The 474,129-nt window shown below is 38.6% G+C and overlaps 18 protein-coding genes across 30 annotated transcripts; 10 read left to right on the top strand and 8 right to left on the bottom strand.

Moving 5' to 3' along the window:
* The first annotated feature begins 1,768 nt into the window (after window positions 1-1,768).
* On the top strand, window positions 1,769-8,591 carry tspan13b (tetraspanin 13b). The gene is made up of 6 exons (XM_041794241.1): window positions 1,769-1,967; window positions 6,880-7,047; window positions 7,267-7,347; window positions 8,074-8,187; window positions 8,277-8,396; window positions 8,479-8,591. Exons 1-6 carry the CDS (start codon window positions 1,905-1,907, stop codon window positions 8,551-8,553), a joined length of 621 nt encoding a protein of 206 aa, XP_041650175.1. The 5' UTR covers window positions 1,769-1,904; the 3' UTR covers window positions 8,554-8,591.
* A 4,568-nt stretch (window positions 8,592-13,159) lies between these two features.
* On the bottom strand, window positions 13,160-34,184 carry bag6 (BCL2 associated athanogene 6). Of its 2 annotated transcripts, XM_041793392.1 has the most exons (25): window positions 34,057-34,184; window positions 31,028-31,115; window positions 30,825-30,942; window positions 30,328-30,542; window positions 29,762-29,833; window positions 29,552-29,674; window positions 29,254-29,456; window positions 28,949-29,081; window positions 27,586-27,786; window positions 27,282-27,504; window positions 26,901-26,957; window positions 25,102-25,445; window positions 24,945-25,017; window positions 24,479-24,810; window positions 21,979-22,246; window positions 21,679-21,848; window positions 21,452-21,505; window positions 21,000-21,108; window positions 19,395-19,519; window positions 16,459-16,593; window positions 16,074-16,130; window positions 15,742-15,966; window positions 14,652-14,759; window positions 14,417-14,563; window positions 13,160-13,717 (listed from the first exon to the last, which is right to left on the bottom strand). In XM_041793392.1, the coding sequence occupies exons 2-25, from the start codon at window positions 31,106-31,108 to the stop codon at window positions 13,622-13,624; spliced, it is 3,669 nt and encodes a 1,222-aa protein (XP_041649326.1). In that variant the 5' UTR covers window positions 31,109-31,115; window positions 34,057-34,184; the 3' UTR covers window positions 13,160-13,621. The 2 variants fall into 2 exon arrangements, with proteins under 2 accessions (XP_041649326.1, XP_041649327.1); XM_041793393.1 differs by lacking the exons at window positions 13,160-13,717; window positions 14,417-14,563; window positions 14,652-14,759; ... (1 more) ...; window positions 16,074-16,130; window positions 16,459-16,593 and adding an exon at window positions 16,987-18,645 and having other exon boundaries at window positions 34,057-34,139.
* A 1,757-nt stretch (window positions 34,185-35,941) lies between these two features.
* Window positions 35,942-37,522, top strand: glrx3 (glutaredoxin 3). The gene has a single exon (XM_041792654.1). The coding sequence runs from the start codon at window positions 35,957-35,959 to the stop codon at window positions 36,932-36,934; it is 978 nt and encodes a 325-aa protein (XP_041648588.1). The 5' UTR covers window positions 35,942-35,956; the 3' UTR covers window positions 36,935-37,522.
* Window positions 37,523-42,161: 4,639 nt separating this feature from the next.
* On the top strand, window positions 42,162-50,136 carry apom (apolipoprotein M). Of its 2 annotated transcripts, XM_041794182.1 has the most exons (7): window positions 42,162-42,373; window positions 44,255-44,394; window positions 44,666-44,736; window positions 48,583-48,717; window positions 49,698-49,796; window positions 49,900-49,927; window positions 50,034-50,136. In XM_041794182.1, the coding sequence occupies exons 1-6, from the start codon at window positions 42,260-42,262 to the stop codon at window positions 49,911-49,913; spliced, it is 573 nt and encodes a 190-aa protein (XP_041650116.1). In that variant the 5' UTR covers window positions 42,162-42,259; the 3' UTR covers window positions 49,914-49,927; window positions 50,034-50,136. The 2 variants fall into 2 exon arrangements, with proteins under 2 accessions (XP_041650116.1, XP_041650115.1); XM_041794181.1 differs by lacking the exon at window positions 50,034-50,136 and having other exon boundaries at window positions 42,163-42,373; window positions 49,900-49,993.
* Window positions 50,137-68,541: 18,405 nt separating this feature from the next.
* Window positions 68,542-74,482, top strand: LOC121514172 (CD40 ligand-like). The gene is made up of 3 exons (XM_041794271.1): window positions 68,542-68,664; window positions 73,796-73,856; window positions 74,133-74,482. The coding sequence occupies exons 1-3, from the start codon at window positions 68,542-68,544 to the stop codon at window positions 74,480-74,482; spliced, it is 534 nt and encodes a 177-aa protein (XP_041650205.1).
* Window positions 74,483-106,236: 31,754 nt separating this feature from the next.
* Window positions 106,237-108,044, top strand: tnfb (tumor necrosis factor b (TNF superfamily, member 2)). Of its 2 annotated transcripts, none has more exons than XM_041793543.1 (4): window positions 106,237-106,526; window positions 106,628-106,682; window positions 106,894-106,953; window positions 107,176-108,044. In XM_041793543.1, exons 1-4 carry the CDS (start codon window positions 106,338-106,340, stop codon window positions 107,631-107,633), a joined length of 762 nt encoding a protein of 253 aa, XP_041649477.1. In that variant the 5' UTR covers window positions 106,237-106,337; the 3' UTR covers window positions 107,634-108,044. The 2 variants fall into 2 exon arrangements, with proteins under 2 accessions (XP_041649477.1, XP_041649478.1); XM_041793544.1 differs by having other exon boundaries at window positions 106,502-106,526; window positions 106,609-106,682.
* An 11,526-nt stretch (window positions 108,045-119,570) lies between these two features.
* Window positions 119,571-332,084, bottom strand: gabbr1a (gamma-aminobutyric acid (GABA) B receptor, 1a). Of its 3 annotated transcripts, none has more exons than XM_041793190.1 (24): window positions 332,034-332,084; window positions 309,221-309,307; window positions 308,893-308,957; window positions 301,844-301,982; window positions 286,992-287,177; window positions 283,399-283,416; window positions 261,976-262,136; window positions 242,911-243,045; window positions 219,834-220,004; window positions 215,178-215,279; window positions 214,836-214,901; window positions 214,446-214,637; window positions 200,381-200,626; window positions 191,418-191,481; window positions 190,438-190,515; window positions 160,791-160,941; window positions 151,910-152,042; window positions 145,093-145,209; window positions 143,714-143,824; window positions 139,889-139,982; window positions 131,627-131,754; window positions 129,525-129,653; window positions 125,961-126,104; window positions 119,571-121,585 (listed from the first exon to the last, which is right to left on the bottom strand). In XM_041793190.1, exons 2-24 carry the CDS (start codon window positions 309,297-309,299, stop codon window positions 121,301-121,303), a joined length of 2,994 nt encoding a protein of 997 aa, XP_041649124.1. In that variant the 5' UTR covers window positions 309,300-309,307; window positions 332,034-332,084; the 3' UTR covers window positions 119,571-121,300. The 3 variants fall into 3 exon arrangements, 2 of the variants coding, with proteins under 2 accessions (XP_041649124.1, XP_041649123.1); XM_041793189.1 differs by lacking the exon at window positions 332,034-332,084 and adding an exon at window positions 320,624-320,952; XR_005992204.1 differs by lacking the exons at window positions 119,571-121,585; window positions 332,034-332,084 and adding an exon at window positions 320,624-320,953 and having other exon boundaries at window positions 125,971-126,104; window positions 129,525-129,733.
* sh3bp5la (SH3-binding domain protein 5-like, a) lies at window positions 321,592-332,081 on the bottom strand. Its single transcript, XM_041793191.1, has 6 exons — window positions 331,430-332,081; window positions 329,393-329,455; window positions 328,879-329,007; window positions 326,514-326,678; window positions 323,983-324,156; window positions 321,592-323,742 (listed from the first exon to the last, which is right to left on the bottom strand). The coding sequence occupies exons 1-6, from the start codon at window positions 331,661-331,663 to the stop codon at window positions 323,197-323,199; spliced, it is 1,311 nt and encodes a 436-aa protein (XP_041649125.1). The 5' UTR covers window positions 331,664-332,081; the 3' UTR covers window positions 321,592-323,196.
* A 1,744-nt stretch (window positions 332,085-333,828) lies between the features above and the next one.
* mgat1a (alpha-1,3-mannosyl-glycoprotein 2-beta-N-acetylglucosaminyltransferase a) lies at window positions 333,829-337,391 on the bottom strand. The gene is made up of 3 exons (XM_041793812.1): window positions 337,133-337,391; window positions 335,319-336,248; window positions 333,829-335,166 (listed from the first exon to the last, which is right to left on the bottom strand). Exons 2-3 carry the CDS (start codon window positions 335,949-335,951, stop codon window positions 334,468-334,470), a joined length of 1,332 nt encoding a protein of 443 aa, XP_041649746.1. The 5' UTR covers window positions 335,952-336,248; window positions 337,133-337,391; the 3' UTR covers window positions 333,829-334,467.
* Window positions 337,392-340,459: 3,068 nt separating this feature from the next.
* On the bottom strand, window positions 340,460-344,067 carry LOC121513827. The gene is made up of 2 exons (XM_041793814.1): window positions 343,143-344,067; window positions 340,460-340,747 (listed from the first exon to the last, which is right to left on the bottom strand). Exons 1-2 carry the CDS (start codon window positions 343,887-343,889, stop codon window positions 340,655-340,657), a joined length of 840 nt encoding a protein of 279 aa, XP_041649748.1. The 5' UTR covers window positions 343,890-344,067; the 3' UTR covers window positions 340,460-340,654.
* Window positions 344,068-350,911: 6,844 nt separating this feature from the next.
* rnf183 (ring finger protein 183) lies at window positions 350,912-358,802 on the bottom strand. Its single transcript, XM_041794154.1, has 2 exons — window positions 358,655-358,802; window positions 350,912-352,302 (listed from the first exon to the last, which is right to left on the bottom strand). The coding sequence occupies exon 2, from the start codon at window positions 352,271-352,273 to the stop codon at window positions 351,326-351,328; it is 948 nt and encodes a 315-aa protein (XP_041650088.1). The 5' UTR covers window positions 352,274-352,302; window positions 358,655-358,802; the 3' UTR covers window positions 350,912-351,325.
* Window positions 358,803-359,908: 1,106 nt separating this feature from the next.
* Window positions 359,909-380,076, bottom strand: dhx16 (DEAH (Asp-Glu-Ala-His) box polypeptide 16). The gene is made up of 21 exons (XM_041793500.1): window positions 379,817-380,076; window positions 378,671-378,873; window positions 378,311-378,549; window positions 377,508-377,682; window positions 377,350-377,406; window positions 376,918-377,172; window positions 376,589-376,822; window positions 376,217-376,408; window positions 375,455-375,565; window positions 375,156-375,271; window positions 374,550-374,760; window positions 373,366-373,464; window positions 372,938-373,090; window positions 372,140-372,280; window positions 370,839-371,001; window positions 369,298-369,416; window positions 368,627-368,694; window positions 366,814-366,976; window positions 364,687-364,848; window positions 360,937-361,110; window positions 359,909-360,620 (listed from the first exon to the last, which is right to left on the bottom strand). Exons 2-21 carry the CDS (start codon window positions 378,866-378,868, stop codon window positions 360,492-360,494), a joined length of 3,159 nt encoding a protein of 1,052 aa, XP_041649434.1. The 5' UTR covers window positions 378,869-378,873; window positions 379,817-380,076; the 3' UTR covers window positions 359,909-360,491.
* Window positions 380,077-380,876: 800 nt separating this feature from the next.
* On the top strand, window positions 380,877-392,679 carry LOC121513628 (lysosomal thioesterase PPT2-like). Of its 3 annotated transcripts, XM_041793501.1 has the most exons (10): window positions 380,877-380,909; window positions 381,016-381,213; window positions 383,532-383,685; window positions 386,219-386,314; window positions 386,441-386,548; window positions 387,119-387,220; window positions 388,264-388,347; window positions 388,437-388,521; window positions 389,056-389,110; window positions 390,578-392,679. In XM_041793501.1, exons 2-10 carry the CDS (start codon window positions 381,055-381,057, stop codon window positions 390,719-390,721), a joined length of 987 nt encoding a protein of 328 aa, XP_041649435.1. In that variant the 5' UTR covers window positions 380,877-380,909; window positions 381,016-381,054; the 3' UTR covers window positions 390,722-392,679. The 3 variants fall into 3 exon arrangements, with proteins under 3 accessions (XP_041649435.1, XP_041649438.1, XP_041649437.1); XM_041793504.1 differs by lacking the exon at window positions 387,119-387,220 and having other exon boundaries at window positions 380,890-381,213; XM_041793503.1 differs by lacking the exon at window positions 387,119-387,220 and having other exon boundaries at window positions 380,890-381,213; window positions 386,441-386,554.
* A 2,720-nt stretch (window positions 392,680-395,399) lies between these two features.
* si:ch73-95l15.5 lies at window positions 395,400-416,793 on the top strand. Its single transcript, XM_041792527.1, has 11 exons — window positions 395,400-395,628; window positions 398,729-398,957; window positions 399,061-400,064; window positions 400,310-400,456; window positions 405,724-405,801; window positions 408,637-408,753; window positions 409,565-409,714; window positions 409,819-409,986; window positions 413,252-413,404; window positions 413,901-414,092; window positions 415,923-416,793. Exons 2-11 carry the CDS (start codon window positions 398,786-398,788, stop codon window positions 416,025-416,027), a joined length of 2,286 nt encoding a protein of 761 aa, XP_041648461.1. The 5' UTR covers window positions 395,400-395,628; window positions 398,729-398,785; the 3' UTR covers window positions 416,028-416,793.
* Window positions 416,794-419,240: 2,447 nt separating this feature from the next.
* Window positions 419,241-424,730, top strand: ccdc105 (coiled-coil domain containing 105). Its single transcript, XM_041794196.1, has 8 exons — window positions 419,241-419,534; window positions 421,234-421,518; window positions 421,874-421,978; window positions 423,131-423,281; window positions 423,475-423,641; window positions 423,750-423,845; window positions 423,928-424,041; window positions 424,415-424,730. Exons 1-8 carry the CDS (start codon window positions 419,241-419,243, stop codon window positions 424,610-424,612), a joined length of 1,410 nt encoding a protein of 469 aa, XP_041650130.1. The 3' UTR covers window positions 424,613-424,730.
* A 3,728-nt stretch (window positions 424,731-428,458) lies between these two features.
* On the top strand, window positions 428,459-430,621 carry LOC121514106 (lymphocyte antigen 6B-like). The gene is made up of 3 exons (XM_041794197.1): window positions 428,459-428,510; window positions 430,168-430,287; window positions 430,416-430,621. Exons 1-3 carry the CDS (start codon window positions 428,459-428,461, stop codon window positions 430,619-430,621), a joined length of 378 nt encoding a protein of 125 aa, XP_041650131.1.
* Window positions 430,622-434,272: 3,651 nt separating this feature from the next.
* On the top strand, window positions 434,273-440,780 carry zp3d.2 (zona pellucida glycoprotein 3d tandem duplicate 2). Of its 2 annotated transcripts, none has more exons than XM_041793816.1 (8): window positions 434,273-434,878; window positions 436,036-436,151; window positions 436,228-436,331; window positions 436,474-436,648; window positions 438,882-438,987; window positions 439,151-439,236; window positions 439,347-439,420; window positions 440,386-440,780. In XM_041793816.1, the coding sequence occupies exons 1-8, from the start codon at window positions 434,399-434,401 to the stop codon at window positions 440,757-440,759; spliced, it is 1,515 nt and encodes a 504-aa protein (XP_041649750.1). In that variant the 5' UTR covers window positions 434,273-434,398; the 3' UTR covers window positions 440,760-440,780. The 2 variants fall into 2 exon arrangements, with proteins under 2 accessions (XP_041649750.1, XP_041649749.1); XM_041793815.1 differs by having other exon boundaries at window positions 439,148-439,236.
* Window positions 440,781-442,192: 1,412 nt separating this feature from the next.
* On the bottom strand, window positions 442,193-473,846 carry fli1rs (Fli-1 proto-oncogene, ETS transcription factor-related sequence). 5 transcript variants are annotated; one of them, XM_041792612.1, is made up of 10 exons: window positions 473,701-473,846; window positions 459,790-459,995; window positions 457,495-457,661; window positions 451,706-451,909; window positions 451,081-451,170; window positions 447,217-447,285; window positions 447,025-447,090; window positions 445,451-445,498; window positions 445,120-445,206; window positions 442,193-443,248 (listed from the first exon to the last, which is right to left on the bottom strand). In XM_041792612.1, the coding sequence occupies exons 1-10, from the start codon at window positions 473,716-473,718 to the stop codon at window positions 442,725-442,727; spliced, it is 1,479 nt and encodes a 492-aa protein (XP_041648546.1). In that variant the 5' UTR covers window positions 473,719-473,846; the 3' UTR covers window positions 442,193-442,724. The 5 variants fall into 5 exon arrangements, with proteins under 5 accessions (XP_041648546.1, XP_041648547.1, XP_041648548.1 ...); XM_041792613.1 differs by having other exon boundaries at window positions 447,025-447,087; XM_041792614.1 differs by lacking the exon at window positions 473,701-473,846 and adding an exon at window positions 473,162-473,613.
* Window positions 473,847-474,129: the final 283 nt, after the last annotated feature.

The raw sequence follows: 474,129 nt of genomic DNA, 5'->3' as shown, positions 1-474,129 counted from the left end.
GCACCCATCCAAATAATTAAAATCGAGTGCTCAAGAACAGTGCATAGAGAGCTCCATGGAATGGGTTTCCATGGCTGGGCAGCTGTATCCAAGTCATACATCACCAAGTGCGATGCAAAGCATTGGATGCAGTGGTGTTAAGCACGCCGCCACTGGACTCTATAGCAGTGGAGACGTGTTCTCTGGAGTGACGAATCATGCTTCTCCATCTGGCAATCTGATGGACGAGTCTGGGATTGGTAGTTGCCAGGAGAACGGTACTTGTCTGACTGCATTGTGCCAAGTGTAAAGTTTGGTGGAGGGGGGATTATGGTGTGGGGTTGTTTTTCAGGAGCTGGGCTTGGGCCCTTAGTTCCAGTGAAAGGAACTCTAAATGCTTCAGCATACCAAGAGATTTTGGACAATTCCATGCTCCCAACTTTGTGGGAACAGTTTGGGGATGGCTCCTTCCTGTTCCAACATGACTGTGCACCAGTGCACAAAACAAGGTCCATAAAGACATGGATGAGAGAGTTTGGTGTGGATGAACTTGACTGGCCTGCACAGAGTCCTGACCTCAACCTGATAGAACGCCTTTGGATTAATTAGAGCAGAGACTGAGAGCCAGGCCTTCTAATCCAACATCAGTGTGACCTCACAAATGCGCTTCTGGAAGAATAGTCAGAAATTCCCATAAACACACTCCTAAAAACCTTGTGGAAAACCTTCCCAGAAGAGTTTAAGCTGTTATAGCTGCAAAGGGTGGACTGGCGATAAAAGGATTAATTTGTTAAGTGTATTAAAAGTAGGGATGTCCTTAGGTGAATAATTCCAAATCTGGTTGATAACTTTTCAAACTTTAGTCTTATCTGATCTTTAACGCCTCATAGTGTTGGCTAAACTTACCCCATAGCATTTGGCTCACTTTGCCCCATAGATACCATTTTGCAAAATAATGCGTAGTTTATCAGTTCAGCACAATCCTTTGCAAAGTGTTTACATGGTTTTATAGCTTAGTAAACCATCAACAGGTGTAATTTTTTTAGACCTGGATGAATTTGATTTGATATTGTCATTATTACTGAAATGTATACAATATATAATTTGATAGGAAAGAAGCAGGTTTTTGTGTAAAAATAAAACACTTACCACTTTTCCATGTACTTCTCCACAGTACAACAAGATAGAAGGATTGATACGTTCTGAATTATTGTCAAAATCCAAACTTATGTGCTGTAGCCTTGGGACAGGGGTCAGCTTACCCACTGGAAGATCTTACCCCGCTCTCCCCTATGAGCTGTAGCCGTCTAGGGATCATTAGACCTGTGAAAACACCAGCAGAATAAGATTCTAAGAATAAATTAATCTGTGTCTTCTTTAGACAGAAATCATTTGGTTTTTCCAATAAAAAAGGATGGTAACAAGTTTATTTTTATTTTACAGAAAGTTTACATAACAGGCATAATATTTTTGCAAGATCAGTTTAAGTTGTTAATATCTGTATTAATTTTAAACTTGATTCATTTTTTAAAAATGTTTTGTTTAATGTGTACAAAGGTATGGGTTGTTTTTAAAACATTTACATCTAATCGTGAATTAAAAATATTTCTGACGGAAAAACCTGCAGAAAAAGGTATGCCTACACGTGAGCACAGTTGTATCCTGGGTGACTCGATGATCTTGTCTAATTTGTTGGCTATCACACAGAACAGGAACAATTATTTGCATTGAGAACAGAGGCCACTGTTTAGTCAGAATTAGCCGACCAATCAGCGAGCAGGATGATTCAGGAAACCCTCTGTGGTTTTTCCACCTGCAGACGAGAAGCCAACTGGAGTCTGAAGAACCTGAACCACCATAGTCTCTCCGAAACAGCTGGAGAATTCAGATTTATCATTTAGAGGACTTTCACAAAAGTTGGAGCGATGGTTTGCGGAGGATTCGTTTGCACCAAGAACGCACTCTGCTCTCTCAATATACTTTATGTTGTAAGTAAATCTCCTGCTTTTGCACGCTTAGTTGCTTCCTAAAAAAAAGGTTTAATAAGATGAGAAGTCTCTGCGTCTTTGTCTTGACTTTTAGGGAGGAAATGTAACTCAAAGTTTAGCTGTAGAAAAAATGAAAACGTTTGGGTTTAATCGGTTTCCCCTGCTTGGGAAATGCCGCACGAGTGCTGGCAGGTGTTTCGGTTTTACGAATGACCGTGTTGACTGGCGAGTTACAGCCGAATTGGTCTGTGGCATAGGTCTGAAGTTGTACTTCAAACAGATGCCGAAGACGGTAGTGTCCGGATGCCTTTAGGTTAAGATGTTTATTACGAATTTATCAAATAGCCCGTGTATTTGCTTAAGGGGGGGTCGCTTGGGCACTTAACCGTCGTGACTACGACAACCAGTGACCAGCTGTTACTAAGACAACCACAACCATTCGGCTGAAAGTCGCCAGATAACACGGTCACTCGGTAGACCGCAACAGTGGCGATTATTTTGACCTATATTCACGGGTGTTATCATAATACATCGAAATATTAGTTCCCATGTGATAAATTAGTGTACAATTGCCAATTAAAAACATGGTTATCTGACAGTATTTTGGTTCATAACTTACGTTGACGTCATCCTCTGTTAAACATGGCTGACCAAACGTTGGCTGGTATCTTGTTTGTCTTAAAGCATGCTGGCCAAGGATGATCAATTTTGGTTACCAGTTAATTCTCGATGCAACAGGGCCAAATTGTTACAAATTTTAGGATATTCTCAATGTAACTACTAGTAGCTATATGATAACTGAATGGGGAAAAAGAAGATAAAGCGTTTCTGATCATTTTACACCAATATTGGAAATTTTAAACTTAAGTGCAAATATGAATTAATTTATTTCAGTACATCTACTGAAATGTTCAAAACGCAGGAGGTGCTGTTATTCTTTAACCTGAAATGTGTTTTTATACATTTTGTGAAACAGAGTTGTTATGCTCTACATGTCATGCAAACATTTAAGTGTAATTTCTTCTCAGATAATTTCTTAAAATTTTTACTTTCCTTGTTTTTGAATGTGTTTGTGTTAAAATTAGTAGGGCATAAAATATATGTTACTTTCAATACAATTCATATTAAATTTGCTACGTGTCAAAATAATCACAGTTAATGTTTTTTTTTTTTTCAATATTGTCCAGCCTTAGTTTAATCTACCAAATATTGTGTTAGCTATAATCTTGAAAATATAGAATAAAGAATGATTTATTGCTTGTTTGTTGAGAATACATATATAACCTGAGGAACTTCAAAAAAAAAAAAATTAACAAACATAATAGATTGCAATATTAGGGAAAAATCACAATTAGATAAAGCCCTAAATTGTTCATCCCAAATCTTAATTTTTTCACAGCAGATATTGTCTTTCATCATGTTTTTAATTTCATGGTTTCTGAAATAGACTTGGGGGCCACACTGAGTGAGGAGGGGGCCTGCATGTGGTCCCCAGGCTGCCAGTTGCCCACCCTTGACTTAGGCGTATGGCCTTGACTATTTTTTTTATTAACTTATGAATTTTTGAATGGATTTAACTTTCTGAGGATGGCAAAAAGGATGACACAGCCTAAATTTATTAAATAAATTAATACTAAATTAGTGAATATATTGGTATAAACCAGGTCAGGTGAAACCAGGTAAAAAGCAATGTTTTTTGTTGATACAGATGTGTAATTCTATATTAATGAGCTTAAAAAGACCACAAAGAGAGCATTGGTAGTGTTGCCTCCATACAGTCAACATCAGCCATAAAGACCATCAGCATCTAGGCTAAATCACTTCCAGTCATTTAATGCCTATGTCACTTTTCCCTGCCATAGGTTTCAAACAAGGCAGTTAACAGGCAAGGCAATCAGCCTTGCCATTTGATAGCTGTTGTCACCAACTATGACATTTATGAACTTGTATTTTGTTCTAATATGATTCCCTCAAAGAAAACAAGACATATTTTTCCCTAATTGCCTTATACTTGATTAACATGTGCCGCCGTTGCTTGGCACCATATCTGCTGCATCACCAGTGTGTGGTGTTCTTTAAGGGTGAGAAGTGTCCAGCTTTCCACACTCAATTCTTGGACAGTTTTGAGTGCACCAGTGTTAAACTGCATGTTAACATCCTTCTCAGTGTGAACAAACTTTGTGCACCCAAAATATTCAGTACAGAAGTATGCAGCTTGGAACACACGTCCACTCTTTGTCCACATGGGGCACAAAACCAGCAAAAACTAAAGTTTCTCACTGGAGCTTTAAAACAGGATTTTATATCCTGGTGACCTGGATGATCTCAGAGAAAGAGATGTTTTATTTAAGTCCTCAGTCAAAAATTATTGAGCCTCCATAGGTCAGCTTTCTTTGTTGAATGCCAGAAAATGAATCTTTGACAATGTTGATAATCTAATAGGCCTAATTTAAATAAAATTGACTGTTAAATCTTCTCACACAGCCATGTGATGCTTTAGTGTGTCATACCTGACTATTATCTTCAGGCTGATTAAACAAACAAGACACTTAAATGGGCTGTGGAAAATCTGGCCCTAAATCTGTGGATGATCAAGTAATAGCTGGGTGCCGCCTTTCTTTATAAAGCATAACTACTGTAGCTGGAGTAACAGCTTGATATCAAACATAAACCTAATGTAGAGTCATTTACTAAACAACAGCTTAAATGTAAAAACATCTGCTTTTAAAATCACATTTTTAGTTTAATGTGGTTCACACAAAGAATGTCTAAAACAAAATCTTTAAAAATAGTAACATGATAGACATGTACAGTGCTTAACAAATTTATTAGACCACCCTAACCCCAACCAAAGTAAGGTTTATGGCACAGCTGCCCTAAATTAACAGCATTGGTAATTACCAAAATCATCTTTTATGTTTCTGCAATGGTTAATACACCAATATGTGGAAGCTCTTTAACACAAATGATATTTTTAATGCTAAAATATAATTATTATTGTTATCCATGAATTTTCAAATTGACTGATTTACAAAAAAAGGAGGAAGGTTCTGCTTAAAAGTGTGGCCATGGGTTTATAGTACAGCATTCTTGGACTTCCAGGAAGCCCAGTGCTAAAAGATAAGCACAGGAGGTTAAAACAGAAGCTTTAGGCTCGAGAAGAGGAGGGAAGCTGTGCCAGCAGAATGGAAGTGTCACATTTAAACGGACTGCCTTGATGAAAGAATGAGCTGTGATTGGTTACTAATGATGGGGAACTAAATTCAATCAGCTGCCAGTCAGCTGATTAAAGCTGGGCATATGACTTTCATGTATTCTGAACTAACCCTACGCTTCATACAAACTGATACTGGGTTTGTCATAAAAGTGGAATAATTGTTTAGATCCATTTTTAGGATAATTTATGTAACCTGACAGTCATGCTTAGTTTTGATAGACACCTGACTTTTGTAACTTGCTGCACAAAGAGCCTTGCACTCTGTGTTACATTTTTGATTGTATGGATTAACATTTACACCAAGATTAATCTTTTAATCATCCATGCAGAAAAGTCACATGCTGTCTTTAAAACACCTACTTCTTATACACTGTTCACTACACACTGAGTGAGGTTCTTTGTGGTTTTGTCTGAATATTTGGAAAGCTTCTTTCAGGGGTGAAAAGAAACTAACTACGTGTTAGAGGTGTTTTTGAGTACTTGTTCTTTTTTGAAATCAGCACTTTTATTTCTACTAAAGCAGGTTTTAACAAGAGTAATTGTACTTTTATTTGAGTATAATACTCTTGTACTTTTTTCCACCTCTGTTGACATACACGGTAGGACATAGAGAGAGAATGATTCCACATCATATCCCAAAACAGCTGTTGGACACAGCTAAATCCTGGAGTGCTGATATCTCAGGGTTTAATATTTCAAAGTTGATTTTAACTCCCAAAGTGTAATTTTAACTCAGTTTTGAGTGAATTTTTCTGTATTGTTGGAGTTATTTAAGTGTTGATCCACCAGTGTGAGTTTAACTCTGCAAAGAGTCAATTGATCGAAGTTCTGCCCACTGCGTTTTCAAGCAGGATGTGTAGTTAGTTTCCCATCATGCCCTTGGGCAGAGTGTTTAGATGTGTTTTATATGTGTTAAGTTGTGTTTGGGTGTTGCCTGCTGTACTGTGATCCCTGTGAAGGTCATTTTGCTCATGTTTCAGGTGTATTGTTGTTTTTGATGTGAGACATATTTGAAGCTATCCACTGAGTTAGAGATCCATCTGACTTCAGGTGTTCCTCAAGGACTTTTAGTGCATAATCTTCATCAGTATGCATGCTCTGCTATGGGGTTGACTCTGCTTTGTCCTTGTCAGAAACCCACCTTGCCCCAGATTTTCAAGAGTTACTGCAGCTCTGTCATATTTTAAAATGTTTAAAATTTTCAAAAACCTAGTTTAACTACATGTAGTGTGGACTAGTGTAGACTCTTTTAAAGTGTTTGACTATATCTAAGTTACACTTTCAATTTTGCTAAGTATTTTACTTCACTAAATAGATGTGACTGTACCTGAATAACCTGGTTGGAGAAGATCTGTTCTCTTGTTGTTCTGCCAATGAAAATGAAAGGAAAAGACACAGCTTCATTATTCAGCCATCGCTGAATGTATCACACTAACAAGGTTTAGTGTCTCAGGGTATCAGTGATCGGCAGCTATGTCCTGTAAAAAGCTGTTTTTACATCTCTAACTTGAAGAAGGATATTTAAATACAGTTTAAGAGTAAAGAAATCAGAACAGCAGCATTAGTGAAAAACAGAACACTATCTCTCAGCTGACACGCAGTTTTGGGCCTCCCGACACGTACCCTCTTCCTTCAAAAGATAACATTGATTGCACTTCCTCCTTTCATGCCAACATTTTTTGACTTCCTCCTCAGATGGTGAGTCTGCTGCTGGTCGGCGTGGCAGCCTGGGGGAAATGGTTCGGCTTGGTCTCCAGCATCAGAGTAGTAGCTGGGGTCATCGGCGTGGGCATCTTCCTCTTCCTGGTGGCTTTTGTTGGTCTGTGCGGTGCCCTGAAGCACCATCAGGTCCTGCTCTTCTTTGTATCCTTTGGTTTTTCCTTCAAGGTTTGTTTGCAGGAGCACAGAAAGTTCCCTTACAGCTTTTGATAGCTGCTGAGTGCCAAAAAGAATGAAAAGTAAATAACAAGAGGCTCCAGGAGGATTTCATTCCACTTTATTCCAGGGCTTTAATAGCTGTAGAGATTTTTCAGTGTGTATCATTATTTTTAATTGGGCTGAAACTTCCTTAACTTGATCCAGTACATGATGATCCTGTTTGTAGTTTTCGTCGTTCAGTTTTCAGTGTCCTGTGCATGTCTGTCCCTGAATAAAGACCAACAGGTATGTTTGTTTTCCTTGTTGAATTACAAAGCTTTTGAATAATGCACACATTTTTGCCATAACTGAGTTTAACTGATAGTTTTTACCATACTCTCACATTTTCTTTGATTCAAAAGGTGTTTATTTGAAATGATAATGGAAATGAATTTATCAAAGTGTTTTTTTCACTGCAGGCCACAGTTAACCATTCACACCACACACACTCCATATGTTGGGGCTTAAACCTCTGACCTTTTTGTTGTCGACGAAGTCAGCCAGGGCAATTTATTGAAATGAAGTTAAATTCAGTATGTCCTTCTGTAATTTTGAAATCGCAGATGGTGCAATATTTCCTTGACCTGAAACATGTCAATGTAGCAGTTTATTACATTTTTTGTAGCATGTGGGGTTTTTTTTGTTTGTTTTTAATCCAAATAAGAATGACATGAAAATGATCATTCCCTTTAATACAACAATTCACATTCAGTTTGATCACCTCCAATCAGTTAAACTAATTGCAATCTTTTTTTTCAAAATTGCTCTATTTTAATTGATATGATATCGTGTTTAGTGTAAGTTTGTTGAATAATTGCATATTAAATCTCAATATAGGGGAAAAAATGCAATTAGATTATGTTTCCAAGTAGTTCAGCCCTACGACCAACTTTCCAACACAACTCTATTCCTTTAGCTATCTCATCCTGCTGCTTATTTTGCAGTTTTAAACAGATTTATTCTCATCTGCAGAATAGCCTCCTGGAAGTTGGATGGAACAAATCAGATGCTACTCAGAGGGACGTAGAGAAAACTCTCAACTGCTGTGGTTACTCTACCTTTAACCCCAACGGCACATGTGCAGCTGTAAGTTTATCATTTTATATTTTTTCTTCTATTGCTTCTCTATCATGTCTGGCTCTGAACTCTCTCTCTCTGATCACCTCTTTCTCTAGTCATGCTTTCACCCCAGCTCTGCATCAATTTGTAACACGTGTGCAAGCATCATCCAGCAGTATGCAGGAGAGGTGCTGAGATTTGTGGGAGGTATCGGACTCTTCTTTAGTTTCACTGAGGTCAGTAATACTCCATAGTGATGAATGCTATGAGTTTTGAAGTTACATTTAATAAAATAAGGAATTGTTGTTTTCCCTCTAGATCGTTGGAGTTTGGCTCGCACACCGATACAGAAACATCAAAGACCCTCGATCAAATCCAGGAGCGTTTCTATAACCACTCTGTTTAATAAACCTAAAACATGCACTGCTGAATATTTGCTCTCCTCTAAATTTTGTAGATCACACTTTTCTGGGCATTTAAAGACCTTAAACTAGAATGCAACTCTATTACCACTGTAGCTAAACTGTGACTATTTCTGTGGTCTTGTACAGATTGTATAATGAAGTGTTATACACAAGTAGATTAAAGTCATAAAGAATCTTAAAGTTAGCAAACAGACCGAGTTATGGCAGCTACACAGCACCTGTCTAAAGTTTGTTTAAAGCTAACATCAACAACTGGTTTGACCAGGTAGATTCTTCTTGGAACGACAAACCATATGTGAGAAAGGGGCTTTTCTTCCTCATAAATTCAACCTCTGTTTGGAGAAAATGAATGTGCTTTATCTTTCAGAAGCTTATACCTTACTTTTATAGGGGCTGTTGTATCTATTTAATTCGAATTAGACTTTTTTGCTGCTATAAACATAACCCTTGCTCTGAAAATAAGAACACCAGGGAAATACCCTCATTCACTTTGTTGCTTGGAGCAAGATGAAAAAATATCACTGCCATGTCTTAAAAGCTCTAAGCATGAGAAGCAGTTTATTAGCTTAGCATAAAGACTGGAAACAGAAACAGCCATGTGTTTGTATATGCATACTAAATACTAATACTACTTCTTATTCAAACATATACAGAGCATTCAGAAAGTATTCAGACACCCTTTACTTACCTGATGCCACACTCGTTTAAATTCATATTTATTCTCATCAATATAGAGTCATTAACATAAAGTAACATGGGAACCTTCGGTGCAGCAGGAATCATTTCATAGCCTTCCTAGATCTGTGCCTTGCAACAATCCTGTCTCTGAGCTTTGCAGGCAGTTCCTTTGACCTTATGGCTTGGCCTTAGCTCTGATATACATTGTCAGCTGTGAGGCCTTCTGTAGAGAGATGTGCCTTAACAAATGATGTCCAATCAATTAAATTTAGCACAGGTGAACTCCAATCAGAAGTAGAAACACCTCAGTGGCAATCAAGGGAAATGAGTGGAACCTGAGCTCAATTTCAAGTTTTTTTTTGCAAAGGCTCTGAATATTTACATTAATGTGATATGCCAGTTTTTTTTAGTTTTAATACATTAGCAAAAGTTTCTAAAATTCTGTTTTCACTTTATCATGATAGGGTACTCAGTGTAGACTAATGAGAATATTTTTGACTGTCGCATCAGGCTGCAACGTAACAAAATAGAAAAAAAGTGAAGTATAAGAGAAGTTTGAGTATGCCTATCCACCATAATTAAAAGCCAGTCATGTCTGCATCATGTGACTTTATTGTTCATGGATTTCTAGTCTGAGCTTTAGTGGCTAAACTGGCAAGAAGTTAGCACAACCAACAGTCTGTAGAATATAACTCAACTAAAATAAACATACACTGATTATTAATACAGCTATGCAGACTCGCATGTTTTTGTCCCCTTTTTTAAGATTTATTTTTGGGCTTTTTGGGCTTTTATTGATAGCGGAGGACAGTGGACAGAGTTGAAAACAGGGAGGAGAGAGTGGGGAGAGACCTGCGGAAAGGGCCACTGGCCCGATTCGAACCTGGGCCGCCCGCGTACATGAGGTGTGCCTTTAACCACGAGGCTATCTGTGCCCCTTGTCCCCTTTTTTAATTTGTTTTTCTGCGAGTGTAATGCACACCAGGATGGCCTTAAGATAGAATAATTGTTTGAAACTGTTGTGTCCGTGCTCTCTCGAGTGTGACCGGTTTTCAAAAAATTTAAAACATTTTACATTTCAGCTACTTTTATTTTATGCCCACTGTTGGCTGGCTGTGAGCTCCACTATTAAGAGTCACATGTGTTGTCTCAAACTAACTTTGGGTCAGTCTAGAAAAAAGCAAAGAGTTGAGTTGAGCTATTAGCCTCCTTACAATCAGCTACAAAGATGCCAGTCAAGTCAACCTACCTCTCCTTATGCAAACTTTAGCACAGCACTTATCCACCGATAAAGACTGATGCTAAATTGGAGGGCTGTTAAATAATATGTTAATTCCAATTCCAACGCCTCAGAAAGAAAAAAAAAATCACATTGATGTTCTATATCACTGCTTATACAACCATTAACACATTAACTTTGTAAACATGATGGAAACTTTAATGAAAATTTGAGTTTTATTGTTTGATCCATGCAGATCAACACTTGACCAATAAGCTGACAAAATAACCTCTTAACTTTCCTTAGACAACAGGATGACAGAATACAGCTTACCAGGATCTGTCGTGTAGATCAGTGAACACTTAGGTTTATGATCAGGGAATTATGTAAATTCTGGGAGAGTTCTTTTTAGTCTGAATGATAAGGTAAGCTAAGCTTACAGGTTGTAACTAAATGTTAAGTATACAGACATCAGGCTGTTATCAATCAGGAGAGCAAACGCTGGCTCTTTAATTCTTCTTTGGCTCAGTGATGGATGTCAACAGCAGCTTTGTGTGCTCATCAGACTCACGCCCTATGCAAATACAATGCAGGTTAGCATCATGATGGCTGAAGGGCTGTGCTCACCACTCCCAGACTTAAAATTGTAGCCACTCACAATGGTATGTTTTACAGACAGTAGATTTGGATTTCAAATTTCTTTGGTGTAATTTAAAGTCAAAGCAGGTTGCAGGTTCCTCATAGATGTGTTTGTATTTAATGCTGTTTAAACATACTTAAAGTAGACTAAATCTTCCCACATATTAACTGCGTTAAACTTGTACTTATTTACTTTTCTTGTCCAAAATAAACATGCCGATTTGCAGTGCTGGTGTCCAGAATGTATTTATTCTTTGATTGTCAGACTCACCGCTGGTCAAAGAGTCTTGGTGCAGCATGACTCGCTCACATTCCTCACCCTGAACAGGATGCCAACCAGGAACTGCACAGGCTGTTTAAATTCCTCTGAATGACTGCAGACACCTCAGGCTGTCCAACCTGTTCACCAAGGTCACTGTGAGCTCACACTGCCCGGCTGCTGCTCTGCCATCCTGTGAGGCAAAGTGAGCATGTGCACACCTTAAGGGTGTGCATTCTATAATTAGCTCTATTTTTTAACACATTATTTTATAATGGCATGCATGAGCAGGGCAGAGCCTCACAATGCATGACCTGAACTAGACGCTGCACTTTATATTGCTGAGTCTCTCTTTATTGCTTATCTTGATTTCTTGATCTTGAGTTCTCAGCTGGTTGGGCAGGATCCAGAAGTGGGTCACAAAACTCTTCTTTTGCAAACTGCTCCAGGTCTCTCAGATTTGAAGGGTGCCTTCTTGCAATAGCAATTTTGAGATCTCTCCATATGTGTTCAATGGGACTTAGATCTGGACTCATTGCTGGCCACTTCAGAACTCTCCAGCTTTGTCTCCAACCATTTCTTGGTGCTTTTTGAGGTATGTTTTGGGTCATTGTCCTGCTGGAACACCCATGACCTCTGATGCAGACCCAGCTTTCTGACACTAGGCCCTCCATTGCGACCCAAAATCTTTTGATAGTCTCCAGATTTCATGATTCCTTGCACACAGTCAAGGCATCCAGTGCCAGAGGCAGCAAAACAAGCCCAAAACATCTTTGAACCTCAACCATGTTTGACTGTAGGTGCTGTGTTCTTTTCTTTGTAGGCCTCATTCTGTTTTCTGTAAACAGCAGAACGATGTGTTTTTCCAAAAAGCTCTACCTTAGTCTCATCTGTCCGCAAAATGTTCTCCCAGAAGGATTGAGGCTTACTCAGGTACATTGTTGCAAACTCCAGTCTGGCTTTTTTATGTCTCTTTGTCAGCAGTGGGGTTCTCCTCGGTCTCCTGCCATAGCCCTTCATCTCATTCAGATTACGACGTACGGTCCAAGCTGACACTTTTGCACCCTGAGTCTGCAGGACAGCCTGAATTTTTTTTCCACATCCAGGGTGATTAGCCACAGTTCCATGGGTTATAAACTTCTTGATTATATTGTGCACAGTGGACAAAGGAATTTCAAGATCTCTGGAGATGGTCCTGTAACCTTGAGATTGTTCATATTTTTCAACAACTTTGCTTCTTAAGTCCTCAGACTTCTTCTCCATGCTTGGTGTGGCACACATAGGCACACAACACAAAGGCTGAGTCAACTTTAATACATTCTAACTAAGGTGTGATTTCTACATTGCCAGCACCTGTCACTTGCTACAAGTGATTTTAAATAAGCAACATGCTTGAAATAAAATGATTTACCCACAGTTTTAAAAGGGTGCCAATCATTTGGTCTGGCCCATTGTTGAGTTTTGTGTTAATTTATGTCAATTTTGACTTTTTTCTTCTGTTGTTTTGTGTTGTTCTAATGCACATGAAGGAAATAAACATGTGTTTACCAAAAACATTTGTAATTGTAATAATTTCTAAAAGAAATCGTGTGTTTTCTGAAAAAAAATTTCAGGGGTGCAGATACGTTGGTCCATGACTGCATTCGACCATTTCATGGTGAAAAAACAGTTACTGCCCTCTGGTGGACAAAAAAATCACTGTCCTAACTATCACTTCTTTATGTGCTGAACATTCTTGTTACGTTCTACCACACCCAGACTTGTTAAGAAAACTTTGAGTTGTATCAAGATTTTTATTAAGCGTACTGTACATTCATGTACCAAACAGCATGTTCATCGCATGAAATTATACTCTAGCATTTGAGAGTACTGAGAGGAAGGCCAAAGTCAGGCTCATTATTAACACAGCAACACAGGGAGAAGAGGGCGAAAAGAAAACAACAGACATACATTTATCCAAAGAGAAGTAAAGCTACCTGCTTCAGTCTCACTAAATTCTGGTGTGATAACTTTTAGCAACGCAAATTGTCTTAGCAAAGGTTGGACACAAACAGAAAAATAAATAGGCACTGGGGGAGTCGTCACATTATAGCATGAGGCCATGATTCAAGAGAGCTGCTAAAAAGGCAAACAGACAGTTCTGGGGGTGAGGCTGTGTTGAGCAGTAGTCGTATAAAGATCCAAGAAATAAAAATAAAAGATAAAGGAAGAGTAATGAGTCTTGCAGGTTTGGTTACATGTTTAAGAGTCTGATGAGAAAGCTCTGTGTGAGTTGGGGAACTGCTGGGAGTTGAAATCTGGGTCTTCTCTCACTCGCTTCTTGATGTCTGATTTGACCTGGGAGGAGAAAAGAAAAACACTATTATTATGATCTTAAATGGTTTCAAGAACTCTGCCAGAGGAAGGTTACTTTGTGATTTTTAAGGCAGCCATGTGACCACAGATCGATTCCCATATATTGGCGAAATCTCACTGACATCTGTGCTGACGCTAATAAATCAAAATCTGGCCTTAAAAAATAGACAAGAGTCTGTCCTACACATATCTAACCAGCAAAGCTAAACATTTACATTGAAAAAATCCATTCTTTGTACTACAGTTCTAGCTATGATAATAAGTAATGTAGCAACGCATTTATTTTTCTATCACACAAGGATACAATAGAAAAACAATCAGGAGTTGTGTTTGTTACTTTTTGTCTCCCTTTATTTTTATGACAATAGTGTTATTATTTTGTCTTGTCGCCCTGATTGGCCAGTCTTGATGTGACAGACAGGTTTGACCAATCACCTTCTAAGAATTTTTGAAAGTCCTGCCCTTCCCAAACATTCTCTATGGGAGCTTTCCCAGGTGACTGAAACTATATCCATGCAGTGGATATCTGAAACAGTCTGTCTGGCATGTGTGGTTAACTAACAGTCAGTGTGAAACAATCTTCATAAAAATCTGTCTTAAAGCTATCAGAACAAAAGGGCCATACTGTGATCATATTGGCCTGACTGGTTTGCAGTATACACTCACTGCAGATTGCGTTACCTGCTCTGCATAAGCTTCCTTCATGTCCTGGGTCTCCAGATCATCTTGAAGCTGCTCTGCAGAGGTGATGGGCTTCACTCCAGCCGTCCTGGCTGCCTGACTCACTGCGTCAGAGAGGGAGAGGAGACTTCCACCCCCCAGTCCAGTCTGAAAATGCACAAACATACAGTCTAAAGAATGCTGTGGACACGAAATGCACATACGTCAAAGATAAGGGGACTTCTGATCTGATTACCTTCCTGCGTTTAGCTGGCATGCCGTGCAGATAGGCATCAGAGAGTGGAGGCTGAGCCTTCATCTTTCTCTGGGTCATCATGTCACACCTGATGATTGGCACCCACTCCTACAACACACAGAGTAAACAGACAGGAAGGAGATGGGTCAGAAGGATTATGGATAAATATGACTGTGTTGTCAACGTATTACACAGAATCCTTCTGTACAAATAAAAAACTTCAAAAGTCTCATATTAATTTTGGATAAGGGAGAGTGTGCAATGTGCAATACAAACAAAAGAACTTGTTCCCATTATTTCATACCACACTGCTGTATGGAAGACCCAGGTATGAGCAGAACTGCACTATTAATTCCAAAAGCAATATCTTTCTTATACTGAAGACTTCACAGACTACAGTACAGGGTGAAGTATTCTTAATGGAACAACTTTCTGCAGTGGAAAAAGTTTAACTAAATTCTGTTTTGTGTTTATTGCGCTGATCATCTTAAGTACTGAGCACTGTAAGAGACAAAGCTGATTCCTGGAGAAACATTAGGAAAGAAAGTGAATAAACTGCACTGTCTCCTACAGTGTTAATTCTGTCAACTAAAACTATGGCTAAACTATTCGTCGACACTTTTTTCCATGACAAAAACTAGACTAAAACTGACAAAAACAGATCTGTGAGGACTAAAAACTAAGTTTAGTTTTTGTCAAGATGACTAAAACTAGACTAAAATGTAATGTAGTTTTCATCAGAAATTCAAAATCCGTGATATTTCTCCACTGTGGGTAAATATTTCAAAAAACAATGCAGCTGTATCTCTTCTTTTCCTCAGCTGTAGAAAGTAGGGATCCCAGGTTTGGCAGAATGCAGAGAACTCACTACCATGATTTGGTGCCAGATGCTTGGACTAAAAGTAAAGACTAAAATGTGAGGACTTTTTATGGACTAAAACTAGACTAAAATGTTTTGAGCTATTGTCGACTAAAACTAAAAAGGATAGAAATGACTAAAACATGGTTAAAACTAAAAGGCATGTCATTTAGAGACTAAACCTAAGACTGAAATTAAAAATAGCTGCCAAAATTAACACTGGTCTCTTACAGGTGGAACAGCAGCCGCCCAGGCCTCTGACTCTCGGGAAGACTCCTCACTTCTCCCCTCTGCTCCTGCTGCTGCCATGTCGCCACCTAACGGTGCAGCTCCTCCCGAGGCGCCCAGGTCTCCAGGCAACACCCTCGTTTCTCGTGACGATGCCCTCGTGTCGTGTGACACTGACATGGCCTCCTCCGCTGTGGTGGCTGCAGCCGGTGAGAGGGTGTCCCCAATCTTTGGAGGAGGAGGACAGTGAAAATGAGGAAACTGAAGGGCTGAGTAGAAGTGAAAATGTCAAACTGAGTTCATCAGGAAAGGACATAAAGACACCTCAGGCTTACCGTTGAACTTTGTGCTCGTTCGGGCTCTTGTGTGCCAGCTGCAGAAGACTGATCTCTCTGAAAGAAAGTCATTTAATATTTATTAGCCATTTCAGACCTGCAGCCCAGAGTAACAGGATAGGTTTCAGCCATCAGAAGACAGAGGCTCCTTTCTCTGAATGCAACATGTGACATATGCACTCTGTTCTGCAGCAGCATAAAAAAAAAAGTTTTCAAATAAGAAAATAAATAAAAAGAAACAACTTGGATGGAAATGTGGATTTGAAGTGTAACTCCAAGGTCGGGCTGCACACATCATTTTAGCTAGGCTTTAAGGTGCTGTTTTCCCAACATACTCCATGTCTTATAAAAGTTTCTCAAAATATGCATGCAGCCTGTTTGGTACCTGTGTGTAGACGATGTAGTTCTGGATCTGCTCCTGTGTGATAGGGATGTGCTCTAGAATGACCTGCAGCCTCATCGTCATCATACTGGTCATCCAGTTGACCAGACTGGGGCTGATGTCACTCGACATCCTCCGCTGGAACAAGAGAAAATACAGAATGGATGCTTCATCTTATCTTGCTTTCTTTTCTTTTTACATAGTTCACCTTGATTGGGATGTAAAGCATACAATTTTCTGACTATGTAAAGTCTAGTACCCTCAGGATATTTCGGGATTTTGAAGTTGGGTCATACGAGGTACTTTGTTATAGTAGCACCATTAGCCTTCAATGATTCCTGTGAAAGTTGATCCTATGGTTATTATGAGCTCAGAGAGATCTGCGGCATAATGGCTGTAGATGGGAATGTTTTATCTGCGTAGTTTAACATGTTTTACATAAAAATGGGCTGAGAAAATATGTTAGCTCGCCTGTACACTGAGTCGAAAAACATAGAAAGCACTTTACCCCCCCCCCCCCCCAAAAAATTCAACTCGATTTCAACTCGAGTGATGATGATGTGCCATTTACTGTGGATACGAAAGGATATGTGTATGAACCGGGGTACACGAAGAAGAACTTATAGACAAATCCTGAGAAGAAGTGGAAATTGACTAGCTGCCATTACTGTGGTGGACTCTCGCCAGTTAAGCCATGCATTGTAATGAAAGTGAATGTTTCTTCTTTTGCCATGACTTCAATTTAACTTTATTTTACTCAACATGTTAGAGGACACGGTACACAACATATGGATTTCACAGCTGATTTAAAAATCGTCACAAACTTAAGATATGTACGTAATGACCAAGTAAAAATACTATGTATTTTACTATGCATTTTATGTAAACATATTTACATACAGTTTTATTTTATAATACTAACTAATTTGAATAAAATGTCATTAAACAGCCTTTTTTTTTTTTTTTTTTTTTTAAACAGGCACTGGGTTTATGTTAGCCGACATTGTTTTTTCAGACATGATGACATGTAAGGCCAAGCAGATGAAGATATGATTGCCAATACCTCCAGCTGGAAAATATGCCAATTGCTGAATAAATGGCAAATAATTACATATTTCATATTGTATTTCCTAAAAAAGCATTAGTTATTGGTTGAATAGTTCTAATATAAACTAGAAGTAATTTTTCTATGAACTATACTTTGTGTGAGAGCGTACTCCTTTCTGCTCAGTGCTCAGGTCTATTGATATACATAAGCTGCACGTGGCTAATTAAATACTCATGAGATCAACACAAACTAGTAGGGAGTTGACGGACAAAACGCTATGCAGGATAAGTGGCAGTATGGGAGGATTTTGAATCAGTCAAGGATACAAGAAGAGGACAGTGCTAAACTATCAACAGGGAAAGTTTTTTCTTCAACTATTCCAAGAACAAGGACAGCTGGATATTAAAGTTGTAAGTTGACAGCGGTTGCAGCTGAATTCATCAGCTTTTGAGGACCAATATTGTCAATTAGGTAAGCAACAAAGTTCATTTAAAATGCAGAGTTTTGCTGGTTAGCGGTTTGGTACAGCAATTTGTTGTTTTCTGCGGAGGATATTTGGCTGTTGTAAGCTGCTAATGGTGGCTAACAAGCTAAATAAATGAAATAATGACTTTTCTCAGTCATTTTCAAGTTCCAGTCATGTGTAATCTGTGTTAAAAGACAGGCTGTAATGATAGGATAGATAGCTCGGATTAAGATTCGGTTCGGTTTTTACTGTTTTGGACTCAGGTTGGGTTTTATATAGAAATATGTGGCTCTTGTCTTGACATGATACTGGATTACAGTGTTTGTGTCTATTATTGCTGGTTATGTCTGTTAGTTGTATATGAGTGGAATTATGGAGGTCGGTCAGCTATGAGAGTCTAACGTGAACTCTGGACCTGAATTCACGTTTTTACTGTATTTCTGAAATAGACATGCGTAAAATATATTTAATTTGTAAAATATAACTGAAGACTTAGCCCTCCAATTATGGTTCCTATGTGGTTCTGTAATGTTTTTATTTCAAACATATCTGCTGCTGTCACAGCCAGCAGGTGGTAGTGGACACCGCAGTTCCACCGGAGTAATGACAGCCGCTCAAGATGGCGCGGCCACAAATCAGCCGTAGGATTGGTCGATACAGATGGAAAGTCAGCAGGCTGAAAGAGGGAGCAGAGAAACTTCATTTGAAAGTTTTGAGCAGTAAAGTACCCAAGCATGGGTTTAATTTTCCACACCTACACCACCAGGTAACTCGGGATGTTACATTATCTTTGTTTAAGCTTGTTGTGGTGTTATTATCCCTGTAGAAGCCCGCAGACCCACACAGCTGATCAGAAGATATCAGTGCACTGTGGAAGGAGACAAAATGCCAAAAGCTGCCAAAATATTTTCTTGGCCCATTTTTACTCAAAACTCGTTAAACTACGCAGATAAAACATTCAGATCTACAGCCATTATGCTGGGGATCTCTCTGAGCTAGTAATAACCATAGGATCAACTTTCACAGAAATCACAGGAAGCTAATGCCACTACTATAGCCAAGAACCTCATACGACCCAACTTCAAAAATCCTGAAACAATCCCTTTAATGCTGCTGTTTTGAAGTTGTGGTGAATACAAGTGTTGGTTAAAAATCTATGTAATGACATTTCTTCTGCATCTACTGCAACTAATGCAATATTTGAAGCTGGTCAGGTAAAATTATAACCTTAATCAAAAACCCTTAAAAAAATCCTCCAAATGGTCATTTGTGTTCGTTTCAGCATTTCCTTACACTCTCACCTACTTGGATCTTCAAAGCTTTAAACCTGACACTGCACCTAAACAAAGCAATTTCAGTGAAATTCTTTCCTCGGTTGTCCCTCTAATAAAGAGTGTGTGTATTAGTTCGAGATTGTACACTGACTATTCTGTGGTTGATGACTGCAGTGAGAGCTATCTGGTCGCCTCCCAAGCAGTGCAGGTTGAGGGCGAGACATTCAAACAGCGCCTGGTTACACATCTGCAGTAGTTGGGGGCCGAAGGACTCATCTGGGGAGAGAAAGGTGTGATACATTAGCAATGAAACACGATGCCAAAGTCTCACAGACACATGGAAACCAGCATTATAGTTAACTTCATCACCAAGCAGTAGTAGACCCTGGTGAGTTACCAACACTTTTAGCTAAACTGAGACTGAAATAGAACCAAAACAATGAAACTAGGGGTGTCCCTGTTATCCAAATCTTGGTCACAGGGACAACTCAACTTGTTGAGGTCCAGTTGCCCCTGTGACCAAGATTTAGTCCTTAGTAAGTATTTACATAGTTGAATCTGATTGGTCAGATTCTGCCAATAGTCAACTGTCAGTCAGATTTATTCATTTTTTGTGCATTGTTTATGATGGGACCTGCACCATCCTTTTTTCCACTTATTAAGTCTGCATTAAGTGTGGAAGTGTGGAATGAGCATTATGAGCCAAGACATTAACAAGAAACAAAACAATTTTTTGGCCAAGCAATGACAGGGTCAATAAGAAGCACAGTGGCATTTAGGATTCTATAAAAAGAAACATATTCAAGCCTTTATAAATGAATGACTGCAGGGAGACACAATGAGTTGTTCGGTTGAATTGTTTGTCTCTTATGTTGCAAAGATGATTCATTTTAAGTAAAGCTTATACTCAAAATTGCATTGAAAGTATTAATTAGGGGACATCAAGATAGGCCACAAGTCAAGATTTATTTGGAGGAACTGAAAAATCTATGAAAAAAAAAAAAAAGAAATTGAGCACCCTAATACAGCTGAAATAATTGATCTTGTTTCCCTGGCAGCCTTTGAGACTAGCAGTCAAATTGATTCTTTCAAACTAGTCGTCAAACATTCAACAATTTAGGTCCAAACCTAGAAGAACATTTACTCACTTCACCCATTTAGGCCAAGTACCTTTATGACCTCATGCAACATCAGCATGTGTTGGATGATCTCATTATTTTTTAGACATGTAAACAAAGAACTGCAATGTGATTCACAAAAAACATGTGAAAGGCAGATGGGACAAAAATTATTTTGATTTTTTTTCTCCTTTAGCCACCACACGGGAAAGTTGATGCATAAAATAGTTGTTTTTTAGTTGAGACTTAAGAACTAGAGTGACAGGAAGGGCACTTAGGCAGACTACAGCAGTGTTTTAAAAGTTGAGAGCAACAATATGGAGGAGGATGTTGATGTTTTTGATTAGATCCATGATTTTTTAAATGATAATAAATGTCAGTGCAAAGGCAATTACATAAGGTTAAAGCCAAGCGTTGAAGCTTTCAAATAGCTTTCTGTGTCTCTAATTTTTTAACAAGGATGAGAAATAAAGATTTTTTTAAAAAGCTGAAATTCTGTGCAGCCTGTCAGAAACCCTTCTGGTTTCTGGAAGTTGCTTTCAAACAATATTTCCATTTTAGAGGCTTTCTTTACGGGTGACCTTTAGTTTAAATGTGTTAACATATCCTATGGTGTTATTTTCTTAATATTGATTTACCATTGCATCTCAGAATATGCGTGGCGATGTGTGTCAGCTGCTGCCTGAAGAAGGACATGTTGGTCTGAGTTACATCAACGCCCTCCAACACTGTGACTGAAGACTCTCTCTGCATGATATGGAAAAAGAGGGACTGTCAATACACAACACAGACAACGATCCCTTTTGACAGTTGTCAACAAAACTTTGAAATTTTGTTAAACTCCATGTTAATTTACTGCTAAATCTGTTACTTAATGTTCACAAAATTATGTTGAAGTTAACATTTAGGTTTTTTCATTAGATAAGCAAAATAAAACTATTTCATCTGATCAAGTGCATTGAGGTTCTTCATAATCCACACAAAAACAGTTGAGAAATTGGGAACCTTAACTTGTCATCTTTTGATTACATAAAACTATAGACTAAGACTGAATCTCAATCATAAAGGAGTAATTATATGAGGAACTTACAAAGCTCTCAGTGATGTACTCCTCCAGTTCATTGACCAGACTCTCAGCTGCAGCCTGGAGGAGGAAAAATAAGACATGCAGCAAATGACAGCATGCAGGTAAAGAAAGAAAGAAATCAAACATCTTTAGGTCAAAGACAAACTATCAAAAATGGGGCCAATCATGAAGAATATGTATGGGTTTTACAAAAATCGATTTCGCCTTTTTTTCTGGTGATGGCTTCTTACAGCAATGTTTGCATCGGTAGGCTCTCTGCCGTTGAGGTAGTTCTGGGTGAAGAACTGGGACAGCTGAGGCTGGATACGGCCGAGGGGCTGGTGCTGACCGTGGAGCAGCATCACCAGGTCTGACATGGTGAACGTCTGGCACACCAACATCAGCAGCTCTCCAAAGAACCCTGCGAAATCAAAACAATAAAGATTGTTAAATTTAGCTGAGAACTTTTTCTGAAATGCTTTTCAACTGAAAACCGAATCAGCTCAGATGTTGTAGTGACAGGATAGTGTATTTCTTTGTGTGATGTTTACCTGTAGGATCCTCAGGGCTGATGAAGATGTTGGTAGCCTGGGACAGCCTCTGCATGAACTGTGCAATGCTCTCCGTGTCATTCTGGGCGTGTCCCAGAGAGCCCATCATGGTGCTCAGGACGCCACGGACAATGCCTGTGAACAGCTCCGGGTTGAGAGCTTCGGCTGCCCCTGGGGGATTGGGAGCAGGGTTTGGGCCCGAGCCAGGAGCAGGAGTGGTACCAGAGGGAGGAGGAGGAGGAGGAGGAGCAAAGATGGGCTGGGAGGCCTGGGGATGAAATAGATGAGGAATGAGGAATTGCCGGCATTTCTTTGATTTACTATAAATGTAAACAAAACATGAAACAAAACAGGTATCTCACCTGCTTTAATGCTAGAACCAACACCAATGTATCATAATGTCTTAACATGCTTTTACAAACATACATCAAATGTTTCAAAGTTTAAAAAGTTGTCCATCATTAACATTAAAACCCAATGGACATCAGCAACGTTTAACAGATCCCCATCAGCTGCTGCTTTGCTGCAGCTATTCTTCTTTGGTTCCATAAAAAAAGTACAATTTCTAACTTAAAATCAACATAATATTAATGAACAGGACAACATTCAAGATGACAGATGTCATCATTACATCTTAGGCAAAAAGATAGCTTCTGGACAAAAAAATGTAGTTAAACTGCCACTGTTTTTACGGCAAAGATGAAGATTTGATTGCTCTAGACACTGCCCTGCACCTACAACTGTACAGTTCTTTATTTATTACTCCTATTACATGTATTATGATACAAATTTCTTAATAATTTTCCATTTTTCCTCATGCTATCCCCTAGCATCCTGCTCTGCTTTTATACTCTTTTTTATGTTCTTTGACTTTTACACAAAAAACACTGAGGAAAATTCCATGTATGTGTAAACATATTGTGCATTACTCAGGATTCTGACTTGATAAGAATCATATTTACAATCTCAGTCTTTGATAAATACAAGAAACTGCCTCATCACATTTAGAAAAAAGAAGTAGTTTTGATGCCTGCATTTATTCGAGCCACTCTACATATGAGTGCTTTGTCCTGTGAACGGGGCTTTGCCAACAAACATTGGGAAGAACTGACAGGGAAACATCAGAACATCAACTTTAAAAAAAGACAGATGTTTTTTTTTTTTTTTTTTTTTTTTAATGCTCCACTTTTGTGATAAAAATGTTCAAACTGAAAATAGAAAAAGATTGAGATTTGAGAATGTTTACAACAACCTTGAACAGTTTTGAGATATTTTAGGGATAGTAGCATTTCCAAACAAATTTAAGTGGAGTGCTTCACTCCCAAGGTTCCTACACACTTTTAAAATCAAATGTAGGACTTCCTATGATCTTTTTAAGACCTGAACTGAGAGAAAAGAGTAACACTTTTCTTTGTGCAGAAAACAGTCAAAACTGAAAGGCACACCATTTCTAAGTACAACCGATACAGGAATGAACTGATGAACTGTTTATGAAATGTCAAATGGTATAGGACATTTTTTTGTCATAAATTCCCAAATTTGATGACTTTTGGAAAATTAAATGCCTCCAATCTATCAATGTATATGGTGATATTTATCATAACATATTTTTGCAAGTGTGCTGAGCTGATTCTGAACAGTTTAACTGTTAAAAAGTAGCCTAGTATCCTTTTGTCAGGCAAAACTTGTTAAAATAAGAGTGGACTGCACTGATTTTTAAGTAGGCAAAGTGGTAGCCGAGATTTTAGAGAACTGGACAAGTGTTTTACAACAGTACAGAGTTAATTAAATTGCAGTGAGTCGGGTAAAATCAGAGAGCAGTCTGGGGTCCTACCCTGGGAATCTTAAAAAATCCAACACTGAATTCTGTGCGTTGGAGAACATTTCTGCAACATTTTTTGGAAGATGATGATTAAAATCATAGATGGTTGGCTAGAAAACAAAGACTGGATACAGACATGTCTTGGAGGTCTCACTGATAAAAATCAGGCCTTAAACATGCATTTAAGACTATTTTAGACTTTTTAAGGATCTGCAGAAACCCTGTTCTCCATACCCCATTCCTAAAGAAAAGAAACTCTGAATGGACCACAGTCAGGACAATCAGGGAGGCTTCACAACAGAACGTGCAGCTCATGTCAGAGAATAATTGTGGTCCATCACAAGCAGCCAAAATCATGAATGCATACAATAGAACAGCAGCCTCCAGCAGCAGCTCATGCTTCCTTATGTAGCAGTCTCAGACATAACATCCGCAGTTCACATGTAAACATGTCACATCTGTCATGTGGCAGACGAGGAATGTTTTGTTACAGCTATGAAAATGAAGAACTTCTCTAGCTTTGAAAACAATTGGAAATATTGGATGTAATGTAAATACTAAACTGAAAATCTACAACATAGGTTGTGTAATTTTTACTAATCAGTTTAGACGTTTCAGTGCAAAAACTCTACATGTTGTACCTTTAATTGCATTCAGATCCATCATTAAAGCACTGACCTGCATGAATTCACTCACGCCCTGGATGAATGCTGGGACCCCTGATGTGGTCACAGTAATTGAAGGGGCCCCTCCAGGTCCCACAGCAGCCCCACCAGTGACACCTAGGAGAGAGCCGATGAGCTGGCCCAGGTCTGGAGGCATGTCCTGGGGCTGCGGCTCACTGGTGTTCTCAGGCTGAGCAGCAGAGTTTGCAGTGGGTGGAGGTGTTGGACCCGAGGTGGAAAAGGAGAAGGAGGAGGACGAAGAGGAAGAAGAGCTTTGAGAGGAGGAGGAAAAGGAGGAAGAGGAGGAGGTGGACGTGGATGAGGAGGATGTGACCGTTTGACCAGCTGGGGAAAAATAAAACAACATTTTACTTACAGACAGTAATCTTTGATTAAGTCTTGATAGTTTATGCTTTCAAAATTAAAGAAAAAGACAAGAATACAGTCCAAATCTTTGCCTGACAATCAGAAACGCGTACCCATTTGTCCAGGAAGTAAAAGCTGTCCAACCAGTCCACTAATCATCTGGTTAAGAGCAGCGGGATTAAAAGCCTGTAGGGGGAGATTCTGCAGTTATTCTCAAATGTTTTGTTCAGCTTTAAAAAAAGGAAAGCAATCCAAAAACACTATTCCCACCTGTCCCGGCTGCTGGCCCGGCATGGAGGCCCTCACATTAATGGTAGTCCCCCGGGGGCCAAAGGCTGGAGGGGCCATATTGGGTGCAAAGGGTGGCCGGGTGAACACAACCCTGGCCTGTGGCTGGGGGCCCGCGTGGGGAGGAGGAGGGGGAGCAGTAGGGGTAGTGGTGGGTGTGTTGGGGCCAGTGGTTGTAGTTGAGGAGTTTGCAGTGGAGCTGTAGCCAGGTGGGGTAGGCTGCGGTGGGACAGGGTGGCCAGCGGCAGCGGCACTAGTTGCCACGGCAGCAGCATACTGGCTGATCTGTTGCATGAGATTCCGCATAAAGTCTTGAGGGAGAGCACCTGAAGGAAGACACAGAAAATCCTGAATCTACATATGAACAGACTGACTGTCGTCAGTTTATGACAGGATTATTTTCTTAGCCTTGTCTAAAACTTTATAGTGATAAAATATCACTTCAATAAGACACAGAGATCATGCACAAAGGTATTTGGAGACCAAACAACCTATCCCAACAGCTTGTTAGCAAGCCACCTGGCAAGGTGAAATTCAGACTGGGTTTTCAAGATTTACCCCCTTATCTGACTGTTTGTGGTCCTTCTTTGGAATGTGCTTCTCCATGTACATGTGGGTTGTTTTTGTGGCTTCTATTGTTCATAAATGCTGCGTTGGTGGCAGCTGTAGGTGTGCAGTACTTTGACACCAAGAACAAATTTCCCGAAGGAAAAGAAAGTGTATCTTGTCGCATAGTATGGTATTGTGTCATACTTTATTGTATCAAATTAAGACATCTCGTGTGCTCTTTTGACCAACATGCATGCTAAAGTTACCAATGTTAATCCAGTTAATATGTCAACAAGTCTTAACATGCAAGATTCCATTTAACATTTGCTTAAAGACTATAGCCTAACATATTTTCACAATATTAAAGTACATGGATTGAGAATATCACATGAAACAGATTGCAGGTAACAGTGAAGCTTCAGGAAAAAATGAAGCCAAAAAGGTTTTTATTTTTCGACAGTGTGTCTCAACTAGTGGTTTTCTCCAAATGAATTGGAGAAAAAAAAATTTAGCACTGATGATGAATAATTTTAAGATTAAAATAGTCATAATGATAACTTTAAAAGCTCAACATCTGAGATAAAAAGTCAAACTTTTAAGTTCAGAAAGTGAAAACACAAAATTTAAAGCCAAAAATAATGTTTTTAAAGGCAAATATATCAGATAGAAAGCCTAAATCATGACTTTTAATGGTCAAAATATGATATAAAGTTCAAGATCATGAGTTTCTAGATATGACCTAGAATTTGAAATCGTGAATATAGAAGGTCAAAATATAAGATAAAAGCCAAAATTATGAGTTGAAATGGTCAAAATATGAAATAAAAAGCCAATTGTAATTGTGAGACACAAAATTGAAGTATGAAATGAAAACACAAATGTATTTCTTTCTCCTCATTTCTGAATTTTAATCTAATCATTTTTACTATCTATTTTCAAAAATGTCATGAACTAACAAGGATATTTTAAATAATCAAGGTTAAGTTTGCATTTTTAAAAGAGAGCAAATCTGTGACCTTGGTGGGCCAGTTGTAATAAAAATATGATATGATCTTGTGGGCCGGGTATAACTGTACCATGGGCCAGATTAAGCCCCTAGGCCTTGAGTTTGACACCCCTGCTTTAGACTGTTAAAGTTTAAAATGTAAGATGCTATTTAATTGGCTGACTTTCTACATTAAGTCTTCACTAGAGTCAAAGAGCATTTATGTGACTAGTGTGTGAGTTTTTACCTGGTTGCCCAGGTATTTGCTGTCCAGCTGCAGCAGGGTTTGCTCCTGGGACTGAACCTACATACAAGAAAAAGAATAAAGAAAAAAACAGATGAACACCTATATATAGTACGAGTAATCACCTGTGTAAAACTCCCTACTGAAGGACTCTTCAGTAATGGATATCGTTCATCAAATTATAGGAGAGTGAATCACACATGTAAACAGAAAAGTTCCATTCTTGAGATCATTCAGCAAATGCTGGTAGCAGCAGTGCATCAAGGGTGCAGTTATTCTTAATGTGAAAAATGTAACTAAAAGCACTGCTGCACAGCATTAGAACACACAACTAGCCGTGATGTAGCGAAGCATTCAATCAGTGGCGGGTAGGGGACAACACACCGTCCGTGTTCATCTGCATCATGACCACCGGGACTGCCTGGTGGCTGATCCTGATGACCCGGGGGCCAGCCTGTCCCTGTCCAGCCTGCTGATTGGAGGGGGAGGTCTGTGAGGGGGAGGTCTGTCCCTGACCTGCCTGCTCCGCCTGGTTGGCCGACTGGGTGGGCGGAGCTTGTCCCTCCACGCCATTAGCCCCGACTGTCACTGTGGCACCCAGGTTCATCTGTGGGTGAAGCAGCAGACAAAGTCAGTGTGTAGACACATTAAATGCTCAAATGAATTACTTCTATATGCTTAGACTCACTTGCACAGGAATGTGGTGGTGCACCGCTCCAGGCAGAGTCACAGGGGTGGCATAGTGGGAAAAAGGCCGGACCACATGAAGGTGGCGAGGCACTGGGCTCATTAGGTTCAGTCGTAGATCACTGAGGGCCACAAGGGTGTTGCCAAGAAGACGGAGACATTCCCATGTCATAACAAGGTTGCGCTGGTCGTCTTCTCTCTCCTGTAGAAGGAAGGAAATTAATTTAATCACAATTACACTGTTTCTGCTAGAGTCTTAAGATTTTTAGCATTTGGAGGAGGAAAAAAACATTTTGAGAAGATATCCAATTTCTTTTTGACAAGAATTAGAAATGAGGACTGATACCTTGTCTCTGTTTTGGAAATATAACACTATCAAAATTCCCTGGAGAACAGAAGTGCTGTTATTTGGACACACACCAGAACCAGTTGGCCCCATACTGTGGTGAAGCATGATTGTCCTCCTCTCCTTAGTCCCTTGATGATCAGCCCTCATGCTGCACTGACCCAAACCGGGCATGAGCACAGATATGTCATGTCTTAATTTGACACAGTCAGCTCAGAAGATGTGTAGTCTTAGAAAGCTTGCAGAATGGATGCCTTCTACAGGAACAGTTCTAATGATTTTAACATCACGTCCATACTGCGCACCAGTTTTTTCGCAAGAGCAATCCCACTGTGTCAAAGCAAACCTCTTCAATTTGTGTCGAGGCCAGGGAAGCGTGCCATGCTCGAGTATGACACGGAGCACTCATACTGGTCAAACAAACTGGACTTTGGGTCACACATGCTTCGGTATGGTACAGACTGTCTGGTATTTGTGCACCCTTAAACTTCAATACAACAATTGGTGCCCGTTTGGCTCAGTTGGTAGAGCAGGGGCCTATATAAAGGGGCTGCAGTCCTCCAGCACTGGTCCGCGGATTAATTCTCAATATTGGGGCATGTTTGGTGAGTGTCTTCCCCTCCCCTCTTTTCCCATGTTTCCTGTCTCTCTTCAGCTACCTCATCCAATAAAGGCAAACGCCCAAAAATAATCTAAAAATGAAAGTACAAGAAAGCTACCATGCAAAGTGTAAATGCATATATCTTTTATCCCATAAACATATTATTATTTCAAAGAATAATCCAGGTATGAGATGAAAATTGATCTGATTTTAATTATCCTAATATTTCAAATGATTACCTTAAAATGACAGAACACAATATTAAAGTTACTGGCCTTGGGATTTAAGTTTTACTTAACTTAAGATGTGACCCTTGAATGTTTTAAATTTATCTAAATATAAAATCCCTTTGTTTTTTTCTTTAAAAAATGTACCAAAGATCAGCAGTAAGTTCTCATAGAGCTGTTTGGTTCCTACTGTGTTATTGTTGTATTCTGCTGTCGTGGCTGTCTCCAGGATGGTGTGAGCTCTCTGAATAAAGGGCTGCAGTCGTTCCTCCACTCTGCGCAGCTCGGACAACATCTCCGCCAACTCAGCTGGGCTGGGATGACTACGGGCAGGCAGAAAGGCAAAAGTGATTAGGATCAAATAATAACAGAAACTAACTGAGAATGTTAGCTTCAATAAAGCATGCTGAGTATAAATAATTATGGATTGGCCCTTATATGATATTTAGTGGCAAGAGATTAATATGTGACAATCAGAGAAAAAGGATGTCCTACTTGGGTCCAGGCTGGGGTGTTGGTCCCTCAGATTGTGCTGAAGAGGAGGGTGGAGGTGGTGGGGTTGTAGGAGGTGGGGAGGTATCCATGGGCTGGGCGGAGGGAGATGGAGTGGAGCTGGTGGATGAAGATGAGGGAGGAGGAGGAGCAGAAGCAGTAGTTGTCTCTGTTTGAGAGGAGGAAGATTCAGCTGGCCCTCGGCCCTAAGAAGACAAAATATAACAGGTAAATATGTTATTGTCAAATGATGCCTCTAGAGCTCTTCTACTGGACTGGTTTAAAAAGCTTGAGCTCTCACCTCCATCCTGTGGATGACATCATTGATGTCCCTCAGCAGGTTTTCAGCCAGCACCAGCCTCAGCCTTGGCTCACTCTGCACTGGTTGGTCCATATCGATGTGCACGTTCACGGACCCATTGCTCTGTAACAGAAAAAGAGATTAAAAGGTGGCGATCAGAAAAGCACATGATAGTGGTGAAGAGGAACGAACACTATGCAGATTTCTTACCCCAGTGCTAGTTGTGACTCTAGCGTTCCTGGCGTTCTCCCCCATGCCCGACACCATCTGTTGAACTGACATCTGAAGGGGGAAAATTACAGCACAGAGACACAAATCTTAAGCAGCCAGGAATAAAAAACTGGTTTAAACTAGGTTACAAACTGCATAAAATTGTAATTATAATAATATAGTTAATTTAGTAGCACTTAGCAAAACCAGCTTTACTACGTGTTTTACATAACAGAAGGACAAATGGAATAACAGCAGAAGAACTTTAGAAATAGCTATAAAACACCTTCTTTTATATAAATAGGGCTGGTCCAACTAGGAGTAAGCTTAAACATGGTTTCATAGTTGGCCTGAATTAACACAGTAAAGTAAAAACAGTAACCATAAACATTCCTCTACTATTAAGCATTACATCTCTATAAGGCTCTGTTAAAAATAATGCTGCAAATCTCACAGAATCAGAGACATTGCCTTCACTCTGTGAATTTCCCTTGTTGTCAAAACCTACACCCACACTGCAGTCCAGTTGGCGAAAGTTCAGTGTAAACAAATAAAAGCTGACTTACCTGTATCTGCTGGGGGTCCATGATGTTAACAGGCAGGTTAAAAGTGCCAAGCATTACGTAGCTGTTAGCATTGCGGTCATGTGGAGGCACTTGTGATGGTCCCTGGGAGGAAGAGGATGGCCCGCTGTCTGCTGAAGGTCCTCCTGATCCTGAGCCAGGCTGGGAGGGCGGAGGTGGTGCACGTTCGACGAGGTGTATCACTTTCCCACCGACGTCTGAGATAACAACAGAAGGCAAAGTTAAAAATCTAAATATATGGTTGTGGGATGGTTTCATCTGTATTATAAGCTCCTGGAAGCCTTCAAAATTAACAACTTTTGTTGGCATGCCATATCATATAGAAACAAAAACAAGTGAAAGATTAAAACACAGCATATCCTAATCAACCCTGTAAGCACTGTAAATTTAAAAAGTGAACAGAGAAGGAAAGAGAAATATAAAACAGATTTCTTGAAACAAGATAGTATCATTGCCTTAATTAACCTTTGATTACTTACTGTAGTCTGTCAGAGTCCTCTCATCCTGTAAGACTCTGCCCTGGTAGATCAGCCTCTGTTTGTCAACAGGAATTCCCACTGAAGGGGCAATGTGCTCCTTAAACTCTTTGACTGTCAGCTACAAAAAAGTAGTACAGACATGAGAACAGACCAGCTCAAACTCAAAAATAAAGACAGTCTTTAGGTGGACGTTATGGATTTACCTGAGCACCAACAGTGTAGGTTCTGCTTTGGGAGTCTAATGTTTTGACGGTCACCTCTATGTCTGTAGTTGGTTCCTCCATGATTATCCTGTGTCATAAAGCAAGAGTGTTTAGTGACTATATAAATTAAATAAATATTATATATATAAATATATTAATATAATATTTTTATTCTGCCCCCCATTTTTGTAAAATAGGCAAAATACGTTGTCCCTTCAAAAGAGAAAAAAACATGGTCAGACTATTTGATATTAAATTTAATTGTGGTTGACTATACCACAATAAAAAACACCAATAATGAAGCTGAAATGTGTGGGAAATCAGGACTGATACTAATCTTACAGGGGGAAATTTAGGGAATTTAGCAGACTTGCTACAGGAAATGCTGAGAACACTTAAAGTTTTAAACAGTGGGGTCTGAGTTGTTAAATCATGGAAACATAATTCAAATCATCCCCAGAAACTGTATGCATTTAATGGGTCAGACAAAAACATTTCCTCAAAATGTTGATACCAAGTGTTTCAAAGTCATACATTTTTATTTGAACAAATAATGGTGTAGCGACATACCAGGCCTGAAGACAATACATCATCAGTAGCATGGTTGCCATGAGAGAAACAAGGAAAAGATAAGGCCCATTCAAATTCACAAGGTAGTTCAACTAAATTTAGTGAGAACAGCATTGAATTGCACAATTCTGTCAGCAATGTTTCATATCTGCTCAGTTTAGACAGTGTTCAGGGGTTTGCTTGCTTATCTTAGCACTTTGAAAGAGGAAATTACAAAACCAGGCTTTAATATTGGCAAACACTTAAACTGTGGCTGTCAAATAGTATTTTAGTTGAGGAAAGAAATACTGGTGTTGGTGTTGGTTGTTGTTTCAGTCCCCAGACCACGTGATTTATCTAAATCAGGTGTGTCCAAACTGTGGCCTGGGGGCCAAATGCAGCCCTTTGTCCATTTTTAATTGGCCCACAGCAAACTCTAAAAGATAAATGATGAATGGCCCAAATTAGAACATGAAACTCTGCTGTGCTTGACTGTAAATTTTATCTGTTTTCTTATTGACAGACGAGAATATTTTTTTGTGACCTTGGGGGCTCGTCCAGGAAGGTAACACAAAACTATACTCTTCTGTCAATAAGAAAATACAAAAAAATTCTTGTTTGTGAAGATGTTACGAAATACCTACTGTGGTAATTCTGTACACAAACATTTTGACATGACAATTTATTTGAGTGCATCTTTTTGTGGCTTAAAATCTTTACCTTATTTGGACTGGATTGACTAACTTTGATATCATAAAGTGGAGGTATTTGAAAGTGCCTCCACCATCCTTCAGAATTTTTGTATATGGTCCTCAGTAGAATAAGTTTGGACACCCCTGATCTAAATGAACCTCACCTGTGTCTGTGTCGGTTTTTTATGAAATATGCCCTGAGCAAATAAAGGCTTTTATTTTTTACTTAATCCTTGACTCAAGCAGTGCGCCTGAAGATAGCCCTGGTGGCTTCCCTTCTTTGATAACATTTTTGATCATTAATAATATCAGAAATTTAGAAAATTCCCTCCTTTTTGTCACATTTTGAAATTCCACTATTTGAAAAGGAAAACAGAAAGGAGAAAATGTTTGCCATTTGTCAACACAAGGTCCATATGCCTTCTGATTTGTCCACTAAGCTGTCAGTGATTTTTTTTTTGGTGAAATGAGACATTATGGAGTTGTAGTGGACTTATTATACATAACCGTGGCTGCAAGGAGACAGTGCAATGGCTTATCCTAAGGGTTCTTGAAATAAATGATTAGAAAAATGTAATGCACTTATTATGGACCTCACTTTACTGCGATCAATGCAGTAATGCTGACAGCTCTAATTTAGACCAACACTAATTCATCTATTACAGGGTCAAATCAGCTGATTATTATATAAATACTATAATCTATTAGGGCAGGGAAAATGGACCAAAAATAATACTGTCAAACATTCAGGTCTACATCAATGTATCAAAGGGTAGCAAGAGCTCAGTTTGTAGGATTTTGGGCTTGGAACTAGAGGATTACCAGTTACTCCCCCTCTGGACCAAATTATGGAATCATGTGGTTGCTGGAAAGATGCCAGGTAAGTTACCAAGAACTGCAAATGTACTCTTGAGCAAGGCACCAAACCCCCAACTACTTGAGCTATCTAATGTGCAGGCTCCTACTCTGACATCTCTCCATAAGTGCATGGGCACAGGATCCTGTTTGAGCATGTTTGTGTATCTCTGGCCTTCTGTATATGTAGCATATAAGACAAAACAGAGAGGAAAAGTAAACTTCCCCATTGGAATTATTAAATAAATGTATATGTTCTTCCTGTATTCAACAAAAAGTCAGTCACAAACAGTATTCGTGGCTTTACCTGTGTCAACCAATAAATGTTTATATTTAAAGACAGGCAATCACATAAGTGATTAATAATGAGATAAGAAAGATGTTTCCTGAGTAAAGTATTCGAAGGACGAATAAACACATACAGTATTAATTTAATATTCATTATAAGGCAATAACTGAAGTCAATTAAACCGAACCAGAGATGAAGTTTAACAGAGGCCGATCACTTCACGTTAATCAAACTTGCAAGGCACCAACATTATGTTCACGTAGCTAACGTCACTAAAAACAGACATAAGCTAAAAGCTGACAGTAGCTTTGATAAAGTTAGTCCTATCGAGATAGGACAGCCAATAGTATGGGGATTTCAGTTTACACTTCAGTTAAATATATTTAAAGTTACCAAGATATTCAAATAGTTCTAACGGAAAATGCTAGCAGACTACCGTTGTTAGCGGTAGCTTGCTAACAGGATTTAGCATGGATTAACCTGAAGATCAGTGAAGCATTAGCAACGAAGCTAACATTCACCGGCTAACTTGCTGGCAGGCTAAGCTAATGCTAGATAAACAAAATGTCTCAACAGCCTAGTCAGATCAAAACAGTATTGTATAACGTGTTTATTCAGACGTTAGTGAGGAGTTCGTTATTTACCTTAAAAGTCACACAATCCTCTCAACTTATCCAGTGTATGCAGCTGTTTCTTATCATCAAAAAACATGAAAATGACTTCCTAGTAGAGGCTCCGGTACTTGCTAGAAGCTGCCAGTCGGTTGAGAGCATAGATAAGTACGGGCAGATGCGGCCTGGGTTGCTAGTGCTCACGAGAACGATACGACTACGTGGGCGCCATTTTTGAGAGGTACAGCTGTAACTAAAAAAAAAAAAAAAAAAAAGATAATGAAAAAGAGGAAGGTCTATCCATGATAAAATCTAAAAATTAAAACATTTATGATTCACTTATTTTTTCCCCACAAATGTCAGACAAATATTATTATCTAGGTGGCTCAGTTAGCATAAATAAAATGCAGCTTTTACGGCAAGATGTGTCATCCAGTTTACTGTCAAGCGTACATTTGTCGACTTAAGCTATGACAAAATTTTAGCCAGCCATTTTTCAGTCTAGCTAATAGCAGATATTTAATGATTAGATAAATAGTAACTAAAAGTACTTTTTTATTTTCATAAGGACGATATGAGACTATTGCTAGACTGTCAGACATTCAGAATCCACGATACATCTTCACTTTGTCGTTGCATATGAAATATGTCAGTAATTCTCATCAATAAATCGGTTAATTTAGCCTATTGACAGCGCACTGATATTATATTTAACATTTATGTTACTTTTACAATTTGGCTGACTGAATTAGGTATACATGTCTTGGCTAAAAGCAAACACTAAAACAGGAATTTACTGAATAAAACTGGACAGTTTCTGACTTTTTGTTGGCTAAAAATAGACTTAAACTTAAAAAAAAACAAAATGTGATTAAAAATCATGAACCTTTTGAATCTAAGACTAAATATGAAGACAAGATTTCAAATAGGTGCCAGAATCTAACACTGATTATAAAGTCTTTTAAAAAATATGGATATGTATTGGATTTACAGTACTATAGTGCTGTTGGTGGGCCAAAAGATGTCATTTATAATGACAAAAATTCATTGAAAATAAAATGAATAATAATCACATTTTAGATAATCATAGCAAAATTGATTACATTGATTTTATTGTCTGTTGCATGGAACCAGTGTCACGGTTTCATTAGCTGGTGACAATGTGCTTTGCAGCTTACTCTGATTTTAAGAATTTACCATTGTCTTCGGAGGCATTAATGAAACTTGGGAAGACTACTTGGGAAGAGTTTTCTGGCTCATAAAGTACACTGATCGAAACAAATTGAATAGCTGTGGCTCATTAGCTGTAGGCCTGTATGTGACAACACAAACACTGTCTGAGTAATGTTGACGTATCTGAAAGCCAAGTATTTACATTGAAATTTCCTGTTTATGAAAAAATATACAGTTAAAAAGGTTAATATTTGAGTCTAATGTCATAGTTGTACATGGGTTTTTGGTAGGTCCCAGAGGATTTTTTGGTCACAAACTGTGCCACTGCACACTGGAGTTTGGGAAATTTGGAGAAACAATGCAGATTACCTTGTTTTTCCACAAAACTTTGATTCTATTTTAGAGATTATTCTATTTCAAACAGATATAGTTTCTCAAGCAATCATTTGTACATCAACAAATAGACTACTGTTGAGAACCGTAGCAGTCTACTTAATATTAGATTGTTTTTTTATATGAAACCATAGGTTTCATTAGCAAGTGATTTGGTCCATAAATAGGTGTCGATTCAGTGAGTTATGAATATGTTTTCAAAAGTGGATAGACCTCCTGCCGTCAGACTTGCATTCATTTCGACTTTCGGCCATACCCCTCCAAAATGGCGCCTGCGCAGGGAAGGTTTGATCTATATTAACACATCTATGATATCATGGATGTGACGTCAAGCTACACCAGAAGTGCAGCATAGAAGGAAAGAAAAATGGCGAATCTCGTGGAGGCAACGACCCAGCAGCAGTTTGAAGATTTCTTAGCCAAAGCAGGAAAATGCCTGACCGTGGTGCATTTTCAGGCGGCGTGGGCTTCTCAGTGCGAGCAGATGAACGGAGTGATGGCGGAGCTGGCGAAGGAACACGGTCACACCACGTTTGTGAAGCTAGAGGCGGAAGAGGTGCCTGAGGTGTCGGAGAAGTATGAAATAACCGCCGTTCCCACTTTCCTTTTCTTCAAGGGAGGGGAGAAAGTTGATCGTCTGGACGGGGCTAACGCTCCGGAGCTGACTAAGAAGGTAGCCCGCTTGGCAGTCACTGGTAGCCCGGGTGGAGCGGCAGAAAATAGCGTCACAGATTTGAACCAGCGGCTGAAGAAGCTTATCAACGCGGCTCCATGCATGCTTTTCATGAAAGGCTCCCCACAGGAGCCTCGCTGCGGCTTCAGCAGACAGATAGTGGCTCTCCTCAAGACGCACAACATCCAATTCGGCAGCTTTGACATCCTGTCCGATGAGGAGGTCCGACAGGGGCTGAAGACCTACTCAAACTGGCCTACCTATCCTCAGCTGTATGCCAATGGAGAGCTGGTGGGAGGACTGGACATAGTGAAGGAGCTGGCTGAGTCTGGAGAGCTGGAGAACACCTGCCCGAAGGCTGTGACCCTGGAGCACCGCCTGAAGACCCTCATCAACCAGAGCCCGGTGATGCTGTTCATGAAGGGCAACAAGGAGGCCGCAAGATGTGGCTTCAGCAGGCAGACACTGGAGCTTTTAAACGAAACCAAGGTGGATTATGACACCTTTGATATTCTGCAGGATGAAGAGGTGCGTCAAGGGCTCAAGACTTATTCTAACTGGCCAACCTACCCCCAGCTCTACGTGAAAGGAGAACTGATCGGAGGTTTGGACATACTGAAGGAGCTAAAGGAGAGCGGAGACCTGGTGTCAGTGCTGAAGGGGGAGTCGTAGATGGATGTGCCATCAGAGAGGGGGAACAAGGAGCTACTGCACACGCCTCGACCAACACTGCTGTCACCAGGGATAAGATGTTAAAGAACAAAAATATATGAGATTACAGTTAATAATTCACTTTAAATCCACTATTGTAGCACTTAGGCTCATTTAAAGTCCAAACTGTTAACAACAAAGACCGGCTTTGGATTGCACCAGAGTGATGTTAACTGAAAATAGATAAGAATACAATAAAAGGCATTTAAATTTAATAAATCTATGCCAGACATCCTTTTATAAAGCCCTCTCTGACTTTAGAACCATACTTTTAATACAAAAAGCTCAAGCTTTTTATTGTTTGCATTACGGGTTGCATTTTTCTTCCATAACAGCCTTCCATATTTTATTGAGTGAAATATTATTTTCCACCTGGATCTGCCTCAACTTTGTATGCCCTCATGTCAAGGTGTTGGCCCTGTAAAGACAGAGAAACAGTATTTAGCTTTATCCAAAGTCCCTCTAGTTTACATACGTCTAACAAATTCTGTGAGGCACTAAATGATACTTTGTTCATCATTAACATGATTAAACTACCAAGAAAAAGCAGAGATATGGTGTTGTTTTTGCCTCCACTTCATTTTATCTGCTGATATATGAGGAAAAATCGTCCGAGCCTCATGGTCCGTGGAGGTCAGCAAGATCAAGATCCACTGTAAAGTTTAACCGTGATTACCATATTTTATTTTTGACCTGAATAATAACCACTCTTGTCAAAACAATAAAACATGAATAGTATTTACTTGTGCTTTAGTACAAATACAGCCTTTTTCAAAATGTAAATCCCTTTTCTTAAAACAAATCTGTTTATTGGTGAAGTTAACAGTGTGGATGGGCAGACTGAACAAAAACATTTAGAAAATAATGGTAGACTTCAGAGCTAGGTCATGATGTGCACAGACGTCAGCATACGAAAAAATAGAAAAAATTGAGACAACTATAATGGAAAGTGATCTCATAATTGTGAAAAGAGGCAGAAATTGTCAAAAGGAAGCAACATGGGAAAAAACTGGCTTAAAGAGGTGGCAAACAAGGACTAAATGTGACAAAAATGATTGAAAAGAAACAAAAATGGGTGAAAAGCAGCAAAATGGGACAGAGTTGTCAATAAGAAGTGGCTTACATGGGCATAAAGTGGCAAAACAGTGGAAAATGCACATAAAGCAGCAAAAATCTGTAAAAACCAAAAGGGCAACCAATTCAATTCTAAAAATGACAGGCTGCCAATAGAGGGAAGCAAGGATAAGAGTGATGCGATTTCTTTTAAATATCACACGATAGTAGGCCACAGTGTGATGTTGTCTATCATGTTCTTCTTGTCTTTCTTTATCTGATGGTTATCATTTTAGTTTTGGTTGTCAGTGTGTCAACCATTCACACTGTTGTCTCAGTTAAGACATGAAAAAAGCACAACAATGAATATTTTCCCTTGTCAGAATATTCGTTTACAGGATAAACACAGCAGCATCAGCTGGTGTTGAAACTAAGCAGTGTAAAATAGCCAAGCAGAATCTCCATACTCTAATGTGGGCTGTATTTCATTTTATCTGTAGATAAAATATCCCAACTATGGCCCAGGGTTTGGACACCCCTGATTTAATCAACCAGTGTAGCTAATATAAATTGAAACACCTGCAGTAATCTGTCATTCAGATCAATTGTTATCAACTGAACATGTAGACTCTGGTGAGTTCTGTGCAGACTCTCTGACCTCTGGTAAACAAGCTGGTCATTTGACACCACCCTGTGGAAATGTGAGGTAAATACATTCATGCTTGAAATTGACAGCTCACTACAACTTTTTCACACTTTCACTTAGTCTTTTCTAGCTTGTGCTGGCTGATCTATACTACCACAAAACCTGACTTGATAGCCGGGGCTTTTTGTACATTTTCATTTATGAAATGCCTTTAAGCCCTGTCTTTTCTTGAGACAAACATAAACGCCTAGCAGGCCTTAAATTGTTGTCAAACTAAACTTAAACAGCAATGACAGGAAAGACCTTAAAATGTATTTGAAACATGCAACAACACATGGATAGTAAAGAAAGCAGGTTTTAAATTAAGATAGGCTTTTATTTGATGTTTTATGGTACAGCTGATAATTAATCATGACTGGCTAACATTTCTATCCAAAATTGTCTTATTTCAGACTAAAGGTTTTAAAAAATAAGACAATATTGCACTGGAAGAAAATTTCAGTTGATGCAACTGAAATTCACACCATTTCAAGGCTTCCTCAATCAAACATTTTCATGTCAGGTGTTAGTCAGCGAAGACACATTGACTATGGGGTCATGCAGTTTCAAATACTGAGGGTTTTTTCAGTTTACAGAAGAGATTTTGCATTTAAAGCACCTTGTCAGGTTGAAAATTAAGTCATTTTGAAATATTTTATATAAATCAAACAATTACAAGACCTTAAAACATAAAAGTGTTTTCAATCTTTAAAGTCAGGACAAATCCATCCAAACCAATTATAAAGACAGTATATTTAAATGCATGATTAAATCAACCTCAGTTATAGCCTGGTTAGAGTAGATTCTTATAAATATATAAAGGTTGGATCCATTTATTGAAGGGAGCATGGGTGGCAATATGCCCCCTGTCAGAAAGTCACTATTAGACTTTCTTTCTGTTGACCTAGAGCGTCAATGGTGAAAACATGGACAAACTTCACAGCACACCCGTTTAGCTAACGGTGATTTCCTGGCAAATGACTACGCAGCTTCAGAGAGGCATAAGTACAGTGCTGTGAAAAAGTATTCCTCCTCTCCTGATACTCTAATGTTTAATATCAGGAAACACATTTTGATGGTAGATAAAGAAAACCTAAGCAAATTCAAAATGCAGTTTTTGAATGATCCATGCATTTTTTATACCGCTTATCCCATTGAGGGTTACGGGGAGCCTGGAGCCTATCCCAGCTGTCATTGGTCAAGAGGTGGGGTACACCCTGGACTGTCAATCGCATGATGATGTCATTTAATAGGGGAAAGAAAAACATCCAAATCTACCTGGCCTTATGTGAAAAAGTAACTTTCCCCTAAAACTAATAATGATTGTTCCACCTTTGGTGGCAACAGTTGCAAGTGAGCGATTACTGTAACCTGGCACGTCAGATGGATGTGTGAAGGCTTTGAAAGAAAACTCGGAGGGTGATTGGATAAAGGATTGTCTGTCACATCTTTACGGGCCAATCAGAGCAACAAATCACATGACGTAGCCGCTACTGAGGTGTAAACTCCACAGAGAACTGCATAACGCAAACCATGGCAACTGTAGACATGTCAGAACACGACTTTTGACATTTTGAAAAGAAAATAACTCACTGCTGTTCTTTGTTCTTCTTTTAACTGAGAAATGTTGTCAATTTCTGATAAAACTGATGCTTTAGCAGCATCCACGCTAATGTCTTCTGCCATATCTACACCGGCCTCTTCTCGCTGCTTGCTTACGTCATGACTCTGCCACTCCCGAAAGTACTGCCTCTCGTCACTGATTGGTCCTGTCTCTCTCTAACCGGTCCGGTTCAAATGGGAGCGTTGCAAGATGGATTCGCCAGTGAGAAACACGGAAACGGCATATCCATCTGCTTTGCAAGGTTACGATTACTGGCCATGAGTCTTTAACATCGCTGGAATTTCAGCCGCCTCTTCTTTGCAGAATTGTTTTAAGTGAGCCACATTGTAGGGTTTTTGAGCATAAGCAGCCTGTTTAAGATCATTAGCATCTCAATCAGTTTTTAGTCTTGACTTTGACTAAGCCACTCCAAAACCCTCAATTTATTTTTAAGCCATTCAGAGGCTGACTTACTGGTTTGTTTCTGATCTTGTTCTGCTGCATAACCCAAGTTCTCTTGAGCTCGAACTAATGGCGGGAGACTCTCCTTTAGAGTTTTCTGTTAGAGAGCAGAACTCATTGTTCAATCATGCAGTCATGGCAAGTGGTTAAGGTCTTGAAGCAGCAAAGCAGCCCCACCCCATCACACTACCACCATGTTTGACTGCTGGTATGATCTTTATATGAAATGCTGTGTTAGTTTTACTCCGGATGTAATGGGACGTGCACCTTCCAAAAAGCTCAACTTTTGTCTTGACAATGTACAGAATATTTTCCCAAAAGTCTTGGGATCATAAAGATGTTTATTGTCATTGTTGCTGTTGGGTTTTTTTGTCAAAAGTGAGGCTAGCCTTTGTGTTCTGTTCAGTGCTTTGGCCTTAGAACTCTCCCATCGATGTCATTTTTGCTCAGTCTCTTTCTCATTATTGAATCATGAACTCTGACCTTAACTGAGTCAAGTGAGGCCTGCAGGTCTTTAGATGTGGTTCTGGGTTCTGGATGAATGGTTGATGCACTCTTGGAGTCATTTTGGAAAGCCAGCCACTCCTGAGGAGGTTCAACACTGTTCCAAGTTTTCTCTGTTTGTGGATAATGGCTCTCACCGTGGTTGGCTAGTGTCCCAAAGCCTTAGAAATGATTTGTAACCCTCTCCAGACGGATAGACGTGAATGACTGTGTTTCAGGCCTGGGTGTGGCTAGTGAAATTAACCTCAGCTGCTTTTACTGACACACACAACTGAATATCTCTGGGTTTTTGGACAGTTCATCAGGCAGAAAAAGCTTTTTAAATTTGCTACCATATGTGGTTGGGAAATGTAGATTGCATTTTTGTTAATCCTTTAATTTTAATGGTTCATGTTCTAGAGAGAAAATAATGTTTTTTTGTATCATAAGTTCCTTTTTTTAAAAAATGATGAAAACTGCACAAGTCAGCACAGCCAGTTAATGATTCAGAGTGTGTTTACTGATAGGGAGTGGGTCTTCTTCATTCAGGACAAACTGAACTTAAACAAATGAGCAGCGGGGGTTGCAGCTCTTTAGTTTACTTGTAAATCATGAAAAGCTTTCTATAATTACCCTCTGCTTTGCTGAAGTGGTTTTAAAAAAAACACCACCACCTCCTACAGTCTGATGATGACTCAGTGTGCTTCATGCAGACGGGTTTTTCAGTCAGTTCCTCTTTAAAGTGGATTTAGGATGATGAGTAAAGCTTGCTGTGTGAAAGGATGAGTCATTTTATTGAAAATGTGTTTACAGATAAGTTTTTACATTAAATCAGGCCCAACTTTCAATCATAAATTGCCTCTTTTTATATCAGGGGTCTTGCAGCAATCCATGTTAATAATTCACCCACTCCCACACTCTTACATAGACGTGCTTGAACTGAACTTGAATTTGGAGTGGTTTTAGGCAAGAGTTAAGTCTTTCCTCTCAGGTTGCAGACATGTGGAACAAAGCTTTGGCGTTTTTTTGTTCCTTGTTTAATTTTCTGTATCAGGCCATTGTCCCCTGCACTTTTCCTAATCTGTTACCGGTCAACACTGTCGACCGCCAGCAGGTAAGTCAAGTTTGAGTTTGTTTTCCGTGTCAGTATGCATAAGGCACAACATGGAAAATCATACTAAGGGTTATTACGTACATGTCGTTAGCCTAAAAAGTCATTTTTAGCCAATTTGCGATATCTGCCTAACTAGTCTTCTAATGCTGCTGATTCATCGTGCTGCATTTTCTGCAATCCTTAATATATGACTTTAGCAATTATGCTATGACGCAAACAATGTTATTATTTTGGCTTGATACAGGTTGTTTGGATGAATCTCTTGAAGAGTTTTGTATTTTTTGGCACATTTTAGTATTTTTGATATGTTCATTTAAAAGTTAATGTTATTTAAACTTTATTATCCACCCTGCTCAACTGATCATTAATCTAATCAACCAATCATGTGGCAGAGACCAATACATTTAGGCATGCAACAATGGTCGAGAAATTCAAACCCAGCATTAGAATGGGGAAGAAAGATGATTTAAGTGAATTTAAACACGCCATGGTTGTAGATGGTCTGGCAGGCTTTCATGTTGTTTATGTCAATATCTGACCCTAGCCATTGGTGGACTCAGAGGTGGGGCAGGGTGCAATCGCCCCCCTTGATGCCTCAAAGAATCACTGCAAACGTGCCCTTAATATGCCCCTATGGAAAATAAACATGATAAAGTGGCCTCTGTGGTGCTCTCTCAGTGGACAAATTTGGTCTAAGTGGCTACTTTGGTGTCCTCTTCGTGGACATAATAGGCCACAGCGTTTGATTTGGTTTCTTCTATGGACAAAATTTGACAAATTGCCTCTTTAAGCAAAGTGCTCTCTTAAGTGCCCTCTAAAAACACAAAATTTGGCAAAGTGCCCCTTTAAGTGCTCTTTTAATAGACAAAATTTGGCAAATTGCCCCCTAAGTGCCCTCTAAAATAACATAATTTAGCTAAGTGCCTCTTTAATGCCTGTTAACAAGACCAAATTTGGCAAAGCGCCCTCTTAAGCACCCTCTTACAAGACAAAATTTGGCCAGAGTTACTTAAAATACCTCTAAATTGATGAAGTTTGACTTTAAATGCCACCTTAAAATACAAAACTTTGCAAATTACCTCTTAAATGCACTCCAAATAGACAAAGTGAAAAAGTTTCCTTTAAAATGCCCTCAAGATGGACAAAAATTGGCAAATTGCTGCATACGTGCCCTCCAAATAGATGCAATTTGCCATAGTGCCCATTAACTGGCCTTTAGAAATAATAACTTTTGCAAACTGCTTCTTAAATGCCCACTAAAAAGACAAAAGCTGGCAAGTTTCTCTTTTAAGTGCCATCAAAAAAGACAATTAAATCCAAAATCTGCAGCTTATGTCATTTTTGACATGCATTTACCATTTTATCTTTGCCTATTGGTGAAACTGTCTATGGATGGTTGTGTATGAAGATTCTAGTGGATTAGCATTTGTGAAATACTCAGACCAGCCCATCTAACACCAGCAACCATGGCATGTTTAACATGTTTAAATCACCTTTCTTCTCAATCCTGAAGCTCAATTTGAACTTCAGGACATCATTTTGATCATGCCTGCATGCCCAAATGCATTGGTTTCTGCCATGGAATTGGCTGATTAGGTATTTGTGTTATTGGCCGGTTGAAAAGATGTACCTAATGAAGTGGTTGGTGAATGTATATGATCTGGTTATTTCTTCTATGCATTAGTTTAAGATATGCATCAGCACTGCACACCGAAGGGAACATGTTCCTACACAAATACACTTTCCACTCACTCCCTCTGCTCTTTCCGTGAGTGGTCTTTGATGCAAACTGTGGCTTTACATCGGCAAAGTTCCATTCCTGTACAACTGACACCTTCAACGCTCTTGATTTCCACATCTCTGTGTCTGCGTCTGGTTCAGTATCTAGGGCGATGGTACTTTAAAACAGCGGTGAGTCACAGAGAAGCCGACGTCCAGAGGTTCAGAGCGCTGGATAACATTTGGTTCAACATTGAGGAGACGGCCAAAGACACTCTGGTGCTGACTGGACACATGCGCACGTGAGGCAGCAAAAACACACAGAAGTACAAACACTACACCAGGAAACTACCACCCAGTAAGCAGAAATAAGAGAATATGAGAAAGGAAATGAAAGGAAAAGAAATTTGCTTGGTTTTTAACACAGAAGTAGAGAAGTGACATAAAAAACATAAAAAGTGTGAAATAATGTTCTTAAATAAGAGTCCTGTCATGTTTTATGTGTGATGTTATCAAATAAGATAATATAGATGGTCAGATTTATGTTTGAGATGTTGTTTTACTGTTTTATAGAGGAGATGACTGTGTAAATCAAACATGGACCTATCACATACGTCCTGACAGAGAGGATTTGGAACTGAAAGGTAATAAAAAAACAATTTACATATACATTTACATTTACTGGAGGAAAAAACAACCCACACACACCCAAGTGGCATGAATAGGTAATGTTTATGGCCAAAGGAAATTTTATTCTTAGATATGCAAATGGAAATTTTTGGTATTAACTTAGCAACTAAGCATAAAAGAATTCAGTAACTTTCCAAGGATTTTATATTTGGCAGGATGGGAAAACCCCAAATGTGTCTCTTCTGGGATGTCAGCTTGAAAAGCTCACCACTAAAATAGCTTTAGGGAGAGTTTTCAGCTCAAACAAATCTAGGACTGCAAATAATGATAATTCACAAAAATACTATGTATGCATCTGTGTATAAGACTGAGTTTGAGTCTCCGTGCATAGAAGCAGCCTGCCGCTCTCCAGTTATTTACAAAGTGCCCAGTTTTCATTGCCACTGGTGAACCAAGATAAAAAAGTTCAAAAAAGAAAAATAACTCTCACCTGGCTGATACTAACTGGGGAAAGAGAGAGGAAGTACCTCTTTCAGAAGTAAAAGTAGTCAAATGGGACAAAAATAGTTCATCTAGGGAGCAGGTGGCCTAGTGGTTTAAGGTGCTCCCCGTGTATGTGGGCAGCCCGGGTCTGAATCCTGCCTGAGGCTCTTTACCGCATGTCTCTCCCCACTTTTGACCCTGTTTTGGACTCTATCCACTGTCCTCCCCTTTCTAATAAAGGCACAAAAATGCCCAAAATTAAATCTTTAAAAAAAAGAGTTCATCATTTCAAAGAGTTTGTTCAGCCCTTCAAGTGAACAGCAGTCTGCCCATAAAGTTACATAGGGATTAAAGTAGACCAGAGCAGTGTTAATTTTGTCGACTAAACTATGACTAAAACTATTCGTCAACAGCCTTTTTTCCATGACAAAAACTAGACTAAAACAAAAAAAAGATCCGTGATGACTAAAACTGACAAAAACTAAGTTTAGTTTTCATCAAGACGAATAAAACTAGACTAAAATATAATGTAGTTTTCAGCGGACATTCAGAATCCGCAATATTTCTCCACTGTGAGTAAATCTGTCAAAAAACAATGCAGCTGTAGCTATTCTGCCTCTCAGCTGTAGAAAGCAGGGACCCCAGGTTGGCAGAGTGCATAGAACACACTAACATGGTTTAGTACCAGATTTAGGCAAGAAAATAAATGCTTGGACTAAAAGTAAAGACTAAAACGTGAGGACTTTTTATGGACTAAAACTAGACTAAAATGTTTCTGAATTTTTATCAGCTAAAACCAAAAAGCGTAGAAATGACTAAAATGGGACTAAAAGTAAAAGACATTTTATCTTAAGACTAAAACTAAGATTAAAATTAAAAATAGCTGCCAAAATTAACACTGGCAGCCAGACCCCTCTAGACAGTCACAAGCTAGTTGCACCTCTGTACAGCAAGTCTGCAAATGGGAAAGATATTCATAAAAGATTGCAACATAACCACTGGCTTTATCATAATAGGTGTCACCATTATTTCATGTTTAGCAGTTGACCAGGTGCAGGAAGTCATAAAACTCAGGGGTTCCTAAAATTTGCCACACCAGAGACCTCCATATGGCATTAGTTTCTCTCAGAGCCCCCATCTTGCAAAATGTCTTAAATGCCTTGTACATTGCAAAAGCAAATAACAAAAATAGCAATATCAAAAAAGGTCTGAACTTATTTCATTTTTGTTAACATTGAAAACCATGTTATACATTCATTTCATGTTGCTTTTGTAAACAGTCATATTCAGTCTGGTGCTCTTTTTGGCTTTAAACATGTGTCTGTGTTAAGAGGAGGTCGGTTTACAGTCTTGAATAGAGCAACTTTCTGACACATTCCAGAGCAGTTGCTTGATTCTGATTGGCTAGAGTGAAGCATGTTACTGAATTGAAGGACCAACATTGAATAAAGAGGACAGATTGTAATATAAAGTGATAAAAACATCTTAGAACAGATGTACTGAAATGTCATTGTCATAAATAAGGCTATTATTTTCCTTCCATTTTCCCCATTCTTTCAAGTTTTGGAAGTTTGGGACCTTGCAAACATTTTAACTAGTATGTATTAAATTCCCCACTCCAGTGTGGTCACATGGTCATAGACTGTAAACATCATGGCAACAGTTTAACGTGCATACAGGTGTGGAGTCATATTTACATAAAATTCAATAATGTTGCTGTAACATAATGATATGGGTTTTTTGGCTTCTCATAATGTTCTCTAAATCATTTTTCTTATTCTGTAAACTTCCTCTTGTCAACAAATGTGCATTATTCATGAGTTTATCAGGACTTTTTGTGCCAGTCAGAGCACTCAAAACTAAATCCCCATGTAATAATGCTTTATGATCTCAGTAGATTCTCTCACACATACAGTGCTTAATAAATTTATTAGACCACCACCCAAAGTAAGGTTTATACCACAGCTGCCCTAAATTAACAGCATTGGTAATTACCAAAATCATTTTTTATGTTTCTGCAATGGTTAATACACCAATATGTAGAAGCTCTTTAACCCAAATGATATTTTTAATGCTAAAATATAATTATTATTGTTAGACATGAATTTTCAAATGTAATGATTTACAAAAAAACTGAAAAAATAGTAAAGCACATTAATATTTCTTGATTAATATGTCAAATTATAGTTATTTACTTGAATTCCTGAACAGAAAAAGGAGTTTCAGTGGTTGAATGTTATGCTTGATTAAATTCTGACTTCTCAGAGAAGCCCAGTGAGCCAGCTCAAATTTGGGTGTAAAAAGGTGAATTCAGTTTGAAATGCCTCATTCCTGTTCAAAATGGTAAAATGTGGAGAGCTCACTGAAAATGAAAGAGTCTGCATTAAAGCACTTCATGATGCTGGATGGTCTCTGAGACAAATATGACAGGTGGTCTAATAAATTTGTTAAGCACTGTATATGGTAATTTATCCTTCAGAATGGCCTTAAAGTCATTTTGTCATGCATCCTCCAAGTTGGCATCAAGTCATTCATACACACAGATCTATTTAATGTTTTCAGCCCTGCTGTTCCATCCACTGAGATACTTCATGTAAAATATGGTCTAAATCAGTTTTAAAAGGGTCAAAGGCTCATTTATGCTCAATTTTCAAAATGCATACAAATCAGAAGGAGCTTTATGTCCATTCTGTGTCCATTTCATCAGATTTCACCAGTTCATCATATAAATGGACACGCTACAGACATCTGAAGTGAAACTATATGCAGATGAGTGACTCAGTCTATTGAAAGTTGAGCTAAGGCAGTTTTCAGCCCTCTTTCAGTTTTACTTATTGATTTGAACACCCACAGAAGAGGCCTTCCCGTTGTAGTTTGACTCACTTTTTGTTAATATTGCCAAACTTTCACTTCTCATGAATATCATGGCATTTACCAAAACAAGGTGTTTTATGTTACTTCCCTAACAGTTGAATTGCAACAGAATAAACCTTTAAAACTGAAAATGAATTGCATCATTTATGGGCCCACTTACTCACTGTGAATCCTCCAAACTGTGGCCTGTGCAACACTCTTGGGGACATTCAACAGACTTTGCACTTAAAGGCCTGTTTCTAAAGCCTATTTCATGTTTTGGGTCCTCAGATATTTGTGTTGTCACATGCACCCCACCTCAAGACAATGCCCAGACTATTTCAGGGGGAGCATGCAAGAGGGGCTTCAGGGTCCTAATTTTCTTATCAACTTTAAAAATGATCACGAAACCAAAGTATGCTCTGTTAATGATTAGCCTTGGAGCATGAAGAGTTAACTGTGTTGACCTCTACTGATTCCTGTTGTTGCTGCCTTGCTTATATGTCATTGTTTTTGTGATACAGGAAAAAAGGAGCGGCGGAGCCTGCTGTGGACCGGCAAATGGGCCAACTGTGCTGAGTGCATCGTTATGCAGGAAATCGAACCGCCTCTACGAGAGACAGACTCAGAGGACTCCCTTAGTAGACACATGCTGTATGGTACGTTTTGATAGGAAATGGAAGCAACAGTGTTCTTGGTTCACAGCGAGAAGATGACTTTTGTTACAGAAACAGTTACATCCAACTACAGTTGCATAATCCAAAACTAAGATGAGTATTAGATGTACATATTTTTAAAATCACAATTACAAACATAATTAATGACAATATATTAGGGTCACCTTAAATAAAATTAAGAGGATCTATTGATTTTTGGGCAATAAAAGGAAATTTGGGAGACAAAATAAACATTTTTGTGATTGTAAAGTCTATGTTTACAAGAAAACAAACCTAGATTTTCGAAATTTTACATGTAAATTTGAGGGGGAACAAAAACATTAATTTTGACATTAAAATTTTGACTTTAAAATTTATACAATTAAAAAATGTAATATTATAAATTTACAACATTGTGAAGTCAAAAATGTACAAGAAACCAAACTGAAAACAGTGTTGGATTTTGGACTTTTTAACCTAGGCCTGGATGTTTTGCTTGGATTTTGTCAATGAAAACAATTAAAACTGATGTATAATTTTCCAAGTGGGTCCTGGTGGGGCTTATCTTTTTTAAGATGTGAGTAGGGGGGAGCCCTAAGAAAAAAAAGGTTGGGATCCATGGCTCTAACTCAGTGGGTAACTTCATTCGTGGTGCAGAAACAACAGCCCACCAGAAACATGAAAAAAGAATCCCAGAAGGATCACTGTACAACAGGCAACATCCAAACTCAATGAAACACAGAAAAAACTCTAAACACTCTGCCCAAGGGCATGATGGGAAACTTGTGGCAGAGAAATATATGTTGGTATTATAACAGTGTAATCAATGCAACTCAGATTTTTTTAAAATTATTCCAAAAAGTGCTGAGTTGTGCCCTGCTCTCCTGAAGCCTATATCTCTGAAGGTTAATTTAAGAAACCACTTAAATACTTTGTATTGTTTGCTCCCACCCATGTATTTTCGTTCGTCTTCCTCTCTGTAGGTCGTCAGAGGGATACGGCCTCTGAGATGGTGTCTATGTTTCTGAAAAACGCAGCCTGTCATAATATGACAGTGAGTGTCCAGCCACCTCAAAAGAAAGGTTTGTTTTCAGTTCATTTAATTTCCTCTTTAGAGATTGATGATAATATTCTTAAAATGCATCTCTTTGTGTCTAACCTTGCCTGTCTTATTTTTATTTTCAGAGTTTTGCCCCTGAATGTGGACGCTGAAGTAAACTCATATCTTGTTTCCATCATCAAGTTAATTCACCCACTTAACTTTGTCAGTCATCGTTAATAAAAATAATAAACTCTTGGTTCTTTGTAATCTCTTTCAGGACTTTGCTGAATCTATGAAGTTGTGCTGCTTGATGATAGGACCTTTTCTTGTTCCCTGTATAACGGTTAAAATAATAAAACTAGATATTGTAGTTTCATTCAGACACTGTTACTGTATTTGTGTCTCTATAATCTAACATGGGTACCTACTTCTTTTCAAACAGCACCTTTTATGATACAAAATTGATCTATTGTATTGAAATCAAATGCTAATCAGCTTCAAGGTTGTTGAAATTGTCTGCTGGTACACTAATGACCTCTGTCACTTTGTGTCTGATTAACTAGACATGCAAAAACACAAGCTAAAAAAAAGACTGCAGGGGAGGATCCTCCCACGACCACCCAGTAAAAACATGGGGAATACCCACAGAATCGGAACAGAAACACCTGCTGAGATAAGATAAATGAAGGTACCATCACTGAGCAGCAGGACTGACTGGTTTCACACAGACTCAAAAGTTCTTAAAAATCCTGACAGTTGCAGTGATTACTAGATCGCCGTTGTCTCTATCACACTGCTTAGCCACATTGATGTAATTTGTTATTCAAATGCTGATTATAAGTGTTCAATTTTATTATATTTGGTCTCTGCTTAGGCTGCCTGGTAATTTTTTGATGAAAAGGGAAATACAGGAGAAATACATGAGAACAGTGTTTCACATGGCAGCAGATACATCCTCCTTGTAATTCACCTTTATTCCACGGCTACTTATTATGCGATTATTCTCTTTGTGTCGTCAGTGCTGAGTGTGCCACTGCGGTGGTGACACATCAAACTATAAGACATTTTTTATTACACGTATTTAGTAAGCAAAGCATTAATAACCTTAGTAAAACACAGCCGTGTAGCAGTGACAGGTGTTTTTAACACTCAGGGAGATGAAAACATGATAAAATGTGGAAGAAGAAAAAACAGAACTCAAAATCCAACAATTACATTCAAATTCTTGTTTCCCTCTGTTGGTCTCGCTCAATAAACACCGTGTTGCTGTCTTGTGTATAGGTGCTACTGATAAAATGTAATCATTGTAAATAGAACTCAAAATAATAATAATTTGTTTTAGAACTGACTATAACATTGTTCTATTGAAAATGATCCAACAGTGTGTGTTGACGATAGTAACTGTAGAGGTCAATAGTTGGGTCAGTCCATCTATCTATCCAACCATCCATCCATCCATTTTCTATACAAGTTGTTTTCTAACTTCTTTGACCCAAGGCACACCTGAAATCGAGCCAAAATCTTAAAGCACACCATACCTATTTCCATGAAAATAGACTCTTTGATTCTTGTTACAGCATCTTCAATCATTTGTACAGTTACAGTAATGATGCATTGTTATACAAATTCCCAGGGAAGCCTAGACTTGCTTCAAGGCACACTGCCGCCATTGTGCTAGCTAATGGGTACTTTTACCGGTCAGTCACAAGACTGACATCACAAGGAAGGTGTCCTTGGTCTGTTGGAGGAAGCTGAAGAACCCAAGGAGGACATTCAAACTCCACTCAGAAAGTCCCTGACCGGTCAGCAAACCAGGAACCTTCTCCCTGTGAGGCAAGAGTGCTAACCACTACTGGGCAACCCTGTATGGTTCCTGTTCAAAGATAATCGAAGAAAGTTTGGAGACGATTTTAGACTTTCCATCCATCCATTTTTGACACTGTTTATACCATTTGAGGTCACGGGAGGCTGGAGCCTATCCCAGCTGTCATTGGACAAGAGGCAGGGTAGACCCTGGACTGGTCACCAGTCAATCACAGGGCTAACAGAGACAAACAGTCATGCATGCTCACATTCACAGCTACAGACAATTAAGAGTCACAGATTAACCCAACGTGCATGTTTTTGGTGGTGAGCGGAAGTTGGAGCACCCAAAGAGAACCCTTGCATGCTTAGAGAAAATGCAAACTCCACTCAGAAAGACCGTGAATGTGAACCAGGAACCTTCTTGCTGTGAGGCAACAATGCTAACCACCACTGTGCAGCTCTGTATCATTCCTGTCCTTAGTAAATCTGAAAATTTAAACGAGTTCAGAGACAATTTCAGACTTCTAAAAATGCAAATATAGTATTTCTTTGTAAGATTTTCCCAACATATCCAACTGATAAATATTTATCCTCACCTCGTTGTTATTTATTTGTCTTATTTTTGACTTTCTATGCATATTTTGTACAACAGAGTTTAACATTTGATTTGGTGCAAAAATGCAGTTCAATAACTTAAAGAAAGCTAGGGCAGAGACTGTGTAAATATGTCTTTACAAGGCAGAAGGAACTAGGTATCCCACAATCCACTGCATTTCACTTTATTTGTTGTTAATGATAACACTTCAATCTTTCAAAACATATAACTCTATACTTACCTTTATCTCCTCATACTGCACCAGTATGTTTAGTCGTCATCAGCAGTCAACAGTCTTTATTTGTGGGCTTGATTGACATCTCTGTGGTAATTGTAGACCCCACCAATCAGAGACATCGCTGTGACAGTTAAGGATTGTGGGTATTGTAGTATTTTTTGGCTGAGAATAAACTTGATTTTTCTTAAAAAGAGGTTGATATCTTGCCAACTATTTTCTTGTACAAGAGCATATACCACCATTTTCTACTCATGGTAAGTCTAGCTTGGATACTTGAGATAATATGGCTAATAATCAAATCCATTATGGAGAAATGAACTGGATTTTTGCTTCCAGAACCACACTGTTGAGCTTGACATGGTTACATGCAATTAAAGTTATTAATTATTTGGTATTGATTTCTTTGCTCCCTGTGGATTTTGTGGTTATACATGGATTGTTTTTTCTTACTGTGCTATTAACTGCTGTGGTGGCTGCCACGTTGGAGGAGTTTTGAGCATGAATGGCTTATATAAGTTCATACCATAGCATCTCAATTGGATTTAAGGCCAGACTTTGACTGGGTCACTCCACGACATTTGTTTTTTAAGCCACTCAAAGGTTGACTTGCTGGTCTGTTTCGCCTCATTGTCCTGCTTCATAACCCAAGTGAGCTTGAGCTTACAAAAAAATGGCCAGACATTCTCTTTTGGGATTTCCTGGTAGAGAGCAGAAGCCGTGGTTCCATCAGTTATGGCAAATCATCCAGGTCCTACAGCAGAGCCACCCCACCCCATCACACTACCACTACCATGTTTGACTGCTGGTATGATGTTCTTTATATGAAATGGTGCATTAGTTTCACTCCAAATATAAAAGGATGTACACCTTCCAAAAAGTCCTTTCTCGGCGATCTAAGGAGTATTTTCTGTTATAAAAGTATTGGGGATCATCAGGATGTTCTAGAGAAGTTTGAGATGAGCTTTGTGTTCTTTTTGGTCAGCAGTGGTTTAGGCCATGGAACTCTCTCAAGGATACCATTTTTGCCCAGTCTCTTATTACTGAACCATGAACACTGACCTTGACTGAGTCAGGAGAGGCCTGCAGGTCTTCAGATGCTGTTCATCGTTCTTTTGTGACCTCCTGGATGAATCGATGTGCTCTTGGAGTTTTTTGGGAAGGTTGGCTCAGGGGCAGAGCTATGTGTTGCCAACTCCTCTGCTTCTCTTTATCTTCACCTGCTCTTAAAACCAGTAGTGTCTTCCTGTCCTCTTCTCTTTCCCTCACTCTCTTTTTACTGTTTCTTTTACTTCATGTTTCATGATTTCTCAAATCTGAATTCAACCTCAGCCTTTTATGTAATAATTCTCTTCTTCTCCTCTCTTGGCTCATCACACATTTCCTCTTATTTTCTTTTCCTGGTGTCTCTTGTTTCATTTACTTACTGGAGAATCTTCTTCTGTAAGGGTATATCCGTCCTTTCCTTATACTTTCTTCATAACTGTCCTTCACTCAGCGCCTGTATTTATTTTTTATTCTTTCCTTAACCTAACTCTGAAACTCAAAACTACCAAAAAGTAAACCACATTGCACCTGTAGTTAATGAGGCATGTAGAGTTACTTCAGACTTGTGTGGGGGGTCGGGGGGTCCCCCATAATCTTTGAGCTTCAAAAGCTTTATTTCCTATAGTGTGTTTTGCACTAGTTTTTACTAGAAATGGATTGGCTTAATTAACTGTGAATTGAAGAAAAATTCTCAAGTTAACTGTTTCCACATGATTTGGAGTCAATAAGGTCAAACTAAATCATCTTAACACAAAAATAATCTTCTAGATTCTTAAAGACACACAATATTTTTTCTGTATCCATCGGCGGAGTTAGGGGGTGGCTGTATGAGCTTAAGCCCCGGATGTTTTCATTAAAGCCCCAAACCTTTTTGGTCTCAGGGCGACTCGCTCCTCCGTTAAGTTATTGATTGTGTGTGAATTTGAGATGAAGTGAGTGTTCTTGTCGTCAATATGCAGTCTTTGGTAAATGCTGGTGCTGAGTTGGTGAAACCAAAGTTGAATGAAGAAACTTCAGCATGGAGGACAGCACAGGGTCAGAATACAGGTAAAGTTTCTAAAGTCTGATTTAGTCGACAGCCAACATACAGCAGGTTAATTCAGCCCGAGCTCACAGCTTTCACGTCGTGTGTGTGCTTGTGTCTGTGCCATTTCATTCAGACTCACCACTCTGATCAAACCTAAACACACAGACACGCCCGTCTCACGTGTCTAGATTCTGGAGCTATAACCAGGAAAATAAATATGCATCCTCAACGTTTCAGACGACACTCTTCTTAAAGTTTTCCTCTGAGTTCTGAACATGTTTGATGAACAGTGATCTGATCCTGAAAGGTGTGGTCAGTCTGTCACACACACACACACACACTGAGCACAGCAGAGATGTTAAGTACAGTCTCACTCATTTATTTGAGGGGGAAAAATCTCTCCCTGAAAACAAACAAACAAAACGAGATGACGTCATTGTCATTTTGAACGAAACTCCTAGCATATACTTTAACATTGAGCTGACTGTAGACTGGAGAGGTTCAAATCAGATAGGAAACACTAACTTTTTTAATTCTTTAAAATGTTGGCTATTATGAAAGTCTGACAGGTTTGGATTTCTAATTTAAAGGATCTTACACAGAAAAATATTATGTGTCTTTTAGACTCTAGAAGATTGTTTGATTTTGTGTTAGGATTATTTAGTCTGACCTTATTGACTCCAATCATGGGAAACAGTTAATTGATGTGACTAAGATACATATAAAACTTGGTCTTTTAATAGTAGTATAATGGTCATAAATCTAAAACTCCTTGTTTTTATATTTTCCTCTTTCAGTGGAGTTTTCGTCCAGGAGTAAAAGAGTGGAGCAGAGAGAGAAAGTGAGAGAATGAAAGAAGATGAGAGGAGGAAGAGAGAGCAGGAAACAGAGTGAGTCAGAAAGGAATTAATCAGATTTCAGATGATAAGTTTCATTTGAAATTCTATAAATACTATTGGCTTTTGGGAATTTTAAAAATATACGTAAAAGGGTTACAGGTGTAATCTCAACACTTATGTATGTGTTTATTATTAGATAAGGTATATGGGCTACTCAACACTTTAAAATCATCAAAATTGTTTTTAGAGGTACTTTAAGTTCTCCCAAATATAATATAATCATTCAATGAATAAAAATGCCATCAACCAATGAAAACAGCATCTGTAAAGCAGAAAAAATCTCACCGGGAGAATGTCCCCAGATTCCCGTAATGTTGGCAACACCTAGCTCCACCCCTGGTCCCAAAGCCTTGGAAATGGCTTTGGGACCCTTTAAAGACTGATAGATAGCAATGACTTTGTTTCTCATCTGGTCTTGAACTTCTTTAACCTGATGTAAACCAGTCATTGAGAGCATTTGGGAAAGGGAAGAGCCTTTGAAAAAACTGGATGAGTGTTCTGTCTTCCACATATTTACGGGCCCATCAGGGCAACAAAACACATGACGTAGCTGCTATTGAGCTGCGACCCTATGGATGCGAATGCAAACCTCACGACTGTAGACATGTCAGTACAAAACTTTTGTCATTTTTGAAAGGAAAACAACTCAGTGCATTTCTTTGTTCTTCTTTCAACAAAGAAATGTTGTCAAGTTCTGATAAAACAGCTGCTTTAGCAGCATCCACGCTAATCTCTTCCGCCATAATTGCACCAGTCTCTTGTTGCTGCTTGCTTATGTCACGACTCCGCCACGCCTGAAAGTACTGCCCCTCGTTGCTGATTGGTTCTGTCACTTTCTAACTGGGCCCAAACAGTTCAGACGGGAGTTTGCAAGATGGATTCGCCAGTGAGAAACACAGAAACGGGCATATCCATCTGCTTTGCAAGATTAGAACTTCTTTAGATGGCGCCATGATGTGAGCTTTTAGCCTGCTTCACTTTGTTAGACAGGTTCTATTTAAGTGAATTTTTGATTCGAACGGTCTGGCAGTAATCAAGCCTGGATCTGCATAGTGAAATTGAACTCAGATTTCCAAATAATGAGGTTAAGCACAGTTAACTGAAGATTTAAGAAAAGGGGCGTTTACAGTCACAGGGCAGTTGGATGACTTTTTCCCTAAATAAATGAAATCATTATTTTAAAGCTGCATTTTGAATTATCTGGATTATCTTTTGCTGCTTGTTAAATTTGTTTGAAAATCTGAAACATTTAAGCGTGACAAATATGTAAAAGAAAAGAAATCAGGAAGAGGGGCAAATACTTTTCTCAGTACTGTAGTAGAGGAACTTAGACCACTGAAAATGGAGATACTCCTACCTGAGGTATAACAAAGCACAGCTATATGTTTTTAATATCTTTAACACACTCATGAAATGGATGGTTGTATATGAATATTTGACTGCAAAGTTACTTTTTGGGTTGGTTTTTAGATCTTACCAAAGAACAGTAAAGTGAATACTTAGCCTTGTCTGAAAGAGACGACTTATGCTTTATCTCTGAAAATGAGGATCAGAAAGTCCTCACATTTGCACTCATTAACACTTAAATGTATGTGTTATTGAGGTGAAAACTGAAATTGAAACAAAATTTTTAAAGGTCATTTCTAAAGTAAGAACAACAATCCTCAAAACACGTCAAACTCATAACTTATGAAGACTGTTATCATAAAAGTAGGCTATCTTTTTTCCTGTTTGGAGTGAGTCATTTCTTTGCTGTTGTTTTTTTCTTGTCAGGGCACAAACTGCTAGCAACAGACAGAGGGTTTCTGTCATAGCTATGACTGACACTAGTGACTCCCAGACAACAAGTGAAGTCTCAGACAGACTGGTAGGCTGATCAGTCGGGATCAGAGTTGTAGTGTTGCCAATCGTTGTGTTTTCAGTCTGCCAGCCGAGACGGGACAAGATTTTTGTTTTTATCATGGATCATGACATCCCAAAACCTAAACAAAACGTGTAATCAGATCTGGCATTACTTTGGTCTTTACTTAGAGAGCTGTGAGTGCAGAGGCAGAGCTTGCAAAAGATAGTTAAGGAGATGAAGCAGTTCAGGCCAGTCAGCGGATTTAGATAAGGAGGAATAATGCTGGCTTGGGGCAAAATAATGGTTGACAGTTGTAATTATGAGTCGAGCTAGAGTATGTAGAAGGGGGAGGTAGAGTGCTAGCCCCAGTCAGAGCTCCTCACCCTAGCTCTGCCTCTCCCACCCTCTTGCTAAGCCTGGGTCGATTGAAGGTATAATTATAAGTCATGCTAGGGTAGGTAGAAGGGGGAGGTAGAGCATCAGCCAAGTCTGGTGGGGTTGAGTACTAGCTGCAGTCAGGGCACCTCACCCTAGTCCTGCATCCTCTTACTAAGCCTGGGTCTGTTGAAGGTGTGATTGCGAGTCATGCTAAGGTGGGGGCACCTCACCCTAGCTCTATCTCTCCCACCCTCTTGCTAAGCGTGGGTCTGTTGAAGGTGTAATTATGAGTTGTGCAAGGGCAGGTAGAAGGGGGAGGTAGAGTGCTAGCCCCAGTCAGGGCACCTCACCCTAGCCCTGCCTCCCCAACCCTTAGCTAAGCCTGGGTCTGTTAAAAGTGTAATTATGAGTTGTGCAAGGGCAGGTAGAAGGGGGAGGTAGAGTGCTAGCCTCAGTCAGAGCACCTCACCCTAGCTCTACCCCCCCCCCGCCAAGCCTGTGTCTGTTAAAGGTGTAATTATGAGTTGTGCAAGGGCAGGTAGAGTGTGAGCCTAGTCTGGCAGATGAGTGCTAGCCCCAGTGGGAGCACCTCGCCCAAGCTCTGCCTCCCCCACCCTTTTGCTAAGCCTGGGTCTGTTGAAGGTGTCATTATGGGTCTTGTGGGGCAGGAAGAAGTGGAAGGAGAGTGTCAGCTTAGTCCAGCTGGGCTGAGTAATAGCCCTAGTCGGAGTTGTGGTAGGGTAGGTAGAAGGAGGAGGTAGAGCGCAAGACTAGTCCGACGGGGATGAGTAAGAGCTCTAGTCTGGGCACCTCACCCTAGCTCTGCTTCTCCCACCCTTTTATCAAGCCTGGGTCTGTTGAGTGTGGCAATGCTGTTTGGCCATGCTGCAAGGTAGCGAATGTCTTGACAACCCTGGTGAATTGTTGGTTTCTCACCCATCAGTCTGCAAGCATACAGAATCACTAAACAAGTCAAGCAACCTAACGTGGGAAAAACAAACACTGAACTCTTTAGACAACCAGCCATTGCCTTTGTCACCACATACTTTATGATACTCATAAATCTGCCTAGTGATATACAGTACATGTGTCTATTTCCATCTCTCTTTTGAAGATTATCCCATCAAACCCAGGGTGCATTAAAAGAATAGGGGTTTCCCATATATGTCAAGCTCTTTTTTGAATGAGGAAGCACTATTTGGCTGACTTGGGAGTTTCAGGGCACCTGTGGGAATTTTTTCTACTACTTAAGGAACAGACTGGAATGAAAACTGATGCCTCAAATGACTACTAAAAGCAAACAAGAACAAAATGAATACGACTGACTATTTATTGATTCGATTTGATTCAGTTGTTATGTGTTTGTATATCTAGTCCTCAGATAGTATCTTTTCTATTCTAAGCCTCTTGGTTTTCCTCGCAATGACATCTCATCATTATTCCTGGAAACAGCAACCCCGAGTGGGCAGGTCCAGTGTCAAGTTGCAATAGTCAAAATAATATCTCTGATAGCCACATGTGCCAGTTATTTTTCACAAATGGTTAATAATGAATTCACTCTGCTGTTGTTTATCATTCAGATTCAGAGAACTTATTTGATTCATAGAGGGCAGTTCATTTGCAGCTTAACCACATCCAAACCAAGGCTGCCCACAAAATATTCTGAGCCCCTGAAAACCCCATGAAGGGGCCCTCCCAAGTTGTGATTTATTGGATATTTCAATGCATGTGCGTTGGATCAATAGCACGGGTGCTAGCATCTTGGCCAACAGTTGTCTCATTTTGAAACTAAAAAGGGTGCCAAGATATTAGGTTCTGATGTTCAAACCATCTATTCCTCCTACTTTTTAACCCTTTCTATTACTGTTTCCACCTATTTTATTTGTTTCAGATTTGTTTCCACATCTATCCCTTTTCTTCTAATTTTTGCCACGCTTTAACCAATTTGCCCACTTTTTAACCGCTTTTCACCATTTAAACCACCAATTTTTGCCACTTTGAGCCAGTGTTTGCCACTTTAAACCTATTATTACCACTTTTTAACTGCTTTTCACAATATTTTTCTGCATTTTTGCCATTTGTTTATCAACCTGTATGTGTTTCTTATCATTTTTGCCTTTTTTTTAACCTCTTTTTTCTACTTTAAACCATTTTTTGCCACTTTTAACAAATTTTCCATCTCTTATTTCTGCCTATTTTGTGACTTTTAACACATCTGTGCCACTTCAAGCCAATTTTTGTTTCTTTCAGCCAAATTTTGCTACTTTTGGACTGCCTTTCTCCATTTTTACCAACCGTTTTTGCCATGTTTTTCTTTTTTCAACCATATTTGCTGCTTATCCTTTTTGGATGGTTTTAACCTCTTTTTGCCACTTTTTAACTGCTTTTTACCCTTTATTTCTGCCAATTTTTGCCACTTTAAAGACTACTGTGCTACTTATATTCCATTTTTTTCCACTCTTTAAGCATGTTTTACCATTTTAATGCCCATTTTTGCTGCAATTATTTGCTACTCTAACCCATTTTTGCCACTTTGAGCAATTTTTTTCCTCTTTGAACTTATTTTGCCACTTTTTCACTGCCTTTCAACATTTTTACCACCCGATTTTTGCCACTCTTTCTTTCTTAACCCATATATGCTGCCTATTCCTTTTGCCACTCTTTAACTAATTATTTCTGCCAATTTAAACATATTTTTGCCACTTTTAACTTATTTTCCCACTTTTTAGCTGCTTTTCACCATTTTACTGTACAACTTTGGTGCAATTATTTGCCACTTTAAGCCCATTTTTGCCAAAGGTTCACCTTAGTAATAGGAATAAAACAATGGCCCAATTGTGTCTCTTTCTGTTGCCAGTAGAGTGCGTTACAGCAAAATGATGAAATTAACCTATGAATTTGTAGAGGAGCAGACACTGATCATGTGAAATGCAAAGTCAATCATATTTGTAGGATGAGAGTAACACAAACTTTCTGTCAAACTGCTGAGATATGGAAACAGTCTCCAGCGCCAATGAGGTATCCTTCGATGAAACATGTCAGTGTTATGGCCAATTATTGAGGCCTTTCTTACAAATCTGAGCTTGGTAGGTTAAGCACAAAATGTTAGGTAATACAGTACGTAGGCAGGTTCAGAGTGATACTGTTGTGTTGTCTGAGAATGCTGAACAACACAGCCTTATTTTGAAATACAGGTGAAGCTAGAGGACTTTCTGTAAGCATTCTGGCATGGGGCCAAGAGGTGGAGCATTGATTTTTTTATCTTTCAGATATTTTAGTATTGAGTGGCCTGTTGTGATTTCATGAAACCAGATTACTCTTGTGGTGGGACTCAACATGGTGACATAATTTTCTCATTGAGCTGAGCTGAACTTTAACTTGAAAAATACTGACCTATAAAAAAATATCTTTGTTGGTTTTCACATCACACCCCACTGACCTTAATACTCATTTCAGATCTTTAATGGCAACTAAGTTTGACCTCTCTCAGTGACCATGATGAAAAATGACTCAGTTGGGACTTTATGTGGAGATTTGAATAAAAACACACATCTAGTAGTCTACCTTTGCTGTTTTTCAGGTGAGATGCAAAGGAACCAAGCACACCACAGTTTGTTCTGTGTGTTGTTTTTGAGTGGGGGACAGCACCTGCAAACCCACATCCAGCCTATCTGGCTTTCATGTTGCATGTGTGTAGGCGCCTGTTTGTATGTGTATTTGTTTGTTCATGTTTGAGAGAAAGAAGGTCAGAGAGGGAGACGGTGACATTTTAAAAATCCAGGAGAACATCGACTGCTTGGTTGGGGGTGTCCCATGAAGCATGAAACCAAAAACAGAAAAGTGAAATAGAAATGAACTGTCTCACTCTCTGTCTCACTCTGTAGTCTTTAAAACTGAACTTTCACTACAGTTATCATCCACATCCTCATTTCTAACTTTAACTTTAATACATTTCTAACCTAGTCAAAACTGAATTTCAGCTATGAAATCTTATTAAGAAAAAGTTGAAACTTTTTAGGCTCAATACATTTAAAGGACAGATTCACAAGTTTTCAAGCTTTACATGATAGCATTAAAACAAGAACTGATGTTGGGTTTCTATTAGAGGGAAGGAAAAGGTCACGTGTCAAAGGGTTTGAATACTGATGTTGATGTGATATTTCAGTTTTTTATGTTAGATATGTTTGGAAAAATATCTAAAATTCTGTTTTTACTTTGATGGGGCACTGAGTGTAGATTAATGAGAATAAAAATAAAGTTTTTCACCTGTACCATCAGGCTGCAACATGAGAAAACTGAAAAAGTGCAGTCTAAATACTTTCTGAATGCACTGCAAATAAGGGAACTGTAAAAAGTAAATGTTTGATATCACAAAGTGCAGATGGCTTTTGATTTGTCTACTGAGCTGTCTGAATTATTCTAAATCACTGTGGCTGCAGGGATGGACCATAATTAATTGTGATTAATACACCAACTCTGACAGCCCTAATTAAAATCCATTTGCATTACATTCTACTAAAAAAGTCCTGACTATTTTGATAGGTCACAATTTTTATGGGGTTTAAAATTATTTGATTTAAGTAAGTAAATTGATTTTAGTTTTTATATTTTTGTTTTCAGTTCTTTGTTTTTATGCACTGGTTGACTCAGAGGGCAACATTTGATGAAATTTCATCCTCGGGCCCTCAAGTGGGCAACAACATAATCCCCTTTAGCATGATATCTAAGTGGGCAAAATTTGAATCCCAACCTGGGTTCTGGCACCTGTCAGAGATTTCATTCCTGGGGGCCTCAAAATTCAATAAAGGATGCCATCAAAGCATGCAAAATGTGACCAGGTGTTCTCTTATTGTGATTGTGGGCAAAGCTCCCTCTAGGATCCCTTTAAGGTGGGAAAAATTTGACAAGGTACCCACCAAGGCACTAACCTGGCATGCCAGATGGATTTGCTTCACACATCCATCTGGTAAACCAGTCACAGACAACATTTGGGAAATGGAAGAGCCTTTGAAAAAAAAATTCGGAGGGTGACTGGATGATCATTCTGTCCATCACATCTCTACGGTCCAATCAGAGCAACAAAACATGTGACATAGCTGCTACCAAGCTACACCCCTACCAAAAGAGTAAACTCCATAGAGAACTGCATAACGCTGTGAACCATGGCAACTGTAGTCATGTCAGTACATGACTTTTGTCATTTTTGAAAAGAAAACAACTCAGTGCTGTTCTTTGATCTTCTTTTAACGAAAAAATGTCATCAATTTCTGACAAAATTAACACTTTAGGGGCACACAGATAGCCTAGCAGTCTAAGGTGCTACCCATGTACGTGGGTGGCTCAGGTTCGAATCCGGCCTGTGGCCCTTTACCGCGTGTCTCTCCCCACTCTCTCTCCCATTTCTGACTTTATCCCCTGCACATGAAGCAAATACTCAGAACTATTTCTTGAGTAAACCACTGGGTGGAGTGACACAGTGCAGCAGACATGTCTGGAGTGTAGTTCCGGCTTTGCATTTAGCTTTAAAACATCTCTGTATCATAATGTTCCATGATAATTTCATAGCGTGGTGAATGTGCAGGTCACAACTTGTCCACGAGAGTGTTTTGGAGTTGTTGGATTGTGTATTTGATGAGTTTGATGAGGGAAAGCCAGAAATACCGTCTGCTTACATTGAGTTGGCACAGCAGCTCCGAACTTGGCAACGCCGATCTAAAACTAGCCTGCACCGACAACTAAAGGTAACAAACCTTTTTCTAAGACTATAGGAATTATGGCAATGGGCGAATTTGCCAAAATGTTGAAGTATCCCTTTAAACCACTAGGCCACCTGCCCCCCCATTTGGACATTTTTAAGGGAGGAGCAGGGCACCCCCAGTACTTATTTATTCTATTTGATACAAATTTCAGTCCATTGACTGATTCATTTAGACACTTTTGACTCAATAATGACTCAAATTACTAAGAAAAAATAACAAAAACACACATTTCATTGCAGGCTTCTCAAGGGCCTCTCCCTACTGTGGGCCTGGGTAATCAGAATCCTGTCCCCCCTGTGCCACCCGTGCTGAATGATAGAAAAATCTCCCCATTGCACAGGTTTTTGTTTGCGTCGGATGTTATTCAATGTGATGACCATGGCTGCTGGTAGAAGAGCCATCTGTGTTCTTTGCTGAGAATCTTCTGATTATATATATATATATATATACAGTGCTTAACAAATTTATTAGACCACCCTAACCCTAACCAAAGTAAGGTTTATGCCACAGCTGCCCTAAATTAACAGCACTGGTCATTACCAAAATAATTTTTTATGTTTCTGCAATGGTTAATACACCAATATGTAAAACCTCTTTAACCTAAATGATAATTTTAATGCTAAAATATAATTATTATTTTTATTCATGAATTTTCAAATGTACTGATTTACAAAAAAAACAGAAAAAATAGTACAGCATACTATTATTTCTTGATTAATATGTCAAATTATAGTTATTTACTTGCATTCCTGAACAGAAAAATGAGTTTTAGTGGTTGAGTCTTATGCTTGATTCATTTCTGACTTCTCAGAGAAGCCCAGTGGCCGGCTAAAATTTGGTTGAATTCAGTTTGAAATTCCTCATTCCTGTTCAAAATGGTCAAACGTGGAGAGCTCACTGAAAATGAAAGAGTCTGCATTAAAGCACTTCATGATGCTGGATGGTCTCTGAGACAAATATGACAGGTGGTCTAATAAATTTGTTACACATGGTATATTCAGTAGATTCTCAGCAAAGAGGACAGAGAGCCCTACCACATGCAGGAAAAAGCCCCTTTCATGCTTGTTGTGTGTTAAACTCACTGACTTGCCGATGTGGGAAATCACAAACCAAACACTACAGACGCTGGCAGTGAGGGGCTTCACCAACAATAAGAACTTTTTGTGTCACCTAAATGTGGCGTTTCTTCACAACTGATTTAATATGTTTACACCTCTTGAAAGTGTTTAAATATCTGTTACAGGCTCCCCTTTTAGAGGTTAATGGGACAGAAATGTGTTTGTCATAAAAGTTCTGGCACTGCATTTTGGTTTCATTCATCTAATAAAAGTTTCAAACCACTTCATATGCAGTGTTTCTCAGTTTCCTTCCCACAGGCAATTCACTCTAGCAGCAGCGCTAGAGGCCACCTACACCACAGACGACGTCCTTCCTCTGCTGTGTAACCACAGCTCTCTTTACAGAGGAAAAAAAAACTCCATTGTATCTAACATACAAGCCCCTGATGACAGGGAAACCCCAGTGAAGCAGATAAGTCCATGACTGAGAGGCAGCAGATGAATTTGGACTCAGAGAGTGCAACATATGCAAGGTGAGTGCTGATGGGGACTGATTTCAGTTTTTGTCTTAAAGTATTTTAAGATATTGATTTGCATTCCTGAAAAAATATCTGAGACTACAGACTTTGTAATGTTTTTATTTGATTTTCTGAAAGAAAAGCTGCAGAAATGACTAAACCATCATTCGGTGGGTAGAGACATGTTTGAACATGTGATTTTTGTTTTTAATTTTTGCATTATTTTTGGCACTTTTACAGAATTTAGAGGCAAAACTGATGCTCTAGACTAAGAATTAACAAAACACATTTTTAAATTAGCTCAAAATGGTATGTCTTTAAGTGCTAAGTTGTTTCAAGTTTATATATCAAGGGTAAGACTATTAATAAGACTTGTATTAATTTACATTTCTAGGCATCAGCACCACAACCTCCCGAATGAGAAATCACAGCCTGAACTTTCAAAAATTGTCTAAAACTCATATTTATTTCATGAAAAATGTTGCTGTTTGGACCTTAGAACAAAACTTGTGATTAGACAAACAGCATGTCACCCTAGTAGCTTGGGTGGACATGCATGCATGCACTTTATTTTATTAGTTTCCAAAATAACATCTGACTTTCAAAAGATCTTAACAAATTACTGATGATCTAGGAAATTTTAGCTTTGTTATCCTAAGATAACAGGAAAAATAAGTCTAGATTTGCAAGCAAGCAACAATATTTTTTTCTATCATTATCACAGCAAAACAAAATATATTGATATATGCCCATCTTGGGCTTCCTTACATTGTTGCCATATTTTTCATTTTCCTGGCTCAAATTTATGTCCAACTGTCAACAGCTCCTCACCACAGACGCTGAAGATGCAGAACTGGTTATCACAGTTGACTCCCAGTGCATCAGTTGTGCTTATTCTTTGTCATTTAGCTTACATCATCATCCTGTTCATTTCGGCATGTGAACAGCTACTTGCTGTGCCACTTTCTAACTCCATCTCCTGAATTGTGTGCGCTTTCTGCCTCTCACTGGAAGGTAAAGACCTGCTACGTGGAGCAGAATGTAAAGTATGCCACTGGAAATCACCTGCACATCAGCGTGGCACTCTTACTTTAAAGGTTAGGCATTTAAAAAGCTTCATATACGCTCTCCAGAGTCTGTAGTGTGACGGGAAATGTTGGTCAGTTTCTTTTTTTGTCTTTACAAGTAAACAATCAGACCACAACTTTAACTGTCCCTGCCTTTAATGCCACTGCAAGGACTAAAAGGTACTCCCACTGAGGTAAAATCCCAAAGAGACAGCATCAAGGGAAGTGATAGTCTTTATCCAGAATGCAATGCGGAAAACACAGGGTTTCTCTGGAAAACAAAACAAACAGTTCAGGCAGGTTTTCTTAGTTTAACAGTCAACTGTGTGTTAATTAGTCTTCTAAATCTGCATTTTATTTACAGTGTGGTTCCATCTCGAGCTGTTTCAATATTTGTACTTTGGCAGCTATACCTCCAAATAAATCAAATCAAATAAATGGAATCATATCGTTCAATAATGTAACTTAGCGCAATGTAACTTAACGTTACTGAACTTAATGCAACGTATGGCATCGTATCATGTCCTAATTATTCTATCATGTCAAAACATTTCTTAAAATTTCATCGTAACATATAACATAACAACTTAACATATGGTATCTTAATATATCATCGTAATATATCATAACTCAACATATCCTAACATATCGTATTGTAACATATTGTAATATATCTGACATACTGTATCGTATCATAATGAAATATCAAAACATATCTGGCGTAACATGTTGTATAGTAACATATCGCATTGTATCATAATAAAATGTATTGTAAAATATAAAATATCTGGCGTACCTTAAGGTATCATAACATATTGTACTGTATCAAAATGAAATGTAACGTAACATCGTATTGTAACATATCGTAACATATTGTAAGATATTGTAATGTATGTATTGTAATGTATGTATAGCAGCATATTGTATCGTACCAAAACGCAATGTACCATAACACACAATCCTAACGTATCGTATCCTAACGTATTGTTATGTATCATAACATAACATATCCAATCGTAATGTATTATAACGTATCATAAAATCACTTAATGTAACATATCGTAACATAACTTATCAAATCATATTGTACCCTAACATATCGTTACATATCCTATCTTTTGTACCATATTGTAACATATTTTAATTTAAGATATCGTACAGTAAGGTAATGTAACATAACATAAAGTATCGTATCATATCCTAACGTATCTTTATCTATCATGTTTTACCTTATTGCAGTGTAATGTATCTTGTTGTAATTTATTATCATGTATCGTAACATATTGTATCCTAACATATTGTTTCATATTGTATCATTTTGTAATGTAATGTAACATAACAACATGATGTACTGTTTTGTATCATATCATATCTTATTGTATCATTTTGAATCTAATCAAATTGTATCAAATTGGGTCAAGTAAAGCCAAACTGAGCCAGACCAGACTGAACTGAACTGAACCCAATCAAGTTTTTGTCATGTTGAGTTGAGTCAAGTCAAGCCAGATTAGATCAGACTGAATTGAATCAAACCAAACTGAAATGAACCAGAGCAAATCAGATTCAACTGAATTTAGCTGAACAGAATCAAACTGAACCAAATCAAATTATTTTCTATGTCAAATGGTAAAATACTAAATGACTTGAACATGCATGTCAATTTTCTGACTGGTCTCAAACACTTTTTACAACGCAGCTCACACTCACCCATTCACACACAGTTGCAGAACACTGCTGTGCAAAGTGGCCAACAGTATTAGTTAATCCCATTCTTACATATCCGTACGTATTCATATACCACTGACACAGCTGCAGGGAGTTAAGTGCCTTGTCCAAGGACATGCTGACATGTCTGCAGGAGTTGCAAATCAAACCCCTGACCATCCAGTTAAGAGCCGACTGGCTCTATCACTGATTCACAGCCACAGGTGTCCATTTATAATGCACTAATAAAACAACCACAGTTGTACAGATTTAAAACACCTATCTATTTGTAACACCATTATTAGGCTCGGGGTCACAGGTGGCTGAAGCTGATTTTGGGTTGAAGACAAGGCATGACAATTGAGGACATAGTGGGCTTTAGGGTTTTTTGACATTTTTCTTTATTTTCTGACATTTTGAAGGCCAAACAGTGGGATAATCACACTAAAAAGTTCCACTGATTTTAAAACTAGCTTGTTTTTCAGCCCTTAAAAGGAGTGAAGCTACGGCTGTTATAACTGCTCCTGCGCATGTTGCAGCTGGTAAAGGTGGAGCTACTTTGAAAGTTATTTTGAATTATGTTGTGTCAATTTTCAATTTCAGCATGACACTAAAAACACAGTGTGAAAATTAACTGAGTTACAGTCAAGCATTTGTTAAACCGCAACATACATCAGCAATAAAATGTTGAGTACGATATTAAAGAATGCTCAAAAACTACCAAAATAAGACACAAGATTAGCAGTTCCATGAGTCTTTAGGAGTATGATTGAAGTTTCAGAATCTGAAACCATCAGTCAGAAAAGAAATATCAAACAAAACTCATGCCTAATATGTGCGTTTGACAGAATGGAGCTTCAGTCCAGGTGTTCTCATAAGTACGTGCTGCTGCAGGTGTGGTGTGGTCTCCTCACTGTGGCTATGGTGGTCATGGCTGCAGTCCTCATCTCTATCAAACCAAAGCCAGCTGGGGTAAGTACACTTGAACGTTCCTTCATGAGCCTCTAGATGGCAGCAACAACCCAACTGACAGGATGTAACAGATGGACCTGAGCTAGGACTCTTTATTCTTACCATTAAGGCTGATTTGTACAATCCTTTTAATTGGATTAATGGGACTTTTCCTGACTTATACATGTCTACAGCAACAAAATGTAGGGTGCACTTTGCCATAAGATAGATGATTAACATCTTCATGGTCAGATAGTGTTTTTTTTTAATTGGGTTTCTTTCTTGGTCACCCTCTTTTCTCTCTTCTAAGCGTCATCCATCATCATCCTCCTACATCTCTGATCCATTGTATCAAATAGTGTAGAGATGGGTAACCTGAGATGCCAGACAGACCGTTCTGTAAATCCACTGAACAGCTATTTTTCAGATTCAACTGGGACACCACCCATACAAAGGGTTTGGGAAGGGCAGGACTTTTCAAAAAATTGTTGAAAAGTGATTGGATGTATGCTCTGTATGTCATATTCATTATGGTCAATCAGAGTGACAAGACAATATGAGGAAGTAGTCATGCTGAGCTCAGCGAAAGTCTGAGCTTGGAGAAAGTCCGAGCTTGGCGAAAGTCAGAGCTTGGCAAAACTCTGAGCTTGGCGAAAGTCTGAGCTTGGCAGAAAACTGCTTTTGTAGTTTTTCAATGATGGAGCCTGAAGGTGGAAAAAACTTGTGCCGAAGCCAGTCGAGAGCAGTGCAAAAACATCTTCTCCACCAAGAAAAGATTTCAGCTCTTGTTTTAATGATCTCAAACTCATGCCAAAGGAGGTTGAGGCAGGTTGGCAGAAAAGTGAAAATATATTAGCTGTCATGAAAAGCTTCCAGTGCTGTTCTGTGCTCTTTATTTAATACAGTAATGTGCTCAGTCTCTGATAAAACTGCTGCAATACTATGACTACATCCAAGCTAACTGCTGCATTGGTGGCAACCATTACTATTGGCTTCCAACACAACCAAGCCCATAGATAGCCCCGTAGCTGCGCTTAGCTACTGCCCTATTCTCTTCAAATGATGCTGATTGCCACAGAGGTTATGGATCAGAGCTCTGCAAGATGAGTATGCTTGATGACCGACATGGCCAATCCATCTGCTTTGCAAGGACAAGAGACAGGCTAACTGACTTCTTTTTATCTAAAGAAAGTTCTGAACTAGTGCCATACAGCCATATGCACTTTCAAGAGAGGACTGCAGCCTGCTATTAAAGTTACATAGTACTGAAAGCAGGTGACCATTACTCTCTGTGAAAATTGGATTGGTGGCATTCTCCATGTATAAAGTTCTTGTACTATTAAAAAACATTGAAAGAACTACTTTAAGATGAAAAAGCTACATATTGTTTGTTTTTAATATCCTTCATTTTTTTGAAATTATAGACAGAATCTAGTGTAGACACATTCATGCACTATTTGATTGCAACATCCAATCAAAATGTGCACAATGCAGCTTTTTATTTGACATGGTCAATTTTTGCAAAACAAGTTCCCAATTTTTAATTTTGAAACAATTCTAAAGCGTTCCAGAGTCTTGTAAAACCATTCTAAAACCTAGCTTGTTATCTTTAAAAAAATGCAACTTTCCTACCTTATTTAAAAAAGCTTCTTCATAAGTCTCCTTACCCTTGTACTATGAGGGCTTAGTCTGCAATGATCACTGACAGTTGCACTTTTTCCCCAGTGACAACAAGATAATGTATGACGTTGCTGGTGATGCAAAGAATGATTGTTTGTTATGTTTCTTTTACAGGGGGCAGCTTCTTCACAGAAGTCAGGTTATGTTACACCCACAGGTACATTCAAAAATGTCATGAACATAAAAGCATCCTTTACATATTTACAAGCAAATTGCATTTCAGTGTTTTATTGAAATATGTACATTCACATAAACTAAGATGAATAAACTGAATGTTGCATCTTTTTTTTTAGCAGATATAATGTTGGCTCCTTCAGACTTAATGACTGGTGAGTTTGGTATTTGATATACTTCTATTACAAAATCTGTTCCTCAAGGCAAGTAAAAGAAACTAATATGAGGTCTGATGTTTCTTTTCAGGTTCCTCACCTTCATACATCCAACTTATCAAATGTAAGTACATATACCAGCTGTTTTAAACCCTTTTTTCTGAAATGCCCACCTGTACCGCTTATTTCTTATTTGGATTTGAGGCGTCTGTTCAACAAATCCAGAACTCCATAGGGTGTATTTACTAAACAGTAAACCAACATTTTAGTTTGTTTTAGTTTCATGGGAGAAAAGCTGTTCGTAGTTGCCTTACTGGTTAAGCTGCAAGTGCCTCACAAAGCATTCTGGGATTGCTCACAGCAGGGCACTTTTAACATCTTTTCTCCCTCATTACATGAAATTCATCCGTGAAACCAAAGTACTGGATTACTGTTAAGCAGTGTTTGGGGTAACATATTGCTAAGTATTTTATTAGAGTACTCAGATTACTATTTAGTTATAAACAGCATTTTGGAGAGAGATGGAGACACTGCAAAAAAACAAAAAGAGGGCCAAACAGAGTTAGTCAAGGCAAAAACCACCCTGAAAACTCAATAGATTCAAAGGTTGAAGAGGAGCCAGGTTACCTGATTAGAAGCTGTAGAGTACAGGTGTCTGAAAGTTCATCACCAGGTGTGTAGACCTTGATTGCCAAGGATTGCTGCAGCCGTGATGCTTAACGAGCTGCAGCCATGATCGTCAATGAGTGATGGCAGCTGAATTGGAACTTAAGTGGGTGTGGCAAAAATTTTACCCCAGCAGAATTTCATTGTGTTTTTACTCCAACTCTGGTAGTGGCTGATAATATATTATCAGAATATATTATCAGTATAATTATAATTATACTCAAAAAGAGTTAATTTTACTATTTTTGAGTAAAATGTCTTTTACTCTGGAAAAATTACTCCTCAAATTTTCCTGTGTGGCATGCTATAAATAGCCTCACAGCTGCCATTCAGTATATCTATTTTGCAATAAAACTGTTAAATGTATGTAAGTGTTCCTGGCTAAAATGTAATAAGTTAGTTTTAGAAATAATAATACCCAGTGTTGCTGCAAAAGTAAACCTTTCAGAGTGCAGTTTTGGTACAACAAAACCTCAGGTGGGGTGAGCAGCAGCACTCCTGGTCTCTGCATGGGAGGGGGGTCATGTTACAGGGCTGAGCTTTGGCAAATGAACATACAGCTGATAGCAGAGAATAATCGTGGAACATCACAATAAAGCAGCACAAAACATAAATGAGATACAGCCACAGAACTGCAGTTCCATCTAATTTGTGTAGCAGTCTGTAATGTAACATCCAGCATTCACATTGCAACGGTAAGCAAGTCCTGTCTCTAATTAGTGGGGATGCTAAGCATTCAGACTATTGATATCCGCTTCGGCCATTTTGTTTAGTGTTCTTCTTCCGTGCCGGCTATCTCCTCCTTCTTACTTTGTTGTATCGACACCATTTAAACTAAAAAAAAAATCAGTTTCTTCGTCATTCGACTGCTATAACTTTTCTCATTTCTAACTTATAATTTTAAAAACATAGCTATTTTCATGCTATTTTCAGCTATTTATGCTTTTTCAGCCATTGAATGCAATTTTCAGCTACTTCTAGGCCAAATCAGCTATTTCCATGCTTTTTAAAGCTATTTCTATGCCTTTTCAGCCATTGAATGCCATTTTCAGCTACTGTTAGGTTATTTTCAGCTATTTTAATGTTATTTTCAGCTATTTAAGGCTACTTTCAGCTATTCTTAAGCTATTTTCAGCTATTTTTTGGCTACTTTAAGCTATTTTTAGGCTATGTTCAGCTTTTCTAGGCTACTTGCAGTTATTTTTTATCCTTTTTTAGCTATTTAATGCCATTTCAGCTACTTTTGTGCCATTTTATGCTATTTTCAGCTATTTTTCTGCTTTTGACTATTTTCAGCAGTTCTTCCACAATTCAGCTCTTAGCATCCCCACGCAATTTCAGCTGAAATTGCAATTTTGATCTAGTTGTGGCTCTGTCATTACAGCCACCTTAACAAGACACGTCCTGTTACAATTTAAAAATTAGGAATTTCTCTGGCTTTGAAAGCAGTTAGATATATCTGAGACAGTAAATAAAATCAACTGAAAAGCATGTTGGTATTACATTGGAGTAGTCAAATCAATACTGACATTTTAGATTTAGATTTAGATTTAGATTCACACTGCACCTTTAACCTTTGTAGATGTGAAGAGGATTAAACTATGTCAGTACATTTTAGCTGCTGGTTTTTGTAGATTTTATGAGCTGGAGGGCAAGTCTCAAAAATGAGTAAAGAGACGCTTTGCTGATGAATGTTGCCTCTTTGGATCGTCAGTTCTCCACTTTTGCATTTCTCATTTTTTCGGTTCCCTCTGTCAAAAGCATAAAGAAGCATAAATGATGGTATGTCGAGTGGAGAGACATTTCCAGTGACAGCAGAAACATTTTCATCTTTCTTAGACATCAGCAGTCAGTGTCAGGTTTAGCTCCCAGCCTCTGACATTTCAAAGAGCCTCTTTGTGGAGCTGTCACTTTACCTTTACTTTAAACTGTCACCCAGATGAAAAGGACATCATAAAAGAGGCTGGGACTTCACTTTCTGGAGGTCTCAGCTGACCAAAATGGAAGATGTGATTTAAGGCCAAGCTCTTACTCATTTTTGATATCACTTTCTGTAATTATGCCTCTAATGGGAAGGAGACACTGTCCTGACGCCTACAGATGCTGGCTGCAACAAGTACAGACATGTTGAAAGTCATTCTGAGAAATGTGGGAAGTCTTTTAGAGAAGGAGATGATCATGGGCACATAGAAGCAAAAGTACTCCTGATTTGTATTTAGGTGAGAGAGAAAGACTGAAAGAGATCTGTGTTTGTTTGGGTGATGTTAATGTTCATTATTGTGGTTGAAAATCCTTTTTTCTGTCTCAATTTTCTACAACAAGCAGCTATGACATACAGATTTATGTACACATAATTCATCAGCCTGTTCACACAGTCAGTCCAAACTGATTGTGAGAGACACACAGTAAAGCACTGTCATGTTTCCAGCCTCGGGCATTGTGTTCCTCCCACCACACTGCCTCTTTCCTCTGTGAAGTGGGTTCCTAAAACCTCAGCAAACCCGAGCAGAGCTGCAATGTGGGCCGCACAGACTAAAGGTATAATTACAGCCCACGGCTCAGACATCATACGTTTGGCAGGGCAGGCTTTGTCTGACAAATAGAAGAAAATTAGCCCTTAATTGTAAGATCAACCTTATTTAACTGATGCCTTTATTCAGCAGGATCAAGAATTGAGGGAATGTTTCAAAGGGAGTTGGTGGATTTTAGAATTTGATCAAAAGAGATTTAAATTGTCACAGCCAAGAGTCTAATGTGTGAGAGAATCAGAATGTTTTTTTCAGCTGCTAAAGTTTTTTTTGTAATCTCCCACAGCTTCCGGCACTTACTCATGGGAGATTGAACACAAATGTGAGTTCTGCTCCCTCGACCTCCACGAGGACTCCATCAACTGCTCAAAAACCAGCCTGTACTTCCTCTACGCACAGGTCACCTTCAGCAGGCACCCCAGGAACAACCAGGCCAAAGAAGTGATCCTGAAGAGAAACCCTTCCCCTGATAAGACTGACAAGAAACTGGTAGAGGGGATATTCCCGCACACGACAGAGAGCTCCGTGTGGGTGGCAAAGATCGTCAGACTTGAAGAAGGAGACAGCATCAGTGTAAACATCACAGACGACTTTCTGTCGGAGAACACCTTCTGGGGGGTGTTTCAGCTGCATTAGCACTGCAGGCCCCCAGCATGTGTCTGGTGTTTTTCCAGTAGAAAGACGGAGGCTGTCGTTCGTCATTTTTGTTCCAGTGCTCGATATTCACCTCCAGCCCACAGCTGATCTGTGACGTAAAGGTGTAAACTCTTAAAAACCTCTCTGAGGCCAATATGGAACACTAAAATGCTAAAAGCTCCATCAGGCAAAGAAAAAAAAAGGCATTTCCTAAAAGAGATCTTTCTATACTCTTCTCTTTTTTACTGAGTTTTGACAAACATGTCTTCTAATATAATATTTCCATTAAGATGCCCAAAGGTGATCCATACATCATATTTACTTACTTTTACTTGAATAAAAAGTAGCTTCATTTTGTGTTTCAAATAACCCATTAGTGTAGGCAATGGCAGCATGGCAGGTTGTTGCCTAGCCTATCTCAGCAACAAGCTTATAGCTGTGAGATTGTTGTGTGAGATTATGAGCAGAGGCTGTTCATAATGCAGAATTACGCACAGCCTGTGTGTAATACTGTATGCTGAAGGGCTGCCCAGCTCATGAAAATAACATAAGCTTTTGGACTTGTGTACACCATGATGTTGTTCTTGTCCCCTCTGTCTAAAAATTCAACAGTGATAATAAATTCCTAAGTGCTCTCCTGCCATTGCTTTGTTACCTTGACGCAAAGCCCCCCATAAGGGGGGATGAAGGGGAGAGCTTTCTGGGGCCCAGCCAATCTGGTCTGTGTCAATTGTAAAGTTAAGCTGTGATAAGGGTATTTTCTTTTTAACCTGAATAATCATCACTCTAATCAAAGCAACAAAAATCTGTTTACGTATTCTCTAGTACAATATAGCCTTTTCAAAAATTGTACACTGCTTCTCTTAAAAAAGAATTACCGTTATATTGTCAGTGGTACCAATGTGGATGGGATGCTGAACTAAATGATGGGGAAAGTAATGTCAGACTTCGTAGCTAGGGTATAATGTGCATAAATTTCAGGATGTTAGAAAATAAAGAAGGAGACACAGATACAACTTTTATTTGAGAAGAATTTAATAATCGTGAAAAGAGACAAAAAATGGGTGAAAAGTGGCAAAAATATAACCAGACACAACAGATAAACTGTTTCACATATCCATTGCACCAACATATTTCACATTCAAAGCGTCTGGGAAGGGCAGGACCCCTCAAAAAATTCTCGGAAGGTGATTGGAGGAACATTCTGTCTGTCACATTCATGACGGGCCAGTCAGAGCAACAAAACAAAACGACGTTGTACACATGTGCTTTTTTCAAGTTCTGACAAAACTGCCTCTGTGGCTAAGCCCGAGCTAATCACTCCACCAGCAGCCATTGTATACAACCACTCACAACAACTAACCCTTTCCCCCAATAACTCTCAAAAACTCATGCCGAAGCAGAGCGGCAGAGGAGCGAAAATGTCTTTCCCATCATGAAGAGGTTTTAGTGTTGTTTTTATTCTGTATTTCATGCAGAAACGTGGTCAAATTCTGGTAAGACTGATGCTATACTAGAGCTATATCTGAGTTTTTCACATCACAGGAGGCAGCATTACAAACAGTTAGTGTAAGTAAACCCCGCCCATAGCTATCGTCTCGTTCTTCTCAAATGATGCTGATTGGTCCGAAAAGTGCTTGGTTCAACACAAACGTTGTGGATTGGAGCTTTTCGGGATGAATTCGCCTGGTGACAGAGATGGAGTCTGGCAAATCCATCTGCTTTGCAAGGTTAGCAGAGATGGGTTACACTGGCAAAAATGGGTGAAAAAGTTGAAAAAATGGGTGAAGAGGGGCAAAAAAGTGGAAAAAATGCACGTGCCCTGCTGCAGACAACAGGCGCTGCAATAACTCACCTACACACTGGAAGTCACTTGACCTGAATAACAGTTTGTCTTCTTCATTGTCTTCTTCATGCAATAGTACCGTCACTTTCATATCAATGGGCGCAGGTCAGCTACATAAGGAAATATTAGAATGCTTACATGAGTTTTAAGACTAAATGAGCGCAACAATTATGTTATATTGATTTTAATGAATTGTTTTATACTCACTATTCACATATCACTGAGCAAATACCATAGATTGTTGAAACAATTGGACAAACCCTGTGTGACGTCGGTCGTCTGCTTACAATAGGCGGACTCAAACGGCTCTTGAAGCCAATCCGTGGAGGCTTCCATATTGAAATCGCAGTCTCAACCGAGCTGTGGATCAACCTAATGGCCCGCCCACTAAGCGCGACTTCCTGTCAGCCTGCTAGCTAGCAAACGGAGCCTCTGCCTGCCAAGCTATCTGTCAATCAAATGAGACACGCCAATCAGCTTTCATCCTAAATATAATCCAAACTACAGTGGAGGCACAATAAGACACTAGCTAATGAGACACGTTTTGTGTTTTGAACCAGGCTGTAAACCAGTCCATTTCTAGCGTCAAAACCAGCTGTTTAACATGTGTCCAGACGGGACTTCTGGTGCTCCTGCAGCCAGCCTCAAGTGGACACTCGTGGTGCAGCAATTTTTTGCACTTCCGTATTGGCTTCATTTTTCAGGATCGAAGGTTGCCGCTTGGCAAATACATAATATGCAACACCACACTGACTGGCTGGTTATACGTCAATGTCGTCGCCATATTGTCAGAGTAAGGTCAGCTATATGAGGGAATACAAGCAGATAAGGATTATAGGTTATTGGAATAAAAGCACAAACAATAACATTAAAGTGATTTTTAATTAATTGTTTTATACTCAATGATCCAGTTAGACAAAAAAAATTGATGTTTATAGTGAAACGTAAAATCAGAATCAACTTTTTTGTATTTTAGCATGACAAATGCACTCCATGATTTAAAACAAAAAAATAAATTGCTGGTGACCTCAGGCCCAATGACAGCTGGGCTAGGCCCCACCCCCTGTGACCCTGAATGGGATAAGCAGTGTAGAAAAAGGATGGATGGAAATTTTAACCAGAGTAACTGGTCTTACTTGAAATCAATAGGTGTGTACTTTTTCTTCTCCTGGCACTTAAAACTTCCACACTTAAGTCATCTCCTGAATATTTTCGTGTCATGACTCATGGGTACCATCTGGAGCTTTGTTATTGTTTAAGCTAGCTCCATTTTAAATGATTGTATGACTTTTATAAGCAAGAGGTCAAATTGTTCATGTGTGTAATTTATAAAAACATAATATTGCTTTGTTTTTATCTTATTGAATCAAAGAGGAATACAGTTTCTATTAATGAAGTCAGTTGAGCACTTTTACTGAAGTTTCACCACAATGTGAACTGTCCACTTCTTTTAAATGTATTTGAATGTGTTTGAATGTATATTAATGTTTTAGTTGTGCTTAAAGACCCTGTAAAGTGAAATCCAAAGTTTGTGTCCTAACCAGTGCTTTAAGTGGAAAAAAAAATAAGTGCCAGTACTCTCTTCTCACACAATCCCAGAACTAATTTGGGCGGTATGGAGCAAAAATCATATCTTAGTAGTAGCTTAATTTAGCTGAAAGGCAATACATGATTTATATTAGAATATTTTTAATCTACAAAGAAATAACAAAAACTGTCACCTCTAAGTCAAATCCACATGGATCAAATGTCCTGCTGTCACTTTTAACAGCAATCTGATTATTGTCAACATGGACATGGAAAATTAATAAAAATAAACTACATGTTTGTGGGGAAGACACACTATGAAACAATAAAGTTCCTTAAATAAAATAAGAAAAATGAAATATTATTTCCCCACTAGACTCAGCATCTGAAACAGATAATGTTTTGGGGTCAGGAAGCCTATTAGTGTTTGTGATTCATAGTCCTAATATTCCTGACTTTTTCTTCATGATTCCCTACACCATCCACTGTCCTGTCCTCTCCAAATAAAGGCAACAAGCCCTTAAATAAATTTTTAAAAATCATGAAATAACAACATAAACAATAAAAAAATATATATATATTGTACATAAAAAGTAAAAAGGCTCTTTGATAAAATAGAAATATAAAATGCAGTGAGTTTAATAGTTGTTCTTTGTCACCAAATGTAGAGATTAATCAGCCCCTCCTCTCACTGACACCCCGAGTCTCTGCTCCGTCTATGAGCTGACTTTGCCGCCGTATGTCCATGCTTTTTGTCTTTGTCAGTGAGTCGGCTGTTCTTTAAGCAAAACTACAGCCCTTGATCCTTTCACCAACAGTCTGATCATACTGTTATTGAACATTATTAGTGTTGATGTCTCGTTCAGCAGCAGTACGAACAGGTGTCAGTGGACAAAGCCCCATGGAGGAGGCGACGCTAAGCTCACGCGCTGCCATTGTCCAGGAGAGGTGAACAATTTAATCTCTGGTTTCCCTCTCAACAGTGGCAGGTTAGTTCACCTGAATTCGCGTACAGATAAAAACATCACAGTACACAGCGGGAAGAGCGCTGTATGCCACATAATGCATAGATACTGTCATGAATCATCAACTTTAGCTGTCAGCTGTGGAGAGGACAGGAGAGCGTACCAGTACTTGCCAGTAAGCTGGAAGAAGTCAAGGGGCAAAATTTAGAAGTGGCAGTACTGCGTACCGTTGCATACCGGCCCACTTAAAGCACTGGTGTGAACACTCTAGATATGTTGGAATATGGTTGCTGTAAACATGTGAAAACAATGAGATCTTCCCATCATGAAGAGGTTTTAGTGTTGTTTTTATTCTGTATTTCATGCAGAAACGTGGTCAAATTCTGATAAGACTGATGCTATACTAGAGCTATATCTGAGTTTTTCACATCACAGGAGGCAGCATTACAAACAGTTAGTGTAAGTAAACCCCGCCCATAGCTATCGTCTCGTTCTTCTCAAATGATGCTGATTGGTCCGAAAAGTGCTTGGTTCAACACAAACGTTGTGGATTGGAGCTTTTCGGGATGAATTCGCCTGGTGACAGAGATGGAGTCTGGCAAATCCATCTGCTTTGCAAGGTTAGCAGAGATGGGTTACACTGGCAAAAATGGGTGAAAAAGTTGAAAAAATGGGTGAAAAGGGGCAAAAAAGTGGAAAAAATGCACGTGCCCTGCTGCAGACAACAGGCGCTGCAATAACTCACCTACACACTGGAAGTCACTTGACCTGAATAACAGTTTGTCTTCTTCATTGTCTTCTTCATGCAATAGTACCGTCACTTTCATATCAATGGGCGCAGGTCAGCTACATAAGGAAATATTAGAATGCTTACATGAGTTTTAAGACTAAATGAGCGCAACAATTATGTTAAATTGATTTTAATGAATTGTTTTATACTCACTATTCACATATCACTGAGCAGATACCATAGATTGTTGAAACAATTGGACAAGATCTATATGTGACTGAATTCTGGATTTAGACAGCCTCACCTCTTTCCAGGCTTGGTTTCATGTGGGCGGGGCCAATATGTGGGCTCATGATGTCATGGGAATGACCCCGCCCCTCTAACACAAAAATATAAAATCACAGAGTGGTTCATCTCAGAACAGTCTGTTGCTAACTGATGTCAATGCCTTCATTAAAAGTTAACTGTCAGTTAGATGCTGTTTTTTTGGTTCATTGTGAGGTAAATTTGCCAAATCTATCTGCTACAGTGGTCTATGGATCATTCAAAGCAACATAACAGAGAGATCTGAACCAGAAACAGACTCTGTGTCTTCTCTGGCACAGAGCCAGGCAACTGCACTCTGATTATAAATTCAACATCCAGATTGTAACTTATTTTAAATCTGAGAGGATCGTATTTCTCCTTAGTGGGTGTGGCATCAGCTCAGTTAACAGACACGCCCACACCATCCTGGAGCAGATTTAACTGCCTCATTTTTCATGATTTTGAAGCTTCATTTCATAAACTTAGAGATGTTTTAGTTGACAGAAATTTGATTTAGGGGTTCATAACACAGAGACCAGTCATACAACAAACCTAAATACAGATTCATTATCACCCTACAAGGTCTTTAATGTTATTTTTCTAATAATGCTCCTAATGTAATGTTTTATCCCCCTAAAGCACTTTGAATCACTGTGTGTGTAAATGGTGTTATAAATAAACCTGTTCCTCCTTAACCACGAGGTGGTGCCAACTTTCTCTGAATAAGTCATGTCAGCCTGTGTCTGAGTCCAGATTATGTTTCCTAACGTCACTGTCAAATCACACAGCCTGACGATGCTCTGATTACCCGTCGTTAATGTAAAGATTAAAGTAACACAAACCACAGAGACATTCCACAGATGTCTGGGAAACCTTGGGAGGCTTGTGAAAAACTCCCACGAGCCAAGACCTGTTGTTACTCACCTTGTAAAAACATTTGTTACTTAACATGATGAAACTTTAATGAGTCGTTGCTTAAGCAGAGGTGAAAGGTGCAAAACAGGAAACCACAAATCTGGAGCAATATCAGTCACACTGTCAACAAGACAACCACAGACACACTGTACATGAAGTCCAAACACTTCTGGTAAGACTTCTGTTGATTCCTCCATGAAAACATGTTCACACTGCTTTAAAGAAGCAATCTTAGTGTCCTGTTAAGAAAAACTCATTTACTGTTAACACATTGTGTAAACTCATTTAAACTGCAAATAAATTATGATAGAACAATTTTAAAAATAGTATTTCCTTTGTTCAAGGGTTGTCATTTAATTTTAATTTACATCACTCTTTTTGAATCATATCTTAAAAAATTGCCATTTCAATGCCAGTTTGATTATATACCACTTAATAGTTCTGTGAAAACATACAGAAATAGAGTATTCTAGTAGTTAATTTTATTTTGGTTGTTCTTATGACTGGCTAACCCATCCTAATCATTAGCCAGAACATTTTCTTTGGTGCATTTTTTACTTTATGTGCAAGAAGAAATTTAAATCAATATTGCTACACATATGATATTAAAGACAAATTTTATTCATGTAATATTTTTCTTTTTTTTCTTATTTCTTTTGTTTAAGGGTTGTTATTTAATTTATATAATAATTCATTCAATCAAACTACAAAATTATCCCTTAAGGTGTTTTGGTAAAGTTTTGGTTTTGGTCATACCACTTTTCCTTGGGCTAGGTATTTTCCTCAGCCTCAAAATACAAGACAATACCAAGACCAAAGCCACAGTATAGCACATATTGGGATCTGTGTTGATTTGGGATGATAAGCAGGGTGTTATAAACACTGAAGACTTAGAGATAAACTTAGACTTCATTTGTTAGTCAGACCAAAACAGCACACATCAGAACGAAATGCCGTTGCTTTAGATTCAGATAGTGCAAAGATAAAAATAGCAGCAAATGAACATAATAAACTAGAAAAGCACTCAGAAAGCGCAGACCTCCGCCATTTGCCCTATCTCCCAATAGTGAAGAATCCTTTAAAAACATTCCTGGATCCATGGGGCGCAGGTGGCTGAGTGGTTTGGGGCGCGCCCCATGTACGCGGATGGCCCAGGTTCGGGTCCGGCCCTGGGCCCTTTGCCGTGTGTCTCTCCCCTGCCCTCTCGTCCCTGTTTCTGACTCTATCCACTGTCCTCCTCTGTCAAATGGAGGCACAAAAATGCCCAAAATAAACTTAAAAAAAAAAAAAAAACATTCCTGGATCCAGATGGTGATCCAGATCACTCCCAAAATCTAATTCGCCAACTACTCCCTCCCGGGTAGGGTGGAGACACGATGAGGCAAAGCATTGGCTTTGCTACATGTGGACTGTCATGGCGGAAGCACCCATGGTCTCACCAGACAACTAGATGTCTTGGCAGAGGGTTAATATTCCTCTATTCCTCCCAGCATTTTGAGTATTCTTGCTACAATTCACTGTCTTTCTCTCTGTTGCGCTCCAACTCGCAATAGAGGACTAGAAACTTTGAATAGGGACACACCAAAAAATGCTGCTGGGATTGAAGTTACTCATGTCCGCCATCTCCTGGTGTAAAGTGGTAACAGCGCAGACCTCTGCCATTAGCCCTATCTCCCAATAGTGAAGAATCCTTCAAAAAAAATCCTGGATCCAAACGGTGATCCGAATCAGTCCAAAAATCTAATCAGTTATTCTCCTTCTCCTTATGCCATTTCTGAAAATTTCATCAAAATCCATCCATGACTTTTTAAGTTATGTTGCTAACAAACTAACAAACGAACAAACCCACCCGATCACATAACCTCCTTGGCAGAGGTAAATATTATTAACATATATACATGTATCAGCAAGATCCACGTGACGCTGTATTGCCATATTAATTTTTTATGTACAGGCCTTACTTGTCCATGGACTTTAAAAAAAAATTGTATCTGGCTCTGACATGCTCTCCATACAGCTGTAAATATGCAACCGCATTAATTAAACCACATGCAGCATAAACATAAGTCTCAAGTGCTTTTCACACAGGACTAATATAACCAGACCAGACTCTGGTGATACCGGACCTCTAATAGTTAGTGAATTACCTCCTGAGGTCAGAGTTTGGTGCGGTTCATTCACACAGGATAAGCAAAGTCTGTAAAGTGCTCATATTTACAGACATTTCTTAAGGAAAACATAAGACTGCTCCATGGCTGCAGCAATGAAAATGCAAAATCAATTTTCATTTTAAAAATTCATACAAAAAAAAATGCAACAATGTGCACACCACACATATATAAATATTTTTTAGATCAGTAGCAAGCTGTTCATGACCAGTAAACAAGTGAAATATCTCCTCTAACTCTCATATTAGCATGGAGGTCACGTAGGTCACCTGTGCATGCCTGCAGCTGATCAGACAGAGGAAGAGAAAGCTGAGCATCTTTCCTGTTAATGCATAAGAAAGGGAAACATCTAATGTTAAATGTGAACCTCTCCTGTTGTTTTTAACAGTTTAATTGAGTTGATGCTGTAATGTCTTGACCTTAAACTTGAAGGAGCTTAACAAAAGCATTTAGAAAAAAACACTTTTAAGTCCAGAATCAGGGAAAGTAACTGGAAATCTCAGAAGCTGTTTCACATCGATACTCTGAAAGATCAATCTACGTGTGTACTGGTGTAATTAACACCACATTAATAGGATTGAGTGCATTTAATATGGCATAATAAACATCCTTTTCCGTGACACACTCAGCTCTCGCCTTATCTATGCCTGCTCTACCTGTGCACACATTTATCAGGACTAAGGGAACCATGACATCACCTCTACAGGTATCTCAGGCTCCTTCACACTCTCTCAAACACTTGATCCTTTGTTCCTCTCTGGCTTTGTACTTCTACAAGGATTGTTTGCCGGCTCTGTCATCTCTCCCGGCCACATAGGGCAGAAATAAATCTGCCTGCTGCTCAAAACTGGCTCAGTCACAAGATTTATCTTTTAAGAAATCATTAAAGGAACCATTACAGGCACTAATGGTGGAAATCAGAGCGACATTAGCATTAAGAATTCAATAAGATAATGCTGCATGTTAGATTGGTGCTTCATTTAATTCCTCATTGGTGCATAAGCATTCAGCAGCAGTTTCAGATGGAGAGTTTTACTTAATATAATAGTTTTTAAAGCATTAAACTTGATATCTATATTTCCCACAATCCCTCTTGTGTTTACTTTGTGTTATAATAGTAATGAATTCCCTTCTTTTTTACATAGCTGCACATCTGCTCTAATCAAGCTTCCTAAAAGTCTCCTCACCAAGCTAAAAAGCCAAAGTACATGCAAATAAACAAGTAAATGTCATTAAATGTTAACCAAAATACAGCCAGTAGGGTATTATCTATTATCCAAAGCACTTTTTCCTAGAGTGGGGTCTGATTTTTTTCCCATTTTTTCTACAATCAATAACAATTTCTATTCTCATTATTCTCCGCGGTACCCCATCATGACAAAGTGAAAAAAGGTTCCTCTCATTTCTCTGAATGCTCTTTGAAGAGTCCCGGTTGTGACAAGCTTCTTCCATTTGATAAATATGGAGGCCGCTTTGCTCTTGGGAACTTTCAGTGCAGCAGAATGTTTTCACAGTCTTTGTCCAAAACCACTCACTCATTCCCTACTCCCTGTCCACTATATAGTGAGCTGCATTAAGTGGACCATATAGTGCTCTCACTATAAATACACAAAAAGATTTCGGACACTACTCCGGCCACGGGCAATGATGTCATCGCCGTCTTGCAATTAAAACATTTAGCAACAACGATGACGACATACGGCTGAGGATCGACATTAACAGTAGAATTTCACTGAAAACTGATACAAACATACAAACATATTTTCAGCAAAAAAATACTAACAGATAAAAAAGTTTGTGTCTTAAGTGGCTAAATAATATACATTTTTGTATTATTACTTATTTTTGCATAAAGATGATGGTCTCATGCCTTGTAATCCTCATAGGGACACTTTTGGGTCCCGACCTACCAGTTGAGAACATTGCTGTAAGGGGTCTGAATACTTATGTCAGTATGACTTATCAGTTTTTTATTTTTAATAACTTTGCGGAAAAAAATTTCAAAACTTTATTTTCACTTTGTTGTGATGAGGTTCTGAGTGTAAATGAGAATACAATGAATTTTGTCGCCTGTAGCATCAGGCTGCAACATGACAAAACTGGAAAAATGAGGAGCATCTGGTACTTTCTTAGTGCAGCATATGCTTCAATCCCCTTCAGGGCCAGTTTGGGTCATTGTCACTAGATGAAACTTTTCATACTAAAATTGCTCAGTTGAACAAAGAAGTCGAACATTTGTAAGAGATGAAACAGAAAATATTTAAACAAAATGTTCTGACATTACTGAAGTAAAAGTTTACCATTTCTAAAATGACCTTTGTGCTTTATTACAGTTTTGGATGTTTGCTCACACGTCAAAATGTAAAAACTTAATCCACTGTACAAAACAATGACCTCACACTTGTGCCTTTCAGCACCCCTGGAGTTAAATTTGATATTAAACTTTCTTTTTTCATCACTTCTATCATCCTCTGGTAGTCTGCTTTACATGACATTTCCTGGAGGTATCATTTCCTGGAAAACACAAATGAAGTTGACATTTTTGTGGCTTACATAAGAGTTTCATGTAATGAAACACCTTCTTGATATTCAATGTCCCTTCCTCCTTGATTCACTGTTTATGGTGTTTTATCAGAGTGATCTACAGCTGTTTAATAACAGGTCACACCGTAGCTTCCTGTTTTTAAAGGAAGTATATCTTTAGAGCCAAACCCTGCAGCTTCTCCATCGCATAGTCAGAGGCAAAAAAGTTATAAAACAGACAAAGAATATATGGTTTAATGTTTAATCTATGGTACTTTTTATGATTTAATCATGTTTATTCTTATAAATCAGGAGTTGTTTTGCTTTGTGATTGTTTTTAGTAAGAATTAAAGGGTTCATTCATTCAAACAGGCAACCTGTGAACTACAATCAGAGCAAGTGTTCGAAGCAAGATGTCTGATACCCACACTGACTCAAGAAAGAAAGAAACATTAAAGAGGTCGAGGTAAGTATACCTCATGGCAATCCCATGCTTTTAAACACAATATCTAAAGGATCCTTTCAGGCACTGGTTCCCAAAGTTTCAGGGGGCTCGTAGGACCCTATCTGGTCTGGCGTTGTGAGAATTACATGTGCATGTACAGTATTTTTTTAAAGTCATGATTAGTCATAATCTGTGGTGGTAACCTTGCAAAGCAGATGGATACGCCGGTTACCGTGTTTCTCACTGGCAAATCCATCTTGCAAAGCTCCCATCTGAACCATTTGGGCCCAGTTAGAAAGTGACAGGACCAATCAGCGACGAGGGGAAGTGCTTTCGGGCATGGTGGAGTCGTGACGTAAGCAAGCAGCAACAAGAGGCTGGTGCAATCATGGGGAAGATCTTAGCATGGATGCTGCTAAAGCGCCAGTTTTATCAGAACTTGATGACATTTTTCTTAGTTAAAAAAATATACAAAGAACAGCATTGAGTTGTTTTCTTTTCAAAAACAACAAAAGTCATGTACTGGCATGTCTATAGTCGCTGTGGTTCATGTTAGGCAGTTCTCTATGGAATTTATTTCTCGGTAGTTTCGCACGCGCACCTCAGTAGCGGTGACGTCACGCGTTTTGTTGCTCTAAATGGCCTGTAAAGATGTGACAGAATGTTCATCCAATCACCCTCCAAGTTTTTTTTCAAAGGCTCTGCCCTTTCCCAAACGCTGTATATCAAAGGTTTTCCAGATGGACGTGTGAAACAATCCATCTGGCATGTCAGGTTAGTGTGGTGGTGTATCAGGGCCGACCTAAAAGACAAAAAATATTAAGAGGATATTTGGAAAAAAAAGGGCAAAACTGGAAAGAGAGGAAAGGGACTGAGAAGTTACTGGAGGTCAAAGGTCAGACAGTTGTTGGGCCTCATATTATATCTTGAAATAAGAGGGTTCTCTGAACTTTTCTGTCGAGCATGGCTGGAAATAAAAGTAACAGTACATGCTTGATAAGAAGTTAGATACAGCTGCTTAGATTTAAGATTTTGCAGTTTCTGTGTATTGTAGCCCTTGGGCATCCACAATCACGCCTGCGTGATTTCATCATATGCTACTGTTGTCACATGACAGAATGAAAACAAAGCCACATTTTGCATTTCAATCACTTTGTGTGGAAAGCATTATCTTTAAGCTTTCTTTCAGTTTTGTTTGATGTCAATAAGCCAAGTAAAACAGGAATTATGATCATTTTAATTCCATATAAAAATGAATGTCACACATAGGGGACAGTGGACCATGCTGTACAGGACTGGCACTGGTATTTGTTCATAATTTCAGCATTTTGTAATTCCTTTTTCAAAAATGGCAATATTGTTTTAAATAACAAATTTTAAAAATCCATTTGTGTGGGGTGTTGTGTTTTTTGGAGGCCCTATTTCTAATACAGTAAATTAAACTTGAAAAATGTGGTTTCCATTTTATAAAGTTGAGGTAGTGCCAAAAAAGATTATACCAGACATAAGCATGGTGTAAATTTTCTGCTTGGTTTATTTTGTCAAAAGAAAATTAACAAAATGACAAAATAACCAGTGGACCTCTAAGGGTTAAGATCTTGTTTTATTTTGAAATCTAATCTCTGATGTGAACTTGTTCCATGTATTTCATGTTCATCTCCTTTTAAAAACACGGTTGTGTTTTTAACCATCTAAAAGTCAAAACATAGTGTTACAGCAGGACAGTATTAAAATAAATAACTTTGAGTTTCAGTTAAAAGTGGACCTGCAGGCCACCGTAATGACTCAACAGGCCTTTTTCCTCCTCTCATGACTAAGATACAAACTAAAATTGCATCAACCTTTCTTTGCATTCATGAATAAAGACAGTAAATAATCCCACTTCCTAATCCATCGCTCACACTTCCCATTTCACACCGATCATTATTAGAATCAGGTGTTGTTAATGAATTTTGGTTCTTTTGTGTCTCAATATAAAATGAAACAAACGTCCTCCTCTGTCGTGTCTGTGATGATTTTCTCAAATGTCATCATGTGACTTTAAGTCATGTTGGCGGGGTTTTCTTCCTGTATTTTTGTGCTTTCTTGTATATTCTGGTCTTGCAGGTCCAGTCACATGTCACGCTCATGTCAAACCATCTGTTTATCATGTGATAGAGCGAGCTGTCTGTGAGCTGATGCTAAGGCCTGCTCTTGAAGAGAAAACAATCCTTTTTGTTAGAGGGGCAAAAGTATCCTGTATGGAGAAAAAAGAAGAAATATGGGTAAAATACACTCTTTAAAGTGCCTTCAAAATGAGCAAAAACATATTCAACAAAGTGTTTCAGAGATTTGCAGCCAAACAAGGTCAGACTCTGTGAAACCACAAGTATCGACTTGAAAACAAGTGTAGGAGGAACCAAGTGAATAATTTAAAGTTATGAAATGCAGGAAATAATGCCTTTAGTGTTAGAAGTGGGCCTGAAGGGCTGTCTTTTATGGACTCCTTCAAAATGATACTACCAGGATGCAATCCAGCAAGGCACTGCGCCACAACTTCCGCAAAAAGTCGGATAGTGTAGATGTGAAACTGAGGAAGAGCCTACACTGCGACACCTTAAAGGTCACAGGCAGTGAAATGTACAGTAACAGTGGCATCTGTCTGAGTCACTGTGAACCCGACTTAGTCACAGATAATGCATCTGCTTTCCTCCAACTGAAACTGTCCCACGCTGATGGTTTACTTACTACTGGGTACAACAGTAGACAACCACCTGGGGCGTCCTGCTCCAAAAGGCCTCAAGATATCGTCTAGTCATGACAAGTGTGTATCAAATACGAGGCAGTCGTTACATCTAAAGTTAATCTTAAGGATTAAGATTTGTGTTTTGAATCAAAAGTAGGGGTCCAAAGTGAATAGCAGGATCAACCTCCTTAAAAGGGCCCAAAAAATATCCTTATGCAAAATCTGATTACGCACCAAGAAGCATTGAAACTATCATTGATGGAGAAGAGTGTGGTAAAATGGCATGTAAAAAATGTAAAGTCCTAAGTGTTACAGAAGAACAGATATTGCATCAAGACTGAGTGAATAGTTTATTTTTATAAGTCCTTCCTGACCTAGAGACACGCTAAAACATTTAAATATGGGACTTTGAGCTATGATGTACAGCTAACCATCTGGGTGTTTACTGTACATTTCAGATTTGGGCATGTCCTGAAGTCCTCTGACCTAAAAAATGATGAGTTGAAATAGTTTGTTCACTCTCTATGATTGCTTTAAGTGTAATGGAGAAGGGCCTTATGTTGGTCTTTACCCGAGGTCTCCAAATAACTAGAACCACCTGTCTATGACTCTTTTTGGTGAACGTAGTGGTAGTTTCATTTTAAAGATGAGCAGATCAGTGTTTATATAAAGCTGTTGAAAGTTTTTGTGGGGTTTATTATAAAGCTTTTTAAAAGCTCTCTAAATTACCAGAGAAAATAAGCTGTTTTTCACTGCTGTCTAGATCAGGAATGGGCAAGTCTGGTTACTTAGAGGACCATATTTTGTTCTCATGTCCAATGAGCCTAAATGTTGTCAAAGTGAATTTGACTAATTTTTAAAATCAAATGCTTATAGTTACATTTTTTTATTCAATTCAACTTTATTTATATAGCACATTTTAACAACAAGGGTCAACCAACCTGCTTCACAGTATAAAAGGCCAAACATGAAACAAGAATATATTCTCATAAAATGATCAAATCAATTATCATCTACTGGGATAAAACAATCTAACTGTTGAAATGAAAGCCAAAGAGATGAGATGTGTTTTCACCAGTGATTTAAAATGTTCAGTAGTCGGGGCAGATCCTACATAAACGGGTTAGCTGTCCCTCAGTGTCGGGACAGCTAGAGAAAAAGCTTGATCTCCCCTGGTCATGAGCCTCATTTTCGGCACATCGGGGAGCAGCGGGTAAGCAGACCTCAGAACTCAGAGTGTAAAGTAGTTTACACAAGTGAGATGGAGTCAAACCATAAAAGGTTTTAATAGTTAACAGTAAAATCCTGTCAGGTGTTTTTTGTTTTGTTTTTTTTTTTTTACATTTTTTCAGCACATTCAGTCTTTTTGGTGTCTAAAATTGACTTGTGGACTGCACTGAATGATCCAAATGTTTAATTTCTATCTGTTTAAACTGATGATTAATGATTGTGCTTATTATTGATGATTGATTGCTGATTTTATATGTCTCTTATCTTTCAGTGTTTGATTTGAAGTGTTTTTTTTTTTTCAGTTTAAAGGTCACCCTTGACCAAGATTATTATAGTTAACTAAAACTAACTAAATAAATAAAACAAATATTTGAAAATAATTTTAGTTAACTGAAACTAAATAAAGACTAAGCTTTACCAAAAACACAAAAACTAACTAAAACTGTATAGTGCACTTACAAAACTAACTAAAATAAAATAAAAAATAGAGACAAATATCCTTAGTTTTAGTCTTTGACACACCATACTGACTGGTACTGACACCCAAGCCTGAGAAGTGTAAAATGGCCTAATTTGATCGGATAAGACTTCACACAGTGGTAGTTTTATGTCTGGAGTTGTATTCAAACATCAACTTTTGGTAAATAAAAGGATAAGTGAAGAGTAGCCTGTTTAAATATTTTTCTAAAAAAGTATGACATTCACTCAGCCCCAACATCTATCTGAAAAACTACAACTAACACTAAAACTAATTAAAACTAAACTGAAACAAAACATTTTTGCAAAATAAAAACTAAACTAACAAACCAGCAGTAAAAACTAATAAAACCTACGCAACACGGAAAAAGAAAACCAAATAAAAATAAAAACTAATGAAAAATTCAAAACTATTACCACCTTGACCTTGACAATGAAATCTATGATTTCAATGAGACCAGACACAACCCCAATCCCCAAAAAGTTGGGGCGCTGGGTAAAATGTGAATTAAAAACAGAGTGCATTGATTTGCAAATCTCATGAATCTATATTTTGTTTACAATAGAGCATAAACAACACATCAGATGTTGAAACGGAGACATTTTACCGTCTGAAACCGTATGAAAAATATAAGCTCATTTTGAATTTGATAGCAGCAACAAAAAGGTAGGGACATGGCAACAGTAGGCTAGAAAAGTAAGTGGCACTTATATAAAACAGCTGGAGAGGCATTTTGCTTTAACTAATTAGGTTAATTGGCAACAGGTCAGTAACATAACTGTGTGTAAAAGGAGAATTTTGGAGAGGCAGAGTCTCTTTGAAGTAATGACAGAGAGAGGTTCAACAATCTCCAAAAAACTTTGTCTAAAAATTGAGGAACAGTTTTTGAAAAATGTTCCTTAAGTTTCTATAATTGCAAAGACTTTTAATATCTGCAACACGTAAAACCATCAAAAGAGAAATCTCTGTGGGCAAGGAAGAAGGTCAAAGGTCAATATCGGATGCTCATGGTCTTCGGATCCCTCAGGCAGCACTGTTTTAAAAAACAGGCATGATTCTGTTCTGGAATACACTGCATCATACAAAGAAGAAGCCATGTGTGAAAGCGATCCAGAAACATCTCTGTCTTCTCAGCCAAGGCTTATTTGAAAAGGGCTGAGGCAAAATAGAAAACTGTTCAGTGGTCAGATGAATCAAAACGTGAAATTCTTATTGGAAACTATGGATGTTGTCTCCCATCCAGAAAACATCTCTTTCAGGAAGGCCTTGCATATTACAGACAGACAATGCTAAACCACATACCTCAAACTGGCCTACCTGCAGTCCAGTCCTTTCAGAAAACATTCGGCTCATCACAGCTGTCAAAGAAGACCCAGGAGAGATTTGTAAATGAGTTCATTTTATTTTATTTACTTTATACACAGTGCTCCAACTATTTTGGAATCAGGGTCATAAACGTCACTGCCGGGCTGCAAGTTGCATAATAGTTTAAAATGACACATAAATACCATCCCATTAACTAGGTGAACCTTTGCATGTTTGTGGTTGTTTCATGTTCTTTTTCAGCTTTGCCATTTCCTCTTTGATTTTTCTCTTACCTTTGTTTCAGATGAATAGATGGACAAACAGACCTGCATGGAGGAATTAAAATTTTCACTTGCACGCACGTCCTCGCCCAGTATGGCAACTTAGAGCCACTTTAGCATCAGCAGTCAGCCTCACAGGCATGTCTTTGGAGGAAGCTGGAGTGCCCAAGGGAAAACTGAGCATAAGGAGGAAGAACTTGAAAAACTCCTCTTTCTCAAACCTGCAGCCTTCTGGCTCCCTCACAACCTGACAGTACTTCTCTCTTCCAAATATGGGTCAAACGATCATGTAACTATTTGAAATTCCCTGGCCTGGGGCTAATTAACATGCTGAATACAATGACATGATTACTTAAGCTACACCTGCAACCGTAACACACTGATTTACCTGGAATAATCCTAAGATGGGTTTTTTGTTTCTTTTGTTTAAGGTCCCCAACAAATGCATTTCTAAAGCATGTAGACAATTTCCCGTGCATTCCCTGGATTTTAATCATGTTTCATTTTGATCCTGAATTAGTGTAAATGCTGCCTCTAAAAGTCCAAAACACAACCAATGAGGGAATTCAACTTTAAAACAGTTAATTAGCCTCTGAGGACCTTAGTAAGCCCCAGCAGGCCTCATTCTGTATGCACTATTTGTTTTGGAGGCCTGCCAAACACACATTTCAACATATTTTGCATTAAAAACACACATCGACACACAATTTATGCACAGCAACTCTCTCATCTCCTTTTACTTTTATATAATCATCTCAAGGCTGCAGATCTAGTCCTTATCTCTTTATTTAGCAGCTGACCCTGTGAACATGTCCCCTGAGGTTAAAATCAGCTTATTTTTTGAGCTAAAATAAAGGCTTCATTTAAAATCTCAGATTTAGATAAACATCAGAGGCGGGACACACGAGAGGGCTTCAAATCTTTATTGATTTTAAAGTCAGAGAGACCACAGACATTAAGACAGTTTAAACCATTTTTGAGCCACCAAAGATTGAGCCAGACCTGGGACCACACACCTGCTGACTGTGGTAACAACTGCACAGATTCCACAGACACGAGAAATTCGAGTGATCAAAATTGACTTCAGAAGGAAAATAAATATGGAAGACAATCAACGTCCCAATCAACATTCCTAGTGAACAATCCGGCAGCTTGATTTTCACGTTAGCTCAGATTTTATAAAGTCCGGATTTCAGATTGCCTGTATTATCTTGCATGTACCTGACCTGTGCGAAGAATCTTAAGAATAGAAGGCTTGCCCATTTTTTCAGGGACCCTTGCACATCTCTGGGCCAAAACCACAGGGAAATGATGAATAGAGGGCCATACTGTAGTGGCATTGTATTCAAATACATCTAATATGGATTTTGCCCTTTTCTGCACCTATAACAGCTTCCAATATTTTTGGAAGGCTTCCACAAGATTTTGGAGTGTTTCCGTGTGAATTTGTGCCCGTCCATTCTGCAGAGCCTTTATGACGTCAGGCACTGATGCTGGACAAGAAGACCTGGCACTCAATCTCTGCTCTAGTTCTTTCCAAAGGTGCTTGATAGGGCTGAGGTCTGAGATCTGTGTGGGCCAGTCAAGTTCTTCCACACTGAACTCATCAAACCATGTCTTTATAGTCCTTGCTTTGTGCACTGGGGCACAGTCGTGTTGGAATAGCAAAGGGCCTTCCCCAAACTGTTGCCACAAAGTTGAAAGCATAGCTTTGTCCAAAATGTCTTAGTATGTGAAAGCATTAAAGGAGACATATTTTACCCCTTTTTCCTTTTAAGTATGTCCTTTTGGGACACCTTTAGAATAGTTATTTATGTTGTGCAGCTCAAAAAACTCCTCACTTATCTTATACTGGCAATAGGAAAACCCCTATTTTCAGCAGATCTCACCTACTACTCTGTTTCAGTCCTGTCTCTTGAAGACTCAGAGATATCCATGACCTTACCGTTCTCTGATTGGCCAGCTTGGTCATAGCTTCCTGGGGGCTGAACAATGGGCCGAACTGTTTTCTCGGCCCATTGATCACCAAGTTTTGCTTAGTTTACTCATTGGGCTTTTAATCAACACAAGTCAAGACTTAGTAATGTAAAGGTACACAAAGTTTCACTGCATAGTTTTGGGTAAAAGGGCGGATAGTTATGAAAACAACTGATGACAAAGTTTAGCACACATTAGCTTCCCACTGACCCATGTCTCGTTTTAAAGTAATGTTATAAAGTGACTTACAGCTTGTGGTTCTAAGCCTCCCTGGGCGATCTTTACAGAGGGAACAGCTCCATGTTTTAGCAGCAGATTAGAAGCAAATTCAGCGTCGTACTGTTCTTTATTGACGAAACAATCGTAGGTGAAGTAACAAGCGCAGAGAAAAAAGTTTGCAGGCAGTCGGCTCAATGAGACAAACAATTCCCACTGCTTTCTGCTGCTTTCGTCCTTGGGGAGCGCTTACAGAGTAGATTTATCGTCACAACCAAAAAAAACATGAATAAGTTTAGGAGACATGCTGACCGGAATAAATCCATACGAGAGCAAGAATCCAAACAACAGCAGCGGTGTATACAGCGCCAGGGAGGGGGCGTGGCTGAGAACCAGCTGCCGGGAGGGCAGGTCTGAGAGCCTCCTGTGGGAGGAGGGGAGGGGAGTCATCTCTGCTCAGAGCCGTCCAATGGGGAAGCCGGAAAACGAGCTGACGTCAGCTCGTATCAAGTCTCGCAACGAGCTGTTCAGGGAGGCCGGTAATCTCGTTTGCAGGGTTTATGGAAAGACGCGCGTCTCTTGATGAAATGAAACATATGGTTTAGAAAGGATCCTCAACATTGTAGCGTTGTATGCAAGTGTTAAAATATGATTTAGTATAATATGTCTCCTTTAAGATTGACCTTCACTGGATTGGCCCCACTAAACTTCTCCCTTCTCCACTAAACTTGGTGTTGTAAGGCTTGCATGCAGCTGCCCAGCCATGGAAAATCATTCATGAAGCTCCAGTTGCACAGTTTTTGTGCTTTTATTAATGCCAGTGGAAGTTCAGAATTCCTCAGCAATGAAATCAGTGACTTTTTCAGAACCAGGCGCCCTATCAGTCATTGACCCCACTTTGTGATTGGCCTGCTTTATGGCTGAGCTGCTGTTGCTCCTAAACGCTTCCACCTTCTAATAATATCCCTTACAGTTGGCCAGTTAGAGTGACAAAGCATATGTCTTAGTGTGCATGTGCAGCTCCAGAACGAGCTTTACAAGGTAGCTGCTACTGTTGCTAATCATTACTGGAGCCAGATGGTGAAACAAACTCATGCAAAACCAGTCACGAGAAGAGCAAAAATACCTTTCAGTGTATTTCTTTGCTTTTCTTTGAATAAAGAAATACTGTCCTGTTCTGGCAAAGCTGCTGCTGCTGTTGCATCTGAGCTAAATGCTCCTCCAGAAGCTTTAATATGCCAGTTTACAATGCAACTAAGGTCTTGTCCACATGGAGACGACAACGATATTGTCGTTTTGAAAAATTTTCCATAAAGACGGGATTGTTTCAGGAAATAGCCACGTAAGCGTGGAACTACTGAAAACCACTGAAAACGCTGTAGTGCATATGCCAAGCCTGTATGTGGCGCTGTATTGCTCTCACGGAAATGCACCAAACGAGAGAAGAAGATCACAGAAAACAGACACAAACTTATTTCTAGGTGCCCTTCTGGTTGTTCTCCACGTTGGATTGAAGAACATATGGTGTATGCGTTTTTCGGTGGTGGTAAAGGAGCAACATATTTTGCTGTAAAAGCCATTACAAGCTCAGTAGCTTCTGCAGCACAAACACAACCCTGTAATCCGCCATAGTTGTTTTGGTCAGACCCACGCAGGCGTCTTAAGAGAGCTGCGCTATGTGTGACGTAACCGTTTCAAGAAAAATGCAGTTAGCTGCCCACACGGACACGAAACGGTAGTCGTTGACGGATTTGTGCACTCTGGGACCCATTTTCAAAAAGTATTGTTTACAGTCGCCCAAAATAACCACTATGCTATTGCTACATCCATGCTAATGGTGGCAGCCATTAATTCCAACATGCTGTACTAAATGCCATGCTTCGTTCTAACCCTGATTGGGCCATCTGTCTTCAGACCAGGCACATGCGTTTCTGATTTGAACTTTGTAAGATGGATCTGCCTGGTGACAGACATTGAATCCGGCCAATCCATCAGCTTTGCACTGTTAGTTTGGCGGCAAATTGGGCCCCAGATCAGCCAACTTGCCCAGTTTTTAGCCAGCTTAATTCAACCCTCTATCTTTTAGAATAAAATTGTGACACGTGCAGAGAAAAAAAAAAAAAAAAACAGAGAGTAAAACACCTACAGTGAAACTACTCCATGGAATAGATTTGTAGGCCAGTAGACTATACAGCAAAGTTCCAGTTAAACCACAGTGAATTTCAGGTTAAGCCTCATCTGACCCAGTTTATTTCCCAACACATCAACACCTCCCTCCGCAGCTGCACACGGCTGTACCAAACCTGGAACGATGAGACAGAAACCAAAACCTTATGATGTGGAGTTTTCTGTCTCTTTAAAACCTGGCACCTGTGATTGTTTGACCAAACAACTGAAAACCACACTCAGCACAGAAATGAGGCATCATGTTTGTTCACAACAGCTTCCTTCCTCTGCTTCCTCCCTACTTGGCCTCCCACCCTCCCTTCCTCCTTCCGTTCTTCCCTTCCTGCCCTGAGGTAATCTTTGTCGGCACGGTCTCTGAGCTCTGATGACCGCACAATCTGAAGATTTCATGATGCAATCCGTGAGCAAAATCAGTAAAGAACAAAAGAAAGGGATTTTTAAAGTGCTGCGGTGTCTGAGGGGGAGTTACATGTGAGGAATATGTCACCATGTGATTAGAAAACGTCCGATAATGATTCACTCACACAGGAGAAAGAAAGGGCACACAGATATGAAGCTAGAAATGGAGAGGTTTAGTTTCAGGAGTTAGAGTCCCCATGAAAAGGGGTTTTTGTCTCCCTGCAGGATTCCAGTGGGAGTTTGTGAGTTATTTATTACAAATGACCTCTGATGGGGAAATTTTCTTTTTGACAGCTTGGAAAGGTTCAGCAGATTGTAAGGAATGATGCAAATTACAGAGTACAATGTGGCGGGTAACAGCAGACGTCATTCAGACATAAATCATAGTTGGGGTTCATTTGTCACTTTTCATTTACAGCAGTTTTGGTTTGTTTTACAACAGACATAAATGAAGTTAAGCTAGGTAAGCTTTCCCAAATTGTCCTTTGATTTATCCAGAGGCATTTATGATAGGGTCTGCTTTGAACAGGGTTTATTTTCCTCCTCATTCCTCAGGAGAGATACCTGCTTTTCAACTACACATTTGTCCTTCAAAATGTAGGTGAGTTTTTAAGGAGTTGGTGCTATCTGATTGAGGATTTGTCAAAAAAGAATGCATTAATCAGTATTTCCTCTGAAATTAATGCAAAAAACAACATTTCATTTTATGGGTTATACACTTGTTGTTTATGTCTGTCATGTCATTCTGTCTTTTGATAAGACCGAGCCTTTTATTTTATACAGTCTGACGTACCATACCATGCCATGCCATGCAATACCATACCATACCATTCCAGACCATGCAAGATTATACTATACCATACCATACCATACCATACCATACCATGCCATTTCATACTATGCCATACCATACCATACCATGCCATCCAATAATAATAATAATAATAATAATAATTATTATTATTATTATTATTATTATTATACCTCACAATGCCATACCATACTGTATAATATAATAGAATAGTATAATAAAGCACGTACCACAAACAAGATATTTCACATGCACCCATATTGCTCAAACTGCTAAAAATATTCCCATATGCAGTTGTTCAAATTCAAGTCAATAGAACTGGTGTGGTCATAAATGTAGAGTTAGAGGTTTAAGACCAAAGAACAGCCTCTATTTGGCAGTGCCAAAAACTGCTCTACCTTTCAGCGGTCACTTGGGTCTGGCTCCAACAGTAAGTGATCTGACACTAACATGCTTTTGAAAACTCGGCTAAAAAATGCTAACATCCTGTTAAAAACAGCCTTTAGTTTTATAACTTTTTTTGTCATACATGACTAATACAAATTAAAAAAAAAGGAATTATTTACCTCACATGACAACATAAAGTCAGACATGATCATGAGTGTGCATATCATTGTCCACAATAAGTACAACACCTCGGTGTCACAATATTCATGGTCTTAAATGTGTGTAAAAGGTGTCAGACAAAGGCCCTATCATGCAAAATGAGCACATTTCATCTGACTCAACTGGTTCAAAATATTAAGGCTTTAAGTGATGTGTTATCATGGGTGTGACTTTGAGTTGAGGCTGCTGACTGTGTGGTAGGTGTTGGCTGATTTGAGTCATTGATTGAGTTCCTGTCCAAATAGGGTCACTTCTGGCTTAGGAAAATGTCATTACATTCATTGCAAACACAATATTCCACACCCCTGAGTATTCAACAGTCACAAAATATATCTGAGATAAGGATGGTCCCAGGCATTTATTTCCTTAATTGGCTAAACGTGCATTTGAATAGCATTTAACCGGCCACTTTGAAGAGGAAAAAATGCTTGTAAAATAGACAAATTCATCACAGGGTCATTTTGTCAGTGGGCCGAGTAGAGTGTGGCTAAAGTTAGCAGCAAGCTCCCACAGCCTTTATTCTTCTTTGAATATTATTATCATGCTTAATGTGGTTCTTACCAATTTGGCTGAGTAGTTATATATGAATAACAGCCTACATACAGCTCTATTTCCATGTTCTACTTGAAAACACTGCCATGTTTTAGTGGTTGCAGGCTTCATCACAGTTTTAAAAGAGCATTTGACGGGGATTTCAAGCCTGTGTTTGTTAAAAAAAAAGATACATACTCAGTTTAACCAGCTTTAGCCTTTTAGCCAGCTAACAACACACATATCAAATATGAAGCCACTTGAAGCATTCTTCAAAAGTGAGTCAACCTCCATGAATCTCCTGGTTAAAATACTCAGTTTCACCACAGAATAATTCACTGAACTTCTTGGCAGAAAATTATAAAATTCACAGTCCAACACAACAACAGCTCTGATTAGACGTTTAATCTAATGTATGATAACTGTTTTCTAGTAAAATTTGAACTAGCTCCCAAGACTTGACATGTTCTAAAATGTGTCTAACAGGAGTAACAACCTCTAATAGGAGCTTCAACCACAACGTTAGAATGCTCTGCTTCACAGCAGAATACCATATATACATGGTGAAGTGATGCACTATTGTGGGTGTGGCTTTGTGTGGAGGCTGTTAGCTGTGTGATAGACATCAGTTTGAATCACAGGCTGATTATCTGTCAATTCCTGTTTTAAAAGAAAACAATGTTGCGAGGGAAAAGTGTTAAAGTTGAGGCTTCAGTCCCCCAGCTGAGGTCACAGTGGCTACACCTACTTCTTCTTTTAATAGAGTTTGGTTGATCAGATATGATACACACTTCTAAATATGGTAATCCCCTCACTTGAACTGGAAAAGTTACAAACCATGCTGTTATCATGCTGGTCTTTTACAACTATAAAATCAAAGTGAGCTGTCTTTGTTTTTTTAATCGTGTCATTGCAAGTCTTTTTTCCCCCCTGATTTTACTGCCTCTTCTTGCTCTGTATATTATGTATCATTCTTATCTGTGCATGTTTTACTTGTGCAAAAATAAAACAAATAGAACTGAAATTAAAACTGAAAATGCTATCATAAATGTTGTTTCCATGTAAGGATAAATATTCTATAAAATATTTTGTGGCTTGTATCTTCAGCCCGGCAGCACTGAACATGAGTTAAGATAAGGAATACAAATTGCATCTCATGTTATACAAACCATACTATTACAGTAAATCAGATTATTGCAGCCATATGGCAGCAAATTGCAGGGTTACAGTGGTGACGCCCACTTCTTATATATATATAGAATTTGGGTGGATAAGATATGGACATCTAAATGTATTAAACTTTCACATGAGCTGGAAAATTTCCAAACCATGCTTTGGTTTGATAAAAACTAGTTCTTACTAAAGGCAGGGTCAGTTTGAAACTTTCAATACAAATTACTCATAAACATATATAAAGACATAAACACATATCTACTCTGTTGTTCTCTCGACATCATTAAAAATGACGGAACCCCCTTCAGTGATTTCTTAAGATTTAAATAAAGGTTGAATGATGAATGAGGGATTAGCCCTCCAAGCTGATAAAGAACAAATCTGGCAGGCTGTCATTGGTAGTGCCTCACAGTGATAATTTCCCACCTTATTCATCAAGACAGATGCCTGTTTTTCTGCAACATGTGTGAGACTAAAAATGCAGGTTCCTTTAAAAATGGTTGATATTTTTCTGAGGATTTTTCAAAATAGGAGGATGTAAGCATAACTACCTTATCACAAACTCAAAATATAACATCTCATTGTCTGTATTACACAGATTTGTTAACACAGATCCTTTTGACTGAGCTGATCCTGTCATATTTCTATTCAGTCTGTTTAATACAAATATTCTTTTCAGGTCCATTTTTCTACTTTTACAATTGATGTTATCTGCACATATGATACGATATCATAAGATGCACTTTAGTGTTCCCTCAGTGAAACTCGCCTTGGACTTCAAGTGCTGCTCTCTTTAATCTCTTACTCATGGGTGTAGCACAGGGGGTAAAAGGGTACTGATTACCCTGGCCCACAGTAGGGTGGGGCCTTTGAGAAGCCTGCAATGAAAAGTGTGTTTTTACTTATTTTTTCTTAGTAATTAGTGTCATTATTGAATCAAAAGTGACTAACTGAATCAGTAAAAAGACTTAAATTTGTATCAAATAGAATAGGATTATATACTGGGGGGACCCTGCTCCTTCCTTAAAAATATCCAAATGGTGTAGTCCAGCACTGTGGACTAACGCAAGTAATTTTAATTTAACTGTATCAAAAAATGTTGCTCATAAATGGAGAAATTATGGTTCAAAAATACAATAAAATGCATAGATATTTGTAGAAATGACACAATATTTGTTGCTTGGCTAGCTAGTTAGGGGGGCCCTGTGTGATTTCTTTCCCGGGGCCTCCAAAAGAGAGGCAACCTCTATTAATTTGAATGTTAAAAGCACAGCTAAAGAAAACATACGAAAAAAAATAATAAAAAAGTTTTATTTTGATTATTAATTTTGTCATTCATAACAAATAAAACAGGTTACAATTTTAAATAACCTTCACTACTGAAGTAATATGAAGGCGTCCAGTTATGGATGACGGTGGCTGTGCATATCTCCATTTACCCCAGACATAATACCTCAGTGTCCTAATAATTTTCATGGTCTAAATGGTGTGTGTATGGTGTATTCAAGAGGTGTAAGGCAAGCAACAACCCCAACTGGGCAGTGCTGAAAGCCGCAGTACCTCCAATGGCTACTTAAGACAGACTCCAAAATGGAGTCGACCTTCATAAACTATTATGTTGAAATGCTCAACTTTACAACATTATTTAACATGTTTGCAGTCTGGCAGGAAAACATTTTTTGGTCTTTTTCATAACAATAGTTAAGGTAAGATTTTCCACGGAGGCTGTTGGTTGTGTGCTGTCATTTTCTGTGTAAAAAGAAAGCAATATGGTGACAGAAAAGGTGTTAAAGTTGAGGCTTTGGGTGGCTACACCCACTTCATATAGATGTCGGTTGATTAAGATAGCTACTTTTGAAATTGGTGATACTTTCACTTGGACTGGAAAATATTCAAAACCATCCCTCTGCCATGCTTTCACAGAAAGTATTTATTTTTAAGACAAGGTTGATTTTGAATTATCAATAATTCTCTAACTTTGCATAATAATTTCTGACTGACATATTTTCTAATGATAACAAAACACTGATTATTACCCAAATCTTAGTTTTTCAGTGTTTGCATATTTACTTTCTTGTTCTCTCCACAACATTGAAATTGAGGGCACACCCTCAGTGACTCCTCAAATGTAGCTTGTCCTATATTTTCACATGAGTTTCAAAATATGTTTTTGTAACTTTTAAGAACAAAAAATCATTTGATATTCTGTTGTATTTTACATCAACCTAGAGAGAATCGGTATTGTCAGTACAAACACCTCATGTAAAGTCATGAGCATGCTGCTATATGAGCTTCCTGTGTGCTCTGAGGTAAGCGGATGTGATATCGGAGAGGTTATCCGGTGAATCTCCTTATGAATAATCAAGCAGTGGTGTGTGAGCGATCAGGAGGAACTTTAAAGAGGCGTGTATGTGTTTGTTTGCTTGTTTGTTTGTGTGTCATGTGGGTGCGTAGGGTGAAGGGAATGATGATGTCATCCTTTAACATCCTGTGGTTGGTTGCTGTTTGCGAGGTGGAATGAGTGACAATCAAGATCAGACACACACACACACATGTGATAAATGAATGTCCTCTCACATCCATGAGCTTTAATGTGAAGTGATGACACCTGCGGTGCATCACAGGGCTTGACAGGAAACACAAAAATTGAACAGACAAACAGAGATATCAGATCAAACACAGGGGAAACTGCATGGGGAAAGGGATCCATTACTGTCACTTAAAAATCAGACAGTGAAAGCAGAAGTCTCTGGACATATCAGGCCTGTTTGACAGCAAAAAAAGTATGCACATTTCAAAAGTAGTGTGTGAAACAGAAAAAAAAAAAAATGTGGTTGAGAAAGTGAAACAGGGAAATGCAGGCCGGGACAGCAGCCAATAAAGAGAAGTGTGAAAACAAGCTCGTTGGGTCTGAACTACGTTGCATCACCTCACAGATTTGAAATAGTGCTGCCAAGTTTTGATTTCAGTCTGTTTTCCCTTTTCAGACTGAGGTAGTTTTCAGAAATCATCTCTTTTTGGAAAGAAAAAAGAGCGTCATAATTCACTTTATGGGACTTCAGGGGCATTGTAGGAGTTTGAGTTACCTCATATTTGACTGTTCATTCTTTAGTTTAGCTCATCTTTTAAACTGGATATTTTGCTTAAGGTAACTTGTTGTATTGTCAATTATGTGTCTCTTCAATATTTTTTTATAATTCAACATTATTGAGATGGAGGCTTCAAATGCACTCTTAGTTTACTGCCTATTCCTGCACTGTATATTATCTATCTTACTTGATTGTAAATCTCTTTAATTGTTTGAACAAACCAAACAAATAAATTAAATAAAAGTATTTAAAAATATATTTTTCAATGTGTTGATCAACATTCTATTAAATTTGTTGTGGCTTGGATCGTAAATACAATAGCAAAAACCTGAGTTAAGGTCCTATCTCATACATGACTTCCATACTACGACTGTGAAATAGGGGACTGAGACCTTAAAACTGGAAATCAGAGGGTAAACTGATCTACTGTGATACATGACAATTTGATATTATATGATACAAGAGGATAAAATACAATAGAATATGATACAACTTGATACGATAAAACATGATTTGATATGATATGCTATGATACAACATGATATAAAACATGACAACAGGATATGATGAATATGATAAGATTATATGTTACAGCATCATATGATACATAATAAAATATGAAGACACAATACAAAACAATATGATAAAAGTAGCCACAATATGATAGGATATGTTATGATACAATATGACTTAATTCAGTACAATACGATACAATATGACAATACTGTGATGGTATAATACAATATGATATGATGATACGATAGGATATGACATAATAAGCTAGGTTACAAAATGAAATTATATGGTATGATGCAATATGATACAGAAAGACTAACACCACACAACAGCAAAAGACACATTGGGATACGATATGATACAATACGATATGATAGAACCTGACATGACATGACACGGTACGCCATGGTACAATACAATACGATACAATATGATACGATACAGTATGATGCAATCCATAGAATATGTGTGAGGCAGGTTATTGTAGCCATATGAGGGTAATCACAGGGTAAATTACTATTATGTGATATTTGACAACAGTATCATATGATTCACTAGAAAATGATACCATACAATATAATAAAATACAATATGATAAAACATGATATAATACTCTACAATACAATACATGACACTATATGATACCGTAAAATACGATGTGAAACATTGGGATACAGTATGAAGCAGAAAGACTGCCACCTCACAACAACACAAGACATGTTATGTGAATTCATATGATATGGTACAATACGATTCAATTCGGTATGATATGGTACACTAAGCTATAATAGGATTCAATATGATTTGATGTGATATGAAATGAAAGACAAAACACCACGAGACATGGTACCTTACACTAAGTTGTGTCACAGAAAGACTGCCACCAGACAACACCATAGGCATGTTATGATATGATATATGATACATGATAAAATATGATACAATACGATACAATACGAGACAATATGAAACAATACAAAACAACATAATATGATACAATACAATACAATACAATATGATAAGATATGATACAATACGATACAATACAATAAGATATGATACAATACTATACAACACGATATAATACGATATAATACGATACAATTTGATACGATATGATATGAAACTATACAATACGATACTATACAATACAATAAGATATGATACAATACGATATGATATGATACAATACAATACAATACAATACGAAACGATACAATACAATAAGATACAATACAATACGGTACAATACAAAACGATACAATACGATACAATATGATACGATACTGAACAAAACAATACAATACGATATGATTTGATGCAATACGATATGATACAATGATGAGATATAATATGCCTTACGCTGCAATATGATACAACAAGACATGGCATGTCACCATATGATACAATATAATACAACATGAAACAGTATGACATGCTACAATACATTATAATACAAGACACAATACAACATGACATGACATGACATGACATGGCATGACGTGTTACGATACAAAACAGTACAATATGGAGTTTATGATACAATGTAACAATGCAACACACTACAATATAACATGGGGCAGTACAATACAAATGAAATGTTACACTGCAATACAGTACAACAATTTACGTTATAATAAATTATGATATTCTATAATACAATATGCTATAACAGGATATGATTTGATACAATACACTATACATCATGACATGATGTATAGTGTATTGCATACATCATGACAGGATACAAAATGATATGACACACTTACATAATGAACCATACCATACCCTAATAAAGGATATAATGTGATATCAGAGCATACAAATATTTGATGCAAAACTATAAGCCAGAAATAGTAAGCAAATAGTGGTGATACTATTAAGATACAGTGGAAATACCCGTATAAGATCAACTGCAGGATTCATGCATCAGCTTCACCTCTATCACGTTTCATCTGTTCACTTCTGTTCATTTCAGACATCACGCTGCTGTCTGTTTTATCTTCTATCCTGCTGTCACTTTCTTCTCTGGCTCATTAACTTTTACTCATGTTTCCAGTATTCATGTACAGAGTGCCATGTCATAAAGTGAAGACAGTGAGCCAAACTGGCAGAGAAATCTGTTTAGAGGGTCACATTTTTTTACTTAGTGGATCAATACTTGGCACCTGTGATTCAATAATTGCTTCATACATTCCAGGGTTACAATATATTGCTGTATCTTGACCCACCCTAACTTAAAACTACATTAGAGCTTGGATAAAGCCTCCTTAGGGATCACTTACAGTAAAGTGATGAGAAATAGGTGATGAACAGGTGGTTTGTTTACATACGTACGCTCACATATTTGTGGCATTTGTAAACATCTGGTCAGAAGCGACCACAGATTGTTGGTGAGTTGTGGATGTATGTGTAAACCTCAGCAGACTGATGTTCGCCTCTGTGGGAGGCTCAGGTCAGTAATGAGCTCAGTATGTGTTTGTGTCTGCCTCCCTGTGTATGTGTACACTGTGTGTTTGTGTGTGTCAGCGCTGTGTAATTTTTTTTAAAACCCTACAGCAGCAACCTCACCACTTTCCCATCCTGAAACCGCGGCTCCCGTCGGGTAAAAACTCCACTAAAATTTCTATGACTTCTCTTTCCTTCTCCCCGGCTCACTGTGCTTCTGCTAGTGCTGCTGCCTCCTGCACCCTGTCTCCACTTACAGGGTGACATCACTGGAGTTTCCCTTCTGCAGAAGCAGCTGCCACAGCATAAATACTACAAGCTCTCTGGCAGAAGTTCATTCGGACACAATAGCAAACACAAAAGAGGGGAGTAGGACAGAGCCTCTAGCCAAGACTTTACTTTGAAGAAAATTTTAAACAGCAAGTGTTAAAGGTCTTACAGTCAGAGCTGTGCACAGGATGGTGGCTTACGCAGCAACACCAGGGGATGTGGAGATGGCTCTTGAGGAGAGGACGGTAGTTTTGGTGGAGAAGAAATCATCTACAGAGCGGATATGGAAGTTATCCGTGGCCTTTCTTATTTTGGCCCTTTGTATTGGGGGCACCCTGCTGTTTGCTTGGTATTGGAGTGGAAGGCCTGAAATCACGGTAAGGAGCAGATTTTGCCCTCAGAGAGCCTGCATTTTCAGTCAAATACATAAACAATGAATGCACTTGTGTCTCTAATTAGACTTTCTCTCCAATTACAGATGCAATCAGGCAAGAATGAGGCACAAACCAAGACGGACACATCTGAGAAAACAGGTGATTATAAGCATTGGTGCTTGTTTAAAAAAAGGGAAAATGTTAAAGGGGTTTTGTGGGATTTATTCAAGTCTTTTGAGGATTATTCAAGAAAAGTTCACATTCTCAGGTGATTATATGCATGGGTGCTCAATGAGGCTTAATGTGAGATTTATTCTAGCCTTTTTGAGGATATTTTCAGAGACGCTCACATTTGTCTTCCTCTTTTCAGATCACCACGACTCCCTGAGGAGAATCGGCAGCAAAGCAAAGGCAGCCATTCACTTAGAGGGTGAGTCACAGCTTACCTTCAGCAAACAATGGGCTCATGATCTCAGCTCTCAGACTCCACTTGTGTGATATTTGCAGATAGAAGAATGTAACGCAAGAGCACAATGAGGAAGTTGTTGCATAAGTTATTCATTAGCCTCAGGCATTTTTATTCCACTCTTGCAATAACACACAGGCTATTTTTGACTTCAAAGCTCAACTCGACTCTTGTTGGTGTTTTCAGGTAGCTATGACGAAGACGGAGAGTCGAACCAGCTCGAGTGGAGGAACGGTCAAGGCCAAGCGTTCGCTCAAGGTGGCTTCAAGCTTGAAAACAACAAGATCGTTATCCCACAGAGTGGCCTCTTCTTCGTGTACAGCCAGGCGTCGTTCAGAGTCTCCTGCAGTGATGGCGATGAGGAGCGCATGGGGGGAGTAGGCCCCACGCCTCTCAGCCACAGGATCTGGCGCTACTCGGACTCCATCGGCAGCAAAGTGTCTCTGATGAGCGCGGTGAGGTCGGCGTGTCAAAGCACAACTCAGGAGGATGAGTACAGCTCGGGACAGGGCTGGTACAACGCCGTTTATCTGGGCGCCGTGTTTCAGCTCAACAAAGGAGACAGACTGTGGACGGAAACCAACCAGCTGTCAGAGCTGGAGACCGATGAGGGGAAGACATTTTTTGGAGTGTTTGCACTTTGAAAAATTCTCTGCACAGTGCCATGAACTTAGGCTTTTTTAAATTTTATTTTTTTAGGATTTTTTTTATTTTATTTCTATTCATCCTCATGGTGATGAAGAAAGTCAAATCTCAATGGAGATAACACTGATTTTTAAAAAGTCCTATAAACTGTAACAGTTTGCACCTTTATTTCCATTTTAGGCACTTTTTTTTGTACATTATTTATGCTGACCTGAGATTGTAAGAAGTTGGACTTTACTCTGCTATAACAGATGACGACACATCTCTTCACAAGAGAGCTTATTATAGGTACTAGGGTTATATATAGAATGGCTATCATGTACTTTTGCAACATGTATGTATTTATTTGTATTTATTTATATTTAAATTGATGGGTTTGGGTGTTTAATTTTGTATTTATATATGTTTATGTGTATATAAACTCAATAAAATGGCAAAAACATGACCAAAAGGAGTTGTTATCCTCACTGTGAAGTAGGCATGAGCATTTCATGGGAAATTCATATAACACAGTCTGGCCTCAAACTTCAAAATAAAGTTTTAACTTCCGGCTACGGTTAGTGAAAGGTTTAATAAGGCTTATAAGATCAAAAGTTAAATGTCAAAATCCTGATCTGCAAAACCTCATTACAAAACGTTAATAAAGTCAACTACACCCATTTGCCAAAGCTTGCATTGCTAATGCAAACATAGCTATGTTAGCTATGTAGCTAACATAGCTATGTTTGCATTAGCTACATTTGCTAAAGCTTGCATTGCTAAAGCTAATTTATCTTTGTTACCTGTGTAGCTAACATAGCTATGTTAGCATTAGTTACATTTGCTGAGGTTCACATTGCTAAAGCTAACTCAGCTACGTTACCTATGTTGCTAACATAGCTATGTTAGCATTAGGAACATTTGTTAAAGCTCACATTGCTGAAGTTAACGTGGCTACATTTGCTTAATCAGTAATGTTTACTGTATAGCTAGTGTAGCTATGCTGGTTTTGGCTGAAGCTAACAAAGATAAAGCATGCCACTATTCACATTTCTATTTCTTGAACTGTGTCTTTACATAATTTCATTCCAGATTAGACCTCTGACCTTTTTCTCTGTTTTATTTATGAAATGTTGCTTAGTCTGTAATGTTTGTAGAGTGGTTATTTCATGAAGGTAACAGCCAGACTTTGTTTATGAATGAAGTTGAATATATCAACGGTCATTACTGCTTCTTCTTCTTTTGTAATTTAATGGCAGTTAGAAGCAAGTACCACATTAAAACTAGCAATGTTAAAAATAAATTAGAAATAAAGGTTTCGAATTGAGAACTGAGCGCTACAGATAAGAACAGTTTCTCCGTGTAATTTTGCAAGTGTAAGCTAAATTGGGCCCAAAAAAAATATTGGCTCAACTGTTTGTTCAATTGAATTATTTTTGTTTTTTTTATTTTTTCAAGAAAGCACCTGTGTTTGGCCAAATTGCTCATTTAATCCAAACACAGAGGCCTTTTTGGGTAAAATAAAACACTAAAGAAAGCTGATATAACGTACAAATGAGCCAACATCTATTTATGACCCATTTTTTGCCTTAAACTCACTAAATTATGCAGAGAAGCTGTACTTATCTGTAGTGCTGTATAGCCTAGCTTCCCCCAGAACACTACTATGGTCTAGTACCTTCAACAACCCAAATTCAAAACAATGGAACAAATCCCTCTATGGGACTGTTTTTTGTACATTATGCTGACCTGAGATTGTAACAGGCTGAACTTTCTTCCATTTGCAACATTTCCACTTAACTTGAAGGGTTTAGTTATTAAGTTTGTATTTGCATGCAGTCACATGGTTACATTTTGGCCATATAGAGCACTAAGGATTCATTCAGGGGAGTCAAGGTGGGCAGTCAAGGTCAAGCTTGACAGCATCTCTTTAGTTCTGGCCTTTTCACCCCTGGCAATATGCGTGGAGACTGCTGGCAGTTTTCTTGCCCTTGGGACATCCACGGTCCAACCAGGGGCTTGTGGCAACCCTACTACCCACATATGGTACCCTAGGCCGTGCTTACTTGCCACGCCCACCACTTACTCCACCCTAAAGGTGTGGACTTTGTTATTTTTTCAACAGTTCAGTTTTCCTATGCCCCTGGAATGTAGGGACATCCAGAGAACGACTTAAGTTGTGTCAATCCTCCTTCCTGCCCAGTAGTGCCCCTAAGTTTTATTCACCATTACATGCCTTTTTTCAGCTACAATTTTTGGCCCAAACATACCTCAAAGTTCTGCACTGTACTGTATATATATGTGCATATAATCAGTGGTGTATTGGTGCCTGTAGACATAGGACTTTTTAGAGACCCATCCAGTGAAGGATAAACAGTCTGTGTTATAGACTGCATTTCAATATTTTTAGTACATCTAAAAACAGGCCTCTTGTATTTCCACATTGGCTTCAGGCAGAATGGATCATTTTGGAAATCCGATGAGGAAAGCAGGCTGATAGGAAGCAGCACTGCCAGCTCCATTCAAATCGGTAGATACCCCAAAGAGCCACAAAGAATGACTCGCCCTGTTCTGCCTCTGATTTACTTACCCTGGTATTTTTACCTAACCAACCAACAAAGGCAAAAACAAATACTTGGCACTAAAAAAGTAAGGTCATGCTGTCCCCATCTTAGGAAAAATGCAGCATACTACTGAATGATGATCATCAGAGGAGATTAAGAAGTGGGTATACTCTGTGGGGAAAAAATAAAATCAGTGGCTATACTCTGTATACCTGCTGAATTAAAAAGGCAAAGTCATATTTTTTAGTGGGGATGTGCATTTTGAGGAAAATACTCTTTGAAAGTCACTGGCTATTATTTGAAATGATTCATTTCTGTGCTGTTGCATAATGTGATTTGCTGTGGGTCGGAGAGTTTATGGATGTAAATTTCAGGTATTTTTTGCGGGTGTTCGGTTGCACTAACAAGCCAGAATAAACTGAGCCAGCATGGAGAATTTTTACTGCAAAACATAACAGCGCACACTGAATGTGACCTAGCTACCTCAGGGCTTGTTTGGTGCTCACTCTGCCCAATATATTGTTGGATGACGATGGAGAGGTACACTATATGGACAAAAGTATTTGGCTGCCTGACCAATTACACCAACAGGGACTGTAATGACATTGTATTTGAATACATGTACTTGAATATGGAGTTGGGTTTGCTGAGCAAGACAGGGTGGTGCTCCCAATATCTGAGCATGTGGATGAAAATCAGGGTCTTGAAGTCCTTGTTTTCTCTGGTCTAACTATACTCTTGTGAGGCCTGGACATTGACTGATGGCCAGAGGTGCTGACTGGACTCTTTCGTGATGACTTGTCTTCGGTGCATCTTTGGGTATTGTTGGCAAGACTGTGTGTCTAATAATGACATGCTCAGGAGAGTGGGGATAGGGGGAGTCAGTTGCCCGATACGGGAATGGCAGCTGTGCTTCTACGAGTCTTATTAAGTTCACTGCACACTGGGTGCCAAGGACCTGGTGGGCTGGTCCAGACGGGGGCAACAGTGTGTGTCGTGGAGAGGGTGGCTGGGAGGATACCTGGAGTGATGGGGCATGGGCCTGATGCAGGCCTGGACAATGGCCTGCATCAGGCCCATGCCTGATGCAGGCATGGTCTTGGTCCTGTACTGCAAGAGCAGTACAGGACCAAGGATGATGCAGCAAGCAGGCATATGCTCCCATACCTGACCTGACCTGACCTGGCCCCCTTTTTGCACTTATAACAACCTCCGCTCTTCTTAGAAGGCTTTCCATAAGATTTTGGAGTGTTTCTGTGGGAATTTGTGCCCATTCATCCAGTAGAGCTTTTATGAGGTCAGGCACTGATGCTGGACGAGAAGGCCTGGCTCACAATCTCCATTGCAGTTCATCCCAAAGGTGCTTGACGGGTTGAGGTTAGGGCTCTGTGTGGGTCAGTCAAGTTCTTGCTCTGTGATTTTACATGGTCTTCCACTTCATGGCTGAGTTACTGTTGTTCCTAAATGCTTCCACTTTCTAAATATATCACTAGCACTTGACTGTGGAATATCCAGCAGGGATTCAATTTTTACTTCAATCTGGAGTTTTATTTCTAAGACCAAATATCATCTCCTATATCTATATCTAAAACTTCTTTGTACACTTTTGTAACTTGTATTTCACTGTGTTGAAATTCCTGGGTTTAGGTGTCAAAGATTACATATTCATGATATTTGCACATAAACTTCATAAAAAGGCAATGAAAGTGAACAAAGGGAGTCTTTATCTGCACCGAGGATGAGCTCATGTCATAGCTGAGATACCAACTAGAAATTTGGGTCTGAGTTAGCAAACATCTCCAGCCAGCTGAGTCTCCCACACACAAACACTCACGCTACAGAGGGCTCAGTCTATTATTCGGTAAAAGTCGCAGTGAAATTCCTCCACAGCCAGCAAATACTTCCTTTGTGTGATCAGACAAGCCGAGGGGAATTTCCTGCTTTTTTTTGTGAGTTGTGCTGAGTGCTGTGTCAGGTGGAGGCCCGCAGAAGCCTCAGCCCAGAGCGGGTTTTCCCCAGTGACAACCCCCCTCCTCCCCACTTCTCCCACTACCACCACCTTTCTCTCCTACACACACTCTTTACCTCCTCCACACTGCCGAACCCTTCGCTCTATTACCACATACCTCATCTTCAGTCAGCTGGAAAGAGACATGACATGGGAGGGCGAGTAGTGCAGTGTGTTTATGAGTGTGTATTGTGGGATCATGGGACTGCGGCACAGCTGGTTTTGTCACATTGTCATCCTCTAAAAACACACACTATACAAACAAACGTCTGTACATGGGAGTAATCGCTCTTCTTTATTTTATTTTGGACCTCAAACATCCACTTATTGTCTTGAAGACAAAGCTCCCACCGGCCTCACAGCTGCTGAAAACAGAGTCCAGCATTTCTGAAATCATCTCTTCCTGTGAGGTTTTATTCGCTCTTTGACTCCTGCAGGATGACGAAGAGAAAGATGTAATACTTCACTGTCAAATATTAAGCTGACTGACTTGATCGCTCAGACAATGGCTGAGTCAAAAAGTACACATAACTGCTGACATCTAGTGGATGATGTAAACACTGGGTCTCTGTTTTTAAGTTTGTTGAGCTGTTTGAGATGAACTTTTGCTTAAAAATTAAGGTTTATGTAAATTTAGCTTTAAAAAGAAATCATCAGGTATGAAATCAAGCTTAAGAGATTCTGTAAACACCCCCCACCCTCATCCCCAGTGCAAAATAACAACAACAAAACATCTGACTATACATTTCAGGCTGTGCATGCAGATACTTCTACAGGAGACCTTACTTCTTGGTCTCTTTGAATCTTTTTAAAGGTAGATAGAAGGCATAGGAGGAGGATGTATGAGGTTGTAGATGTTTTACCTGATGACTTTCTGCTCTGTGACCCTGGATTTGGTTTTTACTGTGATTGTAATTGCCTGTTTTTTATGTCTATGTCTTTGCTGACTGTGCTGCTGCCTGTCTTGGCCAGGACACTCTTGTAAATGAGATTCTTCATCTCAAAGGGTCTTGTAAATGAGATTCTTAATCTCAAAGAGGTTTCTCCTGGTTAAATAAATTAAAATATTTAAATAAAATATCTCAGGTAGGTCACATGCTAAAGAGCAGCAGACCCAGAGCTGACCCTGGGGGTATGCCTATGCTTTTAAAATGGAATGTGGACATTTGGACATTGACTCTGACATGTTGCCCCCTCCCACTGAGGTATGATTCAAACCACTGTGAAGCCTGATTAGAAAACTGGGATGTAGAAAGTTTGGATAGCAGTACATCAGGGTTAACAGTGCAAGTCTAGGAAAAATACCCTCACAATGTTACCATCCAAAAAAGCCCTTGATGTGTTTTCATTTGAATAGAGGTTTGAGTCTCTGAAGAGTATTTGGGTCTGAATTAAAAGTGTTGTTGATCTAGTCTTGTAGTTGGTGACCCCCAGTCTTTGCAAAATCTTAGTCTGAGACTACAAACTCAGTGAGTTGCTGATAAATTGTCTTAAGATGTGAGAGGCTCTCAGATGTCATTTTTTTAGAGTCTTTGAAAAGTTTTAGCAAATTCCTCTGGTGTAGGGCTGGCCTTAGACACAACTGTGAGACTGGGACTGGGGCACTTAGGGTCGTCAAGATTAATTGCACTGATCACAATAAACTAAGCTCCACAATGGGTGCAGTAATTTCTTAATCGCAATTAATCGCATGTTTTATTGTCCCTTTGCACACTGTGGTCACTACAGTGTCTCCCTGCAGCCACAGTGATGTCAGATAAGTCCACCACTGCTCCTCAACGCCTCATTTCAGTTTAAGAACTCACAGACAGCTCAGTCAAAACTCATCTACACCTTGCATTATCAAACATTCACCATATACTGTTAATTTATTTCCTTTTCAATCCATACCTAGTTCCTTTTTCATGGCTAAATTGTTGTTGTAATCGTAGATTTACCTACAAAAAGGTCTCTATTCAAACAGGAAGTATTTGTTTAAGACTGTAGAAACATAAAAAATAGTTTTAACTGCAAAATAGTGGAATTTTTAAAATGCAATAAAAAGGGTGTGATTAATCGTGATTATAGAAAATCTGAGATTAATTGGGATTTAAAAATGTAATCTTTTCATGGCTCTATTAATAAGACACTGTTGCCACTTCAGATCCAGAAGTTGCAAAGGTGGATTGTTAACATCAGTTATAAGCCCAGATTTGTTCATAATTTGGGGATTTTTTGGCCACACAAACCTTGTCCTAATTCCTCCTGCTCGTTAGAGAAACCTGGTGCACCTGCGACGGCTGCTCCCAGCTGAGAGCTGTTGGTGATCAGCAGGGCTGAGAGGTCATATAGGGAGCAGGTTGCTGCTCAGCTCAGTTGGGTTGAGAGGGTCAGCACCATCAGTTGGCTCTCTTTGAGTTGAGTTTGTGAATGAATATTTGTTTGTGTGGGAGCGAAGCAAAAATCTTTCTTTTGTTATTTTACTTTCCCCTTAACCTAATGACAGCCATCTGTCCTTACTTTAGTTCAAATTTTTAGTTTATCAATCATTTTGATGGAATTAGTGGGTGGCAGTGTGGAAACATAATCCCCTGCCAACTCTTAGAAAACAAAGTGCCATTTTTATTTTCAAACTCCCTTTTGGGTTTGTTTGTTTTTGTTTTTTGCAGTTTTAGTGACCTTTGTTATAAATTTTGTGTTATACGTAACACATCTTAACATTATTAAGGGGTCTCCACCGAACACACTTATAATTTTCATAATCCTGTAACACCTGTTTGTCACCTTGAAGACTTTATATGGCTTGTTGGTGCTAATAAACCTTGTCATTAATATAAATAAGATTTCTATGTATATAAACTGTAGACAAGTCTTCAATAAGGGCCCAGTAGTGTCTAGTCTAAAAGTACCAGTTGTAGTGTTGATGTACAGTTAATGATTTAATTAATCAAGTTAATCATGTTATTAACAATTCAATAATGAAAGAAATTTACATTTATGAATATTTTTTAATTTCATTAAATAAATTACATTAGCAAGACGCAGGCAAAATACATTTAACATTTTTTTTTTTAAATTTTTTACAAAAGTCTAATCAGGAGGGGTGCAGGTGGCCTAGTGGTTTAAGGCACGCCCCATGTAAATGAACAGCCTGCCGAATCCGGCCTGAGGCCCTCTACCGCATGTCTCTTCCCCACTTTCATCCCTGTTTCCAACTCTATCCACTGTTTTCCTCTATAAAATAAAGGCACAAAAATGCCCAAAATATATCTAAAAAAAAAAAAAAAAAAAGTCTAATCAGGGTGACAAAGTCTGAAACACTTGAACAAAACCTGGGCCACTCTCAGCATTTTAGAATTTCCCTCAGTTAGATACTGACAAAGACTCATAAATCTGTCTCAGATCATGTAGAAGTTTTTCATGTTTCAAATTTTGTTTAGTAAAATGTAAATTTGTTTTGTTTTGTAAAAGTGTTTTTCAAATTTCTTAAATTGTAAAAATGTTTTCGTCAGAACCTATTGTGTGTATCAGACTTTGTGTATTTGTTTTCAAGTATGTTCAGTTTTTTTATATTTTATAATATATATTGGACTTATTTCAATTTTTTTCTTAAAAATGTCCATTTGTTTTTTCCTTTCTAAAAGTCCATTTGTTTTATGAAAGGTAAAAAATTTGGTTAATGTAAATTTGTTTCAGTATTGTGTTTCACATTTTGTAATATTGCTTTAGACCTTCTGTAGATTTGTTATTTTCATTCATAGAAGTATTTTGCAGTTTTAAATTTGTTTAAAGAAATGTAAAAATGTTTTAGTTAATGTAACTTTATCACAACCTTTAAGTGTTTTAGACTTTGTAGTTTTGTATTACAGTCAGGCCAATGTATATGTGAATAAAAAGTGTAAATAGAGGTCTTAATGGTTTGGGATTTTTCAGTATTTTCATTTACATTACGTTTTCAATTTCAGTTGAGGTTGTAGGGGTTTGTCCTGCTAGTTTGTTTTTTAATTAGTGGAAATGCATTGTTTTAGTTTAGTTTTTAATAGTTATAGTGTTGTGTTTTGGAATACAGAAACTTAGCAGGAAAAATACCTAAAGGGGCAGAAAGTAAACTGGAAATTCTAAAAATGAAACCCTTCACTTTCTATAATATCTATTCACTACTTTAAAGCTACAGGTTAAATAGATATGACTGTTGGGGATATAACGGAGAACGTGTAAAAACATGCTACTCTCTTACAAGCATGCAGACTTAATGCCACTCCTGTTTGAGTCCATAAGTCAGTGTTCAGGTTAAGTGTAGTATAGTGATATGTTATTCACTACGCTCGAGTCAAAGAATAAAACTAAGAAGATTTTGTCTCCAACTTTATTTTATTTTAGTTAGTTTTGTAAGTTTTCATACTTTTGGAAAGCCTCATTTTTGTTTTAGTTTGAATTAACTAAAATTATTTCTACATTTTAGCTTTAGTTACAGTTATTCAGTTAATTATAGTTAACTATGATAATCTTGCTGTAAACAAATATCTAATAAGAGCCTTTAAGTGTAAGCACTAATCTACTTCACTCCAAAAAATAATACATCTGTGCTGCTTGCATGGATGAAGCTATAGTTTAGCTGCAGTTTAATCACAACTGGACAACATTTCATCATCAATACAACAGCAAAGAGCCACATTAAAAACTCATCTTTGCAGAGAATTTATTTATTTTTGCACGTCTTGGAAAGAAACTTTCTTTCTCTGAGATCCACAAAGAAACTCCATTGTTCACAGGCAGCCTGTAGAGCTCAGGTTTAAACCACAGCTGTGCATGCACAAACGAGACAGAGCGTTCACAGGGATTAAAGCAAAAAAGAAATCTTGACTAAAATTTTTTTTTCAACACCAAATAATATTACCAAACCAGTAACCCACCATGCCACACATGTAAGAGCCTTTTTCTCTGCCTATCAGTCACTTCCCAAAGGTTTTCATGTAAAAAGGAGTATACTGAGTACATGCTCTTAGCCCGAGGGCATTTACACAGTATACTGTTCTCTAATAAAGCATTCGAGCTGTAAAAAGACCTTCACCTACAGTATTAAGACTCTCAGGACCAATAGCATTTTAAAGGAAGAGGGCGATTTTGAACAGTTTTTCTGTTAGTTTGCTTTCATGTAATTTCAATGTTTTGAATCTACTTAATAAAACACTTTTTGCAAGACTTAACTCAGATATAATGTCGTCATACAAATATTCAACCATCTCCATAACTTTTCAGTTCAAGTTTTATTTTACTTTGAACAGCCATATCAAATGCTGAAACCAAATGCCTCAAGTGAAACCCATTTCTGGGGTCTTTCTGAATGAGCTACAGCAGGGTTCCCCATTTAGTTTTTCCTGGGGACCAAAATTTTTCAAGGACAGAAAGCCGAGGGCTAGACAGGATTTCTTGGATGTTCACACACGCACACACACTCACACATACACGGGGCTTAACAAATTTATTAGACCACCTGTCATATTTGTCTCAGAGACCATCCAGCATCATGAAGTGCTTTAATGCGAACTCTTTCGTTTTCTGTCAGCTCTCCACGTTTTACCATTTTGAACAGGAATGAGGGATTTCAAACTGAATTCACCCAAATTTGAGCCGCTCACTGGGCTTCTCTGAGAAGTCAGAAATTAATCAAGCATAACATTCAACCACTAAAATGAATTTTTCTGTTCAGGAATGCAAGTAAATAACTATAATTTCACATATTAAAGAGGTACTGAATGCTTTAACTTTTTTTTTCAACTGTACACTGAGGTATCTGACTGAACTATAATAAAACACATCAGTGTTGGTATTGTAGCTGAAATTTGCACCAAACTGATTTTTTCAGTTTTTTTGTAAATCAGTACATTTTAAAATTCATGGATGACAATATTTATATTTTAACATTAAAAATATCATTTGGGTTAAAAAACTTCTACATATTGGTGTATTAACCATTGCAGAAACATAAAAAATGATTTTGATAATTACCAATGCTGTTTAATTTAGGGCATAAACCTTACTTTTTCTTAGGGTTAGGGAGGTCTAATAAGTTTAAGCACTGTAGATCAAAACTTCACGAGATGTCTCCTTGAGGTGAAAATCACCACGCGAGATCAATATTGGCCAGACATCAATACCAAACTGGAAGTTATAAAAGATCACAAAGATGCCCTGGACACTTTAAAATTGTTGGTTTGACAGCTAATGAAGAAACAGAGCTGATCCGTGACCCATTCAGCCTCCATCCCCCGCCCCTCCCTCTCAGGGCCGTACATGATCCGCGTATGCATAATGAGTTCATCATAACGGTGTGAAATTATTAAATGCTTCTGCTTGAAACTTATACATTCTCCGTGAGTTCATGTATAAGCGCAGACACTCCGCTATTTGTGACTTTGTAACTCTGATTCAGTCGTCATGTCTCCTTCTTGTCTCACCGTCTGTCAGTCCCACATCCATCAGCTGTTCGCTGTGCGTATCATCAATCAGAAGCTTAACATGTGCAGTGCAACAGGCCGTTGTTTACTGCAGGAGTACACTCTGTTTAAAGAACAAACAAACTCTGTTTGAGTATTTGAGTGCCATAGAGTCCACTGTTAGCTCCAAAAAGCGAAGTTTTTGCCCCGATTAGATTCCTGTTTGTTGTCCGACAGGCAGAGCAGAGACACAAACTCTCTCACCAATGCACACACATTAACACACACCCTCATCTGTGTGTCGTGTCCAACACCGTCAAAGCTTATATCAGAAAAAAAGACTACAAAACGATAAAATAATCTATTTCTCTAAATTACTGTGAAACAAACAAACGTGTCATTGACAGAAATATTTCTTTTGAGTGTAAATATGGATGTCTGGACTCTATGAGAGTCTGTGCAGCTGTGCAAGGTGGTTAAATTTTTCATCTTCAAAAAAAAAAGAATCAACATTAAATTAGACACATTATATTCCCTTCCAGTCTTAAAAGTCATGCAGTCTGTATCAGCCTCTTTTTGGGCAGCATGTTTGCAGAGCTGAGGTGATGCTGCAGCTGCGCTGCCGTGATCATGATCATGATAAATTAGTCAAAATTTGTATTTTAAACACCTCATCAGTTTAATATCATAATTAGATTGGATAGCCTTAATGGGACCACAAAAAAACAAAACAAGAAAAACACGTGTAGCCCCCTCCCCCTCATTTTCCAAATGACAGAATCCGTCATGGCGACCTGAAATTTTGTTGAAAAGTCCTGCCCTTCCCAAACACTTCATTTTAGAGGTTTCCCAGATGAATGAGAGTTATCCATGCAATGGAAGTATGAAAACAGTCTATCTGGCATGTCAGGTAGTTGAAATGTATCCCAAAGACACAAAAATACCCAATGAAAAAACAATTATTTTATTTATGATACCCATATATTTGCATACACATACTCTGAAATATACCAACATTTATGATCTTAGATATAGTGAATACAAATATCCCCAAATCCATGTATATTTTTATATATGTGCAATATAATAGAACATTTCCTAAATGATATCTGCATTCATATGATACACTATCTGATCCATGTACTGCACAGTTAATAAATATGGCCTATTTCATTCATTTCTGTCCTGGGACTGTCCCTCCCCAAACCCTGAGCTAACATGTATTAGAATAACTTAAAGTGGAGCAACCATAGTTTAGTTCAGTTTAAAGTGCACACTGAAATATAGAGCTTTAAAAATATCTGACAAAGTATTGTTTTCACCTGCTCATAAAGCTGTTCAGGTATCATTGCTTTTATAAAATCTGAATATAGCTCATGAATGAAATAGTACATCCACATTAACTGCTTAATAAATACAGTAAGTCACATTTCTGTACCTACATATCCTTCTCTGATACATTTACAACTTATTAAAAGGCAAAAATGGGAAAGAAAAGTACAAAAACATAAAGTATCATCCATCCAGATTGTCTGCTATGGAGGAACATAAAAAAAGAAGATCCCTTTAAAATAAAAAAGGCGAGTAACAGAGTCCCATGTATAAAATCCCAAGAAAAACTGTGCTTTCTTTGAATATTTACAGAAGTGGCCATTGTAAAAGCACCTCATCTCACTGCTCTGCTGCTGTGGAGAAATATAATCTGTTTTCAATTCAGGAGGCAGAGTAAACATTCTTCTTCAGAGAAATTGGAGATAAATTTAAGAATCAGCTGCAGGGATGATGCAACAGAGTCATAAGCAGGATGAGGGATTTATTCAACGGCTACTCCTGCTCTCTTCTAATAAACAGATTCAACACAAATCTCAAAAAAGACGTTTTAAAACTTCATTTTCAAATGGCAAAACTATCAAAATTGTCCTCAAATGCGAGCAAGCTTTTCTCCTTTAGAAACGAGACACATCAGCAAAGGACTGTTTTAGTTTTGAGATGCAGTGTTGTACTGGAACACAGTCCTGACAGAAGACATTCCCAGCTCAATGGCCTTTTGAAATTATGGCTGTTTAATAATGCACATCATCGTCTATGAGCTGCTGTTCAGAGGAAAATCTGTACATTGCTTTGTCCCTTTTGTTGAATATTCAGTTTCACAACTCTCTTGAAAAAGTAAACAAATAATTTTAACAACGACTCCATGACAAAACAGGTCAGAAATTACAGAACAATATAAATCACTACTGTATGTGCTTGTCTAGTCAACAAACTCCAGAGACGAAATGTGGAGAGCAAAAGACACGAACACAAACGATTTCCTTTTTCAGATCCGACATCTCCACAACAGAACGAGAGAACGAATGAGGGAGAGGAACGATGAAGAGATCGGCCCGTTTGTTCGACCTCGAGTGCTGCGAGTCTGAGATGTGCTTGTGTCGGCGTTGTTGCTGGGTTGAACAGTGAGATCAAAGCTGTGAGGGCGGGTGTTTTCCTGCGTGATCTCCTGCACGAAGCTGCCGAGTGTAAAGCGCTCCTGTGAACTCTTCTTGTGCTTTCGCATCGTATTTTTAAAAACAGTGTCACTACACCGCTGTGCTCTTCAGCCAAACATGTGAAAGTCACAGTGTCTCGTTGTGTTTGTGTCCCACGTGTACACTGTGCGACTGATCCTCCCCCCTCCCCTCCCACACCCTCCCACGCCTCGCCTACTTGTACAGCAGCGGGATCTGGCTGTTGTGACAATGGTTGCGGCTCATCTTGCTCTCAGCCGGGTACAGGTTGGAGGAGTTGGAGAAGGACGGAGGGAGGGAGTGATTGTCCGTGGTGGGGTTGGGGTAGCCAGGCGGGGGGAGCAGAGACTTGGGGTCCGGCTGGGAGGAAGGCGGCGGGGCGTTGTGGTTCTGGTTCTGGCCTGCGGAAGGTCGGCGGCGGTTGCGTAGAGCCTGGCGCTCAGCAAGCTGGTTACGAAGAGCCGATACCCTCTCTTCTTTCTAAAAACATGAAGGATAAAACAATTACGAAAATAATACAAGTTCAACAAGGGACTTTTACCATGCCTGGTTCATAATCCTGCACTAAATCAATGCCATAGTGGCCTATACCACTGTGAGCAATACATACTTGTGTGTTACCAGTTCCCTGGACTGATGCCACACTTTCTTGATCAAATTCAGGAAGTCATGGCTATGGAAACTGCCTTGTTTGGGTACTAGCTGGCTTATGTTGGAGATACAGCTGATAAGTACTGGGCAGAGACATGGAGGAAGAAAATGCACATCTGATATTTTTGAATACAGGCAAGTAAATCTGTCACTGTTTGCAGCTATTTTGCACTCAGCATGCCTCTAGATATGACTAAGAGATCTGCAGATGCCCAACACAACCCAAAAGAACAATGACTGGGCTTACTGTCTGTGCTATTTCAATGTCTGGTTACATTTTGTAAAAGGTGCATGTCATCATGCATACATCAGTAGATTCCACACCTATGGCATATGCTGCAGCACAGATTTGATGTGGAGGTAAACAGCAGCCTAAAGCAATCAGCTTGCAGCTGCTGTCTTTGAAGAGGTGCAACAATTAAGCAATCTTAAGATTAACTACAGTCATGTGAGTAAGTTTTAGGCATGATGGGCACTACGAATTCACTGTGGGGATCGATGTGCCACAACCCTGGCCTGGCAGAGAGGGGCAGAGCTCGACACATGTGTCGCTCAGCAGCCAAGGTCAAGCTCGATGGCATCTCTTTTGCTTGGGCCTAGGCCCCCAGTGACACACCTGGAGACCGCTGGTGCTTTTAGGCCCTTGGGACATCCACAGCACAACCAGGGGCTTGTGGCAATCCTATTACCGCCTGGACAGTACCCTAGGCCAGTGTTTTCCTACCTGGGGTCCAGGCAATCCTAGGGAGGGCGCCAAAGATCTCAGGGGCCACGGAACTTTGTCTGCTCTAATGCTGTCCAAATTAGATGTATGTATATATATATGTTTTTAAACCATGATTAGAAAAATAATATATTAGGGCCCATCAAAGGTGAAAAAATGAATAGAATCTGTTAAATTTAGATCAAACAGTCAAACAATTTTAGGGAAATCTTAATTTTTGAGATTATAAAGTTGTGTATTTACAAGAAAACAAACTCAGAATTTAGTTTAAAAAAAGTCAGAAATTCACAGAAAAAAAAATGGAATCTCCAAGTTTAAAATGTCTTAAACTCTGACACTGAAAAAATTCAAAAATGTCAAGTTTTTAAAAACCTAAACTTACAACAGTGCAAAGTAAAAACATTTTTTTTTTTTCTTACGAGAAACCAAACTGAAAACTGGCTGGATTTTCAACTTTTTGCCTTTATAGTCTCAACGATTCTACATTTTAGTTCACACACATTTACAATGTTTGAAGAAAAAAAAAAAAGTAAAAATCCCTGTAAATTGAAGACTTTTTAAACTTGAGAAATTCAAGTTTGTTTTTTTTTTCTTTCTAAAGAGGCCCTAATACACCGTTGTAATAATGGATAGTTTATACATAGATCTTTTGTCAAGAGCAAGTGTTTGTAGGCCTGGTATGGTAGGATTTTGTATTTTGTCAATGAAAACAATCAAAATTTATGTTTACTTTTTCCAAGTGGGTCATGGGGGGTTAGCTTTTCTTAGATATGAGTAAGGGGGCCCTAAGTAAAAAAGGTTGGGAACCACTGTCCTAGGCCAGCCTTTCTCAACAGGGGTGCTGTGGCACCATCAGGGGTGCCTTCAAAATGCTTTAAATTCAACTAAGAGTTACCATAAATATGAAGACAATTAGCTAACCCAGTATGAACAATCAAATTTTTCTCATATGACATTTCTGAAATCACATCAGTATCGGGGTTAATAATTACATCATTATTCAGCACATAAAAATCAAGTATTTGAAGTTTCACAGGTGTTTGTGGCATGAAAAATTCATCAAAGTGTGTTTTTAATGATCATTTAAAGGAATTTCAGGTGTTCTGAGAGGGTGCTTTAAGTATTTATCTTGTTAATTCTATTACTACAAAAATCCTGGGCAGTCATCAGGATGTAGATTATTCAGTTTTCATGTCTACATTTTGACTTGAGTGACTTTGAATTTTTTTTATTTTATTTTTAAAGGGTGCCTTTAACAGAAAAAAGGTTGAGAAACACCACCCTAGGTCATGCTTACTCGCCACTCCCAACCCTTACTCCAACCTAGAGGTGTGGACTTTGTTACTACTTAAACAGATTATTTTCCTATGCCCCAGTGACATACAAGAACATCCAGAGCTGGACCAGGGTTGTGTCAATCCTTCCGACCTGATAGTGCCCTCAGATGGTCTTGCCCCCCTTGACACGCCTTACTTTAATTCCTATTTTTTGGCCTAAACATGCCTCAAAGTTCTGAATCTGCAACCAACTGGGTATCAAAGTAATTGGTATTTGCAGACTAGCTTCTCAACGTGATGCTTCCTCTGACAAAATGTGACACTAGATTTATGTATTTATGCAGGATCCCTGTTATTTTTTACTGCTGTGACAGTTGTCTTTTATGCATAAAAAAGGCTGTTAAGATTATACAATAGATAATTTGTGATATTTAAAAAGGAAAAAGCAAAATAGCAAAATATGAAAAACACATAAAAATAAAAGGAAAGGTGTTTTCCGGTCAGACTAAACATGATATTAAAATATTTATTACCCTGTTTGGGGTCGCGGGTGCTGCAGCCAATCCCAGCTGTTTGGGTGGGAGGTAGGTAGCCAGTCAATCACAGGACTCATACAGAAGCAAGCATCCATGGTCACACCAACAACTAGAGTCATTAATTAGCCTATGAGCATGTTTTTGGCCTGTGGTGGAAAGCTGATGTCAGTAAAATTTTGATAAATCTCTAAAGCAGTGCTTCCTCAAATGTGGGCTGGGGCCCAAGGTACTGTAGGTGGACTGTGAGACGCCATTCACAACAACTTAAAATCATGGAAATTTAAAAAATGTCACCTTTTTATCACTTGTTTTTTCTGATAAACACTCTACTATGCTACTGGCTTCTTGATTTTAAGAATTTATCAGTCTTAAGGAATATTGGTGCAACTTTGAAAGATTTTGCTGGGCCACAAAGCACATTTGCAGAGATGAATAGTGGAAAAGAAAATTTTAGTGACTCTACAGATGCCTGATAATCCCAAAAACAAACGTCAGTGTATTTTTATGACCCCATAAACTGTTTAGGTGTTGTTACTAGGGAAAAAAAATATGATTAACAATAGGGTTAATATTTGAGTCTTGTGTTATGGTTGCACAATGCTTTTGGTCGGGTCCCGAAGAATTTTAGATCTCAAATTGTGTCGCAGCGTATTTAAGTTTGTGAAAAACTGCTCTAAAGAAGTAAGGCTGATGGAGTCAGAAACAAGACAAAGTGAAGGTAGATCTTGACCACAAAGAAATGTCCAGCACTGCAGGTCCAGCCCCAAAGTCCCTGGACCTTTGGAAAGTACAATCCTCCCAAGCAGGGACTTTTCTAGGGGTAGATGACTCATCCCAGAACTAATTTAGACCCTGGTTCCTGAAAGTGAAACGCACACAGTTCCTCAAAAGGTTCTAAGTTCCTAAGGAAAGTTCCTGCTGTGATTAAGCAACCATAGCAAACAGAGTTGTTATTATTTTAACAAAGTTAAAACATTTTAAGTTATGAATATTTCTGCACGTCTTATATTTTTATTTGAATTCAATTCTTCTTTCACTCTTCTGCTACTTCAAATGAAATATTTGGTTGAATCTCTATTTATGTACTTTAATCTTATATCTTAGAACATTCTGAATTTAAATTCTTATACGCTTAATGGAATATTTCCTTTATGCTCTCAATGATCCCTATGTTCTGTTTTTAAACTGTTTCAGCAGTGTTATGTTGTTACTTAAATTAACTTGCTGAATGTTAAAGGGTAGAAATGATGAACTATTTTTTTTCTCTTACTAAAATCACTTTTTATTTTTCTTGCCTCCATAAAACCTTACCCAGTCTTGATTTCCACTGCAGTCTCAATGTCTGATGTGTTTTTAAAAGAAAAAACAATTTAATAACATAATAACATGCTGCAATCTGTATGCCATAATGTCGTGTGTCATTATTACCGTTTGTATTATGCAGTGTTCTGCAATGCAAAGTAAGTATAATCAAATCACACCCATAAATACTAAACCTAATGTTTGTATAATGAATGCATATAAATGCATTCATGTGCATAACCCATTCATCTGCCTGCAGGATGATTTACCATGCATGCCAACCTTGTGACTGCTTGTATGTGTTATTAACGTAACAGTAATACAGAGGTGTGAGGGTAGGGATGTTACTGAAGTGACGCTCTCACCTCCTGGATGATCTTCTGCAGCTCCCTGTTCTCTCTCTCCAGCTGTCGTGATTTCTCCTCGTCGTTGTTGTTGGTGGACGAGCCGGTCTTCAGAGTGTCCTGCTGCTCAGACTGCCACTCCCCACGGGTTATCAGACGCCGCATCTGGAGCGACACAGGAACATAAAGTCAATAACCAGCGAAATCAGGCCTACGATTACTGCCTGGTGAATGAATAATGCATTTACTGAGACAATATTCTTTTATTATGTGTGGTTTATGTATTTTATTTGTCTTCACATACACAGTGTTATGTGGCTGTGTATCACTAAATGTTGTACACTTAACACACTGTGTACTCAAAGGCAGAGCTAGGAACAAGAGTTGTAATTAAGCAATTGCCATAAATTCAAAGTGTAGCCTCTCAGTTTCATGCTCTAACTAACCCACTGAATTTTTTTTCAGAGTATGCTGAAATGTATGCATTTGGGTATTAAGTAGTGTTGTTGATCAATATAGGTCCAAATCATGACATTTGAAGACTTAGTATTTAAATTCTGGAAAGCTGTGTAACAACTGCCCTCTACAGGTTGAAACCTGGCAAATGCAACTGAATATTTCTATTTGCACATCTGAAAGAAGGTGATATACATATGTGGTGTCAGCTTTTGTCAGCACGGAGCTCAACGTTGACTGCACACTTTTTTTGGCAGCTGTAGTTTTGGATGTACATTTCCCCATTCAAATCCCCTGTAGTAAAAAGAAACATTCACTTCAGTAGCTGCACCTAATCAAAGATGCACGAGACACTCTAGGATTGTGGGTAGTGCAGTTCCTTCCTAACCTGACTCGCCAGACAGACTCTTTCACATATCCATGGCAAGAGATGTATTTCATGCCATGGTTGGCTTCATTTGACCTGCCAAATTTAACAATGTCACTACATATGATTGATATTTGTGCAGGTATTTGACTTCAGATACGCTCAATTTTTCAAATTGATTAACACATGATGTAAAAAAATATACTGTCTCCCCCCCAAAAAAGATGATATCTGTTCACTGGCAAGGCTTTGTGAAGGCTCGGTTATGTTTCCAAGCCTGACATGCCAGATGAATTGGTTTAACACATCCATCTGGAAAACTTCTCATAGATGGTGTTAGGGGAAAGGGCTGAGCCTTTGAAAAAGAACTCTAAGGGTAGTGGATGAATGTTCTGTCTGTCACATCTTTAAGAGCCAATCAGAGCAACAAAACATATGACAATTAATCTCTTGCTGAATCCAGTCAGGAGAAGAGCAAAAATATAATTTCTGCAAAGAAAAGAACTCAATGCTGTTCTTTGTTCTTCTTTTAATGAAGAAATGTTGTCAAGTTCTAATAAAACTGACGCTATAGCAGCATCCGTGCTAATCACTTCCGCCATAATTTTGCCGGCGTCTTGTCGCTGCTTGCTTATGTCACAACTCCGGTGCGCCAGGGAGTACTGCCTCTTACTCCTGATTGGTCTGGTCACAATCTTACAGGGCTCAGTCTAGTCTGACAGGAGCTTTGCAAGATGGATTCGTCTGTGAGAAATACGGAAACGGGTGAATCCATCTGCTTTGCAAGGTTACACAACGAACCACTGACGCGGAACCATGATTTCTGGTGTATTTAGATCTAGCGCCACAAACTGATATTCTTCCAAAAGCTAGGGGGCAGTGTCTTCAAAAATTAAATCAGTAGCATGTTTTGAATTTTGGCGCATCTGCATCTATAAAAATTTTGGAGATTTGCGGGGCCAGGCGAAAATTCGCCACAGAGGCCACAGACTTCCCATCATGTTTGATGCGTGGACACTCACGACTCTGTGGATGCATCAAGCATTTAACACACCAGATACAAAACATTAATGTTACACCATCAAGCATGAGTCCTTAATGTGTGGTGTGCCTGTTGTAGAGTGGTGTGGGGAAAAGATCATCCTACTAATCAATCACATAACACACCAGCACAACATAGATCTAAATAGTAATAGTAATAATTATATATAACGGCTCTCAAACGGGATCCAGCTCTTATCATTCATGTAAAAGAACTGGCTCTTTGAACTGGCTCGTTCAGGAACAACCTGTCACTAATGATGGTGGTTAGGACAGCAGGTCAGATATTCTACGGTAGATGCACCCAAGCTCAAACTCTATGGTTTAAATCTAAATCCGCCCTTTGAGCCAAATGTTTCAAAAATAATCTCAGTCTAAAAATATTCCATCCACTGTCAATTTTAAAGTGCCAAACTTCAGTTTCTGTCTCACTTGTGTAACCTCTTTGTTGCTTAGCGTTGCTGCTGTGTGCTTCCAGAAAAAGCAACACAATCAAATAAATCTGAGGCTTTCTTTTTCATTTCCTTTCGATATTCTCGGTTTAGTGAAGCTTAAGTTTCTGTAGGTGGAGCTCTTTCCTCTTTCTGCACAGTCCTCTGCAGAGCTCATGTTCTCTACCCAGCTCATTTTATTCCAAAGTATTAATTATAGCTGCTGCCAGACATGCAAAATGTCTCACTTTGTTGTGCCAGATGATTTTTCCCCCCTGACACAAATGTTGATGAAAACTAAAGATCAAAAAACTCCTAAATTCATCAATTAGTACCACAATGGTAAATAAGAAACAGGTAACATTTCCAATATATTATTTCATCATTATAATCACTTGTTTTGCCTGAACTAGTTTCTTTAGAGCTCCCGTAAGAAGTCATTTTCTCTTGAATGAGATTAATAATTGTCATTCTAACCAGCCTTTAAAGTTGCTGTCAGTCTGGCATAGCAGTTTCTTGCTTCTTCTGTAATGCAGAACTTCACGACTGAACACAATCTAAAGTTTGAGAAGTTAGGATTTTCATGCACCATTAAGTGCAGACTGATCTTTCTTCTTTAACACTGAGTCCAAAAGGTCTGACCTTTACTTTTGCTGCAGTATAAGCGACTCATTATTGTATGCAGCTGTTTCTTTAAAGACTGTGTAAAGTGAAATCCAAAGTTTTTGTCTCGACACACTAGGTATGTTGGAATATGGTTGCTGTGAACATGTGAAAACACTAAGATCTACATGTGACTGGATTCTGGATTTAGACTGTTAGAAAGTTTGTCACCTCTTTCCTGGCTTGGTTTAATTTGGGCAGGGCCAAAATGTGGACTAATGATGTCATGAGCCCACAGTAGGGGATGACCCCCTCAGTACAGTCTGTTGTTAGCTGATGCCACTGCCTTTATTGAAAGTTAAGTTAGTTAAATGCTGTTTTTTTTTTGTTCATTGTGAGGTAAATTTGACAAATCTATCAGCTACAGTGGCTTACAGGTCATTTAAAGTATCATAACAGTCAGTGGGTGTGGCTTCAGCTCATTGAATAGACACACCCACACCATCCTGGAGCAGATTTTACTGCCTCATTTTTCATGATTTTGAAGCTTAATTTGATAAACTTAGAGATGTTTTATCTGACTGAAATTTGATTTCGGAGTTCAAAACACTGTCATATAAAAAACCTAAATACAGATTCATTTTTATTTTACAGGGTCTTTAAAGTGTCAGTGAAGAGTCAAAGCACCTTGGGTACAAACAGCACCACCAGGGTGATGTAGGCAGAGAAGACGATTGCTAGAGAGGCAAAGGCAAAGGAGGCGTCTTGCTGTGAAGATAGGATCATAGTGACTGGAGCCGTGATCAGGCACAGCACCTGCATAGAGAGAGAAAGGAAAAGAAAGAGGGAAGAAGTTTTAACAAAAGCAGAGTGAAGTAGATGAAGAGAGGAGGAGGCTGGGTGAGGAGAGGAGGGGGGAGGATAAAGTAGAGGGGAGGAAAATCACATCCATAAAAGCATTAGGCATCTGTTTATCATTCTGGGGAGGGCTCCCATGTGAAAACAGCATTAAAAAGTCATGAGTGAAGTGGCGACGGCGTGCTGACAATCACCGCATTGTCATCTCATCGCAGCCTCGAGCTCGCAGCTTCGCAAAGAGGAAGGAGGTCCCTTTACAGACACCATTAACTATTGACATCATCATAAAAATGAGATGTGTGTATCGTAAAATAAAATAATAACATTAGATGTGTTGCACATTATGGAGGCATGCAATGGAACGAACACACAGGCTGCATTTCATGCTCTCATAAATAACCATGAGTCATGAAGATCAATGATAAATTCTTTCTTTTTTTGATGGAGGACGGGAGATTAATCCTTTTACTTTAAAAGTATGAATGTCCTGATGCTCATTAGCATGCCTCCTGTCTCATTTATTAATTTATATGATGACAGAATGGCTGTTAAAGAATACGAGCAAAGAAAAGAAATGTTTGCTCACTTTGGATCAAAACAGAGAAATGCTAAAGAGACAGACAGGCTTTTTCTGAGATATTTTACACCAATTATAAAGTTACCCTGAGTCAAGAATGTCAGGAAATGGCAGCGACTATTCATCTGAAGTGGTTGAAGTGAACATAATCGCAGCTATTTCAGTGTAAAGTGCATCCTAGGTGCGTCCATTTAAGATGATTCACCTGCTATTAACAGCCGCAGAAAAATGTTGGACAGATGGCAGAGTTAACCGCTGTGCTTTGGTGCTTAAACGGGTCTTTTTTTTTTTAAACTGATTCCTCCTCCTATAGGGCAAAGTAAGAGCTTTATATACTGTGAATCTTCATGGCCCAAACACTGATGATCACACTTGGTGCTAAAGCAAAAACTGCGAGCACTAAGAGCCCTGCAGCACAGTGAAAGTTCCCAATGCAGCCTTTCATGTTTTATTGATTTTATTTCACATGTTCTTCAACAGAAAGTCCCACTGAGAACAAGATCTCATTTCATAAAGGAGACCTGAGATACGACTGGTGGTATCACTGCACCACAGGCACAATAAGCATAGAAATTTATGATTCATACAAGACAGCAGCTTGTGCTGGCAGTATAATGATTTGGACAGAAATACGTTCAGGGATCAGCATTTTAGAGAATAAAATCTCGAGGCATACTTGTGGAAAAGCTTGAATATTTTATATACGAGCCCATCTGTGTGTCTCATAATGGTAAAACTGATCATTATACCAACATGTACTTTTAAATATTTTATCTCAGACCATCAATGAGTGTCGTTCTGCACATCCCAAAGGTTGTTTGGAGAGGAAAAGATGTCAATTCATTCAAATGTTCTCACAATTTACTCCTTGCTGCATTTTTAAAGTTTTAACACTTTGTTGGAAGAGTTTTAAGGTGATTTTGTGGCGCATTTAACCAGTTATTTGCACAAATTAGGAAAATACATCACAGAAGCCTTAGAGGCATCGAGTTATTTATAAACTCCATTAACTTTCACTGCAAAGAGAAACCTCCTGTAAATGAAGCTTTTAGGATCTTAAAGTGGAAATGTCCTCATGCTGGTCAGCTGCCCGTTTCACTCTAAAAGTTCCCACTTAAAGCCAGAAATCAAAGAGCCGGGCAGAGTAACCATGAAGGTAGCTGCATTGATTAACCCCCTGACGATATACTCTGGCCATTTTCTTCCATGGGGCGATAAAATTCCTACTTATTGCCACTTTAATGTTGTTGTGCATGCTGCAGAAAGCTCTTTGCAGAGAAAGCAGAGCAGCAGACAGCAGCACCGACAAACAGGATAACAGGCGAGATGGTGGTGTTTATTTTTTTGGACTCACAGCAACGTTGTAAATAGCCATCCCGACGGCCCGGTGGTCATTGATCTTCTCTGTGGAGACTGACTTGGTCTCGTAAGCCAAAAAAATTCCCAGCAGAAGCAGCAGACCCTTGTAGCCGTAAACAACACCTACAGGAGGAACGGAGAGAGGAAGGCAGATGAAACAGGGTCTGAATGCAGCCATCTTTGCATAAATATGGAAATTATATGGAGTTTGTAAAGAAGCTGATAGCTCAAGTGAAACCGTGTATGTGAATAGTGTTGTACTGAAGAACAGGGAGGGAAAATGTTTGTTTTTTTGGGTTTTTTTTGAAGGAATTACAGATGGAGTGATAAAATTCAAGACTGTCAGCTAAAAGAAATGAGTCTTTGTTTGGTAATGTTATTCTTTTATGCTGTAGAGCCCCCACAATGAGCTTTTAGCTGGTTATGAAACACACTGAAATTGAAAATATTGCTTCAATATGACCTGCAAAAACCCTCAGGAAGAAGAGTGATTATTTTATTTAGTTATTTTAAATGTCTGCCAGCGATGCATCGGGGTCAGCATTGGGTGAACTGACTAACGGCACACAGTCAAAACAGGTTTTTCCCATTTCTAAAGATTAAAAGATACAGTATGTACAATTTGTGCACTGCAATATCTATAAAAAAGAAGAAAAGTGGCCATTTCTATGTTATACATCTTAACTAAGGTCTAAAAGTATCTAAAATTTTTATTTTTTTATGTTTCTTGGATGGGATGTAACTGAAAGGCAATTTCCCCCCGGGGGACCAATAAAGTTGTTTGTTGTTGTAAAGTTTATAAAGACAGAGAAATTCTCGTTTTTTATAATTGTAATGGGACATGTTTTTTATGGGGACTGCCATAGGTTGGGAGTTCAACTGCCCAAACTCACCTCTGTAACATGGAGCTCCGCACACTCAGCATTTCCAGCAAGTTAAATGGGTATTTTGGTATTTAAAAGTTGTAAAGTTAAGTTATATAAGGTACTTGCCAAGAGTAGTGGCATTAGCCTCCAGTGATTTCAGTGAGCATTGCCCGTTCAAACAGGATGCACTTGGGGATGCTAGGCTACAGACCTAGTTGCTACACATAATTTAGTGGTTTAAGGTAAACATGGGCAAAAAAATAATGTTGGCTTAACTGTAGTTATATCAAACATGACTCAAACAGCTTTTCAGATACACTAGGGCAGAAGAGCCTGTTGCCAGTAGCTGAAGTTCACATTGCAAAAACGTGCCAAACACAGAGCATTCAGGGAGGAAAATATAACGCTTCAAAAATGTTCGATATAGCGAAGAATTGAGCCAACATTGTTTTTCGGTGTATGTTTGAAGGGTCAATCTCTGGAGGCTAATGGCACTACTATCCCCAAGTACCTTGTTCAACCTAACCTCAAAAATATTGAAATATTCTTTTAAGACCAGCAATGCTCAGCCCCACCCACTTTCATTGCTCCTTCTTATTACTACTACTTGTTTTAAACTGAGGACTATTAAATCAAAACAGCACGGCATGAGGAGTATTTACTAAACAGAAAACTGTGTTGTTCATAAACTTAATCATAATGAGGGATAAATGTACTGAAACAGGCACTTCCGCGTTCCTGCTGGAAGCAATGCTAGAGAGCCTGCTTCTAGCACACGTGTACTCTGGGACCACTTTTAGTAAATTTGTCCCTTTTTAGTTGGTTGGTTGGTTTTGTGCTTAGTAAATGAACCTTATGGGGTTACTTTTTTGTTTTCTTTTCTTTTCTCTCTTTCCTTGCTTGGTTTTAATAGAGAATACAGACAATACAGTCTTTTGTTAGCTGATGTCACTGCCTTCACTGAAAGTTAACAGCCAGCTAAATGCTGTGGTTTTGTTCATTATGAGGTAAGTTTCCCAAATCTATCAGCCACAGAGGCCTACAGGTTATTAAAAGCATTATAACAGAGATTTGTACGAGAAAACAGTAAATCTAACCCCCAACTTCTGTCTCTCTGCTCTGGCACAGAACCAGGTAGCTGTGCTCTGATAAGAGGCCTTTTTTTTCAAATTTGACAGGAACGTATTTCTCATGAGTGGGCGTGGTATAAAGACTTTTCATCACTTTACAGGACCTTACAGATATATTTTTGGGCTTTTTTTCTGCCTTTATCTTTAGAGAGGAAGACAGCTGTTAGTCAGAAACAGATGAGAGAGAGTGGAGGAAAGACATGCAGGAAAGGAGCTGCAGGCTGGACTTGAACCCAGGCGGTCTGTGTACATGGGGCCTGACCTAATTCGACCTAATTGCTAGGCCATCTGCACTCTAGAGGTGCCATTTCTACTGAACAAAGTCCTCAATTCTGGTAGCAGAGTTTTGCAAACGGTGTCTTTAGTTTTTTTTTTTTTTTTTTAAGATTTATTTTTGGGCCTTTATTAGACAGAGGAAGGACAGTGGATAGACTTGGAAACAGGGAAGACAGTGGGGAGAGACATGCGGTAAAGGGCCACAGGCCGGATTCAAACCCCCGGCCACCCGCGTACATGGGTAGCGCCCTAAACCATCCACGCACCCATGTTTTTAATGCAATACATTTACCATTAAAGTAGGATGGGATTCATTTTTGTCAAAAACACTGCTTATACATGCCCAGGACAAAAGCAGCAAACAGATAAAAGGTACCACTTTGTCCACAGGGGGATAAGAAAAATAACACAAAACTCAGAGTTCCTCACAGAAGCTTTAAGATTATGCTATAACAGTTCCTTTAAGGTGCTAAAGACATGTAGAATAACATAAATAACATTTAAAATGCCAAACAGGCTCATAAACTAAGGCTGTGCACCACTAACTGGCTACGGTTAAAGTCAGATCCCTCTGTAGTCGGCACCAGAATTACTAATCAGTTAAACTAAATGTGAATGTTTTTAAGAAAATCAGTTTAGGCCCCTGAATCCAGTCAAATGCTCCGCCTGAGCTGTAACATTTCAACCCAGCACTAATTTTTGCTATAGCTGTGCTTCATGGCTATCACCATGCTGCCGCAGCTCTCTTTAATCCGATGTAAGAAAATGGGGCTGAATTGTACGTAGGCTCTGTCAGGTTAAACTCACATATACAGTGCTTAACAAATTTATTAGACCACCTGTCATAAAAATGAGAAAACATAAATATTTTAGAAATCTTTTCAAAAACTTGTTTAAAACTAAAAACTAAAACTAAAAACATTTCACCGTTTTGAACAGGAATGAGGAATTTCAAACTGAATTTACCTTTTTATACCCAAATTTGAGCCGGCTCACTGGGCTTCTCTGACAAGTCAGAAATTAATCAAGCATAACATTCAACCACTAAAATGAATTTTTCTGTTCAGGAATGCAAGTAAATAACTATAATTTGACATATTAATCAAGAAATATTATTGTGCTTTACTATTTTTTCAGTTTTTTTGTAAATCATTACATTTGAAAATTCATGGCTAACAATAATAATTATGTTTTAGCATTAAAAATATCATTTGGGTTAAAGAGCTTCTACATATTGGTGTATTAACCATTGCAGAAACATAAAAAATGATCTTGGCAATTACCAATGCTGTTAATTTAGGGCAGCTATGGCATAAACCTTACTTTGGGTGGTGGTCTAATAAAATTGTTAAGCACTGTACCTGAAGCAATAAGTAAAGATACTCAGCACAAGAATGTGAACATTAACCTGCAAAGACGGTTGGAGACTCACGTTACTTTTACTGCTCATGTCAGCTGATTCTGCATACCAACTGCTACTGTGACCCATCTTTAATAGTGTCCAATTTTGACTGTTCTTTGGGTGTTTTTTTGACTCTAGACTAAATGCAATCATAATTTGCGTTTAATCAGATGTGAAATTCTGAGGCTGCGAACATCACCATCTTGAACTTCAGGATAATGTCACAAAGCGCCAGACTGAGAATGGGAACAAGTCGTTCACAAAACATAGACATGTCTGGTATAAAACGAGCCTAAGTCTTCCTCACATGGTGTACTCTTTTGTAAAGGAACAAATCCATTATCTATTCATGAGTTGCTCATTCCATCACTATTTACAGCTGCTGTGAGGAACTTCCTGTTAGTTTCTACTTTGCTGCCCCCAAATCTGTTGACAAAGTGACTCAAAAATGTCTCTTATTCATGTCAAACCAGTGTGAAACTGCAAAATGTACCTTATATTGAGAAACCTTGACCTTAAAAATGTAGAAAAAAAAAAAAAAGAAACAAAGGCTGTTTCTGCAGAATGCCGTCAATCATTTGCAGTTTCAGGAATTTAAATTGACTGGAGAGAAAGTCAGTCTTGGTGCTGATTGTCTAGTTTGCTTTTGCAGCTCATAGAGACATCAGAACTGAATCTCCTGTGACAAACTTTTGTCAATTTTGGTGCCTGTTAGGGATGAACACTATCCTTTTCTTTTTGCTAAATTGCTCCTTTTCTTCTGTCAGCAGTGTTTAAAAAAATCACAAGCCTTTCACCGTCATATCCAACACTAATTAAGACTCAATGCTGTAAAAAAGCTGTTTTCTGCAGAATACTGTCACTCACTTTACCTGATACCAACACTGCCGCAAAAATTTCAGGCATTAAAAAACTACAGTACATTCAGAGAGTAGTCAGACCCCCTTCACTTTTTTCAACTGTTCTGATTCAGCCTCATGCTACAGTTGATAAAATGCATTATGCATTAAGAAGAAGATGTCAATCTAGCCACTCTGCCATAAAGCCCAGATAAGTGGAGGGCCACAGTGATGGTTGTTCTTCTGGAACTTTGGGCCAATCCCATTTCTACCCCTTAATCCTTCCTCTTCATCTACCCCTTGCCCCTTGAAACAGAGTGGGAAGGGTGAAAACCTTCCCTTAAGGAATAAGACGCCACATGATTGCTGTTCATCATCACAAATTGCAGATAAACAGTGCATCATGAGAGGTGACAATTAAGCTCCGACCATCTCGTTCAAACTATGGAACTCTGTGTTGAACTTTTCCATATGTTTATACAGTTAATAGCCCTGGTTTGCACATGTACATAGTGAAAATACAATAAACTCCCATCCCCATTAGCTAAAAATTGAATACACTATATTGCCAAAAGTATTCACTCACCCATCCAAATAATTGAAACCAGGTGTTTCAATCACTTCCACAGCCACAGGTGTATAAAACTCCTATCCCTATTAGCTAAAAATTGAATACACTATATTGCTAAAAGTATTCACTCACCCATCCAAATAATTGAAATCAGGTGTTCCAATCACTTCCACAGCCACAGCTGTATAAAATCAAGCACCTAGGCATGCAGACTGTTTCTACAAACATTTGTGAAAGAATGGGTCGCTTTCAGGAGCTCAGTGAATTCCAGTGTGGCACTGTGATAGGATGCCACCTGTGCAATAAGTCCAGTCGTGAAATTTCCTCTCTCCTAAATATTCCACAGTCAACTGTCAGTGGTATTATAACAAAGTGGAAGCGATTGGGAACAACAGCCACTCAGCCACCAAGTGGTAAGCCATGTAAAATGATGGAGCGGGATCAGCGAATGCTGAGGCACATAGTGCGCAGAGGTCGCCAACTTTCTGCAGAGTCAGTAGCTACAGACCTCCAAACTTCATGTGGCCTTCAGATTAGCTCAAGAACAGTGCATAGAGAGCTTCATGGAATGGGTTTCCATGGCTGAGCAGCTGCATCCAAGCCATACATCACCAAGTGCAATGCAAAGCGTCAGATGCAGTGGTGTAAAGCACGCCGCCACTGGACTCTAGAGCAGTGGAGACGTGTTCTCTGGAGTGACAAATTGCGCTTCTCCATCTGGCAATCTGATGGACGAGTCTGGGTTTGGCGGTTGCCAGGAGAACGCTACTTGTCTGACTGCATTGTGCCAAGTGTAAAGTTTGGTGGAGGGGGGATTATGGTGTGGGGTTGTTTTTCAGGAGCTGGGCTTGGCCCCTTAGTTCCAGTGAAAAAAACTCTGAATGCTTCAGCATACCAAGAGATTTTAGACAATCCCATGCTCCCAACTTTGTGGGAACAGTTTCGGGATGGCTCCTTCCTGTTCCAACATGACTGTGCACCAGTGCACAAAGGTACATTTACATGCCTCCTTCTTCCATCGTGCCATTTTGCAAGTGAATGTAGTGCATGGCGGGAAATTCATCATACCCCTTGGTTTCAAGCGTGGTCCTGAAAAATCTTCATTTCAAGGGCTATGTTGCCCTTGGCCCTTAGCCCTAGCCCTCGATTCAAAGGAGAATTGGGACACTCCACCTGATGTGAACACACGAAACCAAGGGGAAGGGCTAAGATAAGGGGTAGAAATGGGACTGACCCTTAGTCCCATCTCCACACAGGATTTCTGGAGCTCAGTCAGAGTGACGATTGGGTTCTTGGTCACCTCTCTTACTAAGGCTCTTCTCCTCTGATGGCTCAGTTTGGTTAGGCAACCAGCTCTTGAGGAGTCCTAGTTGTGCCAGACTTCTTCCATTTGAGAATTATGGAGGCCAATGTGCACTTAGGAACCCTCAGTGCAAAAACTATTTTTAGTAACCTTCCCCACATCTTTGCCTTGCAGCAAACCTGTCTCTAAGCTCTGCAGGCAGTTCCTTTGACCTCATGGTTTTGTTTTTGCTCTGATGTGCATTGTCAGGTGTAAGGCATTCAATAGAGGTGTGTGCCTTTCCAGATCATGTCCAATCAATTTAATTTACTACAGGTGGATTTACCTCAGGGGCTACTGTGGCTCAATAAGTACAGTCAGTTTTCTCACATTCAGAAGGTTGTGGGCTCGATCCCCAGCTCCTGCAGTCTCACATGTTGATGTGTCCTTGGGCAAGACACTTAACCGCAACTTGCTTCCACTACTTTGTCAGTGGTGTGTAAATGTGCATGTAAGAATGGGATTAGCTAATACTGATGGCCAATTCTCCAAAGCAAATCCTGCTGTCAGTGTGTGAAAGTGTGAGCAGATGACCTTGAGTAGTCAGCTGACAAGAGAAGGACAACACAAGCCCAAGTCCATTTACCATAAATTTCAAGTGTTGTTGCAAAGCGTCTCGTTTTTTTCCTTTGTCATAAATTTAAATTATGTCTAACATTCTGTTTTCACTTTGTCATGATGGGGTACTGGAGTGCAGATTAACAAGAATAAACATGTTTAATGTTGTTGTAGCATCAGGCTGCGACACCACAAAATGGAAAAAGGTGAAGGGGGTCTGAATACTTTCCAACAATACAAAAACAACAGTACTTTTAGTGATTAAACTGTTTCAATCTCAGTTGTTTTGGGATTGCTTTAATGGCTATAGGAATTTGAAAAAAAGAAACCCCAAGTACCACGAGATATTTTTTCCTCCTCACATTTTCTCACTGTAATAATCTTCAGGGGCCGGATGAGAAGCTATGGGCCGAATGTGGCCCCCGGGCTTCTAGTTGATGATCACTGCTCTAAGTGAACCCACCATATCTACAGCCTCAGAGAGCTGATGGATGCATTGTTACCTTAAAAACCTTCTCTAACAAGTCCCACTAGTGTAATACTTAATTGCTAGAATGCACCAAAGTCTAAAAACAGCCTCATTACAGGATTTAATCATGTAAACGGTGAAACATGGCTGCTTGTGTGGAAGACACTGACACTCTGAACAACTCAACGCAGCCACAGAGAGCGATCGTGAGTGAGTGCAGTGGTAGAAACTAAAAGTGTAGCTACAATAGATACGGAGGAATATGTTCAAAGCCTGTCAGAGAAGGCAGACTGACAGAATAAAGAGAATAAAACAGTGACAGAGAGTAAAGCAGAGAAGAAAAGAGAAATGTGTGACGGAGTAAGTTGGACATTTCTTCAGACTGTCCATTGTCTCTTTATACTGCCTGATATTAAAGTACCATCTTTTCTTCTCTCTGAAAGGAAATGCTATGGGGCAATGGCCCAGTTTGTGACCCACATTATTTGAATTTCAGCACCATTATACTTTCATAAGAGCTGCCATGCTAAGAGAGACAGACAAGGGAGGGAGAGAGAGAGAGCGTGGGCCGACAAAGAGAAGCAAAGTGGGAGAAAAGAGGAATCAAACGTAAGGGGGGGCAGTGGGGGCTGAGGGAGGAGGCTGTGATATGAGACCTGTTTAATTCAGAGTGAATGAGAGTGACGTGTGAGTGCCAATATGTGTCTGCATATGTGCATGTGAGGGACAAAGATATTCCAAACCAGAGCGGGGAAAGGAGTGATAAAGAGACAGATTGAAGTAGGAGAGAGTGGAGACCAGTACCGAGCCATGTATTCATCTTCTCCGAGCTGCAGTGCTCCAACAAGGGCTGAATCAGGACATCCTTATCTTCTTTAGGGGCCTCTTTAGTGAACTTCTACTCACACGGCAGACGGCAAGATGAGGAGAAAGGAATGAAAGGATAGAGAGATGGAGAGAAAAAAGAAGGGAAGATAATAAGAAAAGATGAGACAGCGAGCCAAGAATGCAGAGTAAGCATAAGCTCCAGACACTGCACGCTTGATCCCCTCGGGTAAATAGGTCCCTCCAGTAAGTCAGATATAGATGGCTGAATTAAAAGAGTATCAGATATCCAATAATATGAAATATAGCTTTTTAGAAATTCAATTTTAGGTTCAACTGTAGTTAAAGTCAATGCTGTGCAGATAAGGGCTGATAAGGAAGATGTGGGGCTCTTGATTACAGGATCAAACTTCTCAGTCTGCGTTAAGGGGTGGGAATCACAGGGTAGCTCAATCAATATGACCCATGATAACAATCATATCACAATACAGCAATTCTGATAGATATAAACAGATATTGCAAAGCAGTTTTTGTATATATGATTAATATATCTTTGGGTAAATTTTACAGGAGCAGCAGGGGGTTAAGGAGAAATTAATTACTTTGGTGTATGGTCTCTGGCTGCTCCTGCATTATGTGTTTTGTGGGACTTTATCTTCAGTGTTTTTAGCACTGGGTCTGCATGAATAAGTTGACACCAGGCTGTGTGATAACAGTATGAACAAAAATTGCTGATTGCTGTCTGACACCTGCATTAAGAGTGCAGACATAAGGATGTCTATGGCACACATACGAGCTTATTGCTGCTTTCAATGAACTAAAAATCTGCATAGGTGTTTATTGGCAGTAGAAAAACCTAACACCATGATGATAAATTTTCATCGTTCCACAAATTGCAAGCGTTGAGTGTGGTTCAGTCGGTTTCACCTTAACAGCAGCACAGGACAGATAAGAGGTCTCCAGGCTGCAGCCATACTCGTGTGTGTAACGGGAGGACAGCAGGAGACAGAGCTGCACCAAAGCACAGCATAGTTTTTTCACACTTGACTATTTTTTAACCTGCCGTCTTGTAAAGTTCTTTAAATTTTTTACCAACAAAATGAAAAATATAGCTGTGTTTGGTGCTTGGCTGGTCTTAATTTCAGACCCTGGATTGAGTGTTTGCTCTCTGAGATGAGTTTCCTTAACCCATGGTGCGGACTCACAGGCACATACAAACAACCAATTCAAAGAATTGTTTAATCAAGGCAAGGCAGTTGTATGCAAAACAGAGTTTACATTGATAGCATAGAGGGAGAGAGAGAGCATTTACAGGCATTGTTGACATTAATGAGAAAAAGGCGCAGTAGCTGTCTGTAGGCTACATGAAGCTTAGATCAACAGAAACAGTTTGACTGTGCTATTGAGACAATTTAAGGACAGTTAGTAACACTCAGCATGGCCCTCTGTCTTTCTAGCTCTTGTCCTGCCATTAAGAAATGCTATTCCAATTATGCATAACTGTGGATGAGGAAAAGGTCATCATAAAACCTTGAGAATTTACTGACTTTTATGAGGATGAAAGCTGAGTCCATGTTCTTCACATGTAGCCCTCTCTTTCTGTACCCCATATGAGCTGAGAGACATGAAGAACATGTGAGTGCGACCTTGCTAGTTTAACAAGCCTGGGCAGCATAAAATGTACTGATATGACTGGTTATCACTTTGTATCATAGCAGCATAGTAACACCGAATTTTCTCTTCTCTAAAAGGGGAAACTTTATTTAAGGTGTCTAATAGCATTTAAGTATCATATTTGTATAAGGAAAGTTTATTATATCCCAATTAATTATGGATGGTCATCGGACCAGTGGATTGGCTCAGGCCCATAAGGCCAAGTAAAAGAAAGATAACAGGATTATGTAAGGCAGTGGCTAATCCTGCTTTGCAGCTTTTTAGGAGCATTTTGTATTCTGTAGTAGTCAGATACCAGAATTGTTGTATTGTGACATTACTGCTGGCCATATATCATGTAACATACTGTGTCATAAGTTATTTTACAATTGCTATCCCAAGTTAGCAACTTGACTAAAATTTTGGGACACAACGCTCAGACCTGCAGCTTTGTGTGCATATGTGCAGCAATTTTGCTCAGACCAACAGCAAGCGATCTTGAGCCCACTGAATTCATTTCTGAAGTGTAACCCAGAGCAGCTGGAGACAAGGGATCACAAGATCACTAAGAGCTATAAATTCACAACTGAATTGCAAGATTACATGATTACCACTGAATATATCATTCTGTGATTTGTTGAAGTGAGGGAAATATCATGGATACATGAACGTCTGACAGCCCATGTCTCATAACAGAAACAAAACTTAAATTCCACCGGATTTGCATCACAGTGCAATTTTTGGATTGTCCATGTCTCGTCTCTGCCATGGGAAACAGTTGTTGGTGAATATTTCTCTTCATTTTTCCTGCAAATCAGCGGATGATCATCAAAGAATATTAAACTAAGTAAAAGTAAAGTTTATGAGCTGTCTATGTGTGATGTGAATAGCGCCACGTCACGCAAAGTGACGCTATAATCCCCTGACACAACAAATGGATAACCAAATTTTTTGCCAACATTTTTAATCAGCGATTTTTGTTGATTAGATTTTGGGAGTGATCCAGATCACCGTCTGGATCCACGAATTTTTTAAAGGATTCTTCACTATTGGGAGATGGGGCTAATGGCAGAGGTCTGCGCTCTCTGAGTGCTTTTCTAGTTTGTATTTTTACCTGTGCCCATACCTGCAAAATTATATAACTATATTTTCTACCTGTAGGTGAATGTTTTCAGCAGGTATCCATTGGGTAGCTGCAGGTACCCAACCTGGTGCAGGACTCTTTTGGCGCATATCTCAAGTAGAGCAGAGTGGAGTAGCACTTCTGGCACATGCCAGAGATGGAGCAGAGTGCGTGCAATGAAATTGCAAATAGTGACTAAAAAAAGTGATTTGCTCTAGAGTGCACTTCATATGGTGCGCTCTGTGGATTAGGGGGGAAAGGAGTCAGTGTAATTTGAGGGTGAGACCATCTCACAACAATTATATCAGGTTGAAAGCTCAACTGCTGTGTTAAAGCTTGTAAATGTGCAAAAACAGGCGATTCTGAAAGAACAAAACAGCTGCACATAAGCTGCACACTGTGGACTTTGCTGAAAGATGAAATCATCACGCAGGAAGACATTTTAAACCTTTTTTTTCTGTTAGGAGTCTCCAAAAACTGATGGAAGTCAATTTAATGGGACAACTTATAGTTTAACTTCTAAGGTACGTTGTAAAACCAAAATAATGAACTAAAATGACTTCAGTATTCCAACTGCAGGCTTTTAAAATAATTGAGTTTTTTGTTCTCTGCAAGTGCAAATGAAACTATTGATATATGCAAGTTTAACTATGTTGAATAATTGAAAAGCACCTTTAAAAAATAAATGTTTTATAAGGAAGAGAGTTGATTCGTACATGCAAAATGCCTCAGGGTACCTTTAATAGGGCCTATAGTTCTTAGACAATCAAAGGCAAATAAATACAATTATTCAAATCATGAACGGCAGTGTTAAAGCACTGCTGTTCAGGCATCCTTTGTGAAACAGCATGATTTTTATTGTTCATTCTGTCAGTCCTTGATTATAAAATGAATAAAAAAACAAGAACATTATTTAAAATCAAATCCTGGTGTCCCATTACTGTGTAATTGACTGATAACAACGGCTGCATGCGCAGTCTGTTCAAAAACAGAAAACAACACAAATCATCTCATCTCTTATACTTTACCTCAATCGTAATGTGCAGAGGATCCACAATCTGCCAGATCATGAGTGACAGAAAGTCGATAGCCATCAGCACTCCAACTGTTGCGTAGAGTTTCCACGGCTCCAAATGTTGCTGTGTGAGCAAAGACACACAATCACAACAGTCATCACAATCCAAGGGCATGATGAGCCAGTCCACAAACAAAGACAAACAACCAACACAAATAATACGACAGGCGTCCTTGTGATTTCTGGATGACTGGGCGCGAATTGTCTTCTGAATGTGTGTCTCAGAGTGTGTGTCCAAGTATATTTAAGGAGCAGTGGGAGTCTGTGTGCGTGTCTGTGAGCTATATTTGTGCTGCAACCTGAAATCATCATTTAAACACACTGAGATGACACCGCTTATGTGTGGACTGTTTGTGAAGCGGCTGATATGAACTGTATTCTTCTTAAGTTAAGCTATAATGGAAGCAATACAACCGTAACGGAAAACAAGCACAGCAAAATGAGCTCTCCCACTGCGTCTTTCAACACTTCTTTTTTTTTTTTATTCGACCACGCCGGCTTACTCCCAGCATCTCCAGCATAGTAGCAGCCATTGAAGCGTGCAATGACTAGAACTGAAATATAAAATAAAGACGAAAACACATTACACAGTCCTGAGCACCTCTACACTTGAGTTGCATGAAAAATGATTTGAGAAGTGCTCATTCTTTCCTACGTTTGTGAAAGTTTCTTTAAATACTCGCTGAGAGACTTGCTCTGTGGGAAAATGTCCTTCTGTGGACATGACAGGAGTTGAAAGTCAACCCGATTCGTTGTGCTTTGGCTCAAATAATAAACCCCCCGGAGGCTGGAGTTCTGCGTAGAACTTTAATACTCATCCATATTCATAAATATTCCATAAATGGCTTAATCTCTTATTCTTCTGATTAGGTCTTAGGAATTTCCACAGCAAATCGCAGACTGGCAGTATCTTGTTGGCTCCAGGATACACTATCTTTAAGACGAAGCTCACACGCATACATGCAAAATCACACACCCTCTGATAAACACAGCGGCATGCAAACAAAGCTGATGACGTAGGATTCAGGGGCTCTGTACGTGTTTTTGCATGTATGTGGATGAAGGTGCACAACTTTATGTGTTGAAGCACAGTATCTGCAACAGTACATGTGACATCCTTATCAATGCATTTCTCTGTATAACCTCGCTGCAGAGAATAATGCCGAGCTGGCCGCTCAAAGCTTATATTACTAGAAAGCCCTGAGAAGTTTTAAACCAAACTTTTTTTTTATCAGCGGGCACCACACATACTGCACAGCCCGGCCTCCCTCCCTCCTTTCTCCACTCCCCTGAGAGGCTTATCCCTCGTGCCCCAGCACTCTTCCTCCCTACCTTCTTCTTCTCCTTCTTCTCATCCTTCTTGGTGAAGAGGGTATGGACCCACCAGATCTTGGTGAACATGCTGCCATATGCCAGGCTGAAGCCGAGACCGAGGAGCCACAGGCGGAACTGGAGACAGAAGGAAAGAGAAAGAGAGAGACAGAAAGAGAGGGAGAGAGAGGGTGTGATGTGATGAGAAAGAGAGGAGAGACGAATTCTAATTTAAAAATGTTTCATTCAAGGGCTTAGGTCAATCCTGCCCACTTTATTTATTAATGCAAAATCATAACAGAACTTATCTAAGGGCACTTTTCATATAAAGCAGGTCAAGAACATACTCTTTATATCATTATTAACAGAGACCCAACAATTCCCACTGTGAGTGAGCACTTGGCTACAGCCGCAAGACAGAACTTCCCTTTGACAGACAGAAACCCTGAGTATAAAAGAAGGTCCTATATGGCCCCCTGCTTTATTTTAAAAGTTGGAAATGGAGTTTAAGTGGAGAAAAATACTTTTAAGACAATGAAATATGTCAGATATATTATTTATCAACACACTCTGAAATAGAAGTATCATTAAACTTAGTATTTTTAGCTGCCATTACACATGACAATAAATCAGTCTGGCACCTTAAAAATAATGACAATGGCTGTTGTGTTTTCCACAGTATAAGTATTATGACAAAAATAAATAAATAAATATAAAGATCTGTATTCTTCATCTCAGCTTTAATGTTGCAGAATCTCTTCTTGACAGAAATGATAATGTTGTATTTGCATCTTTACTACAAGGATCTGTGCTTTACTGCCTTTTCTGCAAAAGATGTTTTATTCAAGCATTTTTAAAAGAGAATTTTAACTCTAAATAAAAATAGCACGTAGACAAGATGGAAACATTTTTCAGGCCAGAATAAAGTCTGCAAGTCTTCTCCTTTCTGTCAGCACAGCATACATCCTAAACAACTTCCACCAGCAAGGTTTGCAAGCTAGTGGCACCACTCTGTAGCACTCTTTGTAATGATACAAGCTTACACTGTAGACTGACTTTAAACTGATAAAAACAGATAAAAATATCAGTATATTAACAGCTTCTTTCTTTCAATGCAATATTGGTGAATAATATGTGTTGTTCCAGTGCACATAAAGGAAATAAACACATGTATACCAAAAACATTTGTAACTGCAACAATTTCTGGGAGAAATGGTGTATTTTCTGGAAAAATTCCAGGGTTGCCAATACTTTCGTCCATGACTGTATATTGACAGAAGCGAGCAAGATAATGCTCACACAATACAAATACTATACAATAGAGAACAGGTGCCCAAATTCTTGTCAGTGAAGGGCCAGAAATGAATCGGGGTTGAGGGTCGCGGGCCAAAACTAAACATTCATGTTGCAGTGCATGAAATTAAATATGCCAGTAGCATAATTGTGCAAAATAATAACTCATACAAAGTAATTTTGAAAATTAACAACAGTATTCTTTATTGTGTTTCACAGCATGAAATCACTGAACATCCATATGGCACAAATACTAATTGGGCATACCGCCTTGAAATCAATTTCAGTAAAAAAGTACTCACGTTCCCAACTATTTTTAAACTTTTTCTTATCAGTGTGCCACTGCCTCACACGCTCCATCTCTGCCATGACCCCAGCTTGACCCCAGCATTTTTTCCCTGACTCACTCTCTGGTCATAGGCTTCCAGATCTGAGCTGACGGGAGCTCAACAGCGCCAACCTATCTCCAATGTAACACAATGTTAATTTGTAGTCAGGAGAGGAAGTGCAACAATAAATAAATATTGAAAGAAATATTTAGACTGCTGGCAGTGGGAAAATAATAATAATAATAATAGTAGTAATAATAGTTGGCCTGCGGGCCCCAAATTGGACAGCCCTGCAATAGAGGGTATGCACTGATGTTACTTTCAGCATGTGACATAACTGCTGCCGTTGTTAAATCTGTTTGCAAAAATTGGGGATGTAGCCTATTACAAAATAAAGTTAAGAGAAAAGTTTGGAAACCATCATATATAACTAGCAAGCTGGAGAACAAGAATGATTGCTAACTTGAAAGAAAGTTAGCTTGTTAGCTAGATGCTTAGCAAACAAAATAGCTAGGCAGTGACACACCAACAGAAATCGAGACAAAAGAAACATTAAGGAATTTGAAAGCAAGGTAATACCAGCAAAAAAGCTTATAACAGGTATCTAGCTAGCTACCTGGAGAGAAAAAATTAAGTGTGATAAAGTTCAAGCAACGAAATAGCAAGTAGAAAAGAGAGTTGGCCAAATAGCTAGAAAGCTATTGATACAAACAGATTGAAAGAATTAGCAAGATAGATGACCGGGAAAAATAGATAGGTAGCTACACACAGACAGTGGCTGGAAATATTTAAACACTGAAAAAATAGCAAATGGGTTAGTGCTGAAGAGAAAGAAAGGTAGCTACAGATAACTAGACAGCTAGATTGATGGAACAGAGATGGAAAGTTAGTAAGATAGAGTGGTAGCAAAATAGCTGGGCAGTGATAGACAGATGGATTATTGGATGAGGGAGAGAGGGTGGGTGGGTGGATAGATGGGAGTTTGTGGAGATGGGGAGATGGCAGAAACAGTAAAAAAAAAGATCCAGAGTTGAGGGTCAGAGGCAGGGAGCAGGAGAAAGGAAGAGCTGAACATGAGAGAGAATAACTGGACAGGGACAAAGAGCCGAGAAGCCACAGAAATGGAAATCTCTCTCTCGCCTACACAACAAAAAGACTCTACATGGGTGACAGAGAAGTACTCCCACTCCTCATTAGTGCTGGGATCCCACTGCAGTGCTATTTTGGCACCCAGCAAATCCTGTCTGTACCACCGAAAACCAAAATACACCCAAATACTTAATGAATTATTTGTGTTTAACGTTCACTGCCTTTCATCCACAATGTGTATGATGAAAACCGGAGAATAATTGATTGTTCTGCAGGTGCCTGTTTATGACAGACAAGAAAATCAAAACTGTCAAGTAAAGATGGATTGCTTTTATAAAAAGGACACTATGGCTCAGTCCCAGTACACACCTTGCCTCTACCATTTAGTCCTTCCAAAGTTTTGCATGTTTAAGTTTAGGGGAAGGGTGTCCTGATTCTTCAGTAGAGGGGTAGAGTGAAGTTGCTAGGGCTTTGGAATATGGGTTTGAACATTAGAAATAGGACTGAGCCTAAATTTCCCAGTAGGATAGGACTTCAAATTGACAGCTGAAATGCAATATTTTTGGTAAAAACATTTCTATAAACCTGTACTCTCAGAAGCTTTAAACATTAGTATTAAACATTTGAATTCTTAATTCTAAACTTCAATAATGTGCACTTATTAAGAGTCAGTCAAACCTTATTAAACCATCATAACCTTCTTTTAAATTTCAGTTCCCAACTTTCCAGGATATAAATCATCAGGCTAAATTTTCAAAAGTTTTAAATGTGTAATAGAATGACAAACAGGACTTTCAACTCAATCAAACGGTTCAGTAATTTTAAAAAATTTAGTTTATATTTACACATTTCCCTCAGTGTCACAGCGCTTTAATTAAGAGCTGGAAAGAGATGAAACACCATATGTTCAGGATGTGACACTGGCAGACACCCTGGCAGGAGCTGATAACCCCAACCTTTCAGCTAATTACAACAAAAATAAGAGGAAGGCTGAATATTAAAGTCCTACTGAAAATAAAGGTTGTTTTCTGCCAGCATACATCTGCTGTGAATATAAACCCCAAAAAACAAAACAGTTATACTTCTAAGTTTTTAGCTCTGTGATGACTCCAACATATTTGAGACTTCTTTTCATTCAGTCACACTGGGTAATGGCCAGACTACAGCACTGAACACTACACGAGTTCAACAAGTTAAGGAGAAAAACGACTCACCCATTTATCATTATCTGCTTATTAAACAACTATTTACTGAGGAAATGAAACAAACATTGATTTGGAAATTATTTCATTGATTTAAAAATGATGTTTATCTCTGTCAGATTCTACCGCTATATTGAATTACTACTATGTACTAGTAGCTTCCATTTCTCACATTAAACTGCAAGTGCCCACCAGTGGTGAAGGAAGATAAGCCGAAGAAGATATGCATAAACCCCTTAAATAGAACCTGTCTGACAAAGTGAAGTAGGGTAAAAGATCTGAAAGAACACATCATGCTTCAAGCTAAAGAAATTCAAGAACAGATGAGAAACAAAGTCATTGACATCCATCAGTCTGGAGAATGTTACAATGCATTTCTAGGGCTTTGGGATTTCAGCTAACCAGTGTGAATTTGGACAGCACTTTTTAATTTAGTTTTAGTTATAGTCTTTTGCCAAAAATATCTTTTAGCTTTAGCCATAATTTAGTCATCTAAATTGTTTTAGTTTTAGGCTAGTTTCAGTTGACGAAACTTCCCAACATTTTAGTCAACGAAATTTACAGTAAATTTAGTCGACTTACCCTCCCAACTTACCCCGCCACCATGCAGCTACAGCAGTTGTGATTGGATCTCCCTTGTATCTCATCCCACCTTTCCACACAGCCAAAGTAGCTGTGATTAGATGTATGCTTAACTTGCCCCTACTTTCTACATGACGAAATTATGTCTGATTGGATAAAGTCCCTGTCAAACATTTTTGTCTGGTTTTTACTTGTTGACTAAAATGTAAATTAATTTTGTTTTAGTTTTTGTCCATGTGCTTTTATTTTTATTAGTTACTGTCTTGTTGTTGTCAGAGGAAAAAAAGGCTATTTACGAAAACTATAACGAAAATAATTAGTCAACAAAATTAACACTGCAGCCAACCCCACCATTATCCACAAATTGGGAAAAATTGGACCAGTGGTGAATCTTCCCAGGAGTAGCCGACCTACCAAAATTACTCTGAGCACACTGACGACTCATCCAGGAGCTCACAAAAGAACTCTGAAGAACTCACTTGACTCCATTAAAGTCATGGTTCAACAATAAGAAAGGGACTGGGCAAAAATGGCATCGAAGTTCAAAGATCTAAACCACTGCTGACCAAAAAGAACACAAAGGCTCATCTCACATTTGACTAAAAAACATCTTACTGAACCCAAAGACTTTTAGGAGAACATGCTGTGGACTGACGAGACAAAAGTTGAACTTTTTGAAGGTGTACATCCCCTTTATTGCCCCTAAGGGAATTTGTCTTGCACCAAGAGCATAAAACTAAGTGATGTAAACTAACACAGAATTTCATAAAAAGAACATCATACCAACAGCCAACTATGGTGGTAGTAGTGTGATGGTGGGGGGCTGGAAGAGTCTGTGATAGTAGCAGTATGTCTAGACACCATGGGCTTTCTTTTGCATCAATGTGTTGCTCTTATTAATGGCTGTCTATCGGCGAATAGCAGACTACTCTCATGCATACCAATCAGAATCTAATATTTAACACAGGCGTGACCCATAGTAGCTTTCTTGCCAAAATTCCTATCACAGATAGGACCTAGGTTGGGGAAATGGAGGGTCGTTGGGTCAACACCAGGTCAAGTCTAGGTGAATAATTTCACATTCACACTAAACTGCATTTAGTCTTTGCGTCCTAAGTCAAGGAAACACGTTCAGTAAACCAACCTCACACTACAATGATGCAAAGTTGTGTCGTGCTAAACCACACTGTTCCCACAAGATGCTATCACTGCTATCAGTTCATCATTGTTTTTATCAGATTAACAAGCTTTGTGAAAGCAAAGCAGAAGTAATTAAGCACAGCTACAGGGGCTACTATTGGCAGCTAGTGTTATAATTCATATGGAGTGTTTGACCGGGATTGAGGGCCTGAAATAATGGAAAATATTAATAGTGTAATAAATCTGGTGCTGACTACAAAGGGATTTAACTTGAGCCATTTAGTTGGCAAATTGCGCACATCCCTAGTTGAACCTTGTCTGGAAAACTGGTCTGTTCCCCTTCCAGACTACTGCCAAGGTGTCCTTGAGCAAGGCACTGAACTCCATTAACTATATATAGAAAACTGTTCTGGCTATGTGAGCAGCCCTGCCTCACTCTGACATCTCTCCATTAGTGCATGTCCATAGGATCCGTTTGTCCAATGCATGTATTTCAGCTTACGTGTGAGTAGCATGTTCAATAACAGCATGTAGAAATATCCTCTTCTTCTTTTAAAACTAACGGAAATAAATACTTCTCATTCTATGTTCCCTGCTCCAGCCTGTTGATTAAGTACCCAATCAATCACAGGAAAAAGGGCAGTGCTAGCGTCTGGATGCTTGCTGTTTATCTAATTAACGGGTCAGCAGCAGCATATTAAATAGCTTAAAACCTAAAAATGCACAATTAAAGCTTTTGTCTACTGAAATACTTCATCAGTACTTTCCGTTCATCATACCATTTGATCAGACATCTCTGTCTCACCCTTAGATAATAAACTGCAGCATGTCATCTTCCTGCAAGAGCTCAGCGTGCAAGCTGTTGTCAATCAACCTGCCTTTCGGTAAGAAATACAAACTAGACATTTCAAAAACATTATTTTTGACTGTAATAAGCAATAAGTACATGAAATTCCAGTTGGAGCAAAAGATAGAAAAAGGACATTATTTTTAGTACAATATGATGGTGAAGAAAAGCAAAAAACCTTGCAGAAAATTCAAGACTCTGCATCTATAATTATGTTGAGAAGCTCTTTTAAGAAAGAACAGTTGGTACTTGCATCAAGACCAACTATTTGCAAATAACACCCAGCTTTGACTCTGCTCTGTTCCCTGGCTCTTTTCTCTATCTCCCTCCGTTTGAACATCTCTTTCTTCTCTTACCTGGCAGACGACCGGGAACTGTGAGCGGTGGACGTGGTGACCGTCAATCCCCAGCGGGAACACTGCAGCCAGAGCCATCATGCAGCCCACCGCTGTCATGTTGTTCAGGTACGGCTGGGAGTTCTGGATGTAGCTGAAAGAGGGACGGATTCACACAGGGACACACACAAAGACAAAGAATAAACACATTTAGAAAAACACAGATAATTATGGTTTCTGCTTAAAGGTACAATTTGTGAATTTGTGGGTACGTGGGTGGTTTGCTGTCACTTCTCAGAAATGTCATCAATTGCTGTTAATTGCTGTCCTGTTGTTTTTAAAATTAAATGTATCTTATTTTATTCCCTGGATAAGACAGTCTGGCAGTATTTTGTCACAGTGCTGAACAAACGGTCCAAATATGAACATGGCTCCTCTCAGGGGATCTCTTAAATGTGTGGCTGACAGTCATTACTTTAATTAGTGTGAAGTCATTACACTAATGACTATCATAGGTGAAACATACACTTTTAGGGGGTTATTAGCCAACAAAAATCATCAAGCCTTGGCTTGTTCAGCTTGGAAGGAAGATTTTTATGGTGTTCTTTGCCATTTATGACAGTAAATAATAAGAAGTTTGGGCTGTCAGATGGACGAAAAGGCCAACTGAAGACCCCATTTGGAAAATGAAACAAAAGCTTGTGCAGATTTCTTAACTATGTATTTCAAAATTCATTCGTTTAATTATCTGTATTTTTCTGTATTAATTCAGGCTTACAATGTTATGCTACTAAATTGCACAAACAAAATATATGGACATGCATTAATGGAGAGAAGTCAAAGGGATAGGGCTTCACACAAGGAGCACCTCAAGTAATTTGGGGATTCATGCCTTACTTAAGAGCACCTTAAGATGTAAACTGTCACCTCTCCAGCCACCAGACCAACTTTCCATTCTGTGGTCTGCACCAGAACTTGAACCAGCCACATCGCAGTTCCCAACCCACGTCTCAATAGACTTCAACTGAGATACTGTCACCCATTACATCTGAATGACTCATTTAGTTGAGAAAATGATTAGAATAATGAAAATTATCATTCCTTGCAATTCTACCTGTCTGGTCAGACTTGTCTTTGTTTTTTAAGGAATCAAGTTTCTGATGAAGACATTGGAAAAGGTAGAAATATGATCTAAAGGTGTGAGTTAAAAATAAACATTTTGTGTTTGTAAAGGTTATTATCAGGAATTAGGGATGCACGATCGTGGATTTTTGCCTATATCCGATATGCCAATATTTACAGATTCATTTAAGCTGATACAGATATCGATACTGATATTCAAATATGTTTTTATATAACTAAGAGTCAATCCTTTGAACACAATTTACGGTTTGAGGTTGAAAAGAGAAACAATTTTTTCTTAAAATATACTTTAAATTTTAATGAATGAGGATGAAAAAAAGAAAAAGCTCTCAACTTACATAGGCCTGTTGGTCCAACCTAAAAGTCCACTAATTTATAAGTATATATGGACAAATTTTACAGTTGATAAATGCTGATATCTCAGCCAAAATATCTGATGTAAATATCAACAGAAAGGCCGATATATCGTGCATCCCTGTCAGGAATCCTATATTAGAACATACTTGCCTTATTAGATTGACATTAGTGTCTTTTATTGGCATGTGGTGCAAAGAAACACTAAAGATTTCTATATTTTGGAGACCATTTATAAAAGGTTTTACATATAAGCTGCCATTTTTGTGCAGCGAAGCCTGGGCAGTTATTAAAATATGGCTGCAATTTTCTTCTTTGGATTGTACTAATCTTAATTTTAGGGCTGTAGTCAACCAAAGAAAACCCTGGTAGACCAAAATCGCACCCAGGCACCAATTAATCGATTGTTCGTTCAGGTAAAAAAAAAAAAAAAAAAAAAAAAAAAAAGTCATTTATTAAAAAAATTAACTCGTTGGGAACTAATTCAATCCATCCAGGTTTCTCACTGCACCTGCTTGGTACTCTAAATGATCCTAAAATGAGTGTAAAAAGCATTTGGAAGCATTAATTTATCTTTTCGGCTCATCATGTCTTACTACATAAAATAATTAATTGAGAGACAATCAGCGTGCACCTGCCTTTGATCTCCGTGATCCCGGCGCGGTAACTCTTTAAACTCATACAGCCTACAAAATAACCCCAGATCATTGTTTTTCATTCATTTATAATGGTAACTAATAACAGGATCACTTGATCCAGTCCGTGCCGGGTCATTTACGAGCATAAAGCAGACAGAATGCAGCGTTTATTTACGGAGGTGAGAGGAAAAGTTCGCTCGTTGGGACTTAATGACCAGCAGACATTGCCTTTTATCACCTCTCCTTTCTGTGTGACTGTAAGAGAAGCTAACACTTACATGAACACTTTAAGGGGATTAAAAAAGGAGATGATAGTACACAGCCTATTTGCCGACAGGTGAATTAAACTGACCGTGGGAGTTGATGCAGTGAGGGAGGGCAGAGCAGAGAAAGTCAGCAGTGCCACTTCAATACAAACAGCCTGCAACTTTGTGTCGAGTTGATGTGTTGTTTCTGAGCATTGGTGCTGTAAAATATCAGAAAATGTCCCACTCTGCGTAGCTTTGTGTGCTTCTCTACCTGTAATTCCTAGAGCTGCATTGCTCCTGTTCACAGCAGCACATCTCTCTCTATCAGTCAGCTGCTCACACGCTTTTGCCCCCAGACCAGCGTCTTGGGGGGGGTTAGCAGACCAGGATGATCTTGGTCAAACTAAAGCTTTGCGATCAATTAATCGACCAATCGAACTGAAGCTGTCAGCCCTACTTAATTTATGTTACATTACCACTTCTTTATTGTCCTCTTCACTAAAACAACGATCAACTTTTACATTTAAAAAATGTTGTGAAGATGACACTCCACAGGGAAAATAGATGATGCAGCTGTATGAGATGCTGCAGTGGACACTATAAAAGACACTAATCTTGATCTTATTGAGTCAACATATCTTAGGGCCTGTGTCAAATGCTGGTGCTTTTAGAGCTGGCTCTGCTCCTCAGTACAAAGTGAATTTAATCCAACATTTTCGGTGCCTAGAATAGACCCTCGCTCTTGACATCAGCTGCTTTTGTGGCCATGCTGACAGCACTCTCAGCTCAAAACAGAGACATTTTTGGGACACTCTTCCCTCACTGACCAATCAAAATCCAGAAGGGGCGAGACTTTTGATAATATTTGAAGAAGAACAGATCTTACTGACTAGTCAACAGCTGCTACCTTTGTCAGGACAGGATTAATTTCCATGAATCTTCCCCCTAACCTTACACACCAGATAAACTGTTTTAAATATCTATTGTATGGATATATTTCACATTCATCTGGGAAAGCTCCCATAGAAAGTGTTTGGGAAGGGCAGGAGTTTTCAGAAAGTGACTGGAGGAACATTCTGTCGGTCACATTCATGACGGGCCAACCAGAACAGCAAGACAAAATGATGTTGTACGCATGCGCAGCTCCTGAGACAAGCTATCGTCCTGCTGCTATTCATACCAAGGCTGATGTGCAAAAACATCTTCTATTCCAAGAAAAGCTTTTCAGTGTGACTCTTGGTAATTGTTTAAAATAAATGTGGTCCAGTTCTGGTTAAACTACTGCTTTTCTATAGCTTCATCCGAGCTAACAGCTACCGTAGCAGCTGGTTTGCTGAATACACCAGCAAACCTCACTTGTTCTGGTCGCAAACCTATGCTGAAGCAGACTGGAGGAAGAGCAAAAACATCTTTTCTGTCATGAAAAGCTTTCAGTGTGGGTCTTTTCTCGTTTTAATAAAGAAATGTTACCCACTTCTGAAAAAGCTAATCACTCCACTAGCAGTCATTGTATGCATTGTATGTACATGCTTCCACATTATATTTCTTGCAACAGCACCATATCGAAGCTCTGTTGTTATTGTGTCTTAAGACATACATTTTGCTTTCTGGGACTGCAAGGAAGCACAGCACAGCAGGAGATCCTCATACACCTACTGTCAGACGTGCACACAGACAGCGTGACACTCCCCTGCTGGCTCCACTGATCCTGTTCTTGCTTCTGTAACACCTCTGTTAATTCCTTCAAAGCCAGTGCTGAGTTGGGATAACATCGTCTATCCATCATGCTTATGCAACGCACACAGAGAAGGTGAAACATCATTATTGCACTGGCCTTGACACGGCAATGTGAATGAGCGTTGTCTAAATAAAGACAGGAGCTTCAAGATAATCAACCAAAAACATTTCCATCATAAGAAAAAAGAATCAAAGTGAAAAGACATTATAATTTATTATAATTTTCTTATAAACTTAATTTGACTTTGGCATGAACATAATCAGCACCCACACGCTCCAGCTCATCCTGCAGCCATAGTTGTGTTTGATTTCATCTCCTGTTGACCTGCTCTTCTGTTACCTGAGGCCACTCTGTATTTACTGTACAGCCTCACACTCATGCAGCCCGCACACAAACACACACTAACGCATACCCCATTGCATGCTGGCCCCAATCCAACCTTTGATACCTCTGAAAACCCTTTAATGCCGTTACAAACCATGAATATATGAGGGGTGCTGCACAGCAGGAGTTCTTTATTCTCATGTGAGGTGCAGCTTTCTTCCCGTATTGAACACCATTTCTAGTGAAGGCTTTGAATTGCGGGTTACTAAGGCTGCTACAGGAGGAAAATGCAGCTCTTTCTGTTTGTCTTTGTCTATTTTTCCTGAGTCCTTGTTAAATAATCTTATCAAATAAGTTTTTGTTGTCTTTAGTGTTTGCTCTTGATGTCTTACATCACCTGAAGATATCCTGTGATAAAATATATTTATGTAGCTTTACTGAAGACATTAAAAAGACCACCTAGCTAGACTAAATAGCACTAAAACTTGCAGTTATTGGTAGTTTGGCCACTTTAGGGTTGGCAAAAACAAGCCGAAAACACATCAACTTGCATATTACATATTTTTAATAAGAGACGGCAAACATGATGGGTAACAGCTGATCATTTTGACTAGGCCTGCACTATATGAGAAAAAGACACCATAGCACTGTTCAATATAATGAGAATATGAAGCATGATAGAAACAATCATATATGACTCACAATTTTGAACATGTACAGTATCTGCAGTTCTTCATGTATAATGTATTAACTGTGGTTGAATCTTAAGTATCCTGAATTCAAAGTAAACTCATATAGTAGTTTTTTTTTCACCACTGAATTGGCACAAATCCATCTGAAGTTAGCAAACAATAAACCCAAGCTTCATCTCACTGCATCAAAATGGCATGGCCTCCATCCAGGGTTACATAAATGTACACATACTGGGTAAGGAAGTGTGGCCTGTTCACATAAAATAGTGTTTTTTATACATCAATGAACTAAAACTTTTGCAATCTGTTCATTATAAGTGCTCATAATCCAAAAACAATGAAAATATTGCAATTAATATCACTATCTTAATCAAAAGTCATCATTCATTCAGTCATGAATGCAGAATGAAGTCTTGTAGCTATATTTTTATATATACTGCATATTTTTCTTTAGGATATTAAGGGGAAAAATTGTATCAAAATAAATTTTGATATATTTTTTGCATAGGTAGAGAATGGGATGTTGAGTAGTAAGTATTTCCTACGGTACTTTATATAATCTAAAACAAAACCTTGCTTTTTTCTCCCGCACTTCACCATGCGTAAATATGAGAAGCTTAGCAGTTAGCATGTAGTAGAAACAGTGCAGTTTGCCATTTTTAAGTAGTAAATGGATATAAAGTGGTATAAAAGCTGTTGAGGGTTGAACTTGCATGTAACTACTCAACTGAAGTGAAAAGGGGCCTCATATCACAGCACAATATTAATCTGCAAAGAGGAACGAAGGCAAAAGCTAGCTGCTAATGTTAGCCACACTGCACAGAGTATACCAGGCTCATATCACACCCACTGACACAATGACCCTGTGAGGAATTTGACTGTTTTCTAAGTATTTTCTCCTCTTAAGACCAGTCAGTTTAATGCAATTTAAACGGACACCCAGCTGAATGGGGAAATAACCTGGCAACATCCTAACTTTTGAGGTAAATTTCTTCTTCTTTAGCTGCTCATTTCCTCCTTTGTTCAAAAGCTAGATGCTATGTATGTGTGTAAAAAGGTGCTGTACAGTGTTCCACTGTAGCCAAAAACAATGTAATGAAAATTAACCGTAACACAAAAATCGGGTGCAGAACAGTGAAACAGTGAGTTGAAGATTGATACTGAAGCCCAGTTCAGACCAAAGACAAAGGACTCAATGAGACCGTTCAAGAACATGGCCAGTGAAAGTTTTAGCTAAAAAAGGAAAATGGAAATCTCATGTTTTCTATATAAAATTATGCAGTGAATTTTGGAAAATATCACATCTTGTGTTTTTTGTTTCACATGGAAACTTCAGCTGCTGTCGTCACAGATACACTGGCATTACGCAGGCTGACCTTCAATCACGATCTTAGGTGAGTATTTTCACTTAAGTGAGCACCTTGTTCTGGGGTTCATATACAATTAAAAGCAGGGACGGGCTGATCATTCATACTTAAAGCTTTCAGTTTAGGGCGCAGATAGCTTAGCAGTTAGGTTGAGCCCCATGTAGACAGCTAAGGTACAAGTCCAGCCTGGCTCTTTTTCTGCAAGTCATTCTACAGTCTCAAATATCTGAGTCCAATTCTGTAGACTGTCCCGCATATAGATAAAGAAATAAAAAAAGCTCAAAACTGTCTCCCATATAAATAAAGAAATTTAAAAAAGCTCAAAATTATATCTTAAAAGGAAAAAAAAAAAACAATAGGTGTTTTGGCTTGATCTTAAGTGTGCCTAGGGCAAAAAAATGCTAAAACACCACTGGTGCAGACTAAACATAACTTTGAACAGTATAATAAATGGCAGGTATTATTTCCTTTTAAAAATAGTAATATACATCGTAAAAAGAAAAAGAATACCTTGATCTAAGTTTGTTCCAGCATCATTCAGCCCTATCACAGATGCTTAGCAGTGTTTCAGTTCTGCATCTATAATAATCATGTTAGACTTCTCTTGTTTTAAAGGTGAATTGTTTATGTATTTTGTCGCCTAACAAGGCAGCTGGTGGCAAAGTTGTTTTGTAAAAGCAGCTTAGTGAATACATTTGACTTGATTTGATCTGACTGAGAGTGTTTTGGCTGCTGAGAGCAGCCGTCGGTGAAACCGTGTTTGAAATATAATCAAAGCTGGAAGAAGGCCTGCCTGGCACACTGGAGCCAGCCTGAGATCCCCAAAGGAACAAACCTCTCCAGCTTTCCCAAAAACCTCTGATAAGCTTGTGGACTTATGGGACTTTAAATCACTTTGACTTGGGTCAAACATAAAATACGATGTTTAAAGACTTCAGAGATATGCTTCAGCGGGTTCACAGACATGTATTAAGCTTAGAAATCCGAGATCAAAAGAGTTTTTTTTTAAAGGAAGTCTATTTGCATTTGGTTTGGGGTGATGCTTAAGCTGCAACAATAGAACCAGCTGCTGGATCCAGAAAAGCCACACCCAAATCGTTAACTTTGTAGTCCCAAAACTGGAAACTCAGCGGTGCCATTCAACATTTACACCAAGCTCAAAAGAGTTCAGGCTCTCTGTTTTAGAATGGGCATTATTTTTACATTCCTGAAACACTCACATTCATAGCAGAGTGAACAGCTCTGCTGGAGCAGATGGACATGGTTACAGGAAATCATTTCAGCACTCAACCAATTCAGCTTCTAAACAGGTGACCTTCAAGTAACAAATGCCTATGTAAACTGAAATTTACAACCTCTGACGCTGCCTAATCTATCTATCAATTCTCATTATGTTCAACCTTTTAAAAAAACCTTTTAACAAAGTTCTCCCCCTGTGAAGGACAACTTTATCTAACTATTAGAAAATTCATATCCTTAAAACATCCTGGAAGGACAAACATGAAAAAGCAAAAACCAAATAACAACTGTACATTATCATATACTGAAACTGTAAACAGCCACTAAAAGCTGGAATATGCTATTCTGGTGGGAGCGTGTGCATTTTTACACACAGCAGGAAATGAATATAGTCCTGTCGCTCTCTTCAGTTCTCCTTCTGAAGCTCTGACCCCAGAATTAAAGGTTTCATTATTTCTATAAAAATTATTCAAACACCTCACTTAAAACAAGCAATACAAAATAAGTTATTCCCAGTAGATGAAACAGTTTTTATCCCTTTCATAATGCAGCTCTGCTCTTCTGGAGCGAGGACACGGAGGAGCGAGAGGTCAGAGCAGTTTGTGCAAACAACTCCTGCTGCTAATTGGCTGCAAACATGTAGTGTGGCTGAGTCCAAGTCACTTTGTTTATCTAGTATATTTCACATTTACAGAGCCAGGGCTGTGGAAAACCATATTTCTTTATGAAAACACCGTCTTGCCTGTGACAAAATTTTCTTTGAACTCACCAGATTAGAATCATACATCCCTTCTTTAAATAAATATAAACTTTTGGGGGTATAACATTTTTTTTTAAAACATCAGAAAACAGATTTGTTTTAACACAACCAAGGCAAAGATTGTGTCTTTGGATGCTTGACTTTTTGCTTCAGTCTCTTTGAGATGGCAATTTTCCCTGCCCCCCATTTGAATAAGCCAAATGGGAAAACAGACTCCTAGGGACATCCCTATTTTGAGTCCAACCAGTGGCTCCTTTCCAGCTTGTCATTCCCACCTTTCTGTTTACTTCATTTTCCACTACATTTACTGTCCTGTCAAAATAATTTACTGCCCCAAACATATGTTTTTACAAAAGGCTGTAGCACAAGCTCAGCTTTTGTTAGCATATGTGAACTTACCGGACGTTGCCGTTATAGATGTTGAAGGTTAAACAGACGATGCCGAGCAGGATGCCAAGTCCGGCGAAGACAGACACGGCTGCAAACAGCTTCTGAGACAAGAACCTGTACTCCTCAATCACCACAGTCCGATCAGCCGGAGGTCCACCACCTGAAAGGATAGGGTGGAAAAATAAAATTAAGAATACTTTTGATAACATTATCTCAATATTAGAATAAGACAAGGAGAACACAAACAATAAGTTTATGTTGATTTACAAAACTTGGAAATGTTCCTTACAAAAACCCACCAAAATTATCCAAAATTTCCAAGAAATTACCTAAAATTTCTGTGAAAATTCATTAACATATTTTCAAAGAATAGCATACTAAAGAACTCCAAAATATTACCAAAAAGTCTCCAAATGTCAGTGAAACTTTATCAAAAAGCATAAAAATTCAGTTAAAAAAATCTACAAAAAAAAATCCAAATAAATCCCTGAACATTTTAGGCAGAGTCTCCACATTTCAAAGCATTTTATCCCTAAAAATTACAGATACATCACCAAAATTTCATGAAAATGATAGAAACATTAAAAAAAAATTCTCTGGCATTTCCAAGAAAATTTTGAACATTTTAAAGACCCCCCCCCCCAAAAAAAGTTCAATTAAATACTGCAAAAATTTACAAATAAGTTTTCTAAATGCCCATGAAAAAGCCTGAAAATTTCCAAACAAATTTCCTAAATTCCTTTTAGAAATTTCCTAAAAAAAATTCAAAGCACATGTCCCTAAAATTTCCATTCAAACTCTTTAAATATAAAAACATGCCCCCTAAATTACCATGAAAATACTTGAAATGTCAAAAAAAAAAAAATCCTGAAACATCCGAATAGTAAATTCTCCCTTTTTCAGTTAATTACCTCAATTGTCTGGGCAATTATCTCAACAATTCTAATAGAATTTTACTATTTTGTAGGAAAGCCAAAATGTAATTTCCTCATATGTACATGTGCAGGGTGTCAGATTAGTCAGAAGTTAGAAGTAAAATCCATGCATTTTTTAAAATTGCAATTAATGCTTTATTGTCCCTTTCAACACACTGGCTGAGCCACTGCAACATTTTCCTGCAGCTACATCGATGTAAATTAAGTACCACTGCTCTTGAAAAACTCACAGATGGCTAAGTGGACAGGTCAAAGGTCATGTGCACCTTGTGTTATCAAACATTTACCTTTATATTGTTCCCTTATTTCATTTTCAATCCATAACAAGCTCCTTTTTCTGTGGTTAAAATCATGTTATAGTCTGCAATCTATAAAACCAGGTCTGTGTCCAAACAGGAAGTTATTTACCCTTAGTTTAAGAAAGTAGAAAAATAACGACACAAAAACAGTTTCAATGCATAAAGTGGCATTTGCAATGAACCACAGACAGACTGAGACTAATCCTGATTCTAAAAAAATGTTTTAATGCATATACAAAAATCCATATTCATGTGAAACTAAATAAGAAAGTCGCCTCATCAGTTCATTCCTTTTCATCACACACTGATGCTTTAAAACCCTCCGAGAAGTGCCAAATGCAATTCTGGACAAAGTTCTGGGGTTTTTGAACTCAGTAGCCTGGAGAAAGTTTCATAGAATTGCAAAAAATGTGTTCACTCTAGCTCCTCATGAGGACATCTTCTTTTTCTTGCTATAAATGACATCTTCTTTTTCTTGCTATAAATGACAGTAAACTGTAAAATTTGTTGCATGCAAAAAACAAGAAGATTGCTCTTGGAACTGGAAACAAAATGTGACTAACTGTTAAGTTGGCTAATAGAGAAAATAATTACAATAAACCGATAATGAAAATAAACTTTAGCTTCTGCCTGTCTGGCTTCCCTTCTTCTATTTCTAGAGCCACACTGGCACAAGGGCAATCAATACTAGACAAGAGTGTCTGAAAGTTTTGCTGCTGAACTTTTCATTAAACCGGGAAAGTATCGCTGAGGGGCAGGCTGCATTTACACCCACACAGTTATACATGTTCACTGAGACCTTTCTGCAGGCCACCGAGAAACTCTTCTGGAGCAGTTTGGGGTTAAAGTGCTTTGCTAAAGGGCAGCTCAGCAGTGGAAGTGAAGGAGGAACAAATACTGCTGCTTCACTTTCCTCACTCAGGTTCATCTTTCTGAACCAACAACAAGCTCACTGCTCTAAAATAACTGAGCAGTTCTCTCTGTATGACAGCACGATTTGCTGAGCAGTGGAAAAAGTTAAAATGAAAGTCATAATTACGGCAATTTAATTAAAATTCCTCCTAACTTTTTCAGATGACTGGGTCATTGAGCCCTCTGAGACTAAAGTAAATTCTATGAATCTGACTGATTCATGCAATAACTGGTCAGCGCTGCTCACAGAGACTCAGGCCTACAGCTGTGGTTCAATACACATCAGTTTTCAGCTGCAGAATTACACAGAATTACATTAGACCTTTGAAATGTCAAATAAAGTTCATTATCAGTGTTCACATTATTTCTACGCCCCTGTGCCTGTGATAACTGAAGTTGGAGGCATTATGTTTTTGGTACCTTCATCAGTCTGGGCCTGTCTGTCGGGGAAGAATGCTTTAGGGGGTTCTCTTCAAATTTTGCACAAATGTCCACTCTGACTTAGTGGTGGGCATCAAACTGGAGCTAATTCTGTTTCTGTAATTATTTCTGCCAGAAAATGATGAAACAAATGCATTGTGTTACAAAGCACAAACAAGGCAAAACCAATGCCATTATCGCTCATACTGCCCGTCACATTGGCATGTTGGATATCATGGTGATTTACATAGGAATGAATGGACTTTTGGTTGACTTTCATCTGTAACCCTGCATAAATGGATACAAGGGGTTAAGAGCATTTTGGTAACTGACCAAAAATTACTCTCTCATGTAAGTATACTTAACATACAGCAGAGTAGACATACAAAATATCTCTTAACTCCAGATTTGATGTGTGAAATAACTATTTATGCATCAATTTCACTGCTATATTTAGTGGCGGGCCTTTTTATGAGTCTGTTTTGATATGCATGCCACACCGTTGCTCCAATTGTCCCTGAAACTTCTCAGAAGACTTCTCTGGTTTACTGGTTGGAAACTGGTGCAATAAAAAATCATAAATATGTACTATTTGCTTACTACTACCAATTCACTTCACCATCATGCCGAAGCATGGACAGCCTTCGTTCTTAAACACATGCTAAAATAAAGAAAATACAACAGGCTAATGAGTATGCTGAAGCCACAGGTCAGCTTCTTCATCACTGTTCCTGCCATGACTGGACTCGTGCCGTCATCTACAATAGCTTGAGTAAAGTTCAGTGAAACATCACATGTCTAAACAAAGGTAAAGGTAGCTGCAATGCATATACATTATAGCCTTGGGGACATTTATCTTCAACTCCAGTGCTGCAGACAGTAAGCTACAGAAGAATGCAGGATGCACCACTGCATCGGTTTAACGTTGATATTGGCCGATATATGTCCTGTTGACAAACTGAGGCTATTGGGACACAAATCGATTTAGATACGTTTTTTACTAGGCAGAATACGTGGCCTGTTGGGCAAATTCTGATCTGATTTTATGGCCAAACACAAGAGAAAATGTTGGCATAGAGGGAGCATATGCAAAGTGATGGACAAAAAGAATTATATCAATATGTGCAATCAGCTAAATTGTTACAATGCACATGCAAACAGAGGGGCACATATCAATAAAATCAAATACAATTATTGCGCTTTCCCCACATTGCACAAGATCTGGATATTAAAAAGGAAGATAAGATGAAAATCAGAACAAATGCATCTAAAAACCACACAAATTGGGGGTACTATCAAATTTAGAATGGTGGACTAGGCAGATATCTATTTGTGAAAACTAGGGCTGATATGGAAACTGTTGTTTAAAATAATAATCTAGCTAATGACTGATACTAATGTCGACATACTGTAGCTTGATGCCAAAGTCAAATCAATGAATCTATTCATCTCCAGTAATAACAGCAACATAAAGAAAACATCCTGGGTTTGCAGCACATCTCTATTAAACTGTCTGAGGCTTTAATGCCTCTATGACAAAGAGGATGTAAACATCGCAATTAGGCACACTCCCCATCATGTCTGCGTAAGTAAAGTTAAAGCAATAATAACACGCTATTAACAAGTTCTTCACAATACATTTTTTTAGTTTGAGTGCTTTTTTGTGAAAAGCCCCAGCAGGAAATGTGATATTTTTAGTAGCAGCTTGACACACCTCAGCAGGAGAGAAATGAAACTTAAACAACAGGTGCCGTTATAAGGAGCAGAGACTAAAGACTAAAGAGTCTCAGTTTTTTGCCCATCTCTACTCTGACTCACAAATGAACCAATTACATTTGCAGGTCAAAGGTCAAGGTCATTGGGCCTCATACTCATCCCTTTCTTATAAGATTTCATTGAACCAGAACATCCTAAACTTCTCCTTGACCTACCGTTGTGCTCTAACTGCCTGGCATCTGAATTCCCTCATAGGGGCATAAAACCTCCAGGCAGTCTTGTAGTTCCTTATACACTGAACTCGTCTCCTCTCTTTCTTCCCGCCTGTCTTGCTGCTGTTTTATGACCACTTAAAAGAGTCAGAGAGCTGCTGTAGTTTAAACATCAATGATGTTTCACAGATTTTAAAGCTAAAAATCTAAAAAGCCGTTCAGATGCAGGAATGTGTCTCTGGAAGGTGGAATAACTTCAGAAACACCCTCCTCCAACACCTTTCCAGTGAAGGAGCCATTTTTTTTTTCTCAAACCAACAGTGCAGAGGTGAGAAAGGAGCCAGGGATTCAACTTCTCTCTCTGGAGATATTTTTTCATTCCTGACACAACTATTTCTGTCACTTTTCACAGGAACAACAGAGCGCAAAACTGTGAATGTTTTCCAGGAGAAGCTGTCTGAAAATATCTGCCCGTATTTTAAAATGTTGACGTGTCTCCCACCCTCCTATAAAACAGCTGGTGTTTCACTTCATCCCTCAATGTGACGGCCTGAAACAAACGTGAAAACTTTTCATTTGGACACCGTAGCATAACACCTCATACAGTTTCAGTTAAACCAATATTGTTCAGAAATATCCTGATTATCGAGATGCCGAAAGTTAGATTAAAAAACCTGTCAGCAATAATTCAAAAAGACCTTAAGCCGGTTACACATCGCCGTGTGGTAGCTACCCTGAAAACCGCCTCCCTGCCAGAGGAGTCCCCCGAAATGCTGAGCGTTTTCTAAAGCGGCTGCTGCTGCTGCGGTACATGACGGCCCACCCAGAAGTCCATCACAACCCCCCCTCCCCAAAAACACATAGAGTACTTCACAATCTGTGTATATTAACATGTATAATGTACTATAAAACTGAGTGAAAAATACAGTTCCGTCATCAAAATAATTCCCCCTAGAAAATACGTTTCAATGGTTGGTTCCACAATTTTTCTTCTGGTTGTCCTTGTACGACGGTAGACCGTGTGGTAGAGCTCAGGATATTCCCACACCAACATTATGAGCTCCTCTATTGTTTGCCTTGACCCGCGAAGCCTGCTATTTCCGGGTTCTCTCCCTCCAATGATGTGATTGGCTGCTGCCAGGCAGCTGCCGCCAGAAAGTTCAACACGCTGAACTCCGAGCGGCAGGGCAAAATCTGTGCGCGTTCACGTGGGTGGCAACCGTTTCTGGGTCCTACCACCATGTTAAAACCGCTTCCCGTCTGCCACCCTTCCCTCGTTAAAATGACTGGAGGCGGTGAGTCGCCGCACGGCGTTGTAAAACAGACTTTACAGTCATGATTCTGGCTGTGTCAGAAGCTTTGGCAGGCATCTGCCCATTTTGATTACTCTTTTGATTATGGAAACAAGTGGGAACCTCTAATATTAAAAAAATGAAACTAATGGAAAAGTGGAAAAAATGCAGTCCCTCGAGTGTCCACCTGAAGCTTCCTCCAAGCCAGGGAGTCCCACTGACGCCCATGTTAAAAGCCAAAACAGCAGAAATGAGTCTCTTCATGGCCTGGTTTAAATAATGATTTTGAACTGAATTGCTCAACTCTTTCAGCACACACTACACTAGGGGCAACTTTTTTATATAACTAATCCTGATTGATTTTATTTAATTGAAATATATAATTTGGGTTGTGGCTGATCTGTCTGACAGGTGATGCATTTAAGATAACATAAATCTTATGATAGCGATTCTCATAACTACATTTCTGACAATCTAGAAAACAAAACTATAACTACTGCCTGGAAGCTCTATGCCTCTGCCAGTAACAGAATTGCCAGACAGCAAAAGTACAGTGGTGGGTCAAGAAGAAACACTTGGTGATTTTGACCATGCAACTCCAAGTGTATTCAGTGAGTCAGAGTGGACGTTTGTGCAGGGTTTGTGGAAAATCTTGCAGAAAAATTTAGATTTTGAATACACAAGTAGGGGATCACCATTAGTTGCAGAATGGACATTTTGTATAAAGTTTGAAGAGAATATCTAAAAAACATTCTTTAGATATCATTGTAAAAAGCATGGGATGAACCTGAGAAATAAGAATTACCTTGATCTTTGCCTTAAAACTTTCAAAATCAAATGAGTTCATCTGTAAGTCAAAGTGGACATTTGTGCAACGTTTGAGAAAGATCACTCAAATCGTATTTCAGATATTGCATATTAAAATGGGGTCCTGTGACCTTGAGCTTTGACCTGCAATCTTCAAAATATAATCAGCTCATCCCTAATTCAGGGTGGACATTTGTGAAAATGGAGAAAAATACCAAAGTAACAAGTAAATACTTAACAGAATTATCAGGAAATTGTATTCAAAAGCAAGAGATGGACATTAGACCTTTCATATACTTTCTCCAAAATCAGATCAGTTCTTTCCTGAATCAGACTTGACAAAGTTTGAAGCTAAGTCTTAAAATTTTCCCGAGGGTTTGCATTTGCACATGAGACCCTCTAAAATACTGTCGTTTCATCCTTAAATTAGAGTGGGCATTTGTTCAAAGTTTGAAGAAAATCTCTCAAAGTGTTCCTGAGGTATCACGGAGGCACAACAGTGAGTAGATCACTATCAATATGAGTGCATATTTCCCCGTGCCAAGGTGACATTGTCCACACTATCCTAATTTAAGAGTTGTTGCAAACTTTTAAACCCAAATTGAATATTTTTCATAAGCCTTTTAGACCCAATCAAAGGAAAACAAATTAACTTTTTTACCATGAAGAACTGGTGCTTTTCCATGGTCATGTGGGACTCCACAGCATTTCGCCAAGCGTTTTTGCATATCTTGCAAATTGCCTCATAATTGTGGTTTGACCCTGCCAAGAAGTCCCTGAATTTTTCATCTTGAAGCCCAATTTTCTTGAACTTGCATTTCCCATATTCTTCCCCTTGTGTTTCTCATTGGCAGTAAGAAGGATGCAAACATGATGCCCTGCCATAAAAGTTAAATTAAATCCTATAAATCCACATGAACAGCAAATCCATGAAAAAGAATATTTAAAAAAATAACTCAAGAATGTAGATTTGATGAAGTAATCAAACATGTCTTATTTGGTCATCTAAAATTTGAGACCTCACACTTGTTTGAAAAAAGAATTAACTCAATGATATTTCATTACTTTAAATTTTAAAATCTCAGGCTTTCGAGGATATTTGGGAACCATGAAGCACTTTTTAATGTGTTTATGCTGCAACTTTGAGAAAGTGATAAATACAGTGCTGTGATCAAGTATTTGTCCCTTTCCTGGTTTCTCTTTTTTTGGCATATCTGCCACGCTTAAATGTTTCAGATCATCAAATAAATTTTGATATTAGACAAAGATAACATATGTAAAAACAAAACACAGTCATCCAATCCTAAATGGCCCTATGTGATAGAGTAATTGCCTTCTAAACTGAGAGGAGTCTGCAGATACATCCACGATGGCATCTTTCATAGACCGTTCATTTGAGACTCCGTCTCTGCCAAAATGGAAATACACAGTATAACATTTGAGATAAAATTGGATCAAACTTCCGTTTAGGGTTAAGGTAAGGGTTAGGATACCAAAAGTTAAAACTTAAAAACCTTTACCTACAAAAACTGGTTACAAAACATTTCATAAGCCAAGTTAACAGTCTGCTTACAGTAAAAACAACAGTCCAAAAAGGAATGGGCTACTCAGTTAAAGTTGTCTAACTCCTTCTAAAGTGGGTCTACATATAATTTAATCCTGGATTAGATCTCTAACCTTTAGTTCTGTTTCATTTATAAAATGTTGTTTGTATGCTCTCTGTAACTTTTGCAATGTGGTTATTTCATAAATGTAACTGTCAGGCTTTGTATATGAATAAAGTTTAATTTAAAAAAATTTAAAACTGGAAATATGCACCACAAATTACAACACTTCCATTCTGACAGAGACAGAAAACCCATGAATAGTCTGTGAAAGCTGCCATCACAGATGACAACTGCAAGCAAGCATTCGAGATAACCGGTAAAAACTCCTTCACATAGCTGTGGAGGAATTTTGGCCCACTCTTCTTTGCAGAATTGCTTTAATTCACCCACTGTGGAGGGTTTTGGACCTGTTTAAGGTCATGCAACTGCATCTCAGTTGGATTTAAGTCCGGACTTAGGAGGTTCACCACTGTTAAAAGTTTTCCCCATTTGTGGATAATGGCTCTCACCAGGGTTCAGTGAAGTCCCAAAGCCTTAGAAATAGTTTTGTAACCCATTCCATGCGATAGATAATTTACATCCTGTCATGACGTGTTGTTTTTTGAGATCTTTTTAGCCTGCTTCACTTTGTCAGACTGGTTCTATTTCAGGGATTTCCTGATTCAACAGGCCTGGCAGTAATTAGGCCTGGGTGTGGCTAGAGAAACTGAAGTCATCTTTCAAAAAAAAAAATTGGTTAGTCACACTTAATTCATGAATTAACAAGGGAAGGGGGGAATTACTTTTTGCAATGCAAAAGATAAAAAAGAGAGAAATCAGGAAGTGGGCAAGTACCTTTTCTCAGAACTGTAAGTCAAGATTATGAGAAAACAGCCAGAATCTGTAATGATGAGAAAAAGAAGTACTGTTGCATGTCTGCTGAGGGCTTCCTTAGGGTGTTTGTTTAATGTGTTCTGAACTTCTTTGTGTCCAGAGTTGTTTCTCATATTAAGTGCATTCAGCAGAGTACACATATACACAGCCTGAGGGTTGGTATTGGTGCTCAAACTAAACAGCATATATAAAATATTCATAAAGCTGAAGCACAGAGGAGTGGAAAATACAAGAATAAACACTTTAATTTATACTTTCATGTCAGTTTCATTGGATACTGTAGTTTAATGTGATGTAAAACAACTTTTGTGTTAATTCTGAGATGTAACTTGAGGGTTTAGAAAGTGTGTGTTCATGCTAATGACCCAATTATTCATGCTTGTGCAGCTTTAAAGCAGATTGAAGAGGTTCAGAGAGGGGCAGATGGACGGGGAGCCTCCTTTCACCCTCAACAGCTTCTGACTATCTGTCTGCAGAAATATGGGACTGCTCACAGGTTTGTGTGTCTGTGTGCGTGCGACTCTGGAGTATACATTTGCCAAGTAGACTGTCTATGTTTTTGCTGCATGCACAAAATGACTGGAAATGCTCAGGAGAGAGAATCTGAGTGAAGGGGGAGCGTTTCCGTGAGCATACAGTTGAAGTTTAGAGTGTGTGACTGTATCAGAGTGTGTGTTAGTGAGAAAGACAGAGGCTGTGGATGTGTGTGTGTGTGTGTCAAGAGAGAAAGCAGAGCAAGAGTGTCAAAGCTGCGTGAAGCTGATGTGTCAGATGTCAGAGGAAAGTGTCAGTGTCGCCCCCTCGAGGGTCGCAGGGTGTCAAAAACGCCCATCATGCTCTGTTTAGAAACTTGTCACCGCCGTCACACAGCGATGTGTCTCTGGTGTCGTCTGCCTGCAGTGTTCACCGAGTAAGATTCAGTCTTTTTTAAAGATGATCTTATACCACGTAGAATGAAATTTCATGATGACTGCAGCCAAGGTGTGATAGGATACTGGAAACACAGGCAGGATTTGACCTTTAATCAGCTATAATGACACATTCTTAAAGAATCCAGAAATATTAAAGAGTAGTTCATAAGGATAAATTAATAAGATTACTTGAGCACGTACCTGAATCAGCTGCAGCAACTATATGCATGCGTACATAGTCCAACAAAAATAACCCCAAATGTTCCTGAAATCAACATCTTCCCACTGAGATGCAAAAAGCTTCCAGTATCTAGAGCAAGCTGTAGTGACGGCCTTCTGTGTACACAATACAACAATCCCTCTTTTAGATTCTTGCACCTCCCTTTGATTAACAAGAGGGCCAGTAAGTTTTACTCTCACTGCCAGAGGGACACATTTTTTATTCTAGGCCAGTGGTTGTCAACCTTTTTTTCCCCTACGATCAAGCCAAAATTTCAAGGCATACCAAATCCATATCAACACAAAATTGCCAATTTCAAACATGTTCCAGTAATTCAAGCATATAGTATTAGTTCAGGCAGACCATGGAGTCCAACACTGCTATATAATTGAGATCAGCTGATCTCACACAAGCCCCCCTCAGCTGACGACCATCTGATTTGCTTTTAAGCTTGCTATTGGCTAATCACACTCATGCTGCCATATTTAAACTGCTCTAACCTGGCTAAGCTTTGCTGCTCCTTCTCCAAACCACTTTTACAACGTTCCACCACCCCAGCTCCTCCTTCCCAGAACAGCCACATATGAACAACAGCAATAGGTGCAAATTTACCACTGCCATTAAGAAAAACTATTTATGACCACAAACCATGTGTGTTTCTTGACAAAGTGGCCCTGACTGAAGTTATTGTATAGTTGCAGTAATTATTTATGGTTGTACAAATTGCTACAGCACACCAAGACTTGGCTCAAGGCACATCAGTGTGCTTTGCCACACCATTTGAGAACCACCGCTCCAGACAAGACAATAATAATTACTTAGAATTTAATAAAAGGAGCAAATAGAAGCTTTTCTTTTTGATTGATTATACCAAGTATTCTACTTTTTTTGCTCAAATGCGAATAGTAATGCTTAATTTAATGATTTAATGAGTTATACACAGAATTAATTACAGAAAGTAATTCAAGTAAACTTTCCAAGCAATGGTTTGATTTTTTACTTTTTATTAAAATATATTTACTTTTTCATGCATTTAACAAGCTTGTTAATAAGGATGTATTGATGCATCAGTTCAACATTAGTACTGGCAATAACTGTCCTGTTGGCAAATATTTAAACTGACAGGTCAGGTCAGGTCAGGTATGGGAGCACAAGCCGATTCAGTACCTCACTACCAGCCTTGGTCCTGTACTGCTCTGGCCTCCTGGTAGCTACTGTCCAGGTCTGTGCCAGACCCCATCTCTCCAGGTATCCTCTCAGCTGACCCCTCCACAATACATGCAGCCACCTCTGATGTCTAGTCTAGCCCACAGGGTCCTTGGCACCCAGTATGTGGTGAGCTGGATCAGTGAGGTGGGTGCCTGTAGAGGCGCAGCTGCCACTCCTGTATCCAGCAGCTGACCCTTCCCGCCCCTGCCCTCCTGAGCATGTCAGCAAAGACACATGGCATTGCCAATGATAGCCAAAAACATGCTCAAGAGAAGTCATCGCAAAGGAGTGCAGCAGGTATCTCTGGTATTGGTCAGACCTCAAAAGTAAGACCAGGAGGGCCAAGGACCAAAAGACTCTGACTTTCGTCTGCATCCTCAGATGACAGGAGTGCTAACTGCAAGGTTGACTGCTGCGATAATGAATCTGTTAAATCTTGCTATGAACTTGTTTATTTGATGGTCATGTTTTTGTGAGGTAAGAGAGGCAGGTTTAAATAAGCTTTAGCTTCAGCCTACACCCTTACAGTTACCTTGGAAGTTCAGAAATTTCACTGCTTTGTTTGTTGTGAGCAAAACAAAATAAATTTCATTCATTCACTCAATAGTAATTAATCATTAAAAGTGTAGCCCTGATCGGCACAAAAACAGATGTCAGCAGATTTCTATCTGTTGTGCAGTATCAATTTAACACTGGCATCTAGCCTGATGATTTAGAGAAGAGGTTTTTTGTCAGGCTGAATTACAGCATGCAATAAATACTCAAAGATAAACAACCAACACTTGAGCCTCTTTCATACATACAGGACATTTTGAGAACATTTAAGGCAGAATTCCACTTCAGATCTTCCAGAATTTCCTGTTCACATGTGCACCTCAAAGCTGGAGACTTTCCTTGATGGGAAGGGTGGCTGGCAGTCTCAGGCAGAAGAGTGTAATGTTGAAAGGAGGATGCAGAAACACTGAACAAAGCCAAAGCATCTAGTTATATTGGTAGTTTTTGCCTTTTTATCAGTTTATAATTTGATAAATTCCAGGAACAAGAAATGGGTTGTAAAGAGCATATTGGCAAGCAACAACGAGTACAGAGCAGCTTCAAAGTGCACATGACATGCGCATAGAGAAATAAGACATGTAATAAAGAATCTTGGTATGCTGCTAAATAACCATAAGTAGGAGGATGCTTCTGAATGCATTAAAGGCCATGGAAAGTGTTAAAAAATCTTTATTTAGTGTTGTTGTGTGACAGGCCACTGTGTTATGAACCACAAGGTCAAATTTCAGTCATGAAAAATCTCTTAGTTTGTAAAATTATCCTTCAAAATCATGAAAAATGAGGCAGTAAAATCTGCTGCAAGATAGTGTGGGCATGTCAGTCTAAACTGAAGCCACACCCACTCACAAGAAATATGATCCTATGCTACAACCTGAATGAAGGAATCATCTGTCTGCTCTGCTGGACCAGTCAGCTTTCTGTGTCAGCCACCAGAGAAATAATCACATTCAAGTCATAACAGGCAGACAGTTTAAAGCCAAAAAGTTCAATTTTCTCATCCTCTATTTAACTCTTCAGGTATTCCTTATTTTCTGAGTTATGTGAAGCTAGGTCTCTCACGTTTATGAGACATTTTTGTTGTTAAGTTGCAGCTGGAAACAGTCCATTTCCTGATGTTACTCTTCAAAATAAAAGTAATAAAAGTATTTAATGATGATTAGCATTAGAGGCTTTTATTGTGACAGACTTGGCAGGAATAGACCAGGTCTACCATCTGAAACTTTAATAAACGTAAGCATCTTAATGCTAGACAGACATGAAGGATTGAACTGCAGCTGCTTGCAGAGAGATAGTCACAACCCACTTCCTTTAATCATCCAAGACTAAAGACAAGGGAAATGTGGATTAAAACACCTTCAGCAGGTAAGATGTTTGTTCCTGCTGCATCTGGTTCAAGTAAAAAATAGACAAGCGCTCCAGGAATTAGCCTGCCCCCTGACTTTACCCCAAACTCTGTTCAGAGTGCAGTTGCCTGTCTCTATGCCAGAGCAAAGACAGAAGTTGGGGATTGAATTTACTGTTTTCTGGCACAAATCGTGTTGTTATGATACTATTAACGATCCGTAGGTCACTGTGGCTGATGGATTTGGGAAATTTACCAATGAACACAGCATGTAGCTAGCTGCAAACTTTTACTAAAGGCAGTAACATCAGCTAACAACAGACTGAACTGAGATGAACTGCTAAGGGATTTAAGATTGTTGTAGTGTTTAGGCGGGCGGGGTAAGTCCCCATAGGGACCTGTGGCGTGTTGGGTCCCTATATTAACCCTGCCAAGCCAACTGCAATGGCGGTTAGCTCTGTGGAGTATAGCAGCAGTTTTATCGCAACTGAACCACATTTCTTCATACAATAAAGCACAAGAAACAGCACTGAAAGACTTTCAAGGGGGGCAGGGGGTGTAGTGTGGGAGCTGGTGGAGCGGTTGGCTCAGCTGTAGCATTGATATAGTGGCAGTCTAATCAGAACTGGACCAAATTTCTTTATTAAAACAACAGCAAAGCCACACTGTGAGCTCCTCTAAGCGGAGAAGATGTTTCGCTCTTTGGACCGGCAGCAGCGTTTCATCTACATCATAATCCAATTATCCTAAACTACGGTAGCGCTTACTGGTAGGTTTGTTGCAGAGCTGCGCATGCATGCATGCAATCCTCTTCTGAGATTTTTTTTAAGTCCTGCCCTTCCAAAACACCTTGATAGTAAGCTTTCCCAGGCGAATGTGAAATATCCATGCAATGGATATAAGAAACAGTCTATCTGGCGTGCCTATGTATGCCTGGCTGAAATCAAACCAAGCCAGGAAAGAGGTGAACAAACTTTCTGACAGTCTAAATCAAAATTTCAGTTTTCACATTTACTGCAACCATATTCCAACATACCTAGAGTGTTAAGACATTGGATTTCAATTTACAGACTTTAACATTTATGGAGATACATGTCATCTGGAAACATATAGAGGGCCCTTCTATGTTTGATATATGGGAATTAAATCAGTTTACTTTTCAATAACTGCAGATACCCTGAATATTCTGTACGATAGGTTTTCACAAATCTATTGTGACATTAAATACCAGAGCTACCACAAAGTTATGTACTTCCATAAGGATTACAATAGCAGGGCAGAGAACATACAACAGTGGGTGAAGAAGAAGAGGGGCTGTTTTTTTTATCAACTTTACTTCCAAATGTATTCAGTTAATCCTTGAGTCGGAGTGGATATTTCTGCAAAGTTTGAAGAAAAATCCCTTAAAGCTTTTATGAGATAGTATGTTCATAATAATGGCCTGGATATATCAGCGGTGTAGAGACATATAAATATGATGAAGAGGATACTCTGAAATAAGACATCCGTCTCCACACATCATCCCTACCACATTAACTATAAATGAGTCTTGGCAGCAAACACAACATATGTTCATGTGTTGAACAGGAGCTCAAATGTGCAGTGACCCGGACTTGTCACATATGGGCTTGAAAGTGTGACAAGTGACACATATGTCAAAATCTGATTCTGCTTTCACAAAAGACAGAACAGACAAAGGGAAACAGAATCTAAAGCTTTTCTTCTATTCAATAAAACTTCTTTAACTCACCTTAACCTGTGAGCCTTTCTAGCAGTATGCCATCAGAATATCTTTATGCATTTAAAGAAGGACTGTATAAATTTAAAAATGTATATTTTTATATCTCAGAGCCAAGCAAGAAATCTTATCACCATGGAATCAACCAGATCAGAACATCAAATAACTTCTGCTTTTAAGCATTAAATGGTATTGCTGGAGTCAAAAGAATAATGTCAGAGCAAGACCTTGAAAGGCCCATGCATGCCTTTATTCCCAGCAGATTAGATAACTGCAGTGGTGTGTTCACATGGCGCTCAAAGCAGGCTATTTAGCTCTTTCTACATATTTGAACTGAAGGTGTAAAAGTCCTGAGGAAATATGAGAAAAATGGGCTCATTACTGCAGTTATGAAACCTTTACACCGATTATCTGTTACTCAGAGGATTTAAAATGACTTTTCCCTGGGTTAAGGCTCTCCTCAAGTATGACTCTGACATGCCTGGGACATACAGACCATCAAGGACCCTGAGGATTTCTGCGGCAGGCCAAATGACTAAAACAATCTCCCTGGTAATGCAAGACTAGCCCCAACTTTGCAAACTATGCATGATTTATTGGAAAAAATATCAAAATCTCAATTCATGCATAACTGCAGTCTCATTTTAAATGACGCCAATTCACTCATTCCAGAAATCCCAGTTGGTATATCAGTCACACTCACAGCGTAGAGCAGAATAACGCCTGTATTTCATTAATCATTCCTGTGATTCCACCAAACACCTCAATCACCTCTCATTTCTACTCCTCCCAACTGCACCTGTAGTTTAATTTCTCTCCTACAATAAAAGCACTCAAGAAAAAGAACAACTACTGTCTTCATTGTGAAGAACTTAAAATGGCATTTTTATGAGTATTTAACTCAGCTCCAGCAGCGGCGAGTTTATGCAGCAACAGAGTTTACAGCTGCTTCTTTGACCTCCTTTAACACCTCAGCCCTCTTCATTAAATTGTCATGGAATTAAAAAAAAAGGTGAGCCATGAGTTAAAGCACACCTTTAACCTGCTGTTTAAGCTGTTATTATTAGAATGCTGCTGCATGGGGCTAAAGAGGAACTGAGTCAATCTAATGCAGCATGTAGTGTGTATTAAAGCTCCAGCCAGGCTGGCAGAGATGCTGTGCAAAGTAAACACACTCACTATATTGCTGTTATAACAAACAGTAAACTTGGAGAGGTTTGTCCTTTTTACTGGGCTGCACATTGATTACAGCTGCATGAGTTAGGGATGTTGTTTAGTTCACTGGCTGTGCTTAGCAAAACATGCTGATGAATGTCACCTCCTGCTACACTGTTGCCGTCATCAGGCTAAGCCCCTCATGTGCACTTCAAAAGAACATATACATTTAAACCAGTGATTGGTGTTTTAAAACTCCATTCAGTAGCAGAAATCTTAGTGAGGGCATGATACTGCTTTACCGCCCGTCACTATTCTAGAGGGTACATGAGCTCAAGCTGTTTACAACTACCTGCTGTGATGGATGTAAACTACAATCATAAAGACACTCTGAGATTTGAGAGAACTAAGATCATAACAAATTTTAGCTTTATTGATACTTCTGATATATCGTTATTTGTATTTTTATCATAATTACAGCAATTAAGTCTGGCACTGTATTGTAGCTCGTGTCTGTTGAAAGCCCTAGGAAGCACAAGACTTTATTTGTGTGTGATCATGTTTTCAGTTGAAACAATAGGAATTGTGTTCTCAATACTCAGAGAGAAAAACATGATTCTTGTTTCAGCAAGCTAAAATAAAAGCTTTCAATTTTTTGCACAACCCTCTAAACCTAACTTGACACATCAGATAGACCGTTCACACATTCATTGCATCAATATATTTCACACTCCTCCAGGAAACGTCCCATACCAAGTGTTTGGAAAGGGCAGGACTCTTCAAAAAATACTCAGAAGGTGATTGGATAAACAAACTGTCCGTCACATTCATTACGGGCCAATCAGAGCAACAAGACAAAATTTGGTAGCAGGGCTGTGCAGCTCCAGATGTAACCTGGGCTCAACAGATTGGTGCTGCGGTAGTTTTTGAACTGTGGAGCTTGTCGGTGTATAAAACCGAGACAGTCTAGCTGCAAATTGTGAGACACTGTCTATTTCAGAATGGAAATACATGCTAAAAGTTTCAAAATAAAATCGAGTTAAATTTCTCGAAAAAAGTAGAAGACACCAAGGCAATCTTCAGGCACACTTGCTCAAGTCAAGGATTAAGTTAAAAAGCTTTTCATAAATCAGGGAAAATCTAATAAAGACAATAAATCACAGAGGATGCCAACCGGTTTCAACTTACACAGGATCTTCATCAGGGAGTGATGAAGACCCTGGTGCCTTCTACTTTTTTGGATAATTTATGCTTCACTCTTCAAGAGCACCTGGCTTTAACCTGGAGTTTACCACACAATGAGACCACACGGTACTTTCCCTTTACCCGAATTACACTTCTGTTTAGGGTTAGGATACGGGTTAAGATAACAGGTAGGATACCCAAAGTTAAAAGTTAAAAACCAGACCTGCAACCTGATTACAAAACGATTGATAAAGCTGAGTAAACAGTCTGCTTACAGGAAGAAAAGCTCGTCCCCAATGAACACAGCAAGCGTGGCTTACGTAGCTCTTTTAGCTGTATAAGCAAAGCAAAAACATTTTTGTGGTCTTTTTCTCATGTTTTAATAAAGAAATGTGGCCAAGTTCTAATAATACTGCCACTATACTAAAGCTACATTTGAGCTAAATGGTACACCAGCGGCAGCAATTGCTACCCTCTCCCACTACAACTTAACCCCGCCCATAGCTACTACCTCGCTCTCCTCAAATGATGCTGATTGGTCAGGTCCATTTACAGATCTGGAATAATTTTAGACTGGAGTTTTGCAAGATGGATATGGCTGATGATGCCTGATGACATAGATTCTGACCTGTCCATCAGCTTTGCGAGTTTATTCTCCATCCTCAGTGGAAGTAAGCTCAGTGTTTCCCCTGCCATTCTATTGGGAGGGCGCCCGCCCTGCCAACGTCACCCTCCGCCCCCCCTTGAATGCCGAGTCAATTTTATGTAATTGTTTTTTCTATATAGCCCCAGATCACAACAGAAGTCATTTAAGAATAACTTTCCTAGAGAGCAGGTTTTTACTTGGTCCTTTTATTAAACAAATTAAATAGCCCCAAGTTATTTATCCTGTTAATATTAATGTATTTAATTCTAAGTCCTGGTTTTCTGCTCGTTCCCTCTGATTACACGAGCAGAGCTGAGCAAACCACTCACTGAGCAGAGAGCCCCGCCCCCTCCTCTCTGTGTCAGAGGGTCACTTAGTATCATGAGAGAGAGTTCTCCAACTGATTTATCCTCTAAAGTTGTGTATGAACCGATGTCCCGCTTGTTTAACATCTGAGATAGTGACACGAGTGCTGCATTTCGGTGTGAGACTGCAGCAATTGCGCACAATTTATTAAATTCTCGTTACAAGTCTGACACTTGTAATGCAGGAAAACCCCCCATATAAAATGCTGCAAACTGACAAACTGGTGGGAAACCTGGTCAGAATCAGCGACAGTGGGTTCATGTCCGCACCAGCTCCCTCCTGGTCTTCTCACCACGGCAGGCAGAAATACACACGGTCCCTCACAGGTGTGTGGGGGCAGGTGTGCCGTGAATATCTGAGGGGATCAGTTCCTGTACATGACTGAGCGGCCCCTCCGCGGGTCACCTGATGATCATTTTAATATTTTAACATTCAATCATCAGGGATCAATAAACTGGTGGATGATCCCTTTTGTCCTTTTATTCCTTGCGTGCATGTTTCTCATAGCGCCTGGCGCTATGGGCGATATTTATTATCACTATTTATGCTCGTAAATAAACCTAGTCAACGTGCAGATTACGACAGAAACTCTTCAACCTTTATAAACGTAGGAGTGTTGGCAAAAGATCACACGGGCATAGAGACACCAGGAGGAGCCAGAGACATGCATGTGTGTGAATGGAAGAGAGAAAATGAGTAGATAAAGTCAGTGGAGGACAATCAATCATCATTAAGAACATTCACCAAAATACATAATCTAACCTATTATAAATATGTTATATGTTACAATAAACGGTTTCCTAAATGATTTGTTTTGGTTGTTTATTAGTTAAATCTTTCAAATGTCAGACTTATTTGCATGTAGGGAGGCCTTTTTAACAGCATAGGTAAACTTTACAAACTTACAACTAATACTGGTCTGATACAGTCCTAAAGTTACTCCTGATGTGGCAGGAAGGCAAAAAACTTCATTTCCAAACAAGACTGAAGCTTATTTTCAAACTCAACTTCAGAACTATGAAATGTTGCTAAATTTCAAATCATTTTCTGCTGCTTTTTAAAACGGTTAATCTGTTCACATTATTATTGTATTACTTTTTAAATCAAGCTGAATTTCAACATTGAAGAAATGTGCTTTTTTGCTTTACAAAAAGCCATGTTGCCTTTTCTGTTAACTTTTGAATTGCACTCTGGGTAATGTAGGCTGAAAGCTTTAAGGAGAGAGGAAAGCATAAAAAAGAGAAGTTTTCTTTGAAACATTTCTGTTCTTAGGTAATAGGGCATAGGTATTTCTGTTAGTTTGATCTAATTTTAATCTCTGTAATTATTGACAGTCTTGATTCATGTATCTTTTTTATAAAACAGGCGTAAAACACTTCGTTCAAAGCGGAAGAACACTATGACATTTTTTTTTTCTGATGCACAAAGACTCTTAACACCATGTAAGAGTAACATTTTAGTACTTAATGCAGTGTGTATAAATGGATGTGAACCATTTAAACCTCCGTCCTTCATCAAGGAATCAGGACAAGGTGTTGCCATGGAGATCCAGCTCTATAACAGTTGCCACAGCGATTAGGAGGAGAGCAGAGCTGAAGTGGTTGTTAAGGCGACCGCGAAGGGAGTGAGAAAGTGAAGCACGGAGGCTCCTGGTAAACACGCAGGAAAACAAACGGGGAGGGTTAAGACACAGACCTGTATATCTGCTCCACCCTGTCAGTGTGCTGCACATCAGGCATGAAAAACAAAAAATCTATAAACTTTCCCGGGCTGAGTCAGCTCCAGAAAACAGGAAATTACTCATTTCCTCTCAACAAGCCCATGTCAGAGGGATGTGTCTTTGTTTGGTAAACAGAAAGTCCAAATCAAGCTCAAAAGGAGGACGTAAGGCCAAAAAGAGGTAAACACTAGTCACCTCTGACAAACTCAGTAGGCCTCAGTCAGGAGCATTTTTTCTGCTTTACATCATTTCAACGTGTTTCAAGAAGGTCACAACATTAACACCAATTTTGGTTATTGTTTATCTGGGATTTGCTGATCGGTAAGAAAAAACTCTAACCACACAGGAGGATCTGCTTGAAGGGGGTAAATCATGGTCTATTATCTGGCTGCCTCTGGGAACAGAGGGGAATTTCTCAGTATGTCTGGTGAGGTGGCAAAGTGGGACACACCACCTATTCCTATGTCAACAGCACTCACTCTCATTTGATTACCCATCACTACATGCTGTCTCACAGCATCTTTAGGTTGAAACACAAATGCAAATGTATTTTTTTCTTTTCAAAAGTTTGGTACTTTTGGTACTCTTGATTGCAAAAATAATGAATATTGTATTATTTAAGGCACATGGTGTCAAAAAAGTTTGAAAAATTCTGACAACCTTATTTGCCAACACTAAATATTTTACTTGTAGACACCATAGCCAGCTGATACATGATTGTTCGATAAAGCACAGACTACAAATGAATAACAAAACCATGAAGCCAGAACACATAACATGCTAAACCATGTGTAAAGAGTCTACATCTTTATGTAAAATCTGCTCACAGAGACTGTGTTTTGTCAACTATGCACTGTTTATTATCAAATACCATTTATGAATGCATGATCAAAATGTTAGTTTTTATATCAGTTTTGCAATGTTTGGTTTTAACTTCAAGACAATGAACTATGAATTTACTGTCGCTGATGGCCTAGAGGTTAGGTGGTGCCCCATATACTGAGACTAGTCCTCCAAGAGGGCGGCCCATGTTGAAGCCCGACCTGTGGCTCCTATTTCTCTCCCTCCAATTTCCTATCCTATCTACTTTCCTTCCAAAGAAAGGCAAGAAGCCTGAAAATATCTCACAATTTTGAAAACAAAATAAGCCTGGTCAACCTTGGTGAGATGACAGATACCTCAGTCACAGCCACTCAACCAAGGAACATAGCAGCTATCCAAAGCTACTGATGGCAGCCATGATGGACAGATATCTGACGACAAGGACTGTCACCTTTTAGAGAAATGAAAAAGTCTGTATCTGCAGATCTACTGTAGATACAGACATGCAGAGTACTACTATGTAGCCATTACCTCTTTTACATGATCCTTCAAGCTACAACTGTACTTTCCAGAGTTTTATGATGACATACCTTGCTGGCAACACTGATTTTGCACAGCTTGTAGTATTCTTTAAAAAGTTGCATCGTTTAGAGCAGCAGCTTTTACAGCAAATATCCTGTCAAATCACATCAATCCTGATAAATCAAATAAGACAGTAGCGTCTGTAATAGCTCTCTGGTTCATCTAGCTTAGGGCTGTTACAATAGAAGAATTTTAATATGATACTTGTAAATGTCAAATAATTTTGACACTTGTTTTGATACCACTGTGAAAAAAAAACAGGAAAATTGGCACTCAATACTGGATAATGTCTTGTTTTCAATTATAAAAAATAGGAAAATTCCTGCAAACAGTCTAAATTGCAGAGAAGCACTGGTAACTTCAGTTACTAAAACACTGCTGGTGTTTTAATGCAACCTAGACAGTGTGCAGAAGTTTGCATGCAACTTCTGATGCATTTATTCCTCTCTGATGTCTTATGACGAAAAGTTTGGTACTTTTCAATTCTCAAGACCATTTCAATAACAGATATTGTTTTGTTTTTAATATTGCATATTAAAAAAACTCGCCCTTGACCTAGTGCAACCATTTTTTTGATGACAGCTCTGTTTGAATGAGTCATGTATCCAATTCATCTGGTTGTAGCTCGAAAAGCACATCCAATTTTATTAATTCAGTGAAGTATTTCAAGACCTTTAACTGTTTTGACCTTAATAAATGCAGCTTGCAGCTCACAAAAACAAAAAATCCACTCTTGAAATGTTAGAATATTGTGGCAAGTCCAATTTGCAAAAGTTTCCTAAGCCTTTATTCTCTCAGTCTTTTTTAGTGTGTACAACTGCATGGAGACGATTGCTGACATGATAGTTTTTCCACAAGACAATCACTGTCATTCTTCACTAGGAGGGTCAATGCTTAAAGCGCAGGCTGTTCTCAGAGCTTGTATCAAAACAGATTCATGGGAAGTTATGTGATAAGAAAAGGTGCACAAGCAACAGGGATGAGCTCAGCCTTCAGAGGATTGTCAAACAAAGCAGACTAAAGAACTTATGGGAGCTTCACAAGGAGCGGACTGAGGCTGGAGTCAGTGGATCACCACACAGACGTGTCCAGAAAATGGACTACAAGTGATGTGTCCCTAGTGTCAAGCCACTCCTGAACCATAGAGAACATTTAAGTGTCTCACATGGGCTACGGAGAAAAAGAACCGGATTGTTGCTGTGAATGTTATCAAGAACAGTTGAGAAACAAAGTGATTGAAATCTAGCAGTCTGGAAAATGTAACAAAGCCATTTCTAAGGCTTTGGGACTCCAGCGAACCACAGTCAGAGCCATTATCCACAAATGGAGAAAACTGGGAACAGTGGTGAACCTTCCCAGGAGTGGACGGCCAACCAAAATGACTCCAAGAGTGCAACGAAGACTCATCCAGGAGGTCACAAAAGAACCCAGAACGACATCCAAAGAACTGCAGGCTTCACTGGCCACAGGTAAGGTCGGAGTTCATGAATCAACCACAAGAAAGACGCACAAAGTTCCAAGGCCAAAACCACTGCTGACAAAAAAGAACACGAAAGCTCATCTCACATTTGCCAAGAAACATCTTGATGATCTTGAAGACTTTTGGAAAAATATTCTGTGGCCTGACGAGACAAAAGTTGAACTTCTTAGAAGGTGTGCGGCCCGTTACATCTGGCGTAAAAATAACACAGCTTTTGATAAAAAGAACATCATGCCAGCAGTCAAACATGGTGGTGGCAGTGTGATGGTCTGGGGCTGATTTGCTGCTTCAGGACCTGGACCACTTGCTGTGATTGATGGAACAATGAATTCTGCTGTCTACCAGAAAATCACTGAAGGCCAACCTCTGGCCATCAGTTCATGCCCTCAAGTTCAAGCACTCTTGGGTTATGCAGTAGGACAACAACCCAAAACATATCAGAAAGTCCACCTCTGAATGGCTCAAAAAAAAAACAAAACAAAAACAAAATTAAGATTTTGGAGTGGCCAAGTCAAAGTGCAGACTTAAATCAATTCGAGATGCTTTGGTGTGACCTTAAATGGGCAGTTCAGGCCAAAAAAATCATGCAAAAAAATCAGGAATCAGATAAGGGGCAAAAACTTTTTCACGGCACTTTATTATTGGGAGCAGAAATAAGTTGAATTTTCCAGAAGTTCAACATTACTGTATTATAAATAATTTTTTTGGACTCGTATTTGTGATATTCTAATATTTTGAGATAGTGGATGTTTGATTTTTTCCGAGCTGTATGCTGCAATGAAATAGAAAAAAAAGTCTTAAAATATTTCAGTTTGTATAGGATGTATCTAGAAAATATTGAAGTTTCACTTCTTAAATGAAATCACAGAAAAAAAAACTTTTTGTGATATTCTAATTTTTAAGATGCACCTGTGTAAGATATATAATCTCATTTTTGTTCACTTTCTTCATCCATTTTAGAAATATTGCAGCATGGTCATTTCTAGAGCATTCCCCCACTTCTCTCTCCTCCTTTCAGTCACGTGAGATCTCTGTGTGCACACAGTCCTGCAGCCTAGTGCCTCTCTTTGGTCACTAGAAGGCCAATAACCTGCTAAGAAGAAACAACTTCCATTTTTAAGGACACGGCATTCAACAATTTAAGAGCACAGCTGCAAACTATTCTGCAGTTAAAGGCCGGGTCCATGATTTTACCTCAGGCTTCTTTTGGGAACTTTCTTCAGAGCAAATTTCAGATGAACCATATGGAAGATCAAGGTAAATGAGGTCCAGTGTGTTTATCTGGGCTAACACGGACCCCTTCACGTTGCAACAAGCCAAACTAAAGAGCTGGCAGCCGGCCCGCTGAAGGACACGTTGCATACATGCATACAGGTCACCAGTCCCTCGCCAATGCAGCTGACCTGGAATCACTTCCTCCTCTCGGTTCAACAACGCCCCAGCAACAAATCATTTCTTTAAAAGTCTAAAAAAAGGCGTCTCTCTGAGGGCCACCGAGGCGTGCAGGATTGATTAGTGGCACACTCTGTCCAGGCACAAGTATGTCACCTCTCCAGAGAGGGCAGGGCCAGTAAACAGCCGCTGAATTGGTCTTGGCGTCTGAGGCAAATCAGCAGTAATAGGTTTTCACAGCAAACTAGAATACAGGCAGCAGGAGTCAGAGATGCTTTTGGTCCATGTGACGTGAGCTGGAGCTTCTTCAAATCCCAGAATGATGTAAAAACAAAATCTTATCAGGGTTCTCTGGGTTGGAGGATTTCAGATGTGAGGTGTAAAAGGAGAGACAAAAGCAGAGATAGCTGGAAGAGACAGTTACAAAAACATAATAATGCATGCTGGCAGCTGATTTTTTCCACTTTTCTACATGGTCAGCAGTTAGAGCTGCAGCAGCGACTGTGACACAAAATTCATAGGGGCAATAAAGGTAGTGTAAAAGCTTTTAGCACTTTCACTCACTTTGCTTTGAAATTAGCACTCCTGAAGCACCGTGGTGGCTGAGTCCAAGGAGCATTTGCAATAAACTGAACACCACTGGTAGGGCTGAAGGGTTTATCATTCTAGCACAGAAACTCCACAAATGTCTAAAAGTTGCTTCCAAGATCAGTTAATTATGTGACCTGAAGTATGCAATGCTGCCAGTTTTTATATTTCCCATGACTAATCTATTAAAATATTCCTGATATCACTTAAGCAAATTTAGTGCATCTTCTAAAAACCCAGTGAACGCCCACACACAGAGCTCAGTCCGTGTGTCTGCTGTCTGTCAAATGTAAATATGCACATGACTCTGCAGCCACCATACAACTCACGTAATACAACTCACGAGGCAGATGCTTATTTACATGAGGCAGATTCTAAATGAGATTTCAAATGAGCGTATTCCCACTATCACCAGCACCTTCGCCTTCTTTACCATGCACCATGGCTACATAAATGGTCTGTCAACAGAGTCTGTGTGGTGCGGATTGCTTGCAGATTGCTGTTTCTGTCTCGGACACACACAGACAGACATAGATTATGTACAGGCAGTGCAGATGTAAATGCTGTTAACTGTAGCATGGATAAACATATGCATAAAAGAATAACTTAAAACACTACAAAACAGAGTGGATAGACACATCTTAGGCAATGTGCCCTTTAAAACTGAACACCTCTCACAGGTAAGACATTAAGACTTTTTAAGGATCCTTTTTAAGGACTTTTTAAGCAACCCTGATATTAACAAAATAGTCCTTGCACTTCTTTGAATTGGTTTAGTTTAATCCATTGTACACAGCAGTTCCTGTCTGCAGTGACACAGAGGGCCACATTGCAGCCTCTCTGTCTCTCTTGTTCTCCATTATGTACTATTCAGGCTGTCTCCTCAATAATTCTGCATAGCTCTGAAAATAAAGACATGCACAGTTTGACAAAGCATGACACGACCACAGAACAGCCTACCATTGGTTGTCACAGCCCATGTGACAAAACAATATGGCAGATGGCATTAGATGCAAGTGGCAGAAGTGATAAAAAATATTGTATTGAAAATGTGACAAACAAAGATGTTAAACTTTAGGAGATACAGAATATGTGTGGATTTAATCTTTAAATGCCCTGGAAAGTCACCAAGGCTAGAAAAGCTTCCATAAAGGCATGGATAACTCCATTTCCAGAACAGCAAAACAGAGGGTGTTCAGAAGAACTAAAAAAATGTTTAAAATGTCCTCAACTCCCCTGAAACTGCTCTGACTCTTGTCTGGTTGACTACACCCTAATTTAAATGCGCAGTTCCTTTATTTTTGTAATATCACAAAATGACACTATAACAGCCACAAGCAGAAACAAACACTGACATAAACTCCATATCATATGGCCGCCTCTAGTGTGAGTCATACACAGCTCCATACATTGAGCTTTGGTTTAATAAGTAGTTACCATCACAGGGCTGATGACGCAGATTAAACACACACACTTAAACGGCATTTTAAGTGACTGCGGTCTATTTGTGAGAAAACTTGTTACTCTCTCTGTGCTGTCCCTCTACTTCTGTTTGTGTGTCAGAGCTGCTGTTAGAGGGCTGGACCCAGTGTGATAAATGCTAGAGGGGTGTTAGATTTGAAAGCAGAAAATGACTTTTTTTTTCAGTCCTCTGCAGCTCTAATCAGCAGCTTCGTTCTGACCTGCACCTTTTTTTCATGAGCCACTCTTTTCACTGTTTGTGTTTGCCTTAAAATCAAACTGCTGTCATCAGGGCAGAAGTGACCAAAAAAACCTTTTTACAAACATAATTTTAGAGTGAGGCTTACACTCTGAAAAACTCCAACATAACTTGCAAACAAAACATCTTAAACCAGTGCATCTTAAAAATTTTGAATATCATTCAAAAGTTCATTTTTTTACCATGACGTACTTCAGAAAGTTAAATTTCTATATATTCATGATTCATCTCATACAAAGAGAAACTTCAAGACTGTTGCTCAGTGGTCTAAAGTCCTGTCTTCAGATGAAAGTGAATTTCGATTTCATTCATAAAAAAGGTCTCAGAGTCTGGAGGAAGATGGGAGGGGCACAGAATCAAGGCGCCTGAAATCCATCTTTCAGTTCCCACAGTCAGTGATGATTGAAGGTGCCATGTCATCTGCTGCTGTTGATCCTAAGTGCTTTATCAAGTCTGGAGTCTTTATGGAGACACCAATTTCCTTTTCCAGCAGGACTTGGCACCTACAAACAGTGAGGCCAAAACTACCAGAAACTGTTTCACTGACAGTAGTATTACTAGGGATGGAGATCAGTTTTAATGATACTGATACCCTTATCAATCTGAGTCCTTATCTATACTTTCCTGTTTGGTGGAAAGACAAAATGATGACAAATATTTATAACACAAGTGGTCTAAACTGGGTAGAGCTTCAGTTAAACATATGATTCAGGTTGATATCTATTTTATATCCCTCAAATACAAACACGTTCCTCATTGTCACGACTGGATTTATTGAAGTCAAAAACTGAATTTCCTTTTTTTTATGTGGCATGTCAACATATGACATACAGGATACAGCCGCCTAGTTCACTGAGGTTAAAGGAACGCATCATATATGACCACTAATTAACTTCAATTCTACACTGGATTCATGTTTCTATCTAAAGGGACTTGCTTTAAACTTTGGGACTACTTTTAAGCATGTATCTGAGCGGATGAAGAAAGAAATTGTCCGGCAGCAGCTGAAGCTAAAGATATGAGTGCATGCTACTGACAGGCGGAGGCTTTTTGTTCTCCATACCAACAGTTGGAGGTACCACATTTGTGTCAATGCTGATGTGCTTTTATTTATGTTGCAAGAACTGATGTATGTTTTACTCCAGTAATATCATAAAATGACATTACATCCTATAAGACCTGATAGCAGTAACGATAAGCCAAAACATTATAGATTCTCTAGTACATAAATATACAGAGCAGTCCAAACAGTGTTCGCTTTTGGCACAGCATTGTGGATTGGAGCTTTTCTGACGGATTTGCTAGATTTACAGAGTCTTGCAAATCTATTAGCTTTGCAAGGTTACGAGAATTTCTAGGACAGTGCTCCCCAAGTGTGTGCCGGAGACTACTGGTGGGCCCCAGAGGTACTGTAGATGGGCTGCTTAAGGTAATTTACAATACATAAAAATCATAGAAATCAAATTAAGAATTTTGTTTGAAATTATCATAAAATACTTGATTACCTGTTATCAATTTAAGTGTCAAGGTAACAAAAAACAGCCTGAAGTTTTAACTCTTGTCACCTTTTTACCATTTATTTAATCTGATGCATACAACTAGTGTCATGATTTAGCTGGTGCTGGATTAACCAGTGACACTCTTTAAAACTTAAACTATGCCACGCACTTCCTGGTTTTAAGAATTTATCAGTTTATTCAAATAAATTATACTACTTGGGAAGAATCTGCAGGGTCACAAAGTATATTTACAGAGATGAACATTAGGAAAAAAAAGTTTAAGTGACTTTGCAGATGCCTGATTTAAACAAAATAAATGGCAGTAGCTCATTAAATGTACTTTGTGACCCTACAACACTATCTGGCAAAGTATTTGCATTGAAAGTCCCTGTTTATGAAAAAATTATCATACAAAAAAGGTACATATTTGAGCCTCATGCTGGTTTATGAGGGCTTTTGGTTGGCCCAAGAAACTTTTCAGGTCTAGAATTGGACTGCAGTGTTCTGAAGTTTGGGAAAGGCTGCTCTAGGGACCGCAAAAGGAAGATGAGAGACACAAGACTCAACCATGCCACATCACAAATATGCAGTAATTTGTGTAAAAGGAGCATCAACAAATTACTAAGTGCATAAATAAACACAATTTTCCAGAGATAGTTTATTTTGAGATAGTGATTTTTTAAATGTGTGTGAGCTGTAATCATCATCATTTTAGACAAAAAAGAAGCGTTTCACTTTGTAATGATGAATCTAGAATAAATGGCAGTTTCACTTCTTGAATTAAATCACAGGAAAAAAATAGCTTTTCATGACATCCTAATTTTTTGAGATGCACCTTTATTTTCATAAAATACAGAAGAAAACTTGTCATGCTGCAGAGCTTGCCCTGAAATCAACACATTTATAAGTTCTATCACTAAAAGTTAACCTGTGTTAGTTGTTTGCTCTTCCCTGGTTACAATGCAACATAAACTGCTAAATGCTAATTCAGCATACTCTCAGTATTGCTTGTTTGCAAAATGTAAATAAATGTAGGCTAAAGAGAGCGCTATAGCCCACAATAAACTCACTGGGGTGAGGAGGCGTTGTAAGGGAGGTGCAGTTGTCTCCGTTTTGACATAGACGGGGTCCCTACTGACTTAAAAACACTTGTGGGCGGGTTAGCCAATCAAACGTAGCTGCTGCCTTATTTTGATTACTGTGCTTATGCTGCGCCAACATTTTTACACATGTAAGATGCTGAGTGTGAAGGCGGCTTATTACAAGCAGAGCGTCAGCAGCCAAATAACCAGCTTCACCCAAACAAGTGGTTAGAGAAAAATCCAGCATAATTATATATCATTTAAGGGTGAGAAGGGTTAAATAAAGACATGCTGAGGAGGTTTTTAAGTGACCTTACTGACTCATGACGGCCTCATAAATACACAGGGTGGAAATCATGATTCAGTCTTACCGATCCAAACATCGTTGTCGAACCAGGAGAGGTTCTTCTGTGAGCTGTCATAGTAGCCGATCTTCTTGTAGCTTCCACCTGTTCAATTGAAGTAGAAATAAACAGTGAGCAAGAGAAGTAAAAGCAGAAAAGAGAAAGTTTAATTAGCACTGACTGCAAATTTCATTTCCTCCCCTGGTGTTTTTGATCTTTAATAACGCAACAAAACTTGACAGAACTGATTAACATTCACATTCATACAACCATCATTAAGCTACTTTTCTATCGGTCTTGTGTTTTCATATTAGTCGCATGAGTGGGCACAGAAATATAAACACAATGAAGGGATAAAGGAATTGAAAAGGTGCACAAAGAAGGACAAACAAAGAAGTACCAAGGGGAGAAGAAGGAGAAAGCAAAGGGGGGAAAGGAGCTTATGAGGCAGCCTTGACCGGGAATACTGATGAGGTCCCACAGTGATTCAGGGATGCAAGTCAGGTCGCCTCATTGTGGATGTCAAATTACCTCGACACCACAACAGGAAATATGAGACAGAGCGCGAGGGGGGAAAGAGGGAAGGATTATAAATTCTCATCCTTTAGGACGCAGGAGAGAACAGAGGTAGAAAATAATCCTCAACCTTATCCAGTGCGAGGAAACTCATTAAGTCACCGGTGACAAATAGGATGCCATTTCCAGAAACGGCTTAAAACGAAGGCTTGTGCCCAATTAGAGCAAAGCTTTGAGTCAACACATTCCTGAATCAAGACCGTTCACATGTGCCATTACAGGAAGTTTCGACCAGGTAGTGGAATAAATAAATAATCAAAAATAAATAAAAACACCAAAAAAAACTGGAGGCGAGAAATGAGCCGAGAGCAACAATCAATACATGATGAACACGGTCAGAGGTGATTATTTTGATAAATGAGTGACATTTACAGTTCAGACCAGATTCTGCAACACAACATCAGAGGGGAGGACAGGCTGGGAGTATTTACCTTGCAGTTGCTCGATAAGAGTCATTGCCATCCTGGAGCCCTGAGCGTCAAACACCACTTGGCCCTGAAACAAAGACAAGAGGAAGATTTTTTTTAACTGCATCATTAAACTGTCCCTTAAAGGAAAAGTGGGACATTTTGATAAATACACTTATTGGCATTCTTGCAGAAGGCAATTCTTAAAGATAAATGCCACAACCATGTCTGTACGGTAAATAAGAAGCAGACAGTCAGCTAAGTGGGAGGAAATGAAGGGAAAGGCTAGCCTGCCAATGCCAAATCTACTGAATTCAAGAAAACTGAACAACAGAGCCATAATCATAAAGCAGCTGAATGATTCTATAATAAATGTATGAGCTTGTATAGTGCTTTTCTAGTCGTCTGCTAGGTGCAGACGGTTTGTAAAATTTAATCCCTGCTGGATATTCCACAGTAAACTGTGATATTATTAGAAAGTAACTTTGCTAAGCAGAGGGATACGCCCGTTTCCTTGTTTCTCACTGGTGAATCCATCTTGCAAAGCTCCTGTCTGAACCGTTTGGGCCCGGTTAGAGAGTGACAGGACCAATCAGCGACAAGGGGCAGTACTTCCAGGCGCTGTGGAGTCGTTATGTAAGCGAGCAGCAACAAGAGGCCGGTGCATTAATGGCAGAAGAGATTAGCGTGGATGCTGCTAAGCGTCAGTTTCATCAAAACTTGACGACATTTCTTCCTTAAAAGAATAAAAAAGAACAGCGGAAGTGTTAAAGAACAACAGCAGCTCAGCCAGGAAGCAGAAGACCACATAAATCAGAGAGCAGGGTCAATGACTGATGAGGTGCATGGTGCGTAAAAGTCACCAACACTCTGATTCCATCACTAAGGAATTCTGAACCACCATTGGCATTAATGTAAGCACAAAAACATGGTGACAGGAGCTTCATGGACGGCTTTCCATGGCCGAGCAGCTGCATGCAAGCCTCGCATCACCAAGTTCAATGCCAAGCATTGGATGGAGTGGTGTAAAGCACACCAACACTGGACTGTGGAGCATGAATCTGTGGAGTGATGAATCATGCTTCTCTATTTGGCAGTCAGATGGGTGAGTCGGGGTTAAGCGGATGCTGGGAGAACATTACCTGCCTGACTGCATTAGTCCAGCTGTGAAGTTTGGTGGAAGAGGGATAATGGTATGGGGCTGTTTCTCAGGGTTTGAGCTAGGCCCCTTATCTCCAGTGAAGGACAATCTTAATGCTCCAGCATACCAAGACATTTTGGACAATGCCATGCCTCCTACTTTGAGTCAACAGCTTGGGCTAGGTCGTTTTCTATTCCAGCATGAGTGTGCTCCAGTGTACAAAGCAAGGACCTCATAAATGCTCTACAGAATGACTGGCCACAAATTCCCTCAGAAACACTCCAAAATCTTGAAGAAAGCTTCCAAAGAAGAGTGGAGGCTGTTAAAGCTGCAAAGGGGGTAATCTCCATATCTTCAGAAAGATGCATGTTTACATCACCTAACTGCGGTGAAACTGAGATATTAATTCAAACTGTAAATTTTCTGCCACTTTTCAGTACAGTACCTGGGATACAATTTTAAATGACTAAAACCAGAAAAGTCTTAGACAAGCTTTACTTCAATAATGTTTACTGGTATGTCTAAAGCAGAGAGGAACCCTTCTTCTTACACTGCCATCAAGAGGACTGTCTAAAAAATATGGGCTCTCATGCATTTTTGTTGTATTTAGGTCAATGAACAACAACTTTCTTTCATTTAAAGAATAAAACTGGCTTAAACGTGGGTGATATCTGAGACAGTAAATTTCACTATAGTGAAGAGCAGTAGGGAGAAGGTCTTGCCTGCGAGGGGGTAGTTCAAAAATTGTGTGATGTCACATAAAAGCTCTGTGCTGACATTGAGGTAGGCTGGGTCTGTGGTGCCAGATTTCATCACCACAAAGCTTAAAGGGGCATTTCAGTTTTTTATTAAGTTGAGTCGTATGAGGTACATAGCAATAGTAGCGGCATTAGCCTCCAGTGATTTCAGTGAGTGGTCCTCCTTTAAGAAGGACTTCCTGGTACGTATGCACTATCAATTGTTTTGAAGAATTAGATTTTTTTTTTTTACCTAGAAAGCCTCTGTGTTTTTTTACTATTTTGCAATGCAAGAGCACGTAGAGCACCGGTAGCCAAAGCCTGCACTGTAAAATAGTGGCTAAAACACAGAAGCTTTCTGGGTAAAAAATAAAATTCTTCCAAAGCTTTCAATATTGCTTATGTTTTAGCCGGCATTGTTTTGTGGCCTATTTTTACCAAAAACTCATTAAATTCTACAGAGAACCTGTACCCATCTGTTACACTGTATAGCCTAGGTTCCTGACTGGTATAACCAGCGAGTCCTTCTTAAAGCTGTAGTAAGCAATTTATTTTTAGTATTGTACGCCCACAAAAACAACACAACCCCTCAGGGTTTTGTTATTTAAGCCATCTAACAGAATAACACGCTCCTCCTCGCGCTGCACTCTCACTTGAGGAAAACCAGCAAGGGACGATGCTCCAGCCAATGAGGAGGCTATTACTTGCAGCCAATCACGGCTCAGGTCAGAGGGAGCGTTCCCATTGGCCGCTGCAGTAGGTGCATTTCTGCCTCTCAGCTCAGTGAGAAGTTGATACAATGGCGGCGTTACCAGCGGTGTTCTGTCCCATGTAGAATTTGTTCATGCTGACACGAAGTGTTTTTTTGCCTGTAACACAGCTATTGATTTCAGTGGAAAAGCAGAGCAAAATCACTCCATGAGAGCTTTGTCACCGTCAGTATTCGATTCAGCAGAAATGCACATCTGCAAGGAGCAATGTGAGAAGAGGGGCGGAGCTACGGAGCTCAAACACAGAGAAGAACAGGGAGGGAGGGGGAGTAGAGTTGATTCTACACAGCTCTCATCAAATGTTACATACTCGAGCTTTAAAGGAGCAATGCTCACTGAAATTACTTGAGGCTAATGACACTACTACTGCTATGTGTCTCATACAATGAAACTTCAAAAATACTGAAATATCCTTTTAACGGTGACCACCTGTGTTTATTGGTGGCTCTGGCTTTTGAAGTAAATTTCCCCATTCAAGTAGAAGTATTTAAAAAATGACTTCACTTCAGTAGGAACAGTAGGACAGTCAAAATTCCAGGGTGAAAGTGGCTGTACAAACCAGAGAAGCTGCTGTGACACTCTGGGACTGTGAGTAGTGTAGCTGTTTTTTCCAAGATTGCAATAACCTTTATTTTTAAACAAAAAAGTTGATGGTGGATGAACTTGTGCCCTCTGTCATTTCACACTTAGGCAGCTTGTGTTAGGTCTACCTTGGATGGTTATGACATTATGATTAATAACCAAATCTGCAAAAGCAGCATAGACTGTGTAAGTGATTAACCCTACTGCCTACTGAAAAATCTGTTCTTTTTCTGTGGCAATCTTTGAAAAATAAATGTAAAAAAGGGGGGAGGATTAATTCAATATGAGGGACCTTGGCTTGACATAGATTGGGAACCCACAGAGCTTTAGCAGATAATGAGTTTTAAATGTGTATAAATGATATTGAATCAATATTTTCGATCAATACATCAATTTCTAATTACTGTTTCATTCAAAGCACTCTGAATCCATAGATTACAACTCTCTCTGCAGTCACAGGTAGCTTGATTGCATCAAAGCCATGCTAAAACTGGATGACAGTGTGTAATCATGTCATTTATGTCTGAATTTGTTCATTTAGGGAGGCAGCAGCTCAGACCTTTAGAATCCAGAGGGTCACCAGTTTTAGCCCCGCATGCACCAAAGTGTGGAATTAGGGTCTGATAGCTGGAGATGTGTGTGTATTCCTGGTCTATGTGTGTGTGCTATGTTCAAAAACAGAGTCAAAACACTGATTCTTCCCTGTGGCATTAATAAAGTCTGACTTCTCCTTCTTACTTAAGTTAAAACAACCTTCAGAGTAGCATTTAAAAAGTCAAATCCCTGCAAAAAGAATGCACTACATTTAAGGATGTATTTTTACTCAGCTCAAAAATTCATTTTATCAGCTGCCAAATCAGCAATCTGTGAAATGTTCCCTCTAAAATTAGTTTTGGTACGAGTCTCCAAGATCTGATATCAGCTGGGTTTTATTGACAGAAGTAATAGCTAAAATCTGGAATTGAAGCCACATCACAAACACATCACATCACGATTTTCAACCTGGCAAGAAGAAAGAAAAGATAAGCTGTTTCAGACAAATCAAACCCCCTAACTTAGCTCAGTTTATGTAAGAGACTACAGAGTACAGCTAGGATCAAAACTTTTAGCAGCTTTTGAAACAGACATAGGAGTAGTGTTAGGGCAACTCTTTTTTAGTAGTGCATTCATCAAATATCTGCTGAGCTTGTACATGAGAAGAGCCATGCTCTGTGAAGGTACATGAAAGATAACACACATCAGACTGGTCCAAAGCTAGGAGCTGAGTAGGGAAGGGTTCAGTCCAGATAAAGCTGGAGGTATACTTGCTGTCAAAATGTACGCATCACAGCAGTCACGTGTGCCCCGCATCGGTTTGACACATCCTCAAAAACAAACACATGGATGCAAGATGCAGTATGCACAAGACTGGTAGAGGCGGTGTGATAGTCAACTCAGCAGCAGAGAAAATACAGGCTAAAGTTTTAAAGTCCAAAATATCCAGATTTTTAGAATAGGTGTTTATTTATTTGCTTTTTTCTGTTCTGGTGAGCTCAGCTTTAATAATGAGCATTTTTTCACAATCTTACTGAATTTATGCTGATCAGAGATTTAAACTTCCCTGTTTACATGGACGCTAAAAGATACGATCCAATTAGGATGTGTGTGCTCATGCAGCGTAGATTTCATCTGAATAAAACTGCTCTGACAACATCATCCCACTAGTCAAATCTACCGAAAATTTGCTGTAGAAGAAGAAATTCTTCTTCGCCTTTCCTACTGAATAGTGGATTGTTCTACTATTTTGTGGCTGTATCTTATCTGATCAAAAATGTTGTGCTCTTCTGAGGTTTCAAGTAAAAAAGCTGTCCAGGCAACAGACCAGTTTTGTTTTGCTCATGCAATATCTGGTCCATCCATGGGGCAGACAAAAATAACCCCAGACAGTGAGAGATGACCAGATCAAGTAATTTCAGAGATCCTGATGTGAGCGACTATCAGCATAAACCACCCCTCCTTAGCGGAATGATATTTCTTTCCAAATGAGCCAAATTGGAGGATTTTATTCTGAAAAAAGTGTTTACATGAATATGATTGCTCTGAGTCCAAAAAGTGAAAAATCTCACTTAATCATGTTGCTGTTTTCAATTTACACAAAGTGACCAATTTATTTGGCACCTGTAAAATATCAAACTACTTTCTCAAATTCTACTTTTAAAAAGACCATAAAGTGGAGCACTACTTACTAATGCTTATTTCTGCTAGCCCCATATACAGAGGCTGCTGTTTTAAATACAGGCTGCCCCAGTTCAAATCCAGCCAGTGGCTCCTTTCCTGAATGCCATTCCCCAATTTCTGACTTACTCAACTGTCCTTCCTCTGTAAGAAAGGCATAAAGCCCAAAATTAACCCTATAATGACTATAAGGTTGAGCTTATTACACAACAACAATTTTATTTTAAAGTTGCACTGTCTCACTCATTTGGAGATATTTTTACCCCTTTTTTATATGAGGAAGGAAAACAGTTTCATGAGATATTTTAAGTTGCATGAACTTTCTTTGTTTTGCAGAGCGTATGTGTACTTGATTGCATTAGATTTAAGTATTGTAGCGACCTCATAAAATCTCATTATTTGTTGTTTTTCTTCCTAGAACAGATTGTACTTTTCTCCTCATATCAGCCATATGGACTTTTCTGCTCCTTCTCAGTCATTTTGTTCTGTTTGTTTCCTCCTAATAAAGTCTATTTTTTTCCTTTACTGTTTCTGTCATATGAGAAGGTAGAGCCAGCGTCCTAACCTAAACACACAGTGGTGTTTGATAGTAATTTCCTAGAATTACTGAGGCTTCACTTACACAAATGGAGGAGCATATGCTTCAGCAAGCAATTATACACAGCAATTAAGGGGTATATTAAAGAGTTGGCAGACTGTGATCAACTCTGACTGGTTACCGTGTTATTACCATTATTATCACCATTAAAAAGAATGATTATGATGCAGTAATTCATAATGGTTAACACTGAGTATTTATGCAATCTATCAAGGTGTAATTTCAATTGAAAAAGTCTTCTTCATTAGTAAATCTGTGATATAAAACTCTATTTTTCATTCCTTTTCAGCTTCAAAGTCTATGAGACAAAGAGCAGCAGGTAAGTGCTGATATATTTCATTATGTCCATTATATTTGAGGTGTTAAGGATCTGTTTATTATACTGCTGTTTTATGTTAATTTGTGCAGCCAACATAATTTTTAGTGTTATTGATCTTCCATTGTCTTTCATGCTGTTTTCAGTTTTCTTGTATATTGTTTTTAATTTTTAAAATTCTTTAAAGATGATTATTATTTGATTATTATTGATAATGTAATTCACTCAGTGCTGTTGTAATCTTGCTGTGTTGTACTTCTCTATAATGACAATAAATTTTATCGTATAGACATCCTAAAGCACAATTCAAAATTGATTTGGTTGATCTGTTGGTCTTTCTAGGCCAAGGAAAGCCTTTTTGTTGGTTTGTGAAGTGTGTTAGTTGTCCTTCAGTGGTACTTTTACAACAAGACTCTGATAATATGCTCCTAGAAACAGCATCGATGAACAGGTTGGGTCGTCTTTCTTCTGTCACATTGCTGCCGAGGTAATTGCTGAAGAGGAGAGGTTCTTTAGCCATTACCTATTGCCAACATTTCTCTTTTTCAGTCTGTTTTGGTAGTCTCTCTCCACCTCCACCTCTCTTGTTGCCAGAGCTTGACAAACTTCTCCTCTCATAGTTCCATCTTTGAGCACCAAATTCTTTAGGGATGTGCAACGATATTGGCACAATATCAGCATCTGCAGATATAAGCTTAAAAGTTGATTACCGTATAGGCAGATATGAAAATGTCTGCTGACATTTGCAACCAGTACACCACCTGTATATCAGCTATATGTATAGAATTGTTTGTGGAGTTTTGGGAAGAACAAATAAGTTTAGCAGCTGATGTCACACAGCAGCAGAGAACTCTATGTTAACCGCTGTCAGTACAGAAACATTTTGAGTCATAACGGTATGTTAATATGTGAATATATCTATTTTAGCCCAGTTCATACGACAAAATATGAAAGTTTAGAGCTGTACTGTGAGAATTTGCCAAAGCTAAAATAATGTAAAGGTTCAGCTGGTGTTAAAATCACGCTACATTAAGTCAGAAATCCTGGGTGCGACGATCTCATTTAAAATTGGCTGCAGCCCAAAGTTTTACAAACACGTTCAACAACCACAGAGCGATGTTTTCAGAAGATACCTAAAGTAAGAAGTAGATGAATAACTAGTTACAGTACAGAGAATCAACTGATCTAAAGTTATATATTCACAGAACTTCAGCATGAATTTAGTTTCACATCCATCATGGATAGACCAGGCTGATGTGAGCCTTCAGGCTATACTTTGTGTTCTTAAATCAGGTCCAGATAAACGTCAGGAAACTTGATTTGTGGCCAGATATCAATATCCACAGACTAGGAAACAGTTTGGATCTCTGTCCAGTCAAAATATCCCTGATTTAAGCAGACATTAGTTCGTGTTTACTCCGTTTTTGCCTTCCGTGTTTTGCAGCCCGGAGCCAAGCTGCTGTGTCACACGCTGATGTGACGTCAGTACAACCCCCTATTGTTGTGCTTGTAGCTCCACTTTTTGAAATGGATAGGTAAGATTTGTACTCCTGTTGAAGGGTACCGAAAAGTGGGTTGGTACCGATTGTTTTTTGGGACCCTTTCCAACTTTTGCTCTTTGGAAACGCAAAAAAATGCGTACCGTTCTGCACCAAACTGAGCCGGACCGCTTATTAGAGTACTAACTTTCCACTACTCCCATTCATTCCTAATGACTTTCCCCCACTTCCTGGCTTCCAGCTTACATCAGGGATCACATACATCAGCGGAAGTCTTTTTTTTTTTGTTAATCCTTATTCCTTAAACTTAAAGCTGTTTTTTAAGGACTGACGTTTGCTTCCTTGGTCATCCTTAAACTTCATAGTGTTTCCAAGGAATTGAGACTTTCAGGTCTGACCTACATTTATATCTGTATCTGCTAAAAGGAACTTGCAAATATCAGCATATTGGGTATCGACAAAATCCAATATCAAGCATCCCTAAACTTCATAATTCTACATTAACTTCACCATTTGGTTTGATTTTTTTGAGACTTTTTCAGATGCAGATCTTTTCGACATGGCCTTGCTTTTCATCTACTACTACACAGGGAAAAAAACATCTTTTTTCAGAGTCTGGAAACCCTATAACTGCCCAACAAGGCTATAGTCATGCTTACAATGTGTAGTCTGACCTTTGGTTAACTGTATTTAAGCTGTATGAAACAGCATCTTGTCAGTGTGAACACAGAGCTGGGAACAACAAACCCAGAGAGAGTGTGACTTCATTCATCTGTGAGAAGTCAATACTCCACAATCATTTGCATAGGGCATATTTTGATTTTTTCCATATTAATATTCAGAATGTTGCATATCAAGCCTTTAACCTATATTAATATTTCATATTTTAGGGCTTTGCACAGGAATTAAAGAGAGTATATTTGCATTTTTAATCACCACAAAAGGCAATGACTGGAGTTGTCAGGATCAAAAGCTGAGGAGTCAAGACCTTTCCAAAGCGCTGCATATTCATATATGTTAAATAATAGTGGGTGATAAGTGGTGCAGAAAATGGATGGATGGATATCAAAATCAGAGCATACAGTTTTTCTTATCATCTGTACTTCTTTTTTTCCCTCCTCTGCTCTTACCGAGACGCCTTCAAAGGAGCTGGTGTTGAGGGCCCTGTAGATCTCAGAGGTAATGTCATGGTTGTTATAGTTGAAGTCCTCCAGTCTGCGACCCTTGGCCTTCAGTGGTGCCACCGTCTTATTGAGGGCAAGAGCGAGGGCCCAGACTGCATCATAGGCCAGAGGAGCTTCTTGAAACCCACCGGTCTCCTCAGGGTTCATCCCTCCAAGACGAGACATCAAAGCGGCGATAAACTCCTGAGATGTCTGATGGAGACAGAATACAGAGCATATCAAAGAAAGTCCCTTTAAAGAAATGCAATGAACAGGAACAGGAAATATTAGAATCATTTACATATATCTGTTATTGGACATAAATATGGCTATTGCTGAGTGGCAAAGAGGAGGAGACTGTAAAAGGGAAGCAGTGCTGGATCATCTAAAGGATTTATAGGATAAGTCTAACATGAACACGGTTTTCAGCTCAAGTTCAAACTTTAAGGATATTTTATACGAGAGATTTCCTAAAGCTTAAAGTTGGGATTGAAACTGCATTTTCAAAGCTTTAAAGGAGATGTGAAAGTGGGACACAAATGAAAATGAAAAATATGGATCAACTCCAGTCTGTTCACTATCACAAACACTGTTTTTTAAAATATTCAAATCTTAGAAGGAAAAAAAGATTGCTGCACGTCAGATTAACATCATTTCTTAGACACAGAAAAGGGTTAACTTTTCCCTCAAGGTCACATCAGATTAGCACTAAAGCTAACATGAGGGGGTATCTGGAACTACAGGAGCCTTGGGCTGACTGGAGGGCATTTGGCATTCAGAAATCTAACCATTAAGAAAAATGCTGCAGTGACATTTATGGAGGGAAAGTAAAGACATTTTCTTAATTATTCTTGTTTGCCTTTTTGCTGGAAGCAAGGTGAAAAGATTGAACCCACCACTGCGTCTGTACTTGTAACGTGAAGATAAAGTCAGCAGTAGGATTAGCTTAGCTTAGCATATAATTTATAGAAAGCTAACCTACATTTGTCCTAACTTGCATATACACGGTTCAAGCCCTAACCCTAAAGCTCTGGTACACATTCTATGTTTAGAAAGCTTCTATATTTTCAGGTTTTGTTGACATGATCAGAAAGGTGATATCTGTGCTTTATATTTATCACAGAAGTAGCTGTGGGCGATGGTGGTAGTAAAGTCCATTATACTAAAAGTGTTCCTAATAATTCGCCTCCTGCAGGTTTGTTTGTCAAGAGGGCAAAAACACATTAGGAACACACAGCTCCCTGTTACATTTTTCCTGGAATGTTGCATGAAAAATACAGCATGAAAAATCTGCGCCACTATGACACATCCTGCAACCAGAGTACAACCATAGACAATATAATGATAAAACACGCAATCTCTATGAAGTAAAAATCATGTTTCCATTCACTGCTGTTCATCTCAGCTCTTTTGGTGATACTGTGAATCTGTTGAACTACACCCAGCATTTACATTTAAAGCATTGCTCAGCATTTATCTGGCATTTAAGCAGCAACAGCCACTGGCGACATAATGCGGCCCCTGAGTAAAATTCAAATACTGAAAAATTGCAAACTTCAAGAAGACAAAATCTGCTATGAAAACATGAAAACAGAAATATTTCTCCTACAATCTTTCACTACTGGTACATAGTTAATTGTTTTATTTCATTTTTTGATTTGATTAAAATAATTTGAAACTTGTCAATCATTTATTTTGTGTTTTTTTTTTATTTATATCCTGTTATTTTTTCATTTCTAAAATACATATTTTTTTTCATGACTTATTTAAAAAAATGATAATCATGAATTATTTTGTTCTTACTTTCTTTCATTTTTACTCTTTATTTCATTTTTTTCATTTCTATTTTTCATTTAAATTTTGTTTATTTTTCTTTACAATTTTAAATGTATTTTTTTGATTTGTTTTATGATTTAGTTTTTTCTTTTCTCTTTGTCTTTTTAGTAGATCTAATTGGCTCAAAGTGTTTCTTTTAAACTTCTTTATATGCATCACAAAATGCACTTGTATCAAAATAAAATAAAATAAGTATCATATTCACTGTATTGAAAAAGTAGCTTGAAATTGACTTAAATTTGTGTTTATCTCATTACATGAACATTTTATTTGTACTAGTGTTATAAAACATAAATGATAATGAAAGGAACATATTCTTCTTTTCATCTAATTATTCGTAATCACAGGGGTTAAACTGAGAATCTCTAATAATGGGTAACAATTTAGCCCCTTGTCATTAACTATAAATCTAATGCAGCCCTCTTGAAACCAGAGTTGCCTATCCCTGATTTAAAGCATATTTATTTGAATTATAATGCTGTATAGCAGACTCTATTGCTTTGTTTGCACTTCCAAGTTGTTCTTCCCACTCTATCTTTCCCCCCTGAGACAACCCCCAACCCCCAACTATAAAAGGGATAGTCTCCCACTGTGAGGTGCATGTTTCCGGACCCAAAAGTGGGTCACGACTAGGAATGAGTACCAAAATCCTGTATCAACACATCCTCTGTCCCATCATCAGATCTCTCTGTCCTGTAGCTGGTTGTGAATCTAACGTGCATAATAACATGTTCATTAGTTTAAGGAGTTGTGTGATTAATCAATCAACTAATTTTCTAATATACTACCCAGTTGGTACCATTTAGAAAGTATCGATTTACATTAGTATCACAAAAAAATTAATAAAAGAGGAAACCCACCCCTGTTTCCAGTGGTCATGAATATATGCCAGGACATAATTCAGCAAAAGTACATCAGCCCCTAAGAGGACCTACAGCAGGGGTGTCAAACTCAATCTCAGCTTGGGCTGGATTCTGGATTCAGGTCTAACCTCAGGGCCTAACAGGCTTTCACCTTTTTAACCATAAACTGTCAACCTCATTCCACCAGTAATAAAATATGAAAAAAAAACAAAAAACTTTGCACCGATGATAAATGATTTTGAGGTTCAAGTCTCATAACCTGAAAAAAATTAAATTTATTCATTCAAAAAGGTCAAAACATAAAATTTAAATTAAGAAATTATGCTTTTAAAGGCAAATCTATTAGAAAGAAAGTCAAAATCATAAGTTTAAAAGGTCAAAATATAAAATAAAATTGTAATCATGACATTTAAAGTCAAAATATGATTCAAAATTTTACATTGTGAGTCTAGAAGGTCAAACTATGGGATTTTGAAGTCAAAGTCAGGAGTTGAAAATATGAGATAAAATACAAAATAGTTAAAAATGTCAAAACATTACTTAAAATTTTAAATTATGAATCTAAAAGCTCAAAATATTATATAAGAAGTCAAAATTATGAGTTGAAATGCTCAAAATACAAAATAACAAGCCAAAATCCCAAGTTTGAGTCCTTATTGTAAGATGCAAAATTGAAAATAAAACATTAAAATGCAAATCAATTTATTCTCCAACATTCCTGACTTTTTATCTAAATATTTTTACTCCTTACTTTTTCAGATTTTGTGACTTAACAAGGATATCTTACATCATCAAGGATACGTTTAAATTTTTTATACCTGATGAAAATTGCATACTGATGGGCCAGTTATAACAGAAATATCATATGATCTTGCGGGCCAGATTTAAATGTTCCACGGGCCAGATTTGGCCCCCGGGCCTTGAGTTTGACACCCCTATTCAAGAAAGTATTAAAATTTTTGTCATCTCCCTCTTTAAATATGTTTTTTTATTCCTGTCTCTGTTCAGTCATGTTTTGTTCCATTTAGGGTCCAAACTGCAACATTGTTTTTATAAAATAAATGTGAGTGGCTGACCATTTTTTCTTTTTAAATCTTGGTTGAGGTCTCCCAGACAGAGGTGATGGTGGGTCCTGATGCCAGGCCAGTTAAGAACCACTGGTATAAGGTGCTGTGTCAGGAGGAATTCACCTGTAATCTTCTTTACATGTTCAGTCAATGTAAAAACAGCCAAATTCAGAGTGAAAATATTCCTCAAACTGTAGGTTGCAGATTTAAAAAGGCTTTTAGCTGAACGTTTTAATCATTTGAAAGTGCCATCCTAAAATTAAAAGTAAGAACTCACTGCAGAATTTCTCTTATGCCCCTTATTTCAACAGTTGACCAAAAATAATATAAAATAAAACATCTAGAGTTGAGAGCGGCTGGTAGTCATGTTTAATATCAATACACTGAGCAACACTAGCTGTCTGCCCATGCATCCAGCCTTCTGAGAAGCTAAGTTTGTAGCCTGCAGGCTTTAAATGAAGTTTAGAGGCATGGAAGGGATAAAAATGATCTAATCTATTTTTTTAAACGGAAAAAAGGCATCTTTAATAAGAAGATGAACCTGTAAATACTCTGCACTGACCTAAGAAGGCAGCCAAAATCATTTTTCACAGGTTTGTTCTATCCTGCAGACTTCTTTGATTTTATACATGACCCGTTTTGCAACTGTCGGAAAGTAGCCAAGAGTAAGAAGAGGAGCAGCTTCTCAGATGGTGTCTGTTACAGATACTTTTATGATTATATATCTTTTAGATGACATTTAGAATAAGTATTATAAAACCAGATGGTAATCTGGATAGTTACTTTTTGGGAGTCTAATGTGCAATACTCTGTGTATTATCGCTAATGTTCAATACAGTTTTAATGCTTTAAGACAATGATGGATGGATGGATGGATGGATGGATGGATGGATAGATAGATAGAGAGAGAGAGAGAGAGAGAGAGAGAGAGAGAGAGAGAGAGAGAGAGAGAGAGAGAGCATTGAAATTTTAATCTAGTCTAAAAGAGCGAGCCAGACACGCTCCATATCAAAGCCCTGACCTCCAGACAGACTGATGAGAGTTTCCCCCTCAGACAGCTGGTACAGACACTCTTTTCACCTGCAGAGTCCTCAGACACAAAACCAATCAGCTTAAACCAAATTATTCAACAACAAAAAGAAAACTATTAAACTCATTTGCAAGAATCGACCAAAAACAAAGTAGACTGAAATGCTGTTTGTCCCTTGATAGGAAATCTGCAGTTGCAGACTACTAAAGCACTGTGACTGATGCACAGCTGAGGAAATGTTTAACTATTTACAGACTCAGTGAGCACAACCAGCATCGAGAGAGGATGCCAAAGCTGAATCCCTAGAGAGGAAACACTGTGCACCCACCGCAGCCAACAGGAGGTGGAAACAGAGCTGCACTCTCTAACCTTCTGTCCTCAGGGTTTTAACACACTTAAAAAAATCAAATTTAAGACTTTTAAGACCTTTTTAACACCTGAACTAAATTAATCTCACTGTCTGCACAGTGAGATTGTTTGTTTATGAAATGTCAAATGGTACAGGGCAACAAAAGTTTTTGGTCATAAACCATGTAATTTTTTTAAGATATATTTTTGGGCTTTTGATGTCTTTATTCAGAGTGGAGGACAGTGGGGAGAGTTAGAAACAGGGATGAGTGGGGGGAGAGACATGTGGGAAAGGAGCCACAGGCCTGACTTGAACCGGGGTTGTCTACATACATGAACCCCATAAACACCCACATTTGGTGATTTTTGGCACACTTAATTCCTCTTTTCTATCAATACGGTGATATTTATAACACTGTTTTAAGTGTGTTAAGCCGATTCTAAACATTTTAGCTATTAAAAAGAAGAATATTGCTTTTTGTTGGGGGTGGGCTTGAGGATCTTTAAGGGGGAAACCTGGTAGCCTAGATGTTAGAGAATTAGACTAGTGTTTACAACAGTACAGAGTGTATTTAGCCACAGGGAGCCAGATAAATTCAGAGAGGGGTCTAGGATCCTACCCTAGGAAATAGGGAACATCCAACACTGAATTCTGGAGAATATTTATGCAGCAATTTGTAGAGCAAGATGTTTAAAATCATATAAGGTTGGCTAGAAAACGAAGACTGGAGAAGAAACTGTTTTTTAGTCAGTGTCTTGTAAAATTTAAAGGGGACATATTATGCAACAACCACTTTTTCAGGCTTTTCAAACAAAAATATGTGCCCCTTGCAATCCCCTCAAGAATCAGACCCCCCCCCCCACACACACACACACCTTTCAGAAAATGTGTGCTAAAACAAGCCATTCTCAGATTTTCCCCTCATGATGTCATGTGGGGAGTTAGCTCCGCCCCCCGCTTCGGTTGGCACCTCCCTGCTTGGAGAAAAGTTCTGCCCTCATCCATTTCCTTAGAGGGGGGTCAATAGGGGCGGAGTCAGACAGCTCAGTAACATTTAAAGCTACAGACACAGAAACAGCTCATTCTGAGCAGGGCTGAAACAGAGGGGCTTTTAGACGTGCAAAAATCCTAAAATGGAGTGTTTTTTCTGCAACAGACTTCCCAGGCATGTTTTGGAGACCTATGAGACTAATATAAACTTGTCTTGAAGGAGTAAAATATGACTTTCTAAGGCCTTAAATTTCCAATGTGCAATTTAGGACTGTTCAAGGATCTGCAGAAACCCTGTGTCCTGTATACAACGACATCAGCGACAGGCTCTATCCACTCTATTATCTTTTTCCTTAATCTCTCTTATTTTTTATTTTTTTATTATCTGTTTATCCACTTCAGTCTACATCTGGTGTTCACAGTTTGGAGGATGTTTATTCTGTCTTTATTCTGTCCTGTTGTCTAGTCTACTTTAGTTTAAAAAAGAAGGGCACATTGTATTTGATTGACTGTACATTGCTTGTGTACAACTGTATAATGCTCAAATAAAACATTTAACAGCAGTTTGTATGTCTTTTGTAACATGCTCAGAATAAAATATCTCAACACAACCAGACTCAAGAAAAACTCTGCTTGTTTTACATAGTTTTACCCCTAGTATTTTGCACTTTTTGCCCACATTATTATTTTTTTGTTTGTTTCTTATTTTACCCGCACCTCTATTTCTATTTCTACATTGCTACACTGTCTAAAAAGGGAAATGGTTCCCAAATTTCCCCTGGGGCTAAAAAAAGTATGCCTGCTCCTGATTCTGGTTCTGATAATCAAGAGATCCAATCCTTAAAGCTTCTGGATTCTGACATATGGCTACAGAGGGAGAAAAATAGATCCTGTGGCATCTCTCTGCACTTAAAAGAAAACCTTCCAAGTTATTCATCTGACATTTTTCTTCTCTCACAAGTGTGGTTTTAAGCAAGGGTAGGTGACTTTGGGTAAATATGCAAGAGTAAGCTAGACTTAGAAAGCATCACAAATGTTGAATATACTCAACAAACAGTCAAATACATGAGCATGCACTGCCATGCTTATGATGCACGTCTTTGTCATCACTAAGAATATCCTTTTAATCTCTGCAGTTTTTGCATGCTAGCTTTTACTTGTTGAGAGCTTTGCTCATACCTTTTTCTTTATCTTTTTACTTGTTTTGTATCAATCCAACAATTTTAATTTTTCATGTGTATATTTAAGCCAGGGCAAGACAAATGATCCTGATCAGCAAAGACATACTAGCGTGCTCTGCCTTGATTATGATGCACATCTTTGTCATCACTGACCACATCTAACTATCTTTCTCTGCAGGTTTTGTTTGCTAGTTTATATTCTAGATTCAGAGTCATGGGTAAACCATCTAATCAAGGTCAGCAGGGTCATTACAGGCCTGTTAACAGCAATCAAACCCTGTTTTGTTCTTTGTTTCTCATTTGTTTTGATTGCTGTCAACATACAAACAGAATTTCACAAACAATTTAAAAAACGGCTGGTAAAATAAATTGCTTTTCCTCGCTTTTAGCAGTTTAAAACTGTTTGTAATTATAAACCTACAAATATCACCTCCTTGCTGAAAGCAGGATACATGTGTGACAAGGGATTATTGCTTACAATCATTAAAGGGTCCCTGTGGATTCTCTGAGACCAATTAGGTCTACACCTCCAGATTTAGTTAAATCAAATTCATCTCATTGAAATTCCACCTTGGCGTTTGGCATTTAAATCTGCCACCACCTTCTGAAATCTAGCTGACAAGGTGCTATTGCAGACCCTGCAGTATCGTCGCACGAGCTTCATCTGAGCGCTCTATCTGGAAGAAATACGCCAATTTCAAACTTGGAAATTGAATTTGAATAGATTGACTATGTGCTGGAGTTCTGGCTGTAATTCTTATCGCCCGTCGAGCAGCACATCAACAGCTAAATCAGCAGGTAGTGGCAGGTGCTGTATGAATATAAACAACAGCTGCTGATGAAGTGCGAATGAGAGGGGGGGGGGGGGATGGGGGAAAGGTTGGGACGAGGAAAAATTAAGGAGAAGGGAAAGAAGAGGCTGTAAACAAGAGGAATGAGAAGATGATAGGATGGACGAACAGCAGAGTCAGAAAAGGTTGAACAAAGGGAGAGGAGGAGAGAGGAGGAGAGAGGAGGAGGATGTTTAACGGGATTAGAAGAGGTGAAGAGAGGAGTGATAGGGAGACATGTACCTGAGAAGCTAAACGAAGATGAGGAAAGAAAAAACATAGATGCTTAGTATGACAGAATAACAGGCATTATTCTACCATCAATCAGTGCTTTAGCTGACATAATATTGATTTAGGTCATATTCAGTTCACTGAAACCATGAAATTGTTGTTCTCAGTCTCTGAGTCTTTCCTTGAATAAAACTCTATTTTATAGAAATCAACCAATTTTTCATAAATGACAGATGATGTCACAGTTAGGGAGGAAGAGCTGAGTGGTTAGAAAGAGCGGTGTTGACCATAATGCATGGAAACCCATAAAGATGGGTCACAGTATGCTGTTTTTCTGACTGACAGGCAATCAGAGGAGAGACTAATCAATGAACATCAATGTGATATAAACCTAAAAAATATAAGATTACTTGTAGTAAACAAATAACTTACAGTATATAGGTACGTATTATACATATTATATGCAGTGCCAATTGAACTGTGGTTAATCACAGTTAACTCATGATTTAACAAGGGGGGCAATTACTTTTTTTACACAAGGCCAGATAGGTTTGGATTTAAAATAAAATCATCATTTAGGAACTGCATTTGTATCAACTTGGGTTGTCTTTGTGAGATACTACAATTGATTTGATGATCCGAAACATTTAAGTGTGATAAATATGCAAAACAATCAGGAATCAGAAAGGAGGCAGATATTTTTTCACATCACTGAATTGCTGTTGTTGGGCCAAAACCTAGTTTTTCCATTTTCACCTTTTTTGTGTTCATAAATCAGTGCTGTTGATCAACCTTTACGTCTGTCAGTGGGTTTTTACAAATTTTAAACCCCAAAAAGTGTCAAGCAGATGCTGACTTTCACCATTCAGTGTTAAAATTAATTTGTAAAAAACTGCTTTTTTTCATTCCCTTGAAAGTGATAATATTGGATTGGAGGTTTTTGCCTGGTGCCAGCAAATTATGACAGTTAAATGAAAAGAATTCAGAATGACCAGGCAGGAGCAGCATGTCTAGACTGTCCTGGAAAACACAACAACACTGCCATCATTATGGCCTCTTGTTTGAAAACTCTTTGATTTCCTTGTGAAGTACAACAATGTACAAAGACAAGAAGACAAAAGAACAACATTATTTAGCAGGGATTTAGCAGGGATGTATGTTTCTGATAACTGTACCACATTACATGAAAAACACTGCATCTAGGAAAAGAGACATCACAGAGCAAACGTAGAGCGCTTCAGCATTTTAACAGCCTTCTGCTGGTCATTTTGAGCAGAGGCGATTATAAAACAAGAAAACTGGAGCTTTCTACAAGAGTATTTACCACATCAGTTGCCGAGAACCTGGGAATTAAACAAACATTAAAGGTAATTGAGCTGCAATTCTGCATTTTCACTGATTAGGTCATACAAGCCATTTATGAACAAGCCATTACCACTATTGAGCATGACTTGTCCAAGGCTGTAGCACTAACCACTGATGGACAGATTTCCACTTTACTGTCTCAGATGTGTCTTTTAGGATCAAGCTTGCCAGTTCCCATTGGAGAAAAATAATGAAAATGTACTAAACTCTGGCTTCAAAGCTGAGAAACAAACTAAACCAAATTTTTTGTGTATCGTTACAACCTTAATCAGCCAACTACACAGCCAGTGACACTATGCTCTTGTTGTTTTACAGTTCCAGGGTGAAAAATAAACATAAAACCTTACACACACTCAGAATATTACGTGTACATCTCACAGATCTGCCAGCAACATATTTGGCCATGGACAGGCTTATTCTGGCTCCATAGCTAAACACAGTCTATACCCATCTCACAACACCAGAAACAGAAGCTACAACATTACACGACTAAAATCAGGCATTATTGATGCCTTTTTTAACAACTGGAACAGAAAAACTAAGTCCTTGGCAACCCTTAATGGTTAGTTTGTTTGTTCAATAATCAAAAATTGCTGGGAAACTCCAGCATAGTGTCCAATTTCAATTTAAAAAAATGGGGTTTAAGACAGTGAGCAGGAGTTTGCCTGTTATATTTGATGAAATTATAACTTTTCTACCAACTGTCTTATAAAATATATGCTGTGTTTTAAAAAATTTGACGCATTTTGTTAAAATTGATCTTTGAAATAACAGATTGTCCCATTTAATAATGTGTTCTATCAAAAAAGCTTCAGAAGTTTTGACAATCTTTCCGACGTGCAGTTACAAACCCTCTGTAGGTTATTTATTTTCAATCTGTGAGACTCAGTTACACACGAAGTGTCACATTTACACTCTATCACCTTTTATATTTTCACCTTATGTGGGCACGCAGACTTTAAATACAGGTGATAATTGGTGTAAACCATGTTTCCTTTTTCAGCTTTTTAATTTAAATCAGAAAATTGAGTTTATTAAGTTAGTTTGACAGCTGTAAAGACTAAACTTCATAATCTATTCAATAATGTTTGTTCCCAATGTAATTATGTATGGATTGTCCTTTAGACTTTTCTATATGTCATATTTGTGCAGTCTAGGGAGGAAACAGTGCCTGTTTTTAATGATTACCATGATAAAATTTCTTCACAGTTATCTTACCATTTACGTTTTAAGTATCATTACTAAGTTAGATAGCAGGTACATAATTATCACAGTTAATAATATCCAGACAGCTCGCTATGCGGGTTTGTTTACTGAGGTGAATGATAATAAGCACACGAGAAGGCAAACTCCAAGCGTGCGAGCAGTATACACTCCCTGTCTGCTCCTCATCTGCTCAGAAAGACCATGATACCCACTCCCAAACTTTGTAGTAAGTCCTGTTACTGATCAAAACATTAAATCCATGTTTACATTAGCTGAAGGATGTTAATTTCCTCACTTTATGAGCTGAAAGAAGGTTACATTATGATGCATTCAAGGTCAGCTCAGAAAAATAGGCAAATGTAAAAAATATAATGTCATGGTGTGTTCAAATGTAACATCAGGAGAATGAAAATTCATTTTTTTTGATGACTAGAAATGTGAAGACAGGATATTTGCTTATTTTCAGCAATATAAAATAAATATAAAAGATGAGATGATAACTTTTTATTTATCTTATCTTCTTATCTTTATTAAAGCTCTATTCAGCTTGGCCTGCAGCTTGTTTCTTCTATTTTGGATAGAACAAACAAGAACGAGGCAGAAATTATAAGGTTATTCTTTATCCTGCTCCTTTTCATTCAAAGTGGGAGATTTTATGTTGGACATTGATTGTTTTGGATAATTGAATGAAATAAACATAAATAAATGAATGAATGAATAAATAAATAGTTAAACTATATTTTTGAAGTGAGAAATATTTTACAATATGACAAAGCTGCAGTAACTTTTGAAAATCTGTGGCAAGGTGGGTCTCATCTGACCAGAACAAAGCAGAGAGTCAACCTCATAGCAAGGCAGAGCATACTGATGATGAAAATGCTCTATGCATCTTTTAGGAACACCTAAATTAACATGTGGGAACTCTAACTCAGTAGATAACTTCCCTCATGGTGCAATGTGTCTCATATCAAAAACAACAACAATCCACCGCAAACATAAGCAAAAGAACCCCAGCAGGGATCACTGTACAACAGGCAACATCCAAACACAACGAAATGAAGCTTAGCGTAAGCTCAGTCAGAGAGATCATATTCTCCATGCTGGTTTAGTAGTTCATGACTGCACTGTTTCATGCACTCCCTCATTCATGCTCTCTGCCATATCACAATCAGCTGTTCACATCACCTGGTAACACCTATCCAAAAGCACTGCTCCACTCCATCACTGTTAGCCTATCATATCACTGCTGCCCTTTTAAATGTGGCTTTCTCCTCCACCAGTTCATTCACGGCTTGGTTCCGAGTGACCCTCCACATTCCCAGCACCGCCAAGTCTACAAGTCCATCACGTTCAGATGGACTAAGATGACTTCTTCAGCCATCACCACCAGTGTCTGGACTCCCTGGTTAAAATACATATAAAACATATCTAAACAATTTGCCCAAGGCACCTCCCCCAGTAGGCAGAGCTTGGATTGACTGAGTCTTTACAGAGCTGAACTAACACTGGTGGATCAACACTGTCAGAAAACAGTGAAGACCATTTCACTCAGAATGGCGTTGGAATTACACTTGGGGAATTAAAATCAACTCAGACATGTTTAACCCTGAGATATCAACACTCAAGTTTTTGCATCATATTGTTTTCAAGTAAAAGTAGAGTTACACTGGTTAAAAATTGCCTAAGCTGGATTAAAACAACTGATTTCAAATCAACTCAACCTACTCAATTACAGTAATTTAAGTTAATATATTTAGTTACTTTACACCTCTGCTTGTATATCTGTTTCATATATTTGTAACTTTTCTACTTTTCTGTCCTTTCAAACTGATTAAAAATAACTGATACTGTGAGGTTTAAAAAATGTGGTATCAGAATACTATCAACTTTGTTAAGAAAGTTGATTTGATATGGTTTTCATGTTTTCTGTGAATATGTTAATAATTGTGTTTTACCAAACAAAAAATGAAAAATCCTATGTGCTGGGGATTTATGTGTGCTGTTTTTTTATCTAAAATTTGGGGAAATGATTTAAAATGATGACTCATTAAAATACTTTGACAACACACATAACCATGATATTTTAGGCCACTATAACTGTGATATGAAATTTTAATATTTTGGCACCCCTACAAAGTCTGGCATTACTTTTGACACCAGGAAATAAAAATATACATCTTCTTTCCTCTGCATATATCGGTATAAATCAGTATATTCATTTATTGTTCCTGATAAACAGAATTTTTCTGAAATTATATTTCTATTATTTCTACTACATCCTTCTCACTTATGTTAGGCAAAGTATTGCATTTGACACTCTTGTATTAGACTTTCCTGTTTATAATGTGTAAGTTTATCGTTATTATTATTCCTTTATCTTTAACTTATTATTGTACTTATAATTATGTTTATCTTGTATACATCGGACTCAGTGGAGCCTGTTGTCTCTCAATAGGTCAAGGTTTCTGCTCCTGCAGTCACATGTCAATATGTCCTTGTGCAAGACACTTAACCCCAAATTGCTCCCACAGCTGTGCCAGTGGCATGTGAATGTATGGACTCTTATGTATGGGATCAGTGAATATTGATGGCCGCTCTACATAGCAACCTTCACCATCGGTATGTGAAAGTGGAGTAAATGGGTGTTAAAGGCTGTGTGACCTGTGGTATGAAAGCGTTTTGAGTTGTCAGACGACTAGAAAAGCTCATCCACATACCATTGATCCCATTTAAATGGAGTCTACCCACATTTTTTAAAAAAGTTTTTAACCACATTTGGAGTCGCAATAAACATCTTGACTCTTGAAGAGGGGGGACTCCATTTCCCATATGCAGATCTACTCAATTTGATGTCATTATATGCTCATTACTTACTGTGGAAATGCTTCGAGTATTTTGCATAGTGAGGTGTTAATCAGAAGATGGCTCACTCAATTCTTGGTTTTGGGATGTCTTATTTATCAATTAGAAGGCCACATAAGCAGATTAAGCTGTGTATGTTCAGTTATTTGTCAGTAATTCCTATCAAAGACAGATTAATGCTGTAATTATTGGGTGTGTAAACAGTGCTTTGTGAGTTCCCACCAAGTTTGAGACGCCCCGGACTGTCTCAGGATTCAGCATCACAATCTCTGTGGTGACATGTCCCTCCACGGCCTCCGTCATGTTCTCCACTGTGCAGTTGATCGCCGGATCTTTGATCTTGAACCAGTTGTCTGCGTACCAGCCAATCAGGAACCACACGTACTTCTTCCCATAGAGCTTCTCCTTGAACACCTGCAGCAAGGCAGCAGGGAGAAGATGATAAATAACCATGAGGAGAATTATTCCCAGAGATATGTTGAGCATGTTGTATCACTGCCAAACAAGGAAATTCATTCAGACATTCAAAGAGCTCATTACAGAGCTCCATTCCTGCTAATAGCCAGTCAGGTTCAGCCTATTGGGAGCAATGGAGCAGGAAAAGGTACTAACCTCACAAAACACTTTCCTGGCTTCAGTCTCATAAAAGAGCCCCACAATGATTCTTGCATCTTGGCGCTGCATTAAAACATGAAAGCAAAAACAACTTAGTTACATCGGAATGACAAAAGTTCTCCGTGGCACAGCTTGATGTGGCAGCACAGCGAGCCAAAGTTCCTGCTGCTTCACAGGACGGCACGTACTGCTGTTCAGGAGCTGCTAATTAGCATGGCGCATTAATTTCCTGTATCAAGTCGGCTCTATGCTAATGGAACTGTGTGCAGCTGTGAGCCCGAGAAAGCAGGAGAGGAAGAGAGCAGACCAGCAGCTGAGGTGAATTTTTAATCAAAGCACCTTGAGGTTCTTGACAGCGACAGCCGGGTCGGTGAGGAAACTCTGACGAACGCTGATCTCGATGCCCGCCTCCTTCACCCTCTGCTCCAGATCGTCCAGAGTCTGTGAGATGAAAGGGAGCGACGGACAGGGAGAGGGAAGGGAGGGGGGTTGGAGAAGTGGTTGAACAGAGAGGGACAGAGAGAGGTGTTAGGTTGAGATTGTAGAGACAGACAACAAAAAAAGCAGCAGAGACAGGAGAAAAAAAAGTAATACAAAAATCTGAAGTGTATATGAGAAACATCAAGAGGCAGACAGACAGCCTGATGTATGACAAGCACACAAGGCAGCATGGCAGAGAATGGATTTTTAGACAAAGAGCACGAGAAGAGAGAAGAGGCGAAGAATGCGAGGAGGGAGAGGAAAGAATGTGAGAGCAGGATCATTAACTTCCATTACAGGAACCAACCCAAGTGTCATGGTTATCGACCCCCGCGCCCGAGAGAGACATATTGCTTGATCAATATTTCTCACAACCAATACTCCAACAAATTACTTCAAAAAACCTCCATCAATTGCAAGGAGAGATCGCTTGAAGGTGCAGTCTGAGAACACAACAGTCGTCATAAACAAACACAGAGAGGCAGCAAAGGCGATCAGGCGAACAACAATTTACCGAAAATGATAGGGAAGAAGTAATGACATGGAGGAAGTGATAACAAAGCAAGAGAAAGGGAGATGAGAGAGGAGGAGGAGGAGGAGTTGGAGATAAAGTGCCTTGCATAAATATTCACCCTCCTTCGATTTTCCTGCATTTAAAGATTTTCAATGTGGAATTCAAATTAATTGGACTTTTAACCTTTTGATTAACAAACAAGAGGAGCCCAGACACAGATATGCAAGTTTAATCTGCCATGAGGAGTTTTTAGATGAAAACTGAAATGAATACTGATGCCTTTTTATGAGTTAAAAAAGCAAAAGAGACCATCAGGCATAAGATTACAGAGGCTTATCAAAGTCACACGAGGACATTAAAAAATCTGCTCTGTTTTCCTGAATTATCAAGATAACGGCCGGTGTCGCAGATTAACTGGCGCTAAATGAAAAGGAGGCCAGTGTTGTACAACTGCAAGTTAATATAGGTATGCTGAATCAACATAGTGTGCCAGGGCCGCATATGTAAACAGGTCACAAATAACCATCGTATGAACATGAGCAGCTTCTCAATTCACTCCAGTGTAGCCATTTTCTTTGTGATGTTCTTTTACGTTTTTAGCTTCAAAACAACATCAAAGATTGCCTTTTGTGCAAAGAAAAACTGAAAATTTAAATTCACTTCAGGATGTTGAGCTAATGTTTTCTTTAACTCTTGTACTTTAGATTTATTTGGAGTACTTAAGGTAAAGCCTTTACTAATTCCACTGTCTCCTCTAATAAGTGTTTCCTGCAGCGCTTTAAAGTGAAGGTGGCTGCTTTAACAACATGCACCCTCTGCCTTTACCTTTGCAGAAAAAAACATCAAATGATTAAAAGTCTCCTGCATGTGCGAGATCCAACTAGAGCCCTATGTGGGACAGTTTTCTTAATCCTGCTCCTGCTAGATTCCATGCTCCCACAGTGCGTGCCATCCACTCCCACTTACCCTACCACATGTGTGTCCAATCCCATCCACATCGACCTAAATTCTACCCTTTCACATAAAATATCCAGAATAACAAACCCTGTGTTCAGTCAATGTAATTATAATATTCATGTGTTTACTCAAGTAAAACAACACGTATGATGAACAACTTTTTTCACCTACTAAATCAAAGTTTCCTCCCTAATAGAGCAAGAAAGAAAAACTGAAAAATTCTTCTCCAAGCAGAATTCACAGCTCCAAACTGTCTCCACACATGTGGATCAAGTGGATGGTCCAGACTGGTTATTTATTTTTGTTATTAGTTTATTTTTTAACAGCCTCCGGTTATAGTAATAATAGTAATATGAAAATCATATTTACATAATCTTAATAACACATCATTTATTTTTAAATCATGCAGAGGGGAGGATGTTTTCCTGTTAACTGGAAAGTTTGAGTGCTAACAATGCTTACTACATGCTAGGTTCTAGTGTTGCATGGTATGCCAAATTTTGTTGTATTTTTCTGTACTTGATATTTTAAGTGGTGTGGTACCAGAATTTCCTGGTGTTTGGTACTCCTGGGCGATATGGCCTAAAAATCATATCATGGTATTTTTTGTTGCCCTTGACAGTGAGGTATTATCACGGTATTACAAAATTAACAGGAGATAATGTTTTTCAATCCAAATTCAAGTGTTATTAACCCCCATTCTCCCCTTAAAACAAGCCTTTGATGGCATACTCAATTTATGTCCAAGCATAGGAACAGAAAAAAATGTTTTGTTTTTTTTAAGCCTCTCTAGGTTTACTTCTAATTGCTCTCCAAGTTTCACATTTCATCTCTATCCTGATGAGGTGTGTTAAGTTGCTAATGACTTGAGCATGTTTCCTGGTGAAGGTGTTCACAATAAAAGTGTCTCAAAAAATAACAGCCACATTTGTTGTGAAGAGCTTGATGGAAGTAGTCTGTTTAGCATTGAGTTAGCTTAGCTTTGGCTGCCGTACGAGAGAATACAGCCAGTTTACAGCAGCTTTTCTGACCTCATTTAACATCGCAGCCTGGATCTTTGACTCACTGTGGACTTAGAAAAGAAAGTCAAAAGTTAAAATAGACCTCTAAATGGTTGTTTAAGCCGTTGTAAGCCGTTGTTGTCCACAGCCGTCAGACTTTGAGAGGAGAGAACACTTGTTTGCCTGCTAACCGTGCTTAATTTCAACAGCGAGAGTGGGTGACATTCGGTTTGTTACCTGGCTGAACATAATACTACAGCTAAACATGCTATTTACTGGACTTGCACATGCATCACAGCACAACATAGGCATTTAAACTGGTGATGATGGTGTTGCAGAAATCCATTCCGTGGCCAAAATTTTACCAGTGATGGTATTAATGCTGGCTTACCGCCCACCTCTAGTGTTTGGTACTACCTATAGGTCAAATATGGCTCTTGTAGGTCATCCTAAAAAATAAAATAAACAAGGAACTGATCAAAATTGATACTTGGTTTAGATATAATAAGCTATCTTTAAATATAAGTAAAAGCATATATTATTTATTTTTTTAAGTTTTAGCATGTCTTCCCGTTCTGAGAATTTAGTTCAGTTTAGTTTTTTAGGTTTGTTTGTGTCAGGGACAGTGTACAACGTTGCATTAGTCTCACAAAGAGAGAAGATGCTTTGTACTAGGTTTAGCATGCTTGTTAATTTCCATCTGTCTCCCTGGGCAGGATAATAATGACAATGAAAAACAGAACCATACATGTGCATGCTTGCACACACCTGCATTAATGTATTTATGATATTTTTCATAGTTTTTTAACAGTGATTTAGATATTTGGCATCTCAGATGAATAGTATGTGAGAGAAATGTACAGTCTGCAGCCAGGCCCTCTCTGAAAACATAGGGGCTTGTTATGTATATAACTATTGTTTTCTGCATTTACAAACACCTGTTCCTTCGTACACTGTGATTGGCCAGATTAGCATGTTTCATAAATCACATGTGGACCTTGTCGTAATATGATTTCTACACTTAAATCTGCACTGGTTTCTACTCACTGTACTTTACTTAACCCTCCAAGTCCTAAGATAATTTTTCAACCATTGTGTCTCACCTGGACTTTTTGTCTTAAAAAGTTTGTAAAATATCAACCCTGTTGTGCACAGTCAAGTTCTCAACATCAATGACTAAGGATTTTCTTGCAAAAGCTCGTTCCACCATCTTTTTGGGACCAAAGAACAAAAAATAATCATTCTGTGACAAAAAGTCTTCAAAATATTCAAATTTTTACAAAAAAAGTCCTTGTGATTTTTGGAATGACTCAATATTTAAAGCAGCTCCTGTCTGCAGAGACTCTTAGACCCATTTAATAGCTTCTCTCTGGCTCTTTCTTTCTGTTATGAGTCATTCAGGCGCTCTTCTCCAGTTTTTAAGTGTGCACATGCGCTGTTTTCAAAAAAAATAATGTGACAACAGAACATCCTGATGTTGGTTCTCACAGCCCAGTCACAATGCATTCTAGGATCCAAAGAGCTCACCTGCTAGTTGCAAAGTGATGGAAAAATTGACTATAAATGGGTAAAAAGATGTCCAATATCAAAGTTACTGGTGTGGATTTAGTCGTTAAAGACCCCAGGAAGTAACCCAAGTTCCATGGTTGTTAAAAATGTTTTATAAGAGCTACAGAGGTGTGGATAGCGCCATTAGAAAGGCACAACAGAGGGCTTTCAGAGGAAAAGACAGGTAAGTGGATAATCTTTATGGTTCAGAAGTTATTCAACTTTGAATAATGTGTCTCTTTTTGTCGTATACATCAGCTCTGGTCTCAGAGGGTTGACGTAAATGCTTGCACTTGATCTAAGCTTAGGGTTTGATTGTTACCAGTTGTCCTGAGCAATTTACAATCTGTGTTTACATACAATCCTGATAACATCCCATTTTAATTTTCAGTTGTATCATTACAAAGAAATGGAAAAGTTTCTGTAGGGTGAAGTCTTATGTAAGACACTGTAATAAAAGGCTTAAAATCACAAATGAGATAAAAAGGTACTAACTGAGGTGAAGACTTCGGTGGTCTGCTGGATGGTGGCGATGCGTGTCCACTTCCACTTCTGGAAAAGCTGCACCCTGGTGGGGTTGTGGAGGGTGGCTGACGGGTGGGTGCGAAAGAAGGTGGGGAAACGCTGGCGGTTGGACAGAGCCGGTGAGCTGGATCCATAGGAGAGCTGTAAAAAAAAAAAGACACAAAAAATGAAGAGAAAAATAAGAAGAAAGCAACAATACAGAAATTCAGAGGAAGAAAAAATGGAAACAGATGGAAATACACTTCTAAAGGTCCTTCTAGGCATCAACTGTAAACAGACTTCAATCAAAACGAATTCACATCACAATTCTCTTGTTCTTTGCCTGTACACAGCGTGCTTTGATGGCGAATGGTTCAAACAGCAAGCAACAGAGAGGAAAGCCCAGCACAAAGACGGAGAAACACAGAAACAATTCTCACTCCTATTTTCTCATTTTCAAAGACAAAACCTCCTCCTTCTTTTTCTTCTTTTAACTTCCCTCAGGCTTATCAGGTGTGCCGATAAACTGACTAATTTCCCTTAAAAAATAAAACACTTCATGCAGGATTTCCCATGCTCACATTGCAATGAAATTGTGATGACACATTCTGCTATTACAAACAGACAAAATTAAAAAAAAAAAAAGGGATCTAATCATTGTTGTTGCAAACCCTAGAGATCATCTGTTTCTTTCATTTGGACCCACATAATTTAAATTCTCCGGCACAATTCCCACCAGAGGCAGACAGCGTAAGATGTGTGTCCAAAACAGCAGGGAGGAAAGATGGAGGAAAATGCCAATGGAAACAAGGAGAAGACGTTTCCTCTAACAATTAGTTTCACAGTGACAGCCGGAGATAAAATCCTCGGCAGGTCTCCTTTAAAATGAGGAACCTGGCGTTTAGGGAGCCATTATGGACACAGCCAGCCAATCCTCCGCCACAGCTCTCATCTCAGCCCCATTACCTGAACAGCTCTGGGATGTTCACGACTGGGAGCAAAAAGGTGGGCTAGATGAAAGATGTCAAATGTCGTGTACAATGTGGACTCGCCACAATAACAAACCCCCCGTGGATGCAGACGGGTAGATGAAGGCGTCGGAACGAAGGATGGGGATCTATACAGGAAGTGACAGACGATCTGGAAGCGGCAGTAAAAGATGTGGAGAAACCTGCAGCGGCTTTGGCGGCTCACACTTTTGATGACCAACATAGGAGGGGTTCATAACATACATGAGGATACGACGCAGTCAGAGGTAGCAAAAGTAGACGTCTTTTATGCTCAAGTAGAAAAGATTCAGCTAAAAGTATAAATACAGATTTAACACCTTTACTGAAGTGAAAGTGGAAAGTTCATCAAGTTAAACTTAAAGTAGCAATCTAACTAAACTCTGCTTCATATTAGGAATGTACGAAAATGTCTGAAAACTTCCTAAAACTTTCAGGGGGTAAGTAGCCAGTGTGAATGCAAGTTGATTCAATGCATTTAAACTATAGATGTGAAGCTGGAGTTATCTGATATATAAAGGAAGAGGAAAGTGTTCAGGAAACTCCACTGGTGCAGGGGCAAGGGTGGTGGAGTTCCACGAGGGCTGACACCCCCAAAACATCTGGTTGATTTGATGGCTGATGGGCTTTCATCTGATTGAAACCCTCTTTGGTCAGGTGATGGCACAGACAGACACGAAGTGCCGCTAAGAAGAGAGTGGATAAGAGGGGAGCGACAGTGAGCAACCCAGGCTGAGACAGGTAAGAAAAAAAACAAAGCAGTGATGCAGGATGTGTTATTTTCTGATCGTGTCACGGCAAAACAACACATCCACAACTCGACACAAAGATGTAGGATTTTTTCTGTATTGAGGTGGCACTATGAGCGCATTACATGATGTGCCCATGTGCAATAGTCACATGGCACAGACATGCGATATTCAGGGGACCTGGTGCACGTCAAGCTGCCCCTTCTGTGCTTTTTGATTTTTCACCGTAATTGCACTTTTTCTTGTTTCCACAACGAACATGCATCAAAGTCTGCCTGAAATCCTCATCAGAAGACTGAGAAGCGAGCTCTGGGCAGGGAAGTCTCTGAATCTCCTATTGTGTTAGGTAACGGGTGATGCTGCTGTCGCCACTGCGCCAGTATGTAGATTCAGGCTTCAAATGCTAAGGGACACAAGGCTAGGGGTGCACGATAGGACTATCTTAGATTGTGGAGAAAAAGAATCTATCAGTGATCTGCTAAAGCTGAGAGATCATGCAAACTGTATTCTACTTGTACAGGTCTATGCTCACGCACCCCCTTGCCTTCTGCTTCAGTGGGAATTCATGGACAAAAAATCTGGCTATCACAGAGAGTATGGCAGAGGCAAATGTAGTCCTGTTGTTTAAATTGTTACAGCCAATATTACAGTGCTGACTTGGTGTTTTACCAAGTTATTTCCTAATAGTAATTTCCTCCACCCCCCTAGATGAGACTTAATTTGTCAAGATAATGGCATCACGAAAAAAATATTTTAAACATATCACAAATACCAATATTTTAGACAGCATAATCGTTGATTTACATGCATGATTTACATAATAGATGCATGCAGCTCTCTGTCTCTTCTTAAGAGTGCAGCAGGCAGTGGTGTCACATTAACGTCATCACTCCGTATCTCTTAATAAATTATTCCCCGACCCCTGTATGAATAAAAATCCTGATTATATTTGAATAAAACAAATCCACTTCTGCATGGCCATGTATCATAGAAATAAATCTAATTCTAGGTTATGTTTAAATCAGCTTATTCTTACTGGTCTATAAACAAAGCTAATGTGACTGTCCTATAATATTGCACATGAGCAGGGGACTTTTTCAGAGCTACAGCTGTGTGAATTCTGCTTGTAGTCCATGTTTTGAAATTAATATAACAGCGTTAAATCATGTCCGATGAACACTAAAATAGATTTATAAACACAAAGGCAGACACACAGAAAAATCCTATTTTAATTGTGATGAATGCCAGAAGATAAAAAAAAATGTTAGTCGCTTCAAGTATTTGGGAGAAGACCTCCAGACCCCCCTGTCCTGGTGGTGCCAACAATAAAATAACCATAATGTTATGTTTTATGCATTGATCAACAGGGTGTTGCTGAAGAAAAGTATTAAAAATATAAAGTTCACTTTTAAACTCAGAATTTTTGCATTTAAAAATACATGTGGGGAATAAATTTGTGTTTTTGGTCAACAACATAAAATTTAGTCTTTAAAATAAGAATGAAAAAGAATCGTGATACAATCAAGATTGTGATCCAGTCATGAAAATATTGTGATATTGTGCATCAGTTGCACTTAACCATTAGAAATGGTTGATAACATTTAAGAAACACATTGGTGATTTTATTATTAAAGCTGATGAGAAAACGAGTGTCAGTCAGCTGGCTCTGTCTGGAAAAATGCAAACTTTTATTAAACGAAATCTTTGTCTATGTAATTCTAAACAGATACTGTACTGGTATCAGAGAAATCATACAAATGTAGGCAGGTGCATGCTGGTCAGCTCTTGAGACAGTCGTTTTGTTGAATATTAAGTGCCACTGGCTCCTACAGTCTACTACAACAACCTTTAATCCCTTTCCTAGTCACATTAAGTGGAATCTTTAATGGTGTTACGAGACACCAGGACAAAAGTCACACGTTTGTGTCAAAACACCGGCCAGCAAATATTATTAATCCTTTATTTTGGCAGGGAAACCCTCTGAGACTGATGTTTTCCAGTGGTGCTCTGCACCACCTCTTGAATAGCATTGTTGACCAGTACTTCACCAATGTTTGACTCGCTCATTATTTGGCGGCCATGCATTGCTTTACCACTGAGTCCCAATCATTATCACACTCTCCCAACAATGCCCAACACATATTTGACACTGCTGCAAGCAAAACACAGAGAGCACTGTCTAAACTGTGGTACCAAAATATTCCCAATGTATTTGCACATTTTAGGCAGTATGCTCAAGTTTGCTTGTTTTTTAGTTTTTAGTTTTAGTTTTTTAGTTCATAGAATCAACACATGATCTAATATTTGGTGCATAGCTGCAGCAATGTCACAGTTACCAATATCCTGAAATATCTACCCATATCATGTTGAATTCTAATATTCTGGTAAAATCCTAGTGTTTTTCTGGTATTTTTTTATTGTTAAACCAGTCAAGATAGATATGCACAAAAGGACATCCCAATGATTATCTGTTTTATGTGTTACTGCTCCATTTATTTAGTTTGAAATGAGGTTTGAAGTGAGGATGGCAGTGCACAATGAAGCTCAATTAATTTAACCAATAATTCCCCTGAATTCATCAAAGCTAAAAAAAGAGTATTTTGTAAGCAAAAAAATGGCTAAAAATATATATATATACCTAAGTAAAGATACCTTAAAACTCGAAGAACAATAAAAAGTAATCCTATTTTATACCTCTGGGAACAGTGACTGGTGTTTAAATGACAGAAAACTACATTTTCTTAAAGAATAACTCTGACTAAATTCTTTCTTTTTCTGATTTTACCCACTAAAACAAAAACAAATGCATCCTTAAACACTAAAAAAAGCAATACCCAGGCAGACAAAGCAGCTTTTCCACCACCACTGTGACTGTTCAGCAAACAGAGATGTGCACTGACTTAGAGGCAGAGCAATTGAAGGCAATAAATTGTTTACTTGCTCGGAGTTCAAAACACAGTTCTGAAACAGGTAATCTGTCAGAAAGGGCAAACTGGGTAGGCGGGAGAAACCTGGAACAGGTTGTGATTTAAGAGACGCGCAGGCAAGAAACAAGATGAAGGTTGGAATGCTTAAACTCTGCAGCACATTACATCACAATTCTCAATCTGTTTTACATCGAGGACACTGAACCTGTCGGAAATCAGACCACTGATCCTCACGCTATTAAAGGATTTTTTCCAGAAAGTGTTTGAACTCCAAATAGAAATGCAATCTATCATTGTGATACCTAGGGATAAAAAACTGTGTAAGAGATTTGCTTGGGCAACTGTCAAGAACCTGAACAAGATACCGTGAGGGTCACCAGAGTAGACTTTTGTGGCACTGGAATTATAAATATGTTAAACTAGTTTTAAATATTTTAATCAATATAGGTCTGCCATGCCAGCCAAATGCTGGCTCTAAGAGCGTTTTCACATTAGGGATGATTGTTTGGTTGCTTGCCCGGGCATAACTGCCCCCCCTTCTCTCTCCCCTGCTGGTCTGCTTTGTCATTAGTGAGAGTCTGTTCCCATGCACTCTTGCAATATGAGCCATGACTGTTGCAAATCCACCAAGAAGAAGAGAGAAGAAGAGACAACCAGGGCAACTACTTGTGCCATCAGCTGGGTGACATTAGTCTCTGGGCATGTTTGAAAAGTCAAAAAAATTACTCCCAAGTCCTTTCTATCCCCTTTTCCTTAATCTCAAAGAAAAATGTTGCAGGGTCAAGGAAAGGTGGGCTGCTGTGTTCACACCAGATGTGAGTAAGATCATTCCCATGGGTTAATTACATGTAAAGTCAATGTAAAGACGTGGCTAGATGTGTGTTCGCCTCAGGTGGAATGGACGGCATGAATGTGCGGCGCGAATCGTGCAAATTGAGCAAGTAATTTGAAGGTGGCGCAAATTCAATGACTCTGAGTCATTAAATGACTCATCAACCACCTTTACAACCCTACTCACCAAAAAGTACCTGGTACTCAAGTACAGCTGCGCTCACATCCCCACACCATGCTCGAGTCCACTTGAATCATACCAGGGACCACAGTGCCTTAGTCCAGAACACTGATGATCAAGTGAATCACACTTTGGGGTCTAGAGCAGCGGTTCTCAATTGGTCAGGCATCGTGACCCACCACCTCCCCCTCAAGAGAAATCACAACCCAGATTTTAAAAAAGATTCTTCATCTATTTCATGAATGTTGGTAAATTGGTATTCTTGGCTACCATTACACCATGAAGACAAAAGAACACTCCAAAAAAAGTTGATATTTGGACCCTAGATAGAAAAACTTATTAAACAGAAACAGGGCAAAACAAGCATGTTAGAAAAGCACATCATTACAGAAGGGTGTGCATGTATTTTACTTCATTTTCCTGAAATAGTAGGGAATTTTGGTTATTTCTCTAAGAATTTCCTTGTTATGCTGGGTAAATCAGCTTTATTTCCCAACAAAAGGGAGACAAATGGGTAGAAATCTTGAGAAAAATTTTGAATTTGACTCAGAGGAAAACCAAACAAAGAATAACATGTATTAAATTACCGTATGTCCACTTAGGGCTTCTGTAGATGGAGTTTTTGTCACATATTTTTTCCCTGGCACACGAGAAAGAACGTGTGACCCACTTTTGGGTCCTGACCCACCAGTTGAGAACCACTGGTCTAGAGTACATCGAAGTGGTCCAGTCATCCTTATGTTTTCATTTAGTCATGAAAGATCTGAACTTTCTTTTCAGCTGTAGCCCCTGTTAGCTGCTCTATTTGAACAGCAGTTTTCAGTATTCTACATTAATAAACCAATGAAATAAATCTCTGGTCATGCCACACTACACAGGTCAATGCTGAGGACCAATAATGATGACGCATTACATTCAAAAAATCCATTTACAGCTCACTACAGAGAAAACTAGTCAATGTCTTTTTAAACAGCCTGCACTCACAGAAACACTCATGCAATTATACATCTCTGTAGAAATAATGAAGGACTTTTTTCTATGCGGAGGACTCTAGAATGAATTTTCAACAAATAAAAGCCAATTTGAGGCAAGGGCTGCAGTCTAAGGGAGTAATGTATCAATCTCTGGCTGAATGGAAGTACAAAAAAACCTGCAAGGCTGACAACAGGGTTAAATAAAAGCATGGTCTTTTTAATTCATTTGAGTGAATTAACCCCTTTAAGGTCAACCAATGAACAACTAAAAAAGACATCCTGCTATTAAAATCTTTGCCAGAAATTGCTGGAAAGCTCATAGTGAACATTTTTTTTTTCTTAAAAAAAAAAAAGCCTCATGGAAACTTAGGTTTGCTAGGTTCTTTCAGCTCATCCTTGACATCTTTAAAAGAGGATTTTTCTTGAGTTTTACTTGACCTCCCTTTACAGCTGTTCAGATACGCTGAGCTGGTAGCCGAAGCTCATGTTGCAAAATAGTGCCAAACACAGAGGCTTTCTGGATGAAAGATGAACTACTTCAAAAATGTTTGATATAGCATGCAATTAAGCCAACATTTTTTTTTTTTTTTTTTTTTTTTTGGCCCACTTAACCTAAAACCTGCAAAATTGCATTAAGTAGCTATATCCGCATGGGGTGCTATTCAGCCTAGCTTCCTCAAGCTCATCATGTTTGAAGGGGAAATGCTTGCTGAAATCTCTGGAGGCTAATGGCACTACTGCCTCATGCATCCCAACTTCAAACATACCAAAAGATCCTTTAAATCACCCTGAGTTCAGCACTAAGCACATTTAGCAAAGCCTCTATGAGAAGGCAAAACCTCCCTTTAATGGGCAGAAACCTTGGACAGAACCAGCCAGCCGCATGCCAAAGCTGTGCTGGGGCTGAAAACAGGTAGATGAAAAAGCAGAGAGAGAGAAGGAAGATGGAGAAAGATAGAACAGAGTGATGCTGATAAAGACAAGATAAAACAAGGGTAAAAGTGTTGCTTCAACCAGGATCTTGACTGGTAATTGGCTCAACCCCTGACGCAACCCTAACATTTCTATTTATCAGAAGGAAAACAGTGTAACAACACCTAACCCTTGTTTTTTATACTACAGACATGCAGGCCAAGGTTACAACCTGCCAACAAGTAGACCTACCATTGTGTGGTGCTAAAGGTGTTAAATGTTAAGTTTAAAGCCTAATGTAGTAGTAATAATATCATTTTAAAGCTCTGAGTCTGACAAAAAGAATGATTCAGAAGCTAGAAAAACAGCTGTAAAGAGACCATCATGTTTTCATCAACACTGCCCTGAGGATTTATACTTGGACTTAATTGAAGTGATAACTACTATCAAAAGTAAGGATATGTGAGAGTAGCCAGCTAAACATCTAACACCCATTCTTTGGTAGGCAGCAACAGAAAAAAGAGGGGGGCGGGTTTCTTTACTTTTAGAGAGACCTAAAATATGGGCTAAAGGAGTTTGGGTGGACTAAACAGCAGGTTCAACCTACAGCCAGTGCATTTGGGACTGTAGCCTCTGTATTCGGACGCCTACTCTACAAACTGAGTGACACTGGCACCTATAGCCTAATTCTCGATAGTTTAAGTAATTTCAGGCCAACAATCCTGGTCAATTGCTTTGTCCAAACTATTAAAAAGGCACAAAATAATCTCAAAAAATGTATCTGATTTGTAATTTGAGCCCTATGCTGTTTTTTTACCATTATGTCTCACCTGGATGCTTGTAAAACATCAACCCTGTGGTGTACAGTCAAACTCTTAACATCCTTTTATTTCAGGACAACCTGGGCTTTAACCCTTTATTACCTATATAGAACGAGTCAGCCAGAGCATATCTTTACATTTTTACATGTTGTAGAGCCATTTTTTGGAGTATTTGAATTGACTATACATCAATACAACCTTAAGGACCCAAATTTTAATGATGTGTATGTGATATGTCTATAGTAACAAATTAAATTGCTCAAAGTGCAGAAAATCACAAGAAAAATCAGAAGCATTTTTTTTTACACATTTTTCTAATAGAGATGTCATAGTTGTATCCCTCAAAATTGTGATTGTAAAAAAGTTGCACAAGATCATTCCAAACCACAAAAAAATTATTTTGAGTATGTTCATGTTTTCATTTTTGAAATACACTTATCTTTATAAACTGTGGCAAAAACGAAAATAAAATGAAATTGTGGTCAATTTCCAAAAACCACAGCATCTTTAGAAGAAATAAACTATTTACAGTAGTTAAATCAAATCTCTAAGTGTGCCAGATACTTTTGAGCATACATGTGTTTGCAGAAGACCATGTAAGAAAACAACACATTTATAGACCGGATTATATTGTTATGGGCCTGTAAACACAGGAGAAACTGGACTTGAACTGAATGGAAATTAAGATTTTTGTATGTTACACAAAGTAAACAATAATGACAGAGGTTTTTTTTTTTTTTTTTTTGCACAAACTTGTTCTCCCATGTCTTGGGGACCAACAAGTTTAAAAAGAATCATTCCATGACAAAAACTCTTCACAACATTCACACTTCATAAAAAAAAAAAAAAAACTCTCAAAAAAAAAGCCCTGCACCTATTTGAATTAGCTGAATTATTCAAAGCAGTTCTTGCTGCAGTGACACAGAGGGCCACTTCACAGCCTCTCTGTTTCTCCTTCTCTCCTTTATGCACGACTCAGGCTGTCTCCTAATCTTGCAAAGCAGATGGATTCACCTGTTTCCGTGCTTCTTACTGGCAAATCATCTTGCAAAGCTCCCATCTGAACCGTTTGGGCCCGGTTACATAGTGACAGGACCAATCAGCGTCAAGGGGCAGTACTTCTGGGGGCGGCAGAGTCGTGATGTAAGCAAGCAGCGACGAGAGGCTAGTTATGGCAGAAGACATTAGCATGGATGCTGCTATAGCGCCAGTTTTATCAGAACTTGATGACATTTCTTCATTAAAAGAAGAACAAAGAACAGCAGGGGGTTGTTTTCTTCTCAAAAACGACAAAAGTTGTGTACTGACATGTCTACCGTCGCCATGGTTTGGGTTATACAGTTCTCTACGGAGTTTACTCGTCTGTAGCGGCACACCCCAGTTTGAGGCTATGACATCACGTTTTGTTGCTCTGGCCTGTAAAAATGTGATGGACAGAACATTCATCCAATTACCCTCCAAGTCCTTTTTTTCAAAGGCTCTGCTCTTTCCCAAATGCTGTCTATGGGAGGTTTACGAGATGGATGTGTGAAACACATCCGTCTGGCATGTCAGGTTAGCAGACATGAGAGATTTTTTACATTTTAGTAGTAAATTAAAGTGCGCTTCGTTTAGCTTAACCTCCAATTTCCATGTACAGCATGCGCACCACACACCGAAGCGCCTCAGGTTTGCTCTGACCGAAAGGCGAGTGACCTCGCCCACTGGAAGCGACTCTAGAGCGCTGCACCACGGCGCGCAGCCCTGATCATCAGGAAGAGATCACAGGAGAACTGCAAGTTCACGCAGGAATAGCATGTCAACAGCCGACTATTTTACTTCTTGCCGTTAATTTATCATCCTTTCCAGTATAAGTCCATGATATTATTGCCTCCTCCATTGAGTGAGTGCATTAGGAAGTTAAAAGGTTAATGTTTGCTTAAAGGATCTGTGGTTTTATGCAAAGTTCTTTGGCTAAATATCCCCAAAAGTGAACTTTTCCTCATCAATGGCGCCACTGAATCTCTGTGACCCACTGACCTCTTGGTGACCCTTTGCTCTCGCTGCAGGATGAGATGTAATGTTGATAAAGTGATGATTTATGATCGGGAGTCTGTGCATTGTGTTTTATTTTGAAAGAACCGGATGTTCTACGCTTGTGATTTCCATGGTTGGTGCTTTCTGAACGACAGTGAATTTACGAGGTTTGGCAGCAGCCAGAGCTGAAATAGACCTGCAGCGTATCTGAAATGAAGTGGAGTGGAGTGGCGCTCCAGGCACGCGCCACTGCTGGTCCAGAGCGCCGGCTATGGAGATGCTCTGATAGACTAGAGAGGGAGCAAAGTGCTCCGCAGCTCGATTCACCAGCATTCCGTGGCGCACACTTTATATGGAAATTCGGGGTAAGGGTTCTCTCATAAATTCCAAGGATTCATTACCCAAATCCCTTCTGTGCGTGTCTTGGCTCCACATGTCACAAGTGCAATATGTCAGCATCCTTTGCAGGGGTTTTGAGGCTTCACTTTCGTACAACAAATAAAGATGGAGACACGCTGTCCATACTGATCTGCAGGATGGCTAAACCAGAACCTCCAATGTTTTTTCCTTCTCAACATTTCAACAAATCTTCAGAACAGGAACTAAAGTGCGATGGAATAAAGAGCCGTTGTGGCAGAGGGAGAGATGTAGCAGCACTTTACAAAAACAAGCAAAGTTCCACATCAAAGCTTCCCAAAAACCACTAACAATATCTCTTGATTCTCGGTTTCGCAGTTCTTTTGTGGCCTTGTAGTAAAAGATCAATGCCTGTCTGTGTTTTATGGCGCTTTTAGAAAGGGAGATGGTGTTAAAATTAACTTGGTGCCAAGAGGAGCCAATCGAGAGCCCTTCCTTGATCAGAGTCCAGAAGTGGAGGTTTGCATTTGCCTCCCCGGCGCTCTGATGAGGCTGTTTGACATGCGAGGAGGCTTCTGCAGGCAGCCAGCGTACAGAAATAATTGAGTGTGGCGGTTTGGAGCTTGTGCCAGTGGTGGCGTGTAGTAAAGGGAGACAGATCCCTTTGTGTGTGGGGAGAATCGACTGCTCGAGCTGAGGGAGCGAGGCGGAAACGAAGAGCAGGGAGAGAAAGACGGCAGAGATGGAAAAGGAGGGAGGAAGGAAGGAAGGCGAGAAAAAGGGGGTGAAATAGAGAAGACCAGCTCCAGGCGGCGGCAGCAGACACAGAAAAGAGGAAGGAAAAGAGTCAGAAAGTGGAAAAGAGTTTTTAATGATGAGGATAGAAAAAGCGACAAAGAGAGAAAGACCAGAAACGGAAAAGAGGGGCTCATGCCAACCACTAGAACTGATTGTTCTCGATGACTAATCTCTGGATGAAACTTCAATTACAGGACAAAGCCAATGAGCAGAGCAGTGTGAGTGACAGAGAGGCAGATCAGGAGACGACAAAGAGTGAGATAAACAAAATAAACCAACTGATGAAGGCATAAAAGGCAGAAATGTTTTCAAGGAGCATCAGATCTTTGGCTGATTGAAAGATCTGGGATGTGTTTGTGCTTGTCATAGATGTATGGTGATGCAGTTTGTGGAGTCAAACAATGCATTTTATGCTGCACACAGTGTCGCTGTCAGTGCAGGATTGTGAAAGTGCCTCGTCTAGTGTCAGCGCTAATCAAAAGTGCTGTTTGAAGTGTTTAAGAATCAATAAACAACTCCGGCATTGATTTGAAGAGCTAAGTGTAATTACTACAACTACAAAAGATCATTATTTAAATTGATGTCAGCTTCAAACACACTCTTTAGAACATCTTAGATTATTTGTCTGTGCTAAATAAAAGGACTTTATCCTTTAAGCACAAATGAAGCTAAAGATTTGTGTGTCATTGTCTGGGTCTCTTATCAGCTCAGTTCCCTCTAAACACTGTCCTGAACAAAAGACCACCAGAGACATGAGGCGACGTTTTGCTGTCTTGCTTTTGTTCTCCACTGAGGATCAGAGCAGTTATTTAAACTGCTTTGGACATAAGGGTCTAAATCTAAGGCTGTTTAAGTGAAGCAGAAGTAGGTTCTGTCACAGCCTTATTCATTAGTAACTGAACTTTTGCTTTGAAGCCCAGCATTTGGCATTTCAAAGTCCTGTCTTGGTATGCTGTAGTCAGAAGTGACCTTATTTGGATGGGACTGAAGCAGAAAAGGTCCCCTTTAGTTATATCACTACCCTAATTGAGAGGTCGCCTTGGCAATACTCTGTCAATCACAAACTGGCTACACCCGAAAACAAGGGTCATTAACTACATCTGTGAAAGGGCCAGCTATTTTCTTAACAGACACGGTGGGGACAGACTTTCAAATATGATGAATAGTTTTTGCTAATAGAGCTCAAAAGTGCCTGCTCACTTTTTCAGCTGCTCTGCATCCAGAAGTCAAGTTTGCCATTCAAATACTCCAAAGACATTTCCCATGATGACTAGCTCTGAGTAAGCTACAGCAGCACTTCCAGAACTTTTCTGTGACAGAAAAGGTGTTTTTTGCTCTTCTCCTGCTCTGTTTCAGCATGGGCTTATGATCGTCACGGTTACGGTTTTCCGGTGTATCCAGGGGTCGCAGCTGCAGTCGCCGTTAGCTCAAATGTAGCTGTAGAAAAAGCGGTTTAATCAGAACTGGACCACATTTCTTTTTAAAACAAGTGCAAAGAATCACACCAAAAGCTTGTCTAGGCACAGATGTTGTTTTTGCACGTCTCCTGAGCGGTCTTGGAGCCAATTTTAGAAGAAGCTCTGCTATTAACAATCTAAGGCAGCGGTAGCCTGCACAAGAGTAGTGCATGCGCAATACATCGTTTGTCACTCTGATTGGCCCACCATGAATGTGACAGACAGAACGCTCCTCTAATCACCTTCTGAAGATTTTCTAAAAGGTCCTGCCCTTCCAAAACGCTTTCCCAGATGAATGTGAAATATATTCAGCGTAACTGGCGTGTCAGGTTAGCTGTTTACTGCTGACAGGGTTTTATGTTTCAAACTTTAAGGGTCCTTCAAATTTCAACCCACAGTCATCAGGGACAGCACAATTACACACCCCAATAATATCACTCTGCCAGAACACACAATTCAGTCTGGCATTTTAATAGGAAACCCAGATAACTGTGGTCAGCCATACTAGGTTTTAACCTAGTCTTGTTAAACTACAAATGGACGTTAAGTTGTATGTAGACTGTCGAAGGGTTATACTCACATGATTACTCAACCAAAGGGAAGAGAGGCCACATGTCAAGGCACAAAATGAAAATGCAAAGAGGAAAAAAGGTTGGAGGAGCTAGCTGCTAATGTTAGTTAAACTGCAAAGCATATCGGTCTTACATCACACCCGCAAAAACAATGGCCCTGTGATGAATTTGACTTTTCTCTACGTATATTCCCTCACTAGACTAGCCTGTTAACCCTTTACCTACTGAGGCTAAAAATGGAGATTTGGACCTATTTTGTGATTATGGCTGTAAAATAATCAGGAAATGCCCTAAGTCTGAGAGCTTTGGTCCCTTTTCCCAGGAGTACTTGAACTTGACTTTTCAACATCTGGTCAATGATTTTTGCACATTATATGGAATTGTCAACAATTTATAAGAAGAAAAACAATCAAAAACAGATTTGTTTTTCATGGCTTTTATGAGAAGAAATTTTGTTGCTGCTCATGAAGTTTTGATTGGACATTTGAAATGTGAACCTATACATGTTTAGAACAATCACCAGTCATTTTTTGAGTCTAGGACTCTGGACGTGCAAAAGAGAACTATATATGCTCTTCACATAGCCTACCTCAATTCAGAAGATGCATCCTCCAAATTGCTGTCCTCCTTTATGAACCGTAGCGGCTGTTTTACCGTTTTTGATGGTCTTCCCGACATTATAAATGTGTGTAATAAAACACAGACACGCACGCTAACACTATTTTTGAAAACAAAACACCACTCTCGCTCGCTCTCCTTTTACTCTCTTCCTTCACTCTCCTTTCTCACTCGTCTTCGGCCAAAGCTGCAGTTCTGTTTGACATCACTGTAATATATATACCACACATCATATATTGCCAGAAAGCACAGATTCTCAGCTCTCTGTCAGCATTGGAATTTTTTAAATTGAGCAAACTTTTGAGGAGTTACAGTGTTGAGAATCTGTGTAGCTTTCTCTCCAAACTTCTGGTGTATTATTATGAATACCCATGTTATATGGTTGCGAGTACCGTAATGAACCATATATGTGCGCATGCCCACAATTCTCAGCTTTCCAACACCATTGGAATTTTTCAAATCAGACAAACTTTGACAGAGTTATGGTAATAATACTCCAGACATATAAAACACAGCGCCGGCGCTGGCTCCGTAGGTAAAGGGTTAAACACAACTGAAATGGGTGTTTGACCAAATAGGGACATCCTCAGAATAAACTAGCGGTTGATAACTTACAAACTTTTGTCCTCTACAGGAGCTTATATCGTAGTTTCACAATCACATAACTCATGGTAGGTCTAACTCGAATATTTCTGATAATATGGCGAATAATAAAATCCACTTTGGAGAAAATTATTGGAAGTTTTTCTTCTGGAACCATGCTGTTGAGCTGTATTAAAATCTTCTTATTTTCTTTCCGAATGCACATAATTCACAGCCTGTGAGCTATCACCTATACTTCAGCCAGCCACTAGGGGGCAATTGAGAAATTTTGGCTACATATTTCTAGAGCTGTCTGTTGTCCACAGTTGAGTTTGACACTCATATGCTTTGTCATGTTTCATGAATAATGTGGAGGAAACAGGTCTTTTGTTTCAACTCTCAAACAGTGAAAATAACCCTTGCAAAGCCTGAAGTGGAAAACTGTAGTGTTAATTAAGAAATTGTTTATCATGCCTGCTTAAGCTGGGCACATACTAAAGGATTTTTAAAACCTAACCATTTGTTTTAATGCAGGAGACTCCACACATGGTGACACATAATGGCAGATTTAACCATTTTATTCTCATAGTGTGTGGTGTGCAATGAGATGCCCAACACAGCACACAACACACTGACAGACTCTGTTCACAGAGAACCAAAAACTCCACTCTAGAAAACGCCAATCTTAAATTCCTCCACAGTAATAGCCATGCAAGGTGATAATCTGACCATTTGGGTCAGTTTGATGTTCAGTATTTTTCACCGGCACTCTCTTAAGTAAACAGAAGAAACCTGGGTGCAAACCTTTACACCTGTGGTAAATGGGCAGCCCACTTTATTAGGTCTGAAAGATCATTTTAAACAAATAAAAAAATAGAGAACAACTTCTTACCCCAGTAAAGTGGATAACCTTCAGTTTTAAAGATTTCTGCCTCCACCTTTACTGCAGAGGTGACCTTGCTGTGAAGAGATTTCATTGAAGATGTTTCCACTGAAGCAACAGTCACTATGAAATCTGTTTACAGCGTGCTCACTAGGTTTTGAAGAGGAACAGGGAATCTGTGAAGAAGTGTTTGTGTTGAATTTCTACATGTTATTTCTCAAGGCTGTAAATCTTACAAACAAACTCCCTTTGAAAACCTTTTGGGAGAGATATTTCAGAGCCTGAACACGTAAAAGCAAAACTAAGTGAATACTTCAAGAGGGAAATATATTTATGATTGTGCATTTTTTGTCCTATTTTAGGGGCTGCATCCTTTGGAGGGCACAGCTGAAGACTGATTGTGTCACAGTTACGTTTCAAAGGCTGTCCCATTTCAGAGACTCCTTCAAATGCAACAAATGCATCTTTCTTTCCCCCAGACAATGAAGGATCTACCCGGTGTATCACAACAGATCTTGAGATTCATTGCATGCCAAACAACATGCCAGACTCTTAAGGAGCTGAGTGATATAATTTAAACATAATTATTTGGTTACAACTCAATTAAGATAACAATACAGCAATTCCACAGCAACTTCTTATGGAATAAAAGCATTGTTTCTTTGACTTCTAAGCAGGCTGTAGGATAAGGGTTAAGGGTAGATTTTTAGAGGTCACAGTTGGCTAGTAACTTAGTTTGTAAGGGTTTAGTTCTACAGGGCAAATGCAACATAAAGTCCTGGCTGAATAATTCTATCTTTATCTATCCATTTTGAAAGGACAGTAGTGGAAGATATAATTGGTGCAATCTTGTGTCATTTAGGACTTCCTACAAAAATTGGTACAACTTGTGGTGTATCAAAGGTTAGACACATAAGAGGCCAACAAAAGGAAATGGTTCACAATAAGATAAAACTTTGAAATAAATATAAAACTAGTCTCTCGATCCTAGATGTACAGTGCTTAACAAATTTATTAGACCACCTGTCATAAAAACGAGAAAACATAAATATTATAGAAATCTTTCAAAAACTTGTTTAAAACTAAAAATGTTATTGTTATTTATTTGGCAAATGACAAACTGAAACAACTAAATAGTCTTTTTTCACTCAAAATAACCAAAAAACGTCATATTTTGTATGGCCTCCTCTGGCCTTGATAACAGCTTGCATTCTTGCTGCCATTGTTTTTATCTACTTGATACACTACCAATCAGATTCAGTCCAGAAAGGATTCCATGATGCACTAGATGTTGTGGTAGACATTCTTGTTCATGATACCATCGATTTTCACTTACTTGCCCACGCCGTATCCACAAATGGAACCCCATACCATAATGGAATCTCCACCGTGTTTCACTGTGGGTGCAATGCATCTGGCATCAAAACGTTCTCCAGCTTTTCAAGAAGCATTCATCTCTGCCTGAAGATCAGCAGTGGTCTTCCTTCTGTCTCTAGTACTTCAAATCTTGAGGTGTCTGATATCTCCTTCAGTTAACTTTGGTTTCCTGCCTCTTCCTTGGCGCATTTTTTAAGTACCAGTCTCGGCAGTTGACTCCAAAGCATACTTGACCTCACTGTGAGAACACTTTATGTCTTTCCCTATTTGTCTCAGAGACCATCCAGCATCATGAAGTGCTTTAATGCGGACTCTTTCATTTTTCAGTGAGCTCTCCACGTTTTACCATTTTGAACAGGAATGAGGAATTTCAAACTGAATTCACCTTAATACCCAAATTTGAGCCGGCTCACTGGGCTTCTCTGAGAAGTCAGAAATTAATCAAGCATAACATTCAACCACTAAAACTCATTTTTCTGTTCAGGAATGCAAGTAAATAACTATAATTTGACATATTAATCAAGAAATATTAATGTGTTTTACCATTTTTTTCAATTTTTTGTAAATCAGTACATTTGAAAATTCATGGATAACAAGAATAATTATATTTTAGCATTAAAAATATCTTTTGGGTTAAAGAGCTTCTACATATTGGTGTACCACTGCCATTGCAGAAACATAAAAAAGATTTTGGTAATTACCAATGCTGTTAATTTAGGGCAGCTGTGGCATAAACCTTACTTTGGGTGGTGGTCTAATAAATTTGTTAAGCACCTTATGTAAATCTGTATTTATATGTATAAAAAATCATGTACAAAATGAATAGTTCTTATGCAAAAAGATGCATGCTTTCTATGAGATCACTGTCTGATTTTAGTCTGTTTTTCTGACTGTCTGCCATGTTTACTTCTTTGACCTTTCTCTTCTTGCACACCGTGTTTTTCAAAGCTTGGGAAGTAAGGCATTGATAAGGGAATTGTTAAGATGAACCATTATTGATGTTGATGGATTTAATCAATTGGAACCAGTTCGCAACTGGAATCAGTTCTCGATTCCCATCTCTAGCTTGCACTGACGTCACTTTCAGCTTGCAACACCATCGCTCAGCCAGGCTGCAAACCACAGCTGTCTGCCCTGTGAGGAGTGAAAACGAGAGAAAAACAGACTTGTATCTGCTTCAATTAGGCATATTTAGGCTCGACAGAGATCTACTCTTTTTCCTTGACTGTGGATGTTGATATGTGGCCACAAACCTGTGAAAAGATAACTCTGTGATTTTTGAAAGTCTTTGTAAAACTTCTGGCTACAGCCTATTTTAAAACAAGATCATTACACCCCAGATTTCTTACTTAATCCAGTTTGATGGTAACACCAGATAAACCTTTAGTTTGTGACGAACTGTCACTGTACTCTTAACTCATATATTGTCAGGTATAAACTGTTTAAGGGTTAGATATGTTCACTTCATAAAGTGTTTATGGAAATGTCAGTGTTTGACCAAATAGAAATTACATAAATGTACAAATGCTACGTTATCGTGGGACTATTAATACAGCTATAAAACAATCTGGTGTCATTAGATACCTTGTCACCTTTGATATTATTTTGCCGTATGGCTGACTTATTGAAATTTAAGGTCTTAATTTTCCTCTAAGAGGAAGAAGTATAGAGTTGGGTTCAGATTATATTCATTACTGACTAATGCTTGTGTTGCTCTCTTTCTCCACCTTTCAGAAAATGTGTGCTGAAACAAGCCATTCTCAGATTTTCCCCTCATGATGTCATGTGGGGAGTTAGCACCGCCCCCATGTTCTCAGCTGGCAGCCGAGAGGATCTGGAGAGCCGCATCCATTTCCCAAGAGGGGCGGAGTCAGACAGCTCATTAACATTCAAAGCCACAGACACAGAAACAGCTTGTTCTGAGCAGGGCTGAAACAGAGAGGTGTTTTAGACATGCAAAAATCCAATACTGGAGTGTATTTTCAGCAACAAACTCCATAGGCATGTTTTTGGGGATGTCTGACACCAATATAAACTTGTCTTAAAGGGGTAAAATAAGCAACCTTTAACGTACCATTAGGACTCAAAATGTTTCTGTACACGTAGTATTCCCTTAACCTTGCAAAGCAGATGGATCCACCCGGTTCCATGTTTTTCACTGGCGAATCCATCTTGCAAAGTTCCCGTCTGAACCGTTTGGGCCGACTAGAAAGGGACAAGACCAATCAGCATCGAGGGGCAGTACTTTTGGGCGCGGCAGAGTCATGATGTAAGCATGCAGCAACAAGAGATATGCAGTTCTCTATGGAGTTTACTCGTCGGTAGGGGCACAACCCGGTTTGGGGCTATGACGTCACGTGTTTTGTTGCTCTGATTGGTCCGTAAAGATGTGACAGACCAAACGTTCATCCAATTACCCTCCAACTTCTTTTCAAATGCTCTGCCTTTTCCCAATCGCTGTCTATGTGTGGTTGGCGTGCCAGGTTAGTATTCCATCAGATGTAGTTATAAAAAGAAAAACAGCAGTTTTCAGCTGAAATAAAGCTGTTAACTGCTTATTACCTACTGATTTCTGTCACTCATCCTTTCTACTCAGCAGCTGGATTGGCAGACTCACGCTGCATGTGACATCACATGCATAAGCTCAACAGCCCACCCACCAAGTGAGGGTACGGTGTCTGTGGAAATGCAAACTATTTGGGGGTTTAGCGCACCGAACCATAACAAACTGTACTCAATCAAACAGGACCACCTGACGGAAACTAGCTCAAGTGCCTTTCTGAGCAAAGGATCATATTTATAATTTATGAAGTCTGTGGTCACCTAGTTTTCAGTGAACAGCGGCTGCAGTGATTATTCATTCATGATCACTAATCATATACACCAGTAAAGCCTTCTGTATGTTTGCACAAGATAGTACATTGTTACAGAGCTTGAGCACTTTAAATAAACACTTGAAGCCAAGGTCCTCCACTGCTGCATAAGCAGGCATGGCCTTAAAAATGTAATAGCCTGTGTAATGTCTTTGACCCTCTCTGCTGTTAAATCCAGAGGCTTTGCAAAAACAGCAGGAGAAGCTGTTGGACACCTGTTTTCTTTTGTATAGCTCCAGTGATTGGCACATCTGTGTGATGCCGTTTAATATTCATTAGCATATTCGACTCTTCCCATGACATCCTGTGCTGAGAACCCCAAAAATTCTTTACACAACTGATTAAAAGGCAGGCAGGTCTTCCAGCTCCGCTGTGTCATCCTGCAGTATTACTGCTATTCTTCTTGTATTTTGTTGTGTCTGTTTCGTCTTTTTTGTTCATTGTTTACAATCATTACTAAACTCTGGATTGGGATGTTGATTCTGCTGTGTGTGACTGCCTTTTTCTCCACACACGTATTCATTGTGTGACTGCATGTGCTGAACCCTGATGTCCAAACTGTGGCATTCAGAGCTAATACAAATATGCTTAGAGGCCTTTTTTTTTTTTTTTTTTTTTTTTTTGGATATCAGGATTTAAATCAAATGCCATCCTTTGTAGATGTAAGATATCCTGAATCTACAAAAGTCAGCATGTCTCTTTGTTCAGGTTTGACTGAGTAAGGACTCTCAAAAGGAAGATACCCCAATCAGTAGAGCTGCGCATCTCAACTGGTCTCATGATTCAATTCAATTTCAATCAATGACTTGATTCGATTCAATGTCACGATGCATCAGGACTCATCCAGTGAATCATGTAACAGCACAGCGCTGCTTTTTCTTAATGTAGGCAAGCATTCCGATAATATTAACTCCTAATGTCAAAGTAAATTTCTTTTAAGTAATTATATTTTTATTACAGCATAAGTAAACGATATTAAGTTACATCAACAAGAAATATAAACACTCTTCAAGTTAAAAGGTTGGCATGAAAAATAACTGTTTGAAAAATAGAAACAGGCTAAGTATATGATTGTATAATTATATCTTCACTTGGGGTATTCCCTTTTACTTTAAGTTGTTTTCTAAAACCTTTTTCACATTTAATGCAATTTACTGAAATTAAACATCTTTATAACCTCTTATGTTTCCATCCATCACTCTCACACATATTATATCACCCTGTTAGGATTAAAAATCTGGCCTTAAAAATGTGGCAGGTAGCTCCTTCATCATTACAAGGGAACGTTGTCTGCATGTTGTTTGTTGACTGAGTCAGAATTCTGGTAAATCCATCAGATTGAACATTTGTACAATAGATGTGTGTTTCATCTAGTAGTAGTAGTAGTATCTGAAATTACTGCGTTAATGTGAGACACTGTCAGAACAGCAGTGAAGGTAAAACATATTTCCAGTTTTAGAATTTTTTTTTCATTTACAACTCTGTTCATAAATAAAATGTGGTCATCATATTCATGAAATAACCACATTGCAAACATTATAGACTAAAAAACATTTCATAGATAAAAACAGAGAAAAAGGTCAAAGGTCTAACCTGTGGGTATGTAACCACTTAATAAGTAGAAATGCAAAAGGTGACCCACTGAAGCTTTGTTAACTTTAGCTAAAGCTAATAAAGCTACACTAAGTACGTAGTTATAGTTACTGTTATTACATGAGCCAATCTAACAACGTTGACTTAAACTAAGTGAGCTTTAGCAAACTCAGCTATGTAAGCTGCATAGATTATGCAGCTATGCAGCAAACATAAGTTTCTTAGCTTCATTTGTACAGATATCCAAGAAATTTGTGAGTTCAACTTTAGCTATGTATACATAGCTGATATTACTTTTTAGCGTCGTTTCAAGAGTTGCATGAGTTCAGCTTTAACTATCTTAGCTACGTAGCTAACATCAGTTTCTTAGCTCTGTTTAAAAAGATATCCAAGTGTTTCGTGAGTCCAGCTTTAGCTACGTTAGCCACATAGCTAACATTAGTTTCTTAGCTTCATTTGTACAGATATCCAAGAGTTTTCTGAGTTCAGCTTTAGCTATGTAAGCTATGTTAGCTAAATGGCTAATATTAGTTTCTTAACTATGTTTCTAAAGATATCCAAGAATTTTGTGAGTTCAGCTTAGGCTATGTAAGCTAAATAGCTATGTCATCTACATCTACATAGCTTACAAAGCTAATAGAGCTATATAAGCTTGCTACATTGAACTGTTTTCGGGGGCTTTAGTCTTGTTAGTAGACTGTTTACTCTGCTTTATTAAACCATTTGCAATCAAGTTTTGTAGGTCAAGTTTTAACTGTTACCTTTTGTATCCTAACCCTTGCCTTAAATTTACCCTAACCTAAAGTTAAATCTGATTTTGTTTTTTAAAGTTTTAGTGAGTATTTCCATTCTGACAGAGGAGGCGTCTCATTGTAACGCTTGCAAGACGGGGCGTCTGAGAGCTACAGTCTGCAGCCAGACCCCCCCTTGACTCTTGAGTAATTCCAGGTTGACGTGCTAGCATAGTCTTAACACAACAGTTGAATGGTGGATTAGCGACTAGTGGTACCGCAAAGACAGGAAACAGACTACCATTAAAGTGCTCTGTAAGCCCGTTTAGAAGAGTAACAGGTCATTATTTAAGTATTAACGGAAGGTCCAGCTGCAGAGGGAAATACATAAGCAGTGTCCATTTGCATTGATAACACGCTGTCTTTGGTTCAGGACTGACTATGTCCACTTCAAGATACACCGTGTCAAAGATTATTTTTAACAGCACTACTAAATTCAACTTTTACAAAATTTTAACTTTTTCAGTTTTGTTGACATGGTTTATAAAGGTGATAATTCTACTTTATTTATCATTAAAGTTGTAGAGTGTTGGTGGGTACTAAAGTGCATTATATTAAAAGCTGTTGTTAATATTTCACCTACTGCATTAACATACACAAGAGGAAAAAATTGAGATGCAAATTGCTGCTGTGAAAATGTAAAAATATGGCTGCTGAGAACAATTAGAAGACCTCTGAGGTCAAAAATTTGGAAATAAATGTCCTCGAAGTGTGTACTTGTTTTTGAACAGTAAAAAAAAAACACCCACCACTATGAGATTCCACATGCGAGCAGCTTCGGCCACGATTGTGGAGACGCCGCTGCAGCCAGGCATCAGGACGATCTTGATGGGCTCGGTGTACAGAAGGTCGTACAGCAACTTGGTGGCTTCTCCCGGGTCACACTGGAAGGACAAAGTGATAAAGCGTTATATGGATGAACAGATGAACAGATGGACGGGTGGATCAATAATAAGGCAGAGAAATGGATTGAGGTGATGGAACGAGAGTGAAAAATGGCGAGAGGGACATGGAGGAGTCAGAGGGAGGGAAATGAGAACGATAAGGGAGAGGCAGACAGATGGGATGAGAACAGAGGGTGAGGAAGAGGAAGAAACAAATAAGCAATGAAGTGTGGTAGATGGAGACGACTGTAAACAGAAAACAGAAAGAGGAAAACAGACGGGAGAACATAAAGTAAAAGGAAATGGCAAGGAGCAACACAAAGGCCAAAACAAATGTGAAAAGAAAAGACAAGCAGGAGGAATAAGAGGACAAGTCAGGGATATGAAAAGAACGAAACAGACGAGGTCAAGATAAATTCAGGGAAAATGGCACAGAAGGAGAAGGAAGTGGAAAAAAAGCAAATGCAAATCAGTGTTTCCCCTAGGTTTACAGCTTTAGCTGGGGGGGCAGCAGGACACCGACACAAACACATTCTATCTATCTATCTATCTATAATTATTTATTTATGCATGTATATATGAATGACAGAGTTGGAAATGAACTTTTTTGCCTTCCTGCCACATCAGCAGTAACTTTAGGACTGTATCAGGCCAATATTAAGTGTAAAGTTTACCTATGCTGTCAAAAAGGTCTCCCCACATGCAAATGAGTCTGACATCTGAAAGATTTAACAAATAAATAACAAGCGGCAACCTCCGGTCCTCAAAAATGATGCCAATGCGGAAGTGCAAAAAATTGCTACACCACGAGTGTCCACTTGAGGCTGGCTGCAGGAACACCGGTAGTCCCGTCTGGACACATGTTAAACAGCCGCTTTTGACACTAGAAATAAAACGGTTAACAGCCTGGTTGAAAACACCAAATGTGTCTCATTAGCTAGTGTCTTATTGTGCTCCCACTGTACGGGGGTGAATTTTTTTGTACCACGATCGTTTGGATTATATTTAGGATGAAAGCTGATTGGCGAGTCTCATTTGATTGACAGATAGCTTGGCAGGCAGAGGCTCTGTTTCTGTCAACTGGAATGCTAGGTAGCAGGCTGACAGGAAGTCACGCTTGATGGGCGGGCTGTTAGGTTGATCCAAAGTTCGGTTGAGACCGCGATTTCATTATGGAAGCCTCCACAAATTGGCTTCAAGAGCCGTTTGAGTCCACCTATAGTAAGCAGACGACCGACGTCAGACAGGGTTTGTCCAATTCTTTCTACAGTGTATGATAAATAACCAAAAATATTATTTAGGAAACCGTTTATTGTGACATATCACATATTTGTAATAGGTACGATTATGTATTTTGGTAAATGTTCTTAATGATGATTGATTGTCCTCCAATGACTTTATCTACTCATTTTCTCTCTCTTCACTATTATTATCCACATACATTGCATGTCTCCGTCTCCTCCTGTTGTCTCTATGGCTGTGTGATCTTTTTTCAATACTCCCACGTCTATAAAGTTTGAAGAGGTTCTGTCATAATCTGCATGTGGATGAGGTTTATTTATGAGCATAACTAACAATCATAAATATCGCCTACAGCGTCAGGCGCTATGAGAAACATGCACACGAGGAATAAAAAGACAACAGGGGTTGGTTGTCCACCAGTTCATTGATCCCAGATGAATGAATTTTAAAACGATAAAATGATCGTCAGGTGACCCGCGGATGGGCTGCTCGGTCATAGTCTGTATTGGAACTGATCCCCTCAGACATTCACGGCTCACCTGCCCCCACACACCTTTGAGGGGCCGTGCATATTTCTCCCTGTTGTGGTGAGAACATCAAGAAGGTTTTGGTGCAGACATGAGCCCACTGCCGCTGATTTTACCCACGTTTCCTACTGGATTGTCCATTTGCAGCATGATATATGGGGGATTGCAGGATTTTCCTGCATTACAAGTGTCAGACTTGTTGCGAGAATTTAATAAATTGTGCGCAATTGCTGCAATCTTGTGCCGAAATCCAGCACTCGTTTAAATATCTCAGACGTAAAACAAGCAGCACATCGGTTCATACACAACTTAACAGGATAAATCAGTTGCATTGGAGAACTCTCTCATGACACTGAGTCAAAGCATCCTAGCAAACATTAGACCCAAGCTTTGGCACAGGGAAAAGGGGGTGGGGCTCTCTGGTCATCTCTGGTCTGGTCAGTGAGCATGTGAGTTTGCTCAGTCATGGAGTCAGAGGGAATGAGCAGTAAACCAGGACTCAGAAATTAAACACATTCATGTAAACAAGAAAAATAATACAAGGATATTTAGTTTGAATGGTAGGGGAAATGCAAATGTTAAAAGAAATGACAAGCTTGAGAAAGAGAGGAATATCTGAGTTTACACCCAAACACTGGCAATATGCGTCAGGGAAAGGCAACACAATTTTTACAGATCAAGACATAAAAATGGAGAGACAAGCAGAAACCAAGCAAAAAATGAGCCTGATGACCAAAGCAGCAGGCATCACAAGTCATTACAAGTCTCCAATGAAGTCATTTACAGCATGTCGAGGTGGCGAGAGAGCAGCTGGAATGATCCATCACCGCTCCATCAGCCAGATTACAGACAGGCCGTCACCGCCGCACTGCTCATCAGAGCCGCACATAAACCAGCCTGACACGTCTAATGATTCAGCACAGGAGAGGAGATACGGCTCCCAAACACAAATACACACAACTCATGCTTTAAAAAAAGATACTCTAGATGAGTGTCACAAAGTATCGTACCATGGCTGATGATGGGGACGACCAATTCAGATCCTAATTGGGATGTTTGTCTCATCGGCTGAATTGTCTCTCTGAGGCAGCCCTATGATTTTTCTGAGGAGGTAATCACCACTCAAACACTGCAGTGTAATATCTGGGCCTCTTATTGAGTGATGTGTTTTCCATTAACTTTGGATTGGGTGGAATCATGGTGGTGTCATGACTTTGCTGGAAAAGTCAGAGATAATAGATGATTCAATCTGAACTCTGTTGAAGCAGAGCTCTGACTGTTGACTTTTCCACATGAAAGTAAGAAGTTTAGTTTAAATCACAGAGATTTTTGACCCCATGATTTATCGAGTTCTGCAAGCTGTAGAAAATGAAGGTCACAGCCTCTGCAGCATTGCCAGTATCCCATTCAAAGGTTGGGGGGATTGCAGTGGATTAAGACGCACAGATATCCAGTTGCACACAGGATGGTGAGCAATCAATAATTTGCAAATACTGCAAAAAGTCATTAATTTATAAAAAAAAAAATTGATGCGAATCTAATTAAAAAAAATACATGGGGAAACTTTTGTTATTTTCACATCTGGTTTAAGTATTTCAGGAACTGCTGATCTACTGGGATTTCCACACACAACTGTCTCTAGGGTTTACAGAGAATGGTCCAAAAAAGGAAAATTTCCAGTGAGTGGCAGTTGCGTGGATGAAAATGCCTTGTTGATGTCAGAGGAGAATGGGCAGACTTGTTCAAGATGAATGAAAGGCAACAGTAACTAAAATAACCAGTTGTTACTACTAAGGTATGCAGAATACCATCTATAAACGCACAACCTTGAAGCAGATGTGCTACAGCAGCAGAAGACCACACTGGGTGCCACTGCTGTCAGCTAGGAACAGGAAACCCAGGCTACAATTCACATGGGCTCACCAAAACTGGGAAAGAGAAGAATAGAAGTTGCCTGTTCTGATGAGTCTCGATTTCAGCTGCAACATTCAGATGGTAGGGTCAGAACTTGGTGTAAAAACACACAAAAGCATGGATCCATCCTGCCTTGTATCAATGGTTCAGGCTGCTGGTGGTGTAATTGTTTGGGGATATCTTCTTTGCACACTTTGAGCCCTTTTTGGGTCATCGTTAAAACACCACAGCCTTCCTGAGTATTGCTGCTGACCATGTCCATCCCTTTATGACCACAGTGTGCCCATCTTCTGATGGCTACCTCCAGCAGGATAATGCACCATGTCACAAACTCAAATCATCTCAAACTGGTTTCTTGAGCATGACAATGAGTTCACTGTAGTCCAGTAGCTTCCACAGTCACCAGATCTCAATCCAATAGAGCACCTTTGAGATATGGTGGAATGGGAGATTTACATCATGGATGTGCAGCCAACAAATCTGCAGCAACTGTGTGATGCTATCATGTCAATATGGACCAAAATCTCCAAGGAATGTTTCCAACAGGTTGTTGAAACTATGCCATGAAAAATAAAGGCAGCTCTGAAGGCAGAATAGGGTCCAACCTGGTACAAACAAGGTGTACCTAATAAAGTGGCCGGTGAGCTGTAAGAATGAACTGTTTTCCATCAAACATGGTTGCTTCTGCTCACCCAACACATGCTGTTATTACTGTAGCCATAACAATCCTATTGAGAATTCTGGTTCTCATGCAGGTTCCTGCCTATTAAAAGGAGGTTTTTCTTTGCCATTGTAACTTTGTAAAATGTTTAGTGCTGAGCTCATAAGAGACAAATGTTGATTCTTACATAAATAAATTTTAAAAAGTGTATAGTCTAGACTGATCCTTTCTGTTAAGGGTCTTGAGGAAACATGTGTTATGAATTGGCATCATACAAATAGTGATTGCCTGACTGAATTCCAGCATGTGGACCAGTATCATTAAGCTTCAAAATTCTGCTTCAGTAGCTGATGGATGATGTCACTGAGACTACGTCCATGATTTATATGATCTATAAAATTGCCCTAATAAGCTTTAACAAGTATGAAATAACTCTCTAACTCAAGGCTGTTGGAACAACTACTCCACTCATTCCTCCTCTCCGCTTAACCTTGGATGAATAAGGAGTGTTCAAGCGGATTTAAAGCTGAAGCCTGTTGGTCTTGTACATTAAACACTTGTTTTTTCTAATAAGACTTATAGCTGTGTTTTATTTCTGTGAATGAGAGACAGAATTACAAGGAGCGCTTTTTCTTTTTTAATAAATCTGTCTTTCCCACAGGTTGTTTGTGTTCTTCGTCTCTGTTGCTGTGGGCTGGCTTCATGCTGAGAAGAAGCTTGTTAACTTCCTGGTGTTACAGAGATTTAACTTTACTCTGATGAGCTGTAATTCATCTTCTACTCTGATTATCTGTGAAATATGAATCAATCTATCATTACTGTCCAACATCACAGCTTCTGATAACAACTATTTTCACACATTTTTTTAATGAATCACTGTTTATATGGTGCATAATTTAGAATGAAAATGTACAAGTTCTCCTCTTGCGCAGGTTATCTGAGTATTATCAAGGATAAGGCTATGGTGAGTCTTTTCTCATTTATCTTGCCATCAGATGGATTTGTTTTTGAATGTTTTATAGATTTCAGGCACGGGGTCAAGATGAAAAAAGGAGATGTATAGCTCAGTTATTGCTGGTAAAATGTAATGTCACACTGAGGAGATAAATATAGTTTTAATGTGTGCTAAATCAATACCAAACAATTCACCAGCGTACAAAAAAAGCCTTTAAAAGCTTTCTAAAGCCCTCAGTCGTCACATATGAAATGACACATAATTAGATAATTGAATGTACAGTTTGAAAATGTCCCTGACTCTGTGACATTATTGAACGGGCTGCTGAAATAAAATCCACTTAGAACACTTTCATGTTAGCAACAACCAACAGAAAAGCAAAAGGCACAGCCTTAAAAGATCTATAATGCAATCATTGACACTTAGATTTTACAACAAAACATTTTTCTGTTATTAAAAACAAAAACAAAGTGGCATTTACTTTTTTAAACTTTTGAACCTCTTAATCGGTAATCAAGTCAGAGAGAGAAAAAATACATTTATCATTATTATCAGCTGAAAGCAGATCTATTGCTACCAACATTCTTATCTTGTTCTGGGGGCAGTAGTGGCTTGGAGGCACTGGCAGCTCAGTCTATAGGGACTTTGGTTGGTAACCAGAGGGTCACTGGTTCAACTCCCGGTCAGACCGAGAATTAGGTCTGGTGGCTGGACAGGTGCCAGTTCACTTCCTGTGCCCTGCCAAAGCGCCCTTAAGCAAGGTTGGGAAATATTCCAAGTACAGCCCCTCACTCTGACATCTCTCTGCCAGTGCATGGAGACTGCAGAATTTTTCACAGAGTGCATTTCATAGCGGTTAAGCTCAGTGTGCTTTAAACTGAGGGTAAAATCCATGAATAACTAATTACTTTAACATTCTTAAAGTTAATTTAGAAATTAAACTATTATGCATTTGCAAATAAGGCTGTCAAAATGTTTTAAATACAGTACGTTTTCAATACTATGTGATCTAACTCATACAATAGCCATTATTTTCTTTATTTTATTCAACCTTTATTGAACCAGATAAAACCCATTGAGATCGAGATCTCTTTTACAAGGATGACCTGGCCAAGAGGTCAGCAGCACAGGTCACAAAAAAATACATTTCAGAGACAGTTTACAACAATAAATTAGAACAAACAGTAATTTTTGAAAGTGCATAGGTAATTGCAGATTAATTGCTGGGAAAATACTTACATTAACAATTTTATAAACACAGGCACTGTTCCATGGTCTCACAATGGCTGTCATTTATGTTCAATGGTACCCAAGGTAAAGCTGCAAGATTAATTTAATTTTAATCGCAATCAGAATCCCACAATTAAAGAAACAGTGTTGTGGGTGATCATTTAAATTTTACATACATGCTCCACCCATTAAAAACTCCATAAGGGCATTTATTCAATATATCTTTTAAATACAGTGTTTAACAAATTTATTAGACCTGTCATATTTGTCTTAAAGACCATCCAGTATCATGAAGTGCTTTAATGTGGACTCTTTCATTTTCAGTGAGCTCTCCACGTTTTACAATTTTGAACAGGAATGAGGGATTTCAAACTGAATTCACCCAAATTTGAGCCGGCTCACTGGGCTTCTCTGAGAAGTCAGAAATTAATCAAGCATAACATTCAACCACTAAAACTCATGTTTTTCAGTTCAGGAATGCAAGTAAATAACTATAATTTGGAATATTAATCAAGAAATAATAATGTGCTTTGCTATTTTTTCAGTTTTTTTGTAAATCAGAACATTTGAAAATTCATGGATAACAATAATAATAACTATATTTTAGCATTAAAAATATCATTTGGGTTAAAGAACTTCTACATATTGGTGTACCACTGCCATTGCAGAAACATAAAAAAGGATTTAGGTAATTACCAATGCTGTTAATTTAGGGCAGCTGTGGCATAAACAACCTTCCTTTGGTTAGGGTTAGGGTTGTCTAATAAATTTGTTAAGTACTGTACATTATCCTGTTTAAATCTGATTTGCTTATACACCAGGTTTTGTGACTATTTTCTTATATTAACGTTTATCTGCATGCAACTTTAATATGCTGATTCTGCTCAACTCCTCTCATGTCTTTATCCCTTTATTCCTGCTGCCATCTCTCTTCTTAAGTCCAGCAGGAAAAGGTAGCTTTTTGTACTTTTGCACTTTGAGATAACCCAGTGTGACTGGTCAATTCATTCCTTGATGGTGTTTCATTTGTTTCTAAATGTTTTATGTAAATTGTGCTCATGTGCTCAAATGGGTATTTTTCATTTTTTTTATGTACTCATGTCTCTTTCTTCTGCTCCTCATATCTGCACAATGCATTGCCCCATTGGGGACAAATAAAGTTTTTAAATCTTGAATCGTCTCCCTGAGCACTCGACACATAAACACACACTGCCTGCATCCTACACATTGGCCTCTGCTCTGCCTCTCCATTTCTCAACAGCGTTAACTGATTAGTATGTAAAATTCATCAGTGGACACTGAAATAACAAAACTTACTTTTTTCCATTTCTTTGTAATAAAGTTGCCACCAAACTGGCATTTTTATCTGTTTTTCTGATGCTATTTGTGTGTGTGTTTGCTGTTTGTTGTTTTATTGCCTTGGTCTTTTGTTTCTCTTTGGGTTCCTTTACTTTTCTTCAGTTTACTTCTGCATGTGTCAAAGCACTTTGTAAACTAGTGTTTTACTATTAGTAATCCTGGTGCCAACTATGATCTGACTTAAACCATTTAGCCGGCTAATAGTGTGCATTTCTTATTATGACTTAACAATTAAAGAACCAAAAACCTAACAAGAAATGACATTTAAAAGCTCCTTGATTAGAGTAATATCACACACCTTTATCTCTCTGACATGGCCTCCACACAGGTATACCACACTTTGGTTTAGTTATGTTAGATTTGGTTGAGCTTTCGTTATGTTGGCATTTCACAACATTTATACACACATTGTCTTCACTCATGCACATCACACACTATTGATTTACTGAAATACATATTTCATGTTGTAAACATTCAATTTGAAGAAACATTAGAAAATTTGGTCTAATTTGGTCTAATTTGTCTTTTCAGACTCTTTAATTTGGTGTAATTCGGTCTAATTTGGCTTAACAAGGAATTGTCTGATTTGATTATTTAATTTGGTCTAATTCAGTCTAATTTGGTTTAATTAGAGAATTGTTTGATTTGGTTTGATTTGAAAAATAAAGACTTGTTTAAAACTCTGCTACGGTATTACTTCCCTTCTTTGGTGTGACCACCTGAGCCAGATCATGACACAGTTATGATGACCCTCAAGTCAACAGGTAATATCCTCCAGAGAAAACACATGTCCATAGGATCCTCTTTGTGAATGTGCACGTGTCTTAGCCTACATGTGAAAAACTGAATACTCCCTTGAGGGATTAATAACGCATATTTTTTCCCTCCTCCAGAGGAAGAAGAAGGACATGCTTTATCAATACTCAAGGGGGAATTCACTTTGTTCACTCTGTTGTTGAGACATGCCACACACCAGCTGAAATTCACACACATGCAAAAGCAGGATCCTATGGCGTTAATAGAGTTGTCAGGGTAAACACATAAAGAGTGCTCTAGCAATTCAGAGTTCGATGCCTTGTTCAGAGACACCTCTGCTGTGCCCAGGACCCACATCTAGAAAAAGAGATACATTTCTGCTAAATCTAATGAAAATATTCTTCATAATTTCATAATTAAAATCCTAACAGAACAGGCCTATAGTGAGTATGTTACGGTTAATCTCAGGGGTGGAAGAACCCAGGCTGGGAGCCAATGGTCTAGGTGTTGTAAATCCAATATTGATAGGTATTAGGGATGCACGGATGCAATAGTTTAACATCAGTCAATATTGGCCATGTTGACACACCTTGCCCATCTGCTAATAGCATGTCATTAGCAGACAGCAGAAGGCAATGTCTATCCTTTGTATCTAATCAACTCTGTGCTAGCTTCTAGCTCACTTAACTGCTGAATCTTTGACTTTTTTCTTCCCCTGTTGGACTAATCTGTTTTCATAGTTAAAGAAGAAAAAATCTTGGCATAGTGGGACTCTAATACCAAAAGAACTGATGAAAAAAACCATCCTTCTTAGTCTTGGCCTCAGCAAAATTGTCATTTCAAACATCAGTATCAGCCCTAGTTCTCACTACGGTGCATCTCTAGTTAGCCTGTACTCAAAATACCAAAATGTACATGTATCAGTACAGATTTTACTGAACCGATAGGGCTGAAAATGCTGTAGTTGCCCTTTTGAAATACACATCCTCTGCAATACAGTTAACAAAAAACCAACAGGTGGCAGCAGATGCTAAACTGCACGATGCAGCACACAGTTCAGATCAAAACAACCCACCAGTAATTCAGATGAGACTGCCAAAAAGACAGACAGCAAAGACACTGGATGAGTGTGAGTTTCTTTAAACAGCAGAAAGTTGGGAGTAATGCACAAGCCATGCAATATGTAAGCTATGCAAAAACAGGGTAAAATACTACAACACCACCACCAACAGGTAGAAGGGCTACGAAAGGGCAGTTTGTACTCCAGTCAGCAGTGGCTGATGCTGTCAAAATTTCCCTTAACTTACGAATGAGATCAGATGATGAGCAGCACTTTATGCTTTATTCATAACGACTTGAGCCGAACAGCAAAGCTGATAATGAAGACTTCAGGCAGCTGTTTAAGGAGTGAGTCATACTTAAATCCCCTCTCGTTGGTCCATGACAGAAACTGGGGTGCCACTGTTTTATGCAAATATTTATGCAGAGGCAAAAACAAGTTTAAATACTAATATTGTATTGCCAGTTATTAATAGATTATTAGTGATTATAAACAAAATATCTGAAATGGTGAATGGACTTGAGCTTTTCTAATCTAACAACTCAGATGTTACAGATGTTGCTATGGAGAATTGGCCATCAGTATAAGCTTAACCCATTCAAAAGCATCCATGCCCATTTACACACCACTGACAAAGCAGGGGGAGCAAATTGGAGTCAAGTGTCAAGGATTGAACCTACATTTTTTTGATTACGAGACAACCGACTTTACCTACTGAGCCACAGCCAATATCTTAGATTTAAGTATTGGATCTCTAAAGACCTCAACATGAATTGTTTTAAGTTGTAGGATTCTTTATTCTCCCTTTCATGGCCTCAGTATAATGATTCATATCATATCGTGTCTAATCATTTAGAACTGTCTCCTATCGCATCCTGTCATAATGCAATGGGAAATATCCAGCCCTAATTGGAGCTGGCAGACCCCTGATTAGGAAACAATAGTCTAGGTCTCATGAATCCAATACTGGTGATAGGAATGGGTAGTAATATGGTAACCATATCATAGGGAATTAAAAAATTGCCACAGTATTGCTTTAATGACTGTCATAAAGACAGTGTTGTGTACTGAAAGTTTGTTTGTAATATCCACCAGCAGCACCACTGCCAGTGTGAGAAGTTGCTTTAAACATGATAAATGAAATCATGCGCAAACCGGCGCCATGGCCTGGCATTGTGCTGGATCCACACTTTGATCCTCTGAAGTCAAACTGTTAAACATGCACGGCTGGTTGTAATGTGATCCACAGCAGTGTAAGTTTAGAAATATGTTAATACTTCTTTCTCTGTGTAGAGCAGTGATGAGAGATGATGAAATTTAGGCCATTAATAACTACAGGTAAAGTTAATATTCAGTATTAATATTAATGGTAATAGAATTTCCACTCTGGGGATCAATAAAGTATTTTCTTTTCTTATCTTAATATAGTTGAGGCCAATCATTATCTGTTTAGAAGCCCCCAGAATGTTACGTCACATCGTTATATACTGTATATTAGTTGTGGATAATTATTTTCATATTTCCTTTTAATGATGAGGGATTAAAGAGAATAGGCGCTATTACACAGAGAGAGAAGGAAAGAGGAGACAGAGGATCATTTGATCCTGATGTAACTCTGCTTACCATGTAAGACGTGAAAACAGTGCTTCAACTATAACTCACTTCCAGCACCCCTGTAATCATCACCCTTTAATCTTTAGACCCAAAGTATTTTGTCACAGGATTAAATCAAGCGCCTGGAGAGGCACATGCTCTGCCTACTGTGCTTGCGTGGCAGATGCTCGTGTAATGTGAGTTTTAAACACCTGGATGTTATACCATGTACTCCAGTAAAATTAGGGGGAGGTTTGATGGTATTAAAAAACAGGTACCATCCATAACTGGAAGGTATTTAGGAACAAAAGGCATGAGCGGCATATCATGAGATAGCTTTTTTATGGTTGGAACATAAAGGCTATTATCAGGTTACAAACATACTTTAACCATATGTTAAAGATCCAGTTTGAAACATTCAGTTTGTGTGTATTTTAGCGCCCCCTGTAGACGGTACCTCTTATCTCTTCATGTCTTTGTTGACCTTACCTGTACATGTGTAAGTAGTGTTCCTATCAACTCATCCAGCTGTCTTTTAACCAACAAATACACCACTCACTGTGAATCTTTGCTGTGGAAAATTCAAAAAGCTTTTGGCAGCGTGCTGTAACTCACTTTGTCTGACACCTATCCAGCAACAGTGGTCCCAGACATTAAAATAAAAACACTGAAATGATCAGTTTTGTTGCTGATGCTCCTGTTTGCTTTTGCAGATCTCATACAGAAATTAATATTCACCTGCTATAACCAGCTGTATCAGAAGCTTTATATCCTCTGAACCTTGCATCTTGGATAATGACTTTATAATGGTTTTTTTTCATTCTATTATGGAGGAAGCAACCCCATGGGTAAAAGCAAGAACTTTAACTTGACTTTGGATCTTCAAGGAATACATTTTCATAGTTACATATTCCATGTTCATTCCACCTTATTCTTAAAAAGGCAAGGTTAACACGCGATGAAGGGAGTCTACTCTTAAAACAGCGGCAGACTTCAAAGTTGAAGCGTTCAATCATTCAAGTGTTTCTGTCAGCAAAAGAAATGAAACCTTTGATAACAAAACAGGAACACATAGCAGCAGGAGGTAAAAAGGGACGCACAGTCCCCAATATGGAAAAAAATGCGTGAAAACAAAGAGGTGGTTGCAGGTATGCAATAAAGGCTGAGGAGCCTCAGCTGTTCTTAGAGGTCTGTCTTCTACAACCCTCCAGAGTCATCAGCATTTCCACTTTCATTTCAGGCCCTCCTTGGCTCATGAGAGCGGATGACGACCCCGGACGCTGTCCACATACAAAAACACATTCACCGTCACACATAGTTACATGCGAGCGTGTGTTCACAGTCGTAAAGAAGCGCTTGTGCCGCTACACAAACAGCATAGGGTCTGCATCGCTGTCCTTGGTGCTGAAATTCCCAGAGCAAATATAAGTGTCCATGCCTGTGTTGCCTTTTCCAATCAGTCAAGCTGCACCTTAGAAATAAACGGATGTTCTCTGGGCAGAGGAGGACAGGAGAAGACACGGACCCCTCGTAATACGCTCTCTAATTACACTCCAGATTGAATAATATAAAAAGAGAGCAGAGAGAGGGGGTACGATAAGGACCCGGGGGAGGGCCTATGTATTGAATCTCAAAGCATGCGGAGCTACATCTCATAATTTCTTCTTAATTACGTCTGGCAGCGCACTCCGGGCTCGTACGCCAAGCGGACATGCATGAGGACCGGTGATGAATACTGTTTATGCCACAGCGGACGGGAAATCGTGTCATGGCTGCCAATTAAAATAAAGGGCGGAAGTGAGGGAAGCACCTTGTTTCACCATTTCTCTGTATCCCCACTGTCTCCCTCTGTCACTGTTAATAATTGATCAAAGTTTGCAGGCTCGGCTTTGATATATCCATGGCAACGGCCTGCGCGGCGAGCATGTGTGTGTGTGGATCTCAGAAGGCTGTAAATAGTCTGATGCTGTCGCCAGGATAGCCAGAGAAACAAGCCTCTCTGCTACCACAGGGTATCTGCATCCATTAAAGGGACAGGCTGGGATTATATGTTGAGTTCATGAATATTGTATGATGTTGAACAAGCTGGGGACATGGCTTGATACTCCCAAACCTATCGGCCAGAAACTGGTGCTTGTATGTGTGCAAGTGTTTAGGAAGCCTTTTTACACGCCTCTTATAATCAGTATTTAATCATTTAAAGAGTAACTACTAAACATTTAGCCCACTTTTTTCAGATGAAAACCTATAAGCATGGGGATTTACTGATGCTATTAATCAGTTAGGGTCAAATTCTTGACATGTTTGCAAAGTATTTGGATTCTACATTTTGTATTAAAAAAGTGCAAAATGACTGTCCTCTAAAGGCTGAAATTGTTCACTGCAACTGAGTTATTTTCAAAAATTTCTACTGGCTGATTTGGTGATCTGTGATGTATGTGATGCCATTTGTTTTCACCACAAAGCTCAACAGTAACTTTCCACTTTTTCCCCAACTGTTAACTTTGTTTCCGAAATCTGTGGTTTCATCAATCAAAGATGTTGCTGTGACACTAAAGGATTGTGGGGAATGTAGTGCCGTTGCCTGACATAGTGAATAACCCTGAAACAAGGTTGATAATAGACTTAGTTCTACATATCCATACATCTTCATTTCTCTGTTTCTTTTGTTGATAAACAACCACCAAGTTTCATGTAGCAGCAGTGCCGTTTTGAACAAGGAAATTTCTTACCTATAAGTTGGTTCATCCAATCAAGGATATTGCTATGACACTACAGGATTATGGGTAATGTAGTGCTTTTAACCATTATTGCAAATAAACCATGTTTTCTATAGAATTAAGTGTATAGTATAAGAATTTATGTCTTCTACATCCTTGGGTCTTAACTGGCGGTTCAGTACCCTGAAGTGGTTCATAAAGCCATTTTCAGTTGGATGTGTGCCTGGAAATAAATACACATCAAAAAGTCTATGATGCACTTTTATTTTGAAGGATGTCTTCATCTCTTGTTTAATTATAGGGGTAGACCAATTTTTTTTTCTTTTTATCCTAGGGTTAGGGTTAGTTACCTCAGTAACTGTGTTTCGTTCCTCCTTGTGTGCATCTTGTTTTGGAATGACAATAAATAAATCTTTAATCTTTTCTTTTTAATCTTTATTTTACAGATAATCGATAAAATTACATTGAAAATACAACATTAGTTTAAGCAGGCCACGCTCAACTGATCTCACACAAGCCCTCATCATCTGACGACCAGCTGGTTTCCTCTGAGCATGCTATAGGCTAATTGCACTCATGCTGCTACATTTAACCTAGCCATGCTCTGCTGCTCGCTCTGCAAGCTGCTCTTGCAACCTTCCTCCACCCCAGCTCTCCCTTCATTCTGCTGCTGACTTAATCAGTGTCAATCTGTTGTCATTGATGCCTACTCTGCATTGGGTTTTTTTGCTGCCTCTCTCCCTGCCTTAGGCTTTCCTTATCGGCACAGAGGGAGCAGGAACACGTGCTGTTCCTGCTTGATGATTTCCATGTAGGCTCATGGAACGGCAGGGGGGAATCCCAGAACAGCCAAATACAAGTGACAGTATAAGTGCTGCATAACTGTTGATAAATAAGTATTTACATCTGCAAATTATGTGTGTTCCTTGACAAAGTGGTTCTGACTGAACAGTTAAGAGCCACTGTCCTACATGATCATTTATCCTCGACATACCTGTGTCAACCAATTTAAACCTTGAGTTGAAAAACAACCACTGAATTCACTTCTAGCTGCAATTCAGGATTGAAAGTGGAAGTTTTTCACCCAAAGATGGGTTCAGCTTATTGGGGACATAACTGTGACACTGTTTTATAGTGGGTGATGTAGTACTGTAGTACTGATTACATGAGAATTTGTGTCATCTGCATGGCCATTTATCATCATTTCACACTGAGGAAGCTAGCAGTAAGTCTACCTTGAATGGCTATGACATTATGGCTAATAATTAACAATAAAGAGCAGCATGGGCTGAGATATGATGAGGCTGATGAGGGACAGCAGGAAGGGGGATGTGTAAGTATCTTATCTGCCTTTCTTTCCAGCCCTTTCCATGATGCTCCAAAGGCATTCTTTAAAATTCCAGTGTAAATGAACCTCAGCTGAAACTCTCGGGTTTAGTTACTCCTTAACAACGCAATAAAAGTTCCTCATCCTGTTAAATTCAGGTCAAGAAGACCTGCTGAATAATTACGCCTCTCCTGCCTTGATCTTGAGATGCAAGCAAACAAAGGGGCCAGTGGCGCCCTTGTCTTAATCTCACAGTTAAACAAAGAGATCACAAGATGGAGATTTGTTCTCCAACCAAACAGGAACCAGGAGCGGGTTGTAATAACCGGATGTAAATATGATAGCTAATTAATCCCTTTTTTATAATTGCTTCCCTGCTTCTCAGAGGGTAAGATCCTCATTACTATTCCAGCCAGGTGAAAAATGTTTGCAATCAGAAGGTGAGAAACCTCATTCCAAACACAGCGTACCCCAAGCAGGAGCAATAAAATCCCCCCTTGACTTAATTCAAGGAATTAGCCAGCGTCACTCACACAATGTTGTAGCAGCTCTCTTTGAGCTGTTCTATTCAAAGGATCTGCATCTATTTCTCGAGCCTGAGGCGCCACAGACTCCTGAAGCACGAGGAGTGATGTTTCCCAATCCCTGCGAAATCTGTTCATGCTCCTGCTTTATCTTTATGTTTATGGCAGCTACATCTGCGGCTGCCTGCTTCACTACACTTGTAATCAGAAGATGCACACATAGACACATTCGATCTGTTTGATGCAAAGAACATGCTGTACGCACAACAGAATGCGAAGAAGCATGCAGCGTGCACACTGAGCTCTGCATACATCCAGCATATGAATTTGCACACATATTTTCACAGAGCTGAAACCTTATTTGTTTCTGTGCTGTGCTTCAACAGTAACTGTGTTGCCATGCCAACTCTCCCTCTCTCCCTCTCTCTCTTACACTCGCATACGCACATACACACTCTTCCTACATCTCCCTGCTATTCTGTTTAACAGGATTCCAATGCAGAGCCGTGTACACCAATCAGAATAAAGCTCGTAGCAAATTTTCTAACCAGCCCCGGCACGGTTAACTGTTGGTGCCCCGGTTGCTCTCCAGGCGTCCGTCCTGCAGAGTGATTGATAATCACCCTCAAAGGAGGAGACAGAGGAGGGGGAGCAATTGTTTTCATGTGACTCTTGTTGAGAAAAACGGTTGCTTTTGGGGGGTAAAACTTTTAGAATAATAATTAGAAAAACACAAAGCTCAAAGGGAATGATTCTTCTCAAAGATAAATAACTTGATTTTTAATTAAAGTGCATGTCAGAGCAGTGGGTGGTAAACCGGAGGGGAAATGAAACCAGTCAGGGGGCGGATATTGGATTTATAGTGGTTGATAATGCTGACATTTTAAAATACCACTGTGATAAATGATTGATGAGCAACTAGCAGCAGGTGTGTTTGGTCATTGAGCACAAACTAACACTGCACAGGGAACGGCAGCTCCATTTGTTAAGAAGAGGGAGGACTTGAGGGTTTGTTATCGGCAGGGTGACCTTTACCGAAGCTCTTCTTTGAGATGTGTGACTCTGGAAGAGGCAGGTAAAGCTAAAAAGACAGCTTGTTGTAGGGATGCTTGACAACGGCAAAAATCATAATCACCATTATTTTTATTCCTACTGAATCACAATTATCATATATGTCACCTTTTGGGTGAATTCCAAATAATTAAAAAAATTCTTCATGTTCCTTCTGCAAGTTATTTTGCATTGCTCCTGCTCCAACTCCTCAAGACTAATATGAATGAGGCAGTTTTATCTCTTTTTTAACCAATGACTGCCTTTCTGTCATCCTCTTTAGCTCTCTTTCTGTTCAGACAAATCTCAATGCATGCCTTGGCTCTAGAGTTAATTTTGTTGACTAAAAATTATGACTTAAAATGTTAGTCTGCTACCTTTTATCCACCCTGGAAGGTTGTAGAAGACAGACCTCTAAGAACAGCTGAGGCTCCTCAGCCTTTATTGCATACCTGCAACCACCTCTTTGTTTTCACGCATTTTTTTCCATAAGGGGGACTGTGCGTCCCTTTTTACCTCCTGCTGCTATGTGTTCCTGTTTTGTTATCAAAGGTTTCATTTCTTTTGCTGACAGAAAGACTAAGACTAGCCAAGGAGACTAGAGACTAAAAAAAGGTTACAATGTTAGTGCTTGACTGCTGGATGTTCAGAAGTCATGATGTTTCTTCACTGGGTCTAGAATCAGTAACAACAGGAGCAGAGATCGGGCAGAGGGTATTCAATGCATGTCAGTATTTTTCTTTTGGATGCTTCCAGGTAAATTAAGTTTTGATAGATAAACTATCTAAGTTCAAAGAAAATAACTGCTCTGACTGAAGTAAAGGCTAAAATATAAGGACTTCTTATTGACAAAACCTTGACAAAGGCAGGGAGAGAAGCAGCAAAATCCCAGAGCAAAGCAGGCATCAATGACAATGAGAGGCACTGATCAAGTTAGAAGCATAATGGAGGAGGAGCTGGGCTGGAGGAGGGTTGCAAGAGCTGCTTGCAGGGAGAGTGGCAGAGCATAGCCAGAGTTTTCATCGGCTAAAACTAAAGTGAAAATGATGAAAATGTGACAAAAACTAAAAAGGGTTTTAATGTAAAGCCTACAAAAAACACTATTTTTTTCCTTTTCGAGGTTATATTTGGCTTTTTCATTTTTAAGATTAGTTTTGGGCCCTCTGCTGCTATTGGATAGGACAGCTGAAGAGAGGCTGGAAACATGTGGGGATAGAGCAGGCGAAGACTTGCACAAAACCTGTGCCAAGACCAGGAATCAGTCCCATGACCTTTGCATTGAGAACTTAGCTTCAGAATATGGGCGCATGCTCTATCAACTGAGTTAAACTGCTGCCCTATACCAGGGTTTTGCCTTTATTTGCATAGGATAGCTGAAGAGAGAAAGAAAATATGTGGAGACCAAATGCACCAAATAGCGCAGAGACCAGGTATTGATCCTGCAGTGAGGTCAATAACCCCTGTATATGGGTTCCTGCTTTACCCACTGAACTACTCTTGCGCCAACACTAAGATTAAGAACAGCTGCCAAAATTAACACTGCTTGAGCCCCTCTGCTCCTCACTTAAATTAAAGAGAGATCTGTTTTGGTGGGAGGGGCAGAGCTCAAAAGGTGCTGTTAAGGAGAGCAGGGATGCTCCATTTGCCACACATGACAAACCCATGGACAAACGAGAACAACACGGCAGGAGGCATATTCTTGATCATTTGTTTCATGATTGCTGGAAGCCAACATCTTTATTAAAATTCAAATGCCCAGCTCTAGTTCGCTCTGATGTTTGAAAAACTCTGACAAAAAGGTTGAAAACTGCTCAAAGTTGCAGAAAATGTAACAAGTGTGCATTAAATCAGAGGCAGCATTGACTAGAAATGGTATCCGGCGTGCGTAAAAAGGCACAACAGGGTCTGTTTCACTTGAGAGGAGGATCATTATTTACGTCCCTCACTGACTGACACCACACACCCCTTAAGAGCGCACCTCCTCTGCCTCCCCTCCACATGCACATACTCACCATGCTGTCGTAGTGGATCAGCTCCAGCTCGTAGTCGGGCAGGATGTCGCTCCTGTTGTTCACCAGGTCCAGGGCCATCTGAGCGGAGGGCATGCACGCCTGTCCGCCCGGCCAGCCTCCGCTCATGGGGAACAGAGCTCCGATGTACAGCTTCTTCTTTCCTGCGGACGGCCGAGGCCAGGAGAGGAGGAGAAGGACGGTGAGAGAAGCCCGGAGGAGCATCGCATGATTACGGGCAGAGTGAGCGCGAGCTGCCCGCGGGGGATTTCTGCAAAGCATGCTTCAAGGTGAGCTGAGCTGGAGCCACTGTTGGCCCCAGGTGCTGCAGCGGAGGCAACCAGGTTATTTAATGCGCGAACTGAGATGCAAGTGAACGCAACACGTGTTTGGGAGCAGTTTGGATTTTCGTTGCAGGTATTGTGCAACCCGATTGTTTTGTTAAGCGACTCGACTAAATATTGTATTCGACGTGTGATCTAGCATAATGCATGGTTAATTATGCATGGCATGCTTGATATTTCGGGACAAAAAAGTCAAAGATGGGTCAGCCAGCTTTTACTTTGAAGTGATCGTGTAAAGAAGCCGCGCTGCTCATCAGTCAACTTTCAAACGAACCTCCGCGATCCTGCTGCCCAACACGTTTTCAACGCGACTCCTCATGTTGAAAAACACCAAACTATCGTTCCTTATTTTGCTTCAAATCAATCATGGTAATCTGGCATGTCCGCGCGGTAAAAACTCACGACTTTTACGCAAAAAATACGCGCGAATTTGACGCTCAAGTCCGCGCAAGAATACGTCAAACGCGTAAAAGGCGTGCGGATTGGAGCTGCAGCGAAGAGAAACAGGACTGGAGTGTGAAGTGAGAGCTGCAGCAGCAAAAAATAGCAGGCTACATTTTTTCCTCCCCCTGTAACGCAGCCCTTATTCCAACAGATGAGACGATTCGCCGCGGAAAAGAGAGCGCGCCAGAGCTCTGCGTCTGATCCACTGCAGCACCGGCAGGCTGAGAGAGAGAGAGAGAGAGAGAGAGAGAGAGAGAGAGAGAGAGTACGGGCAAATCTGAAATGTATGCCGAGAGAGAGAGAGAGAGAGAGAGAGGGAGGGACAGAGAGATAGGAGATGGTTGGTGGGGGCTCTGTGCGAAATCTCCCCAAAAGGTTTTCAAACGAGTTACACGCTGAGTTTAACATAAACAGAGCATCCTTTCCATAGAAGTCCAAAAAAACATCATCACTTGGTCACATTTTTTCTCTGCATTACGCAAGTCCTTTTTAAGAATAATTCAGGACTTCATTTTTGCAAAGAAACACGACTAATGTGATGGATTAGGCTGTTTCTCCTACTACCATTAAAATCTGCAGCTTCTGACTCACACTGTTAGGTGCATCCATGATAAATGTCTAACCTACATCCAGCAAAAGCTGAGCTTATTGGATTAAAGCTGGCCAGTTTAACAAACTGTGAAATACAGAACGAGGGAGTCATGATTATTTCCTCCAAGGAAAAGTAAGGCTTCATGCTAAAACTAACAATCAAACACTAATAACCTGTGTTTCCATATATATATATAAAATATATACCTGGGTGGTAGGTTTATTTTTATGTGTTTCTGCTCTTATGACAGTATTCATCAGTAAACTCCACATGTCCATGCTTATTATCAATGATATGGAGAGGGACATGTCCCATCCACTTTTCAACACCACTCATCACATCACATCCGTCTGTCCACTGTGCACTATTTTCAAAACACTTTCACTCACACAGGTCATTTCCACCGAGTGGTCTGGTTCAGTTTGGTATGGCATAGTTTTTTGTGTGTGTTTCTATTATCAAAAGTTGGAAAGAATTCCGAATAGTTGACCTGTACCATCAAACTTTTTAGGCACCCTTACTCTGGGATGCCAAGCTTACCTATCCATCCTCAAAAAATAGATAGGTATGCAGTGACGTCAATTTCAGAGCACAACCCCACAGCTCAGCCAGGTTGCTCTATGAGGAGTTGGTTAAAATGGGAGAAAAACAGACTAACATCTGCTTTTATTAGAAATGTTTGGACCCAACAGAGATCCATGCTGTTTCCTGGACCGTAGACATTTATATGTGGTCATAAATCCAGTTTCCAGACATTAACTGGCCCTGGTTTCAAGAAGGCTACTGTATTTTTAAACAGGATCAATGTACAGCGGCTGATTTACTTAATCAAGTGATTTTAACCCCAGTGAAAACATTTTAATTTAATGTGATAAATTCTCACAGTACTGCTCTCAACTTTCATATTGTGTCATATAAACTGTTAAACAACTTCACTGCTATATTTATTAATAACAAATTAACACTGGCATTTATTATAATAGGGTATAGTCTTAATTATAATATAAATGATTAACACTGGTCTTTATTATTATAGGGTATAGTCTTTATTATATTATCAATGATTAACGTTGGTCTTTATTATAAAGGGTATAGTCTTTATTATGATATCAATTATTAACGCTGGTCTATTATAAAAGGCCACAACGGTGGGTGTGGTCTGGTTTCTTCTTCTTCTTCACTGGTTGTTTAATAGTGATTAGAGAACACTCACAAGCATCCCTGCCACCTAGACTGGTGCGTTAATACTGTGATCGTCTTTTTCATTGTTCAAACATATTAGTCATGTGATTTCATGCACCAAAGTGACACGGTTCAGGACGAACACAAACCCAATTACACTTCCAGTATGAAGGCACATTTAACTGAAATTCCCCAGACTTCTCCATCATCATCTACAGAATGTATCTCATTCTATGGCCGATAAAGAGTATCAAAATGGGTTAAACTGCATTAAAACTTATTGCAGAGGACCCCAAACCTCTGTTAAATTGTCCCACCTACTTTTTAATGCTTCTAGCACCCACAGAGATAGTGGACTGGAGCTATCATTGTAGAGCACAGGGGCACATGATGATGTCAGCAGCATGCAGCTGCAGAAAAAAAAGTTAAAACTGCAGCTGAAGAACCTGCATTTTTAACGTGAAATATTTATGTTTAAGTGGACAGCTCTTTAGTGCATCAATGTTGAATATATATACTGTGGATTTAAAGTAGATAAAGAAGAAAAACTGTTGGAAAATATACTTTGGTGGCAACAGATATACCTGGGTGGCCCACCCATGGAGTTTTCCAATTTTAACCGCATGCTTTAACAATCATACAGTAGAAACAAAACTGATTAAACTGACTTAGAAAGAAGTAATAAAAATGTATCAATCCATTCCACTCTTCTGCATATTATTACACAATAAATGTTGTGTTTTTGTAATTTGCTTTTAATTGAGATAACCAAAAACTATGTTTATTTCACCATGATTCAATACCACTAAAAATCTTAAAATGGCTCAGATCATTTAAGCTTCTTTATCAAAACAGATTGCTGTAAAAGCTTGAGGTTATATATCAGTCATACTTCAAAGAATTTCAACCACAGCGTTTTAATATGAATCTAGATTTGGACTAAATCACACTTTTCAAATGAACAATCAAACAGTCAGTAATATTTCTCTAAAAATGACACTTCTGTTTTATTAAGCCTTTCATGAAATCTTCATTTGCACACAGTCTTTAATCCAAAGATATTGACTTTTTTTAATCCAAACAATGCATGCCTTTCTAAGCCAGGGAGTTTCTAATCCTGTCAGCTGTGGATGAATTATCCATCAATGGTTAAATCCATTTATTGACTTGTTTGTATTAAATATTGATCAGTTGAACTAATCCCTCTTCAATTGTTTTGCACCATTCCTCTAAGGACCTTAAAAATGCTGCCTGCACACAACGGTAGATATAATGTATGTTCAGATGAATAATTGCACAGCGTGTCCAATAAGGCATTAGGTCAGTACAGCATTACTCTAAATGTGATACCTATAAAATGAGCTACTAGTGTAAGTGATCACAGCAGTGACGAATGTGAATAATGCAAGGTTAAACATCAAAGTGGTCCATTATGATATGCATAAAACAGAGCTAGAGTAGGGCTGAATACAGAGAAATACAGGTCATAGTATAAGAGCAAAGAACTGTACACAACAGGGTCTAATGTAGGAACAGTCATGTGAGCCATGCCGTGGGACTGCAGTTATGCACAGCAGGGATTTGAGAATAACACTATTTTAAAAATGCTAGCACACTCACACTGAACATGGGACATTGGTATAAAGGTTATCACATTTATGAACTAGGTAGCGTGTGTTTGCATGCTACTATTTACTGATTGGCACCAGACTAAGTTAAATACTTGTTTTAAAGGTTTTGTATAGGAACAAAACTAGTAGTTCCCAACTGGTCCATCCTCAGGACCAACCACCACCTCTCTACTGACATATCCCCAGCCAAATTTCCAAACATTTCTAACCATTCAGTTGTATTTAAAATGTTGCAGCTTGGACCTTACATGGAGCAAAACATACGATAAACAAAGAGAGAGGACTAAACATGTAAATCACATAATTCCAGAAGCCCTTGGAGGACATGAACGCATGCATTTTATTTTGCACCATTTCTTATAATAACATGGAAATGTCTATGTTTTTTTTTTTGTTTGTTTGTTTGTTTTTTAAGATCTCTACAATTAACACAATCTTTATGGGAAATTTGGCTTTTTTAGGCTGAGATAATTGGAAAAACTGGCTTATCACAGCAAAACAGTTAAACAATAAATATAAGGGATGCACCATATAATCAACATGATATTTGTATTGACAGAAAATAAGATTTTCACCGATATTTTCCACCATTTCTTTGTTTTAACAATACTTCCTGGCAATAAATCTTGTACAGTTAAAAAGCCTGTTTATTTCCCTTTAAAATGAGGCCACATTTGTAAGGAAGATGCACTTGTGGGATGAGCAGCAGAGCTGAGTATGTGGGTTGTGCCCATGAAAATTGTGCTTTATCTTCTCTGACAATGCAGAATAAGCTGTGTGACATTGGCAAAGAAGATTTGGCAAACTTTTCATGGGCACAACCCACATACTCAGCTCTGCTGCTCATCCCACAAGTGCATCTTCCTTACAAATTTGGCACCATTTAAAAAGGAAATAAATAGGCTTTCCAGGTGGTATAAGGTTTATTGCAAAGAAGCATTATTACAACAAAGAAATAAACAACCAAAAACAAATTTACTTACTTTTAGTGCTAAGTTTGTAACCATAGATAAAAATCATCTACAGGACTTAACATTAACCATTCCTTTTTCTTATTACAGCAGAATGCTCACTATTTCTGATGAAAACATCGTCTGAATGAGTTAAATTATCTGATAAATATGTTTGAAGCATTTATTATTCGCTAAAAATGTAATGACTCTTCCACTTTTGTTGTCATTTGTAGCAGTACTACCTTCTATTTTGAACTATCTTAGTTTTGCTATTGTTTTTATGATTTTTATAAAGCTTAGGAAGATATTGATGAATGAGGCCCATTCAATTTTCATCACTTTTTTATGTTCAAGCATACATTTGCTAACCCACTTCTGGAGCCTGATCCACCAGCTGAGAACTGCTGTGCTTCATAAATATGAATTCTGGCAAGATGAAGATGCTGGATAGGAAAGTGAACTGACCCCAGAGATTTGAACAAATCCTTCCAAATGTCTCTCTCAGATTTTACAACAGTCTATCCTACAGTTTCTGTATCACATCAGAGGATCACAAAGTCAAAAAGATTCATTCCTGACTTCTGACAAAACCCTCAGTTTAAGCCAGATTTAGCCCGGTTTTAACCTCACCTTCCCAACATCTGTTTGACCCCCCCAAATCAATAACTCCACACTCACAGGGCTGGCTCTCACACACATAAACACACACAGACAAACAGCTCTGCTCTGTAACCACCTCTGCTAATCCATAGACCATTTCATATCTACCTCCCCTCCACGGTCAAGTCTATAAAACGCTACAGAGTCCACCGCTGAAAAATCAGCAGAAAATGTGGCAGCAGAATCAATCACGGCTGATTTTATTTGCTTTCATTTCCAGGGTGGAAACAGTGAAGTAACCTTTGATAGGGAGGAGACCGGACTTCTGTTTGAACCCTCAGTGAACATCCAGCACAGCCTTTATTCTGCAGCTCTGACACACAGAGACTTGACTACGCACACGTGCACCTTCTGACATATTCATGAGTGCAAACATAAGCATACCATGTAGAATTAGGTTGTCAGACTTTCCAACATATCCTGATACTTTTCAGTACCACTGTAGGTCAGAACCCAAAAGTGGGTCACAAAGCCAGTTTCAGTGGGTCACAGATGTGTTACTAGCAAAAAATGCGGTAAAAAGTCCATTATGTGCCTTTATTTTGAAGGACATGTCTCTGTTTCTTTGTTCCAACATATTTTTTGTCTCATCTCAAGTCTGAAACAACTTGTTTTTCACTGAAAACGTCTGGTTAGGATTAAATAATTGAGGATGTTTGGGTTGCTATTTTTCATTAAGGAGGTGGTGGAGAGTCCTGAGGCTAGACTACCATATGATACAATGGGATATGGTAATGTGGGATTTGACTGATATAATGGGATGGGATGGGATGGGATGCAATACGATACAATTCACTTACACATACACAAGTTAAGAACTGCTGTTTTAAAGGATACACTCTCCATTATTCTAATGATCAATACTGGGGTTGTGATACAAGAATTGTGTGCTTAGAAAAACCAAATGATATCAAATGCCTCTGTGATACACTGCAGCTAAAAAAGAATTTTTAGGCAGCTGATCTTGGGATTTTTTTTTTGTTTTAATTCACCTAAATTTGCAAGCAAACTCTCACGCACTGTCTAAATTACTTCAATGTTTCAGTACCAAAACGCTGAATTTTTGACTGTGTCATTTTAAAACACGTGGTGCACACATAGACTGTAGAAAGAATCGGAAAAAACCCTGTGTGACGTCAGCCATCTGCTTGCAATAGGCGGACTCAAGCGGCTCTTAAAGCCAATCCATGGAGGCTTTCATATTGAAAACGTGGTCTCAACCAAATTTTGGATCAACCTAACGGCCCGTCCACTAAGTGCGACTTCCTGTCAGCCTGCTAGCTAGCATTCTGGTTGACAGAAGCGTAGCCTCTGCCTGTCAAGCTATCTGTCAATCAAATGAGACGCGCCAATCAGTGTTCATCCTAAATATAATCCAAACGATCGTGGTACAAAAATCCCCCCCTCCCCCCCAGTGAGAGCACAAAAATGTTTGGTGTTTTGAATCAGGCTGTAAACCAGTTTATTTCTAGTGTAAAAACCGGCTGTTTAACAGGTGTCCAGATGGGACTTCTGGTGTTCCTGCAGCCAGCCTTAAGTGGAAAATCACTATATTGCAATTTTTTGCACTTCCGTTTTTGCTTCATTTTTTAGGACTGGAGTTTGCTGCTTGGGTGTACAAAGTATGCAAACATTATGAAAACCTTTATCAGTGGTAACAAAAAAGCTCTGACTTTTCAGAAATCAGTTAATCTTCAGTGACATTTTAACCAAAAATCAGCTGCAAGAAAAAGAGAGAGCACTATCAAAATGGCATTAAAAAGCTACCTATATATTTGCATAATAAGGCAGGTTAAATGAGTTTGTCTGCATTTTTCAGACTTCTGGACTTCTTTTTTGTTGTGGTGGCATTTTTCAATAATACACAATAATTGATAATGATGTGTTTTCACTATAATGATATAAAAGTTTAGAAATCTTGTATCATAACAGTCCTTTATAGAATCCCACGGATAAATCAGCTTTTTCAAACAAAATCTGAGTAACCCTGCAGCTTTTTTACCCTTTAAAACAAACAGAATAATTTTGAAAATACATTTCCCAACATCATTTGGCATGGACTGATCTTTTACAGAATATTCAAACCAAAGATGAACAAAACTGAGGTGCAAATAATGCCTTTTTTGACTATTAACAAAGATTTTATTCAGTCTTATGCTCATGTTTCTGCAGTTCTCGTGAGTGCACTAATCACAATGTAATGTTAGTGTTAAGATTCACTTTTGAAAATTACTTATTGCAGCAATTTAGAAGAAGACCATTATTCCTCCCGTCTAAATTAAAAACCCTCTGTAGTTAGGCAATGGAATATGACTATTATATAACCCTGGTTCATTACCCAAATCTCATTATCTGGATATCTCCATGTAGCACAGAGCTATTCAGATCAAGCTGCTAACAAGCCCTCACAGGCTGAGGTGAGTGTAGTGATCATCTGCTGGCATTTGCCTTCCACTTCCACCTCCTCATCCTCGCTGCCACCCTGTGACCCCTCCAACGCACGATCAATTATTCAGCCGTGAACTTTATCTGCTTTTTTTTTCCTGCTCCATAATCCCACAGCCGATACAGGCAATCACACTAGCACCATCACCGGGCATGGCAGTGTTAACAACCCCCGTGGAGGCAAAATGGCACATTCAGAGATGGCATTAGCTGTGACACAGCCTGGAAAAAGATGCAATGGAGGCATGAGTGCTGTAACATGTTGCTGAGCTGCTTTAATGAGGGCCTTGTACTGTATATTTGTGTGTCTGCGCTTTGCACACTGGGCATCCTTCAGGATAATGGCCTGTTTCTCTCTTGGCAGATGTGTTAGTGGGAAAATACTGTTTTGAATGTTCCCTTTTTAACACATTCGCCAGATGACACTGTCCTCCCCCTGCAGAGCACATTTTATTCAGGGAGAAACCCAAATGATTGTGAAAATGCTCTGAAAAAATGCATTGGGTAAAATACATCTGCATGCCTCCATTCCTGAGATGCTGATATTGTGTATACGCAAGATATTTTGCTGCTGAGATCAGATTACACTCATAAAAAGGTATTTCAAAGTCCTTTCTTTGTGTCCGCTTTGTTTTATGTTTAGTAGCAGATGGTCCGGGTACAAAATCAAGCTTTATTAATGCATCACAAGGACAGTGTGTTTGGATTTATAGGTACATAAAACTTAGCCAGTGTTTCGAAAAATACAGTTAATCCTGCGACATTGAAACAGTATCATCATTACTTAATTTGTCCAGCAGCAGCACAGTAGTCCACCTTGTTTCCAATAGTGCAGCCCAGCAGTTATTAGAGTCATATATCACGCCTTAGTATCAGGGCGGAGGAGAGTTTAGAATAATAAGTTCATTGTTCAACTGTCACAGGCCTGGAACTTTTTTTTTAGCAATGTTTGGTGACCAACAGTGTATTAAAACGAAGAACTAAGCTCTGCTGTATTGCTTCACTATCTTGTTTTGATGGCTAATGCATCAGCTGTTATCATCTCCAAAGTCCTTTACTACTGTGATTACTGTATGATTTTAGATTGTCATCAGGGAATGAATCACAGATATATACTGATATGATACGCCATTATGGGTAGGGGCGACGATTCTGAGTATTTAAGGGCCCATGTCGAGTTTATGAGATTAATATTTGGAAATGAATGATGCTGAAGTGCGCATGCGCAGTCGGTTGTGTGCAATCACATGATCCTGGACGTCCGCTGGAGGGTCAGGAGGTGGGGGGCAGCGCTTTAAGTGGAAACAATAAGCGCCGGTATTCCCATTAATCACCTGTTGTCAGAGTGTCACAAAATCACAGAACTAATTTGGGTGATATGGAACAAAAATAGCATCTCAGTAGTATTTTGGCTGAACTTTAATACATTATACATACGTGAATATTTTTTTATCTACTAAGAAATAACAAAATCAGACCTCTAAGTCAAATCCACATGGGTCAAATGTCACATTGGCAATTTTATTAAAAAACATCTGATCATTGTCAACATGGACACGGAAAATTACATAAAAACCACATGCTGTGGGGGAAACAAACTATTAGATGATAAAGTTCCTTAAATAAAATAAGAAAATAAAATGCTTTTTTTCCATTAGACCCAGCAGTTGAAATACACTGTTTTGTGTTTAATAAGCCTGTTACTGTCAGTGGTTCATTCTCCTGGTATTACTGACTTTCTCTTCATGATTCCTTACACCATAAAAAACATAACATGTAATTTGAAATAACATAAAAAACAATGAAGCAAAACGCTATACCTTTAATGTAAACCACAGCAGCTATCTCCTGAGTGCCAGTTTTCTCTCCTTTGCTTTGTCATATTTAATCCATGTTTAAAAAGCCAAGCTGGTACCAAATGAAGAGCTGCTCAGGATTCAAGTAAGTGTAGGCTGAAGACGGCTTAACCTCCGTGAGTGCCTGTGTGTGTTTGTCTTAAAATGAGGAGTGGTCAGTGGCAAGTCCCCATCTTAAAGATGTAGAAAATTATTGGGCTTCAGACCACCTTAAATCTGGTCTAAAGTCTGTGGCACAGCGTTTCTGAAACATGGTGTGAAGACAGATTATTTCATTATAGGCCGAACTGATAATGCAGATGCACACACATGTACAAAATTGTTGGTACCCTTCTGTTAAAGAAAGAAAAAAAAACACAATGGTCACTGAAATAACTTGAGACTGACTAAAGTAATAATAAATAAAGATTAACTGAACATTAACTAATGAAAATCAGACTTTGCTTTTGGATTTTGGTTCAACAGAATAATTTTAAAACTCAAAACAATTAAACTGGCCTGGACAAAAATTATGGTTTAGTATGGTGATGGTGATATTTTAATAATAATAATATCTTGGACTTATATAGCGCCTTTCATGAGATCCAAGGTCGCTTTACAGAAGAGTGGAAAACAAGACAACACAAAAGACAAACACTAAGTTAAGTGTATGTAGGGGGCAGGTTTAGGAGAGACTGTAAGCTGTGGTAAACAGGTGGTGCTTGAGGAGTTTTTTAAATATGTCCAAGGATGGAGCATGGCGGATGTTTTCAGGAAGGGAGTTCCAGAGGATGGGGGCTGTAGTCCTGAACGCTCTGTCTCCATAGGTGCGAAGTTTGGTGGTGGGAACTGTGAGAAGGCCAGTGTCTGACGACCGGAGGCTCCGGGTTGGGGTATATGGCTGAAGGAGGTCAGAGAGGTATTGAGGGGCAAGGGCGTGAAGGGATTTGTAAGTGAGGATATAGTGCGATATCTTGTGAACCTTTTTGTGCAATCACTGCAATCAAGGGATTTCTGTAACTCTCAATGAGACTTCTGCACCTGTCCACATCAAGAACATCAAGCTGCTTGGAGATGGTCTTGTCACCTATAGACATGCTTGTCTATCATTTTCTTTTTAATGTCCTGGGACAACTGTCTCCTTAGCTTTCTGTGGTCCATGGTCAGAACACACCACAATACCAAACAGCACAGTGACTAGTTTTCACCCTTTAAATAGGCAGGCAGACTGACTGATTACAAAGTTTGAAGACACCTGTGATGCTAATTACAGGACTCACCTTAGTTTAACATGTCACTATGGTAACATTATTTAACTTCTTTTCTAGGGGTACCATCAGTGTAGTCCAGGCCAGTTTCATTAGTTTGATTTTTAAAATGATTCTGTTGAACCACAATTCAAAAGCAAAGTCTGATTTTTATTAGTTAATTTTCAGTACAATTTTATTTATTATTATTACTTTAGTCAAGTTATTCCAGTGGCCATTGTAAGGGTTTCTTTCTTTAACGGAAGGGTACCAACAATTTTGTCCATGTGCGTACATTTCTCTGAACATCAATTAAGAGTCATCCTTTACAGTTAATGAGGCAACATCAGATTTTCAGTTCATTTGGGTCACTTCATCAGGGGACATCACCATGGTAACTGATTCTGAATGTGTGACATATCCCAGAGCAGGTACTTCTCAGAATCATGTTTCAACCTGAATGAAACTTCGCCTACTGACCAATCAGATCACTTGATCTCACAGCTCTGTTGGCTGATGGAGAGGAGAGAAGAGATCAACAAATAGTGTGTGCTTCCGCGTTATTCTAAAATTAAAATATATATAAATAAGTTTGTAGACTTGTTTTAAGGCCATGATCCTACAACAGCAACTAAAGAAAGCACAGAAGACTTCTATTTTTGAAGGTAGAAGATTTAAAATTAAGGACTCTTACTGCTTTACATTAGCCTACGTTTAATTTTTATGAGCCACATTCCTGTCCGTACACAATCAGAGATACCGCTAAGGTATGAAGTCTTAAACATTCAGACATGCCATGTATGACAAAGGAATGTATTTAAGGGAAGAAAGAGAGGAGATTATTTGCAGATCTGTTGTATACTGAGTGATATTATAAGCCTTAATTTGCACATTCACAGTCAGATATTTTCCTGTGTTGATCACTGCAGCTGTGTTTTTATTTTGGATTTGGACTTTTTTTTTTTTTCCATTTCACAGTTTTCTCTGAGTTTATAAAATATGATGATCTGCTGACGGCAGACTCATCCATGATTGTGAAAGCCTGCGTCTGTAAAACACAGTTTGCCATGTAAGCCGCTCTCTTCCTCCTGTCCCGTCAGCACAGACCTGAGATGAATGATGCCAGTTTAGACAACCCATTAACAGTGATTTAGATTTGTTTTGGGCATACAGATGGTAATTTCTCTGTATGTACTGAAAACTGATATCTGATTGCTCAGACTGCATACAGAGGTGGTCTGGGGTAACCTCGTCCAGATTGGATTGACACATTAAAACTGACGGTATTCAGCTAGTGTGTACGCTGTAAACTCATCTTTAAAAGTGCTCTGTGTAGTTTCAGGAGATGGGGTAATTTACATTAACACTCAGGCTCTGAAAGTTTTGATCTGCTTAAGAAACAGACTGAAATTAAAGCTGATCTGTCTTTGTGTCACCCACAAAAGCAACCGAGACCATCAGAAGAAAGTTGGTTATTTCTGTATTTCTATTTAATTGCTTGTCATCTCCTCTGCTGAATCAGTGTCAGATGAAAATTTTCACTATGTGGACCAAAAACCCATTTATTTATATTCAAAGACAAGCTTCAGAGTGGTTCGATGATCATTACAAGTCAGCAGGATGTTTTTCTTTAACGCTGCTTATACATGAGCGGTAACTGAATAAAAGAGATGCCATTCTGTTTCCAGGGTTCACCAAAAATCAAACAAGACTAAAGATTCTGGCAGAAGCTTTAATTTGTGGTATTTTAACTTTCAAAATCTTTGTTTTCAAAAAACTGGCTTGCCAATAAAACTGATTCCTCACCCAGACCTAGGTCAAGTCTTGCTGAGAGTTACAGCTCTTTTCAGAGATTATTTGTCTCAGCTCAGCAGATGGCTTTTCATTTGATACTATTTTTTGAAACTACTGATACTATTTTGCCTTTTATACCTAATAAAAATAAAACAAAAATGCACAAAATTGCACAGTATAACCAAAATCGTGCATCAGTATTTAAATACCACAATTCAGCCAATAGACAACTGGCTCTTTTTGCATTATGTTTATTTTGTTGCGACACCCCTAGTTAGTCCAAAAGGTCACTTTTTCTGCCCTGAATAAATCTCTCCTCTGATTCTGCAGTTAGACATACCAGATGCCAGAATAAAATTGATTGGACACAACAGATGAACAATGGTAACTGATATCCGATTGGCTGATTGTTGATGTTAATCATCGGGGTCGATATCTACTGATGCATCTCTATTTAACACACACATTAACGAGCATGTAGGTAGAGATTTTGGATCTGTACGCTTTAATGTTGTCATTGTTTTAGTTCTGTTGGTATCATATTCACTGCGTCGATGGTTTTGTTCTACTGTACTCGGAGCAAACAGAAACTGGAGATGCACTCCTACTGCATAAACACACGCACACACAGTATGGAGCAGACACAGACAGGAGCAGGGTATTAACCTTTCTCCCGCTGAGGAGGCAGTAAGTGGGTGGTGATGGCACATGGAGTGGAGAGAGAGAGGGAGCAGAGCCAGAAGGAGGTCAGTATTGTGACAGGAGATGGAAATATCTATTTGTGGTAGCGCTGTTCTCTGCTGCTTTGTTAATTTTTGTGTTTGTCAAGTCCGTCTGTGACATTTAGAAACTTTTATCAGCAACTTCACAGGACAGCAGGCACAAATGATGGGTGTATATTCTGAGTTTAGTGCTGCATATTGTTGGTTTTTGGCTTGTGAAAGGGTAGCATGGGTCCATGTGTAATTCAAAAGAGTAACTGTGCTGTGTTTCCAGCTTGTAAGTGTATGATTCAATATCTGGCTAATTCCTAATGTGGTGACATAACTGGAGAGGGTGAGCCATCCTGTAACAGAAACAAATGTATTCATCATCCCAGCCATGGTTTACATAAATATGGAGGTACAAGTGGAGGTTTTGACCCTTTATTTTTACAGGAAGGGCTGACTTAGCACATTAAAGCTTTTTTAGAAACTGCTGCTATTTCATATTTCGAACAGCTTTAATATGCAGGGCTGGAGTTTGTGAGCAGAATATATATTATATGCAACCAAAGTTTTCAAAACTTTAAATTTATTTATACTTTTCTATACCTTTAGTTTTACAATCCCTGTTTTTCAATGACTGTATTTAAAGGTACAAGAAGCTTTGAAAACACAGTATAAATAAAAAAAGAAGCTTTGAAAACACAGATTTTCAGTCATAATTTACCCACAGCAGTAAAGTGGTAGCAGCAGAAAGCAGTACCAACACATCCGATGCCTTCATTTCATTTCATTTTTCTACCCTACCACCCAATGAAAGACAAGGAATACATTATGGAATCAGTGTAAATAATGTTTTAAGTTTCCTTTTATATCCCATGTTTGACCGGCACCTTATAAAAATATTTCTCCCGCTGACTTTCAGCCACTTTAAACTATTTTTCTACCTTTTAACCCCTTTAATTATTTTAAACTAGCATTTTTTGCCACTTTGAACTTGTTTTTGGCACTTTTTGCACAAATTTTGCCACATACAACCAATATTTGCCATTTTCAACCACTTTTCACATTTTTTTGCCCTTTCTGTCTCATTCATGCCATCTTAAACCACATTTGCAGCTTTTGTCCCATTTTTTCTTTTAACCTATCTTTTACCTCTTTTCCCAACACATTACTTTAAATTTTTGCCACCTATAACTCATTTTTGCCAGTTTTGCCTTTATTTCCCAATTATTTAATATTTCCCCTTAAAGTTATTTAGTTCCTTCTGCTTTATTCTGTGATACCCTGACATTTGTGCTGAGCTATTGCGTCTGACATCATAAGTCAAACCCCATCTTCAATAGTAACTTACCAAAGAAGCTCATTCTGTTTTAAGAGACAGGGTTGCATTTTAAAAAGGCGATATTGTACTACAGCATGAAAAATGGCATTCAAAAGGCATTCATTTTTTGTTGCTTTCATAAAAGTGGTCATTATTCAGGTCAAATATAAACTATTGTTACCATGACTTTCCTGACCCCAGTAGGCCCCCCATTTTGCTGGGCCCCAGAAAGCTCTCCCCTTTATCCCCCCTCATGGGCGACTTTGCTCCTCAAAGGTCTTATTTCAGATATCTGATCGATTTTTGAGCCTATGTTTTAGTTGTGTGTTGGCCAGGTGGTCAGTTGTTGGTGGTCTTTAGTCGATTAGTAACGGTGTCAGTCATTGAGAGAGGGCTAGTGAAGTCATTTTTCTTGTTATTTTGATGATGGAACACGAGGGTTTGTTAAGGCCAAGCATGAGCCAGATATCACTAAAAGTTCTATATTTCATGGAGCTTTTCCTTTCCAAAATCCAAAATGTGAATGAAATTAATAAAACATTTTTAAAGTATCACATAAAATGTACCACAAAATTTCATCAATTTCCCAAATGTTTCCATGAAACTTGAAGCCCAAATATTTAAATAAAAAATCCCATGTAATTTTTTTGAAAAATTTCCAGCAATTAAAAAAAAAGATTCAAAGCAAATTCCCTATAAAAATTCGTATCAAATTCCCAGAGATTTTCAAATACATTTCCCAAATTTCGTTAAAATGACAGACAACCCCAGCCAAAAAAATTCAATCAAATTCCCTCCAAAAAAAATCCAAAATTTTCAAAAATAAAAAAAAACACTTAAAAATTAAAGATCAAAGTCCGCCAAAAAAAAAAGTCAAAGCAAATTCATCAAAACTACAAATACATTTCTAGAATTTCCATGAAAATGTCAATGCTAATTTCTGTTAAAATTTGAAAGGAATTCCTCCAAAATACATTCCCTGAAATGTCATTAAGATGGCAAGAAGTTCAACTAAGCATCCAAACAAAATCCCTAGAATTTCCATCAAAATTCTCAAAAAATAAAAAAAACCTCACCCACCAAAAATTCTAAACCAAACTCCAAAAAATGTACAAATAAATTCCCCAAATTTCCATGAAAATGCCTGACGATTTCTATCAAATTTCCCCAAATATCCTAACAAATTTCCCTAATTCCCATAAAAATGCCCAAAAAATAGTCAAAGCCTATTCCTCAAGAAATAGCAAACTTAACTCTCCAAAAGACGCAAACATATCCACAAAATTTCCATTTAAATACTTTAAAATTTCAGTGAAATTCACCCAAATATAAAAAGAAGATCCCTAAAATTACCCTGAAAATTACAATTAATTTCATAGCAAATATTTCCAATTAAATTACTTAAACTTAAATCGACATTCTGGACAATGATCTAAAAAATTCTAATAGCAGAAATTCTAACAATGTTGTGGGAAAGCCAAAATGTAATGTCCTCGCATGTGCATGAAGTGTCAGGAGGTTAATGATGAAACTTAAATCCCGGTATTACACTCTGATAACCCACAGGTCCACTCATGCATACTATTAACTTTATCACCAGTACTCTTGGCAAAGGGCAGGAAAATACAAAAAGAGGTGAAAACTAATAAGAATACACCATCTTCATTAAAACTCTGCAAATCAAATTAAGCAAAGACGCAAGTCAGTTAGCACTGATGAGCTGAGCTGAAAACACTTCTTCACTAATGATGCTTGGAAGCAATTAGTCTTAATCTTCTCTCTCACTGCATTAACTCATGAAAGAAGGATTTGCTTGATAAATAATATTCCTGGTGTAATGGGATGGCAATAGAGGGGAAACGCTGTCAGCCCTGTTATATGTATGTGTTCAAAAATCAGATTTGAAGCTAATGTCTTTACTTTCTGAGTGCAGAGCTTTAAATACAAACGAAAATCTCGTTTCACACAGCAGAGAAAAAATATAATTGGAAGGATTGTTCCTGGATGGCAATTCATTTTCACAAAAAAAAATCTGATTTTCCAGCTGGCATGGGGATTTAAACCTCTGAGGTAAAGAAAGGGGACACTCTATGCGTTGGGCTACTGCTGCCCTCTAGTGGCGGCAGAGCACATTACAGAGGCAAGAGAACTGAATGAAAGATCAGAGGTGCCTTAGCAGTCAGGACATAAACACTCACTACAAACACAGGCAGGTTGAATTGTCCCTGTGAATTTAAAACACCATATAATATACTGAATATTTCACAAGTTAGAATTTTAAAAATATGATGATTTAAGGGCCATTCTGTTAAGTAGTAAGGAACCCAACAAACTAAGAGATGTATTGAATTAGATTGATATTAGTACCCTTTATATGTATGCTGGACTTACAAGACATTTTTTCACCTTCCCCTGTGAAAGGCAATGATTGATACAACTCAAAGTTGTTTTAAAAACTAAATTGGAGATAGAAAATTTCCAAACTCGGTTTGATGTCAATAAAGGGACTAAATATTAAGAAAAGTAATTACAAGTTTTTTGGAAATCAAAAGAAAATTAATGGTAAATTAAATTTAAATAATAAAAACACAAATTAAATTTAAGGCTGAAAAGATTCATCTGATCATTCCCAAAAAAAAAAAAAAAATCACAGACAACCCCGGTGACAAAAAAAAAGTCCTCTGCACCTTGTGTTATCAAAAAAAAATACCTTTTCGCTTTTCCCTTATTTCCATTTCAGTCCATAACAAGTTAATTTTCTGTGGTTAAGATCATTTTAAAATCTTAGGTCAATCTATACAAGCAGGTCAAGTCAAATAGCTTTTCTCTGAGACAGCAGAAAAATCCAGAATGACACAAAAACAGCTTTGATTGCAAAATAGTGGTATTTTTAAATAAAATGAGGGAAAAAATGCATGTAGGCTTCATTTCTGCAGCATAAGTGTCCCCTCTGGGGCCATTTTTATGCACATATACAAAAACCACTAAATATTACATTTTTCACCCTGATTGATTTAAATTTTGGTGACTTTGATGCATGTCAAAACAGGCTTCAAAGTGATGGAAAAATAATACTAATGAAAATAACCAAAGCAGTTTTGATAGGGTCACTTTAAAATAGGTGCTTGTGCCCCAATGAAAAGGATGTGATTAATCATGACTGACTACAGAAACTCCGAGTCTAATCACAAATAAACGTTAAAATCTTTTAATAAAATTCAAGATTTGCAATGTTGTCATTGAAATAGTTTATGAGATTTAATTTTGGGGGGTTGTGATTGACCAAACATTATCATGGAAACAACATAAGGAGAAAACTCCAAATCTGTAGCAATCCTGTATAAATCCAGAAATATATTAAATAATCAGGCCTTTTATTTAATGTATAACTCACTTATTATTCCTTAAGTATCTTACTGTGTGGAACAATAAATTCAATAGTCGTGGTACAAAACAAGCCCTATGTATAAAAAAAAAATGCTGATTATTAGGCTCATACAGATCTACTCTTTCTGAAGTCAGAATTCAGTTCATGAGAGCCAGTACATTTTGAGAGGTGTTTATAAATTTACTGTAAAAGCTAAAAAAGATGGGGAAAATAAGCTACAACGAAAAAAGGTTTAAAAAATAGAAAACTCTGGAATTGCAAATATAAATTTAAAACTCGTAATTTAATGTTATTTTAGCTATTTTGATGCTGATAAGTGTAATTGATCTGTGGTTGTTTTCTTTGCACTAAGCATTTTGCTTCTGCCTGTGCCTTTTTAGTCACTGCTCACAGCATGACTGGTGACTGTTTAAAATGTCTATACTGTATGTAATTTCATGGCTTGTGTGATGACTAACTCAAAAATACTACTAGAATCAGCCTGCAGACCACATGCACATGTTAGTGTATACTAACAGTGTACACTTTAAGATGGTTCAAAATGACATCATTCCCAATCCCTTTTGAGATTTGTTTGGCTATAACCTGGAGATCCCTGTACCTCAGGGAAAAGCTCGTGTTGTCACAGCATTTACCTCTTTAATACTCAGATGCCTCGTTCTTTCTTTCCTGGAAAAGCACAAGCATCCCCTAGCTTCTAGCTCCTAGCTTCAGCTCCTAGCTTCAGCTTCAGCTTCCAGTTGGATTTGAGGCACTATGCACTTATCAAAACTTGAAAAAGAAGATACACTCTTAAAGACTCTTTGCAAGGCTTGGACCCCGTTTTAGAGTTAAAAGAGCCACTGAATGAGGATGAATAACAGCAAAATAGTGGAAATTCCCTTCTTCAATCCATATCACTTTAAATTATTATGTGTTGTGCTGTAACACGTGACTGGGATGGCTCGGATGGGATGGGTGGAGTTGGGAAGCAGCAAGGGAAACTTAAAACACTGTAACCACTATAATGCAGCAGCTGTTCTGTTTTCGAGTGTACTCTTCCTTGGAACATATGATGAAGTACTGTACTGAAAATCCAATACAAAATTCACATGTAGGCTGCTTTTGTTGTGCAGTGCACTCTGAGTGGTGATGTTAAATGGTTGCATTGTTCTTCTCCTACCATCCCTCTCTATGGAGTGTCCTCCTCAAAGCCTTTTTAGTTTTAACTCAGGTTCAGGTACAGATGGTGAAAATTTAAGCCAGTACCAAAACTGATGTTTTACAGAGCAATTTGGCCAATGTTGATGCCATCATTTATATTGATGTAGGACTCCTACTTTGTAGACATTTTCACTCACATTTGAACATGAAAACAGATCAGAGTTTGTCTAACTGATAACTTTTTTCTGCCCTGCGGAAAAACTTGATTCAACAGATCGATGCCAGCATAAAATTGACTTGACACAACAGATAAACACTGTTAACTGATATCTGTTCATGCCACAGCATTTGGTCAGTGGATGGTTTATTATTACATATGATGGGGGGGGGGTGGTATTTAACCTTCTTCCAAAACTTTTTACTACTTTTATTGCCATAAAATTTCACTTTTTTAATTATGTTTGATACATTGGGCGTTTTTTTTCAACTGACAATCCACTAGAGGGCATTTTTATAATTTATCTGATTATTTTAAAATGTAAGTGTTTTAAATATAATACAATAGGCGTTAAGGAGTTAAAATGCATGAGGCTGGTATGGAAAAAAGTATTGAAAAGTATTAAATTTAATGTCATATTGTCTGTTTATAGCCTGAATCAGAAAGATGAGAAAAGAAGAGCAAAGTGACCATGACATTGCAGCAAGAATGCACTGAGCACTAAAATGTGTGTAGTTAAATAGGTTAGAAATCCAATGTGTTTCTTCATAAAAATGTGCATTGTCAATGTCACGTGCAAACCTCTTATTCCAAATCACTACTTTTCATCAATCAAGAAAAAATCACTGCTACCCACAGTCCTAAAAACAGCAGTTTAAAGTTTAAGAATTAACCATATAACCATTGTTAAAAATATTGCTTATTAGTATAGCCAAATTATACTTCCAAGATAAAATTAAAAATGACATTAGTATCCTTAAAACAATGCAACATTTTCTGCTTAGCTCTTCGGCTAAGGGGGGCCCTGTGTAATTTTCTTTCTGGGGACACAAAATCCCTAGCTACGCCTCTGCAGATATCACACTCATATCGTACATCCCTAGTTGTTAAAGACAGAATTCTGCGTTTATATTTTACACTTACCAATAAGTGTTCATGAAATAATTCATTTTAATAACACAACTGAGCTTAAATGTACCTACAAGGTTTTGGACTAGTGATAATAAACATATAGTTGTGTTTCTTCAACTACCTTCAATCCAAAGGAGTTGCAGGGTTTAGGCACAGGTCTTTCTGATACTTTTCTTGCTTTAAAATAGTAAAACCCACTAACAGACATAGGGCATGACCAATAGCATGGATTAATGGAAAAAATAAATAAATAAACCTATGTAAAATAGAGATGCATGTTTTTTGTCTGACAGTGATAATATGACACTTAATGTCGATCCAAAAGGTCAGTATGTCTGAACATGTAGGATTCCCTTTAAGTATTTTTAGGCTGGCTCTTTTTAAGGGTCTATTGTGGCTGAATGGCTCTTTTTTAGGGTATTTTTTCTAAAAGAAGTCTAATTTTAATTCATTAAATGTAAGCCATGTTATGTAAGAGGTTTATGACTGAAAACACTTTTTTTTGATAATAGGCAATCTATGCTTGGCACTTGTATGTCATTGAGAGAATAAATAGCACAATCATTGAAGCACGGTAGGATTTTGTTAGCTTATAATAAAAAATGTCTTACCTGTGTAGTTTCTGTCATCTTTGACCAGAAAAGCAAAAAGGGGAAAAAAGAGAAAAACTGGTTACTAAAAAGAACAATACCTGTTGATAACAGAGCAGTTAACAGTAGGAATGGGTTTCACAGATTTAGCTTTCTAGGAAGTCTCTCCTGAAAAGCTGTGATGTTTCTCAGCTGAATAATTCACCTTTATCATGTATAATTTGTGGAGATTTTGGTGCATTACAGCCAAAAATCCATATTTTTTCCACCACTAGGTGGCAGTGACAGTACGCTATAGTTGTGAAATGACTTCAGGTTGGATGCTGAGCTGTAATTCTCTGGCAGCAGGTTCCTTACTGAGGAAGATGTTATGTAATCCTGTGATCCTTTACAGGCATGCCATGGAAGAAGACAGTGAAACCTTCAAATTATCATGTGTTTGAACAGTGTAGATATCCTAAAACAGCTTACAGTAACAACACAAAATAATAACACCTTATTAGGAAGCATTATAAATGCTTATGTAGCAATATTAGCCAACCATAAAGCCTTTCACAGATTTAATTATTGCACAGCAAGTAGACTACTTTCAGCCGCCTGGTCCAACTGCGCTGATAATTCCCTCTCTTATCCTTTTAATACTACCATTGCCATGGCAACTTCTTTGGTTATCATGCCAACTCTTCTGATAAACAGTTGGCAATGTCAGCTCTTTGTTTCATCTGCATGTTTTTTTTAAAATCCTCATTTATTTGTACTAATTTGGACAAATCTCCTCTGACTGTAAACATGCCAGATGTTGTAACTGAGAGCACTCTGGGCTGTCAGTGATATCACGAAGATCCTCTCAGGCTGCTTATTATCTCCACTCCAGTGTTGATGCCCAGTTTACTGTCACGTTCCACATTTGTGTTCCTCGTTTGTTTTACCTGCCAGAGCCAACACAGAGACTCTCCTCTGTGGATTACTCCCTGATTGGTCGGATCATTTATCGCCTAGCAACCACTCTTCACCATTGGGACAGCAGGTGTTTGTAATTATCTGTCATCTTTAAAGCCTTATGTTGGCGTTTTTTGTGAGGCGGGCTGTAACAGCAACGTGAGCCATGTGTATGTGATGTAATGGCACAGTGTGTATTCTGTGTGATTTGATAACAGTCTGCATCTGTGCCAAAACAAACACATTATTAAGTCAGGATATTAATAGCAGCAACTCATGGTGGTTTCATTGAAAATTAAATGCATTTTTTCTATTCATTTATTGGTATTGACATTAAAATATTACAAAATAGCTTAATAATTTCCGCTATATTTACCAGATGCTAAGAAAATGTATGTGCAGTACTCTTTTAACTTAAAATACCTCAAATTTATGAAAAAGTAAAGAATCCTGTTCTGATACTTGAAGGATGCGACTACAATGAAGCTTTTATTCTGTAATAATTGGTTTATCAAGCACTCTATATCTAAATTACAGTTTTGTAAAGAACTTTTAAACATATTTGGGCCAAAATTAAGGCTGAAGTAAGGTGTAGATGTTGTGAGTAAGCTGTCTGAGGGCACCATCAGGTGGGAAGGACTGCCAGCGGTTTCTCTTTTTGATAAAAACTGTACTCCATGAGATGTATTTGCTAAGATGCACGATATTATTAGTCTGATATCGGTATCAGCAGATATAAAAATTTCTGCTGATATTTACATCCAATATTTTGCCTACGTATTTCAGCATATATCAACTGTAAATTTTGTCCATATATACTCATAAATTAGTGGAGTTTAAGGCTGAACCAACAGACCTATGTCAGTTGAGGTCTTTTTCTTCATTTATCCTCATTCTTGAAACTTCAAAGTGTTTTTAAGGACTAAAGTTTGTTTCCTTCGACATCCTCAAACCTTAAAGTGTGTCCAAAAAGACTTAAATTTCTTGTCTGAAAAGCATATTTAAATATGACTATCAATATTGGTATCGGCTGAAATGAATCCGTAAATATCGGCATATTGGATATCGGAAAAAATCCAATATCGTGCATCTCTAGTATTTACTAAACAGTAAACCATTGTTTTTATTTTATAGATTTATTTCACAAAATGAAGGAGAAAAGCTGTTAAAATCTGCCTTCTTGGTTCAAGCTACATGCAAATCATTTGCTTGCAGACTTAACCAGGAAGCCCACTTTTAACAGCTTTTCCCCCTAAAATTCATCCATGAAAGGAAAAAGGGGTCTACTTTTTAGTAAATACAAGGTATACAGTGCAGGTTTAATTAAATACAATCCTTAGTTCAAAACAGTAAGTGACAGAGGCCCGCAGAGCTAAGCAGTGTACCTTTGCATGTCTTTTGCAGAATTTACATACTCTGCATTTAACACTGAAAATTACTGTGGGAAGAATTTACCTGAGTCTGTTTTTTAATCATTTCTAACTTTGTATTAACAAAGTGTTGGTGTTGTTAGAAATTATTTTAATAAATCCAGATTTTTAAAATGGCCATTTATAGCTAGAACCTCCATGCGGGTCAAAATTACCCCTAAAAATACATTCATATTTTGAAGTGTCAATAGATATGTCCATGTAGGTTCTCAGTCATTCAGAACATGATTACCCAGATCTCAGGGGGTCAACTGGACTTGGTTGAGGTTCTTGAAGTAAAGAAGAAGTCCAGTTTAGATATGCTCACTGCTTTGAGTGAAGAAGAATCTGGTGGTGGGGAAGTTTCAGGTCTGAGCCCTCAGCCCGAACAGGTTCTTGGCTGTAATGGATCATTATCCAACAGTGATCCTGTTTTCTCTGTGTGGTTTATCACCAGTTCAGTGTCTGTGGTTAATGAATTACTCTTGATCAGTGCGCTTTGTAAAAATCAATACTCAAACAGTGGGTAAATTTTGCCTGCTGGCTGTTTTAAGCACATAGAGATCCCTGGTGCTTGTAGAGTCAAACAGGGAAAAAGTCATAAAGAAGCGTGTAAAGAACGTGCACTACGCCAGTCACCACCGTGAATTCGTGGACAGAAATATCTATTTAGCAGTAGCATTAAGTAAGTAGCATGCCCCTTTTTCCAGGGGTGGGACAGAGCAAACATAATATAAAAGGTCTATAGTTTATTTTTAAGCTTGTAAGCAAGAAGTGGAAGTGGACAGGGCTGAGCAGTGTGTCTCTACATAGCTTAGAAAATTTTACAGGGGATGGATTGTATTATAGTGCAAAAATTCTACATGTCTAAGTGGATAGGGGTCACATTTAAGAACCTGTACCTAAGAGGAATGAATATTGATCTATTTTTGGAGTAATTTGAGAATTAAAACTAAAAGCATTATTCTTGTCTCATAAAATCTCTTTTAAAATGTTCAGAAAAAGGAAGGAAATTCTAAGCTACAAGCAAATCTAATCAGCCATTTCTATTTCTGAAACAGTTTGACTCTAAACCAAATAAAATGTCTTTGCTTGTATTCTACAGGCTGCAAACGATAATGTCATCACCATCTGTGCTGTCAGTTAGCCTCCCCTGAGGTAGCACACAGCATCCAATTAAACAACATAATTTTCTTAATTATACTGTAATTCAAAGCTTAATCTTAAAACCTAATCTTGTCACAGCAGCTGTAATAAGACACTCACAGAGACAGGTGGGTTTGGGAGCATCCCACTTGCCCAGTTTAGTGCAGTGGCTGATGTTTCTGCCCTCCAGGATGAAGCCGGCATGGCAGCTGTAATGGAGTACCATCCCTTCTACTGGTGGTCCAGGCGGCTTCACAGATACCCGGCCGTTCTCCAGGGAAGTCCACACCCGCGGACACAGCAGCACTGAAGATAGAAAGGAACACAAAACAAAGTAAGGAAACAGACTAGTAGAGAGATATAGAAAGGCAGGGAAGTTATAATTAGAGCTGCATATTTCTACTGTGAAGGATTAGCTGACTCAACAGCCAGCTAACTGTAGTATTGGTCCTAATATGAGCTGTCTTTTTCCCATGAAAAACACCTGAAAAGGGGGTCGTCTTATATTCAGGGTCTAGACACTCAAATGCTATGACACTGTACATTCACAGCAACAGATGGAGCTGCTTATCTGCGTAGTGAGTCTACCACTCCGCTGATGACTGAGCCCAGCTGTCACTTACAGCTGCAGTGCCAGGAAGAGACGCGCTGATCGTCCGGAACAAAGTGGCTCAAAAGTAGGTCAAGTTAACCCACAACTGAGTCAGAGTTATGATACCAATTTTGAGATTAAGGTTATCAATGCAGCATTTTATCTGTATGATATCTTTACCTGTATTCAGGAACAACAGAGATGCTTCTACTGTGAAGTCTCTCCATAAATGTAGGGAATACGCTGCAAAAGGATCATAAATGGAACATTTTTGTTAACATATGAAGAGGGTAAGGTGGGACTGTGTGTATTAGAAAATGAGAGGTGTGTGTGGATATAAGCACTGGATGGAGATTGGATGTAAAATTCATTACAGACCAATCAGAGCAACAAAACATATGACATAGTAGGCGTGCACTGCTGCCAAGGAGAAAACTACATAACAAAGGCTCGACAGGCAGCTGTAGTCATTGTTCACTATCAGTGGAGCCTGTTATTAATTCAACTCTTGCTGAAGCGGTTCAGAAGAAGAGTTAAAACATCTTTTCCACCATGAAAGGTTTTCAGTCCGGCCTTTGCTCTTCTTTTAGTTAAGAAATGTCTAAGTCTGATTAAACTTTGGCTGCTTCCACACTAGTCTCTTCACAGGCCACCATTATTTACAGCCGTGCAGTCACTTCAACTTAAGCACAACCATAGCTATCGCTTCTAGGGCTGAAACGATTCCTCCAGTGATTCGAGCGACTCAATTAAAAAAATTGCTTCGAGGCAAATAATCTGCCCATGGTGTAAGCTTGGACATTGATCTGTGTTGCATGGCGTGCTGGGTTTTGCACGGACGGTTTTTTGTGTGGCATGATGCACTTGTTTTCACTGTCATTATAACGTAGCATGCAGTTAAGAACATGCAGCCTAAAAATCACGAGGGAAGAGAAAGATGATGATGCAGTGAAGTTTTGCACAGCCACTGGCTGTGGCATTACGACAAATACTGCATTATGCCAGTGCTATAACGGTGCAGTGTCATAATGAAAGGTTTGAATAAAGAAAAAGATTTTCTACAAAGTACAGACTGCATGGGTGAAACTACGCAGATCTCAGAGTTAACACGCTGCCTGCATGACTCGTTCATATGAGGCAGCATCACTTTGTGTCTGCAGACTGACCTGCTTCACGATTCAAGCCCTGTTTTGGTGCTTTCTGTCCTGTCTCTCCCGCTACGTTCACACTGCAGGCCTTAATGCTCAATTCTGATTTTTTTCCTCGGATCTGATTTTTTTGTTTGCCTGTTCACATTGCAGTCAAATTCCAAAAGATCAGATACGTATCTGATATAGAACCACATATGATAGTGGACTGAATCTGATTCGAAAAGGTCAGATTCAATGTGACTTGTGCTGTTCACACTGTCAGAAAAATTCAGATATGAGTCACATGTGAGCAAAACAGTCAGATTCAGGTCACTTTTAACTGCAGTGTGAACGTAGCCTTTCTCTCTCTCTCCCACGTGTGCATGCCATATGTTAATTATGATTTATTTAAAACTCAGCGCCCTCACATCTTTGTTTTCAAAAGGCTTCAGCTTCCAAAAGCATTTAATAAGACCATATTTTTCATAATAAGACACCAGTCAAATAAAGATGCATTATTGCCACAAACAGTGACTGAGACAAAGAGAGCAAACAAGTCAGAGTTCACCATCATGCAGTCAAGAGTCAACAGGTCACAGAAGCAGCTTTGTCCCTTAAAATCTGTTCTCCAGGTCCAGAGATGGTGTTAAAAATCATGATTTTACAGTGGATCCTCTCACAAACAAAAATGTAGTTGTAAAAAAATTAAAAGTGAAAACCTTTTGAAAAACAGATCATATTCATGTACTATAAAAACCAAGATTTCAGGCATCATTAGACCACTATGTGAGTGATGGAGCTTTACTTCTTGCTAGAATATGATAGGGATCTACTGATACCATTTTTTCCTTCCTGATAGATTCCAATACCAAGGTGTTGGTATGGGTAGTATGCTCTATTCAGGCAGCATCACATGATTACTGAACAGCCTGCAACTGGCTGACAGACCGTCACAAAGGGTAAGCAATATGGCAGCAAGCATTCAAGTTAGCATTCGAGGTAGTGGTGATAAATGACAGTTATTCTATTAACATGGATAAAAAGATGTTCAATATTGGGTTTACAAGAGTTCCAGGCTCACTGAAAATGCTGCCACAAAGATCCAAAGGCATCAATAGCATGAATGGGAAGGCACAAAAGCTAGCTTCAAGAGGATAAACAAGGAAGAGGCAACAAATTGTGGTTCAAAAGTTATTCAACTTTTGATAAATTGTGTCACTTCTTGTCCTGTATGACAGCGCCAGTCTGGAAGGCATTTTTAACAATCACATTCAGAGAAAAACCGTCACGCAGCCACCATTCTTTGCTGCATTGGGCCCTTTGGTTCTTCTTTGCTGCTCTAAAAACAGTAGCTCGTGCATGCAGTGCTCTCCGGCAGCAAAGAAGAATTGATATCTGGTTTACAGCGCCAACATTTAGTATGGATAAACAAGACAAAACTATTAACTTAAACTAAACAGCAACAGATTTATGCTTAAACTTGTGTACTTGCTGATACCAATACCTGCATTTAAGCAGTATCGGATGCGATACTGGAACCAGGATCTGAACAACCCTAGAATATGAAATAATACACTCATGCATGAAGTAGATGATGTTAAAATGATTAAGTGTCCTTTTGCGTTAAGGAAAGGATCCCTAAACCCAAATTATGGCATAACATAATACAAGATTCAATAGCTTCTTTAAATCATTAAATCTTTCAATCAATCTTTATTTGTTTAGCGCTGGTTCATCAGTGAAGAGTCCACAAGACACTTCACAAAGACATCCCAATTAATACTTGGTGTCCCTATCAGTTAATTCACATTTACAGCAGTGTGGGAGCGTGAGAGGATCTCCACATCAACCCACAGTATGACTTGCTCAAACAGCACTGTGCTCCTCTGCTTGCTCTGCTCAGAGGGGGGTGATTTTGTCCCCCTATTACAATGGTCATAGTGGAGACAAAACATAATAAAAGTACAAATATCACACCTTGAAACAACACTTTAAAGCCTGATGAATGACTTGTCTTCAGAGGCTAAGTGGTTCTCAGGGTTTCTGGCTTGTTATAAACTGTGTAGTCAGATAGAGAACAGTGGGTTACTCGTTACCTTCTGTCTGAGTTTTATTGCCTCCTGCAGCTTGATTAATGAGAACAGTTAGCCTGAACCAAAAAGTTGTGATCATTAAAACTAAAATAATGCTGAAAGAGACAGAGAATAGCCTCTAGAGCTGTGGAGGAAACTGCAGAGTCAAAGCAACATCATGCATATAACACATCTGTCATTCAATCATGAGTAAATTTAAATGCTGGTAATTAGTACAACTTTAATGGTCAAGAATAATGAGTAGAAAAAGTAAAACCCTAATGTTAAGTGGTAAGGTATTACCCTTTAGCTGGCAGTTTTTTTAAATGAAAGACTTTCAAAACCAGCCATTTCTTCATAAATTCTACTTGATCAAGTTTTTTCATTTCATGTCAGTACTTTTTTCTTCTTACTACTTAGATTTATTCTTAGTCTTTTGTCCTTTTTCATCCTTACATTATAGCGTTCACTCGTTTTACTGTTTCTCTGTCTTGCAGCAGCCATGCTTCACTTCTGTTTTTTATTTCTGCTTCATTTGTAAGAGCGCTTTGTAATCTCTTTTTTAAAATGTACTATTTAAATAAAGATAAGAAACAATGGTGTCTGCAGCAGAGAGCAAAAAATGCCTGCTGTGATTCTTCTGTGTACACAAGAGTTAGTATGCTAATGAAAGGATGTCACACAGATTGCACAATGAGATAATTCATCTACTGCAAGGATCCGTTACATGCAGCTCTTGTCCTGACCACAGCTTCCTGTTCTGCTATGACTTCACTTTATGTTTTCTTTAGGCTGCATGCACAGTAAGCCATACAGACAAGAGAATCACAACATCTATAGAGTAGCTCTATTTTACAATAATGAAAGTAGAATAAAGCCTCCAAAATACAAGTATGTCAATAATACAATCACACTCATAAGAACTCATAGGTTCTCAAAGTGTGGCCTGCGAGCCAATGGCGGCCCGCAGAAACATTTCTGTTGGCCCGCAATTGTTAAGACAGGAAGCAAGGCACACTGAGACTGACTGTTTTTTCTAAATAAGTTTTTACATATATTCTGAAATGGACTGCACACAGGACTGTTATATCCCAAATTTGACTGTAGAGGGCAGAAAACCCCAGGGATTTTGTGTGCATTACAATGTTTCTTAAGGTTTTCTCAAGTTCTGCCAGGTTTAGCCTCATTTATTTATTAAAATGTGTTTATTGCACATTACTGGATGCAGACCAGTAAATGTAAACTGTAGAGATGCAACCTGGTCATTAAAATGATTACAAACGGGGTTTTCTTTTTTTTTTTTCCTTTGGCGGCCCTCAGTCCAATGTTGGGTTCCTAAATTGGCCCTCAGCTATCAAAACTTCGAAAACCCCTGCTCTAACTGAACGTTAGCATGACCAAACATGCATTAAAATATGATTCTATTAACAATCTGAAAACCACACTAGCCATGTAACGTAAACATAAAAACAATGGTAAAGACTGTTTAACCAAGGAATAATGAGATTAAGACAGCTATGCTAATAGAGAGACTGCACAACCAGTGTGAGCTAAATGCTAAAACCAGCATGCTAACACAATCACAATGATGATGCTAGCATGCTAATGTATAATGTTAGCCAATGTTTGTTAAAATACCTGACAGCAGTGGTTCTAAACATAGGAGTCAGGAACCCCCTTGGGGGTCAAGAGACACCTAGAGGGGGTCGCCAGATGCCTTAAAAAACTGCAAATATTCTTCAAGGAGGCCCATCATGATTCCTGAACTTGTTGAATGAAGCCCCAAACATAAAATCACTTCCAGACTGTCTATTTTCCGGTTCCTCTTTCAGCCCTGTTCGACTCAGTTTCTATTCACAAAGGAAAATGTTTTTCTGTTATTTGTTTTTTTACAGTAAAAAAAGGAATGTATATATCAGTATTGGCTGAAATGAGTTAAGTAGGGGTGTGATGAGACACTTATCTCCCAAGACGAGACGAGACAAAATTTGGGCCCAGGAGACACGAGACGAGACAAGATTTTATACTTTTTTTTAATTTTGGAAAAGAAATACATGGGTGTATAATATGTCCTTTATACAGCGGAAAGTCATAATTGCAACGCATTCAGGTCTATTTAGAAATGTTTGAACTAACTCCAGTTGTACTGAATAGGCTATCAATGATTCCAACAGTTTTTCTAGTCTAATTCTGACTCAAACTGTACATTTTAATGCTCTTCAAATCAAACCTTTCATTTTAACGGTCTACAAAATCTTTAATTTACTACACTATGCACTTATTGCTACAATTACAATAATTATATTTAATATCATATTTATTTATATATATTTAAAGCATTTAGATTATTTTAAAAGTACTTTAAGCACTGTTTACAACAGACTGAAATGTAAATAGCTGCATCAGTAAAATCAAGCTATTTCTCACCCTCTTTAAGGACATCAATATTTAAAACACTCAAATATTTCTGTCAATAACACGCTTGCTATAAATTAGAGAAATGGATTATATTATCGTTTCGTAGTCTTTTTTTCTCATATGAGCTTTGACAGTGTTGGACACAACGCAGAGATGAGCAGGTGTGTTTGTGAGTGTGTTGGTGAGTAAGTGTGTGTCTCTGCTCTGCCTGCTGTCAGACAAACAGGGATCGTTTAACTGGGGCTAGAACTTCGGGTTTTTGGAGCTAACAGTGGACTCTATGGTGTTCAGACTGAGTTTGTTTTGTTAAGTTTACCGTTGCAGTATACACAACAACCCGTTACGCTACTCATGTTGAGCTTCTGATTGATGATAGTACAGCCAGCAACTGATGGATGTGTGACTGACAGACGGTGAGGCGAGAAGGAGACATGACGAAGCAGCGACTGAAACAAAGTTACAAAGTCACAGATGCTGGCACCATGAGCAAGTCTGCGCTCATACACTAACTAAATAAACGCTGTATTCTCCTCATGGAGTCTGCACAGGTTTCCAGCAGCAGCATTTCATCATTTCACACCGTTATGATGAACTTATTTTGCATAGGTGGATCTTGTGCGGCCCCAAGTAGTGTACGCGGAGGAGGGGGTGGAGGTTGGAGTGGTCATCTTAATGAATTACGGATCAGCTCCATTAATTCATTAGCTCTCTCATCAACAGTTTTAAAGTGTCCAGGGCATCTTCATGATCTTTTATAACTTCCAGTTTGGTATTGTTTTCTGTAAGGAGAGCTGCTGCTACAAGTGTCTGTGCAAAATTGGTCTCGCGAGATTGATTCTTCCACGACAAGAAATCTCATGGTGTTTTGATCTCGTGAGATCTTGTGGCACGAGATCTCGTCACACCCCTAGAGTTAAGACATATCGGCATATCAGCATATTTGATATTGGCAAAAATCCAGTACTGTGCATCCCTAGAATAAAGTAGAGATGCACCAAGTGTAAAAATCAGGGCCAATAATAATATAGATGACAATTTTTTTTATTTCATTAATTCTTTTGGTACCACATCCTCACATTGCCAAAGTTTTCTCTCGCATGTGGCTTCAAAAACAATTAGAGTTTGTCCAACAGCTTTCATCTTTTGCCAAATAATAAAGCTCTTCCCTAAATCAGCTGTGAGCTGTGCTAAATGCTTGCATTAAATTCACTTGAATCACATCTTTTATAATGACATAACTGTGAAAGTTGGATTGTGAACCCAGCTTCATGGTATGTATCATATCGTGAGTTGTGTGGATTGTCACACCCCTAATGCTCACACCTGCTATTTAGCTCTAAACATGAACTACAGCCAAGGCTGATGGGAATGGCATAACTACTTTTTATTTCTTGTAATGCATCTGTAATAATAATAAGAAGAAGAATAGAAACAAACACTTAATGGTCACAGAGGTTAAAAAGGTTTTTGTTTATCAAGATTTCCATCTCCTCCCTTCATCACTGCTGGTGCCTCTGGCCACTTTGAATATTCAGAGCCTCTAACAGTGTACAAATGAAAATAATGTGGACCAAACATGTTTCTGCAACATTTAATGCAAATGAGCAGTGTTTGAGGCTGAGAAAACCCAATCCATACTTCAGCCTTCAGTAGGCTTTTCCTGAGACTGCATTGTTTTCAGGTTAAATGAACACACAAAACAGTACAAATATGCAGAAATATTTTTAAAGAAACCTTAACTGCCTCAGGAATCATTCTGACCCACATAAAGATGAGGATTTGTGTTTTTAGCAGGAAGATTTAGAATGTTAGCCTGCTATGCTACAGTTTCCTTATGATTCCAGTTTGTTCCCTTGGTCGGATTTCCTGACAAAATGGCTCAGCTCTGAAAATAATTGCTTTAGCTGCCGAGTTTGTTGAATCTTCCTTCCAGCATGCGAGCACATAATAAAACTGCAATCTGCACATTGCAGCTTGCGCTGTTACATAAGCCAGAGAAAACAAAAAATGTTCTCTTGGGAAAAATAAATTCCACTGATGTTAAATGTGAACTGAAAGACTGAAAACAGAGATATCACAAGGATTTGATTGGATTGCTGGCCTTGTTCTCAGCATTTGCAGAGGCATTATGGATGTAGTCTGAAGAAATTACGTTAAAGCCTCAATGTTGAATAAGAAAATGTTCATTTGTAGGCAAAGTTTTCATCAATAGCACACTTTTGAACCCTGTGGGAGCAGTAAAGCAATTAAAAACTGCTCATTAAACACAGGTCTTTGATTTTAAATAACATGAAGCTTTATAAGCTTGCTCCTTTATTCTTGAACAATAATCTCAATGTAATCATCCAAAGAAATAACCAGCAAGTGTCAGCCAAAATTATCCTCTGTGGGGGTGTTACAGATAAGTTCACATTTACATTTATTAATTTATTTTCTCATTTCAAAAACCCTTCATTAGAAAAACAAACACGTACATCAGAAAAGACTAGACATATTTCCTTAGTTTATACACTCACCGACCATTTAATTAGATACACCTGTTCAACTAAATGTTAACATAAACAATCTGCCAATCTAAGAACAGCAATCAATGCATTTAGGCATGCAGACATGGGCTCGGTCTCATTTCTAACTTCAACCTTGATTTCAAGTGTTTAACTCTGTTTCAAGGGGGCATTTGTTGCCCCACACCTGGGATGCCATCCTAAAGACAGCAGGGGCATGGCCCTCCTGACAACCAAGACAGGACAACCAAACCTGCATAAGATCAGCTGATAAGACACTTCACAGCAACATCACATAACCGTTCTTAAGAAGACTGCAGGAAGCGGTTGAAACATGTCAAGGTCACATAAACTTGCTTGCCCGGTAATGAGAAAACACAGAAATTTGTCCCTCTTTTCCAAAAGTAAAGGTCCTACAAAGTGTAAATCCAAAATACTTTTAAGGCCTTTCTGCAGGCATTCTGCTGACATCACAACTGCCATTGCCTTTGCTGTTGCCATTGACGTAACTGGGCAGCATTAGTTCAAACTGAGCATCAGAATAGGGAACAAATTCAACTGAAGTGACTTTAAATGTGCCATGGACATTGGTGTATTTCACAAACTGCTGATCTACAGGGATTTTCACGCACAACCATGTCTAGGGTTTCCAAAGAATGGTCCAAAAAAGACTGTATCCAGTGAGCAGCAGTTCCCAGAGCCAAAAGGCCTGTCAGGGAAGAATGATCAGATTAGTGTGGAAAAAAAGGAAACAATGACTACATTAAAAGCTCAGTATGCAGAAGAGCATTTCTGAGCACAGCGTCTTGAACCTCGAAATGGCAGACAGCAGCAGAAGACCATACCAGATGCCACACCTAAGAAGAGCAAACTGGGGCTACAGTTCACACATGCTCACTTAATTGGAAATACAAGATTGGAAAACATTGCCTGCTCTGGTGAGTCTTGATTTCTACTGCAACAGCTGGTATTAACCACAGCAAATTGGTTATAAGAAAGTTAGAAGGTTAGAAGAAATTAACCTTTCTTCTCCACTGTGATGCTCAGTTTGAACTTCAGCACATCATCTAGACCAGTGGTTCTCAACTGGTCTGGCCTCAGGACCCACCAGTCTGTCTCATGACAGATCATGACCCACGTTTCCAAACAATCTTCAACAACATATGTTCAGTTAACTGAATATGCTGCAGTTTGAAGCATGATATAAAAAAGGGACAAAAATAACACATTTTATACCCTCTTTCCCCATCAATATGTGTGGGTTGTTGCCGATTTTCAAGAAAAACTAGTGGAATCACTTCATTATCATGGGAAAAGTAGCCATTTATTGCAAGAAGAGGAGATAAATTAGTTAAAATATTGATCAAACATTTACATTTACCCAATTCCACAGTTAAACAGGATAAAATAAAAGGTATCGATGCATGTACAATAAGGACTTCAGGAGTTTTGCCACCATTTTTTTTTTTTCAGACACCTAGTCACGACCCCCTGAAAACTGCTCCGCGACCTTTGGGTCCTAACCCACCAGTTGAGAACCACTGATCTAGACCATGTCTAGATATATAAATGCATTGGTGCTGGCATGTGGTTGGTTGATTAGATATTGGCATTAACAAGCGAATGAACAGGTGTACCTAATGAAGTGACCTGTCAGCATAGATTCTTGTCTGACAAGAATAACAGTGGGATTATGAGCTGTGGATCTGGGACTTACCACTATTAAAGACAAAAAAAAAACTAAAATCATTTTGGACCATTCAATTAAAAATGTTAGAAACTGATTTATTATTTATTCACCAGGCATGAGATAGAAAATCTCTTTTGCAAAGGAGTCCTGGCAAATACAGGTACATTAAGAACTTTACTGCAAAAACTCTATTTTTCGCGCAAATTCTCATTACTTCAGCCTCATTCTTATGAAAAGTCCAGATATATCTTATTTCAAATATGAACACCAAAATAGGGCTCCTTTTGCTTGTAAGAAATGCAGATGAGGGAAGCAAACATAACACCAGATGTACTCATTTAGGTAGTTCATCCCATTAAAATAAACCCAGCAAAGAAATTTTTTTTGCCTCCGTTTTACATCATGAAATAAGATTTTTACTGAACTTGTGAAGTGAATATGGCTGAAAATAATCTTCCTTAGAATTCAGATTCGCGGTGCAATTATATCAAGCAGAAATAGCATCAATCAATAATTTAGCGGTGTCAAAATAAATATCCTCTTGATAGCTTCTTGGAGGCTTTAAATAACATCTGACAGTGTTTTTCATCAAAGGGATCAGGTGTCATCATGTATTATCAAGTAATCATGAAGGAAAGAGGTCATATCAAGAGTCAAAGATGGTTTTTGAAGTCAGATGTTAACTGCCTTTGCTCTGTCATCAGTTGAATCCAGGTAAACTCCTGCTCCATACTTTCAGAGAATTTTGCCTGTTTTATTGAGCAAAAACTGTTTTTCTTCTCAGGATGCTAATTCTGTTATTTGTAAGGATCATGAATATGGATTAGTTTAGATTATTTTGAAAAGTAGACTGAACCAAAGCTGAAGAATTTCAGATTCAGCTGAATTGAAAGTGGATTGAAGAGGATTTGTCAATAATTACATCATCCAATAACATTCTCTACACAAAGGAGTTTTTTGTTTCCCTTTAATTCCAGTGAAACAGTCATTATTTCAAGCTCCTGTGAGAAATTTTCAGTTTGCATTACAATTAGCCACCTTTCATCTCCTTGTGTTGACTGATCATGTTCTGTACTTGACACCCAGTATTGGATCTTCTTTCTTTTAATAATGTAACTTCCAAGAAAGCTCCTGTGATTTTTGATAGACTTATTCCTCTACTTTGCCCTTTTTTATGGATCACATTTAATTTTTTGAATCTGGCACTTTAATATTAATATCAGTTGTAAATACAGTAGATATTATGCTGTTTATATATTTTATGTATAAGGATGGAAAGTAACTAATTACATTCACTCACTTTACTGTTATTGAGTAGTTGTTTGTGTACATTTAAAATGAGTACTTTCACTTCTACTTAAGTAAGTTTTAACCAGAGTAATTGTACTTTAACTTGAGTACAATACTCTTTTGCTTTTCACTTCTTTTGACTACACAGTAGTAGAAGTGGTGGATTGCTGTTTTTTACACATTTTCACCATGAGTGAAGTTTTGCACTGAGTTAGCATTTCCGCCTGTCTTTAGGTCGTCCTAAAGGACATGTAGAACTTTAAATAAAATACTTTTAACTTTTACTTTAGTAGATTTATAGACTAGTTCTTTTATTTCTACTCAAGTAAATTTCAACCAGAGTAACTGTACTTTTACTTGAGTCCAATAGTCTTGTACTTTTTCCACCTGATCAATAGTGGTATAGTAAAATATCAAAGTCTCTTATGCTTATGGTCTTGTTCCTGTTTAGATGAAAAGTAAATTCTTCCATCAGGGGGCTCTCAGTCAAAATGATAACAAAGGTGACACACAGGGACACACAACTCAGTTCCACCCACTTCCCTCGCAATGCTTCTCTCGCTTAAACCGATTCAGTGAGACTAGACCTTTATCTAGGGAACCAGGTGGCACATAACAGCAGATGGATTCACCCGTTCCCTTGTTTCTCACTGGAGAATCCATCTTGCAGCGCTCCCATCTGAACCGTTTGGGCCCGGTTAGAAAGTGACAGGACCAATCAGCGACGAGAGGCAGTACTTTCAGGTGCGGCAGAGTCGTGACGTAAGCAAGCAGCAACAAGAGGCCGGTGCAATTATGGCAGAAGACATTAGTGTGGATGCTGCTAAAGCACCAGTTTTATCAGAGCTTGACAACATTTCCTCGTTAAAAAAGAACAAAGAACAGCATTGAGTTGTTTTCTTTTCAAAAACAACAAAAGTCGTGTACTGACATGTCTACAGTGTCCATGGTTCGCGTTATGCTGTTCTCTATGGATTGATTTCTTGGTAGCGGCTACGTCACACGTTTTGTTGCTCTGATTGGCCCGTAAAGATGTGACAGACAGAATGTCCATCCAATCACCCTCCAAGTTTTTTTTCAAAGCCTCTGCCCTTTCTCAAACGCTGTGTATAAGATGGATGTGTGAAAAACATCCATCTGGCATGTGAGGTTAGGTGGCACAGCTAATGGCAGAAAATAATCAAGATCAGTCATCAAAAAGTAGCATAAAACATGAATGAGATACAGTTAAAGATGGTCAGCTTCTGCATGCAGTTTCTATTTCGTTTTGCCTTAATCATAACATCTAGTGTTTCTATGGAAACATTAAACATGTTGAGTCCGCCATTGTTGCTCTGCCGGCAGCTGCCAAAACAACACACTTCTGGCTGATGGTGTGAGTTTGTTTATTGAAAATAATTGGGGCAAATTTTTTAGATGTGCTGGACTGTGCCAGTTTGTTTCGGGCTTTATAGTGAGTGTAAGAGCATGGATTTCCCTTTTGAAAGTTACACGTGTTTGTGAACAATGTTTCCAAACAATTTTTCCTCCGAGTCACCCTATCAATCTGAGAAAAGTTGATCCCACCACCATCCTTCAGGACCCACATGAAAAACAGTGACACACTGCTGTCAAACATTAACATAGATTTATTTGTTGTTATTGTTCAAAACCAAACAAAACAGCCCTGCACACAAGTGTTCTTACTTTTATCATGACTGAAGTGAGAAGGTGCATATCTAATACCTTCAAACCTTCAGAATAAAATCGGATTAAACATCCAGTTAGGGTAAGGGTTACGAAACCTGGCCTGCAAAATCTGATTATGAAACGTTTAATAAACCCAAGTTAACAGTCTGCTTACAGAAAAATAGCTTGTCCTTAATGAAAACACTCTAACACAGCTAACATAGCTAACGCTAAAGCTGACAAAGCTACATTAGCTACATTAGCTACATAGATAACCGAAACATAAGCTATACAGATACAGAAAAAAAGCTTGTCCTTGATGAAAAAACTCTAACAAAGCTAACATAGCTAACGCTAAAGCTGACAAAGCTACATTAGCTACATAGATAACAGAAACGTAAGCTATACAGATACAGAAAAATAGCTTGTCCTCAATGAAAACACTAACACAGCTAGCGTACCTAATGCTAAAGCTGACAAAGCTGACAAAGTTGCATTAGCTACATAGATAACGTAGCTAAATCTAAAGTTCACATAGCTATGTTAGCTTTGTAGGTTTCATTGCTACATAACTAACCTAGCTAAAGCTAAAGCAAATCAGGTTACATTAGCTACAGTAGTTTGTGCTACATTTTTAAAGCTTTTAAAATATGCAAATGTTGGCTTGCTTTAGCTTCATTAGCTTTAAGCTAATGTAGATATGTTGACATCCACAGTCATTTAACTACGTAACTAGCGAAGCTATTTTAGCTTCAGCTAAAGCTAACAAAGTTAAAGCAAGCCGCCATTTGTGCAACTACTTCTAGAACAGGTCTATACATAATTTAATCCTGGATAAGACATCTGAACTTTTTAAAGTTTTATTTTATTTCAGAAAAGTAACTACCAGGCTCAGAAGGGGAATCAATGGATCAGAAAAATATTAGCACTCATTTGTGAAGTTATTTTTCTAGACTCTTGAAGTTAAAATTGTGACTCTTTTTGCTCCTTTTTGGTCCCCATTAATTTTAAATGGAAACTGGTACCAGCTAGCTGAGCCAGATGAACAAAGAGGAGCGTTAAAGATCATCATCCGTTAGCCGAAGTATGACTTCAAATCTGTGGGAAAAGTGCAGAATGTGTAAAAGCCCCACAGTTTGCTAACAAGTTTGCCACTTTGCTTTGAAAGGGTGATGAAATGTCAGCATTGTTTGCATTTCTTGTTTCTCCTACCAGAGCTGTTAACTACAGTTAACGTGTGATTATCATGGGGGCCAGCGGCAGTGATTTGTTGGAGACTTTATTCAGGATTGCATCGCTTCTTTTCACTGTGGATTTTTCACATTAGTACTGCGGTTGGTAAAAATGGCTCCAGTAGCAGTTCTTAAAAAAGTGAGAGTGAAGGTTGCTCATTATTTCACACTTTCCTCTGTGTGTAGTCTGCACAGGGACTGTGCTGTCACAACAACTTCATTTTATTATCTGTGTCTTTTTGTGATGTTGATAAAACAAACAGGACATGTAAGAGTCGAAGATTATTTTCTGAAAGCAGGAAGCATTTGTGATTAAAACAAGGAGGGTGGAGGACAGGATCAAGAGAGGACAAGATCTAGACCAAAAAGGACTTACAACATCTGCTGTGCTGTGTCATGTCCGTCCATGTGCCGTTGGGTAAGCACTTCCTGACCTTGGGTCCCACGATCACCCGGTTTCCCCTGCAGATGTACTCGATCTCATAATCCACCGGCAGGATCTGCACACTGCGGATCTGTGACAGACATGGAGACGTAGAGACACTAATTAAAACATGATGGATGCTTTCGAGCGTTTCTCATTCACTCAGGGACCCCCTCATTCTGTCCCAGAGCGCCAGGCTCTGGTGACATATGGCTGTGACAATGAAGCTCCGGGGAGGAAGAACATTTTATGGTGATTCTGTATGAATTGATGGGCTGTCACACTCTGAATCGCACCAGGAGGAAAATCTGGTGCAGGCTTTATGCTCCTATTTCATGTGTGCAGTTGTACTGTGTGTGTTTGATTGTGCATGCATAAAGACATCAGTTATTTCTGAGGCTCAGCTGTCATGGTTTTTGTCCTTTTTGGACTATAAAAAAAGCATCAATCTCTCCCCAGGTTTGACTTTGGCTGCAGTATTTAATTAATATCAACCATGGGAGCTTTGAGGTGTAAAGTGGGTTTGCTTAAAGGTATAATGTGTGACTGTTGATGGAGTAGATGTCGCACTTTTGCACATTCTCTCAGACTAAAACCAAACTCCCTTAGCGCACTGCCTCCCCTCATCCCCCACCCCTGCTCAATGTTCCAGCTGAGTGCAGCCGTTTGTCGAGCTGATCTCCATTCAGATATCCAGCCCAGAATTAAATTGGCTGCTGTTTTTTGACCAAAAGTCTTTTCTTTGGTTTTGAAAACCTTGAAATATTCCCTTGCAGTAAAACTCCTGACTTGTGCCCTTAGACTCAGCCTTCCTGAGTGGGCGGGGCTGTCTCTCTTTCCTACATGGGTAGCATCCCAAGTCTTCTAACTTGCATCCATAGTCCTTTGTACTCGGTCTTCAGTCGAACTAGAAGGAGCTTCTGACCCGCCACCATAGGTTGCATTCACACCAGAGCTGTTTCAGATCAGGTGTGGGAGCATGTGCAGATTCGGCACTTCACCGTGTCAGCCTTGGTCCTGAACTGATGGTGCTATAGTGCCCAATCACTATGTGATACTCAGTAAAAGGGCATGTCTTCCAGTAGAAAGATTTCTGAGAAGCCTGCTCTCATGCCTCCTGGCTCATCAGTTCTCAGATCTCTGTCCTCTCCCCTCAATCCTCTGCCCTCAAAGCTGTTTAAAAGCTCTAGGACAGGCCTCAACACAGTGGATCAGAAACTACTTCCAGTTTGACCAAGGAAAGAGGACGGATCATTTAAGACACTGGAGATGCACCCATGGTGGCAGGGTAAACTTTTTGAGAGGGATGGGTTCACAAGTAAGGATGAGTAAAGCAGTTTTAACATGAGCAGTGTTAAAATTTTATGACAATTTTAGGCAAACTGCTCCTGAAACCTTTCCATATTAGTTCCTCACACACGCACCTAGGAGGGGGCTGTCTGAGGAGGAAGGACGTACAAAAGTGGACAAAGTTATACAATGTTATAATGCGAATATTGGTCTTTGCATCAATGCTGTAGGCGTTTCAACAAAGCAGCAGAGAAGAAAAAACTGTGAAACAGTAAACATAATGAAACATGCATACAGTCGGCTGTCATGCACCGGTCACTGAACATTAATGCCACCATCCCCCTCCCACCACTCAGGGTGAATTTTCCCAAATATATCCAGCTGTTCTCTTACATCTGCTCACTCCAACTTCACACAGAAAAATTCACTATGGGGCTGGCAGAAAAAAAGTTTTGGGAACAGTTGGGGTACAGCTGGTCTGTTTGTGCTCAAATATGTAGTTCACCATGAAAACTACAGGAAGTTTTTCAAGAGTTTTGTGTAAGTGTAAAAATAGAATATGAAACATAATTGAGCCTCTGATTGGCAATAAACAAACTGAACCAAGTGTCATACTGCCAGTGTGAACACAGAGCTGAAAACAACAAACTCAGAGGGAGGTTGACTCCACTCTTTAGTCAGTCATTTCTCAGCAATATATTTTGTTAGGATATATCACATACATGAACGTATGAAACACCTCATATCATAGCTTACTGATACCTCATTGAATGTGAGCACAATAGATCACAATTATATCATTACTGCAATCTGAGGTTTTGAAAGAAATGGAGTAAAGCCTGTAAGCTAGATCAAGCAAGTCCGGACTTTGACTTGGCCACTCCTAAACATTTTTTTTGTTTTTTTTTGTTTTTTTTTTGAGCTATTCAGAGGTGGACTTGCTGGTATGTTTCAGTTGTTGTCCTGCTGCATAACAAGAGCGCTTGAGCTTGAGGGCACCAACTGATGGCCAGACATTCATTCTGTATTGAAAGAAGATTAAAGAACCTCACTGAAAGTTTTTCTTGGTGGAAAAGATGTTTTTACTCTGATTTACCAACTGATGGTGGACAACAATAACAGCTGACCGCTGACCTCAGGCTATGTAGATTTCCACTCAGGATGGAAAACATATACTTATATCACTGGTATTGGGCTAAAACCTCTTATTTCCAAAATCACCATTTTTCAGGGAGCAACAAAAGCTATGTATTCTTTAAATAATTTAACACTGAAGGGTCATAGTCAGTCTTTAATTTCTTTTAAAGCCCACTAGCAGATGATAAGGGTGACCAACACAAAAAACAGAAAAATCATGTAAAATGGAGATACAAGGTTTTGGCCCAATGCCAGAGCTATGCTTAGTGTCTCTGATTGGCTCATAACGATTGTGACTAGCACTGCACAATTAATCTGATTGCAAACGCAATCCCAATCACAATGTCAGGCTGTGCATAATATAACCCATTCATAAAAAAAAGGTTGCTGTCATTTTAAATAAGTAGTACTTGAAAGGTTTACAAAATGCCTGCAGAAAGGCCTTAAAGTTTACAATAGTGCCACAATTGCACTTTGTAGAGGTTCCTTTATTTTTAAAAAGGAACTACTTTATTTTTTGGCAAAAAATTGAGCAGTTTTGAAAGCACTGCTGTAAGAATTTCAAAAAAAAAATTTATATATATTTATTTTTGGGCTTTTTAGTGCTTTTATCGAACAGAAGAGGACAGTGGATAGAGCCGGAAATGGGATGAGAGTGGGGAGAGACATGCGGCAAGGGACCACAGGCCGGATTCAAACCCAGGCCACCCGCATACATGGGGAGTGCATTAGACCGCTAGGCCATCTACACGCCCAGGTTTTGTTTTTATTAATGCTACTTGATACTTCATCATTACCTATCATCAATCTCCAAATTTGTCTCTCTAACCATTCAAGTAGACTTATGATATCATTTACGTACTATGACATAATTGCAAATTGCAACTAGAAAAGCACTCGGAGAGCGCAGACTTCCACCATTAGCCCTATCTCCCAATAGTACAGAATCCTTAAAAAAAAATTCCTCGATCCAGACGGTGATCCGGGTCACTCCCAAAATCTAATTAGTTCTTCCTTATGCCATTTCTGACATTTTCTGAAAATTTCATCAAAATCTGTCCACAACTTTTAAAATATGTTGCTAACAAACAAACTAACTAACTAACCTCCTTGGCGGAGGTAATAATATCCAGTATAATTGCAATTGCATACTGTCACCAAATCACGCAGCACTGATTTTGACATGCAGAAACTTCATCCAGTGGAGTGTTTCTTTTTCAACATTCTTGTTCTTCCTAAACACCGTCTATGGGCTGTTGCTCACATAAATGTGAAATATATCTCATGTTGTAGATATGTGAAAGTCTATCTAGTGTGTCAGGTTGTATCATTATCACAATATCCTAAAATAATTGAATTGCAGATAAAATATGATCAGGCAGGACTAGCACCAAAATAAACCTTAAATACGCTTAAATGAGCTTACACACAAAATAATCAAATTCTGACTTTAAAAATCAGATTTGAAATGCCCAAACTTAAGCCTGTAGAAACTCACTGCATTTGTTTGGAATAACTTCCTGTGTTTTCTAATATATCACAGAAAGAAAATACACTGCAATGTCCTTTTTTCAGCTCCAACCTTCATTGTGCAGAATGATGCATAAGGAGAAACTTTCCTCTGTGCTCAGATTACACTTACTCGGTTGAACACATATACACTCAGCATGGCTTTAAACTTACCAAAGTGTGATGCTGAAACTCTAAAGCCCCTTTAGAGCACAAACACAGAGGATGGATCTTGTAACCCGCGGTTAAACTTTTGAAATAAACAAAATTTACATATGCAAAGCTTCTGGATTCTTCACCCAGGGACAAGGAGAATTTTAAACTCCACAAACTAACTGTGAGTACAAACATTGTTGGAACCAGTCGTGCTTTATTTAAAATTCTAATGAGAACCAGACATTATTCAAAGACAGAAGTATTTCAGTCTAGATTTTGGGAGCATTTGTGTGGAATCACACACAATGCAATGATTATTTCCAGAAGATGCATGTTTCATACTAAAGAGAAGACAATGGGCTGAAAAGTCAATAATGAACTTTTCTCTACTTTACTTAGGTTAAGCATTAAAAAGTCAGAATCAATAAATTAGATTGAATTATAGACCCTGGATCCTACATCACCCATGATGAAACCCCTCAGTTTTTCTTCATTAGACCATCCCTGCCAGTGAAACAGCCTTACACTTGCTTTAATTTCACATTCAACATGCATGCTTGCTCTTATCTGAGTCTTTACCCCTCATTGGTAATCCTCTGCTGTTTTAAGACCTAACCCGACACGTCGTCTTTATTGAGCAGATCACAGCAGAATAAGACGTTGACGGATAAGAGGGACAGCTGGACGTCATGTGACAAAGGTCAAAGCTCTCAGCCCATCCAGGGATATGGCTTTGGTTAGCACACAAGCCAACAGAGCAGCAGATTGCTTTGTGGGAATGGGTTGTGTTAGAATGCAAACATATAGTTCAATGTCCCTTTGAATAAAGCAACACAGCTGGTGAACATGAGCTTTTTGATGAGCTGGATCACAGAAATGACACTCGTAAATCTGCCTGGTTAATATGAGAATACATGAGGTACGGTAAGCTTATCTTAGCATAGAGATCCGAGTTTTCACAAGATCAAAACTTCAAAAATAGAAGTCTTAGGCAAGCCTACCCATAGAAATAACTGGGTGCTTCATAGATTCAGTTGAAGGGCCCTCCTCGGATCTGGTTTAATAGTATCAATTCATTAGGGATGCTCAGTTTTAATGGCATCTAAGTGGAACAGGCAGTTCATTCAAGAACACTCTCATCATATATTTAACCATTTTATTGCAAAATGGATATACAGTTTTACTTGGCAGAGAACGCTCTGCTCAAGCAGCATGCTTTGTCTTTCCAGGGAGCATGTAGCTAGAAATAAAGGAGGAGGCTAGGGTAGAGGGACTTTGCCAGCAGCAGAAGTGATAATTGGGATTGACTGGCCATCAGCTGATCACAACTGGTTGTATGACTACCGTATCCAGCATGAACTAACACTAAGCTTCATAAATGAACACTTCTGTAGACGTTATATCATCTGTACAAACAAACAGGAAGGACCTACGTCAGCTAAGGTCCTGTTCATTAGTCATCCTTATTCCTTTAACTTGTAAGGGATGTTTAAGGACTGAAGGTTGTTAATTTGTTCAGCCTTGCACTTAAAATTGTGTGTTAAGTTCTGAAGTTTTAGGTTTAAACATTATTTAAATACCAGTATCATTATGGGTATTGGCTTAAATTAATCTGTAAACATTGGCATATCGGACATCGGCAAATATCTAATTTCGTGCATCCCTACAATGCATAGATTAAGGATATCAGTGCTAGCCTCCTGGCTTGAATTTTTCTCTGAAGTCAGGCTCAGATCAACATTGAAGCCAGCTGAAAAAAGTTTGCTTACATACCATTACTGAGGACAAATGCACCTCCTTTTCTTGTCCTTTCTTTTCCAGTATCCCAACTTTTATTCAGGTCCTGATGAACTGTACAAAGTCCATTTTAAGAAGGAGGGTTACATCTAGAAATAGTGCATTTTTGAAGGGAATGTGCATGTTTTTTTTTTTTGTTTTTTTTTTGCTCTGATAAGTAATTTGAAGTTTTTTGTTCAAACATCAATTGGTTATTATTTAGGATGGAGCAAGTTTAGTGTAGAGAGCTTTCCCCTATATCCCTTGGCCTTAAAAGAATATTTTGAGATTTTTTGAACTTAGGTCATATGAGGTACTTGGCTATAGTAGTGGCCTCCAGTGAGATCTGTGAAAGTTGGTCCTGTGGTTATTACAAGCTCAGAGAGATCTGGTGCATAATGGCTGTAGATGGGAATGTTTTATCCACGTAGTTTAACAAGTTTTATGTAAAAATGGGCCAATAAAATATGTTGGCTCGCCTGTACGCTGTGTCCAAAATGTACAAAGCACTTCACTTTTGTCTCTTTCCGCCGCGCACTGATATCTTCTTAGCAGCTGTGTGTGTCTGCGGGCTTCTACAGGAATAATAACACCACAACAAGCTAAAACAAAGATAATATGAGAAAACCCTGTCAAACAAAGTGAAAAAAAAACATTCTGATCTAAATAGGAAATTCCTTGTTTCTCAACATGGAATCGGGCCAATCATTGTGCTCTGCAAGGTTAAATATTATTGGCCAAAAGGACGAAAGAAGCATATTAGCACACATATTCTAATATGGGTCGTATTTGACCCACTTATAGTAGAGTATAGGCTCAAACCCTTGAGCATCTTAAGACACTCAAAAACAAGCAGATTTGTTGCCATCAGATCGACCACACAAGCTGTTTACCTAAGTTTCAAGTCTTGAGCAGCTGTTTTCGACAAAAATAAATCAAACATGCTTATTTCCCTTAAAGTAACAGGACAAATGTAACCTACTTCCAACAGATGGTGTTGCAGTAATATCAGCTCATCTTATGGTAACTGCTGCTGTGTTTTCTAAAACTGGCATGTTTTATATTTTACATTCAGAAAGGATTTTTTTTTTAATCCTCGATTATTTTCTGATCTGTTCACTCATCCTTCATACCTGTTCTTGTGTCAGGCCTCTGTAGCGGATCCCGCCATCCCTGGGAGGCCGGATAATGGCACAGCCTAGAAAAAGAGACGTAGAGGAAGAATGAGGGATGACAGATACAGATGGGGAAAGCTGCTTCAAAACGGAGTAGATATATTACAGCCACATGATATACTGTCATTGTAACTGATGCTTTCTTTGCTGTGCAGATTACAGTCATTCATTTAGGTCACTTAGCAATCTGTGCAAGGATACCTCTGTCCATTAATGCATATTGGAAACACTCACACACTGGAGACACACTGACAGATTCATGCAGAGTCACAAATACACAAATTACCTCCAGCTGATGAATTATGTATGGGCACAACAGGAGATGGAAGAGCATAGAGAATAATCAGAAACAATAGCCGTGCCATCTCTGGATCTGTAAGAGAAGGAGAAGAGAGGTAAACAGGGTTTAGGTGGCTTGAAAGTGAACGTTTTGGGGAAAAAAGTAAATAAGAACCTAAAAGAAAGGCTTACTGAGGATATATTCAACAATAATAAAGCTAGACACAGTCTTCAGATTCAGCCATTTTCGCTCCACTGCTGCCTGTCCTAAAAGGGATGCATCAACTTTTTGGCACAAAAGCTCCCTTTTCAGCTCGCCTGTATGCACGGAAAGGACGAGCCTGCAAGATGAGTCCACTTTCCTCCCTCTGCCTCTATTTGTATTTACAGTGCAGACAGCCCATTCTCGGTTGATAGCCAGCTTGGCTTCCTTTCAAAGACCCTCTGTGCAAGGTTTCAGCCAAGGTGTTTGATGGCTGATACTGATATTTTTCGCAAAGTGGCTGCCCATGGAAACATTTCACACCAAGGCGCCACTCAATAGACTTCTTTTCATGTCAGGATAGAAAAGCACCTGGAGCAGCTTGAAGTCTATGGTTGAAAAAAACACACTCCTTTGCACATCAGAAAGATCTTTTAGGTATGCTGACAGCTTTTGAAGACACAATAAACCACCCCACATCATAACTGGCAAGGAAACTCTTGGACAAATTAAAATAGTAGCATACAAATATAGCTGTAACCTTCTCAGAATCGTGATGGAAAGTTTTATAGTCACAGCTGATTCATAAGAATCATGACTATCTTATTTTTTAAACTCCATACATTTTTTTTCTTTGTCAAAACCTGCTGCAGCCACTATTACCCACAATGCAACAGCTGACAGCTTACCCAAAGGTTTGGGTCTGTTATCTCATCGCAGTTAACGTAGCCTGGAGCTTCTAGCCTCAAACAGAGTTCACTATGGAGGCTAAAACTGATGCAAACTCCAGTGGCATCACTTGAAGAAGCATATCCCACCTCTATCAGCTTGTATACAGGAAGTCAAAGTAGCCTGTTGCAATCAAATGTAAACCAGATCAAAGCTGCTGCAGTTCTCCTAATGGCCTACAGGCCTGCTTGCAAAGAAGGCTTATTGTACAAAAAGAGATGTAAAATGACCCCTTTTCTCAGTAGATTCATCATCACAGTAAAGAATCAAAACAATTTTACATGCTCAATAGCTTAGAAGCTGGCATGGAGAAGAGTGAAAACATCTTTTCTGTCACGAATACCTTTCTGTGTAGCCCTTTGCACTTGATTTAATGAAGAAATGTTGTCCAGTTCTGGCAAAACTGCCACTGTGGCTACATCCAAAATAATCCAGTAGCCGTTGTATACTCACTCACACTACAACTGACCCCTTCCTCCCCCATAGTTATCACAAACTCATGCCGAAGCAGGTCAGCAGGTCGAAAGCATCCTTTTTGTCATGGAAGGTTTCAGTGTTGTTTGTTGCTCTATTTCATACAGAAATATGGTCAATTACTGATGAAATAGCCGCTATACTATGGCAACATCTGAGCTAGTTGCTGTAGTAGTGGCAGCCATTGCTATGGGCTTTCAGTGCAACTAAACCCCACCTCTAGCTACCGCCTCGTTCTTCTCCAATGGCAATAATTGGTCCGAACCATTTTCATTTCAGCACAAAAATTGAGGAGCTTTGCAAGGTAGATTTGCCTGACAGCAGATGTAGAAGCTGAACAGAGTGGTTCAGCCTATATTTCAAGCTCAGTCAATTTGGAGTGTCAAGTTAACAACTCACTTGCCGTTTAGACAACTCAGCCATGCCCCCTTACTGCAATTTTGCAGACATAATATCATATCATAATCAAAATAAATGAGATTTTAAAAAGAATCAAACCTGGACAGTGAGTACAAACAAAGACATGAGCTATTGAGACCTAAAATGTTTACCTTACCAGGTTGTAAACATGTTTAATTTGGCTCTGAAAATGGGCATTTTAATATAGGATCTAATGGGGATTCCATGGCATCAGCAGACAGTCTCAAGCAGACACTTTCTCTACTTTTACCTTGGTTTTATTTTCAACTCTAGAGGCTGCAACTCAGATACATCCTCTTATCTAAATAAGTTCCCTTCTGGCTGTAAAAAAAAGATGGACAGCCAAATTTTGGACTCCAAGCACCAAAATAGAAGGAAACAAAGTAGAGGATCATGTTAACAGTGGCTACATCTACTTCCTCTACAGTCCCTCGGAACAAAAATGACCAAGCATAGGCTCTATGTGAGTTTTTTTTTTTCTAACATACTCAGCAGTACTACAATTGTAAAAATGACCACGATTCTTAAAATCAGAGGAGTCATCATTTAGAATTTGGTATAATGGTAATTTATTGTACATCAAGTAAAGTCATTTCATTGTTGTCCATCCCAAACATCCAATCAGAGCTTCTCTCTATTCGTCTCCCTCTGTCTCAGCCTGTATCACACTGCCCAAGCCCAACACAGTCTCAGCTGATGTCTGCTTCTGTTCAGAGACTTTTCTGGTAAGAGGAAATTTTCCCCTTCTAATGCTACTTTGCTAAATATTGCAAAGTGCTGTTCCCATGATGGATAAATGCTGGGTTTTTGTAAATAATATAACAAAGAATATGATCTAGACCTGCTCTTCTTGTAACATGTATTGAGATGACATTTGTTATGAACTGGAGCTATACTAATAAAGATTAAGTCATTCATTCATTCATTCATTCATTCATTAAGATTACAGTCTGTAGAGAATACAGCACTCTGGATCCATTGATTCAGACACAGAAAACTTTCCCAAAAGACCCTAAAATGAGCAACATGGGTGTGACTTTAGGAGGAGAAACAGAAGAAGGGTCCCAGGACAAAGAAGCATGCTAAATTTGTATGTAGGCCAAGCATTTATCACTGAAAATACAAACTATGGCAGAGGCACGAACCTTGAACAATGTAACCTAACCTAACGTGCAGATTCACGAGAGCAGAGAGCGTGCTTAGCTGACCAGCAAAACTCTAAAGAACCCTGAGTCCTGCCAGCCACAACGCCTCGAGTACTTGCATGAGGGGAAACACAAACACGCAGACAAACACGACTCTCTGTATCAATGATAAACACTCTATAAATAGCTGCTCATTTGCAGTTTTGAATAACAAATGTTGCTTTATGAGGCTTTCACACATCCACAAACATAAACAGACCCATACAGTCGCTCTAAACTGGGAGGAGTGCGCTGAGGATGTGTGTCGTGAAGTAGGTGGGGGGGGGTTGGGGTTGAAGGGGGCATTACAAAGAAAAGATCTACAGTGAGGGAGACAGATGGCAGCAAGGCTCGCTTGTGGAAGACAGACAAACTCTGCTGGATACTTCATTAGCATTATCCAGTGTATTTTTAGAGTTCACTGACAAGAAGCATGCAGGAGGTAGACACCACCAAGGAGTGTGTACTACGTGAGTGTGTGCATGGCTGTAGGAATGTGTCGGCAGTGTACAGTGTGTGCTTTTGTCCTGCATGTGTGGGAAGAGGGAGGGGAGAGAAAAGGGGAAGAAAGAAGGGCGGCCCAGCAGGATTCATTAATATCAGCACTCACACACACTGAGCCAGATAAAAGCAAGATATAAGAGAGAGTGTAGCACAGCCTAACCAGCAGGAAAAAAAACCTGCTAACTCCACCAGCAATCAGGCTGCTGTAGCACTGAGTGAGCTCATGGGAGGAACGGGGTCTGTCCACTAGCCTCAAGCTTTAAATGCAATTACGGATTTCAGCACCACAGACAGCGCCTCCATGGCTCCAAAACACTGCAATACTAGCTTCTTAGAGAAAGACGAAGTCCAGGGCTGGGATATACAGATCAAGAATTATATATTTAGTTGTTTTAAATGAATGGTGATGCAAGATATACAGTGCCTATCAGTAGTATTCACCCCTTTATTGATTTTATAAATTAATCAAAGTGAATATAATTTGGCTTTTTCGACAAAAAACCTCTTTAATGTCAAAGTGAAAGCAGATTCCTGTTAAGTAATGTCAATTAAATAACAATATAATAATTTGAAATAATTGACTGCATCAATATTCTAGTGAGTATTTAGTAGAAGCACCTTTGGCTGCAAACACAGCACTGAGTCTGTGAGTCTCAATCAGGCTTGCATATCTTAACACTGCAATTTTACCTGTCAGGTTGCAGGCATGAACAGCCCTTTTCATGTCCAGGCACAAATTTTCTATTGGATTGAGGTCTGGGCTTTGACTTGGCCACTCCACAACATTCACCTTGTGTATCTTTCACTGTATGCTTTGGGTCATTGTCTTACAGGAAAATAAATCTTGTCCCAAGCCACAGTTTTCTTGCAGACTGAATAAGATTGTCCTGCAGGATTTTCCCATATTTTGCAGCACTCATTTTACCTGCTACCTTAACAAGCCGAGAAGCATCCCCACAACATGATGCTGCCACCACCGTGCTTCACAGTGGGGATGGTGTGCTTGTGGTGATGTGCAGTGGTGACAGCCAAACATAGCGTCTTGTCTGATGGCCAAACACCACCATTTTGGTCTCATCATGACAAAGACCTTTCTTTCACTTGGCCATGGAGTCTCCTATATGCTTTTTGGAGAACTCTTGTTGAGATCTAATATGAGCTTTACGAGAGAGTGTCTTTCTCTTTGCCACTCTCCCATAAAGCTTTGACAGGTGTAGAACCCTGGCAACAGTTGTTGTATGCAGAATCTCTATAATCTCAGCTGCTGAAGCTTGTAACTCCTTCAGAGTAGTCATAGGTGTCTTGGTTGCCTCTCTCACTGACTTCCATAGGATGTTCAGTGCCTGGCAAACTTTTGTGCATCCATCCCCTGACTTACACTTTTTAATAACCTGTCTCTGAGTTGTTTAAAGTGTTCTTTTGTCTTAATGGTATATTAGTAGCCAGGAATACTGATTAACCAGCGACTAGACCTTCCAGACACAGGTGTCTTTATACTACAATCACTTGGGACACATTCACTGCACTCAAGTGATTCCCATTTCACTCATTGTGAGACTACTAGAACCAGCTGGCTGGTCCTCTGTTGAATTAAGTCAGTCACTTTAAAGGGGGTGAATATTTATGCAATAAATAATTTTACCTTACATATTTTTGTTTAATTGACATTACTTTGTAGAAATCTGTTTTCACGTTGACATTAAAGAGGGTTTTTTTGATTAAAAAAGAGTAAAATATCAAAGGGGGTGAATACCTTTTAGGCTCTGTATATCCCATTATTTTATTTTCTAAAGAAATAGTAAATAGAAGTCACATCTCCATGTGTCCCATGGCAAGACATGCAATCCCAATTTGCTCCCCCTGCTTGGTTTGTGGTGTGTGAATAGGTATAGGTGCATTTGAATAGGATTAGTTAATACTGATGGCTAATTCTTCATTGCATCCCCTGCCATCAGTGTGTAAGTGAATCAGACAAGTAGAAAAGCACTATAAAAGGTCAAGTCCATTTACTACTCTTTTAATAAGACACTTCTAAAATTTGGGTTTTTGCAGTGTTTTTCACCTGAGCAAATAAAAGACAAGTTCCTAGCAATATAGTAATTTTATATATCTCACGTGGCAAAACCTGCAACACGTAGAGTATACTCGATATATATTACCCACCCCTATGGCTTCGCATGCAAAAAGAGCAAATAAAGTATTCTTCTCTGAATGATCATCTGATTGGACAATATCTCACTGAAAGACAAATAGAGCTTCTTCTTGTGTACCAAGAATGTTTTTGGTTCTACCTTGTCGACCACAAAGCAGAACAAAAGTCTAACCTCTACCGTCCTGTGTTTTGGCTACATGATCTGACCTTTAATCAGAAATGAATCAGAAATCTTAGATCTGTTAGTTGGTGGCTTTGTCTTTGCAAATTTAAACTTAAATCTCAGGTGTTCAGTTTACCCATGATGGCTCAACTTTCCCCCCTGACTCAGATCAACTTACCCATGACCAGCGGCACTTGAGCCAAAGTAGCACTTTTTTGGGAGGTAATGTTTTCATACAGCGTTGTTTTAGATTCAGACTGATCATTTTATTTGATAGCAGAGATGCTGACATAAAGGTTCATGTTTTCATTCTGCTTCTGTTTCATTTTTACTGACATTAAGGATGGCATAAATAAAAATTGTCACCTCTTGCCCCACGCTTTCCTACAATCCTACGCTGTGCCAATCATGTTTAAACAATGATGCCAAAACCTTCATCTGTCTTTAATCTTTTAGGAACGAGTTCTTATTTCTTTGCTTTCTGGCATCCATCCAAGTCATTCAAATGGGGAATTGACTCATCAAAGATGTGGCTGCAGCTCCCTTCTCATTCACTCACGTTGAAACCTTACTCTAAACACCGCAATTTGCCAATGTATTTTGTGGATGTCGACCATGGAGCGTGGAAGATACAGGCCAAAATTTGTTGTCACATCCATGCAACAAGTGTTGAATTGAAAAGTTGGGCTTTATCTTTTCAACATGGCACAGTGCTGTGAGGCACGAGCTTGTGCCTTATGAAGGTGTCTGTCAGGATGGATAGACCTGGTGTGTTTCGCGTTAGACTCAGTGCGCAAGGTCTGAGTGTGTAACATATTTTATCAGAGTACAGATCGGAACACATTCAAAAACAAGGACATATATATTTGCTGTTAACTAGATGCACAAAGATGAATGATGGATGCCACAAGTCCCACGAGTGGGTTTGTTGCATCGACTGTGCACATCTTCTAAAATTTAATGTGACCTGGATGTAAGACACAATATGCACATGTGGTAGAGGTGTACTGCTGGAGGAGGTGTGACAGTCAACACAGCAGCAGAGAGAACCAGGATTGAAGGTTTTAAATACAAACTGATAAGCCAAGTAAACAGTTCTCCACATGTACAATGTGCTACTGTCCCTCACTGCACAGAGACAAAGATGTACGTCAAACAAGCTGGTGACAGATAAACTCTGTTTTTTTCAAAGATGATGCTAATGTTCAAAAATGTTTTGGAGTTGTCTCCCCCTACCCCTTCTTCCTGAAATATTTCTAAGGCACATGACCAGGAGTTAGGAGTTAACTTGTGGTGTAACAACAGCAACGGTGCCTGGTGTGGCTAATTGTGCCAAGGGCCAAATCAAAGCACATTTCAAAAGTCAATCTTCAAATCTGTAAAAGTAAAGCAAGTGAAGCTGATGTTTGAGTTCCAGTAGTAAAGTGGTAACTTGCACCTCAGTTTGCGAGCATCTGTTTGTATTTCTTAAGTTTTTGATTAAATACATGTCTGATGACCGTATTTTGACATTATAGTGAATAATAAACAAAGAGATATTTGCAGGGACTCTGAAAGTCACCAGGTAACACAGTCACTTATCAACCCCTAACACCAAGAGCCTTTCATCTGTACACGGAGGATAATGTTAAAGAAACAAAGTGCAGATGGTATTGTAAATGGGTTTGAGCTTGTATACCGCATTTCTAGTTTTCTGACTACTAACAGTGCCCATTCACACCACATTCATACACTGATGGCAAAGGCTGATATGAAGAGAGGCCATCAAAATGAACTAATCTCATTCATATGCATTCATACACATTTCACGCCACTGAAGCAGCAGGGGGAGCAGATTGGGTTAAGGGTCTTGGACACATCGAGGCAGCTGGGGGATCAAACCCATTATCTTCCGGCTGCTATACAACCAACTCTACTGAGTCAGTCACCTCAGTGTGTTCTGACCGCCAGTTATCAATCTAAGCTAATGTAATACTTAGATATGCTTGCTGATGTTAATGTAATGATCGTTCTGATTAACATTATGATAACCTCCATGTTTGTAGTTTACATCCAACACATCAGTTAGTTAGTTGAATAAGGCCTGAGCTCTCTTATGCACCCTCACAGGGTGTCCTCCAGTACCAAACATTAGTCAAGTTAACTCACAAGAATGCTAATGGCACAGCCAAGCGCATACATGAGGACAAGGTGAAACAGAAAGTATATCTCCAGCCGAACTCCTGCATATTTTCTAAACTGTCCAAAAACAATGGCAATATTTCAACAAAGTGGAAAATATTTTATTCTCCTAAAAAATCATCCATCCATCCATCAATTTTCCATCATTTATCTGGGATGGGGTCATGATGGCAGCAGGCAAAGCAAGTCAGCCCAGAAATTCCTCTTCCTAACGACATTTTCTAGCTCCTCCTGGGGATCCCGTGGCATAACCAGACCAGAAGGGATATAAAATCCCCCTCTGATTTCTGAGTCTGCCCCAAGGTCTCCTCCCAGATGGATGTGTCCTGACCTCGAAAGTCAGGCACCAAGGAAGCATCCTGATTAGATGCCTGAACCAACTCAACTGGCTCCTTTGGATGCGAAACGGGCAGCGACTCTACTCCTAATTCCCTCCAGATGTCTGAACTCCTCACCTTATCTGTGTGGCTGAGTCCAGACACTCTCTGAAGGAAACTAATTTTGGCTGCTTGTGTCCACAATCTCATTCTTTCAATCATTACCCAAATCTCATGAGAATAGGTGAGGGATGGAGCATAGATTAACCGGTCAACTAAGAGCTTTGCCTTCCAGCTCGGGGGTCACTCTTCACCATGAGGGTCAGGCACAACACCTGCAAAACTGCTGATGTATCACCTGTCTGCCTGTCAATCTCACGCTCCATTTTCCTCTCTCATGAACAACACCCAATCAATCTATATTTGGTGATTCATAACCAATCTCAAGACACTTTACAATGAGGGCAGGTCTACACCATACTCTTTGTCATAATATCTATAAAGACCAAATATTAATCCACCATGGCCTCAGCTTCAAGCAGCATTTAGTAAAGTTACAGAGAGAAGAGGGAGATGCAGAAAAAGGGAAAGGCGGATGCAGAAAGAAAGAGGAGGGGGGTACAGAAACAGAGGGGGATGCAGAAATGGAAAATGAGATACAGAAAGAGAGAAGATGACATTGTAGAAGAAGACACATGAACTCCTTCACTCTTAAATGCCGTTTGTGTCAAAATGATAAAATATTGATGATCAGAGGAGTCAAAAGTACAAAAACTTTATGATCATCAGTCATTTTTAAACAAAAAATACCATGAACAATGTAAATTGCATAAATACATCAGAAACATATTTGTTCAATTTAAACAGTGAGGAAGACACTGCCTACAATTTTGGTAATTACAAACAAAAAACTATCCAATATTGGGTTTTTAGCAAGGTCATAATAGTTTAGGATTTTTGTTTCACTTTTTGTTTCAAATTTCAGTTTAGTTTTTATTAGTTTTAACTGCTGGATTGTTAGTTTAGTTTCTATGTTGTTAAAATCCTTTACTTTAGTGTATTTTTGGTGTTAGTTCTAGTTCTTTCAGCAATATGGGATACTTTTCAGGGCCTAGTACAAACAGGGTCAGAAAGCACAAATATTACACTGTTATTATTTTTTTTAGTAGGCTGCTCTTCACTTTTCATTTTATTTATTCAAATCTTATGTTTAACTACAACTCAGCAAAGGGGGAAAAAGGAACTGATCACCTGGGACAACAATGAATGTGTTTATATTTGTTGTTTTGATTTTTGTTTTTTTTCTTAGTAATAATTGTCATTCTTGAAACAGGGCCACCAAAATAATTGTTGAACAGGCTGGAATTTTTATCAAAAAGAGTAAAATGAAATACTGGCACTGTGCAGTAGAGTGAAAAGAGTTTAAACTGGATGAGTGATGGGACCTAAACTCTTGAAATCAGGTCCCTGAAAGAAAGAAAAAAATGAAAGAGAAAGGAGTCAGGATTAGGGGAAACAACTCCGTGCAAGGACAAAAAGCAAGATAATAATTGAGGAGAGGAAGGCAGGGACAGAGAGCAAGATGAGGATGATAAAGGCTAAGAAAGCAGGGATGGAGAGCAAGATGAGGATAAATAAGGATAAGAAAGCAGGGACGGGGAGCAAGATGAGAATGATGGCGGACAAGAGGGGAGGGGCAGAGAGAAGATGGCAGGTAGAGGGAGCCAGAAGATGATGATGAAGGAAAAGAAAGCAGAGATTTGAAGTAAGATGAGGGTGATGGAGGATAAGAAAGCAGGCACAGTAAGCAAGATGTGGATGATGAAGGAAAAGAAAGCCAGACTTGATAGTTAGATGAAGATGATGGAGGGGAAGAAAGCAGAAACAGAGAGAAAAAAGAATCTTATTAACACATAAACTAATCTGAAGAAACTAGTTAATTTAATTCAATCATAGCAAAAATGGGACTCATTAATATAGGGAAATTTAAGTATAAAAAAATCCATGAAATGCATATTTAAACATATTTATATTAGTAAGGGGGGGGGGGGGGTCTGGGGGCCCAAAATCCCCAGCTGTACCCCTGGCTATAGCAACCTTGGTGTTTTTAACATTGTGAACAGTCTTTACTGATTATTAGGGCTCTTGATTTTTGTTTGAATCAGCATGAGCCTGAACTGTATCAGTAGAAACAATACTCTTACCCTATATCTTGTATTCAGATAAATTATTAGAAACTCGATACATTGCCCAGTCCAAGCCTGAAGCTTTAAACGCATTTGAGGATTTCAGCACCGCGGACAGCGCCTTCAAGACTCCTCAACACTGCACCAGCACCTTCCTACTAAAACACCTACAGCCCATCCAGTTTCACTCACAGCTCTGATGCCACTCCAGCACGGACACTGCCTACTTCCTTGTGTGTTTGTAATGCCGGAAGCTGCAAACCACAGGGTCCATTACAGCAGCATAACACAGCTCACACTCCACATTGAGATGCATGTAGTGGCTATTTTTAAGCAGGGAGCAGGTCCACAGGAGGAGGGGGGCGCACACAGACTCAGATGCTGTATTTTGTGCATGGTTGAGCATGAACTATTGAGACGTGAGGGTCACAGTAAGGGTGCCACCAACCGTATGCTGCCGGTAGTTACTTGTCGGCTGTTGACAAGGGAATCCGTGATGGCCTGTAGAGGAAGGCCGACCATGTTAACGAGCCCTTATAGTCCAACATATGAATGGATCTCTGAACGAGCGCCCAAAATAACATGACATCTGCTTAAACTGGCTGCATGCTGCTTTAAGAAAAGGTGTGAAATACATGCTATGTTAACCTCTTTTTCAAAAGAGAAAAGCAGACAGGAGGGTGGTTGTTTCTTGCAAGAAGGAACTCGTAACAAATCTGGCCTGTGCTTATAGAAAATATATCGCTTTTGCACACACAATGAGCAGCGATTTTAGCATCTGCTTAGATTACCTGTGTGGGATATTGAGCTTTATCTGGATATGTATAGTCTAAAATAGCGCCATACAGTGATAGTAGCATGTAGCCCCCTGAAGCAAAGCTGTAGCATGTGTACTTACTATTAGTTTCGATGAGCTCAGTGAAGATAACAGTGCGTCCTCCGGATGGGAAAGCCCAGCGTCGGATTATTTGGTAAAAATATGCATCTTTGCAACGATTTTTATGGCTGTAATTATATGGCTATAACTGTGCAAGCTGCTCCGTTCGTAAACAGGCTGATAGAAAAACAAAATTATTCGGGTTTCCTCCATGTATTGCAGTTACGCATGGCAAAGGTAAGAAATGGCAAAAAATCCTTACAAAAAACATACATGCACTATATACAAACGCATCCCCATACACGACGAAACACCGATTCACCACACTCCCCTCCTTTTTTCCTCTCCCCCTCTACGATCTTGAGCTAATTCACGACGTCATGATGGAGACGCACCGTGCGTAACAGTCCCTCTCTCACGCATTATCTGCTTTTTTTTCTACCTTTCTTACCCCTCCTCTTCAAGATGGTACACGCTAAGGTCCAGGCCCACAGAAGCAAAATATCATAATGAAGCTCACGAGGAGGATTTGTGTTTCTGATAAGCTCGCGGTTTTATCCCGCTGTGAATGATTATATCACGGAGGGAAGACTAGACACGGATGGAGGTGCAGATATGGCGCTGTGGTATTAACAGTGACTACTTTAAGCCTTATTTCCTAAGCCCTGTGGAGTTAAGTCAATGAAGCAGCAGGCTGTTATTTCTACAACACTGGTCATCTATTAAATCAGAACATGTTGGCTCCTTCATCTGCTTCTTTTGAGTCTCTCCCACCAGCTCTGCTCTTCTTCTGCCATCTATTCTGAGATCAGCATCCTCCTTCATATTTATACATCTGCTGAATAATTAAAGGACGGCTGGGGAAGACATAACCTCTCTCTCTCTGTCGCTTTTCATCTCTCGTCACGTATCTAAGAAACAAGCATGTCTTTCCTCTTGACATGCAGCTCTTCGACTATCAAAAAACTTGCAATCAAAAGAGCCCAACATGCACGATCTGTATGATTTATTGATTATAGCTATGACAATGCATAAGTTGAAAACAGTGAGCAAGAAATTCACATATGCATTTACAATGTTGGAGCTTTTTAAGACAGGAGTGAAGTGGAGGTGTTTCAGAGAAACTGCAACAATAATAATGATTTAAATACACAACAATAACCTGTGGGTTTACAGAACATCTGTACAACAAACAAGTCAAATATTCAAATCAGCAAAACACATGTAACTGTACATGTCAATATTTTCCAGCTTTGTAATAATTACATACATTTACAAGTCATTTCTTGACTTTTGCATCTCACACTTTGACAATCAAAGTACAATATCATAGAATCAATAACAAGAATAAAAAGGAAAGAAATTCAAGTCACACTTGGAAATGGTGCCTTGGCGATCAGATTGTTAAAAATAATTTAAAATTATTATAAAAAGGGCACACAGTTGTTCTTTAAATGGTTCAAAAAGAACTACAGATGAGTTTGCACTAAGGACTACTCATGCTAAATGTGTTGCTCGTTCAGTGTAAAGGCACACTTCAAATAACAAGGGCAAGATTTTAAAGGCAAACAAAGGAGGAAATACTGAGAAAAACATATTTGTATAAATGTAAACAATATCCAAACGATACACCTTTAGGAGAGGCGTTTACACTTAAAAGTACAGCATCATAAAAGGAAAATGTGGAAAGCTTAGATATTTCAGCTGAAATAGTGTCAAGTGTTTCTGCCAGCATATAACCCTGAATACACGTCAATAACACCTGTTTAAACAGCCAACTGGAGTGCATGCTGTTGGAGTGAAACAAAGTCATCATTTTCAGACTTTTCATAATTTCAGGAATTCTCAAAAAACGCGTTCTCTCGTGCCAAAAATAACAAAGCACCTCTTGCAGCATGTCACTAGAAATAAATACATGAAATGTGAATTCAAACATGCTTTTCACTCTACATCAACAGAGAGACGTTTTTGTCATTCGTTCCTTCAAACTGAGTGAGGGAGGGAGGAAGGATATGTTGGGAGTGGATTTCAGTGTGCAAGCACACACTCTGTGCACACCCTCGCTACCTTAAAGCAGTCGCTGATAAGACTCGACACGACTAGATGGGGAAACAATGGAGGGATTAGTTTTCGCCAGTCTCACCAAATTAGATCGACGATTAGCCTGGGAAAAAGGAAAGGATGCCTTTTTTAACATACTTCTTTTCGAGCTGGGCTTTTGATCTTTCATTGCTTTTTTTTCATGCTCTGGGAACAAATTTTACCCAGAAGCCCTCACAGCGGAGTAAATATACATTTTACATGTCCTGGAGGGCTTGAAGCTCTTTAGATGCTAGAAGTAGTGTTCTAACTAGGCTGCAATATTAACTACTGATCAGCTTTAGAATAATGTCAGTCAACGCACATGAGCTTATTTACACTAAGTATCTTACACCTACACCTGCAGCATGACTAGTTTTATATTTGCAGCTAATTTATTCTCTTATATTTGGGTCTGTACCTTTAAGGCAGGTATTTCTAACCCTATTTTTTGTGTGTTTTTATTGGTTCATTTGACTTTGTTAGCATTCCTTGCTGTTAAATCTAAGAAATCTTCACAAACTAAAGCTTCGATGGTGCTGCTTGTAGAACTGCTGCTGGCGCTCTTTGGCAGAAGTTTCCATCAGCTTGTCTCTTCTATCAATCACAGCCCCTCTCTCTTTTTCTCCCTCATCTCCAGTTACGCTCCCTACATCACTGAGATCCCCGAGGTGCTCAATGGAGTCATATTTCTCCAAGTCGGAAGCAATGGTCTGCAGGCTGAACACTGAAAGGGAATCCGACCCCGCCCGCTCCCTTTCCTTCTCATTCTCCTTTTCTTTATATTTCTCCACCAGGTTTGCCGCTGCATCCACTCGATCCATCCCTGTAGCACCACCGCTGCAGGCTCCGCCCTCTTGCTTGACTCTGCTGTCGGACTCGGCTCCAACGGGAGGACTTCGCCCACCACACACAGTGGGACAGCCTCCCTCCGCCTGGTCCCTGCCCCTCTGAGCATGGATCTGCTCGCTGATTTGTTCCAAGTTTCTCAGGGCGATGGAGTAGCGGGTCTTTACTTTGGCGACATGCTGCTCCAGCTGCAGCACCTTGGTCTTACTCTCCTGGAGAGGACACAGTAACTTCCCTCATCAGTTTCAACATTGATTTTATGCCATAACCCACCAGTGACCTCGAGTAAATCCATAAGTTACAGAATATATTACAGCATTTTTACCAACTCAGCAACATATGTACAACACAACTACATAAACCAATCTAGTGTTTTTCTTGTGAGACGCAGAAAAAAATGGTACTCTTGACAGGACATTTTCGCATTACTGGGCTCTGGATGATTACATTACCTCCAGTATGTGGTTGAACTGAGCCTTGAGCTCAAAGTAAGGTTTGGATTTCACAATGACTCTTTTCAGGGATTTTTGGAGCATCTGAACGCGAGCCTCAGCCTCCTGACAGGCGTGTGTGACGCGCATGTGTTCCCTCTCACTGCGGAGTCTCTCCTCCTCAGCTTCATTCACCTGTGGAAAAACAAGGACGACGACCATGTTTTCAAAACACAAACATACCCACACAAACTCAAGGCTAGTGTGCTCAAGGATTTTCGCTCTCTTTTTATTGAGTGTTTTACCTTGCTGAAGTTTTAGTCACTACAAAAAAGAGAAATCAAATATAAAGCAGGGCAAGCCCCAGAGCTCTGAATCACCTCTGCTGAAGTATCAGTGACAGTGTACAAACTACAGAGTCTATTCACAGGCCTTGGGTCCCTTTACGAGTTACTTTGCAGGTGAAAATGCCCATGTTGCTGAGGGCTACACAAGTCATTATGTGAGAAAAACAAACCTAAATCTCTGATTACAAGGGCAGGAGTCATGTTGTATTGTGGGTAATGAGGACAGCAGATTTTGAAAAGGTGGATCAGAATAAGCAATAGTTAAGTCTGCCTTATTCATATCAAACAAATGGAGGAAAAGATGTTACGAATGTGACAGTGTTATAAGTAAGGTTGTCCCGACTGGCATTTTACGGCCTCTGATCCCAATCATTTTTTAATGCTGAGTATGTACCGATTCTGAGTCCTGATCTGATCATATCATATTTGATCTGATCATATTTGCCTGGATAAGAGTTTCAGTGGTTTTTGTATATAAAAATAACTTGAGGAAACAGAATAGATGTCTCAAGCTTATTCCATTTAAATTAGTATAGTACAATAACACAGCCACTGAAATTATACAGCAGTAAAAGTATCTCAGCACAATTATTGATGACAAACTGAATTAAAAAAAAAAAAAAACAACTTAAAAACTGAATATGTTTTTAGGCCTTTTTAAAGACCCTCTTCATACATTTTAAGACCTACTGCATCTTCAATTTCTCAGCAGTAGCATTAACGGCACAGTTGCATATATGTTTTGTGCTGATAATGAAACAAGAATTTGGCAAAAAAAAACAGAAATAGTATTTTCTTTATTGTATTATGTAAATCAGGCTTTCTAGGAGCCTTTTTCAAACTAGGCCATGAGAAAAAAAATGATACCATAAAGTAACAGAATGGAAAATCTTATTTTTTATTAAGTGGCCTGATAGTAGCTACCCTAGAATCTATAAATATCTTTCTGAATAGCCTAGGATTTGGTATTAAGAAGCACAAACAAGGTATGATTGTCAATTTCTTATACATATAATCTCTAATTCTGATTCTAAAGCACTGATGAGTTGGTTATCACTTTACTAGTGCAGCTGATCAGACATTTCTCACAATAATTGAGAAATATTAATTGCAATAATTTATCTCCATACATCTGGGAAGAGTTGAGGTCAGATGTGGCACAGGGTCAAAAAATCTCATGTGTAATTTAAATCTAAATATATATATTAAAAAAAACAAAAGCACAAAAATTCGCCTACAACCTCTTGAGATGAATAGGCCATAAAAATAAAATAAAAAGTGTGTTTGAATTAAATCAGACAAGAATTAAAAATCCACTTAAAGTGGTCAAAACAGCTCGACCTGAGCAGTAATAAACATGAATTCATAAAAGTGAATCTTAAAAAAATCAGTTCCATTTAAGTGGTGTAAACAGTTTGCAACTGGAGTTGCTACTGAACTTTTTCCTCCTCCTTCGTCGCTTCTTTACCCACTGTTACCTTAAAATGAGGTGGAGGTTCTTGTTCAGGAAAACCAGCATGTCCATCATCTTTTCTGTGACCATGTTTGCCTTAACACTCTCTCCAGGATATTTATCTTTCTTCTTAAAGTCCAGAGTTTGTTGCTTCAGTGAAGCAGCCTTCTCCTCTTGTGCTTCAATGAAGTCACTGTATTCCAGTGCCTGCTTAGTTCAGAGTTGTCAGATCAAATTGGTGGTATTACACCCAGCCCTGCTGCTTCTGCCTCACAGAATGGTCATATTACAGATGCTGCAAGTGGCCATTGGACTGTTTTCACTCGCAAGCTTAAAGTATTTCCATACTGCTGACATTTTTGCTAATGTGGCTACTGATGCTCTGTTGTCTAACTTCTGATTAAATCAATTTGCTGAGCTCTGATTAATTAAAAAAAAAACTTTAATCTGCTCCAATCTAATTCACACGATTATGAACGGAACATGGTTATAAGAACACAATGCAAAATGCATGGATCACTCCTTGGCTGTTTTTCCTTTTCCTTCCTTGTTTCTTTAACAATAAAGAGAAGGTCATCCATATACCCTGATTGTGCTTCTTGTTTTGTGCTTCTTGTTTTATTCTTCTGTGTGCACCTACTGCATTTTAACACAATATTTTTAATCTCTGCAGTTTCATCTATCTTGAAAACAAGAGTTTGTACATGCTAAAGCCAGTGTTACAGCATGTATAGTTCCTTTTTTTCTGTTACCTTTGCTGTAGCATGGTTGAGCATCTCCTGCCACGTTGGGTCGAGGGTGTTCTTGCCATCAGCCATCAGGCCCTGCTCCGCTACATAGACCATCTCCCTAGCAGCTGTGTGCATAGAAACTGCTCTCTCATAGCTCAGCGCTGCCTTCTGGGTCTCCTGCTGAGCCTAAGAGTGCAGACAAAAACATTAACAGGACTAAAGTGTGACAGCAACAAAAACCAAGTTCTGTTGAACTGCTTGGCTAAACATTTTTTTGTTTTAAATGTTTAAGTGATTACATATATAAATGTGCAAATGGGTGTAAAGAAATAAAGAAAAAACAACATACTGAAATTCCTTTGATTATTACATTTAAAATAGTGGTTTAAAATGCTTCATCATGCAAATCCAAAACCATTTGTGCTGCTATAGAAAAATAAACTTTGAGTCACTTCCAGTTAGTCATCAGAAATAGTCTCATATGGATACAGATGGAGGGCTGCGATCAGAATTCTAATCCCTACTTTTGTTCCTTGCAAACTAAAATCCCTGCAACTCAATGAAGATTTGATCAGCCTAAGTCAAGGCCAGACTACAGAATTTCAGCCTGATTAAAGTCCGATCTGACAGTTGCAGGGTCATTTCATCCTATGTAGAGTGTCACAGAGAACAACAATCAAGAACACGTCTGAGACACCTCTCCGCCTTTCTCAAAGAAGACTAGCATGTTTGATTTTTGCCCTGCCTTCTATTATTTGTTCCTTGACGTCAGTGGCACACAGTGCTTGCTCTTCATGTGACATACTCAGAAATGTAAACAAACCAAATGGCAACGCAAAATAAGAGTGATGAAGTTAAAGCTGTGAGATGTGACTTTGAGTTTGAGGAAAAGTTTGTCAAGCTCTTGCACTGACATCCCTGGCTTTATGATGTGTCCTTGAGGGACAACCACTGACTGAAAAAAGAGAAGCTGGCTCACTTCAGCAACCCTGCAAGTAACTGCTGTTAGCATTAGCATGTAGCTAGTGTAACATTCACAATGCACAGTTAGTTTAAATCATAATTATAATATAATTATTAATACTCTTAAGGATGAAATGTTAATTAGTTTTACTCATGCTTTAATCATTTCTACTATTTATAGTTTTAGTCTAGTTTAGTCAACATAAAATCGTCCAGTTTCAGTCTGTACAAAGAGTTTACATTTTCATCAAAACCTTAAGTCAAATAACTTACTGTATTCGTTTTGCCTGAATCTGGTGCCATTTAACACTTGTGTGTTCTATACACCCTACAAAACCTGGGACACCTGCTTTCTACAGCTAAAAGGGACAACTAGAGATAAGTTGTGTTTTAGCAGATTTATCCAAGAGGAGCTATATCACGGATTTTGAATGTCCGACCTTGGCTTTAGTCTTGCCTCATTGTTTGTAAAGACCAGCTCAGTAAAAGAATCTGAGGCAACACCAAGGCTTGTGCTGATTGGCCACTGGTTCAAAGATTAGCGATAGAAAGCATGATTCATGCATTTTTGTTTTTCCAACACAATTGTAAAGGTTTAAACTTGCTTATGTAAATAATTACATTAAAATGAGATTATAGTAGAACTGCTCGTCTGTCTACTGATCCCTGTTAATCAGCACAATGAACAAATAGATTTGGGATCTAAATCTAAACTCTTTGGCAGAAATCCATCTCAAGTTCATTTTTCATAAGCCTGCACTCTGCAATAATGTTACCAAATGTAATTTGTGATTTAGTCATCCCTGAATGAGTCTAGTTGAATAAATTTTAAAAATTAGCTTGATATAGTAAACTGATATCGAAAAATGCCCCATTCTTCCTGTTCAGGATTCCTGAACCTCGTCCAGGGTCAAGTTCAAGCACTTTTCAAGCAGTTTAAAGGGCATTTTTAAGCTTTTCCAGCACCTTACAGTTGTGGTTATATATATTTCTATACAAATACATTCATACTAGGACTGCTCAATTATGCCAAAATTACAATCGCAATTGTTGTGTTTGGTATTAAGATCACAATTGTAAAACACAATTATTTCTCAATTTTACAACCTCTGCAACACATGCACTTATTGAACAGAAACACTAAACACTAAACCTGCTCGAAATTTGACACTTATTTTTCTCCTTCAATTATTTGATCATCAGGTTATTTTTATTTATGTAACATTTTTTTTATTTTCTTATCAAAAGTGCTAACTGTTCAGTCAGATACTTATTTTATGATGAGAGGCATACAATGATAATTTGAAACACATTAAAGTTTACGCATTTCCAAGAATTTCAATCACCTGCAGCAACCCTGTCCATTACAACACAATATTCTAAACCTACAGGCATACCATTTTAAAATACACTGTGTGAATACCTCTTTTGCAAGACGCCGAGCTTCATAATAGGGTCTTGCTTTCTCTATGCAGCCGCCAAGCTGAGAGCTCTGAGCATTAAGCTTCCTGGCAGACTCAGTGAGAATCTTCCGGTACCCTGATCTGGCATCCTGGATGGTTAATGCATGAAAATGAGAAGATTAGATTTACCTGTAATAAAATGAGCGTGCCATTACATTTCGCAGGGATGTGGCTGCATGTGAGCATCAATTTATCTGCATAAACACTTCTCCCATTGTAAGATTTCAGACATTCTGTATCTTTTGCTAAGAGATAAATACAACAAAATTACAATACTGATTAGACCCTCTGGCTAGACTTATAAAATATTTATCAACAGAGACAGACTCACACATTTCCCAGGGTGGAGGTAAACATTTTTCCACATTTCTCATTAGCTTAATTTCATCTGAATCAAATTACTTTTTTGTCTTTATTCCATATTTTTCAGAGTGAAACCTATAACATGCCCCAAAGTGTTTTCTTTTTACTTACATCCAACTGCAGCTCTAGGTTGTTGATTTCTGCACTGGCTTCATTAAGATGCTCCAACTCTTCCTGTGTCAAAAAGAAGACAAATGATGTGCAGCTTAAGGCAATGAAGAACAACCAGATGACTAAAAACACATTAAATCTTGATGAAAGTGCTTCAAGTTTTCTCTTTATGCATCCATAAATTTGAAATGTAGTGCACTGCATTCTTTTTAAAAGCGAAGACAACATGAGTTAGAGAAAAAACTGGAGCTGGGACACAATGTACTTCACAGGTATGCTGCTATGGTGCAACAGATATAAAATATGAGATAAGATAGGCCTAGTCCTTCAAACTGGATTTGTATTGATAAAGAAACTAAGAACAGTATAATGAATTACCCAACTGATTTATAATGACACGCAGCTGTCTCTGTGTAAGGCGTTTCCCAAAGCAACCCAGTGTTTCACCTATCATCGAAATAATTGGGCTGAGCAATATATTCATAGTTTTTCAAATATTGAGGTAATTTCAAATGAGATAGGTGGTAGACAGTGCCATTAATATCTCGATAGTTGATGCAGCATTAAAATTATCTTGTATATTTCTTCTGCCTCAATTGGTGGACACTATGCTGAACTATATGGTTTTTAAAAAATTGTTTACAGTGAAAACCACTAATAGTTGCATGCTTATAGACACCATCATAATCTGTTTGAAATGTTCAGTCTAAATGAGGAAATACTGTTTTATTTAAGTGAGTTCATTTTAGTACTAATTAAATAATGTTACCTAAGCAACAAAAATAGAAGTCCATCACAAGCAATACTGGACAATTTATTAATTGTAGCCATTTAATATTGCAGGAAAACTCCAGCACACTGAAATTGCACAAATTTGTTGGCAACACTTGAAAAAGTGGTTAGAACTGGCCCTTGGTCCTTGCCAATCCTTGTACTTTTTTGCAGTTTAGACCAGCGGTCCTCAATTGATCAGGCATTATGACCCTCTATCATCCACTTAAGAGAAACCGCCAACAACTTTTTGAAAGTTTTCAACCACTCAAATTTGTTTAATGAAAAATTTTGCAATTTGAACGCCAAATATAACAAAAATAATGAAACAAAGAGACAGGACAAAATACACATGCTTAAAATGCACATCATTAAAGAAAGAAGTGCATGCAAACATGTTAATTTTTTCCATTTTCAGCAAGGATAGAAGAGCAAGGATATATGGTAATTTCTCAGGGAATTCAATTGTTATCTTGGGAAAAACAGCTTTGTTATGAAAAGTGAAAAATATTTAGTTGAGATCTTGAGACCAATATGCAACTTTGCTCATCATCATATGAAAACCCAAGAGTAGATGTATGAATTTACTTTGTGTCCACTTAGGGCTTACATACATAGACTTTTCCACATTTCCTTTTGTCTGGTGCATTATCACAACCCACTGGAAAGAGCTTCGTGACCCTCCAGTTAAGAACAAGTGATTCAGAAAGTGATTTTAAAACGTACTGAGGAGTAAACTAAACTAACTTTGACAACATATACCTATATAAAAAAGAATAATTGCCCAATATTTGTTGTCTATGATTACTGACTTTGAGGCCACTGTAACCCTGGCAGACCAGTAACACCTACTTCAGTTCTTTATTGTTGCCATGGTATCAAACACGTATCAAAATATATTTTTCTGGACTTGAAACTAGAGTTTATATTTCTGGTATCGTTATGACCATCTATCATGTCTTTACAGATATAAAATACTGAGATGTTTATCGAGATGTGCTTTTGAGCCATATTGCCCAGCCCAATGGTAGACTTGTCTCTATGAACCGGATTAGCATTGATAGAGAACACAAAGCACAACACAATGAATCATCCTGGTGATTTATACGACAAACGGCTACCTATCTGAAAGGCGTTTCCCAGAGTAATCCAATATTTCCTACACCTGTACCGTTAACAATAATACTAGCCTGACTAATCAATTCAAGACCCTAGCATGATAAAGGTGAAAAGATGACAAATAAATCAGTCATCAGGGTCTCATACCTGAATTCTTGGGTCCAGCTCCTCCTCGAAGGGACTATGCAATTGACCTCCCACGCATTTTTGTTTCTCAATGTCGCTGTCCTCGCAGGTGTCCCTGTGCCCCGTCTCTAGTGGGTTTCCACTAGTTTCAGTAGCTTTGACCTCATCCTCTCCACCGGGAATAACCTCCCTCCAATCCCCCGTGTCTGACTCACCGGACCCGGCGGGGCTCTCTCGCAAATTGCCGGGCTCCATTCCGGGCCTGACAGTTTCACTAGCAGCACCGTTAACTTAGATTGTGGTAGTAGCTATTTAGCCTGCCAGCCTCCGGTGTTTTCACCGAAATTATATATTTAGTCGGGTTAAATACAGATATTCATCCCGTCGTCGGAAATATCGTAGTGGTTGCAATGTGCCATATCAAATGGCACCGAAACACGAACCCTCAGAGGCTAGCCTCGCTGCAGCCTAGCCTAGCAACCTACCAGGCTCACGTCGTCAGTGTGAATTTAACGGTTCTTTTGCTACAAAATTGTGATAATAAATCGCCATAATAAGATTAAAATCAAAGACAGGAATATCACAATGACCCCCCATCACACATGTCCTTCCTTGCATCTCTTACCGGGTCTCCATTACTTTAGCTAGGCTAGCTAGCTAACCTTTTCGGTCTCACATCATCATTACAAGTGAAGTAAACACAGGAGCTTTCATAGGAACGCTTTCCAACGTTTGGACCTGGGCGGCTTCCGTAGACGGGATTCATTAACGGTGTGGCATGCAATAATATTGAATACATTCTAATGATAGTTTTAAAAAATATAATCTGATGTGAAAAAAGTACATGACAAGTTACTCAAGTGAAAGTACAGTTACTTTGGTTAGAATTTACTTAAGTTGAACTGGTATGTATGGTAGTACTGGTAAAGTACTGGTCTACAAATCTACGCAAGTAAAAGTATAAGAATTTAATTTAAAACATAATTCAGGTGCTGAGGAAATACTAAGAAGTTGTACAGTGAAATACCTTCCCTTATTGGTAACAAAAACAAGAGAATAGATCTCCAACCAGGATGTTCAGGTACAGTCACACCTCTATGATAATGAAATAAAATACACAGCAAAATTGACAGTGAATTAAACTCACAAAGAGTTAAACACTTCAGATGTGTCCTTTTTAGTGTCCTTACACTTTTGAAAGTGTTGAATATTTTACAATTTGACAGAGCAGCAGTCATGCTGTAAAATCTGTGGTAAGGTGACTCTCCTCTGGCAAGAACAAATCAGAGCCAACCTCAAAGCAAGGCAAAGCATACTAATAAAAGAAAACACTATGCAACCTTTAGTGTCACCTTAAGTCACAGAGGGGAACTCAAACTCAGTGGATAACTTCACTCATGGTGAAAATGTGTCTCACATCAAGAACAACAACAATCCACCAGAAACATGAGCAGAAGAACCCCAACAGGGATCGTTGTACTTGTACAACAGAAAACACCCAAACACATCAAAACCCTCTTCCCAAGGGCATGATGGGAAAATCCACCCACACATCACCTTAGATTTGAAATCACAGTGAGTGGAGCTTCCATCAATTGACTTTTTACAGTGCTGGATTAAAACTGGTGGATCAACCCTGACAAAGACCATTTCACTCAGAATAGAGTTAAAATGACACACTAGGGATTAAACTCAACTCAGAAATGTGTAACACTGATAATTCATCACTCCAGTTTTTTTCTATTTTGGGATGTGAAATCATTCTCTAGCTATGTGCTAAATAGAGGCAGGAAAGTACAACAGTATTGTGCTCAAGTAGAAGTACAAGTACTCTGGTTAAAACTTACTCAAGTAGAAGTAAAAGTACTGATTTAAAAAATGGATTCTAAGACGTACTTAATTGCAGTAATTTGAGATTTCAGTGAATGTAATTAGTTACTTTTCACCCCTAATACTGAACATTAACCCTCTGTTATGCAAACTGCTATCCTGCAAATGATATTTACTATAATTTCTCACCTGTATCCAACAGCCCTTAAGTGGGAAAATAAACAGATTTTGCATTTGCATCCATTTTAAATGCTACATAAGTACATTTTTTTTCTATCCTGAGTATCATATGATTTGTTTGACTTGTTTCAACAGCAAAAGAAATTAACCAACAAGTAAAGAATTGTTTTTAAGGCTGCACAAAATCTGCAACTTAAGAGAATTTCAGAGCTCTATTAATATTTATGATGCTGTTTTGTGAGTTTTAGTAATTTCTACTGCACAAATTGAGTTTATAACAATTCCCTAAGTGGGCATTATCAGTGTGTAAAGCTGCCATGTTATGGCGACTATGAAATAGTAAATTAATTTCTTCCTTAACAAAAAAGCAACTCATTTTAAACACAATTGTGTATTGTCTTTTTATTCCAAAAATATACAAACACACAAATTTTATAGCTTGCAAGGTGACGAACCTGCAAGCAGTACTGCCATTGTAGAATCATTAGACAAAACTATTTGACATTAAAATGTGAGCAGGAAGAACTGATTTTCATAGAAGACAAAAACACCAGGAAACAAATGACTGATTACACTGCAGTTATGACCAGTCACCACTGTCATAAGCAACCATACCACAGATTATGTTTTTATATTCTTATAGGACATGAACAGTTTACATAGGCTACCAGAAATCAAAAATAATTTAAAACATTAATGGCAAAACAGGTCATTGCATTGAATGCAGTAATGAACATCATGTGCACAATTTGCATAATATAAAAAATAGATCTCTGTTGATTGACAGCAGTTTTGTCTTACAAACTGTTCAGGCAGTATCCCACATTGTAAGAAATGTTTTGGAATCAATGAAAAAGACCTGAGAGGCATTGGCAATAGCCCCAACATCAGAAAAGGGGACAACCCATCCAAATCATTAAGAACGATTAATCAGAGTACATATCATTCAATCAATGAGAACGTTTAAGGACATGAGTCTTTGGTCTGGAATACCTCCCCTAACTGACAATCATGAAAAGGCTACTACATATTGGTTTTCTTCTGGATTATCAGCTCCAACTGGCATCATACTGGGTCCATCCAGGAGGAGGGGCTAAGTAGATTCTCCGTCCTCTTGATATGAAACTGACAACCCCTCTGTATCCTGCCCTTGGGACTCCAGATTTCAAGTCATCCATAATTCCTAGGTTTTTGGCAAGCACTTTGAAACTGTCTTTACTTGAATATTGAAGGCGAAAGGGCCCTTTTCCTTGTAGCTGCCCCTGCTTAACATCTTCATATGTGACCACAGGTGCACTGTAAACTTCCTTCTGAAAGTTTTCTCTATATGTCTCCTCCTTCAAGTAACTCAGGTCCTTCTTGGTGAAAGGCACAAATTCGGTATTTAGTTTAATGTAACGTAAGTACTTGTCATAAAACTGACCCAGACTCACACCTTGCCGGCCAAAAGTCAGAGTCCGTGAGATCTCTGGACGTATGCAGGCACGGTTGCGGCGCTGCTCTGGCTGACGCATCCAGTCGTCCCAGAATGATGCAGGCCACTTTGGCTCCAGCTCCTCCCACATCTCCTTGAGGACCATCCACCCCAGGCCAGGAAAGAAGTCTGTCCTGTAGAGCAGGTCTGCCTTGCCTGGGTCCACATAGCCATCTCTGCCATTGTCATTCCAAGCTGATACACACCACAGGCTGGGGTCAGATTGCAGGAGTGGCAGCAGGGCTCGGAAGTACTCAAAGAAGTCTGGCGCCACCTACAGTGGGAAATGAAAAATTCAAAGGTCAATGAAACTGGGGATTCCAGCAGTGTTAAAAATATGATAATGCATAAAAATAGGGAACTTATGAATATATATATTTCATTAATTAACAAGATTATTTAATGCAATTTATTGATGATGCTCACCTCCAGATCATCCTCTACGATCACGACAGAGGAATGGGAGAGGGTCTTAAACACTTGATTGAGAGCCCAGCGGTAATGCCTGGAGATTTTGTAGTAACCCTGAAACTTCTTGTGACCTGGTTGCACAGGGATATCCGACAGGTCTGGCTGTTTCAGATGGGTGACTTTATTTCCATAAGATCGGATCACCTCAGCAGTCTCCGCATGTCCACAGTCCTGACTGACGATAATTGGGTAGAGCTCTGCTGAAGGACGGTGCTCCAGGAGTTTATCTAAGCAGCGCCTCACAGTGACCCTGTTACAGGCGATTACCAGGATAGGAATGACAGGCTGACTGGGGATGACAACCTTTGGTCTGTCTTTGTTTGATGAATCCCACAGCGACTGATGGCTCTGGATCTGCAGAAGGATTTTTTTCTGCATTTCAAGCTCGGCCTCAAACGTGTCTGCCATTCGGAGCACATCTCCCACCACATCATTGGTAGGGATTTCAACAGCCTCCCTCTGCTCTCGGCCAGAATCGTCCGGCTGGCCGGTTGGGGGTCTACCCCACAGCAGAAGCACCAATATTGCGTTCCAGGTAATAAACAGGAACGCACCACAAAGAATGACAGAGCCTCTCTTTCGGAGCATGGCCCAGAAAGTCAAAGGGAGGAGGTTGGATCAGGGGGGAAGGATCTGAATAGAAAGAGGTGTCCTTTAACAGACAACAGGAATGGGATATGGGAAGGGCAGCTTGTGTATCATCACAAGTGCATGATCACAGATCTGGAGCCACACCTTGCTGACTCTGTGTGGTTAAAAAAGTTATAATGACACAATGCAGTGTCACTAAAGGTGAAAGTGGTTAAAAAATTATGAAGGACACGTTGCATCCTGGAGCAAAGGAGTTATTCTGAAAGCTCCTTAGCTTTCACTTCCCACTTCCATCTGAAATAAGAAAAACACAATGTATGATTAGGAAAAAATATTGCAATTAACTGACAGATTTAAAATACAGTCTGAAAAAAACAGCAAATGCAGGAAAAGGAAGGAAGTGTTTGTCTTTTCTATTATGCAAGCATCATTTTACAGTTTAAGCTCATCACAGTGGACTCATAGCAGTTTTTATACATGTGTCACTTATTCAAATAGTTTGTTTTTGGATAATTGTACCCAATTTGCTTAACCTTTGTATTAGTAGATAGTGGGAAATGCTAAAGCACAAATAGAATCAAATAAAACAGTTTGTTCCACTTGTTTTTTATTAAACAGTCTATGTCTCATCTCTTTTTAAAGAGTTTTTTAAGGTTTAAACCACTGAACTAAAATACCTAGCTTCATCCAGCAGATAAAACTAACAGTACCTGGACCAGCTGTGACATAAAATCTACTAAATACATAACCATGACAATCTAATTAAAAAAAAAACATGCATATTAAACTTTCACTACGCCCTTCCACCTGAAATAATAAGAACATCATGTACTATTGGGGAAAATACTGCCATAAACTGGCAGATATGAGAAACAGAATCGAGAAAAACTGCGAAAACAGGAAACAGAGTCAAGCTTTTTGGTCATTTCTGTTTCATGGGAAGCTGCCTTACGTGAACTGTTGTGATGATTCACCAAACTGTGCCTTATCGATTTTTTCTTATCACCTGTGGCTGCCTCGTCAAATAAGCTAAACGGTGTGTTTGATAGCGGTGATAAAAACCAAATTCACTGACTAAAGACTTAGCTGAACTCCATGTTTCTTGCCGGACAGGTTTTCTCACCAGACTGTAAATACTGTCGCTTATTAAGGGGGAGCGTGTTGAAATTAGCCCTTACCCTGACTGTGAGAGGACTTCTTCGTCTTGTAGCCATTTCTCCGCCGTTTCTTCGATGACAACCGTCAAAGTCAAACGACAGGGGCCGAAAGGCCTGGTAGCTCCGGAGTCAAACTGTTCTCCTGCTCGTTCCCCCGGCTATTAACGCAACTTAACGCCGCTTAGTTTGTCTGGTTTCTCGCAAGACTGGAAGAGGAGGAGGAGAGAAAAGTAACACGACGACTTCCTGGGTAGCGCGCAGGCACAGGAAGTCCCGCCCTAACTGTCACCTTGAGAAATTACACAACACTTTGACGTTTCAGCTTCTCCCAGTGGAGCTAATTAAGCAGTTAAATATGTGTTTCTGAAGATTTATTATAAATTTATCGTCTACTTCAACACACTTTTGCTTCAAAATATGGCCATAAAAGACAGGGATCCCAATGAATTATAGGACCAGGGGTGTGCTAACAAGGGGTTTTTTCCTGCCTGAGCTGCAGAGAAGTGTGTGTAATTTGCATTAATTCCTCAGGGAAAAGGCAAATTTGTTTTGGTTCAGTAGAGAACTATTTTTCCCGTTGTCTACATAGAGTCAAATATAATGAGGAAACACCAGCTTGTATTTTCAGCACCAAAATACATTTATTGGAGCCTTAACTACCTAAAATTTCCCAGTCAGTCTTAAATCATATAATATACTTTAAACTGCCAGAATGGTGCCTCATTTGTTATCTAACTGGTATAAAGAGCAAGTTGTAAATACAAAAAAAATAACCTATTCACTATTATGAAAATCTTAGTTAAAAGTTGCCTGTCAACCAAAACGTACCCTAAAGGGTTAGGGTACTAGACTGTCATATAAAATAAATAGTAATGACATTTAGACTTTGGCTCTTTGGGTTTTTTTTTTTTTAAATAATTTGGTCGAAAATTAAAACAGTTTAAGATGTGCAGTAAATTCAGCCAAAAGGTGCCAGTTTTTGTTAAACAGTCTATTTGACTGTCAAGATTGAATGGTAATTTAATACATGGACACAGGCCTCTTGAATATTCAAGTGTTTAAAATCTGGGGAAATTGAATTATCAGAGCAAGACCATCAAGATACCCACTTTTGAGGTGCACCATCGTATTCAGGTAATTGGCCAACAATTATTTCATACGAAATCTTTATCATTTCAAAGGCAAGCTGACACCAGATATTTTCTTTGATGTGCAACAGAAACAACACAGTGAAAACATGACATGCATGAAGACGTGTTTCTTTAATCTTAACTTGAGCTCATGTTGGACACATTTCTATTCTGTAATTCCTGCTCTGGTTGTTTTTTGATCTTCCTTCATTTTCCTGGTCTCGTGGTTTCTCTTTTTTTTTAATCTCTTGTTCCAGTCTTTCCTGTCATGTAGGGGAGACCAGGTATGGCTGTAACACTTTTTGCTTCAGCAGCTGTAACTCCGTGAATATTTGAGCTAGAACTCTCAATCTTTTATACAATACAACCACTTTTTTATCTACAAATAAAAAAAAAATTCTGCAAGATCACATGTCTTGTGAATCAATGTCAAATACAAGGTGGTCGTCTGTTACAACCTTCCCCACTACCAGGGTAGGTTTTAACACATGCTGGGGGAAGTCGTCACAATAAGACAAACCAAGCAAAACAGAGGCCCCAGCATGCAGTATGGTTGAAAGAGATTTAGCAAAATGTGCATGCACACAGATGTGTGGGCACATGGGTGTAAACTGGTGTAAAAGAACAAACTTTATTAACAGTTGCTTTATGCTTAATGAACACTAATATAATGAACCTGAGTAGAACATACAGGTCTAACAGGAAACCTTGCTTATGTGTGTTTATATATGTCTGGATTCTAAACCAGAGCGAATACAAATAGTAGCATGTACATCTGTAACTGTGGAGCATGGTCCTGTTGAGTGCAAAGGGTCCATTTTACCTGATGGCCCATTTTCAGCTGAATTTACCCGTCAAACGATTATTTCCCCAAAGAAAGTTTGGGCTAGTTGGTCTCCCTTAGTTTCCACTAAACTCAGCCAATACTAGGCAAAGATATGCTAATACTGAGCAAAGCTAAGCTAAGGACTAGGCTACATGGCAGCATTTTCTTACCCAACCGTAAGAGAAATAGTGATCGGTGAGGCTTTGTAAATTTCCCAAGATGATGTTAAATGGCGTAATAGATGTGTATTGTAGCTGTTCATTTAAATAGAATCATAACATACTGATGCATTCGTGTGTTGCAGTTTACATTTGGCTAGTTGAATTTAAATTTATCAGCTTTAAATAAAGCATCCTTTAAGTTAGTAAATTGTACTAAAAAAGCAGTGCATAATACTTGTCCCTAAGCTGGCCTAATATAAAGTAGCATAACATAGGAGTTTATACTTTTAAGTTTACTTCGATTGATAAGTTGTGTTTTTTTTCACTATTTCACTATTGAACCATTAAATGTGAGACAAATTATGTGTTGTTTTATCACTGCCTCTTTAATGCCAGCCTAAATAATATCAGTTTCTGTGTAGCCTAGTTTTTAAGCAACTGTTACTTCCTTCCCTCATGTCAAAAACCTAAAAGTATGCAACATTTGCGTCATTGACCTAACTGTTGTAAAATATTTGTAAGGTTATACAGTCATGTGCATCAGTTTTAGGCATGTAGGTTGCTAAAGATTCATCATTGTTGGCCAACCAAAGTCAAGCTCAACACGTATTGACACATGTTCCTCACCAGTCAAGGTCAACAGCATCGCTTTTGTCCGGGCCTTTCACACCTTTTCATGTACCCAGAGAGCATTGCTGGGCATTTGAGAAATCCATGGCATGGTCAGGGGCTCATGCCAACCCTACCACCCACTGACAGTAAACAAAGCTGTGCTTACTTGTCACATCTACCTCTTTTACTCAGCTCTTAAGGTGAGGACTATTTTTTCTGCAGACTATTGTCCCACACCCCCTCAAAGACATCCAGAATACGATCAGGGTTGTGTCAATCCTCCTTCCTGCCTGATGGTGCCCTTCGACAGCTTATTCACCACATCTGTGCCTTTCTTCAGTATAAAGAGACAACCAACTTCGATGCATAAGTGTTGGTACTAATATAATCAATTTTAAAAAAGCATTTAGTAAAGTTTCCCAAATGACAGACCTGTGCTTGGACTAATTTTCAATATTTCATTGTGATGTTGCACTCTATTGCTCCATTCTGAAATGTCATCTCACTGTGTTTAAAAAATAAGCTTTTGCACAATGTAGCTACAAGATAATCTCAATGTAATTATTATAACCATCCACCAGGAGGCCTTAGAAATTCCATGTAAAATGTACTTCAAACATGATGTGTGACAGACATTTATTCATACAGTTTTTCTGATGTTTTCTCTTGTACTGAGGCAATAAAGTGCAAAAAAACAGCCTGTTTTTCTTTTACTGCAGGGGATTGAAGTCCAAATGTGGCTCATGTTTAGTAAAAGTCAATAAATAAGGCTGGAACATGGTGTGTGTGTTTTTGGTGCTGAGGCCTTGGACTCTCAGTCAGGTCTGTCCTCGCTGATCATCTGCCCAGAGCTGGGGTTGTTTTGAGCGGGGGCGATATCAGTAGGGCAGGGGGTTCGTACATTTGCCTGGAAAATAAACAGGAGTTGTAGGATTATTTAAAACAGCAAGACAAATGTTATTGTGGCTGGGCAATATACCCAAAGTTGATACCATAAAATGAAATGTAAGATAGGACATCATTGTTGTCTTTCCCTATATCTCATTGTTTACAGTAAGAACCACTAACAGTAATATGAGGGAATCAGCAACAAAATAGAAGTACTAGGCACCCAGTATCAAGATATTTATTGGTTATCAAACGTTGGAGGCCAACTCCAACATACTGTCTAAATTGCTCAAATACACTGGTAATACTGGGAAGACACTGAAATGTTGGCATTAAATTTTTTTTACAGTTTAAGCAGCAAGTAGAGCATTTTCTGCCATTTTTGATCATTACAAACCAAAAACTTGCCCAATATTGGGTAATTTATTTATTTATTTATTTTTGTTTCAGAAATCCCTGGCTCCTTGCACTTTTTCCATATCTGCTGACTACACAGTAGCATACAGTGGAAGAATTATCTCACATCCAGGGGTGTAGCTAGGGATTTTGGCCCCCCAGAAAGAACCCCCCCCCCCCCAACTGACTTGCCAAGCAACAAATGTTGCATCACTTTTACAAATATATATGCATTAAAATGTATTTCTGAACCATAATTTCCCAATTTATGACCAATATTTTTACTGTGGTTAATTTCTAAATGCTGGATTAGCTCAGTTGGTGGAGCAGGTGCCATTATGCAAAGGTTACAGCCCTGGTTCCCAGTCTTGACACATGTTTGGTTATGTCTTTCCTAACTTCCTCTAGATTTTCTTTTCCCAAAGATTAATTTCAACCCCATTCTGGGCCCTGACACTCCAGTGTTGGAATTATTTGCCAGTGTTGATCTGTCAGTGTCTCTATCCGTCAATTGACTCTATAAAGAGTCAACTGATCTAAACTTTGTTTCTAAGTTTCCAATCACACCCTTGGGCAGAGTGTTTAGATGTGTTTGTATTTAGTTGTGTTTGGATCTTGCCTGTTGTACAGCGTTTGGTCCTTTTGCTCATGTCTCTGGTGATTCTTTTGATGTGAGACACATTTGCACCATTGGTGAAGTTATTCACTGAATTAGAGGTCCTGTGATTTAAGGTGCATGCATTCATCAGTAAGCTTTGATTTGCTATGAGGTTGACTCTCTGCTTTGTTCTTGTCATAGGAGACCCACCTGATCACAGATTTTCAAGAGTTACTGCAGTTCTGTCATACTGTAAAATATTTAACTTTCAAAAGTGTAGTTTAACTATATATAGTGGACCAATATAGACACTTTAAAGTGTTAAATTTAACTCTATTAAAGGGGACATATTTTACCCTTTTAAGATAAGTTTATATTGTTCTCAGAGGTCCCCAAAACATGCCTGTGAAGGTTGTTGCTGAAAAAACCCTCCACTACTGGATTTTTGCATGTCTAAAAACCCCTCTGTTTCAGCCCAGAGTTGTCATAAATAACAAGAAGTGTCACAGTTTATAAAAACGTTGATAACTTCTGAATATGTCGTAGACGCTTTTTTTTCCTCTGAAAGCTGACCATTTTGCCGTTCGTTTGCTACCCCTGACGTCTCCGTAGCCCTTAAGGACGCCATTATAGGGGGCCAGGAACTTAGGTGACTTTTTGGGGTCTTAAAAGATTAAATCCACAGCATTACATCTGATAACAAGTGTCTTTTTGTCCATTTTTAATCCATTTTCAATCATGTATGTTGGCTTTTTTCAGTGGGTAGCACCATATTTGTCGAGGGCAATGCATTGTGGGAGGGCCTGTCCTCCAATAGCAAGATGTTGTGTCTCTACTGCTTAAAGGAATGGCACAAATGAATCTGGCTACAAAAAAGTGCACCGACTTTTTCTTTGTATATATGTAGATATTTTCAAAACCTTTAGTCACAGAATTTTTTTTCACTGTTTTGTCCCCAAGAGATGGGAGAACAAGTCTGTGCAAAGAAAATGCTTAGTCACAATAGTTTATTGTGTGTTATCAGTAAAAATCTTTGAGTTTCAAATTCCGATTTGTCTTTAGAGTCCAATAACTTTTTAAAAATTCAAGGGACATTACTGTAGTAGATATATTCTTAATGCTCAGGTTGTCCTGAAAAAAAGGATGCATAGAGCTTGACTGTGCACCACAGGGCTGAAGTTTTATAAGCTTTCTAAGAAAAAAAAAGTCCAGATGAGACATGATGGTGAAAAAAATCTGTGAGCTCTAAGGGTTAAATTAAATACTTTACTTTGACTTGAGTAGATTTATAGACCAGTACTTTCACTTACACTTTAATAAATCCTACATTATTTAGTGATATCGTCAAGATCTGTTACTGGGTCTATGCTGCCCAGCCCTACTCACTGTAAAGGTGTGTATGGTTAGTGATTGGGCTCACCTGCAGGACTTCAGTCCCGCTGTTTTCCTCCTCTTGGCTCAGGAGAAGCTGAGGAGCATCATCAGGGATACTGCTCGACCCATAAAGCAGCTTCATTAACACAAGCTGTGACATCAGAGCTGTCAACGACAGGCACGTGCTCTTCAGTGAGGACCAGCCAGTGAACACGAGAGCTGGTGTTTGTCCTTTCTTTTCCAACAAACACGGAGAAGTGATGGACACTCTAACAACTCCAGCAGGGAATCCCCTGGTTCCTCGAACAAAGACTATTTTACAAACATGTGCAGCATTTGTTTCATATTTTATCTTCTGCGTAATTTTAGAGCACTTATCTATTCCAGGCAGGTTAGATGTCAGTGTGCGTGTCAGCTGACGCATGAGCGCGTTTTGGAGACCAGGCACAGCTGAGCGCGCGTCCCCGGAGGATTGCGAAAGTTTTGGGTGATATAATTTATTCATGTCCTTGGAATCTTTCCCTCTCTGCACTTTACCATCAACCCGAGGAGACTCAAACGCTACAGTCAGTCTTCTCCCCACAGCCACGCGCTCTCCTTGTAGGAAAGACTCCCACGGTGACGCCTGGTTTGCGCGGCTGCGCTCAGCAGGAGAGTCGCGCACGACGCTCCCGGCCAGTCCGAGGCTGTACGCCGAGGTGGCAGGCCGCTTGGTCGGCGGATTCCTGGCCCAGAAATTCCCCCGACACCGGAGAACAGCAGACAGGGCAGAGGCAGAGGGGGTGGAGGCCATAGTGGCCGAAAATATCCACAACAGATCAGCGTCCCTGTTTTTCCTCCTTTCAGGTTTTTCTAATGTCCCTCTTCTGTCTAAGCAGCCACATAACGCATAAAGGTTAATCTGTGTAAGAGGGGGATTAGAAGAGGGGGGCTCTCATCTGCCTCAGTCCATCTGACCATATTTGCCTCGGTAGTCCAGGAAGGGGGCTCCGGAGGGTGTGTCTTTGGGCAGTGGGGGAAAAAGTTAAAGTCCTCCATTCAGGGGGGCTAAAGAAGTAGTATCACCCCAAAAAGAGGTTTTTATGCATAAAACCCTTTCCCTGGTTACTTAGTTTTTGCCTATTTGTCACACTTAAATGTTCCAGATCAGCAAACAATTTTTCATATTAGACTAAGATAACCTGAGTATAAATAAAAAGCCATTTTTAAATCATTTCATTTAATCAAGGGAAAAGCTACCAATGCCACACGTGAAAAAGTAATTGCCCCCTACGCCTAATAACTGGTGGTGCCACCCTTGGCGGTGCAAGTAAGCACCTGTGATACTGCCAACAAGTCTTTCATATCTCTGTGGAGGAATTTTGGTCCAGTCTTCTTTGCAGAAATATTTAATTCAGCCATACTGGAGAGTTATCAAGCATAAGGTCATGCCACAGCATCTCTTCTTCTCTTGGTGAATAGAATAGAATAGAATAGAATAGAATAGGCTCCTAAGAAGGTTCGCCACTGTTCGAGGTTTTCTCCATTTGTGGATAATGGCTCTCACTGCAGTTTGCTGAGTCCCAACGCCTTAGAAATGGCTTTGTGACCCTTTCCAGACTGATAGATGTCAACAACTTCTGATTTTGTCAGACAGGTTCTATTTAGGAGATCTCTTGATTGATCAGGTCTGACAGTAATCAGGCCTGGATGTGGCTTGTGGATTTGAGTTCAGCTTTACAAAAAACATTGTTAATCACAGTTAATTAGGCTTGGAGGTGTGTGGCTTTTCTCCTGTATAAAATAATAGTATGTTAAAAGTTGTTGGATTATGATCTTAAAAATGAAGTGTGACAAATATGCAAATAAAATGGAATGAATCCACTTTGTTTGTTATTGTATCATTTCTAAAGCCTGCATTGTATTTCATCAACCAAAAACACATCTTAGTACATGTAAGTGTACTTTGGATACCTGACCTTTGACAAGATTTCAGGGGGAAAAAGCTGAACCCTTTTACACACACTGGTTATGATTGGACAGCTATGTGAAAGCTGTGGTTTCACATCAATCACCTCAGAGGATGTTAGCTGTCAGCCTCTGGGCAAAAGAAAGGCATTTCTCTTGTGCAGACAGGAAACTTTCCAAACACAAGAGCTCAATACTGATCCTCTTCCCCCCAGCATGTCACAAACTAAAAATTAGTTTTGGAAAAGGAGAGAAAAAAACTAGTAATTTTGTTTTATTTTTGTTTATTTATCAAAAAGGTATTTTTTCATTGGAAGATTGCATAATGTCCACTCTAGTGCAGAGGTTCTCAGCTGGTCTCACCTTAGGATCACCACCAAATCATGACCCAGATTTCCAAAAATGTTGCAGCTGAGGATGGTGTTTCCAACGCGCTGTCTACCGTTTGGTCTCAGGATCTTATTGGAAGATCCAAGTTTCATCGCATGCACATTACTCACTTCTGGAAAATTTGGGGTTCTTTCAGTTTGTTCTAAAATGTCTCCATAAATGTGTTTGTTTTTCTTTCTGATCAGGGGTCAGAAGTTTTGGACAACTTTGGAACATATTTTTGTCATGTTCAAATTTTCATGCAAAATTCGCTGAACTGTCCCTTTATCAATGGAGACCATTTCTGCTATCATTCTTATACTGAGTCATCCATCATTTTGAACGATTCGCTCAATGTTGAATGTTTTTAGCAGTTTTTGATGTGAATTCATGGCCTTGGACATCCTCTCTGCCTTCAATAAATCTTTGTGCCACTCAAACACACGTGCACATGACATGCTGTGTTCCCCGTACATCTCAGTTAATGTACAGAAAGATTCAGCTGCTGTTTTATTCAGTTTCACCAAAAAAATCAAGTTATTGTGTAAGCTAAAACATTTTTGGGATGCTTTTGCAAAAAACTTGCACATTTCACTCTGTAGCTAGCAGTGAACTAAAGACGCCACTTATTGGAAGCTGTGATATATTGATATTACATAACATGTGTGTTGGATTAGTAGCATTGGTGCAAGCATCCTGGCTGACAGTTTCCTCACTTTAGACCTGAAAAGTGTGTCTAACTGTTGTGTGGCTCTGATGTTGAAATTATTCGTGCCACTTCTAAACACTTTACACAACTTTATTTCCTGCCCATTTTTGCCACTATTATTTGCCAATTTTAATCAATTTTGCATTTTTTTTGCCCAGTTTTTATCAATTTGTGCAACATTTCAATCCTATTTCACCACCTTTTCCAGCCATTTCTGCCACTTAAAACAAATTTTTGCCACTTTTTCTTCCCATTTTGCCACGCTCCAGCTAAAGTTGCCTTTGTTTACCCATTTTAAAACTATCATCCCCTTTTCACCACTCTCTTTATCCATTTTTGCCTATTTTTTCACTACTTGCTGTGCCCATTTTTGCCACGTTGATCACTTTTACCACTCTTTTGCCTATATTTGCCCATTTTAACCACATTTCAACTTTTGTTATGCCCCATTTTGCCACTTTTTATTCATTTTGCACCACTTTTTTTGACCCATTTCTGAGACTTTAAACACATTTTTTTAGCTACTTTATCCCATTTCTGCAACTTTTACAGTTCCTTTGCACCACCTTTTCTGCACATTTTTTTTGCCACTTTAAACCAATTTTGCACCTGATAAAAATAGTCGCAAAATATAAAAATGAATTAAGAAGTTGAACTCAAGAAAATGGACTACATGACACTGACCTTTGACCTCCAAAATCTAATCACATCATCCTTGAATCCTTGAGGACATTTATGCAAAGTTTCAAAAAGCTCTCTCAAAACAATTTTAAGATATAAAGTTCACAAGAATGGTCTAGATAGATGGACAGATGGATGTAAACCCCATAAACATAAAGCTTCCCGTCTTGGCTTTGACCAGTACAGAGGCATACAGTGTGCATAAGTTTAAGCTTGCCACTTAAACAGACTAAAGTTAGAGGTCAGATATAAGCACATTACTTTTCTATACATATTAAATTGTATACGGTTATTTTTTTACTGATCATCATCAGAAAAACGTCCCCTATCCTTGGGGGCGGGTCATATGTTTGAAGAGTGCAGCTCTGAACAAGAAGAGACATTGTAAAGAGTGAGCTCAGTGGAAAACAATCCTGGGAGAGTCGTGTCAGTGAAGACCAGAGTACAGGACTTAAACCTTCAGTTTGTTCCCTCTTAAGTCACTGAACCAGGAACAATCAGATACCTGCATGGTCTCACTGCCAGACCTCAGAGCTGAACTTTTATCTGCATGAGGAGGAAAACAGACAGCATGAAGGTGAAGACATTCATGCTGTCAAACAGGTTTGTCTGCATGAGGAGCTGAGCGGTAAACCAAAGGAGACACCATGTACATACAGGTCCCCCTTTAACTGGTCTGTTTACACCACTAGAGGGTATCAGGTGTCTGGAGTAGACATGCAGGTTTGTGAAAGGACACAAAGCTGTTGTGACTCAGCAGAGGACAGCGAGCAGGAAGTCCCCAAAGTAGTAAAAACAGGAGGAAGTTATAAACAAGCCAGGTATTGTTGGATTTCAACATCCTATTTGTTTTTTCAGCTCTTGTGGGGATTTTTTAGCTGTTTATGAAATGAGCTACAAAACCACACAAGTCCATCAGTATGAAGGCGGATTATTTCTTTATTTTTAATGCCTGCGGTGTGTTGTCGTATGAAGTAAGCACTGCTGAAACAGTCTTTTTATGTTTTCTATGGCAAAGATTCACAATAACTATAAATTTTACTGTTCAGTTGTATACAAGGGTGGTTTTCCTGTTAGGCAAAGATTGACAATTGTCTACGTCCATGTGCACAAAGGGACCTAAAGATAAAGTCATTAAGGGTATGCGTCCAATATGAGGAATATACCTCTACTTTAAATTTCTAAGACATATATACTGAATGAGTGAATAAAATAGCATCAATATAGAACTTGATCATCCACAAAAGTCCATAAGGAGGACCCCCGGCCCCCACAGTAGGGTCTAAGCACCTCAAAAAGCCCAGTTTTCATTTAAGCAAATTCTAGGTTTGACAATCTGCTAGATGTCTGTGTGGCAGAATGGTCAACAATACAAAATGAACTGATGTTGCACCTATAATGAGCACATTTCTCATTAGTAACACCTGGATAAGTGATGCACTAAAATATTTTGATGTGGAGACCTTGAGTAATGATGCCTGTAGGGCCTCCAAATAAATAAAACTGCCTCTGTGTATAAGACAAGATCCAAAGTGCTCTGAATAGGATCAGAAAAGACAGCCAACATTCAGCCAGTTTAAATAAATTCTGACTGAAACATTACAACTGGAACAGTGACCTCATAACCTAAAGGAGGATATCTTTTTTTACAGTATGGAAGCCTTGTATGGACATTTGACATCTATAAACCCAGCAGAGCCTTAGCTCTGTTTGTATTTACTCTGCTTTGGCTGCCAGAATTATCTTTATTGCCATGTTTTCCTTTCCTTATCCCAGTTTTTTTAATTACTGGCTTTTTTATGTTCAGGGTATGTCTGTTGAATGTAAAAAAAAAAAAAATGCAAAAAGGGGAAAAACACAAGTTCAGACTGGATTCAAAAGGCAGCATTACTCAGCTTGATGCTGTGTGCAGTGTGGCTTTGAATTCTGCATGTTTGGCTCGATCTCCATCCACCACACATTATAAATATGCTATTATCATTTATTTTTAAGTCTGTTAGAAATGTTCTATTTCAATTAATCTCAACAATTCTATAGCTAATAGAGATTAATGTCTTTTTTGAAGTTTGAAATCCCTCTGCTTTGCATGTAAAACTTTTATCATTTTGGATATTTGTACCATCTTTGAGGGCAAATGACTTTCTATTTCAGTACATCCTGCTTTTATTCTGAAGGAAAATAAGGAACTTCGGGCAGATAGAGCATGAATTTACCCACAGAAAAGGGAACTTGTTATGGATTTAAAAAAAAACATAATAAGGGAACAGTAGGAAGGTAAACGTTCAATAACACAAGGTTCAGATGATTGTTGACTTGTCCACTGAGCTGTCTGACAGGTTTTAAACTGAAATGAGACATTAAGGAGCAGTGGTGGACTTATTTTACATCACTGCTGCAGTGGTTTAACCAAAGTGTGCTGAAAGAGACTGTAAAATTAGTGTGATTTAAAAAAAAAAAAAAAAAGTCATGCATTTATACTGACAGTCTTAATTATTATCAATCCCTCCTTAAGAATGGATTTGGGAGCAAATCAGAGTTTAGTGTCCAACATGTAACTGCAGGAGCTGGGGATCAAATCCACCACCAACCAGCTTTACCCACTGATCCATAGTCAGCCCTTGCCTAAGAGAGGTTATACAAATGTATGGCAAGAAACCTTGGATGAGTTTGATAAGGAGTGTTTTCTCTCCTAGTGTGTATTGTGGTAATGACCGGTCAGCAGTTACCTAAATCAGAGTAAAGTGAGCTCAGTGTGCTCATCAGGGGCAGTTTAGATCATTTGGGGGCCCAAAGCAGACCAATGTGAGGCCTTTCCTCACAAGTGCACAAAAAATTATGAAGCATCTGTTTTCAGGTTACAAACTTATCATATCATTATATTTCAACATGGCTGCAGGCCAGGTGAAATTTATAAATTAAAAAAATGTTTACCATTGTACAATATAATACAATAATACAGTATTTAATGCAATTTTCCACATAGTACTCCATCATTTCAATATGTCTATAGAGAGCTACTTAACTGTACTTTGCTTGATATGAAGACATTTTGGGTCTTTTCGAGGGGCTTGAACCTTGTTGTTGGGGTCAGGGGTCATCCCCAGGGTCTTTTTTGGATAATCAAAATGTATTTCACTCAGAAATAGTCCTAACCTGACATGCCAGATGGATGTGTTTCACACATCCATCCGGAGTGTGATAGGATGAACCTTTTGTCTGTTACATCACTATGGGCCAATCAGAGCAACAGAACAGTGACATAGCCGCTATTGAGCTGCGTGTGCGCAGCTACCCGAAACATGGCGACTGTAGACATGTAAGTACTCGACTTTTGTCATTTTTGAAAAGAAAACAACTCACTGCTGTTCCTTGTTCTTCTTTTAACGAAAAAATGTCAAGTTCTGATAAAACTGGCGCTTTAGCAGCATCCACGCTAAGCTCTTCCGCCATAACAGCACCTGCCTCTTGCTGCTGCTTGTTTAAGTAACGACTCTTCCGCACCTGAAGGTACTGCCCCTCATCGCTGATTGGTACTGTGACTTTCTAACCAGGCCCAAACGGTTCAGATGGGAGCTTTGCAAGACGGATTCACCAGTGAGAAACAAGGAAATGGGCGTATCCATCTGCTTTGCAAGGTTAGTGTAGTCCCTTATCAACATTTAAAATACATGTCCTAGTCATTCAAAGTAATTTTGATAGCCTTTCATCCATTTATTCAAAGTAATTTAGGACTCCTGGCAGTTGCCGTCCTTTGCCTAATAGTAAGACTGCCAGCAAACTGAAACCAACCTTTCTTGCTTGCTTCAAATGCCCTCCTCTCCTGTGATGTATTTATCACTCTGATTTAATTGTTTATATGGAACTCATGCTGGGTCAACACAATATATGAGACGTGTAATTCGATATCACTTCACATGAAAACTGCTTTCTTGCGCTTGAAGAGGGGAGACAAATCCAGATTGACTTGTAGAAAAGGTGTTGGCATCAAATGTTTAGCTTCTTATATCAAAAAGTGCTTTATTTGATAAAGGAAGAGGATTAAAATCCATTCACAGGAAGGGAAAGAGAAACTTTTTACAAATATATAAATCATCTCTGGTTATGTACAGTCAGTTAGTCTTTATACACAATTTGGAAGAACTAGAAACCCTGATCTTGTTTTGGAAATCTGCCTAAATACTTGCCTCTTCATATCATAGAGTTTAGTGCATTTAAAAATATACAGCTTATTATTAGATTCTTTAAGATAGTGTTTTTGGCTTTCACAGTGATCACTTACTATAGAAAAATAATGCACAGATGCCCTGTTTTCCCTCATGTGCAGCTATGAGCCTGTGTGTCCTCTGTTTAAAAAATGTTGCTGCCCTTGTTTTCCTTCATTTCTTCACTTTAAACCGCCTACAGTGTGTCTCAGTGCTTTGTTTTTCCTTCATCATTTCTCATCAAGGATCTCTGAGAACCACAACAGCTTCAGTCTGTCATTCCCTCCCTCTGCTCCAGTCTCTGAAGTCTGATCACCCATGTCAGGGTCCAATTGCAGTCCCGTTTGGGTTCCCTAGTTGGTTCGGCGGCCTCCGATGTATGATCACGTTGGGTATGATGACAAAGGCGAGGATCCCCACCAGCATGAGCGCCACAGTGATGGTGATGATGGACGCCACCACAGCGTAGTAGCACCGATCAGAGCGGAACAACCTGCGCAGACGTCCGTGGACTCTGTTTGGAGGCCTGCCCACGTCCACCTCTGTGGCTGGGACGATCCCCTGCTCCATGGTGTTCAGGTTGACGTCCCCGCCTGCTGTGACCTGACCATCCTGGCTCTTTTTGGGCAGGGGGAGGATGCTCGTCCTGGTTGGGCTGCTGGGAGGAGGGCTCTTCAAAAGGAGTTTGCCTTTGCTGCGCTTGAATTTGATGGATAATGCTCTCTGCATGTCTGGTGGCAGTTTCCCAATGATTTCCTCATTGTTGCCCAGCCGGGGAAGGTCCTGACCGTGGGGGAGCTCTGTCACCTCTCGACAAACAGGGCAGGAGAGGGTCTTGAGCTCAGGGGAGGTGACATTAATACGAGCCAAGCACTCCAAGCAGAAGGTGTGCCCACACGCCAGCAGCTTTGGAGTCTTGAAGACGTTATCATAGGAGCAGAAGCAGACAGCACACTCTGTGTCCTCCACATCATCCTCAGGGGGTTTCACCCTCCTCCGGTCACTCTCTCCCTCTCTCCCGTCTCTCCTCCGGGCCTCCTCACTCCTTCCCCTCTGTCTCCTCTCTCCATGATGACGGTCTCGTTCTCTCCTCCGGCCTCTTTCTGCCCTCTCAGAGTCGGTGCTCCTGGACCTCCTCGGCTTCTCCTTCCTCAGGTGGTCCTCTCTGTAGCTCTGGTTGGGTTTGGGTTTTACATTCTGGGTCTGTCGGGGGGCATGGCTCTGGCTGCGACTCCTATCAGGCCTGTGTCTGTCCCAGTCATCGCTCATGATGGGGGGATGATGATAGATCTGGGTTTCTGAACAGGAGCAAGACAAAACAAACCACTGGATAAGTTCATCTCTCCAAAATCTCAAGTGCATTGTAGAGATATCATTGGAATGCTCTTTAAATATAAGGCAATACTTTACTTACTCCATCATACTTAGGGCTGGTCAATATATCAAGATTTTAAGCTATATTAATACATTTTAAAATGAGATAGAAGGTAGGACATTATTGTCTATACCAATATAGTTTATGTTGGTTTTCTAAAAATAAATCAAACAGCAGGCCTGATGCTGACTGTTTACAGTTAGAACCACTGACAGTAACATGCTTTTTGACCACAAGAGAATCTGACCGTTTAGTCTAACTACAACCAAGGCCGCCCATATGAGGGGGATAAGAGAGAGAGCTTTCTGGGTCCCAGCCAAATGGGGGGCTCATGGGGGTGAGGAAAATCATGGCCCACTGTAAAGTAAACTGTAGGGAAATGCCAGACCTCATAGCTAAGCCGTGATGTGCACAAACATCAGGATTCCAGTGGATAAACTAGAAGAAACTGATATAACTTTAAGGGTTAAAATTATTAAATAATTGCAACAAGAGGCAAAAAACACCTGTTAAACTGGGTTAAAAGTGGAAAATAATGTCAATAAAATGTGGTAACACAGTAGCAAAAACAGGTGAATAGTGACAAAAAGGCAAAAAAAAGTGTAAAAGAGTCAAAATGGGTTGAAAATGGTGAAAAGCAGTTAAAAATGGGGAAAATGTTGAAAAAATTGTCAGGAAAAAGTGTTGAAAAGTGGTTAAACAGTAGCAAAAAAGTGCCAAAAATGGGTTTAAAATGGCAACAACAGGTCTCAGGGGCAGAAATTGGCAGAAAAAAATCAGTGAAAAGTGGTTACACAATAGCAAGAATGGGTAAAAGGTGGCAAAAATGGGTTAAGAAAGGGAAAAAGGGTTGAAATCGGCAGACAACAGTGAAAAGCTATTAAACATGGCAACAAAAGATTACATGTATAAAAAAATTGATAGAAAAAAGTGGTGAAAAGCAGTTACACAGTAGCAAAAATGGGTAAAAAGCTGCACAAATTTGTTTAACAAAAGGGGGAAATGGTCAAAATGGGCAGAAAATGGAAATGGTGAAAAGCATTTGAAGATGGCAATAAAGGATTAAATTTGTCAAAAATGGGGGAAAAATAGCAAAAAAGATGAAAATTGTAGCAACAATGGGTAAGAGGTAGAAAATAGGCTCTGTCTTTTTATTCTTTTATTTATTTCTATTGTTTTTATCTTTTTTTAATATTTTGTATTTATATTTATTGTTTTTAGCTTCTATATTGTTTTAGTATATTCTCTTGGTTTTACTGGTTTTATTTTGAGCACTGGTAGAACAATTTTTTTGTTTTTAAATGATGTTTTGTGCAGCACTTTGGAAACATTCAGTTTATAAAATGTGCTATAAGTGGACTGGATAAAGTGGCTTTCAAAAATTGGTGTCTGAAGCAGTGAATAGGCATTGAAAAGTAGCAAAAATAGGTTAAAAGTGGCAAAAAAGGGTTATGACAGGGAAATCTTTGAATCTTAGTGGACATTTGTGCTCTATTTCTGTGATATTACTTCGTAAACTTGAACGTTTTTAAAATGTGCTATATAAATAAAGTGGATTAGATTAGATTGGATTTGATATTTGTGCAAAGTTTGAAGAAAATCCTGCTTATAATTCTTGAGCAAAGGATGTGCATGAGCCCCAAGACCTTGTCCTACGGTGCTGATGTAGTTGACTTTGTTCTGTGCACGTCTTTCCCCATTTTCTCTCTCCCCACGTTTACTGTCTCTCTCTTTGGCTGTATACCAGTAAAGGCAAATGCCCAAAAAATCATCTTTAAAGAAAGCTCTAGACACCAAATTAGGGGCAAACAATTGTTTTTTTATTACCAAAAATTGCAGGCAAATTTCTGCACATCGTCAAAATTGCACAACATTTTGGTTAATTTTGGGTGGAACTGGCAAGCAGTACGGGAAAATTTATGCCAAATGTCTAAAATATTACCTCTTAAAAATGTCTTAAACATGGTAAAACAGCTGGAACTTGTTAATGTGAATGTGTCTGACAGTCTTTCTAAGGAGTCTTATGAGACTCAACCACCACCACCAGGGTGATAATTTTGCCAAATATCTCCAAAGATTGTGAAATGTCTGGGCCCTCCCCATCCCTGTGTGCTTTTTTCAGCATCTTGGGATCCATTATTAATGCTTGCTGAAATAAAAATGACACAAATTTAAAGCCTTTTTTTGAAGTGTTAACCTTATTTATTGCTTAATTTATTGTGAGGAACACATGAGAGAAAGTATTTTCTCTGACTGCCTGATCAAAGTGGTGATCAATGTGTAGGAGCTGAATATGGATACTGAATACTGGATCTGTTCACCAGGGCTCATGATGTGTAGATGGACATGATTGAGTTTAATAACTGATTAGGTAAAAAAATATATATATATATATATCAGTAGTGAAGAAACAAATATTCTATCCACTGACTGTCCTCCTCTATGAATGAAGGCATAAAAAGCCCAAAATGTGCATTAAAAAATAAAAAGACTTCTAATATGTTGTCACTGTTCTGTTGCACCAGGAATAGGAATAAAACATCTGTAGGATACCTTAGAGTTAGATATGTGGAGTGAAATCAGACAGGGTAAATGAATATTAGTCAATCTTATATGTGAGCGCACATACTTCAGGCCAGCCCTGCATAAGTCGGTGCCAGGCTACACCACTGCTGAGAGAAAGAAAACATGTGTTGGGTGTTTAAACATACATTGTTATTACAGTACCGATTTATACAAATAATGCAGGGAGTCAACCAGACCCAGAGACTAACAACAAACAGGAACACTACACAAGAGGTTAGCATCTACCATGAGCTTTGATGGTTGTTTCAAACTGTCTTTTTCTTGCTAAGTGGAAAATTAATAACTGAATAAACAGAGTAAAGAGATGCACATTGCAGATGATGATGAAGAATGTTAAGAATGGGATTTCAAAACAAGTTGTTTATCTACAGCAGAGCATTATCTGCTGCAGGCCCTGTCCCTGCTCAAGAGCTATGACAACTATACTGGAAAATTTTACCATCTCTCAGGAACTAGCAAAGCAGGAAACAGCCTGTAGGAATTCATCCGCACGTCCTCAGGTGCTGTTTCACTATGATGAAGCAACCACTGCTATCCTATTCATCTCTATTGTATCAAGATAACATCTGTTGATAGTTTCCCGCTGATTAACTATGCATGCTGTTCTATTGTCTTGATAATAACTTGCTGGTGAAATTTGCAAAAAAAAGTTTTCCTTCAGCTCTGCAGGACTGGGACTGTTGAAGGCTTGAGTTAGTGGAAATTTTTATGAGAGAAAACATAAACCCAGTTTGTCTCAGGTGTGGGACGGCATCATTGTTTTTAAACGTCAAAGCAAACACTCCATCAGTCCCATCCATCTTACTGTCAGTCGTTAACTTATTTAACCTGTGTGAGCAGTAGGGATGGGCAATATGGACCAAAAATCAGATTCAAGCTTTTTAGCTGAAAGTGGAGACATGATATAAACCTTCATACTTTTCCTATAAGGAAATATCAAATGAATGTCAGACTAACACAATCTTAAACTTTGATATGAAACTATACTGAAAGCTATTTGATCCTGCAGCAACAAAACCTGAAGTCCTAGAGACTGAACCAAGTCCTCCTAGCAGGTGGCCTGCAGCTCCTTTCCCGTATGTCTCTCATTCCTGTTTATGGCTCTCTCCACTGTCCCTCTCTATCAATAAAGGCATAAAAAAAAGCCCAGAATATATCTAAAATTGTATTTCAACACAAGGTTTACATTGTACAAAAACATTGACATCATCTCTGCAAATTTAGATTGCTTAAATTTTCTGAATACCATGTTTCAAAATGATAAAATCTTCATTGTTTTATCGATCTGTGTCATGAAAGTGTAGAAGCTTCCTGATCTTCAGTCGTTATTTAAACCAAAAGAGAAAGAAAACACGGTAACACTTTATTTGAAGTTGTATTCATAAGACTGACATTATGCTGTCATAATCATGACATGACACCTGTCATAAACATGAATAGGGCTTCATGAATGTTGCCATTAAGTGTCATTAACCGTCAGTCACTAAATTATGACACCTTTACCGCAATGTTGACATTTTTTCGGAAGGCCTAATCATCATTATAACTTGACATTTGCAGTAAAGGTGTCATAATTTAGCGAATGACACTTAATGGCAACATTCATGAAGCCCTATTCATGTTTATGACAGGTGCCATGTCATGATTATGACAGCATAATGTCAGTCTTATGAATACAACTTCAAATAAAGTGTTACTGAAAACACTGTCTTTATTGCAAAAATACATTGGCAACATGTGGTGGAACTGGCAAGGAGCAAGGGAAACCCCTGCTTCTTGACAGCTGCAAACAAACTCTGACACAAGATCTAAATTGTGCAAAATTATTGACAACGCCTCCACAAACTGAGGTGCTAAAACATAATAAAAAAAGGTTTTTAAATGAAAAAATCTCCATGGTTTACATGATCAACAGTGTCATAAATCTGAACCCCTTAACTTATCTAAACCCAAGAGAGCAATAGCAGTCCAAATTGCAAATATATGTTGGCAACATTATGAAGTCTATGGAACTGACAAGGAGTGAGGGTTTCCTTTGTTCTGTTCCAGTTCCACATACTTTTCCAACTGTTGCAAACACATTTGTGCAATTAAAAGCATGTTCAAGGGTTCTGTTGCAATTTTTGATTACTGAAAACAATAAGTTGCCAAATATTGCTTGACTCGGACTTCTTTCTGAGGTATCAGAAAATAGTCAATACCATTTAGTTTAAAAAAAAGCAATAAAAATGCTCATAAATCGAGTTATACAAATGTTTTAGCAACATTTTTCTACACCGGTTCTACCCACTTTTCCAAATGTTTCCAACACCTTTTTGCAAACTAGACACTGAGAGGGAGTTAGCCTGCAACTTTTGATGACGGAAAACAAGAAATTGCCCAATATTTGTTGACTAAGACTCTATTTTTTTGTTGCTGTGGGATCCAGAAATAGTCATTATTTGATTTTTTTTAAATAATACAAATTCTCCTAAATTAAGTCATATAAATGTAAGCAAAATTGCTCTACACCAGATCTCTCCGCTGTTCCAAATGTTGCCAACACATTTGTGCAATGTAGACAGTGAGAAAAGGTTTTGTTGCAATTTTATTGACTGAAAACAATAATTAGCCCAATTAGCCTTAACTCAGACTTCATTGTTTGTTGCTGAGGTATTAAAAAACCATCAGTAACATTTGATTTTTAGAAAGTAGTATAAAAGCTCCCAAATTAGGTTAAATAAATGTGTTAGCAACATTGTTCTACACCAGTTTTGCCCACTTCTCAAAATGTTGCCAACACCTTGTGCAATCTAGTCATTAAGAAGGAGATAGTCTGCAATTTTGATGATGTAAAACAATAAGTTGCCTACATTTGTTGACTCAGACTTCATTTTTGGTTGCTTTGGTGTTAAAAAAACAGTCATTATCATTGAAATTTTCAATTAAATAATGCAAATTCTCCCAAAATAAGTAAATGTGTTGGAAGCATTGATCTACAACAGTTCTATCCACTTTTCCAAATGTTGCCAACACATTTGTGCAATGTTAACAGTAAGAAAGTGTTTTGTTGCAATTTTAATTACCGAGAACAAGAAGTTAACCAATATTGCTTTACTCTGACTTCATTTTTTGTTGCTGATCAATCAAAAAACAGTCAATATCATTCAATTTTTGAAAAGTAGTATAAACGCTCTTCCAGTTTTCCCAATGTTGCCAACATATTTGTACAATCTAGACAGTGTGTGAGAGTATGCCTGCAATTTTTGATGACTGAAAATAAATAACTCAGTATTATGTGTCTAGGACTTCTATTGTTGTTGCCAAAATATTAAACAGGTGTCAATATCATTTGATTTTCATAAATTGAATACATTTTCTTATGCAGATTTCTACAGGTGGTTCCTTCTGTTATGTTTTTTACTAAGCATTAGGCCTTAAATTATACTCTTACCCTAAATCTTATTTCAAATACATGAAATTATCTTAAAAACTCAATATACTGCCCAGCCACAGAGGGTGCACAGAAACAGCTGATCTTTAGTCAAATTTAAGAAAATGTATTTCAAGTTCAGATTTAGTTACACCTTTCTGTTCATGAAGGAGTCAGCTGCTTTTAAAGAGGAGAAGCTGTGAGCTTGTAAGTAACACTTAATAACAGAACAAAGAACAAAGAGTCAATAATTGTACAGAGTTGTAGAAACACTGACCAGAAGGGGTAGATGAATGTCAGATCGCGTCGTCAGTGATGATCTGAGCGATGAAATAACTCCGTTGTGCGTCAGTGCAGAGAAGACTTCAGCCAACTTCATTCCTATAAACACAAACTCACACTGGAGGTGTTTTGGTCAGTGCACAGTCTGTGTTTCTCATCTTCTGTGTCTTTCCTCTCATATCGTGTTTTTTTGTTTTGGTTATACGGCTCTCCCTGCTCTGAACCCTCCTCCTTACACTCCCCTTTTTTTCCTTCCTCACCTGTCAGACCAGTTGGACCAGATGTGGTTAGCCAGCGTTTTTCTTCTACTGTGTCTGTGTGTGAAATATGCAGATAATCAGGTCATTTACTTAGATAACTCTCATTTGTCTACTTCATACTAGAATCCATCCATTTAAAGTGACTGCAATTTACAAGTGATGTGACACATTTTCATAAACATTAAGTTATGAAGTTGGGGTATGAAGAAATAAAGAGGCAGTTTTTCTTCAGTGCCACTCTTCATGTGATATGAATCAAAAAAACAACTGAGACTGTTTGAAAAATTCCACCACATTAAAAGACACAGGTACAGCCGACTGTCAACACCACACATATCAGCACTTCATACTTGTCATACCTCTACGCTCTGCTGTCACTGTCTGTTGGTTTACCACCCAAAGAAGAACGGCTACGTATCTTAACCTTTCCTTGCTGCACAGAGCTGCTGACTTCCCTTTTCAACTCGACTTTAAGAGAATACGCCCAGACTGAAACGACAGTTCATGACAATGAAACTTAGAAGGAAGCCAGAAGGATAAATTAAATAATAAGGAACTGGTGCTGTGTTACAGATCCACCTTAAACCAAGCGGTGTTGCTCTTAATGCAACAAAAACAAGCTGTAGAATAAAGGCCTGAAGGCACTACGTTTTTTTAAGAAGGCTGCACATGACAGAAAATATTTGTACTGATTTGAGTTAAAATATGAGCACCCAAAACTGTAGATATGTGTTTGGTTAGAAGATTGATTCTTTTCTATGCAGAAACTTTGATTTAGTAAAGTATCTTTAAAGAGAAATTGTCAGTTTAAGAACATGACAGTAGAGTTGAGGGATAATGGTAAGTTATTCAAATACTCGATCTAAATTTAACTTGTTAGACTTCCTGATGCAATCAAACAATAAAAAGGTAGCGGAAAGGCAGAGGCAAGGTGATGACTAATAATTTAGCTGCAAACCAACGAAGAAACACAAATGATTGTAAAACTTTATTACTCTAGAAAAAATGAAAATAAACACGATAAGGAGCCTCACACGTGAAGGAAACTCAGTGTTTGAAAATCTTTTCCCGCTTGGTGGAGGCTTCTTACTCATCATCTATTTACAGTCTTTAACAGTGCCACTCCTTCACATATTAGTGAAATTATCTGACAAAGCACCTTTATTCAAGGAAGTCCGCGAGCATGAGAAACAAACACAAAGGTCTCACGTTCATTAATGAGCTGATAAAAAGCAGGAAATTCAACTCCAAGTGCATGAATGTTTCCTCATTGTGTTCCAAACATCCCTGCAGGTTTATCATTAAACCAGTGAGTTGATGTGTGACCCACTTCCCTGCATCCACCACTCTGATTTGTATGTTCATGTGTAGAGTGGTTTCTGCAGACGCTGCATGCATTATCAGGCTGCAGCAGACATGTTCTCGTGAGGAACATTTTCCACAGGTTCCCTCTGTATTCTTAAGTGATTATCGACCTTTCCCAGTCATTCTTCTATTATTATTTCAACTTATGGAGCCAGGGACTGGATCTTTGTGCCAGGTGTTGCATGGGGACCTGATCTTTGTTGCTTTTCATCCCAGCTCCTCTTTCGTCTTCCCCTGTGTGCGGGGCATCTTCTTGCTGCTGCTGTCCTCCAGCTCTTTGCTCTTGTAGTAGTGAGGAGCCACCTCCAGCAGCCAGCTGCTCTCTATCTCGATCACCTGCGTGCACAGGGAGATAGAGTTCAATTGATATGATCATACGGGCAGATATGTTATAAAATGTTTCACAGAAACAAGGTATCACACTTCCTTATTTTTGACTTGTCATTCTGGTAAGCAGGAATTCTACAGCTTTCCTGGACTTTTGAACAGTGTGACTACCTTTATGTTCAAAGATATGTTTAAGAATTTAACACCTTTTCACATTAGCACGCAAGCTTCTGAGAAACAAACAGCACATACAAACACTGCAAATATTTGAGCGGGATGTAAAGAACTTTAAAGGTAAACGCTGTCGGATAGTTAGCAGGCCGACCTGTCTCATGAACTCTTTGGTGGTGAAGACGAGCTCGTGGTAGATGAGCCAGCGGGGCTGCTCCTCAAACAGAGAGCTGTTGGGGTGGACGTAGACCGTCTGCTGGTGCTTCACAGTCTTGTAGCCGCCTTTACTCAGCCGTGCTGTGTGATAGAAATATCCTGCAGTCACCGCCTTGGAGAGGGAAAACAGAGGGGGAGAGATTCATAAATGTTTGATTTATCACAGAGCAGGAAAGAAAGAAGAGCATGAGAGCTCAAAAAGAGCACTGCAAGCAGAAAGAGCAGGATGTTACAAGAGAATGTGAAAAGGCAAAGAAATTAGAATTAAATCAATAATACTAGTAGGTGCACAAGTAGGTTTTTGTGATTAAAAATGTAGAAATGTAAACAGCTCATTTTTTATCTCTTCTTGCCTTGCATTTTCTATTATTTTTCTTTTATTCTGAGAGATTTACAAGAAAATGAAAGAGAGAAATAATAACAATAAGAAATCCAAATCTATTCAAGAGAGCAACTGGACTTGACTGGGATTCTTGAAGACGTCTTGAAAAACCTTAATCAAGTCCAGCTACCCTCTTGATGAAGACTCGGATAACCATGACCTGGATGAATGAGAACCTACACAGACATGACAAGAAAGCAATAATATCAGATAATTTGTACAGGGATGCACAGATATCTGCGATGTAGTTTAAATCTAATGCGTGCATTCAGCAGCTAATATAAAGATGAGATTAATTTTGAAACAGACGATCTGACCTGCCTCTGCCATAGGCACAGATCAATGGAGAGCTGCAGTGATAGTTGTCCTTCTGGAACTCAGTCAGAGTGACCATCAGGTTTTTGGTCACCTCTTTTTCTAAGGCCCATCTCCCCTGAATTCTCAGTTTCACCAGGCTACCAGCTCTCTAAAGTGTCCTGGTTGTGCCAAACTTCCTCCATTTGAGAATTATGGAGACCACTGAGCTTTTGGGAACTTTCTGTGCAGCAGAACATCTTTAGTAGCCTTCCCCAGATCTGTGCCTTGCAAAAATCTCTTTTGACCTCATGGCTTGGTTTTTGCCCTGATACACATTGCCAGCTTTCATAGAGAGCCATGTGACTTTCCAAACCATGTCAAATCAATTAAATTTACCACAGGTGGACTCCACATTTCAACTGTTGAATATTTATGTCAATGGGATATTTCAGTTTTTTATTTCCCATAAATTTGAAAAAAAAAAAATCTTTGTTCAATTTGTAATCATGGGTACTGAGTGTAGATAAGTGAGAATAAAAACATATTTTTCAACTGGGATGAATACTTCCTGAATGCCCTATACATGCCTGAAAGCATTGGTTGCTGCCATGTAACTGAATGATTTTATATTTGTAGTAATGAGCAGCTGAAAGGGTGTACCTAATAAAGTGATCAAGTGTATACTGGATTATATTTTTGAGGCACTGAGAAGAATAAACTACAACACAGGATCAGAAAACAGAAATTCCTATGGGAAAAGAAATACTTGCATACACTCCTTAATACAACAAGTTACTCCTCCACACTCCGCATCCAGACCTACTTTTCAAACTGTTTTTACAGAAGCACACAAGCTCTTCACACCAGCTGTAAACTAGGCCAGGTGTGCCAACACACCTGATGCTTTAAGACAGTGTGATTCAGCAGAGAGAAAACATCCGTCACACAGTAATCATCCAGGGTGAAAGGCAAAGCTTCATTTGTCACTATGACTTAAAAATAAACTAAAAAACTTTACGTGACCTATTCCTTTTTTCTTCTGTTGTCATGTGAGCAGAGACCTCTGTGCCGCCCTCGCTCTTGACAGCAGACACAGTGCTGCTGGAGCTACTTGAATTGTTTAACTACGGGCTTATTGCACCATAGAAAAGTGACAATAAAATGATGTTTTATTAAAATGTAAATAAAAAAGAAGGTTAATTTGATTTTTGTCCTCTGAACAGGATGATTTTTGACCCCCACGCGTGATGAAAAGACTTACAGTAAAACAAACGTCCGTCCTTATCTCAGATAGTTTAGGGGGTGTGTTCACAGCCCACACTGACCCTGATATGACAAGGTCATTCACACAGCCTCTGTTTATTCATGATTTACAGCTTAAACTGTTGTGTTTGCAATCTGATGAAAAAAATACTGCGCTTTTTTTTTTTTACTACATGATTATGCTGGCCTTCTTGGCCTTGTGCTCACAAAATGAACACTTTATGTTACTCTGCTCATGTAATGATTCTTTCTTTCTACAGAGGAGAAGTTTTGACAGAGTCTTCTCCATGCTACAAAGAAGTAAACTGCTAGGCAGGCTTGACATATCCTACTAAGCTTAAATACTGTTGGATCTCTCTGTTCGGGGAGATCCTCTCCCATAACCCTGTGTTGTGTGAGATTCTGTGCACAGCTTGAATAAAGAGACAATGACTTCAAGATCCTCACAAACACATGTTTGCAGATATGCAGCAACTTGTACTTCCAAAAGAGCCAGGTATTGACCAGCAGATAAATCCCCTGGATCAGTGGTTCTCAACTGTTTGGGCATCAGGACCCACCACTACCCCCTTATCAGAAATAGCAACCCAAATGTTTTAACATTCCTCAATTGCTTCAATTTATTTTATGAAAAATGAAGCAATTTGGACCTTAAATGGAACAAAACACGACTGAACAAAGGGATAGGACAACTCAAACATGTTAAAAAGTGCACAGATACAAAAAGCATGCATTCATTCATTTAATTTTTACTCCCTTTCTGTGGACAGCAGTGAATTTGTGAGGAATTACTTTGTTATCTTGGGAAAACCAGCTTTGTTATCCAAAGAAAATTAGATAAATAATTGGAAATCTTGAGAGAATGAGATTGGAGACTGAAATGTACTTGTTATCACCGGAAAAGTAAGTATAATAAAAAGCATGGATGAGTATCCACTTAGGGCTTCCATATATTATAGATTTTATGCCACTTTTTTTTTTTTCTTGTTTGTTTGTGACCCACTTTTGGGTCACAACCCCACCACTTGAGAGCCACTGGCCTGGATTGTAAGCTTCAGCCAGTCAAAAAAATTTTATTTAAAAAACTGAGGCTTTAAGGGAGAGTATGTTTGACATGAAGACAAATTAATAATGTAATCTTTGAAAACAACAAAAATATGATCATGAAGTAGTCAAATATAAAAGCCAGAGAAAGAAGCCTTCAGTCTTTTATGCGCATTATATGATCTGCTATCATCTGGGTCAACACTGAAACAGTCAATAAAGCCTTAGGTTAAGTTACCTGTGTTCAACAAGAGTCAAATATTGAGTTTATTTGACCTAAAAGGTGTTCCCTTCACCTTGTTTTTCATTCTTTTGGTTGGCCTTACATGCTGTTTTACACTACTGTACTTGCAGCTCTAAACTCTGAGGTTTTTCCCTGATATCAAAGCCCAGCTCGTTGCATTATTTGTATAAAACTTTCTGGAATGACTAGGGCTTGACCTGTAAACATGTAAACATGGAGCTGGGAATGCAAACTCTTAAATTCCAATGTATTTGCTTCATTACTATGAATCAAGACAACTTTGTTTAATACAGAATCTGAATTATTAAAAATATCACACTACTTTGGTTGTGTCAAAATGTAGATTTAATATAAGCATAATTCTAGAAGCACATTTCATAAAAAAGAAACAAAAAGTAAATAAACAAATGCTGCTTGTTGTTATCTGTTTAAAGTTGCTCTAACTGAATATCACAAACCTTACGAATGGGCAAGTTGTCTCCTTGGGAGCTGACCACCTCCACCTCGATGCGATCCATCAGACCCTCCAGCTGGTCCCGGACATCCCGCGCTCGTCTCATGGAGCGAAATTGGATGAAGTTCTCGTAGCACCACTGAGTAGAGTAACCGCTCTCCACCCACTGAGGGAGAAAGACAGCATGAATGAAAATATCTTGGTTTTAAGGAACAAATATCACAGAGCTACAAACCCAGAGTCAGTAAAACAGGGATTCCTAACCTGTGGCTCTGGCCCAACAATGGGTCAGAAGGTAAAAGCAGGAGCCATAAAATATGTTATAGAAACAGAAAACAGAAAAAAGACAATATAGTCTGCATAAATGTATGAGCATTTTTTCAGTCATGCTTAACATTCTACTAAAACATTGGAGTGTAAGGAAGGCAACGTTTGTTTGATACAGTGATCACACAAAAAATAGTCAAGTCAGTGTTAATATTGTTAACAAAAACGGTGATGAAAAATGTTCATAGATTACCTTAAATTCAACGAGTAAGGCGGGACGAGGCTTAAAATAGATTACTGGTGACACAAACTCTGATTAAAGTAATTTACCTTTGGTTACAGAGACGAGACTAAAATGTACGTGCTGGACTGACAGACTTTCAGGTTCTGTGATATTTCTCCACTGTGTGTCTAAATGGATATTTGAAGACAAAAAGTTGTACAACCTCTCATTTTCAACAGAGATTTAATCCTATTGATTGGGGCAATCTCTGACTTTTATCTAAGTGCCAATATTGGACTGAAAACCGTGGAATATCTACACAGTTTTAGGATGAATTTAATGTAATTTCGGTACATTTATTATTCCAAAAGAATAAACTGCAATATCAATGGTCACCTGAGGTTATGCCTTATTGAATCAAACAGTTATTTTTATGGTGAAATACTTGTAAGTAGTTGCATTGGTCTTAGTTTCAACATTACACTGTTATCTCATGAATAAAGGTATAATGTGTCAGCTCCTGGAATTATACAAATAAATTACAGAAGGGACAATCCCTCCTCTTTGTGAACTCGTAATAATAATAATAATTGTACAGGTCACATAAATATTGGTAATGTAGATTATAAAACACTTTGAAAAACACTAACTAATAAAACATTTCTGATACTTAAACTACTAGTCTTTTGACTTTAGGGCTGCTTGATTATAGCAAAAAAATCATTGAGTTACAAGTTCCGATGTAATTTAGCAGACGCTTTTATCCAAAGTGACGCACATGTGGGACAGGTGTTCCTGTCCTGGAATATTCAAGGGCCCACACTGGATATTCATAATGCTCTGACCAGGATTCAAATCCTAATCCTGTAACAGAGTCAGATGTAAACCACTGAGCTATCAAGCTCAAAAGCTTCTCCTTTGAGCCGGATATGAACCAGCGACCTAATGACTCCTGTGCCACCATTCTCACTGGAGTATCCACTGAAGTCCTCCACTCTACCAACTCACCATCATTTTGACTGATATTGACATCACAATTATTAAACAGGATTTACTCATTGGTTTTTCAACATCTGCATTGCATGCATACAACTTCAACACCCATAACACTTAAAACAAGCAATAAATGATGATTAAAGCCTAATTATGTAACGTAATGACACACAACAACGTTGAACAAAAGAAAGTTATTTTCATGGCCAAAACATCATAATGAAATGTTTACCAAATGGCAAACCAAAGGACAAAACAAGAATAATATGGCATGTAGCACAGCAGCGGATTAGTTATCAATGACCTTGTTTTTATGATCACAGAAAGCCAAAATTGTAATTGAAATCCAAACTTGAAAAACCGCCTAGCACTATTTGACTTTTATCTGGAAAATCCCAGAGTTAAGTTAGAAAGTGTTTAAATGTTGTATCTGATCTCTGTTGATGATGGACGAGTTGTTTAACTGTGTTTACATATAACACTTGTGTAAAGGTCAAAGACAGTACAACTCTATCTCTTACTCTAACAAAGAGCTCAAACAAACACCTCTCATATTTTTTATATTACAAGCCTCAGAGAGAAATTTGTAATTTTTAGATATTTATAATCTTCTGAGCTCTTACTGCTATTGAGTAGATGTGCTCTCACCTGTGTGTAGACATTCAGCAGCACCAGGTGGTCTCCACCTGGAACCACAAAATTCATTCTGGCATTGTCAGCGTGCACCACCTTGTCTTTGGGCCGGTAGAAAATCGAGTTATTCACGGACAGCATGGCCGCTATCGTCAACACTTCCTCTGAACATTTGTATCTGAAATGAGACAGAAATAAAAAGAAATGTAGAAGTTTTCAGAGAAAGACAGGATTAAGTCAGAAATAAAATGAGCTCCAATCAAGCTGTTATTAGAGGCTTTTTTGCTTAAACTCCCATGTATTTACTAAACAAGTTGTTTGGTCTGAGGATTTTGTTTTAAACCATGTCAGAATGATGGAATGAGCCATCTTTATCCAGTAACCTCCTTGTTTCACTTACATGATTCTGATTCAGACTACTTTATTTTTCATAAAAATCATAAAAATAAAGACTAACAAGAAGCTTAAAGGTTACCTAAGTGTGAAGCAACCATGATCCAATCACAACTCTGAGTATCTGTTAATTTTCCTTGGGGAGGGATAGCGCCATCCAGAGGGCATTAGAGAAAGCTGAATGTGGCTGGGTTGATTTAGTTCTCCTAAAGCATTCTGGACCACATGTTCCTCCCACAGGAAGCTCAAGTACTTCAAATGGACTCCAAAAGTAAAACTTATATTCGGGAAAAGGCAAACTTTTAAAATATGGTTCAGACTGTTCCTGACTCTTCCAGACAACCAGATGAACACACTGGGAAAAAAGACTGTGTTAAGAGACTTTCAATAGAATTCACACACCAAGTATTTAGAATTAAAATGGCTGGGTATACTGCTGGGTTGGCATAAAAAGTCCCATAGCTTACAATAAAACGGCAGTAAATAAAGTAAAACACTAAAACAACTCTGTTCTTTTAAAGCTGTGTAACCTACATGCTAGTTTTACTAAAATATGGCCAAGAATCCCTCAAACCATCTTGAAAAACATCAAAAATTCAAGATGTCATGGGGCAGAATATTATTCAATAGTATGCAAAAATTCATTTGAAATTCTTCCTGAAATAAGAAGGCTTTTAAATCCGCTTGACTCATTTTAATTCTGCAAAACTGTATGTCTGAATATGTGGAATTAATTTTTTACACTCACACTGGATTGCAAACCTTACATCATAAAAAATGCACTTTTGCATCCCTAAGAGGGAATTCCATGATAGAAATCTAAAGAAGATATTTAAATTTTGATCAAATATCTCAATATCAATTAGAAGTTCATAATAGTCTCACACATCATTATCTTTCATCTTGGGTAATTTATTGTTCATTTTATTCATATTATTTGTTAATATAGAGTTTTAAACCTGTAAAGCAATGTGGTTAAATGAGATTGTTTTAAATTTCCTAGATGAATAACCTTTGACTTGACTTGATCATTACTGAACCCCTCCTGCTTGGACAATTGATCTTAAAGCCCACTTTTACAAAACATATTCCAGTTCCTCTTCCAGGGCTCATGCTGTTTATTTCACGCCTTACTGTTTGCCCAGATTTCCTTATTTCATAACCTTGTGAGGCAGACAGATATCCCAGCCTGTCTCTCCTGCAAACAATAAGCTAAGACAGTTTTATTAAAAGCTTCAAACCTGAGGAACTCTCTTGATCCCAAACGCTTACAGCACAACAAAGAACTAGGAAAAAAATGCCCCAAATGTGTCCTTGTATGGAGACCAACACTTCTAGTTTGTTTACAACATGCCACGCTTCTGACAGTATTGAGAAACACTTTCGAAAGTAGCATTTAATAAAGTTTTATGGTAGCGTCAAGCCAGAAACTTACTGCTCAGAGGCTAGGACCATCTTACTCAGCATGGGGTCCACCGGTAGCTCAGCCATCCTGCGTCCCAGCTGAAGCCAGAAAGACAAAAAATACACAAAAATGTTTAAAAAGACTTAATTCATTTATTCAATAGTATGAGCTTTAGGCAAAACATCTGAAATAACTCTTAAGGTTCAGTTAAAGGTATCTAAATACCTAAAAAGAAAGAAAAATTTAAGCAAACAGAAACAACAACAAAATGCATTAAAGAATAATAGCAAATTTTTAAAAACAAAACAGTGAAATATAAATTAACCATGATGTTCTTATCTTTGACACTATCTGCTCAGAAATAAAATCTTGAATCTGTAAACATAATGGTTTATCGCTCACATTTGTCAGCTTTTTAGATCAAGGAAGTGAAGCCATGATGCAGGCAGATAAGCCTCAGGTATGTGATGTGTGATGTTATGAAAAACACACGATTAGAGAGCAGATGTGATGCAGATTTAGACAGAGGAATATGCGTCTCTTTTTGCCTACTAGAAAAGCTATTAAGGAAAATGTCCATGTACTTTATATGTAAGAGCAAATAATTAGCATGCATAACCAGACAAAACATTAGTGGTTTCTGTCTGACTAAAAGTGCTTCAAATGTGGAGAGAATTTGTTCAGTGCGGCTTAGTCTGTACCTTTGTCAGCTCTCCCAGGTGGTTTAGAGCTCCCAGAGCGTAGAGCTGCTCCAGCGCCAAAACCAGAGTCTCATGAGGGGGAGGGTCCATGAAGTCGAAGTGAATGAGGTCGTTGATTCCTGCAAGCAAAAAGCTTTCAGTTTACTGCACAACAACAGCAACACATTTCATGTTAATGGCTTAAATGTAAGCAATATCATCATTTTAAAAGGGATTCATGATAGTTATAGTAAAACATCGGTATCCGTGAAATCATTCAACTTGAAAGTAGGGATGCACGATATCCTTAGCCTGATATAGGTATCAGCAGATATTAAAATTTCTGCAGATATGTCCATCCAACATGTTGGCTGCAAGCATATCAGCATATATGGACTGCAAATTTTGTCCTTACATACTAACAATCAGTTGCGCTTTAGGCCAGACCAACAGACCTGTGTCAGTTGAGATCTTTTTCTTTATTTATCTTCATTCTTTAAACTTAAAAGTGTGATTTAAGGACTAAATCTCATTTCTTTATTCACTCTGAAACCCAAAGTGTATTAAAAGGTCTGAAGTTCCAGATCTGAAAAACATATTTAAATATTGGTATCAGCTAAAAAAATATTTGGAAATATCAGCATATCGGACATCTGCAAAAATCCAATACCATGCATCCCTACTTGAAAGACATCTGCCCATGAGGACACAAACTAGCAATACCAGTGTTAACAGCTGATGTGTAAGTGTGAGGATGCATCAGTTTAACGCTGTTAAGTTAACATATTTAACGGCTGATTTAGGGAAAAATTTAGAGTTTTTATTGGGCAGGGGAAGTCACTAGTTAGACAAACTGGTTTGTTTTAATGGTCAGATTCGAAAGAAAATATCATCAATCTGGAAGTCTTTAGAAAGATCCAACTTTACAAGATAATCATGCAAAGTTTGGGTCTGATTCCCCTGACTAGGACGGGGCATTTTCAGTCGAGGCCCCGAGGCTCGGGAACACCCAGCCTACGGAAATCTGACTGGCTGAGTCAGTGACTTATTTTAAGTCTCTTCTTAAAACATACTTTCACTGAAGAGCCTTTCCTGATTTTACTTTAGTTTTAACTGCTTTTATTTACCTGAATTTATTTGAGCTTAACATGTTTTGATGTTTTTTTACCTGTACCCACCTTGCTGCCTGATTTTACTGGTGTTTTATCTGTGTTGTTGTCTCTGTTGCCTGTGAAGCACTTTGTAACTCTGTTTTGAAAAGTACTCTATCAATAAAGATTATTATTAAGAAAAAAGTCAGCAAAGACCCCATGATCTGATGATTTTAAAGATTATCTTGCCAGATTTTTCAGTGGTGTGAGGTTCAATAAGATTTTAAAAAGCTTTCAGTGTTTCAGGCGTTACACCATCTCTGAGAAATATCATCAACATGTAGTTTGTAAGACGTTTCAGTCACATTTCAAGGAGAAGGAAGGGGAACATAAGTACTACTAAGGCCCTCATTTTCAGAATTATTACATTCCTGAATTTTAACATTTATCACATTAAACCCACTCACTCACCTAGACTCTTCAGCAACAGGACGACATTGCCCAGGTTGGTCCTCTGAATCTCAGGCACAGTCGTTTCCTCCATCTCGTGTTTGAAGGCCCATGCTGTGTAAAGACGAAAACATTTCCCAGCAGCCACTCTGCCCGCACGGCCAGCTCTCTGGTTGGCCGAAGCCTGGGAATGTAACAGAAACGCACAGCATCAAAAATCTTGCTCGTTAAAAAGCGCTTCCATGCGCTCAGACAAAAAGACTTGAAAAGATAATACGTGTTTGCCCAACAAAGTAAAACAAAACAAACTTAGCAGAAAAAAAGTCTTTGGTTTTGGTCTTTGTTTTTGTTTAAGACACAGTTATGATAACTGTCACAGGCATTTTATGGTTCGTCTATGGTATATGGTCGAGGTTGTCTTTATATGGTTGGTTGTCTTTATCTTGTATTTTAATGTATTTTTAAGTGGTTTTATTGGTATGATAGCATTGAAGAGTGCCAAAAAAAGGCATCTATTATCTAAAATTGCAGGAAAAATCCTGCACACGGTCTAAATTGCACAAATGTGCCAGCAAAAATTCCAGTACTGAAACCTTGCAAATACTTTTGTGCTATTTAGACAGGGAAATAGAGTTAGACTGACAGTTTTTAAGAAATCAAAAACAGAAATAATCCAAGATAAAGTGTCAAGGGACTTCTGTTTCTGTACGTATGGATTCTGTATCATTTTTGCTTGTATCATATCAAAATTTAAAATTCTGGTACATTGACAATTCTACATAAGTATTCTGACACAAATTTTGGGTTGCACGACTAACGACTCACTTGGAAGTCAGGTCAAATTTTAGTCCAATCACAGGTCGTGTGTAGTGCAGTTTATAGAGGGATGCAATGGGTGATCACAGCACAATCAGCTTGATAGATTTTTGGCATGTTTGGTATTTTAGTCGCACGACTGCATACACTCACACAGTGAGAGCAGAGCCACAAGCAGACTTTCAAACTTCAGAGCCTTTTTTTTCATGTGTAAACTGTCAAACAGAGTCTGAAATCACCATTTCAACAGTAAAGTGTGCCTGTTTAATGTGCCTTTCTCTCCCATAATAACAAATATAAATGAATAAATGAGCAGCAAAATAATGCAGACCTCTGACTGATTTGCTTGTTCAGAGCAGGCCCCCAACCCCCCCCCCTTTTTTTTGTTTTCAATAAATACACCACAGTATAAGGAGCTGATCTTTACTGCACACCACTGCAGGCACACCTACTGCTTAGTGGTGTAGCATTACCAGACAGACATTAAAAACACAGAGGGCAGTCACCCGTGAGCAGGGCGTGACGATGAGTGACTCCATTCCTGTACGGGCGTTGTAACTCTTCTGTTTGCAGAAGCCGGGGTCGATGACGTAGATGATTCCGTCTATGGTCAGTGAGGTTTCTGCGATGTTGGTAGCTACCACCACCTGGAAGAAAGAGCACAGAGGTACAGATAATAAAAGAGAAAACTCCTGAAACTAAGAAAAATGAATAGTTTATCTGTCTGTTCTAAAAGGGGAACAGAAAAATAACAAAAAATACTTCAAACCAAACCTTCAGCAGCGTTCCAAAAAATGACACGTTTCCTACTGAGCTGCCTCCTTTGGTGTTTAATAGCATTGATAAAAGCAAACTATGTTAAGGCTTCTGCTCATTATGTAACAGATAACAGAGATGCTGTTCAAATATCTGAATCCCTCAAAGACAGAAGTCTTTTTAATAACAGTCTATCACTGTTTCGTGTCTTCCAGGTTAATATTTATGACAAGTGAATTAGCTAAAATGCCTGTTGCAATAAATAGTAATGATACATAAATAATGGGTTTATGACCACATTTAAATGTGGTACAGACATCTGACATTCATAGATTAAAAGAAGAGAAGGTACAAAAAAAAGAGTAAATAAAAGCAAAATTAGAGGTTGGCCTTGTGACTGCAGACATGGTGTTTTTTAATGGCTACAAAGAATGACCATATCTACATCCAGAGCCGAGATGATAGAAACAAAATTTTAAAAATCAAATAAAAGTAAAGTTGCAGTTCAGATTTCTGATAACTGTATCAGGTATGGGACATAATCTCACCTTGCGGGCTCCAGGAGGAGTGGGATTAAAGATCTTGGCCTGCATGTCTGATGGCAGGTTGGCGTAGATAGGAAGTACCAGCAGCTCTGCTATCTTTGAGCCGAGCCGTCTGCATCTCTCCTGAAGCATTTCACAACACGCCTCAATCTCCTCCTGCAAAGGAAACAGTTGAAGAGTAACAAAACATAAGAATGAAAATCAAAAAAGTTGCCTTTTAGCAATTTATTTTGGTGATAACTGAATAGCGAACAAAATTACTTATGTCTGTTTGACTTCTTTATCTGAGTTTATTTGGTCTGAACCAAGGGAAAAAAAATATACATTCATTGTTGCCTCAGCATGTGGGAGAGGAAAACCTCTGAGCCACCGTCTCAAACACTCCCATTTCCAGAAATCTTGAATATTTGAATTCTTGATTGAAACAATACCTGTCCAGTGAGGAAAACTAGAACGTCTCCAGGAGCTTGAGTGACATGAATCTGCAGCACCGACACCACACAAGCCTCCAGGTAATCTGCCTCTGGAGCCTTAAAACAAAACATACAGACACGAGTTAACAGAAAAGTTATTTGCACATCCCCCTGTAAAAAAGTTGGGAAAGGTACCCAATATAAAAGGTCTGTACTGTCCTACTCTGCCCCCCTTCTGTTGGAGTACTACATGTATCTTTATGACCCTAGAGTCATTGCAAGACTCAATGCAGTCTGTTGATTGGTCGAAAAAATCTTTAATAAATGTGCGAAAGCAGAAATAAACAAAAAGCATGCCATTTATGTACTACGCGGTACAGATTCTCTCCCTCATTTTGACATAAACACACTTTTAAAACAAACGGTGTTATCCTACTTAGTAAATAAACCGTGTGGGGTGCTGGCTAGACTGAAATAACTCAGTTTAAGAAGACAAGCAGAGAGTCATAGTGATGTGTTGTTTGCAAACATGCTGCTATGAGCTAGCTCTTTTTATGTGGATGACAGGAGTCGGTTCCCATCCAAGAGCCTGCTTCCTGGATGGGTTACACATTTGATAGACAATGCAATGCTATTCAACTATCTAGAAAGAATAAACAGTAATTTTATATGATAAAAACATTAAATGTTGGAATATATAGTCCTTTCAATAAGGTGGCAAATGAGCAGAGAAGTCCAAGTTCATAGCTTAAAAGTAATAGATGAATGATTAATTAAATGCAGCTTTTTTCATCCAATCAGTCACTGAAAACAGACAGGCACCAAGCTGAAGCCTTGCCTCTTATACTATTATTGTTGTTGTATAACTCAAGTTACCACATCAGTCTAAGTATTATTATCTTAGCTCAGCTGATAAAGTTGTGGTCAGATAAAACAAAAAGGTTGGGGAACCTGTTTCACCATGAGAATCTTTCAAATTTTCTATCTAAGTTGCTCCTTTCTCAATCTCCTGCTCAAAGATTATAACTATACTCACTACAGCTGTTTCATCTGTTTCAATTTTAAAATAGAAATAGAAATAACTTTAAATTTTCATCTGGTGGTTTTACATTTCTGTTGTTTTTTGTGAGGCAGTGGCCTGTTAACCAATAAACTCAACAATATTTAAATCCTGTGAGATACTACGTCTTAGAAATTCCTACTTTAGTATAGAAGATATCCACAGGGAACCTCCTGCCAGGAATCCTGAAGACCGGAGCATCATCAAAGAAGCAGGAGAAGCGTTCGGTGTCCAGAGTGGCGCTCGCCACCAGCACCTTCAGGTCTGGTCTGAACCTGGCGATGTCTTTAATGAGACCAAACAGGATGTCCGTGTGCAGTGTGCGCTCGTGGGCTTCATCGATGATGATCACACTGGAGAGGAAGAGAGAGAGAGTGTGGGGAGTCTGTTTAACTCTAATATGCTCTTTTTGAAAACATTAAGCACTTCTTTCTATAATATTTGTTCACTGACGTGAGAAATTGGCATGTAAGGAGAATATCCACATAGTTTCTGGAAGCAATAATCAATCCACTTAAACCAAATATAACCCGTGGACAAACTCCTCTGCTTTTGTATGCTGTTTCCTTTTGGATTTTTTGTCAACGCTTTCAACATTTCTGTTCATTTGCTTTTGATGTCTGGCATGATGTACTGCTATGTGCCTTATTGGTGAAATTTCCACTGGAAATAATTTTGCCTTTTCTTCAAGCAGGTTATAGAGCAGTACCACATAAGGACAATGAAGTCATTGATGTCTTTGGATTACCTGTAGCTGGCCAGGTCAGGCTCAGTGAGAAACTCTCGCAGCAGCATACCGTCTGTCATGTATTTGAGAACCGTCCTCTCTGATGTGCAGTCCTCAAAACGAATGCTGTAACCCACCTGAATGAAGCAAACATTTTACGTTAAAAGCACGCATTTTTTCTCCACTTTCACCTGTTTAAGAAAAAGTGACACTGTCGTTGGTTATTAAAGAATGTTAGGAAAAATCTCAGCACTAGATTAAAATAGGATCAGAGGATATATAGGATATATATAAAGGATATATAATCAGGCAAAGCTCACCTCATTTCCTAGCTTGACACTCATCTCCTGTGCCACTCTGGCTGCCACTGACATGGCGGCCACTCTGCGAGGCTGCGTGCATCCAATCTTCATACCTCCTTTCGTGTAGCCCTAAAAGGGACATTTTTTCATGTTATTAATGACATTTTCTTCTCATTGTCTAAAATATTTGCACAGGTGTTGAGACTGCTGCTGCCACATTTAACAATAGCAACAAATGAAATTTACCTAATCTATTCTAGAGTATTAATAAGTTACACTTCAGGCTTGATAAATCTTGAAAGAAGCAGAGATCTATTGTGAGTACTGGGACTACAGAAGAAATAGTTCTGATAGATTTCCTGATGCCATTAAAAGGTGATAATAGCAGAGAGGATAACAAAGAAAATCTGAACTATGCAAAGGGTAATATGTGACTGTTTTTAAAATGTAATCAACATTTTTCTTTCTATAGTCTCATCAGCAGAAACACAGAGAAGTTATTCTGCCCCACTAAAACACAGACCCATCCGTTTTTACAGTCTTTCTTCCCAAAATGGCTAACTCTATCATCAATCAGTTTTAATCGGTCTTTACAACGGCTTTAATGCTGATTAATTTCTTGCTTAAAAATGTGTTGACTATTTAGCAAAATTATGAAAGAAGAAGAAATGAAAGAAGTGGAGACAATCAGATTTTATCTGCAGAGCCTTACAAGCCTAATCAAACTGCAACCTAACCAACAAGTGAGCATACGATGCTGTTATTAGATTTTGCACTTACATCTTCCAAGAGGTACTGAGGAATCTGTGTGGTCTTTCCTGAGCCCGTCTCCCCCTCAATGACGAGGACCTGGTGTTCGTGGATGGCAGCCAGCAGGTCCTCTCTGTAGGGAAAGATGGGCAGACTGCGGCGGACCTCCTGCATGGACTGTTTGTTTAGCTCTGCCTGTGAAAGAGCTGGAGCCTCCTGATCCTGAACACAACAGATTCAACAGGAAAGACTGCTTCAATTTACTGGGGGTCAGATTAGTTTTTAATACTTTAGCTGCATGAAAATCGTGAACGCGAATAAACAGAGGCAGAATTTTAATTCATGAAAAGTAAAAACTCACTTATTACATTGAAGTTCTACAAAATATCAAACAAACCCCACCTTTTCCGAGCGAGTTCCCTTCATAGTGATGGCTGTGCTGACAAAGTCGATCATCTCATCCTCCTCCAGGATCAGCTGATACTTGTCCTGCTCCTGCTTCATCCCCTGCTCTCTTTCCCTCTTGGCCCCAAAGCTGAGGGATGCCGTCTTCAGCCTCTCCTCCTCCCAGCGGCCCTGCTCTCCTCCCAGTTCCATAGGAGTCTCCTCCAGCTCCAGGTCTCTCTGGGGCACCTCCTGGTCAGCAAAGAAAGAAACAATTTAACAATTAAATCTTTGTGAGCTGTCTGCCCCAGCATATTTTGTTTCTGAGTGACACCCCTGCCCCCTACCTTGCTCCTCTTTTCTTCTGGCATGTAGTATCTGTTCTTCCTCTCCTCCTGCTCCTTTGCTCCGGCCTTTTTGTAATCTTTGGCCAAATCACGAAGGGTGCGTTTGTACTCCAGATCTTTTTTCTCCCTTTCTGTCAGCTCGTCTGTGGAGAAAAGGTACTCGTCATCTTTGATCTCAGCCTCCAGGTCCTCCAGCTTCTCTGCCTCTCTCTTCTTTAGATACTCCCAGCGAGAACGCTTCCTCAACTCAGGCAACTGGAGAGAGAGAGAAGAACCTTTATTACACTGTTACAGACTCTTTTTATTGCTGAAAACAACAAATTGTTATAGCCATGGGTATGACATTGAGACATCTATATGTGGTTATGACCGAATATTTCCCACTTAATAATTAAGTCATTTTTTTCAATAGAGAAACTCTGAAAAACCCACCATATTCTTCTGATCCTCTTCAGCCATCTTCAACCTCTTCTGAGCTTCTTCATAAGCCTGGACAAAGAAAACCAGAAGGTATAAGAGTTAACCTTCATGATATATTAAGTTACTTGGAAAACAACACAGAGGAGTGTTTCAATTGTCTTGTCTCCCACCTTTTTATCAGTCCTCTCTGCGATGTTGCGGGTCTTGTCTTTGTCTTTTTGCTTCACTCGCTCAGCAAACGCGTCTCTCTCTTCAATGTCCAGCTGCCGCTCTCTCTCTTCCTTCTCCCACTCCTCCTCTTCATCCTCCTCTTTCTTGACAGACTTGTTCTCCCTTTGATTACTCCTGGAATTAGTTTTAAAAAATGTGTCAAACCTTAGCATCTTTGCAATACTCACGTAAAAACTTTTAAACTTCATTGTTCTTTCCTTTTTTTCTACTGTCTACAATATAAAAAGTTTAGAGTAAATATTGATCATTCTATTTCCATTTTTTTCAATAGTTTGTCTGATGTTTGTGTGGTACTGCTGGCTATAAACTAACTGCCTTTCATGGATAATGAAGATAAAGTTAATCTTGTTAAAGCTGACAAAGATTATTGAATTTTCAGGGAAATTTGGTACTTTCATACAGATCATACCAAAGAACACACTTTACCCAGATTTGTCTTTTTATAGCAGAAGTCAACGTATTTTTAATCTATGATGTTTCTGCTCTTGTTCCACATTGCTGGTAGACACTTTGTACTGCTTGTTTGTCCCAGTTAAAACCTGGGGTTTAGCTGCTCTTTAACAAAATAATGATAGAATCATTCAGCTCTGTTCTTAGTAAACACTATAAGACAATATCTCTATTAGCACTTCACAGACATATTTGTTAATGTTTAGACAATTTGGCACAGACAGCACCTAAAAAGAAAAATAATTAACAGCTACAACAACGTATAAAACAATAACAGCAATCTCTGGATTACCTTTTTGGTGCTTCATCCTCACTTGATGACTCGCTCTCTTTCTTCTGTCTGATGTGCTTCCTCTTATTTCCTCTGTCCTTGTCCTTCGTTTTCTTTTTGCCTTTCTGTTTCTCTCTCACAACCTCTCCATCACTGTCACTGTCCTCCAGTAGCGTGTATGTCCGGTTCTTCCTGTCCATTTCTATAGCTTCCCGCTCCATCGCCCGGGACGGTTTCTCAACAACTTGCTTCCGAGGAATCTACGAGACAAAGTGGCAAAAGGTTGTCAGAGCTTTTATTCCCCCAAAAACTTCCCATTTGAAAATTTAACCACTTACCTGTATTGTTTACATCATTAATGTTTATAATATATCAATGTACCTTTTCAAAGAGCTCTTCTGCAAAGGAGATTATACTTTGGTCGATGTCAATTGTTCCTGTCTGCTCCAGACGACTCACAAAGTCTTGGGCACTCGAAGCTTTTCTTGCAGTCCCAATCATAAATTGAGAAACATATCTGTCACTCAAGCCCAGGATGTCATGGAGGCGGTCATTCACCCACTGCTCTAGGTTGGCCATGGTTTCTGTTTAGGGAGCAAACAACAAAAAAAATCACAATCACAGAACATTAGCTGAAAGAATTTTGGTTAAACAAAAAGTGCTGATTGCAGCTTCAACCAAAGTTGCTTTATTTATTTGGTTTGACAACAAATGAGCCAATGCCCAAACGAAAGACGCAAGTGTCAAGTGACTGTATTGTTTTCCCAAAACATTTTATTTACATACATTATTAGTCTAATATAATACGTCACCTACCTAAGTTTGTCAATTTTTCCTTTTATGGCAATTATGACTGACTATGCAACTACACTGAACATACTTTATCAACAAATAAATTACGGTTACATGAATAAAATAGCCACTGACAGAAAAATTCACAATTTAAAGCCCTCACATAACGCATTTCAGCAAAACATCACTGTTAACGAAAACTTGTAAGTCACAGGCCTTGTATATTCGCAATAAAGTAATGACTGTATTATAAAACCAAAACTTTCTATTTAACTTTAAAATCTTGTATATTTGTGTCCTTTTACTGATATTCCTGATATTCTTTCATCTCTTTGTATTTTGCGTGAAGCTCTTTGTAACCTTGTTCAGAAAAGTGCTCTATAAATAAAGCTCACTATTATTATTGTTTTTGTTTTATTATTATCTCACGTTTATGTTTTGACTCAGGAATAATGTATTGAACCATTATACATGTCAATGCATTCAATCACAATAACCGATATTATGCTAGAATACTTAGTTGTCAAAAGCAGACATATTCTCTGGCATAAACATTTTTTTAGCCTGTCTGCTGCTGAAAATGATATGCCCAAAAGTTTATTTTATTGACTGCTTTTAATAAATTACGAATACGTCCAGAAATCCGTTTTTATTTCCTTTACTTCTTTACTTAAGACTGATGAATGAGGGCGCTGAAAAGCTCCCTTTAAAATTATAACTTTATCATCAACTCACCGCTTGTAAAACGCACAAACAACGATGTTGTTATGGTAGTAGATGAGGCTGTGAGTTAGCTAACTCTGCTAACTCCAGCAACAGATGAAATGTTCGCTTTAGCCGTCACTCAAAACCCGCAAGTATAAAAAATAAATTAAACGCGCAGCCACGTAAAATTACCTATCTCATGTTTAACCAAAAACTATTTCTAATTAAATAATTACTGCATGTTTTGATAGCTTCACATTAGCTTGAAGCATGTTGAAGTCGAGGGCGGAAACGCGTCATGAGAAAAAGCACCGAAGAAGAACAAAGCCGCATCAGAGGCCGCAGCCTTTACTGCCCCCAAGCGGCCATCCGAGAACAACAGTCACCAGCTTAGACGTGTTGCTGCTTCAGAGGCTGATGACAAATAATTGTAATAATAATTTTGATTGTACACAAACAAAATAGGTTGAAGTTAAAGAACATAATGCACCATGGAAACGACAAGTGTTTATCATAGCCTGAATTGCTAACGGACTCCATTCATGTTATTCTATGTTTATTATTCTTTATCTTTAAAAGTTTTTTTCTTCTTTTTGGTCTTTTTTTTTTTTTTTTTTTGCAAGTCTCAGGCAGTCCTCCGGGTCTTTGGTCCTCCCCCTTTTTGTTAGAGCAACTCAGGCTCAGAATCCTGCGCACACACTGACATATAAAGCAGATTCTAGGATTTTTTTTCATTAAATTGGGACTAATTCAGGCATCAGACTGGGTAAATAACTTAGTATTATTTAGAATTGTTCCACAATGCTATACATAGACTAAAGCCTAAAGTTAGTTTCAACTGGTGGTGTTATTCGTTTATTTATTTACTTATTTATTTACTTATTTATGTAGTAAGTTAGTTAGGTAGTTAGTCAGTTAGTTTTACTGTTGTATTAGGCTAGAAATTATTTCCCCTTCATAATATATGCTACTGTTGCAAGTGGGTGAACTTTTGGTGGGATGGCATTGCTTGAGGATAGAGACCTGACAGAATTTTATAAAACGGATGTGACTGTGTATGTATGTGTCATACAGAGGGACTTAACAGGAAGGAGGCGCGTGCATAGCTTCAAAATCAAGACAAGTACAGTCAGAAGTTGAGGGAGGTCGTTGACAAAGCTCCACATCAGCTTAGTTACAGCTCTCACCATAAACTCTCTCTGTGTTTCCTCTGTCTTTCCTCTATCCAGCTTGGCGGGAGGTCTCACCTGCTGTGACCGAGGAGAGTGATGGAGACCCCGCAGACCTTCCGAGCAGTACCCCCCCTGCCTCTGCTCGTGCTGCTGCTCACAGGACTTCACACCGACGGATACAAACCTGTCATCATCGTCCACGGTCTGTTTGATGGACCCAAACAGTTTGTAGTGCTGTCTCAGTACATTAAAAAGGTAGGTCAGAGGAGCTCGTGCAGATACAGTTGTTCAGTCTTTGCTCCCCAAAAAAGTATGAAGATAGCCCACGTGCTGGATGAAGGTTTCAGACTATTTTTGTCAACAGATACGAGTTATACCACGGTGTAAAAACGCTCTTTTGTTGCTAAACTAAAAAACTACTCAATTCAAAGTGTTATTCTGTAGAGACAAAATGCAAGAAATTGCAAAAGTAAAGTACAAAGCTGATATATTTAGGGGCTGTGTTGGTAATTTGGAGACCCCACACAACACCTGTGCTAATATTGAATTAATAAATATGACAGTGTTGATTTACTGATAGTAATAGCTCACGTGTGAGTATTGCATTAGTTGTTTTAACTTTATTACAACATAAGTGTGACAGTTATAAATGATAATATAGAATATTATATATTTTTTAACAATAACCAAACTTATCAAGTAGATTCAGTTTGTATTTGACATTTACAAGTACCTACAAAGTGTAGATATGCTCTTGCTATTACGTGAGCATTTGTAGTAGAAATATTATTTAATAAATGTTTATTTTATTCCACCATTAGACTGGATATAATTTGGCAGAGGACCATGACAGTTTGAGCTGCTGAATTTGTCTGATTTGTAGATCAAGAATTTATATACACTGGAGATCAAAATTAGAGAACAATTTATGAACACTTGATTCATTTTGAAATAATGTAATCTTCATGGCTCAACATTTAAAGAATTTTTTGTTGTGGCAATACCATGCTACTGAAACATTGCTTTAAAACAGAGAAAGGAACTTACACAAAAATCATCATTTTGTGGAAAACACAGTGATCAAAATTAAAGAACAGCAATGCCTGTAGCACAAAGAAAGATTATAGCAAAATTTTTCTGAAGGTTACGGCAGTCAAAAATTAGTAGGAAGTGTACAGGCCTTTACTTTGAATGACTTGAGCACATCTACTGCCACAGGACAACACCAGTCTCTCACACTGCCCTGGTGTGATTTTGGTCCACTCTTCTTCCAGTCTCTTCCACAGTTTGGTGACTGTAGTGGGTTTATTGGCCGTAACTTTGTTGCCAAGGATTTTCCAGAGGTTTTCTCTTGGGTTTAGATTAGGACTCTAGGCTGGCCATTTCAATATTTCAGTGTTTTCAGTTTCAAGGAACTTCTTTACATACTTTGCTGTTTGACATTGGGCATTGTCCTGCATGAAAATAACAGTCTGATTAGGTGATGAAAACAAGGAAGGAATCAAATGTCGTCAGAGAAGGTTCTGATAATCATTTGCATCACTCAGCCATGTAGCTGTATCAGAGGCCCAACTCCTGCTGCAGAAAACATTCCCCAAATCATGACACTTCCTCCTCCACCTTTCACTGACTTCTTTATTCACTTTGGATTCGGCCTTTCCCCAGTTTGACTATTTACATAATGTTTTCCATTGGACACAAATAAATTAAACTTTCATCACTGAAGTGAACTTGTTAGTCTAGCTGTTTGATTCTTTCTGCTAATGAGAGGTTTGGTCACTGCACAGTGGGCTTTCAGTCCAAACGCTCTTAAACGTCAAGACACTGTATGATGAGACAGAGTCTTACCCTGTTCAGTGATGAACTGGCGAGCAATTCCAGCTGCAGTGTTGAACCGATTGCCCATTGAGGTTCTCCGTATTACCCTGTCCTCTCTTTTAGTTGTCTTTCATGGACGACTGGCCTTGGGAGGTATCTGAAAGTGTTATGTAATTTTGATCAGTGTTCTTTTTAAATATTTTGTTGAAGTTTTTTATACTGTACTTCACAATATATGTAACACATGCAATACGCTTAAAATTCTGCTCTTGTACTCATGTCTGGATAATTTCAAAACAGGGCAATTCAGCAAACTTGAAATGTTGGAAATTGTGGATTGTTCTGTAATTTTGATCTCCAGTGTATAAACCTGCTTGTTACACTCATATTTCATCAGTTGTGTGTTTTAACACCCCATTTGGCAGTTTCTTGATGATCTGAACTGTTAAAATGGTCATATAGCCAACCTGCTAAAGTGGTGATGAATGAATAAAAATAGATTGGTATCATTGGGTATGACAGATTTCCCTAAAATTAACAAGTGAAGTGAAAATTCAACAATTGTTTCAACGTTATCCTCCCAGTTCCTCAGTTGTTTTCTCTTCCTCTATGCTCAGTTTTACTTTCAGAAAACTGCTGTAAATGTGCTCATGTTTGGCTGAAACAACATGAAGAGAAGGCATCAGGGTGGTAGATGTCTGATTCAATCAGTGCTTACTCCACTCCTCACACTCACGTTTCTCTGTTATTCCCAGGTGCATCCAGGCACTGAAGTGAAGACGATCAGTTTGTACAACAACCTGGCCAGCCTGAAGCCGATGTGGAGGCAGGTCGAAGGCTTCAGGATGCATGTCCAGTCCATCATGAAAGAATCTCCTGATGGGGTTCATTTGCTGTGCTTCTCACAAGGTCCCCTCTCTCACTCCTACAACTCTTACCTGGACACTTTAAATGTGTACAAAATGCTTTTTTTTAAGATAAGACCCTTCATTGTGCTTTTTACATTTGAAAGCACTCTTAAATAATGTATTTTCATGTTTCTCTTGCTGCAAGGGCATCTACTGGAATTAGGCAATTTTATCAATATAAAACTGATAAAATAGAGTCTCTTGCTCTAAGGGGTTTGAAGAAATGGTCATAATAGGTGTGCATCAAGATGTGCATGTTTTTTAGGATGGGCCAACAATTAATCAAACAACATCAAAATAAAGTTTGATTATCCAGAAAAGTTCCTGGACAGGACCCCTGACTCCAGCAGACTTCCAAGCCCCTTTTAAAGCCTCAAAATGTCCTCATATCAATCAAATTAAAGTCAGGTACATCCCTAAATGGTAAATGGACTTGAGTTTGTATAGCGCTTTTACACTGCAAGTCACACCAACCCATTCACTCACACACTGATGGCGGAGCTTGCCATGGAGAATTTGCCATCAGTACGAGTTCATCCCGTTCAAATGCTTCTGTACCCATTTACAAATTGGAGTTGTGTTTTGCACAAGGACACATATGTGAGTGCAGGAGCTGGGGATCAACCCCACAACCTTTTGATTGTGAGACAACCAACTCTACGTCCTGAGCCACAGTCACCCCAGTCCCTGCAGACACATTCAAATGATGCATTTGAAGATTAATCTATGGTAACATTGCTAGAATAAATTAAAATGTGTGATTCCTGGCATAAGAATGAATATCACACCAATTGTGGGCATGTATTTTTTTTGTTTTGTAATTAACACCTGGACTAGAGACAGTTTACAATATTACACTTCTTCTAAGTGCTGATGAAGTACTGTTGGGTAAGAATTGTCTACCCTGTAGCTCTTTAGCTTTGTTACCAGAAAAGAGATGCTTCAGAATATTTTATTCACTGGATGTGATTTATTTTAGCTTACCAGGGAAGGGCCTCATATTGGTGTTTTACTGGAGGCTTTAAATTACTAAAACTGCCCTGACTGCTGGGCATGATTGCATACAAGGTGAAACATACATTGTTAATGAAAATAGTTATGGGAACAGACTGTGTTTTCTGACACTGAAACTTCCTCTTGTTTCCCTCCTTCCTCTCAAATCTGCCCTCTACACAGGGTGTAGCTGTTGTTACTGTAACAGTGTTAGAAGGTGCTTGTTCTTTTACTGGATAAAAAGAGAAGAAGACTGTTGGCTTTACCATGAAATTGTATTATTATATTAAATATGCTTTATTTGCAGAGTACAGCATAATCAGTAGGCTTTTTCAGAGCTCAAAGCACCGTTTACATTAGCTGACATTTGTGCACCCAAATGCCTCTTTAAAATGTCCCAAAAACTGAAATTAAAAACACCGTTTTGAGAGGCATTTTTAGTCCTAACAATATTCTATCAGAAGTGCAGTAAAGCAAAATCTTAATTAGCTAAGATCTCTATTTATAAACATGAACTCATTTTGATATCTCCATGACAAAATATTGAGTCAAACAAGTCAGACACTGCAAAATCTCAAATCAAGTGTAATCATCTAATTTCTTGTTTAAAAATATCAAATTACATGTTATATGAGCCACGTTTATCTGATAATTCCAGATAAACATCTAATTAAAAATATTACAAGCAAAAGATAAGATGTTATCAGCATGATTGCACTTTTGTCCAAGAGAAATTTAATGTCTTATCTTAAGAAAGTCGAAGGAATATTTCTGTTTTTTTAAGATATAAGGTACTTGTCAATAGTAGTGACATCAGCCTCACGTGATTTCAGTGAGTGTTGCCCCACATGCTCGTAGTAGCTAGGCTAATAAAGCACCAAAAAGCACTCACTGAATTATCCAGGCCCTTTAAAAAAGCATGTTTAGTCAATTGAATTGTCAGCCAGTTTTACTTCATGTCAGCAATGCTTGTCTTATTCTGCTTGTGATATCTTGATATATAAAATGTTTATCTGTCCTTGTGAGACGAATGTATTCAATGATAAGAGTGATAAAACGTCTCAGACTAGAATTGAGGCAAATTTGCTTGCTTAGTTTTACAATGAATTTGAAACAGTTTTAAACAAAAACTGATGTTGCCTTCTTGATGACACAAGGACTGTATAATTAGACTCTATCAGCTGCAGCTGAATGTACAACATGAAGTTGCAGCTGCCTTGTGAGTTTTGTGATAAACGCCTGTTTCTCTGTCATGTCTGACCAAAGATGTTATGAATGAGAAGTGAGGCGTCACTCAGTCTGTCAGAAACCAAGATAAATTCTCTGTCTGATAATGTGTGACAAAAGTGGATGATGTTTAATCTCTATTTTGAGCACAGAGACATCAAGAGGGAGGACATAGTATCTGTGTAGTGAAGGTCAATACAGTGACATATAAACTATGAGTTAGTGTAGGAATCTCATGCAAGATGGATTCAACCTTTACAATCTGACACTTTGTTTGTTGATAATGTTTTGACCTCCTTTTTTTTTATTCCTAGGTGGTTTAATTTGTCGAGCTCTTCTCTCAACGACTCCAGACCACAACGTGCACACCTTTATTTCACTTTCCTCCCCACAAGCTGGACAGTATGGAGGTCATTCATGTTTTCACTTTTACATTTAAGATGTTATTTTAAAAGCCAATGCGAACTAACTGACACTGCTGATTTTGATCTATTTCAAATGATAAATGCTGAATTTTTCTGGGTGTTTGTCCACAGACACAGATTATCTGAAGTGGATATGGCCTGACCACATGAAGAAGACGGTGTTTCACGTTTGCTACAACACATTTGGACAGAAAGTTTCTGTTTGTGACTACTGGAATGGTGAGGGTAATTATCTAAAAAAAAAAACCTGCCTTTAATCAATAATCTTTAGAGCTTGATTGGTGATCAAATTAAATTTAGGGGTTTGTAAATTATAAGGGGCACTTTGAGTACAGTAACCCTGAGGAGACATGGATCCACACATAGTATTTTACCTGTCCTGATGAGTAAATATTGGTTGTTTTCTTGAACTTTTCACATATTTAGCTTTTCATCTTAAGATAACAGGGCTGTTTTTCCAATGATAGTGGCTCTATTTCAGCCATTTTCTCAGATTTTTGAGAATTATATCTATTACCGTGGGAAATTGAGTGTTATTGTTCTTAGATAGGGGCTAGGGTTAGCGCTGCTGCCTCACAACAAGAAGGTTCCCGGTTTGCTTCCCGGTCAGGTCCTTTCTGTGCTGAGTTTGCATGTTCTCTCCGTGCATGCATGGGTTCTCTCAGGTTATTCCGGCTTCCACCATAGACATGCTCGTTAGGTGAATTGATCACCCTAAATTGGCCGTGGGTGTGCATTTGAGAGTAGCTGGTTGTCTGTCTCTATATGTCAGCCCTTTGTCTTCCCCAGTGACTGCTGGGATAGGCTCCACCCCCACTGCGACCCCCAATGGGATAAGCTGTATAGAAAATGCATGGATGGACGGTTTTCCAGATTTCCAGAAAACCGTTGGTATTTACTAGTTATCATGGGAAAACCAAATCAAATGCATGAGTGTATACCAACTTGGCCTTTCCTATACAAGACACAAAAATGATATGACAAGCAAGCTGACAGACCTTTAACCAAGTGGAGAAACAAAGTGTTTGCATTAGTAGCGGACCTTGAGGCTAGCAAGTGCAGTGTGCAAACATCAAGTTCCTTGCAAAATTTAGCATGAAAAAACATCTCTTCTTACATTTGTGTGTAATTTGGCCACATTTACTCATCATCCTGGCTAAACAGAGTAAAATTAAATAGCATGTATGGGTGTATGTTTGCTCAGGGTTTCTGTACATCATAGACTTGACAATTTTCTTTTTTTTTTTTTTTTTTTTTTTTTTTAAATAAAAAATGCATGACCCACTGAAACAGTCCCACAACCCACCTGTGAGAATCACTTCTCCAAACCAAGAGACACCATTTGGTGTTAGAAAGGGAAGCCAATGCAGAAGTGCAGTGAAACTCCAGCCACAAAAACCATGAAATCCCCCTAAAGACCTGTGTTAAAACACCTGTTTTTATGATAGAAATAATCATGTTTACCTCCTAGGTAAACATGTCTTGGCACAAACCGTACAGGCGCTAAATTTCTCGTCACTCATCTGTCTTGATTATATTAATGGGATTGCATACCTTTGTATAATTGGGGGTCATGGCAGATTTGACTAACAGGGTGAATGTTGTAGCTATTTACCTGGTGATTTAAGGTGTAAGGCCTCAGTTTAAACTTATTTTTTTGTTGTTAGTTTTATCAAAAGTTTCTATTGTAGCAACTGAATTCTTTGGCTTTAAAGGCCAATGGGTGACATCACTGTGACTATGTCCATGTTTTATAGATTCTGGATGCATCTGCCAGAGCAACAAAGAAAATAAAGCTCCCACATTCATCTGTTTCATTGGCATTGACAACTTCTTGTCTTATATGAACATGAGCTTAATAATTCTCCATGAAAAAAAATCTAGAAGAGACATGATGAATGTACAGCATGTTGTAACCCTATTCTTCTCTTCAGATCCACATCATAGACCAAGCTACCTGCGTTATAACATCTTTCTTGCAGTGATTAATGGTGAAAGACCAAACAAACACATGAAAGGTAATGAATCACTGTCACAGCCTCAAAGCACTGTATGTTTGTGAATGTAAAAAAGTACAATAATGTATTTCCCTGTTTGACCTCTTTAGAATGGAGGGAAAACTTCCTACGCATCAAGAAGCTCGTTCTGATTGGAGGACCGGACGATGGTGTCATCACTCCATGGCAGTCCAGGTTTCACTCTCATCATAAGCTTTATGGTTCAAACAGTTCACTTTCATATAAAACATGCTGATATCACAGTGGATATGACAGTGAAGGCGTCATATAAATAGTGTTAGAAGATCAGCCTCATGAAAAAGAAAAACAATGCCTGCATTTTATGTCAATCAAATTGGAATTGGGGCTTCCAAAATAAATTCAAGCCTACAAAAAATGGTAAATGTTAACAATAAGGCCATGTTTAGGACAAGTGTCAAAGTTTTCAGTGGTTCAATATGAAAAAAATAGAGTTAAACCTTCAAAATAATGTATGTTACTCACCAGTAATATTATAGATTTTAAATTGTATTACAAATGTTCTTTATCCTAGACTGCCTTATTTTTGTTGTTCAGTGGGGGGGAAACACCGTATGTATATAATACACTATAGAGAAATGCACAGAGGATATATCATCCGTAATGTATGGTAAATGAAAAGTTTGTGGACAAAATGACAAGTTTCAAGATCTCTTTACCTGAAATGACTGTTTCCTCTTTCCTGCACAGCCACTTTGGATTCTATGACAGTAACGAAAACATCGTAGAAATGAGGAACCAGGAGGTGAGTTTCAAAATCACACATCAGTATAGCTCTTTTATACATTGCACGCTGCAAAAACAAATCTAAGAAAGAGCATTTTTGTAATTTCTTGTTAAAGACCAGATTGAATAGGACTGAAAGATGCAGGTTCACAGGGCAGGGTTTAATTTGCAGTCCACATTAGTACACGTGATCAGTCAGTGGAGTAAGCAAATCCAACAAAAGGAGCAGGTAATAAAGGGCAAGGTTCAAAAATCAGATTACACTGGATAACATACGAGAAAAGAAAGCTAGAAGCAGGTGACACAAGGGAATACTGAAACCAAACAAGGAGTGCGAAATGAAATTTGTGCTCATGCATATGCGAAGCTGTGATTTAAAAAGATATTTGAGTGAGACTGGGATTGTGCTTGGAGTTTAACATTTTGAAGTCGTGTTGATGATATGCATATATGATATATTTTTGCATGCACACATTTGGGAAAAAATGTAATATAAGCGCCATACACCTGATAGGTCCAGAGAAAAGGTCACTCAGGATGTAAGCTACAATTGAAAGATAGGGACAGAAGTTGCTTAAAATGAGCTAAAATAGCTGCCAAATCAGCAAACAACATTTACTGACTAAATTGGCTAAGATTAATCTGATCCATCCCATGTTCTACTCACAGTATATGAGCAACTGATCTCTAGCAGGAGGTCCAGAGTTCCCCGTTATAGACTGAACTCGGAAAAATTAATCGTGGTTTCCTTCAATTAGCAATCAGTGCACTAAATGTTTTAAACTGCAATTAATTGCATGATTTATTGTAGGGCTGGGCAATTAATTGCAAATGAGATTAAATTGCAATATGGCCTGCTGCAATTTTCAAATTGCAGAATTTGTAATACTTCTTTAACTTGATATTTGTGTCAAAATGCCAGTTTAAAACCTTTTTTTGTCAGCAAAGATGTTATGCATTACATATGCAATCGTTCAAGTGTCAATCTTTTAGAATAGACTACAAAAAAATCTTACTTTCTTTATTTCTGTACATTTTTCTGAATAAATATGAAAATTGTCACTCCCTTCAATACAATTATTCATATCCAATTTGCAATATGAGACAAAATGATCACAATTAGAGGAGGATTTTAAACAAAACCATAGTCAACAAAAAGGGTATGTTTAAAATGACAGATGCAGGATGATTGGTAAAAAGAGGTTGTGGCAGAATCCGATCAGCTTGGTACTTAAGAGAGTGAACTCCCAAAATCAGCTGATCACCAAAACGGAAAGAGAGAAAAACTGCTTGAACTTCCGCTGAGCTCCATTAACCCGATCTTGTCAGTGAATGTAGTTTCTTTTCAATGTAACAAGAAATTAATACAAACTTGCTGAGATCTGAAGTTTCACTTTCATATCACTGGAAATCCTTCTGCACATTTGTAGCCATCTCCTCCTTAATGCTGTTTTACATGGAAGCTTCTGTTCTGTGCCTTTCAAAGATTTACAAGAATGACACCTTTGGGCTGAAGACGCTGGACGCTCGTGGAGATGTGTCTACGTGTGTTCACTCAGGAGTGAAACACACTCTATGGCACTCCAACTTCACAGTGTTTCAGAGCTGCATAGAGAAGTGGCTCACATGAATACAACCTGCCAACAAGAGGGAACGATCAAACCGAAACAGACTTTAGGATGAAGACATTTTACTCTAATGCCTGTGCAAAGCAGCCAAAAAACTGCGCACAAACATTCATGGTCCCATAGAGACTGACCCCATAGTTTAATGACAGCCCTCCTTTCATACTGAGCCACACTAAAGCTCACAAGAAAAATGCTGCTGAAGTTACTGATTTCCATGAAATGTTGGACATGTGAGGCCCATGACTTTATATAGGAAAGGAACCCAGCCACTGCTGTGGCAGTCATTGTTTTGAGGACTGTTTTTTTAAGGCTCATCATTACAATTGCTTATGAAGAGATTTGTGGATCCAGAGCAATTCTGGAAAACAAGAGTAGAGACACACAGCTACACTTATAAACCAGGCCAATTACAGGCAGACACATTCTCACCCTAAAGCAGTGATTCTCAACCAGCTGGTCGGGACCCGAATTGGATGGTGGAGCAGGGTTAAGTAACTCGAGATTGTTGGTTATCTTTGTCTCAGTGTAACAAAGCTGGTTTCCCCATGATAACAATCCTTGAGATCTCTGGAAAATTACCAACATTTCTGTAACTTTCCAGGGGTGATTTCAGTGGGATCTCTTAGTTTAGTCTTTAAATAACAAGCTTCCTTTTTTATTTTATTTACAGTTTTCAGTTTTACAATAAACAACACAAGTCAAGTACAAGACAGAGCAAAAAAAAAAGACAACAGAAACATGGCTGCCAGTAAGGATAAATTAAAAAGTTCTTGAAAGCAATATTAGGCCCATTCCTATAGACAGGGTCTCTCTAGATTCAGATAAATATGAGAGGGGCCTCTACCATAACATATTTGCTCTCTGATGCAGTCTTACCATTAGTATGACACACAACATGCCCTTAAGCCAGTGATAGGGGTAGGGTGGTGAGGTAAAAGTAGACTTCCAGGTGATTAGAAGAATGGTATGTGCTCAGCATATTAAATCTACTTGAAGGTCACAATAGAGAACAGCTTGCTTAATTTTGTTCTCTAGCAGGGCATCAAATAAGGCACTTTGTCAAAATTCGTCCGCTAAAAGGGAACAAATAAGGGCACTTTGTTATATTTAGTTCACTAAGAGGGACCCTTATAGGGCACAAACTTTGTCCACTAACAAGGCACCAAAGAGGGTTTTTTTTCTCTTTGTTTAGATATAAAACCAACACAATAAGTTATAAAGATCAATTGTAATACTTTTCATGGTGTTTAGAATTATGATATGTGTAACTGTTTCCAGATTTTGTAAATACAGTTGCTTTCTGCTGCCTTTTCATACAATGTCGATTGTGTTTTATGATTCCTTGACAGAAACCTCAGAATATGCTTTCATATGTTTGCAATATGATGTAGTCAAATGTGGGACTACTCTTATGCAACTTCAGCTATGACCGAGCTTTGCTGCTCTCTAGTGGAAGTTTAAAGTATTTTGTTTTTTCTGCAACAAATACAACATGGCATAAAGTTTGATTATACTATGTTTAGTGTTCTTTATGTCTGCAGTAAAGTCTTCAGTTATAAAATCTATTTATCTATCAGGTGGTTTAGTTCCTTTATTTTTGGTCCTGATTCAAACATTTTAATTCATCATTCTTTGTGATGAAACCATGTTACCTCAACATTACATTTTCCTGTGCCTTTAAAAATCATGTTGACTCTGATCTTAAGAAAAGTCACATAAACAGACACAGACTGCTCAAAACAAGAGAAGCCCATCACTAACTGTACCCTATTGGACCATGTGATATCTTCCAGTCCAGGTTACTTTTTATCAGTAGATACTTTTTAAATACAGTCAGCAGTGCATTTATTTGACTACAATTTGCTCTTTGTTACCTCTACGTTTGACTACAATGACCAAAGACAACATGCATGTGTTAAAAGAATTCAAAGTATGTGATCACAGAAAAAGCAAACTGAAGAACCGGAAACTTTTCAGGCATAGCTTATAAAAACATTTGTAATTACTCATTGTATTGTTTTGATTCATTTACAGTCTAAATGTTTAGAATGTTTCTACATATATGCATGTGTGGATAGTTTGTGTGTTTATGCAGCTATTGTTGCTGCTAATGAGTTAAATTTAATTCAGTCTCTGGCTGAAGAGTGAACATGGTGACCTTTTACCCTTCACACATGGTTTACTCTAACCAGTTCACTGGGAGTTATCAGTCAATGAAACAAATTGATTTTCCGTAATGAACTTCTGTGCAGGGGTGCAGATGTGCATTCTGAGGAAACAGACAGAAAATCTGAAAGAAAATATTTATCAGAAATCCTTCTTTACAGTTTAAAACCAATTTATTCTATTGTTCCAAATCAATTCTGGTCTGTCAAAAGTCATGGAAAGTATTGAGTGTTAATTGATAAATAGGAATGTGTCTATTGCAATACAAACATGTTTATTATGAAATACTTTTACTGTACACTTTTTCAGTAATCCTCTGTCAAAGTTTACCGAGTAATGAAAATTCCAGGTGCTTTCCATGATCTCAATATCCAATTAAAACAATTTCTTAGATAAGTACATAATGCATGAGGTATCCTTGTCTTAAGTACCTTATTTACTATAAGCAGAAGCAGTATGAGGTGCTTTTATTGTGTACTTTTTCCACTAATCATGTCTTTTTCTTTTGTTTTTTCTTTATTTATTTGTGCAAAAGACAGAAGATTAAAATAATACAAATGAATACATGAACATATTAATCATCTGCCAAATTCATAGTGCAGTTATCAGGGATTGTCCCTGATTTTGATATCTGTTCAAACTATTTCTCAGTTAAGTACATCATGGGTGAAGTTTCACTGTAAAGTACCTCTTTACAACAAACACCAGTATGACGTACTTTAGTGAGTTCTTTTTGAGTAATCCACTTCCAGAGTACACCATGGATTAAAATTTGAGGTACTTTTCCCCTGACTGATAACCACTTAAACCTATTTCTGACATAAGTGCATCATGGGTGGTTTCCTAATAATTGCTTATCAAAAAAGGAAAATGTGCCACATAGTCTTATTTTTGTGCTTTTACAAAAGATTACACAAATAGTACAGTAAAAGTGCATTTTATGTGCTGTGCATAAATTAGAAGTGGTAGTTATTGTTCCAGACGACGTTCGCATCTTATTTTGAAAAACGAAAGTCAAAATTGTGTATTTCCGCTCACTTCTCCGTACTTTGACCAATGACTTTGACGCTATTTGATAAATTATTTCCTTATATCCTGTTTTCTCGGTTGACCAAAATGACACATGCTAGCCAGTTTTAAGGTAAGACATAAATATTACACACATTTTAAAAAAGACATAGAATATTGAAATAAAGTCGCTAACTCTGCTTGCAGCTCCTGCTATTTAGGTGCTTGGTGAGCATTTACCAAAAAGATCCGAATACACGGGCACTTAAAGTTCAGAGGCGGCTGATGAGACCAGCTAGTACAAAGAGTCGAATCTATCAGTGAACGATAAGAGCCGGATCTCGTTTAAGAGCTATTTTATTATATTCTGTTTTATTATCAATAAACCCTACCCCAATGACATATTTAGTTTGTGTCCATGTATTATTTGATTGATTACAAGGGATGCATTTTTCTCCTGCTCTACCACAGGCAAACCAACACAAGCTTGAAGGTGTAACATTTATTGCCTCCGCCAAGGAGGTTATGTGATCGGGTGGGTTTGTTTGTTTGTTAGCAACATAACTCAAAAAAGTTGTGGATGTATTGTCATGAAATTTTCAGGAAATGTCAGAAATGGCATAAGGAAGCATTGATTAGATTTCAGGTCTGATCCGGATCACCATCTGGATCCAGGAGTTTTTGAAAGGATTCTGTACTGTTGGGAGATAGGGCTGCGCTGTTACCACTTTACACCAGGAGATGGTGGACATGAGTAACTTCTTCAAAGTTTTGGAGCTTATAAAGTTTGAAAGACACACGCACAATTGAGGAGATGAGTCGGAGCGTAACAGAGAGAAAGAAAGCAAATTGTAGCGAGAATACTCACAATGCTGGGAGGGATAGAGGAATATTCACCCTCTGCCATGACTTTCACACATAGCGAAGCCGATGCTTTGCCTCACCGTGTCTCCACCCCACTGAGGAGGAAGTAATCGGCTTCACTATTGGGAGATAAGGCTAATGGTGGAGGTCTGCGCTCTCTGAGTGCTTTTCTAGTATATATATATATATATATATATATATATATATATATATATATATATATATAATCAGTTGTATCATACAGCCTAGTTAATGAGCAGAGTTCATTTGACCCTCGATGTATTTTCAAAAGACCAGAATCAGTTTTTGAAAAGTGACTACATATTTTCATTAATTAAAAAAATAAGCATAACTGGTATAAAATACCAGCATACACATCAATCATAGTCATGAGATTGCTAAATTTGGCTGGTCAAATGAATCAAAACAGATAACTGTTTGAGAGCGAAAGAGCAGACTCTTCTTGGTGAGCTCAGTAAAATGACCTAATCACTAAAAAAAGACAAAATTCCCATCACTACCAGCTAAATGAGAAGCGGCTGACGGCTCCCGTCGGCAATTCCATCTCCTCCCACAGCCACTGTTTGCAGACCTCCCCTCCCTCTGCTCCTGCTCGCGCTGCCCCAAACAGGTATGACGGCTGACGTCAGCAAGGTGACACCCACCTCTCCTCCTCCTCTGTCTGCTCCGGTGTGTTGCAACGCGACTCCAGCACGGTTCCCGGTGGAGATTTTGTCAGAAAGAGACCTGCCACCTTACTCTTACATTTTTGTTCGAGTTCACCTGATGAACAAGAGACAACAATGAAGATTTATTCATCGCGCGACGGACCTTAAACATGTTCAGCGCGTGAAGCCAAAAGGACTCACACGTAAGAAAACTCTTTTGAAGACTTCCTCTGAAAGATAATAGTGTGTTTGTGAACCATACAAAAGTAAACATTGGGTGGTGCGAGCTAACAGAGATATTCTTGTCTGCGCGGTGGAAACAGCTCCACTTTCACAAGCTGACGTTACTTTCACAGTGAATCAATGCACGACCATTGCTGAAAATAGCTCTACATAGACGGTAGTTCAACTGCTGTCCACTGGATGATGATGAAGAGTTTCCCTCTGGAAACATCTCGCAGCTGTTTTTAGTTCCTGGAAAACGAGTTCAGTCTAAAATTGTCACATTTGCACCGCCAAAGGTCTTGAATACAGTCCTTTTGTTATTTCTATGGTTTTAATTAATCGTTTCTGTACTTAGAAGTTGTATTTTTAATCTCCAAAAGTAGTGTACGTTATCTAACACGAGTTAAAACGACAGGAACTCAACTCATACGTGATTTTTGGATGTCCTGTGAGGTGCTAAACACTTGTGGAGAGAATGACTTCCAGAAAGTTTCATTCATCCACAGTCTGACTGAATATACTGTCAGCGTGGCTCAAGGTCGACGTGTCCCGCCCTGTGGGGAGCTACTGTAAACATCCCAACAGCTGTGAGCTTCCATAAACCGGCCAAAACATCCATGCAGGGGAGAGATAGAACAAAATCCTAAACGAAAGCATCAGGGAGACATTTACATTAACAAGCTGTTTTGGTAGATAGCTCGTTTAAACTTCCTGTACCATGTTATGGTGTGGAAAAGCTGGAAAATGATGTTTTCTCAGCATCAAACTTTTTAAAACCAAGCGGAGAGATGTAAGACCATTCTTGCTAATTACCCTAGATTTTTTTTCTTTAATTTTCAGTTTTAACATAAAATGACAACAGCAATCCAACATAAGCAATTTTAGACACCTTTTGAGTGCTGGAGCCCCTCTAAATCTAATCTCAGTACCCCTTATGTAATTACAACAGGATCTAGTGCCCCTTACATTTTTTACATATAACATAAGTTTTGCAAATATCTTAATTTTACATTTTGCAAACAAACCACTTAAAACTAAAGGAGGATTCAATGTCAAGAAAATTCACACGGTAATAAATGACAGAAAATCCAGTATCTTGTGATATAATATTTATTTTCAGGGCTTTTAACTTAACAGCAATTAAGTACTAGTAAAATGCATATTTTATTGTGTAATGGTGTTAGCATTACAATATTGTGTAACGATTAGTGGACTTATGGTTGGGTAGTAGGGAAGCAACTCTTGTTTTCATAAGTGGCCGAGCAGGATCACACACTTCCAAGGAACTCTTCATGAACACAATTTGATGAGAAGCTGAGCATACCTAAAGGTCTGATCCTAAAATTCCACATGCAATGTTATAAAACTTGAAAAAAAATCATTGACACTCCAAAAAATTATGCGGTGGAAGCACACAGTTAAAGTTTCACATGGACAAAGCCTGCAGTCCTACATACCATAAGCAGTTGTAGTGATCCTTCAGGCCTGGACGATATAAATCAAATATTAGTATATTGTGATATATTTTTCTGTATAGAGGTAATGAAAACAAAGTCAGTGAAGTCAAATGCCATGTTTCTCATGGACATTTAGTCCAATGTACCAAAATGTTATACTGACCATTGTGTTTGGAGCTGTGTGGGCTCTGTGAAGCAGATTGGACAAATGCTAATACAGCTGTTAGCACTGGAACAACAACTTCATTGACACTTTGCCTAGCTTGCTTGTGCTATGAAATTTCTTTCTGGGTCGTTGTAACTTCTTCTACCTTTTTTTGCCTCGTCTAAAGTTTGTGAAAGGTTAGCCACTTTCTTTTGCTAACCCACCAGCAAGCTAAAGTAGTTGAAATTACTTGCTACTCTAGCTTAATATTTGACAGTACGACCTTAGCAAAATGTTTAAAAGCCACTCTGTTTTGCTATCCCAGTGGCTAGCTGATGTTAGAATGACTTTTGAGGCATTGGTTTATCAAACTACTCAAATGCCATTTCAGAATTTGTAGCACTGTAACATTATGTAAATCACCATTGACAGCTTTGGATGTTTATCTCAGCAATATTTTTTGATGGGTTTCAGAGAAAATGTATTTTGCTTACCTACTTTTTTAGCAGATAAATCAAGTTGCTTTCTGAGCTGCTTTTTTATAGTCAGTTATTTAGGCTTTTTAAAAATATCCACCAATTAGCTGATGTTATTAAGTCCTCTTGGGTACATTAATATCATTTGCACAGTATTTTCTTGGGATGCAACATACTATCACCATGATATTGGTATCATCAGATATGAAAATTTGCCAATACTTACAACTTATATTTTGACTATAAAAACCTGCCTGTATCAGCTGTAAATATACTAACAAATACACTAGTGTGTAGTTTTAGACTGGACTAACAGACCTACATCAGCTCAGGTATTAACTTTAATGTGTGCTTTAGGGACTGAATTTTTTTAATTTCTTCAACCTCAAACTTTAAGCCCTTAAAGCCTGAGAACACAAATAATAGCCAGATTTTTTTTTTTGGAACCAAAATGTTTATTTGACCTTCTACTGAAATCCAAAAAAGACAACTTTCCATAAAATTTAGCTTACATATTTTTTGTATCACATTTGATACATGAGGCATTTTTGGCAACTGATAATCCACTGGAGGGCATTTTTTAAAATCATTTATCAGGTTGTATTCAAAAGGTTTTTAAGTACTTTATCAATCATATTGATTAGATAGAGGTAGCAAAGAAGTATGTATCAAATATGATACAATAGGCTTTACAGGGTTAAAGACTGAAGCTTTAGGTCTGAAACAAATTTATATATCAGTGTTGGTATAGGCTTTTATGTGAAACCATTGAGTAGTGGTTGGTTTGTTTAAGTCGTGATTAAAGTGGTGCACCTAAGAACAAAGGCATTGCCAATCCTAGAATCCTAGAAAATAGGTTCAAAATACAAGGTTTAGAAAACAATCAATGCAAAAACACAAATTTTGATTGGATGTTTTTGTAACTTGATTTGGTTGTTCCCTCACAAAATACGAATGGCTGTTCTAAATACATCCTTGTTTGTTTGTACTTTATTCACAGAATATCTGTAACATCTGTTGGCCAACAAAGTGGGATAGAACAGACCCTCTGTCCACAATGTCCTCCAGAGGTAAAAATGACTTGTGTCGAATATGCGGGGGAGACCTGCAGGGAAACCAAAGGCGGTGGCTGTTTGGAGGCCACAACAAGAAGAACGGTCAGCCCCAGACCCCAACAGGGTCCCTGCGAGGAGGGAGCCTGTCTCGGTCTTCACAGAGCAGCCCCTGGGGTGAGTTTGGAGCTGTGGATATTAAACAAAAAAAATCACATATAATTTGACTGAAGTAAACTTTTCTTTTTTTTTTTTTTTTTTTTTTCCTAACACTCCACAGGCAGCACTTTATCACTGGGTTCCTCTGGCTCCCTGTCCAAGTCCCAGTTATCCCTGAGCTCCCAGTCCAAAGGAATGGATCTACTCTCAGTGTTGACTCATATACTGGGGCAGTCTGTACCAAGAGGCAGTGGGCAGGGGGAGTTTGTATGTGGAAAATGTGTAAGTGTCCTTGAGCGAGTATTCAAGTTTGACACAGTCATAGCCAGGGTGAGAGTGCTGTCATCTGAGAGGCTTCAGAAGCTGACACAAGAGAGGGACAAGGTCAGACAGTGGGTGCGCCATAATTATCGGCATAGACATCCACAGGACTTCAGCAGCAGGGGCAGCACCAGTGAAGAGGATGGAGAGTCAGAGAAGGAAGGCTACAGGGAGATGCTCCGAGAGAACATGGCACTCTCTGAGTACGAGTGCTGGTCTGAAAAGTGGGACGCATGTCCTCATTTTATAAGGACAGGTAAAAGATGCAGAAAGGGCAAAGGCTGTGAGGGCTGTGATTCTTTACGGGTACCTGACTCAGATTATGAGTCTGTTTGTGGAGTCCCTCGCCACTTGCCGTATGAGCCCTTCTCCCCATTGCCGCTGTCACGGGACAAATCCCAAAGTATGCCCCTTCACTGGCAGCGTGTGCCATCCATTCGCTCAAGTCCATCTTCACTGGCAGGTTCAACGCTATCTTTACGATCTTCTTCCCGAACTGAGTCCATCCAGTCTTTGGACTCTCTTGATGGGAACGACCCGTTTGACTCTCCAGGCTTTCACTTTGTGCTAAATGAGCTCAAAAGCATCGAAGGGAAGCCAATCAGTTCGCCTTCAGGGAGTAGGATCCCAATTCTGGGGAGGAAGGACGGGAGGAGTTCTGGAAAAGTTGGAGAGGTGGTGTCACCCAGAGTGAACAGGGTGCTGAGCTTTGGGGATGTGGAGAACGGAGGGGAGGAAATGGGCGATGAAGATGGTGATGTCCTAACAGAGCTGAGGGACGAGTTCATGCCTCTTCATCGAGAGGTGAGTGTTGTTCCTGTCAGGGCATGTCATAGACGGAATAAGATTTACTGTATGTAAATATGAGATTGAAAGAACTCTGACCAGATGCTGTGTGGACAAGTGACTGTAAATATTGACACAGACTACTGCAGTGGCAAATCCGGGAGCACCTTAGTCCAGCAGTCAAAATAACTAGATATAGCTATATGTGTAACGTATCCTTTTGCCACACTTTATATTTATTTTCTAAATATTAATTATTTTAGAACACTTCTGGAAGGGTTCAGCATGCTGTCAAGCACCTGCGTGGCCAGCTGGACCAAGCTTTGTCACGCATCAGGACCCTGGAGGCTGAACTGAAACATGGGAGAAGCAAACCAGTTGAAGCCAATGGATCAGAAGAATGGACACCTGTAAGTGCTGAATTTTTTTTACACGTTTTATCTGATAAAATTAAAACATTCAAAGTGTTGTAATATGTTGGAAAACATGTTTACTGACTGGCTTGGCAGCAAGTTAGCATAGCTGAGCATCATAACAAGAAATGGGAAATACCTATTCCTTACTTGGCGACAAGAATCTACCTACCAAGAGTTCACAAGAGTTCACAATTTTTAAGAGGTCTGGTAATTGACAGAACAAGCCTGAAATCTGTGTATTTATACAATAATTTATTAAAATCCTTCATTTAGGACATAAATATAAAACACCTGACCCATGTTGAAGCATACATTGCCATTTCAACATATGTATATGTATTAATTGCAAGAAATAACAATCAGTGATACTTCTAGGTGGACGCTTTTATTTGGTAGCTATTATTACTTAGTAGCATCATATTATCATATTCTGTGAATGAAAGGATATGATAATGATTTCATCTTTCTTCTTTAGAAACAATACAATATAATTAATTACACCCAAGACTGAACAGTAAAGGTTGTTTGAAAAAATGAGTTGTGTTAACTTAAATATCTAAAATAGCTGTTTCAACTCTATTTTTCTACGTTAATATAAGACACTTTTAGTTAAACAGTACTCACTCACTTTTCATTATTTGTTTTCATTGTACTCAAATTGTTTGACAAGCATCTCTTAATCTGCATATATTTCTCACAGTGCCTTTCAGCATTAAACACTTGCACCATGAGTGAAGTTACCCACTCAGCTGGAGAAATCCTGCCTGTGTGGCTCAAGTTTACAGAAACATGGATGATGTACTGTAATCCATGGACTTTTAATTCCTGGTTCAGAAGTCAAATTCAAGTCATTTTTATTTGAAGTAATTCATTTTACCTTGGCTGGCAAGAGTATTCAAAAATTAAAATTTATGAAAGACAAAAGGTGAAATAGCAGTGGATGAGAAGCTTGTACTGTAGCTTTAAGCACAGTTCTTTAAAATGAAATAAGAAGAATTTAAATAGATTTATTGAGTTTCCATGGCTTGATTAAACTTTAAAAAGTTAATTTACCTAACATAAAGGTACTACAAGTAAAACAGAGTTAATATAACTCAAAATGCTGAAGTACCTGCTACTTGACAAATATTTTTTCAGTGAGTATTACTAAAAAGGATTTAGCTCATCAGTATCTTTTAACATTTTGAGATCTGTTAACTGGGGTTTACACTGTAAAAACAATATTATCAATATATGGAAATATGTTTACCTGACACACCAGATGGATTTGTTTCACACATCCATCTGGAAAACCTTCAATACTAAGCGTTTGGAAAAGGGCAGAGGCTTTGAAAAAACTCGGAGTGTTACTGGATGAATGTTCTGTCTGTCACATCTTTATGGGCCAACCAGAGCAACAAAACACTTGACGTAGCTGCGACCAAGGTGCGCATGCACAGCTATCGAGGAATTACACGAACCATGGCGGCGACTGTAGACATGTCAGTACACGACTTTTGTCGTTTTTGAAAAGTAAACAACTCAGTGCTGTTCTTTGTTCTTCTTTTAACAAAGAAATTTCGTCAAGTTCTGATAAAACTGGCGCTTTAGCAGCATCCACGCTAAGCTCTACTGCCATAATTGCACCGTCCTCTTATTGCTGCTTGCTTACGTCACGACTCTGTCGTGCCTGAAAGTACTGCCCCTCGTCGCTGATTGGTCCTGCCACTTTCTAACCGGGCCCAAACAGTTCAGACGGGAGCTTTGCAAGATGGATTCGCCAGTGAGTAACAAGGAAACGGGTGTATGCTTGTATGCTTTGCAAGGTTAGAAATATGAGTGTTTAGCGCACATTACCCACATTGCACAAGATCCAGTTAAAGACACAGCATAAGTGTGAGAGAAAGATGAAAAAAAAGAACATTATGTTGTTATTTCAAAACTCATTCTGCCCTAAAAAAAATCTGATCAAGTGGATCACAAACAACTTTTTAAGATGATATGCTTTTTTAATCACAGGACTCTCTGTATCATCTGTTGATGATGATAGTTTAGAGTGGAGGACGTTAGATGTGTCAGATAATATACTCTATGCTTGCCTGAGAACAGACTGCTCATATACAGTTCATTGCCTGGAGGGCAAGATTTTTCCACAGCATTCTGCATTAGACAAGCAGGCTTGGATTTAACTGTGTGGAGACCCTACTGGACCACACTGACATTCCTCATGGAAGAATATTATCTAATAAGGTTCATAATGAGAACATTTTTTCAAATTTCTATACAATGCTAGCAAAAAAAATGTTGATACTAGTTTCTGTACCTTGACAACATAAAATCAAATTCTCAACCAACATGGTAAAAAATCTGACTCCAGCTATTGGTTGCACCAGCTATGCATGAGATGGGATAACTTGGAGAATGATGAGTAGCTTAGGATTTTCTGTGATCAATTACGCTTTTATTTTCCATGAGCGGGGATCATTTTCACGGTCCTATGAAAAACACTGTTAAATTATCTCATGTAGTTGAGGATTTCACCACTCACTATCACTCTTGTTATTTTATACTGGCTCTGGATTTAGGGTGTAGGCTCTAACTGAGACCTAATCAAGATGCTTAGTTATATTTTGCATGCACTTTCAGCATTATTTTAGGATTAGCAGCAGTTAACAGGCGTTGATTTCAGCTATTAACCTGTTTGGAGACAATTAAAGGAGGAGAGGCAGCACTGTAACAAACTGAACTAAAATGCCTGATGACACTGATTGTAATTTTGTACATGTATTTTGTTCAGGATATTAGACTTTACTAGTTAACCCTACATCTATGGGGTACAGCCAAACAATGGCACAGCTTAAGCTAGATCTTAGCTCTTTTCAACAAGGACTTAGTGTAGACATACCACTATAACTTATGACATAACTTAGCTGGCGCAACATGCTGCTAAGGTTGTTAAATTCTCAACAAGTTTAAACTCAACAATCAGAGAATATCATGGATACAACTAAGGATGAAAATGAATCGAATCTTCCTGCTTTGGTGTCATATTTACCTGCTGTGATAAGAGATAACTGCCTTAACCTTTTTTAACTTAAGAAGAACAGGTTTATTTTAAACCCTAACACCACAGTGCAGTGCCTCAGTCACGTGTACAAACAGATCCATAAACCTCTGTGAATGTTGACTGAGGACAAATATAGCATTATGAAAGGAATGGGAGGGTGTGTGTTTGTGTGTGTGGAAAGGTGTGTCCCCGTTTCCTCAGTACAGGTGAAGATAAAGAAGCACAAAAAAGACGCACTCGGCCTCTCTCTGGAATCTTCCCCGACCAGTGGAGTTTGCCCCGGGCTCAGTAGACTTATAATAGAGGATATATCATTAAACAGGCCTCTCAGCTGCTTTTTAGACTCGGTGCACATGAACTGATCGCTGCCTGTCAGGTGAACACAGTGTATGTATAAGGTGGAAGAATGGATAGGCTAAAACATAAGATCAATTTAATCTTCCTCCTGTGTATTCTTGCTTTTCTTTAAAACATTTGATTATTCTAACAAAGAATTCTTTTAGTTTGCTAGCATTTTACGATCAAGCGTATCCAGAAAATTACCTTAAGATTGTTCAATAACGAAAGTAAATCATCAGCCGTTACGTTGTTAGCAAAAACAACTGGGGAAAACTACTTTACTAAGAGCAAGTGAAGGTGTTATTTTACTCAAGAATCATCCAAAACACAGTTTTTGTCTTTGATCAGTGTTTAAAGTGAAGCCATTGTCATGAGTTAAAGATATAGTATGTAGAATTTCTGCATTGAAATATCTATATTAATTTAAAAAGTCACCTTTACTATGTTATATATAGTTTAACTGAGGTCTCACAGTATCTCAGGTATTTCCTAAAAATTTCAAACACAGAGGAATTCTTAATTTTCATAAGTGTAATGTAGATTTCCCTCTTTTTGAGGCTGTCATTGGTCACCATTTTAAATCCCCCCACGCTCTGCATTTTCAGCGTGTTACAACCAGCACTGTTCAGCGCTGCCCATTTCTGCCGCCGCCTCCTTAATACTACTTCTTGTTTTGAAATTAGCTGTGTTCAGTAAAAACGGCACCCGATTAGGCATACTTACCAAACAGAAAACCAATGTTTTGTTTTCATTCATACATTTCTCATGATGGGGGAGAAATGCACTGAAAAGGCACTTCAGGGTTCAGCGCACATTTGCATTCTGGGAATGCTACTACGCGAGCACGGAAGGGCCTTTTTTATTGCATTTCTCCCTCATTATGAGAAATGTATCAATGAAAAGAAACCTTTTGTGTAAGTGAATATGTCTTATGATGTTCCTTTTTTTTACTGAATGGAGTCTTCAATTCAAAACAAGTAGTACATAGGCAGGACATGGGCAGGGCTGGTCTATTCTGGACATATTGTTATTGTTTTGGTTGGGATCCCCTGGTGTTAAACCTTTACATACTGTGCATTAGTAAGGGCTCAAGGGCATAGTGGTTGAAGGGCTTATATAAAAATATAAGGATTTAAGGCCATATTTACAAGGAGATTTAGGCCCAAGGGGTCCAAGACCCCTAGAAAAGTAAAGGTTCAAGACTGCATAAAATACAAAGGTTCAAGGCCCCAAGTGTTCAAGGCCGTGTGAAATAGGGTTGAGACCAAAGGGGTTTAAGCCCCTCAAAAATATAAAGGTTCAAGACTGCATAAAACACAAGGTTTCAGGACTACATACAGTGTAGGGGTTCACAGCTCCTAGGATTAAAGACCATGTGAAAAATCAGGGTTTAGACTCTGAGACTTAAGCATCTCAAAAAGGGCTGAAGGCCCTAGAGATTAAAAACCCATAAAATGTAAGTGTTAAAGCTCCTCAAAAAATATAAGAGTTCAGGGCCCTGGAGGTTCAAGTTCCCATAAAAAATACAGATGCAAGGCCACATAGGTGTTCATGACTGCATAGAATATGAGGTTTCAAGGCTCTAGGAGTTTAAGCCCCAAAAAATGTAAAAGTAAAAATATAAAGAGTGAATGCTCAATAAGTGTTTTTCCAGAAAAACTGTAGATTGTAGGTTTGAGGCCTCACTAAGAAACTATGACACAGGGGTGTTGTTTGCTTTTCACAGTTTATAGATGTAAAGATCAATAATCGTCTCTCATCAGTATTTTTGGTTTGTATTTCAGTGTCTTTATGGGCTTGATTATTTTTTCTTTTGCTCTATGTATGAATGGCACTCCACAAATAAACTTCCCTTGCTCTTTCTCTTCTCCTACAGTTGGTCCAAGGGGAAGGTGGCAGCTCCCTGCTGCAGAGCCTCGGTCACTCCCTGCGTAGCCGAGAGCGTGTGATCCAGGTGGGTGAGGTGATGAGGGCAGACAGGACTCAGTCATGCACGCAGGGGTTGGATTTTTGCTGCTGGGGCTCGGGATCAGAGCTCACTGGAATGTTGTTTGTCTTTGGAGTCGCTGTACGCCCTTAAAGTGGCAGTGCCAAAGCTGTGTTTACTTTTGTGATCACAACATTTTACCTGAAACACTGCAGTATTTTGTGTTGTTGTGTTGGTGAGTTACAGCAGGAATGTCAGGATTTTTATGTTACAAATACCTGATATTTAAACACAGGTGTAGTATGCAGTAGTGTTGAGTTATTGGACCAATTAATTAAATTCCCTTCAATGTGTTTGATTGATTGTAAAATCAATACAACTTTAAAATTTGTCTATTAAACAAGAAGCAATAAATAGTTACTTGTTGGCTTAGCTTACCATAAACATTGGGAAACATTAGGGAAACAGCTTGTTCATTCTCTAGACATAACAAAAACCCAACAAGGTGTGTTTATCATTGAGCTTTAGAGGTTTTAGGATAAAGAAAGATGTATTGTTAGCTTTAAACCAACAAATATTGCTCAGCCAGTTTCTAAAGCTTTATATTGACAACACTGGTATGAAAATGAAATGCATGTACTTGTGTAGCTTGTGCTAACATAGCAAATTAGACTTTTTTCCTCAAATATACTCCTTTATGGTAGTGGTTGTTTATATCCAGTGAATAAAAAATGTATGCCCTTAAAGTCAGAACAAATCTATCTACGTTTTCAGACATTCAGCATTAATTTTCACCAACTCTACCTTATTTAAAGTGGCAGATTGAGTCTTATCGTCTCAAAACAAATTGCCGCAGGTCCTGACAGATTTAATTTTCAGGGTGAGGTTGATAAGTTGTCAGTGCAGCAGTATGTTTGATGAAGCTGTAGATTTATGATGGGCCTGTCCTCATTTGCGTTAATATCACCTTGGCTTGAAATGTAATTATACTTGGTTTGGACTAAAATTGCCTAGAGCATCGATTAAATCTCGAAAGTGTCTTTGGTTTATAAAAAACCTACACCCAAGCCATCAGTCATTCAATTCAAGAATAGAAACACCCTTACCAGATGTGAAATATAGTTAAGTTTTTCCCTAACAGTGAGTGTGTTTTGGATATAGCTCTGAGTAGATACACAGTCTACTTGTCATGAAATGGGAACACAATTAGAAAGAAGTTACTGGTTGGATGTGAAGAGAAATGAAGAATGAAGACAAACATTGCACTCATATATTCAAATCAACAACAGCTGAAATTGATTTTTATGTTAAAAGGAAGTCAAAAAGTACTTAGAGATGTTTGGTTGCTCAGTTAAGAGGAGGAATCCTGCCTCTGGCTCTTGAAGTCAAGGAGGAAACAAATGGCAACATCTGTGGGTTAAAAAATGACAAGACAGTCGAAGCCTTTTTTTGTCAAAAAGAAGTTCTTCGAATGTCTACTTGAGTCTGGCTGCAGAAGCATCAGAAGAAGCAAACACACCCCATCTTAAAATGATGCTTTTTGCAGCATAAATAAATGTGTTTACAGCCTGGGAATAATTGATATAACTGCAAGTCAGCACATAGTAGCTGTTTGTTTTTTACATGCTGTACTGATTGGAGAAGAAAAGTCTGTGTTGTTTTGTATTTCAGCACATTTTGAGCAGTGAAGTGGCCTCTTGCAATACACAATAAATGTGAATTTTCAATCATGTTAGTAGGGAATAGGAGAACTGGTTCCACTTGAGAACCAGTTCTGATTGGTTCAATCCATTGACATAATTTTCTCAAAAATTAGGGTTTATTTTTATACGGCCAGCGATCTAGGATCCAGAGACTAGTTTTATGTTTACTTGAAGGTTTTATCTTTTAAAGAAAATGAGCAGTAGTATTGTGTTCTAATTCAAGTTCAGAGACTGAAGATCTTGGAGAGCAGTTTGTTTTAACTGAGATAATTAGACCAGAAAGTTAATTTTTGTATATTTTTGGATGTTTTTCTCCCAAACTCTTCATGTTGAACATTTTTAGTGATAGAAAACTGACTCAAAACTATATCCAGGAATTGAAGCTTGCTTGTCGTTGACTCTCACTGAAGGTGGTGTACATCTTGTTTAATGTTCAGAGAGAAGAGACTCAACAAAATTTGATTTGTTTACAGTGAAAAACTTTATTGTCTATTTTTCCTAAAACAAAATTCACAGGAAGGAATCAATAAAGACTTGAATCAATAAGAGGAATCGATAATTGCGTTGATATCAATAAGATCTTATCAATACCCATTCCCGCATGGTAGGTATTGTGCAATGTGTAGGCAGCTGGAAGCACTTGTGCATACGTATAATTTGATTGTATCAATATAGAGATGCATACAACTTTTTAAATCAAAGTGCATCTTAAACCCTGGAGTTTACAGTAAGACCAGCCTCAGCTTTACCTCTTTGTCTGTTACTAGGTTGATCTAAAGCTAAACCGTGTTTTCAATGTGGCTGCTGTGGATTGGCCTCAGAATCCCCCTCGGTAAACAAATAGCTAATGTCACTCAGGCTTCATCCAATATTGTTTACAGTCTATGGGAAGAGCACAGACTGTGGGAACTATGTGAGTTAAATGAATTATAGATTCAAATTCCTGAAATGTTTTGGTGCACTAATGACAGCAGGATTATTTACTATCAGTCTTTATGAGGGGCCATTTTTGTCTTAGGTTTATTTCATTGTCAGATGTCCACGTTTGGTTTCTCTTCTCTTTGCATTAATGATCCTGTTTTCGGGCCAGGCATACTTTTTGTGCATGACACAGTAATAACATAAGATCAGTCTAACTGATACATGTCCTCTCTTCCAGGAGTGCTTTGGTCTAATCAGAAGACTGTGTGTGGAGGAGGGAGCAGGCACAGAGCTGGCCAATAAGCTGACTGAGAAACTGACTGAGAATCTGAAGGAAGCTCTGTCCGACAACAAGGTTAGAGCTGACACTGACGCTGATATGAAGAGTTCAATTCTGGGTCTTCTTTCGTATATATATTCTACCCACACATTTATCGACATGAATCAACATGACTTTGGCTGATAGTGAGCAAACTCGATTCTCTTGTTCCTCAAGGTTTTTTACATCGTGACGTCTGAGATGGGGATTTTTTATTTCTTCCTGTTAACTCAAGTTTACAGGAAGTGTTAGGAGTCTTTTAGCAGCAGTTTCTTCTGACTCCACAGGAACATTCCTCAAGTGAAAACACTTTTTGTCATTAAATCACACTGAGAACAACCTATCAAGGTCTTTTAGCAGCAAAGTCTTGGAGTTATTTCAGCTTATATAAGTTATGCTTTAATGCCTCTCAGAAAAATACACTTTAGATGTGAAAAGTTAATGAACATTTTACAAAAATTAGAACAAAAAGGATTATTACTGTTCCTTAAAAAGAAACTCTTGTCCCTCTTTTGAATACACCTCAAAGAACTTCTAATTTTTGTAGCTACAGATTATTTCTTTCTTGTTTTGTAAAGTCTTTTAACTGTAAACTTTAAAAAAAAAATGTCGTTTTTGGTTTCCCTCAGTGTAGCAATGTTTAAAGAATATTCAACCTGGGAACCAAAAAAGAAAATATGCTTATTTAACATACCTTTTTGAAATTATTTGAAAAAGCCAAAGCTGCAGAATATTTGTGTTTTGCATGAAAAAATTTTTCAATGATATTATAGCCCTGCAAGTGTTCTATTCTTAATCTGAATTAGATGTCTCAAATGTGGACGTAACATATTCTGTGATTTTCTAGGCTGCCTTGGAGTCTCTGAGGTCAGCAATGAAAGAACAGGAGAAGAGTATGGAGAAAGAGATCGAAGCTCTAAGGAAGGCTGGAAGAGATCGAGAGAAAGACCTGGACACACTGAACACTGTCCTGCAGTGCAACCAGGATATTATTAATGTATGGTCACACACTTTGAAACTCTGGGTGGAATACATTGTGGTTCAAAAACACTTCAGTGTCTGATGCACTTGTGTTTTACTCTCATTTCCTCTTTGCTCCAGGAGCTTCGAGTGGCTCTGGGGGAGAAGGAGCACCTGCTGAAGGAGGTGGAGAAGGAGAGGGAGGTGTGGAAACAGAAAGACCGGGCCCTCTCGACTGTCCTACAGGAGAAAGAGGCTCTGATCCAATACCTAAAAGAGGAGCTGGAGAAGAGTCAGAAAGATGCAAAGGTAACTTATGAACAGAACTTTGTAATATCCACCTGGGGAGGAAGTTTTATGCTGCACTGTTGCAGCTAAATTAGATTTTTTTCTGTAACCTCTCTCTGTTAAGATCACATATACCTCTTCTGCATATTTATATCAAGAGCCAAACAGAAAAATACAGCCACTGTGGAAGTGCACACTTCTGCAGTTTCTTGGTTGTCCACTTGGGGTATCTGCAAAACCTGAGGAATCCCCCAGTTTCAGCAGAAATTGGCATGTTTCCAGCCTGGTTTAAAAATCATTTTGCCTCCTCATAGCTTATTCTATTATTCATTAAAAGTAGGCATGGGATTTCACATTAGTTTTAAGACTCAGGTGCTTGCAAATCACAATTAATGTTAGAAAAAAGAAGATGCACGGCACTGCAGGTAGTCCGTACAGGTGTTATTTTTTAAAGGTGTACTGCTCTTCAGCACTTTGAATCCCTGCTCTGAATGAAAAACAAGAAATGCTAAAGAGACTGAGGGTTATGAGCCTTATAGATTTATAGAAAACAAAGATCAAAATGGATCTCTGTGGTATTAACAAGATGGTCCAAACTTTATTCATCCATTTCCAACATAAACACACTACTCAAAGAGAAAACAGCTAATGGTAACATATGAGTCCATGGAGAAAACTGTCCATGAATCTGACCCACATGTCTGTTTATCGACACACTGCTCATTCTTCATACATCTGTTCCACTTTTGTAGCTTTTGTTAGTGGTGATGGTGGATTTTCCTTCAAAGCTTTACCCCTGCTCCACCCTATTTGTTTCTAGATTGATCAAAAGTTGGGCTGTAGCCTTTCCAGAGCATCAGCCACCTTTGTTTGGTCTCAAATCGTTTTTCCAGAAACTCAGGGCTGATGCCACTGAGACTACGTCCATGTTTTCTACCATCTATGATTCATTTTCATGTTCATGCAAGCTTTAAGAAGGCTTAAAATGGCACAGCTGGAATTTTCTAGAGTCACTAGCAGCTTCTCAACGCTTTCATTTTTCACACACTTTGGTTTTACATGAAAAACCTTTTTGTTCTTTTTGGCAAATGTTAGCAGCTGAGCTAACACATGAAATTAGTATGCTCATTTTGAATTTATAAACAGGCTGCTTTAAGGCAATGATGTGTCCAAGTAAAGCCTCATGGAGCTGCAAAAATTATGTGTGGTTGGAAATACTCTCAGTTTTTTCACAATCTATCTTGTAGTAGTTTCCAATACACTTAACATATTTTAGATATTATGACTATACAGTGTGCCAAGATTTAGACATCAGTGTTTTGTTTGTATTTTTGTTAAACTGCCATCATTGAGGGATAAAACTCTCCACAGTGGGAAAAAAATATTTTTTTTGACTGGAAGGTGCGTTTACAGGGGGTTCTAAACTATATAAATCTCTGCTCAGTATAGCACTAAGTGTAGCTGCTCTGCAAGTTTAGATCTCCTTCTGCAGCATTTGTATGACCAGGATGTTCACTGTCATAAAGATGCACCTTAACCTTTGATCCTCCTGCTGTAACGTCTGTCACAGCTTGTCAATCATCTGTCTCTGCTCTCTTGGGGATTCAGTTCATGTGATGTGTCTAAATCAAAAGACTGAGGGTCAGAACAGACAAGAAAAAACGCTGACTGCACACTGTAAATATTACGCATGTGAAGTGACCTACTTGATATTTTTCTGGCATACCATATATTATGTACTGTAGTTTATTGTGTTGTGTAGCTATCTAAAAGCTTTTGGTGTCAATAGGGGATAATTTCATCCTTTATTATGTCACACCAGGAACATGTGTGGATCCCTAGTAGGAATGATTACATTATATGGTGTTATTAATAAACTACTTTATATACACAGAAACAACAGAGACCCTTTTTAACCAGAGATAGGCAACTATGGTTGCCTATTGGGCCACATAAATTTCTTCTCAATGCCATAGGATTGAATTGTAACAAACTGTTAGACATCATTTTAACTATTATATCTATTTAGCTGTTGTGATTAATTATCATACCATTTATATTTTAAACCCAAATAGATATGGTCAATTAGATAAGATAAACACAGAATTAAATCAAATGCAAGGTACATTTTGTAACCAATTTACAGCCAATCATATCTACTAATTTCTTGCAAAAAAACTTAACATGTGTCAGTGATCAAAGATTGTTAGAGAAATATTTCTAATTCTGTTTTCACAGCAGATTTTGTCATGTTTTCTTCATGTTCGTTATTTATTTATATAACAACAGATAAAAATTTGAACCCCATATAATAACACTTCTTTTTTTCATTATTTTTTATTATACTTTTTTTAATCCCAGTTTTATGATGATAGTAGTAATAATGGTATAACTAATTGAAAAGGGGTCCTGCATATTAATGAACACAACTAGTACAAAACTACAACATAAATATGCTAGGCCAGCGTTTCTCAACTAGTTGAGTCTTGGGAACCACCCTCAACTTATCAAAGACAATACTGATCCAAATCTTTTATAAATTTTGGTTAGTTAGATTTATTTATTAAAAAATAGTAGAGCTTGACATATCTTTTGTCATATCTTTTGTACTCTGTGAGTACAAATCTGGTTTCACTTTAAGATAACATATTTTTTTATTAGTCACACAAGGGAAAATTCCAAATTTTACCATCCTTGTAACTGAGCTTTAAAAATGCTGTATGTGGGCTTTTCTCTGTAAGCTATTCCATAAATTTCCACCTTTGACAGAATGAGCTGTCTGGCCAAAGGTGGTGCATCTGTGTGGTATATTGCAGTCATTTTCTAGAAGTGGTTCTAGTAATCTTAAAGTAGGGGCTTCTGTTTGGTAACTCACCAAGTAGAGGGGGTGCTAGCTCATGTGACTCTTTGTAAACAAGTCAAGCTACTTTAAATTTCAGTTTTTTCTTGTCAAGTTCATGTTAAATATTAGAACTAGCCGAATCTTAGGAATAGTGTTTCAGATTTCCACAGAATTTTGTTGAGATACATTTTAATCTGCTGATGTTAAGTATTTTTGTCACAGATGCATAGGAGCTTCAGACAGGAGCTCTAAAGTAGTACTGGGTTATAAAGTGAACATGAAGGTGGTATTTTGTCATTTTCCCTAGAGAAAAGTTTCAGAAGTTTATTTTTTTCTCTTTATTCTTTAGTGTGGAGTCTGTTTTAGCTGCTGTCACCTCTTAAGTCTGTTGATAATAACCTCTGTGTCTGGAGGGAATCTTCTACTCACGTCTTTTTCCTGCAGGCCCTATCTGGCTCTGTGATTGGTCAGGACTCAGCAGGGGGCGGGACTCACATAGCAGCCTGGTTGGAGGAGAGAGAGGGAAACAGTGCCACCCTGTGCAACGAGGTCACCAAACTCACCACAGCCCTGCAGGAGTATCAGGACATGGTGCAGGTGAGATAAAAGCAGGAGGAGGCAATTTTAAGGTTTGAAGAAATTAAATGAAATTTAGAAAAAAAATATGCATTAAAAACATCTACCCGTCAGAGACACCTTAGTTGATATTAGTCTTTAAGGTCAGAAAAGGGAAGATATGACTAAAACATGTAAAGACAAAAATGATCTTATTTTTTGACTTATGAAAATAATTCGACTGCATAGATTAGTTAAAGAATGAGTTAATTAATCAGGCACAATTTTGATTGCAGTTGATGAAATAGAATTGTTTTCATTTTTTTAACAGAAAAGATTAAACAAAAATTGTGAAATATTCCCTGGCTTTAGATCCTCATTTGGAAAGACTGAACACTCTTCTTTGTCAGATTGTTTTTACTGTTTTTGGACTTTCAGTCAGGCTAAACAAGCAGAACCTTCTTATAACACTCCACAAAACCAAAAAGCACAATATGAAGAAGTCATATTTTAATGTTTCCTTTTGCTTTTTCACCAGACTCAACAGGAGAGTCACAGTCAGACGGTTTCCTCTCTGACAGCTAAACTCCGAGACACTCAGCAGGAGCTGAGGGAGAAAGAAAAGGAGAAGAAGGAGGCTGATCGGGCTGTGCAGAACATCGGAGAAGACAGAGAGCGAGCCGAGAGGAAACTGAGGGAAAGTCTAGAGAAGCGAGACAAGCTCATTGAGGTAAAGATTTAAAAAAATGCTACTGAATGTGTGTTTGGTCCTAACAAATAGTTAAATATTCTGTGCATAGATTTCTATGATTAACTGGTCATCTTTTTCCCCGTTTTACAAGAGTTATATACTGTAATTAACTGCTCAACACTGCAGTGCATGAGTCCATTTTCCTTTTAAAAATAAACAATTGAAATAAGGCTCATAATAACCAGTGAGGAATCTGTCAATTCCATACTTTTTGAGTTTTCTGCAATGTTTACAAAGCTACTTTGCTGCTTCCTGTTTCCTGAGACATCCAAAAAGATATTAAGTTATAAAAAAGTTTAATAAAAACTTTAATTGCTTGAAAATATGTAAATAAAGAGAAAATGACTTTGAATAAAACATGTATCACATATTTGTAAGACTACATGTACTATCTGGAGAGCTATAAATGTCTTTAAATGAGATTATCAGAATGAAACTAAGGGAAAATACTTTCAAAGATGATGATTATTAACACTTTTCCAGCAAATGTTTGAATTATAATCAGTTTAAACTTCTGAACAGGATTTACTTCTCTTTGTAATCAATATAAAAGCAAATATCTCCAGAAAAATACTGATTTGGCAAAAATGTGGTGATAAATCCTCAATGAAGGTAACTATGGGTTGTTACAGACCTAAATCTTTGATCTGAATGGGACTAACCTGGTTAAATAAAGGTTAAATAAAATAACAATAAATATCTGTCTTATTATGTAAGTATTCCATTGAAGGGTTAAATGTGACCAAGTATCAATCTCTTTACTATAAAATATTTGCTGAATATTAACTCACATGACCCAAAGAAAGTTTGAAAAGGGAAACATGTGGGTAGAATTTAATCACATATCTCTTGGTAAATTCTATAGAAAATATATCTGCATCCATTTATTAACAATGTAAAAACTGCAGTTTAACACTCGTACACTGCTTACAGGATGATTTGACGCAGATGGTTTTAAAGAATGGAAAAAACTATCTCTTTCAGACATCTGCCATTTGTATAAGGACGTAAAAGTACAAATGTTGTCATGCCAGTTTGGTTAAGTCCATTGTCAGTGATCCTGAAAATAGTTTAACTGTTTCATCGGATGATCTGGTTAAGAAGAACTGTTGTGCTTTGTGGCACGGCCACATACCATGAACTGACCTGCCCTGTTTTGTGCTTTTTAAGCTCCCTTTTATTTAGCTGTCATTTTAAAATGACATTACAGCTGATGAAAGAAATAATTATCAGGAGACAACAAAAGGAGACAAAAGAGCAGAAAGAAAAAAAACAAGAGGAGTGGGAAAAACCGCAGTGATTTGTTTCCTTTGTTTTATTGTTCTTCTTTTGTTTTGATATATTTCTTTTTTTACTCTTACATTAATCACAAACATTTGACGTAGGCTTTCACATCAGCTGTAGCAAATGAGACAGCCATTCTTAAAAGTACAAAAAGAACAGTGAATGAACTGAAAGATTAGGTGCGAAGCTGATGGAATGTGTCTGCAATATTTGTACTTGTTGCCAATTTTTGAAATATTTCTTTCGGGGATTGTATGACTTTATTAGACGGACAGGACAGTGGACGGAATCAAACTGGAGGGAGAGAGAGAGGGAATTGACATACAGGAAAGGAGCGACATGCCTGATCAGAACATGGGCTGCCGCCTCAATAACAGCAGCCTTTGTTAATGCAGACATGACATGATGGCTAGGTCATCACCCTCACCACCATGACTTTTCTGGCATACATCCTCTGTAAATGTGCTGTCATTGTCATGAATGCTTGTGATGGTGAATGAGATCATTTCTTTTTCTTCACTGTAGCAAATCCTGTTGGATTCTGAGGAGCGGGACCACCTGTTCAGAGAGCTGCAGCAGAACCTGCAGAACAAGCATGAACCTCTGACTGCCGTCAAACACACACTGTAATGGAGGACTGCTGGCCTGACAAGATGCAAACTAACTACACAGAAATGGAGGATTTCTTTTGCACTTTCTGCACTACCTTTGGGCTCTTCAGAATATTTATCATAGTGTACATAAAGACTATTTATATTTGCCTTTTTCGAGGTTTGATTTTCAGACCTGCTTTGTTCTTTCTGCTGTGGGCCAAAGATAAGTTTAGTTTTCTTCTGTTGTTACTAAACTCAGTGAAGAGTCTCATTTATTTCAGGTTTAAAGACTCAGACATGACCTGGTTGTTTCATTTTGTAGCTGTTGATCAATACTTGATTTAGAAATCACCACATTACTGTATGTACTTAATTTTGAATGTAAGGGTTCGAATGGTTAGGCATTGATTAGATTTCATTTCATACAGTGGGTGTTGACATTTCTGAATGTGGATCGTTAGTCAAACTAAGAAACATTCATTTAGTCCTATAGGACAAGAGTGGGTATGAGCTTGTGTCCCATCAGAACATGCTGTTTTCAGTTCGGTGACGCTTCTTGCAGTGGTGTTTGTCTTCACATTTTTACTTCAAACTTAAGTCTGAAGGGATCTGCCATTTCTTGTTTACTTTGCTAGTTTAGCACTCAAAAAGTGGAATTCCATGGACCAAATTAATGTTTTAACTACTTTTCTTTTATAAAAGTCGAATTTTTCATTTTATTTTGGAGCTATTCTCACTGGTCTTCAGTGTTGACATGCCTCATTTTGTTAGCAGGGAGTTAATCCCAGAGTTATTGTCTTTCTTTTATTTCAAGAGAATTAAACACTCTAAAGTATGTGTCTATGAACATTTTTTATAAAGCACAATTCATACCATAAGGTCCTGCCTTATAGAATTACAGTACATATTTGAGGGAGGAAATATTGCTTGGTATGCTTATTGTTAATGTCCTACTTCAAAGTTTTTTTACTTGAACATCATGTCAGTAATATACAATTTAAAGCAGAGGCTACCCAAGAAATTAATCAATCCTGTAGGTTAACAATATGATGGCCACAGTTTTGCAGATTTGACCATTCGTGGAGGGCAAATGTTTCTACCATCCATCCATGTGCAGTTGCATCTAAAAAAAAAAAAAAAAAAAAAAAAAATATATATATATATATGTATATGTAAAAAAAATATATATATATGTGTATATATATATGTATGTATATATATATACACATATATATCTATATATATATATGTATGTATATACATATATCATGTATAAGTTCATTGAATTCCTTTGATTTTATTCAAAAAGTGAAACTTTAATATATTTTATATATATCTTGTACAAAGTGAAATATTTTAAGACTTTCTCGTTTTAATCCTGATGATTACAGCTCACAAAAAAATCCACTATCTCAAAAAATTAGAATATCAGAAAACATCAGTCAAAAAAGAGGATTTATAATACAGAAATATTTACCTTCTGGAAAATTCTGCTCATTTATACACTCAGTAATTGGTTGGAGCTTCTTTTACACAAATCACTGCATCTATATAATGTGGTATGGAGACAATCAGTCCATTGCGCTGCTGGAGTGTTATGAAGCCCAGGTTGCTCTGATAGAAGCCTTCAACTCATCTGTTTTGTTTAATGCCGATGTCTCATATTCCCCTTGAAACATCCCCAAAGATGTTCTTTGGAGTTCAGGTCAGACCAGTTGGCTGGCCAAGTAAACACAGTTATATCACGGTCAGCAAAACAGTCTTTGGTAGTTTTGGCTTCACTGTGGGTAGGTGCCAAGTCCTGCAAGGAAATCAGTATCTCCATAAAGCTGTCTGACAGCTCAGATACAGTTCAGATGGCAGATAGCATTGGCTCTGGACTTGATAAAGCACAGAGGACCAACAGCAGCACATGGCATGGCACCCCAAACCATCACTGACTATGGAAACTGAAAACACTGGACTTCAAGCACCTTGGATTCTATGCCTCTCAGATCTTCCTCTAGACTCTAGACTGTTTTCCAAATAAAATTTCAAAATAATGTTCATCTAAAAACAGGACTTTGGACCAATTCAACGGTCTAGATCTTTTTCTCCTTAGTCCAGTTGAGAAGTTTATGATGTTGTCTGTGGTCCAGGGTTAGGTCAACACTAGAAACATGGCACTTGTATTCCATTTCCTGGACCTGTCCTAGGGTTGTGGCTCTTAATCCATCGACTCTAGCCTCAATCCACTTCTTGTGAAGCCCCTTGAAGTTCTTGAATCTGCTTTGTTTAACAATCCTCTGGAGGCCGAGCTCATCCCTGTTGCTTGTGTGCTTTTTCTTACCACACTTTTCCAGTCAACTTTCCATGAATCTGCTTTGATACGGCCTCTGAGAACAGCCTGCCCCTTCAGCAGTGACCTTCAGTGGTTAACCTCCTTCTGGACATTTGCCAAGTCAGCAGTCTTCCTCATGATTGTGGCTGTGTGTACTGAAACTGAGTGAGAGATGAAGGCCCAGGAAACCTTTGCAAATCTGACTTTTCTGCAATATTCTAATATTTTGAGATAGTGGATTTTGTGAGCTGTAAGCCATAACCATCAAGATTAAAACAAAAGTCTTGAAATGTTTCACTTTGTATGAGATGAATCAAGGATTTATAAAAGTTTAACTTTTTGACGTGAATCAGAGAAAATGAACGTTTACGTGATATTCTAATATTTATAGATGCATTTGTAAGCCTCTTTCGTTGTCATTCAGATGGAGCCAGCGGTAGTTTGTGTACATAAAATTAGCAATATGTAAGACGAATACATTTTATACTGTTCGCATATGAGGCGAACGTAGGAGACACTACGTTTCTCGTCGAAAATCACCCTGGGAGTCGTAGAAATTTTGCGACTTTATGACATTTCCGCGACGCTCTCTGAGCTGATAAAGGTTTCATGCTAAACCCAAAGTCATGCTAACATGACGTGTCTGGTAGTTTTTTTTCCCCCACAAAAATGGTTCTGATACCCCCTGAAGCGGGGAGGGTGGGGGGCAGAGAGCAGTGTTGAATGTCAGTGCCTCTCCTCCTGATCACCACCCAATCACTGAACGGCTTTGAGTTTCTTGTTACTTCAAGAACTGTTGCTATGGAGCTTCTATCTCAACAGTTCACACAAAGTAAGGCGAACCCTGGATAACTCAAGGAATTATCAAAGCTGAGTTTTGTTTTTTATTGGTAACACTTAAAAAAAAATAGGGGAAGAGGCTGTGAAGGAATGCAGGTGCAGTCAGTCCCCCTCGGCTCCGTCACCATCGGACCGCAGTCTTGGCGCGATGACACGGTCGGATCCATCCGGCGGGCGGAGCGCCTGGTGCGGCAGACTCGGGCAGGGCGGTCCGGGACCTTCAGCCTGCCTCAGAGCCGCAGCGCTTCTGCAGGTTTAACTCCAAAGAACTCTCACAGCACAGCAGAAATGACCCAAGATAAGATCGCAGGAGGAGAATCTGAGCAGAGTCGTGACTGCATCTGCACTAATAAGATGTCCAGACCCCAAACTACTGGATCAATGGTGAGAAAAAAACTCGACTTGCCGACAGATTTGACCCGGTTGCTGCTTAAACTTTGAGGGGAACGAATTAATGACACCGCAGTACTTCTATTACAGATACACTTCTGTTGGTTATTCTTCAAACCTATCAGGAAAGATACACATAAGAAAACATGTATAGTTTAGGAGGTATTTTGCATTAATTTGAGACAGATGTGGTTCAAAGCCTCCGTGACAAATTTAGAGTTAAATCAATTCACACAAACTCTTTCTTTAAAGCTGTCTGAACAAGTGTTTTTGATAGACATGGGTGTAAAAAAGCAGGCCATTAGTAAAAGTATCTACACCAATGTAGGCAAAAAATTAACAAGGGAAAGTCTTCAATATTGGTACAAGCAGTAACATTGTTTTTCTACTGAAGTATGGTAGAGGCAGTAAATTTAACTTCTTTTTAGTACTGAGCAGTTAAGTCGTACAAGATAGGATAACAGTTAATAGTTAACATGGCCACCCTATTGGCCCACTCATAGGAGGCTGGTTACACCTTGTGGTGACATCCATCCTGGACAATCTCATTATAATTGGAAAGCACTTAAAATCAAGAGATAACACTCGTCAGGGGTGTAGCTAGGGATTTTGGGCCCCCAGAAAGAATATTACACCCTAGCTAGCCAAGCAACAAATGTGTCATTTTTACAATTATCTATGCATTGTAATGTATTTTGAACAATAATTTCCCTATTTATGAGCAATATTTTTACTATGGTTAAATTAAATTTACTTGCGTTATTTAGCAGCGCTGGACTACATCATTTGGTGTTTTTAAGGGGGGAGCGAGCCCCCCAATATTGTATTTTACTCCATTTGATACAAAATTCAGTCTGCTGACCAACTTATTTTGTCACTTTTGATTCAATTGTGACACTAATTACTAAGAAAAAAGAAAGAAAAACACACTTTTCATTGCAGGCTTCTCAAGGGCCCCTCCCTACTGTGGGCCCAGGTAATCAGTACCCTTTATCCCCCCTGTGCTACGCCCATGCTTTGCATCAACATTGCATCTCCACTGAAAACTTAAGATCAGAATTCACTTTCCTGCCTGGCATGCAAATAGGAACCTCCTCATTTATGAGGACTGAAGGCATGACTATTTAACATATAGTGGGTGGGAATATTGGTCTTCCAGTTAAGGGGTCAGTCCTTAATGCTGCCCTGGACACATGAGCGTCTACACCAACCAAACCAATGTAAACAAATGCATACCAGACCTGTTTAACAAAATGCATTAACAGGGATAATCTCTAATGCTTTTTGTGGATGCAACTCAATGCATACTGAAAACTATTTGATATCCAACAGCTCAGGCTGCATATGGATGTGATCTGGGATGTCTTTGTCTGGACTGATCTGTTGTCAGGACACAACACTTGTGTTGCTATCAGAACTTATGCTATCAGAAATCGATCCATCCTCAGGACGTGTTGGGGTGTATTCACACTTAGCATTACCAGATCACCCAGGGGTGATGTTTTTGTAAGGTGTAACAGTGGGGTTTCTGTAATTTCAGGCTGATGCGGTATTTAAAAAAGTTGTATTAATTTAAATCTGCATTATCTTGTGAAATATGGTGGATTGTAAGTATAAAATTGTATATAATGCACTGTATTTGAGTAAATTTTACATAAAAAACTAAGCCAGCCAAACTAACTTTCTTCTGAAGTTCCCTGGTGGCTCCCAGAGGACATTTGTAGCCCCGTTCCCTCCTTCCAGCATGCGTGAGCAGTGTGCTGGCGCCAGTGTTGCCATGGCCAGTGAGTACATGCGGAGGGTGAGGGAGGTGGAGGGTCAGCTGCGCAGGCAGGCCGGCAGGGTGAGAGAGGAAGGCATCAAGCTGGAGAGAGAGAGGGGTCACCTGGAGAGGATGCTGCACAGCCTCAAGACTCATCTGAACATCAACAGGAGGAGCTCTGAGGGTAGGACCAGGAGGCCATCTACAACAGAGACAGTGAGTTTACTCAAGTTAGCCTTAATGTTAATACAAAAGCTGCAATATTTCATTTATTGCCTTTTTAAAATCTTAATCACTGTTGGATATTTTTATGGTATTTACATGTTTATCTCAGAAGAAAATAAATTGATTAAACAGGCATTTTTAATATTTTTTGCCTAAACGTCTAAACACCTGCAGAAACATGCATTTAAACCCTTTCAAAGTAAAATAGATATGTAAAAGCTGAATCCTAAAGCAGAAGTAATGTAAGTGATACAACAGACCACAGATTAATCATTAATTTCTGTATTGTTCACTTCATTTATCAAGAGGAGGAGATGTGTTCAGTGACAGCTCTGCTCTGTTGCAGGAGAGCGATGGTGCTGATTACTTGTTGCTTTGTGAGAGACGAGAGCTGGCCCAGTTGAAACAGGATCTGGAGGGAGCGCTTAGAAACACGCTGACCCAGCTACAGGTGATTCACAGTCACTGTTCTGTCTTCATCGCTTGACTCGTTTTTCTTTAAAGTCCCCTCCCCCCACTCTGCTCTCTCCCCCCCTCTAGCTCTCTGGTTTCCACTCCCCTTATATGATTTACTGGCATGAGTGATGGAAGAAAATCAACACTGCCAGAGCTGTCACACCAATGATTTCCACCCTGTAGCCTTATCAGCACTTCATACTGTTTCTTTTCTTGATGTTAAGTATTAATATAAAAAATAAAATATAGGGATTTTGATACAATGTTATTTTATTTAGCAGACATTTTTCATCAAAAGCGACATACAGCACTGCTGCTGCTGTGTTCTGGATCATCTGTGGAGGTTTAAATGTGTATTCAGGGAGGAGTGGCAGTAGTCAATGTATGGTATGAAAAAAAGCATGAACTAGGAGCTGTGTTGCATGCTCTGTCAGTTAGAGACTGATCCTCTTGATATTACAGAGGCCAATTAGCATGATTGAGCAATCAAGGCTACATGAGCCTTAAAGATTTGCTGGCTAGCAATCATAACACCCAGATGTGGACTGGCTTGGGTGACAGTATGCTCAGTCTTTGACAGGTTGAGGTGAAGGTGATGTCCCTTAACCCATTTAGGAATATCAGCAAGGCGGGCACTGGTGTAGCTCAGTTGGTAGCCCGTATGCCGTGGACTCTTTTTTACTTTTTCTACCATTTTATTGAGTAAACAATCAAAAGATCAATTTTCGGTATATTCAATAATAAAGAGCCGTGAATTAAACTGTCTTTCTGTGTTTCATCCTGAGTTTGCAAAGCTAGTGATGAGATCTGTTTGACATGCAGGTCTAAGCAGAAGTCATACCAAAACAAGGAAATACAAAGTATGAGTACCCTGCAGCACAGGGGCAGTCCCTGTTGCTGTGCACACTGATTATATTAGTTTTATAAACTCATGTTGTATGAGGTTTATGCCCTAATTATTCAAAATACACTTTAATTATATAAGAAGGACTAAAAGATATGGATAACAAGAATAGTAATACAAGAGTGCTTAAGTCAATTATAGATAATCATGAGAAGATTACAATTTTCCATTACATAACAATCAGCAAGCTAATCATGAACAAAAATGTTATCTTATTCAAAGTTCTTTCTTTTTCTCTTCCAGGCCTTGGGTCAAAGTAGTAAAAAGCTGCAGGACTGTGCCTGTGAGAGGGCTCGAGTCCTGGAGCTGCTGCCCCTCAGTGGCTCTGCTGGAAAGCAACACAGCTCTGCAGAGACCTTCACCAAAACAGACCCCATCAGCCCCTTTACACCAGGTACAAGCAGGATAAATGGTCCCTGCAACAGAAAAAGCAGTGCAGAAATGGAAAAAAATAAAAAATAAAAAAAAATAATGGTGATAGTTTAAAAAAACCCTTCCTGTTCTTATTACTTTTTATTTATTTTAGAGGGAAAGCCTATTCTAACCAAAGGAATTCACCCCTAACTCACTGATTTTTCCTTGTGCAGAATGTAAGCAAGTCTTAGAAGAGTCCACTTTGATGGTCAGCCAGTCACAGCTGCTGAGAGAAAACATCAGACGAATGCTAACCAGCGCCATCAGCAGGCAGAAAGCTGTTCACTGCACTGTCAATGATGGGCTGGTGAAGAAAATTGCAGAGACAATCAGTCTGCAGGTAAACACACATTTATCCCCATTTTTAAAAAATTTGGATGCAACACAAAAATGCTGTAGTAACAAATTGAGACCAGAGTAATAGAAAAATTTCATTTTTCTTTTGTAGCAAAACTTGACTCTGATGTCTGCAGCCACCAGACAGGCCATGTTTCGTAAGCAGAGAGAAATCAACTGCATTCGTCACAGCCATGACAGACTGCAGGTGAGTTTGTGTGAAACTGAATGAGTGAGTTTATCTGAGACTCAGTGGTAGAAGCTGATTTTTTCCTGTTTTTTTTGCACAGGGTCCAGAATACTGTGGTGACCTACTCTCCAGGGAGAAACTAAACAGGCCTCTGGTGCAGGTTTATCAGAGACACCCTGGGACACAGTTACCCGAGGCAGCAAATCTCATACAGGTGTTTACTGCATCAAAATATCTATACAGATAAATCCAAAATACACTCACACAATATGGTGAAAGAATGTTCTAATTGTTGGATGAATCATTTCATCTTTGCAGCTCTTGTAGATGTTTTATGTTGTTGAAAGACTCTAAATTATTTATTTTAAGAGTTTATGCTGCTTTGTCTGACAACATCTGATCATACATATTTGATAAGCCTTGCGCTGAAAACAGTTTATACACAGTAATGCAATCCTAAAATGCACTAGCAGATTTTCACACATTGTTTTTAAAAAGACTCAGTGGTTTAACACATTCCCCTTATCTGTCACCTCTCTAGAGAAAAACAAACACGTCATTTAATGTGTTTCCTGTGTGTCTCTCAGGGCAGTGCCATGTTGAAGCGATGTCTAACCTCCTCTGAGGGGCAGCTGGCGAGGCTGCAGCGTACCTGTCTGCAACTGTTGAACAACCAGCACGGAAAGACAGCAGCAGCTCAGATTGATGCAGCCATCATCCGCATGAGGAGGCAACAAGTGGACAAGCGTGCCATGCCAACTTTTCTCCAGCAGGGGGCGTGCTAAAGCTAAATAGAGCAGCCATGTTCAAATTCATTGGTGCAATGATAATTTACATTTTAGCTCCATGAATTCAGCCCTTTATACTCCCATATAATACAACCCCAGTTCCCTAAAAAGATGGAGCACTGTGTGAAATGTAAACAGAAACAGAATACAATGATCTACAAATCTCATAAAACCCATATTTTATTCAGAATAGAACATAAAAAACAGATGTTGAAACTGGGACATTTAACTGTTTAGCTTATTTTAAATTGATGGCAGCAATACATCTCAAAAAAGTAGGGATAGGGCCATGTTTACCATTGTGTAGCATCCCCTCTTCCTTCAACAACAGTCTGTAAACGCCTGAGAAGTGAGAAGATCAGTTACTGGACTTCTGGGAAAGGAATTTTGTCCCATTCTTGTCTGATGCACGATTGTAGTCGCTCAACAGTCCTGGGTTTTCTTTGCCGTTTTTTTTGCTTTATGATGCACCAAATGTTTTCTGTTGATCAGAGGGTCAAGACCAGCAGGCAGACCAGTTCAGCACCCAGACTCTTCTACTGTGAGGCCATGCTGTCGTGATGGATGCAGTATGTGGTTTAGTGTTGTCTTGCTGAAATATGTAAGGCCTTCCCTGAAAGAAAGGTTGTCTTGATGGGAGTATATGTTGCTCTAAAATGTCAACATAATTTTCAGCATTGATAGTGCCTTTCCAGATGTGTAACCGGCCCACGCCATAGGCACTAATGTAACCTCATACCATCAGAGATGCAGACATTTGAACTGTGCACTGATAAGAAGCTAGATGGTCCCTCCCTTCTTAAGTCAGCAGATCACAGCATCTGTGGTTTCCAAAAAGAATTTCACATTTTGATTCATTTGCCTATAGAACAGTTTTCCATTTTGCCTCAGTCCATTTTACAGGAGCTTTGGCCCAGAGAAGACAGCAGGATTTCTGGATTGTGTTGACATATGTCTTCTTCTTTGCATGATACAGCTTTAACTTGCATTTGTTGATGGCATGCCAAACTGTGTTGACAGACAATGACCTCTGGAAGTAGTCCCGAGCCCATGCAGGGATTTCCAGTACAGAATCATACCTGTTTTTAATGCAGTGCCGCCCAAGGGCCAAGATCATAAGCATGCGATATTGACCTTCAGCCTTGTCCCTTGCACACAGAGATCCCTCCAATTTCTCTGGAACTTTTGATGAGATTATGGACTGTAGATGGTGGGATTCTTTGCATTTTTATGTTGAGGAATGCTTTTTTAAAATTGTTCCACAATTTTTAGATGCAGTTTTCACATGTTGGTGAACCCCTGCTCATCTTTGCTTCTGAGAGACTCTGCTCCACTAAAATGCTCTTCTTACTCCCAGTCATGTTACTCACCGGCTGCCACTTAACCTCTTATTAGTTTCAAAATGCCCCTAAAGCTGTTTTGACATACGTTTTTGAAATACGCTGCTACCATCAAATTCAAAATGAGCAAATATTTTTCATGAAATGGTAAAATATCTCAGTTTCAACATCTGATACGTTGTTCATGTTCTACTGTCAATAAATTATGGGTGTATGAGATTTACAAATCATTGCATACAATTTACACAGTTTTTAGGAAACAGGGTTGGATATTAAGACATTCAAACCTATATAATATATAGGCATATATAATGTGTTAATTAATATCATACACAAGATCTTGAGAAAACAACCAAATTTTACATGTTCTCATGGCAAATTTCCAACTTAAAGCAACTCTGCAACCCACTTTTTGGTCCTGACCCACCAGATGATAACCCCTGGTTCTGAGCACTCTTCAACCTCCTGAGACCCAAGCTTTTGTTTGTAATACATTCTTAGTTTCCCTCACTCATTTGCAATAAGTGGGACCTGGTAAGTATAAAACCTGAGCCTTGTCTTTGAACAGGAAGGAGTTTTCTCAAAAAATGTCTACATATGAGGACAACAGGCTTACAACACTGCACAACACAAAATGATATTATAACTTGAATGGTAGAATTTCCATTGAAATTATTAGAGATTTCTAAACCATAAAATAATCTCCCAAAACCAACCCATATTTTTGAGATACTGTGAAACATTTATAATCTTAAACATTTTAACCCCCCCCCCAAAAAAAAACCAAACAGATTTCCCAAAAATTCCAGTCAAACTTTTTCCCCCAAATTTAATGAAAATTCTCAGATTTTACATCATATTCTACCCCAAATTTCTAAACAATTTCGCAAGAATTTACAAATAAATTCAACCAAAATTCCATGCAAAATTTCTCTCTCCAAACATCCGAATTCCCTAAAATTTCTATGAAAAATTTTGAAAATGTCAAAGGATATCCCCCAAAAATCCAAATCAGATTCCTAAATATTTACAGATAAAGCCTCCAAATTCCTATGAAAGTACCTGATAATCTTAAGAGAAAATCCCTCCAAAATTTAAAATCAATAATTCAAAAGATGCAAAGATTTCCCCAAAAACATTCATAAAATTCCTGAAAATTAAAAACTAATTTCACAGACATTTTAGAGAAATTACTTAAATTTCTGTGGAAATTCTGGACAATTATCCCAAAAATTCTAATAGCAGATTGTAATACTGTCTTGTACCTAGGCCAAAATGTTATGTTAATATATGAACATGCAGGGCCGTCACGGGGTTAAAGTGATAATGTTTTCAGAGTCCTGACCAAAGTGTTCACAGTCTGACCCACGTCAGCCATGGATAACATTAGTTTTCTTGTGGTCAACCACCACATTTAATTTTAATTTTTGTGTGCCCATTTACTTTTGACTCTGAATTAGTTTCTGCACACAAAGAGGCAGATTTTTCTCTTTTCCTGCTTGGAGGACAACACTGAAAATAAAAGACAAAGCCTTGATGAAAAGGTGTTATGCAAAAACAACAATCAAGAAACCTAATGGTCTGTATTTCTATGTGACTGACGGTATCTTAATAAACAATAAACTAAGATTAATTTTCTTTGACTCTTTAATCCAGTCTAGTTTGGTTATCTTTGCTATTGTAACACGTGACCATGCTCAGGATGAATGCTTTTCTATTGCTGATAAATATCAGTTAAAAAATAGAGTGCCTAATGCAGTTACCTTATCCTAGAATATTGATGAAACTATGTGACAGTATAAGCTCAATCATAAACATTCATTTTACTTTACTGTCTTACGATTTGCCTCTTTCTGAAGTAAAGCAGCTTATGAGACTTAGGTGAATCCCCTCTAAGGAGTAAAAAAACCCATTTCTAGCTCCTACTTAGATTTGTAGTCATGAGACTGCAGGTCACTTGACAGCCCTCCCAGCAAACTCAACGTCTTTCATTAGGACACAAGGCAAAATTTGATAAACCTGAAGTGTTTAACATAGAAAACTTTTCATTCTTAAGAAAAATGATCAAAGGCTGCTCAAATTGAGCCTTTTAACACAGATTTAATGATACTAAAGTACAGTTTTTCACACAAAGCCTCATTCATTCTGTTAAATCTGAATGGGTCTATTCTCTGCAGAACAGTGAGCCCAGGCAGCTCTGCAAAATCACGGCTGTCACTGGGAAGCTGCCAAACTAATTGAATCATAAGTAGGGGGGTGTGGAGATTCTTGGACTTAATTTACAGAATCTAAGGGAGGAAGCAGAGATTTACTCAAGCATCTCTGAACAGAGCAGAGGAAGCCGGACAGAGTTGGTTGGTAAGATATGATGAGAGAGACTTAAACAGATTTCATGTTTTCATATTGAAGACGGACTCATTTTGTCTTCAAAGATAAAAAAGAGAAGAGCTAAAAAACTGAGCAGAGAAAATATTTTCTCCCTGTGAGACTCAAACTGTCCATAATGTGGAAGCTGGTTTGTCCTCTGCTTCTCCTTTGTTTACCTCCAGCTGTGGGTAAGTCAGCAAAACACACGTGTGTATGAGAATGCTTTAGACTAACACCAACAGAAATGTTTTTAATTTCTACTTCTTTAAGCAATAGTCAGTAGTTGGGTGTACATTACTGATCAACTTATTAACCTTCGAGTCTATTTTTCTCTTTTTGGAAAATGTTAAAAACGGCAGTCAGAGCTGCATTCACAGATGTCTTATGGAAAATAGATGAACAACTTATTAACTATTATTTATCAAAATAAATACATATCACTCATCAAACTGTTCCAGCTTCAGCTTATATACACTTTGTATTCACAATAAAGATTTCTGTTATTTTCTTTAATCAATTCACTATGGCTTTAACATGTATATATTGTAAGTACAGTTATTCACCATTCACATTCCACTCTAAAGCCCGCTTGGCTCACATGTGGAGTTCTCTGCAAACTCTAAATGGGCTACACTGAGGACAGGCTACAGTCTGGCCACTCTGCCAAAAGCCCAGATCAGTGGAGGGCTGCAGTGATGGTTGTCCCTCTGGACCTTTGTCCCATCTCCACACAGGATCTCTGTAACTTACTTAGAGTGACCATCGAGTTCTTGGTCACCTCTCCTACTAAGAACCTTCAACCTCAATCGCTCAGTTTGGCCAGATGACCAGCACTTAAAGAGTCCTGGTTGTACCTATCGGCCACTGTGCTCTAGGGAACCTGCAGTGCAGCAGGTTTTTTGTAGCCTTTCCCAGATCAATGCCTTGCAACAATCCTATTTCTAAGCTCTGCAGGCAATTTCTTTAACCTCCTGACTTGCTTTTTGCTCTGATATGCATTGTCAGCTGTAAGGGCTTCTGTAGAGAGGTAAGTGCCTTTAAAATCATGTCCAATCAATTTAATTTAGCACAGGTGGACCCCAATCAAGGTGTAGAAACATCTCAGCAATGACCAAGTCAAATGTGAGGAACCTGAGCTATATTTCAAATTTTGTTTCCAAGGGTCTGAATAATTATGTCATTGTGATATTTCAGTTCTTTCATATATTTGAAAAATGTCTAAACTTTAGTGTTCATTTTGTCAGATCACTTAATCTGCTTCCATCATACTAATGTGATTTTACTGATGTAAAAAGTTCTTAAAGTTACAGTCTTCACTCTGTGACTCAGTCACAAAATTTACTTTTGCTATCTGTGCCTGAAGTCTATCTTGAGATGGGTAAAAGGGGTTTCGGATATTCTGCTCCTGCAGCCTGAAATCTTCTGCGTGAAGATTTATATCTTGGGGAATTGGTCTCTTTAAATTGTTGTGAAAGTAGACTGAAGGCATTGGAGTAAGGTTGTAAATGTTTTGAGTGATGACTTTCTGCTCTGTGACACAAGAGTTGGTTGATCCATGTTTGTAGTGTTTTTTATGTTTAATGTGTCATGTCTGTAATGCTGTAATTGTGCTGCTGCCTATCTTGGCCAGGACACTCTTGTAAATGAGATTTTAAATCTCAGTGAGGTTTTCCTGGTTGAATACATTTAAATGAGAATAAAAATGTCATCATTTATTTTGTAAGAATTGTTATGCCTATAACTATGTCTATTTGTATATTAAAATGTTTTGTTACACAAGATTAAAGAGACAAAATACTTCTAAGGTTTTCTTTTATATCACCTTCGTGTGTGTCTATCATTCAGTTCCCCTCTTCTGTTACACCTGTGTGTTCCCCACCGCCTCTCCTCTGGACTGCATCCAATTCCCCCTCATGTGCCCCCCTGAGCAGGTCTGTCTGTCCAGCCGAGCTGTGGGCGTGAAAGGTGAGCGTCACTGAACAAATTCAAATGAATCAAAACTGAGAAAAAGAACTGAGAAAGAGGTGGTTCTCAGCACAGAGGGGGCAGAGTTTGTCGTTTATGTTTTAATGAAGCTCTTTTTTTTTTTTCAGGAGATTTCCGTGTGGTGTTAAATGAGAAGAGCTGCATCCTGCCCTCAATGTGTGGAGTCACGGGTGAAAAATACACCATGGGGCTCAACTTCACCTTCACCAATGAATGCTGCGATACACATCTGTGCAACGGAGCTTCAACACCTCCTAATCCCTCCTGGACTGTCTCATTACTCCTTCTATTTATTCTAAACACAGTTTGGTAAATACAGCAAAACCACAGCATACTAAATGAAACTAGTCATTAACTGTCATACTAACAGACACTATGACAAGAGAAGAGGAGCAGCCTCTTCTGCTCTCTAAAGGATGACCCCATACTCATCAATCAAGCTCTAATATCAAATGGTGCATTAACTGAGCTTTATATATAAAGAGTTTACATAATCAGAGTAAGCTGAGTAAGTCTTTACAAGCTTTGATTAACTGAACTACCTTTATACACCTTTTGCCTGCAAAATGTGTGTAAAACTGTGCACCATTACTGGCAATTTGCTCCCATCTATAGACAATAATAAGACAAAAAACTCAGAGAGTTCTGAGTAAAATAGTTGTGGATTTCAGCGATATGGCCTGAATAGAACTATAAACAGGACCAGTTAACACATAGATGCCACCAGCTTCATATGTTTAGGGTGTAGTCTTACTTTGTAATTCAATTACAAAATAAATACGATTTCTCAATTTTTTTAGATATTTATTGTATACTGCAATACCCTTTCAACCAGTAGAGGGAACTATCTTTACAATTACCATTTTAAAATTTTATTTAGCAGATGCTTTTATCCAAAGCGACTTACAACTGGGACTGCGGTTCCTGGCGTTAAGGACCTTGCCTAAGGGCCCACACTGGACACTTGTGCTTTGAACCCCTGACCTCCCATACCATAGTCAGCAACGTAAACCACTGAGCTATCCAGCCAATCTGATTTTGGCTTTTGGCTGCTCTCCATGGACATCCGAAGTTAAAACACAGAGCTGTAAAAATAAGGGAAAAATGATGTTTTGCAGTTTTATTGTCAAATAATTGCAACACAATTATCAAATTTTAGATCATAGGTCTACTTTAACCTACATTTAAACAAAATCGGGGTACAATCATCATGCAAACCTAGTTGTATGACTGGTATCTGATGAGTTGATTGTATCATTACATCCCTAGTCTAAAATTTCATCCAGTCAGTTAGGACTGATATGAAAAACACTTGTATAGTAACTTTGTATATTATCACCATTCATCAGACTTGAAAAGCATCTCCAACATTTTCAAGATTTTTTTTATGACTGTTCTTTTTGGGGGTTGCACGATATTATTGGCATGATGTCAGGAGATATTAGCATACGAAAACCATTATCAGTATCAGCAGATATGAACATTTCTGCTGACATTAGCAACCTTATTTTGGCTAAAGAAAGTCTGCATATGTAAGCTGTAAATATTGGCTGCATTAATGAATAAATGAGTAAACTTTTAAGCTTGACCAACAGACCTGCATAGCTAAAGTCTTTTACTTTAATCGTCATCATTTCTTAGACTTTAAAGTGGGTTTAAGAGTGAAATGTGTTAATTTGTTCAACCTTTAAGCTTGAAATTGTGTATTTAAAGGACTGAAAATTTAGGCTTGAACTACATTTAGATATCGGGATAGGTTAAAATTAATTTGTAAATAGTGGCACATCAGATATGGCCAAAAATCCAATATCATGCATCCCTGTTTTTTAATTTATGAGTTGTTGTTTCTATCTGTCCTGCATCGCAGTGCTTCCACTGTAACCATTACTGTCTGTGTAACATTCTGTTGTCATCTGTCTGTAAATTCTAAGGATCAGATCTTGTCTTCAAAACAAAGGAAGGCAAAGTAAACTAAGCACTTGTTTTATAATGACATATTCACATGATTTAATGTGCTTTGGCTTTTTAGATAATTTAACTGAATAAACAGAGCTTCATTAAAACAACATTGTGAACTGAATACTTCATGAATTGTTCACTACCTGTAAAGAAATAATTGCCTATTTACAGTTGAGGACAAAATGATTAGCCCCCCTTGGAAAATTTCTTTTTAAAAATGTTTCTCAAGTGCTGTTAAACAGTGCAAGGACTTTTAACACAGCTTTTCATTATTTTGGATGCTTACATGATCTAACTTTGCACACAGAAACAAAATTATTTCACAAAACAAAGACTACCAGGGTCTAAATCATGAGCCCCTCTGATGCTAATAGGCAGTTTTGTCTCTTTTTTGCTGGATAACAGCCTGCAGTGGTTTGTCGTATGATCAACAAGTCTCAGACACATCTAGGGCTGGGTAATGCCACAGATTGCCTGAATCGATCGATTCTGATTCACCTGGTCCCAATTCAATTCAATTCATGATTCAGTTTGATCTGATTCATTATCCATTCATGTAGTGATGTTTTAGCCACAAAACCTATTTTGCTTCAACATTAATGAGCTAACAAAGAACGAAAGTTAGAAATAATAGAAAGCCTGTATTGATAACTCGCCTAGATATCGAAAATAAAATGATTGGGAGTGAGATCCGAACCTTGAGTAAGAGTCTAAAGGGTTTCAGAGGCGAGAGCAGGCCAAGTCCCAAGCTGCATGAGCGACATAAGTCCCAGACTGATTACACGAGGAGCTGCTGGGAAACAGAGCAGGCCTATATATCTATATCTATATCTATATCTATATCTATATATATATATAATGATCAATCTCTAGATTTTATGAATCAACATCATAACCAAAAAATTAGAATCGATCTGATTTGTATGATTGTTTTTTTTTTACCCAGTCCTAGACATGTTCCCAGAGGAATCCCAGCCCATTCTTCTTTGGCAAATCTGGAGGCCTTCTGTTGAACAGCACATGGGAAAATTTTCATGAGGGGCTAATAATTTTGAACTCATCTGTATATCATTATAAATGATATACAATGACTATAATATTTTCCCTTTTATTGCCCAGACTGAGTGCAGAAGTGGTCAGATTAACTATGCGTTATTAGGCCAACATGAAACAGATTTTATTCTCCAACTCATGAACGTAAGCAAAACTTAACTATAATGTATTTCTTTGAGGGCATTATGTAGGAAAAGAAAAAGACAATAACTTCTCAAAGTGTTGCAGATAAAAATGTCAGAACATTGCCTTGCTGTTTGGATATTTATTCATAGAACTGTTAAGGAAATATTGTTCAGACCACATATTGTTTACACTTACACACAAATCAAATAACTTTACTGATTGAGAATATGAAGTAGTTTTAATTTTTAAAAGTTATCCATTTAAAAAAATCCCTGGCAGACATTAAACTTTACCCATTAAAAATAAAATACACTTCAACCAGAGTTCATAGCTTTATGGATATAATTTAGTGCCTTCAACTGCTTTTATTTAGCGAGAACTTGTTTTAGTCCAAGCAGCGAAGTTGGTGAATTTTGAATAAGCATTGGTATTTTGATGTAACTGTATTCAAGCGCGGCCTTGAATAAATCAGGTTAAGATGTTTCATTAATTAGTTGCATACTTTTACTTTTAGGAGAACCCCGTAAACCTCACAGTATTTTTTTCCTGTAGGATACATTTACATGAAGGCTCATAACTGGTTAAGTGACGATGTTTTGACCAAAGGAGCTGTTGGTATTGGTTCTGTTCATGTAATGTTGACAAAAAGCTGACTGTGGTCTACTTTGACGAAAACAAAATCACCTTTTAATCTTTTCAACTTATTTAATTTACTAAGCTATGATAACTGGGTTACAGCAGGACCATTTAAATGCAATTTGGGCTCAGGCTGTTCTTTAAACGACCAGCGAGAGGCGCCACTTTGTTTCTGGCTGTTTTCAACCACCTGCAGGTGTTGTTGATTGGGCTCCCTAACCAGAATCTTAGCAGTGATAATATTTCGAATGAGAGTTTAAGTTTCTATGCCTAAAATAAACCCAAAAACCTGTTGATTTTGACTAAATTTTCGGGTATGGTTTACCTTTCTCTATTTTTCACATTGCCGCTGTTGTTCTGCACTGATGGGGGAGCACTACCAACGTTTGGCGCTTCAAATCAAACAAAGCAGTTGATGAGAAAAGCCTCCCGCAGAGAAACACCTATCCTGCCTCCACCATACCTGCAACTCCCCGTGTTTGTAGACTCCAGGCTGCCACTTGTGGAGAAAGAGCATTTCTCTCCATCAAAGGGTACCGGACAGGAACCTCTACCTGAGCCCGTTCGGGAAGTCCTTCTCCCGGTTCGGCCACAGACCAGCCAGCCAAGCGTTTCGGGTGATTCCGTGAGAACTTCGTGCAAGCGGACAAAGATGCTCGTGCAGGTGGATAAGAACGTTTTGGGGACCGTTGAACCACAGTCTCGTGTCAAACTGGGAACCTGTCCGCCCAGTAAAGCAACAAGGGATTACCTTTACTTTGAGTATGGCTTTGACATGTGCGGAACCAAACAAACGGTAAGCCATTATCTATTCTCCATTTGGTTAACAGGTGGCTAATGCTAATGGTTTAGCTTGATAACGGCTAAGCTCGAGGGTAACAAACAGTCACTTGGTCGGTTTAGCTCCGGATCTAAATATCTTAACTAATCTCTTATGTATTTACACAAACTTTGATTTAAAATATTTTTATTGTTGCCAGATTTATGTCCTTGTTAAATTTGATACCCTGTCTTTCCCTTTAGCGCCATCAACAGGCTGACATTTGTTCCCAACTGGTGGGTTGGGACCCAAGAGAGGGTCGTGAATGTGTGCCAGGAAAAATATATTAGGCTAAAGGTTTATGGCATTTAAACGCCCTACATTCTTTTAGGTTTTCTTGTGATGACAAGTAAATTTCAGTCCTTTTCTGAATATTTCAACTTATTTATCTCCCTTTCCTGCAGTACAAAGCTGTTTTTTTCCCAAATAATTAGGAAATGCCTTGAGAAACTGCCATTTTTTTTGTCTTGGGGGGGGGGGTAATTAAAATATATCCATACTTGTCCTTCTGTTCTTAAGTGCTTTTTAAAATACGTCTCTTTTGTTCTGAATCATTGTTCCATTTATGGTCGGAACTGTAAGATTTTGCATTATCTCAAGGAGGTTGTAGAGAGGGTCCTTATACCGGCCAGTTGAGAATCACTGCAAAGAGCAAAGAAGTTGAATCTCAGAATTTAAATGATGAGAACAGCCATGGATAACAGAGCTGATCTTGTGCTGCAGCTGTGAAGAATAGAGCTGATAGTTGAGTTGTCCCTCACCTATATCAGAGAAAGCTTTTAAAAATATGAGATGTAGCTCTGGTCTTAACAGATATTTAATGGATTGATAACACAACTGGTTCACCTTCATTTTCCTTCATTAATTGTAATATTTGTCATATTCCCTTTTCCAGTACTGGGCCAGCGATTACAAACTTCTAATACTCTGTACTTTTATCATTATTAGCAGATGATGACAAAGGAAATTTGAAGCCTGCTTCAAAGGCCAGTACAGTCAGTCTTTGTATGTTAGCCAGCTGATGTTAGAAAGTGGTAAAAGGTAGTGCAGCTTTACAGAACATGTAACATGGCTTGAATGGATTGAGTGTTATTAATGGAATAGTGATAATCTATTCTGTTGTGTCTTTACAGATCTTTAACAACCAGATGACCTATTTAAACACGCTACAATATGACCCACCAACACTCCAAGGACCAATCAGGCGATCTGCACCTTTCAGCCTGCCTGTTTCATGTAATTATAACAGGTAATGGAGTCAGACTATTTTTTGTAATGTTCTTTTTTGATCACATGTTGACTGTTTCTTTCTTGTTTACTTTCAGATACCAATACTCCTACAAAATTGCCTACAAACCAAAACTGCGGATGCGAAAGATCTTCAAACCAATGAGGCAACAAATTGAATTCGTTCTGACTCCCCGTAACGGTAAAAACTGAAAGTATTTGTCTTGTCAACATTTCTGTCTGTTCTTGAAGAGTATAATTAAAGAAGATGCTTCAAGAGCTTAAGGAGAAAGCATGCTGTTTTTACTGCTTATTACTTCTTATTGCTTCCCTCTGCCCTTTAGCTCAGTGGGAGAGGCTTTTCCCGTCAGATCACTATGTGCTTGGGAAGCCCATGTACTTTGAAGCTGAGGGTCCATCCATGTCTCAAGATGAAAGACTGTATGTCCACCTGTGTTACGCCACTCCTGAGAAGTCTCACACCTCCATGCCACAATTTGAAGTGGTGAAAAACTTTGGGTAAATCAGACCTGACACTTTCACAAACTCCAGACTCAGAGATTTATTGTTACTGATTATTCATGACGCATCAGGGCAAGGTTAGCAATGGCCCAAAAGATATTTTGTGTCATCCTCTTGTTGGTATTGTTGTCTCACTTGAAAGCTTGAATTGGACTCAACAAAGAATTGATTCAATTTGAAGAATTAAAGGCAAAAAGTTTTTCACAATCTCAATCATTTACAATCAAAGATGGGCTGGGAAGAGTTTGGTGGTCAAAGAGGCCAAACCTTAAACATTAAACAAACCTTGTATCAATGTCAAAAATTCATGCTGTGACAAAGTTTAACACAAATCCCTGAGCATAAAAGGATCAGACGTTGACTATTTCTAATCAAAAAGTCAGAGGTCATGGTCAGTGAAAGATGAATGTTATGCTAAAAATAGCAATAACAATTACCCCAGAGGGAAAATTCAAATAGATTTAATCTCAAACAGAAAGGGAAATTTGAAGATTTTGACTTTGGTTCTATCTGATTTTGGGACACAAAACTGTGGCTGTTTTATAAACCTTTGATACTGTTTAGTTAAATACAGTTAAAACCATAAATTTTCATACTCTGTATAAAAAGACACAGCCTATTTTTAAAATTACTTTCTAAAAAGTCAGAATTTTGCATATACCAAGATTACTATGCCTTCAAACAACTTGGGAAAGCCCAAATGATGATGTCATGGCTTTTGAAGCTTCTGTTGGTCAGTTGGAGGCACACTTGTGTATGTATTTTAAGGCACACCTCACACACACAGCTTTCTTGTGTGACATCATTGGGAAATTCTGAGAAATCAGCAAAGATATCAGGAACAGAATCGTGGAGCTCCTCAAGTCTGATTCATCCTTGGGTACAATTTCCAGATGCCTGAAGGTGCCATGTTCATCTGTTCAAACACTTCTATCCAAGTATAAACACCACGGGAATGTCCTGCCATCATACCTCTCAGGAAGGAGACGGGTTCTGTGTCCCAGAGATGAACGTGCTTTGGTGCAAAATGTGCGTATTAACCCTAGAACAAAAGCATAAGAGATTGTGAAGATGCTGGCTGAAGCTGAACAGAGAGTGTCATTATTCAAAGTTAAACCAGTCCTGTCCCAACGTGGGCTGAAAGGCCTCTCAGGGAGGAAAAAGCCATTACTCCAGAAACAACATAAAAATGCCAGATTACAGTTTGCAAATGCACACAGGGACAAAGAAAAAAATTTTGGAGACATATCCTGTGGTCTGATGAAACTAAAATTGAATTGTTTGGCCATAAAGACCATCGTTACATTTGGAGGAAAAAGGGGGAAGCTTGCAAGCCTAAGAACACCATCCCAACTGTGAAACATCATGTTGTGGGGGTGTTTTGCTGCAGGACAGACTGGTGCACTTGACAAAAAAGATAGCATCATGAGGAAAGAATATTATGTAGAAATATTTAAGCAAAATCTCAAGACATCAGCCAGGAAGTTAAAAGTTTGGGCATAAGTGGGTCTTCCAAATAGACAATAACCCAAAGCATACCGCCAAATTAGTTGCACAGTGGCGTAAGGTCAACAAAGTCAATGTTTTTGGAGTGGCCATCACAAACCCTGATCTCAGTCCTAAATAAATTTTGTGGGCAGAGCTGAAGAGGTATGAGCAGGCAGCCTACAAATCTCACCCAGTTTCACCAGTTCTGTCAGGAGGATTGGGATGAAGTTCCAGCTAAATCTTGTGAGAAGCTTGTGGAAGGATACTCAAAATGTGTGACCAAAGTCATACAGTTTAAAGGCAATGTTACCAAATACTAAGGAAATGCATGTAAACTTCTGACTTTGAAGAAAGTGATAAAAAATTTTTTAGCTTCCTCATTATTCTGGCATTTAGCAAATGGAAATAATTTTGGTAATCCTAACTGACCTAAACAAGAAAAGTTTAGTCTGATTTAATGTCAGAGAGTGATGAAAAAAAAAGGTTGTATAAACTTCTGGTTTCAACTGTATGTATGAGGCATAACATTTTAGAATTGGTAACTTTTTATAAGCAGCCATGTTCCTAGTATCATCAATTATCTATGCATTTTACAGTGAATTACTATCATTTTAACTGTCAATAATTTGATACTGTTGCAGATATGCAATAGCAATCAAGCATTGTGCAGTAGTTGTAGTGTTTTAAAAAAAGAAACTTATGATAAATTAAACGTTTTGACATATCTATTCCTCTGATAAAGGTGTATGTCTGAGAGCAAAGAAGGACGCTCCAGATTCATCCCCTACAAAAACAATGTTGTGAGATTTTCTGTGGATGCCTTCTTATTCAAGGGAATGAAAGGCCAGGTGAGCAAAGCTGCCTCATATCATGCCTTTTTTTGTTAAACTGATTTTTTTTTTACTGCAGCAGGTGCCAGTTACTTGCATCAAATAGTCTTTGTCTTCTTTGAATATCATGTTACTTGACTGTTAAGTAAGTGGAGTTATATGTTGTGATCTCCTGCAGCAGCTCTACATGCACTGCAGCATGTCAGTAGGCAGCTCCATCCCCACACCAACTGCCAAATCTTGCAACTATGATACAAAGGCAAAAAGGTCAGATTATTTTAATCTGAAGATAGTTTATGTTGTTAGATAAAATGATTGAAAGGCTTGGAAGCTTTTCATATGATAGTGATCCATTCTTCATCATTTTTTGTTCTCAGATGGGTTGAGTTGTATGGAAAAGACTCAGTATGTGCCTGCTGTGACTCCAGTTGTAACTCTGCAGCATCTACAGGTAGGCTTTTGTTACCTCAGCTTTGTATGTAAAATACCTTTTCCTAAGCTGTCATTATGATATGATATTGAAACTGTGTGGTATGGAATCAGTGTTGTTGACTTATTCATACAGATTCTGTTGAACAGCACTCTAAAAACTGATGTTAAAGTCCTTAAACACATGATAAAAACAGTCAGTCAGGAGAATAAATGTTAAAGCACAATAAGATAAGATTAAACTCAGACCCCCACAATTGATAGAACAAGTTAAAACTAAGTTATAAACAGCTTTACCCAGTTAAAACTCGGTTAAAAATGTAAACCTACTCCATTCTGCTCCAATTGAAAAGAGAACAAAGAAAAACGCGGACGGCTAGGGCCAGTAGATCCAAACTGTTCCGAAAAAATGTTCTCATATAATTTAGGCACATCCTGAACCATGGGCTAACTGTATTATTGTATTACTAATGTCAACACAGTGTAAGGGGTGGAAATATGCAATACACATCATTCTTAAATAAGGTAAATTTATCTGAAAATGACTAAGAAATAGAAGCAAAAGTACAACACTTTTTAGAAGCTTCTTGAATGTTTTTTCCTTTATATTTAACTTTAATGTCTGAAGTAGGGACTGAGCTCAGTGTCACAGAAAAGTAAGAAAGTCCAAAAGTTTTGAGGAACCAAATGACACGTTATGTTTTGGCTTCAGTGAGATGTTTTCATGACCACAAAAGAGAGTGTCATTACCCTTATGACAATCACAAGCTTTTTCTATATTTATTTTGTTGAAATAAGCTTTATATCTAAGTTTTGGTCAACTTTTTGGTTTTCAAAAATTGTTGAGCAGACAAAACAAGAACTGTTTTTAGGTGCTGATCTTAAGGGTGTTAATGTAACAGCCTGAGCACAAACTCAGTGTGAGATTGATGCATGTTTTCATGGTGTTCCATTTATTAACATTTCTAAATGTTTAATGTTTTCTAGTGACCAAGATGGTCAGCAGCAGACCATGGACAATTGAAACAAAAGTGAAACCCACCAAAGTCCCAAAGAGGAAGACTGTTTTCACCACCACATCGACAACAACAGAAGCAGGAGCAACACCACAGCCTTACACGACCGCAGAGGTGACCCACTGGAAGACGACTGAAATGATAGAAGACATCACAATGGGTAAGGTGGAGAGCGCAGCAGAGGAGCTGGAGTGGCCTTTTGGAGGTGAAGGAGTGAAGTGGGTTGAGTTTGAGGAGGAGGAGCAAGTGAAGGGCTCTGCTGTGGTTGTGGAGGAGGAAGAGGAGGAGGAGGTAGTCACACAACCTCGTTTGATATTTGAAGAAATCTTTGATTTTGGTGAATAAAACTGTAATTTGTACAGAGAATTTCAGTCCTGGTGGCTTTTTATACAAAACTTACTTAAAAACTTACTAATAATTAGTGTTGTACTCAAGACCACACTATCTTAGACCAAGACATGCCTGAGACCAGAGTGCACCAAGACAAGACCAAGACTTTTGGGGGTTGAGACTGAGTCAAGACTAACACCATACAAATCAGTTTAAAAAAAAATGGCATGGTTGAACAGTTAAAGAGCATTCTGTCTTTAATTTTATTTTTCTTTTTAATAAATTTGACAGATAAAAACAAGGTGTAACTCCTTCAAAGCACAACATGCAAACATCTCAAACCTTAATAACATTGTTCATGTACTTTCTTGAGAAAAGTGAATCCTTGTATGTGTTTAAGAGCCACTGACAAGTCCAGAATTATTTTATCTGAAAATTAGATGTTTATCTAGATTTGTCAGGTGAATGAGGCCTAAAGTAGGTGTTCAGAGGTATTTCTTACTAGAAATGAGATGGACTGATGGCCAATTTTTAGGTGTACAGTAGCTCCATAATGTATTTCTTGCCTTTCACTGGGGGTGAGGTGACAGGGTATCAAAATGAAGTATCGAAATCTGTGTTGCACTCGGTCCGGTAGGTATTGGATGTGTTAGTAGGTACCAGATTTAGATACCCATCCCTAGTTGTGGTTGCTATTGAAAACTTGGATGGTACATCCAAGTGCTGTACAATGCAGTAGGAACTGCTACCGAAAGCTGCTGCTTTCTTTCTGTATCTCATTCATGTTTTGTGCTGCTTACTTGTGATGGACCATGATTATTCTGTGCCAGTCTACCAAGCTCGCCCCTGTCACAAGGAAACCCCAACCCCTCAAAGTTGTTGACTCTTTAGGCATTTCCGAAATGATTAGAGACCAGGCCTGCTGCTCAGCTTGCCAACTGCATGACTTGCTTCTTGTTTTGAATTGAGGATTAAAACTTTCACTCAGTATGGTGTTTTTACCAAACGGTGACTGCAGTCTTTCATGATGAGGGAGAAACACTTTTCAAAGTGCCATTTCTGGTTCTCACTGTGAGCAATCCCAGAATGCTTGGTGAGCAGCTCACAGCGCAAACAAGGAGGGGCCGCCATTAAAAGCCTTTCTCCCCCATTATGTGAAATTAATCCATGAAACCAAAACATTGGTTTACTTTGTAGTAACTGTATGAAGTGTATGGCCATTTTTGTTGAACAGAGTCCTCACAAGTAAATAGCAAGAACAGATGAAGCAGAGCAGTGCTGGTCTGTCTTCGTCATCTTCTGTTATTATGTTGTTATTATGTTATGTTGTTATTATTTTCTAATTATATCTTTCTTTTTCTTTTTTTTTTTTTTTTTTAAATCACCCAAACCTTAAATAAACCAGGCTTTTAATGAAGAAACCATAAGTGATAAAAATCACATGAGGCTTTTCTGGTACAAGCATCATTTATTTGCTTTACATCATGAGTAAATGTCATATAGCTACAAGAAAGTCATTCTGTACAATTTCTCCTTTACAAATGTCAGGTCATTCCATGTGATAACTGCAGTTTTGACCCTTGAAATGAAAGAATAGTTACAAAACCGTTATGCTACTAAAACAGTAAAGGTAATGACTTTGGTCTTTACACGCTCTATCAAACAAGATACTTACAAAATAAACTTGGTTTCATAACATTTGAATACATGTTAATACAGTGTGTCATCAGTATATTCATGAACATTTCAGGATGAGTATAATAGAAATTTTTTCCATTCATCACATCTGTCCATTTTTAATGAGGAATGTGGAAATAAAAACATAATAATGCCTTTCTGAAAACAGACCGTAGCGTCATATCACCTTCAGTTCAGACAGGGTTCAGCTCAGGTGTGTCCTGGATGATGTTTGCTCTTGTTCTCGAGCACATTCAGGCTTCTAACCTCTGATATGTGGTTCATGAGGGAAGTGTATCATCCTCAGTAGTACGAGCTCAGGTGAGAGTGAGAGGCAGGGTGTCTGGTCATGGCTGCCCCCGGATAAATCGGGCTGCTGGGCGAGTTCCAGTAAGTCGATGGAGGGCCGAAAAAGTTTCCCGGAGAGACGGGCATAGGCGCAGGATGACCACCCATGAAATTCATTTTGGGCTGGTGGCTGTGGTAAGGCTGGACATACGACATCTCAGTCTGGTACTTAACAATCCCCCCATCTGCTCCATGATTCTGGTGCGCCTGTGAAATACCCTGGAAGTCAAATTTGTAGGCGTAGCGTTTGCCATGCACCTTAGTCATGATGTTTTTGTCGTAGTAGTAGCGAAGAGCTCGGCTCAGCTTGTCATAGTTCATGTTGGGCTTGCTCTTGCGCTCTCCCCAGCGCTTGGCCACCTCGTCTGGGTCGGTCATTTTGAACTCGCCATTGGTGCCCTCCCAGGTGATGATGCCGGCGTTGTTGCTGTCTGAAAGGAGCTCCAGGAGGAACTGCCAAAGCTGGATCTGCCCTGAGCCTGAAGAGAAAAACAAAGAGGAAGAGTTAGATGACCTCTTTGTTTTGTCCCGAAATAGAACAATAGGAAATGTTCTCAGTTACAAAAGTAGCTTTGTGAAAATCTTGGGTTTAACATTTGATCAAAGGCTACAAAGAATCTATGACTACTACAAGTGCATCTAAAAAACTTAGAATAAATGTAGAGTAGAAGTTCATTTTTTCCTGTGATTTACTTTAGAAAGTCAAATTTCTGTATATTTTAGATTCATCTCATTAAAAGTGAAATATTTCAAGACCTTTTTTGTCTTGATGATTACCGCTTACAGCTCATGAAATTCAAAAATCCACTATCTCCAAATATTAGAATATTGTGAAAGAGTCCAATTTGCAAAGATTTCCTGACCCTTAATTTTCTCATTGGTTCAGTACACACAACCACAGTAATGGGGAAGACTGCTGACTGGACAGATGTCTTGAAGACAATCAATGTCATCCTCCAGAAAGAGGGTAAGCCACAGAAGGTCACTGCTGAAAGGGCAGTCTTTTCTCAGAGGCTGTATCAAAGCAGATTTGTGGAAAGTTGACTGGAGGGGAAAAGTGTGGTAAGAAAAGGTGCACAAACAACTGGGACGAGCTCAGCCAGAGGATTTTCAAACAGAGCAGATTGAAGAACTAAAGGGAACCTCACAAGGAGTTCACTGAGACTGTAGTCAGTGGATCAAGAGCCACCAAACACAGATGGGTCCAGGAAATGGGCAAAAAGTCGTGTTCTTAGTGTCAAACCACAGACATTATCAAAAGAAGTGGACCATTGCTCAGTGGTCCAAAGTCCTGTTTTCAGACTAAAGTTAATTTTGAATTACATTTTGAAATCAGTGTCTCAGAGTCTGGAAGAAGATCGCCAAGGCACAGAATCCAAGGCGCTTGAAGTCCAGTGTTTTTTAGTTTTCACATTCAGTAAGGGTTGAGGTGCCATGTCATCTGCTGCTTTTTTCCCATGTGCTTTATCAAGTGGAGTCAAGCTGTCAGCTGTCTACCAGGAGATTTGAAAGCCCTTTGTGCTTCCATCATATTCCAAAGCTTTATGGAGATATTGATTTCCTTTTCCAGCAGGACTTGGCGCCTGTCCATAGTGAAGCTGAAACTACCAGAAACTGGTTTCCTGACCATGGTATTACTGTGTTTGATTGGCCAGCCAACTGGTCTGACCTCTGAACCGCCTAGGAATCTGGGGGAAACGTCAAGAAGAAGATGAGAGACACCAGACTCAACTATACAGACGAGCTAAAGGCTGCTGTCAGAGAAACCTGGGCATAGGCACAGTAATTTTTGCAAAAGGAGCTTCAACTAATTACTGAGTGCATAAATAAGCCCAAAAGGTCAACATTTCTGTATCAGAGATCATTTTTTTGGATTTTTTTCTTGTGATATTCTAACATTTTGAGATAGTGGATGTTTGATTTTTGAGAGCTATAAGCTGTAATCATCAAGATTATTCAGTTGGCATCAGGCACTCTCTTCACATCAGTTCCAAATATCACTCACTGGTCTCTTGAACTTCTAATAATCTGTATTGGTAATCAAAATCAGCCGGCCTCTATAATAAGACTGGTTAAAATGACAATTAGGTTGTTGAAGTTATTCATGCTTTTGTGATGGGGGGGTTTATTATCTCTGTGTGTTTATATAAAGCCACAACTCTGACTTAAACAGCCCGTTATTCCAGGACCTTGGACAGCTCCTCAGTGTTTCTTTCACCCAGGAGTTTTGGAGTGAGTGGCTTTCTTTCCTGATTATACATCTAGCATTCAACGTATTTCTTTCCCACCAAATGTGACCTTTTCACTGTGTGGCTTGGAGGAAGCGACAGACATCGGGGCAGAAACCTACCCACAGGCCTGTGAGAGCTGGGGTCAAGCAGCTTGAATGGACTTTGTTTGCCTGTTCGGTTCTTGGATGAGCTGAGGGCTTGGCCTTCTGTGAGGAAACAGCAGGGCAAAGAGTCAATTTTTTTGGTGAGAGGGAAGCCAAATTTTGTCGCAGTGTAAGCGTGATGCAGTTCTGCTGACACAACAGGTGTAGCTCGATGTTTACGTCACTTTGGAAAGTCAGTGCGAGAGCCAGCCCTTGCTTGCTTTTCTCATGTTGCCAAAGCAGACAGTGTAAAGGCCTCATTTGTAGCGTCCTTATTGGTTTATTTTGTGGTGGTGAAGATTCTTACCTGGGTTGGCTAGCCGACTGCTAATGGGCCCTAATGTCTGATATGGATCTGTAGAGAAGAAAAAAGAAAAAAAATATTTTCATATATTTCTTTACAATGTTACTTTTCCTATCTTTTGAGACATAATGTTTGCAACTTTAAATTTCAAGCAAAATTGCTTAAAAAATTCTGAAAATTAATTTTATATCTGTTTGAGTAAAAGGAGCAAGTACTCATTCTAATTATTGACCATGTTTACAGCAGTGTTAATTTTGTCAACTATGTCTAAAAATAATTGACTACCTTTTTTCATGTGGAAGACAAGAATAAAGATTACCTAAAAATAGATCTTTGGTGAAAAAAAAGTGAATTAGTTTAATGAGACTCAAATGGGAGGGCTTTTTATTGATTAAATCTAGTCTAAAGTGTTTTGAGTTTTTGTCAACTTCAACTGGACTGAAACTACAAAGGTAAAAAATGTCTAAAATGTGACTAAAACTCAAGAAATGTTTAATCTTAAGACTAAATTTAAAATGGCTGCTAAAATTAACACTGGTATTCAGATTGAAGTTGGTCCAATGACCAATTACTGACAATCATAACTGCTCATTGAACATTAGAGCCTTGTAGAAGGCATTAAGATGAGATTCATGTGGGATAATTTTCCTTTAGCACCTGCATGAGGCTGATATTTTTGCTCCAGAGTAAAGAAATGCCACAAAATTATATGAACCTTTATCCAATTTGGTTGAGATGCTCTTATTTCTCTTAGAGTGAAAAATAGAACCTTGGTGATCCCCTACTTTGCATCAGCATTGTTAACGTAGTTTGTAAAAAAAAATCTAATTGCTCTTTTTCATTATCTGCAATGCTACTGCGTCATTCATAGATGATGAATTTTACACTCCTTTATATCAGTAAATCAGCATTAAATTGTAAGTTATTTAAATTTTTAGCAAAACATTTGCTAACCATTGAATTAAACTTTTAGCAGGGATAGAGGCTGTGAGTGAGGGAAGAGCAGAGAGGAACAGCGGGCAGAGAGACGCTCGTCTTCAGCATCCATCTAACAAAATCCTGGAATCTTACTTTTTTTCTGTGCAGAGGTTTTGGTGTGTTTATAACTTCCTTTGAGCATAATTGCTGCGAAACAATCAGGAAATATATTTTGTCTCCTATTAACATTCTGTTAAAAAAAAAAAAAAAAAAAAAACAGCCCTGGCTCTCATTTAATCACCCATCACTGCGTCTTTCTCCCTCCACTCACAGCATTTTTGGGCTGAAATATGATTATATATTGTTTTTTTCTTCACGTTGGTACTTTTGGTATTATGGAATATAAAAATAATGATAGTTATGTTGTTTAAAGGAGGAGGTATTGGAAAAAGAGCCCAAGTATAGAAAGTTTTGACATCTCTAGAATATAGTGATTGGATGGATGTTACATGTTAAAAAGATCTTTTTTTATTACTACGGTTGCAGTATTAAAACTCACAATCATCTGAATAAAAGCTGAAAGATATAAAGTTAAGCCTACTATGCAAGCTGTTGAGTAGAAACTTTAATGAAATAATTTGGCTGTTAGGCTTTCATACCTTGAACAATTCTTGGAGCAGGCTCTGAAATTCTGGTGTTATGTTGGTGATCCATGGAAGGACCTGCTAACCAAAAACAAAAGACTTGTCTGTTTTCATTTTATCTTTACCTATGATCTATTTAAATCCACAAATTGCACTTTTTAGTGCTTTTATAGTTGACTTGTTGACTTGTTTTTGTTGTTGTCATACCTTTTTGAACTGCAGTCATGGTGTTTGTTGGCCAGCTGTTCCTGCGGCTGATCTCTTCAAAACTGCTCTCTGCAAACATGCAAACACAGACACACAAAAACATGGATGAGACGAATCACTGACAGTCATGTGAAAAGTCTTTGAAGTGGACCGTTTAGCCATAACAGGAAGGAAGTCAGTAAAAGGTGACCAAGACAATAAGATTTTAGAGGTCTGAAGATGACACAGGTGTTTTTTTTTTTTTTTTGGCGAGTGCTCTTTTGTTCAGGCCACTCCTGTCGCCACAAGATTGTGAATTGTGTCCCAGTAGTGGGACCCATACCCCCAGTTTCCTGTGCCGGTGCAGCTGTTTCCTGTCTGAAACTGGCTGTTGACTTTTGGACTCATCAACGTTTTGTTAACAGAGGTCTGTGTAGCACCAAGGAACCTTTTTAGACGCCTGAAACCATGCTGCAGTTTCTTAAACTAAATTTTTTAATGCCTAAATCATTCAAGTTGTTGGTTATCTGATGGGATTTAAGATCATGACCCTGAGCTTTTATTCAAAACCAGAAACACTCAGACATGACTAAACAATGCAACCAGTGGGAAGCAGTGGCAGTTTAACAAAGAGTGAGGAAAAGTCACTGACATAATGTTATGTCTTGTGTTTGGCTCAAACATATATTTTATGTAGGTGGCTGTTCAACTAGTCACAACTTTTTTTGTGTCAACTTGAGTGTTTTGGTCCTGCCATTCCTAATTTTGTTTTTTAGATAAACCCGAAGTGATTTGAGAATGAATCGTTGACCTCCAAATAGGTTCATAAAAGATCCTTTGTAAAAAAAAAAAAAAAAAAAAAAAAAGTAGGAGAGGGGAATATGTCTTCATGAATCTGCTTACAGCTTTTGGGGGGAAAAAAACAGAACAAGTCTTTAACTTAAACTACATTTTATAGAAAAAAACACAACCCTGAATGGCTGCAAACTGTTGCTTTCAACTTACAAATAAGTGGTTTCCACTTAATGATTTCCACTCTGAATCATCTCTTTATACTATCTGCTCTTGGCTGCTTAGCAAACAGAACCATTATGCAACAAGAAACTGAACAGATTTTAGCAGATAAAGCTAGGTGAGGTATGGGGATAAAAAAACTTGAAGACTGCATTAACACGTCAAGCCTTAATGCTTACGTACTTCTGACTTTTTGCTTAGCTCTGATTACTTTGTCTGGTTTCTATAGGAACGTGACCACATCTGATGTGAAAAGGTCAGACTTCAGTTTGAAGTCCCCAAGACCGGAGATAGACTTGCTGCTAACTATGTGTGGGTGAACAGGTGATTACTGCTACGCACCACCTGCTTTGGCTCAATACTTTGGCTGTGCTTGTCCTCAATAAGTAATGTAAAACAGGCACAAGATGCAGTGTACACATGTGGCAGAGGCAGTGTAGAGATAAAGGAGATGTGAGAGTAAACACAGCAGCAGAACATCAGGAGACAGTTTTAAAGACTGATGAACCAAGTCAACAGTTCTCCACATCTTTACAATGACTTATTGTCACTGCAGGGATACAAACATGTCTGCTAGACTAGCTGGTACAGATGAGAACTGTTTTAGAAATCGATGGTTAAATACCTGAAAAGATCTGTGTATCAGCGTGATGAGTGACCATGTAGACTGGTGGCTTTCAGATGTGGCTGTATTAGTATGTATTACTTTGTTGTATAGAAACAGTGCAACAACACTTCGTGCTCTCCAGACTGACCGTGCCCCTGTTCTATGAAAGCAAGCTCCATGTTTGAATGGTAGTAGATTGGGAAACAGTGGTAGCAAAGCGATACAACACTATTGTGTTGCATTCTGAGCATCAAATAATTAAAAACCCTCAATTCACATGTTTTTTGTTTTTTTTTTAACCTCAATTGACAGAGGAGAGTAACAGAAGAGCTCTGTGGAGAGGATTATCGTGGTCAAATGCCAGAAACTGTTTCTAATGACTTTAAGCTAGCTATCACTCTTTACAACAGACAACAGCTGTAGTCTGCTTACCTATAAACAGATTTTTTTACATATTCACCAGCATATTAATAATGATTTAGAAGTTGAGAATGAACTCATTTAACATGGTTAAAATACATACATAAGGTATGTGTTGTCAGTTCATGGCATCTCTGGTCACATGATGGGTAGTTTGTCCAGTTTGACTGACAGAGTCTGAACATACACTCATATTCACCTCAAACTTTATTTTATAATTTTAAGATGACAGTAATTGCTCTGAAATGTCATATTCTTATGCACAACTCAATTATTGTTGGATTTGGGCTCTCAATAACCATTAAACCGTAGTTTTCATATTTCAAGCTTTTAAATCACAAATGACACCATCTTTCCAATTTACCACCATTCTTTTTGATGGAATGTTTTCACCCAAAAAGAGATGGGGCCAGCATCATTGGGGCAAAGTACCCTGATGGGTTGAATCTATTAATTGAGCTGAGAAACAGTCGCTAGCACAGTCACCAGGTAGTGTAACACTGGGGCTGTTACAGCTGTGCAAGGAGTTGAAGAAACGGAGGACAGAGAGTGTGTTCTGACAGTGGTCACTGGTCGTCTTATGTGATCTTTTGCTATTTATTATTGATGTTAACTGTATTAGTTTTGAGCGATGAATTTTAGTTTTTTTTAATTGTAGTTTTTATCCGACACTTCAGGGAGATGTATAAGGCCTGAGTATCTAGGGTTCCTCTAGATAAATGTGTCACGTACAGGCAAGAATATTTACAAGGTACAGGTGTGAGGTGAAAAATTAAGTATACCTCAATCCTAACAACAATCATTACACCAAACTTTGTTCAGATTAAAATGACAAGAGAAAGCAATACCTCTTAAACTGATTCTTGCTTAAACCTGATTGGTGCATATGCTACATGAATCTAAATAGCTGTAGGTGATGTTGTCTGACTTAAATCCTTATAGGAAAAAGTATTGACAATACAATTTCACAAGGTAAACTATTTGAATTTTGCTGAAAATAGATTCAAGACTGTATCGTTTTCCTGTAAGTCTGCATGCATCATAAGACCAAAATGTATAAATTAAGAAAACTCCCATAAAAACAGTCCTACAAAGAAATAAAGTCACTTCTAAAAGGCCAGTCCACACTTTCAGTACCTGTAAAGTGAAATCCAAAATTTGTCTTAATACACTAGAAATGTTGGGATAACTTTGCTGTAAACATGTGAGAGCACTGAGATCTTGGTGTAGACTGTTAGAAAGCAGTTCACCTCTTTCCTGGCTTGGCTTAATATGAGCAGGGCAAATATAAGAGACCATGATATCACTGGTCTCTTTGGGGCATTATGCCACCTCCCCCCTAATGCTACAATGATATAAAATCACAGAGCAGTTCATATTAGTACAGTCTGTTGTTATCTGATGCCACTGCCATCACTGAAAGTTAACAGCCAGCTACATGCTGTGTGTTTGTTCATTGTGAGGTAAATTTCACAAATCTATCAGCCACAGTGGCCTACGTATCATAACAGAGAGATTAGTTTTTTAGAACTAGAGAGCATCTTATTTCTTGTGAGTGGGCGTGGCCTCAGCTCATCCAACTGACACGCCCACACCATCATAGCAGACTTTACTGCCTCGTTTTCATGATTTTGAAGCTAGATTTTATGAGCTTGGAGATGTTTTTTATGACTTAAATTTTTGCCTGGTGGTTCGTAACACCTGTTACAGGGACTTTGAAATAGTTTAAATAAACAAGCACTAGAATAGGCATCATACATTTAACAGCACAGTCATTTCAGTCAAACTGTGTTAATGTAGATTTTCATCTGTGATATTAATGTGGAAGGAAAGGATGATCTCACCTGCTTTCACCTGTAGTCTTGGCTGTGGAGGAGGTGGGGGAGGGGGTGTGTTGTTGGTGGGAGTTGTGGGGTATGAGAACGTAGGGCTACCTGAAACAAAGACCAAAAAAAATACATTTAGATATTCTCTGGTGATAGTCAGAAGACAAAAGAGTCAGTAGGATTGTATTTGAGTTTCACTTTATTCTAAACAAAAGACATCAAAGATTTAGAAAAACAAAACATTGTGATTTAGGTCTGATGATTTGATGTTTGTATTGTTGACGTGTGACTTTTTTTCTGTGTTAGGTTGATAGATATGAGCAAAGCTGAATGTAAATAGACACTGACTTTCCTAGTGGGCTTTCAGAGACAGTACATTTTTATATTTGACAATTTCAAAACTGTTTTTAATCCTCTTTTTTGTTCAATTAACTGTATTTTCATGATTAACACCTAAAGAGCTGATACATTTGAAGTCCTCTCAGTGGTACAGATTTTATACTGGGGACAGCTGTTGGATTTATGAATTTAATGACATGTAGGTAATAAACTTGCCTTCAATGAAAAGCTAGTACCTTGTCAGAACCAAACAATGCTATCAGCAGGAAAGGGAGGGATATCTCAGTGATAAGGCAAGCCTTACTCTGTCGGAGGTAACTGAGGTGTGAGAGCAGGATGTCTGCGTTGTACGCTGACGTGAGACGCATCATGTCGTCTTTGGTCATCTTGCACAGTGCCTTGCCATCCAGCGTGTGGAAGAGCATGACGTCCACCTCCTCCAGGACGTACTCTTTGATGGCCCAGTCCAACCACTGCCGCACGTGGTCCTGTGTCCACACCTCGGGGTCTGACATCAAATGCATAAAAATAATTAGAATCCAATGATACTACGATACAACACAGCTTCTAACTTCTGTCTTTAGCAGTTGAAATATTTAACTAGACTTCAGCCTTATATTGATGTAGTCCTTGTCCTCAGTTCCAGGAACAGGAAGTTGTAGAAGTTACAGGAAATAGTAACTCACAAAAATGACAAAAACTTTCTCCTACAACTTTTGACCTTAACCCTTGAAGCTTTTAAATTTCTCAAGGCAAAAAAATCCTCCCTCCTGATATCATAATCTTTATGTTGATGATTTATTGTCATATTCGTACCCATAAGAGATCATTTTTAATGTCTGAAAACATATCTAACTTTTGTCTAACTAATACTAAAAATGAAACTTTGGTTCTTTGATGCTTTACTCTGTTGTGTAAGCATGCAAATGATGGTTTTCTTTTCTGGTTTTTGTGTGCAACAGGTCCTTTTCATAGTGACAGATGTTCTATTACCATAACGTAAAGTATTTTTGCTGGAAATATTGAATGATGTAGGTAGGAGAAATTCTTACAGGCCTTTATCAAACTGCTCCCTCCATCCTCCTATTATGGAGGGGTTGCCACATTATCTGCTGTCCAAAACCTCACAGTGAGATTGCCTGGTTAGACCCTGCATCAGTGAATCTGCACAGATGCTGACTGTCTGATCAGCTGTAACACCTTCGGAAGATGCCCTGTACTTTATATTTCCAGACATTGTAATGTATCATATTAAGTAAAAAAAAAAAAACAGCATATTACAAATGTACAGTGCTGCAAAAAAAAAACCTCCTGATTTATTTATTTTTTGGGGCATATTTGTCCAATTTAAATGTTTCAGATCATGATATAAATTTTAAATGTGACAAGGATAACCAGAGTAAATACAAAATGCATTTTTAAATGATGATTTCATTTATTAAGGGAATTATTATTAATCAAGAGAAAAGAGCCATCCAAACTGACCTGGCCCTATAAAAAATGTATTTCCCCCCTAAATTAGCTGTACATCTGGTGGCAGCAACAACTGCAAGCAAGCAAGGATTTGCAATAAAGGGCAGTGTGTCTTTCACTATGGAGGAATTTTGGCCCACTCCTCTTACATCAGCCACACTAGAGCGTTTTTGCCTGTTCAAATCCAGTCTTTGACTATGCCTCCCCTAAACCTTAATATTTTTTTTAAATCCTTCAGAGGTGGTCTAACTGATGACCAGACATTCTCCTTCAGGATTTTGTGGTAGAGGGGAGAATTTTTGACACCATCAATTATGGCAAGTTGTCCAGATCCTGAGGCAGCCAGACCATCACACTACCAACACATTTGACTGCTGGTATAATGTTCTTTTTATGAAATCCTGCGTTAGATTTATGCCAGATGGAACTGTCCAAAAGTTCAAAAAGTATCTATTCAGTCCACAGAATATTTTCCCAAAAGTCTTGGGGATCATCAAGATGTTTTTGGCAAATATGAGATGAGGTTTTTTTGGTTTTGGCCTTGGAACACTCCCATGGATGCCATTTTTGCCCAGTCTCTTTTTTTATTGTTAAATAATGATCACTGACCTTAACTGAGTCAAGTGAGGCCTGTGGGTCTTTAGATGTTGTCCTGGGATCTTTCATGACCTCCTGGATGAGTCATCATTGCATCCTAACAATAATTTCGGTAGACTGGCCACTCTTGGGAAGGTTCACCAGTGTAACAAGTTTTCTCCATTTGTGGATAATCTCTCTCCTACACACAAACAAAATCGCCAGCAAACACAGCTAGCAGCTAAATAATAACAAATACCAGCTTGTGGTCTCCAGGTAGGCCTATTTCCTGCTTGTTTATTACCTGTATTAGAGTCAGGGAAGACAATCAAAGAGGCATTCCAACTGTTTTCATCGTGATTTCAGATGCTGTCCAACAGTTTACAGAGGCAAAATGCCCCACCATTAGGTGTTCTGCTTTTGGTTCTGCTCTCACTGTGCAAGTCTGATTGGTTGCACTACCAAAATATCAAACATGCCAGAAATCCATCCAACCAGTTGGGAGCAGCCAGTCTCGCCATGGTCGGGGGGTCATGTCCCCGGGTACACTGCAGTACAAATGAGGTCTGATCTTCCTGAAAGTTGCTCTGACTTCCAGGTGAGTCATGCAACTCAAAATTATTTTCTGAGTTGGCTGAAGAGTGCACATTGTATGGCTGGCTCAACCGAGGGAGCTTCATACATGCCATCAGATGGAGTTTACTCCATACTGTAGTGGCAGTGCTGAGGTAGCAGTCTGAGAAAGGCCTTAAAAATAGCTGAAAGAGTCCTGTACAAGTATGATTGCTGAGTAATGCAAAAACTATCTATAAATACTTTCTACTTTAATACTTGACACTTGATGTGAAATGGGTGGAGTTGTGGGTAAATCATGTCTTTAAATTAGGATGCCTGCTTTTAGTTAAACTCAAACATGTATACCATTTTTTATCAAAGTAATGAAGAGCAGAGATTCAATGTGATAAATGTCTTAATATTTTCTTCTGAAATGTTTACAACAAAGACATGATGCTTGAAGAGCTTAGAAACTTTTTTTGATCAACTGTTGCTCACCACAAATGTTTTTCTGTTCTACCACTGATATTTTTGTGGTTGTCACAGGATTAAGGAAACAAGTTGCTGATCATGCAAACCTAAAACATCCCTTGGGTCTTTTAGGGGGTTTTGACTGATTACAATTTCATTTCAAATTACAATTTGAGTTTAAAAGAACAATGATTTTTGTCTTAAAGCAGTTATTTGTTTCATGTGATACATAAATGTGGAACTTGTTTTGTTGCATTTAGATTTCTTTGTTTATGTAAGATGCAAATGTATACTTGAAATTATGATTTCTTTAAAATCTTTACAATTTCAGCACTCTGAATGGCATGTGTATATTACAACTTCATCTAAGTCAACTTCAAAAGTAGACCTGATGTCAGGTTTTCTCTGAAATCACACATTTCTCCTGCTCTTTGTTCCCTAAATAGTGCTATGCCTGTTTGGCTATATAATTCACTCATCAGGAATTTAAAAAAAAAACAAAAAACAATTTCTGACACTAATCCAGCAGTGGGTGATGACACCATTGCTGTTGCACAATTACAATGTGTAGTAACTAGGCTGGGAATTGGAAAAAAAACTGTAGAATTTCACTGAAAAGTTAAAAATATAATAAAGTAAATAAAAAAATTAGAAGATGATGAAATAAAAATCACACATTTTAGTGGGCCCTAATAAGTAATAATGGGACATTTTACCAAATAATAACTACTTAGTATTAAGAAAGTAATAATGTGTCAATTATCAATAAACCTTTAAGGTTTACCTAACTGGTTGTTTCAGAGTAAAATTGATCTCAGTGACTTGACGGTACTAAAATATATCACCAGTCTAATTCTGGCCAGCAGACTCATTTCCAGTAGCATCAATTCAAGGCCACCGGGAACTTTCCAGAAGCTTTGAATTGCCAGTAATATTAGTCTATTAGATCTAGTCTCCACACCCTCAGGTCCTGATTGTCCTTGGTTCACACATGCTACGGTGATGTAACATCCACGTATTATGGAGCAGAATAACTTGATGCTGGTGACTCATTGGTCAGTCTAGCCAGATTCCACAGATTCCTCAGCACCTGTGCAAAAATGTGCACGTCAACACGCACCACTGATTTGCTGATACGATGACTCTGAATGTGTTATAACAGTAAGGAAACTGTAGACAGAGAAAAGGAATAGGTAATATGTTTGGTCTCTAGATGGTTGGATCAATGAGTCATAGAGCGAGGAGGAGCACAGGAAGGTCAGTTAACTGGGTCTTAACTGTTTAACCCCCCTCATAGTAATGACACGTCTCTGTATTTCTCTGGGTGGTCTGTCAGTGATTTTCCTTTAAGAAACAAGTGAAAATCGCCTGTACTCACTGTTTGGCAGTAGGAAATGTTAACAAAGCTCCAAGTCTTCAAGGATGAACATAAAAAGGTGTTAAAAGTGTCAGTACTCAACATGACCACAAAGAAAAAACACAGAGGGCCTCATTTATCAATGTCTGAAGATTTCTGTGTATTTTTTCTTAACCACTAACCTGGGCGAGTCAGCAGTTTTTTTTAGTTGAGAAAACAGAATGATTCAAAGTGAAAATGTTGACACCATCCTTTCTTATCAGGCTTACACTACCACGTTAAACTTCACACTTTTTAAACAGCTTTTATTTTAAACCCTTATCTTGATTCTTCACTACGTAACCAGAATGCTGCTGCTGATCAACTGTTTCACTGCAGCGTCGACACTTTTATAGATCAATTTAATGAACAGACAGCTTTGTGTGATTTAGATGTTTATTCCACACAATCCTGTTTTCAAGTAATCCTGTGATGATGGGACCCTTTTGTTGTGATTTTAGGCACAATTAATACATTGAAATGGTAGATTTCTTAAATCAGTTTAGAGGTGAAGATGTGTGATGGTGAATATTATTGGTGATGTTGTTACTGTGAGCAGTAAAGGTAAGACTCACCATATTGGTATTGGTTTGTTTTGTTGATGGCCATTGTCTTAAGCCTTTTCTACACATGCACTCCAGATTGTTTTTCAGAAATGTTGAAGACTCACTGCCCCTGAAGTCTCCCTACCTCATAGGGGAAGACTGTTGGATGGGAAGGAGGGTCTCAGGAGGCAGAAAATAATGTGAAGAATGATGCAGAAATTGTGAACATAGTAACAGATTCCAATAATACCACAGTTTTTGACTTCACTTATAATTTTATGTGTCATCAGATGTATTCTCTGTAAAAACAAGAGTGTAAAATACACTTTTATATATGTATCTTTTATGCTTGTCCACTACAGGGAGGCAACCAGCAGGCATCCTAATAAGATATCCATACTACCAAATCGAAATGTTTGCCTTCCGGCTTAGCTCCCTCTTCACCACAACAGTCCGGTACAACATCTGTAAAACTGCTGATGCTGCACCAATCTACCTGTCTTTCTCTGGGTGGGGAGTGAATCGTTGCCTCAAGTGAGGGGCTCTAATATCTCTTTTTTTACACGTTCAAAATAAACCACCATTACACTACACATGTGAGCAGATGATTATGAAGTGGCTTCACTACATGCATTACAGTCCCACAGTTTGTGTGACATAAATGTCATCAACCCCAGCTGCTCATCTATGAATTTTCCTGAAAATTTCCTGCTGCATTCACACATCAGCGCACCCCAACTTCAGCATTTTTTCAGGGAAGTTGGCTGAAAAATTGAGGGTGAACTAGGGGTCAAAAAAATCTTCCGATTCCACATGCTGCTCACCTCAAAAATTATGAGAAATGATCAAGACTTAAGTGTGAGAGTGAATGCCATTATTAATTACTGAAATTATTTCCAGGAGGACTTTGTTGACATTATTATGAATGATCTTTTTCCTTAATGAAACCTTATATTTTTTAAAATCTGGGATCTCAGGATATCAGACAGGTAGTAAGCCTTATCTCAGCCTCTTACCAGCTTATTTGTTCCCTAAGTCACCACAGCATTTTAGGGTTGATCTAGGTAGCAGGCTTACCTGCAGGCACGATAACCCTCTTCTCCTCTGTGGTGCTGCTGGGTGGAGAAGTAGTCTGGGGGCTAACACGAGGCTCCGGATACGTTGTCTGGTACGGGATTGGGCCACTGTCATTGCTCATATGTCTAGAGCGTTTGGTGACACTGCAGTCTACAGGAGAAGCACGGCTGGAAAAGAGAAGAAAGAGCTTAAAGCCAAAGCAAGAAGAGTGTTAATGTCTTAAAAACCCAGAAGATTGTATTGACATTTAGCACCATGGTTTTTGTTAAATTAAATCTATAAATAGCTGTTGACTATGTTTGCTTATCTCAAGCATTGTATTATTTCAAAGAACTGTTGATACATGCTTGTTTCCTGTTGCTGAGACAAATTTAGAGCCAAACTCTTTTGCAGCACCATTATGCAAGGGAAATAGTGCTTTTGCCCTTCATCTTTTTGATATTAAGTTGAAAAAATACCTCATTTTTCATTATTTATATTGTCTAGGGATGTACAAATACAACCAAACGAACTAGAACAGTCTGGATGCAGACAGTCCATGTCTGACAGCCACTCTCACAGACCGTTAATTTGAGAAGCTGTATATCTCGGATAAGAAGTGCATGCTAAAAATTTCTGAATAAAAACTGATTAAACTTCCGTTTAGGGTTAGGGAAAGGGTTAGGATATCAATAGTTCAAAGCCTCACCTGTAAAACTTGATTACAAAACATTTAATGAAGCTGAATAAACAGTGTAATTATAGGAAAAAATCTCTTCCTCCATGAAAATGTTCTAAAGCAGCAAGCATAACTTATGTAGGTCTTTTAGCTGTGTAAGCCATGTATCCAAGTTATCTACGTAGCTAAGTTAGCTTAAGCCATGTTTGCTGAAGCTCATGTTGCTGAAGCTACCTTCACTTAACCCCTTAGAATTCCAGATAAAATCAGTCAAAAGCCTATCCAGGAATACCCAAATTAAATTTAGTGTTGTGTTTGACCCATTTGAAGTACAAACACAAATAAGGTGTCTTTGGAGAGGAAGCACTCTGAAGTTTTTTCCCAAACTGTCAGACTCACTGTAGGGGCTGCTGGTATTGAGTTATACAACAAAAAAACAAAAGTTTTATCCCATCTGAAGTTGTGTTTTGAAACAGGCCTGTAGATGACTGTAGCTGGGAGGTATTAGCTGAACAAAAAAAACTCAACTGGACTAAAGCATGAAGCGTTAGGTAGTTCAGGTTCAAAGCTGATAACAACATAACAGTAAATAACTATTTACACCTGATTTTATGAGGAAAAGTCCAGGTGTTTCAAACTGGAGACTCCAAAAAGGATCAAGGTTGTTTGTTACTGTTTGTTTGTAGCTTGACAAATGCAGTAATTGTGTTTACTGTGGTGGTTTTATCCTGGAATGGTTCACATGGTCCGAATCCTGTGAACCAGAGCTTTCTGGTGGTGTATAACATGTTATATTTAAATTGTGTCAATAACTGAATAGTTACAAAAAAATCTGCAGGCCCACCTGTGGGCACTTTTATGTTATGATAATGTAGCTACATAGCTACAAAGCAGCTATGTAAGCCACACAGAAACATTTTTTACCTAGCTATGTTAGCTTTAGTTATGTTTGCTAAAGCTCACATAGCAAAAGTTAACTTAGCTACATTGGCTCATGTAGTTACGTTAATTTTGTTGCTAGCATAGCTATGTTAGTTTTAACTAAAGCTAACATAGCTACAGCAACCAGCTTTTGTGTAACTTCTTCTGAAGCAGGTCTATACATAATTTAATCCCAGATTAGACCTCTGAAATGTTTCCTAATCTGCAATTTTTGCAATGAGGTTATTTCATGAATGTAACTGCCAGGCTTTGTTTATGAATAAAGTTGAATCTAAAAAAATGAAACCGGAAATACATTGTCTCAGCAAATTATGGCACTTCCTTTCAGAGATAAACATATCTCAGATGAACAGTTTGCAAACAGACCCCTCTCAAAATTATGGCAACTAAAATGGCTAAAACACAAACTTTAAGCTGTTGTATAATGGACTGGGGTAAAAAACCGTGTTGTTTGTCAAATGTTTTGGATAATAAAAGAAGTAGAAAATAGAAATCAGTTTGTCAAAGTAGCTCTACTCAAACAATGAAACTTCAAAGTAATGGAATAACAAAGGACTAAGGAATGCGTTGTCAGTAAACAAACTTTCCTAAACTCTGGAAAATCCCAGACAGTTGATCTGGATTGTGATAAATTTACAGTCATACAGTCCGGGAACCTCTCGTGCTCTCCTGAGGCTCATTTTGTACTGACTCACCTGGTTCCATTGACGTGTTCGCTTCTTTTCCCAGAGTTTTGCGTTGCCGACCCCACCCACTCCGACTCGGCGGGCTCTGGGCTCTGCTTGGACGTCTGGCTGAAGCCACCAGGCGACGTCATCTCAGTCTTCATGTGCATGGCCGGGGCTGAGGTGTAGGGCGACTCGAATATGGGCTGATCCTCACTCACCACGGACAGCGCTTCCTGCCCGACAGAGTCACAGCGGTCAGTGTCAGCCATGAACAGCCGGGTCACAACCTGTGGAAACTGTTTTTCCACATCAGACTAAAGATGCTTGAGTGCACATAAACAAAATCACACCTTAATGTAAAAGATTAGGACTTGCTCACAACATAAGGACAGTAGAGGCATCTAAAATTATATTAAAAAACTTTCAATTTCAAGAAAGTGGGATAAAATCACACTGTGAAAAATACTGGCATAGGATTAAAGATAAAATACAGCAATTATCTCCTGTATCTGTGGTTCTCAACTGGTGGGTAGAGACCCAATGTGGTTAACGAATATGTATCTAAAAAAAAAAACAATTTGTGGCAAAAGTCTTGGATATACAGAAGCCACAAGAGGTCATAAGCCAATAGAATTTATTTTACTCCTACTTTTCATGATAATGAGTGCATTTTGTTTGTCTTCTAGAGATTTTCACGTATTTTTCTAGTGGTACAAATTTGGGTTGCGAGTTCTGATTATGGAGGTGGTAGGTCTACCTGTTGTCCTGTATGTCCATTTAATATCTGCATAAAATATTCACTGCACTTAAGGATGTAATGACATATCACTCATCTCACAATTTAATACATATCACAGTAACAGGCTTGGGATATGATCTTTTTACAATTTTGCATTTTTTCTTTTTTTTTTATCATGAAATTGAAGAATGTTGGAGTGTATATGGTCCTTATTTTTCAGTTCTCTAATAAATAAAACATGGCTTTTACCTTTTCAATCAATCCTTAAACCACTGCCCCAAAAGACCACAGTCTCTGCACATGGCCCTCGCCCCACTCACTGAACCAAACCAGCACTCAGTATTTTCATGGATTAAAGTGTATTGGAGGAATTGTTACATTTAGAAATGCACCATTGTGAAAATAAATTGTCCATAGAGAAAAGAAAACAATACATTTTGCTTTATAGTGTTATCACATTTCAGTCAACATCAAATGTTTACAGTTGACTCTAATCCTGGGACTGCCACATCATCCAGTAGTAATTCATAAAATTCATAATACAGTTAATGCAGAACATCAGATATATTGTAGAAAAATACCATAACTCCACCATGTCTTCTTTTTCTGCAGTCCCCTTTGCCCTTAATAGAATATTGCAAATAACTGGAGCTTCAGAGAGGTTTGCTGTGCCTACTAGTGTAAAGAGAATAATTTTCTGTTTATTTTTATTTTATATTTTCAGCTACCATAATGTCTGATCTAGTATATAGGGCGTTGGCGACTTTTTAGATGTAAAAATCGGAGTTAAGTGAGTCTTGTGCAGTAGATTGTAATGTAATTGTTAGTTGATCTATTCACAGTTTTTAAGGTAATAAGCCCATATAAAACATATAGTCTGAAGCACTTTAACTGAAGATTGTCAGGCCTGTTTTTTTTTTTTCAACACTTTCCCTCCAAAAGATTATGTAAGTTTTTTCAAGATACAAACTAACCTAACGTGTCTTTCTTACCATTATTGTCAGAATCGATTGCATATTTTCAAAGCTCCTGGTAGTGGCTTTTTGGTTGTGTTGATTTTGTCACCCTCTGTTGGCAAAGTGAGACATTTTTCTCTTTACTGATTGTGTCCTGAACACACTTGTGTTTGTAGACAAACAGCCTTTTGAAGATCTAATCACCCCATCTGACACCTACCCCTGCAGCAGCAGATATTACAGTCAAAAACATCTGTACAAGAGTAGTTTTAAACTTTTTTTCTGATGGTCTAGGTTGCTTTAAAGAGGCAGCAGTCTTAATTTCCACCTGTTCCCATAAACAGCTTAAAACCTCTCATAGTAGCTTTAAAGTTCAGCAATATTGGGTAAAATTTTGTGAATGTTTAATCCAAATTAACCACAGAGACAGGAGGTTTGTGAATTACTTGGTAGTGAAGTTACGTATAAGACTCTCACTCATGGTGTGAAAGCATTCATGAGGCTGTGATATCTTAAAGCACATCAGCCACCTCAACCACGCTTTTATTTTGTCGTTAGGATTGGGGTTGCAGAAGGTGGAAGGGTGGGGGCGTGTTAGCTCAAGGTGGAGTCTGATTGAGATTTAGGTCTGTCTTCCTGTGTTCAGCACCTCCAGCGAGGCCTCAAAACCAGCCTGAGCTGGCACCTTTAGGAGTGCAAAAACCAGCCGACCTGTTCCCTGTCTGCTGCTCACATTAAGTGTGTGCGTGGGCAATCGCAGCGGTCTGAGTGCGTGTTTGTTTAGAGGAGTTTAGCATTGTCTTCTGGCCTTGTACGTCACTGGCGTGCTTTTTCAGTGGCCTACAGGAAACCTGGCCGCCATGTGCAGAGGAACCTTTTGGCACAGGCCAAGGGAGAGGAAATGGTGGAGGAGGGGGCCACAGTATAAAAATGTGGGTCATTTTAAAGCTGAAAAACAAGCCTGTGGCCAGAGAATGAGGAGGGGGTCAGATTGACTGGACAGCGAGTAGAGTGAAGCCTTGATTGAAGTGCCGCCTTCACATTGTGTTTTTCCTCTTTTTTTCCCTTATGTGTGTGGGTTTTTTTTAGCTCTATTGTTGTCCAAGCTTTGTAAACCAAATCTTAATGCATGGCACACAGTTTGGCATTTCCTCTAAGCTGCAGACAAACTCAAACAGAAGGCAGCAGAGTGCTGATTTCAGAAACATCACACCTTTAACAAAAGGATGTAGCGTTGCACTTCATACACGCTTTTTTCAGCCTTGTTGTCTAAAGCTGAAATCAATGTTTCCTGTAGCTGTCAACCCTTGAATTGATTGCTAATTACTTTTATATTCTCTACACAATTTTGACTAATCACTGTGATGAAAAGAAAGAAGTTCTTTAATACAGTGGGAATTTCTCTGGATTTTTTTATGTTTTTCGATACCAGACTAAGGGTGCTTTCCCACCAGAGCAAACTCTTGTCTGTTTGCTGAGTTAGTCTGGTTCGTTTGCGCTGATGTGAAAGCTGGTGAAAAACCACTTGAGAAGGTGGGACTCAGTCTGCTTTTATTAACTGTGGTGTGGTTGGTTTGTTGTTAGAACATGAACCATCCTCGGCCTGACCTAACTTCAGGAAACATCGGCTTTTCAGCTCAAATTAGCAACCATACCCAGATCAATATGTGTTAAAAAAAACACAGGCAGACCTGAAATAGCTTCAGAAAATATTGCGCAAGTGTTCTTTTTTTCTTCCACTCATCAGGCTGCTGTTTGGATGAAAAATACTGTAAAAGTAAAGAAGAACTAACATTTCCCATAAACAGACTGTACCTGGGCATCACTCTCAGGTAGACCTATATTAGCTCTCTGATGTCTATTTCCTTGATTTTTACATTATTTTTTATTTCATCTTTTCAAGGTACTTGCAAATAACACAAAACCAGTTATTTTATATCAAAACTTTCAGGACAATCTCAGCTCAATGCATACTTAGGCCTTTTTTGTCCTAGAGGACTGTGTAAAGTGTTAATTTTGGACCAACAGCTGAATTCTGAAATCCTATTTATCTCTTGTGAAAACACCTTCACCTATCTGGACGAATTGTTTTGGTGTTTGAAATGGGTTTACCAAAGTTTTAGCTTCACAAAGTAGTGGAATGTATGAATAAAATAAACAATAAGTGCAGAAAATGTGTCAAGTTAAGTTTTGTCAGTCATTTTTTGAGGATAAATGTCTGTCATTCTATTTCTACCCAAATGAAGATGTCACATCTTCATCACTGCCTCTCAGTATTTGTTTCAAGGCTTCTGTAACATTCAAATGCTTTGCCATCACTGAAGATCAACAGATCTAATTCTCTCCTCTTGCTCCTGTGTCTCCTTACCTCTCCTGTAAAAGCTGTGATAATGAGGGCCTTAGGGATTTAAGGGTGTCAGTTAGTTTGGAAAGGCTGACAGACAAAGGATTCAACCAATTATGTATGTATGGTTGTTTTTGGATTTCTCCTGTTAAATGTTGTCTTCTGCTGTTGTAGAAAGTACAGCTGGTCATAGTCGATTTAATTTGGTAACATATAGATTCAGATTGTTTTGATACATGATGTAATGATAAATGTTTGCTCCTCATGCAGTTTTTTTTTTGTGATTCATAATCATCTGTTTCATACGTATTCATCTCAGGTCAGAGTATCAGAGTCGCATTAATGTAGTCTTGGTAAATATATCCATGAACTACAAGAATTTCTGACCAGTTGGATTGTGTTTTCAATGCATATGAATATATATGCTCTGGTGTGAATACACACTAAAGTCAAGGTAATTATGCAACAATCTAACTAATTGCTCCATGATTTGGACAAGAGCAGCCGTGCAAAATGTGTGAAAATTGCCCTGATATATTACTGAGTACCATTTTTCTCTATTGTTAATCATTTTAAAGACCAAACAGCTATCAAGATGGATGTAGCAACACCAACTGGGGAGGGACACCAAAATATGTAAAGGCCCCCCGCCACTGACTGTCTGATAGTGCCAGTCATAACATCACTGTTACAGCACTTTTAATGCACGGATCAAGTTAACCAGCTACCTAAATACTCATTACTATAAAAGATTTGATTTGACGCTAAAACAGCATTCTGAAACTGAATGCAAATGTACAAGACTGTGTACATGTTTCTTAGCAAGGAGGGAGGGACTATGTGTCCCACAATCCATTGTGATTCATTTTATTTGACAGCATTTCAAGCTTTCAAACCACAAAAATAAACTTTTTTCTGCACATATCTTTATTGTAGTGATTATATTTGAAATGATAATGTCATTTAATTTAATGTCATGTAATTCATACTTTGAGAATCTATCGCTCCATGCTGTGGTAACATTTTTTGTCATCATTGACAGTCGACAGCCTTTGTTCACTGGCTCGGACATTTCCACGTTACCCAGAGACCCCACCAATCAGAGATGTCGATGTGACATTCAAGGATTGTGGGTATTATTGAACTGTGGCTTTCTTACAATGAGGTTGATATCTAGCAGACTTTGGTCTTCCATCTAGTAGCTTGTGGTAAATCTAACTTGGACACCAAGATTATGATAGTTTTGGATTTTTCAATATTTTTTATTATTTCTTTTTCACTTCTTTTTTTCTATTTCAGTTTAGTTTTAATTCATTTTTACTGCTGTTTTATTAGTTTAGTTTTTATTTTGCAACAATGCTTCATTTCAGTTTTGTTTTTATTAGTTATAGTGTTAGTTTTAGTTTTTCGGACACATGTCGGGACTGAGGGAACGTCATGCGTTTTTAAAATCATATTCAAACAGGCTACTCTCTGCTTTTCATTTTATTTGTTTAAAGATGATGTTTGAATACAACTCCAGACAAAAAACTGCCACTTTATGAAGTCTTAACCAATCAATTCAGGCAATTTTACTCTCCCCAGACTGTGGTGTAGGTGCAAGTCAATATGGTTGTGTCGAAGACTAAAACTAAGGATATTTTGTCTCTATTTTTATTTTATTTTACTTATTTTGTAAGCGCACTATACAGATTTAGTTAGTTTTCATTTTTTCAGTAAAGCTTAGTTTTGATTTAGTTTCAGTTAGGCTAACTGAATTTTAGTTCCAGTTATTTAGTTAGTTTTAGTTAACTATAATAACCTTGTTGGACACTTCTGATAATATGATAAATTAATAATCAAATCTACTTTGGAGAAAATGAATGGGACTTCTACTTCTAGAGCCACACTGTTGAGTCCTGTAGTAAGGGTCATGAACCCTGCCTCCTCTGTGTTAATATCATGGTCAAACTATCAAATGAAAATACACTCTTGATAAATTTTGGTCCAACTCTGTGATGATGGATATACATAATTATTCCTTTTGAGATGTTGATTTTTCTTTGTATTTTTGTTTCAGTTAGTAGTTTGATATCAAGAAGAGAGGATGTGATGTCATGATCTACAGCTCAGTTTACAGATGTGGCTCCTCGTAGCAGTCGTAACCAGATAAGCAGAGTAAAGGCGAGACAAAATGTTTCCATAGATGTGACTGTGCATGTTGTCAGATTTGTGATTCAGCCAAACAGATCCAATCTGTGGATATCTTGACTGCATCAATGGCCCAAGGTGTCAGCACCTTGGGGGCTTTTTTGCCTCACTTTTTTGGTAGGACACAGACTCTTTGCCCATGCTTTGTGAGATGCATGCAACAGGATGTTTTTTGTAGTGGATAGAGTCAGAAACTGGTGGAAGAGCAGGAGTGGGGAGTGACATGCAGGAAAGGAGCCTCCTGACCCGGCTGCTTTAAAGACAACAGCCTTTATGCATGTGGACATAACTGCTAGGCCACTCAGTCCCAAAGTCTGGGTGCCGCAGGAGAATTTTTTGGGGTTGCCAAATGAGTTTTCAGAATTTTCCCCCTACAGTATTTAATGTGACGTTAAAGCCATATGGTGAGCTCTACCCTGTCACACTTGCACTGTCCTTTATAAGTAAAAACACTAAACAGGACTCTGCCAGCCACCTGGGGGCAGGAGAGCTAAAGTCCCAGTTACTGACACTTGGCTGATAAAAAATCGCACTGTTCCCGTCCAGACAGCCACTGAAGGCCCAAGGGGCCAAGCATTTGAAGAAAGCGCATGTGACAAAGATGAAGTGATCCCCTCCAGGCTTGTAAATCTGGAAGTGCAAGGACAAGACCAAAGTGAGTCCATAATTTATGTTAGCCAAGCTAACACCAGCCGTCAGCTCAACCAACCAGCTTAGGATGGCACAAAGGGCAGACTCGATAAGCAATGAGGTGTGGAAAACAAAGCTGTAATTTTGAATCTTTCTTTCCTGTTGTTGAAACGGGTAGCATACATTACCCATAATGCAGTCCCGGTCATTTTTAAACTGGGGTGTGTTAATTTTAAAATAGCTAATGTGTTATTGGTTGGAATGTTGAGCTGTTAAAAGGTCTACTAAACACACTTTTTCTAACTGAAGGCCTTCAGGTCTTTTATTTTTCAAACTTGTTTTCAGGTCTTAAAGGAGAATGACTCATGTGACATCACATGAGTCAGATGATTAATTGCGTTTATGCAGGTCCATCTGCAGCAACAAAGGAATTTAAACATTTTTTTCCACATGGTCTGTAAAATCTTCAATATAAGTTGTCCTGGGATATAAGATGCTGTCTGTTTTTGGGTGGTGTCCCAGAGGGAAAATGCTTCACAATGTGTCTCTAGCTCTCTGCCATGATGTGTTCACACCATGTGGAGTTTACAACACTGCAAGCTACCTGCAAGGGGATTATTCTGAAGCATGAACCAACAGTACATGGGTTAATGCTGCTCACCTCAGCTCTCAACAAGGATTTTTAACCGTATACCACCCTTCTCTTTCAATACAAGAGAAAAGATGTCAAAAACTGGCACCACCAGCCTGGTTCACGCTGCTGTGTATCCCAGCATACAATACACAATGAATGGGGACACATCTTCTATTGCATGTGTGGATATGTCAAATGTAGAGCTAACTTTTTAGAGGAAAAAATATTAAAAGTATAGTTTAGCCACCAAATTATATGGAAGAGTAAAATTGGGGGAGTCCTCCTTAAAATGTCAAAAGCTATAATGGACTGATGTTCAACTTTTCTTCTCCACTTTCTTTTTACCACACTCTTTGTTTTGTTTTCCTTCAGCTGATTTGCTTTTGGTCACTTCTGTTTTGTTCTCTTTCCCCCAGTCTTAAGGAGCCTTTTTCTCTGTGCAGAAGTGAAACAATGAGGGAGAGGCTGAGAGGAGAATTAAACAGGCTGCAGACAACAAATTCTCACGAGAAGAAAACACCAAGTCTTTTTCTTGGTGGTCAAAGTTGATTTCTAAATGTTTTACAGCTTCTTGACATTAAAGCTGTTTATTAGTGTGACTGGCAGCTGAGCCATCATCACACTCATATTTCAGCCGTGAACATTGACAGGCTCATGCTTTCACAACCACAAACATACACTCCCGCTCTTTCTTTATCTTCCTCTCTCTCTCTCTGCACATTGATACAAATATACTAAAATGTGGCCTGACCACTAATGCCACAACTGACTTCCTGTTCAATGTGTTTCTGTTGCTCAGTGACACAGAACAACTTTTAAAAAACACAACCTTTTTCTGGCTGATGTTGAACCTCCACGTTCTGAAATTTACACCGGTTATGTTCAGTTTCAGCGTAAACACCTTTTTTTTCTAACTTTCTGCGAGAGCACAAACATGAAGTCCTGGATGGAAACTTTTTTTTCTTGGCTTCATGTCAGCAACTTTGCAGGTTGCATCATGCAGTGTTGCCCAAAACCCAGAACTTCAAGCGTGATCAGAGTGTTTACAACATGCACATTTGCACTTTTTGTAATATGGTCCAATGCTATTTTACATTAATAGCTGAAGAAAGAGAAAATGGGAGTAAAAAAACAGCATGTTTGACTACATACTCATTTTTATCTGTCTTTAAAGGATTTATGTAATCTGACTTTATGAAACATTACTAGCAAGTAATCATGTTATTAATTGGACATGGAGGGAGTTGGGACTGTGTGGAAGACTTATGGCTCTGTTTTTCAAAGCTGAGGAGTGGAATTGAAATATTTGAATGAGTGCAAGTAACCATGCTGCAAAGCACTCAATATGCATATTTTTTAAGCTTTTCATGCAAAATTGCTGATAATGTTTAAAGTGCAACATGACGGGCCATCTATTATAACTGGTAATTTTAATCCTTGTAATGCACATCATTGTAGGTCAAATAAAACTGTAGAGTATGCTGAACACACTCTATTTGTCTTCAAACTCTTAATCAACTGTTTTAGCTTTGAAACAATCTTCTGCTGTAAAATATGACTATTTTCTTAATGTTGATGATGCGGCAGCATCACTGCTATTTTTTGATTATTAATTAATCATGCAGCTGTTTCTATGGCAATAGAGGGTTTGAGCAGGGATTAATGGTTTTGGAAAATAATCTAATTGCAATTTTTCCCCCAATATTGCGATTTATTATGCCATTATTTTTAGATTTCTCATCGTATGTATTTCTCAACAAACAACCAATAAATCATTCTATATTATAACCAGCACAGTATTTGGTAGATTAAACTAAGGCTGAACAACTCTGAAAAATATCTTATTTTGATGATTTTTGACTCATTGCAAATTCAATATAAACTGTTGTGTTGAAGGAAAAGATGACTTTATGTCTTCATTATTTTCAGTAACACAAACATACAAAAATAATAAAAATAGGATTTTTTACAAACTATTCTAGAGAAAAATTACACTTGAATGTTTGCATAATGTGTAGAGCAAATCATCCCTGCCTCAGAAAATGTATTAAACTAGCATTTTAGGTGAAAGAAATATTGCATCTGCTGAAATTTGAAAATTACTGTAGGCCATGTTGTGATTTAATCTTAATTTCCATTTAGTTCCCAGATGAAGCTCTGAGGTTGTCAAACACTTTCTAAACAGTTTATCCAAAGGTCTGTGGATCAAGCTATGTGGTAAATTTGCTAAAAACATGCCAGGTCTCTCAGTTAGCCCATGGGGGGGGGGGGTAAAGCTTTCTGGCCTGAAGGGGCCCAAAGATGTTAGCAAAGATATGGTCCATCCTAAATATAAGTCATGATAAATAGATTAATATTAAAACAACAAAAAATACACATTTTATAGATTGTTTAAAAATGTTAACCCCCTCTTTTCAAACTAGTCTGAGCTTTATTTTTATAGTATTAATACTGTGGTTAGGCCCACTGCACTAGGACAGTAATATGAGTGTGTATAGCAACGTTAAAACCTGCAACTTTGTTTTTTTTAATCTGCTTCAAATCTGAATATTACTCGGGAGGAAAATGTTAACCAAGGGTAAAGCACCAATGTTACAGGTCCAATGAGCATGCATTGATATCATTAAAAAGAATCCGAGAGGGAGTTTTCAGCCATTTCCGTTGACAGGCCTGGCTTAGTTACTCTTGTAATTCAGATTATCTAAAACCAGTATGTTAATTTTTGACGGTAATGAATAATTTTCCTATGTGAGTCGCTTGACTTTTTTTTAGATACAAGCAGTGGGAGGTCCACAGAAAAGGATGTAAAACATTGATTTGATGCGTCTTTGAATAATTGCTGAAACTTTTTGAATGAAAATGTTTTTTATTGGGAAAATCTCATCAAAATCTGGAGAGCTATCCTCCAACTGAAAGTCTTTAAACTTTTCAGAAAAGAAAAAAATTGAAAACGCTCTTCATTTATTATTTTAGGATCTTCTAAAAGCAGATGTTTCATTTTCTTTTGATTGAGTGATAAGGTGATTGCTAAATTGTTCACGCTTTTGTTGTCTGCTTTGAATTAAATCAATTAGGGTTGATCATCCCTGAATAGGACTTAAGACAATAAACCTGCCAATGGTTTCTATGATTTATTGTTTGGTAAACAAAATCTGTTAAAGGCAATACCTGTAACAAATCCAGTTAAAAATCATCAAGTTATATTGACAGGTTTGTCATTGGATGTTGTCCTTTATATTAAAAAAATGTTTAAAATGATGTAAAACAGGTTAAATGAAAAGTAAGATTTCTTTTCTTTAAAATTGACCCCATGTGCTGTCAAACAATTTGTCAGTTTTCTAGTAGTGTGGACCTAAATCCAGTGATTCCAATAGAGTTAAATGTATCAGTCTTTCTAAAAAAAAATTGCATCCAATCTTTGCTTATTTCTAGATCTTCAACTCTACATCTCTGGACTTGTATTTAAATATAATGACTCTCTTTGGTCTCACTGATGTCGCAACGTTTGGGGTTTCTGCTTCGTTTAAAGGGGTCACAAGCTAAAGAGATTCAGAACCACCAAGGATGTGGTTAGCGAAAACTGTCATGCTTGCACCAAATATCACACTCATAACTAAAGCTTGGTTTATTTCAAGACATTGTATGGGTCTTAGACACTTAAATTTCTCCATTATTGGAGAAAAAGACTTCAACATGCTTCTTAAGATGCTTCATAATCAGCCCTCCTAATGTGAAATCGTCATTTTTAATCTGGCTGTTTTCTCACTGAGCTGATGAAGACAGATTTCCAATTACAGTGACTCACACTGGTCTAAAAAGCAGCAGTATTCAAGAAGTAACATTTTTAATAAGAAGGGTGAGGGCATAGGCATTTTTGCCCAGAGTGCATTGATAGTGTCAAAATAGGGTTTGATAGTACAAAAAATGCCTAGGAAGGACTTCAGGACACCCCCTTATGTGGTAAAACCTCTCTAACAGCCCCACTATGTCTTCATGTAAACAAATAATAAGATTGGATATAAACATTTAAAAATCTTTATCGTGGATTACTGTGGAAATGGCATAAATAAATTTAGAAATCCTATTTCGTTGCAGAAGAACTAATATTACACCTTACCTGTGCGTATATGTCAGTTTCTATAAATTACACCTTGCCTTGTGACTACTCATCTATCTTCAGTGGAAAATGCCTTGGGCCTCAAAGACCACCCCTGGGTGTGGGCCTATTCCCTTGTTCTTCAGTATCTGGATAAAAATGTGAAAGTTGCTCCTGTGCTTGTTAGCTTTTTGCTCTAGCACAAACGCCTTCTTTATAGGCCTACCATGTTTTCTACCCAGGCCAGCAGAGGTTGACGCTAATTTAAGCTGTAAAAAAACACAAACAAACGAAAACAAGGTGTAGTCCGCAATATCAGGCCACAGAACGAGTTGTGCAAAAGCCTGTGTGCTCTTGCTCTGTCTGAAGCAAGTGACAGAAAGCAGAAGTAGAAGTCGAGCTGATTTTGCAAAGGCCTGAGCAGCTGCACTTTCTGCTACACAAACATCGATGCGGTTTTCACAGCTCGCGCGCTCAGGCTGGCAGCGCGCAGGCCTCAAACGCAGGCCGCGTTTCTTTGCACCTCCCAGCTCTAGCCTGTGTTAGCGGACAGTGAGGGGTTAAAACATTACCACAGCCTCAGTGTGTCCACTGTGTTTCTCTCTGGAGGGGCTTTGTTGCTTTTTGGACATTTTTTTTTTTCGAGTTAAGGGGCGGAAATGTGTGCGGAAAGTCTGAGGTCTGAGACAGGAAGCCTGCAGGGTTCAGATAACGACACCTGACAAGTGCTGCTCCCGTTTGCAGCAATAAATTAGACTTAAAATAACCTCAAACACACAATCTGCTGCCACACTCAACAGGAGAATAATTCCCTGAACAATAATAATACAGTTTTGTAACGACGAATACTTCGTTGCTACTGCATCAAACAGCAAAAAATAGCCATAAAACATCAAAATAAGCTACTTTTGAATAAACTATTTCATTATTTAAGATTGGGGATGTCCTATTTCCTGCACTGGCCCTTTAATTACTCACAATTGTTTCACAATATAAAAATGATGTTACTTGAAACAAATTAAATGGAAAAAACAATTATTTGTTTTTCTACATCAACTTTTTTCTCGTTTTTAATAGGCTGAATAAAGCATTGATTTGGTTTATTTTCAGCTATTTCGTCAAAATGAATATTTTTTCTAAATTAATCGTCTTTAAAGGATTTTCTTAAGAATATGGGTGACACTTCAGGAGGCTGTAGAGGCTATTTTATTGCAGACATGACAGTAGAAGCCTACGGGCCCATGCATGTTACGTCCCATATGCACATTCATTGAAAAAAATTGAATACTTTTCATCAAAATAAAAAAAAACACGTTTTATTTCATCAGATAACACCTAAATGTGCTTAAAGCTTTTCGAGCCTTTTGTGTGTATAAAAATTGTTATGCATTACCCTCTGACAGGACCTCATATTGCCAGATTGCTTAAATAACCAGTAGGCGTATATTACGACATCTGAAGTTAAAGATACACGTAAAATAAGCTATTTCCTCACAATAAAGAAAGAAACGATATTCTCCCTCGCAAGTATTGTGTTCAGAATATTTGTGAGCTTCCAAGAGACTGCAGAGCTAATTAAATGCCACCTTCATTTAAAATGTTCTCACAAAGCCATCAGAACACGTTTGATTTTCTCGTTGCGCATTAATCTGTGTATTGCGGTAACTGAACAAAAAAGAAGCTTTGATATTCTGACTTGAAGGCTTTTGCTTTGCGTGTTTAAAAGATAGTAAATGAAACAAATTCCATCTTTTAAGCAGTCAGCAGAAGAAAAATTTGTGCAGATATAATAGGATAAAGTTAGAAATACCAGTTTTGACGTGGAGGGATCCTCCTGCTGTTTAAAAACAGCCTCAAACTTTGTCCAAGGTGATCCATGGCGCCTTCTCTGACACCTGCCGTGTGAGCACCAATCATCCCTCCATGAACTTATTTTTCTCCAAAAAGGAACTGAAAGCTGTTTTAAGGCGTAGCTTTGTAAAAATCGTTGTGTTTTTCTTGTTGTTTTCAGCTCTACTTACTCTGCACGACAAGCTTAGCTAAAAACAGTAATTTATTTAAAAAACGAACCGCGCACGTGAAGAAATCCTCTTTGGCGGGTGCAAGCGGCCACCAATTAGTGTTTTTACGTGAGTGTAAAGATGTAGCGGTTAGTTGTGTTATTATAGAGCCGACATACAACCACGAACGGGAAGGAAGAGGAAATTTTGTACAAGAAGGAAAGAGTGGGGAGCTCGCATCACCGCCTCGACTCTCTCACTCAGCAGCACTTTGTGTTGTTGGTGTGGGTGGCTGCCTGTCCTTTCATTTCCCCGCCGGTAGCGCCTTAAAATCGGTTCAAACACATACCTTTATCGTACAGTCCATTGCAGCAGCCTCTTGCTCTTTGTCATTGAGTCGTTTTTGGTAAATGTTGCAGCTAATTGAGCCTTATAACCTCTCTTCAAAGCATGCAGGGGTGCATCGGCTCTATGGCGCAAACCATTGCAGTTAGAATTTTTTTGCTAACAGACCATAACCGGATGGCAAGTTTTTTTCCTCCCTCTCTCTCTCTCTCTCTCTCTCTCGCTCTCTCTCTCTCGCTCTCTAAATTAGGAAGTGAAGTCACACTGAAAGCACTGAAACGGCTTCTCATGAAACCAACACTATCTGCCTTACTGATCAGAAGGAAAACAAAACTGGTCTTTATGTGTTTTAAATTATAAATTCACTACAAGGCCTAACATTTAAGTACAGCACGTGCAAACAAGCTCGGATATTATTCAGTTAAACCAAACT

Source organism: Cheilinus undulatus, linkage group 8 (genome assembly GCF_018320785.1).
Source record: "Cheilinus undulatus linkage group 8, ASM1832078v1, whole genome shotgun sequence".
Classification (NCBI taxonomy): Eukaryota; Metazoa; Chordata; class Actinopteri; order Labriformes; family Labridae; genus Cheilinus; species Cheilinus undulatus.
This window is presented reverse-complemented; position numbering and strand designations above follow the sequence as displayed.

Coding starts and splice junctions, on each gene's coding strand:
- si:ch73-95l15.5 (XM_041792527.1), top strand. CDS start 398,786: ATGTCCTCCAGAGGTAAAAATGACTTGTGTCGAATATGCGGGGGAGAC. Junction 405,802..408,636: donor GCCGAGAGCGTGTGATCCAG/GTGGGTGAGGTG, acceptor CCTCTCTTCCAG/GAGTGCTTTGGTCTAATCAG. Junction 408,754..409,564: donor AAGCTCTGTCCGACAACAAG/GTTAGAGCTGAC, acceptor GTGATTTTCTAG/GCTGCCTTGGAGTCTCTGAG.
- LOC121514106 (XM_041794197.1), top strand. CDS start 428,459: ATGTGGAAGCTGGTTTGTCCTCTGCTTCTCCTTTGTTTACCTCCAGCT. Junction 428,511..430,167: donor TTGTTTACCTCCAGCTGTGG/GTAAGTCAGCAA, acceptor TCTATCATTCAG/TTCCCCTCTTCTGTTACACC. Junction 430,288..430,415: donor CCGAGCTGTGGGCGTGAAAG/GTGAGCGTCACT, acceptor TTTTTTTTTCAG/GAGATTTCCGTGTGGTGTTA.
- tspan13b (XM_041794241.1), top strand. CDS start 1,905: ATGGTTTGCGGAGGATTCGTTTGCACCAAGAACGCACTCTGCTCTCTC. Junction 7,048..7,266: donor ATCAGGTCCTGCTCTTCTTT/GTATCCTTTGGT, acceptor AACTTGATCCAG/TACATGATGATCCTGTTTGT. Junction 7,348..8,073: donor CCCTGAATAAAGACCAACAG/GTATGTTTGTTT, acceptor TCTCATCTGCAG/AATAGCCTCCTGGAAGTTGG.
- LOC121514172 (XM_041794271.1), top strand. CDS start 68,542: ATGGAGCTTCAGTCCAGGTGTTCTCATAAGTACGTGCTGCTGCAGGTG. Junction 68,665..73,795: donor TCAAACCAAAGCCAGCTGGG/GTAAGTACACTT, acceptor TCCTCTGTGAAG/TGGGTTCCTAAAACCTCAGC. Junction 73,857..74,132: donor GTGGGCCGCACAGACTAAAG/GTATAATTACAG, acceptor AATCTCCCACAG/CTTCCGGCACTTACTCATGG.
- gabbr1a (XM_041793190.1), bottom strand. CDS start 309,299: ATGGCACGGCTATTGTTTCTGATTATTCTCTATGCTCTTCCATCTCCT. Junction 301,983..308,892: donor GAGGCCTGACACAAGAACAG/GTATGAAGGATG, acceptor TGTCTGTCACAG/ATCCGCAGTGTGCAGATCCT. Junction 214,638..214,835: donor CCAGGAAAGTGTTTTGTGAG/GTTAGTACCTTT, acceptor GCCTTGCTGCAG/GTGTTCAAGGAGAAGCTCTA.
- LOC121513628 (XM_041793501.1), top strand. CDS start 381,055: ATGGAGACCCCGCAGACCTTCCGAGCAGTACCCCCCCTGCCTCTGCTC. Junction 387,221..388,263: donor AGATTTCCAGAAAACCGTTG/GTATTTACTAGT, acceptor TCTTCTCTTCAG/ATCCACATCATAGACCAAGC. Junction 388,522..389,055: donor ATCACTCCATGGCAGTCCAG/GTTTCACTCTCA, acceptor TTTCCTGCACAG/CCACTTTGGATTCTATGACA.
- fli1rs (XM_041792612.1), bottom strand. Junction 451,171..451,705: donor CCTCAGTTACCTCCGACAGA/GTAAGGCTTGCC, acceptor TCTTTGTTTCAG/GTAGCCCTACGTTCTCATAC. Junction 445,499..447,024: donor TGCTCCAAGAATTGTTCAAG/GTATGAAAGCCT, acceptor TCTTCTCTACAG/ATCCATATCAGACATTAGGG.
- dhx16 (XM_041793500.1), bottom strand. CDS start 378,868: ATGGCCAACCTAGAGCAGTGGGTGAATGACCGCCTCCATGACATCCTG. Junction 374,761..375,155: donor CCTGACCTGGCCAGCTACAG/GTAATCCAAAGA, acceptor CTTCCTCTCCAG/TGTGATCATCATCGATGAAG. Junction 368,695..369,297: donor ACCTGGGAGAGCTGACAAAG/GTACAGACTAAG, acceptor TTCTGGCTTCAG/CTGGGACGCAGGATGGCTGA.
- bag6 (XM_041793392.1), bottom strand. CDS start 31,108: ATGGAGGAACCAACTACAGACATAGAGGTGACCGTCAAAACATTAGAC. Junction 27,787..28,948: donor CAGAATACAACAATAACACA/GTAGGAACCAAA, acceptor TTCCTTCTACAG/GAGAGAGAAGACGACCAGCG. Junction 14,564..14,651: donor TGCCAGCTAAACGCAGGAAG/GTAATCAGATCA, acceptor GTGCATTTTCAG/ACTGGACTGGGGGGTGGAAG.
- rnf183 (XM_041794154.1), bottom strand. CDS start 352,273: ATGAGCGATGACTGGGACAGACACAGGCCTGATAGGAGTCGCAGCCAG.
- ccdc105 (XM_041794196.1), top strand. CDS start 419,241: ATGCAGGTGCAGTCAGTCCCCCTCGGCTCCGTCACCATCGGACCGCAG. Junction 419,535..421,233: donor CCCAAACTACTGGATCAATG/GTGAGAAAAAAA, acceptor TTTCTTCTGAAG/TTCCCTGGTGGCTCCCAGAG. Junction 423,642..423,749: donor CAGAGACAATCAGTCTGCAG/GTAAACACACAT, acceptor TTTCTTTTGTAG/CAAAACTTGACTCTGATGTC.
- apom (XM_041794182.1), top strand. CDS start 42,260: ATGTGGAACAAAGCTTTGGCGTTTTTTTGTTCCTTGTTTAATTTTCTG. Junction 44,395..44,665: donor CTGACTGGACACATGCGCAC/GTGAGGCAGCAA, acceptor ACTGTTTTATAG/AGGAGATGACTGTGTAAATC. Junction 48,718..49,697: donor TAGTAGACACATGCTGTATG/GTACGTTTTGAT, acceptor TCCTCTCTGTAG/GTCGTCAGAGGGATACGGCC.
- mgat1a (XM_041793812.1), bottom strand. CDS start 335,951: ATGCTCCGAAAGAGAGGCTCTGTCATTCTTTGTGGTGCGTTCCTGTTT. Junction 335,167..335,318: donor TCGTAGAGGATGATCTGGAG/GTGAGCATCATC, acceptor TTCCCACTGTAG/GTGGCGCCAGACTTCTTTGA.
- glrx3 (XM_041792654.1), top strand. CDS start 35,957: ATGGCGAATCTCGTGGAGGCAACGACCCAGCAGCAGTTTGAAGATTTC.
- tnfb (XM_041793543.1), top strand. CDS start 106,338: ATGGTGGCTTACGCAGCAACACCAGGGGATGTGGAGATGGCTCTTGAG. Junction 106,527..106,627: donor GTGGAAGGCCTGAAATCACG/GTAAGGAGCAGA, acceptor CTCCAATTACAG/ATGCAATCAGGCAAGAATGA. Junction 106,954..107,175: donor GGCAGCCATTCACTTAGAGG/GTGAGTCACAGC, acceptor TGGTGTTTTCAG/GTAGCTATGACGAAGACGGA.
- zp3d.2 (XM_041793815.1), top strand. CDS start 434,399: ATGGTTTACCTTTCTCTATTTTTCACATTGCCGCTGTTGTTCTGCACT. Junction 434,879..436,035: donor TGTGCGGAACCAAACAAACG/GTAAGCCATTAT, acceptor GTGTCTTTACAG/ATCTTTAACAACCAGATGAC. Junction 438,988..439,147: donor TCAAGGGAATGAAAGGCCAG/GTGAGCAAAGCT, acceptor GATCTCCTGCAG/CAGCTCTACATGCACTGCAG.
- sh3bp5la (XM_041793191.1), bottom strand. CDS start 331,663: ATGGAGCCCGGCAATTTGCGAGAGAGCCCCGCCGGGTCCGGTGAGTCA. Junction 329,008..329,392: donor ACCTAGAGCTGCAGTTGGAT/GTAAGTAAAAAG, acceptor TTAACCATCCAG/GATGCCAGATCAGGGTACCG. Junction 323,743..323,982: donor AGTTCAACCACATACTGGAG/GTAATGTAATCA, acceptor TGTCCTCTCCAG/GAGAGTAAGACCAAGGTGCT.
- LOC121513827 (XM_041793814.1), bottom strand. CDS start 343,889: ATGGCCTCCACCCCCTCTGCCTCTGCCCTGTCTGCTGTTCTCCGGTGT. Junction 340,748..343,142: donor GCGGGACTGAAGTCCTGCAG/GTGAGCCCAATC, acceptor TTTATTTTCCAG/GCAAATGTACGAACCCCCTG.